The sequence below is a fragment of the Ursus americanus genome, chromosome 22 (assembly GCF_024610735.1).
Source record: "Ursus americanus isolate L20-20 chromosome 22, mUrsAme1.1.p, whole genome shotgun sequence".
Classification (NCBI taxonomy): Eukaryota; Metazoa; Chordata; class Mammalia; order Carnivora; family Ursidae; genus Ursus; species Ursus americanus.
Window position 1 is genome coordinate 35,015,594 of NC_142148.1, and position 576,716 is coordinate 35,592,309.

Below are 576,716 nucleotides of genomic sequence, written 5' to 3' on the forward strand. Positions count from 1 at the left end.
GGCTCCAGCAGCCACAGGCAGAGCCACAGTTCTCCTGTGCTCAGCAGGTGCGGATGTGTGGCCTCTGGAACCTCCTCGAAGGCCAGATACCTGGCACCCCACGGCTGCAGTGGTGAGGCCACCCAAACGTGGACTCCCTGGGCACAAGGTGATGAGTAGATGGCTCTAACCCCAGAAGCTTCTAACTACCACCCCCTGTGCAGCAAGGAAACCACCCCGGAGGTAGAAGCGTGCACAGAAGCCACGAGGGTGTGGCCTGGAATGATGGCAGGACATTAATATTAATCCAAGTAGCCGGGGGGGGGGGGGGGATCGAAAGCACCGAATCTCCCTCCCCCAACACTAATTCCAAGCTTTTTAAAAACCCTTTTAGTGCGGTGGGCATTTCCCGTGAGTGCTCACAAACAATTCACCTCCACACTACAGGCCATTAATCCAGTGGTGTTTATTCAAGCAGTATTCACACTTGCTGTTGAATAACAAGGGAATCAAGGCCCCCCCGAGATGGGGCTCTCACAGCTCTGGCTTCACAGCAGCCCATGGTTTTTTGAGAACTTCAGCTGAATTTTGTGGCTGAAAAGGCTTTCAGGTTCTCCTCCACGCCCCTGTCAAGCGCAGCCGGTTTATCACACCCCGATTACAGAGCAGACTCGGCGGGGTGGCAAAGGCGCAACGCAGAGCCAAGCAAAACTACATCAGCTCACGAGAGGCCACACCGTTCCATGTTTCATACAAAAAATTTAATAAATAGTACTTTTCAAAATTTATTGCCAGGAACAACACATCAAAGATGCATTTTTATGTTCATAACACTAATAGGACAATACAAAGTCTCTTCACGGTCTCAATGGTGAACCAACGAAGCTGTTTTATAAGCCTTTTTGATTTTCAACTTTGTAATAGCATTTTGATTTCCTCATTTAAGGCAGGCAGTGTACTCTACGGCAAATCTAAACAGTGATCTTACTGGACATTTTAAGGTTCAAGTATTCAACTAGCTTATAAGAATACTCCCTAAATGCAGTAGATAACAAAAAAAAATCAAATCTACAAGTGGTTCGGTATTACATACGAATGGTGAAAAGAAATCAGAATTTACAAAGTAAGATTGGTGTGCTTCCAACTTCACACAATTAATTTGATATTTTTAATGATATCCAACCACTCACATTTTGGCTACGTCAAGTCGAAGCTCAAACTTGTTCCCTTACACTGCTGTGTAGCTGATCACCTGCCTGTCTCTTTTCAAGTCTAAAGCAGAAAAAAAAAAAAAAAAAAAAAAAGGAACCTCCTGTTCTAATTTTCAAACTGCCTCAGTCAGTCCTTAAAACGTGTTTTAAAGTGATGCTATAGAAGGTATGTTAAACATCTGACGTCGTACAAAAAAAAACAATTCCACCAGTATTCCAGGCACTGAAGCCCATCCTATTGTTTTAAACTATTTCCAAACACCTTAATTTTGGCTTATAGGCAACACGTAATAAGAAAATAAGTTCAAAAAAATAAAGCCATACACTTACAATGCTATCGAAAACCTTCAACTCTAAACACGTACATATAAATAAAAAGGAATGATGTTTTAAGGCTCTTGATTATTAAGTTAATAAATCAAATATACACAGTGATTAATAAAAAAGAATTATTTACATAACTATACAAAATTCTACTTTTGACACATTTTTCCTCTTTAAATTCTTCATTTTACCAGCAACTGCTGACATCAAAGTCCCCCCTCCCCCAACAACAACAAAATACAATAAAAAAAATAAATAATAAACTCATTTGTGATAGTTGCTGTGGTTCTGAGCTGCAAAGGCACTTTCAAATACAGAACTACTTGTACGTCATCATAAAACCAATATACAAAAACAACTCAAGAGTCAATAAATATAAATAAAAACTATGATCCTAAGACTGCATCACCATCGGGACATCTGGCAGAAGCGGGAGCTCAGGCCCAGGGGCCGGGCCTTCTCCGGGGAGCCGGGTCCGCGAGCCGGCGGCTGTGGGGCGTGTGCGCCGGGGCACTTGGACTGGTGTTTGCATAGCTGTGAGATGCAGCATTTGATCCCCAGCCAACCACAGAAACTACCGTTGCCAGTGTGAGCCAGCTTGTCAAAACTTAAATTAACACAGGATTCTACGTCAACGACAGCCTCAGACTGGACTAGGACACAACATGGAACTACAAGCCCCCAGCACCCTCCGACTCTACCTAGCGGCGGCAGCGCCCGCTGTCTGCTATACGATGTACTCCATCCGGTTTAAGCTCTGGGCACTTTCCAGGTCTCTGTTGTCCTGTTTGTTTGTCCAGTTTGGGTGTTTGGCTGGCGTGCCGTTGGGGGGCTTCTCCTCTCGGTCTACCAGCGTGTACGCCGGCTGTTTGGCAAAGCGGGCTTTCTGCTGGTGCTTGTCCATGTCGTCCTCCTCCACCTCGGAGTTGTGTGTCCTGATTTTTGACATTTTGGAGTTTTTGTTCTCGTAATCCTTGATGGGGACCGTGTTGGCCCCGTGCTTCTCGATGGGGTTTTTGATCTGGTTCAGCTGCTCCCGCACATTGTTGGTGGTGTTGTCCTCGGAGGCCGAGCGAGCGTGGCTGCTGGGCTTCCGCCGCTTCCGCACGCACCAGTAGAAGGCCGTCACCAGGCAACAGATCCAAGCCACAGTTAAGACGGAGCTCAGCAGAGGAACCAGGAAATCTGGAAGGCGGGCACAAAACCAATTAACGCTCTCAAAAAAAAAAAAAAAAAAAAAAAAAAAAAAAAAAAGCCATCACACGAACAAAAGAATACCAACAGTGGTGCTGCTGCCCGTAATTCCTAAAAGGGGTGCCATGGGGACAGGTCCCTTTTCACAACCACATATTGTCACTTCACAGCTTGATAAGCAAGGACAGGACCAGGACCCTTGGGGACCCTGATACATTTGTCCCGAGAGACCAGGCATGGCAGCAGCTCGTGGAGGCTCCTGACTCCCATGTGGAGAGGAGCATCTGGTTCAGTCAAGGGAAGTCTGGCTCCTCGGGCAGCAGCTCATTAGAGGAGCTGGTTTTCAGCGTCACCAGCAACCGGATCTGAGCGCACATAGCTCAGATGTCCCATATTCTCGTGTACCCAGTTTGTCGCTTAGCCAGAACAATGGTGGTCAAAAGGTGAGTGTGGATGTCCCGCAGGGCCATCAAGCTGCCTATCAAACCAGTGTCGAGGCCGGGCTGTCCCACGACACCAGAATGCCACAGCAGGATCTGCGTGGCCACGAGCTCAAGGCGCAGCGATGCTCTGCCCTGGGCCTTCGCAGTGGATCTAGAAACAATGCATGTTCTGCAGGGGTGCCGGCTTCCCAGAGTACAGCTTGGCAGCAGGGAAAACAGGTACTGCTGCCCATCACCGTAGGACCTTGGTCATGGGAACTGGCCCGTTTTTTCACCAGTTAAATGGCAGGGGTTTGTGGGTGGGGGTGGGGCAGTCCTCGAGGGGAAACTGTCTCCTAATGCCCCACCTGCTGGATGGGAAGCAAAGATGGATCGGATAGTCCTCACCCAAGGGGACCGGCCCCACCTGCCGCTTACCCGTTCTGTTCTTCAGAGGCCGCCTCTGCACTCGCACTTCCGCCACGGCAGCGATAAGCGAGCTATTCCCGTCACGTTTACTAACGAGATCTATGATTTTGTCGGTGATCTCCTTGATAGGGTTTCCATCATCCCGTATGTCTTCGGCAGACTGGAAAAAGGAGAACGGTCAGATACAGGGCCAGGGCAACACTTCACAGTAGCCGTTCCTGAAAGTTACTGAACGCGTTTGCCAAGCTCGGTTCCAGCGTCCTGGCTCTGTTTGGACAATGGCTAACTGTGGAGTTTATGAACTACCCTGCAATCAAGTAATGAAGTGTGACTGGGGTCATACTTACAATGGCCACGTGTATTTCATTGTTTGCAGAAGGGGAAGGCTCACAAGCTATGTAGATTGAATATTCAGCAGAAACATTCTTTAAGATATTCAAATTCCTCAATTCACTGCAAATATGCTCCGTGGTAAGACCCTAGAATCACATTTAAAAACCACACATGTAAGATACTGGAAGAAGGAAGGAAAAAAAAAGCTGCTGCTTCCTTGGAAGTTAGGAATTCAGGCTAAGGAGAACAAGATCCTAGCCGGGGACGCTCCTGGCTTTGGCACAAGCAGACACACAGCACCATTCCAAACTGAAAAAGACGTTGTTCCATACCGGTGACATCATCTCTTTGTTGAAGGTGAACGTGATGTTGGCACAGTTCTCCTGGTAGTAGGGGTCAGAGGTACACTTGGTCTTCACCGGCTGGAGACTGGAAGACCGACACTCGCCCACCCCCGTGCAGGGGCGGACGAAGCACTGGTCATCCAGGATTGGGATGCAGCTCTGCCCGCTGGGGCACTCGCTGTGCCCTTTGTGGAGCAGGCAAGGTCGAGGGCCACACCAGACCTGGAGAGGGAGAGAGGTGGGGCGGGCAGCTCAGGAGAAACCCCTAGCAGCAACTCCAGAACGCAGGGGAGCTGCGGAGGCCGTCACGCTGTACCTTGGAGCAGGCGATCCTTCCGTTCAGGCACTGGCAGGTGTTGCAGTCATCGTCCCACTTGGCCCCATCTGGTATCACACTCCCCACAGTGATGCAAGGCCTCCCTGAAACTGAAAGGTAGGATGCATGAGTGGAAGGGGTTTCCCTTTCTGTAGACCGCTCTCTGTTCTTCACTCCCTCCCTGTTAGGGAAGGACTGAACATGTGCCATGGGACACCAGGTCATCTGCCTTCACCTGCTGCCTTTGCACGTGGCCACATGACCTGGCTGGGCCAGTGCAGCCTTAGGGGAGGTGATGTGAGCAGAGTCTCTCACAGTTGGGCTTGGCCTCCTGCAAGCCTGCCATTTGCCAGATATGGCTGCTGGTCCAAGGAGGATGAGGAAGCACACAGACCAGACCTGAGCCCAGCCTGCAGCACATTATCACTCTGTCTGCGCTGCATGCCCGTGAGCAAGACAAATAAATGCCTCCTATAAGCCACGTTTTGGGATGCTTTGTCCCACAGCAAAACTACCCAAGAATTGACTAAAAACAGCTACCCTATGTGTAGGGGACCCCTTAAGTTTCCCTGGTCTCTGTGGCCCCCTCTGCATATCCCCTCCATGTTCTCTCCCTTAGCACAGTGCCCACTCAGGAACAGTCAAAGGGTAACTGTAGTGACTGTAGTGCCTGCTCCCCCTACAAGACACATTGGCAGCTGCAGCCTGACCCATACATACCTTCCTGACACTTGGCACCACTGTGCCCTGGGGGACAGATGCACCGGTAGCCATTAATCTCATCCACACAGGTTGCCCCAAAGGCACACGGGGAGGACTGGCATTCATTGATGTCTAGGAGAAATGGAGATCAAATTTAGGCTCCAATAGGAAACGATGTTTTTTCTAAGTTTTTACTAACCTAACATACACCAAAAAAGCATACAAACCCTAAGTATAAGCTTGATGAGTTATATAACCAGCACCCAAATAAAGAAACCGATCATCAGTACCCAAAAACCCCCAGTCACTGCCCACGCCAAAGATCATGAGCCTGACTTCTGAGCAGCTGAGAATCAGTTGAGGCAGCAATTTTTGATTAAATAGGTTCCTTTTTATCAGATAGTACAACTTCGAGTAACGGCTGGCAAAGTTCTTGAAAAGGGTCAAATATTTTAACCTTTGCGGGCCATGTGGGCTTTGTCATGACTACTGAACTCTGTTGTAGCATGAAAGCAGCTTTAGACAGTACATAAAGGAGTAGCTGTGTACCAATAAAACTTTATTTACAAAAACAGGCAGTGGGCCAAGGCGACAGTTTGCTAACACAATTTAGAAACATGGAATAGACCAAATCTACCCCAATTTAGTGCTGAAGACCAGTCAGTCCTAGACTTAGGGACCTCAAGTACTAGTAAAATTTCAAATAATTTGGGGATGAGAACACAATGAAAAATATAACTATCCTTTTCCCTCCCCCTCAAACTAAAAGGCATGTAAAAAAGTAGGAAAAGGCTCAAAATAAAAACTTTAAGCACCCCGAAAAACTGTATTGCCTGTCTCCTGTTTTAATCATTTCACCAAGGCCTGACCAAACCTAGAAACCACAACCCTAGTCCCATCCACTGCCGTTAGCTCTGTCCTCTGTGGTTAATGTCCATTTGCTTGTCCATAATTCCAGGGCAGCGAAGGGGAAAAGCACTCTTTCCTTGGGGCCTCAGAATAGATTAATCATCCATTTCTATGGCTGCTATCTCTCCCCTAGAAGAGGACTGTGCCCCCCAGGAAGGTCCAGCAGGGACCTGGGACGTTCCAGCCAGGGCTCTCTTAATCCCAGCTGGAGGTGGAAGGTTATGTGCCTCTCAGGGCTCAAGGGAGCAGTGACCTTAACCGTTTTCAAGATGAAAAGTGTCAGAGTTAGGGGCAAGAATGCCCCTGGGGAAAACTAACTCGGGCTGGTCCTTACTTATTCTGCAGTCAGGGCCAGCAAAGCCGGGGGCACACTCGCACCGGTACCAGTTGTCCCCATCCACGCACGTGCCACTGTTGTAACTAAGAAGAAAGCAAAGACCGCCTCAGTTACCGACCTCCCAATCCACGATCCCACCAGCCAGTTCACCACGGGCAGCCGTGCTAGTTACATTCGGTGGCTCTCACCCCTGGCCACACTCCCCATTGCCTGGGGAGCTTTACAAATAATGGTGCCCGGGTCCCACCCCCAGAGAGTCTCATTTCACAGATCTCCATTGCAGTCCAAGCACTGGGACTTTTAAAAGCTCCCCAGGTGATTCTCATGCACAGCCAAGGTGGAGAATCACGGCTCGTGGTGGAGACACGGCCTGGCTAATTAAAGTGGACCAGCAGGACCAGCATCACCCAGGAGCTTGTTAGACAGGCAGGGGCTGCGGCCCCACCCAGACCTCCTACAGCAGAACCGGCACGCTAGACAAGAGCCCTGGGGGATGCCCGTGCACACCGCGGCCAACAAGGGCTGGGGCTGGCTTCGGAGGTGGTCATGCTTACCAGGGATGAGGACTGCAGTCATTGGTATCTGCAAAGTAAAAAGACAACTTAATACCGAGGCCTTCACCGGGTGAAGCAATTTTAACCCTAAGTAGAAACACCCCTAATTTCCCTAATAGCCATAAGATAAGAGTTGTAGTTTCCACCGGCAAATGGCACTGAAGACCTCTGTTCAATTGAAACCAGGCCTGCGCCCCACTGTGTTCCCTGTGCCGTGGGACACTACACAGGAAGAGGCCCCGCTCACGGCGGGCAGGGGGCTGTGAGAATGGAAGGAGACAGGCTGCTCGTCAGACCCACGCTGGGAACCGAGACACCATCTGTCTCCACTTATCTCCTCGGCGACTTTCTCATGCCCAGGTCAGGGCTGCAGTCCATCACGGGCGTTAGAACAGACCCAGGTGATGCCGAAGCAGACATCAAACAGCTCTGCTTCTAGTTTCCATCTCGAGTCCCTGAGGGTGTTAGGCTGTGCTCTTGCAGCCCTCACAGAATTCAAGGACGCGGGGCAGGGGGACACTCACTCTGAGTACAGATGGGCCCCTCCCAGCCTTCTTTGCAGACACACGTGAAGGAGTCCCCGTTGACCACACAGGTGCCCCCGTTATGGCAAGGGTTGGGCAGGCAGCTACTGTTCCGGGCTACAAGACAAGAACAGACAGGACCACCCTCCCTGAGGATCCAACCACAGTCCCGGGAGCAGAGAACTGAACCCACCGTGAAAACAGTCCTAGGTGTTGAGATGGCCACGCCCACTGCAAACCCCACGTGGGGCAGAAAGCTACCTATGTTGCAGGTCGTCCCTTCCCAGCCTCCAGGACACATGCACTTGAAAGCGTCCCCTTCGTCATAGCAGGTGCCTCCGTTGTTGCACGTGGCCTCGTCACACTGGCTGTCACCTGCAGGAGGGGATCTCCGTGTGAGCCCCTGGCCAGCCCCCCTCACAGAAGACAGGGTGGGAGGGTCCATGGGGGGGGGGGGGCCAGCCAGCTACCACTTACGCGAGTGGCAGGTCTTCCCTTTCCACCCGTTTTTACAGTCACAGTAAAAGTCGTTGACAAGGTCACGACACGAGCCCCCATTGTGGCAGGGATTCTGGCTGCAGTCGTTAATGTCTAGAATCAAAGAGGAGACACCCAGCTCAAGAAACTTCCAGAACTGTTCGCCACATGTAAGAGCCGAACCCTTCCTATGGCTACCTCCACCCACTGCTTTCCGCTCCAAGGTCCAAGACCAGCTGAGCAATCCCGGGACTTCAACACCTTCACTTTTCTCCAGGAGTAAAGGAGCCCTCCACTGGGTTACTTTTAACACCTCAAGGTGGCAAGACAGGGACAGACCTCTGTTGCTCCCATGGAAGTTAACGTCAGGACAGGCACAAATTACAATCAAAACAGAAAGTTACTTTCTCTGCAAGCGGGGATATTTATCCTAATTACAGTCTGACTCTACAGCTCCATGGCAGAAGCTCCTCCCCTCTGGCTGTCATCGGCATTCACAACTAACGGGACACAGGCAGTGCTGTCCCGTGACAAAAACGGTTGGGGTCTTATGGTCTCATTCCCATGAAAAAAACAAGTTTCCCATGAGGATTCCCCCCACTATCCCCAAGCCGTCTGGCCCAGAAAGACCACACACTCACTGGTTTCACAGTAGGCCCCCTCCCAGCCGTCACTACAGATGCACTTGTAGGAGTTGACCCCATCGATGCAAGTGCCGCCATTTTTACAGGGGTTGCTCTCACAGTCGTTAATATCTGTGAAACGAGGACAAAAAAGCTGGTGAATAAAGGACACCCAATGCCATAGCCAGGCACTGGTCCCAAGGTCACCTCCTGAGAAAAAGAGGGGCCAGGGGGCACCTCAACATTCTCAACTCCATCAGGACCCTTTCTCAAATTCAATAGGCAGCTTCTCAGGCAGAAGCCTCCAGAGGATGCCTTGTCTGTTTTATTTAATGCTTCATAGGCCAAGCTCCTTGGAGGGAGTGGGGAAGAAACTCCTACAGAAAAGCAGGACCACCCAAACTAGTAAGATTCCAGAACATAAATGTGCTGAAAGGTCAGAGGTGTCAGTGATCTCATAAATTAAACACAACTCAGTCTTAGGTCCCAGATGGAATGGTAAGCCTTCACTGGTCTCGCCTGAAACAGCTCAAGCTCAAATGCTCCCTGAGCTGGGCAGAGGCGGGGTGGGGGGGGCACCCTGACCCATTCCCGGAAGAGGGGTCTTACTTTCATGGCAGTACGTTCCGGTGAAGCCTTTGTTACAGTCACAGGTGAATTTGCCTCCCGACTGACTCTTGCACTTCCCATGGGGACCACAGACGTTCGAGGAAATATACCGCACCCCCTCAGGCGTGTCGTTGGAAGCCATGGCCACTGTGCAGCTGTCAATCACTAGAAGACAGACTCAGAATCAGATCACAGCCACGGACCCCTAAGACATGGCATTCCTAAGCCAAGGACCTACGCCAAGCTTGCTTTCCTGAGACCGGCACCCTTTGGCTAATGAGGGTAAGAAATCAGGAGGCGCCTCGGGGGCCAAGACTCTGGCAGTGGGCCACATCACACTGTGACAAGCAAAGCTGGGACTCCAGGCAGACAGAAGTTTTGTTTTCTTTATGGCATTTTCCCCCTAGGTGGCTAAGAAGCCTACGTGTCTGTGGGCCCCTCTCCTCCTCCCTGTGACATCTCCTCAGTCTGGCAGAAGCTTGCTAAAGGAAGCAGGACCAGCTTTACTTCCTATGTAATCATACTTAAGCAAGCGGGAAGGACAGAGACCCTATAAAGCCGTGTCACCTAATACAACAGCCACGAGACACGGGTGGCTATTTAGATTTAAATGAATTGAAATTAAGTCAAGTCACCCTTTCTCATTGCACCAGTCCCTAAATGCTCCTGTGGCTACCATACCCGACAGTGCAGATAGCAGACATTTCCACGGCTGCAGAAAGTTCTGGCAGCACTGCTTTGAGGAATGTCTCAGTGCTGCAAATCAGCCCGCCCCAGATCAGGAATGCTCTCCCCTGGGCTACGTGTGGACATGGTTCTCCCACCGGCGGGCCTGAATAGATGGCTTCCACATGTGCTGGCTTCCCTAGGCGGTCAGGCTAGGGGCTTTCGGTCGCACCTCCACGGCTTCTGAGAATATCGAGGGGCAGCGGCAAATGGGGCAAGAGGAGGGAGCCCTGGAGGCCAGCCAGGACGGCAGGCGGGGGAGGTACCTTCACAGGGGGTCGTGCGGCAGTGGTCTTTAAGGCGGGAGCAGTTCTTGCCCTCGTAGTCCTCAGGACACTTGCAGAAATAGTCGCTGGCGCGGTTGTAGCACTGAGCGCCGTTCTGGCAGGGATTGGGCTCGCAATAATCTATGTCCAGCTGCAAGGACCCGGAGCAGGGAAGGGGGAGAGGAAGCGAAGGTGTGATTGTAACAGCTCTGGGGGAGCAGGCGCTGGAATCTGACCCCTTCACCTCCTTCCATTAGAGCACCCTACATAATATACACAGTTATGTCCTAGAGACTGTCCAGGGATGCACGGGCGAAACGGGGCAGAGTGGGAGCGCTCGGAGTCGGGGGCACAAAGTCAAAGCGACAGGCTGCTGACACTATGAAGAAAACCACGCCTTGGTGTCCTTCCACCTGCATTCACCTAGCAGAAGTCCCTGGTCACTGGATTTGAACAGACTTCATGGCAACTCCACAGAGTCAGGAGGGGAAGAGGGTGGGGAGGAGGCAGGGGAAGGGAGGGCAGGAGGAGGAGGAGGGAGTTCTGCTATAGAAACTTGGCCTTTGGAGGTTCGAGCACCGCTCACCTGACAGAGGTTTCCAGAGAAACCAGTGGGACACAGACACTGGAATCTGTTGATTTCATTCTGACAGTGACCCCCGTTCAAACAGGGGTTGCTGGCGCATTCATCGATGTCCCTCTCACAGTGATCGCCTGCATAGCCAGGTGGACAGATACAGCGATAACCATTAACCAAATCCTGGAAGAGGAGAAGGAGGGGGAGAAACACATGCTTTTTTCCTCTGTACTCCACAAACACAGGGGACTGCCGCGGGTCCACAGATGCACCGAAATCGCTCAGCGCCCAGCCTCTCGAAATGTGTGAGAGGAATTTCTACATGCATGCCTTCGAGATGGCTCCCAGGGGGCTGGGGGTAACAGGAGCCCAAGTGAAACTTCCAGAGAATCACTTTTCACCTGCATTTTTTAATCTCAGAGGGACAGAGCTCTCCCAGGGTCACATGTATCTTATGGACTTGTGTCAATCAGTAAGGTTTTCGTTTAAGCAAAGATTTACATACCCGACAGGAGGCGTCATTCTGACACTGGCCGAGGCAGTCATTAATATCTGAAAAATAAACAAGTCATCATATTAAAGAGGCAATTTACGTTGAAATTGGGCTTCACTGAAAAGCGTTCTCGGCTCAGGACAGATAAAAGCCTCAAATCAGATTTCCTGTGTGCTTCCCCTGACACAAGGTGGGAACCTGGGTGGGACCCTCCCTCATTCCTCCAGACTGAGCCAGTGAAACTTCACATCATTGTTTTAGCCACCTTATCAGCATATGGCTGTTTTACCGGCTAATGAGCCTGATAAAGTACCATGTTTTCATTTCTGCACTGATCACTCCCTCTCCAAAAACACTGCCTCTCTGAGGTTTTCCTTTTACCACTCAAGTCTTCCAGCTGGAGCTCACATACAGGCTGAGAAAGCCTTCAGGGCTCAGGTTTCACAAAAATCAAAATGGAAACAAAGGCACTCACTTATGTCACAATTCTGACCCGTCCAGCCCGGGAGGCAATCACAGTAGTAGCTGGCGATCAGATTCTTACAGGATTTGGCATTTACACAAGGTTTGGCCTCACATTCATTTGCATCTGAAAGAAAATGTGGAGAGGCAGTGAGAAATGGAGATTTACCCCCACCCCCCCAAAAAAAACCACCTCTCGATGGTTTCTCTGAACCAGAAGACATTTTAATAACCTAGCTAAATCACACATACTAGGTTCCCACTATTTTGAACAGCTGATCCCTCTCCCTAGCCATTACCCAATAAGGAATGCTAATTGATAACTCTCCGGCTGCTAGTTGACAACGGGCCCCCAACAGGAGAGCAGAAAGCCACCAGGCATTGCTGTGCGAAACTCGGCGCAGCCTAGTTGCTGGGATTTAAATATGGCAGGAAGAATGCAGACAGCTCATTCCTCATGAGACCATCCCCGTTTGGAACCCAGCTGAACACTCCTCGGACAGACGACTGACATGGTTCAAGGAATCCCACGACTTTCCCACAGGGCCTAAAAGAGCTAGGCCATTTGCATTCGAGTTCTCTCTCCCAGGCCCGCTGGACTCTTGACAATAAATTACTTGTTCGTATGATGGTGTGCAAACTCACACCACTAGCCTCAGGCTCATCTTCTGGAACAGCTCGGATCGTCAAAGCCAACCTCGGTGCAGGAACCTCCTTACCTAACTGGCACGTTTTGCCAGTCCACTGGGGTGGGCACACGCACTTGAATCCATTAACCAAGTCCTGGCAGGTTCCCCCGTGGGAACAGTTATTTGGAGAACAGTCATCAATGTCTGTTGGACAAAAGGGAAAAGGGTTGGCAATTTAATCTCCGTCCGTTGGACAATTAATAATTTAATGCCAACCCTCACATGAGGGGCCTTCACTCCAGGGCCAGACACCTGCTATAAGTGACTGCTATGACGACAAGGCCTGATTTTAGCTTTAAATCCTCCACTGCCCCAGTTCATTTAATCCCCGACCTAAGCAGCAGGGAAAGCCAGCTGGATCCCCAGAGCATCGACCTACTGGTAACATGGGACATCTAGCTCTGCCTACTCTATTTTTAAAGAAAAGTTTTAGCATGGCTCGGGTAGCTAAGAAGAGGTAAGGAAAAATAAGTCATCTTTACTGGTAGAAAACTTCATTCTTCTCATTTACTCACAGAGTTTTCCCAAAATTACATAAATGGGGTCCCCACCTCCACTTCCACACGGGACTATAGTGGCCTCTTCATTCATCTGCTGCCCACTTATAAAGGACCAGGCTCTCGCTCTGAATTTGCTCATGGGTTCTTCACAACCATAAGAGATGGGAATTGCTATTGTCCCGTCTAAACAGGGCACGGGGAGGTAATGACCAGTCTCCCAAGATGCAGGCAGGGCCACAGTGCCAGCCCTGGTGACCCGACCCCAGAACCCACATTCTTCACCAGGCATGCTGCTCTCAGGGTGCTGACGACGCTGGTTCTCAGGCCTGGCTGCACCTCAGAAACCCAGATCCTTGTGAAAGAATGTGGACTCCCCAATCCCGCAAATGAACTGTGGGGACCCCCCCACCTGCAACTGTCCAGCACCCCGGTGGGTTCGGACGTGCAGCCAGGCCTCGCAGCCACGACAACTCTATAGCCTAGGTTCCTCTTTGGGGGCCACCTACACCCATGACCACATTCAGGAGTGACAGCCTCCCCTGTGGGCGGCCTCTCCATGGCTGCAAGGAGAAGAACTAAGACGTGATTGGGCAGAGGCAGAGCTCCAGGGAGCACACAAGAAGGACGGAGGTATCCCATGGAGAAGTTTCTTCTAGTAGCCGCCCCATGTGCTAACTTAGCGCACTGGGATGAGGGTGCCTGGAGACTTCCAGTGTAAGGGCTGGAAGCCCAAGCCACACCCTCCCACCAAGACAGACCCATCACGGAGACCTGACACTGAACCCAGCCCAGGTCCCAGCCCCCAGCCCAACACTCAATACAGTGATCCCCTGGAAAAGACACAGGCTGAAACCCAGACTTACTTGTGGAGCACGTGGGGCCCGTCCAGCCCGGGGCACACTCACACTCAAACCCCAGCGAGGTCTCCCTGCAGCTGCCTCTGTTGTGGCAGGGGTCAGACAGGCAGGCGTGCTCCGCTGCGAAAACCAGCAGGGCAGTCAGCAAGGGGCTCCCGCTTGTGGCTACCTATGTCCTCTCCCCGCAGCCAAGTCCCACGCCTGGGCCACCAGCTCAAGCTCGCTTCAAAAAAATGAAAGCAAGCATGTGCTATAACCCTGCTGTGTCTAGGGAAGACGGGAAGGCCTCTCCCGCCCTGAGGGTCTCCAGCACATTCCAAGGCATCTCAGAGCCAGGGTCACCGCGTGGCAAACGCCCCACCCCCACGCTAGGCAGCATCACCGGAGACCCTCGCGCTGCCTCCAGGAAGTCTCCAAGACCCACGGAACTGCTGGGGTAAGTCTTCACTCTGGAGGCTACTTTCATCTTTTCACAAATCCCTGAGCGTATGGGGCCTTTTTCTTAAGCTGAGCATACCCAAAAATTAAAGGAAGGGCTCTGGTTGGGCCTGAACCACTTACCGATTTCGCAGTTGGATCCTGAATAGCCCTCAGGGCAGGAACACTGATACTTGTCGGGACCCGTGTTGCTGCAGGTCCCCCCGTTGAGACAGGGCTGGCGGGTGCCGCAGTAGTTGAGATCTGCCAGGGACCCCGAGACGTCAGTGGCTCAGAGCAGACGGCACAGGCTGCCGAGCCGCCCTTTTTCTAGTGCTGCCCCCACCCGCCCCCACTGACCGGTCCTCTTTTAAAACTAAAACCAGGAAAAAATATCCCAAACCATGGCGTTAAAGGCAAATTCAGACAGATTCAGAATGAAAAGCCCCTACAAATAAAAATAAATAAAAGTAAAAACCCAATTACGCCCCCCCCCCCCCCGCTTAAGTTCTCCCACGCCTCCCGTGGTCCCCCTGTCCTGCCCCAGGGTCCAGTCCCCAAGGAGCGTACCTTTGTCGCAGAGCTGGCCACCCCAGTTGGTCTCACAGAGGCACTGCCAGGGCTCGTTACAGGTGCCATGGACGCACCCAGGGTGCGGGATGCACTTGTCACAGTACAGGCCTTGCCAGCCGTACTGGCACCTGGGGACAGACAGACAGTGCACGCTCCCTTTAGTCCTTAGAACATTCGGAGAGATCTGTGCCATTTAAATGCAAGGCTAAGAAGTCCAGGCCTTTCTGGTCTTGTTTCGTTTTTGGTGACAGGACAGTCAGACTTGCAAGGTTTGTGCGGGGGCTCCGTCTAAACAAACATTTTCGGTGGTTGGGCCGAGGTCCCCTCCCAGGCGACTTGCCACAAAAGCAGGGCTGTCTGGGGAGAGGCTGGCGGGGACTGCCCTCACAAAGCCACTCTCTTCTCAGGCTCACAGGGCTGGGCGAGGGTGGGGGCGTGGAATAAATCAGTTCAGGGCCCGGCCAGCTATGGAGGCCGAGGAAGGACTCTCGGGTGACAATAGCCATGTGAAAGTCTTCTCAAGGCGGCCCGTTCGGCAGCTTTCCACAGCAGCCCGGCTCTTTGTCTAAAGAGCAAGTCGCGACCCCAGTGCGCAAAAATGCAACAAGACACCCAGGGCGGCAGGAAGCCACCTCCTGATGAGGCTTTAGGAAATCAAACGAGGGGGGGAAGGGGGCCCCCTCCTCTGGCAAAGAGGAGGCGAAGATCTCAGAACACCCTTCTGCAGGAGAGTGAGGGAAGCCACAGCACTTGGAACCAATCCCATAGACAATTTATGACCCACTACCGGGGCTGCTTACGCTAATTCATTTTATAGTTATTTCTCACTTTGGGGGGGGGGAAAGGTCAACTCAGTTTATCTAGTATTGGGGAACAGAGTCGAGTTTCCTTTATAAGCGCCTCATTAATCGGACTCTTTCAAGGCCAAATGGTGCCTTTGATCCCCAAACAGAAACACAAACATAAACCTTCACCTAGGGTGGGAGAGAGGGCAGGGTCTCAGCCACCCTCCCCTCAAGTTTCAAGCCCTCGGAAACTTTAACCGCCCTCTCAAAACTCAGGCTTTGACAAACAGGAGAAAGCCTGGTGAAGGTGGGGTGAGCATGGAACAGGGATGAGCAGAGCATTTCTAGAACAGGACCTGGGAAAAGCCCCAGTAAGAACTACCAGCACCCTCCCCCACCCCAAGCCACTCAGCTCTAACTCTGGAAAACAAGCACCCTCAAGAAGGGAAGGCTTTCCGTTTCCAGAGAGCCAGAGGCAGGCTAGCAAATCCTTATCATGGGAAAATTATAGGGATCCAGCTAATAGCTAATCACCCACGGCCAAGAGTCAGCTTAACCCCTGAGAACACTGACTAACCACTTCCTAACTTCCACAAACAAGCCATCCACACCCCAATTCAAAGAACCACCAGAATGCGTGGTTTAATCAGACAGAGGGTTCGGCCTTACGTAAAACAGAACAGCAGTCTAAATGACCGTGACCATTCACAGCAGTTAAGAAAAAAATCCAGTAGAAATTTTTTTTAAGTAGTGGGACACTCAAGTTAGTGGGAGTTGGGGGAGGGGGGTTTCATTCAGTAAAAGATTATCTGAGGTTTAGAGATATTAAGAGGGAGCTGATTTGGAAGCAGCAGTATTCTTACTGTCTTCTCTTACTCCCTTCCAAATTGGGGGTGGTTACACCGCTTCAATTTGCCTAATAAAAGCAAGAAGAGGCAGCTGAGGACCCAACCTCACCTCTTAATTAATGAGAGCTGGATCCCCGAGCATAAAGAAGAAACCACAAGAGGCCATGGATGACTTCAAAAGAAAACAAATAAAAATACTGACCCTAAAAGAGGCATCCACAAAGTTATCCCAGTTTAATAATATGTGATTAAGGTTCTCATGAGAATTTGAAGCGACTTTCCTCATACGATGATTCATCATTAAGTTTGATATTATTGGCAGGCTTGCAATAAAGCAAAGCATGTGCACCCAGGAGAAGGAATCTAGGTCTACTTGGGAACAACAGACCCAGTGAAGTTTTCCCACGTGGGGATGAAAAAAAAAAAAAAAAAACAACAAACCAAAAACCCCACCACCTCTGTACTACATAATCCATCAGACAAGTTACAGGTAACTCGCCATTCAACTATTTCTGCAGCAGGACACAACCTGAACTTCCTCGGCTAGAAGGTTCTGTTTGGATTTTCTTTCAAGGTAGGCAGAACGAGATGGGCCGGGAGACTATGCAAATGACCTGTGGGAAAATGGCACCTTAAGTAAATAAGGGCAGCAGTGCGTGTCTGGGCAGGGAGTGGGAGGGGAGACTTCGAAAGAGAAAGGGCTAAATTCTGGAAACAAAGCCTGTTGTTCTGGCTGGGAGGGCCCTCCCCATTCTGATGACAGTAGCAGAAATCGCGGTCGGCCTCCACTGATACTCATCTGAGCGCGGAGCAGGCCCGGAGTCGCTCATGGCGCTGCTGATCCGACTTTCTCTAGAACGCCCTTAATTAAGAAGGGTGAAGGTAGGTGGATTCCTGCTCAAACTTTGACAGCAATGCTGTCAAATACAACGCTCAGCGGCCACGAGTGGGGCTTAGTATGCGAACCCCCCCCCCAGCCTTCCAGAAAATAAACTTCTCTCTGAAGTGGAGGAAGAGACAATTCCAGGTCAACCTGGGTTTACTTTAGTCCCAGCTGCTTTAGTTTTCACTTCGGTGTCAGGCCTCAGAGCTCAGTGGCCCCGCTGCACAGGAGCGGGACAGATGCGGTGACAGAGCCACAAAGTGAACACCCCAGAGAACTCTCTGCAAAGCGGCAGTCCTCCGCATACCCCGAGCAGCAAGATCGCTTGGGGGGGGGGGGGGGAGGCTCCTCAAAATGCAGATTCTTGGGCCAAACCCTGGCCTGGGATTCAGTGGGTGTGGGGTGGCACCCAGGAATCTGCATTCCAACAGTTCCTTGGTTCATTGGGGGAATTACGGACATGGGCACTGAGGTCTGGGGCAGCGATTCCCAAAGTATGGTCCCACCAGCAACAGTGGCGTCACTGGGGGGCTTGTGAGAAATGCAGAGACTCGCGCCCACCCAGACCTACGGGATCGGGCTCTGCATCCTAACAAGAGCTCCAGGTAATGTCAGTTTGAGCTGCACTCGTTTAGACGGTTTCGTAGGCCTCCCTTGGCTCAAGCCAGGGCGGCTTCTGGGGCAAAAGTGATAGGCCCCGAGGATCCTTTCAGTGTCACACTAAATCTGCTAATCCTTCAGGTCTGGGAGGAGGGAGAGTAAGAAGTGTGAGATCGTGTCAGAATGCCACAGACACCAACACCATTTCCTGAAACAAGCCCTTCCCGAATTGGCATAATGTACGTTTCAAGAAGGTTCCAAAAACTGTAATCATGAAGCAGTCGGGGTGGGTCTCTGGCTTCTGCATTGTCCGGGACCATAAAAGAACAGACTTCAAAGGCCAGCAGCAAAAGTCTACATTCATCAGGCTCAACTGACAAGATTCCAGCGCAGCCATTAACCTCTCAGCACCGGCCCGGCTCCCGCCTGCAAAGGGGCCAGGAGATTGTACTAATCCCATTCTAAAGAATGCTCCGCTGTCCCCTAGTGATGGGAAAAGTGGGGGAGGGCTGGGAGATGGAAAACCAGGTTGGGGGAGGAGACAGACTCAAAGAAACCCACATCCCTCCATCTCATCCATTAGCACTTTAAGGGGAAGATTATAAAAACGTGTTATCAATTTACAGAACAGTTAATACATGAAGTCACTGACTATGCCCATAAGAGTTTTTTCTTCCGAGAGAGAAGTGTGCACATTCCACCAGACAGCTGGTATAATTTAATAAGCTTCGGATGTGCCTATTTGGATTTTTTTTTCAACTTTCTTGTCCTCCAAAGAAAAAGAAGCATATTCGCAATAACTTCAGTCCCCCTCTTGCAGTAAAGGATTTAAAAAAAAAAAAGTTTAGTCATTTACCTGCAGTCACCTGGGAGTTTGCAAGACCCATGCTTGGGACTACAGCCCTGTCTGCAAATAGCTGTAAAAAAACAAAAACAAAAAACAAACAAACACAAAGATGAGTCAAGCACACTGTTTCTTGCACCACCACCACCACCATCATCATGAGAATGGCCTAGTACATTAAGCCTACAAAATCCACGACTTTAAGAGATCTCATGTCAAGTCCATTGTAAGGACAAGAAGATGGGAGGTGCCCAAATAGCAAATCCAGCTTTAAACTTCAAGGCCTTGCTAGCAGATCTTCAAAACATGATACTACTCAGGGACAAACGCTGGCAAGCTGATGGGGGAGGGGGGTCTTCATCCAGTCTCTCTCAACAATAGCTACTCTGCTCGCTGTCAATTCCCACCCTTTCCAAAAGAACAGGAGCTGAGATCCTTCCTCATCTCAACTACTCTGTCCCATGAGGGCACATTCAGATGAGCCCCAGCCTCCTTAACCCCCACATCCCCGCCCCACCCCCTAAAACGCCTGATGGCTCAAAAATCCCAGGGGACTAACAAAGCCAACAGGGCTGGCTTCATTTGGCAGGCTAATCCGGAGGCCAGATCGGGTGGTACTGTTGCAAAGTATCCTTGCAAAGCAATTCTGCTTCCTTTATTTTTTCTTTTTTTTTTTAAATTGAACAGATGGTTAAAAAAACACTAAACGCGGTTTTTAAGTAATTGTTACTGATTTTTTTTTTTTAGAACACCAACTACTTTAAGTACGTTTGCCAATTCTTTCATTTCGATCCCAGAAATGCCATCCTTTTAAAATTCTAGTGATTTAAGAAAAGCTCAGGAGACCTGCAAATTCCTCTTTGTCCTGCCCGTCAGTCACAATTCAAAAACTCCCTTTTTAATTTGAGTGCATCCTGGAAGAATTTACCAAATTAGGTGAAACAAGCAAAGTACAGTCATGTTCGTGAGGGCCTACTCTGGTCAACTAGAATTACCCATTTGCTATGAATTAGAAGCTTTGTAAAGGTACAAATCACAGATGATTCTGTGAACATCTGTGACTATGCAGTTAACTCCCTGAATCCCAGAAGGGCTGGGACATCGGACAGCACATATGCAAGCTTACACTGCTGTGATGGGTCCAAATCTACACGAGTCTGAAAGCTCAAGTTCACCACTCACCCCTACCCCTCAACGCCACGGCCCCCGAGATGCCCCGTGAAAGCTCGCCAGCAGGCCACCCTGAGCTCAGGGGCTGTCATTTCCTACAGGATCACAAGTTCAGGCATGGAGCTAACCCTGTCCCATTTAGCGTCTGTTTTGGGTCAGGTTCCTTAGAAGCAGAGCCTGAGACAGGGATCTGGGTACAGGAGAAGGGAGCTGAAGGCAGCAGATGGGGCAGGGGAAGGCTGAGCAGGGGTCTCAGCTGGAGTCCGGCTTCGCCTTGATCCCAGGGGGAGCCCTGGAGTGTGAACTCTAGCACGGAGTGGAAGCGGGGGCTGGCCTCTGTACCCCCATCCAGTCGTTCACAGACTGTGAGCTAGAGGGAAGGGGCATGGAATGGCTGTTTGGCCAAGGCCAATGCTCTAGAGAAGGAACGGCTGTGAGCTGTTAACAGCCAATGGTGGGGGGGGGGGGGGCGCACACCAACAGCATCTTTGTGCCTCAGGCCTAGAAAACAGCCCAAACACCGCCCCAACCTGAGACAGCCACTTGACTGGGTGGGGAAAGAACCCGACCCCAATGGCGACAGCCACTCAGAGCTGGTTATAACCCACCCAGCACAGGCCCACACACCTCTGTTACATTCCGGGCCCATCCAGCCCTCCATGCACGTTTTGTTGCCATTCTGGTCGCAGGCATAGTGTCCAAAGAAGTCATCTCGGGGTCGGCAGAACTTATTGCAGCCAAAGCCATAGTAATAGTCATCACAGGTGACGCGGATCTGATACTCAAAGTGGGCAACCCCTGTGTTCTGCTTCAGCGTCTGCCACTGCCTGCTGGGGTTTATCATGCCCGAGTGAGAAGCCTTTTCAATAATGCTGTCAGGCTCTAGAGCAAGGAAATACAAATAATAAAGCACTGATTGCATTAACATTCACAACAGAGTCTTCTCCCCTGACCATTGTGCCTGTTTTTAATAACAAAAACAAATGCACATAGTACAAAATGCAAACAGTACAAAAGGGCAGAAAAGTGAAAAGCCTGTCCCCCTTCCCGGAGGCAACCATCCTTTTACATTTATTTACCCTTTTTAATGGGTGCGTAGTATTTCCCTGTCTGGGAATACAAGGAAATATGTTCACCTAATTCCTGACGTGTACATTTAGGTTACTTGGACCTTTTACGATTCAGCAAAGCCACAACGAACATCCTTGTACCCATCTGCCCACGTGCGTGGTTCTAGCAGTAAGAGGCCTTCTAGAAACAGAAGCGCACCCAATGCACGTCCATCCACAGCCAGCCGCAAACTACCGCAAAGGAAGCCCCGTCAGCCTGTCCTTCCACCTGCACGGGAAACCGGGTTTCCTGCCAGCAACGCCAACATAGTATAGATAATCAAACTTTCTGATCTCTGCCTGATAGGTAAAGAAGTATCTCTTACTTTAATTAGCATTTAAGTGATGGTGAGCACCCTTCCACGTGGTTACCCAGCCATCTGTAGCTGTTCCTGTGAACTGTAACCTGTTTCTCTCCTTTGCCAAGTGTTCTATTGCATTGTTGGGCATTTGCAAAAGCACTTTACATATTATAGAAAGCACCTGATTCCAGGTAAAGGTTAGCGAGCCTGCTCTTCTGGTTTTAGCATCTTGGGTCATGCTTTAGAAGGGCTTGGTCTACCTTCCGAACTCTTCACTAGAAGCCAAGGGGTAGAGTTAGGTTTTTAAAAAATGATAAACTTTGCCACCTTGTCAGCTGGCCCTTGTGCCACGGACTTGATGCGTCTCACCTTTCACCTTCGCCCAGAAGGCAGAGGGGGAAAAGTAACGCACCCCAGTTTAGAGACAGGTAGCTTGGGGGTTTGTCTGAGCCAAGTCATGCTCCTTTAAAGGTGCCCATTGAAAAGGAACATGCCCAGAGCTCAGGCAGCCAGCTCTCAGGAGGAGTAAGAAGGGGTCCTGCCCTGAGGTCACTTATCATCTAGTCTGAGAGAAGAGCCAGGTACAGAAATAAACGCCAACGCCAGGTGCCAGGCGCCCAGGGGAGGGACGTGAAAAGGAAGCGAGGCACTAAGTCAGCACCGCGGCCTGATCTGGGGTTTGTTTTCTTAACCCTGCCAGCACCAACCCTTCGCCGCCTTGTCAAATGCAAGGCCACCTCGGAGAGACCGTATTAGGACCTACTCGCTATGTCTGTGGTTCTTACCCACGGTTCTTACCCACCCACACCCCTGTTTTTCTAGGCCCAAGGCCTGTGCTCACCTACAAGGTTATGCAAAGCCAACAGGTGACCAGGGAAGGAGGGAGGAGCTCCTGAGGGGCTCCGTCCACACGACTTCCAGCTTCGCCCCAGCGTTCACCCTCTGGCTTTAACTGTCGTGTGGGCAGGACAAGCTTTGAACAAGCCCACATACCTGCAGACTTACACCCCAGCACACACACAACCACTTGCAGATAACGCTTCACTAACATTAAGTTTTACAAATAAACACAGGCCGAAGAATGACAAAAATGTCCCTCCATTAACTGTGTGTTTGTTCTGCCGGTTCAATTAAAAAGTGTAGCGAGTTATTACCATGTGATTACGAGATCTTAATAAAGGAATTATTTAAACACACGTTTCAAAGGCCTCCAGCATCTCTGGGGCAGGTAACAACACACAACCCAGCCAAGAGTCCAGGGCAATCCTAAAGGCCCAGGCTGACGGGTCATTTTCAGTAGTTAGGTAGGCTTTCCACCTAGGTCTAGAAAATATGAAAACGGTCATTCCGGAATCCTCCATGGGGCTAACAGATCTGTAGAACCAACTTCGCAGCTGGGTGGCAGGTTTCTCCCAGCAGCCCAGAGGCAGGGAGTCGGGGGTGTGGAACATGCTCTCTGGCTTCTGGGTTAGAGGGATCACGTCTGCTGCCTGCTGCTTCTGAGCTGCCGCCACCTGAATCAACCTTCCGCTCAGCTTGGGGCACAGAGGTGTATCCGGGGGGTAGTTCACTTGGGAGCCCAGCTTTATGACTGGAAAAGGATGTTACAGACCCTCACTGTGTGACGATGGAGCACAAAGCCCCCACCAGAGCCCCGGAGGCCAAGGCGGAGGTGATGAGGCGAGTCGGAGCATAACCCCGGGGCCACACCAACCAGGACCTTCGTCAAGAGGGCTAGGTAGAAGGAAAACCTGGTCTGAGTAAGCTTGTTTGTGTTGGCGCATCTCCTGAGCAGTCCCATACACTGAAAACCATTTGCACTGGGGGAGACCGAAAAACGTGTACCCTTGTCTAGGACAGCTCTGAAACAGAAGAGAAATGATCTCAGAGGACGGACGCCAGGAGGGCCAGCCTCAGACAACACTCTAATGCACGAACAGCACCTGGGGTTCATCTGGGCCAGCCCCTCTCTGCAGAGCCCACGTGAGAAGGAATTCTGCGTCTTAAAACTCAGGGCTCGGCCTCCAATCTGAAGCCAGCATTTTGGCAACTTATTTGGCCCCCAAAGAGCAGCCAACTCCATCTGGGTTGCTCCACATCCTTGGCCTTTGCCCTCACGGAGTACAGTCCCATGGAAGGGACAGGGGGTAAAGGGAGTAATACGCAAAACATTCCAGGCAGCGCAAACAGCAGGTGCAAGGGCCCTGTGGCAGGACAGAATGGGAGGACGCATCTGAGGACAGAACGGTGACTGGTGGGATAGGACCAGAATCCGGATATGGTAGAGGACAATGTGGCACGTGGGATGGAGCTAGCTGGCAAACAAGATGACCGTGCAAGGCCTTTCGGGCCAAAGAGCTGTCCCAAGAGCAACAGGAAGCCACCAAGTGGCTCTCAGGGAAGCTGACCATCAAATCGAATCAAGATGTACCCCAGAAACTAATAGAGGACATTGTAGGTCAATCATATTTACATTAAAAAAGGAAAATGCCCTGGAGAGACCAGGATGGCAGAATGTTGGAGAAAGCAGCAGAGGTGGACCAGAGTAGACATGGAGGCACTAATTCGGCCGCCACCATAGGCACTCAGGTGTCAGCAGATGGTGACTTGGACCAGCATAGTGGCAGGGGAAATGGCGGGAGGTGGCAGGACTCCAGTGAAACACTGGACAGAAGATTTGTTTAGAACCTGGAGGTTGATTCGATATGGATGCTAAGAGAAAGGGAGGTACAACAGGGTGTCCTCCAGATTTCTGGCTCATGGTGCTAGGTGTTGAAATGCTGGTGCCAGTCATCCATGAAGGGCCCTAGGCAGGATCTAATTTGGAGAGAGAAGATGCCAAATATGGTTCTGAACGTGAATTCAAGATCCTTTGGAAGTACTGTAAAAAGAGAGGCTGAATAAGCCAGCAGATAAACCACTCCCTCCTCTTTGGGGTTCACAAAGTGAACTTCAGTGACTCGCCGTAGGCATTCCAGGACTTTGGGGCAATTCCTTTCTTCCAGAGTAGAGGTCTGAAAGCTCCTTCTCCCCAAGTCTTCCTTGTGCCCTTCCAGTGACTTGGTGAGCCTCTCCCCAGCGAGGAGATGCCCCAGAACCCCACAACAGGGCTACCCTGAAATGCAGACAGCTGTGGGCAGCTCTGGATGGGCACCAGCTTCCCAGGGGCAGAGCTACCTGACCTGTGGCGTGAGGGAAGGCCCAGGAAGGGCCCTGCAGATGCCAGGGGTCCTGCACGCCCTAACAGGTGTCCTGAACCAGCTCCTGCCACGAGCCAGGATCAATCTCAAGGACGTTCACTCTACCAGAGTGTTTTAACATCTCAGGGGGAAGGGAAGGAGAAGACCAGTCTCCACCAGAATATGTGAAGCATCTATTTCCCCCCCAACCCCCCATCTTCCCAATGTTTAGCTACCACTGTAACCAGGTCACAGTGACACAAGGCTCACACAATCTCCAATGTTTGTGGCAGGGAGGGAAGAGAGAACAAACAGGTGTCTGTGACCCTGACTGGCATCGGCCACGACCACGGCTGGTTACCCCCCTCCCCTCCCACACCACAGCAGGACAGGGATGCTGCTCAGAGAGGAAGTCCACAGATCTGGGCTTCTGATGTCAAAACAAGAGGAGTGACCCAAATGGCCTGGAGCCTCAGGCACACCAGGGCTCAGCAATAATTACGTGGCCCCAGGGCGGGGCAGGGGGCACCCAATAAGCCAGACACAGCCCAAAGCAGCCCACCTCACAAGTACCAAGCCCTCAGTGGGCCCACTCCAGGCACTCACCATTCTCAGATCCGCTTTAAAAAAAAAAAAAAAAAGGCATGGTGAGAAAATGAGGGGAAATGTTATCAGCAGCAAACACAAAGAAAGGGTCAGTGAGGTAGAGAAACCAAAGGGAGGAGACATTCAGGGAAGGGAGGGCAAAGACAAAGAGTTGGATCAACCCTTCCTCCGACGCAGACTAAAGGATTTCAGCATGAATCAAGTTTTCCCAGGACAACCTTCCAGATCCCGCTAGCAAAAAGGAAGCGCGAGGGAAACTGTCGTCAAGTCACATTTAAAGAGCAAAGACTCCCCCGTGTAAGCCAGGCTGCTGCCATGTCCAGACACACCCTCTGTGACTTCCCCACCAAAAGCCACCCCCCGCAGCTCTGAAAAGCAACCTGTCCTCAAACAGTCCTCTTTCCGAAGGGGCCCAGGTGGCCGCGGTGCCGGGAAGGCTCTGGGATTCCACGTCAATGAAAGGCCGGTCACGCACGGTGTGGGAAAGAAAGCCCGACCGAAGGGCTAGAAGCTCACCTGTCCACCAAGTGAAATTCAAGGTCGGTCTTTAGATGTAGAGCCCAGTGCCACCTTTTTGGCCTTTATCTTTCCGATGAGAGATTAAACACTCAAAGTTTAAATGGACTTTTAAAAAGTCACCACTTCGATCCTTTAGCAGTCTACAAGGTTTTAAAGTTGTAAAACCATGAAGATCTCTATCCCAAAGATAATCTAGGTCCCATACTCAGGGACTCAGTTAACTGGGACTCCGTCCCGGCCACTTAATATTCCAAGTGGACATTCTAGGGGAGGTTGTGGAAAGGACTCCGTGGAGCAGTCCGCCCTGGGGGTGGGGGTGGGGACGGGGTGGGCACAGACACAGGGAGTGGTCCAAGTCCTCGGAAGCCCTCAGGAGACAGATCCAGCTCTGACACTACCACGCTCCAAGCACTGCTCTTCCAGAAAGACACACCTGGAGCAAAGCGCATTGCTGTGATACTTACGGAGAGTGTCGTTACTGGAATCCCACGCCTCCACAAGCAAAGTGTAGGACCTCTGCAACACAGAACAGCGGCAGCTTAGTATTCAGAAACAGGGGTCATTTCCCAAATGTCGTACCTGCTCGGCCTCCCCGCATACCCTGCCAAACAGAACCGTAAAGCCAAAATGAAAACTCTGTTTGCCGTGGAACTGAGGTCACTCCCCTCCCCAGCACCCACCCCCAGGCTGACTCCTTCCATCTGGTGGGGGCCCACTGCGGTCAGTGACCATCATCTTACACAAGCAGCCCCAAGTCGTGATCAGGAAATACCACCTCCCTATACGTGAACACTCCACAGTTTTCCAAAACTTTCCAGACCCCTAAGTCTAGCGCATGAGAAAAAACACACAAAGAATTTCTTCTAAGCTAACCTAACTTAACCTAACCAGGTATTTGCACCGGAGCGGGGGGGGGGGGGTGTGTGCATCCAGTGAGGAGGGCTGGGTATTGCTAAGGTTACACTCTGGGCCCTGGTGGGGCAGTCCCTAGGGAGGCCCCCTTTTCCTTTTCAGAACCCCTTTGAAAGCCCTGTCTGTGCGAGACCATCTCAGCTCCCACAAGTATCAGGTGACTCTAGGAAGAAGGGGGGTAGGTGCAAAGAGACTAACACAAAGGCGGCAACCTAACTTGGGGTGCTTGGGGGCAGACTCTGGGGACGAAAGTACAAAAGGGAGAAATAGCCGCACACCCATGGGTTATAGCTATTGATGGACTTATCTGTCAATAAGATCTAACATTCCAGGAATAATCAGAGTCCACTAACTAAACAAATTCCCTGGACACTGGCAGGATGCCAGCTATTATACTGAAGGCACCTTTTATCTTCCAGGCTTATCTCAGAATTCCACCCCCCCCCCCAAATCCAAGCCATTAGCAAATTCCCGCTTTTACTCAAATCTTCATTTGTAATTTAGAATGAGGTCAGTCTCACAAAACACCAGGGTTTAAATAAACCAGCTATCGTGGCGCTGGAGAACTAGATTGGAGGGGGGTGGGGCGAAAAGGCACAGGAGCCCTTCCTCCTCTGTATCCCTCTTGTCACCGACATGTACCAATGCGTCGGAAATAGCACCTTGAGCACCTTGCTCAAATAATACCTTGCCACCAGAAACACCGTCAGCAAGAGAAGGCACCTACAAGGGGAGGCAAAAATGGAGCGAAAGGGCAAAAAAAAAAAAAAAAAAGGAGCTTCATTCATAACTCTAGGCAAGCTTACTGCTCACGCAGACACAGCATGTTGTCTCCGAATATAAAAATATCTTGTGATAGACCCTGCCTTGGAATTCAGCCGAAATATGTTTCATACTCAAAGCAGAGTAGGATTCCATTTCGTTCACTGATAACTGTGGGAAAATGCTCAGAAAAGCAAGCAAAACCAGGCAAGCCGGGGCACATACCCAGCCCTCTCCTGCTTGGTGGCCCCGGGTCCAAGTTCATTGTTGTCGTCGTTAATATTTTATTAGTAAAAGTTACACCTTATTTACAGCCTGTAAGTTTCCTGGGACTTACTACAAATTACAGGACTCTTCCCTGAGAGCAGCAAGAAATTACATTTCTCTACTGATTGGAGGGGAGAGCCAAGTCCAAATGAGGCCAGATGTGGGGCTGATTCTGTATAATTAAGCCCTTCGTTTGCTGGCCACGTTGAGACCCACGTTCTCTACTTCCACATATTGTTGTAATTAATCCTCTGATTAAATGCATTGATACCCGTAGTTCTGACAGACTTGCACAAGCGCTCAACATGTCATCGCCACAAACCCCACAGAAGGGGAAGGCGTGCCGGGACAGAGCTGGCATGACGGTATTAACTCTGCTTCATGCAGAAAGGAGGAGGCAGCCTCCGTCCTTGCACAAGAGCCTGGAAGACCAAGCTGTGGACCAGGCCCCTCCTCACCGGAGCTGGGAAGGCCTCAGGAGGTGCTGACCAACACTGCCTAACCTTGAGGGAAAAGAGTGACACAGAGAAGCACCGAGCTCGGGACGCCACGTGTCATGATCTTCCATGAACTGCCTTTTCAGAGGTGGGCATGGGGTGAGGGCCGGAGGCTCCAGCATTGGCAACAAAGCCTTGCCAACAAAAATAAATAAGAAACTCTGGACCCTCTCTCTCCCCAGTTTCTGAGAAGGGCTTATGGTTCTGGGCCTCACCTCCCAGGGCAGGAGGATTCCTTCCACCCAGCCTTCAGAAGAAAGGATGCCCTCCGAGGCCCCTATTAGGAGGCCCTCTTACCTCCCACTCCATCCCCACACTACAGATCAACAAGATAAGTTGGTAATGATTAGTAGCTGCTAGGAACTTTAATTTTTCCCAGGCCCACGCTTGACCTCTGTACATCCCAGAATATACATCCAGACTCGGGAGATCCAGACCACGCACTTGATGTCATCATATTAGGCCGGTACCAGGCCAAAAATCGGATGCAATCTGCTAGGATCATGTCACTCCCAATTCATCACCTCAAATCTGACCCCCAGCCAAGGCCAAGCCCCTGGGCACCCCCTCTAAGGGCTTGGAGAGTGGGTGCCAGGCCAGATGAAGGGCAAGTGTCCAACTTAACAAGTTCACACAAAAATACCATTCACGAGAAACAGAGCGCATACCTGGCTTTTTCTTGGTTTCACACTACAAAAGTAAGACTAGGAGAGTTCTCTTGCTTTACTTTTTTCGGAAATCTCCCCAGAGCGATAGGGCTGCGGGGGGGCGGGGGGGGGGCAAAGCAGGAGGGAGGGGGTAGCTAACAGAACTTCGGTGTGGGTTTGCGCCTCCCTCCCCTCACCTCCAGGCCCAGGGCAATGTGGCCACAGCCCCTGGTTCTCGTTCTAGTGCAGCAGGAAAGAGGAATGGCCAGCTCTCAGGACGACCTTTGGGGAGGACGGCCGAGGCCTTTCACCTAGAGGAGGGACCTGGCCCCCAACTCCCCAGGCCTCCCGGGTCCTCCCCCCGCCGCCCCCCCCCCCCAGCCTCCCGCTGCCCCGGGCCTGGGGCTGCGCACAGGCCTTGTTCTGCGCCCATCCGACTGCGCGGTGGTTACCTTGGCACCGGGCAGAGTGGTAAGCACTTAATTGCCACATTAAGAAGGGGGATGTAAGAAACAAAGGTAATTGTGTTGGCAGCTGGGAGCTTCCTTTTCCTGGCAACGGTGGCAGCCAAACCGAGCCCTGAGAAGAGGCTGCTTCCACTCCTGCCAAGCGGACGGACACAAACAAACCGCCATCCAAACGGCACGCGTGCGGAGTCCAAAACCCCAGGCCGCTGCGCCGGGCGGCCGAGGAGCCCACACTTTGGGAAGGCCCGACGTGCCCGGGGGGCCATTGTGCGAGGCGGCCGGCGCGGGGTTGGTCTGGGGCCCTGCGCTCTGCTGACTCAACTGTCGCTTCCTGTCGCGGGCCCTGTATTAGCAGTATTTCTGGAGAGGGGGCATTATTCTCGGTAATCCTCATTTCAGTCAATTCGGCCACACTATTGTCCTGCCTGCGTCTGGGTGGCCACGGTATAAAATATTCCGGTCACAGACACATTAAATAAAGGCTCCGGAGATCGCATGTGTGGGCGCACGCACGCTCGCACGAACGATTCACGTGTCCCACGGCTGCGGCAAGGGGAGGCTTGAAGAAAGGACAACTGCCCCACAGCGTCCAGGCTAAGACGACTTCAGCCGGAGACAGCAATTTAGTCTGCGGGGCTTGACATTTCAATAGAGTCCGATCTGGTTACAAAGGGTGATTTTCTCATGAAAGCCCACCTCAAAGACTCACCAAGTGGGCCCCACCGCTCATAGCCAGATTGGAGACTCTCCATGAGATGCCCCCACCCCCTTTCCCATCATTACCCTTACCTGTTTGAAAAGCATCCCACTGATAATTAAATGCACCAGTTACAAAAGGGTGGCGAGGTTAATAGATAGAATACCGAGAAGCCAGCCAAGCACAACCGTCCGGTTCACACAGAGCAAGCCTGAACAAGAAGCCTTTCTACTTATTTACCAAAAGTGCATAAAAACTGGGCCGAGCTGGTAGAGGACTCTGAATGTTTGACTATTTATGTCCCACTTTTAACCACGGGGAGCCACGTTGCAGAACTTCCCTGCACATGCACTGCACCAGTGACAAATGTCTCGGGCACGGTGAAAACAAGGGCCGCAGGGCAGGGCAGTCCCCACTGTGGTCAGAAACCAGCAAGGAGATCACCACACGGCCCCTCGGCACCACGAGCCAAGATAAAGGTGGAGTATCTCTGAACACGGAACCCTGTCCCACCTCTGCCACCGTTCTAGGAAACGCAAGAATCATCACTTCCCACGCATCCTAACCTACTTCTCAACTTTAGGAAGGTGTGTTAAGTGTATTTTGTTCTAATTTTTTAAGTGCATTTAAAAGCTGGAGCCAAGTGTCCCTTCTCTCAGAAGGAACACACTTAGAGCAGTTTACCAAGGGGGAATGCTCTGGAATATTTGCCTTTATGGATGACCATGCTAACTGTATGCCCGTCTGGAGATTCGTTACAATGCAAGGATGCATAATCTGGAAAGCCTGACATTGGAACCAAGTGCTGGCCCTTTACAAGGGGCTGGTGGCTGCTGTGAATCCAGCCACGGCCTCTGTGTGCATTCGTGTTTTCAGATCAGGAAGAGGAAGACTCCTTGTTGCCTTGGCTACCTTTCTTCATGAGTAACGTTTTTTCCTCCATGCTAAGCTTCCCACACGCCTTCTACCCGAAGGGTCCCTTACCGCTCTTCGCTATAGAGATTTTCGGCAGTATTCAGATCACTGGTTTTCAGGGGAGTGGCGTGCCTGTAAGAGGCCGCTGTCACTCCTCGCCCCCACTGCCTTGATGCCAAAAGCTTCACTGCTCTCTACCCATGTCTGAAGTCCCTGTAGAATTATGGGTGTGGAGTTGGTGGGTTGCAAACTCAAAGAAGTACTGGACATTTGAATAAGTTGCTAAGAAACAAGACAATAAGGAGGAAGAAAACAGAGCAGTTTACACCTGGAAAAGAAAAAAAAAATTAGAAACCAAATACCTTGAGAGGGGATTTCATTTGGGGAACGGCCATTCTGCAGACACTTAGCACAAAGTGAGCACAGGTCCACTTCCCCCCCCCCCCAGCCTGGTTTTGCAATGCAGACATGTCATTTCATCACTTTAATTTGACACAGGTGTCTGAGAGCAAACGAGTTTTTCTCCACGTGAGAAAAATCCCTTGCTCTGAGCACTTACACTCACGGGTACTGTTTGCGTGCATCATGGCCACGTGGGTTGTACATACCATCTGCAGAAAGGAGCCAAAGGAGATCCCCATCCCTCCACCCTCCACATGTCCACACCACACCTACAGAGGCACAGGGACCCAGAAACATAGCAGAGGGCATGAAGACAAGGACATGTCAATTACATTCTGTGATGAACCTGGTGGGAGCATCTGATTTACCCAAACCCCTGGCAGCTGTTCAATCAGGCCTTAAGTGTGACCGGAGGCCATAGTTGGCATCCCTCTGATATGCAAGAAACACACTTCACTGGATTTCCCTGAAAAATTCAGTTGTTCTCAGCAGCCTTTTATCACTGTCAATGGCATTTAAATAGGGGGCCAAGGAGACCGGATATATTAATGGCTTCCCCCCAAGTTTCTCTAGATTCATTTCACTGCAGGGCCTGCAATGCATCAATTCAGTGAACCGGGGTTCTGGAGTTCCTAAAAAGCTTTGGGGGCTGGGTAGTAAGCGCACTAATGGATTTTTAATAAGCAGGTACTACCAGGATTTAGCACTGATTGGGGAGGTGCAACTTAACCATTTCAGGGACTTATAAATGCTTATGCACAAATCACTTCCCTTTGAGCCCAATCACCTTCCATAATGTGTGTTCTTATCACTGAGTCCCCCTGATTGGAGGGTCATAAATCAGGCCAGTTGCTTCAAGTCAAGACCTTGTGAGCACAGCACTGGTATGGGGACTAGAAGCTCCCAATGAGAACCACGAGCCTGGAGCTGGGGCAGCAGACATCCAGCGGAACATAATCAGATACTATCCCACGGGCAGACCCACCTCTACAGAGCTCCCCACGTGGGCACTGGAATGTGAACTAGATTTCAAATGTGACTGCTCATGTCCTCTTCTTCCTCACAGTTGTTTGCGGTTGTAATTCCCCAAAAAAACATGAATTATACCACCTTCTAAACTGACCTTCTACCGTTCACCCTGGACTACAGCTCTTCCACAGTCAGCACATTTGGGAGGACCCATTAGAACGGTAATTGGTAATTGTGACTGCCTAAGGGTCAGGGGCACAAGTGGCTGCAAGTCCAAGGTGGTTTGATTAAAACAAACAAACAAAAAAGAACGAACGAAAAAACCCTATCGCCTTTCCATCTTGAATTCTGTACCAAGCTCAGTTATTACTTATTCAAGAAAGTCAGTTTTAAATAGACATGCTTACTAATATTTAATCGCCAAACTGAATGAAACTGCTCTATGTACTTCAATACCTAAGGGCTTTCCCTTCGGTTAACACTCACCCTGAAATCATTCTTGAAAGTTACAGACTGTGGTGTTTCTCTAACCACACTCGGGAAAATAAACTAAAATAATACACCTAGACGCCACTTTCTCTTGGGAAGTAAAGCTTATGTTTCACAGCAGGCCTTTTAGGGGGGCAGGGTGGAGACTCATTTATGAGTGATACATGCATTTGGCCCAACTTCAAAAGAACCACACTCAGTGTAGCCCCAGCGGTCTCCCTATTCTAGAAAAGCCGAGAGTCTATTTCATGGTTGGTGACCCGTGGGCCCTGAAACCACAGAAGAGCCCCAGCAAATCAATCGTCTCCCTGCCCCACACACTGCTTCTGCTCATTCCCCATCTAGGACTCTGCCAAGTGTCAAATGGGGACAGACACACCTTCCAGGTCACTTTTCCAGAGCTAGTCTGGGGAGCAAGTCTCCCTGTTCTCATCCAAGCCGTCCTCTGACCCTACTCTCCAAAGTGAGCCTCAGCCAGGCCTGCAGCTTTTCCACATCACTAATAAGATTCCTTTTATGGTCTTGTGAAAAGCAAGGGGCTCGGGACTGCTCCTCAGGAGGGTGGAACCACCTGCAGGCCCCTTCCCCCCCAAACTCCAAATACAAGTTCAAGGGCGGTCAGTATTCACAGTTAACTTGGGCACAGATTAAAAAGTGGCCAGCCTCTTTAAAGTTCTCCCTAGTAGGGGATTAACAAACGAGATAAACACTCTTTGTAAAATTGAAATCCCACAACAGAGGCAGCCCTCCATTCTCAGAGAACTCTACATACCACGGGTTTTTATAAGTCCCTTTTAATGGCATGTTTCCGATAACTGTCTTATCTCACCCATGGCAGAGGGCATTTTATAAACGCTAGCTCCAGTAAATGCGGGCCTTGAGAGCCATCCCAAGATACACACCCCCCCTCCAAAGCATTCTCCCACTCCCTCCCCTCCCAGCGAAGCGAATCACACCCCAGCCCGCGGATAGGAGGCAGCAGAGTGCACCCCATCAGAGCACGTGGCGGAGAATAGTCCCCCGGGCACCGAGCTTCCCCCTCCCCCCCCTCACCGCCCACCCTCGCAGCTCCGGCTGGGCCAAGCCCGAGTCCTGGCGACGAGCCACGCCTCCTGGACAGCAGGAGCGGAGCAGAGGGCACCAGCGTTTTCCCCTTTCCTCCCCTTTCCTCTTCTGCAATCAGTCATCTTCCTTCTACCCAGTTTGGGATGTTGCAAGGGCCTCGTTGCAGGGTCGGTCGGCCGGCCCGGGGCCTCAAGTGGCACCCGGGGCCGGGGTCCACGCACTTGCACTCTCAGCAGCCGCCTCGGGCGGGCCGCCCCTTCCAGGCCTTGACACGCCCCCGGAGGCTAGCGGGGGCCGGGCGCCCGCCGGACGAGGGCGCACCCCCGCCCTTCCCGGGGAAGTTTGCAAACACAGCTGGTTCCAGAGCCCGGGAACCGCTGGAAGTGAGGCCACAAGGGCTACACCGCGCGGGGGCGAGGGCAGGAAGGGGCCGGCAGGGGGCGGAGGTTCTCGGGCTCCCAGCTCCAGCCAAGGCCCAGAGACAACCCCCCCCCCACGCCCCAAGCGGTGGACGCCCCCGCGCCCTTATATCCAGCCTGGAGCGCGTCCCCGCACGCCCCAAAGTCTCCCGGGGAGCAGCGGGAAACAGGCTCCCCCCACCCTCCAGGAAGGACACACCCGCCCTCCAGGCCTCTCACGAGAAAGGGGAGGGTGCCGATTTGGACGGCGTTCGAAAGCCAAAACTGCGCGGCGTCGTTTTCCACGGCGCATCAGGTTTAATTGGTTAAGCAAAGATCGTCTGTAATGACTCCCAGCTCGGGTGGCGGGCTGGTCACTCTAGGGCCTTCAAGTTGCAAGTTTAAACCGGCCTTCCTGGGAGCTTTGCCCCGCAAACCCCTGTGGGCTCCCCACTTTTGTGCGCTTAGCAGAGAGCCTCGAAGACGGGGCCTGCTGAGATCTAACTATGCAGTCTCGGCTGCTTAACACCCCACCCCGCAAGACTTCTCCAGTTAGCGCGGAGTTTCAAGCCAAGGCCCTTTAAATCCCTCTCGCAAGAGAGAGCGGGACTCGGCAGCGCGTGTGCGGACCTCGGCGGGCCTCGCTCACCGCGTCGCTCACTCACCGGCCAGGCGAAACTGAAAGGCAGCACGATGCGGTTGCGTTCGTTGCCACGACTGGCCTTGAGATTGAAGGTGTTGCCCCCGATGACAGGAGTGGAGCCCGAGCCGAAGCTGCAGGGCCCCCCGGCCGTGACGCGGGACTGGTACTCCTTGAGGCACACTTTGAAGTACGTGTCACACTCGTCGTGGGAGCACTTGCGGTCCCCCGGGTTCCGGACGCCGCCGCAGCAGTTCCCGTTCTGCAGCTCCCCGTTCACGTTCTGCATAGACAGGATCTCCAACTCGAACTGGCCGGAGGCCCCGCACACCTGCCGGCGAGGGAGGGAGGGAGGTGAGCGCAGGGGAAAGTGGTTTTTCTTCGAGGGTGGAAGTAGCGACTCCCTCCCCGCCCGCCCCGACGAGCCCTCAGCGCCAAGTGAAAATAATTTTGCAAAACTGAGCGCAAAGACTCAACGTGATTCCCGAGCATAAAATGCACGAGCGCAGGCGAAATCCGAGGACTGTCCCCGGGGAGAAGAGCGGAGAGAACGCAGCCTCCTGCCCCGCCTGGAGGGTACATTTAGGAGGTCCGGAACTTCCCCAGCCCAGGTGCAGCCTCTCAAGAGCAGGGACCCAGCCGGGGAGCCGGGCGCCCGAGGGCTCCCAAGCTCGCTCCAGGCGCTCAACCGCAGGCGTCCAGGGAGCTGCGAGGGAAAGGAGAGGGCGGGCCGGGAGGGAGGCCCGGCGGGTTCCTACCTTGGCTCGCAGGGCGCAGAGCAGGGCGAGCAGGAGGCTCAGGGGGCGCCCGGGCCGGCCGCGCGTCCGTGGGGACCGCATCGCTGCGCCGCGCGCCGCGGGCACTCGGGACGCCGCCGCCGCCGCTGCTGCTGCTGCTCGCGCTGGTGCTCCGGCCGGTGCTGTCGCCGGTGCTGCCGTCGCCGCTGCCCCTGCGGCCGCCGCGTCCCGGCTCTAATATACTCCGCCGATTGGAGCATGCACAACTGGAAAACAACACCACTTTTCAAAAGCCCTTTCAAGAGCGGCGCGTTCCAGAAGGCAAAGGGCCCGGCCTCCTTTTATTATTCTGATCGCTTCTTTGAGGCGCTCCCCCTCCTCTTCCACCTCCCGGCTTTCTTTCCTTCTCTCGCGCTCCCCTTCTTTTATTATTATGATTATGCGCAGCCTTTTATTCCCTTTCAGATCAGCTGCTTAGAAAGAAGAGAGGGAGGGGAGAAAAAAAAAAACCCGAGCCCAGCTCGCGGGCCGGCCGCAGGTAACACAATGACGCGTGCCCGCCCGGCTCTCGGAGAGGGACTCTGAGAGCCCGTCTGGGAGCAGCGGCCCGGGCTGGCCACCTCTACCCAGCGCGCCGGATCGGCGCATGCGCGCTTATTAATATTCATGAGGGGGCGTGTCAGGCGAAGACACGCCCCTCCCTCTGGTTGATGGGGAGGGGGAGTACTGGGAGGAACTTGGAAGGGGCTGGGGGCTCAGGGACGCGCGGGACTGCGTAGACATCCCAGGGCCCAGCGCGGACCCCCGCCCTCGGGAGCTTTGGGCCAGGCGGGAAGGGGGCAGGGTGCGGCGAGGAACTTGCTAGGGTCCGTTGCTCAGGGACGCGCGGCGCCGCGTCGCTGCCCGGGAGCCCCCTCGGAAGCCTCGGGCCGGGCGCCTGTGCCCGCCCGTCGGGGCCCCAGGTGTAGGCGCCGCGGCGCTGCCGGAGCGGTCGGAGCCGGGCAGCTTCCGCCTTCCGAGCCGCCTGCGTCAGCTGCGGCTTTCGCCCCGGGAGGAGGGCCTGCCCGCCGGGAGCCCGGCCCGCTTCCCGCGAGCGTGCGAGCCGCCCAGAGCGCGCTGCTGGCAGCAGTAGCGGCAGAGGCGGCGGCGGCGGCGAGGCTGGCGTGCTTGCCGCCGTCTGCTCGCCCGGCGGAGGCGACCTGGGCAGGCGCTGCTGGGAACTTTGAAAAACTTTCCCGGAGCCAGGCTTGCCGCAGATTCGAGGGGAAGCCTCGGCCGCGCCCCACCCCCTCCCCTATCCGAGCTTGCTTAATCTCGGAGGGCTCCCAGCTTCTTTTCCAAACAGTGCCAGGGCAGAGGCTAGGGGAAACCGGGTGGGGGAGGGAGGCGGACACACTGGGGTCTGCTCAAGTTTGGGGAGGGCCTGAGCGAGATGCTGATGGGCTTGGGCTCCCACCATCCTGGTCCCGCTGCCCGGGCCGCAGTGCGGGGATTGCACCTGTAGGCGGCCTCCGAGCAGCTTTCTGGGTGGCAAGAGAGGAGCCTGGAAGGGACCGTCTCATCGCCATCGCCCTGCCGCAGAACTTGGCTTTCTGGGGTGGCAGTGGAAACCGATGCTATTTTCCACCTTGAGGCGAGCCTTGCAGTTAATAGCGACACTCCTGGTCGTAACCAAGGTCAAAGGAAACCTGCGGGCTGGCCAAAGCTTCTGCCAACCCCTCTCACAGCAGACCTGCTGCTGCGTTTGAGGGGAACCTCTTGATTTCCATTGAAGGGTAGACACAGTTTTGGCCGTTATATTGGGTATGTTCTTTGGAAAAGCGTGACTATTCAGGGGCAGGATCGTGGCTTGAGCCCTCTGGGACTGTGGGGCATGATGGGCTGCAATGGGTCAAGGGAAAATAGTTTCCAATATACTGAGTTACGAGTGCATAAAAGGTTGGGTAAATTGTGGTTATTTACTGCAGTTAATGGACAATATTTTCGGTGCCAGATCTCATCACGCTGGGGAATAAGGCAGCCAGCTGACCTCTTTATGTTCCTTCAAAGCCACCAAGGGTGGTTTAGCAATCTTGGCATTTTAACAGCCCAGAAAATACTCCTAAGAAAGGTACCTTATTAGGAGTAATGTGTCCCATCTTGATGATTATTGGTGAGATAATCCGTATTTTGGAAAGGACATAATCCAAGAGTGGAACAAGTTTGCAGCTGGCATAGGCCACAACCTGAGCATTTTGTCTTAATGTGCCCCAGTCCCTGCAGTTATCCTAAATGCAAGGCATCCAGTTGTCAACTGTAATTGCATCTAGGCTTTTCTCACCAAAGTTTCCAAACCAGTCTCCTCTATCTACCTCCTATCTGCCTCCTTCTCCCTTGTCCTCTGAATGTCCATTGGGTGCTAAGTAATGGTTTAAAAGCAAAATGCTTGTGCTGGGGGGAAAAACACAATTCGTGAAGGCTGATGAGGTCTTAAATTGCACACTCCTTGGAGTTCCCCATGTCTGAACGGTTTTAATTCTGTGCATGGTGGCTGGTCCCGCACACACTTCTCAGGGAGGAGGCTGAGGCCTTCAGTTGAAGAGTTTAGATCCCGCCACCTGGGTTAACCTGGAAGGGCCACCTGAGATTTCAGGTGCCTCCAGGTAGTAATCTGGATTGCAGGTCAACTGGGGTCAGCTTCAGGCCACAGTTGAGTTTAGCCCCCTTGACTTTTTTTTTTTTCTTAGTAAGAAAGAAAATGTAGATTCCTGGGGGTTGAAACTCTCTGATGAACCCTGACAGGTATGTGAAATCACTAATAAACACAAAATTCACATGCCGAAGAGCACCATGTCCCTCACCCTTCCTGAGCTTGGGAACCCACTTTTAGAGAAGGCAGTTGTGGGCTAGAGGGGATTCTTTTGAAAATTTTCAGTTGGGACTCTTCCAGCTAACTGGTACTCCCCCAAAAAGCCAGTCACGTTTACCGCAACAGACACCAAGTGGAAACTCTGCCCTCTACTTCCTTGCAGCCGGCTCTCAGCCTCAATCTCTGGAGAAGGGGGAACTACTGCGGAAAGAACTCAAGCACACAGATTCCCCCTTGGCCAAGTCACATCCTGCCTTCGGGTACGGCAAGTGAACATGCCAGAAAAAAAAAGTTCCTGTGGAAAGTGCCATGTTTAGCCATCACACCTACACCTGTGAGAAGGAGAGAGGTTTGTGGTCCCTTCCTGTCTGGCCCATCTCATGTGCTCCAATCATAAGCATCCTTCAGTATCTTTCTTTAATTTTAAAGATGTAATTATTTTAGAGAGAGTGGGGGGGGGGCGCAGAAGGAGGGAGAATCTCAAGCAGACTCCCCACTGAGCACAGAGCCTCACATGGGGATCGATCTCAGGACTCTGAGATCATGACCTGAGCCAAAATCAAGAGTCGGAGGCTCAACTGACTGAGCCACCCAGGCGCCCCACTTGCTTTAATTTTAAAAAGATGCCTTATTTTACTTCTTCCACAAAACTTGCCCTGGTTTACTGAGTCATCCCCAAACAGCAGTCCTGAATACCCCCCACACCACGAAAGGCTTAATAAGAGACATTCAAGCTGTAATAACTGTATATCAATACATTTGGTCAACTTAAATCCCTCAGCATTGTGATAAAAATCAAATCAATATTTATTGAGAACTACATTACACCTAGCAACATGGATGATCTCAGAAACATCCTACTGAATGGAAGAAGCCCGACACAGAAGACTACATGCTGTATGAAACCGTTTACATGAAATTCTAGGGCAGGCAAAACTGATTTGCAGTAAAAGAAAATGTTGATGGAAGGATGGAGATGAACTGGGATGGTCTTGAGGGTTCTTCCAGGGGAGGGATAATGTTCTGTATCATGATAAGGGTTTGGTTTACACGGGTGTATGCATTTGTCAAAATCCGTAAGTGCTCTTAAGATTGGTGCATCTTGTGTGTTCAAAAGAGGCAAAATCGTAATAGTCAACTTGAGTTAATGATACGGGTGCTGAAGCATATAGAGGGAAGTGAAATGATACTTGCAGCTTGGAAATGCATTTAAAAATGAGATTATGAATGGAGAGAGGCTGGCTGGCTGATTGGAGATATGCTGGACAAAATAGTGAAGGGTTAAGGATAGGATCTAGATGGGGGCATATGGTGTTCACATAAAATTCTTTCAAATGTCTCTGCCTGAAATTTTCCCCTATAAAGTGTTGAGGAAAACGGTTACCTGAATATGCCAGCTATTGTGTAGAGTGCCAAGGCTACAGAGGATGACACCAGAACAGTGGACTTTAAGATTACGGAGTGGCGGGCATTCCTGCAAGGGATGATGGCCGTGTAGATTGTGGTAGTGAACAAAAGGAAGGTCCTTATTTCCCCCCATTCCTCGTCTCCCTAATACCCTTCTTCTTTCCAATAAATAAGAGAGGAAGGTCCAAACACATGAAGGACCTGTAAAAAAAAAAATCTTTTAATGTCTTCGTTTTTCTTATTTGCACATTTGCAGAGAAGTTCAGACAAGTTCAGGAGCCCTCTTCCATGGAAGGGCAGGTGGTGATATCTTCCTGTTCCTTTCTAGAACCAAAGGATGCTTATGTGTCCTACAACCTCTTCTTTCCTTCTACCACCTTCTATCTCTTCAGAAAATGCAAAGCCCCTGTAAACTCTGCCCAACCGGCTCTCTGAGGAAGCACGGTCTCTGAACAGACAACCAGCTTCATGGATGAGTCTCCTTCCTCCGCATCACAAGAAGTTCCGAGAAAAACCTATGGGCAGCAAATAAGACATTAAAAATTTTAGGATAAAGTTATAGCTCCCACAGCAACCATCACCAGGCCACAAGTTTATCCATTTAAGCAGACACTGAGTAGATCCAGCCCTCTTTTTTCAAAGGTTCATTTTACATCCACAAGAGAGCTGAATTAATTTTCTTTGGAAACCAGAACTATGAATTTCTTGCATTATTAACAGTAATTTTGAATGAGCTTTCATTTAAAACATTGTTTTGGTTTGGCTTTGAGCTCAGGTATTTATAATTTTGCCTGTCCTGCCCCGATGCCGTCTCGCAGACATTATGTGGAAAAGCTATCAGGACAGAGTTCCGTGTCCACGGCCCCTTTAACAAGCCAGTGATTGAAAGTCACAAAAAACCCAAGATGCAAAATCCAGGAACCGTGGGACTGATTTCCTCATTTTACTCCTTGAATTAAAACCAAAAATTCTGTATGACCTTTCATAGTTTTATATAGTTTTATAGTTTCATAGTTTACTGGGGGGAAAAGTTCTACTTGTAAAATGTACCTTTTCTTATAGCTGAGAGCCTTTTTGAAAATAAAAAAAATCTTGGGTGTAAATTGCTGTTAAATTGGCCTTCTCAAAACAATTATAAATGATTCATTCACCCTCCTTTTTGTGGTGATGACGTAGTGAGTTTTCTGTTCTGTGAATGACACCTGAACAACATGACCCATAGATATTCTGGGATAGGATTAAAAAAAAAAAAAAACACCAAATTGGTCCATTTGTACAGTTGACTGATCTAAATGCAACTAACAATTTTCTGTAATTGCAAAGTGTGACTGAGCTCTTACAAACCTTTTCATCTCCTAAAAGGCTCTGGAAATTACACTCTCAGAAGCAGGTAGCACGTGGAAACTACCACAATACAATTCACTCTGTGAGCACCTTTTCATCTTGTGTGCATTCAGCTTTTGCAAACAGGCGCAAACCCAAATCTGCCTCCAGATCTAAAAAAAATTTTAAGAATTAACGTAGTTGTTGGAACTTGGGAAAAGGAGAGCTAAATATATTCAGTTATCTGAGAAAATTTCGAAACATACATAAATGTGAGAGTCAAAGAAAGGTGATTACACCTGCCAATGGCACGAAAGCCACGGGCTTTCCACTCACAGTATTTCATGTTTGGGTTAATGGTTCTCAATAAATTACAAGACAATGTCTGTGTTTGACACTTTTGTTCTCAAGCCGACGGTGTCTTAACTGATGCCTTTCTCTAAATTAGAAGTTATGAACGACATGAAAAGTGGATGTTTGCAATACTTTAATTTTTCATGTGGAATGTAAATAGTTGTTTTTATTATTGTATTTATGCCAAGAGTGCTCAAGGACGGCTAAAAAAACATTCACTTGAGCAGAGAAATATTGCCACAAGTACTACCTATAAACTTCTAGATCCCTAGATACCAGTCATAACATACACAGATTTTTATAAGCATCATTTAAAAATGATTTCAGAACATGTCAAAGATTCTTTTTTCTTTTGGAGATGAACTTAAGGCATAGAAAACTGGAAGCGACTATAAAAGAAAAAGTTTAGTTTCTAAAAGATGGCTGTGGCCTCCATGGAAACGGCAATATTTTTTCGAAGGTAACAACTAGAGAAGTCAATTACATTATCGTAGGATAGTTTGGCAGTAATTCATGTGAAGAGGAGTGGGGTGGTTTCATAGACCACACATGTAATATGCCTTAATGGTGCAACTTGCCTACTAAAAATACTAGGGCCACGTTCTGAGGCTGCATTACCAGAAGTGTCGATTAGCAATCAAGGAAAAATCATAGCTCTAGCATACTCTATACTAGCCTTTACACAACTGAAGTATTTTGACCAGGTCTGAGCACCATTGTTTTTAAAATTGTAGTTAATAGACATAACATAAAATTTGCCATCTTAACCATGTTTAAGGGTATGGTTCCATAGTGAGTACATTCACATTGTTGTGAAACCAATCTCCAGAACTTTTTCATCTTCCCAAACTGAAATTCTGTACCCATTAAACAACCCCCTATTCCTCCCCTCCTCCAACCCCTGGCAATCACCATTCTGCTTTCTATGAATTTGACTACTCTAGCTACCTCACATAAGTAGAATCATACAGCATTTGTCTTTTTTTTTTTTTTTTAAGATTTATTTGGGTGGGGGAGAGGGAGAGAGAGAATCTCAAGCAGACTCCCAGCTGAGCTCAGAGCCCGACGCAGGGCTCCATCCCATGACCCTGGGGTCATGACCTGAATCAAAATCAAGAGTCAGACACTTAATCGACTAAGCCACTCAGGCACCCAGGCATTTGTCTTTTTGTGACTGTCATTTCATTTAGCATAGTGTCCTCAACGTTCATCCATGTCATCACATGTGTCAGAATCTCCTTCCTTTGTAAGATTAAATAATATTCCATTGTATGTATACACCACCTTTCACTTACCCACTCACCCGTTGGTGGACACTTGGGTTGTTTCCATCTTTTGACTATTGTGACTAATGCTGCTATGAACACGGATGTACCAATATCTCTTCAGGACCTTGCTTTCAATTATTTTGGACATATGCTGGATACTATTTTTAAGAGTCATCCTGACAACTGGGCCATACTCAGAAGAAGGTCTGCATTTTCAGACCTTTTAGCCCAGCAATTGGAGGACTTGGGAGCGTCTAATTGGAGGAGAGGGAAAAGGAGGCATCGCAGTGGTCTGCAGTGCTGGAAAGGCTGACTTGAGTCAGAGCAGACTTGACATGCTGCAAACAGCAGACAAGGCTCAGTGGGTGGAGGTTACCAGAAAGTTGATTTTGACTCAGCAGAAAGACAAGCTTTGCTTTCATAAGAGCTATTCCTTAATGTCATAGGCTGCCTTAGGGATAGTGAGTCCCTGCCAGTGAAGGTAATCAAATAGAGCCTGCTGGGACCACTGGGCAGTGGCAGGAGCCAGGGAGATTCCCCATCCTGGATGGGAGCCTGAACCAGGTGATTTCCTAGGAACGTCATCTCTATGAGGCCATGGCAGGATTAACGGGTAGGATGGCAATTCGGGTCCATACCTGCAGAGAGAATCTAGGAGCCAGTTTTCAACCCATGTGATGTTGATGCCACTGATTGAGGATTAGCAGAGCCCGGTGTGCAGGGGTGAGAATGGCATGGACCCATCTGCTCTCTGAACTGACTTCTCAAGGATCAGTCACCCACATATTTACCAAACGGCTGCAGCAAAGAAGTCAAGGCTCAATGTCGCAGAGTTGATCATCACAACCCTGGCTCATTATCATCCTGTCCCTTGCTATTCTGAGTGAGGTCCGACGACCAGCAGCATTGGCATCTGGCGAGCTTGATAGAATTTTGGACTCTCAGCTTACCCCAGACCTTCTGAATCAGAATCTGCAATTCCCCAGACAATTCGTATGCACAATAAGGTCTAACCTACACCTAATATAGAAACAGTCTGTGGTTAGGCAGAAGCTATCAAATGTTCTTTCCAGGAATGGTTGCAATACCATATCACTGGGGAGAAGTGTTGGTCAAATCTACGTTTTGGTTGTCTCATCAGGGACTCAATGTCATAGTGGGAATTCCTTACCGTTTTATCCAATTATATGTTTATATACTGGCATAATTTTTTTTTAAATATTTTATTTATTTATTTATTTGAGAGAGACAGAGTGTGAGCACAAGCAGGGGGAGGGGGAGGGGCAGAGGGAGAAGCAGACTCCCCGCTGATTGGGGACCCCGACACAGGGCTCTATCCCAGGACCCCGGGATCAGGACCTGAGCCGAAGGCAGACGCTTAACTGACTGAGCCACCCAGCCGCCCATCTATGGGCATATTCTTAAAAAAAATTCAGGAGGCTTTCAGGTAAAACACATATGTAAATAAAAATATCAGGACCTAGAAAATAGAGCTAAAAGAAGAAGACCAAGATCAGGGAGGAAAAGTAATAAATGGAGACAAGCAGGTTGAGCATAACTCCTTGAACTGAGTTGAGAATTGGATGCTGAGCTCGCTGACAGCCAAGCGGACCAAGAAAACAGCCAGCTACAAGATTGACTTTACCCCCGCAGAGCCCGCAAGCTAGTCCATCAGGTGAAGCAAAGCTTTTCCTGGCATTTTGTGATGAAAAACACCCACATATGTGCAGGTATATTATAGCTATTTGGAGGACTGGGGTCTTACATATATGGAATGCTGAGAACTACAACTGTCTTCTGAGAACGATGTACAATATACGCTGGAAACTGAGGGCCTGACACCAAAGCACTGCTCAGGGAAAGCAGGGTGGGGTGGGGACAGGGGTAAGGCAGGAATACGTCTTTCTGAAAGTTTGGCTTAATCCAAACATGACCCCTAACTATCTAGTACCATGGCTTTTTTTTTTTTTTAAATAACTGCTTAGCAACTATTTATCGAGTCACTGAACAAATTCTTATGGGTAAGAAATGATTACGGATGAATTCCTAACAATTTAATTGTTCATCTTCAAAAAACGTTCACAAATCGCCCTGTCCACAGACCAGCTCGATATGGGCCCTTAGAGCACAGCTTTTCTGAGGTAACTAATCTTCCAGTTTATATGGATGTGATTATTCAGCTCAGTACACAGTGGGGTTCCCCCCCAATTGTATAAATTTCCCTCTTACGTAGATGTGTAGATTTTGATGAAATTCAGTAACCTTTTTCTGGGAAGTAAAACTATTAGGATATAAGCCCTCTTTTTTCCCCCATGAGGTAGGGTACTTATTAAAAAGACTTTCATGAGCACCGAAGGAGCGAAATAAGCCATTTAGCTTTCTCAAAAATGTAAATTTTACAAGAATGGTTAATATGGCTAATCTGATATGAAAAAGTACTACAATTTGTTTTTTTAAATGTCTTGATTTCTCCCAGACCCCTACTCCACACGTAATAGTAATAAGCTTACAAGCTGAGCTTCAGGGAGTTTAAATTTACTTCTCAAGCTTTCTTCATCTATCCTTTCCGGCTCTCCTAATTACTGATGCATCTCTGATTGATTAATTGCAAAAATCACCCCCATTCTTTACCCTCCCAGCCCCACACCCACAGGCCCCCCTTTGGGATGTGGTTTCTGTGGCTCCTCCCACCAAGAGGTGTGGCCTATCTCCCCACCTCTGGAATCTGTGCTGGGGCCCGGGCGCAGGCTGAGGGCCTAGGCCTCCAGAGATCTTGCCCATTTCCATACTCTCTTTAGCGTCGAGACTGCTAGTGCCATGGGACAAGCTAGGCTACGCTGCTGGAGAACTAGAGTGTATAGCGGAGAACTGAGTGATCCCCGCGGAGGTCTTCCCTACCCAGTCGGCATCCATCAGTTGACTCACCAAGAAGCCCAGAGGAGATAAGCCTCCTCAGCCCATTTCAGCAGAACCTCCCAGCCAGTCATAGCTCCTGAGAAATAACAACTAGTCTTTGAAGTGCGTAGGTTTGGGGCTGGTTTTGTTATGCAGCACTATTGTGGCGATAGATAACTGATATGGCCTCCATGGGTGAAATGTTAAAGAAAACAGAAACACAAAAATGGCTTGCAAGCCTGAAATGAGTGATAATTGCCGCTAGCTGAGCACAGTCTGGGGCGACCAATCTTAACAGCCTCCGCCTGAGAAAGGAAGCTGACAGGTGAGTTAAAGTGGTGTTATTATAGGAACAATCTTGGTCTACTCAAACTATCTTAAAAAATAAGTTATTTGCAGCCTCCCATAAGACAATCATGACAGAGACTCTTGCAGCCATAAGGTATTTAAATGTAATCACTGGATGCCTTCCTTCCCTTCTTCCCTACTGACTGGTACCCACAGCACGGAGAACATTTGCGGCTAATAGACTAAATCTTGTCCCAGAGAGGGGTGGGATGTTACATTCTCTAATAGTCAGTTTGGAGGGTTCCCAAACCTGTATATGCCCGTCGTCCTTGTTTCTGGAATACATCGTTCAATTCACTATTCCATGAACTGGTGGAATAGGAATGCTAAAAAAAAAAAACAAAAAACTATCACTTCTCTGCAAACTAAGTTGCCTATAATTTGGTGACAATAAATGTGAGTAGGCAAAAATACATTCTTGTTGAATGAATGTGAGAAAGACAACTTGCTTCCCGGGTGTCTTTTAACTTTCATTCCAATTTAAAGAAACCCAAACTGAACATTATAAATGAGGTGCTATGGATGAAGTACGATGCAAGGCTGGCCACTTAAAAAGCTTTGTCCTAGACCAGAAGCTGGGCAAATAAATAACCATTTGTGGGATCTGTGTGTGTCATGTTTTATGATTCTGTTTAAACGACATTTTTGATTAGCCAATTACTGGTCATAATTGCATCACTTGGTCTTATTCTATTAGTAGAGCTTGGAGCAGTGCCTGACACATAACAGGAGCACGAGAACTAGCTGCTGAATGAATTTGTTGAATGAATTCGTTGCAAATCGCTGACATATACATCACAACTAAACCAGACGTGTTTCCACACACCAATGTGTTTCAATACTGAGTGTGAAAATCAGTACCCCAGAAGCCGAAGGGAACGGCTTAGCTTTCCAGCAAACCTCTTTAAATATCGATTCTTTTATACCAGTTCATCGAAAAAGGCTGAAATTGCAGGGTTTTGGTGTTACCTGATGTGGTCGCACTAGCATGTATCATATTCACCTGGACAGCTTGTTAAATCACAGATTTCTAGGGTCTACCATGGAGTTTCTGTTTAGTAAATCTGGGGTAGGACCCTAGAATTTGTATTTCTTTTTTTTTTTTTAAGATTTTATTTATTCATTTGAGAGAGAGAGAGCATGAACAGGAGGGGCAGAAGGAGAGGGAGAGAGAGAATCTCAAGCAGCCTCTGCACTGAGCACGGAGCCCGACATGGGGCTCCATCGCAGGACCCCAAGATCATGACCTGATCTGAAACCAGCAGCCAGATGACACTTCACTGACTGTGCCATCCAGACACCCCTAGAATTTGTATTCTAACAAGCTTCCAGGTGATGCTGTTCAGGGACGAAGGTCATCTGCCCCTCCCCCGTCCCTCCACCTTCCCCAGCCCATTGAATTTCTTTGACAATTACTAAGTTGGCCAAGTAGGTCGAGAACGGGGGTGGGGCAACCGAGATATATAAACCTATGCCATGTGCTCAGCAGTGTTGCCTTCGTGTAGTACATAATTTAACCCCCCCAGCAACACTATAAAGAGTTGACATGAATATCTCCATTTTACAGATGAGAAAATTGAGGTTCAAAAAGATTATATACTTTTATAACTACTCACCTAAATGGGGGACACAGCTAGAAAGCGGTAGGGCTAAGAGTTGGTGTTGGCAGACACCAAAGGCCCCATTCTTTCCACAACAGCTAATGGGGATCTAAATTATGTCATTAGGATGGGCGCTTGAATCTAAAGCAGGGCTACTGGACTTTAACGTGTATGTGAATCCCTGAGCGTCTTGCTAAAAAGCAGATCCTTATTCCGTCTAGGGCAGGCCTGACAGTCTGCATTTCTCATAAGCTTCCAGGTGATGTCAAGGCTGCTGGTCCCTGAACACACTTGGAGAAGGGAGGCTCTGAACCCCATCGGCATCAGTGCGGAGTCTGGGATGTCCCTCAGCAGGAAGGGGAGGTCCTGAATGGTCCTTTAATCTACACACAATACAGTTTGCCTTTTATTTTGTCAATGCAGAATTTGAAGAGGGATCAAAAGGGGAATCTGTGTTAAAAGAATGAGCTCAAGGAGGAATGCCAAGGCCATACATTCTTCTCGAGAATGTATTTAGCTGAGGGGAAGGAACTGGGTTCAGAGTAAGAAAACCCGCTGCTTGTGCCCTACCATGACCTCTGGGAAGCAACCGGGGCATCGGGTCAGCTGCTCACCAACAGCAGAAGCATATGATGGGAATCCACTCTGCCCTCCTGGGTACCACCAACAGGAAAAGGGAGGGTGAGTTATAGCAAAAGCCACTACAAGGGCTGGGAGTTTAAAAACCTCTCTTCACACCTCTCATGACAGAACTGTGACTGGTTGGTTTTCTTGACTTACCTATCATAAAATTCACTCCTTTTGCTGTACACTTCTGTGAGTTTTGACAAATGAGACAGTCGCGTAATCATCACCACCAAGATACACATTTTCCATCACCCTGCACACCCCCTCAAGCCAACCCTCTGTACTCATCTCCTCTCTCTGTGTCCTAGAGCTTTGCCTTTTCTAGAATGCCACAGATATGGAGCCATACAGTGTTCAGCCTTCTGAGTCTGGCTTCTCTCACTTAACATAAAGCACTTGGGATTCATACATGCTGTCCCATGTATCAACAGTTCGATCCTTTTTATATTGCTGAGCCATCTTCCCTTGTGGGGCTGTACCACAGTGTATTTACCCGTTCCCAGTAAGAGATCTTTGGGTTGCTTCAGTTCTTGAGGATTAGGAATAGAGAGACTGCTGTAAACATTTGCATACAGGCTTCTGTGTGAATGTAAGTTTTCATTTCTCTTAGGTAAATACCTAGGAGTGAGTTTGCTGGGTCATTTGGTAAGGTTATGTTTATAAGAACCAAATTGTTTTCCAGAATGGCTGTACCATTTTGTGCTGCCCCTTGCAATAGGTGGGTCATCTTTCTGAGCCGCACACCACTCCGCCCCTGGGCTCCAGACACACACAGCACAGACAGCGCTCCCTTTAGGATCCTGGGGAGGTAGCCGCCGGGAGCACGAGCCACCTGGGAGAAGGCTGAGGTCAGATGTTTCGGGAAAGTGAGGGAAGCTGGGCTTACCTCCCCCATCTCCTCCGAGCTTCCAGACCCATCTGTTGAGGCGTGCATGCCTCCTCCTTGAGGGAGGCTTTGAGCCCACCTCTCTTTCCCGCAAGTGTGCAAGCCCCAAAACACCACCCTCCTGGGTCAGGCTTTGTTGCCAGATAATGTGACTTTGAAAAGAAGTCTTTCCCCTTCCCCTCAAAAGGAGGCTAAGAAAGGCTCTCAGATCAATCCTCAGCAGATACACCGAGTCACACAAAGCTCCAGCAAATCCTTTATCCTCTCCATGGAGCAGCTGCTGTAGCACCACCCCCCCTTCCCGGCTCTGCCCCCAGTGGAAACCTGAAAGCTATTCATATCATTTAATCCTTTTGAAAATCCTCCCCGCTCTCTCTCACTGAGGTGCGGTCAGCTGGAGGTAAACCTGGGCTTAATTCTTATACTGGAAAAGAGATGAAAGGTGTCACGCGATTTGACATCCTATTCAGGAAGCTGATTCTTCCCTAATCTAGAAACTTCTACTCATAACCCCTGTTTGAGAGAGGTTAAAATAAGGTCTTCAAGGAAAAGTAACATTCGGATTTTCTTTTAACCACGCATTCACTTCAGAAAAGATAGCAAAGGAACACAGGCCAAGTAGAGATGTTTGAGGGGGGAGTTGAGTAGACTTTCATCTATGGATTAAGTTAAGGATCTCTACCACATTTTTTATACTCTGTTTTAGACATGGCTAAGAAAGCTAAGACGATCTTACTCTACTGCCAAGCCCAGCCACAGATCTTTTTTTTTTCTTTAAGTAATCTTTGCCCCCAACATGAGACTCGAACTCATGATCAAGCAGCCTATGCTCTACGGACTGAGCCAGGCAGGCACCCCGCCGTCACATACCTTGGGTCTCTCCCCCGCCACCAAGAAGTGTGAGATCTTATAGCTAAGTTCCTTAATTTTAAGAAACTTGGTCATAAGATACTGCTATATTCAGAATGAGCACCAAACTTACTCTTTTTATCCCAGAACTCACTGATCCATGAGTAACATGCTCCCAGACCCTCTCAGGTCTTTCCAGGCTGAGAGAAGTCTCCTAAGAGTTGCATAGTTCATACAGGTACAGAGAAGGCAAAAGAATATAGGAAATTTCACCCATTCTTCAAACAATACATTCCTTCTGGCTTGTTTCAGGACCCCAACAAGATCATTTATTAAGCTTCCAAGAATGTAGGATGGCCCAGGAGGCGTACAGACGTAAGGCTGTCCTGGAGGCTTTTGTAATCAGAAGGTACCTAAAAAAAAAAAAAGCACAAAAACATTTGTCAGTAGCAGGAAGGCAGTGTTCACAATCTTCACCGCACACTGGAATCACCTGGGGAGCCTTAAAAGCGATTGCTGCTGGGCCCCACCCCCAGAGAGTCCGCTTTAATTGGTCTACTTGGCAGCCTTCAACAAGGGCCAAGGTTGAAAGTTGGCTCTGGCTTCACAAACCGTGTACTACGAAGGCAAACAAATCACTAACAAATCAATGACATTCTCTTCTCCAGAAGGCCCATCAGATGTGGGTCTCATGACCACAATGGGACAGGAAAGTCAGGTTAGGGGAAACTTTAGGCCACATAGCATGACTGGGATCAGCAATCATGGAGAAAGAGAAATGGAGAGAATGCCACGTTGTCGACAGGGGAATGGGATTGACTAAGGAAGGAGCCAGAAAGAGGGGGGATGTGTTTCTTGCGGATGGTGCTTCAGGGGGTAAAACTACTTTCATGTGTATTTTCTCTTATGCCTACAGAGGCAATGAAGCATAAAGAATACAAGATAGACTTGGGTTAGAGTCCCAGCTCTGCTGCTGATTATCCCTGTAATCTTGGGCAAATTCCTTAACCGTTCTCAGCCTCAGTTTTCCCATCTATAGGATGGAAATAATAGTACTTTCCAGGGCGACTGGGAAAATTAAGTAACGTTGTGTAAAATGCTTAGTTCAATGCCTGGCAGATGGTAAGCTCTCTACAGGTTTGTTTTTTTTTTTAAAGATTTTATTTATTTATTTATTCAACAGAGATAGAGACAGCCAGCGAGAGAGGGAACCCAAGCAGGGGGAGTGGGAGAGGAAGAAGCAGGCTCCTAGCGGAGGAGCCTGATGTGGGGCTCGATCCCATAACGCCGGGATCACGCCCTGAGCCGAAGGCAGACGCTTAACCGCTGTGCCACCCAGGCGCCCCTCTCTACAGGTTTTAACTGCCATTACCACTGTCATCACCATGGTCACTGTGGTCACCGTGATGTGGGCTGTGGGGTGGACACTAAGGTCAGCCTCGATGCAGGGATAGAGGGGAGGGAGAGATGAGTGAAGGTTTTTTCCAAACAAACAAAGTAAAAACTAAAAAATTCCAGAAACTAAGGCTAAAACAGCTCTTTGAAAAAGACATCATGATTGATACACTTGAGCGCTGAGAGGCTTCATTTATCTCTGAAGAAGTCCGTTTGTGTCTGACGTCTTCAGAAGGAACAGAGTTAGAATGTAACCAGGGAACCAGTGAAATAAGTCAAGCAGAGAAAGACAATTATCATATGATTTCTCTCATCTATGGAACATAAGAACTAGGAAGATCGGTAGGGGAAGAAAGGGATAAAGAAAGGGGGGGTAATCAGAAGGGGGAATGAAGCATGAGAGACTATGGACTCTGAGAAACAAACTGAGGGCCTCAGAGGGGAGGGGGGTGGGGGAATGGGATAGGCTGGTGATGGGTAGTAAGGAGGGCACGTATTGCATGGTGCACTGGGTGTTATACACAACTAATGAGTCATCGAACTTTACATCAGAAATCAGGGATGTACTGTATGGTGACTAACATAATATAATAAAAAAACATTAAAAAAAAAAGAATGTAACCAGGGAGCAAGACAGGTTATATCGCCAAATGAAAAGTTTGCTGAGTTGATTTGAGTTGAAATGGAGGCATCTAGGGTGGGAGTGACACTGACTTTACGAAGGCGCTTGACCCTACGTGACAACCCAGCAGAGTGGGTCGGGGGCCACGGCCTAATCAGTGGCGATAAGTCCTGAGTTTGAATGAGCGCCCCCAGGAAAGAGGAGCGAGATGAGTGTAGAGGAGATACTGGTGTGTGTGTTTGAGAGGTTGTTAGTAGGTCACAAGCAGCAGAATGGTATGAGTCGCTGAAGGGTGAAGTCAAGATGGAGCCCAAACAGAGGAGGCTGGTAAGAGTCCACTCTTATTTGAGAGGGTTTGTTTAGTTTTCTGGCCCTTGAACCTGCTCTTCCTTCGCATTGCCACAGGAAAAATGAGAAGGGTGGCAGGAAGTGTCCAGCGTTCCACCAAAGATCAAAGTTAACGTATCCCTGTTGGTTTTATGGCCTCATGCTGAGGCACGGGTGGTGATCACCAAGCTCCCTTTTTACTCCGGGATCCTGGGCACCTACTCTCCCCTACCTGTCCTTCTGCTGGGTCCTTCCTGCATTGACAAAGTCTTTCAGGGGTGGACCTCTTAGCCAGCAGCTGGGCCGTTCCCTAAGAGCTCATAAGTAGGAATACCTAAGAATCGCTTTGAAAACTTGTGAAGCAGATTTGCTCCCCTCCCCCAGCCACAATTTGGATTCCACAAATGTGGGGGGGCGGGGGCTGCTGGGAACCTGCTTTTAACGAGCTTCCAGCTGCAGCTGCTGGTCTGAGGTCCACACTTTGAGTAGTCTACCCTACCTGCCCTCAGGATTCTTAAGTGTATGCCCTCGCTTATCTGCTAGGGAAGGGATTAGACTTCAGTGAGTTCTCTAGGGGATGTTAGTTGGAAGTCTGGCCTCAAATGTTAGCCCTTTTAGAGGGGATTTTGGGAGTGCTATCCAAGCTCTTCCAAGGAAAGTCACCACTCCTTATCGTGTCCCACCCAAGCACGTGAGATACAACGGCGTGAGATGAGGGCGGACGTGCCCATACAATTTTGTAAATCTGGTCTGTATGTCCCATATTTTTGCGCCTGGGGGATTGTTGAAAAGGAAGACAGTCTCTTCTTAATTAACTTTTTGACAATTTTGTCCACTTTGCTGAACTTTGTAGTTTGAGCCTCAAAACCAAACCTCTCCACAAGGAAACCTTTTGTTTCTCTTTGATGGCCAGAATGAAATCCTCAATTCAGTTTGACCCCCCCCCCCCCTCTTTCTGGACCTAGCACTTATACAGTGAATACGTGTCGTCTTTTTTAGGAACAAAGTCTCATCTAAATGTTCTGCCAAAACAAAGCCCTCTGGTTTCTTCAAACGTGTGGACTTCTGAGGTTTGGTAACCAAAGGGGGTGTAAGGTTCTGCTGGCTCTCAGAGACTCAAAGGTCTCCCTACAGACGGGCACACGGAGAAATCAGATCAGCCCAGCGTTTGGTGTAAACAAGTCCATCTTAATTCCTATTTGGGGTTTGTAACTGCTTGAATAGCTGCGAAACTCAGCGTGGAGTCATTTTACCTAACTAGTTTGATTTCGTAGACTCACCACCTGTCCCGAAGCAGCCTCCGTTGAGTGAGGGCCGGTGTCCCTGCAAAAAGAGGTGGTTCTTAGGCAACAACTGGAGTTTATTTTGATCTCTATCTTTTGAAGCCAGAAACTGTTCATGTGTAACTTTAAAGAAAACTGTGATTTTTTTCTTTTTTTTTCCTAGAGCAAAGCCGCAATTTGAAGGCAGGATTCTATTAAAAACAGACAAATAATTCCCATTCCTTCCTGGTCCTGCCTATTGTTTTCCTAAGTTTGTTTGGATTCCCAGATTGAATCCTGCTGGTTAACCCTCCGAAGAGAGGGTCCTGGCCACTGCCGTCCCGTGAGGTGACGGTCTCATAAGCTCCTTGGGGAACACATCCTGTTTCTCCGGCAAAGAGGCATTTGGAGGATGTGGGAGAATGTCTTCTGTCTTCCCCATTCAGAGACCCTGTATTTCCTCTCTCTGTTTTGTCTGTAGACTGCTTCAGTCCTAAGAACTGTTCCTAAGAAGAAATGCTGGTCAGGAGCCAATAGCACGTACAGGTAATAAGTAGTAAACTATGGGATTGGTTTAAGAGACCCCTGACCCTGCCCTCAACAAGTACTCCCTTCCCCCAGTCCCCTACACATACTCATCAATGACAGTGATCTGATGCTCACAGGGTACCTTTAGATACATCAGCTGCTGGCTTTCCATGCGTGCCACGTCCTTCCATGCAATGGCCAGCATCTCTCATCACGTGACCATGGATCCCTTTTCCCAGGGAGCCTTGATGTACCCACTGTTCTTCGTGGAGCCACTGCGCATTCATCAGAGCTGGGGTGGTGTTGGCAACCTACTAGCCATCCCTCAGTCAAACACTGGTTTTCCAAAGGAAACTTTTCTGGAAATGGTGGCATAATGATATGGTCATCTTGGTGTGATTTTGACTCTTTTTTCCTCCATCCACATGCTGGTTTAGACAGAGCAATGCCACGCCGTCCTAGATGCCCTCACTCTGTGGAAGGTACGGGTCCTCGCCAGTACACGAGGATGGAGTTGGTGGTGTACACGAGTAAGCTCATACTTGCTGAGAAAATTCCTAATTGAGAAATAATGAGAGGAAACTCTTTTTTTTCTTTCTCAGTCTAAACATGAAAGATCCACTGCTGATTAAATATATCTGGTAAGGAATCGCTTCTCCTCGGCTTTAAACTAAAACCTCTAAAGCTTCTTTCCCAGAATATTCCAAATACAAACGGGGCAAGTTGTATTATTTCCAAGTTGCCTTTTTCCTTAGGGAAAACGAGTGCCGTCTGAGACTGGCAGACACGGAGCTCTGCGCATCCTGATAAAGAGAGGGACTTTAGGCTAGCAAAAAAATCCAAATAAACAGATTTTTCAAACAAACCAGCTTTCCTTTTGGTAGCTGAAAAGGAAACCCCACATCCAGGAGGAATGCAGATCAAAGCGGAGTCTACCAATGATGCAGAAACACATAAAATAACAAACAAGCCTGGTGGGAAGAGGGAACTTTTGGTAAAAGAATAGGCCTCTTCATATTACACTGAAATTGAATGCAAGATTGCAAGCAAAGATACATGAGTTGGGAATACAAAGCTATAGTTTCTTTCCCCTTTTTTGGAGCCGAGGGTATACCTTTAATAGGTCAGATTGGAAGCCACTAAAACAACGGACAAAAGATAGGCCTCTTGTTGGAAATCTTGCCTCGTTTACCTTTTGCAGTCACCTCTGCCTTTCTCTTTCTCGGGATAAAGCGGACAGAATAACCCGTCCGCTCTGGCTGTAAAGGTAGAACGCACATTACCATGGTCACCATGCCTTCCACGTCAAAAGCTGAGCCTTTTTCACTCTTGCAAACCTGACTGTGTTTAAAAGTGTTCTCAGGCGACTTAGATTTTAAATTGTTGACACGACGATGTTTTCAGTCCGAGGCCGTCCTTTTCCCTGGTGTTAAAGTTTATTCGGGTTAAACTCTCAGTTGGGTCATAGTTAGCGAGGTACAAAAGCAGTCTTAGGACACTTTATCCTTGGGCTCATTTAAGTCATATCTGTGTTCTGATAATGAGGTGCTAAGTGGCCACTGAAAACACGAAATACTATTGGACGCTGGTACTATTTAAAAACCAAGATTCCTGTCAGTGTGAAGTGTCTTATACGTTTTAAGAACCGTTGGAATGAGTACGCGGGAGTGTTAGAGTCCTCTTTAAAGACCTGGAGGTGTCAAGTGCGTTTCGTGGGGCTTCTAGTTCACATACTTCCTCCGTTTGGGAAGGGGGTTGACTGTCACTTTTAGGCGAGTTTTAGTAACTTGCCCCTCAAGGCGGTGTTGGTACCACCTGGGAGCACCACCTGCGGTACAGTCCTCGGAGTGCAATTCCGGGTCCCTGCCTACATTTATCTTCAGATATACTGGCTGCTTGACAAGTTGCTCTTCCCCATCATTACACGCCCACCTCTGGGTAATAATTCTGTTTCCTGTTTCATATTCTTCCTGGTACTATTATCATACCTAAAAAATTATTTTTACCAATTTTTGATGAATGGGAAATGGTGTTTTCTTTCAGTTTGCACTTTTCTGATTATTTGTGGCATCGATTACCTCTACAGATGCTTATTGACGTTTGGATCGCCTCCTCAGTGGGAATCCTTTGCCCTCCTCGCTCCTTCTGAGTTGCCTGTCTTTTCCTTGCAGATTTGTAGGAGTGAGATATGTATTTTGGATGGTAATTCTTTATCGTTACCAGCACTGAAAATATCCTTTTCCAGCAGTCTGTGGCCTGCCTTTTTCATTTTTTCAGTGGTGTCTTTTGATGGGCAGAAATGTTACATTTTCATGCAGTCGAGTGTATTGATCTCGTTTTTGTGTGATTTGTGGGGGGTTTTTGTGTGTTGTTAGGAAAATCCTCCTTCCCCTGAAACCATAAGCAGGTTCTCCTATATTGTCACCATTAGGCCTCTAGCCCACCTGGGATGGATTCTTGTGGGTAGTGGAGTGCAGGGAGCTCATTACACATGTAATGAGCTATCTCCCCAGCACCATTCATCCGTGGGCCATTGTTTCCTCAATAATCTGTGGAGCCTCTTCGGTTACATGTCACGTTCGGTATGAATGGGACCATTTCAAGGATCTCTACTTTGTTCTGTTGACTTCTGTTTACCTTTGTGCCAGTGCCACACTGCCTTCATCACCATCACTACACATAAAAATACTAGATGTTGGTAAACGAATTTCTCCATTCACCCTCTTTCTTTCTCAGAATTGACTTGGCTGTTCTTGGGCCTTTGCCCAATAATCTGATTGTTGAGATCCGTGAAGAATTGTGTAGACATTTTCACTGGAATTGCATTAAAATTTTATTTTGATTTGCAGACTGACGTTCTCACGATTTTGTCATCCCACCCCCGAACATGGTATATTGCTCTGTTTATTAAAGTTATTTATTAATGCCCCTTGATAAAGAATTTATCTATAAAATCCTTGCATATCTTTTGTTAGATTCTTAGGTACCTTATATATATATTTTTTGTTGCTGTCAGTTTCTATTGTTTGTACCAAGAACTCTGACATACACGTTTGTATTTATGCTGTCAGTTTAAAATGTCTTAGGTGCTCAGAGGGCTTGCCTCTGTATCTCGCCTTCTTACGGAAGAGCAAAGACAGATGAGGTGCCAATCATTGTCAGATTTAGTTGATGCAAACTAAGTAGCAGAGAAGGAGGGTGAGGCCATAGGTGAACTGGTTCAGCTGGAGAAGGGCCTCTTAAGAGAGGAGGAGCCAGAAGGTTGAGCTGCATTTTGATAAAGAATTGAAATGCATAAGTTCAAAGAAAGTCTGTGAACATAAACATATGTTTAGGTAACAGAGAGTTGAGGGTAGGGAGAGAGAAGACTGTGGCCAGACTCTGGATGGCCTTGAATGCCACGATAAAGAGTGAGTTTTAGCTTCTCTTCCATAGGAAGTCTTCCAAAGTTGTATGGTATGTGATAATCTGACCATTCCCTTTCTGCAAAGAGGCAAGCAGGGCAGGAGAAATAGGCTCACCTTGTGATAAATCTCATAAGCTCATTTTGGTTCAGAGCTGGGTGTGAATTGAGACAAAATGGTTCTTCTACATGACATCAAATGCATTAAAGCAAGTTTTAGAGTCAGCATAAATCTTAAACATTAAGAAAAGCTAGAGTTCAAAGAACAGCCAAAGAAGGGAGGCCCAAGGCCCACACAGAGTGTATACTCTTGTACTGGCATTTTCTTTTCTAAATAGTGTTTTATTACCAGGATTTTCCAGCGTATTCTTCTTGGGGTTCCCTGAGACATGGTAGAAGTATGGGCAGGAGCTGACTGAGCCATGGAAGCTATCTCTTGGTATCTGTGACCTTCATGAAAAAGTCCTCATTATTCTCCACTGCCCAAGTGGAGAATATTCTCTTGCCCCTCAACATTTCTTTTCAGTTTCACTGAGAGATCTGCATGTTCTTTTCTCCATTAAGCATCATGCATTCCGTTTCCCAAAAGAGCCAGAGTGTGGTAGAAAGAGAGACCCATCTCAGCATCATTGGCAGTGCTGCCTTGAAAGTGATGGGCGGGGGCTGACAGGGCCTGGTGTGGAGGTGTTGCTGTCAGCTGTCAGAGGGGACCTCAAGGATGTGCGATTTTGTCTTTTTAAAGCTCAGGGGACGCTCTCTGAAGTAGCCAAGGGACATGCTTGCCAGGCCCATCCCAGCTCCATGGAAATCCAAGGAGCTTTCATTTTCTGGGGTTGTTGATGTCCCAGGAAGACAGAAGCAAACAACTCTGCTGCGTGTTTCATCCTCAAAAGCAGCAAAAGGCCCTGAGCCCCCAGCAGCCTTCAGTTCCTTCCCCTCACCCAGAATCCCTGCTCATTTGGCTGTCCCCTTCCATTCTTTCTTTTCTAGCTTTCATCCTCTGCAGTGGGTAAAAGAATCCCTGGCCATTTTTCACCATGAGAAGAGGCCAAGGAAAGTGCATCCTGTCATCTGAGGAGCACCCCCACAGACACACACGGGTCAGTGACCCACCGTAAGCCACTCAAGGACCGTAGCTGTCAGACTTCTAGACAAGGGGCAGCTTGCCCCAAAGGGTATATTTATTCTGAGACCATGCAAGACTCTTTGGAAATAATAGCTCCAAATGACCTTGTCAGTTGTTAAGCCATTGTCTCTGAACTCTGCAGTGCTGGGACAGAGACCCTGTTCCTCCCCGGTCAGCTGCTGCCAATAGGGGGTGCTAGGTTGCGAAGGCAAGGCTGGAGGAAGGGGAAGGGGCTTCCTGGTTGGGTGGGTGTCCCCTGAGCATCCTTTGTTTTCTGTGGCAGCAGCAGTTAGTAGCCTTTGCAGTTTGTTCACCCCTCACAGAACCAGCCTCATGGCGCTCCCTAGGGTACTCAGGCACCAGACTCCAGGCCCTTCCTCAGAAACCCCTGGGGTGACTGAGTCTGGAGAACCGGGCCCGCTGAGCTGGAGGTCCCTCTCAGTGGCCGCTCCTCGGTTCAGCAGGACCTCTCCTCTCCCGGCATCTTTTCATAATTCCAATCCCTTCCCTTTGTTCCCCTAGCCTTCCAAGCATCAGCTGCTTCCTCCTTGCGGTCTCCTTGAGAACTTGGGGTTCCCTTTCTACTTTTTCAGTTACCCGGTTAGAACTTTATACTCAGCTAACAATCTATTCTATTCTCTCTGTTCAGTCACTAGTGTGATATCTGATGCCTAACCAGACCTGACTAGACTAGGGGGTTTTCAAACTCCAACCTGTATCAGAATGCCCTGGATGGAGGTGACTGGGTGGCTTGATTGGTTAGGCATCTGACTCTTGATCTCAGCTCGAGTCTTGATCTCAGGGTTGTGAATTAGGGCCCCATGTTGGGCTCCATGTTGGGTGTAGAGCCTACTTTAAAGAAAAAAATAAGAATGCATTGGATGACTTGTTCAAGCACAGATTTCTGGCCCATATCCAGGGTTTCCAATCCAGTAGTTATGGACGAGCTCAAGAATTCACGTTTCTAGCAAGTTCTCACATGATGCTGATGCTGCTGGCCCAGGGACCACACTTTGAGAACCAGTGTACCAGTTAAGGCTAGAAGTTCAGCCTGCCCTCAAAGAGATATTTGTCCCGAGACGGCTATAAAATGCCTCAGAAATAGTAAGTAGCCCCAAGGAAACCCTACTGGCTAATGAGTTAATGATGGTTTAACAGTAATGAAGGGTGAGGTCCAGGGAGCTCTATGTAGTAGGAAAGGAAGTGAATGTGGTCAGCTTTTCTGCAGTGTGATGGATTTCACTCCAGACTGGTGTGCTAGAGGGTTGGAGGAGGTCATCGAGAGGACATCACTGTCGTTGACCCTTGAGCTGGATCCAGGGAACTGGAGGCCCCTTGCACTGCCCTGGAATATACATTCTTTCCACAGTGGGGGCCATATTTGAGGACAAAGCATTGAGAGAGTGATATGTTGTTGAGGACATCAGAACCATATAGGTGACTGCACCCAGGTAAGGCCTCTTATGTAAGCTTTTAAGATTCTGCTGGGCAGGTGCAGAGATCTACTCATCATGCAACCATACAGGACAAACCCTGAAGTAAGTTCTCTTATGTTTTTCTTTTTTTAAAGTAACCTCTACACCCAACATGGGACTTGAACTCATGACCCTGAGATCAAGAGCTGCATGCTCTACCAGCTGAGCCAGTCGGGTGCCCCAAGTTCCTTGCTTTTTAATCCTGCCACCTACAGATCCAGAGGGTCTGCCTCTTTCTCCAGTCTCTTCTTGCCCTCCAAGTATGGAGTCCAGCTTTAGATTTCACCTGAGAAGCTCCCGAAGTTTTGAACCAACATAGAGGTGGCATTTGAAGAACCCACAGGTCTTGGATAAGGAGTTGTTCAAGGAGGAACTACATTAAGTGGATCCAGACAATAGTGTATTTGAATGAATCTTTACATTTAGGAATTTTTTTTTTTAGAGAGGAGGAGTGTTTGAGACTTGCCCCTTGTATATTTTGTCATGCCAACAAATGAAAATAAAAATTCAGAAGCTTCTACCCATCAAAGATGAGTAGCTTCCTCTTTGATTGTTCTTCATACATTTTGATGGAAGCGTACTTGTTGGAGTTTTTTTTTCCTTGCCCTGCATGTTCTGGGAGGCAAGTGAGTATCTCAAATCATCCTTACAGAATAGAAACATGTAATAAATGAAATACTGCTTTTCCACACATCCTCAGAATCATGCTTGACTTAGGTAATAGTGAGGCCAGGAGACCAGACAAGGAAAGCAGAACATTGGGGTTGTCAAAAATCAAGAGGACGTGAAGGCCAACTATGGCAGCACAACAAATTACCCACAACCCCATGGCTAAAACCAGCAACAGCAGCAATATTCATTTATTCACTCATTCATTGATTCATTGATTGATTGATTCATTCATTCTTTGTATCAGTATTTATCTTGCTTATGAATCTGTAAGTTGCCCAGGGTTTGGTGGGGACAGCTCAACTCTGCTCCATTCAGGATCATTTGGAGGAGCTTGAAGGCTGGGGCTGGAAATCCTCTGAAGGTTCCTCATTCAGATGTCTGGTGGTTGTTGCTGGCTGTCAGTTGAAACCTTAGCTGGGATTGTTTGGGGGAACACTAACACCTGACCTTTCCAGGGGGCATGCATTTCCTTACAGCCTGGTGGCTGGGTTCCCAAAGGTGAGTAAGGGGAGAGGGAGAGGGAGAGAGAGAAGGGAGCACCAGGCAGAAACTATATTTTTTAATGACCTAGCAGCCTTGGAAGTCTCCTGGCACCACTCTACCCTATACTATTGACTACTCAGAGCAGTCGAAAGCTCCAGCCCAGATTCAGGAGAAAGGAACACGGACCCTACTTTTCAGGGTGAGTGGCAAGGCTCAGAACAGTATAGGGCACCAGAGATATTGCAGTGGCCACTTTTGGAAAAAATAGTCTGCCACACCATTTAACTTAATCTATACCCTTGCCCAAGACCATCTTTGTAACAAGTCCCAAGGTCTCTGACACCTGACATGAGAACTGAGCTAATTGGATTCTATCTTGATTGAGATTTTAAGTAATCCAGAGAATGAGAAGTCCATACTTCTGAATCTACTTCTGGAGCCCATGTGATCTGTGGACTATGGGTCTGGAGCAGGTGTTTTTGGTCCATGCGCATAGAGAAGCAGAGATTCAAGGGTATACAGAGAAAGAAAAGAACAAAAAGGGAAAGAGGAGACAGCTTGTTCCTGCTGGTTCTCCAGCTTTCTTGCAATGCCCCACTAAATTTTGTAATCTTGATTTATATGAGGCACTCTTGAATCGTACAAAACAATCCCCTCTCCCCCTTCTACTGAAACTACTTTGTGTGGATTCCTGTAGTCTGGGTAGATTTTAGTATAGGGGAAGACACTTCTCCAATGCAGGGTTCCCCTAACAGCAAGCTGCTTTGCACTCAGATGGCCCTGGATCTGTGTGCCATGGTTCTTGCCCTTTGATTTTATGCTCCTTATCAAGGGTGGCCCCACCCAACCCACCCATTATTCCTCAACTGATATTGTAGGCTCAAACAATATCTCACGGAAATAGGCTAGGGTAAGTGAGCACTTATTCTAAACCAGCTAGATTTTCAAGTTTTACCTATACAAAAGGCAACATGGAGAGGTATTTAACAAACACGTTTTACAAAGAATAGTAAGGTAGAGTACTCTGCCATGTTTTTTGTTTGGGCTGCTCCCAATATTCTCTGCCCCCTTTCACTGATTCAGAGTACTCACGCCTCAGGCTCTGTGTGCTTTGATTCCCAACAGTGGGAACTACTGGCCTTCTTCAGAGGACAGCCCTTGGGCTACTGGCACTGCGTTGCCCACACAAGTACTTGGAAGTTGATATCCCCTTGGTGCAGCCTGTAGCCAACAACTGAAGGATGTAGGCAGGTGAGAGCCTAGCTCCCTTGCTTTCAGGTGGGACAAGGCCTTTGGTATGATTTGTGTTTCACAGTGACCTGCTGGATCAGGCTGAACTTTGCTTCCTATTGCCACCTTCCTTGGCTCCTTTTGCCCTGTGCTGGTCCCCTCATTCCTTTACTATTTTTCCTGGGAATTCTTCCCGAATAAAGGGAGAGCTCAATAATTTTGTGCACATGAGTATTTGTCTTAGGCTCTGATTCTGGAGAACCCAACCTAAGACATGGACTTATGTTTCCTGGGAAGGGAATATGTTGCTGTGGTAGGAGAAAGGTCTTTCCAGTGATTGAACTTAGATTCAAATTCCTGCTTATAGGATTGACTTATTATACAGACATGGACACAATTCACTTTTCTAATTTTGTCTCCCTATCCAAAAATAGGGATACTAATTTCTACCTTGCACTATAATCTTGTAACACCTACAGATTTTATCTCTATAGCTCCCGTAAATATAAACTAACAGGGCCTGAAAGATGTAGACTGACATCGTCCAATGAGACTTTCTGTGATGATGGAAACATTCTCTGTACTGTTCAATATCATAGTCTCCAGCCATATGTCGAGCAGTCGAGCACTTTAAATGTGGCTAGTATGACCAGGGAACTGAATGTTTATTTTTTACTAGTTTAAATTTAAATATATTTAGTCACATGTGGCTAATGGCTACTATATTCAACAGTACCAGATAAAGTAGGTCATAGAATTATAAGGTTGATTTCCTGATTTTAATAACTATACAGTTGGTTATAATAAGCCTTGATTTTAGAAATATACACTGAAATATTTAGGGATAAAGGGACATCATGTATATTATTTATTATATGATTTGGAGGAAATATATATATTTATGTATAAAGCATTTAGGGAATTTGAGTGAGAGGTATATGAATTTTAGGTAGAAAGGAAAGGGATTAAAAAAACCCTAAATTTCAAATTGTCATAATAATAAATCAGAAGATAACATTTAAAATTGGTTACATAAGAGGTAGCCATATACACATATTATTTAGAAATATGGATGTAAGTACTAGAAGAAAATAATTAAATTATCTGAAATATTGAAAATGTCTATAAATTTTGCCCACCCCATTCCTTGTGCCCTTTGAAATATAATTTTGAAGGTCTGCCTATCAAGAAGTAGTCTATTTTTCCATTTTTGCAACTGGAGATAGCCGTGTGACTTGCTTTGGTTAGCCAAATAGTAGCAAATAGGATACCAGCAGAGAATTGAGAAGTAACAGTGCTTTGGTACTTGCCTTTTGTGATCCTCTTGGGAACTCTGCAAATACCAACCTGGGAACAAGTCTTGGCTAGTCTGCTGGAGGATGAGAGACCATGTGGAGAGAGGCTGTGCCATGTCAGTCATCCTGACTCTTCTAGCTAAGGTCCCAGATATGAGCATGAGGTCATCTGGCTCATCTAGCCACAACCTAAATGGCCAGCTGACCTCCCATACATGAGTGAGCCCAGGTAAGTCCAGCAGAAGAACTGCCCCACTGAGCTTGGCCCAGATTGCTACCCCATAGTATCATGGGCTAAGCAAGTAGTTGCTGCTTAGCGCCACCCTATTTTAAGGTAGTTTCTTTCTCAGGAAAAGCTAACTGATGCAAAAAGTGCTTCCTTCTAGGAAGAAAGGTAAGTTTGTAATGGGCAATATAACATGGGTTTTAGGAGCATGGACTTTTGAGTTAGACCTTCCCTTCCATTTTCTAGATATGTGATATTGAAACATTTCACTCACCTTTTTGTGCCTCACTTTTTGCATCATAAAAATGGAGATTATATAATTCATATATTCTGAAATTAAAATTTGAGAAGGGCATGCAAAAGACTCAGAATAGTACTTAGCACAATAATGAATGTTCCGTAAATTGCTAGGGCTGCGTGTGTGTGGTAGATGAAGGGAAAATACCACTGGGTTTTGCAATAAGAGATGAAGGATAATGTCAAGTACAGTGCATTTGGAAATAAAAAAGGACAGTTTGATTCTTCTCTCCCATCTTCTGGCTGTGTGATTTTAGGCAAGTCATTTTTCTTTTCTAGACTTTGGTTACCTTAAAAAAAAAAATTCTGATGGACCATACTATCTCAGTGAATTTTTTCAACTTCCAAGGATGGTAATTATATTTATTTTAATTCTATTGTCATAAGTGTCCATTACTTTTCCAAGGAGAAGTTCATGGAAACCAGAGCCCAAACTTTCTAGGGTATAAGGTGAGGATTTAGGTGAGGGGGCAAGTTCAGACACAATCGTAGCTGCATAAATTAATATTGTTATACAAAGCTAGTCACTAGGGAGGTCCAGGAAGGAAGTACATCTTTTGAAGTTCATGGTGGGTAGATTTTTATAAGAAATGGTACCTTTCAGAGGGATTAGTCATGGTCAGATCAATGTAAGGTGAGAACTATGGGCATACAGGCATTAAATCAAGTCAGGGACTTCCTGTGAAGTTGAAAGGCAGATGTGTTAAGCTCATGTTAGCTGCTGTAACAAACAATATGCATGATTGCTCAAACATGATAGAAGTAGTTTCATTTCTTGCAGGTGAATCCCCCAACCTAAGATTCTTCTATCTAGTGGCTCTGCCGTTTTAAATACATGGCTTGATTGCATCAAGTGGAGGAGAAAAGAAGTGAATGATCACATGTGAGAGATTTTATGGAACTTAACATAGAGTGACCACTCATATTCCATTGGCCAGAACATAGTCACATGACCACACCTAACTGCAGGGGAGGATGGGAGAGAGAGTCTTGTGTGTTCAGAAAGAGGGAGAATCATGTTTTCTGAGCTAATATCTAGTTTCTGCCATGGCAGACACATACCTGAGTACAAGGATCTGGTGTATGGCAATGGGGAGTTTTGGGGACAGTGGAGAAGAGGAGAGTTGCCTCCATGTCTAAAAGGGCAGCCATTAATCAGGTTCAGCTGATGCTGCCGGGTGGTAATGCGGACCAGGGGTGGCCAAACCTTCTAATTTCTAAAGAGCAATTAGACATCTTAATTGATATATAAAACCTTTTAATTTAAAAATACTGGTGATGAATTTATGAAAACAACAACAAAAGTATAGAGCATAAATGAAATTCATTTGTAAGCCTAGTGTTTCCTGCATATGTTAGGCTGCTAATTTATAATATTTATGTTGTGCTAAATGGGAAAAGCCTAGAAAATCAGATAAGAGCCTGTGAGGCAGATAATCTGCAAGTGACAGTGAGGCCTGGGAGTGGTCTAGGCGTAAGGGTAAAGGGTAGAAATCAGCCTAGACTCTTGTTAGGCCTTCATCTCAGGGGCAAGGAGAAGCCACATTAAGGTGGGGAAAGGCCCTTTGAACAGAGATTTACAGAGCCTTTTCAAAGGCCCAACAGCCTTCCATTGCCATGCAGGGGCAGGTGACAAGGCCGAGAACAATGAGTAAGAGACGAGGAAAATGTGAAATGACTGTGGGTCAGGGGACATAAGTCTACCTCTCTTCAACATGTCATGCCTTCCTGCATGACCCCAGAGCAGTTAGGAGAGGAGCCAGGGCGTGGTCTCAGGAAAGAAGTGATTTCACTGTTAGTCACAGATATAGTGGGTATTTACCGCTTCAAGACAAAGGCCCCGTCTGTGTAGACATACGTTTCCTGTAACCCTGTAAGTGGCTGTCAGGTTCGGGGTTTACACAAAGCTGTGGCTGTGTTCTAGTCATACTTTACGTGATTTAGAAAGACTGCAAACATTGGAACTAGAAGCCTATTGTTTTCTTATTTTCTTGGGAAATTGGTGATGACCTCAAAGGTAAGCCATGGATGCATATTTACATTGTATATAAGTACAACACAGTCTGTCTAGTATTTTAACCTCCAGCCTAATCAGCCATACTTATGGAATGCAAGTCTGTGTTTGGTACTGTGAGGAATAGGTAAGGGGCTTTAGATCTAGGGAAGGGGGGAAGAAATACATGCTTTTTCTTAAAAAACAGGAACAGTCTCCAGTACAGGCAGGGCATGGTAAGTGAGAAATGAATGGTGGAATGGAAGGAGCCTAAGGCATAGATGGGAGGGGAGAGAAGGGCCTGGAAGACTGGCATGGTGAGGAAGAACTTTCTATAGGAGGTAGGACCTACTTCCTGTCCTGTGCTTAAAGATACGGCAAATACTATTACTCTTGATTGTCTTGTATATAGATTGATTGCAACTTTAATCCCTTTTAGAAAATAAAAAGAAATGAAGGTATTTTAGGTATTTGGGATGTTGTGTTGAACTTGAGGCCCTTTTATCATAGTAAAGCTTAGAGCATAGAAGTCTCTGCAGAGAAGGTTTGAGTAGAAATCATTCTATGGTTCTGCTTATGATTTATGTCAAAATGAAATATATGTCTTTCCTTCCTTCCCTCCCTCCCTCCCTCCCTCCCTCCCTCCCTCCCTCCCTCCCTCCCTCCCTATTTCTTGAGAGAGGCAGAGGGAGAGGAAGAGAGAGAATCAAGCAGGCTCCACACTCAGCACGGAACCCTATGCAGGCCTGATCCCACAAGATCATGACTTAAGTCAAAATCAAGAGTCAGACACTTAACTGACTGAGCCACCGAGGTGACCCTGAAATATATGTTCCTTACCCATGATTAGAAGTATTTCAATCTTTTTTATGGGTATTGCACTTTAAGACTATATTCTCCATTTGGCAGAATAATAAATTGAGAACAGAAAAACATGCCAGCTTTGGACAACATATGATTGTGTATTTGCAGTTATGATCCAAAGTCACAATTTGGACTGGGAGCTAGTTCTTTCTCTTTGCCAAGTTGGGCAAGGAATCTTGGCTGAACCATTCTCTTTAAGGACCTGGAGTGTTGGACTGTATGTCAAGACATTTGCATTTGGGCTTCTTTGGTGCCACTGTTTGAAAGAGCAAAGATATCCTGGCTTTGCTATTTCTTTCCATTTTAATGCAGAATGAGTGATCCCTGAGCCGTATGGGTCAATCAGAACTTCATTTAGAAATATGTAGAATCCTCATTCTAAGGTGGCATGTCTAAAGTAATTATTATTTAATAACAATAATATTTCTGCTCTTATTACTGCTGCTATGTTATTACATTTTTGGTGATGGTCATTGTACCAACATCTCTGTTTATTATAAAGTGAGATGCCATTCTCACTCACTGGCTGGTATTCTTTCCAGAGAGACCAAAACTGCCCCAGAGAAGTTAAAAGTGAAATAATTTATGTTACACCACTGAGAAAATGAAATACCCAGTGGTCAAGAAATAAATACGTCAAAGCTTCTAGGAGAATATTAACTGGAAATGTTGCTTCAGACTCAGTGAGTGTGGGGAGTACTTGCTGTTTTTCACTCTAGGATTGGCTTTAGATATTAGTATTCTGATGTATATTAACCCTTTTTAGATCTGACTGAAGTTATAAATCAATGTTTTGATTTATATTATCTTAACTTTGTTTAGACCTATTTGAAGTTATATGTAAATACAGGATTTTGATACTTCAATTATATATATGTATTTTTAAAGATTTTATTTATCCATCTGAGAGAGAGATTGGGAGAGAGAGAACAAAAGCAGGGGGAAGGGTCAGAGGGAGAGGGAGAAGCAGATTCCCCGCTAAGTAGGGAGCCCAACGTGGGGCTCAATCCCAAGACCTTGGGATCATGACCTGAGCCAAAGGCAGACGCTTAACCGACTGAGCCACCCAGGTGCCCTGATATTGTAATTATATTTTAATGAATAATACTGTTTTCCCAAGTCACAAATTTAGAGACTAATTTGAGATAATTTTAGCACCAATGTCTTCTACACTGACAGTTTGAACACTTCTATCAGTCTCTTTTGATAGAAACAAAATATTAAAATTAAAAAAAATTTTCTAGGACACATGAATAAGCTGGGCTAGTTAAGAGCATATCAGCCAAGAAGTCACGTACAGTAGATTGCAGGTGGCAAGTGAGGACGAAGTGCACGGTCAGAATGAGAAGTAGCCAACACCGCCCTTGGCTGGGAACTGGAGACCAGTGCAGTAATGTGATTATGGTAATGATTCAACAAGTCATTGTCTGCTGCCTGTGTTCACCGTAATTAACTTTTTGGAATTGCGTAGCCTCTGTCTCTGGGCTCATCAGCTGGCCTAGCTTTTGTGTCCCTAGTCTGTCATTTCTCCCTGGGCCCAGGAGCCTCTAAGTGCATTGCTAAATGAATTCATTGCTGGAACAAAGATATGGTGGTCGAATAGAGATGGCTATCTTTTGTTGTCAGACATTCAATCCCATATAGCAATCCAATTACTTAAGCTGTTTCTATCAGTCTTATTAGGGCTGGCCATTGAGGCCTTCTAGAATGCTGATCCCTGTGTCTCAGAAGAATGTGGTGGAACAGATTAGCGCTTTAATGAGAGACTTTCTGAAGGCCAGATCTTTTCCATTGTATATATATCGAGATCTAGGAATCATTTTTAGGCGAAGGCCCGGAGTCACTGTTACAAAGACTGATCAAAGGATGGCTGGAAATCTGTACAATTGCTTGAAGAAATTTTATGGGTTATAAAATATTGGCACGGGTTCTGTCTGTTATGGGCTATCTGATGAAAATCTCTGTAGGCTGGGAAAAGGAAATTGCTTATTGCCATTTATTCTGTGGGATGGATATCTTTGGAGTTTGCATTTGAACTCTTTCTTCACTGTGTTACAGGTCAAATTCTGTGCTTAGCACTAACATCCCAGGAATGTGGACTGCACAGAATCAACACAAGCCCTGCTCCGTAGTCTGCTACCCAGAAAAACATATTGTGGAGAGTGGCTCAGGCAAGGGTGAACAGACAGTTACGAAGAAAAGATAGCCAGGGCGGAGTGAGATTGCAGTGGTAAATGTGCAGAGGTTGAAACCTGAAGTTCAAATGAGAGTGGGAATCCAGTCAAGGAAGGAACTGGGGAAATGTGCTATGGCCATTGAGAAAAGATGGTAATTGGTTTTTAAAGTTGAAAGAAACAGTATCCAGATTCGATATGCCATGCCTCTTGCTCTGGGAATATTTCTGAAATATCAGCTGAAGGAGGTTTTATTCTGGAGGAAGGAAGTCCACTTGTATTGAGATTTTTAAATAAATAGAAAAACTTTTTCCTATAAATATCTTATTATTTCAAACAGGCACAAAAGGACCCATCACTCAGCTTCAGTAATTAATCATAGCTAATCTTTCAGCTCTACTCTAATTAACCCTTTCTGGACAAATTTCTGGCTTATAATTTCTTCCACTGCCATGCAACTCTACAAAGTAAGAACTCTTTAGAAAGGCGTAAGTTGCAACAGCTTTATTATGCCTTAAAAATATTAATGATAATTTCTTAACATCCATGAATCTTCGCTTAATGAAATTTCTCATAAGCAAAAAGACATAAAAAATATTTGGCCTATTTTTGGATGTATTTTTGGTATGGCTTATTTTGAATAATTTTAGATATGCATGCCCTTTTCCCAGGAAGTCGTTGTTCACCTCCTGTTGTATATTCCAGATTCTATAAAGATATTAAAAATTCGAGTAAGGATCTATTATATTTGTATGGAATGTTGTAGTTTTCAAAGTACTTTTTTGTGTGTAGATGTTTCAGTTTTTATGTTAGCCTCTGTGAGTTAGCTGCATATATTAGAGATAGGGAAACAAACATTGCTGGTACTTGAATTTAATTCTCTTGACCTCAGCATAGTGTTCCTCCTCCTTTATCCTTGATTTTCACTTTTTCTTTCTCAACATGATGATCCCTAGCAAAAAATCAAATTCCATGGGCTTCAGAAGTAGTCTGAGATTCAAACACTGCTCAATTATATATGACTTTAAGTAAGTTATTAACCACTTAGACGCTTAGTTTCCTTGCCTGTAAAATGGTGAGAATAATCATGTACCTCCTGGGCTCATGGCAGAAAAAAGTGAGCCTGGGTAAGACTTGGGAAAGGATGCCCAGCTGATGGCTTCACTGAGTGCCCAGCTCTGACAGTGTGACTTTCTATTTCCCCCCCTTCAAGAGGTGGAGTCTATCTCCTTACATCTTAAATCTGAGCTGGACTGTGACTTGCTTGGGCAAGTAGAATGCAACAGAAGGGATGTTGTGCCATTTCCTAGGCCAGGCCAGCGGAGGCCTTACGTGCTTCTGCCTGTTCTCTTGGCCCCCTGCCTTGACCATATAACAAGCCTGGGCTCGCATGCTGAGGGGTGAGAAATCACATGGGGAGCCCAGTTGTCTCTGTGGAGACCATCCTCGGTCGGTCCCTAGTCAGTCAAAACACGTGAGAAAGCTGAGCTAACATCAACAGAGTTGCTGACTACAGATGCATGTGTGAGTTCTGCCGAGACCAGAGGCATAACCCAGCTGACCAATACCCTTATGACCAGTAAGATGTGCTTATTGTTTTTGTCACCGAGTTTGGAGGTGATTTGTTACACAGCAATAGCCCACTGATACGTGATCATTAGAAAAGCAAAGTGAACATTCATTAAATTTGAGAGGAATGATGTATTAGGTATTGCCTCTGTTTTCTTACTCTCATTCAATCCAGCTACCTTGTAGACGTCACTTTGCTCACCCCAATAAAGGCTTTTTGCATGTTACTCTCTATTGTGGACAACTTCGTAGCTTTTCATTCCCCCAGGAAGAAAGCTCAAACTCTTCAGCATTATGTATATGGCTCAGCAAACTATGATTCCAACTACCTTTCTGTTATTTTCTACTAGAACTTTCCTACACGCATATTTTTCTGATAAACTTCTTTTTTTAAATGAACAGATCCAACTTTAAGATATTCCTTTCATGCTTTTACTTTGGCTTTAATTCCCTGCCTAAAGTTCTCTTTCTCCTGGCCATGTCTTACCCAAGGGAGCCCTCGACTTCCTAAAAGCTGTCCCAGATGCCTTTAGTCACAGTATTGGCACTAAGTATTTATGTCACTGGCTTAGTGAATCATTTTTGCAGCCTGACAATTTTTTTCTCATATTCTATTAATCTATGATTTTCTGATTGTGTCCCTCTGGGGATATACCTTACCTTCTTGATGACAGGAATCTTGTCTCATCTTCTTTTATATCTCAAATGATTTCCAACAGAAGGAGTTCAATAAATATCTGGTCACTGTTGAATTGAGGGTTAAAGTGGACCAAGGCATGTATCTGTATAGAGAAAGAGAATATCATTGTAGTATGGGATAAATGGGGAAGGCTTCCTGGAGAAAGAGAATTTATGTTGGGTTCAGAAGCCTGTGCAGAACTTCAAAAAGCAAGAAAAAGTAGAGAGAGGGCATGTGTATTATAAAAAGTCTTGGAGGCAGGAACCAGCATAGTGGCTTGTATGTTTCAGGATGGACTCAGTTATGTTATAATAATAACCATCTCCCAAATCTCAGTGACATAAAGCAATGGAGTAGATGTTTTGTTCATGCTGATATTCATCATACATCAGTAGGAGGTCTCTGTCACAACTCATCTTCACTTAGGAATCCAGGGCAATGGAGTTGCTACCATCTGGAGTTGCCACCCTCTTTGTGGCAAAGGGGAAAAGAGATGAGAATAACACCTTAGCTCTTAAATGCTTCCATCCAGAGGTGGTATATGCCACTCTGTCTGCTTAAAATTCATTGGCCAGAAGAGATCACACAGTCATGCCTAACTTCATGAGTGCTTAGAAGGTGCGGTTTAATAAATATTAGTAAATTGTTGTAAGGTTCCTCAGGGAGAGGGCTAGACTGGGAAGAACCAGCCTAATTGGTTAAAAATTATATAGCAAAGGATGGCAAGAAATTAGATTGGGTGGATAAAATGGGACAAAGTTTTGGAAAAGATTTTGATCTAGGAGAAACAATTTGACCTTGACATTAGAGAATAGAAAGCCATTGTAGGTTCTTGAGCATGGAAACGGCATGATGACAGCCAGAGTCTAGTAAAATTAATCTTAATGTTGCAAGTAGGATGAGGAAGAGAGACTGATGGGAGGCAATTATGCTATTCCAGAAAATTAGGGTTTAGAGTGCTAGGCAGTGGTGGCAACTGAGCTAAGGGGGAGGGGTGTGTGTGTGTGTGTGTGTGTGTGTGTGTGTGTGTGTGTATCTGATAGCAGACACTTCAGAGGAAGATGCAGCAGCATTTGGTGATGTATTGAAATAGCAGATTGAGATCTGAAGAATAAATGTCTTAAAAATGCATTAGCACTTATCCTAAAAGGTAGGAAGAAAATGAGGAGGAGAAAGCTCAAGCTAACCCGTAAACTAAGCTAGTTTCATACCTTCTGAATTTGTGTGGACTAAATACTGAAGTAAAATAGTAACTGAAATGAAACAAAACAAAACAGAAAGGATCTCATTCAAGTCACGGGTATGGTGTGTGTGTGTGTGTGTGTGTGTGTGTGTGTGTGTGTGTGTGTGTGTCTGGGTGTATGAAGAAAAGCAAATGGTCTTCCTTGGATTGCCCCAATACCCCGCTCATTTCTTTGTAAGATAAAACCACAAGAACTAACAGATTCAGAATTCTGCTTTTTCTGTTTTACCGAGAAGCGCAAAGCCACTGGTGCCTGCTTTCTTTTGTTAAAAAAAAAAAAAAAGAGTTGGAAAGGTCGTCCAAGATAGGAATAAATAGAGGCAGAGGCGAATCAATGTTTAACTTGGAAATATTTTTCAGTTAATCATCTCTGACCGCTCACACTAAGAGGGCACTCCGGCAGTGCTGGCAAACTTGAGCTGGAAGCCACTAAGCTTCTAGTAAAGCAGCAAAATGTCAGGATCTGTACAATCAGAAAGCCTGATCCACTGTAGGTTTCACCTAAACTGGGGAGGTAATCTTCCGCAAATATATGTCTAACGATAGTTTGACTTAGAGACTTTGCTTCCAAGTATGAGGATTATGAAACCACAGCATTTTCCTTGGTTTTGGATTATCATTTAAAACTTGAGACTGGGGGCGCCTGGGTGGCACAGCGGTTAAGCGTCTGCCTTCGGCTCAGGGCGTGATCCTGGCATTATGGGATCGAGCCCCACATCAGGCTCTTCTGCTATGAGCCTGCTTCTTCCTCTCCCGCTCCCCCTGCTTGTGTTCCTTCTCTCGCTGGCTGTCTCTATCTCTGTTGAATAAATAAATAAAATCTTTAAAAAAAAAAAACAAAACAAAACAAAAAAAAACTTGAGACTGACACCTGGTAGGAAATTTGTCGAAAGGTGTGGGAAATCGTCTTGGAATCTGTGTTACATCTTGCTTTTCCTGTTTTCCTTTCTGGTATATATAATATTATGAAATACTACATAATGTGGTTTCTTCGTTTGCGGCTGTTTGAAGACTTTCTTGGGTCATTTTATTATAAGAAGCCAATCTTTATGAAAGTTATGGAAACTTATGGGGCCAGTGGGGCTAATATGTGCTCTAATGAGCAAATAGACTTTTTTTAAAATCTCATCTCCATTTTAGTGTGTTTGCAGATGGTCAGTGATGAGGAAACTCTATGATTTTGACAGGCTTTGTTCATTCTTCTATATAGGGTGAAATAATTATCTTGTCAAACAAAAGAAGTAACTCATTTGGCCTTTGAATGTAAGGTACCCATTACATTCCTGTAAAGCCCGGTTTGTAAAGAGATTCTGAGTCAGAGCGTCACCCTTGACTTCAGACCATTGTGCTCGGGCTGAACATATGGTGTGCTGTGCTGCGACCACCGCCCCAGAGAGTTTCCTACACCGCGGACATGGCTTTACAAGCAGAGAGTAATGCAAATGGTGCCAAAACAATCAATATTCTGGGATCCCAAAGATGTATTTCTCTTATGAAACCTGGTCTTTCTGTCATTCTGATTCTAGATCCATGAGACATCTTGTAATAATTCAGCGGCACTAAGATTCAGCCAAGCAGTATTTGAATTGTTAAGGAAGTCTTAATTTTGGTTTTGCATGTGGGGAGCTTTAAAAAAATCTGATTTTGAATGCTTTTGAGGAATTCACATAGATTAGACAGATTTTACAGGAAATCTGAAAAATACCAGATTACATGTGTCTCCTTTCTTGATTAGAAGAACAAAATCTATACCTTTTATGTTCTTTTATGGTGAAGGGATGGCAAGACCCTGATGGAACATTAAAAAAACAAAACAAAATGAAAACAAAAAAATCCTTTATTTTGGCCTGGGTTTCTAATCTTGCAATGCTGTTAAATAATGTCACTTTATATTTTTATTATTAACTATGACATTGTTCGGGGCCTGGGTTTAACTCTTCTCTCACACTGTCTCCTTGGCCGTCATCTTGGTCCACCAGTGTTGGGAGAGCCCTGGGGCCATGATAAAATCCACTGATAAAATTTTGGCCATGGATTTATTATTTATTTGTTTTTATTTACTTGTTTTGGCCAAAATAACAGAAGTGTTTTCCTCCTGTGCAGGAATTAGGTCTCATTCACCCTCTTCCTGAACAGAGGACAGATGGTAAGGATTTAGCTTTATGCACCCATTAGCTGTTGTTTCATAGCAAGCTCCTTCACCCTCTGTGGCCTAAAATAGTAACACTTACTGCTCTTGGGTCAGCTAGACAGTTCTTCTCTTGGCCAGGCTCACTGTGCATCTCTGGCCAGCGGTGGGCAAGGTAGGGAGCTCTGTTTCTCTAGGTTGTCTGTAGACTGGTCCAAGGTCACCTTCAGTGGGACGGTCAAGATCTTTTCCATGCTGTCTCTCATCTTCCAGCAGACTCACTGGGGCTTATTCACGGGGTGACGATAAGGATCTAAGAGAGAGAAGCATGCAAAGCTTCTTGAGGCCCAGGCTTGGAGCTGGCACATTGACACTTCTACTGCAATGTTACAAGCAAGTCATGAGTCCAGGTCAGACTCAGTAGTTAGAGAGATAGACTTCCTTTTAGTGGAGGAGCTGCAGAGTCACACTATCAAGACTATGGATGTAGGGAGGCTATTGCTTGGAGCATCTGTGCAACCAATCTCCTGCATCTTGATTGGGAAATAATCTTCAATAAGGTTAGTGATCTCTACCCCAGGTGATAGAATCACGACCTGTGGCCAGTTGCTAGACCCATATTTATCAAAGTGTGGTCTGCAGGTACTTTCTGTATCATATTCACTGTGATACTTGAGGTGCTTTAAACCCACTGAATTAGCATCTCTGGGGCTGGGGCCCAGAAATCCTCATGTTAATTGGTCCCCCAACCCCACCTTAAACTCTTAAACTCAGGTTTGAGAATCTCTGCATTAGATTCTCCTACTTAATACAATCAGTGAAACATGTAGACTCAAGAGAGTATTTTTTCAGATACGGAAAACTTATTCAGAAATGAATTAGAAAAAATATAGTTGGGCTTTTCCAGTGAATTGCCTTAAACTCTGAACTTTTCCCAAATTATGATAAATATAATATGTCACAGTTAAATTAATCGATAAACTCATGCTGACAAGGTGAGATAGAATTAGTTTGATTGATTGCTTTTGCTCTTTTGATTTTGTATCTGGAACGGGCCCCTAAAAACTGATGCATCTCAAAATTGGGCCATTTTCCTTTCCTCAGCAACAGTGTTCAAGTCAACATTCCTATGGTTTCTTTCATAGAAAGAGTGAGGAATTAGGTCATCCCTTCAAGAAGCCTGTGATGTAGCGAAGATGAAAAACGCATAGGGATGCCTGGGTAGTTCAGTTGGTTAAGCGTCGGACTCTTGGTTTCAGTTTAGGTCATGATCTCAGGGTCATGGGATTGAGCCCCACACAGGGCTCTCTTCAGCACGGAGTCTGCTGGAAATTCTCTCTCCCTCTCCCTCCCCCCGCCTCCCTCTCCCCTCCACACATGTGTGCATGCTCTCTAAATAAATAAACAAGAAAATAAATAAAGTCTTAAAAAATGCATAAATCTTTACTTGGCAAGAAAAAAACAGATTATAGGTTTCATCCAATGCCTTCTAGCAGGCAAGAAGGGAAGGAAAAAAAGATATCCTTACATTTTAAAAATCCATATCTTTATATTCAATTCAGAAGCATTCAGTGGGAGTCATCCAGGTACCCCTCAGGTAGAAACAAACTCTGTGTGTGTGTGTGTGTGTGTGTGTGTGTGTGTGTGTGTGTGTGTAAGAGAGACAGAAATAGAGGGAGAGAGGGAGAGGAGGAGAGTAGTTCTATCAGTTCACTGGAAGCGTCTTTTGAGCCATTGACTGAAAATTTAAGACATTCTGGAAGATTCTTTTTGGGGTCAAAAAGATACTTCAGTGACAACTTGAAGGAAATAAATCTGAAAGAAGTAAAAAACATGAAAAAAAAGGCTAATACTCCACTTAAACTACTTTTCTTGGTTCCAGTCTTTACTGAAACTACTTAAGCCTGCACAGAGGATCAGATTAATCATCTGAAAGCTTAAAACCCTTAATAGCACCCATTACCTCACTGAGTTGTCAAATTCAAATGCATCAAGGGCAGAGAAAAGAACAGTAAGTGAATGAAGCTGGATGGTTATGAGTAATAAGGGGTGGTGGGGTCTGAGGGAAACTGGAGGATGCAAGTCCCATTGAGAAATCCTCAAACTCAGATTTTTTTTTAAAAAATGGACCTGGCCAATAGAGCACATCTGTGGCTCAATTCTGGCCTTAGGCCATCTGTGTGCCTCTGTGGGCTGGCTTAAGTCCAAACTTATTAATTTGGCATTTCAGATTCTCTATGGCTTAACACAGTGCTGTGAAAAGAGTAAGACTCCTCACATTCATTTTTAATGCAGCAAGATATAGAGGAAAGATCATTGGGCTTTGGAAGTCTTGGGATTAAATTCTGATTCCACTACTCATTTGTCCCTACAGCCTCAGATGACTCATTTCATAATCTTTAAGCCATGTTTGTTTTTCATATATACAACATCAATAATAATGCCTGCCCTGCCTTGCTCATTTATTTCCTAGGAAAAGAAAATGATATCATTCAGAGCTGTACAACCAATATGGCAGCCACTGGTGCCATGCGGCTATTGAGTACTTGGCATGAGGCTAGGGCAACAGAGAAACTGGATTTTTTTTTTTTAAAGATTTTATTTATTTATTCGACAGAGATAGAGACAGCCAGCGAGAGAGGGAACACAAGCAGGGGGAATGGGAGAGGAAGAAGCAGGCTCATAGTGGAGGAGCCTGATGTGGGGCTCGATCCCGGAACGCCGGGATCACGCCCTGAGCCGAAGGCAGACGCTTAACCGCTGTGCCACCCAGGCGCCCCCCTTTTTTTTTTTTTTAAAGATTTTATTGAGAAACTGGATTTTTTAGTTGTATTTAATTTTAATGAATTTAAATGTAAATGTAAATCCTGCTTGATTTAGTTCTTGGTAAACTCTTAAGAATGGTTGGAATAACTTGAATTTGTCAATCTACTTTTTTTAGCTGTAAACTTTTATGAAATCTAAATGCAGATTAAATATTTCTGATGAAAATTTAGCATCTGAATTGAGATGTCTGCAAATGTAAAATACACACTGGATTTTGAAGACTTGGTATGAAAAAAGAATGTAAAACATCTTGTTAATAACTTTTGTTATTGACTACGTGTTAAACAATATTTTGGGCATATTGGTTAAATTAAGTATGTTGTTAAATTAATGTCATTGATTTCTCTTCACACTTTAAACAAAGGCGGTTCCTGGCTATTTTAAAATTATGTATGTGGCTCACATTATTTTTCTACAGGGTGCTGCTGTTCTATCTGATTAAAGCTTTCAATAAACTATGATTTTTTTTTATAAGCAATAAATACTGCACAAGTAGGTTGGAATATTTGTGAGGATAGGGATTGTATCTGTCTTGTTCTCCATTATATATCTAGGACCTGGCCTTGTTCCTGGAACAAAGTAGGGGCTTGATAAAGATTCTGTAAACAAATAAACATTTAAATAAGTTTAAATACATAGTAAATGAATGTTTATTCAAATAGCGTCTTTGTGGCATTGCCTATAAAATGAGGGAGCTGTAAAATGATATCTACATTGCTTCCAGCTCTGACGTACAGTAAGACCTTACATAAGATCCCATACAGCACCGTGTAATATGCTTTCACTCTGTGAGGATGGACAGTCTTCTTCACCTGGCTGGCCTGCGGGGATTTTAATATAGTATCTTTACACGCTATAGATGAATACAAGAAGGACGAGTAAATCTCCGTTAGACGGCAAGCTGTAACTCATATTGCCAGATTCTGATTAGTAAGGAGGAAAGCAGGACTGGTCCTATCAGCATCTATATGTTGGCCTTGGTCACTTTATGGTCATTATTTTTTATTTTCAGTCAAATCCCTGTTTACTAGATAATTCTCACTTCAGTAGGCTTTCTTGCCTACAGATTGGGAAGTTTTTTTTATGCACGTGAATATTCCACACCTTGAAGTGAGAATTTGCCCCTTGGGAAGTAACATGCTTTCTTGGAGAATGAATTGTCACCTCACATTTGCCATCTGTGCTCAAGGAAATATGTTTATTTTTAGTGAACAAGGTAAACCCTAGAGGGGATAAGTCATAGATTCCCTAACCAGTAGGTTCCACTTTGTTTCATTTCATGTGATCGTATAGTATTCTCTTGATAATGAACATATCAGGTTTCTGAGGTCCCTGGAGCTCCTCTTACAAGGAAAAGTGTGTATGGGTATAATTTTATACATAATATATGCATATGTGTTTCTGTTTCCATGGGAAATGTTATGATTTATTTGCCCTCCATAAAATTTAACATTTTAACTCTCACTCCATGGAACTGAAGGTGAGGAACTTTACTGTGAAGTGAATTTCTTTGGAAATGAATGGCAACTTGTCATTTTCCTCTGCTTCTTACTGATGGAAGTTGTGAGGATTCCAGTGTTTTCCCCTGAGAGATTATCTTCCGTTGGCTGCCATCCTAAGTTTTGAGATGTTTATTCTAGAGGCAATTTAAACAAAAGGGAGGAAATGCCCTGGACTAGTGACTGCGTGTAATCATAATGAAAAATGCTTGATATTGAATCAAAGGAGTAGAAGATGGTGTCGTGATTTCAGACTCAGACTCTCTCTCTTCTGGGGATGGGAATCCTTTGGAGGAACTAGGATAAAAGATGAGCACGTTGTGGCAAACCTGGCCCATTTGTAGCATATTTATTTTCCTCTTTCATCATTTTTATGACATCATGACCCTGTGGGTGAAGAAGGCTGGTAAGTTGTGTGCTAATGCAGTCTAAGGGTGCTTTCCCCCCCCCCAACTTGTGACGGTGTTTAGTGAATTAAGTTTCTGTTTTGTACTTAAATAGAAAAGAAAACACATGACCACTAGAATAGAAATGGATTCAGGCAGGAATCATCAATGGGTACCAAATCGAGAGGTGGAAGTTCAGCAAAGAGCAGGATACTTACCTAATTGCAAGGTGTCTAAAAGTACAGAAGGGAAGTAGTTAACTGCTCAGTGAAGACATGGAACAGCATCTTAGTCAAGTGATAGAAATTAATATCACCACGAACAGGCAAATGAGTATCATGGGTCCTGAGATGAGACACTTTTGGAAGAACACATCATTCTGTAGTCTTGCAGCCCCAAATGCTACCCAGGAACCTAGTCATAAGGAAATATCAGAGAGACCCAAATTGAGGCCAGTCTATAAAATAAATGAGAGGCTGGGGGATTGCTTCTGGGCTCAAGGAGACTGTAGAGATATGACAACTGAATGCAGCATGTGCTCCTGAACTAGATCCTTTATCTGAACTGTAATTGTTATAAAGGTCATTGTGGGAGGCACATGATGAAAGGTATATATGGACTATAGATTAGATAAAAAAGTATTACATCAATGTCAAATTTATTGAATTTGAGAACTGTACTGTGATTACATAAGAGACTCTTTATTCTTAGGAAATAGACATTGAGGTATTGCAGAGTAAGGCATCAAATGTACAGCCTACTGTCACATGGTTCAGAAATACACAGAGTGTGGGAGGGTATTAAGCAACATGGAAAAATATTAAAATGTGTTGAATTGGTATAAAGGGCATTTCAGATTTGCAACTTTTCTCTAAACTTGAAATCATTTCAAAATAAAAAGTTTTGGAAAGTAGAAGCCAGCCTCCCTACCACACACACAGCCTCCCTACCACATGTAGATATACATGTACCCATTGATGAAAAGTTTTCGTAGGAGAAGAATTTAGAATACAAGCCATTGGAATAGTAGGAGAAAAATACGAGGATGAACCATGAAAGCACCTTCTCATAAATATTGTTGGAAGCAATCCTTTTACGATGACAGAGCCCAGGAATTCTGTGTCCATCAGGATAATCCCATTTAAGAAATTTCGGATGGCTGCAAAGCTCCCAGAATCCAGGGTGTAGGGTGATGAAGTCCTGGTTTGAGGGTTGATTTATTGGCTGGCTTAACCTGCTTGTTACCAGGAACTTGTGGAGCAGCGGTCTGGGTGGAACTTGTGTGCCCTGCACTGTTCCTCCGGAGGGACAGCGTGAGATAAAACCTGGCGAGGGGCACAGTCACTGTACTTGAAGTGTTGCGTTCTCAGGGGCAGGGGCTGGCCATACGTCTTCTCTTAGTGGACTGGTGTCACTGCAGCGGGGGAACCCCACAGTCTCCTGTGAAGCATGTGGAGGGAACGTTGGTTCTTCGTGCAGCCTCTCTCCTCTACTCACAAGATTTCAAGTGTGCAAGCTTGCTTTTCCTGCAGACTTGAGGCGAAAGCAATGCACCCATGTACCCTGCACACAGAGCCTTCTAGGAAGGGTAGGGCTTGCTAACCAGCCCATTAGAGTGAGAGAGAATGAAGCTGTTGTTTAACCGTCTAGAGAAAAATCTCAGCGGGATCTCCCTTAACAAACACCGACACACAGTTAACTCTTTATACAGACCTTTGCAGTGCTCTAGGGAGCACCCCGTGGGGTTACATAGGAAGGAAAATCCAGCCTTTTATTACTTAATCACATCACTCAATGTTAGAGGTTTTCACTATCTCATAAAATGCTTTCCAGGGGTAGGGAAAGGTGGTTTGGAAGAACTTTTATTGACTTGCCTTGTTTCCAATTTGTGAGCTTTCAAACAAAAATACTTGATCCTCTGCTTATTTGTTGTTTTTAAAGAACAGGACTTTGGGGCACGGTTGGTTCATTTTGTTATGTCCTCATGGTGACATGTTTTAAGAATTATTTTTCTTAAGTGTAAATGGCATAGAGAGCCATACATAATCAATGTGCATCTGAGTATAGCAATAACCGTTTCAGAGTGTCCTGGATCAAAGTCGTGGCATACGAGGGAGGCAGTGTTGGACCCAGCAGGCTTTCAGAGCTATTTGCTTTAAAAGGAGAAAGAGGTCCTAAGACTAAAGTTTCTGGTTTTCAAAGTGCTGTGCAGAATTTCAGCCTCATGATCTCTTATCAACTCTGAAAGGGGACACTTTTGTTGTCTTTGCTTGGTAACCGTTTACAAAGTTTCCATTTTTATTTCAGTGGATCACATTGTGATTTTTTTTTTCATGTGATATGAATGGTTTTATAGGGGGCTCTCCATTCAAGTTGGGGATTATGAAACTCTGTTCTTTTTCATTTAGTACCCAGAGAAGAAGTAAAAGAACAAAAGAAGAGGATTTAAGAAAAAACAGTTAAGAGAATAGACTAGTGACACACCTAGGCACAGCCTGGGGCTTTCTAACACGGGGTTCATCTTCCACGTGCATGACTTATTTGGCAGAGTAACATGGGCCCAAGTTTTCGGATTTAAATTGTCTTTAAAAATTCCATGGCTTAGGACGCAAAATGGGTGTAGGATTTTTTAAGGCATAATTGTGGTGGAGTCAAAAGCTGTTTGGAAGCCCAGCAATTAAGGCAGATTACTGAGCTCTCTTCCCAAGCAGAGGGATGCTGATGTCTCTTTGGGAAGTGGCTGCCTCAAGAGGAAGCAGGACGTTACATTTCAGGGCAGGGTAAACTGGGGCAACAATCTTGAGTTCTTGAGATGGGGCTACTCTTCAGCTGGTTTTCTTGCCTGGATTGTGACTTTCTTATGAGAGAAGGAAAAAAGATGTCTTGGGCTACTGGCCTTCTTTAGCTGATACGATGATTTGAGGTGTGTGTGTGTGTGTGTGTGTGTACACGTGTATACTTTGAATCAGGAAATTTCTTTTTTTTCATTGGGAGTCTGGGTTTCCATGCATGTCTCTAGTGTGGCAGGAACAAGTTTCAACTGAGAGAGTGACAAGTGACTGCAGGCTTTCTCTTTGTGGATCCTTTTCTTCTCAGTCACTGCTCTTAGCACTGACAGAAAAAGAGATAATTTTCCTTTTCTTTCTCCTTCACATTCTGGCAATTGGACAACTTTCCCTTGGGACCGAAAGCATTAAGCCTGACCCTGCATTTCCTCAATGTGGCAGATTGACTTTGGTTAAAGGATCCAGTGAAACTCCCCTGTGAACACAAGGTCCACCGACTCTCTTCCCGAAACGCTGACATTCTACATGCTATCCTGGACTCGGTGCTTTTCTCCCCCCAATTCTTTTAATTGCACTGAGCTCTGGCTCTGTTTTAAACTGTGTCCAGCCATTTACCATATTAAGGAAAAAGCAGGTATTTATCCCATCCCATGAGGTGCTGATTGGTTGTAAAATGCCCTTGTAAAATCCATTCTTGCTGTTAACCTCATTTGTATGAAGGAAAAGTATTTGGAATTTGCCAAAATTGCTGAACTCGATGCAGAGCAGACACTTCTATGGCCTTGTGTTTGTTGAATTATTAGAAAACCCTGAGCCTGTAAGGACCCCAGGAAGTCTTCTAGTATGTTCCTCTGGCTCTGGGTGACTCGGCCCCTTGAAATGGTCATGCACGTTACTGGGCTCTTCCTGTCTCAACATCTCCTGGGAGAGAGATTATAAGATTTCTCTTTGTAACCTAACATGATACGTATCAACTTATTCACCAAGAATTCATCCTAAGAGCTAAGCTGACATCTTTCTGGAACGAGTTGAAGTCAATTTTTGATTGTTTTCTCCTTGGGGATAGAGAACTGTGATGGAGGAACAGTCCATGTATCACTCAACCACCCTGAGGATCCAGTCTCAGTTCCTTTAGCCTCTGCTCTTTCCTAAATCTATAATCACTTTACTTTTTGTCCTCTCTAAGTAATACATTTTTTTCAATATCTGTGACTTATTTTGTTTTTACATGCAAAATTTTGTTCTGCTTCTGCTTGGGTTTCTGCTGTTACCTTTTTTATCCATATGCCAACTGTGCCAAGAACATACACGTTTTCCTGTGGCAGCACAGCCCTGATGACAGAGATGGCCAGGAGAAACACAGACTAAGAAAACAGAGAAAGGATCAGGCATATTAAGCTGTATGCAACACAGATCAGACTAAAAAGTAAGTAGTCAATAAACAAATTCTGCATAAATAAAATTTCACTCATAGGTCGTTTTCCTCGCCACCCACAGCAACTTTATTAATAGTAAATGATGTCCTTATGGGGAGGTTTTGGAATGTAAAAGCCATCCCTTTTTTTTTATGTCCTAAGAATAACGGAATCCATTATGTTGGAGATTTTTTACATTACTTAAACCACTGTCTTGGGGTAGAGAATTCACAATTTGGTTGATCTCCCAATGACTGGCATTACCCAGGAGCTATTGTGTTCCCCAAAGTAACACTGATAAGAAGAGACTACTCCCAGAATGCCATGGGCTTTTTCAGTTAAAACTAGGATGGGTGTAACTTCTTTACTTCCTGAAGCTGTATCAGTTACAAATATGTGGAAACAGAGCAGATTAAGCTATTATGGAGAAGTTTCTTCTGAATAATTCATATTATTTTTCCTGTGTAGAACTGTTCATTCTCCCCCTCCTCCCCGACATGAACTAAATATTGAAAGTTCATTACATTTCTAAATATCAGAATTCTAACCATGATATTAGGTTTGGGAGCAGGCTGAGTTTTTAGTGTCCCAATGAACAGGATGTAATAAAAACTCCATAAAGAGCTAAGTCTTTGCCACATACTTTGAACATTATGCAACACTTGAGGGAAAATAACTTGCAGGCTTAGCTTAATTATGCATGGCTCTGAAGTAAATCGAGATCATCTCTCCAAATCATGTTTTAGTAAACATCGTCCTACTCTCAACACCCCACATTTTAAATCAGTGAAATTTTTGGTTTCGTCATCTTAGTGATAAGTTTCTTTTCTTCTGGAAGCTTTGCCAGCAAACTGACTCTCTGCATGATTTGGTTTTGCATTGCCCTTGTTGAACACAGAGCCATCTTGCTCAGTAGGAAATGAGCACAGGACTCCCTATGGCCAAGGAGCTGATGTTGTTCAAGGCTTTCTAGTGCAGGGAACCCCTTGACTGTTTAACTGTGACCGACTGTTTGACTTGTCAGTCTCCCATGTCAAGTAATTCATCCAGTATCCTGGGTAGTTCTTCTGTCATTTTCCTGGAAGTGGTGTAAGGTTTCGTGCCTTCTCATCCATGCCAGGTAAAAACTTGAATCTAGGCATAGAACAGATGGAATTCTGTTTAAATGACCACCACTTCATACTCATGTTCTCCCTTCCAGTGGATATCACAATCCCTGGCTTTTCACGGCAAAGTATTTATAACCCCAACCCTCTCTTCTTTCCTTTCTACCTCTTCTGCCCTTTGAAGGACACTCTGAGATAGACCGATAATTTTTCAGAGTACCATGCTATACAGTCTGAGTGCCTCCGTAGGGAGGGTTGGGAAGGCAGATTTTTTTTTTTAAGATTTTATTTATTTGACAGAGATAGAGACAGCCAGTGAGAGAGGGAACACAAGCAGGGGGTGTGGGAGAGGAAGAAGCAGGCTCACAGCAGAGGAGCCTGACGTGGGGCTCGATCCCACAACGCCGGGATCACGCCCTGAGCCGAAGGCAGATGATTAACCGCTGTGCCACCCAGGCGGCCCAGGGAGGGCAGATTTTAATTACTCAAATATTCGTTGGGTATCTACTGGATGTTAACCACTGAGGTCAACTGAGGTTGAACTGTGCATCCCTCACCTCCAAAATGGCAGCAGTAGGGGACGAGCCGAAGCAATGGTGTTCTGATGTTGTTGGTGCACAAGAGTTGTTAGAGATGGCTTCACAATGGCATGAGAATGGAGAGAATGGAGATATGGATCCTGCATAGTGGTGTCCCTTTGATACCAAGGAAAGAGACTGAACAAAATTGTTTCCTTCAATTAAGAGTGACAGTCATCCAAGGGAGCTCTTTCAAGTGTCTCTTTGAGCAGTTGGTTGAACAGGCTTCTTGGTGTAGACTAAGTCAAACCATTCAAGAAGACAATGGGCTATTGCTGAGGTGGTGGGACAGATGGGATGTAGAACTACTTTTACTTATTTTGCCTCAAAATGCTGAAGTTCTGTAAGAAGAAATAATAGCTAACGCTCATGGTATTTATATGTGGCAGGATTTGTTTCCAGCCTTTTATATACCTCTAATTTAAACTTCAAACTCTTAGGTGAGCACTATTATTATTTTTCAGGCAGGTCAACTGGTATACAAAGAGCATGAGTACCTTGTCTAAATTCCTGCAGCTAGTAAAAGATAAAGCCAGGCAGTCAGGTTCCAGAAGCTGAGAGCTTTTAATCAGAAAATAGGGTTCCTTGGGATCAGGATTCCAGTGCCACAAACTGGAAGAAAGAAGCACAATATCTTAAAAGTTAGTTTCAGAGGATTTGGGTGATTTTGTTTGTTTGTACCTAGGAACCCAATCATATGGTATGGAGGCAGGGCACATGGTCATACTTAGTGAACAAACACATTTCCTAGAAATTAGCTCGGAGTTTGGAAACTTTTCTGCCTTTGAAGCTCCTGTAGGTGGTTTTCTCTTCCAGAAAAATTCGCACTCTGGATTTTGCAAAGCAGAGCCCTGGAGCTCCCCTGGGAGAGTGGGAAGAAGTTTCCTCTTAAGCTGATTGAGTGAAAGCCCCAGCAAAGTGGCATTTTATAGAAGAGGCTCCATCAAAGCCAGTAAAGCTGAGCATAATTCCTTAAATGTATCTTTATATAAACAGGGAGGACTCAACAAGATTTTAAAATAACACAGTTGAGTAAGTGAAACAATTGAAGATATGCATCTCATTCAAATTGAATTCACCAACTGCAACAATATTATCTCATGAGGGAGATTTTGTGTCAAATGTTCAAAGCTGGCTTTAAGTCCTTAAGAGGTATCAAAATAATCAAAGTGTTTTCTTTGCTCTTAGGCATCTTGTGAAAGAATCATAAATGGTCGAGACGTTTATGTTGATCAGAAACCACAGTTGCAAAGTGAAAGGAAAGGGTGTTTCTGAGCATAAAACCAGGAGGGAGGAGACTCTGTCCATTATTTTAGCTTCTGTCTATGAACTGCTGTGCTCTTTCTGCCCTGGATCCTTGACTCCAGGTTGCCGGAGGTTCTTTGGAGAGGAGTATGTCTTTAATGTGAGAAGAATCAGAATTGAGAAAGGGGTTCCCAAATCTGATTGATTATCATAATTACCTGGAATGCTTTTTTTTTTTTTCAGATTTACATTCTTTTTTTTTTTTTAATGATTTTTTATTATATTATGTTAGTCACCATACAGTACATCCCCGGTTTCCGATGTAAGGCTCGATGATTCATTAGTTGTGTATAACACCCAGTGCACCATGCAATACGTGCCCTCCTTACTACCCATCACCGGTCTATCCCATTCCCCCACCCCCCTCCCCTCTGAAGTCCTCAGTTTGTTTCTCATAGTCCATAGTCTCTCATGTTTCAGCTGGAATGCTTTTTTAAGGTACAGATTTCCAGGCTCCTCTCCCTGGACATTCTGACGCAACAGGTCCAGACTGGAATTCAGGAACATGAATTTTTACAAATCTCTCTCGATGGGCATCTATGTCCAAACAGGACTGGGAGCCACAATCTAGTGTATACATTTTACAAATGAGTAGACTGAGGCGTGGCTAGGATAATTAATGTATTCAATTCCTGCTTTTTTTTCAAGTCTCTGAGTACATATGCATTGGACAGCTAGGGATGAGTGTATGTGTGTGAGCTAAGCAGGCACATAGGGATGAGGACCTATCACCCGAAGATACTAAATATCAGGCTATTAATAATAATACTATTATTTTGAAATGGAGTCAGATGAGTAAAAATCTCTGTTGGAATCAAAATGTTAGTTTTGTGAAAATAGAATTATTTAGTACACAATCTCCTAGGAGAAGTAAAAAGCACCAAAATGAAGTAAGAGACACTTCCCAAAGAGTTATTCATTAAATATTAAACTTACTTTGTCCAAGTCTTCCAATTATGTAGAAGAACCATGCCTTTCATCCTGGAGAGGACAGATGAGTAGTGAAGAATTGTCCTATTCACTGCTTCTCCCTTCCCCAATCTATTGTCTTCCCAAAATTCTGTTTGGATTTTGAGCTCCTGAGGTCAGGGACTATATCTTATTCCTACTTATCTCCTGATAGTAATTATTTATAGAGCACTTATTTCATTTGCAAAACAATTCTGTGACATAGGTACTGTTACAACCTCATTTCACACATGAGAAAATAGATAGGCAAATACCATCTGGTTTGTTTAGTGAGTACAGTGGAAGTGCCTTCTCTGGCCTCGAATAGACAAGGAAGGGATTCAGGATGAGATGGGACTTTAGCTAAGGCTTGGAGGATGGGTACATATCAGGGGGAGGAATGATCTCTGGTGGAAGGAAGGGATGCCAACATGTTTGAGAAGGTGGGAAGGAACCAAGATGGCATGCTCGAGGGTCAAGTGCAGGATGATCTCCTCAGAGCAGGCTTGGGCAGAGAGGCAGTGGAAACTGTGGTTGGAAAGGCAATTTGGGGTGGACCCATGGATTGCCTTGAAATCTGGATAGAGAAGTTTAGCTTTGATTTTGTACACATGAGGACCTCTCCAAGATTTTTGAGCAGGGGAACAACATGCTGGAAAAGTGCTATTCTAGGACAATATGAGTGAGGGGAGATCTCAGGCACCAGAGCTTCAAGGCCCTGTTCAAATAAATAGGGACATTTGGAGGAAGCACCAGTTACAGAGGAGAGGAATCGCTGAGGTCATCTTTGCTTTGATTGGGTTGGGATGCCCAAGCCATGTGGGCATCCCTAGCAGGCAGTTGGAGCTCTGGGGCTGGAAATAAAGATGTGGAATGTGGATTTTTGAAGTTGGTAGTAAATGAATCTCTGAGTAGAAGAATGAGGAGCAGGAAGAACAGAGGGTCGGGACCAAAACTTGTGCACCTGACATGTTTGGGGATTAGGAAGACAAACCAGGGAAGCAAATAGTTAAGTGGAGTCTGGCATGTAATGAACTTTTTCATTTCATTAAAAAATACCACCATGTATATGAATAACTTTTAATGTGTTCATCTCTTATGTGTATATTTATCCAGTGAGATTTTTTTTTTCTCCTAACTGCCTGCAAGACATTCCCACCAAGCTATTTGCCCTCTGGAAATCTTGCCAGAACCTCAAACGTAATATTTCCCAAACTGAATTTGGCTTTTCATTTTCCAAACTTGTCTTGTGTTCTGTGTTCTTTATTTCTAGTGACGGCATCCTGTCTTCTAGGCTCAACACTCTTGACTTCCCTGTGTATTCCACTTGCTTCCAAGGACCAGAAGGTTAACCTCTTTGCGCTCCTTAAGCGCCCAGCCTCCTCTCTCACACCACTGTGCTTGACTTCCGGTACCCACGTCCTTTACCTGGGGATGTTTAACAACCTCTTAATTCATCCTCCCAAGTTACACTCTCTTCCCTCTATTCCATCATACACACTGCTACCACCAGATTCATCTTTTGGCATCTGATCTTCTGACTCACCAGACCCTCTTAAAAACCTTGCACAGCTTCAATTTGCTGAGAGCAGTGGTTTCATATGTGGTCCCCCAAATGAAATCTTATCCAGAAACTCCAGTATGTCAACTAGATAAAAGCAGGCTGTTCTGGTCACACAGGAGAGTATCCTGGATCATTGCCCGTTCTGTCTTCACAACACCCAGAAATCAGCAGAAGAGAATTTGAATAAGTGCCAACTTCCTGAGCCTCATCGTCATGGCCTTTTGAAATTTCCTCTCAACTTTTTTCCATCTTATTTCCCATTAGTGCCAACTATGTCCCCTACAGTTGAGTCCGAGGGAACTGTTATTTCCATATACTCCCATTGTGTCCTTCGCTCATCTGAATAAAATTCTCTTCTGTTTAGAGTGCCTTCCCTTCATCTGCATACGTCCAGCTCTTGTCTTTGAAGACCCACCTGAAAAGTGCCCTTAGTAGAGAGTTCCTCCCTGATCCATCCCCCTTACTTTTAAGTAATTTCTTTTCTCCTTAATCCATTATTGTCCATTATCTGGGTCTCTCTTACGCACACACCACTTTGTTTTTTATTAGAACAACTTAGTGTCTGTTTTATCTCTCCTTATAGACTGTAAAGTCCTGAAATTTGGATAATAGATTGATTTGCCCCCGTATTCTTCTTCAGGGGCTGGGACACACCTTGAGCTTGTGGTTCACAGTTATTTGTTGAATGAATACCTGCTCTGTCAGCATCTTGAAGGGAGGGAGGGAGGCTTCATCGTTATCGTGCATTTCCCGTCATGCACAGTGCAGTTCCGGGCTTACTGCAGACCTCATATTGAGTCTCTAAAACTTGCAGGCATTTTGTTTTACTTTGGAGCTATAATATGTATTCTTATCTTTTCAGATACTTTTTGCAAGCCATGATGGGAGACCCGGTGAAGAGCCACAGCAGGACAGTTTTTTCATCCAGCCAGGAGGTAAGGGGAACAGTATTAATGTTGCCATTTTGTTTATGGCACTCATAGGCTGAAAGAGGTAAGATGCCTTTCAGAGAATTAGAGGCAAAATCTTAAAATGCCTTTCTTTGTTATGCTTCCTCCATCCTAGGTCATCTTTCCAGTAAGTATTTCATGGCATGCTCCCTTTGAGGTCGTTTACTGCATGTCACTGTCTTTAGGGCAGACCTTCTGAAGAGGTCTGGAAAGAATCTAAACTAATGGCTTGGAACTTTTATAGTTATGCATCTCTAGCTAGGTGTATAAGTGGTTTGAGTTGAAAGAGCCTGGAGTTCTGTGGCAGTAAGCTTCTGGTAAGGGCAGTGGGAAGTCTGAAGGAATAAATTAAAGTACCAGATGCCCTTTATACTGCTCAACTTCTCAGCATGAGTCAGTCCCAACTTCCCAGCTTGGGTCACAAGTTTATCTTCTCTAAGGGCTGTGAAAGCAGCCACAGTGGCAGGGGATGATGGATGGAGTTGCTCTGAGGAAGGGTGTGCATGGAAGTTCTGTTGGGGTCTTGCAATTCCCCAGGAAGTTTCAAGAATTTCTTGAAGTCTAAATTCAATAAATGAAGAAAAAGGGAGGGAGGCTGAAACAATCCATTAGACTAAACTGTATACATTTCAGTACATATAGGAAAAATTTGATTGTGAGAGTGAAATAATAAGAGGAAAGGTTTTTGTGATTGCTACTCTTGAAAATTAAAAAGAGAGTATTATAATTAATTATTTAATTTAAAGGTTTAATTAAATGCAAGTTACAGCTCCTCAGTTATATATCTTTCTTTAAATGGCTTAAATCTCTTAAAGCACATAGACTTAGACATATGCCTGTTCTCATCTGTTCCTCATCTCTCTTAAAGTTGGAGTTGCCCCAAGTTTTCCATTGATAAGAAAATCAGGTGTTTTTCCATAATAGCTCATTATCCCTTGAAAATGGAAATAATGTACATACATCCTGAACTAATGATTGAATATTTTAGTGTCATTTCTTTGGTTATAATATTTACATAAATCATACATTAAATGTTGGCCCATTCATAGACACTAAGAATGCTTAAAAAGACCTGGGAAATAAAATAACTGAATCTTGGTTTGAGGTGGAATTCAAAGATCTCTTAACACATAGAAGTTATGCACTTCAGCTTCTTTGGCTTTTGACTCAGAGAAGGTGAAGGTGCAACAGACTTCGGTCATCCCGAATCCAGGTTCACTGGACACCAGCCACCTCCACCATGCTGCCTAAGTTTGTCCCCAATGAGACCCAAGCCATGTACCGGAGGCACACCAGTGGGGAAGTTGGAGCCACATCTGCCCTGGCCCCAAATATCGGTCCCCTGGGTCTGTCTCCAAACAAGGTTGGTGATGACATCACCAAGGCCACCAGTGATTGGAAGGGTCTGAGGATTAAAGTGAAACCGACCATTCAGAACAGACAGGCCCATATTGAAGTGGTACCTTCTGCCTCTGCCCTGATTATCAAAGCCCTCAAGGAACTGCCAACAGACAGAAAGTAGCAGAAAGACATTAAGCACAGCAGAAATACCACTTTTGATGACATTGATTGACAGATGTGGCACCAGTTTTTAGCTGGAGAACTCTCTGGAACCATTAAAGAGATCCTGGGGACTGCCTAATCTGTAGGCTGCAATGTTGGTGGCCACCACTCTCATGACATCATAAATGACATCAGTAATGGTACAGTGGAATGCCCAGCCAGTTAAGAACTACAAAGGAAAATATTTCAATAAAGAATCATTTGACAACCAAAAAAAAAAATAATAAGTAATGTATTTCACATAGAATGAAATTACAGTATTTATCTTAAACACTGAATATGCAATATAAAACAGGACTTAAGGGCACTGTTTTAGAATTTTATTGCTTGGTTTAAATTCTAGCTTCTCCGCTAAGATAGCTATGTAACCTTGGTAAGTCACTTAGCTTCTCTGTACCTGAATTTCCTCATTTGAAAAATGGGAGTAAGTATAGAACTTGCCCATATTAGTCACCTTTTACTACAATAATGGTGTGTAACAGATAGCTCTCTCCAAATCTCCGTGGCTTATAACCATAAATATTTTTTTCTCCTTCAGGGGTTTGTAAATCAACTGTGCAACTCTGTTCTAGGCTGACAGTTGGGTTCAGATCACCTCCACAGGTGTCAGGCTGAAAGAGCAGTGGTTCTCTAAGGGAGAATGTCGGGAGCACAAGAGAATGAGCCAAACCATTTAGCAATTTCAGTCAGACCCTCTGCTTGCATACATTCACATTTTAGTTGTCAAACAAGTCATATGGCCAAGTTCAACACTGAGGGGGTGGATAATAATACTTTTTCCCATGGAAAGAGGAAGGCAGAGTGAGGAGTTGTTGAACAATAATTCCTACCTCACTGTCTTAGGGCTGTTGTGAGTGATGACTGATATAAAATCGTATAGCTTTTAGCACATTTACTTGTTACATAGTAAAAGATCAATATGCGTTCCTTATTATTATTTCTTATAAAAATGGTGTCATAAATTTAGAGAGAGCAAAGAACAAAGGAACTTCTGGAAACTCATGCAGACCTTACTGAGATTCATGTTCCAACTTGTCCTGAGTCTCTCCTTTATTGCCCTACTTCTACTCCTGTTAGAACCTGAAAGACTGTTAGCAATATGAGAACAGAGAGAAGTTTCCATCTCTCTCTGCCTCATCTAGGCTGGTGTTCAGTTGACCACTGACTACTACTTCCATAATGGTCCAAAAGTGTCACAAAATCTGTTTTCTTGGAGCCTATGGTAGTGAGTTGTAAATCTTGGGAAGTGCATAACTTCTGTTAATTTCCTCCTTCCCTCCCTCTCCCCTTCCTTCCTTCCTTCCTTCCTTCCTTCCTTCCTTCCTCTTTCTATCTTTTCTGTTATTTAAAAAAAAAACAAACAAAATAGGACTTTCATTAGGTGAATAGATTGGATTTCAGTACCTATTATAACCACGGACTCTTACAGTGAATTTGTCTTTGGGTCTTGGAAGCAGATATCGAGGCAGAGTTTGAGATGCAAGATGTTTATTAAGGTTAACACCTGTGGGGGCACCTGGCTGGCTTAGTCAGTACAGCATGTAACTTTTGATATTGGGGTTGTGAGTTTGAGCCCCATGTTGCATGTGGAGTCCGCTTTAATACAAGGGGGAAAAATGGTTAATGCCTGTGAAAACCAGGACTAGGGAATAAAACTGGGATAAAGTAAGTTACACCATGGTGCAGGTCTGACGAAGTCTCAGCCAACCAGGCATGAACTCTAGAGCTACAATAGCCTTCCAGAGCTCTCCTGAGTTGGGTCAAGATGACCACTCCTTTAAATTTCTTCATAGATCAGTCATTTGATGTGGGCTGCCCCAAGAAAGTGTGTGGCTTAGGCTTGGGGACTGTGTGGCTGAAGCAGACCCTGAAGGGGCTGGTAGCTGGAGCCTGTGTGTAGAAGGCACATCTACAGGTGAATAGCTAGTCCTTCCTGAAGAGAGGTCTGTGTGGTGGATCTCCAAGTCAACCTAAAGAACCTAGCTCATTGTACTCATTTCATAAATGTTGATTATTATTATTATTGCTAGTTATCAGTAGTTACGTATATGTACAATTTTGCTATCTCAGCTCTTTTATTGCTTACCCTCACTGACCCCCCAATGGCGTATCCACCCCACCACACCCCCCAGCTTGGCATATGCTTTAAGAGAGAGTCATGATGGTAACAAGACCCTTTGGGCCATTGAGAATACTCTGGATCTTGTATTCACTCTTGAGTTTCCAACTCAGCTCATCTAAGTTCAAGCAGGGAATGGAGGAGATTACTGCAGAGTTCCAGTGTGGATTTGTGTCCAAAGTTTATTAGGAATGATACCTCTAAGATATGCCTCTACCATTCCAGGCAGAAGAGACTTAAACTTAGAGACCTGGACTCATAATCTTATAGAACAATGGATTGTTGGAATAGAAGAAAAATACAAATCAATGTGTTCACCTTCCTCCTGTTACAGTTGAGGAACTGATGCATAGAGAGCGATGACTTGTTCAAGTTCACCCAACTCTTTAGTAGCAAATACTCAGGCCAGTGGCTTTTCATGCAATCATATAGTGTTTAGATAGCACTGGGGCTTAAAAATTTGGGTCAGGGTTGGAGTTGGATAATTTGGTTCAAATCCTGACTTACACACTAATAAGCCATGTGATTATGGGCAAATAATTTAACCTCTATGAGTCTCAATTTCCTCATTTTTAAGAGGCCACTTCATAAGGTAGTTGTGAGCTTTAAATTAGAAGTGGATGAAAAGAGTTTAGCTGTTACAATGATGATTTCATTCACAGATCTGTATTCTGTTTTTAGGAAGACACAATAGGAAGCATGCCTGTTATTTATTACTACAATGATGCAGTGGGACAACACAAAACTTCAGTGGCATGCAAAATTAAACATTTATGGCTCACGCATCTAGGCTCAGCTGTTGGTAAGCCAAGCCACCTCTGCTGATCTTGGCTGGAGACTCACTCATATGCCTGTATGTCAGCTGGATGCTGGCTAATCTGGGATGACCTTTGCTGGGTCAGCTGCAAATACTCAGCTCTTCTCCTCCTGTCTTTCATCCTCCAGCAGGCTAGTTTGGGCTTGCTGGGTGATGGTAGAGCCTCAAGAAAGTAGGTGGAGATACTCAAGGCATTTTAAGGTTTAGGTTTGAAATTGGTACACCATTGTTTCACTTCTTTCTATCGGCTAAAACAAGTCATGAGGCCATTCCTAGAGTCAGAGGAGGACACTACAAAGTTTAGTGGTGTAACTAAAAGGGGCAGGGGAGGAGAAGACCACACTTCTTGATGAGAGGAGCACCACAGTCACATGGTAATGGGTGGCTATAGAAAGGAGTGGAGATCATTAAGGAAATCACTTTAGCTCTGGGAGACACTTTATAATAAGCCTCAAATTACCCCATTGGATACAGGGTCCATGATGACTCCATTCCATACTGAATTCTGCTTATGAAGGAAAACTCTTTATAGTGAGATTCCTTTATATGTGAGTAAAATAATCCTTCCCTCACCATTATCCAGGGCTGACATCCCACCTCAAAAGACCACTTCTTCGTCCTTTTGCTTCCTTCATTCTCAGCTCCATTGGAATACAGAGGCTTTGATCTGGAAATGACCATCACAATCTCCTTCATTTTATAGGTGAGGAACCTAGACTCCAGAGGGTTTTAGTAATTTGCCCGAGGCTATTCAATTACTTAGAAGAGATCCAAGACTGGCATCCACATGGTCTGATAATCAGATTCAGGTTCTCTACATTCTTCCATCCTGTCTAAGCTTTTCTGCCCAGATTCTCCTTAGATTTAAGAGTTTGAGGGAACATCAGAAGGAACTCATTGCCTGTCACTGCAACATTATCTTTTTGTTCCTTTAATTTGGACAGCTTTGGTTCTTTAAATCACTTATTATAAGGCACACGCTCCAGGAAGGGAGGATCATTCTATTTGATTGTAAACATCTTAATTATTAACTAATACTTCGCAGGGAATAATGAGGTGTGTGTGCGTATGTGTGTATATGCAGTAAAATAAGTTAAGGGGATTATGGGTAAAATAGAAGTTATAGTCAGAAAGAAGTTTCTATCTAAACTATAGTGCTTCCTTTTTTAAAAAAATAACTTTTATTTTGTTATATTAGTCACCATACAGTACATCCCCAGTTTTTGATGCAATGCTCCATGATTCATTATTTGCATATAACACCCAGTGCTCCATGCAATACGTGCCCTCCTTACTACCCATCACTGGCCTACCCCAATCCCACACCCCCCTCCCCTCTGAAGCCCTCAGTTTGTTTCCCAGAGTCCACAGTCTCTCATGGTTCATTCCCCCTTCTGTTTACCCCCCTTCATTCTTCCCTTCCTTCTCCTACCAATCTTCCTATTTCTTATGTTCCACAAATGAGTGAAACCATATGATAATTGTCTTTCTCTGCTTGACTTATTTCACTTAGCATAATCTCCTCCAGTCCCGTCCATGTTGCTGCAAATGTTGGGTAATCGTTCTTTCTGATGGCTGAGTAATATTCCATTGTATATATGGACCACAGCTTCTTAAACTGTAGTGCTTCTTAAACTTTAAAGTACACATGAATTTCCTGGGAATCTTGTTAAAATGAGGATTGTAATCCAGTAGGTCTGAGGCAGGGCCTGAGATGCTGCATTTCTAGCAAGCTCCTAGTGATTGATACTGCTGGTTCAGGGCTCCCTGCATAGTAAAGATCTAAAACATTGCTTTCTAAAATATTGCTCCCTAATAGAACTTGATGGGAATATTCTATACCTATACCCTCCAACACCCTAGCCACTAGCCATGTGTGGTTATTCAGCACTTTCAATGCACCTACTGCAGCTGAGGACATTAATTTTGAATTCTGTTTAATTTTAATTAGGTAAATGTGGCTAGTGGCAAACATACTGGTCTAGAGAACAGGATCCATGTCCTATTTAGCTCTGAATCACTAGGACATAACCCAGGATATGGTGGTTCTCAATATATATTTATTGTCATGTGAAAAGAACATGTTGGTGAAGCAGGGGCCTGGAGTGGCATGGAAGATATTTCAGATCTGTTCCACTTCTTTTTTCCTAGGAACTGTATTTTGTTAGTATGGCATAGCGGATAAGACCACAGAGTCTAGAGCTCACCTGCCTGCGCTTGAATAGGGCTCTGTCATTTATTAACTTTATCATCTCAATCTCCTCTGCCTCAATTTCCTCATCTGTAAAATGGGAATAAATAGGGTGTTTCTTATAGGATTGTGTATATTCATGGAATGATTTAATATTTGTGAAGTTCTTATGCTCCCGGAGCATACCAAGTTCTCTCATGTACACATAGACTTACCAAGGCGGAACCCCACCTGAATAAAGCCCTTATGTACCTTTGCATTCTTTCCACCTCTCAGAAAAGCTGAGGAACTACTTGAGCTTCAAGTTCTTTGGGAGAGGGGTTTTTTCACATTGCTGATGCTGCTTGGGACAACTCAACATTGTGGTGTTGTTAATCCAGAACCATTGAACCTAACCCCTCATCCCTAAACGGAGCCAATTCACCAAAGTGTCTGGTGTGAGGGGGAGAAGCAAAGTGCTAAAACAATGAGGTCAACCTTCCGACCAAACAGGGTAATGATAGCTGGCCCCACAGAAGATACGATTGCTAGGAAATTCTGCACCCATGTTTATACAAAACCAAGCAGGAAATGTTTGCCAATGGAATAAATAAAGGAGACTTCTGGTTATATAATGGTTCATTGTGCCCCAGTTTGAGGCTGTTTTGGAATTGTTGCTTGGTCTAGGTTTGAATTTTGGAGCTCTGTCTCCCAGTCTCCTCTTTTGTTTGCTTGCTCTTGATACGTGGGGCGTCATTCTTCTCCAGCTCCCTAACAGCCTGAATTAAAGCTGGACCAGAGCATGGCTTCATTGCTTTGGCTGAAGACATCCCTCATGATCTACTTTGCTTCTGAAGCTCTGACCTAGGAATAGATTTAGAATGAGGCAGGGGCGATGGGCTGGGGGTGATGGGGCTCAGGGTCAGTTGTCCCATGTGACTAGAGAAAGGACAAGCTCTAACATTACTACAAATATCTGTTTGTTGAGATCCTACTATGTGCCAAGCATTATGCTAGGCACAGTCTTAGGTTCCCACAACAAGCTCGCAAGGTAGGCAATTAATGATCCACCAGTGTGGAGTGGTTTTAAGTAACATGTTCTAGCTCAGAAGCAGGATGAGTTAACCCCTAGGTCTCTGCCTTTTCTCTCTGTTATACTGCCTTTCCTAGACTAGAAATTAAAGCAGATATTTCAAGTATGTTGCTTAAATGCTCCTGTGTAACCCAGGAAAACAAAGCGTATTCTCACCTGGGGGAAAAATATCAAGTTATAAAAAAATCAAAGAAAATCCTCATGATTCAACAAATTTTAATTTGTATGGACGAGCGAATTTATTATAGCATATTTTGAACTTCTCACTACCCTGAAAGGGAGTTAAATTCTCCTGACCCCACTATAAATTTTGCGAAAGCATTTACTGAGTGCCTGTTGGATGCACTGCCTACATGTAAGTCATAGGAGGTAACTGCAGCAAAGTGCAAAGTCCTAACATGGTTCTGACAGACTGGGGAGTTTGGTGAAACCCATTTTACTGTCTTGGGCCTCAGTTTGCTTAAGCATAATGTGTTGGTGTTGAAGAGTCCTCTGAAATTCTAGGATATGGTGAATTAAGCCCTCGTAGAGTCAAACCCTTCCTTCTAGCCTCTTACCTCCTGGGGGGGAGCACTCCTACAGTTCATTCAGAAATTCTAGAAAAGTCAAGAAAACATACCCATGAGTCTGTTCCCCAACTGCCCTGAGGATCCAGTAAGACTCATGGAGAACTAGAGGGAAAAGCAGAAATGGAAGCCGTGGTGGTATCTGACATTTCCTGTGCATTTGCTACAACTCCAGAATGCTCTAAGTATGTTACTTGGACTGCATTTACTCACATAGTCTATGAGTCCAATGATTTAGAGCCATGTGTGAGGCATATGAGTGAATACAGAAGTTGAAAGGATGGACAAGTGTTTGTGAATGGAAGGGGAAGGAGGGCTTAAGTCTGGGTAGCTGGCTTTCTTTGTGATTTGAGGCTGTTTATTTGGCTATTAATTCTCTTGTCAACCTCATCTTCATATATAAAATGGTGACAATAAAGCCTACTTGGTAGTGTTGATGGGAAGATTAAGTGAAATAATGTAAAGATGTGGAGATCTGGGACAGTGGCAGGCTTATTCCAAGACATTCATACTCCCTAACCCTCATTACAATATTTTCCCATTTGTTTTTAGAACTTTGCTGTAGGAGTTGAAATTTAAAATATTGTTTTCAGTCAAGCAACTGTGGCTCAGATGACAAGCTTGTGTGTGTCTGGGGAACCTAGTCTCAGGATGTTCACACCTGCAGAGGGACCCTGCTGGTATACTGCCATTTTGCAGTGTGAAGTGCTACATTTGATGTCCCATAATTCCTACTGTAGACTTCTAGGTGTTTTTGAAGAAACTGGCTCTATTATCAGGGGTCACAGCAAAGAAAGTTCAGGAAGCCCTGGGGTGGGCAGCCCAGAAACATCAGGAGCTTAGCTCCCATTGCCTTTTTAAGAAGACATGCTTCTTATTGTAAATATTATACTCCAGCCTCCCAGCATAATCCCACATAATGTCATCTCTGGGAAAAGCTGATAAGTGGTGAGAACTTAAGGCCTTCCATCTGTTGGGAATCAGAGCTGGTAGACACACAGGAGTTTTCTTCTACCTTATACCATTGGACCTTCCCTTCATTCATTTTCTTTTTGCTTTCTGGTCCTGAGCTGGCCAAAGATGAGGGTTGGTATGCTGCTTCCTTCAGCCCTGCCCTATGTGGCATTTGTCTTGCAACTTTCCCATGCTTGTTTCAACAGGAAAAAAAAGCAAAGAGATTGACATATAGCTGCCCTGAGGCTAGATTGTCACTGAAATAGATTTCTCCAAATAAAAATAAGGGCCATTTTTGCTCGCAAGGGCTCTTGCAATGAAACACAGTTAATAAAAACTGCATGGGAAACTCACATTGCAGCTATAAAAAAATTAAAAAACAGAATTCTTAGCTAAAGTCAGCAGTGATTGTTGGCTCAGGGTAGGAATTAGGGAGGAAAACATTCTGAAACTCATCGAAAGTGAAGAGGGAAGATTTATTACCCTTTATCCATTTGTTTAACCCTTCAGAAGTAAATCTAGAGTCACGCTTGCTTAGAAAGTGATTAAGTCCTGAGTTTTTAAGAGCAGGACAAACCATTTCTCCTTGGAGATGAGCTGTTAAATAGAAAACAGGGCTACTTAACTTAAAAACAAAAACAAACAAAAACAAAACTCCAAAACAAAGAGTTGATAAAAATCATTGATTAAAACATTCCCAGCTTTATTCTTCCTCTGCCATCAGCCTTGTGTGGATGTATCAGATGTCTCTGAGGTCAAAGATAGTATATTATTCAGGGCTGAAGGGCAGGGACACCTCTCATCACTTTCTAATCCTCAAACCCCGACGTCGTCCTCTGGAATATCTCCTGGAATGCTGGAGAAATGGTTTGTTTCTAGAGCACTCCACCGAGCAGGGGTCTTCCTTTGAGGATGGAGCATCAGGATCCTTCCAGCCCCAGTGTGAGGTACCACTAGATCATCAGGAGATAGTGATCGATTATCTGAGAAATTCACCATCTTTCTGCATTCAGAAAGCCACTACCCTAATGGAGAACCTGGGGCCTCTATTAATTCCCACTGCATCTAAGACAAGTGGGCTTTTAGTTCGTGGTTGCTATGGGGGAATTTATAAGAATATTTAGAAGTGACTCAGGGTCCTTTCTTTCTCTGCCCTTCAAACCTATAAACTCTGGTCCCAATTTTCACAGGTTTTTGCTAATTAATGCCACCACTGTGGAAATGGGGGCTGTTCTGCAAACAAGCTGCAACAAATGGGATTTTTATTGCTGGTGGAAAAGTCTGGGGAATAATTAGCAGATCCATGGAGATCCCCTGACTCCGGGCATCTGTATGGTAATGGCCAACCCTGGAGATCACTCAGGGAAATGGGGTCGGACTTTCCACCTTAGGGCACATTTATATTGTCAGTTACAGCCTTCAAACTGCAGTTGGACAAATGTGGGAAAATATTTTGTGAAATGCTAGACAAATGAACCTGATGTTGACCAATCTCGACTAGAAAAACTGGCTCTGCTTTGCTACGTGCTGTACAGCAGCCAAGACTTGCAAATGAAATATTTTGATATCTCGTTAAACTTAAGTCCCCAGAGAGGCGCACACACACATACACATGGTTGACTAGGATCCCCCTTAAGGTGGCTGGCTGGAGAAGATTACAGAAATGACAGACTCATGAGGCCAGAAGAGATCCTGGAGGTCATCTGGTCCAGAGGTTCATAACCGAGGAATCCTTGGAAAGAATACAGGGGATCTGAGAACTTAGATGGGAAAACGATTACATTTTTGTTTTCACTCATCTTTAATTGAAATGTACTATTTCTTTCCATTTCAAATGTGAGCAATGAACCACAGGGGCATCACCTGAACCCATGATTTTGATGCAGTAGAAATCAAAGATGTCTTCAGATCACATTACAATGTTGCAGATTATCTCAAGATATCATTTATGGTTAACACTTTTTTGAAATTGTTAACTTAATGTTATTAAAGAAAAAATATATATTACTATATCACACATTTAAAATTATTTCGAATACTGTATTTTATGTAATTTGGTTTCTTATGATTATATGTATTTTTTTTTACCACTTAAAAATATTATTTTAAGAAGAGGTCATAGGCATCATCAGATTATTAAAGAGGTCCACAATACAAGATTTAAGAATGCTTCCTTGCCCAATCTCTTCTACTTACAACTGAAAAAATGGATGCAATTTGGTGAGTGGCAAAGAGAAAGCCAGAACCCATGGTGCTATCTCTAGTCTGTTCCTACCATTCTAGCAGTCTTTACAGAAGTCTGCAGGAGAGGAGAGTACCCTTGCTAAAAACAGTACCCAACACTTCCTTAAAATCATGTTTTTAAGCATAGGAACCAAGGTTGATAAATAATTCTTGAGGCTAATCTTAACCAGGGAATGTGTTTTCAAATTCAAATATACTTTTCTTCTTTCAAGTTTAGAGTGTGGACATTGCCAAGTTAGGTACATGTCATTATTTGAAAAGATTAACACAGAGGAACAATGATGTAGGTTATATTTAAACAGTCCCACAGAATACATTATATGTTATTTTCTGCATTCCTAGCAGCAATTTTATGTCGTGAATATTTCAGGGGAATTAACATGAAAATTTTAATCTGTGAACACTCCATCGGTGAGCAATGGAAACAGGTGACAGGCCAATGTAGGTAGGAATGAGTACGGGTAATTTGGATTATCAACTTCATATGTTATCTAGAATGAGATGCATTAATGATACAGATATGTGTATGTGTCTCCACTTGGAGGAAAAATAAGAAGCACATTCATTTCAAGCAACCAATGGCTCTCACAAAAGTGTTATCTGATTCTACATCCCTGGTATGAACATGAAGTTGTAAGAAATTCAAATGAATTCTCACTCTCTCTCACAGTTTAGTTAGAGGCAGATTTTCTTCAAGCAATTGACCCTGACACTTTCTGGTTTTCTAAATCTCATAATTAATGGAATTATAAAACATTAGCAAGAAAATATACATGTAATATATATTATTGAATCCAGTAGTTCTCAGAACTTTAGATTTTCAATCATTATCTTTTTCCCCTTCTTTAGCAATTTATCAGATATGACATATATGTGAATATATTAATATTTTTTGGCTTTGTTTTTTATGTTTTAACTTTTCATTTTGGAATAATTTCAGACTTATAAAAGAGATACAAATATAACATAAATAATTTCCGTGTGCCTTCATTCAGACCCCCCAAATGTTAGTATCTCTTATAACCAACACAATGATCAGAATCAGTAAATTAACATTGATACTACCCCATTGTCTAAATGTAGACCTTATTTACATTTTACCAATTATCCCACTAATGTCCTTCTTCTGGTCCTGAATGCAAAGTAAGATTTTTTGTTGTATTTAGTTTTCATCCCCACTCATTCTCCTCTGAAACATTTCCTTAGTCTTTCTTTGCTTTTAGTGACCTTGAAATTTAAAGAGGTTTGGCTAATTATTTTGTACAGGTTTCCTCAGTTTGGGTTTGTCTGATGTTTTCTTGTGATTCTATTCAGATTATGCACTTTTAGTGGGAATACCAAAGAAGTGATATTATGTCCTTCTCAGTACACTGTATCAGAATGGTGTTGAGATCTCATTACTGATGTTGTCAACTTTGATCATGTGGTTCGATTGGTGTCTATCAGGTTTCTCCACCATAAAGTCACAAATTTTCTTACTGTAATTGATAACTATTCTGTGGGGAGTTACTTTGAGACTATGGAAAAGTCCTGTTTCTCATCCTACTTTCACCTATTAATTTTAATTGATGATTCCTGCCTGTAACAACTCTTAGGTCTATACGAGAAGGAAGCAAGTTCATTCTAGAGAAATCCAAATTGTCCTTAATTAAACACGAGGTCCAAAATGCCCATTTCTAGAGATATAGATTGTTTTTCATAATTGTTCACTTGTTGCCTCACTGAATTCCTTTCTCTTGCTATTTACCCAAAGTTATAAATGCCATGAGAATGTGACAGTTACGAATGTGCACACAATGTAAATGTACTTGAAAGACAGGTGTGTTAATTCCTAAAGGTTCTTATTGGATTTCAAGTATTTAAAAACAGGAAAAGTGCAAAGCGGATTCTTTTGTGCACAAATGTAATTTGATCACATCCCACGAGTACAGCAGAGCATTATCGTTTATGCCTTCAAGGCCACGGACACCTATTAAGTACACACAATATTGAAGGAAACCCTCCCTGTTACCTACGTGCAAAAAAACCATAAGTTTCAGGCTGCACCCTAGTACCCACCAAAGTGTGCTGGAGCCTCAAGGAGAGAGAAGGAGGATTGTGATTAGGGAATTTCTTGCATTAATATTTGGCCATCCACTTCAATTCTTTTCCTTCCTTCCTTCCTTCCTTCCTTCCTTCCTTCCTTCCTTCCTTCCTTCCTTCCTTCCTATAAAGATTTTACTTATTTGAGAGACAGAGGTGGCAAGCATGAGTGGGGGTGGAGGGGCAGAGGGAGATGGAGAAGCAGACTCCCCACTGAGCGGGGAGCCCGATCCCGAGATCATGACCTGAGCTGAAGGCAGATGCTTAACCATCTGAGCCACCCAGATGCCCTGCTTCAATTATTTTTATAGAGAAAATCTAGATATATACAAGTAAGCAGATGAATAAACCTGCCTCAGAATTTCACTCACTGCTTTGGGATGAGATATAAGACTGAGATATATCTGGGCCTTCACCAAAGAGAGAAGGATCTTGCCTACTTGTTCTTGGAATGCATGGGCCAGCTGGCAAAAAGACTCCACTACAGAACCATCCTTAAAAACGTGAATGACAATCAGCTTTCCACAAGACTGATTTTCCTCAGGGCCAACTCTTTGAAAAGTATGGATGTACAAAATAGAAATGGTAAAGACAGGATCATTTTTCTTTTTCAAGATGTCAAACAAACCAATTTCATAAACCTAATGAGATTATTTAGTTTCACCCTCACTTCATCAGAAGCCATTCCTGTTCGTAAGTCCTTCCATTCTTAGAAAACTCAAGTGGTGGAAATGTAACACCTCTCTCATCTCTCACCAGTTGTTACTGTCAAATTTCCTTCCTGATGTCTATCTGGGGAACTGCATCAATAAAAACTCCATCTTTTAAAATCCCACCACAATAGTGGGTACCAAAGCTCATTTCTTGACCTGCCCTTACCAACATGGTAATAAGAGCTTTGTATGAAGATTTGAGAGTATGGTTATTAAATGTGTTGTGGATGCAATGCTGAGAGAGAACACAATTTCTCAGAGACAGCCTTACTCTGACTTTAAGAGTGACTTAACATCCGAAAGGTCGTGACAACTGAGTTTGGGCCAAAACTAACAAGTGGAAATTAACAGGAGTATATATGTAAGATTGTTCACTTCAATCAGAAATGGATGTACTGTATGGTGACTAACATAATATAATAAAAAATCATTATAAAAAAAAAAGAAATGATCAGCCAGCATAAATACAGACCAAAGGGGAAGAAAATGGACAAAAACAAAATAAAACAAAACAAAACTTTGGTTGGGAGGTTTCACTCCAAATAAACCCATACTAGAAACGTGGAGTGGCTAGAAATGTAGCTTTTCCCACAAGGGAAAAGGAAGAGGAGTCCTTGAATGAGAACCTAGTGGCCTGGAAGTGAAGATCTTGACCAGATGTTGGGGGGCCTTGGGCTCAGTACATAGTGGGTAGATGAGAGGCTGTCAGCATCTGAATTCTTGAAGAAACCCACTGGGCAGATGTTTTCTTGGTCAATGGAATTGTGTGACTGTATAAAAAGTATGACTTTTTACTTCATACATTATAAAGTATGACGTTTTACTTCAAAACCTGCTGCCTTTTTTCCCCTTATGACAATCTTTCAGAAACAAATTTTAAGATAAAATAATAACAAGGACAAAAACAAGTAGAGAAAAAGAGAAAGAGAGGGAAACAAAATTTGAAGAGGGTTCTGAAAAAAAGTAACTGACAAGTTTGGCCCAAAGAACAAATAGCTTATGTACGTGGAAATTACACTCGTATAATGGAAAAAACACCTCGGAGGTTTTGGGTATGGGAAATTTAATTGAATGCTGTTAAAATAGAGAGATACATATAATAATTTTCATCAAATCAACACTTGCAAATATTCTTTAAAAAAAAAATTTTTTTTATTACGTTAGGATTCTTTTGAATCCTAATCTGTTGTCAGTGCCAAAGAAATGATGACTGTTTTTGAGAAAAACAGAATCTAAATATAAGATCAATTTATGGGCTTTGTTTTTGCATTTTGCCTGCCTTTTTTGCTCTTGACCCAGGTCCACAAAATATTTAACTACAAGAATGAAGAACAAGAAATGAGTGGAAGAGATGTGAGTTGAGAGGTTATCAGGAAGATTTTCTGCAGAACATGAAAGAGCACATTTCCTGGATCCTGAGCCCCATGCTCTCCTATTTTGCTTCCTTGTCAATACCCTGCTTTTCATTAAGGCCATCCAAAGAAACCCATGCAAACTTAGGAAGAAAAATCATGTCTGAAGATGTGCTCACAATACAATAGACAACAGAGGGGTAACTGTTAAGAACGGAGCCTTCCAGTGAGTAAGCAGATACAAGTATCTGCAAATGAGGTGTTTAAATAGAAAGAGGTTGCCTGGTTTTTAATGATGTTTGATTTTTGTTTTGAAGGCCCCGAAGAGTTAAGTATGTGTCAGGACATTATCTTTGCTATGCCCCAGTCCCCGCAACAGGCAAAGCTGTGAAGCCACTTAGAACCAGCACATAAACTGCTTCTAACTGATCAGAAACCTCCTGAGTTTTCCGCTTCAGCTCACTGTGTGCCTTTAAGCAACAGAGATTTAAAAGTCCTGAGATTATAGGACCATAAAAATACACATTTACATGTGGTCACATGCAAGGTTTAAGACTGGGAATGAACCACAATGGGAATGCTTTATACAAGGACCAAAATACAAGTTCAATTAATGACACAGCAGCTCTAAGAGGAACACGAAGAAAAACACCCATACTGGAGTCTCTTATGAGGCCTGGATGTGTGTTCTGGAGCTGCAAGGATGCATGGTTGTTAGCCCTTGCTCTTTTCCATAAGTTCCTTCTGGGGCCTTCTGCAGCCATATAAAATGCAGCTAGTAAAACAGGTTTCCGTGGGAGGGAGACTTGGGAGTGCCTGAATTTTCTTCTTTTTTTGCTGAACAATTAAGCAACAAAGGCAGTCTGGGAAAATAGAAGATGTTTCAGAGCTGGCCATGCATTCTGCACATGCCAGGGAAGGGGGTTTTGTAGCCTTTTGACTCCTAATCCTGCATTTACTTGTTGGCTACGTAGAATTCATTTATTTGGTCTTACAGAGTGTAGGCTTTCTTCTCTCTGTTAAGTTCCTCTTCTTTCTCTTTCCCAAAGAGAATGGCAAGCTTATCCCAGATGGTTGAAGGCAGCTTGGGGATCTCCTATTGTTTGATTAGAAGAAATGATCTTAGTTTAATGAACAAAGTATTCAGTTAATCCAAAATGAAGGGATATTTTAGTGTTTACTCTGGGCCAGGCCTCGTGCTAGGACAAGGACACCTGGAGAACACTATATTCAAAGATATAGACACATAAAAAGGCAACTATGGTCAGCATAATGTCCAAAAAATGGACATGGGGTTAAAACAAGAAAAGCCATTAAGAGGACCAGGATCTTATTCTCATGTGGGGTTTGACAAAGATTTCCTGAGGAAATTTAAACTGAGGCCTAGGGAATAAGAGGAAGTTTGTCAGGTATCAAGGGGCAGGAGAGTGCTTTCTAGGCAGAGGGGCAGTGTGGGTGAAGGCCTGCATGTGGCTGAGCACTCAGGGTGTACAAAGAACTAAAAGAAAGTTGGTACGATTAGCACATGGACTGGTGAGGAATGAGTCACACAAAGTAGTCAGAGGCCAGACTCCTCAGGTCATTTCTGGCGGTGTTAGTGGTATGGACTCTTAGCCCAAGAGCAAGAGACAAGGCCTCAGTGGTTTTTGCAGGGTGAGGTGGTGGAGGAACCTCTACTTCCCCTGATATCAACCATCAGCATGTGTTCCCATGATATCCCAGTGGGCTGCGTGGACCCATCATGCAGTAGCAACTATGAATTATCATGACGTTTCACATGTCTATTTTGTTTCTTGGAACTGTACCCATTTGGGGGTTAATACATTGTTAGGTAAAATAATTTAACTTATCTCCAAGTAAAGAATGAAAAGGGGCTCACTTGTTCTGTTAATGTTGGGATTGGGGGAATAATTTCATGTCTACCTTATCCTTACCTTCCGAGCTAGAGTTTGTCTCAGAGTCTGAAAGAGTTGTCTCAGAGGAAACCAACAAAAGTATTCGTGGATTTAGCCATGCTAATGGCAGGAAAAATCATCCAGCAATTCATGTTCCTTGACCTTTCAGAAGCCCATTATCCAGGCCCTCCATGTTCCAAGGGGTCTTTTTCCTTCTCAACACATTTCTGTGGAGGAGCAAATGTTTGATAAAATGCTCACTACATATTAATGCATCAAGCAAACACAAACACTTTCTGACTCAGGGCAAAATTAGAATTGTGGAATCTCAAGTATCAGCAGGCATGGGTGTGTTTGGGAGAGGGGAAGGCCCTCCTCAGGTCACATGGCCCAGATAGAAGGAATACTGGACGTTAGAGGAAGCAGATTGGGTTTCATGCTGGACCTTATGAATTATGTGCTGTGTGACTCTGAGCTTTGTGGGGATTAAGTCAAATCAAAATAAATAATGCGTGCAATGTGTTTAGCACACTGCCCAGCAGGTAATGGCAGGGAGTAAGTACTGGCTATTATTATGAGCTATGGAGTACAGGCCACTCAGTTGTAAAACTACAACTGCCTAGAGTTGCTGTGTAGGGGAGGGGATGTAAGTTGCACAAGCAATGTCACAGGAGGCAGAAGGGAAGCCCATGTTTAGCTTGTCCCCAAGGTCAGATGGCATGAAATGGACCAGAAGGACCAGGTGAGAGAGAGAGCTTATGATGGCTCCTGTTCTTGTCCTAAGTCCACATTTATTTAGAACAGCCTCTACCTGACTACTGCAGAAAGTTCTGGTGTGAAGCCAGTAAGCAATAGCCCTTCAGCTTGTTGCTTTCACAGGACTTCTTTCTTTCCTGGTGTTCCATAGGTTCCCAGAGCATTTTATAAATTGAAAAGGCTGTATGAGGTAACATATTACTATTACCATGCACCAACTGGTGAAGTGGTCCCTATAGATGGGACATATTGGGCACAACCCAGGCTCCTCCTTCCCTACTCCTTCCCATTTTGAAGCCCATATTTATATTTATCAACAGTCCCCGGATCTGGAGTTCAGTCTTCTCCTATTTCTTCCACTTGTTTTCTGCCACTATCCCAAATTTCATTAAGGCTATCCTGGGAGACTCAAGCAATGGTGGGAAGAAAATGCAGTTCTGAAGTCAAAATGTGGGATGATGGAGAAACAGGATCCTATTATAGAAAGTCAATTTAAATGTACCATGGGGGAGGGGGCAGAATCATTGAGCATGAAAGTGAGTTCCATGTGCATTTGATAACAAGGATGCTAGGATGCTGGGGGTGCCTGGATGTCTCAGGTGGTTAAGCATCCAACTCTGTTTCATCCTAGGTTGTGATCTCACTGACATGGGATCGAGCCCCCTATCAGGCTCTGCGCTCAACACGGAGTCTGCTTCAGATTTTCTCTCCTTCTCCCTCCTGTTCACTCTCTCCCTCAAATGAATAAAATCTTAAAAAAAAAAAAAGATAACAAGGATGCTGTCCAGTGGTTCATTACATGTCCATGGCCCTCATGTTTTTCCTGGAGACTTTGTGATGCTCCCTCAATTCTCCTTGTATTCATTTCTTGTCTTTCATTCTTGGATTTGAATACTTTGTGTATATGAGACAGAAGTAAAAATGTGAGGAGGTGTTGCCAGAATGATAAAAACAGAGAGGAGAAGATTCTGACTGTTGGCAAGGGTGTGGGACACTGATTGTGGGGGTATAAATGGATACAAACGCTTGGGGAAATCCTTGGTTGTACCTACTAAAACTGAACATAAGCCATTCTGGGGCTCAGGAGCTCTACTTTTCATGATGTATTCAATAGAAGGGGGTAAAAGACATGTGGCCAGATGCTCAAATACCTTCAAACTGGAATTCCCCAAATGCCCACCAGCAATAGAATGGATAAATCAATTGTGGAATCACAAAATGGGTTACTCTACAGCAATGAGGGTAAATGAGCCAATCTTAAATTACAGCCATCAGTATAGTGTTGGACAAAGAAGCCAGATATGAGAGATAAAACAGTGTATGATTTTAGGTATATAAAGTATAAAAACAGGCCCCACTCATCTGTGCTGTTAGAAGTCAGGCTAGTGGTTACTTTTGGAACACAAGGGACCATAAGAAAGCATGGCTGGGATCTTCTTGGGGGCAGGTCCTATTCTATTTCCTTAGTCTGGGAGCTGATTGCCAGGGTGTATTCACTTTGTGAAAATTCATTGAGCTGTATGCCTAAGTATATTTTCAGTATATCATATTTCAGTTCAAAGTTTAAAAGTTGGCAAGATTATTATTTCTACCACCTTCATAGCCCTAAATACCATTAGCAATTTTTTTGCATAGCAAAGCTGGCCAGCTGAGCTAACCAGCTCCACACAATCCCTCCAGTCCTTAAATGTATACTTCTTACTGCAAAGAATGCTTTCAGGATGGTATAGTCAATATCTTCATCTAAAAGCAGAAGCTACTGGTGGGAATGCAAGCTCGTACAGCCACTTTGGAAATCAGTGTGGAGGTCCCTTAAAAAGTTAAAAATTGAGCTACCCTATGATCCAGCAATTGCACTACTGGGTATTTACCCCAAAGATACAGACATAGTGAAGAGAAGGGCCATATGCACCCCAATGTTCATAGCAGCATTGTCCACAATAGCTAAACTGTGGAAGGGGCCGAGATGCCCTTCAACAGATGACTGGATTAAGAAGATGTGGTCCATACGTGCAATGGAATATTACTCAGCCATCAGAAAGAACGATTATACAACATTTGCAGCAACATGGACGGGACTGGAGGAAATTATGCTAAGTGAAATAAGTCAAGCAGAGAAAGACAATTATCATATGGTTTCACTCATTTATGGAAGATAAGAAATAGCAGGAAGATCGGTGGGAGAAGGAAGGGAAAAATGAAGGGGGGGTAAACAGAAGGGGGAATGACCCATGAGAGACTGTGGACTCTGGGAAACAAACTGAGGGCTTCAGAGTGTGGGATTGGGATAGGCCAGTGATGGGTATTAAGGAGGGCACATATCACATGGTGCACTGGGTGTTATATGCAAATAATGAATCATGGAACATTGCATCAAAAACTGGGGATGTACTGTATGGTGACTAACATAACATAATAAAAACTTATTTAAAAAATAAATAAATAAAAGCAGAAGCTACAAACATCACGCACATAGTCGCTGGATCTCGCATATAGCCACAGTTCCTGGCATAGGCAGAAACTCTGAAGGGTGGCAATCCTGAACCCCTGATTCAATTTGGAATCTGGGGAGATAGGGGCTGGAAACAAACAATTGCTGAATGCCTGTTATGTGCCAGGCATTGCTCAGAAATTCATAAGCTGTTATATAAGTCATTTTATTTAATCCCCTATCAACCCTGTGGGGTAAAAATGATTTCCCCTGTTGTCCTGATGAGGTGAGAGAGCAACATCAAGGAGCAGTAGGAAACACACTGATGTTGGAACCCAGGCCTGCTTACTTCCAAAGTTTATTTTATGAGAGTGCACTGCCTCCCAATTAGGTAGAAAACGACTCAAGTTGTACTTTAATTTCTCTAAACATAGCGGTTTCCTTCTGAGGTAGGAATCATCTGCTCAGCTGGTTTTAGAGTACCATTTTCCTTGTTGAGTTGACTTAGCGGTAAAATAATTTTGAATGAAGTGGGCAGAGGGATCCGGAGAATAGCAGGGAAGTCTCAGAGGACCTTGTGATTTTGGGCTCTCACTGTGGGAGCTGTTATGCTTTGCAGTAATTGCATATTGAATAAATAATTCCAATTTCCATGGAGTGGGAAGTCTGAACCCTCCAACTTTTAATACTTATTGACTTATTTTATATGGTTTATCAGTTTAACAACCAAAACACATTTTCCTCTTGGTCAAGAGTTTCCCAGGAGTGTAATAGAAAAAGTGGTAGATGCAAATTTGTTAATATCTACTTTCACCTCTGCTGAAAGGAAAATAATAAAAAGTCCAGGTACTGGCCAAAAATAACTTTTACTAAAATAGGCCCAGAAGCCCAGCTCTGGTCCTCACAACCAAGATATGATGTGGTCTGCCTTCTTTGTAAATTAGAACTTGGTTGGCCTAATGCCTCTGAGAGCTACCCCAAGAAAGCCATGGGAAGGACACATGGCAAAAGATCCAATATATGTGGTTCTAAGCATTATTCTAGACACCTGCAAATTAGATACCACTACTCATAATTTAGACAAAGAAATTGAGGTCACAGAGGTCAAGAAACTTGCTTAGTGCCACAGAAATAATAAGTGGCAGAATCAAAGTGTAGATCTATCTCATAGATTGGCAAATATTTTTCTGTAAAGGGCCAGATAACAAATTTTTCAGCTTTGTGGTCCATACAGTCTTCACTGAAACTGCTCACCTCTTCTGTTGTAGTGTGAAGGCAGTCACAGACAATATATAAGCAAGCATGTGTTTTCCAATAAAACTTTATTTATGGACATTGACATTTGGGTTTCATAAAATTTTCATGTGTCTCAAACTATTATACGTCTTTGCATTTTTTTCAATGATTTAATAATCTAAAGACCGTTTTTAGCCTGCAGGTGTACACAAGCAGGTGGTGAGCCAGATTTGGCTCAGAGGCCACAGTTAACTGACCCCTGTTTTATCTGATTCCAAAGCTCAGGCAAGCTGTTTTGAGTTAGCAGATTGTTTTATCTAAAGTTCCTTGGAATCAAGACCTCCCTGCCAAGCAAGACTTGGCTTTATGCTCAAAATGCTTTGACTATTGGAACCTTTGGCACATAGTGGAGGGATGGTGAGTGTGTGTGTGTGTGTGTGTGTGTGTAGAGCCAGAGAGAGTCAAAGAGAGGAGGCACAAAGAGCAGACAGCAAAAACCATTAACTAAATGTTTTCTCTTCTACCAACTGAGAGATATTGACCTTTCCCTTTCCAAAATCTAGGATGACTTGCTACCTGTTTTCTAAAATAGAAGGGAATTAGTGTAATATCAACATTAGAATTTACTGTATTGTGATGAGTCAGGAGAATTTTGCCAACTGTTAGGCCTCTGGTAGGTGGAATCCAATGGTCATCTAACTTGGAATATTATGAATGTTGACATGGGGTCTTGAGTGGTCACAGGAAGGTTTTCAGATGTTGTCTACTGAGGTTTGTAGATGGCATCTGCTGTGGTCCTCCATGTTATCTACTGCTTCATTAGGTTCTGGGGAATGTCAATTCATGTACCCAGGAGACACAGCTGTGTTTCTAGCTAAAGCAGGAAGAATCTTGGCATGATTCACCCAGGGCAGGAAGGTCCCACTGGAGAACTGTACATGAAGACGGGAGAGAAATGACTGACACCATGAAGTGTTAAACTGGAAGAAATTCTTAGGCAAACCAAAGTCATGAGAAAATGGATACCCAGATGTTAACCATTTAGTGCTGAAGCCACAGCTGGTATTTGTACAAATACTGATTTTTCTTCCCTTTATCTAGTAATTGAGGCCTGTTTAAGATTGTTGAGGCTTTAAGCTTAGTTTCCCCATACAGAATTCAAAATAACAATTCTAAGCCTGAAATAAATGAAGTCCAAAAGAGTTCTAGTTTCCCTCACTATGACTATTCCTGACACTACAGAATAATGCAAATCAAATTCAAAAAATGAACATTTTGCTAGTGCTGTAAGCAAGTGGATGATCTTCCCAGCCCTTTCCCGAATCCTCTAGATTAATTTTTGGTGACATTGCTAGGGAACTCCCATGAAATCTTGTGGGTCCATGGAAACTATACATAAGTCTCCAACATATTATGTAGATCACAGAAGTCCTATCATGTGAAAATGTTCTGTTCCAAAAGTTCCTTGGAACTTTGGACGCATTTTTCTTGTAGAACAGTGTTCCAAGGGATGGTTATCTTCCCAAGCCATCATAAAAGCTTATTGGATTCCCCTAGTGGCTTAGCTGGAATGAAAATGCTCAGAGGCTGCTAAGGCCCAAACCTTCGAGAGACAGCTCGATGGATTGGGAAACTGGTAGAGGCTCTGCCATATCCTGTCCTCCTCCTTTTGGGAGAATTTGGCAGCCCTTGAGTAGTAAAGGAGGAGTGCCTGTGGGAGTGGGGGTTTGGTGTGGAAGCTAAGGTCTCCTTTGGAAACAACGGAGGAAGGCTCCATGTTAAAGGGGAAAGGAGGAGACAGGAAACCTCCATTAAATTGTTTATAAGTTGAATTGTTTCTGAGGCCGGAACTGACAACTGTGTTTTTACAAAGTAAAAAAGGATGCACTGAGCTCCAGAGCCATCATGCAGGCATATACAATACTTAAGATCAGAGTGCAGTTCTCTTTCGACAGGTAGATTTCAAAAAAACTGAGCATTGGGACAGCATATAAATTCTTTCAATTTGAAGATTATTGAGGGTTATTGTTGATGCCATCTGAACAGGATTATGATATTCATAGACTGTGGAGTGGTTCAGATTACTGCCTAAGCAAGCAATTATTTTGTTTCTGCTTCTCCACTTAGACAAGGGAAAATGTTTTGCATTCTATCAGCTGGGCTTTTATTGTTTTTCATGTTAGGACAAATGTTCTTTGAGAGGTGGGGTCTTGTTTGAGGAAATGTCAAGCTGTCCAGTTTAGATTTATTGGTGATTGTAGCAGGTGCCAAATGTTTCAAGAAGCTGGTGTATGCATTTTTTTCCCTTCTCCCTTGGAAGATTTTTCTGGACTCAGGATATGTTCTCTGCAGGAAGAAAGCAAATGTTGTTACACTTAAAACAGTGTACAACAGAAAAACCTAAAGAAGGCTTGTAGTGGATGGATTTACATCATCTTAAAGGTATTTTATGCACCAAGTTCCAAAGTTAGGGAAGGCAACTAAACAAGGAACTGTCATTTAAGGCACAGGCTTGTGGTAAATGGTGTCTGGGTGGGCCAAAGAGGCATGATTTATGGGGGTATCAGAAGTCTTGCTGGCTCTAAAATATTTGCTCTCCAATGTTCAGAAATTCCCATCTTTGGCATAGTCCTCAGAGAAGCACTAATTTAGCTCAGCTTCCCCACTAAGTGCCCCACAAGCAGGTCAAATTCGATGTGAGCCTCTTGGCAGGGAATGCTTTGGAGGATTATGTTTTATCTTAAAAATTGCTAGGAATTTTGCATCTTCTCCATAGTATATCCATGTTTTACTTAATTTAAAAATGTCATGCATCCTCAAATCTTTGAGTAAAGCTGATGTTCCAGGAGGATGGGCCGTGTTTATCCTCCATCCCTGAATACTCCCCTGGAACACCGTCTTGTCTCCTTAGTAGGAGGTAGATCCTATTTTGTGAAACAAGGACTTCAGTCATTGTCCAGTTGGTGGTCCAGCCATTGTCCTTTGAAATATACAAATTCTCCCTTGGAACAGTGATGTGTGAGTTCGTTTTTACAAGGAGGAGGTCATTTGTCAGAGGAGTTTGTTGTCACTTTGGAAAACAGTACTCAGGCCTCTGAGGGGTTAGAAACTAGGAAATCTTTGGTGGGGAAGGGGGAGTCTTGAAAATATGCAATGTTATCCTGTGAAGGTAAGCTTGAGGGGAGATACGGGGAATCTGGGTTGGAGGAGGAGGAGTGTAGTGGGGCTGAGGAAGAAGCTGAAGAAAAAAAAAGAGGATGGAGTTGTAAGTGTCAGATTTTGCTAGAGCTTTTCTTTTTTCTTTTCTTTTCTTTTCTTTTCGTTTCATTTCGTTTCTTTTCTTTTCAAGATTTATTTATTTATTTATTTGAGAGAGAGAGAGAGTGTGTGTGTGGAAACACGGGGAGGGGCAAAGGGAGAGGGAAAGAGAGAATCCCAAGCAGACTCCCTGATGAGCAGGGAGCCGGATACAGGACTCGATCTCACAACACTGAGATCATGACCTGAGCTGAAACCAGATGGAGCTCAACCAATGGAGCCACCCAGGTGCCCCTGTCAAAGGTTTTCTTAATGGCTTTCCACATTTCCAAATCTATCCCCATCCTCAATCCTATTCCTCCACCCCAACTCTAATGCTTGTATTCCAATGGCAGCATCAGTGCCTGGAGACTCAAGGTAACAGATCCATAATGCTACTTCACGTGTGAGCAACCCCGCCCACTCCTTCTTCCTGCTGCACAACCTGCTTGCTGGTTCCTATGCACCTTTCTGGCTTCATCTCTCACACCATCGACTATCTGCCGCACTGCTCCAGCCAGAGCCTGAGGAGTCTTTATTTTTTCCTTTCTCCCCAACCTCCCATCCAACTAATCATGAAGTCTAACCAAGTAACCTTGGAAACAGTCTTTTATTTTCTGTAGAAATTACAGTTTCTCTAGGAAACACTCAAATGGCTGCATGGCAGAGTTTCATGAAAAGCCCCTCCCTACAGAGTAGGGATGAGGAAGCTAAGAAAGAACATGGAAAGATGTAGGGTTAACTATGGGATGCTGTGAACATCCTAGGAAATAAGGGGCAAGGTAGCAGTGGAATTCTCAAAAGTACTTTATATGTAAGCTTGGAACCATGGAAGAAGGGCCACCCAATGGGAGCTGAAATAACAATGCAGCCACTGCCAGAACTGTGGTGAGTCTGGGGGGAGCAGGGGAAATAAGTGTTCTGCCCACTTTCCCTCTTTCCATCCTCTCATCTTCTACCAGTGCTTCTTGTTGGTAAAGACCAACTCAAAATCAGAGGGCACAGGAGTTTAGTACTATGAACCATAGGGGTCAGGCTCCTGGGGCACAGAAAGGGCTAAGATGGGAACAAAAGGGACCTGGTGGGGTAAGCAACAAGTAGACAATGACCAGCCCGGATTCATCTTCTCCCTTCAATACTTGAAAACTCAGCCTTAGTTGAAGACCATTATCTCTTTCCTGGATGGCTGGAAAAACTCTTCCCAATTGTCCTAGTTGTCCCCAGTTTGTGATCTAATGTAATTTCAAAAACCAACATTTCTTAATAATTTTAATGCCAACAGATGGTATTCATGTGTAAGATGCATCTGGGGAGGGCACCCATAGCTAGCCCAGTACCTGATGGCTGTGGCTCTTTTCTTATATGCTCCCACCCAAGAGAACACATGGAACCGTGTATAGGACTGATATCACACAATGATTATGAAATTATCTGTATTTCATTAAAAAGTCACTGGCAAACTGGTTTTAAAAAATTATTGAAAACAGATTCCTTGGGGCCTGTTAGGCCTAACAGTTAGGTGGGCCTAACAGATATTGATAGTGGGTGCTCCATAGATATTTATTGAAAGGATGAGTGTTATTTGTGACACACACACACACACACACACACACACACACACACACACACACACTAGTGGATCTTTACACGTCAATGTTTCAAATACAACTAGACATCTGTAATTAGATCTTCTGTCCTAAAATGAATTTCTATGTATCTGATCTCATCACTCTACTACTTACACACTCTTCTTGGCCTCCCATTCCCAAGAAGTTCTTAATATGGTGGAAAGATCTCTTCACTGACCCACCCCACATCATCACCCTGATCTCACAGGTATCTTCAACCACCTCTCCCAAGAGCATTTGTTCCCCATCTGTATTGAGCTCCTTATCAGTCCTAGAAGATATACTTAAAGCAGATGATCTCTGTGCCAACACATATTCCCTTGACATATAATATTGTTATGCATGCTGACCCAAATTCCAAGTGCCAGCACCTGACACTCTCTACCCAAGGGCTTCTCTAACCACCAGAACCCACTTTGCCCATGCATGGGGAAGACTTGAAGTGCCAGGAAGTTCATGGCCCCTGGAAACATCTCTAACCAATGACTTTCAATAACGGGGAAAGGAACACTGCACAGCAAGAGAAGGAATCAAGATGGGTTTTTGCAAATTGAAATACAGGGTTAAAGGGTGTGTGAATTTAAAAAATTGGGAGCTACCACCAAATTGATCTCTCAAAATTGTATCTCAATTTATATTCCCAGCACTGACAATAATTGAAAAGTCCTCTCTTTCCACAATCTTTAGACACTTGATATTAACAGTATTGTAAATTTTGTCTCACCTGATAGCTAAAAAAGGTATCTCACTGCTCTAGTTTGATTTCCCTAATCCCTGGCCATAATTCAGTTGGGTTGCCCTTTTCTTATTATTTGTGTCAGCTATTTATATATTAAGGAGATTAGTGTGCTTCTTAAGGGTGGGGACCTCACTGTAATCCATCATGACACTTATTACAAAGTGAAAATTAATAATTATTTCTCATGTGAATGAATAAACGAATGAGAGAGTGAGTAAATGAATGAATGAGTTAATAATTGTGTTTTTCTTGTTTAGTACTAGTACCGGACAGAGAATGAAATGTCCCTTTTCCAGTATATTTTTCTTTTTCCTTTTTTTTTTTTTTAAGATTTTATTTATTTATTTGACAGAGACAGCCAGCGAGAGAGGGACCACAAGCAGGGGGAGTGGGAGAGGAAGAAGCAGGCTCCTAGCGGAGGAGCCTGATGTGGGGCTCGATCCCAGAACGCTGGGATCACGCCCTGAGCCCAAGGCAGACGCTTAACGACTGCGCCACCCAGGCGCCCCTCCAGTATATTATTCTGGAACTTTCTCTGTAAAGTTTCTCAGTAAGCTTTTCTATAAGTTGTGAGAAACCTGTGAATTGAGTTAATAGGGGGCATAGTATACTGAATTACTTTTCAGAAGTTTCCCTTATATTCTCTTGTATTCACTTATCCAAATGATAAGAGCAAATGGCCTACTGTGTGTGATTCAGACTCATACACACATCTACTCCTTTTGAAGTGGCAGCCCTGGAGCTCTGTTGAGGCCTGCCTCTGCCGCAGGAGTCAGCTAATATGTTGCCCAATTAAACATCCATCCAAGATTTCACAGGGACTTGAGAATCATTGTTTTTGGCTGGAATCCTGGGTTTGAGGTTTCTTCGTGTAGGACTCTGAAAAAAGATTTGGAAATGTTGTCTCTAATCCCAAAGTATGTATTCGGGAGGCTGTCTTCACCATTACCCACCTAATAACTCAGGCTCCAGGGCCCATTTCACCCAAGTGCATTCATTCCTTTGGTAGAGCCAAAAGGAACTAATCCAGGAACCAGAGTACCTGGGTTCTAATGCTGGATTCGACGGGCACATTATTCACTGCTTGCAGGCCCATTTTCCTTATCCTAAACTGAGATGTTTGGATTTGACAATCTCTCAGTCCCTGTCCAACTCTAAAATTCTGAGTGGGTTTCTGAATCTTGCTCTGCCACCAACAGTGTGTCCTCGGAGCTTTGCCCATTACTCATGAGAATGTCAACGTCTGGGTAAATAGATATTTTGGGGTCAGCTCTAAAAAACCCAGAAGTACATATCAAATGTTGATTTTGGCCCAGGGACAAGCCTGAGCAGGGCCGTGTCAAGCATTTCACCAAGATAGCTGCTGGAAGGAAGGGCCAAGGGAGGCAGTCTGGGTGAGATGCTTGGAATGGAGAGGACCAGCCCAAGTCCCCTTGTACAGATAACCCTGCAGGAGAAGCAGAGGAGAGAGACCAGGAGTGGACCTAGGTATCATAGAGAAATCATTAGCACCCAAGTTGGAAATGCCTAATGACACTGTCTCAAAGCCACATTCTCAGACAATAGGGAAAGCTGCAAATAGATCCACACCATTATCCAAGCATAGCAGAAGAAAACTAAGGGAGAGCCAAATTAAACAGGCTTAACCAAGTTTTGGGTGAAAACTGTAAATGTTGCTCATGCCTTCAGAATGGGAAGCTCTGTTCGGAATACTCACTACAGTGGGGCCTTTGGAGATAGCTACGGGCTCAGGCTCATAGTCCGGTTCTACCCTCCCACTAGGAGCTAGCTCTACAAAAGGCCAGAGGCAAAGACTCTCTCAAAGGAGTGGTCTCACACCTTGGAAGACTTGTAGCATTGCTCCATTGTTACTCAAGTGAAAAAATTTTAAAAAGCATGTTAGCCTCTTAAGGCCACATGACTGAGAGTTGTACCACATGACTGAAAATTATAAAAATGTGGAATCTTCTTACAATTTTTTTAAAAATTTGACATGATTTCAAATTCATGGAAAAGTTTGCAGAATTATAGAAAGAATTACTGTGTGCTCTTCACATTCACATTCAATATTTTACTAATGTTCCCTCTTTTCTTTCTTCCTTTCTGTTTCCTTCCTTCCTTCCTTCCTTCCTTCCTTCCTTCCTTCCTTCCTTCCTTCCTTCCTTCCTTCCTTCCTTCCTTCCTCCTCCCCTCCCTCCCTGCCTCCCTCCTTATCTCTCTCATAAGTGTGTGTATATATATATATATATATATATATATACACACATATATATACATATATATGTATATGTATGTATTTCCCCCAGAACTCTGAAAATAACTTTGTAAAGATATCTTTTTACCTTAAATATTTTGATGCATATTTCCTAAAAACAAGGACATGCACATATAATCATAGTACCATTATCGAAACCAGAAATTAACACTGACATAGTACTATTATCCAGTTTATAGACCTCGTTGACTTTTCCAATTGTCCCAATAATATTCTTTACGGCAAAAGAAAATTCTGGATCACATGGTGCATTCAGTTAACACGTCTTCAGTGTTTTTTAATAGGGAAGAGTTTCTCTATATTTCTTTGTCTTTCATGATATTGTTGATGAATACAGGCCAGTTATTTTGTGGAATGTCCCTCAATTTGGGTCTGTCTGATGTTGTGGAATTTCCTTTTAGCTTTATGCGCCGCCTACTGAAGCACAAATGCCCAGTTGGGATGTGACTGGCTTCAGGAAACAGTTTCTCCAGCCCAGCAGTCTTGAGCTTTGCAAATTCCCCTTTGCCCTGTCTTGGGGGGTTTCCTCCCCATCTTCCTCAAATATGGTTTCTCACTCTGCAAGGGTTGTGGGAAAATCAGATATTTTGCTCGTTGGAAGTTGGACTTACATTGTTGCCCACATAGTGTTGGATTGGCAGCTAGATCATTCAATTCTATCATGGTTAAATGATACGAGGCTTAAATAACCATTTAAAGCAGGCCAGAGAAAGTATCCATGATATATAGGTTAGCTTCTTTGGGAAAATAAACTTCGAGTTCTGAACAAGTCTATGTGCAAATTAATTTCTGAGGTTTAGTGAGCTCTTTGTAGGTGGTTTCTATTTGTTTTGTGATTAAGTTTGCTATTATATGATTCCATCTTTGTTTCTACTTGGATGGGTTTTACTATTTAGGTCCTCAAATATCTTTACTTTAAGGCAGTCTCCTTGTTAGTTGATCCTATGGAATGAAATCTGGAAATGAAAGTGTTGCAAACTTACAGTGTATGTAGATGTGATTTATCAGGCTTATTACGCCCACATTTTGTTTTCAGATAAGAAGGTTAGAAGAAGATGGGATGATGTGGAATGAGAGAGCTACTCAAAGTGTTTCATTTGTGTCTTCATAGACATTTGAGGGTATCCTCAAAGATTGGGGCATTTCTGGACAAATCTGCCAGTCAGCAGGGGAATTCTGATGAGAACTCCGGTACTAGAAATGCACTCAGAAGTGCACTAATTGTTACAAATTGTAGTTGAATCTGAGACTGTTAAAGATGTCATCTCTGAGGGGTGCCTGTGTGGCTCAGTCAGTTAACCAGTGGGCTCTTGATTTTGGCTCAGGTCATGATTTCAGGACTGTGATCTTAGGGTCATGAGATAGAGCTGCATTGGCCTCCACACTCAGGGCAGAGTCTGCTTGTCTCCCTCCCTCTCCCTCTGCCACTCTCCCTGCTCAAAGGCACAGGGGCCTATGTTTCTCTTTCTCTCTCTCTGTCTCTCAAATAAATAAGTAAAATCTTAAAAAAGAAAAGAAAAGAAAAGGATGTCATCCCTGAAATCAACCTCAGCAATTTCATCTATGTGGAGGGGTCATGTCTAGCTTTAACCAATAACAAGGAGTCAACATATATAAATATTTGAATGAATAACTTAATTCTTAGGACACAATAAAATAAGAATTAAATCAGTTCTTGTAACACAGTTCCATTTACCAGATCTTTGGAATAGGAGAGATTTGTAAAGTTACATTTCTGTACAGTGTAAAAAACAATCTCATGTTTTATAGAGCACTGTGATTATTGATATACCTCCTTCTTAATAAATCAGTCAGTTATTATTTTAGGTGTAAAGAAAACTATTCTAGAAGCCTGAAGAATGACATCCTAATCTTTATTAATTTATCAGGAACTGGGTGCTAACTGCATGATAAGGATCACATAGCCCTTAGGGACAAAAAAGAGAAGTGAAAAATAGTCCCTATAGCCAAGGAACTACAACTGTAGGAGAAGAAAAGATAAATTGAAAATAAAAAGTTCCTCTAAATTTTAGTGCAGCATGAAGCACGTAAAATAGAAGGAAACACAGAGAATCATGGAAGTAAAGGCGGACAATAGATAAATCAACTGCAATTAGTATGAGGAAGACTATGGTGAGAGCTCCCAGAAGATGTTATAGTTGAGCTAAGTTCATAGAATGGATAGATGTCAACCAGGTAAGGGCATCACAGGCAGAAGCAATAACACATTTAGCACATGACGGTAAGCTGCAGGCTGGGACTTTGGGGAACTGTAAGTTATTCAATGGAGGTGGAGGTTGGGGGAGAAGAAGATGAAGCTGGAAAAGTAGCTGGAAGGGGAAGATCTTGGAGAACCCTGTATGGATCATGTAAGGAGTTTGGAATGTTATCTCAAGTTTAAGCTGAGTCATCAAAGGGACTTAACAAAAAAGGCAGAGTTATTGAATGGCAGGTGTTGGAAGGGAGATTGGCAGAGTTTGGAGGCAGGCACAGCAGCTGGAGCACTGCTGTGATAGAATACTGAGCAATAATAATGACCTAAACTAAGATAATGGCCCTGGGAATGGAGAAATGGCACAGATTAGAAAAGCGTTTCAGTAACGGAGGCATTAAGATTTGGTGACTGATGGGATGTGAGATTTGGAAGAAGCACCAGTTAAAGATGACTTAGATTTCAGCCTTCAGTGACCAGGAAGGTGATGTTACTTCTCATTGAAATGGGGAATCTACTAGTTGGCTTGGAGGAGAAGAAAGGTCGATGTGTTCAGATTTTTGTGCATGTGGAGTTTGATGTTCTTGAGGAATGATAGTCCTCTGATGATATTCCATAGGAAGTTAGAGGTTGGATTCCAGAGTGTTGAAAGAACTAGAGTTGAAGATAAGACGTTTGAAAACCATTGGTACACAGGTAGTAAAAAAATTTATGGGAAGAGATGAGCCTAGGAAAATGTATAGAGTGTGACAAGAAGGTGACAGAGAGCAAGAATTTCAAGAGTGGGATTAGGAAGAGGGTTCTGCTGAAGAGAGACCAAGAGAAACAATGAGGGGGTAGGAGGAAACCCAGGGGGAGTGAGCACTCATGGAAGATGGTGAAGGAGTAAGTGCTAAGTGTGTATGTATGCAGAGAGATTCTCATGATAAGGACAAGAATGGTGTTATTATAAGGTTTGCCAATGACAGGTCACAGGTACCCTTAGGGGAGAGAACTTTCTGTGGATCGGGGGAGGAGAAGGAAGCTTAACAGAGATGAGGAGATTGGCAGAGGAAGAGAAGGCAGTGAGTATAGGTGAAACAAGCCAGAAGCTTGTTGGGAAGAAGACATAGTAGACAATACCTTGAAAAAAAGCATAGGTTATAGATGGCGGAGGGGTAAGAGGGAAGTATGAATATATATGCTGGAGTGGGAGAGACTAGTAGAAGTTTTAGGAGAGAAAACTTCATAGATTCTGCAACTAACAATGTTACATGACCCTGAGAAAATCCCTTTGCCTCCCCAAGTTGCAATCTCTAATTCCCCTTCAGGTTCTGAAAGAGTGGTGATCCTGGTGGCCGCCAAACTGAGAGTAGCATACCAACAAATGGTGCTGCATCTCTGCACCTGACAGGCAAAGAGTGGAAGAGGAAAAAAAAAAAAAAGGAGGAACATTCCCAAGGGCTAGAATTGAATACATGTACATAGAAAATCTGTGGGGAGTACATGCAATGTACGAAGCACATTTTGAGAAATATTACTTTATTCAGAGAAAATATCATAAGCTTTCTAGACTTTTCTGAAGATTTGTTCACAGAAGTTGAAGGTCTCCGGCAACATAGGAAATATGGCCCTTGGATCTTCATTCCATCCAATTGCATCCACATGAGGGAACTGTCTTCTTTTGTAGGCACGTCCCCAAACCCTTGGGGATTTTGCAGTTTTTGTCTCACTTATCTACATTTCCTTTTCTTCTTAAAAGCCAGTGGTTTCCGTAGGAAAATTCTGCTATCAGATATTGGAGAGGGAGCTTGGTAGAAACTGGAGTGGATGGTGGTTATGTCAGTAGTGTCCCTATTTCCAATTGTGCTAAGGAAGAGGAAAGGATAAAACGTGAGATTTGTTGCATATCATTACCTTTCCATTTTGAATCTACTTCAAGCTGCATGGAATAATGTCCAAAATCAATTTCAAGGCCTCTCAGGAAGAATGAGTAAATGTCAGCTACGCTTAGGTCCTATTACCTAATATCTATCTTGAAGCAACTAGCAACATGGCTAGGGTTTTTTTGTTTGTTTTGTTTTCATGATTCCTTCCAGCGATATTCTGGAAACATATTCTATATTAATAATATACATATACCCATACATAATATATACATATATACTTGTTTTCTACTCAAATGGTGTCATACTATATATAAAATTCTGTATTTCTTTCCTTTTCTGCCAGCAGGAACATTTCGGAAATTTGTTCCATATTAGCACAGGCAGATTGCCTCAGTCTTCTTAACATTTGTATGTTATTCCACTGTATGGATTATGTATAATTTATCTGGTTCCTTATTGGTGGATCAGATGGATTAGATAGCTTCCAATATTTTGCTATTACAGGCCATTCTTCTATGCCTCATTTTGCACATGTCTAAGTATATCTGTGGAACAAATATCTAGAAATAATATTGCTATCAAAGGGTATGTGAAATTTTAATGTGAAAATATTTGAGCAGGTTGGGAAATCATCAACATGAAAGGCCACTGATTTGGACCTAATGTATGACCAGGGAAAGTAGGAAATATGTCACTGGAATCAGATATGTGGCCACACATCTGTGTACTTTAGTCCAGGAAAACAAAGGGGTAAGTCAAGACAGAAGTACTTTACAACAGCACTCTTCTGGAACTAGTGACCCCAAGGTGATTGTATGGCTAGCATTCCTGAAGTTCTGTCCCTAGCCACTAATCTAGTCCATGGGTTGCCCCTGCACTTTGTATGTGAGATGTCCAATTCTTGGGAGAAGTTCAGCATCTTTCCATCGAAAGGGGAGGCTCCATCAACTCCTACCTAGAAGCCTGTAATCTCAGGCAAGTGGTTTCTGGATGCCAGGTCCTGGATTAAGCTATAAAGAGGGAACTTCAGGGTGAAGGAACAAGTTATGAGACTAGTTAAGTATCAAAGATGGAGCAGTAATAATAAAAACAATTCTCCATTCAGATAAGAGCTTGGTATCTCTGCAGCACATTCTCCCACCTTCTGCCCCTGAACATCAAAGAGATGGGCTAGACAATATAAGAATTGGGTATCATAAAATCAAGAAGCTTTTCTGTTCAAGGTGTCCCACCCCTTGCAATCAACTCCCCACTGGAGCCCCAAGCCATAATAACATTTCCGGGGCCAGAGTCCCCAAACACCAGGTGATGTTCCCACAAGGCATTAGATGTTTGTTTCAACAGGGAAAGATAAGTAAATCTAAGACACGACCTCCGGTGGCAGGAAACTCCCTTCAATATCCTGTACTTTAACACGTGAAGCATTTTCCCTTGAGTTAGCAGGGAAGGTGGAGGAGAAATGGCCCTGGAGGAGAATGTTTGCACTACCCAGAGGAGACAAGAATGTGAAGCAGAGAAAGAGCTATGACTTTCCATTTAACCTGTGTTTATTCCTTTATCAAGGAACCCTGGCAGTGGACCTCTCTTTGCAAGATCTAGTGTTTCTGGAGTTCAGGAAGTACAGTGTGCCGTGGTTAAGTCAGAGAGCCATGGATTCTAGATCCGGCTCTCCCACCCTCTAGGTGAGTGACCATGGACTTAACCCAATAAGTCTGAGTCTGCATTATAAAACAGAGGTAATAACAGTACATTTTTCTCAAAGACAATATGGGTAGAGACTTGACATACTGCCTGGCACATACGAACTCCCCAATAACTGTTAGCTATTATTATTAATATGAATCCCACAGAGTCAGTGTTGCAGCTGGTGACTGCATCACCAAAGCCAGAGTTATAGCACCTATTGTCACAATCCCTTGGGTAGCTTCATGTCTTTGGTTTATCCTCCTTGGTACAGGTGTGGCTTCCGTATGTGCAGACATGGCCCAGGTAATTGCATTGCATGGCAAGGAGACACAGTGCAATTGCACACACCTGGAAGTTAGGCTAGTGGTTTTTAAAGTGTGCATCTTGGACCAGCAGCAGCAGCCGCAGAACCTCAGAACTCGTTAGGATCCACTGCAGACCTAATCAATTAAAATCTCTGGGGAGCGGGGCTCCCCTACCTTACTCCTCAAGGCCCCAGATGCTACTGAGGCATGCTAAAGTGTGAAAACATTGATCTATACACCGAGATGCCAGTGAACTTCCCTACTTCACACAGGAAGCTGGAATGGAAGAAGAAATCCAAGATGGCATGCTCATAGCTCATGGCCGAATTTGGGTGAATGGTTTAACAACCTTGCCTGTTCTTGAATGCTCCTCTCCTCCTGGGCTGGGAACAGCCTGTCAAGCTGCAGATATTTCCTTTCCTCTTTGTGTCCCTACTTCTCTCCCACAAGACACAAGATAGTTCCTGCCCAGGCATCTCAGATTACCATTTCTTCCTCAAAGCCAATTAAAGGTCTCTAATCCCTCCTGTGTTTACCAAAAGGATGAATTTGATCGGAAAGGATGAATGGGAAGGGCAAAATCCTAGAAGGGCTTGGGAAAGGAAGTTTCTGCTCCAGTGGTGGGAACACACCCTTTCTCACTAAGCTTATTATGAACTGGTACATTTTTGAATTAGAATACTCTATCTAGCCTGCCTCTTTCATCTAAAGCCCTTGCTTGTGCTTTCTTTCAAAGGCAGTGTCTGACTTTACCCTTGGTATTAATACTTTTGAGATTCTTTTTCCCAAATACATCTCAGGGACCCCCAAAATAATAGTTTGAATCATACAAAATATCCATTCTTGCAGGTTAAAAGCAGGTAAATATCAGCAATTTCTTATGATTCATCTTACTATATTCACTTCAGGCTGTTTCTCTGGGAGCCATCCTTCTGCCTTACTCACAATGGAGGGCAGATTATTTTCTGAGGTTGCCTAGACAAAGCAGATCATCTCCTTTGTGAGACCACCTAGAGCTTGTACAAGTAACCTTCCAAGTCTCATTTTCCTGATCCCTAAAATGGGGATGCTATTACCTTCCTTATGGGTTGATGTAGGATTAAATGAGAAATCATGCATAGAGTACCTGGTATGGTGCCTGCATTCTACCTCCTTTTGTGAGGCTGGAGGTAACACTCTTGAAACTCGCATCTCCAGCTCTTCTGCTATCTCCTAACCCTGTCCTACATATCTATTGGTGGTGAACCTCTGAATTATCCTTGATGCTCGTTTAGAAATAAAGGGTCTGGAAGTTTTTAAAAAGCTCTTAGAATGCTTTGTTATGAGATAGTAAGACAGTGAAATATTTTTCTGCCTTAAGCAACTTATTATTATTCTTCAGAGAAGTGCCAGATTAATTTATTTATGTGTTTTGGTCTCTTAGTAGAAGAGAAAACAGCCCAGTAAATGAACTCAGAGAGTTCCAGCTTCATCATTAATCTGGTTGTGCAAGCTCTGAGCGTCTCTGTTTTCCTGTCTTTTACATGAGGACTGCATATATGCCTCAACCTACTACAGTGAGGTTGAGAGTGAAACAGAGAGCTAGTGCTTCATGAAAGTGCTTTGAGCTTTTGGAAGGCCGAGATGTTGTAGAAATAGAAGGTGTTTTTATTCTACGTAAGAGTTGTCATTAATCTTTGGCAATAGTCATGACACCAGGAAAACCTTCTTTTTATTACAGTTCAAAAGCAGAAGGAGAAATGAAAAAAGTTTTTTGTTTTGTTTTCCAGTAGAACTGTCATCACCCCAGCATTGTTTTGGAGGGTGTAAGGGGAGTATTCTCAATGGCCTTTAAGAGCAAGGTTAAGAGCTACCTGTACCACATGCTTCCTCCACTACACAGTGGCAAGAATCCTGACGGACTGTCTTTCTGGCTAATTACTAGATGTTAGAAAATGTAAGTGGGAACCCGATACCCTGTACGTTGGACTGTTGACAAGAGACCCTGTGAATTTTCAAAGAACAGTGTTGATTGGAAATTTGCATGTGTTCCCAGCCTGCCTTGTTTATGGAGCCACCCTATTCCTAGGAAGTAAACAAGGAGAAGAAATTCAACGTTCCCATTAACAAAATGGCTTTCCCTGTGCTTGTAAAATGTCCTGGGCTTATTCGTAAACTTAGAGTTGAATTGACAGGTGTATGGTACCATGCACAAGCAATGAATTGGGAAGCTTCACTTTCCTTAATGTGAAGTTGTTTGTATTTGTAGAGAGATGGGGAAAGTGACACTTGAATGGAGGAACTGGAGTCTGGGGGCTTGTATTTTTTCTTTGCTAAGTTAAAGCACTGTCAGCTTTTTCTTTATATCAAACTCCGCAGATGAAACCCATGTACATAAAGAGAATTGTATAGGACTGGCAAAAAAAAAAAAAATTCAATGGCTTAGGTTCTTTGCCAATTTTTGCCACCCACCATGAGAGGATCAGTAGGCTTCGCTGCGTACTGATGCATATTTTGAATACCTTTCTTCCTTGAACATATTCCAAATATTGCCAATGATGCCCCATGCATGGGACACATATCCAGTCACTTTGTGGACAACCTTCGTTCTTCCTCAAAGAGTAAAACACTATAAATATGGCCTAGTCTTCCTCCATTCTCTTTCTTCTTCTCTACTCATTCCTGTGATTGCACGTTTACATACAATGTCCCGCATTTTTGTTTTTAAATAGTGATATACAAGTGGAAGCAGATCTGCAAAAAACTCTCAACCAAATCTATGCTAATTCTAGCCATTTTCTTTCATCTTTTCTGGAGAAGCAAGCAATCAGTATTACTAACAGTGCCTTGGAAGTGATTAGTTGAGCAAATGAGAAGTGAGTTAATATCCTTACTAGCTAACCCAAAGCAAGTCAGGGCAGGAAAATTCCGTAGTTACCCATTTGATGCCAACAAGATGGTAATATTTTTTCTTACCTTTTTAATTTGGCAAATGCCAGTCTTCTTATGTGAGTCTAAATAGATTGTGGGTTCCGTAGAGGCAATTTGACATCAAATATCTATGTATATATTTTAAAACAGGATTTGGCGTTCTGGTTTGATAGGAGACATAGGAACTGAATGTCAAGGACATTCTGCTCTAGAACTGCCTCTGTCCTTGCAGCTCTTCAAAATACCACACCTCCCCCTTCTCCCTGAAATAGCTTCCAGACCAGAGCAGAAAGCCTGAGTTAGCACCACTATTTCAGATGTCACTGGGGGAGCTTGAGCTGGGAGATGCTTTTACTGTTAATGACTTCTAGCCGAAGACACCAGTGTAAGCCAGACTGGCGTGGCATTGCCAATATCCACCACTTTCCTAAGGGCACCTAAGACAGAAGAAGTGGTTATGTAGCCTTTGGAATCGTTGTAAGTTACAGGTGGTATAGCTCAGTCCAAACCAGCTTTTCTCCTCTCCATGCTAGTCTAAGCTGTTTTCTTTCAATTCAGTTTTCTTCTTTTTAAAAAAATCCTCCGAGACAATACTTTATTAAGTTGTCACTAAATGTTAGCTGAATATTATCAGTGATTCTACTGAGAAGTTGAATCCGAGCAACATATTCATGTCAACCTGAAATATTGAAATTGGAGAGAGGAGTCCACGAAGATGAGCTGAGAGGAAAGATGTTTCCAGTATGAGAAGGAAACATGTTACTTTTTGTTGTCTTTACTATTTGGTATCATTGGAAGCCACACTGAAAAAAATGTTTCAGCATAAACTGTTCCAAACTTTTCCATTTTCTACATGACAGTTGTGATCCCACTTTACACAAAAGTACTGAGATGCCCTGGGAAGAGGAGAACTGGGAGAGGACAATAAGAGATGACTGATGGGTAGGAAGGGAAGGCCTGCAGGAAATTTAAAGGAATTTCAGGGGAGGTCTGAGTGGGCAGAGAATTCTGACTTTGAGGTAAGCATATCAGCAAGGACTTACTAAGGAAGAAAATGGCTTTTATAGGTGGGAACATTAGGGGAAGATGAACGGAAACCTAGTCAGTAATTACCATTGTTAAATTACTGCTCTCCTTTGTCTTGGTCCAGGTTCCCCCAAAAGCAGATCCTGAGGCACGTAGTTGATTTGGAATCTGACCCCAGAAAGCATGGTGAGGGAGTGGGGAGAGTGTGACAGAGAAGGGGGTAAGCCAGTACAGGCTGTGTTAATGAGCTGGTTACTGCTACTGGCGACTGGGGCTCTGTCCTGCTGGGGACCCTCTTGGGAGCCACGTGGAACACAACTTATAGCACCAGGGAACCTTGGGTACTTATCGCTGGTTCAGGATTGCCCTGCAAGTGTTAACCCCCCTGGCACTTCTGGGCTGCCCTGTGCATGGGTTAAGCAGATGTTCACGGTTCTAGAGAAAATGCTCGGGGTGGTAGAGAAAGCCAATGTGCCAAGGTAGAGAGATGCCAGCGCTGGGGTAGGAAGCAGCCAGCCTGCAAGAGAACTGCCCACTGCCAAAGCAGGTGAACTCAGGGGAGTTGAGGGAACCACGTCTGCTATGCCCAGTGACTTAAGAGCTAATTTTCACACAAGGAGTAAATAAGCAAATGGCAGCGTTTGGTCTAAACTACCTTATTAATAGAACTATTTCCTTATATAGCTTCTCTTCCGTCCCCCCCCCCTTTTTTGGTATTCTTATCTTACATTCTTTTTTCTGCCTTTCATGTATCATCTAATGTTTTTAGATTTATGAGGCTGTTAAGGGCAGAGTCTTACATATCTGTGTAACCGGCCACAATATCTAGAGCTTGCTAAAAATAGCTGATTAATAATTACATCAAATGGCAGATTTTTTATACCAAGACAGAATCTTTAAATGTCACCTGATCCAACATTCTTATTTTACCTCTCTATGTTTGGCCTTCCAAGGAAGCTCTGTACATCTGCAGAGTCTTTTAAATTTTTGCATGGGTAACCCTTTTGAAATATGAAGGGCTTAAGATTCCTTCCTTCCCAGGGAGAAATGATAGTGCAGGCAGAATTCTTCAGTGCTTCCATGGGGCGTCTGGGTGGTGCAGTTGTTAGGCGACTGCCTTTGGCTCAGGGCGTGATCCCAGCGTTCTGGGATCGAGCCCCACATTGGGCTCCTCCGCTAGAAGGCTGCTTCTTCCTCTTCCACTCCCCCTGCTTATGTTCCCTCTCTTGCTGGCTGTCTCTGTCAAATACATAAGAAAAAATCTTAAAAAAAAAATTGTTCAGTGCTTCCTAAAGCTAGGAAGTGGGCTTGAAATTCAGGAAACAGCAAATTTCTGTCTTTGGCTGGCAGGTTCAACAACCACTCCTGGTACTCATAATTTTATCCCATACCAGACAGCTCACCTCAAAGCATTGACTCTGAAACTCTAATAAAAGCAATTTTAACCTTGACTTTTGGAAAAGATCATTTAAAGCACCAAAGAAGAGTTACCAAAGCCTCACTTATAGGAACAATTTTTCTCACTACATGTGAGATAGTTCACTTTCCTCAATTCTCAACCTATGTGATTTCCTCAGGTATAGGATTCGGCCTAGTTCAAATGGGATTGCCATATAGCCTTTTTATTCCGTATCAAGTCTTTGTGTATCATAAAGATGCGATGGAAAAAAGTGGGTCAGAAACTCAGAAAAAAATTTTTCAGATTTGCTTCGATTGTAACACCAGGTAGTAGGAAACTTGTTTTTGTTCTTTAATGTAATCCTAGCACTTAGAAATATTCTATGCTCCTTACCTGATCATTTGGAAGGTGTCTCTGCTGTCTGGGTAGGGTAGGGCCATTTGGACTTCTCCAGTTGTGTATCTTGGTAGGACACCACTGTTGATGTCCAACAAATATTTATCGAACAATTGACTGAATCATGAAAGTTTCAACTTTTATTTCCAGAGTTCCAAAAGAACTAAGATTTTACATGACATGATTTATAAAAGATACAAGGATTGTACAAATCCATCTTTAGCAAACAACTTGATCCTTCGAAATATCTGTGTCCACATTACATCTAATACAGAGGCTATTAAAAGATTTAGGTCTTTATTGCTTCTTAATATTCTGAATTGATTCCATAGTGGTTTTAAAATGCACTTTGACCTTCCTAGTTCATATTAACACAATACTTTTCCCTTCTGGATAGTTTATATACAGATATCATTTCATTAATTTTCTTAGGGTTCTGGTCTATTTACTACCGGGCTGATAATTTCCATTGCAAACTCTTCTCTGGCACATCTTTGGTTCATTGGATATACAGCTTAATAGAGAATTAACCCATATTTAATTCACTTTGTTAACTTTGAAAGAATTAGAATGAAGTAGAGTTTTAAAAAATTCTTTATTAAAATTCAATGTAGTTAACATATACTGTATTATTAGTTTCAGGGGTACAATTTAGTGATTCATCAGTTGCAGATAACACCCAGTGCTCATTCCATCAAGTGCCCTCTTTAATGCCCAACATCCAGTTACCCCGTCCCCCCCACCTCCCCTCCAGCAACCCACAGGTTATTTCCTAGAGTTCAGTGTCTCTTATGGTTTGCCTCCCTCTCTATTTTCATCTTATTTTATTTTTCCTTCATTTCCCCTATGTTCATCTGTTTTGTTTTTTAAATTCCACATATGAGTGAAATCATATGGTATTTATCTTTCTCTGACTGACTTATTTCACTTAATATCTCTATTTATCAATCATCTATCTCTATCTATCTATCTATCTATCTCACATCTTCTTTATCCATTCATCTGTCAATGGACATCTGGGCTCTTTCCATAGTTTGGTTATTGTGGACATTGCTGCTATAAACATTGGGGTGCAGGTGCCCCTTCAGATCACTACATTTGTATCTTTGGGGTAAATACCCAGTAGTGCAAATGTTGGGTCATAAGTAGCTCTATTTTCAATTTTGAGGAACCTCCATACTGTTTTCCAGAGTGGCTGCACCAGCTTTCATTCCCACCAAGAGTATAGGAGGATTCCCCTTTCCCCACATCCTCACCAACATCTGTTGTTTCCTGACTCGTTAATTTTAGCCATTCTGACTGGTGTGAGGTGGTATCTCATTGTGGTTTTGGTTTGTATTTCCCTGATGCTGAGTGATGTTGAGCACTTTTCATATGTCTGTTGGCCATTTGGATGTCTTCTTTGGAGAAATGTCTGTTCATGGCTTCTGCCCATTTCTTGACTGGATTTTTTGTTTTTTGGGTGTTGAGTTTGATAAGTTCTTTATAGATTTTGGATACTAGCTCTTTATCTGATAAGATATTTAATGCAGTAGAGTTTGTTAAACTTTTCAAACCCCATTAGAGATCATTTGCTCTTTTCTGAATAGCACAAGGGGACCCCAGCACCTCGTCATGCCTCATGGTCATCATTAATGCAGTAAGCATCATTGCATCGCAGAAGTGTGGCCGTGCCAGTTACTAACATGCCACACACATTGATTTCCATGTGTTGAATAGCCAGCATGCCCAGTCTTTGGTTCTAATCAGAAGAGCTGTTTCCTATTCATATCTAATTATCTTAATTGCCACTGCTTCCTATTATGCCACATAAGTAGATAAGAAATCCATCAATTAGAAATTGTCAACCACACTGCATAACACATAGATTATAGGCATTTTATCACATGGTTTACTAAAGTGTGGGAAACTTATTTGCTAATCTTTGTGTTATGTATCCAAAGACATCTCAGGGAATGAGTGTCAAATTCCAACAACGTTAGTTGTAGAGTGTTTGTGGTTTTTTGCTTTGCAACTATTCCATCACTAATGAGCAGTTTTTAGGCATGGGATATTGCTTTATTTGATTTTTATGTGATTGCTTTGGGTCTGAATCCGATGGATGCCCCCGTTTCTGGCCTTGATCTTTGGGAGAGAGAAATTACTTCTTTCAGTGAGTGACTTAAGAAGCAGTGGTTGCATTTGGCAGCTGCAGAATTCAGACACTTCTGCAGCCATTTCATGTCAACCCCAAAGTTGATAGATTCATTACAAGCTGGGCTCTTCGTTTAAGTCAAAATACTCTGATTTCCTTTCTGAAAAAAAATTTTTTAGTCCCTTTCCTTTCCTTTCCTTTCTTTTCTTTCTTTTTTTCTTTCTTGCTTTTTTTTTTCTTCTGCCTCCAATCAGCAGATCAAAACTTTGGACCCTTCTTAACCCTAATTCAAACATCACTTCAGAAGTTAACACATTTGAGCTCCAAAAGCAATGCTTTTAACTTCTGTCCTGTGGTCAGTAAGGGGCTAAATCGATCTATAAACAGTGTCAGATGGTGTCTCACACATGGCACTTAAGAAACCTTACTCCTGATAGTGCCTTGACCTTGGGGCCCTCCTGATCAGGCAGTCTCAGTGACACTGAACAGGGAGGCATCAAAGAAAGGGGCTGTGAGGTCCCATGAGTCTGATAGACACTGGGCCTCCAGGAGAGTGTGTTGAAGACAGGACAGACATGGAACTGACATGGTCACTGAGTATTTTTAGTTCAGCTAGTTGAATGACTGGAGTAGTCAGGTTTCAGGCTCATTTTTCTTCTTCCAGTTCCATCTCTCATCCTACCCGCTTTCCACTCTGTGTAGGAGTTTTGCTTTGGGCACTGATGTCATTCAGGGGTGCCTTTCAAGGAAGCCAAAACAAGGCAAGCTGAGAACTAAGGAGGCTCAAAGTAGGCTCTGAGGATACCAAGATGATCACTTGCTGAGTACAACAGCATTTTGATGTAGTAAAATTCCTGCCAACAGAGTCTGGCAAACACTGTTGCTTTCCCAGAAGTCCCTTGTAGGCAGTTCTGCTAAACAACTGAGAAATTCTGGTGTCTCTGTCTGAGGGTATTCTGTGACCACCAGGGTGTGCTTGGCCTGCTTGAAGGGCATGCTGGGAAATTCCAACCTAATGCCCCCAGGATGGGTGTTAGTGAATCAACACTTAGCTTCTTGCATCCCAGTGCACAGTTCCAAGGTATGTTCCATATAGTCTCTCTGGGGGGTCCCAGTGGGGTTGTGCCCACAGTTTTGCACAGCAACCCACTCATGGACACACTTTGTATTGGTTTTCTTTCCTTTCCTTGTCTCCCCACTGTACACTCTAACTACTACTTCCTGGGATACTTCTCAATAAACTATCTGCATCCAAGTCCTTTTCTTGGGACCTATTTTTGGGGAAACCCAAATTACATCACAATCAGATAAAAATTCAGTTGTCATATCAAAAAGAATCTAAGGGACCCCTTGAAAGCTCTATTTCCACCAAGTTCATACCCTTATGCCTTAGTTTGAATTCCTCAGAAGCAAATCCTAAGACAAGGATTTTGCTACAAATATTTTATTTGGGAGGTGATTCTAGGAAATGCTGGTAGGGGAGTAGGGAAGTGAGATAGGGAATGGATGAAAGAAATAAAGAGGGTGTTATCAAGCCAGTTACCACTGTGGGCAGCTGGAACCCAATTCTGCTGAGGCGCTCTGGAACATTGTAAAACATGCTTCAGCATTGTCTCACCCAAGGGGTGAGGAAGCTGAGGTATTGATACACCAAACCCTCATACATCACTGATGAAAGATTACTCTGCGGTTATTTCTTGCACTTCTGGGATGATCTGCTTTGGGCTGATTGTGATCTTGTGGCCAGAAAAGAACCCCAACTGAAGGAGAATCTCAGTTTGTAATAAGCAGCCTTTGGGTATAGAGATAAATGTTGGGGGAATTTGGGATGGGCACTAAAGCCCCTGCTATACATGCGGAGACTCTGAAAACATACAAATATGTCTCTGAAATAAGAGGAAATGCAAAGGAACACTTTTTCTCTCATTCAACAAGTGTTTATAAAGCCCTTCTTGTGTGCCAGTACTTACAGAGAAATGTGGAGAAGATTGAGTTTGTGTTGCTTTCGGTGGCCTTGCCAGTGTGTGAACACTTCTCTTCCATAAGTAGCTCCCTGGTGGCCAGTACAGAGGGGCAACTTTGAATCCTGGTGTGACTTCTCAAAGCTTGGCTTCCTGAGTTCATAGGTTATCATGAAGACCATGGACTAAGAATTAGGAAATTTCTGTTCTTGCCCTTCTCTGCCCTTGACCAGCCATGTGACCTTGGAACAGTTGTCTTGTCTGCCAGGACCTTGGTTTCCTCTAGTGCTAAATGAAGAAGCTGGCATATGATGTTTCGGGGGCCCTTCCTACCTGTGGCTAAGGATGCATGTGCAGTAGTCAGTGTGGTCACAGGGCCGTTTGTGCTGTGTGTGTCATTTACTGTGAGCAGCCTCTGGTCTAGAGGCATTTCAGGTCAAGGGATATCTAAGCTGTAAGAAAAGTTAAAGCTGGAAACTTATTTTTATAATTAATAGCAGTGAAGCTTAGGGAAACAACATGTATTGTGCAAACTCACCCAGCTAATTAGGGGGCAGAACTGGAGCCAGAACCTAGTTTCCTGTTACTTAATTGATGGATATTTCTATTAATCTATGAGTCACACTTTTTGTAGCAAGCTATAAGGAATAAGGATTCTGAGATGGCAGACTAATGGCTAAAGAAACCCACCTGATGCAAACACCGTGATCATGAAACTAAAAGCCATTCTCATTTAAGGGCTCACACCAAATCTCAGGGGCTACAGCTCTTTAGAAATGCTCTGCTGCTGAATTGGTCCTATGTGCTGCCCAGTAGTATTCCCAATCCCTTCTGTGGGGATTGCTACTAAGTGGAAAGGTAATCCAAATAGCTGGATAAAAAAAAAAAAATCCAACTTGTATATACTTTACCATGAGTGCTTGGATCAGTAGATAGCACTACTATTATCTAGCTGTGTTGATACATATTCAAGATGGCAGGTTGATAATAGGGCAAGGCAAGGCAAGGAAACAAAGTCGTGGAAAGAAGTGGGGAATCCGGCCTCTTTAGAATGTGAAAGTAATTAGTTGTGAATGTAGAATGTCAAGATGTCCCCCAACGGCTGCTTTCTATGTCAACACAAATGAGTGTCGTGATTTCTTTCAACAAATGGCTAGGTAAGCAGTGACACCTTTGGCATCACACAAGACTGAGTGCAGGCTGGTGATCACAGGGTGATTTACAGGCACTATGCAAACTGCTGCCTATTTACTGGCCTGATTTTCATGTGCTATACTGTGCTCCGTCTAAATAAAATTTTAAGTATTGGAAAATACAGCATTGTAAAAGTCCATTCTAGACTCTTCTATGGTTCATGGGCCGGCATCACCAATATCACTTGGGAGTTTGTTAGAAATGCAGAATCTTAGTACTGACCCCAGACCTACAGCATCAGAATCTTAACATTTAATCTTAACAGATCTTGCATTTTAACAAGATCTCCAGGGGAATATATAGCATGTTGAAGTCTAAGAAGCATTGTTGCAGACAAGAAGTACTACTCAAAACAAGTGGGTACTTCCTTGAGTGGAACCACTGAAAAAAACTCTCAGCCAAAAATAGACTGCTCAAGGAGACTTGCAAACAAGTGGAAAAACTGAAGGTAATTCAAAAAATCAATACGATGGTGTAATGCTTAGTCTTGTTGTGAGCTAATATTGAAACAATGTTAAATCAAACACATAGCTTTTAGGAAAACCTGCTTCAGTTTTTTTTTTTTCTTTCAGATGTGAATGTACCGGAAGATGTTATTTATAGTTATACCTTAGTTCACCCACAAAGGATAAAGGTATGTTGCTATTAAGCATAATAGTTATTATTGCAGAGAAAAACACCAGACACTGTACAAGGGCTGTGATGTGTCCCACTCAGTGTCTTCAGATGGCCATGAAATAGAACCATCAACGCCACCGAATTCCCTCCTCATCTTTGAACCCACAGAGGTGATTGTCATTCTTAGTTCCGAAACATCCCCAGCCTTTATTAGTAGGGACTCTGAAATATTTGTAAAGGATGGGGATTAAAGTTGGCTTTTCCTTCTTTCCTTTTGCAAAGACCACTGAAAGAGTAATTTACAAAACAAACCTTGACTAAATACATTTTGTTGGGAGAAGTGTTTAAATTTCTAAAGAGAACAAACTTTAAAGATTTGACAAGCATCCTTTCATTGGCAGGGCTTATTTAACAGATTCATTACAAATAATTTTTTATATCCATGCAAAAGCACGCAATGCTTTTTTAGACCTAAGCTTGGAAATGACACACTGTGACTTCTGTTATGTTTCATTTGCCAAAAGCAAGCCATGTGGCCTATCGTAGGTTCAAGGGATGGAAAATAGACTCCGACACTTGATGGAAGAAGCTACTAAATCACATTGCTGAGGGAATGAGAGGGAAATAATTGGGAGAAATTTTGCAATCCACTTACCACATCAGGGTAGGCTGATTGCTATAGTAAACAAATCACAAATTTTGGGATTTTAAAATAATCAGGGTTTATTTCTTGCCTTTATAGCAGTCCAATAGGATGGGCAAGGAGTGGGTGAGGGGCTATGTTCCACACAGTCCTTCAGGAACCCAGGCTCCTTCTGTCTATTTACAGTGTTAGTTAAGGCCATGGAACCTTCCATGGAGTTTCCTGTTTCCAGCCAGTAGATGAAGGAAGGGAGCAAATATGTAAAAGGAACATCTCTTAATCATCTCAACGTAGCAGGTGACTTATATAGCACTTCTTCCTCCTTTCTGGTGGCTAAGACTTAGTTACATGGCTGAATAGAATGATGAGGAAGCTTGGGAGATGTGGTCCAGCTGTGTTGGGAGGAAAAAGGAAAATGGTTTGTTGAACACTTAGCTAGACTCTGCTACGGTTACAGATTCTGTGACCGAGGAATTCATTCCAGGAGAAGGTGCACCAGGTCGCATTTCAAAATGCTGATGCAGGACTGTGGGGTAGACAAAGTTTAGAAAGACAAGACCATAATTAGGAAGGGGAAACAGGCCCAAATACCTATGTAAATACCTGGGCTATGACGCAACAAGTCTGGGAAAGGATTTGGAGAGATTTTAGGATGAGGTGGGCACTTTGGAGTCAGTGGAACTTTAATAGGAGGAGACGGGAGTGAAGGGCAAAGGAAAAGCTTTGAGCCACATGGGGAAACTGGGTTTGTTTGCTTGTTTAACTTTGTTGCCTCTAGTGGGGCCTTAATGTAGGACGGCAATGTTAGTGCTGATCAGAATAATGTACCCCTTAGGGCTACATTAAAAAACTATGCTCAGTGCCTCATTTGCACCTTCAAAATATGCACATACATGTGCGGGCCAGAAAGGCTGCACTCGGAACATGCATTCTTATGTGAACTGTAGGTAATTGCACAAGCAAACAGGAAGTTGCGTAGGTATGCAGGCAGGCGCCTGTTGGAGAGGTGTGTGTTGGCACGGGCAGGCGTGTGCCCTGTCCGTGTGAGTATGATTTTAAAGGCTTCTGCTGAGAGAAGGGAGGGAAAGCAGGCCTCTGGGCATCTGCTTCTCTAACTTATGGCTGCTGTTTGTCCTTCTCAAGGTTTCCTCTCTGGGCCGGGCCAAGTTCAGGGTGTGTTTGGGGCTGTAAGAAAACAGTGCTATTTCAAGGTCTTAATGGGAACACCGTGCAGGGGTGCTATGGTCTGAAAGTTTGTGTCCCTCTGAAATTCACGTGTTGTGATCCTAGCACCCAATGTGATGGACCTAGAAGGTGGGGCCTTGGGGAGGTGATGAGGTGTTAAGGGTGAAGCCCTCTTGTATGGGATGAGTGCTCTACAAAAGAGGCCCCAGAGAGCCCCCCAGCCCTTTCTGTCGTGTGAGGACACAACAAGGAGTCTGTGACCAGGAAGAGGGTGCTTACCTGACCATGCTGGCACCCTGAATTCCAGCTTCCAGAATTATGAAGAAATACATTTCTGGTGTTGATAAGCCACACAGTCTGTGGTGTTTTGTTATAAAGGCAAAGAGAGAGATTTGGAAGCAGCCCATTTGGAGGTATGTTAGTTCTATGCTGGGAGTTCTTTGTTGTCTCTTTTGCTGATTCCTGAGCTGGTAAATATACTCTTCCTTTGAAATCTTTTTGCTGGGATCTCTGTGTCCTGGTTCTCCTGAGTTTGCAGGTTACTATCACTACTCTTTATTCACCGTTCTCTACTTCCACGTGTCCCTCAGACATTTTCCTGTGTCTATCCTTAGCCCTCTTCTGACTTTCTGGAACAGTGCTGTCCAGTAGAACTTCCTGTGATGGTAGACATATTCTATATCTGCGCTGCCCAGTACCAAAGCTGCTCACCACATGTGGCCATTGAACACTTGACATCAGGCGAATGGGCCTGAGGAACTGAATTTCACATTTTATTTAATATAAACTTATATTGCCACATGTGGCTGGTGGCTGCCATATTGGAGAGCTTAGCTCTAGGACCATCTTTATGGGTAATAATTCCTCCCTTAGTGTCAATCACCATCCACTCCATCAATCCTGGTCTGAATCTCTTGCACTACCTGCTCTCCTGACCCATATTTACAAATATCTGCAACATCTTGAACTGGCTGCTCTGTGGTCCCCTCAAACACAACGTGGCTAATGTTTAACTCTTTATCTCTACCTGCAACACACATTTTCTCCTGGCCTTCCTTCTCTTACTTTATCCTTGGTCACCCTTGTTCACTGTTTAGAACACAGTCTGATCATAGCATACATTCATGTTATCATTCAGGTGGATCTTAAACTTACACAAATTTGGGAACCCTCTTTAAGAAAAAAAATACAAAAGGGTGAATGCAGAATTAGATTAAGAGCTTTGGAAGAGCCTAGGCAGGTGAGGGAGGGTCTCCCTGAAATTAAAGCTTTGTTCATTTTATTATGAATTGGCCTCAGTTTATCATGAGAATATCTTACAGTTTCAAGGTTTGGATCTTTGGCCACTTTCTTGCTGTATGAACTTGGCCATGGTACTTAACTACCCTGGGATTCAATTGGCTTATTGGGCATAATAATAATAATACCTATTCAACTGAGTTGTTACAAAATTAAATAAGATAATATATGAAAAGATCAGTACATCCAGAAGTATCCCCTGAAAATAATTTTATTTCTTTGTCCTCCTTACATTAAGGATGGTACCAGCAATAACAATGAAAACAGTAGTAGTTTAGTAGTAGTAGCTAATGTATCAGATGCTATGTTCAATGCTTTACATAAAATGTCTCACTTATTCTTACAAGGTAGGTATTCTTCTTGCTCCTATTTTACAGATGGGATAACTGAGGCCCACAGAAAGTTAGCAACATGCCCAAGTTCTCACATGCTAGTAAGTAGGGAAGTTAGGATTTGAACCCACGCAGTTGGACCCCTTGTGCTCCTGAGCTCATGCTCTGAGCAGGGCATTCAGGATTCTTAATAATCCCCTTTCTGTCAACATGCTGAATTCCCTCCACACAAATCTATGTTCTAGCCAACTGCTACACATACCATGACTTGCTCTGTACTTCATTTTCTTTCCCCAGGCGATTTCTTTTCCCTGAAGTAATCTTCCCTCCTCCTCAGTCTCTTGTGTTTCCATGGGCTATATTCATGTCCTAATATAACAATCTTTATGGATGTCACTGTAAAGGAGTTGTTGAGAGGGTTTTTTCCCCCCAAACAGCACAACATCCTTCCTATGAGTATCATGAATGATTAGCTCCTAAACAACTGGTCTGTTTTTATCTTACAGGGGATCTTTAAAAAATACAGATGCCTGGGCTGCCCACCACCAGGCCACATATATCAGAATGTTGGGGTTGTGTTGAGATTCCTTAACTTAAAGGATTATGTTTCTCTCTTTCAGCTGGTTACTAGAAGGTCAAGATCAAAGTCTTAGCACAGCTCTGCAAGGATACAGGAACTTGGGCTTCATTTTGTCTCTTACTCTGATTTTTCCTTCACCTTTCATTTTAAATTGTATATCACCTTGCTTTTGGGTATACGTTTTTGTAGGTCACCTAAATTAATTTTGCAATCTCTAGAGTTGCAAATATAAATGATGATGATGATGATGGTGATGATGATGATGATGATGACGACAACAGGTTTATCTGGAATAAACAGAAACTCTACTGACAGCTGTTTAAGTACGGGCAATCTCAAAACAGACATGGGTAGAAAACACAGGATGAAATCAAATTGGACGTCTTGAAGGAGAAATTCTCTTCAAACCCAGGGACAGCACTGAATCTAGAACAAGTCCATGACCATGGCCATCTAAATGCAGTTCACACATGGCCATTCATCTGATGGCTTCATCTTACTTGGATACTTCTTTGATTCTAGCTTTGTTGAGATTTTAAAAATCTAAGAAAGGTGTATTAAATGAAACCTTGGAAGACATATAAATTCCCTTGTATATTTTAAACTACGGACATATACAAATACCCAGTGTCTGACGCTACCCCCGAACTCTTGTTATTTTGGTGACTTCCTGCTCAGGTGTCCTGATCTAGTCAGGTAATGATCCCTGAGTGCCCTGAGCACATATGCCAGGTACACTGCTGGCTTTTCAATTTTCCCATCTGCTGGCCTTTGCCCTGACTCCTCTGAAAGCCAGCATAGGGGCCGTGGCTGTGAAATGGCTTTTTGTCCTCACATTTTAGGCTCCGTGAGGCCCCCAAATCGCAAAATGAAGAGGAGTGGCTGGAGGAAGAGGGCCTGGAGAGATTCCCTTGGTTTCCAGCCGGCCTCCTGCCAATGCCCGCAGATGGTGGGGGCTGAGGGCAGGCCCTCAGGTGGGGGCCCATATGCCTTTGCCGCCCACTCAGACCCTGGCAGCCTCGTGTGCCCAGAACCTCCTTAAAAACTGATTATCCAGCTTGTCTCCTTTGTGAGCCGGCTCATTACCATTTCATTGTGTTGTGGCAATTCTTACCGTTTGCAATGAATATTGACTTCATGCTTGCTTTTCTAACTGAATTACAGGGGGGCAGTCTGAGGGCCCGCATTGCTTGCCCAGCTCCAGCCGCCCTGGCAGCCACTTGAATGGTCTCAAAGAAAAGCTGTTTGCTTGAGCATTTAGGGATAACAGAGAGCTGTCACAGGCCGCTACAGTGATTTATTAAAAGACAGGAAAATGGGAGAAAAGACCCTTACTTATTTCTTGCACCAGCTGCCTGCTGGCTTTCTTCCATTCCCTGTCTATCCCTCTGCCTTCTCTCTCTTTTTTTCCCCCTCTTTTTCTCCCTCCCACTTCCTTCCTTTCTCTCCATTTTCTTTCACACTCTTTCTCTCTGCCTATCCCTCCCTCCTTGCCTCTCTCTCTGCTTTGTCTTTATTCTCATTTTTAAAAATGAGAGCGGTGAAAAGATTGCCACGGTTTAGGCACATGCTTTCAGGGACCCTGTGCCTGTTTCCTACACCTTAACTCAACACCCCAATAAAGGTAGCCGGGTGCATACATTTATCCTATGAAGTCTATGAGAGGAGACGGAACTTTTGCAGACGTGCACGCCCATCCGGAACTTTTGCAGACGTGCACGCCCATCCGCAGGCGCGTGCGCGCGCGCGCACAGGCGCACGTTTACTGCAAATGGCGCGTGGCCGGCCTGGGAAGAGGAAACTTCACTCTGAACATGAGGCAGGTTGTCCTTCCCTTCTCAGCACCCCCTCCTCTCCAGACACACTGCAGTGGTCCTGACCTCCTGAGCCCCTCTCCCGACGCAGTGTCTGTCTTCTGAAGAGGCCGCCCCGGCACTGTCCAGCCTGGGCTTCTCTCAGGACCGGGTTGCACAAAGGGTCTTACCTCCTTGATCTGCTTGTTTTAGGGCCTGGATTCAGTCCCTTGTGTCTCTGATGGCTCCTTCCTGCGTCAGGACACCTGAGAGATGCAAATGTGGCTGGTGTGAGGGCAAATGTAACAAATGATAAAACAAGAAATTGTCTTGGATGACGATTTCTGCTGAACAAACTAACGTACGGACCCCTGAGCAGGCTGTCTCACTGGGACGCTGGGATAGGAAGGAGATGGATTGTATGCTGGGTGATCCCGGGCATGCTGGCCACTTGCGTGCAGTCCTGGAATGGGGGGTAAGGGGACAGCTGTTCAAGATTAAGCTGCAAGGACTTTGTTTTCAGACCTTGTGTGAGGTGCAGGCACATGGGCCTTTTCTTCATGCCTTCTAGAAGCTTTCCAAACATGAGATTTCCTTGGAATCCATACACAGTCTTTCTTCTTTGCTTCTGGAACTTATTTCTGCAGCCCCCTCCCTTCTCCAGCTCCTTGTTTGCTCTCTGGACTCTGCTGTGTCCCCACCTTTCACTTTGCTTTTCCCAAATGCCTTTGGTCCTTCTTATCTCCCTTCATGAGGCTCTAATTAGCCTCCTCACAAGCCCATAAATCAGCTGCCCCTCCTCCTCTGGTTTGCTTCCTTAGCAGAGGCATGCAAGCTCACCTTTTCTTTCCCAGATGACAAATCAGCCATTAATCTTGGTTTCAAAAACGTTTATTGGCCGACTTCCTTCAGTAGCTTCTGAACTGTTTGCAAATAAAGAGGAGGGATTTTTGGTGACCTCAATAGAGATAGGCACTCACAGGTGGATTTATTCTCAGGTTTGATTTTTTTTTCTTTTCCTTTTCACAAAAAAGGTAAATACACAACTCTGCCTCTCAGTGCTTGTGATTTCTTATTTTTGAAAAGTTTTCAGATCTTCTGTTGAACTGAAATGTGTGTGTTTGTGTCAGTCAGGCTGGCTTGTTGCTATGTATGCATCGAGACAGGGTGACCTGTGGGAGTAACAAAGGGAGTGGCTTGACTGGCTGTTCAGTGACTCTGAACGGTTCAAACAGGTGCTCCATGATGTTTTTATGGTCAACAGACAATGGCTACAGAAGAGTCATCTAAAAGTTTAAGAATTGGAATGTTTTAGGCATCTTTGCCAGACTTTTGGTTTCCCCTTCCTGATTCCCAGGTGTTAATAATGCTCTGGCTTCCCTTCTTAGGCTCCAGGAGGTCAGATTGTCTTATAGTCTAAATTCAGTCTCTGGAAGGAGGGATGAATTCATTTGAGATGTGTCTTTAGAATGTAGGAAATAAAGCTGGAAAGCTTGCGGGAAGGTAGGAAGGGCGTCTCTTGAGGGAGAATCTGCAAAGACCTGGTTTTCAAATGTTATGGGTTAGAAGTGGGCTGTGGGAAAGATGTGGGGTGTTGGGTCCTTAAGGCTCCCATCTCTGCTATAACCCAAAGAAATTTGTGATCTGGGCATTTTGGGTATTGGGGCAGGCAGTCGGGGAGAATTTTTATGGTCCTTAGGCCCCATGTATTGTGTCTTAGCAGATTAGTAGGGCTTCGTGACTTCAGTGCAATGGATAATCTTAAAACTTGAAACCGTTGGGACACAGGGTTTTGGTCTATTTTGGTCTACACCAAAGTAGTGATGTCAGAGTTTATAATCTTGATGTTCACTGGTGACAGGCATATTTGCACCCGCCCTCCCCCCAGTTAATTTAGACTGAGGATTACCTACCCAACTGATTAAAATAAAATTTTTAGTCACCAGCGCTTAAAAAAAAGGCTACGTGCATGTTATAAAATGTGTTCAACACCTCTGCCCTTTCATTTCCAAATGTTTTGGCCTTGTCAGGTACGCAGTGTCTCCCCCATCACTGAAAAGTCCTTGACAATTGGAATATTATTATTATTATCATCATCATTATGTCAATATCTCCTTCCCCCAGATTGCCTATTCTTTTTTTATATATTTTATTTTATTTTTAAAAGATTTTATTTATTTGTCAGAGACAGTGAGTGAGAGAGGGAACACAAGCAGGGGGAGTGGCAGGCAGAGGGAGAAGCAGGCTTCCCACTGAGCAGAGAGCCCTATGTGGGAGTCATTCCCAGGACCCTGGGATCATGACCTGAGCTGAAGGCATACATTTAACTGACTGAGCCACCCAGGCATTCCTCTTTTTTCCATATAATTTAATTGGTATGTAAATTACTTACAGTGAAATGCACAGATCTTTAGTGTGAGTTCAATTAGTTTTGACAAATTCATATCCGCATGTAACCCACAAAACATTTCCATTACTCCAGAAAGTTCCTTTGGGCTCCTTATCAGATAGTCCTCCTCCCTTTGCCAAAACCAACTATTTTGATTTCTACTAATGTAGATTCATTTTGCTTGCTTTAGAACTTCATACTATTAGGATCATGCAGTATATATTCTTTTGTGTCTGACTTCCTTTATTCAACATACTGATTTTGAAATTGATCCATCTGTCGATGACTGCCATGGTTGGGCAGATGATCCATTCCACAGATTTCATACTCCAATGGAAAGGGTCATTGCCACCAGGGTCCATGAAATACTATTTTTACTTGGGATCATTAAACTATTAGTTCCTACTTTGAGTGAGTGCCTGAGGATGAAAGAAACTGCCTACCTGGGGTGCCTGGGTGGCTCAGTCAGGTGAGCATCCGACTCAGTTCAGCTCAGGTCATGATCTCGGTCATGGGGATCGAGACCTGAGTCAGGTTCCACACTCAGAGAGTCTACTTGAGATTCTCTTCTCCTCCCTCTGCCCCTCCCCCTGCACGTGTCTTCTCTCTCTCTCTCTCTCAAATAAATAAATCTTAAAAAGAAGAAGAAGAAGAAGAAGAAGAAGAAGAAGAAGAAGAAGAAGAAGAAGAAGAAGAAGAAACTGCCTATCTAGAATATGTGCTCTGAGGGTGGGGGTAGGATTCACTGCTTTCTTTCTAGTACTTGGAAGGTACTATTCATTGGAAGCATTTTTACATATAGCCTTAGGTCTCATTATAACAGTTCTATAACTACTGTACTTCAAGGGGTGTCCTTTGTTGGGGCTTCTGTGCGCTGGCTAGGATACCTAGCCTTTGTGTAGAAAGTAGCTCCTATATGAGTTGCAAATAAACACAGCCATTTGAAAATTGAAAAAGGAAGGGACGCCTTGACTCTGGTTTTCTTTGTCCTCTCTCAGGCCTCAGGTGTAAGTCCTGGCCTTGGAGAATTTTCTAGACATGCTGTACATATGTGCTCTCTCTCTCCCCTAATCCCAAGCAGTGTAGGTTCGGCTGGACTTGGTCCCACAGTCAGTTAATTCTTGCAGTAGGTGTTGTACCTGTGGAGCTGCTTGGGGCTGGGCCTTAGGCACAGCCTAGAAAGTCACCTTAGTACTTACTTAATTTTACTGTCTTTGCTAGTGGTGCACTCTTAATTATTAATGTCCTATGCTTCATAATTGAAGATAACAATACTGCCCTTGGGTTTTTTTTTTTTAATTTTATTTATTTATTCAACAGAGATAGAGACAACCAGCGAGAGAGGGAACACAAGCAGGGGGAGTGGGAGAGGAAGAAGCAGGCTCATAGCAGAGGAGCCTGATGTGGGGCTCGATCCCATAACGCCGGGATCACGCCCTGAGCTGAAGGCAGATGCTTAACTGCTGTGCCACCCAGGCGCCCCTACCCTTGGGTTTTTTAAGTTTATAGTTCCCTGAAGCAGCACTTATGGACTTGTGCAGTTACAGTCTCTCATTTGGTTCTTAGACATCACAGAATTCTAGAGCATGGAGTGCTCTTTTGGGTCATTTTTTAGTCAGAGAAATGAAAATACATGCCAGAGAGCTTCACCAGTTCATGAGTCACCCCACTAATTATTGTCAGTGGCCGGAAGGCTGATGTGGAAGACACCTGCCTTCTAGACCCATATATATGTATATAAAATCTGTGAAAATACGGAAGCCAGGATGACTGTGTATTACAATAAATGATTTATGAGGTCCCACTGATAATACGTGGCCACTGCATTCTTCATATATGGGTGATAGTTGAAGCAGAGTTGGGTCACTTGGTGAAAAGATAATTTAACATGTCTCCGGTTAGTTACACTGTTTGACATTAATAAAATTTCTGTGGTCAAGAGATTTAGGAATCATCTGTAGTTCAGTGCAAATGTATTGCTTCTTGCTTTTGGCCTTCTGTATTTGATAAATCCAAACTCTGATTCCTTAGCATTTAATCTCCAGGTAAAAGAGGAGAGAGGGAGTTAACCCTTATCCTTGCTCAGGGTCTCAGGAGACGCTCCTGTTGATGCCTGTGAGAGCCGAACATGTGTATGTGAGGGGAGGATGTGGCCTTCGGGGTTATGGATCTGCTGGCTATAGAAGAAGTCGACCTTGACTGTGAAATAGAGAGTTTAAAAACCAGCTTTACCCAAGGGTTCAAAGCTAATGATTCCAAAGTGTTGACTATAGTATCAGAGTAAACAATAGCAGGCTTTCATAGTGGTTACTTAGCTTTGCAACTTACAAAGGAATTGCATGGGCTTCCATCCACACCACATTGCTGGTTTGTATCACAAAACTCTCCGTTTTGAAGGAACTAAGTGATTTTGACCTTTTGTTTAGGTTGTGGGTCAACGCAGAAAGGAAGTTTTCTATAAACCACCATGATGTTTGTCTCAAATTGGAATGGGCATGTCTTTGATTAGGATTCCTTTCATAACCAGGAATGGCGTCAACAGACTGCCTAGAAGTGTCAAACAGGAGGGTCATGTGCCTTAAATTTGTCAGATGTTCACATTCCTTATTTTGTTAATCAAAAGCATGGTAAGTGATGTGAGATGTTTAATTATGGTTTAAATCATTCAAGTGAAGCATGTCCCATTCAAATGTGCTTATTCTATTGCGTTTTCATAAGCAGCTTAGGTGTACTGATCTTACACCCAAGGACTGCTATGGAATTTCTTTTTTTTTTTTTTTTTAAGATTTTATTTATTCGACAGAGAGAGAGACAGCCAGTGAGAGGGAACACAAGCAGGGGGAGTGGGAGAGGAAGAAGCAGGCTCAGAGTGGAGGAGCCTGATGTGGGGCTCGATCCCATAACGCTGGGATCACGCCCTGAGCCGAAGGCAGACGCTTAACCGCTGTGCCACCCAGGCGCCTCCTGCTATGGAATTTCTTAAATGGAGACATTTTTCTCAAGTTTCTTCAAACAAGATAAGTTTGAACTCCTAATTGCAGGCAGTACCATTTTCAAAGAGGCTGGTACTATGTTCACACAAAATTAGCTGCATGGATTCTGCCCAGAGCTAATAAATAAAAATTGATAAAAAATTAGCCTACAGAGTATGCTGGATATTGTTATTATTCATTTCTCAGAATTCTTCCTGAGATGTGAGGGGAAGAAACGTACATACATTTTATCAACCCAATTTTACCAATGTAGAACCTACATTTCAACAGACTCAAGTAATGTAGATTAAGTCATCTAATAGCAGAACTGGGCCTAGCTCCTGATGGCCACACTGTTCAGGGCACCACGCCAGCCTCAAGTGGACTGTCAAATCTTTTTACTCTGAGCAAAATGGCAGCTCCCCTTTGAGCCCCTCCATTGCCTTTAAGTCTTGTCACTACCCATTTGGGTTTATTTCCACCCCATTTCATCCTCTCACCACATGTAAACACATTAGATGCCAGGTGATTACCACCGTGGCATTTCTTTTGCAGTTCCCCATGTATTGCACTTTTCTTGACCCCTTCTCCCAACAGAGTTTACCTGTTCTGTGTCCTGTTTCCCCAGAGCCAACCCCCATGACTTGATAAGTGAAAAAGGAGATAACAGCAGGGGTTCATGACATCATGGCATCATGCATATCGGAGCCCCTCCTGAAGAGCAGATGCCTTTCTTTTATGCCTTGGGTCAAAGCAAACCTGTAGGCTTCATCTTAAACAGGCAAGACCATCTGGTATGGATAGTTGGTCCTGAATAAATAGCGAGTGAATGAACGAATGAGTGAATGAGTAATTAGAGTCAAAGTGTTCATTTTAAAGGGGGAAAATTAAGGCCCAGAGAACTAGAAGAGTCTGAGGTCCAAGCAGCAGAACAGAAAGTAAAGCCTGTTTTTCTAGAGGCCACTCTTGCTGTTATTTCCCACTGATTTCCTTCAGGGTCAGTTTGGGTACTATTTGTTCTAAGAAACCTTCCAGAGAAACGTCACCCCCTCTTGTTCAATCTCCTGCTTCCCCTTGACCCATTATTCTCTCTATACATCTTAGCACTTGATTCCACTGAATGCAGCTTTTTTTCTTTTTTTAAAGATTTTATTTATTTATTCGACAGAGATAGAGACAGCCAGCGAGAGAGAGAACACAAGCAGGGGGAGTGGGAGAGGAAGAAGCAGCCTCATAGCAGAGGAGCCTGACGTGGGGCTCGATCCCAGGTCGCCGGGATCACGCCCTGAGCCGAAGGCAGATGCTTAACCGCTGTGCCACCCAGGCACCCCTGAATGCAGCTTTTTAACATTGTATTTTGCATTATTCACATCTAAGGTCAATGCCGAGTATATAAAAAATACTAAGTGTTGATGAAAAGTGAAATACAAATGTCTTCCAATCTTTAATACATGAGTCTCACCTCTGAACAAAAAGGTAGACATCTGCCTTCTATTTTTGTTGTTTGTGTTTATGCAATTCACAAGTGTGCCACAGGCACATAGTAGGTGTTCAACACAGATTTACTGAATATAATTGAATTTCCTGGTAGCTGAACAACTAGACAGACTGGTGGATAGATATAAATTAGCAAAGCAGATTTAAACCATGTGTTGATCATTGAAAAGTCGTTTCATTTTTAGCCAAGATAAATGCTTTTTTAATGTGTAAAGAAATCTATAATTTTCTGTGCTTTGAATTAAAGCTCCTACTTCCCAGGTTTCCTGCCTGCTTCTGGCTGCTCTTAATGAGCTAATTTACCCCACCGAGGTGAGAGATTTCCTCTTGGGAAAGGGTTTAGATGTGCCTCTCTCACATCCAGGGCCCCAGAGCGTTTCCTTACAGGGCTTTAAACACTCTGAACGTATTTAAGAGAGAAGCCAAGAAACAAATCTGTTGTTTTAGCTTTATTTCTCGAGGCTCAGTGGCTCGGCTTTCCTCTCTTTGATCACACTCACTGGAGTGGCAGGCCTGGAGACTGCAGAGAAGGGCTGGGTCTCTTTAGGAAGCCCAGTTCAGGGGGACCCACCCAGCTCTACACAATGAAAATAAAGTTGTCAAGCCTTTGAGGTGGCTGTGCAGATTTATTCTTCCTGGGCAAAGTGGTAAGACATTTATATTTTTTAAAAATGCTTTGATGAACTTGATAAGGAAACCCTGGTTTGAATGTGGAAAAACATTCTAGAGCTTTTTCCACTGTTGAGCTGGGTTCTCAACATTCATTGCAAAGCTTGACCTGTGGAAATGAAGTTTCCCTTCAAGTTAATGACAAGACCATAAAGGGAACCATTTGGGGATCACAGAACACTGTTAGAATATAAGCCTCCCTGAGACAGGAGGTCACAGAAACCTGCAGATCTGGACATTTTCTGCACACGTTTCCCAGTCCTCAGCTGCCAACCAGTCTTCTGATTACTCTGTTATGTCATTAGGTATGGTTCCATTACTTCTGTTGCTTCTACCAGTCAAAGCCATGGATGATGCAATTTTTTATTATGCATATAACAGAAATAGTTTCTGTCCTTCCTAAGTTCAAGTGTTGTTTGTTGTGGAAGAAGTGTCACACACTGTTCTTAGTGTGTCTTGGTCACATTCAGGTCTTGAGGGATCTAGGAAAGAAATGGAATCAGTTGTGAAATATCTTTCTCTTATATTCCAGAAAGCTGTTTTATCTGAGAAACATCTGCCAACATCCTTGAGATGGTGCTTTTAACATCCTTGAATTATGCAGACCCTTATGAATGGCTCTTAACAGGCTCTGAGCTCCAGACCAAAAAAGGCATGGACACTTACCAGCTGGTAATGGCAGACGATCTACAATCATTGAGGGAGTTTCTTGGGAAAATCAGAAAAGTGTCCTTCAATTTTGTTACTGGGACAGCCCTAATTTGGGTTGCAACTGGCCATGTGGCTCAGTGGAGAGTCTTTGGGCTTGTGACAGATGGAACCAGGTTTGAATTCCTTTGTGGGTACTTATTTTCTGTGTCACCTCAGGTATATTCTTAATTCTTTTTGCTCAGTTAGCTCAAGTGTAAAATCAGGGTAATTGCATTTTGCTGGTTGGAGCCATTTAGATTGTAAGGATCAAAGCTAGGCTCAGGTTACACTAGAGATTGGAGACACAGGCACTTAAGGAAATGTGGCAAATGATCACCATGCAGGTTACAGCAGCCCCTTCATAGGAGGCCCTGTCATATTCATGACATAGTTTCTTATCATCTCTTCATCTTCCTGTATGCATCTCTTCTCTCCGCTTTCATGGCTTTTCCTTCTCTTCTACTCCTGTTGCTCTCTCTCTCTGTCCTTGTCTTGCATTCAAACCTCAGCAATAGAGAAGATCCCATGGAATCTGGTTACCACCCAAGAGGAAGCCACCTCTTGGTCATGCCAGGCTTCCTCAGAGCTGGCTCAGCCTAACATGGTTGCCTTTGGCTCAGGATCCAATCAATACCTGGAACCATCTTCAGTAGGCAGGCCAACAGAATTAGATGACATCAAACATGGCTACTTTGTTCAGTAAAGGACTGTGCTTGATAATCTCCATTTGCCGCACCAGATCCGTTCTCCATTCTTCTCTGCCTATGTGCCCTGGGGGGCCGATCTCTATAGACTCCATTATCTGTGCTCCATTGTTGTCTTATTTCCTGTTATGTTTAACTAATGGGAAACATTGAAAGGACAGCAGATGATGGAAGAGAGAGAAGTTGGGGTATTTATTCTACATCTCCCACCTGGCAGTGGTCTTGACAGTGCCCAGACTCTGTCCATCAGCCCCTCTGCCATGGCTACAACTCTCTCTAGCATTTTATTAAGTCCTCTCCTCCGGGCCTTCAGAATAATGGTTTCTCACTTACGCTGGATGCTGAGAGCTTTACCATTCCTAGTTGCTTCTCTTAATGTTGACCACAGTTTTGTAAGTAGTCCATTCAACCCCTATCGATAAACCCTTTGAGGGGGCCATCTTACTTGATGGAACCTTGACTAATACAGAAAATTAGGTATTGGTGGATGTAAACATATCACATGCCATCCAGGACAAATAACTCAACCTCAGGGTAGTGGTAAGAATTAAATGGGGTTATGTTCCCACGGGCTTAGTGCATCACAAGACTCAATAACTTGAAGCTCCTATTATTATTTTGCCATGTTTGTGTGGAAGAAGCTGATTAATACTATGTGGTTGGGAGATATAAGGTCCCTGTTCATGTCCCATCTAGTTTCTTATCTAGTTTTTTCAATAACCTGAAAGAGGTCATTTCCAGGATGATGGGAATGATGCAATAGGCTCCCAGTGGTACAATGTTGAATTTTCTGAGGCAAATTCAAAGAGATGGGAATGTGACAAGGCTTTGTGGTATATTATTTAAGGGCATAATATGGGGCACCTGTTGGTATTACATTATTAAAATGACAAAGTAGATTCTGAGCAGAGGTACGATGGGGGCAGGAGTAGTGACAAAGTGTAAAGGAACAAGAAATGGGGTGACTGTCGTTTGATTTCTGCTGCTGTCCCTTTGCAATAAAAAGTTCTGGGCAATCAAGAGTCGGTGACACAATGTCAGGAAAGTCATCACATTTATAGCTATTTAGAAAACAAACTGAGGGCTTCAGAGGGGAGGGGGGTGGGGGTCTGGGATAGGCCGGTGATGGGTATTAAGGAGGGCACAGATTGCATGGTGCACTGGGTGTTATACGCAAATAATGAATCATGGAACACTACATCAAAAACTAAGGATATACTGTATGGTGACTAACATAACATAATAAAAAATTATTATTAAAAAAAAAAGAAAAGAAAAAACCCAGAAATGTTCTATATGGAGGGATTCTCAGCGATAGCATAGTTCAAGTGTCTTCTTGTACAGACAAATACACTGAGGCCTAAAGCCACAATGCCTAGGTCAGGGATGACAAATGTGTAGTACGTGTATGACCACTAGTTCTCCCATATCTCGGATAGACATAAACAATTGACGATGGCATTGGTTCCCACGTAGCCCAGACAAGACCTCTGATTCCTTCTACTGAAGTACTCTGTCTCTGAAACCTCTAAAGTAAGATAGGCACTACCTACACATCCAGGTTCCATCCCCTGGAATAGAGGCGGTCTGTCACTCTCGGACCTAGGGTTTAGTGATTATAACTCCGGTTAGTGATAGGGAAGAACTGTGCTGATTTTGCCTTTTAAATCCTGAGTTTTCAAGTTTCGTAATTATATAGTTTAGCTGAAATATAGTTTTTTTAGGCTATGTGTACAGTAGTGCCCCCTTATCCACAAATTCAGTTTCCGTGGTTTCAGTTATCCACAGTCAACAGTCTGGAAGCAGATGGTCCTCCTTCTGATGTATTTTCAGAAGATCAATAGCAGCCTAACATTATATCACAATGCCTACGTCACTCACCTCACTTCATTTCATCACAAAGGCATCGTATCATATCATCCCAAGAAGGGTGAGTGACATATTTTGAGAGAGATACCACATTCACATAACTTTTATTATTATTATTATTTATTATTAGAGAGAGAGAGAGAGTGCAAGTGGGTGGGGAGGGGAGTGGCAGAATGAGAAGGAAAGAATCTTAAGAAGGTTCCATGCTCAGCATGGAGCCCAATGCGGGGCTCAATTTCATGAACCTGAATCATGACCTGAGCTGAAATTAAGAGTTGGGCATTCAACTGACTGAGCTACCAGGTGCCCCTATAGTATATTATTATAATTGTTCTATTTTATTGTTGTTAATCTCTTGCTGTACTGATTTATAAATTAAACTTTATCGTAGGTGTGTGCGTATAGGAAAAACATAGTATAGATAGGGTTTGGTACCATTCATGGTTTTAGGCATCCACTGGGGGTCTTGGACTGCATCCCCTACTGAGAAGGGGGGACTGTTGTAATTCCTAATAAGCTGCAGCAGCAGGTGTGAGAGAAAAGGGAGTTGGGTGCCTACCTGTTTATTTAGCATTTGTCTGAAAGTTACCCAGGCTTATGATTTATTTCTTTTTCTTCTTTTTACCACTTTCCTTTGGTCTATTTACCTACCAATTAAGACCACAATGATAAGGCTAATTACAGGAAACATAAACCAATCTCCTTTTCTCCTTGTTTGGCTGAAATGTTTGGTAGGCCCAATGTCTCTAGACTGTTGCTTCTAGTTTTAGTTATTTATTGTCGTTTATCCACCACTCTGGTGAAAGATAGCATTGCTTTTAACAGACAACTGTGCTCATTTACTCATGCTGTACATCATTCAGGCACTTGAAAGGACCATGAAGATTTTCAGGGACCTGTGAGGTTGCACCATGTGAACTTGTTGATACTCAAGTGTTTTGAAGCTATAAAAACAGCAATTTCATATGGTTCCATCTAAAACTTATCACTTACACTTTTGCTTTCTTATATAGAAATCCCTGAAAATAGAAGTCTGCAAATGGTAGAATTTAGTAGTTAAAAAGATTGTTCTTGTTTGAGAGTAATTATGTGACATTCAATAATGACCAAAGATATTTGCTGTCATTAGGTCAATGTCAGATCAAGAGAAGCCAACCCTATCAAGCTCAGCAAACTGGTTCATGCTGCTCGATGATGATAAGACCCAGGCGGAGCAGATGCAACTCAACAACTCCAGGGGGCACCTTTCACATTCCAGTTAATGTGTGTAATGGTCATGAAATCAGGGAAGCGTCTTCTCCTTCCTACAAGTTTCCACCCTATACAGTAAATGTTGGAAATATGGGCCCCAAAGACTTAAATATTTAACCTAAGTGGATGTTGGCCAGATTCCCTATGGAGCCTCTGATACTAATGAGAAAAATAAGACAGATATGAGGAAGTTTCAGGAGTCTCAGACTGTCTGCCTATGGGCTACATAAGCTTTGTCAAGGGGTTTTGTTTACAGTTTTATTTCATCTAGTTGTCTAAAACCTGCCAGTTGTGTACATTGCTGTTATGTGTTTGAACCCCCTGGAGATGGTTGTCATTTGGCTCTTAATTTAGAGGTCTCAGAGATAGCAATAAGAGAGTAATTAGGAACTTGGCTTCTGGCCTCTGGTCTTACAGGAATAGGGTTCTCAACCCAGCTTTACTACCGCTAGGGATATGTGTAAGCAATTTACTTGGTTCTCAGCCTCAGTTTTCCCACCTGTATAATGGTGATAGAACAGTATATTTCATAAGTTATTAGCTAATGCATGTAAAGTGTACCTAATACTGAAAAATGTCAGTAGTTGTTGTTATTGGTGTGACACTTCCCCAACACACTTGGTAAAGCGAGGTACACATTGTGCTCTACCCAGATTGCTCTTACCTGCTGGGTGCACCTATGCCAGCTTCTGCCAGCAGCTTGAACCTTGACTTTCAGAAGGTGGCCTCTGGGCACTTGGAGCTGCCTCACCATCTAAGAACTGTGAGGGCCTGGGAGTCTACATTTCCTGCCAGCTCCAGCTTAGCCATTTGTAGTCGAGCACCTACTGGGACTATGAAAGCCCAACTTCTTTGCCTTAATGCAGGACAGACTGAGGTGTAATTTAGGCTCTAGAGCTCCCCATGGGATCAGGCAGAGGCTGGAGATTTGTGGGAAATTTCAGCCCTTGCTCCGTTTCTTCCCCTTTCCGGCCCAATGACCCCCTACCTGTTTTCTCCTGAAGGCACTACTTGCTTGTGGAATTCACTGGCACGTGACACCTCGCCTCATGAAACCTGACCAGCTGCAGAGAGTGTTGTGTTTCATCCACACCAGACTTTTGAGGTAGGAATCCCATTTCACAGATATGGAAATGGAGGCTCAGGGGGCCACCTGACTCTCCAAAGTTCACTCGGTTGATTGGTCACACAGCACCTGGACTCCTGCCTCCAGTTATTTTGTCCTGAGCAGCTAGCACCTGTCCCCAAATCGTTCATCTCCATTTCCCCAGTGTTTGTTAAGAATAAGGGAAAGGCTAGAGTCAATGATCTTGTGAGGCATTTGGTACTGAGGAGGCAAACTTGAACTAGGTTTAAGAAAAAGGTCATAAATCTTATCACAAAGGCTGGATCCTGTTGCTTTTGAAACCACATGGCAGAGATTCTCTGATAGCAGCAAGAAGGGCCTGGGAGGGAACCTGAGGGCTATTGTATTTCTGTGTGCAGGGTATACTGCAGCCTGCTTGAGGCTGGCATCGGCTTGCTTTGTGCTTGAACTGCTTATTAAAGTCTAGACGCAACATAAAAGCATGTAAATTGGTTCCAGCCATCTCTAGTAAAAACTTCAGCTGGAGCTGGGAAGTGATTGGAGCATCTCTTAGTGTAATTAAAATTGACTCTTAAAGTTTCTTTAGCTTAATTGGTAACACTTTCTTTGGAAGTTGGTGAAAGCGTCTTGCTGGGAAGGTTAAATGCATTTCTGTGTATAAGATCAGAATTCAAATATAGTTTTATGGACACATTTACAGTTATGTTCTACCCGGGTGGTCTTTTTTTCTTGTATCTTTCCTATTTAAGATTTATGCTGTCATTCACCACAGTCTAAATGTGTTTTGATAAAAAGAAAAAAAATGAACCGTTGCTGACGCATTTCAAACAGAGAGTTGGTAATATTTTGAAGCTTTCAGTAAATTGAACGGCAGTTTGGCCTAACTCAAGCTCCCTCCTTCCCTAGAGCTCTTCACTTTGGAGTCTAGTGTTTGTTATCCAGAAATTCAAAGTGGCTACTATTCTTCAGCTGGGTCCAAAGGTAGGAAGCTGGGCTCTTTCTGAGATGGTCATATCCTTGGTGCGGCTGAACCCATTTAACCCCATTATTTGAGAACAAGTGCGTTCATACACATGAGCGTGTTTATATGCACTGAGACGTTTTTCCCTTGGTTTTGCTTCTTGAGTGTCCAGCCAGAATAATAGGTTGTTATAGTCAAAAAGCCTATGCTTTTAAATTTTGGGGGAGTGGCCACGAATAAAGCTTCCAATTCCCTGGATCCTCCTTAATCCAGATGTGGGGGAAGTCCTGCCTGATTTTACATTCATGATCATTGAGTCTCCATGATTCCCAGGGCCATGACTTGATTCTAGGCTTAGATCTATGTCTACCCATCTCTGCGTAGCAGAGGGACCGCCCATCTTTGAATCACCCCCAGTATTATCTCTTCACATGTGTATGGGGGCAGGGGTTTGCAAACAATGTTATGAGGACCATAATGGAAATAAAAACCACTCTGGTCCTTGGATCTTAATGCAACAATTGTTTATATTTCTGTGTTTTTTCCTCATACTTGTTCAAAGTAGATATATTTTTATATAGTTTCAGTCTTCACCATATAGATGCAATTTGAAATCAATAATCCTTTATTTTAAATAAATAATAGAAGTTGAGTTTTCCCATTAGGTATGTACGTATCATAGAACATGTAAAAATATAGAAAAATATTTTACTGTTACTCAAAGACGATGCTTGTTAACATTTTAGTGTTTATTTTTTCAAATTTTTATACACATGCTGCTATTCTTCCTATATAATTTTGTCGTATTGCATATATAGTTTTCTTTTCTGCTTTTTAATTTCATATTTATTTCATATGATGTTAAGCATATTATTATAAATCTTTGGTAAATATAATTTAAATGGCCACATAATATACTGCATTATTTGCTTTAGAATTCTCTTATTAGAAGATCATGAATAGTGCCATAGAATAGTGCTGTAATTTGCTTTAGAATTCTCTTGTTAGAAGATCATGTTCCCTATTTTTTGATATCATAATGTTGCAAGTAGGCGTGATCATTGTAAATTCAGATTTTTTTTCTGTATCTGGGATTATTTCCTTATTACAGATTCCTAAAAATGAAATTGTGTAATGAAAAATGAAAGGAATTTCAGGCTCTTGATAATATTGTCAAAGGGCTTTCCAGAATATTATATCAATTTACAATCTTGCTAACAACACATAGGGCTATAACTCTTGGTATGGTTATTTTGATAGAAAAATGACATCTTGTTTAATTTGCATAAATTTGACTAATGGGGATGTCCAAGTCCCCCTTTGTTACCCAATTCGATTTTTTTCTTAAGCAAATCACCTGTTTTCATCCTTTGCTTGCATAGCTATGGAGTCTTTGTGTTTTAAAAAAACACTGATTTTTGTTATATGTTATGTGTGTCATAGATGTTAAACATGCCTTGATCTTTGTATTTTCTGCAATTTTTGAAGAATAGTGTTTTGTTTGCTTTGTGCATTAGGCAATGATACCATTTTCACTTATTTTGTGGCAACTCTTTCTGGAAGGGCAGTGGTGGTTTCATGAGATGATGTTATCTCTGCTTTGCAGGGAGTGAGACATGTTCCCTAGCCTTGATACAAGTCATACCTTTCATATTTCATGTGTGAGCTCAGGTGGTCTCCACACCACTTCTTTGCATGTGGAAATCCTATTTATCCTTTAATGCCCAATCACACCTAATCTCTTCCCATTTTCTGGTCTTTTTCTTCCATTGCTGCTTCTTGTTTAGTAACTCTCAAGCTCTATGCAGAATTTGAGAGAGAACCCTTCTCAGGATGTAGAGGAGAATTATTTGGGGGGAGTTTTCAAGTGAGTTTTATTTTCTTATAGAACCACTTGTTAAAGCTCTTGAGGTTCATTTGAAAATGGGCAGAAAAATGTAGATGGGCTTCTAAGCTAAAAGAAGAGTAAAAGGAATAGTTTGTTGTGTTTTCTTAGCCTCCTGCAGATAGTTAAGGGTATATGTACATGCACGTGTGTGTGCGTGTGCATTGGCCTAGATGCTACTGAAAAGCAGAGCCTGAAGCAAGGATACGTGTGCAAGTAGGTTATTTTAGGAAATGATCTCAGGGAGTAAGAATAGGAAACTGAGGAAGGCAGAACAAGGAGGGAGGGAAAACCAACATCAGGGTGCATTAGTGAGCTGGTTCTTGCTCTGGGAAATTGGGGCTCAGTCTAGGCCTCCCAGGAGCCATGTAGGACTGTCTTCTGAGAATAAGGGAGTACTTATCCACAGGTTTCCATCCGTCATTGTCAGGGGTGTCCCATGGCTTGTTAATTCCTTCACAGTTGCAAGCTTGCACATGTATCAGAATGGCTGGTTGGGCTCTTGCTGGAATTTCTCATGGCTGTGGCAGAGAAAGCCCTAGGAGAGAAAGTGAGAGGTACATAGTATAGTTGGTGAGGTGTCAGGTTATGTCACATGCATCCAGTTGCTGTAGCAATGTTGCTGTGGAAGGGTGGAGAGATTGTAGCTAAGGCACAAAAGGGGTCAGATACAGTATGTGTGTATTATGACTTCATATATGCTTTTCCTTGTTTAGTTTGGTTGACTTGGCATGTAAGTAGATTCAGCATCCATTTACTCTAACCTTGATGGAATTTGGAATTCATACCCTCGCTTTCTTTCAGTGGAGTTATTTACCATTCACTTCTCCCACCTCCTGTGTCCTCCAGGCCTCGTCAATTGGGACATTGCATTTCCCCAACCAAAGTGATTAGTTCAGGGAGGGATATGTGATACAATCAGAGTTAAGCAGACCCATCAAAGCTTTTCTGGGACTGTTGGGAAAGACACCCTCTCTTTTTTGTTGGAAAGATATTAAGACTGTAGCTTCTGAAGTACTGCTCAGAGGTCAAGAAAAAAACAAAGTGGAAAGCAAGTCCAAGATCCAAGTAGAAACCAGGTCCTGATGGGATGACATCATTTGAATGCTTAGATTCAGCCATCCATGGATTTTTTTCAGTTACATAAACCAGTTAAATATCTGTTTTTGCTGAAGCCAGTTGACTTGAGATTTCTGTCGCTTACCACTAAAAGAGACCAATAGATACCCCATTTTAAGTAAATCTTTTAAACTTCATTCATTCATTCATTTATTCAAGTAATATTTATTGAGTGCATACTCTGTGCCTCGCACTATGAACAAGTTCAGCTTTCAGTTGTGTAGAGAAGAAAAACATATAAAGTTTAAGCCTGCTGTATTCTTTGGAATACAGAATATACGCCTTCAGGGAGGTATGAGTATGAGTGATAGACAAATTGTCAGAAGACATGGAGGAAATTTTATGAATCTCAAAATATCCATCCCAAGAAGTGGGAGAGAATCAGGTCTAAGGGAAAGTGTCTGTGTGTGTGGAGGGGAATGCACATGTGCGCACGCATGCGTGTATGTTTGTTGGGGGATACATGTTATTGAAGATTTATGATGAAGGTGTTTGTAGAGTATCTAGAAATGGTCACCAAATACAAATTTTATTACTTGGTATGTCAATTATCTATTGTCACAATAATGCAACATAACAAGTAGCCACAAAGCCTGAGATGCCTATGACAGTAAGCACTTTTGTTCACAAATCAGTGGTTTGGGTTGGATGGTTCTGTGGATCTGAGCTAGGCTCAGCAGGGCTTACTCCTGTGCCTGTTATCGTTTTCAATTTGGCTGGGTAGCTTTGCTGATCTTGGTTGGACTCCCTCACGTGTCCAAGACCTTGACTGGGATAAGTGGGGTCTGCTCCACACGTCTGTCCCTTGAGCATTCTAGCTAGGGTGTGCTCATATGTAAAAGAGAGGAGCAAGACACTAAGTGAAAGCATGCAAGTGTGTTTTAAGACTTTGTTCAAATCACCTCTGCTGGTATTTAATTGACCAAAATAAATCACATGGTTGAATCCAGGGAAAAGTGGTGGACATTGCTCTATTAGGTACCCAAGGGCAGAGATCCAGGGAGAGGTGAAGAATTGAGGCCATTTTGCAACCTGTCTACCATACTGGTTGGCTTATATATAGGTCATTAAAATAAATATTCATATAATTGGTTTGATTTTTTGGAATGTGGACCATTTAAGTTCCTGAGATCCCTGAAAAATAAAGCTCTCCTAAGAGGAGTCTTGGTTAAGTCAGTTCTCCTCCAAGCACATGGAACTTTTCCTTTTCTCCAGAGAAAGAACCCAGTATTTTGAGTCTTTTTTTTTTTTTTTTAATAAAAAAGAAAAATGCCTGTTAGACTTAGAATGTCCTGTCTTCATTTATGGAGCTTAAATTTCCTAAGCTGGAAGCTATGTATGTATTTTTTTGCCAAGGTCGACTCTGGGCCTATGGTTTCTACTGTCTTTTTGAAAGAAAGAAAAAAAACCCAGCAGAATTCCTATGGCACTATACTATATCCTTCTTCCATATTTTATGTAGATTTCTAAAAGGGCTGATTGCTTTTGGTATGAGTGGACCCGAAGAATTATTGCAGTTGGCTTTTAAAAACTCTATTATAGTTTTACTTTTGGTTTTCTGATGTTATGAATTTTTATAGTTTTTGGCCTGTATCACAATCCCCAGGAAGTTCTATTTAAAACAAGTCTCAAACTTTTTGCTCTCTGTCCTTTATAGGATTCCAACTCTGAAGGGTGACTGGGGCCAAGACACTGAGTAGGTCTCTTCACCTAGCTTTCATTTTTTTAACTGCAGGTGGGTAGTCTAGATGTAAAACCAGGCTCTACTACTTATTAGTTGGATTGTTTGAAGCAGGTTAATATATCATTTTTAGCCTTGACTTTCCCTTCTGTAAAACAAGTGTCACAGTATTGTCGTCATGGTGTTGCCACAGTGTTGTCATGGGGGTTAAATGCGGTGATGTATGTAAAGCCCTTTGCCCAATGGGCTTAAGAGGTAGTAAGTGTTCAGTATATGGGGGCTATTCTTACCTTGTAACCTTATCTCCTATTCATTGCCATCAGCATTGTCCTTGACACCAACCATAGGCTTCGGATGGTTCTAGGAATGACCCCGGCAGAGGACATGGCAGGAAGAAGCACATGGAGGCAAAACCTCATCCTGCTTTTCATGGGGGTTTCATGTGTCTGTTCCCATCATTATCCAGTTGCTCTTCTCCTATCTCAGACCTCTTATTTTCCTGCTTCTGGCCCCCCGTGTCCTTTCAAGGGGCCCTCACTCTCCAAAAAGATGTTATGAAGATCCAAATATGAAGACCAGTGGTTCTCAAATTTGGCTGCACAATGGAATTGCTTAGAAAACTTTAAAAAAATACTGATGCCTGGGCCCTACGCCTAAAGATTCTGATTAACTTTATCTGGAGTAGGGCTCAGGCATCAGTATTTAAAAAAAAGTTCTCCAGGGACGCCTGGGTAGTGCAGTCGTTAAGCGTCTGCCTTTGGCTCAGGGCGTGATCCCGGTGTTCCGGGATCGAGTCCCACATCAGGCTCCTCCGCTGGGAGCCTGCTTCTTCCTCTCCCACTCCCCTGCTGTGTTCCCTCTCTCGCTGGCTATCTCTCTGTCAAATAAATAAATAAATAAATAAAATCTTTAAAAAAAAAAAAGTTCTCCATGTGAGGATAATGTTCAGCTAGAGTGAAAATTACTGGGCCAAAGTATATCAGGGCTTCTAAACAAATTTCTAGTTCATTCTACTTTTATTATGATCCTACTTTTTCTTTTAAAAAGAGAGTGGGGAGGAGGGGCAGAGGGAGAGGGTGGGAGCCCTCCCTTAAGCAGGTTCCACGTGTAACACAGAGCCCGACACAGGGCTTGATCTCACAACGCTGAGATGATGACCTGAGCTGAAATCAAGAGTTGGACACTTAATGAGCCACCCAGGCAACCTTATGATCCTACTCGTATCATTTGCTTGTTCCAGCCTGCAGACCTTCCTTTTGGAAGAGATGTTTGTTTTCTCAATAGGAAACCAGCGTCTCTGGTGAATAAGCTAATGGCTTTATCATGATGTTCTGGGAGCTGCCAGTGCCTTAAGTATCATTAGACTTGTAGGCTGATTGGGGAATTTTCCTTCATGGACCCCCGGATAGCCTCCTGAAAGGTATCACCCACATGTGTGCAACAAGAACAATTTCACCTTACCCTTAGGCAGTGATTTATACTCTTCAACAAGCTTTCACATTTTATATGAGAAGTATTGCAGTACAGTGAATGGTCCCGAGTTAGGACCTGAAAAATCTGAGTTGCAGTTTTACTTACATCACTAATTTGTTATTGTGACATGGGCCATAGCTCTTAAATTCTCTAAATTCTCTGAGGGTGCTTCCTTACTTGCTCTCTTTAAAGAAGTCCAGTGTGATGTGTAGATACATTCCTTGGTCTTTGCCCCACTTGGCAGATGAGGAGACTGAGGCATAGAGTGGAAAAGTGAGTCATCAAGCTGTGTGTCAAAGGTTGGAATTCATCAAAGTCAGGCTTCCATGGCTCAGGTTCTTAACCCAGTGTAGGTGCTACTGTCCCACACTAGCAAATTATCCAGAGGACTGAAGGATGTATTGTTTCAGCTGAAAGAAATGGGATTTAGATGACCAGCTCTGTGCAGATACAGTAGGTCCTTTGACTTCCCCAGTTCCATTCTTCTGCCTTCTCCCTCACTCCTAGGCCAGTGGGGATGCCTTTGAGCAGTAGATTCCCTTTCACAGATGCAGTTGAGTAGTCATGAAAACCCAAAGTCTTCTCTATTCTGTTGGCATTTGCATGTTTGTTCTTAATGGATTTCTTTGAGCACAGAGTCTGAGAGGGGTGGTAGAGACTGCCTAGATATTTCCCAAATGTGCTTTCACTTCTTCCTGGCATATAACTAAACGACATCTTCCAGCCTCCCTTGCAATTAAGTTTGGCCATTGACCGAATTCTGGCCATCAGGATGTGGGTGGAAATGATGTGTGCTGCTTCTAGGCCCTTGAAATCTCCCAGGGGCATCCTCTGTGCGCTTTCCACATCTGTTCTTTCCACCATGGAAGCCATGTAATTGAAGACAGTGAAGCAACAGGATAGAACCTAGGTCCCTGGATCAGAGTTTGAAGAAGAGCTACCTGATCAAGAAAACTTGCACTGAAAACTATGTAAGCAAGAAAAAAACCCCTCTATTTTGTTAAACCTTTGTGATTGTAAAGTTTTCTTGTTTTGTCACCTTAAAACTAACTGGTGGGATAGAAAAAGGATTGGTGGTTTAGTGAGAGGGTTCCTCTCACACGCAGAGTTCTCTGTGGCATCACCTGAAACCACACACTTCCTCAGCTCCTTCCTCTGCCCTGTGTTATATTCCTCAGTCTTACAGGTTTCACCTGAGAGTCCTCCCTTAATAAATCACAAGAACAGGAATCCCTATCTCAGGCTCTGCTCCACAGGGTCCCAATCTAAGGCGTCCCCCCCCCCCACTAGAATATAAGCTTTGAAGGGTGGGAATGTACTTTGTTTCATCATTCTCTACTGAATTTCTAGTTATCCAATGAATGACTGTATTAATACTTTATATGTGTAAGTAACTAGACACTGTGGATAAGTGTAAGGAAATATAAGTCATGGATTTGGCTCTATGTTCTATCAAGTCTTATCTAAAAGTTTTCTTTTCTATGAACTTTAAAAGAATGTAGACAACATCATATAATCTGTTTCTCATTTTTGTCTTAATGTACAACAATAAAGTGATAATACCATTTTATTTAATGCCCTTATTTTTAAATACAAGTGAGATTTAATTGTGGAAGTGATTTTTAAGATAATTTTCCTTTTCCTTGATCAGTTCTTTATATGTTTATTTTTTTTCTGAAACATGGGCATCTGAGAGGTGTTTTGTTTTTTGTTTTTTGGTTTTTTTTTTAGTAAAACTTGGGAAAGAATTTCATATAAATTGTAAAAGTTAGCCTGGCCATGGAAGCAAAGAACATATCCACTTTAGAAACCTTTTAAAGCCAAACATAATTCCTTTAAAGAACACTATACCAGACAATGTGGCCTTTGCTTTGGAAGGCCTGCTTCTGGCACAAGGGGGCTTCTCATTTGAGCAGTGAGAGAGAAATGGTAAAGGGCATGCAAAAAGCGATTGCTTTAAGCGTATTGGTTTTTCCTTTCATATTTGCAGTGTGATCCTATTATTTTGAAGCAGTGAGGTCATTTAAGTGTGCCTGGCTGGAGATTTGCTGTTTTCCTCTATTCTTTCCTTTAAATCTTTTTGTCAACCATGTTCTCCTTGACTAGCAGAGCAGCTGTCTGGGTAGTTATAATCCCATTAAAAAGGCCTCTATTATGTCAATAATATATTTATAGAGAAATTAGTCGCCTGGGGTTGTTGGGTGATTCTTCTGTTTAGACATATTGTACCCTAGAAAAGTAGGACTATCCTCTTCTTGTTAGGTAAGGCCTGCTGCCTTGTCACGGTGCCATATTGGCTGAAACCGATTAGCAATTAACATGGAACATGCCTTCCTCTGTTGTAAAGCCCCCTTAATCTTTGCCACTGATCATATTCCTTTCAAGCTTTGCTGATAAAGCTGAGATTGTAGATGTGTCTGGGTGTATGGGGCTTATAGTATTAAGTGAAAATATGACAGGCATTAAATGACCATCCTGATGGGAAAGGTGGGGCAACTAACCACAAAGACTTTCTAAACCTGTTCAAGTGCATTTGAGCAGTGTCCTAAAATTAGGAGTACATCTTCCTGCACAGATTGCCTTCTTTTTTCTAAAGAGATTTTACATTCTTGCTGTCTGAGTTCAGGTCTAATTATATTCTCCTAAGAGGAAAGGCAAGAGGCTGAATTGCAGTAAAGGAATATATCAGATTATTAAACTATCCACGATTAGTGGGTTGAGGTTTCATTTTTGGAAGCTCATCATGTTTTGCAAACCATAAAAAAATAGGCCGCTTTTTAGCAGACTTCATAATAAAAGAGGGTGACATTGAAGTCAATCCATATACTATCACATGTCCTTTGTACTGATCTTTTATTTTTCAAAACATGAAGTATTGATTTGTGAGACACCAAAAGTATCCTCTTCAGGGATTACCTCAAGGGCTCTCTCACTGTAATTCCTCAATAGTTTAGGAGATTTGGAAATGCCCAGATACAGAAAGGGGAGTCATTGGCTAGCTGGTGCTTGCACTCAGAATATTGGCAGGAAGTTGCAAATAGAGGTGCAAAGAAAGGCAACCTTCTGAGTTTCAACTCTTGTTATCAACTTTCAATGCCAAGTAGACTTTCAGGAAAACCCTAATCAAATTTGCAAAGCAGACTGTAAGATTTAAATAAAGGGGTGTAAAGTAGACAAGTGAAGAAAAACCAGCATATTCATACAGCATAGCTGAGATTTCCTCAGCCGTTTGGAATTATTTAAACATCAAATTCAAAGTGTAATTCAGAGAAGCCAGGAGGGTTGGCCAGGGCTTCAGTTCTGCAAATCAGATATTCTAAAGATCCCTTTTGGTCCTGCCCTCAAGCTCCTCCCACTTCTCACCTAGATGTTTCTTACTGGTCTTTTCTATGTTCTGCTCCCCCCCCCCCCCTTATCTAGCACTTTGTCCTATTCGGAGAATATGTACCTTGGGTGTATAGGGATTTTCACTTGAGAAAACTGAAAATGGGGGGCCAAGGCTTAGAGCTCTTAAGACATTAAATTTCATAGGTTCAGGAAAACCGGTTGTTTTTGTGCTTTCATAAATTCTTTTTTTTTTTTTTAAAGATTTTATTTATTCAACAGGGATAGACACAGCCAGCGAGAGAGGGAACGCAAGCAGGGGGAGTGGGAGAGGAAGAAGCAGGCTCACAGCAGAGGAGCCTGATGTGGGGGCTTGATCCCATAACGCCGGGATCACGCCCTGAGCCAAAGGCAGATGCTTAATGACTGAGCCACCCAGGCACCCCTGTGCTTTCATAAATTCTGCATTTTAATAAAATAGCACACTCAAGTGATACTCATTAGAGAAACAATTTGTGGTGTTTCAATGGCCCCCACATGCTCGTACCTATTTTCAAGGCCCCCGGGACTGAAGATACCAATTTCCTTCAGAGCTGGTAAATGGCCACATGATGGCACGTCCTCTCTTGATCCTTACTGAATCCTCTCAGGTTTATTTCTCCTTGTGACTACAAGGAAATTCTCTAAGAGTAGAATATTCTAGAGCAGTGCTGTGGCACAGAGCTTTCTCTGATGATGGAGATGTTTCCTGCACTGTTCTGTCAGTAGATACTAGCCACTTGGGATTCTTGGCACTTCAAGTGTGGTTAGTGTGACTGAGGGACTAAATCTTTAATGCTATTACATTGTAATTCATTTAAATCTAAATAGTCTCATCCATGTGGCTAGTGGCCACTGTATTGGACAACTCCGGTAAAGTAGGGAATTTGTCTAGTAGCCAAGATGGGGAAAGATGGTATGAATTACACGTCTTGAGATACAGTATAATTTAGACCCAGACAGGGTGGTTCAAATCTGACCTCTGCTTTTTTGAACTGTGAAGTTGTGGTAGTTAATCTCTCTGTGTCTTAGTTCCCTCATCTGTAAATCAGGAGATGATAATGTTAGCAGTGTATACTTCTAAGTATCTGTATTATAATTAATTGACATAAAGAACACATAGGAGAGTACCTAGCATATAGACAGAATTAAAAATAGTCAATACCGATGGTCTAATTGCCCTGAGTTTCTGCTTTTGGAACCAATGAAATAAAATTGGGAAGGTTGAGTAGAGCATTCAACGTTTCATAGGTGCTCAATCCTGAGAGTTTTCATCCTGACTTTCTTTTCAGCATTATTAGTTAATTAAACCATACATTCATCTAACAAATAAGACTGTTTTGAGCCACTCTTGTCCTAGGGGCTGGAGATATAACAATGAACAGAACATTGTCCTTAAGGAGTTTATGGTCAGGTGAGGGAGACTGTTGAAAACTGAGTATAAATGTGGCCCCAGCTCTTTACCCCTCTCTGTATCATGTCCCTCTGTCATGTGACTTTGCAGCACCTCTTATCCAGCAGAGTCCATTTTCTGACTCTTAAATCCAGGCTAGTCTCGTGACTTGAGTTGACAGAAGGTGGAAAAAGTGACCTCATGCTAGTTCTCAGCCTGGACCCAAGGGATTTTGTGCAAGTCCTGTTCCTGCCCTCCTTTCTCTTTCTCTTAGAAGCTTCCACAGCTGCTTTGTGAGCAAGCTCAAGCTGGCCTGCTAGGAGATAGAGACCACATGTACATGGAGCAGAGCCAAGTCATCCCAGTTGAGACCATCCTAGACCAGATAGCATTTACACAGCTGACCACAGATACAAGAACAAGCACAGCTGGGCACAGCCCGTGGGCTGGTGTTTGAAACCACTGAGTTTTAGGAGAGATTTACGTGCAGCAGGCACTCACTGATAGATGGTCCAATCAATGTGTCAGGAATCACTGTAGTTTTAAAGACAAATACAGGGACTCAGAGGGGACTTGCTAATGGGACTTGCTAAGCTGAAGCCTGAAAGATAAAGAAGGAAGAGAAGATTCAGGCAGAGGGTACAGTATGAGAAACCTGGACCTTAGAGAGCAAAACTCCTTTTTTCCTGCATGGTGTCAGGGACATATAAAATAGAAATATTCTTCTGCTCAGGGAGCTTCTTAGGTAGCTGTGATGTCAAGAGTCACAAAGAAATCAACTATTACACAAAGTGAACTATAGTAACTGCTGAGTTCAGACTCTGGTGCAAGAAGTAGGGAGAGCCCAGAGAAAGATCAGTAATGACTGAAATAAACAGCCAGGAACACTGGGAAGATAAGCTAACTGTGATGGAACTTAAGGAATGGATAGGACAAGGCTGGAGTTCAGGAGAGAGGAAAATATTCCTGAAATCATTTGGGACATTTTGTGGAAGGGCCTGTTTGGTCGTTCGTACCCACTGAACACCTACTATGTGCTACACCCTGTGGGAGGAACCATGGGAGAAGAAGAAGCAGGAAACACTACCTTATCTTTATGGAATTGAGAGTTATGCTTGCCTTTGGAGTACCAAGCTCCTTTTCTACATCTTGATTTTTGTGTAACATAACCTCATCCTATCATTCATTTCCTTTTTTTAAAAATAATTTTTATTTTGTTATATTAGTCACCATATAGTACATCCCCAATTTTTGATGCAATGTTCCATGATTCATTATTTGCGCATAACACCCAGTGCACCATGTAATACGTGCCCTCCTTACTACCCATCACTGGCCTATCCCAATCCCCACCCGCCTCCCCTCTGAAGTCCTCAGTTTGTTTCCCAGAGTCCATAGTCTCTCATGGTTCATTCCCCCTTCTGTTAACCCCCCTTTCATTCTTCCCTTCCTTCTCCTACTGATCTTCCTGCTATTTCTTATCTTCCATAAATGAGTGAAACCATATGATAATTGTCTTTCTCTGCTTGACTTATTCCACTTAGCATAATCTCCTCCAGTTCCGTCCATGTTGGCAAATGTTGGGTAATCATTCTTTCTGATGGCTGAGTAATATTCCATTATATATATGGACCACATCTTCTAAATCCAGTCATCTGTTGAAGGGCATCTCAGCTCCTTCCACAATTTAGCTATTGTGGACAATGCTGCTATGAACATTGGGGTGCATAAGGCCCTTCTCTTCACTCCGTCTGTATCTTTGGGGTAAATACCCAGTAGTGCAATTGCTGGATCATAGGGTAGCTCAATTTTTAACTTTTTAAGGGACCTCCACACTGTTTTCCACAGTGGCTGTACCAACTTGCATTCCCGCCAACAGTGTAAGAGGGATCCCCTTTCTCCGCATCCTCTCCAACATTTGTTGTTTCCTGCCTTGTCAATTTTTGCCATTCTAACTGGTGTAAGGTGATATCTCAAGGTGGTTTTGATTTGCATTTCCCTGATGGCTAATGATTTTGAACATTTTTTCATGTGTCTGCTAGCCATTTGTATGTCTTCTCACACCATACACAAAGATAAACTCCAAATGGATGAAAGACCTCAATGTGAGATAGGAATCCATCAAAATCATAGAGGAGAACATAGGCTGCAACCTCTTTGACATCGGCCACAGCAACTTTTTTCATGACACATCTCCAAAGGCAAGAGAAACAAAAGAAAAAATGAACTTGTGGGACTTCATCAAGATAAAAAGCTTCTGCACAGCCAAGGAAACAGTCAAAAAAACTAAGAGGCAGCCCACGGAATGGGAGAAGATATTTGCAAATGACACTGCAGATAAAAGACTAGTATCAAAGATCTACAAAGAACTTCTCAAACTCAATACACGTGAAACAAATAAACAAATCAAAAAATGGGCAGAAGATATGAACAGACACTTTTCCAATGAAGACATACAAATGGCTAACAGACACGTGAAAAAATGCTCAAAATCTATCATTTATTTCCATCTGCATTGTTGGGGATGTTGCTTTGTGGTAATGAGCAGAGAGAGCCATGAAACTGGGTCAATGAGTACATTTTTAGATGTTCTCCATAGCAGCTAGGGGCTTGGTTGCCAGTTTTTCCAGGAGATATTGTCTCCTGACTGCTTTTCAAAGAGACTAGGGTCTTCTATTTCTTAGCCCCTTGTAGTGTGAATTTCATGCTGAGCTGAAGATCTGAGCCCCAGGACATTGGCGCCTGTTGAGAGCTTTATCTTCTTTCCTTCAGGTTTCTACTGAGCCTGCTTGGGATTTAGAACTTATATGGTGTTTTCTTAGCCAGAAGACCTTGTAAAACTTGATTATCAGAAACAAAAAAGAGCAAACCCTACCTTCTGAAGACAGTGCTTAAGAAAACCTTAATTTAGAATGAGGGACAACCCAGACAGCTCTGGCATGAGCTCAGAGCTGCCAAACCTATGTTGAAGCAGAAAGTTGCTTATTTGTGAGAGATATATTTGTTGAATCATAAAAGAAAGCTGCCATCAAAACTAAGCCCAGACATCCAGGGACATGCGTAGAAGTAATTAACACTGTCTCCTTTTCCAGTTTGCAAATGTGTTTGGGACAACAGTGTTGGGGGGTGGGATCATAGAGTCTTTTTAAAGACCTATATGAGTCCCATGGCTAGTGGTGTCACCATCTCTAACCCTGCCTGCTCTTATCTAAGCTTTCCTCATGAGCTCTCAAAGGCATTTGAAAATAAACAAGTGAGAGAGTTTCCCAAGACCATCCTAGCAATCCACTGTGACACTTGCTGTGACAGTGGGCCAAGGCTGGCCCCTCTCTGTGATTTCTCATGGTCTAGGACTCTGAGATTCTTTTCCTTGTTAGTTCAAGAGTGAAATTTTATACTTTACTGTCAAGTGCTTTGGTCAGAGATTTTGCCTTTGGCCACAATTTTAGAGAGGTATTTTTTAAATATCATCTGCCTCTTATAATATCATCTGCAGCTTCTGGATCCAAAGTCCCCTACTCATTTCTTCGAAATCAGTATGTGGGGTAGTTCATAGGCTAAAGGAGAAAGTTCCTGTGATTAACTGTGTGGGTTTTTTTTTTTTTTACAGTTTATAATAATCATTTAGAAAAAATTACAATTCATGTTAGATAAAGGGGACATTAATATATGAAGAATACTTATATATTAATAAGAATAAACCAAAAACCCAGTAGAAAATGGACAAAATATGTTTTTTGATCAGATAGTTCACTAAAAAGCAAATTAATGAAACATTTATTTTGCATATATAAAAAGCCACTTAATCTCATCCATAATAATAAATATGCATATTAAAACTATAAGATGTTTTCCACTTCCCAGATTAGCAAATATCTAAATGTTTAATAATGTACTTGGTTGAAAATATGTGAAGAAACTGGAACTTTCATATATTGTTAGTAGCCATGTAAGTTGGTATAAACAATTTGGAGGACAGTTTGGTAATAGCTACTAAAATCCCAAATGTCCTTTGACCCATAATTCTACTTCTAGAAATTTATCCTACAGAAATAACCACACATGAGTGAAATGATGAATGCACAGCGTTATTCATGGTGGCACTATTTAATTGCAAAATGGTGGAAACAATTCTAAATGCTTGTCAGTAAGGGAGTAGGTAAATATATTATGGTATACCACACAATATCATGCTGTGGTTAAAAAGAATGAGGCAGATATTTCTTTATGTACAGCTCTGGAATAATATCCAAGATATATTGTTATGGAAAAAAATGCAGGGTGCAGAAAAATTTATGTCGTGAGCTATCATCAGTGTAAAAAAAGAAAAAATGTATTCGTATGTGCACAAAAATCTTTGGATACACACACAGACACACACACACAAAATGGAAATAGCATTTTCCTTTAGGAGGGAGATACTGGGTGGTTGGAAGACCAAGTTGGGAAAGAGACTTATAAATTTTCTATATTTGTACCCTTTTTCTATATTTTGTACCCTTATAATTTTGTGCCACATATGTGAATGTATTGTCCAATAAAAATCTGAACCCTAATCAGGATTCTCAGATAAAGGTTTCTTTTAGATTTTTCCTATCTGGAAATTTGGAATTGTTCTTCCTCAGGCCCATCTGAGAGACTATTTGCTGTCTTCTCTTCTTTGTCTAATCTAGTGCCTGGCAGAGAATAGGGGCTCAAAAATATTTGTTAGAAATATAAATGAAGGCTTACGGTGCGTGAGATGATTTCACACAGAGGCTTGCCACTCCCAGGTTTCCACAGTAGGGCCGGCTTGTGCCTACCATGATTTCCAGTGGAGTAATTTTATATGAAAATTTATCGCTTTCTTTTTAAAAAATTCATTTAATTTTTAAAGAAGATTTTATTTATTTGGGAGAGAGGAAGAGGGAGTGCTTGCACACAGGAGTAGGGGGGAGGGGCAGAGGGAGAGGGAGAAGCAGACTCTCTGCTGAGCAGAGAGCCCAAGTGTGGGGCTCACTCCCATGACCCTGAGATCAGAACCTGAACTGAAGTCAGATGCTTAACTGACTGAGCCACCCAGGTGCCCCTGATCACTTTTCTCTTTAAAGAAGTTCTGAAGAAAAGAAATGGACTTACTTAAGAATGTGGTATTAAAATCTTATAAGACTGTATTAATGGAGCCACTGTCCTAGACACAATCATGGACTTTGATCACTGATGAATTCCTTCTGAGAGGATGGAGAGTGAGAAGAGGAATCTGCAGGTGTGGCCTTGACCAGTGATATACTAGTAATAGATTCGTAATTGGTGTCTTGGGGGAAAAAAACAAACCCTGATTTGTAGTGCTTGCCAATTTCCACGGTGTAAATACTCCTACCATAGCTGATTTTGAGCTACTAATGTGACATCTCTGAGTGTGAAGTTGGGAAGAGATGGTAACAATTGGCTCTTGTGATAAGTGCCAGGTCCAGCACATCCCTGGTTATGATTAGGCAAGAATTTCCCCTCTATAGTCTAAAGCAGAGACTTTAGAATGTCAACGGACTCTCTAAAGGGTTGGAGTCTTAGAAATATTTTGTAATTCTTCAAAGCCATTGTGGTTTTCAAGGTGTGGTCCATGCAAATTTTTGGGTCCCTGCCTCCAAACCTATTGAATCAGAGACTCTGGGGGATGGGGTGCAGCAATCTAGATTTTAAAAATTAAAATATTTTCAGACAAATGAGGCCAGAAAATTTGTCATCAGCAAATAAAATACTAAATAAAATACTTAGAGTTTTTCTTTAGGCACAATAAAAATGTTCCTAATGAAATATCAGAGATATAAGAAGCAATGAGAAGTGGCAAATGACTTCAACAGTGGTCATTTGGGATAGGACTTGTATCTTCTTTCTTGGGTATCAATCATGCCTTTGCCCTCATCGGTTGTGTAGGGCAGACAATGACTAAGCTCACCTTTCTCAAACTCTGCTTTGTGCTGCTGTGGACTGCCAGGAAGTCCTCCATCATACAGCCAAATGTGTGTCCAGGAAAAATTTTGAGTATCCAGAATGGTTCAAGACAGTTCTATGTCAAAAACTCCAAATAAGAGTGATTTTTATAAGGAACAAGTCAATACCTCTGAAATTTGAACCCCATTTTATTGGGCAAGTCATGAACAACAGAGTTGTCTGCCTCCAAGCATGTTAATCTCATTTCAGCTAACTGGATCATTGGGGAGGAGACTCAGCCTGAAGCTACTAATGAAGCCCAAGAGAAAATCATGCCAGATGCTAAGCACCTCATCACAGGGGTTGATTTTCTTCTCAAGCATGTCTGGCTAGATCTATGCCTAATGCAGCTGATTTTCTTCACTTTGAGCCTAGCATCCACTTCTAGCTGTTGTGATTTAAATTTCCCATATTGCTTCTGGGGCGCCTGGGTAGCACAGTTGGTTAAACCTCTGACTCTTGGTTTCGGCTCAGGTCATGATCTCAGGGTGGTGAAATTGGGCCCCACTTTGGGCTCCGTGCTTAGCATGGAGTCAGCTTGGGATTCTTTCTCTCTTCCTCCCCTACCTGCTTGTGTGTACTCTCTCAAAAACAAAACAAAACAAAACAAAACAAAACACACACTTTACCTCCTTTCACACACTGAATTTTTTTTTAAATGAATGAGAGAAAAAGAATAAATGAGAAGTAAGGAAGCAAAAGAAAAAAAAATAAAATTAAAAAAACAAAAAAATAAAAAGCCTTCCAGGTGATTCTGATACATGCCATTGCTTTAAGCCTGTTTTCTCTGGGAACGAACAGGTGTGTTGACAAATACAGGCCTATAGGGTTAAACAAATAATGATTATAAGGTACTTGGCATAGGGGACATTAACTATGATAATGAAGATGATATTTTCTGTGACTCCACCAGGCATTTAAGAAGCATTAAAAGAGTTTGAGGTATGCTTGTTTTCTTTTCTTATGTTAGAGGGGCAAGAGATATGCCAGAAGATACAGCCATAACTTTCTGTACAGTTGGACCATGTGTGATTATCATAATCCCTGTAGCATCATTTGGGAGAGGTGAATACCAACACTATTTCCCTGTAGCATGCTTACATAGGGCCAGGTGCCTCAGGGTAAAGCCAGAGAGGTGATTTCCCCTCAGTATCCAGCCCACTGATAGCCCGTAGCCTTTGTTTATGGATTAAACCAACTTGTGAGATGTGCACCAAAAACCAGGAGAGTGGGAGATGTGGGGAACACGTTGGAGATTTAGGCTCCAGCCTCAGGAAATCCTTGGAATTGGGAAGTAACACTTGTGGTTTTGGAAAATATTAGCTTCATTTATTGAGCACCTACTACCTACCAGACATCACAACATGACTTTTCACCATAGGTACTATCTCTCTTTTACAGATAAAGAAACTGAGATGGAGAGCTCCAGTAATGTGTTCAAGGTCACAGAATAGACAGTTGACTTCTTGGATATAAAAAAGACACAGAGCCATTCCCTTAACTATTATTGTTCCCTTTTCTTTTTTACATCTTCCTTTTTACATCTCAGGTCTGTTAGTGATAGGGATCTTGGGAATAGAAGGACCACTAGTTGCAGGTTTTTTTTCCCCCTTTAGGCATATTTCAGAAACTCGTACACCAGAATGGTTCATGGCAGTCTTCCCTAGGCACAAAGATGAACTTCCATGGGAGTCAGTGCAATGAAGTGGTAAGAGCTTCGGGTCCTGTACACCTATGGTTGAATTCTGTCTTTAGCACTTATTAACTCTCTAACCTTGAATATATGACTTTTTTCTCTCTAAGTGTCTTAGGTCAAATTCCTTAGAGGTAGAGCCTGAGATAGAGATTTTTGTGCAAATGATTTATTAAGAGAAGACTCTCAGAAGAAATCTGAAATAGAGTAAGGGAAGCAAGAGAGGGACAGGGAAGATGCTGAGCAAGAATGTAGAATCTAGCTTCAGAAATCTAGCTTCTGCTTGAGCCACAGAAAACACTGAAGTGTGAATTGTATAGGAGTTGGTCCCATGGGAGCCATTTTTTTTTTTTTTTTTTTTTGTATCCCTGTGTCATTTGGTTTTCAGTTTTCGTCTAGGGGATGCCATAGAAAGGTGCAATCTCCCTGTGAGGTGTTTCTCTCATAAGAAGGCAATTATCAGGAGAAAGGGGAAGTTCTGGGCACTAGCAGCCACTATTCACAGTAGCTAGGTCTAAATGGGATCTGGATCAGGTAAAACAGCTCCTACTATAATCACTCTCAGATTTTTATTTTTAACATGCAGATACTAATGCTCACTCAAAAGGAGTCTTGTCAGGAAGGATTCAGTGATATAATGCATTCCAAGTTTTAAGCACAGTGCTAGGCACAGAGGAAGCACTAAACCAATGTTAACTTTGTTTCCCTTCCTATCCTGTTGAAAAAGAGTCACTGCATATCTCTGGTTGAGGTGAAGGATATTTTCTCAAAGGAATTAGCCTATTCCCCGTTCGCCTCTACTCTTCAGATTATAAGAAAATATTAGGGGAGGGTTATTCACTTTTTCACTCAAAAATATATATTTAGCTTCTACTGTGTGCTAGTTGCTGTTCTAAGTGTTGGGGATATCATTGTAAATAAGACAGACGGAAGTTTTGCTCTAATGGGGCTAACTAACATTCTACTGCAGAAGAATAGACAATAAGCACAGAAATTAGCAAATATTAGCCAGTGATAGGTACTATAAAAATACCTGTTGGGGAGATGGAATCCAAAATGATTGCAGGGCTACGTTAGATTCAGTAGTCACAAAAGTCCTGTCTTAAATGACATTCACTTGAAGGTCAGGAATGAATTGGTTATTCAGAGTTATGGGAGAAGCCTCTCAGGAAGAGAGAACAGCTAATGCAAATGTCCTAAAGCAAGAAGAAAGTTGGCAAATTCAAAGTGCAGAAGAAAACCAGGGTGCCGGAGTGTAGAGAACAGGGGACAATGAGAGGAGATGAGCCCAAGAAGATAAGATGGAAAGGTAGATCTAGCCTAGGTCCTTCAGAGTCACGGTAAGGTGTTCTAAGAAATTTTGACTTCATTATAAGTCTCAAGGGAAGCCATTGGTGAGTTTATACAGGAAAGTGAAATGAACTTACATATATTTTAAGAGATCATTTCTGCTGCTTGTGAAGAACGGATTGTAGAAGAACAAGAGTGGAAGCAGAGAGACCAATTAGTAGGTCATTGCAAAGATAATGTCTTGGAGCAAGGTAGTGGAACAGAGGAAATAGATGTAAATGGATTCAGGAAAAGTTTTTGAGGCAAATTCAGTAGGCCATATTGACAGATTGGATGTTGGCCATGAGAGAAAAGGAGAAATCAAGGATATGTCCTATATTTATGACATGAGCTTTTGGGGCAGATACTTTAGCTATTTACTGAGATGGTAAAGACCAGGGGAGAGGCAGGGATCTTATATATCACAGAAAGAAGAAAGAAAATGAAAAAATAGGAATATTGCCACTATGTACAAAATAAAATGGAGAAAATGTAAAATTAGAAGAAAAGAGAGTAAACAAGAGTTTAATAGTATTGGCTGGAAAATGTGGTGCACCATATTATGATATGTGTTGAACTTTGAAGGGCCTATTCAAAAGAGTTTGGTCTGGTGATCAGCATTTTCAGAGAATGGCAAATGCAAATTTATTCTTCCAGTTCCTCTAAGAGGAAGCGTCTGGGGGTATTTCAGTTCTGGAATCTTAGAAGGTCTGAGGGTTTACTTACTTTAGAATTATTTTTTTTTTCAAATCTAGTCATCAAAGCCATAAGTACCAGGGATGAAGTTCTTTTCAAGTAGAGATATTTTCTGAGTGGTATACTTTAAAAATCTCAATAGACGGGTAGGAAAAAAAGCAAAGTCTCAGCTTTTTCCATTGGCCTAACTTCTTTTGGGGGGACAAGAGACAGGAGCTAGCATTCTCTTTCCATCATATTCAGTAGTAAAAAATCATGAAACAAATGTAGCATTTATTTTTCAAAGATTTAAAATTAAGAAAAATATTTTGGGGTTGGAAACTTGGGAGCAATGTGCTGTGCTGATCTGTCTGTCCAAGACCAAAAATTCCGAAGAGCTTAAAAGAAAACAAAACAGAAACCCTCCTGTAGCTTTGTTCTTGGTTAACTCTTCTTCCTTCAAGGCAGACCTTATTCTTCCCAATTCCTGTTTTAATCTTTTAAAAACCCCAAAGGTTAAGGAAGGAAGATCAATATAGAGGTGGTTGAGATGTTGAGATATTTTTCATGACCATGTTATTATGTTTCTGAAATAATGAAATCTCTAGGAGCCAAGTGAAGGACTGGGTATTCCTTCAGAGCCATTTGAAGTTATTTAGTGGCCATAAAGTTGGAGTTAGGACCCCCCCAGTCAGGAATTTCTCTTGTCTTCTACTCCTCCAGTGGCAAAAGGGTAAAAGCTTTGTGCACTGAAAGGGAGATAATTGTGAGTCCTATTTGGGAGTTTTGATTATGCTATAACTCCAGTCACCCAGGAAGTTTTCTGTGTGGCTTTAATTGGGAACCATAATAGAATCAGCCAATCCCTAATATCAGGAAATCACATCCAATTCCAATACAATTGGGATAATTAGACAGAAATGCATTATTTCTTGATATCTACTCTTATTCCTACATTGGACGTGTTATATACATATTATTGTGTTTATTCCTCACCTCAACACCTATTATAATCTCTACTTTAACTTTCATGTGACTGCAGTCCTGTCTAGCTGGATCTGAGATGAAGTTGAGTGATATCTCTTCCTCTGAGTTACTATATGTATTGTCTGATTTTCATGAGATTTTAGAAATTTCCTGCAGAAGGAAAATAACTTGAATTGGAATGGACTTGGCAGGGGTAAGGCTTACAAGAGAAGCCAAGTTTCAGGGAGGAAGTCTGGAGACCCCAATGAGTATTTATTCCAGTAGAAGAAAACAGCATGATGAGGCAGATTCTGCAATATGGCCTACATTGGTGTTGGTCCTGGGTTTAACACTGATACTGGCACATGACATTCTGACAGCATGTATGAGTCACTGGGGGGAAAAGGGGTGATATTTGCAAACTAGAGCTCTAGTTGATGCCATCTAATAAAACTTTCTATGATGATGAAAATGTTTTATGTGTGTGCTGTCCAGTATTCACTGGCCACATGGGGCTTTTGAGCACTTGAAATGAGGCTAATGTGACTGAGGAATGGGCTATTACTTAAATGGTTACATGTCTCTAGTGCCTACCACAGCTAAATTCTTCAGTATTTCCAGTGCTGTGGGATCCCCACAATTGAGCATAGCTCAAGTAAGGACAAGTTAGGGATGTGGAAGTCAGCTGCAGCAGAACATGGAGCGAGAGATGTCACAGTAAATATAGCCCAAATCAATTTAGAGCTTGATAGGAATCAGCTCATGTAATGGACTTTTTTTGTATAATCATGGGGAAGTTTACAGCGGCCACAGTATGTGCGACAAAAACCTCTTTTGGTCTCACATGGCAGTGAGCTTTTGGTTACACTTAGAAGAGATAATTAGGTCCATTCCTCTGCAAAGTGCTCAGCACCTGCTCTCATTTTTAGCACATTGTATGTGTTCAGTAGATATTGGTTTGGGATGAACGAATGGGTAAATGGGATATAAAAGTACTCACCTGGGATCATTGTATCAGTTAGCTATTGCCATACTAATGCTGCGTAACATATTTCCTCAGAACTCAGTGACATAAAACAGAATTCATTTATTTTTGCTCATAAGTCAGGAAAGTAGCTGGGATGGCCTGTGTCATGTGAATTCATTTAGGGGCACAAGAAAAGCTCTTTTCATGGAGATGACAAAAGCACAAGAGGCCAAGCAGAAACTTAGGAGTTCTTAAGATGGGTCCTCAGAATAGTCATGTCACTTCCATCCACATTTCATTGGCTACAGCATGTCTCCTCACTAAGCCCAAAGTTGAGGGCTGGGGAAGTACCCTATGCCCACGTGCAAAGGGGAAAAATGTGAAGTTACATGACAAAGAGCAATGGTTCAGGGAGGGGTGAACTTAGGCCCAAAATTTGATCAGCTATGGTCATATGGCAGACCAGGATCAGACCTGGGTTTTATATCCCATTTCATCCAGTTCCTTAGTCTGTGTTTCTTCTTATCCAAATGCTTCATGTACAATCAAAGACAGTCTTACCGTCCATGTGACTCTGAGTCTCCAGGGTGGATGTTATGTTTCCATCCTTTAAAAAATCTGATATTTTACTTTAAAAATTTTTGTTATTTATCTCATTGAATGATTGTCATTTTTGTGGTACTGGACTGCAATCAATCCACATGATTTGGCTCTGTTATAGAGTTGGAGGTGTAGTCTCATGGAGGTTCAAAGAATCTGTTAGTCTGCAAATATTTTTGCTTTAATCATGGACCGTCTCAGTTACTAAGGGCCTGGAATGCTGCTGCCAATGGCTGAAGCGCAAGAGAGTGGAACTTTTAGGCTCAGTAACCTAGATTTGGTTTTCAACTTTGACTGAGGTTCCTTGCTACTGTCAGAATCTACCATTTCCTCTTTTTAAAAAAAGATTGGTTCACTTTAAAAATACATACAACCACATTCTCTTTTTGGCATACAAAAATTTTGACAATGTACACAGTCACATAACCACCAACACAATCAACATATATCCACCACACAAATGGGTATTTACCCCAAAGATACAGACATAGTGAAGAGAAGAGCCATATGCACCCCAGTGTTCATAGCAGCATTGTCCGCAATAGCCAAACTGTGGAAGGAGCCAAGATGCCCCTCAACAGATGACTGGATAAAGAAGATGGGGTCCATATATGCAATGGAATATTACTCAGCTATCAGAAAGAATGATTTCTCAACATTTGCAGCAACATGGATGGGACTGGAGGAGATTATGCTGAGTGAAATAAGTCAAGCAGAGAAAGACAATTATCATATGGTTTCACTCATTTGTGGAACGTAAGGAATAGCAGGGAGATCAGTAGGAGAAGGAAGGGAAAAATGAAGGGGGGGGTAAACAGAAGGGGGAATGAACCGTGAGAGACTATGGACTCTGGGAAACAAACTGAGGGTTTTAGAGGGGAGGGGGGTAGGGGGATGGGGTATCAGTGATGGGTATTAAAGAGGGCACATATTGCATGGAGCACTGGGTGTTATGCGCAAATAATGAATCATGGAACTTTACATCAAAAACTAATGATGTACTGTATGGTGACTAACATATCATAATAAAAAAACAAAAACAAAAACATATATCCACCACAAAATTCCCTTGTGCTGCTCTTTGTAGTCAACTTTTCTCCGCATGTCCAGCCTTTTATAGAACACCATATAAACAGAATCATACAGTGCAGCCTTTTGAGTCTGGCTTCTTTTAGTTAGCATGATGTATTTGGGACTCACCCATGTTGTTGTGCATTGTCAGTAGTTCATTCCTTTTTGTTTCTGAGTAGTATTCCATTGTCTGGATGTGTGGCACATTCTGTGGTTGGGGAACATTTGGCAGTTTGTTTCCAGTTTTTGATAGTTATGAAAAAGCTGCTATAAATATTGGCATATAGGCTTTTGTGTGAATGTAAGTTTTTATTTCTCTTGGGAAAATACTTATGTGTGGAATTGCTGGATTGTATGGTAAGTTTCTGTTTTATTATTCCAACTCCCTATTGGAATATTGGAACCCAAACCAAACTTTTAAGAGAAAGCGGAATTATTTTCTAAAGTGCCGGCACCATTTTGCCTTCCTACCAACAGTGTATTAAAGTTCCTACTATGATTTTTATTTCTCTGTTTCGCTGTCAGCCACTTACTCTCTTACATGAATTTGTAAAATCAGACCCCATCCATCTTCTCAAATTGATTTTATTTATTTATTTTTTGCCTTCCCTGGTAGTTTAAAAGAGGTTGTTGCCTGTATGAGATCTATTTTAGAATTAAGTACATCACAGTTCTCTGCATGGTGCAATACATGAGAATATTGGAGTTCTAGTTCATGAAACTGGAATATTAATTTGCTATTAGTACACTGAGTATTCACAGGAAGTTTTCTTCTTGACCCTTGGTGACCTCAATACAAAAATCTAGACAATATGTATCATTTCTATAAAGCTGAATGAGTGATTTCTGGTTTTTTTAGTCTCAGCTGCTTGCAAGAGTTTGGGCATCAACCTACCATCATTTCTGATATTTATCAAGCCAAATTCCTAACTTTGGCCTTTATCATTTCAATGTATGCTGGCCCACTCTCAACTGTCAGCATCTACTTCTTTACATTTGAGAAGGTTCCCCTGCCATCAAAGGCCACTCTGCTTATGCACATGGCAAGTTGGAGTGCCATGAAATTACCACCACCAGAAGCAGACTTCAACCACTGACAGACAGAAGAAATAGGTTGAATTGGTGTATAAACACCCTATCTCCCTCACCTCTGGGTGAGATAATTCTGAGGTTCATGGCTCTATACTGGCTCCCAGAGCTCCCCAGTGCATTTAATCCCCAGTTTGCCTATAGTATAACTTGCTTAATAGTGCAAACTTTATTGGTAGCCTTCCCTTCCCTGTTTGATTTATCCACTCTCTTGCTGGCCCCTTTAATTCCCAGGTCAATTATTTGAAATCAGTCCTTGACTCTGTGTCTACTTTGGGGGTAACCCATATCAAGTCAAGTGTATTCCTGATTTTTCTCAACTCCCTTTTTTGGTTGCCTGCATTCCTGACATCCATGTGTTCTATTCTTCATTAACTGAGTCTACGCAAACATATCTACTTCTCCCAGTCCTGACATACTGTAAGTATCCCTGATCTCCTGCTGTCCATGAACATGATTTAGCATTTGCTATGGTGGAAACCTAATGGCAGTGGAAGCCATGTCTTTGTAAAGTTGGATAAGACATGGAGACTTCTCCAACTTCAGTTATGACATATGTAAAATGAGGTTAGTGGGTCCTATCATGAAGATGGTTTTGAACTTTAATCCTATGGGTGATTAGTGGGAAGTATAGTTTGTTATATTGTATAGTGAGTATAGTGAGAAGTATAGTCAGCATAAGTTTGTTCTCTTGTTTCTCATTGTCTGATCACTTTGAGAACAAGTGTTATCTCTTTCATGGCTGGCCACTTTCCAGGAGCACACATCAAAGAGTCAGTCTGTTTTTTATCTATGGTATTTGGTTTTTCATTGATGTGGGAATATGACATGGTATAGTTGTGCCATACTTCCTGTCTTGATAGATTATTTTAATAAAATAAGTAATTCTTTTTGGTGTTAAAGATTAGTAATTTTAAGCAAAAACTACAGTGTTTCATAAGTGTGTATTGAGGTTAGGTGAAAGAGGAAGACAGTGGTATGAAGACAAATGTCATTTCTTTTCTGAACCTCTAGGGTAACAAAAGAGAGAAGACTCAAAGCAAAATAGAATCTTAGAGTTGGAAATAACACGGAGGGTCACCAAGTAACAATGGTAGTAATAGCTAATGTTTATTGGATACTGGAGATATGAGAGGCAGTGTTCCAAGTGCTTTATAAATGCTACCTCCACAACAACCTTCTAAAGGGGTTCTATTTTTTTTTGTTTTTCTGTGTTTTTTTTATAATAATATTTTTTATTATATTATGTTAGTCACCATATAATACATCCTTGGTTTTTGATGTAAAGTTCCATGATTCATTAGTTGCGTATAACACCCAGTGTACCATGCAATATGTGCCCTCCTTACTACCCATCACCAACCTATCCCATTCCCCCACCTCCCACCCCTCTGAAGCCCTCAGTTTGTTTCTCAGAGTCCATAGTCTCTCATGCTTCATTCCCCCTTCTGATTACCCCCCCCTTTCTTTATCCCTTTCTTCTCCTACTGATCTTCCTAGTTCTTATGTTCCATAGATGAGTGAAATCATATGATAATTGTCTTTCTCTGCTTGACTTATTCTACTTAGCATTATCTCCTCCAGTCCCGTCCATGTTGCAGCAAATGTTGAGAAATCGTTCTTTCTGATTGCTGAGTAATATTCCATTGTATATATGGACCACATCTTCTTAATCCAGTCATCTGTTGAAGGGCATCTCGGCTCCTTCCACGATTTAGCTATTGTGGACAATGCTGCTATGAACATTGGGGTCCATATGGCCCTTCTCTTCACTCTGTCTGTATCTTTGGGGTAAATACCCAGTAGTGCAATTGCTGGATCATAGGGTAGCTCAATTTTTAACTTTTTAAGGGACCTCCACACTGTTTTCCAGAGTCGCTGTACCAACTTGCATTCCCACCAACAATGTAGGAGGGATCCCCTTAAAGGGGTTCTATTATTATCATTCCCACTTTATAGATAAGGAAACAAGGTCAGAGAAGTTAACTTGTCCAAGGTGACATTGCCAGTAAGTAGTAAAGCAGGAGTGAAACTCAGGAGGTTATATGCCAGAGTCCACACTTTTTTTTTTTAAAGATTTTATTTATTTATTTGACAGAGATAGAGACAGCCAGCGAGAGAGGGAACACAAACAGGGGGAGTGGGAGAGGAAGAAGCAGGCTCCCAGCAGAGGAGCCTGATGCGGGGCTCGATCCCACAACGCCGGGATCACGCCCTGAGCCGAAGGCAGATGCCCAACCGCTGTGCCACCCAGGCGCCCCAAGAGTCCACACTTTTAACCTCTGTACCATGTTGCCTTCCCAGACTAGGTAGCCCTGTCATGGAAAATCAATGATTTTCAGTGTATTTTGTTTCATGTTTAATAATCTTAAATAATCTTGAGTGTAAGTCAGGTTCTAAGCTGATTTCTTAAACCCTTTGCTTCTAGTTCTAACTTTCAGAAAAGATGGTTTCTATCATGACAGCCTTTTGAGGCTTACTCCATCACCCCTGGATTTTTTCTCCTCCAGAATAAACAGGCCCTAAAAATCCCTGCTATAAATCACTTGTGTACTATGTATATTCATGATCATAAGAAGGCTGCTGCACATCCCTGCTGGTCATTGCTGGAGCTAGTTCTTTACCCAGGCACCAATTTTTATTAACTTTCTATGATGCCTAGCCTTAGGCTTGTTTTCAAGGAAGAAAAGTTCAAAATGACTGAATGGAAGTAGAAGTTCAATGTTGTACAAGAATGAAGAGCTCCAGAAACAACGAATATGTGGGTAAATACACAATGTATTTATTTTCCTATTTTATATATTTTTAAAAAGATCATTACTATTTCAAGGAAAATGAGCATTGTACTCTGGAATTTACAACATATATGATAACAATCACATAAAGATGGAAGGGAAGTAAAAAGAAAAATTCTATTATAAGATTCATATATAAGATGTGATTAATTCAAGGTAGATTGTGAGAAGTTAAGAATGTATATTATAATTCTTAGAATAATAACTAGTAAAAATAACCAAAGAGATACAGTTAAAAAGATAGTAGAATAGACAGAATACTAAAAGATACTTGACCAATCCAAATAAAGAGGTAGAATTAAACCCAAACATTCCAATAATCACATTAAATGTTAATGGACTAAACACTCAGATTAAAAGGCAGAGACTGTCAGGGTGAAAAAATAAATTCCACCTATGTTTTATTTACAATATAAAAACACACAGAGGTTAAAAGTAATGATGGAAAAAGATATACCCTTAAAGGAACTGAGCCACATAAATTGGGGCCTCTGCTTCACTTAAAGCAGAAAGTATAGGGTACCAATACATGTCTACAGTCTGAAGAGAGAAGGAGGCAACATGAGAAAAATGACTCCTTGGAACAAGAAAATGCCAAATGCTGATAGATGCCAAAAACATTTCCTCAAAGATCCCGCAAGTTTAGCAATCAAATAATGCCTTTCCATTTCTGCTTTGTAGAAAACTGCTAATAGTAGCCATTTTTAGTGGGGCAGAAATAATGATTTTTCTGCCACCTCTTCGTGGATGGCTTTTCAGCCTCATCCAGCATCTGGGCTGTGAGTAATAGCAATCACATGACTTGGGTACCAATTTCCGTCACCAGTTGGGGTTTGGTGATGGATTTAGCTGACTGCCATATTTTTTCCTGGTTCAGAGTGTCCTCTTTTCCTGCTGGCTCCATATTGTTGCCAAAGCAAACAATAACAGAATATAAGAAAGAGGAATGAGCTGTTGGCGTTTTTATTGCTCCAGTTTTGCCAGTGGACTGAAGGGTGTAAAAAGGAAGGAGATGCTGTTGTGGCTTTGTTCATCATACTTTGCTGTGGGCCTGCTATTTGGTAAAAAGTAAGTTTTCTGAGTGGCAAGATCTTTTCTACGCAAGTAGCACATATGCGATGCATGCCTGGCTCTTCCCAAGATGAGAGAACTGCCAGGCTTCTGTGAATGAAAAGGAAGCCTGGAATATTCCTTCTCTCCCTCTGACCTCCTACTAAGATTCCTGCTTAACATCCTTTCAGAAGGCCCCTCAGCTGGGCAATTACAGGGATATAATTCCATTGACAAAATCCGTGGTTTCAGTCCTGCATGTAAAATGAATTTCAGATAAAGTGGAGATTGTCTACAACTGTGATACACAGTTTGGCTGGGCTGGGGAGAAACTTTCTGTGGTGAGTGTTTATTTTTCTGGGAGTGACTTTAATTAACCTGTCTTCTTTAAGCCTGCATACTGGAAAGGCTCTTGAAGGTGGCATTTTCCCCAGGCTGTTCAAAGGGAATGAAGGTGACAGTTGAGTTTATTCTCAGCATTGTTAATTTGGTTGATGTTGGGACCTTTCCAAAGAAACCACTAAAACTATCACAGAAAATTAAGGGTAACACATTTGAGAAGGATTCTGGAACATTTGGCTCTTGTAGTGGCCTGCATAATGTTTGTCAAAAAAAAGGATGAATTCATTATCTCCAAATAGTGGAAAATATTATAAACGGCAGTAAATGAAGTAAATGGGAGTTTCCACTGTAATGTACTATTCTTTAAGCCAGCCACCCAGAAAGAACACAATTTGGTTTGCTGGGTGGGGAGTCTTAACTAAAATGCAAGAGACTGTTCTTGGGCTCCAAGTGATGTTTTGGAATAAGGCATTCCTTCTGCCGCTGTGGATCTTTTGGTTTATTGCCCATCTGGGCTATGCATGTCTTGCAGCTTGTTGAATTGAACCTGAATGGAGCTCTCAACTCTTCAACTTAGATCTGACCTTAGGGTGTTGCTTTCCTGCCTGACTCAGCCTTTGGGAGAAAAGAAAATAAGAAACTAACCTCTCCTTTTGTGAGGAAATGCTCTCTCTTGCTTTTGGATGCTTCTCCTGCTCTGGCTGCCTTTGCCGGCCTACAGAACAAAAGCCATGGCTATGTTTCTTTCTTGTCAGTGGGATGCTTCACTAAGCGTGTCTGCTCAGGCCTGGGCTGTGACGCTCCTCGGCAGACCCATCCTCCTATCTTGGGGGCTGAACTTGTGAGCTTACAGCTTTCCCACACAGGACCAGAAGGCCACATCCATCACTGCCACCACCAACTCTCTTTCCTGCTATAAATGATCTATGAAGGAGATCCCCCACCTTCACTGGCCTCTTGATGCCACCTTCACCTAAATGAGTGAGTTACCAACTGGCACAGACTGGAGGCAAGGTCCATCTGATGGCTTCTCTTCTGTTCTTCTGGCTAATAAAGTGGGTCATCTATAGGATAGCATCTTCTCTACCTTTCCTTAACTAATATTAGTGATTTTTGAGAAATTGTGAAATATATACAGGTCATTATAGGCTCTTGGTACCTGGTACTTGCTATGGATTCTAGAAAACGGAATGTCTATATTTATATAAATTGTAAAATGAACTCATCCCTAGGGTTTTATTTTCTACTTTTTATTCTGAATACAAATTATCTTGTATTGAGCAAAAAGCAGCCCTTAAGTTTGGTCTGTGAATTCTTGCTAGTCCATGGAAATTGAGGGGTACTGATGCCAAATTCAACTGTACACGTATTGTTGAGAACTCACTATGTGTGAATTCCAAAAGAAATATGAGTCGTAGCTTCAGATCTTAATAAGCATAAAATCTATTTGAAAAGACAGAACAAACACATATGGAACAACTATGTATTTATTCTTGTTTGATGTGTGTATATATATTTCCTCTTGCTTGATGTGTGTGTGCACATGTACATACACAACATCCATACATGTACCCATGCACATACATGTACATGTGTTAACACACATACATATATGCACGTTTGTACATACACACAAACCATGCACGCAAATATACTTCTGTATAGATACACACATGCATACATACATCCATGCACTTATATACACCTATATACATACAGACATATAGAACCATTCACAAGTACTTACACACATATATACGCATATGCACATACATATTCTCACATGCATGTACGCACTTACATGTATACACATTAATACACATGTACGCATGTACCTGCATGTATACACTCACACCACACATGTACACGCTCATACACATATACACACACAAATACACACACGTTTTTATTTATTAATTAATTTAATGGCTAGAACCCCTAGATCCACATTAATAGTTGTGTATTCTTATTTCAAAAATTATTTTGATATAGATGGTTTTAGTGTTTCACCATTAAGAATGGTGTTGACATTTGTTTTGAAATGTGTGTATTTTTAAATCATATTAAGGGACTTTCTCTTTTTTCTTGATTTACTATAGGCTTTTTGTTCTGAGAAATTGAAAATTACCTCAAAGTAAAATGAATAATGACAATATGAATATACCTCTCAATCAGAACTGAAGATTGGAAATGTTTTGTTCCATTTGCTTTGTCCTAATTTAAATGAAAGAAATAAAGCATTACAGAGAGCTGGCATTTTCTTTGTCTTCTGCCTTTGGATTGTTCCTCATGCCTCAAACCCAGAATAAAATGTGAACTGAGCACATATTTTTTCACTCGACTTTAATGCACTTACATACATATGTATATCTCAATGAGCAATACTTAATATTCATTTTATCGTGTTTGGAAATTGGACATAGATGTCAAAGTGTGTCTTATCTCAAACTTACTTCTATCTACTCAGTGTTTTGTGTGAAGTTCTAATTATATGACTGAGCAGAGAGAGTTATGTTATTTTAGCAATTGTATTCTAGTGTATGAATATACCATATTAGTTATTCATTGATGTAATTCTGAAAGGTTTTTTTTCCCCCTATTTTAAAGAGCTTTGCAATGGACATAATTTGACATATTTGTTTGCAAACATACAGAAGAATATTTTTAGAGTATATACCCAGGAGTAGAATTTCTCAGTCACAGCATGTATGTTTTTAATTTTACTAGATACTGCCAAATTCTTCAAAGTGATTTGACTGATTTAAACTTCCACTAGGAGTATATGAAAGCTGTTTCCCTATGTCCTTGTCATTTTTTTAAATAATTTTAATGTTCGCTTATATGAGGCTAACATATTTTAATGTTAGCCTATATGAGGATGTGAGGTGGTGTATTATTCAATATACAGGTTCTAAGAAGTTTTCTAGAAATGGAAATAAATGTTGTTTTGCTTCAGTGCCTTTCCTGAATACGTTCAGGACTTTTTTTTAGCCATTTGCATTTTAAATTATGTTTACTGACTTTTCATAATTGAATTTTATGATTCCCATAGGTCATGATTTGTTATTTGTTTAATGCACTGCCAAATTGCATTTAATTATATTTAATTTGAGTTTTTTCATATCAATATTTATAATCAAATTTGTTCTATATTTTTTCATAGAGTATTTTTCTCAGATTTTGGTATCAGTTTTAGGTTCTCCTCATAAAAAATTAGGTAAGATCCTTTCTTTAGACTTTGGAACATGTTAATAGTATAGGAAAAAATCTTTGTTTTCAAAAATATCTTATGAAAAATTCACCCTTGGAACCAGCTGATCTTGGTGACTTTTGGGATTTTCGATAGGGTAGGTTGGGAGGGGCTTAGGGAAGATACAGAGGTAACACTTTATAAATGTCCATCGTTTCTTCGTTGGCTATTCATGTCAGATTTTTCTACCTCAAATTGTTTTGACTTTGCTAATTTTTGTTCCTAGAAAGTTAACTTATTTTCCCAGGTCTCAAATTAATTCACTTATAGTGAAAGTCACATATATTAGTTATCTTCCAGAATTCATCTCAACAATAAGAAGACAACTCAATTAAAAAATGAGCAAAGGATCTGAATAAATATTTCTCCAAAGAATATATATAAATATCTGATAAACTTTAGGAAATATGCTCAAAATAACTAGACATTAGGGAAATACAAATCAAAACCACAAAGAGATACAACTTTACATACACTAGAATGACTGTAATAAAAAAAGACAATAACATATGTTGGCTTAGATACAAAAAAGTGGGAACCCTCATACATTGCTAGTGAGAATGTAAAATAATGCAGCTGCTTTGGAAAACAGTCTGATAGTTCCTAAAAAAGTTACAAATTGAGTTACCATTTGACCCAGCAATTCCACACTTAGGTATGTACCCAATAGGATTGAAATCATATGTCTAAACAAAAACTTATATACAAATGTTTACAACAGTATTATTCATAATAGTAAAAAAATGGAATCAACCTAAATGTCCATCAACAAATGAATGGATAAAGAAAATATGGTATGTTCATACAATGAGTATTTTATGTGGATTTTACAATGGAATATTAGCCATAAAATACATAAAATATAATGGAATATTATTTAGCCATAAAAATGGACGTACTGATTCATGTTACAACATGGATGAACCTGAAAACTTTATGCTCAGAGAAAGAAGAAAGACACAAAAAGCCACAAATTTATGATTCCATTTATATCAAATATTCAGAAGAGGCAAATTCATAGAGACAGAAAGTAAATTATTGGCTGCCAGAGGCTGAGGGAGGAGGACTTGGGAGTGACTACTAATGGGTATGCAGTTTCTTCTTGGGGTGATGGAAATGTTCTGGAATTGGATAATGGTGATAGTTGCACATTTTTACTAGAAATAATTGACCTGTATGTGTACACTTTAAAGCGGTGAGTTTTGTGGTATTTAAATTATATGTCAATACAGTATATTAGTGATATTAAGAACATAGAAATCTTAGAGTTGGAAGAGATTTTAGAAGTCATAAATTTCGAATGCAATCTTTTTTTAAAATTTAAATTCAATTTAATTAACATATAGTGTATTATTAGTTTCAGAAGTAGAATTTAGTGATTCATCAGTTGCATATAACACCAACTGCTCATTCCATCAAGTGCCCTCCTTAATGCCCAACACCCAATTACCCCATATCCCCACCTACCTCCCTTCCAGCAACTCTGTTTGTTTCCTGTAGTTAAGAGTCTCTTATGGTTCATTCCCCTCTGTTTTTGTCTTATTTTTCCTTCCCTTCCCCTATGTTCATCTGTTTTATTTCTTAAATTCCACATATGAGTGAAATCATAAGATATTGTCTTTCTCTGACTTATTTTGCTTAGCATAATACCCTCTAGTTCCATCCATGCAAATGGCAAGATTGCATTCTTTTTAATGACTGAGTAATATTCCTCGGTGTGTGTGTGTGTGTGTGTGTGTGTGTGTGTGTGTGTGTATTACCATATCTTCTTTATCCATTCATCTGTCGATGGACATCTGGGCTCTTTCCATATTTTGGCTATTGTGAACATTGGGGTACATATGCCCCTTCAAATAACTATGTTTGTATCCTTTGGATAAATACCCAATAGTGCAATTGCTGGGTCATATGGCGGCTCTATTTTTAACTTTCTGAGGAACCTCCATACTCTTTTCTAGAGTGGCTGCTCCAGTTTGCATCTAATATGAATGGTCCCAGATCTTTGGTTGAGGTCTTTACTTCTCTAAAATGGAGCTTAGAACAATTCAGGGGAGATGATTCAGTTTTTGACCAGATTTTAATGGCTAGAAATCTTCCTTAAATGATCTCCCACTGATTGTTATTCTGGTGTAATGAGCAAAACAGACGAAATTTCTCTGCCACACACTCTTCCATCATATATTTGAAGATAGATATCATGTCCCTCCTATGTCTTCCCCCCCCCCAAATGTTAATTTGGGGATAGTGGCATTACCAGAGGCTTAATTTTGTGTCTTCCCTTTTATTGTGTTTGTTCAGTTTCTCTAAAACTACTGCAAACATCATGTTTGTTATATAATAGGAAGAAAAGGATATTGACAAATATGCCTTCCCAAATTGAGAGTGACTTGGTCAGGGAATGGGGCACTGGGTCTGTTTATTTACTTGTTGCAGGTCTAATTTTAGAAAAATTGTAAGAATTACAAATGTCAGCTCAGCCTTGCTCCCACTTCCCTCCTTCTTCCAAACTCTTGATTGAAGGCCCTTTTCCATGTTCTCTTACAAATCTGTGCTTAGCTGGATTCATTCCTCAGTTGAAGGCACAAGGAGGCAGAAACAGAAGACCCCGCCCCTACCCTCATTAACTCAGAATCTGTGTCCTCCAAAGATACTAATTTCCCTTAATAACTTCTAATTTTACAATAGTAGCAAAGAGTGAAAAGTCTTCTTTTCAAGTAGAAACTAGGATGAATAGAAACACAGGTAAAAGAGGGCTTAAAAAAACCCACATGTCCTGGGTGTCTAAGTGGCTTAGCTGGTTAAGCCTCCAACTTTTGATTTCTGCTCAGGTCATGGTCTCAGGGTTGTGGGATCAAGCACTGTGTAGGGCTCTGCCCTTAGTGAGGTGTCTGCTTGGGATTTTCTCTCTTTGTCTCCTTCTGCCCCTCCTCTCTCTCTCTCTCTCTCTCTAAAATAAATAAATAAATCTTTTAAAAAATCCACATGTCCAATGCAAGGAGTGAGTGAATGTGATTTGAATCAGGGAGAAGAATGCTTGCTTCTTCTCCTTGCCTCCGATGTGCTCCTTGACTAAACCTGTCAGATTCTATCCCTCTCTTCATTGACTTATGATTGGTAGAAGAGCGTGATGGTTAAAAATGCAGACTCTGCAACTGACAGCCTGTGTTCGGATCCCAGGTCCATGTCTCATTTTCCTCATCTGTGAGTGATTACAACTTTATAGGGTTGCTGTAAGGATTAGAGCTAATACACGCATAGGTATACACACACAAATATATGTAAATCACACATATATGTATACATACAGAAAGAGAATGAGAGAGAGAGACGAGAGAAGAGAGACTGTTTAAAGTAGCTCCTAGCATATAGTGCATACCATATAAATCCATATAAATTTTAGCTACTTCCATTGCTATTGTTGTTTCAGGTAGCATTTGGGTCTAAATCTTTTAAATTCAATGTATACTTTACACTTAAAACACATCAATTTGGATGCTGAATTTTCATTTATAGTTGAAAAATGTGCACAAGAAAAAGAAGATTCACATGCCTAAAGTGTTCTGGAATGAGACTGACTTTTTTACAGCTCATTCTTCACTGGCACCTGTTAACTGACCATTGCTTTGGTTCAACTGATGCTCAGAGAGGCTGTTCACTCCCTATTTAATCCACCCATGGCTCCTGTTGACCTAGATTTGCTGTCTCTATAATTCCTCTTCCAGCTTTCCACAGCAAAGAGGCCACATTGCAAAACTGAATAGGGCATGATTCAATGAGGCAGTTATAAAACCTCAAAACCTCCCTAATCCATAGGGTGGTTCCTGACTGCTTTGGTTATCCCCAGCCCCTCCTGCATAGGGGCTGCTGGAGCCTCATTTTCATGTCTCTACTCCATGGCCTTATAGGTGAGACTCTGGCTTCTCTGTATTCCTTAAGGCTGGCAGCTGCAGGGGAGCACAGTGCAATGTCTCTTCTCTTCTTAACTGTGTTATATGTGCTATATGTTCTCAACCATGCCTCTGGTGAGTCATCCATTCACTCATTTGTTCAATTATTTATTCACTCAGAAAGTCGTTACTGAGAACTTACCACATGCTACACTTTGCAGGTGATGTATGCAGTCATGAACTAGATAGACGTTGGCACTGCCCTCATGTAGTGAGTAGGGTATCTGGTATTGAAGATGGTATTGACTTCTCAGTGTCAAGATTAACTCCCAGATTTTTTGCAGTGTAATCTGATGAAAGAAGGCAGTTAGGCAGGTCTACAGGTGAAAGACATTGGGAGTAAAGTGGCAAATAAATTAATTTAAAATACTATTTTTATTTAACCAAATACATCCAAAATATCATCTCAGCATGTAGGAAATCTTACCATTTGTGACAATATGGATGGACTTTGAGGGCATTATGATAAGACAAATATTGCATGATTATCACTTATATGTGGAATCTTAAAAAATAAAAAAAGAACCTCATAAAAGCAAAGTAGAAACGTGATTGCCAGGGACTGGGGTGGGGTGAGGGAAATAGAAGTTGATAAGAGGGTACAAACTTTCAGCTGTAAGATGAATAAGGTCTGAGGGCCTAATGTAAAACGTGGTGACTCTAGTTGATAGAATCGTATTGTATAATTGAATTTGCTAAGAGAGGGTCACCTGGCTGGCTCAGTAGGTGGAACATGCGACTATTGATCTCAGGGTTGTGAATTTGAGTCTCATGTTGGGTATAGAGATTACTTAAAAAAAAAAAAAAAAAAGAAAGAAACTTGCTAAGAGAGTAGAACTTGAATATTCTCACCAAAAAAAGGTAATATGTAAATTGATGGGTATCTTAATTAACTAGATGGTGGGAATTGTCTCACAACGTATGCATGTATCAAATCACAAGATACACACTTTAAATATCTTAGAGTTGTATTTCAATTACATCTCAATGAAGCTGAGCAAATGTTGATGAAAATTTGACACTTTTTTCACACTAAATATTCTAAATCAAGTATATATTTTGCGCTCACAACACATCTCAATTTGGATGCTCGTTTTCATTTGCAGTTGAAAATTTTAGGGTTGAAAAACTAGATTCACATTCCTAAATTGTTCCAAACATAATTAAAAGTATACCAAACATTGAAGTGAGTATCATTTTTTAAAAATCTAAATAAATTAAAATCTAGTAGCTCAGTTGTATTAGCTACCTTTCAGGTACTCAATAGCCATATATAGTTAGTAGCTACTATATGGAACAATACAGTTCTGTAGCTTAAGAGAGGGATCTAGGCTGAAGATTCTTCAGAATACAGTTGGAATGTAACACCCAAAGAATAAGTGAGATCACCCAGGAAGAATACGTAGGAGGAGAAGAGATAGATGCTGGGTGATGTCCAAGGTGATGACCTTCTCCATGCTACTTCTGAGACTTCAGCCATGGCTTATAATGGTTCATTATCTTAGATTTGGGCATATGATGAAGATTCTAGGCCATGTTTGAAAATGGGGCTACTAAGATTGTCACTGAGATGTAGGTAGCATTTTGCATGAGTTCAAGAGTATGTACATATTTGCTGAGCCCTCCTGATCCCTTGCAGATCTGGATTAACTTAACTTGGCACAGACTCCATCTCATGGTCTGCAAAGGCCAGTGTTCTCCTGAGATTCCTTTAGCTACGCCATCTCCTTTAGCCTACTGGGTGTGGTCTCTGGAGCATTTCAAGTGATCTGGTCTGAAAACCCAGACCATACACTGCTTTCTACAAAAACTCCTTTCATACCAAGTATTGTTGAATTCAGGTGCCTTACTGAGGGTTGATGTCAATGACCAAGTAGACAGTTGTTAATGATTTCTCGGGCTTCCTTCTCCTCCCTAACCCCCCCCCCCTTTCTTTTGCATTACTCCCTTCTTCTCTACTCAGGGACAAACATATATCCTGGTTTTCTTAAAACAGTTTGGTAGCTTAAATTTGTTCTTAGTGTCTTCCTCTAAATTCTAAATCTTTTGTCCTGTTTTTTTTTTTTTTATCCAAAACATGTAATAGCATCCTTAAAAAGAATTTAGATGAATCAAATGAGCTCTCCTTCATTACAGTTGTTTTCTGAACTGGGTCTTTTTTTCTTCATCTCATCCTGTGTCATGGCTCATCTTTATATTCCCTACAGTGCCTGCTCACAGAAAGTGGTCAGTTTATATTTGTTTAATAACTGCCCTTGTTTCCTACTTCCCATAAAACCTCTCTTTCAGAGGAGAGTTGAACTAATTTCTCCTTTGCCCATTTCATCCAGGCCACAGACAAAACCACAGCTCATTTGGTGGCTGAAGCTTACTGAAAGCTTCCTTTCCTCTTGATGCAGCCAGTTTATTTAATCACATGGCAGTGTTGGCCTGAGGGTTGCAAGAGTTGTTGGAACAGTGATTGCTTGCCATTGGGGGATAAGAGCCTTGCCTTCCGGATTTAGCATGCGGTGGCCCAGGAAATTGAACTTTTAAGTCTATAGTCTTGCAATGAGTGTGGTCAAGATGGGAGTACTGGCTGGTTTTGAGAATCATCAAGAAACAGATATTTTGAGTATTTGGTATGCATACTAAAGACTGAGGAAGAGAATGAAAAATTTGTGTATCTTTAAAGGGTAAAAACCAGAGAAATACCAATGGCCTTTGATGCCAACATATAGGCAAAGCAAGGTGGCAGCTTGAGTTGCCAAATAATTATTTTCTTCATTCATTTATTCATCCATTCACTCATTCATTCATCAGGCAATTCCAGGCTAGTATTTATTGAGTGATTAATATGTATCAGGCACTAGTCCAAGCACTTTACTTGCATTGACTCATTTAATCCTCCAACTAACCCTGTTAATCTGGCCCTATAAGAAGATAAATTGCTCAGGCTTGCATAGTTAGTAAAATGAGGGAGTCAGAATTTGACAGGATGTCTGATTTCCAGAATCTTTTTGATTTTCCGCTAGATAGACAGGTGAGGAATACTGGGTTCCTGTTCTCAGGTACTTTACCTTCTAGTAGTTGAGGTAGCCAATAAACATGTAAGTAAAAATTAAATAGGAAATATTGTTTCAGATAATGAAAAAGGATAACATAATGAGATTGGGCAGGCATGGGCGCTCAGAAAAGATGACATTTGAGCCAACATGCAAATGATGAGAAGATCTGGAAAGAGAGTGTTTCAGGCAGAAGAAATAGCTAAAACAGGTTCTCACCGTGGTCTAGTAAAACTGATGCTTTGCTTAGATCCCCTTCCCTGGGCTAAGGGACCATCGCCTACTTGCTGGGAGTGTTGGCTGCTATCTGCTCACAACTGCAGTTGCCCTCAGTCAGAAGAGAATGCCTGAGATGATGTCCTCCCTCGAGAGTAGGGCACACAACCAATGGCTAATTGATAGAGTCGTATAAGATGCCGGCCTCTTGCCTCAGGTGGGCCTAGGGGTTCATCAGGATGAGCCTAAGGAGTCTCCAGTAGAGATCCAGTGGACATGTTTGATTGGCTTCCTCCCATTCCATGTTTTGCTTTCCTCACTCTCTTGCAGTTTTGTCCTGAGATCCTTCCCTCAATAAACCACATGCACCAGAATCCCCACAACAGGGTATGGTGCTGGGTAACACAACCTAAGATAATGGGGAAGAGTCTGGTGTCATGCAAGGACAGCAGGGGAGGCCAGTGTGGCAGAAGCATAGTGAGGAAGGGAAGAGTGTCAGGGCATGAATGCACAGAGGAGAGGGGGCAGCTGAAGGAAAACTGTGCAGTTGGTAAAAAAACGTAGATTTCATTCCAAGAGCAATGGGAAGCCTTTGGAAAGTAAGTTAGGTATTTAAATGCTCTCCTCAGTGGCAGTGTGGAGAATGAACTGCAGGGTTGGGATGAGGCAGAGGGCCTGGCTGCCAACACTTGTAATATTCCAGCCAAGAAATGATAGCGCCTTGCATTTAAAAATGTAGTGGTGAAGAATGTGAGTTAGGGTCTGGATTTCGGAGATATTCTAGAAGCAGCATTAAGACTTCCTGTTAAATTTGGTATGGCAGAATTAAGAAATCTAGGTTTAGCAGCCAGGGAAATGGCTACATGCGGTGGGAACAGTACTTGCTTTATCTTAAGCCCTGGAAATTTTGCAGTGGGTTATCTGTTCTTAATTCTAGGTTCCTCATTGGTGGATGAATCCGAAAGCTGATACATTTTTTAATTGAAACGCTACATAATGGTGGTTAGGGGAAAGTAATGCAGTCATTCAATTATGTTTTTCTCCGTGAAGGCTTCCTTTCAATTGTTCCTAACTAGGGGTGTTTGTGCCTTCTTGCTCCTCCTATTTCTTTAACAGTTATGGTGTGGTTTTGATCACATATTCCTTTTAAGATGGGAAAAGCAGTTCCATATCTCCCTGCTTTCTTCTGGGCAGACCACTTTGTGCATGGCTTAGTGCCACAGCAATGGCCTTGATTAAACAAAGGCCAAGGAGCCACACAGCACCAGGGAGAGCAGAACTCCATTCTCCACTTGTTCTCAATTCCAAGCGGATGTGAGTGGGAAAGAAAGTGTGGAGAGACTGTTTGTGTGAGAATGATTACCTTTCCCTTTGGAGAACCTCCTGGAATATGGAATAGATTAGGATACTCGGAAGCTGTGAATGCTGCAGATCTTACCCAGAGGGGTGGTGAGCATCCCAAGGGCCCAGGCCTCCCTGATTTCAGGGAGAGGCCTGGAATTAGCGGGAGGGCCCTAATAAGGAGTCGAGGCTCCTGGTGGAGGAAGGGAGCTTTTCTTCATACTCTTTTGTTCAAAAGCAAGCATGTGGGTTTTTGTTTTGTTTTTTTACAGGGAGGGGGCTTTTTCCCCCCTCTAGTGGGAGAGCAAGACACATGCATAACCAAAATTTATTAACTCTTCTTAACTTTCCTAACCTGGGGAGGAAAATCAGTGTCTTCCAGGAGAGTATCATTCACAATGCTCCTTGGGATTTGGAGATGCCACGATTAGGAAAGCAGATCCAAGTACTCACACTAAAAAGAAAAGTGAGTCTTGATTACAGAGAGGTACTTAACAGACCCACAAATAATTGGAGGGACAGAGTCCACATGGGTCTTTTAATTGATGGAAGTAAATCATTTACAGTATGAACAATAAGTGGAAAAGAGGTCACAGCTTTTCCTGATTCACTGTGTCCAAGCCACACACCCCCATCACTTCCTGCTTCATGTAATGCCATTGTACTTGACTTGTAGCCAAAATAAGTACTTAATTTTCTGTCTCTAGGTGTGCAAGCAGTATTTGTCTAATTTTTGGTGATGTCTCTGTTACCAGTGTCTTGCCCAGTATAAACGTTAGGAGGACCAAGAGTCAACATTCAGTGCCAAGCACAGAAGTAGGTACAACTTTGCTGCTTTGAGTCAGGATCTGGCCTTGTCCCCCGTCTCTTACTCTTCCTGTAGCCAGGTAAAATCATCTTTTGCTTCTGCCTGCAGCCCTGCTGAGTCTTCTTAGTTGGATACTAGTTCCTGCTCCCAGGAAGAATCATTTAAGAATCATCCTCAGAGTTACGGAAATTGTTCCTTCTGTCGCATCAATCCTGCTTTAGTTAACCAGAGCTTGAGGAGCCCGTGCGCCACAATTAGAAGGATGTCACGCATGTGGCCGGAGGTGTTTAGCAGGTGTGGAGATATGGCCTGGGATTTACCAGTCAGTCAGAAGTAGGGATATACCTTTGGGAAATTCGTAGTGAGGATGGAAGCCAATGAGAATCATCATGGGATAAATATAGACAGAGCAGTGAGCAGAGAACAGACCAAGGCTGGTATTTTTGAGAATAATCTCTATTAAGTGATGGACAAAGAAGAGTGAAAAAACACAAGGACATGTCAAATAAGCAGTAGGAAAAGTTGGAAGGAAACCAGCATCACAGAAACCAAGGAAGAGAAAGGTTCATCTTGAGAGGCAAGAGTGTTGCTAGGAGCACAAACAGGATGGGCAGTGACCTGAGGCCTTGGATTTTGTTGGATCTTTGAGGAGATAATTACAAAAGATAGAAGAAGGGAAAAGCTAAGATGCATGAGACTGAGGAAAGGGCCTCCCATTTACTTGTTGCCTTCTAACTTTTGTGCTGGATGCTATTCAGACAATATCTTGTTTTATGGAGGAATAAAAAGAGGAAGCAGAGGAGTAGGAGGGAGGCTGGGAGAAGGTGGTAAGTCTAGAGATTGGGGAGTGGATCCAGAGGGAGTGTTATTGGTGTTTGTGTGTTTATTTCTTTGTGGATGAGAAGATTTGAGCATGTGTTGAAGAATTAGACAAATAGCCATTGGAGAGGGAAAACAGACCATAGTCATGGGAAGGAGGCCCCAGCTGACAGGGGGCAGGTGAAGGGGTTAACCTGTTCATGTGGCAGGGAAAGTTCCTTCAAGATGGGCGGGAAGGAAGGAAGTTTGGGTGATGATCCAAAGAAAACTTAAGGAGTTTGGGAGGAAACTTGTGGGAGTTCTCATCAGATGTTCTCAATTTTCCCAGGGAAGTAGGTGGAGAGGTCATTTTTGAGAGTGAAAGGGCAGGGGAGGAAATAGACCTGGAGGAGAATGAAGGCAGTGAAGAAGACTGTGGTGGTGAATTCCATGACAAGGAGAACACCGTGGGTGATAAAAAGAGTTGTAGCCAGGCACCAAGCCCAGCTGCCAAGGTCCACCCTCTCTGCTTACTCTGTCCCAGCCCCCTTTGGCTCTGATGTTGGCAAGGGCCAGGAGGGCCTTTACTTACTAAGAGTTTTATTGAATTAGGGGAGATAGTAAAGGGGAAAAACCCTGAATTGCTTTTAAATAGCCAGGAAGACTTTACGGAGGAGGAGAAAGTTTACAAGGGTTTGATCTAAGAACATAGAGAAAGTTAGAGGAATAATAAGGGATCAGATGGCCCTCTCTGGAAGCGTACCCCTTAGTTTTTTGGTGTTTTGGGGAAAGGGGGAAAAGCAATTATTACTCAGTGGATTACTTAAGTTCCTCTTTTTCCTTCATTGTTTCACTGCCAAAAGTTGGTTTGTAACCCATTTAAGCCACATTACCACATCTTACCTCTGTTAAATGATGGATTGGGGGTTTTTCAGGTTATGTGTGTTTTTCGACCATCAGCATTATGACTGATGGAATATTTTCACAGCAGTAAGTATACTTTCATGCTATCTCCAAGCCCTGGTTGAAAGTTTTATTTAAATTCTTTCAAATACATTCTTTTTTTTAATAATAATTTTTTATTATGTTATGTTAGTCACCATACAGTACATCCTTAGTTTTTGATGTAGTGTTCCATGATTCATTATTTGCGTATAACACCCAGTGCTTTCAAATACATTCTTATCCATGATCTTGACCTTCAATTTGTAAGAGACTTCCTTTTTTTCTTTTTCTTTCTTTTTTTTTTTTTCCAGTTTTGGTGGAGAATTTCTCAGTCTGGAAATGCAACGGACATACCTTCCTCAAATTACACACTGAAAACAGTGGTCTCTATAGATATCTGAATGTGGTTCTGTGCCTCTTAGTTCATTAACTTGTATCTACTGCAGAGAAACTCAAGGTGGACTATTCAAAAATAACTAGTGATGCTTAGTTTGCTGATAACTAAGCTGAAATAATTGGGACTGGTTATATAATTTGCAGGTTCCAGGGCAAAATGAAAATGCAGGGTCTTCGCTAAAAAAGTTATTGAGAATTTCAAGATGGCAACAGCAGGGCAGTAATCCAAGTCGGGTCCTTTAAGCATGGGGTCCTGTGTGACTGCATGAGTGACTTGCCCATGATGTCTGTCCTGGAAACAATCCAAGAGTAGTAACACAAGTTACAGAGACCTCACCAACTTTCCCCATCCCTTGCCTCTCACTACTGAGCTTTAGTTTTGGATATCTGCTATAAACCCTGAGCTATGTTCTCCTTTAACTCTCTCTTTTTGTGGAAAAATTGAATGAGACCAACACGTGACTATTAGGATCTGCTGTTCTGTGACCATCCCAGGGACTGAGACAGGGAGCTGGGAATAGGATAGTGTGGTGGACAGAGCGGTGTGCAGGTCAATGTGGGAGGTACGTCCTGGTATGGGATCACATATTGGCTCCTAAGTAATTTTAATTTTTTTCGAGACGTGATTTTTTTTTTCCAGAATTGCCTATGAGGTATTATCCTCTTGCTTCTCTGACAGCAAAAATTTGGAAGCTAAAGCAGGCTATTCAGGTTAAGATAGTCTTGCCAGAGAAAAGGAGTCCACCTTCCATTGAGCATAAGGTTCCAACTGGGAGTAAGTATGTGTCCAATTTCTGATCTTATTCATAGTAGAAATCCTTTGCATTTCTCTGCTTTCCGATGGAGAGTATTCTAAGCCCTGATTATAAAGTTTTGACATCAGTGATTAACAGCCTGATAAATCGTATCTAACTTAAAAGGCTTGGAGTGAGGGGGAAGAAATCTCCATCCATGAGGGAGTTTTTGTAGCTGCCTTAGGAAATATAGCTGGGGTATCCCACCAGAGTGACAATGAGGTGGCAGAGATTTTCGATTCATGGTAGATCATGGTTTAGAAACTCCAAAGCCTGCTAAAAACTAGATGCAAACAACTATGCAAATTCAGAATCAGTAGGTCAGAAGTTAAAGACGGGAAAGAGAATTGGTGGAGAAAGGCAGCCCAACCCCTGAAGGGCATAACAGAGAGGTGCTAGAAGCTTCAGGCAAATAGCATCTGGGGGAGTGTGGTGGGAACTGGGAAGGCGGGGCATGGACTAGTGCAAAAGGATTAGTCTTGTAAAAGCTTTAATTACCAACATATCCTTGTTCAACATATCTTCCTATTGCCTCTAAGGTGTGTGGAGTCCAGTTGCCAAGCAGAGGTGGTAACTATTGACTGAAATGGGCATGGTGGGAAGCAGAGCAAGAAGAGGTTCTGTAGAAGATAGCATCGTAACTATGTAGTCATCTTATTCTGAATCTTGCATTTTCTATTTTTGGCCTGACTTAAAAAGACTCTCCAAGAGCAAAGACCATTTATTCTTTTCTTGTCCTTCTATTCTATAGCATATGACAGCATTATCATGCCCTCATTCTCTACCCCTTATTTTATTATGGAGGCATAATCTGGATACAGTAAAATACACAATTTTGAAGACTCAGCTTGGTGAACCTGTATAACCACAACCTAGATCAAGATAGAGAACATTTCTATTCCTCCAGAAAGTTCACCTAAACCCCATTCCTTTCTTCCCCTATTTATTTATTTATTTAAATTTTTTATTATGTTAGTCACCATACTAAACCCCATTCCTTTTTTTTTTTTTAAGATTTTATTTATTTGACAGAGAGAGAGATAGGCAGCGAGAGAGGGAACACAAGCAGGGGGAGTGGGAGAGGAAGAAGCAGGCTCCCAGCGGAGGAGCCTGATGTGGGGCTCGATCCCAGAATACCAGGATCACGCCCTGAGCCGAAGGCAGATGCTTAATGACGGAGCCACCCAGGTGCCCCCGACAGAACCACCCAGGTGCCCCTAAACGCCATTCCTTATCAATAACTACCCCTCTCAAAAAATCAGGGGGAGAGTCTGTTCTGACCTCTATTCCTATTCAATAGTTTTGACTTTCCCTGAATTTCATATAGATGGAATCAGAGAGTATGTCCTCTTTTATGTCTGGCTTATTCTGTTCATCATTATGTCTGAAAATTCATCTGTGTTGCTGTGGGTAATAGTAGTAGTTCATTCTTTTACATTGCTGAGCAGTATTCCCTTGTATGACTACTCCATGATTTATTTGTTCTCCTGCTGATGGGCATTTGGGATGTTCCCATTTTGAGGATATATGAATAAAACTACTACAGGCTTTCTTGTATGTCTGTGAGTGTCTGTGTGTGTGTCTGTGTGTATGTGTATGTGAATGTGTGTGCACATAGGTTCTCATGTCTTAATGCCCTCCTTTTGAAACACTTTTTTAAAAAAATTTAGGTCATGGACTTCTCCTTCTGATGTCCTCTGCTGTCCTCTTATTACTTCCTCAACTTCTAAATGTTGGGCTTTCCCACCCCACCCATTTGGATCTTGGCCTTCTTCTCCATCTAGACTCACATTCTGGGTAATCTCCTTCAGTCTCATGGCTTTAAGCACCATCTATATCCTTGTGATGCCCAAATTTGTATCTTCAACTCAGATCTCTCACTTAAACTCCAAACTGATTTATTAAAAAATTTTTTTCAGTATCCCTACTTGGATATTCAATGAGCATCTCAAACTTTATAGGACAGAAACTGGCCTGATCTAACCCTGGTCTTCCCCATCTTAGTTGTGGCAACTCCATCCTCTCAGGAGCTCAAGTTAAAATATGGGAGCAATCATTGACTCTTCTATTTTTCTCCGACCTTGCATCCAATTCACTAGAAAATCCCATGGAAGTTACCACTCAAATTATATCTCAAATCCAACCATTTCACCACATCCATTCCCATGCCATCTCCCAAGACTGATATTCTGCTTCAGCCTTTTTTTTTTTTTTTTAAGATTTTATTTATTTATGTGGCAGAGAGACAGCCAGCAAGAGAGGGAACACAGCAGAGGGAGTGGGAGAGGAAGAAGCAGGCTCCCAGTGGAGGAGCCCGATGTGGGGCTCGATCCCGGAACGCCGGGATCACGCCCTGAGCCAAAGGCAGATGCTTAACAACTGCGCTACCCAGGCGCCCCTCTGCTTCAGCCTTTGTCCCACTATAGTCTTCCCTTCACAAAGAAGCCAGGATGATCCTTTTTATTATTATTATATATATATTTATTTTTAAGATTTTATTTATTTATTTATTTATTTATTTGATCGTGAGAGAGAGCACAAGCAGGGGGAGCAGCAGGCAGAGCAAGAGGCAGAAGCAGGCCCCCTGCTGAGCAGAGAACCAAACGTGGGCTCAATCCCAGGACCCTGGGACCAAAACCTGAGCCAAAGGCAGACGCTTAACTGAGCCACCCAGGCATCCCAGGATGATCCTTTTTAAAGCATAAGCCAGACCATGTCACTTATCTGCTTGAAATCCTCCGAAGGCATCTCATCTTAGTCAATGTCAAATCTCTTACTATGGCTTATGAGGCCCTACCTGTTTCTGCCCCTCTCTTTTAAGCCTTCTCTTCCTACTATTTCCCCCTTGCCCACCCTGCACCAGGCACGTTGGTTTCCTTGCTATTTGTGAACAAGCCAAGCAAATTTCCTCCTTGAGAAATTTGCCCTTGCTCTTTGCTCTCCCTGGAATGGTATTCCCCCAGATACCTGCACAGCTTACTCTCTTCCTTCCTACCGAGTCTATCAAGTATCATTTTATTATGGAGGATTCCTCTGAGCACCTTCTTTAAAGCAGTAATTCCTCCTCATGCCATGCCATATTGGAAGGATATATATAATATGTTGACTTGTTTATTTGCTTATATCCTGTCTTTTACAAAGAGTTCCTTAGAAAGAGTTACCTTTTATCTGTAAAAACAAGTAGTTTAAAGAAGCATACTTTTCTCTTAAATTAGGTTATAATTTCAAGGAGATTACATTTATTTTTATCCTCCGCAGTGCTCAGTCTATTGACATTAATGCTGTTTGATTGCTTGGTGGATTTGATTGAGTCATAGAAAAAAACCAATACCTTAACTAAAACAGCCGTGGAAAGATGGTGAAGTTACTAAAGGGAATGTGGTTTTTACCAGATAAATGTCATATAATCTTGAGCAAGTTGGTTTGCTGACCCTTTCTGAGTCTCAGTTTCCACATCTGTAAAGTGAGTGTCATAATTTTTTTAATATTTGCCTCAAAGATAAATTCAGCACGAATCAAAAAGTTAAAGCAGACTATCTGGCCTCTGGAGTTATAGGCATCTTTTGGGAGAACATTAATTTAGATGTTACATAAAAGCATATATAAACTGTAAGATGTAGTACAAAGTATGATTTTAAAGTATTAAGGTATTGAGTAATTGTAATCCTGGACATCTCTTTCTGTGGATGTCTCTGTTTATACGTGGGTTTGTCTTCAGTCATTCTAATGGTGTGTTTCTGAGCACAATGTGGTTATTACATGAAGTCTCCACTTCTCTGGAACCTTCTGTTACATGCCTCTGGTCTTCGCAAAGTGATTGTTAACTTCCAGGTGGCCTCCCATTCTGACTCCGGCAATGGGCCAATTTCTTGATTCTATCTCACAATGTAACTTCCAAAGTAAATGTCTATTAAGCCTTTGTGTAAACATTCCAGGCCTGTAGCAAAATCAACTGAACATAAATCACCCAAGGAAAGGGGTGTAGGAGAATGTGTAAGTTTGAAAAATGAAATAATACAGTGTAGTTTCATTGTGGATCTCTGGCTATGACTTTCTCTGGTCTACATCACCATTCATCCTCAGAGGTGGTGGTTTTCAGTTACTCTAGTGAGCTCTGCCCAAATATAGAGAAAGTAAGTTCTTCATATAAAAAGATGCAAAATGCCTATTTACAAATGGGCTAAACTGGTGTTCTCAATAAAAACCAGATTCTACCATCCTCTAGTCACTAACTGTATTTTGTTCATGTTTAGAGGGTTTGGCTGGAAATCAAAGAGACTGGTCGTGATAAGTTTGGTTGTTTTGCCTTGGTATTCCTTCCTTCTTTAGAAAGGGATTGTGGATGAAAGCTCTTGATTTTACAAATTGATTATGGATATTTTTTTCCTTTGAAAAGAAGGGTAATAAGATGAAATGAAAGTCCTGCCTGGAGGAATGAAAGGGGAGTAAAGGGCAGGTATCTGACAAAAGGAACTTGGTTTGATTCCTGCCTTGAGGGGCTCAGGTGTACATTATGTCTTTCAAGTGTTAGCTTGTCCACTTGACAATAGTTGCTCCAAACTTTACTTTTCCTAAAAATGTGACCCAGGAAGCATATATGTGAATTTACTCCTATGCAGAAGGTACCATTTTCAAATAGGTTATCAGATTTTCAGAGTAGCGCATTTCAGTTTAGAGAATGCTTTCTTTTCCACATACCTAGCAGGGTTTAAAAGCAAATGTCATGGTGTTTTAAAATGCCTTTTGTTTTACTAATTAAAATATGTTGTCAACCTTACTCTTTCTTCTTGTTGGAAACCAATGTAGAAGAAAAGAGCTCACCCAAAGGGATTTTGATGGTCTGAAGGGTTGTCATAAAATTTGATAAGCTTTGGAATGAGTTACCAGGAAAGATCACACAGAATCCTTCTCCAGAAGGTGATTCAGGATATGGTCTCCTTGGCTAGGCTTTTTGGTTCTGCCTGAATGTACAAGACGGTCAAAGAACTTAACACTTGCATTATATCCCTTAGTCACTGATGTCATTGCTCTCTCATATTCCTTTACCCACACCGGGAAGTCACTTATAGGTGGCTTTAGTTTGGCTAATGCCTTCCTACATCTTTAAGCCTGAATGCATCTGGTCCTTCAAGGCTGCTCCTCCAATGCATGGGCATGGTTGGGAGTCTCTGCTGCATGATCACTGCCCCAGAATTGCCCACAACAATGAAGGATGGAGTTGGTGTCTAAATTCCCCAGCTGCCTCTTCCCTCAAGAATAATTGTACAGTATGTGTATGTGTTCTGTGAAATCACACAGAGGGTCCCCAGTGGGATTGCACCAGTTGCCCACAGTGGTAACCTGTTTGTGAACACACCCTTAATTGTTTCCTTTCTTTCCCTGCCTCTACTGATACTTCATCTCCCATGTAAACTACTTCTTCCCAAATATTGTCTCAAGGTCTGTTTCTGAGGAAATCCAAACGAAGACAATATCTGACCTCCTCACTTAAAGAATTGATTTGACTAGGCATGGAATCTGTCAGGGCTTTATTTCTTCAGTTCTAATAGTCTAGTGATGATGATGATAATTTATTTAGCACTCACTATGTACCAGGCATAGTTCCAAATGTTTTATATTTATATAAACATTAAAAAAAAACGTTATGAGGTATGTATCATGACTACCCACATTTTAAAGATAAGAAAGTAGAAGCATGGGTAGGGGCAGGTGATTTGCTCAGTGTCACAAAGCCAGTAGATTTTCCAGCGGGGATTCATACTCAGGCATCTGCAACTAGCATTCCTAACTACTAAGCCATCTTGCCTACTCCTTTGAGAAACAAATAAAATAATGGACATGAAGGTTGCTTTAAAAAAAATTCTATATAAGAAAGATGATTGTAACAAAACCTTTCTAACCTTATCTTTTTCCAACTCTTGCACATTGAGAAGATTTTTAGTGAAAGTAGAGAGGCTGGCTCCACATTCACTCCAGTCATTGAAAGTCACTTACAAATTAGTTGAACTTGGTCTAAAAGGATATTAGATTCCATTTCCTAATTACTGTTGTTTTTTACAATCATCATGAAGAAGTCTATTGTCAAGATTAGGGAGGTTTCATTGCAGTGGATTATAAGAGGTGCTGGGGCAACTGATACACTGAGGTGCCATTAAAAATTATATCACCACTGAAGGATAATCTTGCTGCAGGCAAGATTGCTTTGGGTGTGTGTTCCAGTTTAGGTGCCAAAAATGCTAAGACTTGGAGAAAGGAGAGGAGAAAGTAAAGAGCTACTTTCTCTGTATGCTTTGCTGCTTAGAAAGGAGACAGAAAAACAGCAGGAAATGTTCATTTCTTCTCTTGGGATCTTTCAAGGACCTCCCACCTAAACAGGATTGTTGAACTTTGCTTTAGTAAGGGGTGACTTGCTGGAAGTTGAAAAGCCTTGCAGGGGAACACAAGTCCAATTTTGCACAGCTCTTGAGGAGCCGCTGAGTTCAGTGTGTGGGAGACGGAATAGAGAAGGTCTGGGGACAGGTGTGGCTACAGCCTTATGACTGAAAGCTTCCCTGCTAGGGCAGCTCCAGCATAAGTAATTCAGAATCCTGAGCAAAAGCAGTAGCAAAAAGGCATTCTCCTTCTTCTTGACTGTCTTACAAGTAGGCTATTTTTAGAGGGGCATAGAGGTGGCTATGATGTAGCAGGCAAAATAGAAGGGGTCTGACCTACACAGGGCCTGGGAAAAATGGTATAGGTGTTGCAAAGGCACAGAGGTGGGGAAAATATTCAGAATCCTGAACCTTTCTGTGGCTCTCAAAATATAAGTTGTGGATACAGTCAATGATAGAGTTGACCTTGGTTCACTTGGTGCTTTAGCGAACTGTCTCTGGGCTTGGCACACTGCCACCCGTCCAAGGCAGACGGGGGAATAAACACCATTAGCACGTTGATAAGTGTTTGTTTTCCTTCGGCATTAGGACTAAGAAAAATAAAGTGGGGAGGGTATCAGGCCCTGGAGTAAGCCTTTAAAAGGTTTCCCCTTTTGATTCTTTTATGATTGTCTATTTATAACAGCAACAATCATAGCAGAGAGAAAAAGACTTCAGTCATCCCTGGGATGCATTTTGTCAAAATTACATTTAAGTACTTTTTATTTATGAGCAAGAAGCATTATCTTTTATTATGTCTTTAAACCAGTGAGGGGAAGTTGTGTATAAACCAAGGTGTTGCTGTGGCCTGTTGTCTTTTTTTGAATCCCTGGAAAGGATCACCAAGAAGGATGCTCCAGATAACGCCATCTGCCAGGCAGTTTGCACGAGAGGAAAGAGGCCTTTCTGAAGTCCATTAAAGATGATTCATTACTATTGGTCATACACATGTTGTGTTTTATTACTTAAATTAATAAATCACACATTGACAGATAGTTATATGTGCCATACTATTTAAGGCCCTGGGAGGACTAGAAAGGTACAAGATATGATTATTATTCCTAAGGAAAGTCTAAATTAATTAGGGAGGCAAGACTACCATGTGTGCAGTAGTTAGAAACTACACAAAAGCAAATGATTTAAGTAGTGAGTTATGAATTCCAGGCTACAAGTGCTGTGAATTCTCTTAGTTGTGACACAAGAGGTGTCACAGAAGGTGGCAAAGCTTAAGATAGGTCTGGAATGACTGGTACGATCTGAACAGGATGAAGAGTTGTGGAGAGGTCATTCTGGGTTAGAAGAGTGGCATGCACATACTTACAGAGATGGCAATGCACACGTATGTCTATGGCACCTAAAACAGAGCAGCCTGCTAGAAGGGAGGGTTTGGACAAACGAAGGGTGAGTAGTAAAATGAGAGAGAACAGTGTCAGGGTGGGCAGATAGGACTTGTATGTCCCAAATCATACATTCACCTCTTAACTCAACTACAAATCTACACTAAATCATTCTGTTTTGTCCATTTGCTTATTGTGATTTTTTTTAAAGGAGTAATTTGTATACACATCACTATACTGGGTGACACGATCTTAGTTTGGGTTTCTCCAGAGGAAGATCCTGATACAAGGCATCCAGGGTAAATAGTTTATTTGGGAGGTGATCCTAGAAGGCTCTAGTTAGGTGTGTAGAAGGTGAGAAAAGGAAGTGGAGGAAGGCAATAAGGTCAGCATTTACCAATGTGGGCAACTGGAGCTTAACCCCACTGTGGAACTTTGGAACTCAGTATAGAGTATTTGTCAGAATGGTCCTGATTGAGGGGTGAAGGAGTTGGGGTATTTATCCACCAATTTCCTTCAGTCATTGGTTGAGAGCTGCTTTGAGGGCACTGGCTCCCTCACACTTTTGTTCCAAGAAAAAGTCCACAAGCAGATGTTGCAAGTGTTCGCAATAGGCCATCTTGGTCCTACTATGGCAGTGTTTTTAGACTGGAAGTTAGAATCCCTGTGGCTGCTATAACAAAATATTATAAACTAGGGGGCCTACCAAAAAAGATAATTTATTTCTCACTGTTCTGGAGGTTGAAGGTCTGAGATCAGGGTGCTAGCATGTTTTGGTGAGAGCCCTTTTCCATGTTTCAGATTGCTGGCTTCTAATTGTATCTTCGGTAAAAAGCAGAGGGTAGGAGAGTTCTCTGCAGTCCCCTTTATAAAGGCACTAATCCCATTCATGATGGTTCCACCTTCATGATCTAGTATCTCCCAGAGGTCCCACCTCCAAATACCATCACACTGATGTTAGTGTTTTAACATATGAATTTTGGGAGATGAGAAACATTCAGTCCATTGTACTGTACTACAGATCTCTAATGAAGACGAGTCACCCTGGGATATTGAAAAAGTCCTTGGCTAGCCCTTGTTTACCTTTTCTTGTTTCTTTCCATACGGTTTGCTCTTGCAGAGCAAACTTTGGAAGGATAACTTATAGTTTAGTATGTGAATGGAGGCATGAGGGAGAGCTTTAGTTAAAATAAGACTCCAACTGGGCTAGTTTACTTCTAGTCCAATAAGTTTCCAACACAGCTATAAGGGAGATTAACAAATATGATAATGACTCAAATCTGAAGGAGCCAGAGCAGTGATTCTGGGTTGGGCCCTGGGTTTTCAGTGGAGAATATATGTCAGTGAACTAAGCTCACATTTCATTTTCATGGAGAAACCAAGATGGCCTTATTAAAATTCAGCAAACAAACAAAATATGCAACCCCCACTGCCACCACACATATCCCTTCCTCTGCCCTCTATGACACATAGCATTTCCACAGGCTAGATAGGAAATATAAATTCAGTCGGGGGCTTAACTTAGTAATTTATTTATTTTTCTCCATCTGCTGAAATATTCTATGCCAGTTGGGTTATGATCCAGTGGGAGATCAATTAAAGGGAAACCACAGTAGAGAAAGCATTTAAGAACAACATTCTTTCTTTCTTACTTAATTTTAATTTTTAAAGTTTGCTTTGGGTTTTGTTCAGTTAATAAATAGAAGAAAAGAAATAAGGAAGGAAAACCAAACAACATTTTGTTTTTCCATATGCTTTTGTGGAATCCTGGAATTAGAAGAAATCTTGAAAGGCCATTCTGATGGTTTTGACTTTCCATTAATATTTGTTGAGTTGAATTAAAGCTGTATTCAATATGAGGAATAGACAGAAGATATACAAAGAGATTTAAGCTCCCTCAATATTCTGGTATTTGTCTTTTCATTAATCCATCCATCCATCCATCCATCCATCCATCCATCCATCCATCCATCTTCTTCTTACCATTAGGAAGTTCTTTTACGTCAAGTGCTATCAGTGCCAATTGCTTTTCAGTAAATGAAGGGGAAAAATCCTTTTGTATCACAAGAATTAGTGTGAATTAGGTTATTCATATCTTAGCTTTCTGACGAGGTTTTATGTCTGGTTGTCTCAGACTAGCTTTTTTCCCCCAGATAATTTCTATTTCCTCTTTATAATCTAAGGTCATTTTTTTTTGGGAAAAAGATATATTGACATATACACACATTCGTATATGTCTACACACATTTTCTCACATATATACAAACTATCTCTAAAGATTACTCAAGACGCATTGGTTTTCAGAAGGAAGGGTAATGGGGTAGTTGGGACCCAGTGGCAGGAGTTCATGAATTTTTATGCTTATTTTTAATACTTCTAAAATTTTAACAATGGGTTGGGGTTATCTGTTCAAAAAAGAATGCTCTGAAAAATTGCCTTCCCTAACCCTCTCCAGTTATTCTCCATCTCATTACCCAGTAATATTTTCTTCATGCCACATATCTCCATCTGAAATTCTTGATCTTTTGTTTACTTCTCTAATATCCTTCCTAGACTGTAGACCCTTTGAGAGCAGTAACTGGGCCTGTAATGCTGACTGTCCCAGTGTCAGCACCTGGAGCTATGTAGAATGAAGCATCCGACTCCCTGTGGGTTGAATGGTAAGGCAGTATGGGGTAGATGGCTTATGGTATGGACAAAGGGCTTCTGTAGCAAAGATGCATTGCCCTCAGAGCACATGCAGGGTTCTCAGACAGTAGAAATCATAATTCCATAATCCTTGTGTCCTCCAATAAATACAGCCTTTAATTGTCACCATTATCACAATCAAAGACCAAAGATACAATGGGAGAAAAACCAGCAAGCAGCAAACAGAAATGAACTGAATACCTTGCCATTTCATGTGTAGTTTCTTGCATTACATATTCAGATGTGCAGCATAGTTTATAATAGAAAAAAAATCAGAAATAGTTCAAGTGTCTGTAGATAGGTGCATGGTTGGGAGAATGTTGGAATACCATAAAGATATTATGATGAAGAAGGGAGACGATTACAAATTGAGTTGAAAAGATGACCAAGAGATATAAAGTGAAGAAAGCAAGTTACAAAATAATCTGTGTAATATGATTCTGTTTTTTTTAAAAGTCATGCATAAGAAAAAGTAAAAAACAATGGGGAATATGTGCCATATTGTTGGCAGTGGTTGTTTCTGAGGGGCCTGTGAGAAAAGAGGATTTCATCTTTTATGTTGCATATTTATATGACGTTAGAATGTTATTAATGTTCATAAATTTCTTATTTATGAACTTAGGAAGAATAAGTGAATCTACATTTGTATATATCTCTGTATATAAATATTTGAGTTTCTGACATGAGAATCTTATAATAAGAAATATATATAACTTGCATACAGAGCTCATGAAAGGGTAAATGACGGGCAGCGAAGGTCTGGAATCTGAAAAGGAAGGGTGCCAGTCAGGACTCATGAAATCTGACCCTTGATAACTGGAAGAGTATATTCATTTGACATTGGTGCCCCAAAGAGAAACCATACAGAGCTCAAGATGGGGAAAGAAAAGGAAGATTTTCAGAATATGAGATCCCTAAAGTTAAATTTCAATCATGTGAATTTTAATAATATTAAAATAATAATCCAAGGACTAAAGTGACTCAGGAATGGGGCTGAGGAGCCATGTCCATATACCACCCCCTATAAACACCTGCAGTCTTTGTTATTATGTCCTGCTCTTGTTTTCTTAATTTTTCCTGAAGCAGCTGAGACAACAAGACAGGGTGGTCCAGGACTGGGAGTGGAGACACCTGGATTCTAGTTCTTCCTTTCCTCTGGACATGCCCTGGAACTTTGGGTTGTCTACAACCTTTCTCATTTCCTCAGTTTCCTATTCCCAGGAAGGTACTGCTCCTGCTTGACCAAGTTCTCATGGTCTCAGATGAGGGTGTATATATCATGGGATTTGGATTTTTCTTAGATGGTTTCTATAAAATGTGTGTATGTGTGTGTATCTATTTAATCTCAAATTCTCTTTTTTTCTGGCATTCTATCTAGAACTTTCTAGTGTATTTCTCTCCTTTGCGTCTTTACTCTAATGGTCATCATGCATTGTCAAGCCTGGAGGAGGATATAGAAATTATCTTGTTCAAGTCCATCAGTTTCCAGATGAAATCCAGAGAAGACTGAATGACTTGAATGACTTGATCTAGGTAGTTCTTCTCCAACTTTAAAGTACAAAGGAAATACCTGAGGATCTTGTTTAAATGCAAGTCCTATTTTCATAGGTGAGGGGTGAGCCTGAGATTCTGCATTTCTAACAAGCTCCTAGGAGATGCCAATGCTGTCGTTTCACCTTCTGCATTGCACAGTGTACTTGGGGGACCAAGGGTGCAGGATATAGAGCTTCTCAGAGACAGAGGCTGATCTTGGCCTGATTTTCCTCACTCATTGTCCAGTACTCTTTCCTACAGAGGGTATAAATATTAATTCAGTTGTTTTAAGACCTGAAGCTCTTACCTGTATGAAAAGTTTTGTGTTAGAATCACTTGGGAGAACTTTTAAATTTTAAGGTATCTAGGCCTTTCTCTAAGAATTCCCATTTGATTTATACAGGCCAAGATCTGGGAATTAGTAATTTAGTAAGGCCCCCTGATTATTTTGATTTATTTAGCTCATGACCAACTTTTTGAAACCATTGTCTAAGTCATTTAGGAATGTTAAATTATATTTGGTATGATCTGAGCTTTAAACTTTAAGTTGTTGTTTTGTTAATGCACATTGATTGCCTGTATATTTCTTATCACTCCCTTAATCACTGAGAAGATCAATGTACTGAAGAAAAATCATGTACATTTATGACTTCAGCCCTTAGTAGACAAACACATACAACATGAACCGGGGGATGAGCCATTAGTGGCGATATATTTTGGACTTCAAAGACACTTGGAAAACCTTCTCTAGAAATGCATTTATTACCATCTTCTTTCTCTCTGCGTTTGGATTAACAAATCCTAAATATCATCTTTGAGTGAAGAATACCTAGGCTTTATTGTAACAACATATATTCCAAAGATTTCCAAATGTTAACTCATATTACTTCCGGGTAGACTTTCTCCTTTTTCATCATTTTTATTATGTATTATTGCCTCTTGTGACAACCAAACAACTGTGGGATTTGCTCTTTCGCCATCACTATCCCATTGCAGCCTGGTTGGGAAAATCATTTAAAAGTAGCCATCCGTTAGAGGGGCCATGTTAGCCAGGGAAGTTGTACATCTATCTGGGGAGGGGTGCCCACATTTTGGGCTTTCTCTAAATCTTCTGTGGCTCTATTCTATTGTTTTCCCTTCAGTGCCCACAACATGGATCCATTGGGATAGATTTAAAGATAGATTTATCTTCCCATAAGCACAGTTCAGAGCATGCCTTTCTGAAGCTTCCCAGGAAGAGTAGTACTTTGTCCTAGCACCTGACCTCCAGCAACAAGAGACTCTAATATTTTATCAGCAATTAATCGCAATCACTGCTGCTTTATGACCTGACAGAAGCCTTCATCTCTATGGTTCAGTCATTGTATCCTGCACTTTTGTGGGGCTCAGTGATCACCTTCGTTCTCTACTGTTCACAGAGGTATTAGCCCAGATGAATTTTCCAGCCTGCAACTGGGTGAGGCGTTGGCTGAATCACGTGGGTTAAGTTTTGACATTTAATAAGACATGAGTTATCTTTGAACAATGTACCCTGCCTCTAGCCTACTGTGGGCAACTGAGAACATGCTTTGCCTGCATAATGACATCTCAGTAATGGAAAGAAAAGATGATTATTCAGAGCCATTGGCATCTAGGGGAAAATTTGGAAAGCATCAGGACTTGGCTTGTTGTCACTTTTATTCTACCTCATTGAGGTCTCATGATAGGCCAGATGATGGGTGGATGATGATATGGAAAGTAAAAGATGGGGCACCAGGGTGATAGGTGGTGGCCTTATTCTTTTTAGCTAATGATGGACTATCCTTTATATTTGTCATATGAAATTATTTGGTGGCATTCAAAGTACAAATAAAAATATTCAAAACTCAGATGAAACAAGTTTGGATAGTTAAGTCACCTCCAATAACTGTCTTAAGAAAATGGAACTGTCAACATGTTTAAGAAACTAATTTATTGCTATGGCAAGAAATAGAGACAATGATCCCAGATTCCCAGTATTCTCAGAGTCTGCTTGAGCATTTTGTATACTATTCTCTATATATCGTTCTTATTTATTTTATGCATGTTCATCTTGTTTCCCAAATAGACTCTATATTTCCCAAAGATAAAGAGCAGGTCTTTATGTTTTGATTATTTTCTCTGTTGTTTACACACAGCATGGAACATAGTTCCCAGCATATAATAGAAAGTGAGTAAATACTTGCTATTGTTAACAATAGCAGCATTTAGGAGCCTCAACTATGTGCTAGTTGTTAATCTGAATGCTTTACATATTAGCCCATTTAATTCTCACCACAACTTCTGAAATGGATATACTGTGTCTCTTTTGAGACTGTGGGAAGGATATTAAAACTTGTAAAATAACAACGGCCCAAATCAAAATTTGAACTTGTTTTTGGGTCCTCTTCTCTACACCACATTATAGATTGCTGTATTGTTGATAAGCCTTGTTATGGATCTGAAATACTACCTCTTAAATTAAAGTAGACCCTGACCATCCAGTACTAGCCTCACACACTTCTTGACTCAGAAGGTAGATGATGTTATATTGAAAAACATGTAAATTGAGGCCTGGTGTGAGCAAAGAGAGGGTGCATTCTGCTGTGATGCTCTTGAATTATTTTTGTGTTTTTGATCATTCCTCCTGGGTTTTGAATTTGGTGTGAGCCCATGTGTTTGTCTTTGGATTAGCCAGGATAAAAACCAAAGGCTGATTGAAACCCTGCTATACTTGCCTTTCTCAAAAACAGCCCACCTAGAAGTTGAAAGAAACAAGTCTTGGGAAGATGTATTGGGAGGCCCAGGGGATGAGGGTCTACTTACCCTGTGAGTTTAATGTAATGATGGAAATCAGTCACTGCTCACCTATATTTTATCTTAGTGTGAATTAGGTTAAAGGAACCACTGCATCAAGATCTTACTTCCATCAGTTGGAAAAATTCTTGTAATTTACTGATTTTATTAGAACTGCCTAAGGCCTAATATCGCTTTTCAGCATAGAACTTCTGGCAGCTTCCACTAATCAACTGGAATTGGCATTGCGACAAAACTGTCTGCAATCCCTGATTTAAAGTGCTTCCCCCCACCCCAGTGCATCTTTCTTTTCTAGCTGTAAAACAAAGCACTAGGGAAAGATGTGGTTCCATTTTTGTTGAGGGCTTTGGGGTGATCTTTAGTTGTTGAGCTGGTCTCTTACCAACCCCAGCTGGAAACCCAGAAACAAAAAGCTTTCTATCCAGTTGCTTCTTCTTTCAACCAGTAAGTGATATAGTGGGTAGGCAGAGGGGAGATAGACTTAGCTTTATCCTGCTATTCTTTAGAACGAGATCTCAAAGACTTGGTGGGATTAGATGGTCATTTGTTTTACTTGGGTAAATCAAAAATTCTTTATGCCACCTTAAAACCCAGTGGCAACTTTCCTGAATTTTCTGTAAGCCAACAAAGTGAACACAAATGTCTTCACAGGTAGACTAGATATGTGAGGGAGACGTATATTTTGGGGAAAACATACCAGTTAAATGATCTGGAATATTCTAGGATAGTTGTGGTAGATATAAGAAACTCTCCAATTTTTTTTATCACTTTATATGCCCATACCATTGACAGTGTGATCTTGTAGCTCATCCCATCTGGAATGGAACCTGTTTCTTCTTTCCTAAAATCTGGGCCAGCCCTGTGACTTACTTTAGCCAATAGAATGGAGTAGAAGGGATGGTGTGCCTGTTCTGAGCTTAGGCCTCAGAGGACTTGTACGCTTTTGCTTGTTCTCTTCTGCCACTGTCACATTAACAAGCTGGGATATCCTTCAGTAGGATGTGGAACAGAAATAAGTCATCCTAGCTAAAGGTATCCTAGACCAGTGGTCCTTAGCCATTCCAGCAGCTACTGTCAAGAACTGAGTGAACTCAGCTGAAATCAGTTAAGCTTGGCATGAATCCTTAAAGCCACCCAGCTACTCATCAACAATAATAAATTATTGTGTTTTAAGCCACTAAATTTGAGGTTGGTTTGTTATGCAGCAAATGCTAACTGATACACATTATGATTTTAAAGATTATTTTTTGGATAATTTACATAGCATGCATAGAGCAATGGGTTTGGCATCTAGTAGGTATTTAATAAATATTAGTTCTTGTCTTTCTTTCCTTTCCTTTCTCTAAAAAGATATACTTCCGCATTGGAGTTTGTAGGTTTTAGCCAAAGATAGACGGCTTGGAAGTCGCATCACATAGTTATACATGAGTTACCATATTTTGCAACAGTCTGTAGTGACAGAGAGTAGTTTCTTCGTAGACTAGGTAGATATTGGTATTTCTTTCTTACCTTCCTGAATAGCAACCCTTGATGTCATCTGTTTCCTGGGAGAAACGAGGAAAGAAAGAGACTTCAAACATTTAAAAACACATTCCTGAATTACTGGCAAGTAAATGATACTGTTTCTAGTTTATATATATTTTTTCCTGTTGATAAACTTTGTCAACATATGGAAAACACTGAGGAAAATAAAAAGTCCTGGGTCTGTGTGACCTTCAGCAAGTCACCAGCTTTTTCTGGGCCTCAGTTTTCTCATCTCTAGATCAGGAAAGTTTGCCTCTTCAACATGACTCCTAGCTCTAACCATCCATGACTCTTTTGGTGGCAGCATAGTGAAGTTAGGAACATAGATCCACAACCAGATTACACACTCTGAAATCTGGCCTGATGCTTTCTAGCTATGTATCCTTGGGCATATTGCTTATTCTCTCTGCGCCTCAGTTTCCTTATCTGAAAATGGGGCTGCCTCATGGTGTGGTTCTGAGGATTACATGATATAATCCATGTAAACTGCTGAGAACAGTGCCTGGCACACAGAAAGTGCTTAACAAATGTTATCTATTATTTCATTTGGCAGAGAGTCATGTCTTATGCAACTGCACTTTCATGGGATTTAAATGATGAAAGTTCAAATGGTGAACATCAACCCAGTAGATAAAACTGCCACATTTTGGAAATTCACACACACACACAAAAAGTCTTAACTGTCCTCAGGCTCTCCATCATTCAAAAGGTTTTTCCCTCACCTAGTTGGGTGTGGTATCTTATATAAATAAAATTTTACCACTTTAGCTCTGAGCTTTTTTTTTCTCTCTCTCTTTTGCTGCTACCCTTTGACAATGAGTGGAGACAGTTTAATGCAGAATTAAGAGGATGGGATTCCAGCTCTACCACTCATTCACTTCTTTAATTACTCTGTCCCTCCATTTTCTCATATGTAATATGTGGGTAATAAAAGTGCCCACCTCATAGGAGTACTGTATAAACATGATACATTTAGAAAAGTGCCTGGCACATGGTAGGCTTTTAGTAAATACTATGGATTGATATATATTATTATATTCTGCTCCACTGGGATTGTTTAAAGCAAGCATTAAGAGTCCAAACATTGTCCAGAGGAGTATCTTTTGAGATGAATAAGGATGGTAAATACAGGGATGCTGTTGCTGACCCACCCAGATCCACTTTGCCAGGCTGGTGTTCCCATATCCCGAGTGCTATGAGCATTGGCTGTTAATGGCTTACAGCTGTCTCTTTCTCTGGAGAATAGCCCTTGGCCAAATGGGAGTTGCCTAGCCTGGAATTGCCTGGGAAGTTAAGCAACTCTTTTGCCCCTGGGTGTGGCCCATAGCCAATGACTGACTGATACAGGGGCACTAAAGGACCCTTTGCCTCAGAAAGGGCAGGGGGCAACTCTGTGGAGCAATCCATGCTGCAGAGCTCCCTGTGGGATCAGACTAAGGATAGACTCCAGCTGAGACCACACCCTACTCTGCCTGTCCTGCTTCCCCTACTCTCTCCTTTCTCAATAAATTACTTCCATGTGAATCTCCATCTTGGGCTCTACTTCTAGACATCAACTTAAGATAGGAAGGAAGGCGGAACTGAACTATGAGCAATTACAGAGATTTTGATACATTACAACTAGACTTTCTGGTAGGGCAAACATCACAGGTGGGTGGAATTTTTATTCTCCAAGTCTTTGTTCAGGAGAAGAGCCTAGAGGGCCTGAATAGAAGTGGGAATATCAGAAGGACCTCAGGTAATGGCATCTATGAACCAGCAATAATGGGCTCTGAATTATTGAGTCTGCATAGATTTTGATGACCCATATGAATCTACACATAGATTTTAATAAACCATGTTACTATTATAATGATTAATACCAACTAGACCTAAAGTCTTCTGGGACCCAAGATAACCTTCATCCTCCTCATCCATGCTGACTTATTTTGACTATGTGGAAATCCACTTTTGTGTTATGATAGTTACCTTTTTTTCCATATTTACCAGAGAAGATTATCTGAAGGGCTTTGGGTACGAATTAAGATGGTAAGTATGAAGCTGCCCACTTATGAAGCGTTGGCCAGGCTGGAGAATAGAGCAGATGCTCCATAATAAGATAATGGTAATTTGAAAGAGATGAGATAAAAATCACCTGCAGATTTAGGCTTGGGATTACATATGCTGAAGAACCAGCCATCCACTTGAATTCAAAGTCCTGCTCCATCCCGATGTTTCAACAGAGGAGTGAAATACAGAATCTCCCCAGAATGATCTTCTTTTTTGTCCCAAAGAAGGGGACAAGGGATTACCTCTCATCTTTCAGTCATCAATCCAACCATCCATCCATCCATCCATCCATCCATCCATCCATCCATTCTTTCTATTTTCTTTTACTCCAATCTATATATGACATAAGCATGTCTCTGTAAACTCAATTCAATAAACTAATATTTACTAAAATGAGTTATTATGCCCTTTTCCCAAAGGCTCTTATGAAACTTGTTCATAGCTTCCCATAGTCATGCAAGTCTATCTACAGAATAGAACCTGGTGCAGAATAGAACCTGGTGCAAGTTCTAGAATACCAACTGAAGATGATGTTATGTAAATTATAGTACTAGTTTTATACTGAAAGTGGGAACAGATAATTTAAACGAGTATATAAGTAGCACCTGAACTTTGAAGAAAAACATGAGATTTCAAAGACAGAAGTTGCAATGATGGCAGACTATAATGTGTTTATTGCTCAGATCTCTGGTGTAGTAGTACAATTTTCTTTTATGCTAAAAGAACAGCTTTGGTGGAAGTATCTGAGAAACACTTCTAGGTATGACTTGTACCAGTTCAGAAGATACTATAAGAAAGGTTTCAAAATAACTGTGCAATGGGAAGAAGGAAAAATGGAAAAACTTCTAGTGCCATTTTCATCTCTAGACTGGAAATGCCAATAATTTTCCAAATATAGATGACTAGCTGGCTAAAAGTACCGTTTTCCACATTCTTTGAAAAAATGAAGAATTTACTTCAGTGAGACACAGTTTTGATTTGGTATATTTCATGGGGGATAGGCCTGGCTGATCCTACTGGTGGTAGATAAGATATATGCCTACTTAAAGATTGCTTCTCAAAAGTGACAAAGTGTGGGCGCAGTAAAGGAAGGGTGGCCCTAATGACTCTTTGGCCAGGAAATAAGAGAATTATGTCATTTCATGAGTGAATTGGTGTTGAGGGCTAAGCAGGCTTGACCTGGTCTGAGAGAAGACTTCCTTCTCTTGGGTTCTAAATCACTGTAATGTTGTACCACTCTGGAACTGGCAACATGTGACCTGAGTTAGACTCAGGAGTTATTCCAGTTGAGTGGAGGAGGCCATATTTCTTCAGATAAGAAAGCAGTGGTGCTTTTGTTCTGCAGATGTGGGAGCCCTTGAGGCTGAGCAATGCTCTGTGTAGATTGTGCTCCTTCGGAAAAGACAAGTGGAACAACCACACTCTGGGCCAACATTGTTATTTTTGTTCTGGGCAGGGTGAATTTTATTCTGACATCTTGGCTTTCCAGGAGAAAGCCCTATAGCAAACTTAGGGAGGTAAAATTTGGACTTGATTTTGGAGCACGTCAGCAAACTTTTCATAGGTGGCAAGATATAAAATATAGATGAGAGTCCAAGAAATATACAAAGAGAGACCATCTCATATAAAATCTTGAAAACTGTGTGAGGATATCATCTCCAAAGAAAGATCTTGAGAAGAGAACATGCCCTAAAGGATATAACAGGATTTGACTGGAAAATTTCTGTCTCCTCTCGGTTTATGGTTCTGCTCTTTGAGAGGCTATGTTTAGGTTTCTACATGCTACCTCTTTTAATCTTAGGGAATCTTGGGTGGGCAAAGTCTACTCTTACAGGGCCTGAGGCAAGATGGTGTGGGGTGCACCCTGGGTCTTTGGATCATGATTTCACATCATGCTCCCTTCCTGCCCTTTCCCACAAAGCATGTAATTGAGTGGGTGGCTCAGCCTGAGAAGCCCAATAAATATTTGCTGATGAACATAATGGAGAGGACACTGATGGCAGCAAGGTGTTTGTACCCCACCCTGTTGCCTGTCGGAGGTGGCCCCAATGTGATCCTGATCCTCTGCCTATGGAAGATTTCATGGCACTCTCTGTTCCTAGAGGCCCTGCTCATGCTCCATCTTGCATCATGCTGCCTATCTGAGTTCCCTGTGTGGTTTCTGCCTTCCAGAGGTCCTCATTTCCAAGAAAAGGAATCATCCTTTCTCCTAATAAGCGTGCAGACAGAGGAAAGAATTAACAAGACAAGTAGAAACCACCCAGCAAGAAGACTTGAATAGTGTGCAAGGGAGGGTAGGAAAAGGGAGGAAAGGAAAAATTTGTCCAAACAATATTGTGTCAGTTCTGGAACTTTCCACTAATCCATATGTGGATTTGTATCAGCACTCATGTCTTACAATCCAAGACAAGAGCCAGACAAAAATGCTTGGACTTCATAAATCCAGGAGAGAGGTATGTTTATCAAGGTCTCTCGTTGTTTGAAAACTCAACATCTGTCGAAGACTTGTAGGCCTTTGCCCCCCACACTTTGGGCAGGTGCTTATGGTCTTATGACACTGGTGAGTAGATTTTAAAGAAACATTCAGTGGGAAAACCCAAGTTCATCCCTCTTCACTGTGACTGCCTTTTCTTCCAATCAGGCCCCTCATCTCTCACTTGAGCTGTTGTAGAGCTTCCAGATGGGTCGCCTTGCCTCCTATCAGATATACACTTACCTCAGTCCTCCACAAGGCAAATTAGTCTGTCTAAAGCCTGAACCTTAAAAACTAATTAAATCTTGGCAAACTTCTCAGTAGGGGTCTTTAAATTCTAGATCTTTTGTTCTTTCCAGCCTAATTTTTTGGGTCACTATTCTTTCTCAGGTGACCTTGTATTGTATTTTTAAATATGCATATTTTTATGGAAATATAAATGCAAAAAAATGTGCTACTTGAAGAATTCTTGTAAAACTTGTGTGCCCATGAAATTGGCAACCAGATTATGAGATAGACAGTCAGCACCCGAAAAGCCCCTCAAGGTCCTTCCTAGTTACTATAACCATTGTCTTGACTTCTGATTCCATAGATGAGATTTTCCATTTATGGAATTTTACATAGATGGAATCTTAAGGTATGTGTTTTACAGTATCAGTAACATGTTTTTTTCATGCACATTGTGCATATGATTGCAGTTGTTTATGTTCATCACTATATAATATTCCATTGAAGTGATATTTATTTACCCATTTTCCTCTTGATGGACATTTTAGTTGCTTACAACTCTCAGCAATTATGAATTGTATGAATATGAAAAGTTTTCCTAAACAAGACCCAAAATGTGCTAAGCATAAAGGGAAAAGTTGATAAATTGGTTATGTTAAGATCCCCTGTCTTTCAAAAGACATCATTGAGAGAGAAAAGGAAACCCATGGATCAGAAAATGTTTACAATATATATGCTTGGTAGAAGGACTCATATCTTGAATATATAAAGAGCTACTATTTATTCATAAGAAAAAGCCAAATGACCCCATAGGGAAATAGGAAGAAGACTTTAATAGTCACTTCACAAAAGAACATACCCAAATGATCAGTGGCCCTAAACACATGAGGAGGTGTTCAGGCATTACTTTTTAGCTTCACTAATCTCTTCACCTCTCCCTGTTAGACCACACACTTCCTATTTCAATATATTTGCACAGGCTTTTCTGGCTGGGGGGGTGCCTTTACCTCCTTTTCCACCTCTTTTTCTTTTAAGGACCAGATAGACAACACCAGTTCCATCCCAACATCTCCCCTGATTCCACTAGGCAGAATTAATCATTACTTCTTTGGGATCCCAAAATTGGATTTCGTGGAGTGAGGTGTTTGACTCGTGTTCCCAGTGCATAGCATTGCACTTGGTGCATAATAGGTGATCGATACATGCCTTTTGTAATGAATGTCTAAATTTCCCCCTCAAACCTCTAGATAGGCTCTAAAACCAGTGAGGTATATGTGGTAACAAAGCCGTCCTGTGTTGAACATGGGAGTGTTTATTAGCCAATACAAACGTTACTTCATGGGGAAAAATGCTGGCCTATTTCCCAAATCATAGCTCATCTTTAATGAATAGTATCATCATAAGCCTCTGGACAAAGACCTGGTGCTCTATAGATTGAATTGCATGTTAAGATACATATTAATAAGTAGGTCTGAAAAACAGCATTGCCTTCTGCAAAGGTGACTGAAGTGAGTGATTGGAGTCCTGTCATATGTCAATAGCATTTATTACAGTATACATAAAGGAGATCAATAGTAGCATTAACCTGAATTTAAAGTCAAAAACTACATCATATACTGGGGAGAGGGAAGAGAGAGGTTTAGTTTTGTTTTGTTTTTTGGGTGTTTTCCCCCCTTTCCTTGTTGATTCAGGCAACATTTCTGACCATACCAACCTTCTTTTCTCATCTTCATTTCCTGGAACCTCTCTTTCTCACCTGCTCGTGCTTTTATAGGGTTTTAACATCCTTGATCCTTCTGTGTTTCATACCTCCGACTACCTTATTTCCAGCCTCACTGGAATTTTTCAAGCTCAAAGTTTTGTTAGCCAGATGATAAGAAGAAAACTTTGCTTTTCTTTTCTCTTTTTTCCCCCTCCTTTTTTTTTTTTTTCTTTCAGGGAAAGACCTGTCCTTTATGGAACTTTGTATCCCTGGCTAGATAAACTTAGTTCCTTATACATAATGGGTTCTCAAGAAATATTTATTGAATCAATGGCTTGGCAATTTCTTACTAAAGTGGGGATGGTTGCTATCCCCTAAACCTTCCAGAGACATTGGCAATTTTTAATGATAATGCTCATTAACTGAAATGAATTTCCAACTTAGGAATTTCAGGTAATAAAAATAGATGAAAGAGTTTAGGAAAGTGGCTGGAGAAAGAGATTGTGAGGCAGAGAAGGCAACTTTTTCTTAGAATTGACCCTGAGTTCCTAGGTTGATTCTTTAGACACAGTGTTATCCCTTTCTTTTACTTTGGGAATTCATTTTCTAAATCAACAATATCCACATTTTTAGAATATGAGAATCCCTCTTTAACATTAAAAAAATTTTACACACCCAAGAGTATTGAAATTGATAAGAAATAAAGTGACCAAGAATTACCCTTCATTATAAAATAAATTTTAGTATCGCTAAATCCATCTCCATCCATATATACATACATATTTGTATGAGGAGTGTCATTAATGTAGTCTACAAATGCAGTTTGGTATACAAATGAATACACGGGTCCTTGCCAATAGCTGCAAGGACTCTTGGACCACTGTTGTAAGAACCACACCTTCTCTTTCCCCACTGGCATTCAGAACACACAGTGGCAATTGTTTATAAACACAAATTTAATGTTAACTGGACACTGCCTACAATTATCTGTGGATGGTTGCTGATTTCATGAACTTTTATTTATGTCTTATTTTAGGCTGGGTTCCCTAGAAGTAGAGCATGAGACAAGGATTTAGGGAAAAGTTATTTGTTAAGGGAGAAAAGAAGTGAGAGAAGCAGGACAGGAAATGGAAGAAGCATAGCAAAAACAAGATTTCAGATAAAGTTTAGCTTCAGTCTGATCCTGCAAAGAGCTCTGGAGTGTGAATGATACCACACAACTTTGTTTTACCTGAGAGCTGGGCTTCTGTCCTCCATGCACTAATCAGTCATTGTCTATGGGATGCCTCAAGGGGATTGTAAACTTTCTATAGACGAGGTGCTCCAGTTGTCCAAGGATAGTCCTCCAGAGAATGGCACAGGCATTAGTCCTTAGCAGCATGGACCACACAGCAGCTGGGAATGAATAGAACTGGTGAAGAGATTTGGATAGTCACTAACAGCAATAGTTACATGGCTTATAAATTAATTAATTCATCCATTTAACAAATATTTATTGAGTATCTACTCTTGGCAAGTTCCTGTCCTAGCTGCTGAGGATAGAGTAGTAAACAAGCCAGATATGGTCCTTCCTTTCATGAAGTCTACAGTTTGTGGGAAGACAGAAATAAACTACTAGATAAATGTAACAGCACAATAACTTCTGGGAGTGATAAATTACTAAGAGAAGAAAATAAGCAGTTTAATAGATTATGGAATGACCGGGACAAGGGCTGGGGACTTGAACACAGATCAGAATGGTGAGTAAGAATAAGCTGTACAAGAATGTGAGACTCTAATGTCTAGGCAGAGGGAAGGGCTGTTGTCAAGGCCCCAAAATGGGCAGAGGGAAGCCAGCCTTGTAAGGAGCTTGGTAATTTTGGATTCCAGTTGTAAAAATGAGTTCCTTGGCCTGCTCTAAGATGGTAAAAATGACAATTTGTCAGACTTTGACTTAGATTTGCCTTGACATTGTTTATTAGAAGAAGGATTTGCTATGCAGATTCATGGAATAAATAAAGAAAAACTCAGGATTAAGGGACAGTTCACTGTTTTCAAACTCTAGGAGCATAGCAGGCATTGAATCCAGACATCTTATATGGTAATTATGAGAAAATTTTCTCTCCTTGTTAAAACATTCCCAAGATTTTAAAAGATATATAGTTGGACTCAACTTTCCTTTGTCCTTGGCAGTGTGACAAAGCAACATTTTTAGAAAAGAATGTTAAGTTGGACTTGACCTTGGCTATACACAGGGAAAGTTATCAAGGTCACTTTTTTTTTGGTTGGTTTGTACTGTAATTGCTATTAAAATGCATAAAGAAGTAAGTAGAGACCATCTCTTTTTTGCTCAATATTCTGCTTCATGCTGGGATCATGAGTCTTAAGTGCAGGCCTATTTCCCATTTGCCAAATAATGATGCATTTTACTTAATCTTCTCATAGCCCACTGGAGAAGGTACTATGGTTAGAAAATGCCACTAGATTGTGATCATGGAAAATGCTTCCTAGACTTAATTCCTGAGAAGAGATAATGCTTATAGGCCACTTACCTCCATCAAAGCTGACGAATGGAACCTAATAAAATTATATAAAAGAGGCCCAGGAAAACAATGTTTTCTTTCTGATTTATCAGGTTATCGTTGAAGACCAATGTCAAGAAACAGCTCTCTAAACTAGAACAAATTTAACATTCCAAAACAGGATGAACGGACATATCAGTAGCATTTTCATTCATTTATAAAATGTATTTTTCAGATGGTTTTGATTTAACATAGATTTGAAATCTTTTTGTCATGCTCTCTATACCAACCCCTGTTCCCACCTCCTTCATGTGTGAAACCCATGTTTAATTCGGGGGGAACTTAATCCATATGTTTCTGATGCATTTGCACAATATTCTTAGTAAGAGGTAGTTGATGTCCAATCTGGGAATTTTTATAAATCTTTTAAAATTTTTCTTCAGGCCAAAAAATCATATTTTCCAACTCAAATTGCCCTTCCAAATCAGAAATACTCTGGGCCTATTGGAAACCCTATTTTGAGGAGGCCTTAAACTCAGGCAAAACACAATTCCAGTTGACAGCTGTGCAACAAGATTCACTTGACCAGCCCATGAGAGACAGGAGAGGCAAAGGAGAAGAGACACGAAAAGAACCTGAATAGTATAGAGAGTCTTGGACCTGCCATGTTTTTCCATTTCTAGGAGCAACTAGTGAAGTCCTACAACTTATAAAGTCAGATTCAATTTATTATGCACATCTGGAGCCAGATAATTTCCAGTTGGCTCTGCAAGACATCTTTGAGCAAGGGCAGAGAATTCTAGAGCAGTTTGCAGATTTGTAAATATAAAAAGCCTTCATTTGTGAGCACACTTAGCAGTTGCTTAGCAATTCAGTGACTGGGTTTCATTTTCTGTAAAGCATGATGAAGTCTGAAGATGGTGAATTGTTGACTATGGAGTTAAACAAGTTCTGCCAGGAATATAAAGATTGTGAGCTTGTTAGGGACAAGTGAAAAACTGTTGGACAGTATGTACAAAAGTAGAAGACTCATTTCCTTTGTCCCATTTACTTCAGCTGTGCTATGACCCAATTTCTTACCACCCTTTAAAGGCACCTGATGTCTCTGGGGAAGAAAAAAAAAAAAGATCCATAAACCACTTTTTTTTTTTTTTTTAGCCAAGTACTTGGCAATGCATGCAGACTCATCAGCAAAGGGTCATTTTACTGCTAAGAGCTTGGATTCATCATAGCTCAAGCGTAAGTTTTCTACTGGGCCAGAAATGTGATTTTACACTATCATAATCCCAAATTTGGCTCCTGTGCCGAAGTGAGTTGCTATTCAATCCTCCTAAAAAGTATTCTACCCTACCAGTAAGGTCACTTGGAAAGCAGGAATGGTGATAAACCTCTCCACCTCAGTAAATGCCGCTACCATGTTTGTAATTTCTCAAAGAAAACAAACAAAAAACCCAGAAATAACCCTCAATTCTTCTCTTTTTGTGGCTTCCAAATGCCGTCTATCAAGTTCTATAGACTCTTGCTTTTCAGCTATGGTCTTTGGATCAGCAAGATTGTATCATCTGAAAGTTTGTTAGAAATTTAGAATCTCAGGCCCCACCCCAGACCTGCAGAATGAGAATCTGCTCTTCAGCAAGATCTCCAGTGATTCAGGTGCAGGGTCAAGCTTGAGAAACACTGCTAGGCCACACCTCCTCCAAGTACCTCTTCATTCACTGCCTGTCTCTTGCTTGGATTACTGCAATTCTTTCCCAGCTTCTGCCCTTTTCCTCCAGTCTATTCTCAATTCAGTCACTAGAGTGGTCTTAAAAAAAAAAAGAAAGAAAAAAAGAAAAAAAGGTTAATCAAAGCAATCCATTCTACTCTTTAAAATCCAGCACTTCCCACTGCACATGAAATAAAATATGAATTCCTTACAGTTTATTAATGTCCTATATGAAACAGCCTCTGCAGCCTTAACCCCTCTCTCAGCCATGCTTTCCTGGTCATACTTCCACCAGTCAAACTGACCTTTCTATCCCACACAGCCAACACCAGCTTTTCCCTCCACCTGGAGTGTTCTACAGAGCTCTCATCATTCAGGACTCAGCACAAATGTCAACTTGCAATGAACTCTTGGCTACTAAATTTATATCTATCTCCCAGTCACTTTATATTATATCACACTGTTTTATTTTGTATTGCTTTCTGAACCATCTGAAACTGTCTTGCTTATTTTTTTTATTATGTTATGTTAGTCACCATACAGTACATCATTGGTTTTTTTGATGTAGTGTCTTGCTTATTTGTTTACGGGTTTAGTGATTATTATACAGAATGGGCACTTTTCCAGTCTTATTCCAGCTAAATTCTCAGCACCTAGAATGGTACCTGGAACACAGGAAATGCTTAATACATATTTTTTGAATGAATTAATGAGTAAATTTATATCTATTCAATCTAGGCAAAAGTCAGTGTCTTATTACGTATGGTTTTTTCTCTTTCCCTTCCTCCTTTCCTTTGGCAGATATTTGTTAAGCATTTAACCTCTGCGAGGTACGGGGGTACTAAAGGGAATGGGGAACAGCTCCCCTATGGAGCATAGAAGGAAGTGGAGGAGACAGATGTTAACCAAAATCACAGTTATGCCATCCTGTGGAGAATATAAGGGTTCCCTAATTTAGTTCAGGGGCACTCTGTGAGCTGAGGGCTGAAGGATGAGCATGCCAACCAGGAGAGGAGAGTGAGGGGAGTAGATGAGGGAGAGTATTTTGTGCAGAAAGAGGTCCATATCCAAAGGCAGCAGGACCTATTGAAGGAATAGAAAGAGGAGCAGTAGAATGGGGATCCAGAGAATGAATGGGGTACTGGTCGGTGGTGGGGCTGGCAAGGTGGGCAGCAGTCAGAGCAGTAGGACCCTATGGGTAGTTTTGGTTTGCCTGGGAGAGTTCTGGTTTACACCTGCCACCTGGTGTAATTATTCGTACAATTTTTAGTCTTTTTCTTTCTTTTTTTTTTTTCAGGGGTAGAATTTAGTGATTTATCAGTTGCGTGTAACACCCAGTGCTCACTACATGAAGTGTCCTCCTTAATGCCCATCACCCAATTACCGAATCCCCCCACCCACCTTCCTCCAGCAACCCTCAGTTTGTTTCCTGTAGTTAAGAGTTTAGTCATTCTTAAAGGCCCTATAGGCTTTATCTTAGAAAACTCACAAAGCCTTGCGCTTAACAATGGGAGCTCTGGACCCATCACACAGAAGTGTTGGAGGAAGTAGTTTGTTGTTGTTTGTGTTGTGTATCCTTAGGCAAATTGCTAAACTTCTCTAAACCTTGGCTTCCTTTTCAGTGAAATGAGGATTTAGTAATTGTAGTATTCAACTCAGAGGCTTTTAATAAGGATTAAATGAGTTAATACATATCAATCTTGTAGCATGGTGTTTGGTACACATAGTAGTAGGTAGGTACCCACTAAGTGTTAGCTATATAATTCTTATTATGAATATTTGCAATGTGTGGATAATAAATGGGAACCTGTGAATGATATTAGAAGGGGATGACATGGTCAGAATTGTGTTTTTCAAAGATCATTTGACTTTCATGTAGAATAATATTTTGGGAGAGGGATTAAAAGGGGAAATAGATACAGAGTTCTGAAATGACTAACACAGAATAAGTGTTTAATAAATGAAGTAAGGATCAACATCATCATTGTCATACACTAAGAATGACATAGTTCTTAAATATTTCCTATCCATTTCCATTTGATAGTGTTGGGGGACAAAGTAGCTATTTGGAATTTGGGAGTCAACTGATTGAGTATTATCTTGGAATCAGTGGAAGAAGTAGCCAAGATTGGAGTTGGAAGGACCAGCCAGTTTACTCTTATAAGCCAAATTCTGTAGTTTCCCAAAAGTAATGCCATTAGAACCTTTGGATTGCACAAAGGATTTCCATATGGATGTCCTATTTGGTATTCAATGATTTCCAGAGGGGGGAAAAATCAGCAACAGCAAGAAGGATTTGGAAGGTTTTAGCAAACTCCTCCCAGTGGGCCTTGACTTAAACTTTCCAGGCCTGGAATATCTCCTCCACAGCTCCCTGACACTCCTGTTACCCCAAGAGTGAGAGGAAGCCACATGAGTGAAAAGGGGCCCCTTTCTCTTGGGGATAGTGTGGGACACACCTCACAGTCACTTGTCACTTTGAAATTCGCCTCTCCCAGGAGTGTGGAGAAGGATTACAGAAACCTGGCAGATAATTAACATTTCCCTGTGTGAACGGAAGGGATTTGTCACACAATGACTAGAACATCATGACTTTCTCACTAAACTGGGGGGGGGGGAGTAGGTATGGATTTACAGGAAGATTCCATTTAAGGAGGGCGAAGGAACAGGAGAAATGTAGTAAATTGTTAACCATTTGGTTAACTAGCACTCATCATATTACCACATCTGAATTTCCCAGTTTAAAGACTTAGAATATACAGAGGTGATTTTAGCATACTAAGTTCCTTGACCTTTCCCAAGCCCTCTGTAGCCTTTGGGAAGCCATTATAATTGACTAGAGTAGATGAGGGGAAATTTAGCTTTGCAAATTCTTTGGTGGGTTGGCTTTTGAATAAAAAGGATCTATCATATCAAATATCAGAGATGAAAATCTTATAGAACACTAGCAGATAGGACTGAGAAAAGAATGTAACCACCTTTGGATTTAAGGCAATCATTTAGTCTCCAATTCACCAATGAAAAGATTCCATTTATTTGCAATTGACAGAGCACTTAAAGCTAAAAGTACTTCTATATTTCGAGTGTCCAAGAATTAATAAAGAGATTTGAAGCCATGTTGATTGTCATGAAGGTAGTTTAAGGAGATGAATCTTAGGATTGGTTAGGAGAGATGGAGAGGAGATGAGGAAAGGAAAAACTAGGACAGATATTCCAGGCACAGGGGACAGGTGAAACAAAGCAGGAATAGATGCACAATCTTTCTGGTACAACAGAGAGAGAGGTACTAGTAATGAAGATGAAGATAATGTTGATATTTATTAAGTCGTTACTTGTGTGTCACCATCTCATTTTATTCTTCTTAACATTATCAGGGAATTTATGTTATTCTCATTTCATAGATGAAAAACTGAAGATTAGATAATTTAAATATCAGGCCAGATTGCAAGCAACTTGAATGCCAAGCTAAGCAGTTCATGACTGTGTCCTTTACGATAGACAATTTTGTTAACTTCAGTGGAATGCAATATATTCTGAGATTTTGGAGGAGTAATACTGAGTTTTAAGTTCTTGCCTTACAGGCCTTTTTTATGTGGCAGAAATAAAATTATAAAAAAGTATTTTGTTAGGAAGCTATAGTCTAATTCGTAGACAAGTTTTAGAAGAATGTGATGTGTGAGGTAGGAGGAGAAACCCCTATCTGAAAATATCTCTCTGATGGATTGGAATAAGTATATGAAGTTCTACAAGTGAAGATATGTTTCTTGGAACACAAGAGTATTTTGGAATTTTCTGGAATCTTGGTTCTTTTCATCCCACATGCTCTCTTTCTTTCTTTCTTTCTTTCTTTCTTTCTTTCTTTCTTTCTTTCTTTCTTTCTTCCTTCCTTCCTTCCTTCCTTCCTTCCTTCCTTCCTTCCTTCCTTCCTTCCTTTCTCTTCTTTCTCTTCTTTCTCTTCTTTCTTTCTTTCTCAAACACTAATTGAGCTCCCGCTTAGTACATGTTATTTTGCTTCAGGTTGAGGATACAAAAAGAAAAAGTGTATCCTTTTTGGAAGATAATTTAAGAGCATGGTAAGGAAACAGGACAACCAGTCTTTGCCACACAACCCATCAAAGGCAGAGCATGGAGAAAAAGCACCTTGGAGGAGGCTGAGACTATCAGAAAAGATTGGGTGGAAGTGTAAGTAATCTAACAGAAGTCTAAGGATAGGGAATAGGCATTCCAGGTAATGGCAAGGGTCTTTTCAAAGTCTGATGGCATGAAATGAAACCATTGTGAGGTTGGAGAATGGTGAGCTGCTTACTGTTTTTTGTTGTTGTTTTTAAAGATTTTACTTATTTATTTATTAGAGAGAGAGAGAAAGCATGCAAGAGGATAGGCAGAGGGGGAGAGAGAGAGAGAATCTCAAGCAGGCTCCATGCTGAACACAGAACCTGTCACAGGGCTTGATCTCATGATCCCGAGATCATGACCTGAGCCGAAATCAAGAGTTGGATGCTCAACTGATTGAGCTACCCAGGTGCCCATGTTCACTGTTTTAGGACATGAATTGGGATGGGCAGAGGATTGATAGGGGAAGGATTTGTGTGGGTCAGTAGAAGGCCATATTTTTCCTACAAAAGAGTTTAGATTTTATCCTGCAGTTGATGGGTAACTCTAGTGATCAGTATTCTTTCAGCTAAAACTAACTGCAGGGTAATTGAGAGGCAACCAGAAGTCCAGGATTGTACTGACCTCAGACACAGCTATATTCAGTTGTTTGTCAACTCTGGTTTTTGTGGGTCAGCCTCATTCTTAGGCAAATATGGCCCCAAAAGGTCTAGGCTTACATCTAGCAGCCCTTGCAAAAAGAGGGTAATGTTTTCATTATATTTCTATTAAAAGTCATGGGGAGAATGCTCAGTGGCTTTACTTGGATCATGTTCCTTTGTCTGAACAAGCCACTGGAGACAAAAGGATGTCAACTTTGATTGACTGGTCATATTGTCATCCCTGGACCTGAGGAGTGGGACCCACCTAAATCTCATGGCCATTTCCCCAAAGAGTTGTTGGACGAACCACAAATATTTCCAAGAGTAAAGACTTTGGAAAATTTTGATTAAAGATGTGACATGATTAGTTTGGTGCTGGAAACCTCTTGTTTTATCTTAAAAATACACATCATTTTGCCCTAACATAAAGAAAAAAAATTTCTACTTTTTGCCAACAGGAAAAAAACCCAGTCAAACCATGACCTTTTAAATATTAAGCAAAATTAATTGTTTTGGAAGACGTTCCATGTTTGTACAATGGCTCTACACACCTGCTAGAACAGATACTATAGGTGGCTCACCCAGATCATTTTCATGGGGCTGATGAGCAGGTATTGTTGGCTCCTTGTTCAACAAGCTGGACCAATGACATAGTGCCATTCACTCTCTAGAATTCCCTAAGGGATCAGGCTCAGGCTGGACTTCTGAAAGCATGCCTTTGCCTAACTCATCCCCTTATCTCATCCTGCTCCCATTGCTTCCTCACAGGTTTCTCCTGAGAACCCTCCCTCTATATATGTCTCACACAAGAACCACCGTCTGAGGCTCTGCTTCCTGGGTACCGACCTTCAACATCTACAGACACATTTCTGTGTAGCTCAAGGGCAAGGACGCTTTCTCACCTAAGATCTTTGAAGGGAGTCACTGAGTGCCCATTGCTTCCTAGGAGTGGTAGCTGAAGTAGAGGATGGGTAGAAAACACAGATAAACTTCTGTGCTCTGCCTGGACCAGGCCAGTCTGTTTTCTCTGAAGTCCTAAGGGCTTGCTTGAAATTCTGTTTCTTATTCTTTGCTGAACAAATATCTATTTCAAAATTTTCTTGGGAAAATCAAGGTCTTTGATTTGCAGCTTTCATAGTCCACATAACCCCACCCTCCTAGAGCCTTGGGATACAAAGGAGAACATAGTACTGTTCTTGGGGCGCTTGGGTGGCTCAGTTGGTTAAGTGTCTGCCTTAGGCTCAGGTCATGATCCCAGGGTCCTGGGACTGAGCCCCGCATCAAGCTCCTTGCTCAGCAGGAAGCCTGCTTCTCCCTCTCCTTCTGCCTGCTGCTTCTCCTCCTTGTTCTCTCCCTCTCCCTCTGTCAAATAAATAAGTTAAATCTTTAAAAAATAATCTCACAGTGTTCTTCAATGAAAAAAAAAATTCTGACAATCTTAATATGATACATGTGGTTACATTTTAGCTCAACCTGGGACCAGGCATGTAGATCCCAGCGATAGAGAGATTCAATTTCTTTTTGCTTCTAAATATGTTTTTATTACAGAGATTAATTGAGTGAAATTATTTGTCTGTTTCTGCAAGTGATTGGGAGTTTTGTAATCGTTGTCTTTGGATTCTATGTAAATAGCACGTTTTAAATCTGAGAGCAATTGCACAGGTTATTACAGAAAGTATTAAATGATAAATATAGCAAGACCTGCTGATTTCCTAAAAGCTGATGAGTTAGAAACATATGTTTACTTTCAATCACAAACTATTTGGAGTCTTCTGGTTTGGTCTCCGAATTCTCCTTCTACCTCTGGAAGAGGCACCACTTAGAGAAAGTTCACTGAGGACAGGATGTTGGTTTTACATCTGACCTTTGGGAACCTCAGCAAAGTCTCATGGTTCAGTGCCCAGTTTCTTCATCAAAATACTTAGTGAAGAGAATATTTATTCTGTTTTAATTTCTACTGCAGAGAAGGTGTCAGGAGCCAGAAGTTATTGGCTAAGCTTCCAATATTTCTATCACAGACATATTTGTTAAGTCCCCAAAACCTGAAAAGACCTGCATCTTACCCTGGTAGCAGGTCGATTGTGAGGAATGGTATGGATCATGGGAGAAATTCCTTGGGTCTTACATAACAATGAGATTGTTATATCAACAGGTCTGCTAATAAAGGCTTCACTTTATTTCTGGGCTCCGCCTAATTTTGTTCATCTGACATTTGTGGTCCCACCCTTAAGCAATTTTCCTAGTGCCCTACTCCCTATGGTACCACATTTTTTTCTCTTTGACAATAATTTTTTCTTATTGAAACTTTATTTTCCTCCACCCAACCCAAAGATGAATTTTCTGTATACCTAGAAGTTTATTGCCGTCTCAGACAGCTATATTCCCATATCACCTCTGTGTTTTTTCTCTTCGATGCTGTTTTTTTATTACTTACATTTTTTTCCCCTCTTCCTTCTTCAATATTTAACTTGCCAGGTACGATTTCAGGAAGCAGAAAAAAACCCACTGAACCAAATATGCATTAACTCCCTTTGACAGGTAACCTGAAGGCTACTAGATACTTTTTTGAAGACTACTAGATACTTTTACAGAACTAAGTTCTAAGTTTGATTCTGCACTGTTTTCCTAGATGTAGCATGGATGACTCAGTTGTGCTTCTTAAACAAATTAGAGGAAATGCAACAGTATTAAAGATTGTTAGGTAAATGATGTGACTTTATGACAATGGCCCCAAAATAATTTTGAAAGTTTATGAAAGACAAATTACAGAAAGAAAATCATGGCAATGAAAAATGCAGCTTAGCAAAATGGAGTTATCCTCCAAATGTTGTCGTGACAAGTCTAAAAATAAAAATAGAGTGTACGTAGTGGACAATAAAGTGATAGCATCTGAGAACAAAATCAGTTAACAAAACTTTCCCAGAAATGAAATACAAAAGAAGAGGAATTGGGCATAGTTTAAGAGATAAATGTGGCCATAGAATTGAAAGCATATATGCAGATAGATTTGCATTTTTAATAGATCTGATCATATTTAATAGAGTGTGTACAGATCAGAACTTGGAAATTTCTGTCAGTCACTCATATTCAGCTTTGTACACATTGCTTTCACTTTGGTATGTTGCCCCAGGAATTTCATCATAACTTCAAGAAACATCTTGAAAGATGTTCAGTTCTGTTTTTCCATGACAATGCCAGCCAAAGGCGCATTTTCAGTCTTCTGCTCCATAGTGATCTATGAAATCAGTTATTTTCAGATTTTAGAGGTACTTGATTTCTTAGGACTTCTTTTAACCTTGAGGTTCTGGTTGTCATTGAAATGGGCCTCCCCTCTGCAGATGTTGAAAAGCTGCTGAGTTCATCCTTAGACGATGAAGTCATTGTTGACCACTGTCATGGACATCTTTGTGAGCTCATGCTGAGCACTAATCCAGCTTAAATGAATTGCAGCATATCATCTAGGAATATGATTATGGAATTATATGACCACAGATACTCCCAAGGTAGTGAACACATTTATTGAGTGGTGTTAGAGGACCAAAGCCAAAGAAGCATTTTGGAAATGTAGACAGAAGTTGAGAAAGAGAGAAATTTGGCTCAGATAGCCAAGGAAGATGGAGGAGACCTTGAAAAGTGGAAAGAGCTGTAAAAATTCATTGCCACCAAGCTGAACCTGGGGATAACTCATTCAGCAAATGCTTACTTTTTGTTTTTTTTCTACTTCCATGTTTATCTTCACTGTCCTCCTCCTTCAAGGTAGAACTGGGTCTATTTGGCTTGAAAACATGTCCATATTACATCTTATACTATTTCCTTTGTAAAGAATATTTTTTTAAAATGTTTTTATAACAATTTCCAAGTAGAGAACAATGAATATTTCACTATAATTGCCTTCAGAGATTCATAATGGATTCTCTCTCTCCCTTAAAATTAAATCCTGTAATGGCATCTCCATATGCTTCATGTATGTCTTAGGAAGATCATTAAATTCAAAGGCTTGACAATAAGCGCAATGCGTAATTGGCATCCTAAGATGCTCACTACACAATGGAAATACTGCCACTGGAATTATTTTAGACCTTACCTTTTTTAGGAAGGAAAAACTAACATATAGGGCATCAAGTTCACAAGTATGCTAATTGTGACTTGGACTATTTTTTTTCTTCCTTCCCTAGTGGATTTGCTGACCAGTTTATGCCTATTGTAAGTCTTGATTAATATTTAAAGAACAAGTGATTACTCATTACTAAACTGAGTAATACAAGGTTGATGGGTAATTAAGCTTAAAGAAGATTTCTGCTCCTGCTGCTAAGGTGCTTGTTGCGTCTGAAGACCTGAAAGTGTAAAATGACTTCGTCATATAAATTAGATTTCTGCGTTCTTATGGGCAAAGTGTTCACATTAAGAACCTGCAGTAGCCTGACTTTGGTACCTGCCTTTTGTCTTTTTAAGATCTGAAAAGAAAGGGACTTTTTGGTGGAGAGATTATTTGGAGATGTCATTTGGAAATATGAATGAGCTAATTGGATAAGTTAGGTTCAGATGGTATCTAAAATTTCACTTTTACCTAGAAGTTAACATTTATGGACCAAGTGGGTTTGAGGTGCTTTAATTGTCCGAAGAACTAATTTGTTTGCTAAAAAAAATCTAAGAAAAAATATTTTTCCAAGTGTAGATAGATGATATAAAATTTTATAGTTTTCATTGATTATTTCAAATGCAAATTTAAAAAATTAACAGAAGTGATAATACCAGTGACAGCAGTAGTGGTAGGAGGGTGATCATAAATGTTATTGAATTCACCAGGACATTTTTGAAAGTGAAAGCAAGGTGCTATTAGTGATTAAGGGCAGAGCAGCCAGCTTAAACCAGAACATATAATAATACTAAGTAATGACACTAATTAAGAATGGTAGACATAGTAAATGTGTTCAATTCAATAACCCAAGTGGTCCAGTCCAATCAGGATAGTAGTTACACACACACACACACACACACACACACACAGGGTCCAGCATTCAAAAGGAATTTTAGAAATAATCAAATCTTTTACTTGCATTTCTTGAATACTATAAATGTAAGAACATACCATAAGAACATAATTTCAAATCTCCCTTTTCAACAAATTTCCTCACATACTACACCAGTGCCTTTCTATTATTTGAAACTCCTGAAATTATGTTGGCCTGCATCTTCCCTGCACCCCTCCCCCTTTGCTCTAGTCTGGCAAGGCTGGACCTTTCTGGAGGACTAGGGGAGAGGAAGCAACTGAGCTGGCAAGGCATAGTCCTTTTTAGCAAGCAAGGAGTGGGCAAAGCTGCTAATATTCACCTATTAACAGTCTTGGTCCTGTGCCAATAGCCTGTATTAATAGAGAAATCTCTATTAGAGAAATCTTATATTAATAGAGAATCTCTAATCCTGGTACTATAATAGAATCAGAAACCTCATCTAAATTTCACCCTTGCTATAGATGCTCTTGCTGTTCCCATTTTACAGAGGAAAGAACTGAGGTTTACCAAAAGTCGATAAGTTGCTCAAGTGGTGGAGCCAGGAATTCAACTTGGCAGTTTGACTCAAGATCTGACGCTCCTAGCAAGGAAGTGCAAAGCAGGCTTCAACCTGTTCTCATTGAGATTGCCTAAAGGTAGTAAAAACTCTCACAGGTTATACTAAAAAACTCGCTATAGCAAAACGTGTCCAGTTTAAGCACATGATAGTGTTAGCGAGGATTCTTTCCCACTTTGAAAAGGACTCTAGCACGAATGGAATATCTAGAACTCGCTGATAAATGAACCCAATGTGAAAATAAATGCGTATGAACACAAGTTATTTGGAACACTGATGCAAAAGTGAGCAGAACACACAGTGAGAATGGCCCATTTTTCATCCAGTTGGAAGGGGCTGTCATTGACTGAATTTCGCTGCTGTTGCCAGAAAGACATTAAACCATTTTTAATGCTCAGACCATTTTTTTATGACTGCCTGAAGAATATCAGATGAGCTATCCATTGTAAATCAATAATAACTTGCTTTTGATTAATGAGGAACTGAAACTGTTTCTAATAAATGTCTAAATGCTTAGCATATTTTGAAAACCAATCATTTTCTGAGAATTAGATTTCTTCTCTGTCCTTAAAAAAGAGCTGGATGTGGGGGAGAAAGAAAAGGTAGCCAAATATTTTGGAAACAGAGAAATGTGAAAACAGTAAATGAGAGAATATGCATTCCAGGGCTTTGTTTTGTAATCTCAGCTGTTCAGAGGCGTGCTCTGTGGTCCAATGTGCTCTAATTTACAGCAAATAAGATGCCACAGAACCTTCCATGCAGGTTCCTTGGCAAAGTCCATTGGCTACTTAATAGCTGGTCAGAGTCTTCAGTATCAACTAAATAACTAGAATATATTGGAAATAGGTGCATTCTTGTCCAAATCATGGTCTCTGTGACCTGGCAATGCTCTACAGTGATTGGGTAACTGGAGCGTGTCTTGGAATGTGGATGGATAGGTCTCACTTTATGTCTCGTCTTTTTTTTTTTTTTTTTGGTATTTAGAATATATCCTGGGAAAAGAAAAATGTAGGCTCAACTCATCTGTTAATTTGATACTTTTATAAGTCTATTTTTCCCGAGGACTTTCTTATGAAATTGGAAAGGGAGAAGAAATCCGCTGGGGAAGTGGGAAGCAGAGAAATACTTTTTTCCTTAAACATATCTGAGTGATTCAAATGTAATGCCAAAATCTGAAGAGTAATCTAGTGGTTGGTAAACAGCTAAACTTGCCATCCATCAGACAAAAGAAGGCAAATGATTACTTGTAGAATCCCTGCCCCCCAATCTCAGGCTTGTTTTGTGGAACAAATGGAAATAGTACAGAATATTGTGGTGGAACAGTAGTATATTCTGAACTGGGTGTCTGGTCTCTGTTAGAGCTTTCTCTCTAGCAAAGTACAGCAAATGTAAGGATCTCAATTTCTGGATTTTCTGATGCATGAGCCACATTTTTCATTATCTTTTATTCAACAATAAAAGTGGGTGTGTCTTTTATTGGTCACATTTCAGAATGGAGTCATTTACTAAGGAGCAGAAAGGGTTTAATCTCAGTGATTAAGTATAAAACCAGCTAAGAGTCTGTGGCAAGATTTGCCCATATCTGTGCTCTCACTTCATCTTTGGGACATCATTGGACTACATTTCCTTTATAGCTTGGTATGTTCATGTGCCTGAGCTCTGTCCAATGGAATCTGAGAACGGTGATAGGTGCTACTTCCAGGCCTGGCTCATAAAACCCTCTTATGAACCATCTCTTCTTTTTTTTCTCATGTGCTGGCTGAACGGCAGGAATCCCTAAGACTTAGAGGGGGTAGGACCACAATACAGAAGAAGCGTGAGTCCCTGAATGAGCACATGGAAAGACTACCCCACCAGAAAAATCTATGACCAGCCAGTGAGAAGCATGAGAATAAAATGTTATTGTGTCAAGTGATTGGTTTGTACTGCAGCTAGCCTTATGTATTTTGGTGATACTGACTTGTTTTCTGTCATGACTAGGGTGATGGCTTTGTATGATGATAATGGTCTTGCTATCTAGGTTAGGTTGTTTAGATTCTGGTCCTGGCATTTGCCTGATAGTAGATGCATGATTCTGGGCAGATAACTAACTTTCCTCTCTGGCCTCAGTTTTTCAGCAGCAAAATGAAGAGTTTGGACCAAAGCCTATATGATAAGTTAGAGATTTTTTTTTTGGTTGACAGAAACTCTGACAAACTTAAACAAAAGGAACTTATAAAGATACAGGAACTTATAAGTCTCACGGTATCAAAAATGATGTTAGAGAGCCAGGCTGGGAGAGGGCAAGAATCAGGGGAGATCTAGTGACCTAAGCAGCAAGAGGCAGTTCAAAATATTGTCATGGGCCCCCTCTGGGATTTATCATATGTCTTTTCCATCCTTGTGTATCAGTTAAGTTTTGCTGGGTAACAAACTACTTCAAAATTTTGTGGCTTAAAACAATGTTTGTGCAGTTTATGATTTTGTAGGTTGACAGTTTGAGCTGGTTTCAGCTGAACATTTATGCAGATGTAGAGCAGGCCCAGCTGATCTTAGCCTGGCTTAATGCATCTTCCATTATCTGCTATGTTGATTGACAGTTTGTCCTTTCAAGATGGCTCAACTGGGATGACTTGTTTCTCCTCCATGTGGTCTCTCATCCTCCAGTAGGCTAGCAAGAATTTGTTCACATGACAGGTGAACAGGGGTCCAAGAGTGGTGTAGAAGTATGCATGGTCTCTTGAGGCCCATGCTCAGAACTTTCACAGTGTCACTTCTGCCACATTCTGTTGGCCAAAGCAAGACACAAGGCCAGCCCTGATTTAAGGGATAGGGAAATAGATCCTGATTAGAGGAGCTGCAAAATTCATGGTGGAAATTCAGTGGAAAATGATTGTGACCATTTCTGCAATTCATCAAACCTTGCTTGGATCATGTCTACTCCTTGGGTAGGAGAGGACTGGCCAATTTCACACTCCTCCTAAGAGTAAACACAGTGTGGAAGAAGTTATTTCTCAAAATGAAATCAGAGCAAAGGGAAAATGACCTGAGCTTGACAGACCTGCTTTTGAACCCACCACCATGAGCTAAATATGTGATCTCAGCAAAACAGAGAATTTCTCAGAAACTACTTTCTCATCTGCAAAGTGGGTTAGTTATAAGATTGTTGTAAGAATTAGAGATTATAAAAGTAAGGCATGGGTACCATGTTTGTATATAGTAGGTACCCAGTAACTTCTCTAGTTTTCATCTCGAGTTGACAGTGGAATGAAATGTAGATTCACATATTTGGGTTCTTCAGAAAGTAATACAGGAGAACTTTTTATACTACAGCTCAATCTACTATTGCTTTTACCACAGCATTCTGAAGCATTAGTTACTAAAAAGATCTGTCTTCTCCATTCTCAGGAATTAAGGTTGCTCCAGGGCTGTTTTCAGCTGGTATGTATTGGGGTGGCTACATTGTATTCTTCAGCTCCATCTTTTTTTATTGAATGAGTGGTGGAGGTGTGTCTTAGTCTGTTCTGGCTGCTATAACAAAAATACCGTAGACTAGGTGGCTTGCACAGGGAACATTTCTCATCATTCTGGAGGATGGGAGATTCTTGATTGAAACAGCTGCAGGTTCCGTGTCTGGTGAGGGCCCACTTCCTGGTTCATAGATAGCTGTCTTCTCGCTGTACCATCACATGGTGGAAGGAGTGAGGAGTTTTCTGGGCACTAATACCACTCATACGTCCTCCATCCTCATGACCTAATCACCTATCAGAGGCCCCACCTTCAAATGCCATCATGTTGGGGATTGGGTTTCAACATATAGATTTGGGGGGACACAAATATTCAGCCTATACAAAGGTGCCATTCTGATTGGCTGGTGCCTGTGCTCCACCATTGTTGAATATTGTGAATAACCCCTTGGCTATATCTAAGGAGCATGCCACAGCCTTAACAGGATTCTCTTCTGGAAAATACTGTGGACTTACAGAGCCTGAAGTGTCGTTTTTCTCCAAAGATGTTTAACAAATGTGTATTGAATGAAAATTTGAGTGAGTAGACAGGTAAATGAATGATTTGGTGAAATCGCCTAGTGACCTGGTAACATCTTTAGAAATAAGAAATATCTTAATTAGATGCAGACTATGATTTAACTCTGAAAGCTGCTAGAAGAGATATTGTAGGGATAGAATTGTAGTTGTAAACTACAACAAAATTGCATGCTTGCTTTGTATCTTTTTCTGGAAACTATTTCTCTCTTCAGTCTAAACTATATCTTGAAATAAATAATACCAGGTCTTGATATCTGGGGTATAAAGTTTAATTTCATTAATTTGTTCTAAAACTAACTGTTTTAAGCTTCTGTGCAGGGAGTGTAGCTCCTGTTTTTTTTCAACTACAATTTGGTGAACAGGTGTTTGGTGGTTTTGCCCACCTTTGAATCCCAAACTGGAAGTGAAATATATCATGAATGTTGAAAGTGCATTTTGTCTCATTTTTCCAAACTAGCGCACTGCGGTAGATTTTAGCCTGTCTCTGTGTCCTCTCCTCTTCACTTGGAATTTAGGGGACAACCAGCTCTGGAAGAGGGCAGGGAATGGTCAGCAAAGTCCCTTCTCAGGCTGGAGCAATGATGTTTCATCAAGACAGAGTGGATTCTGTTTGATAAGCAGATCCTATTTGGAGCACCTGAAAGATACATTACTTACCTTCAAGGAGAAAGCTCCAAAGAATTTATAGCTTTCAAGAGGCACAAAATTAGGGTGACTATATGTACTGAATGCCCTAGTTTGTCTGGGACATTCCTGGTTTATACATGTTGTTCTGTCATCCCTCCAGGTTAACATTTGTTCCTGATGTTTTTTTTTTTTTTTAAGTGAAGAATTGTTGTCAGTATTTGTATTAAAATAATCTAGAGTCGACTTGGAAGACCTCCACCTTTCACTTCTCCTATGCACTCGCCTAGTGGTGTGTGAGATGTATGTGGGGTAAAGAGGGTTCTCATTTCAACAAGCGGTCAAATCAGAAGAGGAACAGACATGACCAATTTTTCTTTTCCTAACTCTTTCCAGATGCATCGAAATCAACGTCTCCCTTTCCAGGATAGCATGTTTTCTCTTAACTAGTTTAAATTGGATTGATAGATGTAGAGTGAACTCCTCCTACCCACCTGAGGCAGACAGTGCCATGTGATCCTTAGATCTCTGGGACACCCAGGAAGGCTACAATTTTCCGTATCCTTGAAATAAATGGCAACATATAACTGAATTCTAGCCAATAGAATACAGGCAGAAGCGATGTATGCCATGTCCAGGACTGGCCCCTAAAATATCTTGCACGATCCTCTAGTATTCTTCCCTTCCTTGTCAACTGGATGGATAGGAATAGGCTCTAAGAGGTGGCGGAGCCCATTGACAAGTGGACCCAGGCTTCTCAATGACTGCAGGCAGACCCTCCCTGTGGAGTTGCATTGAACTGTGAGATGAACAGTAATAATCATTTTGCATTAAGCCACTATAATGTGGGGGTTGTTTGTTCTAACTTCAGGATTGCTTACTTTCATTAATGTTCCATCCAACTTTCTCCTAGGAAAATTCACCTCAGGATTAGTTTCTATGGGTGACTGGCTCTCCTGCTCAACTCCTATGTGATGTGGTAACACCTTGGTTTGAAAGATTTCCTAGGACTAAAGAATGTGCTTATGATTAAGCCAATTGATCACAGAAATAATTTGTATCTTTAAGATACATGGATTAGTAGGTATACATTTGTCCTTTGGGCTACTTTCGTATTATGTCCTTATAATGAAACTATATTAGATAAGCAAGTAATATTAATATCTACTATATATTGATATGTAAAGCATATATTGATAGGTAAAACACTGTGCTAAGTACATATATAAAAACAATTCTTATGGCAGCCCTTTAAGGTACATAATTTATTAGCCCCATTTATAGATGGGGACACTGAGGCTTAAGGAACGTTGCTAACTTGCTGAAGGTCACGTATGTGGGAATGGTGGGAATGGCGGAGTGGGAATTTGCAGGCAGGTGTACTTGACTCCAAAACCTGAGCTCTGGATCATTATATCAGCCATAGCGGAGACCTCTTGACTCTTGCCGTGACTCATGATTCATAATGACGATAATGATTGACATTTCCGCACACTCACTACTTGTCAGACCCTGTGCTCTGTGCTTTACGTGTGATAGTTTATTAAATCTTCACAACCACCATAGGAGATAGACATTATTACGGTTTGCTGTGTGTATACCAAGTGTACCTAGTAACTATAGTAGCATGCAAATAGAAATCGATCTCTCTTCTTACAGAAGAGAAAACTGCAGCTTAGACTGCCACGAGCTACAGCACCTCAGGGGGACATTCTTTCTAAGAAAGTGCCTTGGCCACTTTAAGTTTTTCTGCTGCAGTTTGTATAGGTTGCAACCCTTCTCTTTAAAGCTAAATGTGGGAAGAGTGGGGGAAATGTAGGGTGGAACTCTGTGACCCTCTAAATTAGGCAGCCCCTAAATTAAAAAGGGATGAGGAAATTTACATTTTCTAAGTTGGATGTTTCTATTACTTTAAGAAAAAGGAATTTTGTACACCTGCCCCCCAATATTACCACCATACACACACACACACACACACACACACACACACACACCCCTTTGCATTGCTTTTATAAATCAACAGGGAACACAAATTCATGAAATTGGCTTCATGAGACTGGTTGCAGTGAGTCTTCACATTGACTCCGAGCCAGGAGGGAAAATACAGCAGACACAGAATCGAGAGATTGTAACTACATAGTCTGGCTCTGCCTTCTCTACCACCAAAAATGATGGAAAAAAAAAAAAAAAGAAAAAAGAAAAGAAAAAGAAGTAGAAAAACAAAACCCGAGACAGAAGGTAGGAGGAGACACTGGGGCAGCTCCAGCTTTCAGCAAGCCGGCTCTGTTCCACTTCCTTTTGATTGTCCAGGAAAGCTAAGAAAAGTAAAAACAGGGCTGCGAGTGCGTGAAAGCAGCCCCGTGGAAACGTTATGTTAAACAATCGGCCTGTGGGTCAATTGTGAAGGGCGTTAATGTGCGAGACCCCGATAAAGAGATTTGCACGAATGGCCACAAAGCATTTCATATTTAAATACAGGTCCAAGTTTGTTCTGCACAACAGTATAAATATAACTAAGGTGGGGTGGAGAATGAGATTTGGAAATCAGCCGATTTTAAGGAAGCCAACACAAACACTCCATCAAATGCAGTGTTTCACACAGGCTTTTGTGCTCATTACTAGTTGTTGGCATAAGCTCATAAAAACAGAAAAGGCCGTGAAACGTAGTGGTTGAGATATTGTATGCCCTGGTGGTAATAAAGTATACTGTTTATCTGAAAACAGCTTTCTTGTCATGTACATTGCCTTTCCTGGAAGGTGACAGTCTTGTTTTGTTTCCTGGTGGTGGGGAGAGCCTGGAGAAGTGTACAGCATTTCAGGAGGGCTTCCGTTCCTTCTCAGTGGTTATTTCTTCGTGGGATAGGTCAGAGGGCGAAAGTCCCTAACCTTGAAAGCTTTTTAAATTAGGTTTTTAATATAAAGGAATATATTTAGGCTTTTTAACAAATTCATACTGCATGAAAGGGTATTTTACAATAGACTAAGCAGGCCATATAAAATTAAGTAAAGCTGGATCTGGTGCCTAAAAATATTTGGCAGAAATCCCTGGAAAGCCACATTTGAACATTTTTAATATATATTATGAGACAGAAAAGAATAATTATCTTCTATTGAAGTTCCCAAGTGAGAGAAATATACTTGTAGAGCCCTTTCAAAGAAAACTGTCTGTATTGCAAAATTGTTGTGTTTGGGATAATGTCCTCCCTGCTTTGGCTTATGGCTTGTGGCTTGTTTCTCAGAGAAGAGGCAGGCACGACCCAGACATTACTCCACTATTTCATTTGACTGCTACCTTGAGCAAGGTGTTTTTGCCAAGGGCCTTGAAATACTTGGCTAAGAAGTTTCCAGAACAAAGACTTTTGAACTCCATGCATGGATACCACTGCGGAGGATTTGGGAACCAAAACCACCTGAGTGACTGAGGCTCTCTATTTCTAACCTGTGCTCTTGATGTGAAATAAATTGCCTTTCTCCTTCCTCTCCTTCTTTCTCCAGAGAGGGTCACCTTTCATTGGAGACACTCATGTGTCTCAGCATCACATTTCTGACGCCAGCCTCTGTTTTAGTGTAGGTTCCCTCAAACACAGACCCTCAGATAAGAATTTTGGTGTAAGTAGGTTATTTGGGAGTGGATCCCAGGAAGCACACTGAGGGAGTGGGAAAAGAGAGAATGAAAAAGGGGAGAGCGCCAACAAAGCATTGTGAAAGAACAGAACATCTCTATAGGGCTCAATCCTGCCGGGGACCCTCTGCATCACTGTGTAAAACACAACTAAAAATTGTCCCTTGGGGATGAGGAAGTGCAGGTGTGTATCTGTTCACTAACTCTGGTTCCCCCTGTGTCAAGGATTGCTCCTGAATTGTTACCTTCCATCTGAGACTTTCCATCCTACCTAAGTTGATGTACCTGCAGCTGGAGAATGACCTTGGGCAGAGAAAGGGGAAACTGTGTCCATCTATGTGAGAACTCTTTTTAGGTTCCCTTGGGGATAAGTCAAATGGATTTTGGTGGGAACCTGGGAGCATCAGCCACAGCCACCAAATCTACCAGATAAGGCAGGTTTCTTGCAAAGTAAAAGCTCTTAGTTTTGATAGGTACCCCAGTCTGTTTTTAATTTTTCCTTAATGTAAATCTTCCTAGTCTTTTGTAGTAAATGGGTAACTATAGCCTTTAATGTCTTTAATTGCTAAAAAAGTAATAATTATAGAACTTATTTATTGAATGCCCACCCTGTGTCAAATACATTCATTAACTTATTTAATTTAGCCTTTACCTCAAGGCATACATAAAAATTAACTCAGCCTGAGTTCTAGACCTGAACATAAAAGCTGAAAATATAAAACTAAAAATAGGAGTTAAAAATGTAAATCTTCTAGAAGAAGATATGGGGGAAATCTTCATGACCTTGGGATGGGCAATGATTTCTTAGCTATGACTCAAAAGCATTAATTTTAAAAGGAAAAAAAATGTATGTGATCAAATTTAAACCCTCTGCTCCTCAAATGGTATTGTTAAGAAAATGCATAGGCACGTTCTGACTAAGAGAAAGTACTTTCAATATATATCTGATGAAGGATTTTTACATAAAATATATAAATAGCTCTTATGATTCAATAAGAAGACAATCCAATACAAAAATAGGCAAAAGACTTGAATAGAGACTTCAAAATAGAACTTATAAAAATGGCCATTGTTATTGACTCAATGTTTGTTTCCCTCCAGAATTCATATGTTGAAGCCCTAGCTCCCAATATGATAGTATTTGGAAATAGGGGTTTGGGGAGGTAATAAGGATTAGTGAGATCATGAGGTAGGATCATGTTACGAGAATAGCACACTTATATGAAGAGACACCAGATCCCTCTTTCTCTCTCTTCCTCTCCGTTTCTTTCCCTTTCCCTCCTACCCCATTAATCCTACCCTTGCTGTGAGGACACAGCAAAGATGGCTGTCTGCAAGCCAAGAAGAATACTTCACTATGCTGGCACCCTGATTGCAGACTTCCAGCTTCCAGAGCTGTGAGAAAATAAATATCTGTAAGCCATCCAGTCTATGGTTTTGTTTATGGCAGCCCAAGCTGATTAATACAGCCACAAAGCCCATGAAAAAATGTTCAACATTATTGGTCATGAGGGAAATGCAAATTAAAAACGTAGTGAGGCATCACTATCCACCCACCACAGTGATGAATTTTAAAAATCAACAATACCAAGTGTTGACAAGGATATAGAGCAACTGGGTATCTCACACATTGTTGGTGTGAGTGTAAAATTTTACAACCACTTAGGAAAACAGTTTAACAGTTTCTTATAAAGTTAAACATCTACTCTATGAACCTGCAATTTGTCTCCTGGATATTTCCCCAAGAGAAATAAAAACTTATGTCCACAACAAAGGTTTGTACATGTTTATGGAAGCTTTATTAAGCCAGAAGAATGGATAAAGAAATTTTGGCTTACCTTTGTACAAAGGAATACAATAAAAAAGAATAAACTTCTGATACAGGCAACACCATGGATGAATACTGAGCAAAAGAAGCCAGACAAATAATGATACATACTGTAGATTCCATTTAATTGAGTTTCTAGACTAGACGCAATTAATTTACAGTGGTAGAAATCATATCAGTGTTTGCCTGGGGCCAGAAATGAACTGAATGCAAAGGGGCATGAAGGAACTTTGTGAGGTGATGGAAATGTTTTATAGCTCGATTATTGGGTGGGTTGTTACACACATGTACACATTTATCAAAATTCATTGAATCCAGACTTAAAATATATGTATTTTATTATATGCAAATTATACCTCAAGAAGGTTGATTAAACAGTAACAACGATGAAAGACTGAATCACAGGTGTTTGTTATATTGTTCCTTGTATTTTCCAGAAGAATGTTTCTTCTCTCAAAAGGTGTCTGAATGGAGAATTCTTAGTCTACAGCCATGCACATCTCATCACTTAGAGTCTACCTCCCTTCCTGTTGCTTTAAGAAATCACAAACTTAATTAAAGGAAGTTAATACCCACAACTCATTCTTCACAAAGGATTCTGGACAACTCTTTAAATCATTCATTGCCTTTGAATTGTATGTATCAGAGTTCTTTATCATTTGGGACTCATTCTTTTTTGGTTATACAGGGATTTTATGACTTGCAGAGTTCATTGATTTATATAGGTTGTCTCAGAAGGTTGCCTCAGAAGTTTTCCTGAAATACATATAAAAACATGGGATATTTGTGTGTGTGTGTGTGTGTGTGTCTGTATGTGTGTGTGTGTGTGCGCGCGCGCACGCATATGCGCTTTGGAATAGTTTCCCCCCCCCCCTTTTCTTTGAGAAAGGATATCTGAAATATTTAATTAGGTCCTGGCATGAATTCTCGCTAATGCCACACCCAAGGGGAAATGTGGCTGGGACTGACAATTTCTTCATCCAGCCAAAATTACAAGACTTAAGTTTTCTTTCATCAAACATGGAAGTTCCCTCCTTTTGCATTCGTTATTTTCAGACTCCCAAATAAACACTTTTTGTTTCTTGGTACAAGAGTTCTCAATACCCAGTGGGAAGGTCAAAAATTTCTAGATTAATTTGTTAATGAAAGCTAGAAAACCTCAGTCATGTCATTCATTTTGGGATAGCTATTGTAAGAATAAGAACCTTAGCTGTTGTATTTACTGCGATATCCCTAGCACCTAGAAACATGTTTAATAAACATGAATTTTACAATGAGGAAATAGACACTCAGGAAGATTGAAATTAATTGTTTAAAGTCACACAGTTAGTAATCCAGCAATTCCATTTCTGGGTATATATCCAAAAGAATTGAAAACAGGGTCTTGAAGAGATATTTGTACAGTCAAATTTATAGTAACATTATTCATAATAGCTAAAATGTCCATCAACCCAAATGTCCATCAACAGATGAATGGGTAAACAAAATGTAGTATATACACCCAATATACTATTCAGCCTTAAAAAGGAAGGAAATTCTCACACATGCTACAACATGGATGAAACTTGAAGACATCATGCTAAGTGAAATAAGCCAGTCACAAAAGATCAAATACTGCATTATTCTACTTAGATATCTGGAGTTGTCAAACTCAGACAAACGAAAACTGGAGTGGTGGTTGCCAGGGGCTGGAGGGAGGGAGGAATGAGGAGTTGTCATTTAATGGGTATAGAGTTTTAGTTTTGCACGATGGAAAGAGTTCTGAAGATGGATGGTGGTGATGATTACACAACAATGTGAATGTAATTACTACTATTGAACTGTACACTTAAAATGGTTAAGGTAAATTATGTACATTTTGCCACAATTTAAAAAAGAGTCACACAGCTAGCATACGACAGATTGAGAGAACCTAAGCCCAGGTCTCATATCTTCCAAGTTCAGAATGTTTTACTTTATAGCCATCTGCCATTTTGGATATTGTTAGACAGGTTACTTCATAGCTATCTCAATATAGAGGAAAAACACAAATTTAATCACTTAATACCTTGACTTCAGAGAGGGTGGGATAGCTCTGCTATTCACAAAAGGGAGCTACTTAATTTGCTTGATGTTGTTGCCTCAAATTTCACTATTTTAGTGATTCTCAGTCTTGGCAGGACATTGGAGTTACCAGGGGAGATTTTTAAAATAATGACGCCTGGGTTCCACACCCTAGGTATTCTGATGTAATCAGACTCCGAGTATGGCCCAGACATCAGGATTCTTAGAAGCTCCAGGTCTGAATGCAGCCAAGATTGAGAACGACTATTCCATTATGAGATAGAATATATGGATAGAACAGGGCATCCCTGTGTGGCAGAACTCCGAACGGTTCTCAGATCCCAAGTACTTAAGCCACACTCTAGGCTTAGGCATTTTGTACTCAGTGCTAGGGGAAAGTTTATGGAATCTTTTCCTGATCTTTTGAGAGAGAGGAGGCGTTACCATCACATGTGTTTAAAGCAGGGCCCCTGGAGTTTGGCTGCCAGGATTAGACTTGTTGCTGCAACACCCGCTAGCTGTGCAACTTCAGCCTAATTGTTTAACCTCTCTGAATTCCCAAATGGGCATGATGTGATTCCTCACTCACAGAATTGAGAAAGGGGTGAGATAATTTCTCTAAAATACAATATCCAGCAAAGCCTGAAAACTTAGTCAGTTTTACTACTGATTATGAAGAACTTGTGTACTTGATGTCTGGTATTCTTTTTAATTTTTTTCTCATTTTATGATGAGATAAGTTTAACATAACATAAAGATCTACTCTGCATGGCATATAACATCCTAGATTTCTGAAGGTCAAGGGAGGAAGGTAACGTGGAGAGGAAGGAGGAAAGGAGGGAAAGAGAGAAAGAGATAATTGTGAGGGGAAGCACATGTGTGAGTGTGTGCATGTGCCCACGCATGCGTGCGTGTGTATGTGTGTGTGTGAAAATGGAGAAAATAGAGCAAAAAAGAACTATCAGGGGCGCCTGGGTGGCACAACGGTTAAGCATCTGCCTTCAGCTCAGGGCGTGATCCTGGCGTTATGGGATCGAGCCCCACATCAGGCTCCTCCGCTAGGAGCCTGCTTCTTCCTCTCCCACTCCCCCTGCTTGTATTCCCTCTCTTCGCTGGCTGTCTCTATCTCTGTCGAATAAATAAATAAAAAATCTTAAAAAAAAAAAAGAACTATCAGACTACCAAAAGGCATTTATTAAAAGATTAGAATTGGGAAAATTTCTCAACTTCTTGAACTTGACACCAGATGGAAACAGAAGCTTCAAGGAGAGACCAGAGAGCAAAGATTTAAAGCATCCTCAGAAGGGAGAGGGCTGCCACCCAGGGATGACAAGAACTTTGGCAGAAGAGATGGAGAGAAGCAGAAAGAATGAGCCTTGGAATCAGCCAGGAGGAAAAACTTCAGAGGAAGACTGTGAAGGCCAACACTTCAACTATTTATTTTTTTATGCTGCTACATGAAAAGTTAAACTTGGAGGAAAAGCATGTTTGGGTTTACATTTGGAATAATTTCTGTAGAGGAAAAAGCCCATGTTTGAACTGTGCATAGGAGCTACAAAAAATGGGGGCTGCCTTGTGGTGAATCCCAATTCACTACCACATGTTCATTTGACTTGAGGGCAACCTGAACTCCTGAAGTACTAACCATTAGGTGTCAAGCTCTACTCTGGAGGGCTTGCAAGTCTGTTTACCATACTCCCCCCCCTCAGCCCCCCATGCCCAAAGTCATACGTCCTGCAGTGGGGAGGAAAGACTGCATTGACCCAGCTGCAGAGAGCTTGAAGAGGGAGGCACCTGTCCAGAGGAATGAGCTCAGACTCTCTCGTCATGGCGTAGCTGGAGGCCTGGCAGGCATCTGTGAGGGTCACCCTGGATGGATTTCATCTTGCAGAGGGGTGTGTTGTCCATGCACCTCAGGGTGGGTGCTGGGAATGTTCATAGCTCATTCGCAATTGTGTTCATTCCATTTGCTGACTAATTCTTCTGAGACTTAGTCAGAGGGTTTGGTTGTTCCTTTCTGTGCATAGAACTGGGCCTCCATTCTCCCTGGTTAGGGGAGTTAGCCCTTTTCTCCATCATCTGGAAAGTTTACAAATCTCTGCTGTCAGATTGGTGACCCTTTTGCCAAGCCTTCTGCTCCCTCAAAGTTCCTCTATGTCCTTGCTGGAATAGTCCGAGTGTGCAGTGCATGGAAACTTCTGGGCATTCTTTCATTCTCTTTTCTCTCTGCTCAGCATGCTACCCCACACAAGGTAAGATAAACAGTTTGGGCCCCTTCATTATCACTTTCCACCCACCCATCAACTTGGTGACTCCCAATGGGATTAGTTTAGAGAAAAGAAAATCTCCAGGGAGTTCCCACAAGCCAAGGACTGGGCCCCCTCCCTGGTGCCATTGGGTCGGCTAGCCTAAATTTTTTGATGTTGTATTTTTTTTTTTAATATGACAGTTCAGGCTTGAAAACCAGTACATTTGGAAATATAAACTAGATGAAAACAAGCTATAATGAAAGTGAAAAAAAAAAGTATCAGTTTACTGCCGATTGAAAATCAGGACCAGATGAGACTGTGGGGTTCTGGGCATTTAATTCACTGGAGGAGGTCACTGCTTGGTGAAAACCAGGCCCAGCCTGTGCTGGCTTCCCTCAGCAATATTGTGTTTATTTGTTTGTGCCCTTCCCTAGTTTGTGGAGGGAAATAATGAGCCAGCTTGTTTGAAGTTCTTTCTGCCTTTCTATATCATGGTGTGTTTCATTTCATTTCATTTGGAGACGGGGTAGGAAAAGGGCATCATTGGCCAACCTGAGAATTCAGTTGATTTCCTAAAATGTGCTGAAGGCTAGAAGAGGAAGAAGAAGTGTCAGTAGGCAGTGAAAGGAGGAAGGAGGAGGTGTGGTTGCTCTACCCAGGACTATGAAATATGGACCCCATATAGTCACTCCATAGGGTGGAGAAAAGCAAAATGGAGTAGGACCATAGAACAGTGATACTCCCAGTGTAGCCTATGAACCAGCTGCATCAGCATCACTCTGGAGCTTATTAGAAATACAAATTCTCCATTGTCACATCAGACCCTCTGGATTGGAATGTCTGTGATTCGTTTGCTCAGAAGTTGCACACTGGGAAGCCAAAGACCACTTTAAATCAACAGACCTGTTATTTTTAAATGATAGAGTGAGTGTTGGCCTGCAATGTGTTTTTAAAAATGAAATATGTGGCCAAAATTTACAAATTCAGATATAAAAAAATCTAAATTTCTGGCTTATCATGACAACGCCAAAGGTCTGGTATCACTGGACTCACACTCCTTGTGACACAATCTGTTGGAACAGAGTAGGGCCTGTCCCCTTGGGTTTGTGTGGACTTCCAAAATTCTACTTTCTTTTCAGCCTGAGGTCAAATATCTTTTGTGGTTAAGCATTGCTTTAAGGTCTTCAGTGAGTAGTTTAGGAACAGGTATGTGACCCAGCCCACTGGCCAACAAAACACAAGGGAAAATCTGCTGGAGGGCTTCTAGGAAAAGTTTTTCTTTTTTTTCTTTTCTCTGTCTCTCAGGGGATTTCCCTTTTTCCTTTTGATGTTGTCATGTGTGTATGTGACATCTGTACCCATCTTGGTTCCATCCTGCAAACGAAGCCAGACTGGCAAAGTGGAAGCATCAAGAGAATCTGAACTCCTGGGGGCCTTGTTGAACTGTTGAATCCACTCACCCTGAACCCTGCCCACACATCTGCTCTTCCTGTTTGAGATTATGATGCAGTTCCTTAGTGTTTAAGCCATTTTCCTACTTACAATCAAAAACATCGTAATTGATTTAGTGGAAAAGTAATATTTCAGCAGAAAAAGCTATGTGCTTCTTACATATGCCATCTTTATTGACTCTGTTATCCACCTGGCCTGGACCTTAACTTCCTCCATTGGATACCAGTATAATAAGTCCTGCTGCCTTTCCTGGGTTGGAGTGTGGTTTATGTGTGATCCTTGTATGTGCAAGGGCCTCATGCCCCAATGTAAAAGGACGTAGTAGAGCATACAGTGTGCTTACAACAGTAGGCTCCCATTCTAATGTTGTTACCTTGATGATCCTAGCAAGTACCTTAACCTTGCTGAGCCTCAGTGTTCTCTTCTGTGAAGTACTATCCTAAGTTAAAGGGGGGTCATAGTGCAAATTAAATGAGAAGACTGTAATATTCTGACTCCATCTTTTTGATGTCTGATTGCAGACAGCTTTTGAGCTTCACCGCTCCCTCTTTTCCTTGTACCACACATCTGGGAACGCTGATAAGAAAACCCAGTGCTGGGGCGCCTGGCAGCTCAGTCAGTTAAGCGTCTGTCTTCGGCTCAGGTCATGATCCCGGAGTCCCAGGATCGGGCCCTGCATTGGGCTTCCTGCTCAGCGGAGAGCCTGCTTCTCCCCCTGCCCCTCACCCTGCTCGTGCTTTCTTTCTCTCTTTCTCTCTCAAATAAATAAATCAAATCTTAAAAGAAAAAAAAAAAAGAAAAGAAAAGAAAAAAGAAAAGAAAAGAAGACCCAGTGCTTCTTCATTTGGAGCTAGTAGGAAAGTCAAACCATATAAGCCCCTGTCTGCATTTGGGACCTCTTGCCCTGTTGCAGCTCCAACACCAACCAGCTTAGGGGGCCTTGCCTTGCTTTCCCTCTAAAGACTCACAAGTAAGTATTAAATCTTTTCACACCCTCTTGCTCTGTGTGTGTGTGGCATCATCATTCTCCATCTCTGAACCAAATTTTGCACGGGGGTCCATCCTGTTCCTGTGGAGTAGCCACAACCGTGATGTATATAGAGCAGCTTTCATATCATAAATGCTCAGGAATGTTAACCCTGCACACCCACGCAATATAGCATCATCCTCATCCTCATCATCCTCTTTCAAGTATATTTTCAAAGCACATGAATGTAGAGAAAATAGTTGAGTGAATCCTTTGTGCTCATCACCCAGCTCTAACCACCACTGTCTAACACTCTTGTTTCCTCTATATCCACTTCTTTATTTTTTCCAAGAAAGTTTTTAAGCAAATCTTAGCAAATTTACTTGTAAGCACTTCCGTATATGTCTAATAGATAAGGACTTTCATTATGTTTCTTTTTTTTTTTTTTAACATCAGGACAAAACCACTATCATTGAACAAAACCAACATTAATTCTTTAATATCATCAAATGCATAGTATGTGTTGTTTTCCTCAGTTGACCAAAAGATGTGTTTTACCATGTTTTCCAATCAGAATCCAAGTGAAATCCACATAGCACTTAATACCACTGGATATTTTTTCTACTAATTTGTTTATTGTTTTGAGTTAATCATTTTCATCTACCCTTTAAAACCTGTTAAAAATGGAAGCTACTTGAATGCATGGATTCTGCCAGTTTTATACACCAGACTCCACTCAGACCTAGCTTAACACACATCCTAGATTTTCCAATATCTGCTGGAAGAACAAATGAATAAATGAAAAGACAAGTGTGGAAATTGCTCTGTCCACACATCAACTTGCATATATTGACAACTTCCTTTATGGGGTCCAGAGTCCACAGGACTCATGACTTGATTTTCCTTTCCTCTTGCTCCAGAAAAGGAAAAGAAAGACTGGAAACTGAGCTAAAAGTCATGCAGTTACCCTGAGGGAGTCTTCAGAAAAGTATACTAAACAGTAACATGTTCAGACAAGATTGAATGATAAATACACAGAGATGACCTTTTTAAAAGGGGAATTAGCTTTATTCAGAAGAATTTGCCCAGTAAAAGGAGATGTAATTTAGGAAGGAATTAAAAATGGATTTACTTATTTAATCCTTTATTTTATCAGCATCTGTCATAAGAATTCCAGATTCTCTTGAGATGGACTTCAATTTCATTGACATAGAATTATATAATAGGAATATTTTTCCCAATTGCCACGGATTGTACAGGAGTTACAATTCTATCTTTAAATGGATGTTTGCTCTGAAACAGAAGGTAGTTTTAACACCAATCTGTAGGGACATGAAGAAATGTGCATAAGATATTAAGTCATGTACTCTGGCATCATTCCAGAAATGATATACTTGCATTTAACTTTTGTAAATTCAAGAAGAAAAATCTCACAGAATCCCTCTCATGAAACTGGGTGACTCTTGCAATCTCCTTCTTCTAGGGTCATGCAGATTTGGCACAAATGGTCTAAAAGATGCAAATTTTGTCTAAAGGACAAATGGGACCCTTCAGATCTTGTAATTGCCTTGGGAGCTAGAATTTGACCTATAGTATTAAAGAGGATTGGAGAAGGAAGGGTGAAAAGACAAAAGATAATTTATTTATTTGGGACTCAAGACAAAACTTGGAAAAAAATCAGTTTCTCCCTTTCACTTATCAAATGGATATTGAAATACTAATGACTTATTTAATATAGCATTAAAATGTCTATGCACAAACACACATGCATTCAAGATGATAAGTAGCTCTGGGAATTTCTGTACTTTTCCCCGTTATTTTACCCAGATTATGCATGTGGCCCCTGAAAGAAAAATATAAAAGAGGGTCAGGAATACCGAAGTTGCCAAGATCACAGAGACTCCTATTTTAGATGATCTGAAATATTTTAATGATCACACACATAGATCTGAGAAATCCAGAGGCACACAGCTGTGGCTTTAGAACCCCAGCGATATTTACCATCTGTCTGTTAGCATCATGAATCTTGGCTGAGAGAGCTCCTTTGCAGATCTGAGAATTCTCTTGTTTCTTCCAGGCACCCTGGGCTGGGCTTTCCAGAGGATTAATGGAACCTACAAGAAATAACTTTTTTCCCCTCTGAAACTTGGGACAAAATGAGGGAAAGTTATTAACTTGAAGTCAGTTGTGGAGCCTTTCATATGCTTTTGTTTGTATCTCTGTGGTAGAGACATTAGTCCCTCACCTTCCATGAGGGGCGTCATTTCAAGTAGATGCTCCAGGAATTCCACGTCCAAATAGGGTCATTGCTGAATTTGGTGGGGGAAAAAAAGACTCTGTATTTTTGCTGGCTAATAAGGCATTTCTAGATGCTCATTAAGCTGTTAAAAAATGTGAAATGATGACTCACTGTGAACCCCTCCCAACCCCCCTCCCTGCTCCAATTTGCCTGCGGGTTGAAGGAATGTATACTGACTTGAGTTAAAGAAGAAACTTGTGGTTTCCATTATAGTCTGTAAACATCGATTGCTGAAAGCCTCAAGCGAGCTATCATCTCCTGCCACACACATGCTTTATATACAGTTCGTCTTAGAAAACAGATTGGGAAAGTACCATGTTTACAACTCCAGAGTAACCCAACTAATGGGGGGCTGGTCTGCCTGGGGGTCTCCAGACCGTCACTATTCACAGCTAAGTGGAGGTCTCCTCTGATGTCTTCTAAGCAAAGCATCAGGAGAGAAGCCAAGGCCAACTGTCCTTAAAGAAAGTTCTTCCTGGTGCCTGTAGTGGCCCTTTGCCACCCCATCATCCACAAAAGTGTTTTTTTGTTGTTGTTGTTGCTGTTGTTGTTTCTGTATTTGTCTTTATCTTTTCATAGACAGAAAAAAAAAATGTTCGTTTCAATTCCAAGGCCATTGCAATACTGTCATTTTGGATCCAAGATTAACTTAATTACTTGGGGGTGGGGGCAGGCTGTGAGCCATCCAGGGAACAATTCTGGTGGTGTGTAATGGGTTTAAAGAGCACCTCAGAGATTGCAGAGGGTATCTGGAGATTTGCTTGGCATCCTGACCAAAGCTGATAAGAGTTTAACAAGGGCCAGTTTTCTTCTGGAAGAAGGAATCATGGGTGTGGTATGGGTAGAAAAAGCACAGGATATAATATCAGAGGGTTTGAATTCACCTCTGGCTTTAGCATTTAGTGGCTTTGTGACCTCGGGCCCTGCTTCTTAAACTGTAACTTGAGTATGAATTACCTGGGGTTTTGTTAAAATGCAGATTCAGGTGTAGGTGGGGCCTGAGACTGCCTCTCTGACAAGATCCCATGGATGCCTCTGCTGCTCCTTTTGTCCCTGCTGTGAGTAGCAGAGAATTCAGCAAGTCTTAGAACCAGTGTCTTAGGTGGCTTCATAATAAAACAGGGTTTAGAATGATACCAACCTTCCAGGATTATAATCAGACTCAGCACTGGTAGCAGCACTGGAAGGCAAGGATTATATGTTGGCTTTGAGGTCCTGTGATGTTAGTGATGGAAGACATCTGAGGAAGGACCTAATTCTAACCCCCCATGTTACATACAGATGGAGAAATGGAGGCACACGTAAGGTAGTCACTCTTCTCGGGCTCAGTAAGTCGCTACACCAGCATTTTCTCTTCGCATCTAAATGAAGTCCAGTGGATAAAGGTGTCTGATTTGTTTTTTTTGTTTGTTTGTTTGTTTTTAAAGATTTTATTTATTTATTCGACAGAGAGAGAGACAGCCAGCGAGAGAGGGAACACAAGCAGGGGGAGTGGGAGAGGAAGAAGCAGGCTCATAGTGGAGGAGCCTGATGTGGGGCTCGATCCCATAACGCCGGGATCACGCCCTGAGCCAAAGGCAGACGCTCAACAGCTGTGCCACCCAGGCGCCCCAAGGTGTCTGATTTGTATTTAGGGTGGGTATGGCTTACATCTCTGACATCATCTGACTCTGACCTATGATTTGATAGAAAATGAGTCATTGTTGCAAATATTTCACTTTCCACTTCTCCCTCTTCCTCTTGTTATTATTTTTAATAAACTAAGGATGTCCCATTACAGGCCATGCTAATATCTTTTATTTCAAGCAGAACGGAGGAAGGAGTCTGATTTCATTCACTTTGAGCCAAAAGGGTTTGCTTTTCCCTGATGTCCAACCTCTCACCCCTCCTAATTCCTTGCTCTAACTCACCCTCTCCTCAGCTCTTAAGAATGCTAGGCAGGCCTAGCAGTCATCTTTAATCAAATAGCATGATCAGTAAACACCATAAAATTATACCTTTCTGCTCTTTCTGCACTGCAGTGGTGGGGAAGTCACTAATGATGTAATGAAAAGGCTAATTAAAAACTAATAAATCTCATAGTCTTTGAATTTGCCAAGTGGCTAACAAGAAAGGCTTGATTTCATAGCTTGCTAACTAATAACTCAATGGTCCTTATTAGGAAATAAATCTCATTGTTTGCTTCTCTTTACTAAGGCTGTTAACACAAGGTTGTTGAAAGACCCTCCACCTGGCTTGGCTTTGAAGAGGGCAATGCTTACTAGGTTTCCCGCTTTTAGAGTGTTATGTTTGCCATTGCTCATGTTGTCAGCTGTCTGACCAGTGTTCTGTTGATATGATGTTAACAGTGTTGGAGTTTTCAACCCAGGTGTGGTTGTAGTACTCAGCACAAAGAGACTGTTTATTCTCTAACCCAAGGCAATACTGCTCATGTTGGCCTAATTCCTCCAAATAGGAGGAGGACCAGAAGATAGCAGAAGTCTGGCTCCGAGAATCCAGATATGTCTGCTGAGCAGAGGGAAGGCTCAATTTCTAGGAAAGGCGGGTCAGTGACTTCATCTTAGTTTATAAAAGATAGTCCACAAGCAATAAGTGAAGGGAAGCAGGGAAGCAGTGTATTCCTCAAGAAGCACCAGGAAAGAGGTTGCAGAGGGAGACCTATGGGTTTCAGGCAAGTCATAGGATTGAATGAGGGAGATAGCTGGGGGTAGCAGGACCTCAAACCTGCATGTGAATGGTAGTACCTTCACTTCCTGATTCCTGCTTCAAGAGGGCAATTACTAACTTTCCCTGAACTGCAACCTCACCTGAACAACATTCAAATTTTAAAGTACCATCCCTTTCCTCTTGGGTCTGAGGACTTCTAGACTGTGAATGTGCTATATATGTGACTGCTGGTGAGTGATCAAAATTGGGTGAGTATGTAAGTCTGACTGTAGAGGCCCCATTGCCTTGTAATCGTGGTTAGCAACCAGTAAGATGGATGTGGTAGATTGCAAAAATGATTCCAATTCTTTACCCTTCCAATTTATATCCTCACCCCTTGAATCTGGCCTGGCCTTATGAATTGTTTTGACCAATTGTTTGCAGTGAAAGTAATAGAGGCATTTCTTTCCTTTTTTTTTTTTTTAAAGTAGGCTCCGCACCCAGCGTGGAGCCCAACATGGAGCTTGAATTCATGACCCCCAGATCAAGATCTGAATGGAAATCAAGAGTCAGATGCTCAACTGACTGAGCCACCCAGGTACCCCAAATAGTGATATTTCTAAGCCAAGGACTCAAGAAGTCTTGCACATTTCCATTTGTTCTCTGCATTTCTGTGACTATTAAGTGAACAACAAATCTTAGCTTACCTGCTGGAGGATAAAACATGGAGGAGAGGGGCACCTGGGTGGCTTAGCTGTTAAGTATCTGCCTTCAGCTCAGGTCACGATCCCAGCGTTCTGGGATCGAGACCCTCATCAGGCTCCCTGCTCAGCGGGAAGCCTGCTTCTCCCTCTCCCACTCCCCCTTCTTGTGTTCCCCCTCTTACTGCCTCTCTCTCTGTCAAATAAATAAATAAAATCTTAAAACAAAACGAAACAAAACAAAACATGGAGGAGAGCCATTCCAGAAAAGGCCATCGTAGACCAATGTGGTCTATGGGCATAGACCATAGTTTCCTATGATCTACCAGGTAATATAGGGCAGAACCATGAATGAGCCCAGCCAAAATCAGCCCTGTTCAGAGCACAGGGACCCATATATTTGTGAACTAAAGAAATGCTTAGGGTTTTTTTCCCCATTATTAATGAAAAATATCAAACATAAGAGAAGCTGACTTTTTAGTGAACAGCCATATACCCACCTCCTAGTGTTTTGCTGTATTTATCACCTATCTATCCATCCATCTATCCATTCCACTATTTATCCATCAATCCATGTCTTTTTTTCATAATGATTGATGTTTGTAGCCACTAAATTTTGAGATGGGTTGTTATATAGGCATTATTTGTGGTAGGAGGTAACTTAGACAGTTACCTACGTTGTATAAAAGGAAGGCTTAATTAGAAGAGTAAGCAGAGGATCTCAGAAAAGTGGCTGATTTGGAGTTCTTCTCATGTCAGTTTTTTCTTACTCAAGGGGACTGGAGAGATCCACTCTTCTTGGAAGATTTGTATTGACCAGAAATTGTGAAATGGCTCAGAGATCGTCAGCAGGCTGGGCACCATGATCAGACTTTATCACTTTCCTATATTCTGTGTCTCCCTGGCAGTTAGAAATGCTCAGAACTTTCTAACTGAAGAGTGGATATTTAGGAAGCAGCTTGCCATGGGGATGAGGACAAGGAATGTCCCTTATATATGCGTATATTTCCATGTTTTCCAAGTGCTTTTCACTCAGACGTATGTTCATTTTGACATTAACCCCAGGGGAAAGCATCTTGCAGATTTGGAAATCAAAGCCTGGAGAGGCTTTTTGATTTGCCCAGTGTCACTCAGTTTAAGGATGACCTAAGACTCAAACCCAGGCCTTTGCCTTGTAAGTTTCAATACTCTTTTTACCACAGCTCAACTGTCTTTTTGTTATTAAAAAATTAAAAGGATGGCAAGTAACATCAGGAATAAGAAAGATAGGAAAAGAGGAAAGAGGCATTGGGGAATACATGATTGATTTATTCTGAACTGGATCCTATCAGAAATATTTATCACACTTCCAAATATCTGGTGCTATGTTAGGCACAGAGCATGGCATCAAGTCGGGCAAGACCACCCCTCCCTGAGAAACTTGAAAGTTGGCATGATAGATGCAGAGAAAATGCTTCTGGTATTGGCATCACAGACCTATGTCCCACCTCTGAGTTAAGCGTACATGTGGGAGACAGTGCCACAAACTAAAGATTCAACTTCAGCTGTCAGCATCTCACTTCAACAGTGTATTTCGTGGCTTTCTCTGCTCTGCCCCAGAGCCTTCTGCCAAGCTCTGGGAGCTTGAGCTTTTTTGGCTTGTAAGTGCCACTCAGAAGAGCTGGAGAATCAATATCCCTGGGGCAACATTCAACCGGTGGGGTCAGGATCTGGTAGGTAAATGCTCTATCTTCCCTCCTTGCAGTTGGACCATTCCAGGAGATACTTACATCCTTGTCTCAGGTTCTGCTGCTTTCCCCAAGCTCAGACAAAAAGACAAAACATGCTCACAAAAAAATAATAAATAATGTAGTGATATAATACTAGAAGGCAGCATGACATGGAATATACTATATATAGAGAGAGACAGACAGGATAGAGAAAGAGAGAGACAGAAAGACAGGCAGACAGACAGAGGATAAATAATATAGGAAACAAAAGGAATTACTGAAAACTGGAATCACTGGAGTCAAGGCTTGAAGTAAGAATACGATTTCAATACATTGTTAAATGGAATCATGGGCATGGGAATCTGTGGGAGGGAATTTTTCTGGGATTCTTACAAACCTCTGTTTTTCTTTGCTTTAGTAAATGTCAGCCATTAACAGTGCTTGAATATCCAGTGGAAATTTTAATCACCAAGTGCCCACCATGAAATAGCAACTTGTTGACTGCTAATGCTATTTGAAACCCAAGTTGTCTCCATTTTTTTCTATCTTTGATTGTGGCATAATTTTATTAGGGTTGACCCTTTATATTTTAAGGATGATCATATAGCTCCATTCCCTGGTAGGATATTTATGAGCATTTTCAGTGCCAAAATTTCTTATCTAAAGTCCTATGGACAAGCAGGGTGGGAAAGCCAAGGTTGGTTTGCAATTGAACTTGTCAGTCAATGAGAAGTGCAAATGCCATGTGGTTGGCTTTTAAATCAAGACCAGATGGCAAGCAGTATTTGGTGGGTCTTGGTTATACTCCAGATGTCTAATGCTCAGAAGTCTGATGAAAAGTGGGGATATTTTTGCCACAGTGAAGTTCTGGCATTGGTAGCCAATTGCCTTGATTTCCATCACAGAGGGCCATTTCTGAAGCATGACTTGTAGAAGAGGCAGTGAGGTAGGCCTAGAGGGAGAAGGTGGTCGTCTAGGTCAACATCAGGCTAGAGAAAGGGCAAGCTGTGGAGTTTCAGATTGCAGCTCCCCGCATATTACATGATCTCATTTTAAGCAGACAGTTTTATTTTCTAGGAGTAATCTCTCTCTTGCTCTTCATCAGCTCACTGCCTGAAAGGCCAAAGAGTCTCAAAGGGAAAGCAAGAAGGAGGAAATTCGAAAGGGAAAGAAAATATCTGCACATCATGGACAGTATAAACAAAATGTAAACCTTTAATACTAGGCACCCATAGGCAAATGACAGGCGCTGAAGTGAAAGCCCCCCTCCAAAGTTACCACAGCTGCACAACTGTCTGTTGAAAACACTTTAAAATCTCCAAACATTAACTATTTTGTTCTTTTCAAAGTTTATAACTTTTTCCTTTTTTGCTCAACTGTGTTCTAATGACATTTTTTTTTTCTGCTAAAGAGGATCAGTTTATGAGGACAGGATGTTTGTATTAAATATTAAATCACCAAGGCTTCCTTCAGCCAAAGGTCCCAGCTTGGCTTCAGTTTTGATTGAGATAGACAAACCTACATTCCTACAGAACTACAGAGAGTACAAAGAGTTTGTCAAATCTTGATAGTGTAACCCGGCATGGGGCCAAGAACAGAATAATTGGTTAATGTCTGCTTAGTTCTTTGAAGATAGAAAATACTGTGTAAAATTCTAAGTAGTATTGAGAGCTGAGCCAACCCTGGAGGGCCTGATTCTGGGGGTCAGTAGACCATACTCTTCTCCAAATTGACTTTTGAGGAGCAAAGTCATTGACTCCTATGAAAGACCTTGATTCTTTGTGGAAGCCATGTGGGTTCTAGAAATTAGCCTTCAGTACCAGGATGCCTACTCTCAAGCCTCCTTTTTGGAGGTTTAGATAATGGGATTAGCTGTGTCATCTTTGGCCTTCAGAGGCTATGCAATGTCCTAGAAGGCGTCCTTCATTTCATGCAAAAATATTCTGGGTTTAGGAGGTAGACATTGGGAAAATAGGCAACTGTATCTTAACAGGATCTGCCACCTTCTGCAGGGTGTCAATACATAGTCACAACAATGAAGGGAATATGGGTATGTTTTTGGGTATGTTCATTCTTCCTCTTGGAGAGTCATAAAACAAGTCACTATGTTGTATCCATTATGGTTTTTCAAGAAAATCAAACCCACAGAAGGTGGTTTGATAGAATTTAATATAGGAACTGAACTAGAGAGTTGTTGGAAGAACTGAAGACCAGGGGAGGTGAGGCAGTCTAAAGATGAACAATGCAGGAAGACACTACCATGCCCAGGACTGGATGACAGAGCAGAGAGGCAGTATTAGCAGAGCTCAGGTGTTGCTTGTGGGGATAGAGGTCCTAAGAGGAAAGCCCACCTGGCAGGAGATGAAGTCATGGCAGAATTTCAACCTCTGTCCGAGGAACCACTCAAAGAAGAGAGAGGAGGAGGGGTGCCTGGGTGATTTAGTCAGTAAAGCATTGGACTCATGATTTTGGCTCAGGTTGTGATCTCATGGGTGGTGAGATCTAGCCCACCTTGGGCTCTGTGCTCAGCACAGAGTCTGCTTATGTTTCTCTCTCCTCCTCCCTCTGCTCCTCCCCACCACACATGTTCTCTCTCTCTAAAACAAATAAATAAATCTTTAAAAAAGAAAGAAGAGAGGAGAAATATTCTAGCTTCTTCCTGTCTTCTGCTCTAGCCTCCAAAGCCAGTGCTTTCCAATGCCCCATTCTAGTTAGAAACTAAATACTCAAGGGAATCTGGGGTATTTACCCTGTACAAGCCATCCCTGTATACTAAAGAGAGCAGGTTAAGAGTAAGGGATAGATCCAAGTGTCAAGAAGCAGGTGAACAGGCACACAGATGAAAGGCACAGAGAAGCCGTGCAGTCATGAGGTCTGTTTATCATTGTCTGACCCAGAGTAAGGCACAATTTCTCTTCTCTTTTTCTTTTTCTATTTCTTTTTTTCTACTTCTATTGATCCTTATGGTCATCTTGTATGGAGTTTCAAATTGTTAACCAATGTACCCTAACTTTTTACTGCAACAGCTTGTTGGTTTTACACTGAAGCTAATCAGAGCTACAGAAGCAAAAGTAATTGGAGGCAAAGACTTGTGGTTTCTCTAAGTGGTTTTATTTCTCCTTCCTTCTTCACTGACATTGTGAAAGCAGAGGCAAGCGTGGAGATTTGGGGAGTCTGGTTAGTGCTGAACAATGTGATGCTGGCAGAGGGAAAGTCCCCTCCAAGAAGAGGACAGGGCACACTGTAACCCAGGCATATTGGCATATGGATGGATAAGAGGCACCCACCTCAGTGAACTCTGAGGTAGACTTGTCAATGGAACTTTAATTTTTGCAAATGGGTATGATTGTTATGTGGGAAATTTGCAGCCAAGAATTTGGAGTATGGGTCTCAAGCATCAGACCTTCCACCTTGTGTAGGAGTTCTGTCACTCCAAGTGCCCTACCATCTTGTCTGTACTCTAGAGTCTTCTTCCTCAATTCCTGGTCCTTGCTAGTATTGTGACCGTTTCCTTAGAGCCACTTCAGCCTTCAGCCATGTCTATGCTACCAGAAGTGAACATACATTCATAATACATACATATATATACACACACGTATATATGAATGTATACACCTTTGTGAATCTTTTGTATAGTGTGTATGTTTGCATATGTGTATTTGTCTGGGTACATTTATTTCTAGTCCTGTGCTGCAAGTGATATTATTACAAAGTGCCGTGTGGGGACTTAAAGGAAGAATTCATCCCACCTGCCACACATCCCTCAGCATTAGGACCCATTAGGTCTGCTGCCTTAGGCCAAGCCTGGAAATTGGGCATTGAGATTGGCTTTGGGGCATAGTGCCAAGGTTGCTTCAAGAGCAAGAGAAGACACCTTTCCAAAAGCAGCACCAAGGATTAGCCCTGTCTTGGCTCTAGGCTTTCCAACCTCTGATCTCGAATCTGGGAGATGTGCTTGAGAGAGGTACATCAGGTAGAAGACCCTGGTATCCAATTCCCAGGCTGCTGCCCTCCAAGGTTGGTCAGTGTCATGGGAACTCTACTTTGAATCTGTCACCACATCCCCAAAGCAGTTCCTTTTCGCCTCTTAGCTCTTCCTTGACCCAAAATGTACACATTCAATAAGGCCAGTCTCCATAAGTGTAATGCTAAATGCTTCTCCAGCGTTGACAAGCAATATTGGTGATTTAGGCCTTGACAAAGAAATACTTGGTAATTTTCAGAAGAGGGTGTGGCTTTGTAAAGATCACTTTTTTTTTTAAGAGAGAGAATGAGTTGGGGGGGGGGCGGAGGGGCAGAGGGAAAGGCGGAGAGAGAACCTTAAGCAGACTCCACACCCAGTGCAGAGTCCGATGCAGGGCTCAGTCCCATGACCCTGAGCTGAAATCAACAGTCAGACGCTTAACCGACTGAGCCGGCCAGGCGCCCCTCTAAAGATCACTTTTACTATTTTCCTTCTTTTGGTCTGGACAAATGTCTACTACTTGATTCAAGGATTTGTCTGGCTGCCTGAGCAGTCTATTATCTTTGTAGTCTGTATCTTCAGCTTTTTTTTTTTTTTTAAATTAACCACAGTTTCCTCCTTTCCTGGCTTTGGCCACATCCCTTCTCTAGCTCTTTTCCGCTTCTCCTCAGTCAGCATGAGCAAGAACACTTTCTCACTAATCAATAAGACTGTCCAGTCTCTTTTGGAAATAGTATCAGTTTATTCCAAACTTCAGAGAAATCAGCAAGCAGGTTTGCATTCAGTGGTGGTTAGTTTACCACAAATAGCTCAGACAGGTAATCTCTAAAACTTCCCTTCTAGTCTCAAGATTTAGAATTCAACTCAATCTTACGAAATGAAATGTATTAGAAGGTGACAGGGGATAGGAAGGAAAACCAGGCATGTGATTTTATGTAATTGAAGAAATTACCTGTCTTCTACCGCTGTAGTGAGGACCAAATGAAACCTCTTCAGAGGTTACATAAATGAAATTTCTCCACAACAGTGTTTTGAACATTGTATCTTTTGTGTGCTACTTTACTCTTCTTGATTCTAGCTGAGATGGTCAGTGGAAGTACCAAAAACCACGAGAGAGACTGTGCTTACGCTATTGCTAGCCTGACTGGAAACAGGAAATACCAGGAATCTTATAATAAATGTGGAGACTTCCAGCCTAATTTCACAGTCTCAGAAGTTTGAATAGAGGTTAGACTAGGCTGCAAATCTTGGGTGTACATTTCAACAAGATTTCCGGTTCTCATGGTGACCTGCCCTGTGTCAGAGAAGTACAGCTAAATTCAGTCTTGGTTATCTAAATTCTGAGATGGACAAGTCCCAGTACCTTTTCACTTTTTGAATGGACTGTGAATAGAAAGGCCTCTTGGCTGTGTTGGGTACTGGGAAGGAGGCTGTATCACCTTGATAATCTCTAAAACCTGTTAGGAAACCATTTGCTGTGGCTTAGATAAAGCCCTATTAGGAAAAAGGGGACGGATCTGGACTGTTACTACTCACAGTAACAGTATTGGCATCACCTGGGAGCTTAGTAGAAATGCAGAATCTCAGGCCCCAAACCATACCTACTGAACCAGTAGGTATGTGTTTTCATAAGATAATTCAGGGTTTTGTGTGCAGGGTGAAGTGTGACACAGTGCCCTGGAAGACTCCTGAGAGTTTTTTGAAAGTTCAATGATTTCTACTTGGCATGAGAAGGATGAATAGTTTTTGTAGGCAGTTTTATAATACTACCTATATAGTGCAGGTAGTACTATAATTTCTGTATAATCTGAAGGCTCCCGTAAGGCTTTCCTCCAATTAATTCTCCAAAATTCTATTACATTGTAAGGGTTTGAGTATATGTATGTATATGTGTGTGTGTGTGTGTGTGTGTGTGTATCTCCCCTACTATAACAAATTATAATAAATTTAACGGCTTAAAACAGCACAAATTTATTATTCACAATTTCCATGGATTAGAAGTCTGGATGTAAATTAGCTGGACCCTCTGGTCAGGATCTTAACAGGCTGAAATGAAGGTGTCAGCTGGAACTGGTATCTCATCTGAAACCCAAGTTCCTCTTCCAAGCTCAATAATTGTCAATGAAGTCTTTCTTATGGCTGTAGGACCTAGGTCTATGTTTCTTGCTAGCTCTTGGCCATAGACCACTCTCAATGCCTAGATGCTGCTCTTAGGTCTCTGCCATATGGCCCTCTGCTTTTACAGCATGGCTGTTTGTTTCTAGGTCATCAGAAAAACATCTGTAGCTGTTTCTTATCTCTTCTGTGGGCTCACCTGATTAGGTCAGGCCCACCTGAGATAATCTCCCTTTTGATTAACTGAAAGTCAACTGATAGGTTTCTTTCCTTTTCTTTTTTTAAGATTATTTATTTATTTATTTATTTGAGAGAGAGAGCGCATAGGGAGAGTGGGAGGGAGAAGCAGACTCTCCACTGAGCAGAGAGCCCGATGTAGGGCTCGATCCCAGGACCCAGGGATCATGACATGAGCCGAAGGCAGCCTCTTAACCAACTGAGACATCCAGGTTCCACAAGGTTTCTTAATTATAATATGAAAAATCTCTTTTGCTGTATAATATAACATAGTCATGGAAGTGATATCTCATTACATTCCCAGGTTTTGCCTTCACTCAGGGGAAGGAATTATACAGAGCATGTATACTGAGGAATACTGGGAGCCGTGGTTAGAAATCTGCCTGTCATTATAAATACATACACACACACATTATCTGAAATTCATATATGTCTAAATTATAGGATTATAGATAAAAAACCCCTTGGAATAAAGCCATGTTTCCCAAACTACATTGCTTTCCTTAACACTTAACACTTTTTTAAACATCACTCTGAAAAACAACTGTGCTATTGTTTACATACATTTTTCTTTAAATCACTTCACTTTAAACTTAAACTTAAAAACTTTAAACTTTAAACTTAAAATTTGGGGCACTGGGTGATGCAGTCAGTTAAGAATCTGACTCTTGGTCCTGATCTCGAAGTTGTGAGACTGAGCCCCGTGTCGGCTTGCGTTTCTCTCTCCCTTTTCCCTCCCTTTGCCCCTCCCCACTGCTCTCTCTCTCTCTGTCACCCTCTAATATAAATAAATAAATAAATAAATCTTTAAGAGAATAAATAAATAAATCTTTAAGTGTCCACAATAGCCAAAATATGGAAAGAGCCCAGATTTCCATCAACACATGAATGGATAAAATGGAATGTTACTCAGCTGTCAAAAAGAATGAAATCTTGCCATTTGCAACCACATGGATGGAACTAGAGGGTATTATGCTAAGTGAAATAAGTCAGTTAGAGAAAGAAAAATATCATACAATTTCACTCATATGGAATTTAAGAAACAAAATTGATGAACATAGAAGAAGGGACGGAAAAGTAAAATAAGATGGAAACAGAGAGGGAGACAAACCATTAGAGACTATTAACTATAGAAAACAAACTGAGGGTTATAGAAGAAAAGGGGGTGGGGGGAGGGGGTAACTGGGTGATGGACATTAAGGAGGGCATGTGAGGTAATGAGCAATTGGTGTTATATGCAACTGAAGAAACTCTAAATTCTACCTCTGAAACTGATAATACACTATATGTTAACTAAATTGAATTTAAATTAAAAAAAACAAATAAACTTGTGTGAAAAAGACTTTAATGTCATTAACATAAATTGAAGGTCATTATTATTCATCCTGAAATACACGGTGACACAAAATTAAAATTCAAGGGAAATAAAACATCAAATTAAATCCACTAACAGTTGCCTGAACAAGAAGTTTATATCTGATGCTTGCTTCTCTTTGTTAAAAGGGGAGTGTAGCTAGTGTTTTAAGAAAGATTAAGATGTTCTGACTCCAAACCAAGTCTTTCTCTGTGATATAATCAATTGTTGAGATGAGTGTAAAAACAATCACTTTCTGATCGTGTGACTCAATGTTCTTGATGCTATGTGAATGGCACCTAATTAAGGTGAGTGCCACACTTTAGGATTCACTGGGTTTCCTGAAGGTCTTTATTGAAAATGTCTTTTGTCTGAAGTTGGATTGCATGTAAGCTTTGTGTATAACCTTACATTGTTAGGGCTTTGTTGCCCCCTGTACAAAATGTTCATGTTATTATATCAAATATTCTGACGGTGCCAGAAATTATTTCTGTGAAGTCTTCTAGCTCTAGGACCTATGATTTTATGCGATTAGTGATATTAGACATTTGCATGGAAGTATTTATTAGACTGGCTGGCTTGCCACTTAAAAAGGAATAGTTTTCCTTGAAGGATTAGGATGTAGAAAGATGTAAAGTGGAAATATAAGGACTGTGTCCTTCTGAAATAATGGACTGTGACTCAAGGAAGACGAGCCTGTGTCAGGGACATGTGGGAGCCATGGATAGTCATAGAGGCAGCATAGGATGATAGTGAACTTCTGGTGGTGGCAGTGGATCAGGCATAGACTAGGAAGACATGGCTATCAAAGGTTTAGGAGGTATCAGGGACAAACCATTTACCTCACCTTTGCTTAAAGCAGAACCTGACATTCCACAGCATACTGGGTATCTTCCATTTTCCACTTAGATCTGTTGCCATATTATCCACCTTACTCTGACCCCTGTGGACCTCCTCTGACTTCTAGTTGGGTTGGTCAGTGGAAGAAATGAGGAAGAAATGAGAGGACTGGGGGATAACGATGGGATATTTTTTCTCCTGGCTTCCTCCCTGTCCTCTAACCATGGATTTGTTGATCCCGCCATGAAAGGCAATGGCCCTTGTCAGGCAGCCCTCTCCTATAGAAATCCTTCAGCATTCCAGTAACTGCCTTTCTGGTTTAGGAGCCAAAAACAAGCTCCCTCTCTTGCCATTTCTTGTTGCTTTCTAATGTTTTCTAAACATTGCCCACTTACTGTAAACAGTCCCTTCCTTAAATTCTCCTCAGTTTGTGTATGCCATCTTTTCCCTTCCAGGATCCACTAATATGCACACCATCAGTAAATTTAACTAGCATGTGTTTTGGAATATTCTACACCTATAAGGAGATGGTTTCTTGCTAAGACTCACTTTTTCCACCTTGGACTGTGAAGTTAGATGTATATAGTGCTCTTCTTAAAGGCTGATGACATCCAGTAACCTCATCTGAGTCCTCCCTCCATACCACAGACCTGAGCTGTATATGAAAAGATACTTGGTAATTTATTGTATTTTCTAGTTTTAAGAAAAACTATCTCCTGAGGGTGTAAGCAATAGATTTGCTCTGCTAAAATATAGTTAAGTCTGATCTATTTTTAATCTCAAAATGACAGAAATGCTTTTGAACTTGGGAATACGGTGCAATGACTCTTTCCCCTTATTATTATAAATACTTGACTTGAAATGAGACACTTAGACCCATTGAACCTTCTCAATTTTGTCTATGAAAAGGATCAAAGTAGTGGGTATAAGCCTGAGACAGGACTCTGAGTATCTCATAAAGGAAAGAGAAAGGAGGCTGGATGCTAATTATCCTAGAATTCAATGGTTTCAATTTCAAACACGGTAGGGATTGAAAGGTTTTTTAAAATTGAACAATTATCATATTCCAACAAAAGATTAGGTAGGATGAACCTGAATTTGAAGACAAAAAGACACGGATATTTCTTTAAAAGGAGTAACGCTAAGCTAGTCATGTGTTCTTCTGGTACATCTTTACTATGAGTGAAGAGCTCACTCTGTTTTCGGTGGCTCAAATTTTCTTCAGCCAGGGTAAGCTTAAAGACTGTCAACAGGGACATTTCAACCAGACAATTCAATGACAGTTGTTCTCTGTGTAGGTAACTAGGTGAAATAGTGTGAACAGATGATCATAAGCTCCTTTGTATATATAAATATGAAACAGTCTAGGCTTGTATCAATAGCTTCTCTTTGAAAGATTTGTCTTCCTCATCAGAACAATGACTGTTTTTCATTTATTGAGTGTAAAATTTGAGTGAATATGGCTATGACTGATGCTATGGGAAATGTTTACAGGTGATTCCTAGACAACCCAATAAATAACACATTTTGTAACAGTTTTCCCCTTTCAATAATTTCTCAGGCCTTTAGATTATATTAAGGAGTCAGTTTCAATTTGTTGATACCATATTTCATTGATTAATAATAATATTATTCTTATTCATAATAGATAGATAATTATATTATTATATTATTCCTAAGAGTATAGGGGCACCTGGGTGGCTCAGTCAGTTAAGCATCTGCCTTTGGCTCAGGTCATGATCTCAGGGTCCTGGAATTGAACCCCACTTTGGGCTACCCACTCAGCGGGGAGTCTGCTTCTCTCTCTCCCTCTACCCCTCTCCCCTGCTTGTGTGCTTGCTCTCTCTCTCTCTCTCTCTCTTTTCCTCAAATAAGTAAATAAATAATCTTAAGAATAAAGAATAGACTGGAACTAACCTAAATTTCCTATGGGAGGAAGATGGTTAGATTATTGTGAATTCACATAATGGATGTTCATGCAGTGCTTAAACACAATGTAATGGTATGGGGACATGCACAAGACAAAATGTTAGCCATCAGAAAGAGGATACAAAAACAAATACGTTAAAAATAAAACGAGTGATTTTAAAGTGCTTTGTAAGTTATGTGGGTGAGATACTACTGCTAAAACAGAAACAATGATAACAAGTGTTATTTCCCATTATAATCTATAAAGCAAGTTCACCTATATTTTCTCATTTAATTTGTTCATTGGAACTTTTTAAGGTGCCTCGTATGGTACCAGGAATTGACACTCAACCTTAGAGATTTGCTGAACGTTTACAATAGCTGCTGTCAGATGTCTCTTCACAGTGATGTATGAGTTCATGTCCAGGTCTGTGGTTAAAGGGAAGGAGCACCTGCAGGGTCACTTGTCAGAATACCTTGTTTCTCATTCTAGCTCTGGCCCCGAGGTGCTCTGCCACCTGTCATCTTTGGTTGTAGACAAGTCATTCTGAGTCTGTGGTAAATCAGACCAGAAAAAGAGGTGAATATGTCATAAGTCTATAGAAAAGCGAATCTGACACCATTCAACTTAGGAATTGAGAAATTCCATCCCCTAGTTCAAAAGGCTGGATTGCTTTGTAACTCTTCCTTCTGCTTCAACTCTCACATCCATCTACTGGGTCACTACTGGTGGTCTCTTCCCCTGTCTCTCATGTCTGCATCCTCTTCCCCATTGCTACCAGTTTGGGGACAGATCTTCATCAACTCACAGGGAAACTGACAATTCACCTTGCCCCCTTTAGACTACCGGAGCTATTCATCATCTTTGGACTCTGTTCTCAGCAATTTATTTGCTTTTCCTGTTTGATTTTTTTCCTGGTAGTAGTTTATCAATTCCCAATGACTATGACTGGTATTTTCAAGACCACCATAGTGTTGGCTCATCACCCCTACACATTCCATTTCCATGAGGCCTCTCTGTTACTCTAATGGTTATCCTGTGCATTTCCCTCCTCTCTTTCTCTCATCGAGAATGTTTTCTCCTCTGTCTGCCACAACTCCCATCATATGCGTTCTCCAAGGTCTATAGAAACATCAAAATCTCCAGTGTCTCCCAGTGCCTATAACCTTGAGCAAATAAATTCAGCTCTCCCCTAGCTACCGTTCTATAATAGATAATATTATTTGTGCTGATTTAGTTTAACCAGAAACAAGTCATTTTTCTTCTCTGGATCAAGATCCTTTATTTGCCATGAATAGATAATAATACTTCCAGTTGCGTCTGTCATACAGTGTTGCTTTGAGGATCAAACCTGAACATGTGAAAGAATGTCCTTTACAAAATTAAAGCACTAGATGTTTTATTCCTCAGTGTTGGTTCATAGAAGCACAAAAGCTTGCAGACTAGTAGTAGAGGACTTTGCCAAGGTCCTGAGCAGATCCCCTTGGATCACTTTTTGTGGTTTTATGTGCCATCCCCAGCTTCTGTGTGCTTTGTTTTTGCACCTCGATCTTCAGAGTCTTGCCCTCTTTCATCTCTCAATGTAGCCCATAACCCATAACTGATGGAGAAGGGAGGTTGAAAACTCAGCTCCTTTCCCTGATCCGACCTCGAGTTCCCCACAGGATCAAGCTGAGGCCATATGTCACTGACATCACACTCTTTCTTGGTGTGTCCTCTTCCTTGCCTGCTTCTCTCATTCACTTAGCAGTTTCTCTTTGAACTTTAAGAACTATCTTAATAAATCATTTATAAATAGCCTCTCCTCAGATCTGCTCTGGAGGGCTCAACCTAAGACACCAGTCTTCAAAACTTGTTCCAAGATGTGATTTCCAGAGAACAACATTCGTTGACCCATTCATTCAGGCACATATTTATATTCACATACTTATGGAGTATCTATTTACATGGCAGGCACTGTCCTAGGCATCGAGACTCAGATGAATGGTAGAAGTCTCTCCCTTTGTGGATATATAGGCATACAATGAAAAAGCGATGGAACCAGGGTTTGAATAGAGTATCTTGCCTCCAAATCTAGCGTTCTTTTCTTTGCTTTCTGCTTTCTGTCCATGGAGGCAAGATGTTCTCGTACACTTCTCTGATGAGTTTTGAAGGTGTAGATCATTTGTTGATTATAAGGATTTTACAAAGTCATATTAAAGTAAAATAATATTGGTTTTTATATCTCATAAGAAAGATGCATTTAAAAAAAGTCATATACGTTTAGTTTGTTTTTCGGCCCTGCTTCAGTTTTCTGGGAGAAAAAAATTTTCATTAGTCAAAATCGAATGTAATCCCTGAGTTGATTTAGAAGTTAGGCAAAGGTTTTAGAAGAGCCAGAGTTGGCCTCCTAGCAGCCAGAAGTTCCATTCTATTGATGGCTGAGGCCTTAGACAATGGTAAAAACCTATCCATGGACTTTGTGATAAACCCTTGACATCAGAGGTGATATCTTGGGAAGGGTAAGGCAGCCTAGCAAAAGGTATAAGACATGTCTTTTAAAATTTGATCCACTAATCTCTAAGCCAGATATTATATTTGCTGGTATTTTGAAGTCCAAGGGCAGGGTGGAGCTGCAGGTGGAATGCTAAGGTGTTTCCCCAAGATGTCAGCTTTGTCATTGTGATTGCTTCTTATAGGGTTTATAAGACAGGCAGACGGTTTGGCCACCTGTGGGGCTACCAGTGGGGGATTGAGTGTCTTCTTGCCCAATTAATCCAGGTTTTTAGTTTCTTGATGCATCATCAGAAAAGTAGTTCAATGTTTGGAAAAGTGTAGGAAAAGCACAAGGGAAACATCAAGACCTCTACATTGATCTTAAAATGGTCATGGTTAGTGTAATTTATATTTACCCTGGCCAATTCAGCACTCCTCTGGGATGGATCATTTAATTAGAAAGAACAAAAAAAAAGCTATTGTTTGATGTATGTGTCTTAATTATTTCCTAGTGGCAGAATTGATTCCCCCCATTATGAATTTGCCTCCATTTGTAAGACTAATGAAGCACCATTAAAGGGAGTGGAAGGTCAGAGATCACCCTTTCTTTACATTTAATGTCCTCAAGTTGATAGATTATTTATGAGGGTTATTATGCCTTGGGTAGTGTTCCCAGTTTTTTCAGAAGAACTATATCGATATGTAATGATGAGATGGCACCTATTGTGACTTCACTTGAGCTCCAGATGTCACCTGGAAAGAAGTAGACTGGGAATAGGATTTATTGCCATGAATATTGGTAGCAGTCAGTATGACTTTCATAATCTTGGAAATAGTGATTTGGCTACTGTGGGCTATAAAACTTGTTCTTAACCAGAACTGTAGACAATTTCTTGTACCCTAAAAAGAGAAATAGTATTTATTTATCAAGAGAGCTCATAAACTGAATTATGAGTTTTTTTCATTTTACACAAAATGTCAACAAAAACCATGAATCCCCCAAGAAAATGAGAGCATAGAGCATACCTTAAAGAAGGATTATGAGTTTGTGTTCCTAAACTAGACTTCCTGTGTTCAAATGCCAACTCTGTTACCTATAATTTATGTGCTCTTGGACCAGTTACTTAACACCCCTGTGACTCAGTTTTCTCATCTGTAAAATGGGCACAAGACAATGTTGAGAGTTAAATGAATAATTTCATGCAAAAATGCTTAGAATAGTTTCTGGCACACATTAAGTACTCAATAAATTTTAGCAGTTATTATTATAAAGATTTTAAATTGACCATGGGGCTAGATTCCTCATTTCTGCCCTATTTCTGCCCCATCAATTATGGCTTAATTCTTGGGCTTGTCCAGTGGGTTGGCCTCTTGGTCGATTATCTGTTTGTTTGACTCTGGTTCGTTCCACCTTTCACTCAGCTCCATACTTTGCCGGCTTCTTGGACTGTGCCCAGCTAGGATTCCCATTACCTCTTTGGAGATGAGCTGATTTGCCACAAACCAGTTCATATCAGGACAGAAATGAAAGTCCCTGTGTGTGGTATATGTGCAAGGGGTTATGGTTAGGGCAGTGATTAGTCCATAGATTCTGGAGTCAGATAGATCAGGTTTGTAGTTCATAACTAGGACTTTCTAGCTGTATGATGTGGGACAAATTACTGCCTTGCTCTGAGCCTCAAATCCTCACCTATAAATTGGGTATAATTCATTAAGTGGTTATGGGAATTAAATGCGACGATGTGCTTGGCACAATTCCTGGTACATGGGATGTCTTTAATACTTGTTAGCTATTCTACTTATATATCTATATACACAAAATACGTAGGCACCAGCTAATACCAAAGTCTTTACACTATGGAGACGTTGTACTTTTTAGAGACTGACTGATAATTTAAAATTTAAAAATCTGCCATCTAGTTTCCAATCAACACTGTTTCAGTTCCCCTTGTCAGCTTTTAAATGAGGAATCTCACTGAATTATGCAAATGCCAAGTGATAAATTTTACTTCTGCCAGTGTGCTGGGGATTCAGACAGTTCCACTCTTCATTTGATCTTCTGTCTTTTGCAGAAAACCCATGGGCTCACTCTCATTTGTTTAGGTGGTTGGTGAAATGGTATTCATCATGACCAATAAAGGGTCTGACAAAGTCCTCAGACAGATGGCAAGGGCTGGGCCCTCATGAATTTGTTATTGCTGTAATTGAAATTACATTTGGGCCTTGTTCTCCATCGCTGGAGGAGAAACATGGGGCATCACTTTGAAAACATGGAGCTGGGAAAATACTCCAGAAGGTAAATTGTGGGTGGGGGGCAGGACAAGAACTCCACAGTCACGCGGCTGATGCATAGTCCACAGCTGACCCTGGGTCAGAACAGACAGGCTGATTCCTTACAGCTGCAAGAGATGGGGCGGAAGAGAAGCAGAGAAGCCTAGCAGACCCCCAGGTTTGATTCCTTTAAAAATCTGAGCACATCTGCGGGAACAGCATCTCCCTGTCTTCTGTATCATGGCACCTGAGGCAAGTTTGCCCTCCCCAGTGAGTTCCTGGTGGCCCAGCAATCACACATATCATATTTGTTGCTGAATGTTATTTATTTATTAATTATTGTTGTTATTATTTTATTATTATTTTTTAAGTGTTCTTGTGTTGTATTGTGGGAGCTGTGATGAAGTTATTTCTGGGCATTTATTTCAATGCTATTTACCTAAAGTATCTTAAGATGGATGGAGTGATTTGTGCTGATGCTGGTTCAACCCCGTAGGGTAAATTTCTTCTCAGATGACAGAACTTTAAAGAATAATAGCTAAAATTCATCCAGCGTTTACTATGTAGCAGGTTAAACATTTGAAAAGTATTATCAAACTTTATCCTCATAGCAGCCTTGAGAGGTAGCTGTTAACTATTGTTCTCATTTTACAGATGACATTTAGAGTTTACAAGGAGGGAGTTTCATGTAAGTCTCATAGCTGGAAAAGAGCAGAGTCATACCTATTCCTAGAATGACTTATACCTAGAGTGACTGTAGAGTTTATTCTCCAAAAGGGACATTTTTCCTCTTCTTCAACTTTCTTTTTTTTTTTTTTAACTGAGGTATCATTGACATATTAGCTTCAGGTGTACAGTGTAATGATTCAATATTTATATATATTGCAAAATGATCATCACAATAAGTCTAATTAACATCCATCACCATACATAGTTAATTTTTTTTCTTGTGATAAGAACTTTTAAGATGTACTTTCTTAGCAACTTTCAGCTCTACAATGGAGTATTATTAACCATAGTCACCATGTTGTACATTATATCCCCATGACTTTTTGGCATGGCAATTTGTACCTTTACTTCTTTCACATATTTTACTCACCCCCCAACCCTTCACCTCTGGCAACCACTAATCTGTGCTCTGTGTCAATAAGCTTGTTTTGTTTTGTTAAGATTCCACATTTATGTGAGATTGGATGGTATTTGTCCTTCTCTGTTCCACTTATTTCACTTAGCATAATCCTTCAAGATCCATCCATGTTGTCATAAATGGCAAGATTTCATTTTTTATGGTTGAATAATACATATGTGTGTGCATGCACGTGTATGTGTGTGTATCTCACATTTTCTTTACCCATTTATTTGTTGGTAGACGCTTAAGTTGTTTCCATGTCTTGGCTATTGTAAATAATGCTGCAATGAACACGGGACGCATATATCTTTTAAATTAGCATTTTCATTTTCTTTGGAAAAATGTCAAGCTGGGATATTTTTGAGAATGAAAAGAGGCAGTATTATTTATGACACCAGGGCAATGGGCATAATAGTACTCCAGCACATCCATGCAAACTGGGACACAAGCTCTTAACCACTCAACCACCAACTATGTTAACCACCAACTACACTCACATACACACCCCTGGGCAAGTGATTAAAGATGAGTCTTCCAGGTACTTTTTGCTAGGGTAGAAAAGAAATTACTTGGGGGCAGGAAAACTTTGGGTGAACATTCCTCAGTGTGTGCATAAAACTAGGCATATGGCTTGTAGGTCTGATTGGATGTTATCTTTCTTTTTTCTTTTTCTTTTTAAAAAAATATTCTTGCATTCACCACCATTAGACCTTAATTTCAACTCACAAAGATCCTTCCCACAATCAACACTGCACTTCAACTTGTAGGCAAGATGAGCCGCTTTACTTAATAGTGAATACCTATTAAAAACACCTTTGTCACCGATGGTTCTATCATAAGATAAATCAGATAAACTTCTCAAGTCCTCACAAGTAAGGATACTTTGAATTTAGTTCTCGGGAAAAAAAGACATGAGGGAATCACATGAATTCAAAACTGCTTAACAGAAAGTTTCAGGCTATGAAGACAAAGTCAGAAACATTCTGATCATCTTTTTTGTAGGGCATGTTCCAGAACACAGAAAGATAGGGTCAGTCCAAGTTGTGCCAAATACCGATAAGCAATGCTTTTAGTTAAATATTCATGGAAAGGATGTTTGCTTTTGCCAAGCGGCACAATGGTATGCTCTGTTTGGGGTAGGCAATGCCATTCACTTTCTTGGAATAAATAAAGATTACCCTTAAATGGATCATCTGGGACTGGTGTATTGATAATTCAGTTGGGCAATGCTGCTAACAAGAAAATTATTAAGACTTCCTTGAAGGGCCTGTTTGTTCAAGGGGTACCACCAGATGGGCCTTTGTAGGGGCCAACTTGTCACAGAGCTTGGATGTTCTTGTCTATGAGAGGGACCTGGATGGCTCCATGTTGGTGTATTGTCTAGTTTGTACAATATTTCAGTTAGTAAGTTATGACCAGGACTGGCCTTAAAATAGCCCGAATCTCTTGATGCCTTCATTTTTAAAGGCCAGAGACCATGTCCGATTGACTACGGAGGAATGAAACCTGTAATTATGTATTGCTTGGCCTATACAGTGCTGGTCTTAAATCTGAAATAGTTAACATGTAGTAATTAGAAGATTTTATATAAATATTTAGTTTTTGGTTTCTTGGAAATACTGGAAGTTCTAATGATGGTTGTCTAACTGTCGGAAGCAGATACTGTCCATGGATGAGAAGTGGCCTCTCTAGTGGAAATTTGAGACCACCCAATTTAGTAATTTTTTGGGTCATTTTTGTGGATTCTTTTATTTGTGTTTTCCATTTTCTTCCAATTTCTATGTAGCTCTTTTGACTGAACATATTTTAGGTATTCTGGATTCAAAGTATAGGAACAAAGCACAGATTTTTGAAATTTGGGTTTTTTTGTTTTCTTTTTATATCAGTGGTATTTCCTGTTACAAATATCTAGAAATGAATTGGCTTCTGTCATCTTATATGGTATTATTATTATTATTATTATTATTATTATTATTATTATTATGTTCAGTTAGCCAACATATGATAGTACATCATTAGTTTTTGATGTAGTGTTCAACGATTCATTAATTGCGTATAAGTTTATATATCTATAACCATATATCTCTCAATGGTTATACACATGTATGTATCATTATCCTCCCCCCACATAAAAAAAAGTTCATTTTTCTATTTAGTTTTGGAAGTAAATCAGTGATACTTATTTAAATTTTATTCACTGGTATATTTCTCTCTCTCTCCCTCACTATACACACACACACACACACACCCCACACCATACCATATCATTGAACATGATTTTTCACAGAAATTAAGAACACATAACCAGCTTTTTTCTCATCATATTACAAATTTGGCATTTTAGAGAGGTAAGTAGTGGGTCTTCAGATCCCTGGAGCTGTATTTAAATTGCTACTTATATGGTTGTTGGGGGAAATGGGGTGAAGGGAACTTGTGATAGTATCTCATATAGAAATGATGGGAGGTAGCTAGTCTTTTAAGAAGTTTAAAGGTAGAATATTTTGCATCTGAAAGTTCCAGGGAATATTGAGGCTTTACCCCCAACTCAAGCCTCTTTTAAGACATAGAAATGTGAAATTTTTGTTCTGTTGGACAGAAAGCAACCAGGTAGGTATTGGTTACATTGGTAAGATATATCAAGTCCATCTTACCAATAGACAAATTCTGGTCCCAGAAAGAGGAGAGTCAATTACTCACAAATTCATGCTGTATAATTTTATTTAATATTCATTGTGTACCTGGTATGCTCCAAGCACCATGCTAGCTGCTAGTTATCAATAGCTATTCCTACCTTTTAAATTTACCTTGAGTATGGTAAAGGCCTTGAACATCTGCTTCCTGCCTTCTCTTTTCTTTGCCTCCAGGTGGGCAGGCATGTATACTCTTGTTAATCATTTGCTTGGGCCTTGAACTCTTAAGAGAAGCATTCTAAGTATGGAAAGAATTCTGCTAAGAATTGCCTATTGATTATCTACTCTTTAGAACTTTTAAAAGGCCAGCTTTCTTTGCCCATGTAATCCTCCAAGAAATATAGATATTCTCATCTAAAGCATGAAAAGCAGTAGATGGCTCTGTGATTCATTTTTGTGCTGAAGTAAATCATAAACCGGAGGAGGTTCAGTTCTAGTAGAATGGTGGCATGGAAGGGTTAGGGCTCCTAGGGGTATGGAGTCAAATTCTGACTCAATCATTTCTTAGTTATGGAGCAAATTCCATTCTCATGCTGGGCTGCACTAGGGCCTGCACTAGGCCCCTGCACTAGGCCCCTGCACTAGGCCCCGTACTCTAGCAACCCATATCTTGGTTCTCCTAGATTGCATTTCTCTTCATGGAGCAAGAAGTCCATAGGTCTCAGGTACATACTTACCTGGAACAAACACTTTCCCTTTCATTTTATTTATTTATTTTTTTAATTAAATATTTTATTTACTTATCTGAGGGAGAGCATGCAAGGGAGAGAGCACAAGCATGGGGAGCAGCAGACGGAGAGGGAGAAGCAGGTTTGCCGCTGAGCAGACAGCCCGACGTGGGGCTTGATCCCAGGACCCTGAGATCATGACCTGAGCAGAGGGCAGATGCCTAACTGTCTGAACCACCCAGGTGCCCCCACACTTTCCCTTTTAGATCATGGCCCAAGTAACCAGGATTAGTATTCCCTGCCAAATTGCCCTGAGCAAGACCTTTCCAGGGCCTGCAGGGGCCTCTTTTCCAAGTATATCCTCCTGCGGGTGAATGGTACTGCTGGCACATGCAATTTTAGGCCTGAGGAGTGGCCAGGGGCAGCTATTTGTAGTGTTATAGAATGTGGATGAAGCTTGGGCAGGTGGCCTGAGTTTTTCTACATGTTGCATGCTTAGCCCATTGTGAGCAGGGACAGCCTTTATGCTGTACAGAGGTGACAGGTCTTATTTGTGTTCTTGCCCTGGCCCCACAGATATTTGGAACAGACCTGAATCTAACAGTGGGCGAGTTATATAACCTCTCCAAGCTTTAGTACCTCCACCTATATAAGGGGACTAACAATAGTAATACCATTGAAAAGATCATGCATATAAGAGGTACAGTTGGCTTTCATTAAAAATTGCCTTTTAGCACTGTAATTTGTTTTAAAGCATAGACTTAATACAGAAATACCATAATATACTACTAATCAGAGAGAACTTTTAAAGGAAGATTTTCCTGCAAAGATTAGATTATATGAGAGAAGATCAGTATGGCATAGGATTCCTACATGAAATCTTAGGATATAAAGTTTTCTCATCTGCAAAAAGGGCATAAAAAACAGTACCTGGTTCATAAGGTAGTTGTGCCATTTGCATGAGATCATAGATGTAAAGCATTTAGGAGTTTTGGCACATAGCATGTGTTCAGCGAACTTTAGCTAGGAGAAGTATGATCATTATAGTGAAAAATGAGTCAACATCCAGGTCCTGATTTCAGGGTGGTGAGATCGAGCTCTGTGTTGGGCTCCACCCTCAGTGGTGAGGCTGCTTCTCTTTCTCCCTCTCCCTCTGCCCATCCCCCTGCTTACTTTGCACTCTCTCTCTCTTTCAAATAAATAAATCTTTTAAAAAATGATCCATAATATCTAATTTGTTCATTTCTACACCGATGAAAAGAAAGAAAAAGATTAACATGAAATTGAGCCATGTTGTTATTGCACACATTTATTGAATTCCAAGAGATAGACATTCTTCTGCATAGAAGTTTAGCTGTGGCTATACAGTACGGGCATGATTACTTAGAATTTTCATTTTATTTTATTTTATTTAAAGTTTTTCCATTCCCAGTGTGTTTAAGAGGGCCATACCTCTATACAAAGGTAGAAAATTATGTGAGGGAGGAGAAGAAAAGAGTACTGAATGTGCTCTGAAAGCATACAGGGGAAAATGATAAAATATTTGATATATTATGCCCTTCCTTGATAGCATATCAAAGACTGGGTTAGCTTCATTAGTTTCACAAAATGGTCTTGTTATGGGGAAGTTTTTCAGGGCCAGGTAATCCTGTGACAGTTTTCTCTGGGTTTCAAGTTCAGGAGAGATTATTGTCTGTCTCTAAAGCATCATTTTTTACAGATTTTATTTTTTCCTGGGAGGGAGTAGGTAATTCAATCTGTACATTGCTTTAAAGAGGGAAAATGAGCTTTGAGTTTCTGTACTAGTGTGTCAGGCACCTCAAACAAAAGGAACTTTTAGCCTATGTGAGTGACAGGCTGAGGTGGAGAGAGGAGAGGAAATCTCATCAAGCATATAGTCAATAGAAAATGCTTCCAAAATGAAAACATGCAGTGGTAAGTTACTTTCAAAGTTAGAGGTAGGGTTAGAACAAGCATTCACTTCAGGGTTCCAGTTGCTGAAAATGTTCAAGATCAGTAATGAGGTGTCATCTCATGTTGGGTTCCCTAGAAGCAGAGCCTGAGACAGGGATTCAGTACACCTGACTCATTGAAGAAGTGCTCTCAGGAGAAAGGGAGTGAGGGAAGTAGGAGGGCCAGAGAACACACTGAGCAAGTGGGTGGTCTCATCTGTAGCTGGGCTGCAGCCTCATCCCATGGGGGAGCTCTGAAGCATGAACTGTATTACAGTTGGTCCTACCTCGAGGCAAGGATATTAGTCTTTCCCTTTCTCTTCCTCTTCTTCTTCCCCTTCCCCTTCCCCTTCCCCTTCTCCTTCTCCTTCTCCTCTCCTCTCCTTTCCTTTTTTTTTTTTTTTAAAGATTTTATTTATTTATTTGACAGAGATAGAAACAGCCAGTGAGAGAGGGAACACAAGCAGGGGGAGTGGGAGAGGAAGAAGCAGGCTCCCAGCAGAGGAGCCTGATGTGGGGCTCGATCCCGCAACTCCGGGATCACGCCCTGAGCCGAAGGCAGACGCTTTAACCGATGTGCCACCCAGGTGCCCCCTTTCCTTTCCTTTTTGAGCTCACTGTCAATCATAGGCTGTCTCTCCATAGTCCTCAGGAGCAGGGAGTATAAATTTCCAGGCAAGGTGGATCTGGTTTGACTAGGTGTAATTATCCAATTGTAAACATACCCACACCAGTTGGTAGAAGGGTATACTGGACTGTTAAAGGTAATTGGGGTAGGGAGTGCTCACTAGAAGCATTGTGATATACGATTGTGCACATGTAAATGTATGTGAATACATCGGGATTATGCTTACATAAACATGTTTCTAGGGATCACAAATATGTAATGCAGATATGATTACATCTTTTTTACATGTGGATATTTTGAGTCCAATTCTAGTGAAAAGATTTACTAAAGAACCAGGGTCTTTCAAGAGTGTCAAATTCCTACTCTGTACAAAACTATGTACCCTGGGTCAGCATTTGGCCCTCGTTCTGTAAACCTTATTATTTAATCCATAGGATTTTGCTTCATCTTCATACTAGGGAATGAGTTGAGAGCAATGACTGTCTTTGGAGTGGAGAAGGGCAGAAGGTTTGCATTGAATCTTTGGAGGCAGACTGTAGAAGTGGAAATTCCTTCACTGACTTGGTCAGAATTAGATGGGTAGAGGGGAAGAATCCTTTCTCTGGTATTCCTTATACTTGGTAAGGTGTGCTTAGGATGCAGGCAGCTTGGATTCATTCCACTTCTTCCCCTCATAGGAGTTTCAGGAGTTTCACTCCCAAGAGTTCTAGTAGCCTATATTTGAATTTGTGATGATGGATAAGGCCAAAGTAAATGGGATCCCACGTTTCCAGTCTGCCATAATTTCAAATTTTATAGGGAATGAGATATTCCCTTGATATCGACATGCTGTCTACATCCTTGCAGTTTTTTGTCAACTATTGCTGTATTTATATACCAGATGGAGGCAAATTAGCTGTAGTATTTCCAATGAACCTGACAAGCTTCATGGAATGGGTAAACTAAACTGGTAAAATATACATATTGCATCTTACAGTAGAAATAAGTATAGTCCACCCCTTCCATTTTAATGTACATCTAACGCAATGAAATAATTGTGGAGATTTTTAAAGAGGAAAAAGCCAAATTTATCTAACAGGTTGCATTTTACTTTACCTCCAGAAGTAAATTTAAGAAAAGAAAACAGGTATCTAAGTTTCTATTCCTTGGAACTATTTTGTATCCCCAGAGAAATTTTCTATTAGTCATCTGGGAAAAAAAAAAAAACCCACAACAATAAAAGAGAACATTTGAGCAATAGTGTAGAAAAATATTCAAAAAAATCTTTCAGGTATATTGAAAGTTCTCTATCACAAGCCTACCTGATAAACAGGTCAACAGGAGATATAGAAGCCACAGAACTTGGTAAAGCAATGTAACTTTTACACCGGAGTTACATTAACATTCTACCTTAAAACACACACAGCCTACCTTTATTCCTCCACTATGGATTTCAAATTTACTGAAGTTGTTTAAGATTTTTTATTATATATTTTTAATAAGCTTAAGCCTTTGGGTTGCCTGGGTGGCTCAGTTGGTTAAGCATCTGCCTTCAGCTCAGGTGATGATCCCAGGGTCCTGCGATTGAGCCCCCACATCAGGTTCTCTGCTCAGTGGGGAGTCTGCTTCTCCCACTCCCTCTGTGCTCTCTCCCTCTCTCTCAAGTAAATAAATAAAATCTTTAAAAAAATAAGCTTAAGCTTTTGATTTTGTTTTGTGTTTTATTATTAATTCTATTCCTACTTAAGGCATGGGTTTGTGGGATGTTTTTGACAGGTTCAATTTTTAAAAAATCAAAGACATAAGTAAGGTGTGATTTATCTATTGTTGCCTCCATCTGAGAATGCCCTCTCCACCATCATGCAATTAGAAGTTGTAACTTCTTTGCTAACAGTACTGAACAACCATGGCACTCAAATATCTAGAGGACAAGGATGTAGAGGAGACTGCTGGGCAGGGCTTATAGTCTTGTAGAACCACCTCTGACTCTAATAAGCTGTGTCATTTGCTCTGGCCAATGCGGCAATAGCAAGTATGATGCAAACAGAGACTTGAAAAGTGAGCACTGGGGCTGGCTTTTTCTTGCTGCTCTTTGGAATGTTGAGACCACTGAGTGAGGAACCCTGGGCTTGTCTGCTGGAGGAAGAGAGACACTTGGCTCAATGATCTCTGTTGCCCCAGCCAACAACCAATCAACCACCCAGACATGTGGTAGCCTCATGGCTATCCCAGATCAACTAGCTACCTACCAGCTGACTACAGGAACGAGCACATCAGAGCCCAGAAACATCAGCCAAGCTGGCCCAGACCACAACTACCAGTTGACCTAGAGAATAATGAAAAAAATAAATGGTTGTTTTTGGTTACCAGAGGGGATGGAGAAGGTGATGGATGGTAACTAGACTTTTAGTGATGATCACTCTGTAGTGCATACAAATGTCAGATTATAATGTTGTACACCTGAAACTTACATAATGTTATATATCAATTTCATCTTAGTTTTTTTTTTTTTTAAACGGTGGTTGTTTTAAACCTGTAAATTTTGGGCTATTTTAAAGAAAACTAATAGAGCCTTGAGAAGACACTAGCCCAAATTATTTCTAAGGTTATTTTGTGCCCACAAACTTTTATTTATCCCTAGGTTACTAGAAAGGTGGATGAATTTTTATCTTACAGTGCAATAAATGGGAGGCTCTAGAGCTTTTCATTGAGGTAGTTTATTCCTTAGTACTTAGCAAACCTCGCACCCGATTAGAGGTGAAAGCTACTAAAAAAGACTGGGGCACCTGCTATGTAAGGTTGTGTGCTCAGCTAGGCTCCTACCCCTCCATTTTCTCACCCTGAAGGGCATCTTAGTGAAGAAAGAGCCTCCGTTGCTGGCACCTTCTTTATCCCACCTGTGGAATAAAGGCTATGTAAGGAATTCATGTCAGACTTACTCTGCTCATCAATGCCTGTCACAGAACACACTGGGTTGGGCTCACCTATTAGTGATGTGACCTCAGGAACAGTAAGGTCGCTGCAAAGTGAGGGACTGATGGGTGGAGCCCAGAGCTCTAGCCTGAGAGTTGGGCATGGTATAAAGGAAACAAATTACCTAATGAAAGATTCCAGGTCGTTGATCCATCGGATGTGGGCCTTTACCTGCCTCACACGAGTGTTGACTTGTTAGCTTAACACATTCCACCTGGAGGAGTCAGCAGGGAAATCCCAACCCCGGCCTGGCTCTGCCTTTGAGAATTCCTGACACACACCAACTGGCAAACAATGGAGCAAAACTTGCAAACAGAGGTATTTTGATCTTAAGCCATTGGTTCCAGATTTTCTTTGTAGATTATAAAGTGCATAAAGAGGATAATCAGGATGCCGGAGTTCTTCCCTGAGCTCTGCCAACCATGGCTGTGTGACTGTAGCCAAGGCACTTTTTGAGGGCCTCTATTGTATCATTGGCAAAATGAAGAAGCTGAAACTCTTACCATATCTTGGGCCCTGTAAAGGCTGACAGTGTACAATTCAGTGGCCTTTGGTACTGTTGAAGAGTAGTTGTTCAGGTGGGTCCTTGAATAGCGTTGAGCAAGATATATGAAATCTGAAGCAGTTGCAAAAAAAGATATTTTGTAAGAAGTTTTTAATGCTAGGCATAGGGTGACAGCTAGTAGCAACCTTGTGGGCTGACATTCATGGGAATAGAACATATTGGATCACGAAGACCACTCTTTCCATCTTGAAGAGTTCTATCTTGGCTTCCTGACAGCACACTCTCCTTGTTTTCTACCTACCTCACTAGCCATGTCTTCTCCAACTTCTTCCTCCCCCATCTAACCCTTAAAAATAAGTGGCCCAGTCCTGGCTTTTTTGTTTTTCTGTCTACACCATTTTCCTAGATAAGTGGCTTCAACATTGGCTGCACACGAGACTCACATGAGAAAACTTTAAAAATCCCAGTATCTGGCCCATGCCCAAGATAAATTGCATCACCACCTCCAGGGATGGGACCCAGGCATCAGTATTTTTAAAAATTCACCCACTGATTTCAGCCAAGTTTGAGGACCAATATCCTGGATCAGTGGTTCTCAAAGTGTGGTCTTCGGATCTGCAGCATCAGCGTCTTCTGGAAACTTGTTAGAAACACAAATTCTCATCTCCCTCTTCAGACCTACTGAACCAGAAACTCTGGGGTGGGATCCAGCAATCTGTAGTTTAACAAGCCCTCCAGGTGATTATGATGTACATTCAAGTTTAAGAACCTCTTTCTATTACATAATATAATCTGGGGTTTCTCAATCTTGGCAGTCTTCACATTTTTGGCTAGATGCTTCTTTGTTGTAGGGGTATGTCCTATGCCTTGTCTCCCTGGTCTCTACTTCTGGACACCAGTGTCACCCCTCCTGACCCCCCCCCCCCCCGCAGTGACAATCTAAAATATCTTCAGATATTGCCAAATATCCCCTGCGGGAGAAATCACTCCCTGTTAAGACCCCTTCCCGATAAACATTTATGGCAATATTCTCATTTGGCAGCACTTAGGATCACCTGAGGCACTTCAAAAAACACTGATGCTTAGTTCCACCATAGAGATAATGATGAAATTGGTCTAGGGCATGGCTCGGGCATCAAGATTGTTTTTAAAGTTCACCAGGTGAAGCAATCCAAGGTGCATAACGAAGACTGAGAACAACCAACCTAAACAATCTCATCTGGTGTGGGCGTTCTCACTTAGGCATCCCTGAGGTTCCTGTCGGATTTAAGCTTGACCTCTGGGGCCAGAGGAGCACTGTGAACCCAGTGGCCGCTGGGGTTCCTCATGGGGGCCCCGTCACTGAAAGCCGCAGAGCCTCCTTGCCGTGCCAGGGCTGCCGGAGCTGCCTCTCTGGGCTATCAGGCAGCGGTCCGCCATGAGCCCTGCGCCACCGTGAAGCCCCCACGTGACGTGGGTCAGCCCTTGCACCGCGAGGCCCGGCTGTGCGTCAGGCAGGCATCTGCCTTGAGCCCCGCCCCCCCCGGCGTGACGTGGGTCAGCCCTTGCACCGCGAGTCCCGCCTGTGCGTCAGGCAGCCATCCGCCGTGAGCCCCGCCCCCTAACGTGACGTGGGTCAGCCCTTGCACCGCGAGGCCCGGCAGTGCATCAGTCAGCACCGCCACCAAGGGGCCCGGCGGCACTACGAGGCCCTGCCATGGGGTCCTGCGCTGCGGTGACACCCACCCTAGGAGTCAGCAGGGACGTCAGGAGGCCCTGAGCTGCTGGGAGGCCCCACCACGAGGTCAGTCAGCTCGCCACCACGTGGCCCTGAACGAGTTTTTTCCCCCATTTTATTGGTAAGAAACGCGGATCAGGGGGCGCCTGGGTGGCACAGCGGTTAAGCGTCTGCCTTCGGCTCAGGGCGTGATCCCGGCGTTATGGGATCGAGCCCCACATCAGGCTCCTCCGCTATGAGCCTGCTTCTTCCTCTCCCACTCCCCCTGCTTGTGTTCCCTCTCTCGCTGGCTGTCTCTATCTCTGTCGAATAAATAAGTAAAATCTTAAAAAAAAAAAAAAAGAAAGAAACGCGGATCAGAAAAATTCATGAAGTGTTTCAGCCTCGAGGCCCTGAGGGAGCAAGGCCTCCCAAACTCTGATTTGCACGAGAATCACCCGGGGTTGGTGTAGGTTTGGGGCGGGGCTTGAGGAGCGCCTGCATTTCCCTTGAACGCCTAGTGGTGCTACTGCTGCCGGTCCAGGGACCACACTTAGAGTTGCAAGCCTCCACACAGTGCTTTTCTCATGTTAACCTCTCAGTTCCATGTGGAACAGGAATGTTTACTGCAGGCTAACATGAGCAGAAGATTTTGAAAGGCACGAATCATTTCGTCTGGTTGTTTTTCAGTATTCAATAACATGAGGAACCAAGAGAATTTTTCTCTGGTTTTGTAATTGTTCAAAGCTAAATGCTTTTCTGGAGTCTCTTCTGATTTTGTTGAATGCTTCCTGTAAAGACTTTCCTTTCTTACTGCTGTGATTTGGAGTGTACTTCTAAAGATGAATGTCTTAAAAATGTCCTTTGATGTCACTTATAGGGAACTACTACGTATTTCTCAGTTGCAACTTATTTCAGAATGACAAAAATAATCATCAAATTCAGGAGATCAGCTAGATGTTTACATAGTAGTTGCAAAACATCCAAGACAATTAAATAACTTGAAAAAATACAGAGGTGGTAAAAAGATCTTTTAAAAGAAATTTCATTCTTTTTTGGGTAAAATAGACTTTATTTTTTAATTTTTAAAATAGTCTTTTCTTTTCTTTTTTCTTCTTTTTAGGGAGTTTAGGTTCATGTCCAAATTGAGAGGAAGGTACAGAGATTTTTCATAAAACCTCCGCACCTACTCATTCCCCACCTGAGTGGTACATTTGTTGCAGTTAATGAACCTACATTGACACATCATTATCACTGAAAGATCATTAGGATTCACTCTTAGTGTACATTTTATGAGTTTGGACAAATGTATAATGACATATATCCACCATTATAGCATACAGAGTAGTTCCATTGCCCTAAAAAATCCTCTGTGCACCTTGTATTCATACCTCTTTCCCTCCTAACCCTTGGGAACCACTGATCTTTTTACTTTCTTCATGTTTTGCCTTTTCATACAGTATAGTGTTTTTTCAGATTGTCTTTCTTCACTTTGTAATATGTATTTAAATTTCTTCCATATCTTTTTATGGCTTGATAGCTCATTTCTTTTTAGTGCTATTTCATTGTCTGGATGTACCATGGCTTATTTATCCATTCATTTACTGAAGTATGTCTTTTTCTTTTTTTCTCCTGGTTGGGGAAGGTAAGTGGTGGTGGTAAGAAAGTCTAGGAAGTTATCCAAGCACTAGATTAAAATGATTTCTGGGCAGTTTTTGCTTCTCTGGTGCCACTCATTCAAAATCATGGGTTAGAGGGATGAGAAAAGACAGTCCTCTTAAGAAAAAAAAGCAAGTGTGGGAAGATGTAATTTTGCTTTATTTCCCAATTTCCCTTTTCCACCAATTTTTATCATTTGCAAAACATTTAGGAGTGGTAATTTCCCCTACCCTCTTCAGCAGATTCTAGACAGGGCTTACAAAACTACAGGGGCCAGGGAAGTAACATAAATGAGTGAAAAAAACAGTAAAGAATGGTAGGGACTGTGTTAAAATGGAAAGCTCATACCCTATCAAAACAGTGTAGCCTTTAGGCTGCTCCCACTTTTCTAAAGAAGTAGGAAATCTCTTCAATTTTTAAATGTTGAGACTTATTCAGTTTTTGAAGGAGAACACTGTACAGGCCCCAAACATTCTTGTAGGCTAGATTTACCCCAGAGAAAGGACAGAAATAGTAGATTTCTGGGTTTAGGTATAGATCTGGTCTTAGGTAAGTCACACTGTACTCTGAGCTTCAATATCGTAACTCACAGTATGAAAATCTTGACATTATTTATTCAAATGATGATTAAATATTTTGCAATTTGAAGAATTATGATCAATAATTATGTTTGTCACATGTCCTAGTAATAAGGGATTTGCCAGAATTTTAAAGCTATGATCTCATCAAAAATATTTTATTGGTAATTCAATTTTGGGAAAAAAAAAGCATTTAAAAATTTCAGGCAAAATTTTGTGTCCTCAGATAATTTTTTAAAGATATGTATATTTCCTGACTTTCATATCACTGAAAATACTCTCAAAACATAAAAAATATATTTTTTTTAAAAAAAGAAGAAAGTAACCAAGAAGAAGGTATACACAGATTGAACCAAATTGATAAGCCATAGAACTGATAGATAGAACCTTGATTTTTGTGTAGCAATGTACAGGGTATTTGAGCTTTAAATGTATGTTGTTATTAAGTGTTTTCTCTTCACAGTCTTCAAACTATTCTAGAGATTAGTTAAGTTTGATTAGCTTCTCTTTGAAATACTGAACACTTCCTGGCTTCAGTATTTAAGTATTCATATTCACATTCAGTATTCACCTTTTAAGATCTCCCTTGACTTTTCAGGCTGTTTCTTTCAGGCGTTCTTTGTCCTCAACAAGAACCTCTCCAAGAAAATTCCTAAAGTCTGTTCCTCTGTGTATTCTTCCTTCTTGATAAAATTCATTCTTTTTCCATGGTTTTGACTAGAAACTGTATGAGGCCAGCTTTCACAATCTGTGCTTTGTACCCATTCTTACACCCATGTGTTGCCTTCCTTCCCATTCCACTCCCATTCCGTAGCCAAGGAAACTCCTCATGTTAACCTTGGTTGTTTTTCACATCAGGTCAGCCTCACTGAATGCTGCTGATTCTTTCTAGTTCTGGTTTTCAAGCCTACCCTCAGCAATCAGCCAATGTCAGTTAATGTGCCAAAAGTTTTTCCTTTGTTTACTCCTCCTTCCGTTATGGTCTTTGGGTCCCCAGGAGGTAATTTAATGATTTCCCAAGGATAAATACCTTCACTTATTTTAATAGTTAAAATACCTGTGAATGTTATAGCTGTTCAAGGAGGGGAGCCTCAAATGTGTATCTATGCTCTGGTCCTGCCTTTCCCACTATTAGAACAATAGTTAAGAATACTTTGAAGATTTAGTCAAACACTCCGAATTTTATATGTCAATGATAGAAGGTAAATAGCTCTGTTGGTCACACATTTCCATAGGTTATTATGCCATCTCGTGTATATTTATTCCGTTGGCCCCTTATCTCTGAAATATATTGTTCTCATCACCCCTTCACATAAGTGGGATGTGCCTGTAGTTTTTCTACCTTCACACACTTCCCCACTCTAATCTTTGACAGATTTATTACCTGTAAAATACTTGGTACCTCTCATACCTACTTAAAAACACTTTGGGGGCACCTGGGTGGTACAGCTGGTTAAGTGTCTGACTCTTGGTTTTGGCAGGTTGTGATCTCAGGGTGGTGAGATTGAGCCCTGGTCAGGCCTCATACTCACTGCGGAGTCTGCTTAAGACTCTCTCTCCCTCTCCCTTGCCCCTCCACCCTGCTCTCTCTCTCTCTCTTTAAAATAAATCTTTTTTTAAAAGAACTACTTTCATTGATTCCTTATTTTTCTGTGGATAAAGAAACCTAAAAACCAAGACTCATCATCACTTCACCTAAATCACTTTGGCAATGTTATCTTCTAGGAGATAAACTCAGTGTTATTTCTGACATGTCTAGACACCTCATGGATCCAGTAAACCTGCTCCCCTCTTTGTCCAGAAAGGACGTGGTCATTTTTACCATTTCTCTTCTCCTAAGGTGTTGTTCCTACCTAGGAACTCCTACCTCTCTTTTTGGTCATAATTCTTCATTCTTCAATGTCCAAGCATGGCCCTTCTTTCTCCATGAAGCTTTGACAATTTGCCACCACCCATATCCTCTCCCTCACCTGAAAATAGTATTATTTATCATTATAGTCTCAGTAAGTAATAAAAATTAACCTCTGCTACACTGAATACCTAATATTTCTATGCCTGTTTTTTTTTTAATCTCCCAACTAAAATATTAGGTACTTGAGGGAAGGCAATGTGCCTTGAACAATTGGTTTCTTATTGTTAAAATGTTTATTTTGAAATAATTTGAGACTTACAGAATATTTATAAAAACATTAGGAAAAGATTCCCGTAAGTCCTTCACCCAAATGTATGTATATATATGTGTGTATGCGTATATCTCCCTGTATGTATGTGTGATTGTGTGTGGATAATGTTTTCTGAAGTGTTTGAAAGTGAGTTGTAGACATAATGCTTTACTTCTTTTTTTTTTTTTTTTAAAGATTTTATTTATTTATTTGACAGAGACAGAGACAGCCAGCGAGAGAGGGAACACAAGCAGGGGGAGTGGGAGAGGAAGAAGCAGGCTCATAGCAGAGGAGCCTGATGTGGGGCTCGATCCCAGAACGCCGGGATCATGCCCTGAGCCGAAGGCAGACGCTTAACCGCTGTGCCACCCAGGCGCCCCCATAATGCTTTACTTCTAAGCACTTTCACTGGGTAGTTCCTAAAAACAAGGACTTTTTTTTTATACAGAACAATGATCAAAATCAACGTTGAGAGTGATAAAGATCTATTTATTATCTAATTGGCAAATTTATTCAATTTCACCAATTATCCCACTCATTTCCTTTACAATAAAAGAAAGAAATCTGGTCCAGGATTCAGTCTAGGGTCATTTGATGCCTTTAGTTGCCATACCTCTTATATCTCCTTTAATCTGAAACAGTCCTTCAGTGTTTCTTATTTTTCACACCTTGATGTTTTATTTTTATTTTTTTAAGTTTTTAATTTTAATTCCAGCATAGTATAGTTAACATACAGTTATATTACTTTTAAGCATACAATACAGTGATTCAAAAATTCTGTGCATTACTCAGTGTTTATCATACATACTCTTAATCCCCTTCACCTATTTCACCCATCGTCCCACCTTCTTCCCCTCTGGTAACCATCAGTTTGTTGTTAAGAGTCTGTTTCTTGATTTGTCCCTCTCTCTTTTTTTCCATTTGTTTATTTGCTTTGTTTCTTAAATTCCACATATGCATAAAAGTGCATATGTATGGTATTTGTCTTTCTCTGATTTATTTCACTTAGCTTTATACTCTCTATGTCTACCCATATCATTGCAAATGGCAAGATTTCATTCTTTTTTATGGCCGACTAACATTCCATTTTGTGTGTGTGTGTGTGTGTGTGTGTATGTGTGTGTAATCTTTATCCATTCATTTGTTGATGGATACATGAGCTGCTTCCATAATTTGGCTATTATAAATAATGCTGCAATAAACGTAATGGTGCATATATACTTTTGAATTAGTGTTTTTGTATTCTTTTTTCTTTGTTAGATTTATTTATTTGAGAGAGAGAGAGAGCACAAGTGCACGAGTGGGGGGAGGGGCAGAGGGAGAGAACCCGCGAGAAGACTCCCCACTGAGCACAGAGGCTGATGTGGGGCTTGATCCCATGACCCAGGAGATCACGACTAGAGCCAAAACCAAGAGTCTCATGCTCAACTGCCTCAGCCACTCAAGTGCCCATGTTTTTGTATTCTTTCAGCAGAAGTACCCAGTGGTGCAATTACTGGAATGTAGGGTAGTTCTATTTTTAACTTTTTGAGGAACCTGTGTACTGTTTTCCACAGTGGCTGCACCAGTTTGCAATCCCACTGCAGAACAGGAAGGTTCCTTTCTTTCCATATCCTTGCCAACACTTATTGTTTCTTACATTTTTTATTTTAGCCATTCTGATGGATGTGAGGTGATATCTCATTGTAGTTTTGCTTTGCATTTCTCTGATGTTGTGATGTTGAGCATCTTTTCATGTGTCTGTTGGCCATCTGTATAGTCTTTGCAGAAATGTCTGTTCATGTCTTTTGCCCATTTTTAATTGAATTATTTGTTTTTTGGGTGTTCAGTTTTATTAGTTTTTTATGTATTTTGAATACTAACCCTTTATGGGATGTGTGGTTAGCAAATATCTCCCACTCAGTAGGTTGTCTTTTAGTTTTATTTATTGTTTTCTTTGCTGCGCAGAAGCTTTTTATTTTGATGTAATCCCAATAGTTTGTTTTTATTTCCCTTGTCTTGGGAGGCATACCTAGAAAAATGTTGCTGTGGTCTGTGTCAGAGAAATTACTGCCTGTGCTTTCTTCTAGGATTTTTATGGTTTCAGTTCTCATATTTAGGTCTCTAATCCATTTTGAGTTTATTTTTGTGTATGGTGTAAGAAAGTGGTACTGTTTCATTCTCTTACATGTTGCTGTCCAGTTTTCCCATTTGTTGAAGAGACTGTCTTTTTCCCATTGCATAATCTTGCTTCTGTTGTTGAAGATTAATTGACCGTATAATCGTGAGTTTGTTTCTGGGCTTTCTATCCTGTTCTGTTGTTCTGTGTGTCTATTGTTGTGTCAGTACCATACTGTTTTGAATACTATAGCTTTGTAATATAACTTGAAGTCTCTAATTGTGATATCTCAAGCTTTGTTTTTCTTTGTTCAGATTCGTTTGGTTATTTGGGGCCTTTTGTGGTTCCATACAAATTTTAGGGTTGTTTATTCTAGTTCTGTGAAAAATACTGTTGGTATTTTGATAGAGGTTACATTAAATCTTTAGATTGCTTTGGGTAGTATGGACATTTTAACAATATTTGTTCTTCCAGTCCATGAGTATGGGATATCTTTCTAGTTGTTTCTCTCTTCAATTTCTCTCTTCAGTGTTTTGTAGGTTTTCATAGTATATGTCTTTCACCTCCTTGGTTAAGTGTATTCCTAGGTATTTTATTATTTTTAGTGCAGTTGCAAATGGGATTGCTTTCTTTCTTTTTTTTTAAGATTTATTTATTTTAGAGAGAATGGGGGCGGGGAAGGGCAGAGAGAGAGGGAGAGTCTTAAGCAGACTTCGCACTGAGTGTGGAGCCCAGTGTGAGGTTTGATCTCATGACACTGAGACCACCACCTGAGCTGAAATCAAGAGTGAGACACTTAACAAACTGAACCACCCAGGCACCCCGGGATTAGTTTCTTAGTTTTTCTTTCTGCTTCATTATTAGTGTATAGAAATGTAATGAATTTCTGTATATTGTGACCTTACTGAATTCATTCATTAGTTCTAGTGGCATTTTGGTGGAGTCTTTATGACTTTCTTTATATGATGTCATATCGTCTGCAAATAGTGAAAGTTCTACTTCTTTGCCAATTTGGATGCCTCTTATTCCTTTTTTTTTTTTTTTTTTGTCTGATTGCTGTGGCAAAGACTTCCAGTAATATGTTGAATAAAAGTGGTGAGAGTGGACATCCTCATCTTGTATCTGTTCTTAGGGGGAAAGCTCTCAGTTTTTCATCATTGAGTATGAAATTAGCTGTGGGTTTTTCATATATTGCCTTTATTAGGTTGAAGTATATTCCCTACAAATATTTTGTTGAGGGTTTTTATCATGATTGGATGTTGCACTTTGTCAGATGCTTTTTCTGCATCCACTGAAATGATTATATGGTTTTTAATCCTTTTATTGATGTGATATATCACATTAATTGATTTGTAAATATTGAACCACCCTTGCATTCTGGGAATAAATCCCACTTGATTGTGGTGAATGATTTTTTAATGTATTGTTGGATTCAGTTTGCTAATATTTTGTTGAGGATTTTTGCATCTGTGTTTATCAGAGATATTGGCCTGTAGTTCTCTTTTTTTGTAGTGTCTATCCCATTTTGGTATTAGGGTAATGTAAACTTTGTGGAATGTATTTGGAAGTTTTCTTATCTCTTCTATTCTTTGGAATAGTTTGAGAAGAATAAGTATTAACTGTTCTTCAGAATTTCAGTTTGGCATACACAGTTTTGAATAGCCACCCAAAGAGTTGTTTAATGAGAACTTTTTCACGGAGTGCAATGTGGGGCTTGAACTCAACCTTGAGATCAAGGGTCTGACTCTTAACCAACTGAGCCACTAAGACACCCCTATTATTAATTCTTCTTTAATTGTTTGGTAGAATTCACTTGTAAAGCCATCTGGTCCTGGACTTGTGTTTGTTGAGAGATTTTAACTTAATTTAATTGCTGGTAATTGGTCTGTCCAAATTTTCTATTTCTTCCTGATTTAATTTTGATAGTTTATATATTTCTGGGAATTTATGCATTTCTTCTAGGTTGTCCAATTTGTTGGCATGTAATCTTTCATAATATTCTCATATGATGCACACTTTGATATTTTTAGAGAGTATGGATCAGTCATTTTGTAGAACGTCCACCAACTTCAGTTTTCCTTGAGATTTTCTCATGATAAAATTTAAGTTATACATTTTTTGGCAATAATATCACAGAAGTGATGATAAATTTTTCTCAGTGCCTTATGTCAGGAGACGTTTGATTTCTATTTGTCCCATTCATGGTGGTGATAACACTGGTCACTTGCTTAAGGTGGTATCTGCTAGGCATCTCTACTGTAAAATTACTGTTTTTCCCTTTGTGGTTAAATATCTTATAGGGAGATACTTGAGACTATGGTAAATCACTTATTCTTTCTTTTGTTTTTGTTTTTTTGAAATAATTTTAGGCTTAAAGAAAAGTTACAAAAATTGTACAGAGTTCCAGTATACCCTTTATTCAGCTTCCCCTCCTGTTAGCAACTTGCAGGAATATAGTGCAATTGTCAGATCAGGAAATTAACATAAGTATAGCACTCTTAACTATACATCTTACTAGAATTTCACCAATTTTTTCTTCTAATGATCTTTTTCTGTACCAGGATCCAATGTAGGATCCCATATTGCTTTTATTTGTTGTGACTTCTTAGTCTCCTCCAATCTATGATTGTTTCTCAGTATTACCTTGTTTTTTGTGACTCTGACACTTTTAATAAGGGTGGTTATTTGTTTTATAGACTTTCAGAGTTTGCTGTATTCTTCTAATTAGACTGGGTTATGTGTTAGTGGCAAGAATGCCACAGAACTGTTGGTGTGTTTTTGTCAGTGTATGATATCAGGGGGAACATCATGCCGATAAGTTTTATTGATGGTGATGTTAACCTTGACCACTTGGTTAAGGTGATGTCTGCTGAGTTCCTCCACTGTAAAGTTACTGTTTCTCCCATTATAAATGGATCAATATTTGGGGAACATACTTGGAAACTATTGTATTGCAAATGTATTGTTTCTCCTCAAACTTACACTACTGATATTAACACCTGTTGGTGGATTTTTGCCTGCAACAGTTATTACTGTGGTCTTTGCCTAATGGTGATTTTGTCCAATAGACTGTTTCTCAATAAACCTTCACTCACTAGTTTTAGCATCCAGTGATGATTCTTGACCAGAACAGTTATTACTATGGTAACTGTCAAATAGTGATACACTAAATTCTCAATCTTGTTTCTTAATAAAGAGCATGAGTTTTTCAGGCACGTAAACTAGAACTGGTAAATTCCTATTGCCATCTTTGAATCTACTGATTCTATTTTATGTAGTCCTAGTGCTAGACTCTATTGATTATATTAGATTCTACATTTCTAGATGGTCACTGAAACCAAAGTTGCTTTGGGAAGACCTCAGAAGAATTATTAAGGTAATTCTATGGGACTATACCATATCTTTGGAATTTTGAAAGTAGTTTTCATTGTAATTGGGTGCTAGGCTAACAGTAGACCTTTCAGAGGGTTATTCAAGGTTATTCAGTGGCCCAGGCTTTTATATTGTGGGTTCCCTCTTCTAGGTCATATTAATTCTTGGCTGTATTCTCTGCATTTGGATGGCAGAAGAGAGAAGGAATTTGGAGAATCGCTTGGGAGGTTCTTGTGGCCAAGCTGGAAATGGCACATACCATCTCTGCTTGCATTCCATTGGCCAGGATTTGGGTACATGGTCATTCTAACTGCAAGGGAGGCTGGGAAATGTAGTTTATTTATATGTTCAAGAGGTAGAGGGAATGGTTTTGTTGAAACTTAGTAGTTTCTCTTGTAGTTTTGATTCTTGGACATTATCAGATGGCACTTTGAAGCCTCACGTTTGGCTCAGAGGTGGTTAATTAATGTGTTGTGTTGAATGCATCAATTACATAGGGACATCTGTGAGGTTAGGCCTCTGCCTAATTTATGAAAAGAAGGCTTCCTGGCTTTTTCATTCTAGTTGACTTTGCAGTAATCTTCCTATTTCCCCCGAGAGCTCTCCTACCCTTGAATACACTGTCTTGACAAATTTTTACTTCAATAAATTACTAAATCAAAGTGTTTTTCCACCTAAGTAGTATACCCACATTTTCAGAAAGAAGTCATAAATCACTCTTCAACCCCAAGTCAGCATTGAATAATCTGGAAGAGCTGAAGGAATCCGAAGCATTCCTAAGGTAGAGCTGTAGAACCAACATAAGGAGTAGAGAGAGAGCTTCTGGAAGAGAAGCCTCTCTCTTGCCTAATTTCTACCAGGAAAAAATGCCAAAGTCAAAACACAGAATCCTACCACCAGGGGACAAAATGAATTTTTATGACACTCCTGTTTAAAAGCTCATTTAACAACAGCATGACTAATGTATACTATAGTCAGAACCGAAATGCAGTCTTTTTGAATTTGTACGTCTTTCAAGTGAAATATCCCCACCACCATCCACATAGTAAGAAAATACTGGTCACTTATACCACATATTGAAAGACGCAAAACATGGCGGGGGGGTAAACAGAAGGGGGAATGAACCACAAGAGACTGTAGACTCTGGGAAACAAACTGAAGGCTTTGGTGGGGGGGATGGGATAGGCTGGTGATGGGTATTAAGGAGGGCACGTATCGCATGGTGCACTGGGTGTTATACACAAGTAATGAATCATGGAACTTTACATCAAAAACTAGGGATGTACTGTGACTAACATAATATAATAAAAAATATTATTATAGAAAAAAAAAGAAAGAGGCAAAACCCCTACGTTTGAGCAATGAATATCTCTACTACTTATTAAAGAACATCATTAGAGAAACCTTTTGCCGGGAGGGGTGAGGTAAACCAATTGAAAGGAGAGTGGGAAAATTCTTACAACTTTTGATACTTCATTTTAAAGGAGTGATGTTCTCACAAGGAACTGCATAAGATTATGCCCTGAGAGCAACTTAAGAAAATTAATAAATCTAGCTCAGTATAGAGTTTTATCAGAAAATAATCATTCCAAATCCCATGTGATTGGTAAAATTAGCTGTTTGTGAATCAGAAGGATGTTAAGATAATGTGGCAGCGAAAATGTTTTCAGCTGAACATAATTCCCAATGATTGATCTTGGCTGCAAAGTTTTCTGACAGCAGAAATTTATGGCAAAGTTGGCACTGCCACCATCACTTTGCAGCACTGCTGTCTCCACTGTCTGTACAAGCAGAAACACACTGGGATACTGTGGTTTTCTCTTCTGAGGCATCCCAACGTCAAAGTATTATTAAAAAGAAGAAAGTGGGGCCTCTCTTCTTGTCTAATCTACATCTAGTTCTGTAATCGATGTGAAACGTGAGTTTTACAGTTGGGGGTCAACTGCCACATGTCCTCTCAGCTTCCACTGAGTCATGCCATCAAACTGCCCTTTCTCATTATTATTATTTATTGTTCCTTGAACTCAGCAAGCAAAAGGGGCTCATACAATAACTCTGGCAGTGCCAAAACAAACAGACATGCTCCTGCTCTCTGAGTTGCTTAGGGTTTAGAGACAGGAATGATACTGTGCAAAAGAAAAATGCAGAACAAATGCAGAATGGAGACTGTATATTTCCCCTTGTCCCATTTCTTGTGCCATTGACTCTACTCTCATTGATTCAATGAAGAAAAGCTTACTTGAAATATGTATCTCAATTTCTGAATGATTGTTTGAAAAACAGTGAGAAGATTTAGATATTTCAATGACTGTTATGAAAAAGTATTTTTAAAATTCCACAGATTTAGAAATTTTAGTTCTTGCAGAAAAATAATTCAAATTAATTTGGGGGATGATTCTTAAAAAAAGAGTACTACTTAATATTACTGTTAATGTAAGTGTAGGTATAGGGAAGAAATGTGGAGGACTGCAATCACTTGAGTATCACAACAGAATACTCTTAAATACTTGTTATTCATAGTTTTAAAATATTAAATGTTATAGTATGTGAACTTTGTATTGGAAACTTCCCCTGGAATGAATTGTAAAGATAAAACATTTTTATGCATAGAGGAAGGAGTCAGATCTTGCTAGAGACTGGAATGAATGAGTATCACATGAATGAATGAACGGATGAATGAATCCTTCTTGGTGGTTTTCCATCAAATCACTTTTCCTACCTTTATTTTTAAAAAATTATCTGCTATAGACTCCTCTCTTATCTTTTTCTAAAATACTTTGTGTATAAATTTGCCCATCTGGTGGACCTTTGCTATTGTTTTTCTGTGCAGTATCTCTTCTCTCTTCTGGTAACAACATTCATGTTCCCTGAAGACCTTTTATCCTCCACAGTCAGGTCATGTGGTTTGGGCAAAGTTGACTCCATCCCCATATCCCAGGGTGTTCATATGACCCAGGCATATCAGGGATGAACTCGTGACCCACATCTATCCAATCATAGTGAATCTCAGCACTTTTGCTGTTAATGTAGGACGTATGGAAGGCGGTATAGAGGGAAGCTGATATATATAGGAGATCTTGTCTGTCTGCTGGCCTAAGAAGGTGAGAAACTGTTCTAGAGCTGTTAAGTGCCATCTTGGATTATGGTGGCAGAGTCTGTTTTGAAAGGGGTCCACCAAGAAAGACACGATTCCTGAGTGAGTTCTGTGGACATTGTTTGAGTCTAGACATAATTGTTCCTGAAACCAGTTATGGGTATTGAGTCAATACAATTTTTAATTAGTCTTACAGCAGTCGAGTTGGGTTTGTTGTCAGTTTGTTAGGCTTTATATGAATACATCTTCCCCCCAAACACTTCAGCATCTTTATTTCAGAGAATAACATAAGCTAGAATTATAGCATTGTTTCCTAGAAAGCTTTCTTTATTTCTGCAATCACTACTAGTTTTTTGGTATCTTCCTTGCTTATTCTTACGCAGAGTAAATGCTGCATAAATGTCTCCATGCATTACTGTTTACATTATGAGAATAGAAGAACTTGTCAGCTATTCTTTAGGTTCTAACACTGTCGTTGCTAGGGCTATGGGTTAAATTGTGTCTCAGTGAAGTCTTTCCCTCATGACCGTGCTTTGGCTGAATCCTGTCTCCAGGGAGAGGAAATGTTTCTGTCATTCTCCCTCTTCCTGAGGAAGCATGTCTCCAGCCTTGCAAAGTCATCATGCCTGAAAAAATCACCACCAGGCTGTGTTAACACAACAGATCCCTCCCATGTTGCTAATTATGTTGTGTGCCCCCACCCCTTTAAAGCCACTCAACTCTGCAGTGTCCCCATCACTGAGTGATTGCCTTTCCTGGAACAAACACACCCAGTATGTACTTTAAATGCAATATCAGGAAAACTTCAAAAAAAAAAAAAAAAAAAGAGAAAGGAGAGGTGCTGCTTTATGTTCTCTTATTTATAACAGAATAGCTTTTATTACTTCTTGACTTTATTTCTTGTTGGTTTGACTCACATTCAGGAGGTGATGGAGTATGGGGGCCCCATAGTTTCATACTGAATCTGGCTCCTCTGTTCATCAAGTGTATAATCTTGGGCAAATAACTTAAACTTCTTATTCTCTGTTTTCTTATAAAAAAATGTATTAACCATACATATCACATGATGTTGTCAGAATTGAGATAATACTCATAATGCATTTAGGATAGTCCCTTCTATGTAGAAAGCATTGAATTAAGGTCAGCTGCACCTTAGTGGCTGGATAGTTTCTCTCTATACTCCTACCCCTCAGCATTCTACCTTTTGGGTAACACTCTACGCCAGGCTAGACTGGTCACCTTCTTTGCTTATTATAATAGGCAACTCCTTCCGAAGTACAATTAGAGGCGCCTCCGAAAGGTTTTACTTTTACTTAAATGTTTATCCTTCTGCCTCTGCTGAAATTACCTTTACACCTCATCCTGTGTTTAATGTTGAAGGCCCCTATTAAAATGTAACAGCTTTGGCCCTTATATACTTTTAATTCATTTACTAATTTCCAGCAGAGATCAGATTCTGGAGGTTATGAGGAACAGGATGAGTCAGTGGAAGAAGACAGGCCAAAACTCAGTGCTGTTTTGTTTCTGATTCCAGGGCTTTGGGAGAGATAAGAATAAGGTGTTTAAAGGAGAGGACCTTCTGGCCAACCAGACAACCAGGGTCAGCTGGTGAGCAGCAAGTGTCAGATGTCAAAGGTAAGGGCTCTTACCATCTCTTTGTTGGATGTTGCAGTCGGGAGCTCACAGCTGATGCCCAAGCTGGATGACATAAAGGTACTCTAGGTAGCAGCTGGAAGTCAGTCAGGAGAATAAAAACTTATCTAATTTGAAAAGAGAGGAGATTAAAACAGGGAATTGAACACACAGTTGATGGAAGATCTGAGATGCCAAATAGAAGCTGGTGAAGAAATGCACCAGCAAAATCAGGATGCCATTATCATCCCTGAAGCTAGAAGTACAAGGTACTTCTAGATACAGATGGTATCTCTGAAACTGGGTGCTGAGGCCACCTAGCAAAAGCTAGAGCCCCAGTGGGCCTCTCTCGCAGAAACCAAAACCATGGAGAAGGCACAGTTGCTGCCTGAGACACTACCTACAAAAGAGAAAGATGGGGAAAATACCCTGCCCTCTTCCTTTATTCTGTCCTGTAACCTCCTGCAGGGTCTCCCATTGGGTGAAAATGGCTGAAGCTAGATAGTACAGGAGCCTGGAGAACAGAGGCTGCAGGCCTTTCCTCAATGATACACAGAGCAAATCAGGAGATGGGGCTAAGATTGACTTAAGAACAATGAAATTATGGACACTTTACTTACATTTTCTATGGTCAAATCAGGTGACACCGAGGAATTAGAATTGTCAAAAGGTCTTCTTTATGTTTGCCATGCTCATCTGGGATTTTGTTTTGGTTTTTAGGTCTGGACTTAGTTGTAGAATATTATTCACCTAGTTTTTCTCAAAGGTTAGAATCTTTGCATTAGAAACAGCTGTACTGCTTGTTCAACATGCTGATTCCTGGGCCTCACACCAGATCTTCTAAATGTATTTCCCTTTTGTGGTATCCACTGGTTTGCCTACTTCTCTCAATGTTATAATTAAGATTTGTGTTCATAAAGCTTTTTCGAATTCAAAATTAGGACAGCCACTCCTTGAACAAACTTTGCTTCATTTCTTTTTCCTCCTGAATAATGGGTGATGCTGTCCTTAAGAACTTCTAGTCTATTGGCCTGTTCAATATCCACCCGAAGGTTCTGCCCAGGACTTAGATCACTGATGAGAAATGTCTCTTGTCCAGAGATTGATGGTTTAACTCAAGAGAAGGGCAACAAATTCTCAAGCATGTTAACAAATCTCCCATCCCAGGAACAGGGTTGCATAATTGAAAAAGTTAGAAATAGAAACCAGAGGAATTCCTTGGTGCAAGAGGTCAGTGAGATAGATTCCCCAGCTGGATTGCAGAGCATGCTGCTCAGTGGCCTCGGGAAGCCATTCTGGGTATTTGAAGTCATTTGCCTTGTATTTCCTGCAGTGTTGCTGTAAATGATTTGGTTTTCACTGTTAGAACTTTTGATGCACATGTAATGAACACAGGCCTGAACACAGATGCGTGGGTTAAGTATTCCTTTGGTGCACGAGCTAAGACTTGCATCTTCTCTAACCCTGTTTTCCATCTTCAAATTGGGAATAGCTGCTGTGCTTCCCTTACAGAGTAGTTGGAAGAATTACCTATATTAATTTATAAGGATTTATTTATTGAGTTCCTCTTGTGTACTGAGTCTCATGTTAGAACTATAAAGACAACATTCTTGTTTTAAAGGGCATTATAGCTTCTTAAAGAGAATATGTGTGTGAAAATAGTCTGTATTTTGCAATGCCCTATTAAGTTAAAAGCTGTTATTTAAAGTGTTGTAGAAAAAATAATTTGCTACAGCTTGGTTGAGATAGCTATCAGTTTCCTACTTATGGGATCTGCAAAAGAGATTTGGAATGTCAGTGACTTAAACTTGAGGACCTCTAGAAGGGAGTCAATGATGCTTAGGGTGCTAAAGACAGGTCTAAGTCCTCACTAGTGGGAGAAGGAAGAAAATGTGAGTAAGAGAAGGATGATTAAAAGACAACAAATTCAGGGACGCCTGAGCTAAGTGTCTGACTCTCGATCTCAGCTCAGGTCTTGATCTCAGCGTTGCGAGTTCAAGCCCCACATTGGGCTCCATGGAGCCTACTTAAAAATAAAAATAAAATAAAATAAAAAATAAGACAATAAATTCAAAAAGACTGGAATGAAATGCAAAGAGGAGCAATGCATAGCTGCTAATGTCTGCTACAGTTACCCCTCAAGACAGCTCTCTGTTGTTCAAAGAGTGATTCCAACAGAGTATTCTTACTTTGGCTCATATGAGAAAGTTTGGCAAGAAAAAGAGAATTGGATGGAAGGTCATTGTGTGGGCTTTGAATGAAGTTTATGCCACTCTTTAGCTGTGTGACTGGCCAAAGCTATGATCCTGTTCCTCAGTTGTGAAATGGGAAAAATGACCGTTTCCCAGACTCACAGAGTTGCTGGAAGGTAACCTCAAAGCTGCCAAATATGTAAAGTGCTTATTGATACATTGGCAGCTTCTCATTCAGTCCAGGTTTGCTTTCTTTTCCTACTGTGTCATTCTGGCCTGGGTTGCTTTCTGGTCTAAGTTTTGGAGCTGGAGACCGATTGCTGTGCTATACTGAATGGAAAGTGTCCTGCCCAGGGAATCTTTGCAAGATAAGAAGGAGTTATCATACTATAAGGAGAATTTACCCACAACCCTTGAAGCGGTGTCAGACCTATTTTCATAAGTTAAGGTGGCAGCATGGTGGGTGGCCTGTCAAAATCTCTATCATCAAGGGCAGAAATCTCTTGATTTTCATGTAGAAGATGATTTGGGGAAAGGAAAGAAAGGTAATCAGGTTTTCTCTACTACTTTGTAGGATCTTCAGAAGTTTACTTATCAGTCTTAGATTGGATGGACTTAAAGTTACCAGAGGAGAATTGTAGTAGATTATACTGAATCAGATGCATCCTGGTATTAGAAAGCAATTTTTAAAAATATAAACTTTTTATAAGAAGTAACAAGCGTTAGCGAGGATGAGGAGAAAAAGGAACATCCGGGCACACTTGATGGGAATGTAAATTGGTGCAGCCACTGTGGAAAACCGTATGGATTTTCCTCAAAAAATTAAAAATAGAAATGATCCAGTCATTCCACAACTGGGTATTTACCCAAAGAAAATGAAAACACTAATTTGAAAAGATATATGTACCCTTCTGTTTATTATTATCATTTACAATAGCCAAGATATGGAAGCAACCTAAGTGTTCACCAATAGATGAATGGATAAAGATATATACACATGCATGTGTACAATGGAATATTATTCAGCTATGAAAAGGATGAGATCTTGCCGTTTGTGACAACATGGATGGACCTAGAGGGTATTATGCTAAGAGGAATAATTCAAAGAAAGACAAATACCATATAACTTCACTTATATGTGGAATCTAAAAATCAAAAGAAACAAGAAAAGCAGAAATATACCCATAATTACAGAGAACAAACTGCTGGCTGCCAGAGTGGGGCAATGGGAAAAATGGGTGAAGAGTTGTAGGAGGTACAAGTTTCCAGTTATAGAATGAATAAGTTATAGCATAGGTACATGAATGGTATAGCATGAATGAATGAGAAAACGGTACAGCATAGGGAATATAGTCAGTGGTATTGTATAGTATTTTATGGTGACAGATGGTAGTTACACTTATGGTGAGCATAGTGTAACATATGGAGTTGTAGAATCATTATGTTGTACACCTGGAAATAATGTACTAGGATGTGTCAACTGTACCTCAAATTAAAAAAAAATATGTAGGGGCACCTGGGTGGCTTAGTTAGTTAAGCATCTGACTTAAGCTCACGTCATGATCTCAGGGTCCTCCGATCAAGATCTGTGTGGGGCTCCATGATCAGCGGGGAGTCTACTTATGCCTCTGCATCTTACCCCACTTGTGCCCTCTCTCTCTTTTTCTCAAATAAATAACTAAAATCTTAAAAAATAAAAAAGATTAAAGTGTAACTCATATATAGAAAAGTCAATGTGGTGTAAGTACACAGGTTGATGAATTTTCAAAAACTAAATACACTCATGCAACCCATGCAACCAATACTCAGATTAAGAAACATTACCCCAGACCTTCTATAGGTTCCCCTCCAGTTACTACCATCCTTTCCCCCCAAAGACAACCGCTATCCTGACTTCCGGCACTGTAGACAAATTTTGCCTGTGTATGACATAAATGGAATCACATAGGATGTAGTCTTTTGTGTCTGATTTCACTCACTTAACATGTTTGTGAAGTAGAGTCATATGTGTGCTTTGAAATTTATTCATTCTGATTACTCTTTAGTATTCCATTGTATAAATGAACTATAATTTATTTATTGATCCAAATGTTATGAAGATTTTAGTTATTCTTTGTTTTGGTCATTATGAATAGTGCTGCAATGAACATCTTTGCACAAGTCTGTGGTGGTGAATATATGCACGCATCTTGCTGGAGCGTAACTATTGGGTTTTCAGGTATACATGCATTCATCTTTAGCAAATACTGCTGAACAGTTTTCCAGCATGGCTGTACCATTACACACCAACCAGCAGTGTATGAGAGGTCCAGTTCCTCCACACCCTTTCCAAAACTTAATTTTGATTGTGGCTTTATTTTAGCCATTTTCATTGTTATGCAAACAAACAAACAAACAAAAAAAAACAAACCCTAAATCTTAAAATCAGTACATAACTCCCCATATCTCAATAGTGATATTTCATTGTACACTAAGGAAACTATTCTTTTATGGGAGTTATCTCCACATAATGACTGGTTTAACCTATATATAGATGATTTGAATCAATTTAGATTAACTCTAAGGGCAGCTGCATCTGGGTGAATATTGTATATTTAAATACTGGAAACATTCTAGGTTTGTTTTTGCTACATACCATAAAATTTCTTTTCAGGGCAGGCTCAACCTGGAAATTCTTTTCCCATTAAGACTGGGCAGTATAAATCTGTTTAGCTGCCAGAATGGAGAACATGTGCATATATTTTGGAGCGAGAAAGAGCTTGAGACTCATAGAGGCCTTACAACAGAGTCTATAATATTGCAGTATCTGAGATGACATTCCCTGACTTAGTACTAGTGGTTGGAATTTTATAGCAAATATTGGAAGAACCAAAACCTTAAATTGTAGCATTGGTTGCATATACAAAGAACAGTAGCAAGAACCCTGGATATACAGTTAGTGGTTGTGTGTGTATGTGTATATAAAACATGAACTTCAAGAGTTGCAGCTATTTCTAGGTGATATTAAAAAGTGGATATAAAGAATTGATCATTCTCGTGAAACAGGTAGTGAGTGAAACAGAATGAACAAATAAAAAGAATGATCAAAGAAAATAGTGTTCAAACTACCCCAGGACAATGATATTTCTCTTAGGTATGGAGCACTAGCAATTCTAGGAATTTGCGATTGAGATATTGGGTAGTAAGTAATATCCAAGTTATGATTATTTTTATCACATTATGTTACACTTAATTTCAAGTTTCCTGAAACATCACTTCTCTGTGAGAACTAAGGAAATAACTAAATTTCACTGTCACTGTATCAGTTTTCTATTGCCACAGTAATGTTGTGTAACAATAACAAAACCCAGTCACATGCAGCAATATACATTTAGTTAGCTTATAGAGTTTGTGGGGTTCAGATGACTGCACTGGACTTGGCAGATTCTGCTGGATTATTTCTGTCTGTGGTCATATTTGGCTTAGCTTGTTACTCTGGTGGTCTTGGCTGGGCTTGTGTACATATATGGGGGTTGGCTTATCTAGCATTTATTTAGTTCACAAAACTATGGGTTAGCTGGGTGGTTCTTCTGCAGCAAATTTAGTGAGTTAAAGCAGTATACATTTATTATCTCACAATTTCTGTGGGTTACGAATCTCAGTATGACTTAGCTGGGTTTTCTACCTTGGGGTCTCACCAGACTGCAGTCATAGTGCTGGTTAGGCTGTGCTTTCATCAGGAGGTTTGATTGGGGAAGGGTATACTTTACATTCACTCATTCTATTGGCAGAATTCAGTTCTTTTCAGCTGTAGGAGTGAGGCCCTTAGTTCCTAAAGATCTCTCTTTTGTTTTTTCTGCCACATGGCCTCTCCACATTTCAAGTATTTATGTTTCCTTCTTTAAGGCCAACAGGAAGGCAAGAGTGACTCTACTGAGATGGAGTCTTGTATGACTAACATAATCATAGGACTGACATCCTGTCATCTTTGCCATATTCTGTTGGTTAGAAGCAAATCAGAGGTCCACCCACACTCAAGGGGATAGAATTACATAAAGCTATGAATTCCAGACAGTGGGAATCATTGGTTGTCACCTTAGGGTCTGTCTGCCTCAGCTGGCTTTGCCTACATGTCTTGGGGTCAGCTGACTGCCGGCAGATCTAGGGTGGCATGTTCACATGACAAAGGTAAAGATACAGGAGTGGGAATGATTTTTAGCCCTCTGCTTGCATCCCATTTGCCAAACAAGTCACATGGCCCAAAGATGGAGTGGGTGGGGGCACTACCTTTACCTGGTAAAGGATGTGGAGACAGAAAGTGTAAAGAATTGGGGCCACGGACACCATATTTACTTAATCTGCATAGTCCCAAGAATTCAGCCCTATGTAAATCTCATCCTTCTCTTCCTCCAGCCAGCATTTCAGGAAGAGTCAGGTGTTCCAGTTGGTGTTTCACAAACGCTTATAATCTGGGCTCTTTCTCCTGCTGTGGCATACCCTCTAGACTATCTCCTGCCTGCAAATTCTCATGTAGATGGGAATTTACATGACCCCCAGCTATCACCTTTATGAGAACACAAATACCTGAGCAAATGTGCTTTTTCCAAAACTCTTTAAGCTAACTAACTTTTCTGTTTTCTACCAGAAGAGGGGAGAGTATTACCCAATCTTATTCCTTGTCTCAGAGAATCATTCATGAAATTAGTTTCTGACCATTGCCCCTCTCTTTTCAGAAGTGAGGCCAAACTTATTTGACTTCCCCACTTACCCCACCACATGTTCAGATAGTTGTAGAACTTACTAACCACAATGTGTTCTTTTCTGATTTAAGGAATGCTCCAGGGGGTACCTGGGTGACTCAGTTGGTTGGGCATCTGCCTTTGGCTCAGGTCATGATCCCAAGGTCCTGGGATCGAGCCCCACGTCAGGCTCTCTGCTCAACGGGGAACCTGCTTCTCCCTCTCTCACTCCCCCTGCTTGTGCACTTACTCTCTCTTTCTCTGTCAAATAAAGAAAATCTTAAAAAAAAAAAATAAAGAATGCTTCAGGACTTGTTACAAGCTTATGCCTCTCAACACTGGCTGCACATTAGAGTTACCTGGGGAGCTTTTAAAAATACCAATGACCAAGACACACCCAAGAACAATCTCTGGGAGTTAGTTCCAGAGATCTGCATTTTAAAGCTCCACCAGATGATTTTGATTGTGCAGCTAAGATGAGAACTCCTATTTATAGATAAACATGTAGACCAGGGTGTCTCAAGTAATACATATACTTAAGATTTTGGAGCTCAGTGCAGGTAGAAGAGTATATTCCTATTTGACTGTGGTAAAAAGCATTATCTCCTTCAAGGGCTTTTTCATGAGAAGTTTTTTTCTGCCTCTATATGTTAGGATTCTCTATATATTAGGAATTTATATATATTAGGAATCCTCTGTATATTAGGAATCACATTTACTTTGAAGTATCTTCTCATCCAGCACACAGGTACCACAGATGAGAAAAACAAAAGTCCAGAGAGATTTATTTGCTCGCCCAAGTTCATATGACTAATTAAAGCACAGCTAGGACTGGGTCATGAATCTTCTTTTTCCTTTTCCAACTTATTTTCAAAACAGGGACTTAAAAGTTTTGGTAGTAACAAGTTGGGTTCTATAATCTTCCCAATATACATAAAACTATCCACAGTTTCTGTTGTTGACCAAACAGAAGCAGGTCCTTCAGAAGTTAATGGAAAATTCTAGAAAAACAAATTACGTGGAGCTTTCTAGGATGAAACTCCAAAGGCTATCTAATGCCCTTGGTCCCAAAGCTGTCTTTCAGATCATTCTAAAGATTAAACATCTAGTTTTAAAGGGTACACTGGAGTGTCTCAGTGTGCTATTTATTATTGAAAACTTTGGTTGTCTTTATTCTAATTTAGACATACATCTGTTTTGGGGACATAAAGAAATAGATGGCATTATTAGAAGTCTTTGTGTGTATTTAATGTTTTAAAGATAGTTTCTTGAAATAGGTTATGGATATACATTTGATATCTATACTTAAAGTTGTTAAGTTTTGAGAAAAGGAAAAATTCAAGTCTGTTCTAAGTACTTACTGCTCTTTGTGCTATGTGTAATACAGTAGAGTAAATACTAAAACTGTGAATCCTAGACTGTAATGTGCACCAGGATCACCTGGAGGGCTTATGAAAATAGACTCCTAGTCCAACACTCAGTTTTTTAATCAGTAGGTCTACAGTGGTGTAGTAACCATGTCTTCTATTTTCTATATTCTGATGCTTTGACATCTGGGCTTTTGCTGACCCTGGAGGGATTGTACCTTCTGGTGTCAGCCACTCCCTAGAAATAGTAAACAATTCACCCATGAGCTTGCTTTTCAAATGCAAACCACTCAATCCAAAGCCCAAGTGCTATCATTTTATCTACTTTCCCAAATCGTCCTAGAGTTAGGTACCAGACAATTAGAGACATTTCCTATGTTCTAGAGCCTGCTGAAATTATTCAAACTAGCAAATACCAAACTTGTTTATCTCACCTTTCCAGTTCCTCACAGCAGAAACCAAAATAAAAGTTCTTGCCCTCCCTGCCCACCCCCACTTTGTCTCCTGACTGACCCTGGTGTCTCCCATGTCATCCTGCCCCCTCCTCTTATGATCTGTGAATATAACAAAGTATCTTTCCAATGGCAATGATCTCCAGATCTGTTAGATTTACCATACCTAAATAATAATCAAACCTACATTAAAAACAAGTGGGGGATAAGAATTTGCATCTCTAACATGTTTTCAGGGGATACATTTTGAGAACCACTTTTCCCAAAACATTTGAAAGTTATCATGTTTATGTCTGTTAGTGGGGGATAGAGAGTAAGGGGTAGAAGCTGATGGAGGGGTCCTGTGGGGACATACAGAGAATGGAGAGTTTTGTAAAAGCTGTTTCATCCACTTAATCATTACACTTCTGTACTTATTAAATCATTTTATTTCTAGTTGAGTCCTCCTATAAGAGCTGTGTTATTATTTTTATACCCTAATAGTATGGTCTTCATTGAATTACTTGTAGAATACAGAAATGGTTTAAGAGCATTGGTTTTAAGTCCAGGAGTGTTTCTGACACTGAGTTATGTGACCTTGGGAAATTTACTTCATATCCCTGAGCCTTAGTTTCTTTTAATATGTCAGTAATAATAATACCTACCTCATAGAGTTAATGTAGGACTAAATGAGCTAAATGCCAAGAAAGTGCTTAGTTCATCTTATGGCATGTAGTTAGATTTCAAAATGCAAGTTGTTACTGAAGTTATTTTGGGGATAAAATACAGGATTGTGATCAATTTCATTGTCCTGCCCTTTAAATAATACAATTTTATGCCTGGAGTTTTGAATTAAGAACAATGGTGTATGATCAAAGGAATCTAAAAATAAAATTTCACTACATTTGTTGTTCCATAAAGTAGAAAACCAGAATCCCCGGATGAAACTCCCTGAGATTGTTCTATAAGTGATAAAGCTACAACTGATATGATCTTATCCCAAGATTTTATGTCAGAAGAAAGTCGTTTCCCAGGATATGCTTTAGTCTCACTCCTTCTTTTGGCAGGGCCAGTGGTACAATGATGCATGGTGTAATTTCTCCACATGTGGCCACATGGTCAGAGTAGTGGCTGTGCAAAAACGGCCACTTCCAACCCAGCATGTCTGCTGTGTGCCTCACTTTTGAGTCATGACACTTCCTGTCACAGACAAGCTTTCACTTGTAGGCACTTTGAGGTGCTCAAGCAGGAAGGAGGAAATGACTGTTTCTTTTTTTATGTCCATCACCAACATAAGTGACATATATACTTCGATTATAGTATCCTTTTTATTTATGCGGACCAAATCAGTAGGGACAAATATTTAAATTTCCCGATATCCAGCAGTGTGAAGATTAAATTTGTTCATTGTGCATTTATAGTGTATCTTTTGCACCTATGTAATACAACATAAGGTACATAATATATTCTCTCTGAGCTGAAGGTACTGACAACTTGGCTCAAGAAAAAAGATTTTATGTTTTAGTGGGAAAGAAAAGCTGAGAAAGAATATTTTAATAGAGTTGATTGAGTGTGTTGAACAGTGATTGGGTAACTGTGAATAGTGTTAGAGTTGTAGATAGTGTTAGGGACATGAAGCGTAACCAATATTTCCCAAAGTTTAAGGCAGTGTTTTTAAAATTGTGATCTGTAGGTCACAACCAGCATTTTTGAAAAATTAAACAAAAAGTATTAGAGTGCATCATGCTTAGTAAAGGTAAGTATTTATGTATAGGTGTGTGTGCATGTGTGTGAATGCACAGTTTGTGACGTACAGCCCATTTCTTCAGTGGATCATGGCTGAAAAAAATTTATGAAAAACACTGATGTAGGTATTTGAAATTATTTTTTTTTTAAGACATTGACATAGAGCCAAATAACTTTGGATCCCATGGGGAGATTTTTTTTTTCAATCTCTTTCATTTCTTCTGATTAGGTAGACAATCTCCATCTGCCACTAATGCATCTCCATCAGCTCTGTATCTCCTGTAAGTCTTCCTTTTAAAGGAAGAGAAGCAGGCCTCAGGCTCAGAGTCTAGGGTAGGAAGCATTTCTGTTTATGTTCTATTGGAGCTTCTTGTATACTTCTGTTTCCATGTTTCTACTTCCATATTTTTCCACAAGGATTTGTTATTTTTTCTTTGACTTGCTTAAAGCAAAAAAAAATGTTGTGAAGAAAATATTAAGTAGTTTATCTATGGCAAATAATGCTGAAGGAGGTGTGAGATTGGCTGGGGGGCTTGGGAACCATTTTGATGTCTTTGGCTACAGCACCGTCCCTGGGGTTCAGAGCCATCTGGTAGACTTGCCCTTGGCAGGCACGATTGGAGCCTTCTTCATAAAACTGATTAGGCTGGTTGCCATGGGCATTCCCAGACTTCTCAGGTGTTGCAGGTGACAGCTGCATTTCCCCCACAGAAATGAAGAAAACATAGGTAACTTTGTCCCAGGAAGTACCCTGTGCTGGCCTCCCACTGCTAATACCTATCACTGTGCTAGCATTTTCATCAGAGACAATGTCTTGGGTCTGAGAAGTACTAATTTTTTCTTAGATTTGCCATATCATCTAGAGTATGTATGTGTGTGTGTGTGTATATATATAAATATATATATGTATATATATGTATAATATATATTATATATGTGTATATATTTATATACACACACACATACATATATATGTACATTTTTCTTATACTTAAGCATTGCCTCGGCAGGAAAAAAAACACCAGCTGGATAGGAAAATCAAATTGGATGATGATACAGACCCCACTAAGGACAGATAATGAAGCTCACGTGCCTATTTTCAGTGGCCACCCTGAGAGCTGGCTGTACTTCCTGGCCAGGTCATGATGGAAAATTATTTTGGGCCTTTGTGTGCAGGGAAACCTGAGAAAACCAAGTGTGGTCTGAGACCTGAAGTCCAACTGGCCTTGCTGTCCTTTCTCTGAGTAAAGAGCCTAAAAATAAAACAGAGACAACAAGTGTTAACACAGGCATCAGTTCTCTTTTCTGGTACGGATAACACGCCTTTTAATGGAAGGGAAGTAGGCCAGAAGGTAAATTGAGAGTTGCCTTTGTCTTGTCCTAGATTTTTCTGTATCAACACCGGGGCTTATTTTCTCTTTCTTTCAATTAGCTTGGCACAGTCTGTTTTGTGATTCCTTCTCCCACCTCCAGGGGTGAGAGCCTGTAGGGCTGCTAAAGTGCCATCTGCATCTTCAGTGAACTGACCACTTCATCATGGGACTCAGTGCCTTCCCCTGTGGGCGCAAGTTATACCCTCTACTGGGGTAGGAATCCTATTGTCCCTTTCTGTGTTAAGACTCAGAAGATATGAACAGACACTTTTCCAATGAAGACATACAAATGGCTAACAGACACATGAAAAAATGTTCAAAATCATTAGCCATCAAGGAAATTCAAATCAAAACCACACTGAGATACCACCTTACGCCAGTTAGAATGGCAAAAATAGACAAGGCAAGAAACAACAACTGTTGGAGAGGATGTGGAGAAAGGGGATCCCTCCTACATTGTTGGTGGGAATGCAAGTTGGTACAGCCACTCTGGAAAACAGTGTGGAGGTCCCTTAAAAAGTTAAAAATTGAGCTACCCTATGATCCAGCCATTGCACTACTGGGTGTTTACCCCAAAGATACAGACGTAGTGAAGAGAAGGGCCATATGCACCCCAATGTTCATAACAGCAATGTCCACAATAGCTAAATCGTGGAAGGAGCCGAGATGCCCTGCAACAGATGACTGGATTAAGAAGTTGTGGTCCATATATACAATGGAATATTACTCAGCAATCAGAAAGAATGAGTTCTCAACATTTGCTACAACATGGACGGCACTGGAGGAGATAATGCTTAGTGAAATAAGTCAAGCAGAGAAAGACAACTATCATATGATTTCTCTCACCTATGGAACATAAGAACTAGAATGATCAGTAGGGGAAGAAAGGGATAAAGAAAGGGGGGTAATCAGAAGGGGGAATGAAACATGAGAGACTATGGACTATGAGAAACAAACTGAGGGCTACAGAGGGGAGGGGGGTGGGGGAATGGGATAGACCGGTGATGGGTAGTAAGGAGGGCACATATTGCATGGTGCACTGGGTGTTATACACAACTAATGAATCATCGAGCCTTGCATCGAAAACCGGGGATGTACTGTATGGTGACTAGCATAATATAATAAAAAATCATTATTAAAAAAAAAAAAAAAAGACTCAACTTGTGCCCCAAACCATTATGAATTTTCTTTCTTCTTTCTTTCTTGATCCTTTTATGAGTGATATCATTTGGGAGGCAATACTTTGATCCTGATGGAAGACAGCTTTGTGAAAGGAGGTTGCAGATTTTGAGGGAAAGCCCACATTTCTGCCCATATGGCTTTGGCTGTAGTTATCTGCTAGAGTACAGAGGAAATACAGACAGAATGAATTGCCCAGCGATTTATGCCTTTGGCAAGTTGTTCCAGGGGCTTCAGAGAAACAGGAGAGAGGACCAAAGGGCTCTGCATTTCATTTTAAAAATAGCCAGCCTTGGGCTCCTCCTCTTCCTGCTCCTGTCTCCACTTCTCACAGGGAGAGCTTTTGAAAGGGATTCCCCTCCCCCATTTTACCCCCTCCCCCATCCCTCCTTTTTCCCACTGTATCTCTGACGCCAGTTCATTTGAATGGCAAGATTTTTTTGAGCTAGGATAAGTGAGATACAGGAAATCACTATTGAAAGACTTCTTTATGCTTGTTGTCATCATCACCTTAGTATGAAGGACAACCAAAGGGTCCAGTGACGAAAGCAGAGGCCTGGGCCAGCAAGGACATTTAAGGAGCCAGAGGTAATAGAAACAGAACTGACCATCCACAGAAGTCAAAAGCCATAGCTGAGGTGGTGAACTTCACTTGCTTGGGCCACATTGGTGGGACTTCAGATCACACCCTGAAATCTCAGATTTCTTTAGGTGTTTTATTGTGCTGCTAATAACAATCAGGGTCAGGGGCAATCCAAAAGAGCAAACTACTACTCCGCCCACCCCCTGAAGTACTTGATGCTTTGTGCACCTGGATGGCCAGGATTACATGGTGACCAAATGGCAATCAATATCTTACTAATTTTGAGTTGATTGCACTCTGCTATAGCTGAGCTGAAACCCTGGATGATTTTGCTTATACTGAGGATTACGGACATTCAGTTTTTGGTTGCCAAAGTGGGTATAGAGGCTCCTTTCTTACCTACCCACGAGTCAAAATGTTTAGATGGCTTAAGGCTCTGTAGAACTGAATGAGGTAATTAATAGTTTCCTGTTATTCAAGCGCTTATGCTGCATATATTTAGATTACTGGTTCTCAAAATATGGTCTCTAAACCAGCAGCAAGAGTTATCAGGATCATCCAGGAACTTGTTAGAAATGCAATTTCTAAGGTTACAGTCCAGAACTTTGAAATTAGAAATTCTGGAGGTGAGAACTGTGGTTTACAAGTCCCTCTAGGTGATTCTGATGCAGCGTTGAGAACCTCTCATTTTAAATAACCGAGAGAGCCAGCACTATTTCCTTGTTTTAAACTTGATGGTAAGACTGCTAAGAATAAAGAAATACATCCTATCAGATGGCACAAGTAATTTTTCTAAAGCTCACAACTTTTATGGAATGTCTCTCATACAGGAATTAGATGGAATTAAATATAAATATGGCCATGGAATTGCATCCGCTCTCAAAGGATTACCTTGACATAAATGTACAGAAGTTGAATTTTTTCCTTTCTTACTGTTCATTATAAGGTTGGAGAAATTTTTTTTTTTTTTAAAGATTTTATTTATTTATTTGACAGAGAGAGACAGCCAGCGAGAGAGTGAACACAAGCAGGGGGAGTGGGAGAGGAAGAAACAGGCTCATAGCAGAGGAGCCTGATGTGGGGCTCAATCCCATAACGCCGGGATCACGCCCTGAGCCGAAGGCAGACACTTTAACCGCTGTGCCACCCAGGCGCCCCATGGAGAAATGTTTTTTGACTGGATAAACGAACTTGTCTCAGAAGGTCAGAAAGTGGCAATATAGAATTCAGAAAAATGCTTTAAAATTTTTTCTCAGGAAAAAAGTGATCATTTTCTGATTGCAGAACTCTTAATATTAAATAGATGCCATCAGTTCATGTTTTTATGTTTGGTAATAAATCACAGCTCAGTTAATAGAGCACCCTGGAATGAGAAAAATTTTCTTCTTTTCAGAGTTTCTCAGAGGAATAATATAATGTTTTCCCCTTGCCCAGCCACCTTTCCCTAATATTTCATGTCTGGTTCTTAGAAAGAAATAGGATGATTTGAATGAAAAAAGAAGGGCAGATTCTAAATTCCAAGGTAAAACTGAGTGAAACACATTTACTGAAACGTGAAACCTAGGATGCTTAGGCATTTTATGATGTAAATCTTATGGTAACATACTCAACATTTTTGTTTTTTTAATTATTGAGATCTACCAGTACCTGCCCCTGTGGAAGAGAGTAGTCCTGCTGCACGTTTGTTGATGTGTGGTTCATTAACCTTAAATTGCTATGCCCCTCCCTTTTTTTTACTAACCTCAAATTTCAAATCAAGCAGAAGTGAGAGAAATCTGGAAGACACCAAGTTGTAGAAAGCAGGACCACAGAATATAATGGACTTTAGCTTTGTACATCAAGAGCTGTCTCCATGTAGGGCATCTTTCTGAAATCAGTCATGTATTTGCAATAACAACACTTGCTAACCTTTCCAGGGAAGAACATAAGTGAATGCATGCTTTGGGTGGCCTTATAAATCCATCTTTGCCCTGTCGACCCTCCCACTTCAAACAGTTGAATTTCACTAGAAATACACGTTTTCATAGTTTTCAGACATTGTGAGGGAAACAAAAATTATTTTAGAACTTTCTTGATGCATAAGTGACACTTATATCCATTCTTTCCTGTGTTAAGGAAACAAATGCACAAAATATTTGACAATTTTTTCTTCTTAATAGAATTATGCTGTGGCTAAAACTGCTTTTGGAAACTATTTTCCACATTGCTTCATTTGATCATTGGATTTTCTAAACAGCAAAGGTTGCTACACTTGTGTTTCCTGTGTTGAGAATTCAGTAGAGACTAAATAAATATGCCATCTCCTGATTTTCCAAGTCATTTCTAGAACTTGACTTTTTTTTTTTTTTATCTCCCATGTTTCTGAAGGAGATTTGCTAATATAATCTGGAATTTGCACTTTCAGGCCTGAAAGAAACCTTAGTTCTCATATCATGTAGCTCTGTGATTTATAGATGAGGAAACTAAAGGATAGAAATGTTAATTGAAAGTCATACAGGGACTCATGAGAAAAAAATATCATAGGACCTGGGACCCACAAATCTCCGTTTTAGTCTGTTCCCATTATGGCCACTCCTATGAACAATCAAGCACCAAATAAAGCAATGTCATTTCTGATTTCTTTTTTATTTACTTAAGCTTCTTTGCCTGCTCCTACGAATACATATACCACAGAAGGACATTTTTAAGACCTGAGCACCTGAGAATATGACTTTCTCATTTTTTGGTTTTGTAGATTATTTGACAGTGGCTGGCCTTGAGAAAATCCTTAGCAGAAAAGACATTTTTTATGTTACTTGAGAGATAACTTTGCTTTTGGTCTAGTATTATTCTTTTCCTTTATTATCATAAAATTTTATGTTTATTTTCAAATGTACTTTTACAAGGAGAGAGAATATTCTGTTGATCTGCCATAACCCAACCCATGTCCAACAATTTAATCTTTTCCTTTCCTTCTTTTTTTTTTTCTGAATTATTTTAAAGCAAATTCCAGACGTCATTTCATTCCACCCCTACATTCCTCTCAGCACACATCTCTAAAGAGTTATGGGTATTTTGCTACATAAACCTAATGCTATTATCACACCTAAAAATTATAATTACAAGGTCATCAAATATCCAGTCACTATTAAAATTTCCATGATTGTCTCAAAAAATATTTTTCAGGTTGTCTTTTTCCATTATTCAAATGTATGGCTATAGGTTCAGGATTCTAGCAAACATTGAAAATTAAAATAAGAAAGAAAGCTGAAGTAAACTTACTTAGTAAGAAGGGTTTTCCCAAATTCTCACAGCTCTAATCTGGATACCATTCAGTGTGACAGGCTTCTCACTGGGTTCCCACAGCTGGTTAGTGTTTTGAATTCCAGCTCCATGAACTCATATCAGGCTACATGGGCTAATGCTCAGCGCCCAACCTCGTGCTGATCTCTCTGATGACAGAGTAATGGAGCAACCACGGGCACTGTCTGCCTCTTACTAAATGCACTGTCATCTGTGTTATTCTTCCATCTCTACGGGGAGCGAGTGACTCTAATGCCTCTTGGAAGCATTTAAGCCATTATGGAGGCAAAAGTAATGCCATTCAGGCATCTTTTGCTGAAAGACCAATAAAATAACCTGCTACATTGTGAAGAAGCTTCTGGATCTTCAGGGTCATGTAAGGCTTGTTTAGATGCACACCTCTTCATGTTCAAGTTTCTGCTTCTATGTTGAGTTTTGAGAAAGATAGATGAAGATAAAATAGGGAGAAAAAAATACAAAGACACAATTAGGTAGAGAGTAAGTTAGTTTAGGCACTGAATTTTGATGACTTTCTTATCACCTCATTAAAGATAAAATTTCTTATAGAAAGATGGTCTTCTGCTTATGGTAAAGGAAAAAGGAACTACATCTAAATCAGAGCTCATCTATTTTTTTTTTTTTTAAAGATTTTATTTATTTCTTTGACAGAGACAGCCAGCGGGAGAGGGAACACAAGCAGGGGGAGTGGGAGAGGAAGAAGCAGGCCCATAGCGGAGGAGCCTGATGTGGGGCTCGATCCCATAACGCCGGGATCACGCCCTGAGTCGAAGGCAGACGCTTAACCGCTGTGCCACCCAGGCGCCCCCAGAGCTCATCTATTGGAAAACATTATAGGCCCTTCTTTAGATGCCCCTTTAAAGTGTGCTATCTTGGGGGACCCTTTTGACCCTCCCTGGCATCTAAAAGGCACATAGTACTTATTGAATGATGCCTGGAATTTTAATAGTTTTTCATTTCTCTTGATGTAAATGCTTTGTCTACTTTTCATTTATATTGATTTTTAACTTAGAATGTATAAGAACAGAGTTTTTCACCAGCTTTATTAAGGTATAAATGACAAATGAGACTAGATTTTGAGAAGAGGTGGGAGGAGAGGGCATGGATGCTACACTTTTTAGAAGTGTAGAGGGTATATATTAGACATAGTGTATAGTGGGCATAAAGAACTCTTACAGAGTTTTATATTCTACTCTGGGAAGAATGGGCCATCAACATAGAAACAAAGCCATGTAGTTATCTCCAGTCTTGGAAAGTTGCTACATGGACAATGCTGGACAGTGTCTGTTGGCAGATACTTAAAAGGGTGTCTGTGGTAGGGGACTACTTTATGAAAAATGCGACATTTAAATGGGAAACTGAATGAGCTAATGAGCCAGACACGAGAAGTTTCCAGGCAAAGTCCTCAAAGAGGGAATAAACTGGACCTAGTAGAGGTATGTATAGCTGGCATTTATGACTGCAACCCGTGGGTTGGGCCAGATCATAAGGACCTTATAGATTATAGCAGAGAACTTGAGTCTAGGTCTTGGATGGCATCTGTATAGCAGGTATATGAGGATCCTTTTATGGCAGGGATTCTTAAACTTTAGTGTTATCAGAGTCACCAGAAAAATTTGTTGTAATTCAGATTGCCAGCCCTACCCCAAGGGTTTCCTATTGAGCAGGTCTGTGGTGGGGCCTGAGATTCTGCATTTTAACAAGTTTCCAGGGGATGCCTGGACTGTTGGTCCAGGGTCACACTTGGAGAAACATTGCTTTAAAGAATAGCTCCAGGCAGGCATGGTCTTTGTCCATTCTTTGCAGTTGCCCTAGAGAAGAGATTTCCAAGTAGAGTAGAGTAGATGGCAAGTGTTCTGATGTGGTTACCATCTATCTTTCCCAGAATGCTTTGCCTTTTCTCTTCTTTAGAAAGAATCTGAAGTTCCATTTAATATCTATCCCCCAGGGGCACCTGGGTAACTCAGACGGTTAAGCATCTGACCCTTGATTTTGTCTGGGGTCATGATCTCAGGGTCGTGGGATTGAACCTCATGTCTGGCTTGCCGCTCAGCGGGGAGTCTGCTTGGGATTCTCTCTCTCCCTCTGTCCTTCTCCCTGGTCACATCTGTGTGTGCTCTCTGTCTCAAAAAAAAAAAAAAAAAAAAAAAAAAAAAAAAAAAAATCTATCCCCCAGAGGGGAAAGGAAATTTCCAAATGACATCACATCACCTTATTGAGTCTCTCCCTCCGAGTTTCCAGATGCTCTGTCCTTGTGAGGGCAGTGGACTGTGGCAGCCACAGCACAGGTTGCAAGCAGGGGTGGCTTTCAACAGTTCTGAGTCCTCTGTGCCCCCATCATCCTCTCATTGTGGGGCTCCCTGAAAATGTACTCCATCTTCCCAGACATTTATACAAGAGTAAAATAGTTAACAGAGGCCAGTGGCATCCCTGATCTCTAACCAGGAAGTGTTCAGACCGTTAGGAAACATGGGTGAGCAAATGTTTACTGACCGTGTAATTAATCTGATGCCTTGCCCTGTCTGTCGGCCCTTAGCACCATATTTCCTGTTCAAGGCAGTGGAAAGCAAAAATATTAGTTGCTGTTTGACCAAAGGAACAAGTGTCTTCCAAACGAACACATGATCTATTAGCAGTCCTGCCGAGTCTTCCCATGGGAACAGGCATTTTACTTTGTTTTACAGCTAATTTCTTTCTTCAGCAGGTTCCCAGACACATCAAATGCCTCGCATGTGAGCCTGAAGTCAAGATTTATAGTCTGGGCCCATGTAATTCAATGTCAAACAACTCTGATAACATAAGGGCTGGAAGTCAACCATTTTCTCATGAATTCTCATAAAAAAGTCATTTTAGCCAAATCGAATTTGAATAGAGGGCGTGTCTGTGATTTGATGGATGCTCCCTACCCAGGAGCCCCTGAGAAGGAGCTGGCTACTTTCTTTTGCTACTGTAGCAGCAGAATCTGAAAAACAGACTGATTTCTGGTTGATATTGTTGGATTTTGGATTTTATTGCTTTTTTCTCTATCAACTTCAGAGGGAGAAAAAGAAAAGCAGCACTTTCTCTTCTTGCGGTGCATTGCACATGCCTTTTCTGTCCCTGATTTCTTTTTTCCCTGTCCTTTTATTTGCTTGACTTTTCTCTGTGACCTACACATCATGAGAGTCTGTTTCCCTAGAGTAAAACTTCCACTTGTGCCAAGTTGGAAAGGAGGGTGTTTTCTTTGGTCTTGTCTATTGGTTCATGGTTTTACAGACTCTTAGAGAAGGAGGATCTTGGGGATCACTTAAAATGGTCCCTGTTTTACAACTGAAGGGGAAGGGAAGTAAAGTGGCATTCCCAAGAGTGACATAGCTAGCTAGGAGCCACATCAGGGATCTAGTGATTCCATCCATCCCCCCACCCTGGCCCTGCCCCATTTAATGCCTCGAATTTATAAACTGGCTATGAGTTATTAAGGCAGAGTCAAGAGTCTTGCTTCCTATAGCCCAATGCTTTCCAGATTATGTGATTGACTGCTTGATGTAAGGAAGCTGATCCTATGCATCCCTCAACAAAGCTGGTGTCCTAAAGAATGCCTCAGAACTCTTGGGGAGAGACTTGAGCTGAGGATCCATGGAGAGAAACTGTTTTGGGCTTTCTGAAGAAGAGTGGAAAACAAGAGAGGTGTTGGGAATTACTTAAGGACTCCTTGGGGTCCTTCATCTGCAATGTAGTATAGTGAATTTATTCTCTTTTAAAATACCCAGATTAGGAAAAAAGCAAAGCAAAATTAATTAATAAACCACAACAAAATTCTAAGAGATGACTTTTAATTCCTACAGATCTGTAATTTTATTTTTTTACCTTTGGCACAAAGCAAACTAAAATGTAGCAAATATGCACATCATGTGGAAAATTGGGATACTGGAGAGCTTGCAGTTCACAGGAGAGCAAAGGACAGGCAGAATCCAGGCTTTCAGGAATCTTCATGGCCAATAGACAGAATGGATGACAGTGACACTAATGATGATAAAGACAAAGGGCACGAATGATCAAGACAGACCTTGAGGGTAGGAGTGGGGAGGCCAGTTGATCTCTTAAACTATCACATGGACCTAGCCTGAGATATAGTAGCTGTAAATGTTAGTGACAAAGTCAGAACAATCAGTCCCCAAACAGAGCAGTTGTGTGCATTTCTTCTATGTTGTCTGTCTTGGCATAAAGCAGTACTAGTCCAAGTGTGGTCTGATGACCAATAGCATCAGTATCACCTGGGGGCTTGTAAAGAATGCAAATTCTCCGGCTCACCTCAGAGTTATTGAATCAGAATCTTGGGGTGGGGCCCAGAAATCTGTTCAGACAAGCTTTCCAGATGATTCTTGCTTAAAGTTTGAAAAGCACTGGCAGGAAAAACTTGTTAATGGACATGTGAATGCAACTTGTAAAGTGAATGTGTTTGTGGAAACTATATAGGAGGATATGTTGCTTGAGTGTCAAAGTCTGTTTTGTTTTTGTTTTTCCTTAAATATTTGGAGCATAATTGAGATACTAAAAAGAAATTTACATTTCCTTATTTCTTTTACCTGGAATTGATTTTAGGAATCATGAATTAATTCTAGGTAATTTAATTAAATCCAGAATTCATACGAATGTTTCTTAGCACAAAAAGGGGACTGAAATTTGAGGGTTTATGTTACCTTAGGACTCAGAAAGCCAGTTTAGGGAAGAAATTTAAACCTCTTCCCCTTTGGAATTTACAGTCTCTACCTGTAGATTCAGTATGGCTGCCCACAGAGAAAAGGGCACCTGCTTTAGAATCAGATAAGGTTTAAAAATTTGCCTCTGCCACTTAAAAACTATGTTTCCCTTGACAAGCTACCAATCCTCTTTTAGCCTATGTTTCTTCATCTGTAAAAGTGGAAGAATAATTCTGCCGGGTAGTGTTTTTATGAAGATTAAAAAGGTCAAATGAGGTGATGTGAGCAAAATATCAAGAACCTAGCTTAGCCCATGGCAAATTCTTACATAATAGGGTATATGATTATGGTGATGATGGCTCTGATGATAATGATATTGATTGCTCTTATACAAACATGATTGTGGTCAGAGGGTAGCAGTCTTTTTCATGGTAACTTCTTTCAGAGGTTTTAATGTACATCTCATTGAAGTATAACATATTTGGCAGAGGCTACAGATGTTAAGTATACAACCCAGGACTTTCACAAAACAGTTACAAACCATTACTGGAATGAAGAAACAGAACATGGCCAGCCTCTGAAGTCCCCATACCCCTATCCAGTCACGATCTGTCCAAGGATAAACACTATTATGATTTTGCACCAAAGACTATTTTTCCTGCTTTTGAAACTTTATATAATATGTAAATGAATAATAGAGAGTATGTGCTTTTCTGTGTCTGGCTTCTGGTACTCAAAAAAATTTTAATGATACTGATCCATATTGCAGTATATTATTGTAGATTGTACATTCTTATTGCTAAATAGTAAATTATTGTTTAAATATGTCATAATTTGTTATCTATTTTATTCCTGGTAGATATTTGGTAGATACTACTTCTAGTTGTGGCTGTTATGATTAATGCTTTATGAATATTTGTGAACATGTCTTTAGTGAACAGATGTACATGTATCTGCTGGGTATGCACCCAGGAGTAGGATGGCGGGGCCATAGGATATGCGTATGTTCAGTTTTAATTGTACTGCCAGATGGTTGGCATGGTTGCAGGCTTATACTCTCACCCTCAGAGGATGAGGGTCTAGTTACTCTAATTTTTCACCAACACTTAATGTAATTTGTTCATTCTGGTAGTGTACATGGAATCTCACTGGGGTTTTAATTTTCATTTCCCTGATGAATTGTGAAATTGAGCACCTTTTGACCTGGCTACTTATATATATCCTCTTTTGAGAAATGCCCATTCCGGTCATTTTCCCTTTTAAAAAAATGTGTTCTCTCTTTGATTTGGAGGCATTCTTTATGTGTTTTGGATATCAATCCTTTGCCAGCTATTTTTATTTCAAGTTCCTTCTCCTACTCTGTTACTTGCCTGTTTTCATTCCTGGTAAAATTTTGCATGGCTTTTAATTTTCTGAAATTACAAGCTGGAAAAATACAGGACTGCTGGTTACATTTGAATTTCAAATAAACAACAAATAATTTTCTAGTGTACTATAAAAATTTTCAATATTTATAGTACATTATTGTAGTACTTATAAGAATAGGGATATTTTAAAAATAAAACTTCTTCATTGTTTATCTGAAATTAAAATTTTACTCACCTGTATTTTTCTTTTCTTTTCTTTCTTTTTTTTTTTTTTTTTTTTTTTTTGCTGCACCTGGCAACTCTACTCATAAAGCTTTTTTTCTTTGGGAGAGTAAGTGTTTTTTAGGAGAGGAAACACAGCACTGAGGGAGGAAGGTGGCACTTGCTTAACCAATTAGAACTACTTGGTCAGTTTGGGAATTCATCCAACATACATCAAAGGATTTTGAAAGATTCAGGGTTTTAGAGGGGAGGGGGGTGCGGGATGGGCTAGTCTGTTGATGGGTATTAGGGAGGGCATGTATTGCATGGAGCACTGGGTGTTATACGCAAACAATGAATCATGGAACACTACATCAAAAACTTAAGGATGTACTGTATGGTGACTAACATAATAAAAATTTAAAATTAAAAAAAAAAGAAAAAAGGATTTTGAAATCCTGCCCTTTTTAAAAAACTTAAACTCTCTGTATCTTTTAATTACAAATCCTTAATAGTTATTATTGGACATATAACATATTCTTATAAGTGGGGCTTTATTCAACTTTGAGTTTTCATCTGAACTGTGCATTAGGTGTTCAGTGGCCAGTATTAGGAAAGGTCCAAATGGAGGAGAGCCTGGGTGGTTTAGTTGGTTAAGCGTCCCACTCTTAGTTTTGGCTCAGGTCATCATCTCATGGGTCATGAGATTGAGTCCTGCATCTGGCCCCTCACTCAGCTGGGAGTTTGCTTGAAGATTCTCTCCCTATGCCCCTCGCCTGACTAGCATGTGTATATGTGCAGTCTTTCTCTCTCAAATAAATCTTTAAAAAAAAAAAAAAGAAAAAGGCCAAATGGAAAGTGATTTAATGCCTCAGCTCTTGCTTCTGTTTGCTTTCCTCAGACTTACTTTTTTCAAAGTCAAGTTATTTTTTTCCCTTTTCCGCTTACTACTTCATGTTTACTGAGGGACTGAGTAGCTTGGAGGTAAAGTACAGGAGAAATAGCTGTTAGTGTGGCTGGTACAAAAGAGAAGATGTATTAAGAGTAAAAGCAGGCATAAATTGGGTTGATGCTAGAGATCTAGGTAGTAGAGCTGATTCTGAGCACGGCAATGACTGCCTGGAGTAAGAAGGTCTAAGGAGGGGAACTTAGGAAAGAGAACTAGGAAAGAGGGTTCAATTCAATAAACGTTATTTGAGCAACTTGTTTCAGCCCTCTGCCAGGATTTGAAAAACTCAGAGGATAAAATGAAATTTATGTTTGAAATGGTTAAGGAAATGGAACTGTCAGAAATTGAAAAGAAGGCTGTAGGTCATACAGTGACAGGGAATATGGAAGTCGTGTGAGAGGAGAAAAAAGACAGAGAATCCCTTTGAAAGCAGTGTCACAATCAGAAAGGCCTCTGGGAAGGAAACTCAGAGACTGAGATCTGGTCTTAATCTCTACATAATTGTTGAGGTACTGGATAATTTAGTTATCACCCGTACCCACCATTTTCTACAGCTGTGAAATGAAGGCCTTGGTCCCTGCTACACAAAGTGGTTCCTGAGCCAGTAGCATCTGCAGCATCTGGGATATTGTTAAAAATGCAGTATCTTGGGCCTCTCCCCAGATCTATTGAATAAAAATCTCTAGGGTAGGGCCCAAAAATCTGTGTCAAGTGTTCTAGATGATTATATAGCTTTCCTGATATTTAAGAAGTACTGGCCTACCCCTAGTTCTCTTCAGATTTTAATGTGCATCAGAATCAGAGGACTTGCTAAAAGACAGATTCTAGTCTTGTAGGTCTGGGGTAGGTCAAACAGGTTCTTGGGTGAGGCTGATTCTACTGATCAGCAAACCACATTTTGAGTAGCAAGGGTCCAGAATGATCTCTTTGAAGCTTCCTTTGAATTAAAAAAGTGAGAGAATATTATTTATTAGAATATTAAGAATTATTAGAATTATTGGGGTGCCTGGGTGGCTCAGTTGGTTAAGCATCTGACTTTGGCTCAGGTAATGATCTCAGGGTCCTGAGATTGAGCCCTCCATCAGGCTCCATGCTCAGTGGGGAGTCTGCTTCTCCCTCTCCCTCTGCCCTTCTCCTTGCTTGTGTGCTCTCTCTCTCAAATAAATATATAAAATCTTTAAAAAATTATTAGAACTATTAAGAATATTAAAGAGAAAAGTAAGAGATACACCTTTTTAGGCATATATCAGTATATACATTTATATGGACAGTAGTGTTTATGAGGTAGTTATTCATGCAATTGTTGTATTATCCTAGAGAAAAGCAAAAGACAAATAAAACTTTATTTCTATACCCACTCTATCAGAGGTTGTTTATGATTTTAAGATAAGGTTATTCTGGAAAAATCTATATAGGGAAGAAGACCTCCTGATTACTATTGCTCCCATAGCAGTATGTGTATAGTAGTCTTTTCTCAAATCATGAACTTTCGTGAGTTTGTACTTGTACAAGACCCACCCACTTGTAAGTGTTTGTATATAGACACACAGATTCTCAGTAGCAGCAAATCAGGACAGATTTCTGAGCCAGTGTAGGCCACAAATGTCTTGGCCCCAGCATAGCTCCAGGCCTGAGGAATCCCAGCCTATACCACATTTTAACAAGGCAAACCCCAGACTCTTAGAGTTCAGGCTACGGGAAGTGGCAGGAAGCTCTTGGCCGGCAGCCCCCAGGCCTGAAGGTCGACTTGGAAATTTAAGTGCACTAATGTCTCTGTCCAGAAAATTGGCATCATAGGAGAAGGCTGATCTATCTTCCACTAATGTGGGAGAGGTCCAGGACAAGAGAAAAGGGTCAGTTGGATGTTGCATGGGAGAAACTTCTGTGTTCCAGGACCTTGTAATAGAAAGGGATATGAATAGGGAAAAAAAGATGGATCAGAACTTTTTGTGTCAATATTGTTAATGATGGTGGTGATATTTTAATCACTTTAAATATCAGTCTCTTTTTCAAAGCTTCGTGTATATTATTTAGTTCTCAACAGTAGCCTTGTGAGTTAGGCTCTATGATTAACTCCATCTTAAAAATGAGAAAACAGGTCACAGATTAAGTAATTTCCACGAAGTCATGCAGCAATGAAATGGTGAGAGCTTATAATAAGTCAGAAAGTACAACTCAAAAGCAGCCACGCTTAGTATTTCTTGATGTCTGCTAGATCAAATATGGGCTGGAGTGTATGTAACATAGTGTGGGGTAGCAGAAAAAGTCTGGGAATTTGAAGTAAGAATGTTCACGCCTAACAATAGCCACTGAGTAGATGGATGTGGTGGATTGATTACAAAAATGGCTTCAAGTTTTCCTTTTTCTTTAACCTGTCCCTTGCAATGAACCTTGGTAGCAACTCCCATCAAGAGGCAGAGTTTATTTCTCTGCTCCTGGTCTTGACTGGTTTTGGCCAATCAAATACAGCAAAAGTAAAGCCTGGGCCTCAAGAGGATTTGCATGCTTCTGCTCACTCTTTTGGAACATTGTTAGTCCATGAGACCTAGTCAAGACTAACTTGCTAGAGGATGGAAATATGTGGCTTAATCACCTTCATTGCCCCAGCCTACAACTATCACAGACTAATATCATTTTAGCTAGCCAGCCTCCAGCTGACTCACCATGAATGAATCCAGCCAACATCAGCTGAGTTTGGCCCAGATCAGCAAGGCTGCAGCCTACATGACTCATAATCTTATAAGTAATAATTTAGTTTGGTGTTTTAGGGCACTTAGTTTGGGGTAGTTTGTTATGCAGCAATAGATAACTGATATTTTGCATGATCCAGGGGAACCCCTTAAACCCAATAGAATTTTGACAACACAGGTGAGACCATCCTCCAAACATTTCATAATTACCTCACCCTCATTTGGTAGAGTGTGATATCCCATTCAGCTTTGTTAAAAACTTGGAGCCTACTTTCTTCTCCATGTTACAGTTATTTGTTCTCTGGATACAAGCACTAATTCTTAAGGTTCACCATAACTTGGGACCCACTATGTGAACACAATGGCAGCCTACCATGATAGATCTTATCTCCACTCTTTACCTTGGCCTCTCCTTCATAGTGGAGCTGTTCCTTCTCTTCTTAACTTCTGGGGGATGCTCAGCAATCCACCAATGTCTACATGTGGTTTGCCTCTTTGAAGCTTTAACTAGTGGTGTCTTGAATCTTGATTGCTTTGGTAACAGCCAGTGAGTTTGACTTCCCAAAATGAATACCAAGAGGGTGTGAAACATGCTCATTCATTAGATTCAAGAAAAGCAGAGAGGTCTTCATTATGAGCATAGAGGAAGATACTGCATTTTTTTTTTTAAGCTCACTATCATTTTGGTAGGAAGATAAATGATTGGTTGATGAGAGATAGTTTGCTTTTTACTGAGGATGAACTTTCTCCAGCTATTAATAATGTTAATTTAAATTCCAGGTAGAAGACAATTTAATCTGTTGACTATGATATAGGTTCCTTTAACTGCTGTGTAAAGGGATAAGGTTTTCTCTGTTTTCTAAAAAGGGAAGAAAAAGGATCTCAATTTTGTTGGTAACTGCCTCACTGAAGCTGAGTGTACCACATGTGTGTGGTTTAGCTGGCGACCGTGGTGTCTGTATGTATGTGGTCATAGATTTGTTATAACCTCTTGTCTGCCAAGTTAAGACCACCAGTTCCATTTTAATTCTAAGTTAACCTCAGGCTGGAGCCAATCCACACTGCTTGAACATAAACGCTGACACTCAATCCACTCATCCTCTTGGCCCCACAATTTGTTTTTCTTTTTCTTTCTTTTTTTTTCCCCCCTAAGGGAGTTTGAACATTTGTTAGCAATCCAAAACCAACACTTCGTATACAAGACATAGTGATTACATAATCCTTTATAGGTTCTTATACTTTGACTATATTGCAAACTTTTCAGTGGTTTCATAAAATGTCTCAAACTGAAGTACAGTTTCTAAATGAGATCCTTGGAGCTAAGACATCAAATTTTACTGTGGTGATAATTGCAATTCTTTTGAGAAATACAGAATCAACACATTAGTTGCAGGACTCTCTTTTTAAAGAATGGCTTCAGACAGGCTTCTGTTCATTGTATCTTTTGAAATGGGAAAGATGGAAACTCATGGTGTTACCTGGCATTACTTGGCCTGACAATGCAGATGTAGGTGACAAGATGACATTCTGTAAGGAAAATTGAATTACCTGTTTTCCCTCTTGATTTTGATTTCTAATTAAAGGAAAAGTCGAGATGAGTCTGTTAGGCTAATTTTCAAAACTGATAGTCAATCGGTATGATACACAGGGCTATGACAAGATTATTGTCTTTAATTTCTGACTTTAAATCTAATTTCTAGGCAATCCAAGGAATTGTGAGCTTGACAGAGTTGGGAAAGTTTTTCCCTAATAATGTTTTGTGGCAAGCTTACACAGTGTCCTATGTCCATTGGTCCAATTACAAAAGTTACTTGATTTAAATATATTTCTATATTTGGAGTTATACTTGTTCTTGGAGACAGTCTGCCCTCTTTCCAGAAACCTCACTCAGTGACTTGTTTGCAGAAGTAACCAGTTAGACACTTTGTGAAATTGCCAAGTGTTCCTCTCTTAGTAACTAACCAAGTTTTGCAAACATCACATTATCATGAGTTAAAAATAATTCCTGTTGGGCTGATTGGAGAAGAATGCCATGGTTAACTGCTAAAAACACTGGGAGTGTTATGGATGACACTAAGAAGAGAGCTGTTTCAGCCAATCACATCTGAATTCCTACTTGTGGAGAGCTAAATTCAGTCTTTACAGGACTCTTCTGGGATGAAAGGTGGGATATCAGGGGCAGAGTGGAAGAAATACTAGCTTTGAACTCATCAGATAATCTGTGTAGAAGCTCCAGCTCAATCAACACACTTCTGATGCACCAGTGATTAGGCATATTATTCAACCCCAACCAAGCCTCAGTTTTCCCATCTGTAAAATAGGGATAATGGCTATTTCAGCAGGACTATACTGAGGATTATATTGGACACTCTATGCCCAGTGTTGACCTGATCTTCTTGCTAGCTACCTGCTTTCTTGCCATCTTGCCTTCTGTCTTCTCAACCCTCACTACAGAAGATAGCCAAAGCTTCCTAACACAGCATGCTAAGCCTTCTACAGTTTTTCCTAGTCTACCTTTCAGCTGAGTCGCTCCCCAACCCCTCAACCTCACAAGATCTAATTCTGGCCATGCTATATACCTTTATGCCTCATGGCTCATGCCATTCCCTTTGCCAGAAATACCTCTCCATTTCCATTTATACGATAGTCCCCCACCTTTCCTTTAAAATTCAGCTCAAATACCTCTTTATCCTAGAAGCTTTTTCTCAGCTGACCCATCTTTTCCCTGGTCTCCTCTAGCCTTTCTTTATACTGCTAGCTTGGTGTCCCTGTTTTTTGCTCAGTACTCACATACTGAAGATAAACATGATGCCATTGTTGCTTCCCTTATTCCTCTTACAAATTCACCTCTGTATCTTCCCACTTCCTTGGCTGCATGATTTCCAGGTCCATTTAGGTTCTTTCAATGAGAATTTTAAAAAATGATTGGATTTGGTTAGTCAAGTTGGGTTGGCAAGACATGTATACATGAAAACCTCTGAATTTTGCTGATTAGAGAAAGCCTGGAATTCCAAGTCCACTTCTTCAGTAATAGATGAAGAGAATAAAACCAAGAGAGATTAATAGGCTTGACAAAGTCAATATAACTTGGTCATACAGAGAAAAAGAGACCAGACCAGATGGTCTGATTTCCAGCCCAGAAAGCAGTAGACCTAGTGAGGAATAGTTGATTCAGGAATCAACATCTGCTTTCCTTCTTTTGCTAACAGTTCTTTGATTTTACTTTGGAGAATCAAACTTCTTCAATATCCATCCTTTGGTCTAATTGAGAGGGATACTTCTGCAGCACTAAGAGTAGACATGTGTCCCAGGCCAGATGAATTAGCATGTTCTGTACCCTCAGCAACAGTGATTGGTTTGGGACAGGTATATGATTCAGCTTAGCTGAGATTCAATTCTAGAACTTTAACTTGAACTGTGAAGAGGAAAACTCTGTGGGAATGTTCCCCATGAAGATGGTATTAGCTTTGATCTGTTGGGGGTCACCTTGTAAAGGGCTTAGTTGAGAGTGAAGCTAACACAGAGACAAGAGCCCAAGAGAGAAGGAAGTAGAAGAAGAGGAGGTGGAAGAAAATGAGAACAATAGAAAATGAAAGAGGACATGAATCCAGAATAAATAGATCGATTTGAACCCCTAGATCCAGCTGTAGTTTAAACAGTGTATCTTGTATTTTTAGACACATGAGTTAGCCAGTTAAAGGATTTTCTTATTATTGAGAGTCCTGAATTATACATGATCTAATTCTTTTTCTTTTTGTTCACTTCAAGAGATATTCTTTTTCTTCTTTTTTTAGAAGAAATTCTTAGTACTTTAATTGTAGAATTTGCTGGCTCACTAAAATGTCACTACCTTTGTGAGCCTCAGCTTCTTTATATGTTAATTGAGTCCAAAAACACTTCATATTTGGAAAGATAAAATAAGACATACTTCTAAAGCATTAGCACAGACTGGACAATCACTTAATGGCATTTATTATGATGATTAATCTGATGTATCATGCTTTGAGATTGGGATGCCATAGTGATTCTTTGTGTGTGTGTGTTTAAGATTGTATTTATTTGTCAGAGAGAGAGAGTACAAGCAGAGGGAGCAGCAGGCAGAGGGAGAAGCAGGCTCCCCACTGAGCAAGGAGCCTGGATACGGGACTTGATTCCAGGACCCTAGGATCATGACCTGAGCCCAAGACAGATGCTTAACTGAGCCACCCAGGCATCCCATGTGTGGTTTGTTTTAATTTTCAAATGTAGAACTAACATTTTAAGTCAGTTTGAGGAATATTATCAATATGCCTCCATTAAAAGCATAATTTGTGAATATATTTAAGTTATGCAGTGCCTCCTACCTATCTAGTCCTTTTCCAAGCATTTTACAAATATGAACTCACTTAATCCTTATAACAAGTTGAGGAGGCAAGTTCTTTTTTTTTTTTTTTTTTTCCATTTTACAGATAAAGAAGCTGAGGCGGTTAGGAAGTTAAGCATCTTTGCGATTATCATATAGTTAATCAGTAGCAGGGCTGGGGCTTAAACCAGGCAGTCTCATGCTACAGGCCATACTTTTTGTCACTGTGCTTTGCTGCCTCTTGACAAAAGTCTGTGGTCCATGATCCTGTGACTAATAGCAGCAGCATCAACTGGGAACTTGTTGGAAATGCAAATTCTCAGGTCTTTTCCCAGAACTACTGAATCAGAAACTCTGGGGGTGAGGTCCAGCATGTTGTGTGTTAAGAAGCCCTTTAGGTGACTCTGATTGGGCTGAAGTTTAAGAACCCCTGTCCTATGTCTATAATTCTAAGCTATAATTCACAGATTGTGTGCTCTTGGTGCATTAGAGTCAGTATAAGTGATTATGCTGCAACAGTGATTTTCGAATGCCTACTGTGTGCTAACTACCATTATACTTGCAGGTGTTGCCATGCAGAGCACAGCCAGAAGTTTTTCCTGGGAAACAGTCAAATAAAGACATAAAAACAAGATCCCAGCTGTCAGCTCTGATAACTTCCAGGAAGGAAAGGAGAAGTGTGATACTAGAGCATATGACAAGCGGCTGGAGGTGGTAGTGGTATCATAAAAGTCTTTCCTAAGTAATGTGTGAAGACTGTGAAACCGATGGTTTGTGACTTTGGCTGCACATTGCAATCACCTGGGAGCCTTAAAAACACCAATTCTCAGGCTGCGTTACAGACCAATCAAATCAGAAAGTCAGGGGTGGGGTCCAGCATCAGTATTTTTAAAGCTTCCAGGTGATTGCAATGTGCAGCCCAGGTTTAGAGTCACTGCATTATAGGCTTTGTTGGAAATACTTAGGAAGAGTGGAGAGGGAGCCTGACATTAGTGTCAAAACATGGGGACATTGATAGAGCCAAAAAAAAAAAGAGAATATAACAGAAAAACCATAAGATTTGTCTATGCATAGTGCACTCATTTAATGTAATACATTTAATAACATTGACAAATAAAACAGATTAGCTCCTAATCACAAACTATTAATCCATATATTTAGATTAGAAGACCTGCTAGGAAGATAGAAGTAGAAAATAGAATATGAATATGAAGATAGAATATGAGTTTAGCTTAGAGGAGTCTGCCACTTATTTCACAAAAACTTTCAATAGAAATTTATATAGTGACTACTAAGTGCTCTCTACTAGAAGCTCTGAAGATAAAACAATTTGCAAAGCTTTTCCACCTCCATCAATCTCAAGGTCCGTTAATGTAATGCTTCTAGGAAAAACAGTTTTTATTTCAGTATAAATATATATTATAATGTAATATTTGGTATAAATATATACATTTATTCAGTATAAATGTATAATGTATAAATATATTTATGTATTTATAAACATTAGGATCTTATTTCCAAGGCTGTTTAATTAACTGGATATAATTTGTTGAAGAAAGTACATTGTCTGAGACTAAAATGTGAAAGATTGTATTGTTGGCCTCAATTAATAGCTCCTCTATATCTACACTCTGGAAATTGAGACCTTTGCACCTCCTCCCTTCAAGAGATATAATCTGTTTCCCTAGCTCTTGACTCTGGGCTGAACTTGTGATTTGCTTCGACCAATAGAAAGCAGAGGAATAGACAAAATGCTTCAAAGTCTTGGCCTTAAGAGGCATTGCATTGATTCTGTTCAGCTAATTCCCTGGAGAATGAGAGAGACCCATGGCCTAATCACCCTCATTGCTCAGAAAACAGCCAGCCAACACTCCCAGACGTGGAGCTACCTAGATAACCCACAGGGATCACAGACCATGATGGAGCCCAGCCAAGATAAGAAGCAGGATCCAGCTGAACCCAGCCTAAATTGCTGACCTGCAGATCATAAGCTAAATAAATCGTTATTCCTTTAAGTCATTACAGCAATAGGTAACTGATAAAATAAACTTCAGGGAACTTATAAATAATTTCCTGTAATATGTTTTGTGAAATGAGTCAGGAGACTTGCTTCTGAACAATAACCCTTGTGAGAACAATGCTAACTAAAAATAAAAGTTATGAATGCTAACCATACTTTCTGTATTATAACTCTTAGCCTCTGCTGTTTTACTATAATGCAATTATCAAATTAACTTGGTTTAAACCTAAAGACAGGGAGGTTTCTAAGTAGTGATTTGTCCATCTTGGTAGAAATGAGAACATTAGAGAAATATGTTGAGTTTGTAATTGTGTGACATGTTATTTACTGGAAGCAGTGATTCTGGAGTAAAAGGCTCCAACATGGATTTTTGTTCATTTAAAAAATAATCATAGAATTCTGGCTCCTTACTCTAAGGCCAAATAATTAAAGTATATAAAACAGGACACACAAGGAATCCTTCTCTCCTTCTCTCACTGTACAATGTGTGTATGTGTGTGTGTGAGAGAGAGAGAGTCACAGACATAGACTGCGTTCGCTTTATTATCAGTCTTGATAAACTCTGGAGGAGAAAGCTACTTGATCTTGTTGTGAAATGTCTTTAACACATCTTCCAGAGAATGGGATCTTCTTTCAGGCCTCCATGTTTGAGTGCCACTTGCCAATGGGCCTTTCTTCTTGAGTAAGGAAGCTGGGTTGCTTGTTGGACATGTGTCAGGAGAAGAAAAGAGCATGAGAAACATGCTCATAACTATAGTTAGCTGAGGGGGTCCTGCTATGTGGTTATATATTCTGGATGATACCATTTTACTTGTATTTGTCTATGTTTTCTATCTTTCAGGATATATATATATATATATATATATATATATATATATATATGTATATATATATATATACACACACACACACACACACAATATCAGAATCCCAAGCTGAGAAGTGGACATTTAAAAAATATATTAAACTGTTTTGATTTCTAAAAACCAGTTCTTTGTTACATTCCTGAAATATCCATCTTCAATAAATAAAGAGGTCTGTGCTTCTAAGTAGTACATTGGTTTGCTGGATGGGGGTGTGGTGGTTCTCCCTCTGTCTAGTTCTGTCAGTATTATTCATCATTTTCGCTTGAGTGGAGTCTGAGGGGACCACCTGCCATGGACTACTGGTCTACTGAAGTGGTTTAGAGGCTCACAGGTGAGACAGTGTCCTGCAGCGGAGTTGAGACTAACTGGAGGTTGGGAGACCTAGCTCTGATTCCTGCCCTGACACTCTTTACTCAGTGATCTTAGGTAAGTTATTCAGCCAGCTAGTTCCCATTTCAACTAGAAAACAAGAAAGTTGGAGTTGACATTCTCTTAAGTTCCTTTGTAGCTATTTCTTTTCTTCTTCTTCTCCTCCTCCTCCTCCTCCTCCTCCTCCTTCTTCTTCTTTTCTTTTTTCTTTTCTTTTCTTTTCTTTTCTTTTCTTTTCTTTTCTTTTCTTTTCTTTTCTTTTCTTTTCTTTTCTTTTTTTAGAGGGGGAGGGCAGACGGAGAGAGAGAATCTTAAGCAGGCTCCATGCCCAACGTGAGCCCAATGTGGGGCTCGATCTCACAACCCTGAGATCATAACCTGAGCTGAAATCAAGAGTCAGATGTTTAGCTGACCGAGCCACCCAGGTGCCCCTTTAGCTATTTCTTAGGATAGTAACTAGGCAGTATTGGAAGACAGTACTTACTGACATGAACTCTGTACATATGATTTGCATTTGATTTGCCTTGATCAAGAGCTAAAATATTAAAGAACTTTAAGATGTTCCCACCAAACTTCCCCATCCAACTCTAAGAACCACACTTTGAATTAAAAAAGTCCTTAATGTCTTAGTGCCCAAATCCAGGTAGTCTTTACAGTTGAATGTTGATTATGAAATAATTTAGAGGTTTTTCCATTTAACATGTTTATCTTTTGCTTTGCATAAAAGGATATGTTTCAATTTTTAAGTGGTTTTTAGTCATATGAACTTAGAAAAATGTATGCAATTCACTGATTCTGGAACTCCTTATCAGAGGAGTTATAAGCCTTTTAGCAACTCCATTAGCTGTCTCTTCAGAAACATATTCCAGTGCAAATGTTTCGTTATGGAGTTCTATTGTTATCCAGAGGATGCTGCACTTTTAAGAGAAGAAATATTTCCTTTTTGGGAAAAGATTTCTGATCAACTTTGGCTAAGGCTTAGGCAATGATTTATGGGTTTCAGTTGACCCATTTGTTATGGGTCTAGGCAAAATGAGTTTTCTATTGACAGGGTGTCTCCTCTCATTATGCTTTATCTTTGGAATGGGATCTAAGGACGGAAGAGACAGACATGATAAGAAATGTATTTTCTTTTTCTTGGGAAAGCTTGGGAGAAATGCGTTCTATACCACATACTCTGTCCCTCATTTCATGGATGTGTCTGATGCATCACATCCTGAATTTGTGTGATTCTGCAGATGTACCTTCATTGGTGTCAGACACTTAAAGACAATAATGCGGGGGACTAATCCTTTATGCTACATGACATTTTCCTCTATTATACTGATATGACAGTTGGGCCAGGCTGATTTATGTGGTGAATTCTTACAGTATTTTTTATTTGCACTGCTCGCTACATTCACATTCTAAAGTTTACAAATCTTGACAGTGATGACCTACCAGGTATTTTTGGTGTTTATTTGTGTGTGTGTGTGTGTGTGTGTGTGTGTGTGTGTGTTAGCTTTTTATTGAAGTGAGATTCACATTCAGAAAAGTGAAGATATCATAAGCAGATAGCTTGATGCATTTTACAGCCTGAACACACATGTAACCAACACCCAGTTCAAGAAACAGTCCTTTTCCAGCTCCCTAGAACTCTTCCTCCTGCTCCCTCCTTGGTCAAGTGTAACATGTTTTCTGATTTCTAATAACATGGTTTGGTTTTGCTTATTTTTGTCTTTATATAAAATGAATCATCATTACTCTTTAGGGTCTGGCTTCTTTTGCTCAATGTTATGTTTATGGGATTCATCTATATCATTCTCACTGCTCTGTAGTAATCCATTGTATGAATATACTTGACTTATCCTTTACACTGTTGTGTGGGTTTAGGCAGTTTCCACTTCAGGGCTATTAGGAATAATGCTGCTCTGAACATTCTATTGCCTATCTTCTAGTGAACATATATTACAGTTCTCTTGGGAATATTTCTAAGTGTGGAATTTGTGGGTCATATATATACATTTTTTCTAAGTATAATATTAGAGTTAGCTATGCAGAATTATGAAATTAATTATGAAACAAAAATAAATTTGTTTGAAACATGAAGTAACAGCTGAAACATGAAGTAAGAAAGAATAATATGGAGAAACGTAACATTTTATTCATGGGAATACATTCTGAGCTAACATTGTTTGTTCTTATATCTGAATGGCAGGACTTTGAAAGTGTGCTGACATGGCCATTTTCTGCTGGGCTGCTCCTGTCCCAATGTTCTTGCCACATAAACTCTTCTAGTCCAAACCTTGAAAGTGTTATGGGAAGTGGCATTAACTCTTTTGTATTCTTTTCCGGCACCAGGTTGCTCATCTCTCCCTGTTCCCATTTGAGGAAATGTACTGACAGTTGTCAAGATGAATCATGGCTCTTTCTCAGACACACATGGAGACCAAATTTGTGACTAATAGACAGATCCTCTGGACACAGGCTGAGCCACCAAGAGCTACCCTTGTCCAGGCAAGTTCAGGCCTGAGGTATAACTTCTGACAGCCAGCAGGAAAGCAAGCATTGGCAGAACAGTTGTGTTAATTTGCTTCTCTGACTTGAAGACACGTGACTTTTTCTCACCCCCCCTCCATTTCCTCCAGAAAGCTGTATTAGCTTATTTATTGCCCCAATGTTTGTCTGCCTGTTCATGCATGTTCTCAGAATCCAAGGGGTGTGGCCTGAATGGAAGCCTTGAGGGAGATCTGGTCTCAAGGTTGATTCCAGGGGTCATTGAGCTTTACCTTCCTCCTCCCCATCTTTTATTGTCTCTGACTCTCCCCCTCCTTTGCACAGATGTCATTGGATTAAAACGATGGAGGACTTGAAAGCAGTGAGGAGAAATGAGTTGGAAGGAAGAACAATGGGGATTTTTGGATGATAGGTATTGATTATCTGCGTAGATGTTTCAGGTCTGCTTAGATTTTTTTGGAAACTGTTTTCCCAATCATCTTAAGTTGGCTTTCTCACACATTACTTAACAATTGTGTTTGCATGTGTATTAGAAGGATGTCACCACCAGGTTTTGCAATCACCTGTATGCTGCTGGTTGTGCAGCATTTTCATACAATCAGCCCTCATAATTGCCAAAGAGTATTCAATATTGGTTGGCTACAAATTGGTATTTCCTTATGTATGAGTTGGGTGACATTTAGGATCCCTTGGAATTTTTTTTTAATGTTTTATTATATTATGTTAGTCACCATACAGTACATTGACCTCCTTACGTTGTAACATCCTTCTGCCTTAATGCCACTCAGAGGAAACCTTATACCCTCTTGCTTAAATTACAGAAGGGGGGGGGGAATTTCACTTAGTTTCAAGAGACTGGACAGTTTCATTCTCACATACTGAAAGCACCATGTTTGTTGAAAAGAAACTTTCAGAGTCACTTCAATTAATCCCAGACAGTTTGATTTAACTTGTTTTTAATTGTAACAGGTTATTTTTTCTGGCGCAGAGCCACCTAGAATTTTATCTGTGAGTTCCTTAGATAATCTCCATCTTCTTGTACAGTTTTCTCAGTGATATTCAGAATTCCACTGCAGTGGCACATTCCAGTTTTTTTTTGTTTTGTTTTGTTTTCCCTTTCTTGGTTGGTATGCTTTACATCATCTGAAGGTGTAGAGTTTGGTGGAGTTTGGTAAGTTTCCTTTTCACAGATCTGTAGCCTGTCTCCAAAGATCAAGGTTGTTTCCTGCAGAACTGGAGGGCTCCAACAATGGCAGCCCCCAACCCTATATTCAGTAATTCATCTGTGTCTCAAACTAGGGGGGGGGTGTTATTGCCTGATTATATTTTATTGCCTAATTATCCTTATAGAAAAAGGGCATATTGCCATGTCTGGGAAAAGAGTTATGGTAAAGGTAGGGATAGAGAAATTAGTGTTAGGGAAAGAGGTGTCATTAACCTCTACCACAGTGCTCTTCAAAGTGTTGTGGTCCCTGGACCTGCAGCATCAGCATCACTTAGGAACTTCTTAGATAGGCAAGCCTATTGAATCAGAAATTACTGGGCCCAGGATTCTGTGTTTTAACAAGACTGAAAGAGATTAAAGTCTGGGATCAACTTTTTCAATAAAAGATTGCCTTTTCCCATCTTAAAAATTAAGCACTGGGGATGCCTGGGTGGGCCTCTCCCTTCAGCTCAGGTCATGATCTCTGGGTCCTGTGATCAAGCCCCATGTTGGGCTCCCAGCTCAGTGGGGTTGGGCCTCTCCCTTCAGCTCAGGTCATGATCTCCGGGTCCTGTGATCAAGCCCCATGTTGGGCTCCCAGCTCAGTGGGGAGTCTGCTTCACCCTCTCTCTCTCCCTCTCCCCCTGCTTGTGCTCTGTCTCTCTCTCTCAAGGGCATAAATAAAATCTTTTTTTTTTTTTTTTTTTTTTTAATTAAGACATTGTGAACTTTGGGAGAAGTAGCTCTTTTTTTTTTTTTTTTTGCCATTTGCTTTTGGTTTTCGCTGGTGGTAATTTTCACTGGGAATAAGATGACAGATATAAAATAAACACACGTAAAATGTTAGCTGCAGTTTTAGTCTGGGCTCTCTTTTCTCCAGGGGAAGGGTGATAGTAGAGCTACTGTGAAGTATATTAAATATCTATCTCTTCACTTTGTATATATGAAAAAAATGTTCTTGTCTCTAATCTTAGACTTATAACCTGAAAGCCTTCTGGGACAGACTTTCCCTCTTGATTTTCTGAATAAAGTTTCTAACTGCCTTTTTTGATGTTTCCTTTTGCATGGTTGCTTCAAAATAGTGTTTTGGTTTTCTATTTTTTTCCTTCTGTTTCTTTCTGGAAATTTCTCCTAGGGCATCCTTAATTATGGCTTCTCTTAATTATCTTCTTCTCTATGTAAACTCTGAGTTACAACTGCAAAGAATAGAATTCAGAAGAAGGCTGTCTCACCACTATCATCATAGTTGTTCCACAGCTTGTCTACTACACAATAAATAAAGGATTGGAGGGCTCACCTCCTAAAATAGTAAATTGATTGTGACTTAGTGTGATTGAGAAGGAGAAAGCATGGAGCAACAAATAGCTGTGTGTTAATTTCCAAGTCAAATTTATGAAAAGCTTTGATGATGACCCTTTTAGTGATCAATTCCATTTATCTATTAGGGCTCTAGTAGTCTGCCTCTATCTGAAGTATGTGTAAGGGTTTTTGAAATGCAGAGTCAGCTTATCAAGTAGTTTACATTGTTGGTTGGTAACTTACAGAACTTCCTTTTTCCTTAAAGCAAAGAGTAGAAATTTAAAACTCCCCCCAAATGAGCATTAGATGAAAAGAACAGTTGATCCCATTGAAGAACTAGACATTAGGAAAGTACGCAAAATATAATCAAATTAATTGAAACTTTAGGAATCAAATGAGCTATTTTAAAGGGATAATGGTCTAAGAGAGACCTCTAATTAGTTATAAAACAGTTTTTCAGGTATTTCAGGATGAAGGTGAAGGTGGTTAATTATATCTGAAATAGTCACACAGCACGGAAAAAACAAATGTAAACATCCAAACTTATGCCTCAGACTAACATTTCTTTGAAAGAGGAAACCATGGGAGACCTTGCAAATCCTTCAGGAAAAGAAGGCAGTACAATTATATATTGGTGAGCAAGCACTGGCTCAGTATTAAAACTGTTATTCTCTTTGGAACTTTAAAGCTTTACAGGAAATGTCTTCAAAGGCATTCCACACTAGGGAAAGTGGCATAATGACAGCATTGCTGGCTGAGGCTGGTGGTGAGGACTGAAGCTGGAGCCTCAGGTCCCTGCCCACACTCAGTCACTCTGCTCTACCCTCTCCTTCACATGTAGCTGTCTTTATAGGGGCCAGTCCTGGAGCCATCATGGACCCAGAATGCTATGGAACCCTGAGATACCTCTGTTTTACTTGTTTGTTTATTCTCTCCCTACCAGTCAGATTGAGCTTTTTATTAGGATGAAAGATAGGATTCTTGAATCAAATCCAGCTAATAGAATCTGAGAGCTCTGCTTTCAAACTCATTTGACTAATATTAGTGTTAGTATTTTCAGAAAGGTACTTAATCACTTTTATTGAAGTATAATTTACATAAAATAAAATGCCAGATATTAAGTGTAGAGTTTGATGAGTTAGGCTAATGTATACAACTGTCCTATCAATTAGGAAATAAAGTATTATTATCAGTCCAGAAGGTTCCTGTTGTCTCTTTGGAGTCACTCCTAACCCCTGCCCTAGGCAGCCACTGATCTGATTTCTATCACCATAGAGTAACTTTGCCTATCCTAGAATTTCACCCAAATGAAATCATAGAGTATATTCACTTTTGCATTTCACTTCTCTCACTCGAGATATTATAAATATACAAACTTATACTCCAGTTTAACATTTTCTCTGAAAGTGGAAATCATGGGATGCTTTGAGAATCCTTCAGGAAAAGAAGTTAATTCACTGGTTTTGTTATGCATATCAGTATTTAGTTCCTTTGCATCACTGTGTAGTATTCCATTATGTAAATATATCTAATGGATATTTGTGGTTCCCAGTTTGGGGATATTGTAAATTAAGATTCTGTGAACTTTTATTTACAGATCTTTTTGTGGACATATGCTTTGATTTCTCTTGAGTAAATACATAGAATTGCTTTGTTATGTTCAATTTTGTAAGTAACTCCCAAATTGTTTTCCAGAGTGGTTGTTGACAGATAATCTGTGAGGGTTTCAGTTGTTCTACATGCTTGTCAATTCTTGATATCATCAGTATTTGTAATTGTAGCCATTCTAGGTTTAAGTGGCATCTCATCGTGGAATGGTCAAATTTTTTCCTGTTATTAAAAATTGAAGTATAGTTGACACACAGTGTTACATTAGTTCAGGTGTATGACATAGTGATTCAACAGTTCTGTACATTATACAGGCTCACCACCATAAATGTAGTTACCATCTGTCACCATACACATTTGTTACAATATTATTGACCATATTCCCTGTGCTGTACTTTTCATCCCTTATTTATTTTATAACTGGAAGTTTGTACCTTTTAATGCCCTTCACCTATTTTGCCCATCCCCTCATCTACCTCCCCTCTGGCAACCATCAGTTTGTTCTCTGTATTTATGAGTCTGTTTCTGGTTTTTGTTTGTTCATTTGTTTTGTTTTTCAGATTCCACATATGGTATTTGTCCTTCTCTGATTTATTTCATTTAGTGTAATACCCTCTAGGTCCATCCATGTTTTTTGTCACTAATGGCAAGATTTCGTTCTTTTTTATGGCCAAGTAATATTCCGTGTGGGGATGAGAGAAAGTGGGAAAGAGAGGGAGAGAGAGAGAAAGAGAGATACTACATCCTCTTTACCCATTCATCTACCAGTAGACACTTAAGTTGCTTCCATATTTGGCTATTGTAAATAAAGCTGCAGAGTAAACATTAGGGGTGCATGTATCTTTTTGAATTAGTGTTTTCATTTTGTTTGGGTAATACCCAGCAGTGGAATTACTGGGTCATAAGGTATTTCTATTTTTTTATTTTTTTGAGGAGCCTCCATGCTGTTTTCCATAGTGGTTGTACCAATTTACATTCCCACCAAACATGCACAAGGGTTCCCTTTTTTCTATGTCCTCATTTCTTTTTTTTTTTAAATCTCTGGTCCTCTCTTGAGTTTCTTTGCTGGTAATTCTAACAAGGGGCCAGTCAGTTTAGAATATAATGTAGAGATGTAAAAACTTGCCCAGAATGAAATAGAGATTTTTCACAGCTCATTAACTGTTGGCCTGCGATCAAACTGTGGACTTTAGGGCATTATTTCTGTTTTCCCCCTTTCTGGAAAATTTAATTTACCTGAATATTTCATCCTTCAACATTAAAATTTCTTTAAAGAAGACAAAAATTGAAGGCATTGTATTAGTTTCCTATGATTATTGTAATAAATTACCACAAACTTTGTGGCTTAAACAACAGAAATTTATTTTCTTACAGTTTTGAAGACCAGAACAACAAAATCAGTTTTTCTGGACCAAAATCAACGTGTCTGTAGGGTTGTGCTTTCTCCAGAGGCTTTAGGGGAGAATCTGTTCCCTGCCTCTCAGCTTCTGGTGGCTGCTGGCATTTCTTGGATTGTGGCCATATCACTCTAATCTCTGCTTCTGTCTTCACATTGCTACCTCCTTGTGTGTGTCTGCCTCTTTCTTACAAGAACACATGTGATTGCATTAAGGGCCCACCTGGATAATCTAGGGTACTATTTCCATTTTAAAATCCTCAACTTAATCACATCTGCAAAGATCCTTTTTCCAAATAAGGTAATATTTATAGGTTCCAAGGATTAGGACCTGGTATATTGTTGGAGGGTAGATTTTTCAGCTTACCATATGCGTTCAGCCTTAAAGCTAGTTGTGTCTAAAGCTGAGGTTCCTTACCTCTTTTGAGGAAGAGCAATAAAGGATGTCTTGGAGAATAAAGAAGTTACATAAACATACAGATACCATGAACAATTCCTGCAGGTTCCTATGACTTTCTGGACCCCATCTATGAATATCAGGAACAGAATGCCATGGTAAGTAGAAATGGAGCCCAAAGTCAAGCACACTAGACTGTATTTTTGTTCATAATTATTTCTTCCCTCCAGCCCCCCCCCCTTTTTTAAAGATTTTATTTATTTATTTGACAGAGAGAGACAGTGAAGGAGGGAACACAAGCAAGGGGAGTGGGAGAGGGAGAAGCAGTCTTCCTGCCAGCAGGGAGCCCGATGTGGGGCTCAATCCCAGGACCCTAGGATCATGACCTGAGCCGAAGGCAGGTGCTTAACGGCTGAGCCACCCAGGCGCCCCTCTCCAGCCCTTTTCATGGATTCTTCATAGGGTAGAGTCTTTTTCCTCTACCGTGTTTGGGTTTGGCCACGTGACTTGGCCAATGAGATGTGAGAAGAAGTGGTAATGTATAGTTCCAAATTGAGGCTTTAAGAGGCTTGACAAGCTTCCATTAGCTCTCTTGGAGCTCTGGTCTCTGCCATGAAGAGATCTTGCCTCAGGTGGTCATTTTTCCTTCTGCCTGGGTCCTGAAGGAAGACATGTGGAGCAAACCTGAACCTGCTCCAAAGCTGGGAGTCCAGCCTGGCCCAGAGAAGCCCAGATAACTCCTTCTGAACCACAGCTTACTTGAATATCTGTGAGCATGAATTAACTATTGGATATAAGACACTGAGATGTTTGTTAGGTAGCATTGTCATAGCAAAAGCTGATTGATACACCAGGTTCAAATTTCTGTTTACTTTTCTACTCTGGCAAGCTGTCTTGGACAATATAGAAGAAAATCTTGGACTACTGATTATTTTCCTTTCTCTTAAATACTAGGACACCAGTTAAGCAGCCAGCTCCCCATTTCCTCTTTCTTTCTGCTCTTAGAAAATGAGTCAAAAGAGCTTCCTAAACTAAAGGCATTCTAATACCAAAAAAAAAAAAAAAAAAAAATGCCAAGTGATGATACTTCACCATCACTTTAACATCTCAACATCAAATGGCTCCTAACTCCAAAAAGGAAAATGAGCAAGATAAGCAGTTCTTTTTTCTCACTTAAAAGTAGACACCGATTTCATAATATATAGGGTCGAAGAAAGGGGGAAGGAAATCTGCCATCTCTTTTTTAGAATCTGGGGGCAACATTCATCTTCCCTCCTAATTTTTGATAGTTGCTAATTTCAAGGATCAACAGAAGGAGATGGAGTAGGAGATGGGGCATGTTGAGGGCTCAAACCTGGGACTTGAACGTCTGTAAAACAGGCAGTTGCCATGCTTGCCTCATGATTTCCACAATATTCATTGTAATTTGGTTTCACCCTTAGGCAAAATTTCATTGTGCATAATGCAAGTATTTGTAAAACCTGTGCAGGTTTGAGGTTAATTTTGGTAAAATAAAAGAACAGTGTCCCCTCCCCCAAATTTCACCTCATTGCCTTAATTAATACCAGTGTGCCATACGCACTCTACTTATCAGGATTGTTGGTAGCAAATTATAGCCAAGCTTTTCATCTAGAGAAAAGCTTATTAACCCTAAAATTCCATTGTATGAGAATTTTTCTTTAAATAAGATTTGCTGTTGGTGGTGGTGCTCAATATTAGAAAAGCAAAGATAATGGAAATTCATAATTGTCTTAAATGAATTTCTTCCCCTGAGTTCAGTATTAGGGCTTTTTTTTCCCCTCCCTAAAATTAGCAAATGATGCTTGGGGAAAAACATAAAGAACTGTTGATATAAAAGCAGCTCTAAAAATTGATAGTGCTTGATAGCATGATAGATAGAAGAATTATTGAGTTGGGAGAATGGTGTGTCTTAGAGATGGCAGTTTGTATATTTCTCTTTATGAGGGGGTTGGCAAAATAGGATGTCTATCATGTCAAGCTACCCTCACCTGTAATAGTGAAGGTCTGAGCTTTGTTCAGCTGGATATATTTAAAGTCATTAAAGTGTAACAGATACAAAAATGGTTCTGTCCCATCCATTTATAGTTTCCAACATAAATTGTTACTTTGCATAGTACACTTCAAGTCAGGTCTGTTTTGTGTCAAAGCTAGATGAAAATGGAAAAATAAAGCCAGAGAAGATGGTAAAGTTCATTGATGTAGTAAAAAGTGAAAAGGAAAGCAAACCGGCATTCTTTTCCAAAAGGCTACCAGCTTTGCCTTTGATGTTGAGACTGTTCACTTACCATGGAAAGTGAAAGATGTTCCATAATCATTAAATTGTCATTTTCCCCCATCCTGAACATTGTAGTGTGTTTCCTGTCTTAGTGAAACAAGATAAATTAGGTTCAGGGGCCTCCACGGAAAGGCCACTTTTTATCCCATGTAATGCTGACCTTTTTTTTCCTTTCTAATGAATACAGTTTTAAAGTCCTCTTTACCTACAGTTGCATTCCTGTCTCAGAATGGTATTCAGGTTTTTATGCTTTTGTGTAGTTTTATTCCCTTCTGAGGCATCATCTTCTCTGTAGTATTTAACTAGTTGGATGCTAGTTTATGATGCATGTAAGGTGATGGGAGCTCTTTAGCATGTTTGTGTTTATCTGAGATGTAATTGCACTGGCATTCTAATAGAAAATAACACAAAAAACTTAAGGGTTATTTTAACATAATTTCTATTAGAATAGATATATGATATCTAGTCAGTAGAAAGAGAAATGGATTTGGTAATAATTATTGGTTGGGTCTCAGATTCTTCTTACTTGTTTAACACATATGCCAAAGACAAACCTTGCTTAAAACTTATGTGTGCATGCAGTTAAACACAGGCAGATAAAGCTTAGTGAGGTGGCTTGATCTGGATAACAGAGCTCTGTACTGTGAGGTTCACATTCTAACACTGATTCTATCAGCTTTGGTTAACCTCTCAAAGTTGATATTATTTGGTTACAACACAGTCAGGTTCAGGTTTGTTGATAGTTCCCCCCCCCCAATCAATGTAAATGTAATCATATACATGTTCCCTGGTTGTATTTCTTCTTTCTCTTTAAAGAATAATATCTTCTGCACCCTATCTTCGGGTTAAGTTCTACTCAAGAGCCAGAACCAATCTTGTTCTTAGGACTTCAGTACACTGGAAGATGCAACCATATTACTTATTACTTATTACAAGTCCCAAAGTTGGGACAAATGTTTCCATATTAAAAATTATGTAGTTGTTTTAATATGCATTAGAAACACTTTCATTTTTGAAAGTTGTGAACTTATTTTAACTGGCTCAGAAAAAAACATAAGTCCCATTTCAGAGCTTTGATTTCATGGATATTATTGCTTGGACAAGACTAAAGGAGAGGAGAGAGTAAATTTAAAAGTTGACAAATATTAAGAATGGCTGTTTTTCTTCTGAAGTTCTTGCTTCTGAAGATAGCTTCACAGTGTTTCCAGCTTCCCCAAGAGCCCCTCTTCATTTTGTCCCTGCAGCCTAGGGGTGGGAATTGCTTCCAGTAGTTGATAATTTCTGAGTTACTTCAGGATTTTTTTGTTGTTGTTGTTATTGGCTCTCAGCTTCTCCATCATCTCTGGACCAATACTTTATATTAACTTATTTCTCCTATAAATAGGTAAAGTGGTTTCTGTTTTACTGATTAGATCCTGCCTGACTCAAGTAGATGTATTGATCACATCTTTATTTAAAGGGTTAGAAACTGATGTTTAATAAGCTTAGCAACTCGCCTAGGGTCTACAATAAACAAGGGACAGAACTAGAATTAAAATCTGGATCTGTTTGATTCAACAGTATATTCTCTTGATTCCTGCTCTTCTGTACAGTTTCATTGACCTCACAGTCTTGCTTGAAATCAGTCACATGCCTGAATGGCCATTATGACCTGAAAATGTACCTCTTACTGAAGTATTTTTTTCACTATCAAGTAGAGTTGTCTTCTAGGAACCTGCTGCACCCAGAGAGTTTTTCAGTTTCCTGCTCTCCACTCATTATGTCCCTACCCATAACAACTAAACATTTCATCCTGCTGGTGTTTAGGCAATTATTTGATTCTTTAGAACATTCCTACAATCTGGGGTGACTCTAGAATCATCTTAATTGTATCTGTCAGAATACCTGCAGAAGAGAGATGGCAGGATCAAATCAGGATAATTCAAGGAGCAGGTGGCAGATTGTATTTAGCAAAGATGGGCACACTGGTGTGTGTGTGTGTGTGTGTGTGTGTGTGTGTGTGTGTATCCTTAAAACTGGGTAGATCTTTTAAATTACCTTGATCAACAGAATGCAGAAGTGATGCGATATGAATTCAGAGGTGAGGCCATAAAAGGCAATAGGACACTCTCATTCTTTCTGTCTCTTTGTCTCTATCTCTCTGTCTCTCCCCGCCCCCCCCAATGGGAAAATCCAGGTGCCACGTTCAAGAAGCACCACAGAGAGACCCATATGGGGAGAAATTGAGGTACTCAACTAATAGCACCAATTTGTCCTCCATGTGAGTAAACCACCATGAAACTGTATCATCTAGTCCCAAATGCAACCACATGAGAGACCCTATGTGCGACCTCCCTTGCCAAGCTCTTCTCAAATTCTTGACCAGCAGGAACTGTGAAAGCTAAGACGTGATTATTACTTTAAGTTCTTACCTTGGAGGGTGATTTGTTAAGCTGTTATAGGTCATCAAACAGAGGATTTTATAAAGGGACTATTCAAACAGCTATGGACAGGCTGAGGGCAATGACAAGAGGTGGTACAGTATCCTGGAGCTTCTAATAACCAGGCTGTTACTGCTCCTTGGCCTTGAAAGTATAAAGGTGTAGAGAGAGGTCTACCTGGGGAAAGCAATGATCTTTGGTCAAGGGATGCAGCCAGCCCAGTGCAGTCCTCAGGGAACTGGGGGGAATGAAACCTCAGCCTCATTGTCCTCTTTCACATCTCTGGCTGAGTGGCTCCACATTAGCCACTGGCCAAAGGCAAGCATTCGAGGATGAGTTGGCCTTTAGTAAACAAAGATACTGGGTGATATGTTGATATGTTTGATTAGCTAGAAATACATGCAAAGAAGAAGCAGGCTTTTAACTAGGTAGATCTTGTAATGATTCATATTTTTTATCTATTTTGAGTCTTAGACAACCTAGTGCTGTCATTGTCCAATAATCCTACCTGTACTGGCCAGCAAGGGCACCACTAGCTTTAACGTTGTACGTCTTTCTTTTCTGTGAACTGTCAACAAAGAGGTAACTACTTAGTTGTGGAGCTCTAATCCCTTAAGAGATGCCAGAGAGGATTTTATTAGTCAAAATATTTTATCCAGTGAATTAAAAAGTGACTTTGCAGTCTCTGTCACTTTTGGTCTTACACTGATGCCTTTTCTTTGATCTTTCTTCCTTCTATCCTATCTACAGTTCTTGTTCTGCTAATGATATCCTGAGACAGAATGTTTGGGTCATCTCCATGATCTCATCATCCCCTTACTGTTTAAATGCCTAATGTACCTTGTGTTCCAGCAAGCCAAACTTCATGGGTCAGTGTACTTTCCATCCCCTAATGTGCCTAAATCCATCCAGACTACCTTTGTATCTTCCTTTCATTCACTATCTGGCGTAATAAATCAGAGCCATCAGCAAATTTTACTCACTTGGTTCACTGTTCTTTTAAAAACATGACTAGAACCTAGATTCTCATCCAAGACTGGGAATATGATTTTCATTCTTAGAAACTTGATACAAAATCTCATTGGGGAAGATGATGCTAAATAATGTGTAAGGTTGGTCATGTTTGGTGTCCTAGAAACTTCCTTCGTTTTTAAATGACAATCATGATCTTTTATTCTTCAGATAAGTAATGGGCATTTATTATGTCAACAGTGCTATGTTAGATGATGCAAGGAAGAAATGAGCAATCATAATTAATATCCCCAAGAAAGTATATTTAATCAATGACCAAATTTCTCCTTTATCTTACTCTCCTCATAATGAATCTCATTTAGAAAAGACCTTATAGATCATTAATAGTATTGGCCAAAGAGAAGCCTGTTTATATAATTGCAGTAGATGTCACAGATGTTGGTAGACACTCATGTGCATTTATGACACAAGGAGTCTATGGTTCAAAGGCATAGAGGCTTAATTGAGGTGTTACAATTGATGGCAGAGAAGAAATGATTTTCATATCTCTCCAGAACTTCCAGTTCAGTATTATTTCACATTAGACTGAGTATCTTTGCTCTAAATGTTGTGTGGTTTTTCACATCCATAAAGCCAAAATGTCTTTTGATGAACCTCAGTATGTTTAAAGGAGAAATCATTTTCTTACAGAAGACACAGTGTCCTGCACACACTAGGTATTCAGTAGTTATTTGCTGAATGAATCAATGACAGGAACCTTCAGATAAACCCAGTTAAGTTCTGTTTCCTTTTTCTTCAAGTCGGCGTTGTGCAATGTTATCCTCAATTCAACCCTAAATCTATTTTCCCAGAAGCAGTGAGTGGTTTTCTACAAATATGCTATTTCTGGGATCTTGTTTGGCTCCAGTATTTTTTTTTAAGAGCTTTGACTTTCCAGATTTGACTAGCAGCTGCTTTTTTGAATGATATACAGGACAACACATGCTTTTTCTGCCTGTTTCTTTCCTCCTGAACCCCAGAGGGATTGACATCAAGGATTGTGATTAATGGTGCTTGAGTATTTCCCTTGCCCTCCTCCACACTTTTGCACTATGAGCATCCTTCTTTAGAAACATCTATCTCCATCTATGTCCTGCTTTCTCACATGTTTTTCCTTGCGGTGAGAATCTACTTAGCAGTCTCTTTTCCCATTCCTTTACCCTATTTCCTATTATTTTATCGTATAATTCTCTTCCACCCATTTTAACACATTATCATTATTTTTCCCTCTTCATGAGGGGAAGTTAAATTTATGGATAGTCTACTGTAGACCAAGCAATACTCTAGGCTTGTCTTTATGAGGTTGTGATATTATTTCTGTTTTTCAGGTGGGAAGGCACAAGTACAGTGTTGTCAAGTAATATGCAAAGATTTACACATTGTAGCTGGATCAGCCAAATCTTGGTTTGCTTCCACATGTATGTCTAATAATATAGAAGGTGTGCAGAGTTTTATTTGTCATTTTGGTAGTGACAGTACCATCACCATTTTCATTCATTTTGTTGGGAAGCTGGTAAGTGGGAAGTTAGAATTGCAAAGGCTGATTTGGGAAGGAGAAGTAGGAAAGAGGAACAAAAGTGCAATTTCTAATTTTTCCTCCAACCTTAGCAGGGCCCCCAAGACCACTCTGGACTGTTAGATTTTCTCTTAATTTCCTGTGATTAATTTCCAAAATTTTGCCACTCCCTTCAAATCCTCTACCCAACCTAACCCTTCTCACTCCCAGGAGGTGACCTCACCTCATATTCCACTGTCAAAAAAAGAAATGTTGGGCATCCGCCTGACTCTCAGCAAAAGAACATACCTACTATATTCTTTCCTGGAGAAATAAAGCCCTCCATTGATATGGCCACACTGCCCATCATTCTCTTTACCTTCCCAGCTAAGCTACTTGCCAAAGAGCCTCAATTACTTCTTCCTCACTTTGTGGATACTTCTCACCCCTCTTCCTCACACTAAGGTCTGACTTGGCTTTGCCTCTCTCCAGCTCTCCCGAACCTGCCATAATAAAGGTTACCACTTCGTATGGTGTCCTTCATCCCTCTGTGCACGTGATGTTATCGATCATTCCTTCTTTGTAACTGTTCAATTTCATCATCTCTCTGGCATGAAAGAAGAACCACCACCTGGCTCTTCTCTCAGACTTTTTTTTTATGGGCTTATCCTCTGCTGCCCCCTCCTTATCATTTGGTACTCCTCAAAATTCTGGTCTTAGCCCTCTTTTTTTCTAACGGAACTCATTCTCATGGTTCATAGCTGACTCCTCTTTTCTGTATGCTAATAATTGCTTGACATTTCATCTTGAATGTTCAACAGATCTTTCAACTTCTCTCCCTCTCCCTCAATCCTTTTAGACCTGCTTTTCCTTCCATAATCCCTCTCACAGTTAATTGGTATCACTGTTTGTCTGGTTATATGAACTAGAAACCAGGGAGCTACTCATAAATCTTTTTCTTTCCTGTCAAATACATCCCATCCCATCACATAAAATCAGTCAGTCCTCTTGTCATGATTATTTTATTTTCAAAGACTGTTTGAACCTTCCTTTCTACTCTATTTCTTCAATCATTACCATACCATTTCTCACCAGTGACATAACAGAAGCATCAAACTGATTTCTCTGACTCCATTTTCCCTTTCTGCTACATTCTTTCTTGCCAGAGTGAACTATGTAAAAAGGGGGAAGTGGCCATGTCTCCCTTCTGCCGATCATTCTTCGGTGGCATCACTTCATAGACATATACATTTATAGAAGCATAACACATTGTTGAAAGAGCTCTCCTAGCCTGACCCCTGACCACCTTTCCAGTTGCATCTACGTAGCATCTGAAGCTTTTTCACCCCTAACTTCCCTATACTTTAAGCCTTTGTTTAATCTTTCTTTTTTTTTCTACTTGGAATACCTTTTTCCCTTTCTCCATCCCTGTACTTTCTTAAGTCATCCCTATCTTTCAATCACCAACTTGGAATTTTCTCCAGGAAGTCTTCCCCAAATCCCTAATCAAGGCTACAAAGATCTATCACAGTCCCCTGAGTAGATGCTTAATAAATGTTGAACTCTCTTCAAGCTACTGACCACACCCACATGTCTTGATTACATCTTCTAATTTAAAGGAAATACGGAAACTTTAAGACAAGAATTCCTTCATCTTCTTGACATCAAATGGTCAATTATTCTTTTCTCTTTTTTTGACATTAAAGTATTTATTTATTTATTTATTTATTTATTTATTTATTTATTTATTTATTTATTTAAAGTTCAGTTAGCCAAGGTATCATTAGTTTTGGTATAATGTTCAAGGATTCATTAGTTGAGCATATCACCCAGTGCTCATCGTATCATGTGCCCTGTTTAATGCCCATCATCCAGTTACCCCATCCCTCCACCACCTCCCTTTCCACCACCCTCAGTTTGTTTCCCTGAGTCAAGAGTCTCATACTGTTTGACTCGCTTTCTGAGTTCTTCCCATTCTGTTCCCCCACATTGTCCTCTGCACTATTCCTTATGTTCCACATATAAGTGAAACCATATGATAATTGTGTTTCTCTGATTGACTTATTTCACTTAGCATAATACCCTCCAGTTTGGAGGTTTCTCAGGACGTTAACAATAGAGCTACCCTGTGATCCAGCAATTGCACTACTGGGTATTTACCCCAAAGATACAGATGTAGTGAAAGGAGCGCATGCACCACAATGTTCATAGCAGCAATGTCCACAATAGCCAAACTGTGGAAGGAGACAAGAGGTCCTTCAATGGATGAATGGATAAAGAAGATGTGGTCCATATATACAATGGAATATTACTCAGCCATCAGAAAGGATGAATATCTACCAATTATTCTTTTTTCTACCTACACTATGTTTTTCTTTTCTCCTGTTCTGTTTGATTCTTCTCTTCTTTTGTCTAGAGTTTCCTCCCAAAGCAGAAATAAATAAGAGCAACAATGCTATCAGCTGCAGTAATAACGACATACATATCAAACAATTAGGATGAAAGGGAGAGATGGGAGATACTCTGAATGAGCCAAGTTCTTATTATTTGCATCACGGAGTTAACTGATGGCATAAAGAAACAGTGGCATAAGCATATTTTTAAGACATTTATGTGAAGAATCTTTAGGATTAAAATTAAAAATGATGATGTTGCCTATGGGGAGTGGAGGTGAAAAAGGGAGAATGGATGATTTCTCTAGTGGTATGTTTGTTTCCATTAGAAGCATTACTTTGCTATCAAGGATGTGTGATATAAGATAGGTACCTTAACAAAAAAGTATTGCTTATCTCTCAAGGATATTTTTATTCAGTAAGGTAATAAAATATCAAGGAGCTTTATAAATTTTAGAGTGCAGTTCAGCTATCTTATTATTTTTTTAAGAAAAGAGTGTGTTACTCCCATGAAAATTAATAATGTGAACTGTTTTCCCAGCCACTATATCTATTTTGAAATCAAGTTCTCTAATGATTATTAGTATCTGCATTTCCAGGACAAATTGGTTTTACTTAATCCACACAGCACAGCATTAATAAAGATGAATCTACTAAAAGTAGTGTCATTACTTACACTCACCATTGGTACAGAAAAGAGAGTTTATTTAAGAGTTATTTGATAGATTTTTGCAAGGTTTCTACTCTTTATAAGGAATTGTCGAAGTTATGCAAGTGCCGAAAGGATAGAGAGAACTTCTATTGTGAAGGGGCTCACAACACATTAACAATTGACTGCACTTTCAAGATATTAACAGCATTTTTCACAGAACTAGAACAAACAGCTCTAAAATTTGAAAGACTCTGAATAGCGAAAGCAATCATGAAAAAGAAAAGCAAAGCTGGAGGCATCACAATTCCCGATTTCAAGTTATATTACAAAGCTGTAGTAATCAAAACAGTAGGTACTGTCACAAAAATAGACACATAGAACAATGGAACAGAACAGAAAATCCAGAAATAAACCCACAATTATATGGTCAATTAATCTTTGACAAAGCAGGAAAGAATATCCAATGGGAAAAAGACAGTGTCTTTAAGAAATGGTGTTGGAAAAACTGGACAGCCATACACAAAAATAAATTCAAAATGGGTTAAAAACCTAAATGTGAGACCTGAAACCATAAAAATCCTAGAAAAGAGCACAGGTAGTAATTTCCCTGACAACAGTGATGGCAACTTTTTTCTAGATAGTCCCCTAAGGACGAGAAACAAAAACAAAAAGAAGCTATTAGGACTATATCAAAATAAAAAGCTTCTGCACAGTGAAAGAAACAATCAACAAAACTAAAAGGTAACCTATAGAATGGAAGAAGAAATTTCAAATGACGTATTTGATACAGGGTTAGTATCCCAAATATATAAAGAACTGATACAACTCAACACCCAAAAAACAAACAATCCAATTAAAAAATGGGCAGAAGATAGGAACAGACATTTCTGCAAAGAAAATATCCAGATGGCCAACAGAAAAGATGCTCAGCATCACTCATCATCAGAGAAAAGCAAATCAAAACTACAATGAGATATCACCTCATACCTGTCAGAATGGCTAAAATCAAAATCATAAGAAAAAAATTTTAGCTATGATATGGAGAAAAAGGAACCCTTGTGCACTTTTGGTTGGAATGCAAATTGGTGCAGCCCCTGTGTAAAACAGTATGGACCTTCCTCAAAAAGTGATCCACAATCACACTAGCAGGTATTTTTACCCAGAGAATATAAAAACATGAATTCCAAAGGATATATGTACCAGTATGTTTATGGCAGCATTATTTACAATAGCAAAATGTAGAAGCAGTCCAAGTACCCATCAACAGATGAATGGGTAAAGAAGATATCACATATAGACGTGATGTATATACATATATGTATATATATGTACACACACAGTGGAATACTATTCAGCCATTAAAAAGAATGAAACCTTGCTATTTGCAATGACATGGATGGAGCTAGTGAGTAAAATGTTAAGCAAAATAAGTCAATCAGAGAAAGACAAATACCATATGATTTCACTCATGTGGAATTTAAGCAGCAAGTGAAAAAAAAGTGGCAGGGAAAGGACAAACCAAGAAACAGATTCTTGACTACAGAGAACAAACTGATGGTTTACCAGAGGGGAGATGGGTAGGGGGATGGGTGAAATAGGTGAAGGGGAATAAAGAGTACACTTATCATGATGAGCACTGGATAATGAATGTATAGAATTGTTGAATCACTATATTGTACAACTGAAACTAATATAACAATGTATGTTAACTATACTGGAATTAAAATAAAAAACTTAATAAAAAAACCAATTGACCACATTTGTGAAATAAATAAATTTGTGAAATAAATCCAGAGATGGAATTGCTTAATTTTAGTACCTGAATGTTTCTTTATAAAATATTGCATGCATGTTGAGTAAGGAGATACTGATGTAAGCAATACTGAGTGTTGTGGGATTTTTTTTATTTTAATTTTTAATTGAATTTTACAAACATGACAGAAATGTTTTGTGATAGTTTTAATGAGCCATTTCCTTATTTGGTAATGGTTTCATTCTTATAAAAGTACGTGTCTTTTTTTCGCATATCTCTTAATGTTTGATGACCCAGTCTTGTTTTCTAGGATTCTAACTTTCCTATCTGCTACATATAGCACTTAAGTAATACCCTCTCTCTCTGTTTCTGTAAGTATGACAAATTCTGTACCAGTAATACTATTTAATCTTTTAATAAAATAAACACATTATAGGAAAGTACTTTGGCTTTTTGCTTCTTAATTACTCTAATTTGGGCCCCAGCTGGGGCTCATCTCTGACAATCTTCATTCCATCAGATAAAGGGGAATTGTTTAAAACTGTTCTGGGTTAGTTGTAAACAATGGACCAGCTTCTAAAAGGTTTATCTCAAAGTTGATATCTGATAAAAGCAAAATATTAAGGCTGAATCAAAATGAAAAATGTTTTGAGACTTTTCCCTGTTCAGATGGTCTTAGTTCATTATTGATTAACCTGAAGACATCTTTTATTTAATAGCTTCATTTAGCTATGAAAACTTTTAAAATCTTTTTAAATATCTTTTATTTTAAAGATTTATTGAATGACTAAAATAAGGAATTTTTGAAACAGTATAGGAAATAGGGTTAAAGAGTTCATTTTAGGTAAATGGTAAAATGCAGGAGGCTGAAGGCGGTGATGAAGATCCAGATGAAGAAAAAAAAATAGTGGGGACAAGAGAAAATATGGGGCATAGGTAAAGATGTACCAGTGGGTTGTGTGTCCAAGATCCTTCTTATCTCTATTCTCATATTATTACACATAAGTATTCTGCTCAAAAATGCTATTCAGAGATCAGAGAGAGGTTACTAGAGATAATTTAGGAGATATATAGATAGTATGTGTATATATATGTAAAATTAATATATGTGTAATATAAACATAAAGCAGCATTTTCTAATTACTGATAATCTAGAAAATTCAGAAAGGTGGACCAAAGAAAATTACATAGAGTCCTCATACTTCCCATTGCAAGCAGAAGTCCTCTTAACATTTTCTATCTGTAGTTATGTTAACTTTTTCATTTTTTTAAAGCTTTAAATTTTATTTCTTATTTTTAAACCTTAAAAATTATAACACACTTTAAAACTACTTATTAAAATAATTTTTACTACCTCATATATAGAAAAGTGCATAAATCATAAATATACAGCTTGATGAATTTTCATAAACTGAATGCACAGTCATTACATCAGCTATTTTTCAACTGTTTATATTTTTAAAAGAATCAGATGCCACTTGCTACATGACTTTTTTCTTAGCCCTGTAGTAGAAATAATTGTTTCCTAATTGTGACAGAATTAGCTAGATCCATTAATGGGGCCTGAGGATGAAAAGAGGAGTCTTGGTCACAGAACCAGCATGGTAATCAGCCCTGATGCAGCCATCCTGGCAAGATACACATAGCTGTGAAGGAGAGTGTTGAGGAACATAAAATCATCATAACTATTTAAGGTCCCCTCTGGAAGATGAGAACCCAGAGAGCTAATGGCAGTGGGAGGCCAGCATTGGTAGCGACAATAGAGCAGTGGCGATGACAGCCCCAGGGCAAGGGACAGCCTAGGTGGGGATTTGAGCAGAGAAGAAGCAGCAGTCTGACATTCAAGCATATGAATGTGCAAAGAGGCCTGGCTCCTAGGGGCTGGGAGAAGTGGGTAACCAGAGCAGAATAAACTGGCAGGAACCTCAGCTGGGGCCAGAATGTAAATGTAACAAACCTTGGAATGAACAAAGGTCCTATATTAGGAGAGAACGTCCGTAAGACAATGGATGGGGACATTTAAGAAAATCAAAAGAGGAACTGAATCACAACAATAACAAGAATATCAAATACTACCAGGAGAATAGAAGGAGACATGAGGTATTGTAAATAAATCAAATTTTCCTTATATCTGAGCATCAGGGTATGGTGTGTATACAACTAATACATAAAAAAATAGAAATGCAGAATAGAGAAGAGAAATAGACAATAGGATAGAAATAGAAAGGTAGAATGGAAAGTTGACACAAAAAGATATAAAAAAATGAAAAAAAAGAGTAGGAATAGAAAGAATAAAAATAGAAATAAGTAGAAAAAATAATATAGAATAATAGATGTCATCTAAGTACATAAAATTATCTTGAGTTATATGGTGAATATTTAGATGGAATAGAATAGCAGATAATTAAAAATGCTATTTTTGGTCACTTATATTCTTCTTGTCATTCATTTTAAATAACATTTAATTTTATTTCTGATTTCCTTTTAGAAAAGTTAGAAGAAGAATTTTAAAATCAGTTTTAAAGTAGTTTCCTTGAAAAACGTATGTTTATTGTGAACATATAATTTAAGGCAATGTAGCCAAATAATGTGTCCTGTATAAATTTTAACTTTTGGGATTCACTGATTTTTCTTTAAAATATACAAATGCAATGGAATATTACTCAGCCATCAGAAAGGATGAATACTTAACCGTTTACATCGATGTGGATGGAACCGGAGGATATTATGCCAAGTGAAATAAGTCAATCAGAGAAAGACAATTATCATATGGTTTCACTCATGTGGAATATAGGAAATAGTGCAGAGGATCATAGGGGAAGGGAAAGAAAACTGAATGGTAAGTCTTCAGAGAGGGAGAAAAACCATGAGACTCTTAAATATAGGAAACAGACTGAGGGTTGCTGGAGGGGAGGTGGGTGGGGGGATGGGGTAATTGGGTGATGGGCATTAAGGAGGGCACATGATGCGATGAGCACTGGGTGTTATACGCAACTGACGAGTTACTGAACACTGCATCTGAAACTAATGATATACTATATGTTGGCTAATTGCATCTAAATAAAAAAATATACAAGTGCCATTTTCTGGAACTCATTTTTGAATTATAGCTTTACTTAATATAGAGTTCCAGTTGAAAGTAATTTTCCCTGAATAATATAAAGATAATGCTCTATTATTTTTTAAACATCTGTTGGAGCTGTTGAGAGGCTGCAATTAGTGTCTTTGCCATTCTTTTCTAGGTAACTTATAGTTTCTCTGGCAACTGTACATTTTGTTTTTTTTTTTTTTCCTTCATTCTCAGCAAGGTAAGTTCATATATGGATTTATTTTATCAATCCACTACCACACTCAGCATACTGTTTTGTTTTTTTAGCATACTATTTTAATTTGAGGTCTCATGTAATCCTTCAGTCTGGAAAGTTCTCACCTGTTTGAGTATTGATGTTCTATTTTTTCTTCTCTATTCTCCTTCAGAAACTCCTATTAGATATTGGTAATCCACTGTATCTGTCCACTGTGTGTCTCTACTATTGGTATTGAAATACAATTCTTGTATCATAAAACACACCCTATTGAAGTCTACAGTAGTTTTTAGTATATTCTCAAAGTTGTGCAACTATCACTCTTGTCTAATTCCAAAACATTTTCATCACCCTCAAAAGAAATCATGTACTCATTAGCAGTTACTTCCCATTCCTCACTCCTTCAACCCCTAGAAAAATGTCTAGTCAAGTCTCTTGCTCATTTTTAAATTGGGTTCTGTTTTATTGTTGGGTTATAAAACTTCTTTATTCTTTACTCTGGATGCTAGACCCTTATCAGTGATATGATTTGCAAATATTTTCCGCTATTCCATAGGTTCTCTTTTCACTTTCTTGATGATGTCTTTTGAGGCACAAAATTTTTTAATTTTGATGAAGTCCAACTTATCTGGTTTATTTATTTTATTTTATTTGTTTCATATTCTAGTTTATTTTTTGATTGCGTATGCTTTTTGTGTCATATCTAAGAAAGTATTGCATAATACAAGGGTATAAAGATTTACATCAATGTTGTCTTCCATGAGTTTTGTAATTTTATATCTTAACGTTTAGATCTTTGATCTATTTTGGGTACAATTTTACATATGGTGTGAGTTAGGGGTCCAGTTTTCTCATTCACGTGGATATTCAGTTGTCCCAGCATCATTTGTTGACAGGACTATTCTTTTCTTCCACTGAGTTGTCTTGGTACTCTTATTGAATTCAGTTGACTGTAAATACATGGATGGCAATGACTGCTTTTCTCAGCCAGTGTTCATGCTCCAAGAGCCCCTGCGCTAGTCACGCAGTGGCCCTGGCTCTGGTCTCTGGATGTGCTTGGGCCACATTTCCTGTAGGAGATAAACTCAGGCCACCAGCATCTCTGTCTAGCCCACAGCTCAAAAGCTGGCACTGTCAGCCTTTACTTTGTTCTCTCTGTTTTCACTTACTTTCTCTTTTTATATTAATGCATAATTTGTTAGCTAGTATTTGTTTTTATTGATTAAAAAAGGGCATCTGAGTGGCTCAGTTGGTTAGGCGTCCAACTCTTGGTTTTGGCTCAGGTCATAATCTCAGGGTCCTGGGATCAAGCCCAGTGTTGGGCTCTGTGCTCAGTGGGGAGTCTGCTTGAGGATTCTCTCTTCCTTTGCCCCTTCTCCTACTTTCTCTCTCTCTCTCAAATAAATAAATAAATAGATAAATAAATAATGTTTTAAAAAATATCTCTCTACTTACTATCTAATTTCTGTGTGTATGGTGGGAGGGGCTCTTGTCTTTTGTGTGCCTCTTTTTGCATCTTGACATATATATATATATTATATATTCCATAGGTTCTGTGTCAGGTACCTATTGTTAGAATAATGCTGTGAAACAACTACAAGTCCTCAGTTGCATGTAGTTATAACACTCACTGCTCACAGTCCGGGAATGGTTGGCTAGAAAGTTCTGCTGATTTTGGCTAGGTTTATTTGATGATCTGGAAGTTGGCTGGCTGTTGGCTAATTTAGGCTAGCCTCAGCTAGGATCACTGGGACTTTCAACCTCCAGTCAGCTAGCTCAGGCATTTTCTCATGGGGATGTTAGAAACAGAGAGAGAAGGCAGAAGCACTATTTGAATTCTCTGCTATTTCTATTAAGATAACTGTGGCTAAAATAAGTTGCATGTCTGTGTCTGTGCTGCTTATGTTGGGACGGCATGGAAAGGGCAAGAGCATGTACAGATATATGAAGAACTGGGAACACATTTTGCAATAAATCCATCACAGGACTTTAAAAAGTGTGTGTTCTATGACTCCAATATATAAAAAAGGAAAAGGAAGAAAAATGAAGAGGATAGTAGAAGTCATTGATAAGAAATAGAGAAAATTTTGCTGGCATGATATTAAGCTGCTTAATGGACACGCTGAAGTTCACTGCATTCCTCTGTGTACTTTTATATATGTTTGGCAATTCTCCATAATAAAACTAAAGCATAGTCTATTTTTATTGGCTATGAAAGTCTTTATCTAGGTCCATTATATCAAAGCTATTGTTTTGCTCAAATCTTACATATTCCTAGTTATGTATTTCTATTGCTCCTTCATCTTTTTAATATAGTTGTACTAAACTCTCCCACTATAATTATGGTCTTTTCATGGGCATTCCCAAGAAAATATTTTTGGAGTATGTTTGAGAAACTTAAAGGTAATAATAGACAGCACCACCATATCTTTGCCCCAACTCTTTCACAGATAGAAGGATATGAACAGATCTGTACTGAAATTTGTGAGTGTATTTGGAAACTAGATATTATTCATCATTTCTGTTTGGAGATCACTGAGAAGCTTGTATACATTCTGTAAGCTAGCTGAGCATTGGGGTCAGTGGCAGGACTAGGAATGAGATACTCATGTCCATTTCTGACTTTTGGCTTATGGAGAGGCTCCTGTTAGTTCCTGTGACCTCTGGTATGTTGATGTTGGGGTTAGCCACTGGGGCTGTCTTGGTGATAAATTGGCTAAATAATTAGATACATTCCCAGAAGGGAATATGTAGTTAATGGCTCACATGGGCTCCAGGGAAGGTGGCTGTCCCTCTGAGGGTCCTTTGTGCCCAGGAGCAGAAAGGGACCTAAGTCATATACTGGGTAAACATTTGTATCTTTGTTTTCATTTATTCCCTATGTAAGTTTTTAAAAGAGAAAATATTTTTCCATTATATGTATGTGTGTGCGTATGCTGTTACAATTTTCTTTTGATACAGTTCTGTGTCAAAGATGTCATGTGATAACATACCAAGTTATCAGAATATTGTAAAAATATATATTACTGTTATTCATGAAGTAGAAGTAATAAAAGAGTAGAGATAGGTAACAATTATCTGTTGCTGTGCTCTGAAACTGTCTTGCCATTCCCTTTCATTATTACCACCTTTTGATACCACTGAACAGGTTGACCTCTGGCTCTTGAAGAGCCCTTTGTTTTCCCTCCTAATATCATGTTGGAATTTGAAAGAACAGTGGGCCTTTTGGTTCACTGCATTCCACTGGGACCCTTCCAACTCCAGCTCATTAGAAACACCCCCGAGTCTGAGGACTAACTATGATGTCATATGTCATAGCAGTGAAGTAATTGTGGCAGGCCAAGGCAAAGAACAATTTTATTTTTGCTGCTTTGAGAAATTTCTCATGTTGTTTCAAATGTAGCTCTCACATTTTAAGTAAAAATTATTACATGTAGATTCTCAGGGTCAAAAAGAACAACTGAAAACTTGTTAGATAGGGTCAGCCTGGAATTAGTTGAGGAGATGTTTGTGTAGATGACCACCTTCCCTTGGTTTGGCTCAATATTTCTGTCCCTTTCAGGTGTTTCTAATAATAAACGTTTTATTCCAGAAGGAAGTGTGTGAGAAGACTGTAAGGAGTTCTGTGGGAGGCTCTATTGTCTTCTTCTGAGTTTAAGGAGATTAAGTCTTTATATCTTTTATACTTGCTAACACTGTCTCCTTTTAGAGGATAGTCTTGAATGGAAAATTGCTAATCTGGAATAGATATACTTCTGTGAGTTTGTATCAAATAAATTTTTTCCATTAAAATATTTTCCGTATTCCATTTTTTTTTTTTTTGAGGAAAGCAACTTAAGCAATTTCGTTACTCTGAAATTTCCTTTATGCCCCCAGTATACTTTTCAGTGAATAGATTGAAAGTTAATGAGTGCCATTATCTACACCCTACTGATTTTAGATGCAATGCTTTATATATCTTAACTCATTCTTCCAAACAATGATCTTGGCCAGCCCTTTCAAACTGTAATGAAGACACTTTTTATAGCCCTGCTCAGAATACTGGAGATTTACTCTTCTCTGATCACAATCTAAATGCTCAGTCAGATGATATAAAGAAAGGTACAGAAAGTTTCAAATCCAGACAGGAGAATATTAACAAAAAAAGCCTTTTCTTTTATCTCCTTTTTAATGCTTTCCTGAGATTAGGATTTATAAGATGATTCATGAAATGATGTTTGTTGTTCTCTTTTCCAAGAAAGCATCTATAGTTTTCATCACATTTTCAACAGGGTATTTGTCCCACAAATGTTCAGAACTCTCCCCAAACTATAGTTTTATTTACTATTATAAGTGCATTAATAACTATACATAAAAAATAAATGGAAAGACATAAATGTTTACCTAGTACATGAATATATAATGGGAGTGGCACTTCCATTCTCAGCCATCTATTTTCTAAATTTCAAAGTAAACTTTGACTTTGTCCTTTTTTTTTTATACCCATACTCAATGAACTGTTAATTCCCTCAGAGAAGCAGTATTTTAGTCAGATTTTGCTGCAATAATACCATATAACAGACAACCTCAGATTCTTAGCAGGTCACACTAACAAACAAATATTTCCTGCTCATAGATCTGAGTTGAATTGGAGATATAAACAAAAATGAAATAAAATACAAAACTGATCTTTCATTTAAAAGTTGATGATGCTGAAGAAGAAATTCAAAATCATACAAACAAATCAGACAAAATAAAATCAGACCAAGACCACTTGGTGTGCCATCCTAGCTATATTTATCTTTTTGGAATTACCCTGTCAGTGCTTCTCAAAAACTGTTTCCTCCATCCTCTTCTTTGTCAAATTCTAGGTTTAAATCCTGGTGCAAAAATCACATCTAAAATAAAACTCAACATCTTTGCTATTGTCTACCTCTTTAACTATTTGCTATTGTCTACCTCATTGTCTACTAAAGCAGTTGTTCCCCTTAACCTTATCAATAAATTTATATCAACCAAATTTCAGAATGATTTCCACTTCCTTCATGTTTTTTATTTAATTCAACAATATATAGAATTATCGTCATTATTTTCCACAGATGGTTCCCTTCCCTGATCCATTTTAAAAAATATCAAAACTCAGTTTCCCTTCTGGCCAGTTCAGTTTAGGTCATTTTTACCTCTTTTCTAATTTACCTCTCACATTAGCTCTTTCCTAGACTAGTGCAATTGTTTTCTAAGTGGTCCCCTTGTTTCAAACCTCTCTTAATGTTTAGTCTGTTATGCCCCTGTTGTAAGAGTTCCCACAGGAATCAAATTCCTTGGTTTTTATTTCAAGCTTCTTAAAACTCTGACTTCACCTGAAATTCAGAACCATGTAATAACTTGTTGGACACCAAACTAAAAATTGTCTCTGTCATACACTGCATCACAATCTGAGAGTAAAGACACATAAAAAAGTCTGAGAGAAAGTAGAATGCTTATCAAGTTCTAGTGACATGCTGTGTAGGAATTGGATGAAAATCTTTTTATTTTAATTTTATGTATTCATTTTAATAGTTACAGATTTTTTAAAAAATATATTCTCAAAAATGTGACTAGTCTATCAAAATTATGGTTGCTTAGATGGTAGCATTGCCCAGAAGGAAGCTGAAGTAAGAAGCAATGTTAGGTGTAAATCAATTTAAAGAAAAATACTAAACTAATAAAGATAAACAGACAAAAATTGAGAAAATGATGTAGAAAATGATTGAAGATTAGCAGTTGGTCTCGTAGTGGATGTGTGGGGAAAAAGAATGGAAAATGGGAGAGAAATCTTAGAAGACAGGTTGGGACATATCTCGTGTGGGAGTGGGGTACTTTTCTATCAGACTGATTTTCCTCTTTTTCCTTCTCAGTGAAGGTACATCACAAGCTCACTACAAACAAGGGTAAATGTATCAATAAGGTTTTGCTGATTGATAAACAGACCAAAAAATGCTTAGTAATCTTAAAAAATCAATCAGCTGTTACTTAGCTTCTGATTCTGAGGGTTAGTAGTTTGGGCTGGGCTCTGCTAGGTGGTTGTTCTGGTGTTGGTGGGGCTTGCTTATTTATCTGTGATCATCGGCTGGGTTGGCTGGGGACTGGAAGTTCTAAGATGGCATCAGATGGGCAAGTTTGTCTCTACTCTCCATGGTCCCTTATCTTCCAGCAGGGAAGTGTGGGTTTATTCACTTGTAGAGTAAGGGATTTCCAAAGCCAGAGTGGAAGCAAATAAGGACTCCTTATACCCAGGCTTAGATTTTACACACAGATGCTTTTGCCACATGCATTTATTTTTTATTTTTTGCCAAAGCAAGTTGCAGACTGCACTATTCAAAGGATGGCAAAACCGCCTCCCCCCCCTTTTTCTCCCCCCAGCTTTATTGAGGTATAATTAAGAAATGTATTTAAAGTGTTTAGCATGATGATTCGATGTACATTTACATTGTGAAATGATTACCACAATCAGGTTAATTAACATAGTCATCTCTATGCATATTTACTTTTTGTGTACTATTTTCTTAGTAAATATGAACTACATAATACCATGTTACTAGTTACAGTCACCATGCTATACATTAGATCCTCAGAAATTATATATGTTATAACTGAAGGCTTGTGTCCTTTGACCAGGATCTTCCTAATCCACCATCCTACCTCCAAGTCTTTGATAACCACCACTGTACTTTGTTTCTATGAGTTCAACTTTTTTTTTAAGATTCTACATATAAAGGAGATCATATAATAATTTGGTTTTCTCTATTTAGCTTATTTTACTTAGCATAATGTTCTCTAGATTCATCCATGCTTTTGCAAATGGCAGGAATAATATTCCATTGTGTATATATACATTTTCTTTATCCATTCATCCATTTACAGACACTAGGTTGTTTTCATATTTTTCCTATTGTAAATAATGCTACAGTGAACATGGGACTTTAGATGCTTCTTTGAGATACTGATTTTGTTTCTTTCCAGATACATACCCAGAAGTGGGATTGCTGGATCATACAGTAGTTCTGTTTTTGATTTTTTGAGGAACCTCCATACTGTTTTCCATAATGGCTGTACCAGTTTGCATTCCCACCAACATGTTGTGCACAAGGGTTCCCCTTTCTCCACATTCTGTTCAATACTTGTTATTTCTTGTCTTCCTGCTAAAAGCTATCCTAATAGGTATGGGTATAATTGTGGTTTTTATTTGCAGTTACCTAATGATTAGTGATATTGAGTACTGTTTCATGCACCTGTTGACCACTTGTATCTCTTTCTTGTAAAAGTGTTTATTTGGGTCTTTTGTCTATTTTTAATTGGATTTTAAAAATTAATCGCTTTTATTATCAGATATATGGTTTGCAAATATTTTCTCCTATTCCGTGGCTTCCCTTTCTATTTTGATTGTTTTCTTTGCTGTACAGAATTTATTAGTTTGATATAGTTCCAGTTGTTTATTTTTGCTGTTCTTCCCTCTTGATGGAAGAGCTACAAAGTCATATTTTAAAGGGTGTGGATATAAGGACGAGTGAAGGATGATGTCCAAATACAACACATGATTAGTTTTATATTTTAGGATTCTTTCATTAAAACCTGTTAAATGCTAAACAAACTATAGAATTAATTGGGATCAGTTGGGATTCAAGGCATGGTAACCATTGAGAAAACTAATATAATAAGTCAAGGAAAAGGTGTTACTAGGGTAGGGTAGTAGGGGTATAAAGGATGTTTAAGATATTGTAAAAGGGGAGTCCCCAGATTTGCCATGGTGGCATGATAATGCAGTGTATGGTGTGGTGAAAGGTAAGGATAGATGTTGTGCTCCTGAGCAACTAATTGGATGATTAGTTGCGGTCATATAATTAGTTGCTGTCATATAAGAGGAGAAATTAGGCTTGTTGGGATTAGTGGTAGATGGAAGAATTGAGATGCTGCTGTGTTATCTCTGTGTCTGTGTCCAGAAGGAAATTTGAAATTTATATCTGGACTTAAGTAGTGAAGTCAAGAATGGAGATGTAAATTTGAGAATCATTCATATTTTAGTAAGAACTTGAATGCATGGGAGTGGATATAATGCTGTCCCCTATGGCTACAGGCGTCAGTATCTTGGCACACCCGTAGCTGATATGTGACATGACAGTGGGCCTCAGCCTGCAAGTTGGGAAATGTGGGTTAAGTAAATTGCCCAGAGTAGCAAAACTAATAAGTAGAAAAATTGTGATGAAAATTCAGTTCCACTTGACTCCAAAGTTCAGATTCTTTCTACTACTTCAAGCAGTGATTTTTGCCTGGGTTTTAGGATTAATAGATTATGGGTCTGGCTTATCATTTGAAAGATACTCTGAGACAGTTGGCTAAGATATATGATGTCTTTTTAATTCCTAAATTTGGTTCAGTATTATGGGGTAAGCAAACAATGATGATTCTTCCATTTCTTCTAACTTATATAGATATTATAAAGTAATATTAACTAAGACCATACCATGTTAAGGAAATGAGCAATTCATTTTCACTGTCTGTATGTAGACTTATAGATGTGTATCAACAGCCAACGTATATTTTTTGATGTTTTCTTTCTTATTTTTTATTATAAAGATTTTTTATTATGTTAGTCACTATACAGTAAATCCCAAGTTTTTGATGTAAAGTTCCATGATTCATTACTTATGTGTAACACCCAGTGCACCATGCAATACATGCCCTCCTTAATACCCATCACCGGCCTCAGATGACTGGATTAAGAAGATGTGGTCCATATATACAATGGAATATTACTCAGTTATCAAAAAGAACGATTTCACAACATTTGCAGCAACATGGTTGGGATTGGAGGAGATAATGCTAAGCGAGATAAGTCAAGCAGAGAAAGACAATTATCATATGGTTTCACTTATTTATGGAACATAAGAAGTAGGAAGATCGGTAGGAGAAGAAAGGGAAGAAGGAAGGGGGGTAAACAGAAGGGGGAATGAACCTTTATGTTTTATTTCTGAACTATGGTTTCCATTTCAAAATGTCCATTAGCTTAATTGTAATAAATCTTCATTTAAAGAAACGAAGAAATTAGCTATTATTAAAACCAGCTGTTTTTGACAGCTTCAGTTCTCTGGGTGACATACTGTCTCCTCTTCAGGGCTACTTCATATTGATAAGCCTATCTCGGTCACAGGCTAAGTCTGTACTAGCAGACTTCTATCTCTGCTCTTAACACTTACTGCAATCTGTTTTGTCCTTACAGGTATGTAGAGAATGTATACTTACTCTGTTTGTACTTCTTCTTCTTCTTAAAGAATAGTCCACAATTCAGTAGAACATAGGAGAACATTAGACACTCCTAGAATAGAATTTTGGGTATACTTTTTATCTGTGTGATTTGAAACAAGTGGCATAACTCTCTGACTTTTCTTCTATAAAACTGGAATAAGAATACACATCTCATAGAGTTTCTGTGAGAATTAGATAGTGGTAATGGTTATAAAATACTTAGCTCCTATCTTATACATTACTGTGGTAGCAGTGGCTATGTGATATTGGAGTTGGTGATTATAGAGGTGGTGATAGTGGTGGTGAAGGTGATGAGTACAAGTGGAGGTGGTTTTGATGCTGGTGGATGCCACATAGAATTAGTAATGATAGTGATGATGGTAGAGGTGGTAACAGTGGTGGAAGTAGAAGTGGAGGTGGTGATGGAGAAGCTGGTGGAGGAAGTATTAGTGGAAATGATGGTATTAATAGTGGAAGCAGAGGCATTGCTGGAGTTGGTGGAGTTTGTAGTGGATATAATATGAGGTGGTGATGGTAGTGGTGGAGGTAGTAGAGTTGGTGTGGGTGAAAGTAGGGGAGGTGGAGGATAGTGGTAGAGTTTGCAAAAGTGGAGGTGGACACATTGGTGATGGAGGTGGTAAAGGAGGAAGAGATGGCACAGGTGGTTGAGCTAGTTGTGATGGTGGTGGTAGTATCAGTAGAAATGGAGATGGTGGTGGTAGTGGTATTGGTAGAGATGGAGAGGAGGTGGATGTCATGACAGTGGTGGTGGTAGGGTGGAAGTGGTGATGGTGAGTGGTGATGATAGTGGCAGAGGTTATGGCGGAGATGGAATGGTGGTGATAGTAGTGGAGTTGTTAGAGCTGCTGCTGGTAATAGTAGAGGTAGAAGTTAAGGTGGTGGTGGGGGGTAGAGGTGGTGACAGTGAAGATGGAAGGGGTGGTAGAAGTGGAGGTGATAGTGGGATAGTGACAGTGATGGTGAAGGTGGTGGTGGGAGTAGAGAAAGTAGATGTGGCAAAGCACCATGGCCATATCTATAGTGAACAGGGTAGCTGGAATACATGGCTAAACTCTTACCCTAAGAAATGGAAAATGAAAGATGGACATCCATGGTGTAACCTTAGGGCAACCTTGGTATAACCAAGATTTAGTGGATATTGGGTGAACAAATGGTACCCCTTCCCCATTTAATCTTAAAAATTGATATTATCTGAGAATCAAATCTAAAGTCTGTTCACTTCTGTGATCTGTTACCACCCTCTGTGTTTAATTTTCCTTCCTTTAATTCCATTGTTGTTTGGACAATTTTGTATGTATTTGTGAACTCAGGCTCATAGGTTATGATAAACTGAAATCCTTCTTGTAGCCACTTGTCTGCTTACCTGGTTCTTAATGCACAAATTCCTGTGGTAAGATGATTGATTAACTGCCAACGTGGTCCTTCTTTGGACATTTCATCATCATGATGGCATGCCAGCTTACCCTGTAAAGGTATGGACCATGCGATGCATTCTGTCATTGTCCTTCCTTGTATATAAACCCATGGGAAACCCAGCCTTACAACTCTGCGTTCTTGCCTCTCAGTCCTCGTATTTAGTTGTGCCCTTTTGCTCTTGAAGCTGTTGCTGCTTCAGCTGCCTGAATCACTGATTTCTAGGTTAGTGATAAATTCTGCCCAGTTAAGCTACATGTATCATTTCTTCCATCACTTTCCAGACAGCATTTATTGGACTGCACCAGCCAGTTATGGGCTACATCATTGGCATCAGAAGAGCTCACTCCTTTCTGGCACTCTCCTTCCTTTGCCAGTTCAGAAGGCCATAGCCCCACAGCCCAGCACCACAGTCTTTCATTAATCCTAGGGACCTTCCAGGCTTCCCATCATTTCATACAAGCAGTGTTTGTGCTTGCCTCACATGTTGGCAGATTTGAGAATTTCCACCATTGTTGATCTGTCTTTCATAGTCACAAAACAGACTGAGACCTGTGGTGTCTCTCTGGTGTGTGGGTGACTCTGGAAAACATTTCGGGTACCCAACTGTGGGAAGTGTGCCCTGCCAGGCCCTAGGACCTTTTGGGAAGTGCCTGCTTTGTCCCAATTAAAAATTGTTTTATTGTTCACAAACGGGACTACTTGCTGAAGCTCTTCTTTCATCGGCTCAACTTTGTTAAGCATTATTGCACTCACTAATCCTCTCTCTGACAACTCCCGGCCAACAGAATTACAAGTTCAAACTATGGAAACAAAATGCATTTTATTTATTATACTAAGATGTTTTCAATAAAGCAGACAGCATCACTTTGCCAAGTGGGTGTTGTGATTTTCCTGAGGTTTGGCTGGTTAGGAGCCTGCCAATGAAAACACACGCTGTCCTCCAGTCCTCTTGTGGGCATCTTTTACCTCCATTATCATGTTTGGCCTCCAAAGGAGACAGACTGAAATGCTTTGGACCAAGGCGAACAGCTCCGTGCATTATCTAAGATAATTTGTCTCTCTGACACTTTGACTACTTCTGTCCTTCCCTTGAGAATAATCATAGCAACTAGTATTTATTGAGCATTTCCTATGTGCCAGGTACCAGGCTAAAAGCTTTACCCAGATTATCACATTTAGCCTTCCAACCACAGCATGAGGTAGGTACTGGTCTTACTATTCCTGTTTTATAGATGAGGAACTAAGGCACAGGGAGGTTAGGTGATGTTCCCAAGGTCACACAGCTGGTAATTGATGGGTTTGGGACGTGAATCTACTTAACCACTATGTCAGACCATCTCCTGAGGTTGGTGAGCAAACACAAGAAAGCAGGGAAGCAAAACAATAGTTAACTAGAAGCAAAGGTTGATTATATGAGTGGAAGGATATCTTTTTGGCTTTTCAGCCAAAGAAACACGTTTTTTTGAGAAATGAAAAAAGGATATTCCTTCTGTTTCCAACTTTGAGATTTGTAAAAGACCCATTTTTGACATAGTGCCTGACATTGCCACAGAATTAGACCTGTAGGCAGCTCACATGACTCTTGTTTTTCCTTGGATGCAGTGCCTCTTTGGTTGCCTGATTCTGCTATGCTCTTTTTTTCCCCCTAAAGATTTACAGTCTGTTTCCATAAGGCTTTTCTTGCTTTCATGCCCTGTACGTTTAGACTTGTCCAGTTTGGGAGGGAGTAGATATCAGAGAAATTAGTTACCTCGAATAATTTTAAAGATGCCTCTTGGTGAGATACAAGGGAAAGGATTATTGCTAAAATCCTTAGCTTGGGGTGGCTGCATGTGAATTGATTTACTCACAAGCACAAATAGATGGTTTTATGTTTAGGCAGCTGAAGGCAGGGGCCTGCATGTTGTGATCTCAAACCAGGCAAAGGGAAGGGAAAGTTGGTGTGGAATAGACAGGCATTCCTGCATCTTGCTTCTTGTTGGATGGATTTGAAACAGAATCTCCACTGCTATCCAGGGAATGTATCTGAAATAGATTAGCATTTCTGGCATGGCCTATGACAAACTGGGCAACTGTATTCAGTTCGGAGACCCTTTAGATCTTGGAACAGGATACCTGGGAAGCATCTCACAGAACACTTATGCCTTTTTAGAGACATTATCAGGGCTGCCTGCGATGCTGAAATCACTATTGGTATTCATGGCAAAAAGAGTGCAGCATTGTCATTGGTCCAGATCGCCTTACAGAAGAGTATTATTCCTCCTTCCATAAGCATCCCCTAGACACACAGGAGAACTTCACCATTTGAGCCACAGAGAGGACCTTTGAAGTTGGGTGACCTTATTAATAAGTTTGCCTGAACCAGGAAAAGGTGGAGCTTTTCTCAAGATAAGAGAGAACATCAAAAGTTTGCAAAGATCAAGACACAAAGGAGCCAACTGAGAACTAGATTTTACAGTCATTCAAAAATATAGTGTATGTCTGGCTAGTTGGTAGCTAGGGAGAGTGCGCAGTTTGAAACAGCCTCTATCCTGTTTTTTGTTTTTTTGTATTTTTTCCAAAACAGGGAAAGAAAGAAAGAGAGAGAGAGAAAAGAAAGAAATCGCGAGCAGTAACAGATTTGAAACACTCACTGGATATGTGTTTATGGGATGAGATTCTGGTAGGAAGCCATTGTGGGAGGTAATAATTTGATATAAATGTGGCTGCATTTCTATAGCCTCAACCCTCATGATAATGGCTATCTTTGCCTTTTCCCCCTTGAGAGGCAAGGAGAGGAAAGGGGTGGCCCCCATGCTGTTTCCAAGGTCTTAGGACTTTCATGGTCATCTCTCTCATTAGGGAAATGTAGGTCTCTGATTGACAAGGACATTAGAGTGATTTAGCTCCATCTTCTCCACTGCACAGGGACACTGGCGTTTTGAATGAGAATTATAGAGGAACACAAGTTGAAGGCCTGACTAATCTGATGTTCCCAAATCTGTCACCTGGGTAAAGAAGTGAGTTTTGTCTATAGTGTTTTTGCCTGTTGCTCAAATCACACCTCCTAAATAGGTAAACAAACAAACAAACAAACAAAAACCCCTTTTCTTATTGCCAGCTTGAGGTCAATGCTATAAGAAAAGAAGAAAGAATCTGCTTTGTGATTCTCCATGGCATCTCATACCCACCACTGCCTTTCCCAGAGCTTTGCCTATAGTAGGTGCTAATAGATATTGCTTAGTTTGATGTTAAAGGGCACGTGAAACTTGGTCCCATAGATTTCTGGTCATACTTTTGGGGAATTTTGTTATGTTTTTACTTCTACATTCAAAGGGTCCTGTAGAATGTGAGATAATGTACTGGAAAAGTGCATACTACTTTAGAGAAAAAAATATCCCTGGAAAAGTTCTTTTTAGCTTTTGGAATTGGAAGAAAAGAATAGTGGGTAAATCCAGGCTTTATGAAACTTAGATGTAGGACTCAGGTGTACAAAAACAAAACAAAACAAACAAAAAAAAACCCTGAGTTTCCCTCTATATGTGACTTTTCTAAAAGAAACTCAGGTGAGAAAATGGAGTGTGTCTCTGTATTAGGGAAAAAGCTTTAGGGCACGTGTGTCTTCAATTCTAACTGTGCATGAGACTTAATGTTTTGATTTTAAGTGGTAGTAAGATAAAATTGTGGCCTCTACCCAGACCCTTGCTACTAAAATTTCAGAGAGTGAAATTTAAATGTTTGGTGAAAATCAACTTGTTATCACTTACTGTTCTGACAGGCAGTAATAAAGGGGGGAGGTAATTAGATTTGACAGTCGAAAGGGAAGGGGAACCTAATGAAGGCCTTCAGGATTATTTTTTTCTTTCCCTACAGAGATTAGTGTCATTGGAACTCATTTTTTATGGGAGACTGAGCAAACGACTAAATTGCATGGAGGGTACAGCCTTAAAAGTGAGATTGGAGTCACCTTATGGAGGCTAACAAGATATGGGTTGAGAGGGTTTGGCAAAAAGAAAGTGCCTTTGAGTTTGCTTTATTTGTGTATTACCAGAGAGGTTCATTCTCATGGGTAACCCATGAGTTTAGATGTTTATTTCCAATGGTTTGCAAATAGTTTTCCAGTTTAAATAGAAACTCAAATTGTCGAATTAGAGTCGAACACATTCTAGATCCTTTGAAATTCTGAAAAGGAATTTTGAGTAGACCGGTCACAAATATTCCAAGAATTTCAGTAAGAAGCTAAAATGAGCCCCAAATAACCAGCCATAAGGACTAAAATGTTATCCTTCAGCAAACCCATCGTTAGCAAATTTTACTTAAGTCCCTGATTTCTCTGGTTTATTAGCTCTCTTTAGCAGTGTTGTTTTCATATAGTTTACTCAGTTTGTTGTAAGTAGAAATAAACATTCATTTCTTAGAATTATGATGATTATTCAACCTGTATTCCCTTGGTAGTTCCAAATTTAACTATCGTGTTATGGTTTTCCCACTCACCATAAAAATGTCCCAGATACTCTAATATTTTTTCATTCACGCTGTCTCACACATGTGGAAGGGTCTGAATCTCACATCTGGAAGCAGCAGGGCAGTAATTTCCCAGATCACAAGTCTCATTGGAGTTGTGGGGGACTCAAAGATATGGGTACTATTCTTAGACCACTTGACCAAGACGGAGGTGAGTGTGTAGAGAAGAATCAAGCAAATGGTGGGCTGAGCTCAAAATTTCTAAGCCTATGGCTCAAGGGCTTTTTAATCTATCATGTGTTCCCTACTACATAAAGCTGGAGGCTGTGTACACACAGAACTGTTCATATTCAAGACTGTTTCTTAGATGCCACAGGTACAAATCTGTAAAGAAGTGAGTAGACCAATCACCACATAATTTAGTAAGTATTTACAGAGCATCTACCATATGCCAGCTACTGTTCAAGGCACTCAGAGATAGAAAAGTAAGGCAGACAAAGCCCCCTTGTCATGGACTCTATGTTTTGGTTGGGCGAAATACACAGTAACTCAATAAGCAAGTACATGTAATATGTAGTGATGAGTATAAAGAAAATAAGTCAGAATAAAGGATTGAGAGTGAGGGAAGAGTTATTTTAGGATGGTTAGGAAATGCTTTTTCTGCTGAGATGACATTTGAGCTGAGACCTAATGTAGTGAAGAAGGAAGCCATGTGGATCTTTGGGAGAAGAGGGAAAAGGAAGAACCAAAGCCATAATGGGGGGATGTTGACATATTCCCAGAACAGCAGAGATGCTACTATGGCTGGACTGGACTAGGCAAGGAAGATGGGTAAGTTAAGATCAGTGACGTTGTGGGTCCAGCTCACATACAGCTTTGTGTAGGATTCTATAGTAAGTGATATGGGAAGCCATTGGATGATTAGAACTAGTATTTACCAAAGAGCTGGCTCTAGGGGGAGAGATTCTGAGTGAGCTTACTTCTAGACTGGGTAAGTTTGAAGTGCCTGTTACACCCAACTGAAGTATTGAAGAGGCAGTTTATTATGTAAGTCTGGAGTTCTGGGAAGAAGTGTGGGCTGGAAATGAACCCAACATGAACACAGCAACTAAAGCAAGAGATCGGATGCAATCAAGTAGATGATGAAGTAATTTGAAGAAGAAATTTGCTAGTTCCTTGATTAGAGTGCTGGGTTAATAAACTGTGTATGGATTGATACAACTTTATGTCATGGGATAAATAGTTTAAAATGTTAGGAGGGTCCTCACCTTTGTTCCTTGTGTGACATCCAGCTCTCTTCATCCCCTTACTATATCCTTTTTAAGGACGGAAGAGTAGTAAATGTGTTTTTTTTCATAACCCCAGTTATTGGTTGGAATACTTTTTACTATGGGGGCAGGGTTACTGTGTTTTAAAAGGCATATGTCCATAGTTCAGTCTTCTATTCCACTGCCTCTCTTTCAGATGGTTGATTTCAAAAGATAGTCCTACTCCTTAGAGCTGACTAATTAGAATTTCACTTCCTCTATGGTCTTCTCCCATTTGGCAGCCTGGCCTTTGCAAAGAGATTGACCTAACCTTCAGAAAGGTGGTCTAGGCCAGTCTGGTGATTTTTTATTTTTATTTTATTTTATAGCTTTCCACCCTGGCTAGTGGAGGTTTTCACCTCCCTTGTCCTACAGTTCATTGGCTAACTGGCTTGGTGCTTCCTATGCAAAATCAGTATTTCTAGATAAAAGGAAACAGAATAGGAACACTCATCTAGGTCCTTGTAAATGAGTCTAGGTCCTTGAATCCATTTTTCACCAGAGAACCCTGCACTGGGCAGTGTTGGCTGCATTCTCATGGTATGTTTTTTCCCCATTTCTCAGTTGTTCATTGTGTGTGCCTCCCTGTGACGATCTAAGAGAGGAGGAAGGACGAAGGAGAGGGTTCAGATACCTGAATCTGAACAGAATCCTTTCTTTTTTAAAGACACTGCTAGCAAAAGTGTGGTTTCCTGGATATGATGAAACACCTTAAAGTAATATGCATTTTGTGGGTGCCTTTGCCTCCTCCTCCCTGACTAGGCTAGTTCCTTCAGGGCAGGGATTGTGTTTTGTTCCCAGTGACTAACATGATCCCTAGCATATGGGAAGCACTCAATAAGGTTTGTTGAATGAGGAAAGGAAATAGTGCCCCTGCCATTATCTATTTTCTCTGAAAGAGGGCAGTATCATGTTCTCACAATGAGCCATTCCTTCCTCCTTTTTCCCATAGCAGGAGAATTCACGTCTCCACCAATGACTTTATTTCCAACTCTCTGGAGGTAACAGGGGTTCTGAAGGTCATTTGTTGCCTTGGCTTGGAAATTGGAACAGTCCTATCATGCAGCTTTCCCATCTTTTAATGAAATTCTGGAACAGGCTATATTCCAATGTGGAATTAGGACTCTCTACTTCACTGCATAAACCACCTGCAGCCTCTACTATGGTCAGCTCACTGCCCCAGGACCACCTATGGATTCTGACCCTCATGTATCCTTGATCACTTATTTCTTTTGGCTAGGAGAATTGGAAGTCCATCTTCTCTCTGCTCATTCAGATTTTACTCCTCCTCTGTGGCCTGACTTCAGTGAACTCCCTAGCATTACTTTCTCAGAACACGTATGGGGTTTGGAATCTATCACTCATTTGACACTAACTTTGCTCCTTTGCATGGTTATTATATGCTAATATAGAGGTTCTTAAGCTTTAACATTTACCGGAATCACCTGAAGAATGTGTTACAACAGATAGCTGGGCACTGCCTCCAGTTTCTGATTCAGTAGGGACGGGGTGGAGCCTGAAAGTTTGCATTTTTAACAAGTTTTCAGGTGATATTGATGCTGATTCTGGGACAACACTTTGAAAATGACTGGGCCAGTAATTCTTAATCCTGGCAGCACATTGGAATCACCTGGGACAACTTCTAATCTGTATAATGCCTTGGTCCCAGTTTAATCAGAATCGCTGGCCAATTTAATCAGAATCACTGGGCATGGGACCCAAACATTGGTAGGTGTAGAAGAGAACATCCTTTTCCTCTTCTGGAATTACTATAGGTCTAAAATTAGGAACTTCTACGAACTTGGCAATGCTGGGGACAAATATATCTCTGAGATGGTATATTTTTCAAATGTCAGTGGGCCATGTTCCTTTACAACAATGATTCTCACAGTGTGGTCCCTTGACCAGCATCTTCATCATCATGTGGGTCCTAAGCCAGATGGATCTATTCAGTCAGAAACTTGGATCACGGAGTCCAGTGATCTGCATTTAACAAGATCTCTAGGTGATTCTGATGCACACTCAATTTTGAGAACTACAGTCCTATTAGGTAGGTAGGTGGTTGAATATTTGATAGTTATACCAATCATTCTCAACCATAGATGTGCAGTGGAATCACCTTTAAAATATATATAGGCCCCAGCTTCAGATGTCCTAATTTAATTGTAACTGGCGGGCATCCATAGTTTTCGAAGCACCCCAACTTATTCTGTAGTACAGTCGGGGTTGTGCGGTGACTGAAACAAATATTACTTTATAACCGATTAACCTAACCATTTACAGTGTCTGGGCTTTGTTTCCACATGGATGAATAGATCTTCTGGCTGACTAGATTGTTACAAATGGATATGATGGTTAAAGTTACTAGTATAGACTGAATGTTTGTGTTCCTTCAAAAGTCATATGCTGAAATCTTATCCCCCAACATGATGGTATTAAGAGGTGGGGCCTTTTATAGGTGATTAACGCTCTAAAAAGAGACCTTAGGGAGTTCCTTTGCCACTTCTGCTATGTGAGGTTACAGAGAGATGGTAGTGTCTCTGAACCTCCGAAGTGGGCTCCTACCAAACACCAAATCTGGTGCTTTTATTTGGACTTCCCAGCTTCCAGAACTGTGAAAAATGAATTTATGTTGCTTATAAGCCTCCCAGTCTATGGTATTCTGTTATAGCAGCCTAAATGGATTAAGACAGATACCATCACCAAAGACAGCGCTTTACTAACTGCATGTAGGAAGAAGAGAGAGTAAGTATCCACTACCTGAAATTAGCATTAAATCCTTTGGCATCCTAGCATATCAAAGTCAGATCCTTTAAAAAAATACATATTGAACAAAGATTATTCATAAAAATTATTTTTGTCAGGAAGGAAAAGTTTTGTGATTCAAAGGGGAAGAGGCACGAGGGTCACTTAGGTAATAGAAAACTTGTAGCACAGAATAGGAGAGAAGGGACTATTAGGTTAACATTAGGGACATTAGGCTAACTACAGAGTTATGTAAAAGGACTGGTAACTTGTTCAAAGGGATCATAATGTTTGTTGGGGATGGATATTAAATGGAAGAGTTTCATTAATATGTCCATTTTGTTAGTCTTCTAGCTATAGGGCATCTCTCCTTATATATTATGGCAACTGTTGTCTTTATCAATGCATATGTGACATATTTGCTTTTTTCTTTCTGTGATAGAGTTGGTAGCTCTCTTTTGATTCTCCAAGGGATTATTACAGGTCAGTCCCCACCCTCAGTGGGGATCCGTGATCCTAATCCTAGGATTCTAGGATCCTAGGAATCCATGATCCTAAAAGATTAACAAAAAAATTTAAATTGCCTGTGCAGAATGATAAATATGTAGAATGCAGACAAGCACTTTAAGAATTTAGAAAAACGAGTACTTTTTTGGGCCACTGATAGAAAAAGAGCTACCATGTGCCAAGCATTTTATGTGCATCAATTCATTTATTCCTCAATAATGCTGTAAAGGGTACCTGCTAGAGATGCAGGCTGGCCACACCTGAGGATCCAGAGGGGTCCCGCAGGACCAGCCAAGAGGGCCGCTGGCTTTGTGCAGGACAGAATTCAAATGCAAGCCAAGAAGAAGTGAGAACACTTTATTGGAGATATAGATAGAGTGTAGATACAGACAGAGCATCCGGGAGATGCAGAAAGTAAAGAAGAGTGAGTCTTGTCTTTGCTTGGGGTCTGGGGTCTTTATTAAGGTTGGTGGTCTGGTGTACATGTCCTCTCAGGCATCCAGGAACTGGTTAAAACAGACAGGTGTTTTGCTGTCCTCCATATGCCCTAGAGCCAGGGGTCTTGGCATCAGGTGTCTGGAGTCAGTGGTCTTGGAAAACGTACATGATGACCTCCCCTGATCACCCCTTAGATGTTATCTATTGTGCTGGAAGACGCCAAAGAAATCATTAACTCCTTGACCTTTACAAGGTGGACATACGTTATCTGTACTATAAGGAGTATAGGGTGAGGGTGAAGGTTGTAGCAAGAATAGAGGCAGCAAAAAAGCAGTCTTTCATAGGGTCCCTTCATTTTCCCTGTCTCAGTGGTATCTTCATTTTACAGACGAAGACATTAAGTAGCTGAAGATTATGGAGCTAGGGAATCAGGGTACTTTGATTGGAAGCAAAAAAAACCCCCCAACTCCAATTGTATTAATGCAAGCAATTAGCTCATATAATTGAAAATGGTGAGGTAAGGAAAGCTTCAGGTATGGTTTAATTAGGCCCTCTGCTCCTTTGCTTCAAGATGGTAGCTGCAGCAGCTCCAGGCCTCTGAACTGTATACCATACTACCCTTAAGAAGAGGAAACAATTAAAAGCTTTACTAGGATATAACAAACTTAGATCACTTGTCCACTTCTGAATCAATCACTATGTCTATAAGAAAACCATGTGCTAATTGGCTTAGGCTGGTTAATCCCTACTCCTAAAAGACTTGATAGCAGTAGGCTTATATTGACTGCTTTAAATGATCAAGGATCATCCCTTGAGCAATGGTCAGGGCCATTCCCATCAAAGCCCTTTTTAGTTCTCACACAAATGGTAGAGGGAAGAAACAGGAAGCCAGTAATACCTGCCTTGACTAGTAAGTGGTGGGGCAGATTTGAACTATTTTTTTCTCCAAGTCCAACCCTATGTTCTTTCCGTCAAGACTACCCTATCTTCATCCAGGAAGTAAGACTTGAACTGGGCCTTCAGGGTTGGGTATAGAGAGGTGATCTTAAAATGTTCACTAACTTGCAACAGCTTTTGAGGTCTGGGAATAAAAAGCATAATTGTGTGTGAACTTTGAGAATTAACAGTAAGGGTTGTGCCTTCCTCCATTGGTAGAGTTATTAGAGGACTAGCAGTCATTTGTTCTACTATCCTGACCATGCAGGGAATTTTCATCAGCAGTGAATTTTGTAAAGGAGGGGTTAAAATGACTTCTTAGATGGTGACGGTCCATCTCTAATAGTGCATGGTAGCAGGAGGAAGACAAAGCTACAATTCATCTGCTAGGTCTTGGTGATGTCATAAACACTTATGACAGCAGTAGAACTTAAAGATTGAATTACCTTCTTTGTACCCACTGAAGGAGCAGGCTTTTCTGTGTATAACACATTGTGTAAGCTAAACAGCATTTGATGGTTTTCACATGGCACATGGGAAGAAGGGAACTTGATCTGTGAACCCAAAAGATCATGAATCTGATATGTGGAAAGACAATTTGACCCTGCAAATTGCTTTGGTCCCTGATATGTAATTCTAAAATTAAATAAATTAATATGTGCTGACATTTCCCTAACCTAATCTCAAGGCATCCCAGTTTGATTAATCGAATGAGGAGTCCTAAATTGAGCACTTCATCATGTAACTAATGATGCTATAGTGTAAGATCACAAAATCAGGTAATGATTCAAATCCATTAAAAGCTATTGGTTGAAATGCACATAGTGGGCAAGGGGTTTGGATATATTTCTTTTCTCTTAGCAAAGAAATATGTTGTAGGAATATTACCGGTTGTATATTCTAGGAGTAGAAAACATGGACAGTTTATGCAGGATTTTAATTTATGAGGTAAAAATATCAGCTTTGCAAATCAGAAGTGCTGTGGGTGAAAGAGAATTGCTAGTGCCTATTAGCCAAAGAGAAAATGGGGTTAACAGAGCAGATTGTTGGAAAATATTCTTAAAATATCATCACAGAAGATACAGAACTAGTTCTAGAATTAAGTTTTAAAAATGTTCCTATTGAGCATGCTTCCTCCCACAAACCACACCCCCCTTTGGTTTTCCTTCCTCCCCAAATAAAGATAAAGACAATTTCCATAGGCTAACCACCCCTCTCCCCCCAAAAATCTATAAACAATTAAACCAGTTAGGTCATACTTCAGTTTTTTAAAATTACTTTTTTTTAGTAAATTAACAAATATTTATTGACTGCTTATTTTTTTGATTTAAATTCCATTAGCCAACACATAGTATATCATTAGTTTCAGATGTAGTGTTCAACAATTCATCAGTTGTGTGTAACACCCAGTGCTCATCACATCACCTGCCCTTCTTAAAGCCCCCAAATTACTTTTTATTTTTGGTATCCTTTTTTGGTGTTCTCATTTTCAGTTAGTATGGGAATAAATCTTTAAGTGTAAGATTTTTTTCTCCCTATATGTTTTTCTCAGGACAATTCTGGATGACTAAGAAATTATGAGTTATGTTTTACCTTAATGAACATACAGTTGCTGAGAAGATACCTCAATCATCAAAAAAGATCAAAATCTGTTTGAGTTATACTTTTATATATTTTTAATGAAAAAATTTAAAAAGAGACTCATACAAGCTCTTTGGCATATCTGTGGTTGCTTACAGTAGAGCTGAATGTGAATTAAATTCAAGTTGGGGACAATCCAAAGATTTAGCAAGAGCACACTCAAGTCACTGTTGAAAAAATATGCTCTTAGGTGTTGACTACTGTCAGATGTGCTCAAAATTGAAAAAAATTAAATGGTTCATTAACTTAAATCACATAAATGTAAGAAAATCATATAATAAATAAAGATCCTGTCAGTTAAGACCGATTTGTTGTGTTTCTTAACACTGGTAAATTACTCAAGGGCTGGATACTGTCAAAAATAATAAAGACCTTCCTTTTATCAATTTTCCTTTTTATGATCTTGCCTGATTAATTCTTTAACTGACTCAGATGTGTATAGAAATATTGTTCCCCTAATTAATTTCAGATATTAAAAGAAAAATTGATCAATTCTTGTACCAATTTAGAATAAAGAAGTGATATTCTACTATGTTTATTACAGAGATGGTTCAACAGAATAGATATTCCCAAATATTAAAACAATGAAAGGTTTTTTAATTTATAGTTTTTTGCTATATTTGGTTTCACCTTTTCTGAGAAACTGGCAGCAGCTTCTTTTGTGACATCTCCCCTCATGTTTACTTCTCCAAAAATTTTTTCCCAGAGGTAGACTTGTGGCTTGGGGTGAAATGAACTGGCTAGCCAAGGCTTGGCTGAACAGTGATGCCAACCCAAATAGATAAAACCCGTGAATTTCCCCCCAACCCAGAAGGCCTTATCTAGTGTGAATGGAATGCAGAGGTTATTAATGGTGTACTTTTGAAGTCTATTGCCTTGAGGGCACTGATTCAAATCCCGCCTCTACAAGGTAAGTCTTGGAAAAATGTTGCAGACTGAGGGCTGTGCAGTCAATTATGTGAAATGAGTTGGTGGTTTGAGTCAAGAGCTTAGTTGACTAGGGTCCAACTCACAAAAACCACCAATACAATTTAAACCCTTGTTGGCAGTATCTTCAAGAGAATGACTTAATGCCAAGTGACTGAGTGGTCATCTTCTACTCTAATATTTCTTGTGGGGTTCATGTAAGAAAAGTTGCTTCTTGGCTGACTCTGAGGTCCCTGCTCAGAAGAAATGAAAACTGTTCACTTCCAGGACGTCATTAGTGAGAAGAGCTTAATTAAACCTAAAATGTTTCATAAAGCAACTCCTTGGTCTGTAAAGATTTATACCAGAAGACTTTAGACAGACCTGTTTTACACAACTATATACTACTTTGGTTTTTATAGATTATCAGATATTGGGGGTGGGTGGAGCAAACAAAGCTACAGGTGCCTAGATAAGCAGAAATCTAGTATTGAAGCAACAATGAGAAAGAATTAACCTGTCCTTAAGAAGGTCATTTTGAATTTCAGAATTGGATGGATGCTTGAAATGAAAAGAAAGAAACCAGAATTTAATATTTACAATAAGCCTATAAGGGAGTTATTATTTTATTTTATAGAGGAAGAGTATAATTACATTTGACTAGCATCGCATAAGATACAGAACTAGTTCTAGAATTTTTTTAAAATGCTCTTATTAAGCATGCTTCTTCCCTCAAACCACCCTCTTTTCCTTTATCCCTTCCTCCCCAGTTAAAACTAAAGGCAATTTTCATAGGTTACCTCCCCAAAACCCCCACTATAAATGATTAAACCATTTAGGTCATAGTTCATTTGGCCAAGACTTTGTTGGGTGCCAGCCCAAAGTCATTCTGCCAACAATATGAGGCTGTACCTGGCCTGACACTTGCCATCAGGAGTTTTCAGTCATATCCTGAGATCAGATCACATTTAATCCTTGGAAATACAAGAAGAAATTCAAACTTAAACTGCTATTATGGGCCAAAGCAAACTCCGCTTTCTACAATCTGAAAAATTCTCTTTCCCGCTGGGGCCTGTCTCTGTGAAGGTGGGTGGGTCCATCTGAGACCTTAGGCTTATTGGATGTGGGCAGGACATCAGTGACACAGAAATAGCAGCACCTGCTCTAGGCTGGAATGGGGATGACTTGTGCAACATGGATACAGAGTCAAGTCAGGCATGGAGTGGTAACCGCTTGGCCTAAAATCTTTACATCTTTAAAAAGCTAGTCTTTCTCCCAGATGATAGCATCACACACACACGCACACGCACATACATACACACGCACACGCACATACATACACACACCTTTTGGTTTGTCTACCTGTCATCTTACCCTTATCCATTCTAAATTTTCAGTATCTTTCTGTAGTCACTTTTGTAGGAGCAATGTGTATGCTTCCTTCTTCATTGTAAATAGTCCCATTTTCCTCAGGAAATGTAACATATCTATTAAAACTTTCAGTGGATCCTAATGGGTTAATGTACACCTCTTTCACATATTGTCTTCTTCCACTTGGGGTTATTGCCTTAATCTAGAAGCATAATTCAAATGATAATGTCAGCAAAATAAGGAATCATTTAAAGAGTAATGAGAAGGGTGTGTATCCATCAGAATCCCAATGGGAAACAAGGCATACTTGAATGACTTGATTAATGAGATAGGTTTATAAAAAGGGACTATTTACAAAGGTGTAGGTGGGGTGCAGAATAACCGCAAGGCATAGGGTAGTAACCTGGGGTTAGTAATCTGTTACTTACTCTTGAAGGGATGAGGAGAAATCTATGTTGTTACCATTACTTGGAGTGGGCCAAGTACAGGAAGCTGCCCTGACGGGATCAGTTGCTTTCAGCTGCTCAAGGTGACCTTGCAGAGAGGGAGAGAGGAGACTCAGAATCTCCCCTCACCTTCTTTCTTCCACCCATTTCCTCCTCGGGCTCCTCATGGGTGAACTCAACTGGAAACTACTGGATTAGAGATTATATATAGTACAGAGTGGAGAAGAGCAGAATGTGGATCTGGAGGAGCAAACAGAAGATAGCTAGCACTTGAACATTTGCCAGGAGGTAGGAATTTTGACAGAACCCTTTAAGTGATGTGGTGTACATTTCCTGCCTATTTCTTCTACCTGGAATCTGACCCCAATGTCACAGACTTTGGAAAATGAAGTTACGATTATAAAACTTTATGACATCTTTGAAGGACATGTAGTTCTTAATGCACAAAAAGCTATTGGACAGTTTGTGACTTACCTGAGTCTGCTTTTTCTCTCTTTTTCTCTTTTTGTTTCTCCCTGTTCTCTGCTGCTCTTTCGAAGAATTGGCCAAATAAAGTAGAAAGTGATCTCAAATTATTTTTGCTAATGTAGCCAGTCATTAAAAACCTTTGAAAAACTCTGGTGGAAAAAGACAGACACACAAAAGGGAGGGGGAGTTTGTATATAGTTGAAAATTAACTGATTAATTTCATTTGCCTATATAACCACCACTTACTGAACACCTCCCATTTGCAAGAAACTGCATTAGGTGTTATATTACATGTAAAGAATTGGAGGCCAGTGTCCCTGACTTCAAAGAACTTACATTTTGATTATGTGAAGGTCTGTGAGGACAGGCAAGTGGAAATGTAATTCAAAGAAGTGAAACAACTGTTGTGCAGTTTTAACTGTGAAGAGTGAATGAAAATGCTAGAGGGTAGGCAGAAGGGGATCTGGAGGTACCATTCCTCTACACTGGGTCCAAGTCCAGGGAGGTTTCTAGAAGGAAGGGATGTCTGCAGTGAATTTCTAAGGATAAATAGAACTAATTAGGTGAAGGAACATGAGAATGTTAAAAGAAGCCAAACCATTAGATGTAACCGGGAAGAGGTGTGAGAATAGATTGAAAATTTAAAGATGGGTAGGGTTGTAATGATGGTTGTAAAGAATTGGATGGGAGTGTGGGACTGTTGATAGATCAGACTAGGGAGGCAGGTAAGAACCAATTTTTGAGATTTCTATATCTTGCCAAAGAGCTTGGTTTTTATGATGATACCAACAGGAAACCTCTAAAGCATCCACAGAGGAAGTGATATACACAGATTTCCATATTAATAGTTTACTCTGGCAGCTGTGGAGAGATTGACTGGCATTTCGTAGAGGTGAGGAAGGCCTGAATTGAGAAGCTATAGCAAGAGAGATAGGGATGAAGGGAGAGAGTCAAGAGATTTTGTATAGTTATACGCAGTTGGGAATCACTGTTGACTGAATGTCAGAAAATTTGTGTGATTCTGCCCTATTCTCATGCAGTGCAACAAACCGGTTGCTTGTGTTGCCATTCCCTGATGAGTGGGAGACAGAAAGTGGGACAAGTGTGCCAAAGAGATAGGGGATCAGTATCAGACATTAAAGTCTGAGATGTCATTAGGACATCCAGGAGGAGGTGTAAGGTTGTTAGGCAGCTGTGGGTCTGCAGATGACATTGGAGATAAAGATTGTGTGGTGGGCTTCATTTTTCATTGCTATGCTTGAATGGCTGAAAGATAACGGTATCATAAACCTGACGTACATAATGTACCTTTTGGTGGTGGCAGGATCCAGACCAAGCAGAATGTCCTGTATTGTAATTCTCTTTCATGAGAAATAGTTGCATTTATAAGAAGTGTGGATAAGGGACCAAATGATGTGGTGGAGAAAAATGTAAATCGAATCTTCTTGGCAATTGGGACCAGGAATGGAAATGAAAGTCTAGATTATCATACTTTTTTAAAATTTTAGAAATTAAGGGAGTGTTCTAATGAACAAATATACAAATATAATGAATAATTGAGTTTCTTTTGCATAGGTAAGAAAATAGTATTAGCCATCATAGACCAAGTATTGAGCATGAGTCAGCACAAATGAGTAGTTGTTACCACAGAAAGCATAATAAGGCAGACAGTAAATTTTGGAATATGTATGCAAGTCATGGTTAAAAGCCACATTTAAGTACTAGGTAAAGTTCAGAGAACTTGGCAAGCATCCAAATGTGAAATGAGCTGCTTTGGAAAATATAGGATGCCATAATATATCAAAGGTAATATTTGAGGTTGGCTTTTGTGTATCATATGATATCAGTTAATATGTGCTGCTGATTCTAGTTACCTACTTAGTAGCCTGCCTATGAAATAAACTAGTTTTAGAAGCTTTGCCATTGAAACAGACCAAATTTTATGAGCTAAAGCTATGCCTCTTCCCATATATTTCCACCACGAATTTTAATTTTAGGAATCTTGGATTTATGAACTTTACTTATTTTGATACTTGTTTTGAGTTAAGGAGTGATCAACTTGGCATTATAGGCTTACATTAATAATTAAGGATATATTGGATATAAATCAGCTAACACAAATTCTTTCTAAAGAAAACCAGTCACTTTTATTTTGCAAATATCCTTCATATTAACTCAATAGATCAGGCAGGCTTTAAGATCCCATCATAATCTATTGCATAAAATGGCTATTATTTTGAGAGGTTGTAAATGCATATTATTGGGGTGCTGGGTGGTTTAGTCGGTTAAGTATCTGACTTTTGGTTTTGGCTAGGGTCATGATCTCGGGGTCGTGAGATCAAGTCCTGCATTGTGTGTTCAGCTTGGAGTCTGCTTGTAGTTCTCTCCCTCTCCTCCCCGCCCCCCCCCCCACTTGTGTGCAGATACACTCGATTGCTCATAAATAATAAATAAACAAACAAATAAATAAAATCTTTAAACTGCATGTTATTAACCTAAGAAGCTCTACTGGGCACCACTGAAATACTTTATACTGTTTCATCAAAATCTTCACATAGTAAAAATGTGATTTGCTTTCAGTTAAATGACAAAAGTGTGTAGGCATGCCACCTTTATCAATTCTTTACCAATACCACTATGGGGATTAGGGTGGGGGAAACTCTTCAATGCTCTTGATACTAACTGAACAAAGCATGATGGGAGTTTCCCAAGTTTTATCATATCTTTTTATGGGTGACCCTATGACTAGGGTTGTCCATATGTGCAAACTAGTTTCAAGAATTATTAGAGCAAGAAAAGATTGAGTTCATCCTCTAATGTTACATTGTTTTATGAGATTTAAGCCAGTTGTTTGGGTAGCACATAACATAAACATAATAAGCATAATACCTGAAAAAATGTATGTTGCACATCGACATGTCTTCATTCTGTTGAAGCTATGTCCTAATTATCAAATGTTGCCAGACCAAGATATTAAAATACACGTGTTACGCAAAAATTTCCATTATGATGATATTTCCATATTCCATTGATTTTTTAACAGTTATTCTTTGAAAATGAATTATGTGTTAGCATTATTTACCACAGCTCTAAGCTTGGCTAGCATATGTAAGTGCTCTGGTGATAATGAGTTTAGAGCTAAGAGAATAGAGAGAGTTATGAACATTTTTTTTTTAAATGACACCTCAGTATAGGAGAAGAAAAATGGCATAAAGGATCATCTAGCTGCATGATAAAATATAATTTTTTTCCTTCCAAACCTTACCTAATTTCTGGCTGTGAAAAACTTAGATATATTAGTCTTTAGAACCTCCATTCAGAAGATCTCTAACACTTATCCTGTAAGGGTGTTGGTTATTTCATAATATTCTCTGTTTTAAAGTGCCATCATTAGTGTCGTATGATAATTACTGACCTTGAGTGTCTTTGATTTCTGAACATGACTGATAGTTGATTTATATATTTCTGCACAAGCTTCCAAGTGTACAGTTTGTGTACCTGCTTGTGATTTTGCGGGGACTTGCTCTTTTCTTTCCCTGCCCTTTCGTCTTCCAAAATTTACTTTGCTCTTTCTCTCAATCTCTCTTTCCCTCTCTCTCTATCCTTCTCCCCTCCTCCCTCCCTCCTTCACTTCCTCTCTCTCTCCCTCTCCTTTTCTCCCTCTCTTCTTCTCTACATCTTACTTAGTTATTATTGTCATTTCTTTTGGCTAGAGTTGTTCCAGATCTTTACCCATGCTTAAGAACAAAACAGAAGATGTCCTGCTGAAAATGAACAGAGGAAAAATATATACCACTTGATTTGGTACATATTAAATAATGCCAGTTACTTACTCCTGTTGTTTCCCGAATGTAAAGCTTATAGCTAATAATTGTAGATGGAGGAATGATGGGATGGGGCCAATGCATATACAGGTGGCTTCCCTTGGTCCCTTGGTTGGCTCTCCCAGGATTTGGGCATCTCAGGAAATGCCTGGCTGGTTCATCTGGAGTAACTGATTCAGGTCCAGTCAGGCATCTGTTAGGTGGTACAAGTGGAAATGAAGAGCTACCTAATTGGGTAACTCCCTTAAGGCAAACTCATGAAGATAAACACTCAAGAACAATAAGAAGCAACATTCCTATACCATGGTATAATTGGCAAAACACTTTTATTTTAGTGATCTTTATCATAGTCTTTTGAGATTATTCTTACCTTTTCCATTTTGTAGATGGGTGAGAATGAGTCTCTGAGATATTAGGCAACCTTATCAAGGTCACTCACCTGCATAAGCTTTAGCCACTTATCCATCATGCAGGAGTATTGTCCATGGATTTTTAAGGAAATAAAAACTTATTCTTAGGTGAAAAAAAAATGCTTTTATCAGAATTAAGATCAAAGAATAGCCAGCAACATTTAATTCAAAAATAAAACAAAGCAAACTCAGCATCTGTCTGGAATATCACTAGACTGAGGAAAAAGGAAAGCAACCACCCAAAAGCTGTCTTATTCACAGGCAGTCTAATCCAAGAAGGCATCACTGCTCCCCCACAAGTCTCCCAGAGGAAAAGGGCTATTGTTTGTTAAATTTTTGAGGAGAGAGGAGAGCACTTAAAGTGATTTTTCATTCCACATACATTCTATGTGTATAATCCTTTGGTGTAATGTTAGGCAAATGCTGGCACCTGCCATAAGTACTTTTAATATCTTTAGCTAGCTTAATTAATTTCCTTTCTATGTACGTTCACATGACATCAAAAATATCCAAGTGGAAAATGAAAAATACCCAGATATTCCTAAATATGCAGATATTTGGAATGGTATACACCTGTGTTGAGCAGGTTTGCATGCTGATGATGTTTGAAGCCTGTGTTACCAGCTGTGGTCCAATTTCAAGTTATGGAATCAGTATGTTGTTACTTCTCAGAAATGCTCAAATATTAACTTTATCATAGAGTATCAGTTTCTGTATCTCTATTCTATGTAGTAAATAATTTAACTTGAATGAATACATATACATACATATTTTTCCCAAAAGACTTAATAAAGGTGTTTTAATTTAAACTGAAAAAAAATCCTCAGTTTTAAATACTTTTGTGTTTCCTGAATTGGTCTTTGTAAGCACAATATTACTCATTATTGATATAGACAAAACATTCTAATGAATGATGGAAATTTTTCTCTCCATTTAAATATCTTATTAATACTTACAAAACATCGTTGTTCTGTTTCACATAGAACCTACAAGTTTATTTTGTTTGAAAAATGGGGAAATAAACTCCTGTTTCGGCCTTCTCTTTGTTGTTCTAGCTGTGTGTCATTGACACTGGCGTGACTTGTCATGGGAAGGTGTAATGAGGCAAGACTGGGATTGTAACAATTATTAACCTGCAAGTATGCTATGGCAAAGTAAATGTAAGCTAGAGTGACACTTCTAAGTATCTCAGGAAATAGTACTGTCATTTGAATTACTCATTTTATTAATTTATTTGATAAATATAGGAGAAATTAATAACTTTTAAATATAAGGAGGGACCAAATGTCATTAATTGGGCATTTCACATGGGCTGATATGTTGGATCCCCCCCCCACACCCCATCTCTTCAGTGGTAATTTATTTAGCTGGGAAAGCTTGGGTTTGGTACAGCATCTGGTTTTCAGTGATATCCTGCTGGTCTTATCCAATTTTCCAGCTGGGAGCATGAGGCACAGGGAGGTCGAATGACTTGCCTAAAGGTCACCTGGTAGCTCAACTGGGATTATAACTCAGAATCTTTCTGATTTTCCCATCCTTTGCTCACTGGACCACAAAACTCCCTTGATCCCATCTTCTCAAGCTTGCCTGAGCAGGAAGTAATGTTTATGTCTAGAAAAAAATCCCAAATTAAATACTGGCTACTGTCATCTTTTCAAAAATCTGTTAAATTTCCATTGGTGTGACTCTAAGGGAATATCTTGTTTTAATTCTAACACCCAAGATCATTTCAAAACAAGGTAATGTTGTGTATTTCCAGGTGGTCACCTTTGGAAGATTCATACCTATTGCTCAGATGCTGCTTTTGAGAATGTCAATGATGTGATGCTTGTGGCAGAAGAATACAATTATTTGGATATATAATGGGCCTTACTCGTTATACTCAGGCACGTGGTACTTGACTATGAAGTTCAAAGAAACCACCTGGTTTATCTCTTGTCTTAGAACTTGGTTTACCATTCCCTCAGTTTGGAAATACTCCCCATGGTTTCTTATAATTGGCACCTTTTCATCATTCAGATCTTAGTAGAAATGTTGCCTTCTTGGAGAGAAGCCTGTTTTAACTTCCTAATATGATGTCTTTATCTGATGTCCCCATATTTTTCTTCATTACATGTATTGCCATTTAAAATTTTTGTAGATTTTGTTTCCTTTTTATTCTCTATGTCCGTACCTAGAGCATAGGATTCTAATCTGTGTTGTTTACCAGTGTATATTAGACAATGTTTGCTATGTAGGAGAAGCTCAATATACATTTGTTGAAAGAATTAATTGTCATTCCTGATGAAAGAAGGGCTCTCTTTTCATTTTTTTTTTTATTATCATTCAAGGAGTTTCAAAAGGGATGCCCATGGGGTAGTGAGGGCGAATGGAGATGACCCTTAGTCAGCCAGCCAGATCAGGTGAATTAACCCCGAAGGTCAACAGGATGACTGATGACAGCTGTCCCTGTCAGATCACCCTCTCATCCATAGCTTCAACCTTGGAATTGCCCCCAGGCTTGGCTTGTGATTGGCAGAGGAAAAGCAGTCTTGTTATATTTATAGTCACACTTCATTTTTGATCTAAATTTGCACTGTCCACTTTCACCACCCACCCTATTTACACGATTAATACTTAATGATGTTTGGTCCCTTCCAAAGGCCAAATCCATATTTGAAGATTGACCAATATGCGAAATATTGAAAAGAATCTGTGACACCTGAAAAGGAATTTCCCAAGGTTTGTGTTTATGGGTTTTTTTCTAAATTAACAGACATATTATGCTGGGATATCTCAGTGGATGACTTAAAATCAATAAGGGTTGAAAAAATGTTTAAAGTAGTTAATGTTTTTAATAATTCAGTCAGATTATTTTCCAGACTTGTTGGATGGACTCTTTTCATGATTTTTGAGAGGAAATGAAACTAACTGTATGGTAAACAAATTCCTTTTGCTGGCGACTCTATGCATAAGCCGCTCTGAATTTATAACCTACTGGTCCGGTCATCACTTTATAGATAAGAAGACAGGACTAGAGGGTGACGTTCTCAAGAGGGGCTTCTTAGTTATTCTGACATCCCAGCCTACCTGCAGATGATATGGAAGAAGGTCTCAAGCACATGCTTACCCTGTCCTGCTTCTCTTTGGAAGTGACTTCTGTAGGATCTGGCCAGTTTGCCAACCATATTTTGCCAAAATTCTAGAAAGCCACTGTATGATTTTCTGTGTGGCTATGTTGGAGAACTGGATGATGGTGATCTTAGGCAGTTAGCAGTTTCTGTGTCACTTGACTGGGGGGCTCTGGAGATATCTTACGGTTAATGTGTATGTGAGGGGGTGCTTTGATGGGTAAAACAAGACACATATGTTACCATCCTTTAGGATCTTTTGTTACACTTACAAAACTACTGCTGCATTCTTTCATTAATTCATTAATTATGAACCTTCTGGCCATGTGGCTAAGAGATGTCTAGTTTAAAGATATGGGTAAGCAGTTGTAACTATCACATTAGCTTTTGAACTCCTGTGACAATTTGTAACTATCTGGGTGAGTGAATTTGAGCCTTAAATTCATGTTATTAGTAAAAAGGAAGCATTAATAAACTACTAGAACTGAATAAACATTGAAATGGACTTTTTCTTCATCTGCATATTTCAGGGCAGGCACCTTAAAAATTCTTGGATTATTTCACATGGTTCCCGAGACAGACTGTACCCCTTTGTTCTGAAAAATGTGGGCAAGAATTCATTGGCTTCTTGAATGGTCCAGTAATTATCTTGGCATCCAAGATCATTTTGTTTTTATCATTGAGGAAGAATTAGATTGTACTCACACTTTTTCTCTGGAAAACTCAAAAGTTTGCCATTGATAGGATTGGTATTAAGAAAACAGGATATGCCATTAAGGCATTTCTTTGTTTTGAGCCAACAGAAATGTGATATTTTCTTCTTTTTCACAACAGATATTAAAGCACCTCCCAATGTTCAAGGGCCCGGAGAGAGTCATAAAATTTGGGTCATTAAACTGATGATGGGAAGCCTATCAGGGGATTGTTTCAAAACAGATGCATGCCTATACTCAGCAAATAAGCCCCAGACACAATTCAAACCGAACACACTGATGAGTGTAGTAGATCCACAAAGGAGGAAAGTCGATTTCTTGAGACTCTTTTTCTAGTATCATCACTTGGATTTTACACTTTGTAATTTCTTTCTCAGAAATGAGCCTTTGTGATCCTTCAGTCTTTTCATAAAAATTACCTTTGGAGAAGGAATTAATAGCTTCTTATATAATTGATGGCTGTCTTTTTCTCCCATTCAGATAAATGATTCTGTGGACCCAGCTTCCTATTATTGATCATGCTGACATTAGGAGGACTCTCAAGATGAGAGTTTGTGAACAGAGCCACTGAATGACAGTCAAGTTGAACTATCAAGTACCTGTAACTCAACTCCAGATTGACGATATTTTGAAATACATTGTGTGACATCATGGAAATAAATTCTTCTTCATTGCTTTTAAGAATAAGAAGTCTGATTCCCTGGAACATATTTTACACTATCTTTAATGAAGTAAGCTTTTTCCCCCCAGGAAAGAATGTTTTACAGCTACAGTAAATTTATAAGGAATAATTAGGGGGTATGACTAAAAGAAAAAATAAGAAAAAGTGAAATTCCTACTGGTCTGATTCCTCGTCAAGTTCTTCATTCATTTAACAATATTTATGGTTCGTCTACTGTGTGCGATAGTGCAACATAAGTAAGATGTTTTATTACTTAGATACCATGTGGCAGATACAGAGATTATTTGGGGATGCCATTCTTTTTTGAAAGCAGAACAAGCAACAGTTATGGTATAGTTATATCTAAAATTTTAATTTATAATGGGCCCACTTCCAGTCCCAAACTTGGCATCTCATGAAATAGAGTGGCCCCTAACAACAATGAGCAATTCCAGGGAGGAAGAAGATGCAGATTTTTAAGTGCCAAAATGACTGTGGAAATCGATACTCCTTGCTCCAAATTCCTATGTAGAAAGAGTACAAGGGAAAATGAATTAGGCACACAACTTCATCTATTTCTACAGGCAAAAAAAAAAAAAATTCTGGACAGAGGTCTTGCACTTTTTTGATGTCTTGAAATGTCGAGAGAGACATCTGAAGGGGACAGAAAAAAGGGGGTGAGTAGGAGAGAAATTCAAACATTAATGGGGAATAGAATTTCTTTTGCACTGGTCACAATACATATGTTTGTTAAAAAGCAAGAGGCGGGGAAGACATGCATGCCTGATGTTGAAGAAAAGCCTGTTTGTACCTCACACACTGGAGAAATTGTTCAGGAACAGTTCATCCATGTGAAAATATGACCCATGTCATTTTGCCAGGGTTGTTAAGACACTGAGCTGCTGAGTAAGGCCTGATTGGGTAAATTCAAGATCCTGGGGGAGTACATACTTCCTAGTGCCCAGTTTTTCTAAGATGCAAAAAAAAAAAAAAATGTCAGTGGAAATAAGGTTATGGGGTGCCACTTGCGTGGGCGAGACAGGGTCTCCATAGGGTGGGAACCAGCCGGATCCCAGACATGGCCCATTCTTTTAGATTCTTCCCCATTTTCTTAGTGGGCAAAATGAGAAATAGAGAATAAATGCCCAGCACTAGTAGCCAAAAGAGAACAGTGGTATTTAGAGATGGGGAAGAGGGAAAGGTTACAAATCACTTTTGAAATGAATTTCCCATTCTCTTTTGACTATTATTATATTCATGTTTTACAAACTCCTAAAATGACTGGAGATAAAATTCAGATCACTTGTGGTGAAAAGAAGTGGTTTCATAGAGGAGCTAGAGGATATGAAAGCTACATTTGAATGAATAAATATTCAAAAGCAGGGAGGAAATATGGAATAATGCACAAAATGTCAGCCTTTAATATATTGGAAAAATTGTGTGAAGTTTGAAGGCATCTTCCATGAACCAAAATAACTAAGTGGAAAACAAAAACAAAAAACCCTCATCATTCAGTGGTTTTGGTTTTAACTAGGTTAGGACAAATAACCACTGGTTCAATTTCAATGTTAATTTTTTAAAAATTGAATTGAGTTGACAATTTTGATTATGCTGGCTTATTTCCAGTGTCTCAGGCTCTCTCTGTTTAACAAAGTGAGCAGTCATGTAATTCATTCAACAAACAGGAAAATCTTATTAATGTATTGTGGACCAGGCCTTTAATCTCTCTCAGTTTCCTTCTCTGTAAATTGATGGATTGAGATTAGCCAGTTTTTAAGTTTTGTTCTTTGAATTGTATGATTATTTTCTAGCTTTTGTGTTTCATTAAAGGGATTTTACAATTTGGATACAAATCTTGAAACTATTTGTATTTCTAGAAAAACACAATATAACAGTACCATTATAGTCTTTCTGCAGTACCATCTGAATATGTAAGAAGAAAAATTCCTGGGTGTCTCCTTGTTAACTGCTAACTATATTTTAGGAATTTTTTTGCCATTTAAATTTAGCAGGCAGTTAACTTTTTTTATCAGTAAAGGAGTTGGGCATTGGAGCTTGCATTGAACCTAAGTGGACCTTTCAGTTTTAGTGTGACAGGTTTCAAAATCTTCCCTAAATTAAGGGCAGAGGATTTATTTTTAAAATACCCCTTTGCAAGAGGTATCTCTTTCTGCCTGTTTACTTTAAGGGTCTGTGAGCATGTTTCAAGCTACCTTAGTTTAAACAGCTTGAGAACTGCTAGTTATAAAAGTGTGTGTGGTGTGTGTGTGTGTGTGTGTGTGTGTGTGTGTGTTTCAAAGAACGAAGATGTAGTTTTCAAATCGGATTGGCAGGTACTTACAGAAATCTGGGCTTCTGAGTGAAGGAGTGGAAACATGAGACCCTTGTAAAGATTTAACTGCCATTAAGAAGTTTCTTTTGAGACACTCATATCAGCCTACTGATATAATGTCATAAAATAACTGCCATCTCCACCTTTTATAGGAGTAACCCTTGGATTAGTCAGAGCTGCTGGATTGCAATGAGGAAACATGTGTTAAAAAAATGAATTAAAGGAAAAGATGACCTTCAGGTTACTCTGGTCTGTTGTGGGGTCAGGGGAAGGAAGGTTCAAAACCTAGTAGGAGAGGGGTCAGTCTGATGCTGGATGCGAAAGTTCACAAGTCTGCATTATAAATAATATATGTAGGAAATGAGTGTTTACTCCTCTCTAATGTTAGCAAACTGGAAGGATAAGATGGCTTCCTTTTGACGCGAAAAAGATCTAAATGTGAAATGCTATTTTAAACAATGAACAGCTGTTTCATCTTGAACTAAAAAGAACAAAGAAAACACCCTCAGGTCCACATAGGATATATTGTGGTTTCCGTGTGTGTGTGCGCGTGCGTGCGCTCGTGTGTGCCCTTTTTTTACTTAGGATAATTGAAATGTCATTTTATCTTGGGATGTTTTCTTTATTCACCAGGGACATGGAAAGTTAAAATATGGGAGAATTTCCTTTTCATCATTTTGAACATAAACAACTTTTCATTGCTTTAATATGAAGTGTTTTCTTTGTTAATCCAACAGAGATTAATGCCTGGAATGCTAAATTGTATGCTTAAGGGAAAAATCATGATGGTCCATGGGTAATATATTTTAGGCAAGACTAAAGCAATAGAGTGGCATTATATCATAGTCTAAGAGCTTTTCCTTGCTCTGGAGAATAGCTGGAAACATAAAGGGTAGCCTCAGTCGCCAATGTAAGAGATTTCAATTATCCAATTAATGCCTTGGGAATCCTAGAGTTGCATTTACAGGAAAAAGTTTAAGGATGTTTGGGTGATTCAGAAAATGATTTCTGATCTTCAGAAGAAGCTTCTTGGTAATTTAACTCAAAACACCTCTTAGATATGAAAAGATCTATGTCTTTAAAATTTTGCATTAATAAAATCATTTGTCTGGGTTTGGATTTTGATTAGAAATTGCTGAGATTGAGTGCATAGCGCAAAATTTTGAATATTCAGTGAGTAGCAGGTTTATTTACTTCTTAATTCTCTAGAGGTATTTATGTCTATCTTCCCAATTCTAATTTTTGAGAAGATGAGGCATTACAATATATTTTGTTCTCCCAGATAAGAAACACATACATGTACATAGTTCATTTTGCCTGGAAAATTATTCCATTAAGTAGGGAAATACAAACTCAGAGGTTTAATTATTTACTTATCTGAGTGTAAAAGGCTGCCATGTAAGATGATGGCTTTACTTGAAGGAATAATCTCATTTAGCTCTTTTTAGTTATATAGTTGCAGAAAGTATGTCTGCTGTTTTATGCTAGTTTCGAGGTCTCCTTTTAACTCATGAGACATAATTTTAGTTAACTTTTCCTGGGGCTTAATTCCCTCTAATTCTGTTTTTGAAATAAAAGAAATCTTTAAATTAATAATAGGAAATTCTAGGCCAGAAACTGCTATTTCTCTTCCTTCAGATATAGATCTTGAGAATACTAGCATCTTGTAAAACTTTAAAAAACAAGAAGAAAAAAAGTCTCTGTGAGATCTTTTTTAAATCCAGACTTGGTTATATAGCACATTAATAAATTGCCCTGTCAACCTCTAGGACATGGGTTCAACTCCAACTGGTTTAATGGCCACAAATGTTTCCTTAGAAGAATTCCGGATTTCTGGATGGAGGAAGGAATGTCAAGGATTCTCAGGGCAGGCTTGAGAACTACCCCCCCCCCCCCTCAGAAGGTGGTCTTGGGAGGTAATCACACCCTGCTGATAGGATTTGGCAGTTAAAATAGATGGAGGTCAGCCTGTCATTTTGTCTATTTAAATAAGTCACTTGTGATTAAGGATAAGCAGCAAGTTTTCTTTTCTTTCTAACTTTTGGGTCCTTGCAAGTTTGATGTTTCTCTGATGTTTCTCTTCTTCCTGAGTATTTTTCTCTCATTTTCTCGTGCCTTTTAAATGGAAAAAAATTCATGTTTTTCTGTCTTCCCCCTTAAAGATATGGCTGAGGAGACAATTTATCATTTGATTCCATTCAACCATTCCAAAGCTCTTATTCATACCAGATATTTTGTGACATCAAGAGAGAATCTAAACTTAAGACCGGAGTGTCTGCTCTTTCCTTCTTTGTTAAGAAAAGTCACTAGAATTTGTGTTACATAACTGAGTTCACGGTAATTTCTCTATCTGCTGAGGTACTTTGGTAGGTAAAGTTATTTTTTCTGTGTTTTTAAAAAAATGATGTCTGTAATTTTTTTTTTAAGATTTTATTTATTCATTTGACAGAGACAGCCAGCGAGAGAGGGAACACAGGCAGGGGGAGTGGGAGAGGAAGAAGCAGGCTCCCAGTGGAGGAGCCTGATGTGGGGCTTGATCCCAGAACCCTGGATCAGGCCCTGAGCCGAAGGCAGACGCTTAACGACTGAACCACCCAGGCGCCCCTATGATGTCTGTAATTTTATACAAATGTCATGAGGGCTGCATTTGGTTTCTTGGCGATAAAATAGCAGGTCATACACTTATTTTGTAAAAGTATGTTGGCTGTTACACAAAAAAGAATCAGTGATACGTAAATATTTGTATCTGCTAAGTTGATTGGTGAAATTCTTTGCAAATGTTATTCTGAAATAATGTTTCCCTTTCTCAGGGGCTTTCATCCAAAGCTCTTCTATCTCCACATGTCTAGTTAACACTCTTCCTCCTGCCCCTGCCATTATGGATGCAGGCCAGGCAAAGGGGCCACACTCCGTTGAGTGAAAGTGGAGACACAAACCCACCTTAGTCTTGGGCTTTTCCTCATACCCTCTACCCGTCTTTTTCTTTGATCATTTCTGAAGCATCTGCATTTATTCAGGTTAAATCTGATGGTGTTCACTTCAGCCGCATCACATATTTCTTTCTGCCCTGGGGCAAAAACCTCAGGTTACTCAAAATGTGCATTGCCTGGAAGTGCTAGAGGGTTATGAGCCATAGGGCAACCCTTAGCCAGTGGCAGACAAGAACTAGTGCATCCCTAAGGCAGGTAATTCGGAAGTTCATTTTACAGGGCTCTTCAACATTTTCCAGGGGAGTTGAGCCCCAGGTGATCAGAGTGATGACCAATGCACTTTGTACTGAAATTTCCCAGTTTTCAGCTTGGTATCATTTCCCCAAATAAGCTATTTGCATACAGGGTCTTGTGCCAGGCTCTGCTTTCTAGAGGAACGTGGTCTAAAATAACACAATAGAATGCAAAACAAAGCAAAAATCCAAGATACAGATCTCCCCTCTAATATGACTTGCCATCTCATATCATAGTTATTTAGGTATAGTTCTATTTCTCCTAAGAAACATGTTTGGTTTTCAAAATTGGGGCAAATATGGTCAGCCCATCTTTTATGGCAAGCTCTCTGCAAGAGCCTGAGGATACAACTTTGGAAGAGAAGATGCCGCTCCCAGGAAAGAACCTGAAGTCTAGTGTTTACCCTAGATATTGGATATTTCACTATAGAGGCATAGTTCACTATAGAGGTAGAGCAAATTGTTTTTTTTTTTTAAATTGTTTTTTTTTTTTAATCCAAATGATGTTTCTTAAATTTGTACAGATTCCTCTGGTTAAAGATGTTTATACCTGTGTTTGTCACAAAAAACTATAAATAACCTTTTACAGAAAAAAATCTGGGTGCTCTGGGAATCAAACAGGAAGCCAAGAGATACAGCACATAGAGAAAGTGTCCTCTAGGAGATCTTTTGAGTGAAATTGAGTAAGAGCTGAAAGGCCTGGTTTGACAGAAAAGAGAAAGGCATTCCATGGACAGAGAATGGGGGGAGAGAGAGAGAGAGAGAGAGAGCGAGTGCACGCTGGGGGGTTCCAGAGCAGGAATAGGTAAGTGTGGACACAGCAGCTTTTACCTGTAGAAATTAACATCCTATGAAGGGGTCCATAGGTGTTCCACCACACAAAATTTGGGTATTAAATAAATTGGAGAAATTTGCAGTTACTTCTAGAATTCGGAGGTTCAGAGCACACATTGGATTAATGATCCCTGAAAAATACTGTTGTCTATAAAAAATAAAATAACCTCCCCCACCCCCACCCCCAAAAAAAACAAGTTTGTGGAACTGAGCTTTTTCCAAACTCTGTTTGTGAAATCTTTTCCCCTAGGACACCGGTCAATCACCTTGAGACACGTTGATGTTCCATAGACTGGGTCTTCGGAAATTCTTGGGAAATGATGCTGATAGGATTGGGGGTGGGGTGTGGGCATGGCAGCGTATCTTGCATTACCAGATAGCTGCATTTGGGTTTGATATGTCAAACAGTAGATGCTACTGTGTCCCTTTTGGAGACAGGAAAGATGTTTTCTTGTAAGATCATTTAGCACACCAAAATCACACTTCCAGCCTTGTACTGGTGTTACCGTCATGTTGTCAGATTTATCATTTCCATCATTGGAAAAGCAGTAGTATAACAGAGGATATCATAGTCAGATACCTGTGTTCAAATCCTTACTTCCCTTCTTCCTATGTGACCTTGGGCCATGTCTTTATGCTTCTGTTTCATCACCTATAGTAAATACAGACATGATGGTAATGGTTCCTAACTCATAGGGTTGTTAGAAGGATTAAATGAGATAAAATCATTAAAGCACCTAATAGAGTAATATAGAGCATGTGACCAATAAAATATAACACATTTATTTTTACAGAAATAGTGTGTAATAGGAAAGGCACTGACTTGAAGACAGACGGTCCTACGTTTGAATCCTGTCGTTGTCCTATTCTGGACAAATCCTACACATTAGCGTTATTACTGTAAAAAACGAAATAATAATATTTGTCTACACGGTTATTGTGAGTAGTAGAGATTTTGATAAAATATTAAGGAAATATAAGCTTCTCAGGTAATGTTTGCTGATATAACTACTTGTGTGATTCTACAGTATTTCTCTATTTCTAAACAGAAGCAGTATGTTGCTCCAAAAGTTTCCCCAATCTTTTTCTGAATTTGCTTCAATTCCTCCAGTGATTCCTGCTAGGCTGGAGGAAGCACTTGTGCTGATGATTGGATTATGGAATATTACTAAACTTTTTCTCAATGAGTGGATGTATAAATTAATATTCCTCTAACAGTATTTCACACAGTGGGACACTGACAAAAAATATAAGTGACAGTGAAGCTGATTAGCACAAGAAGTGATGCTCTGTTCAGTCAAAATGAAATGGGTCTTTTTTATCTTTGTTGCATAGACAGAGGACCTAAAATCTAAAAGTCATGTTTATATATTTTGTTCTTACAAATTAGATTTAGATCTAAACCCACTATTTTTCATATTTCTTATTTTTTTAATTGGAAGATAATATAGGAATACAATACTAAACTTCCCCTCTTGGTATCTATATAATCTCCTAGGGATTTTGTCAAAAAGATTTAAATTTTCATTTTTGGTAAGATATTATAACTATTTTACTCATACACTTCTTACTGGAAATCTTACATTTATAAAATGAGGCCTGTTTTCCACATGTCAGTGTCCAACAACAAAGACAGACTTCTCAACCTTCTTCTACTTTCCTTAATTTTTTGGATTATTGCCTTATCAGATTTTAATTCAGATCAGTCCTGGAAAGACGGTTTTGCCAGATGACATGTAACTTGTGATCTTGTTGTGTGTGTTATATGCTGTTTCATATGAAGACTTATATGGGGAATGTTTTTAAAAGAAACATTTAAGATTTATATTGTAGTCCACGCCATCTGAAGTATGCCACATAGGGCACCTAAGACCATGTGACCACTCAATACCTTTCTCAAAGAGGTATCCTCCATGGGATGAATATTTTATAAAAAACAGACATAGACACATGATTATTTTGTTCCACTGGGGCACATTTCTCTAAAAGGCCAAGGATAAATTCGCCAGTTGCAGAAGCAAACATTTTTGTTTCAAAACTTGGCCATGTTAATGTCCTTATGTCTAAATATCCTGTGTCAATGTGCTAAAATTTTGAATTCTTATAGCCCTAAAGGATCTAAAAGTAATTCCTCTTATTTGTGAGTTCTTTTAGAACTTATGAAATGTTTTCATACACTTCACTCTTGTTGAGGAGTCTTGTGAATTACCTTCACACTTCAAGGGATATGGCATTTAGCTAAAAACCTCAAATGCAATGACAAAAACAGTCAACAGAAGAATTTTATAAACCACAGTGGTGCCTAATTTCCCACTTTCACAGTTGTTCCCAGTGCATACCCCACTCCTCCGTCCCTCAGCAAACGGAACAAATGGCACTCTAGACAGTTGGAATCAGCTTTGATAACAGAGAGATTTAAGGCTGCAGAGTAACATAGGATGGATTTAGGGCAGAGCCCATTCCTCGCTGTTTTCCTATTTGGGTTTAGACTAATTTTTAAAAACTTCTTGATTAGGATACAGCATGGTTCGCAGAACAAAATTTTGGTGACTTTTTTTTGGTACTGTGACTTTGAATTTATTCTATGTAATAGGCATGTGAAAGAAGAAATTCTGGATTTCAACCTTAGCTATTTGCATAAATCGTGTTTTAATCTCTGTTCTTTAAACACATACACACACATACACACACACACACACACACACACACACACACTCACACAAGCAGCAAGAAAGGGAAAGAAAACAACCTGACAATTTCATTTGATGAAGAACAGATTAAAGCTCACCAATTTGGGATGTTATTATACTTTGGAATTTTCAAAGGCAAGAGCCACAGTCTCTAAAGACTGAAATTGGAGCAACTTATTGATCTCAAATATAACTCTTGCTGCACATGTGTATTCTAAAATAAGAAAAATATCTTTAGGATAAGAAATGAGAATCCTAAGTAGGTTGTTCTACATGTGCAAAACTTGATTTTCAACCCAAATTTCACAAAGTATTATATTAGGCAGTTTTACTATTCTCCAACTTAACGGCAGCCACACGTACAAAATCCCTTTGAAAATGTGTATCTTGTTTGATATTTATCTAAAATATTAGATAACTTAGTGCTCTTTGACAAATATATTGAATTATATTGTCATGACTGACTTGTTGGGAGAAAAATAAAAGTGGGAGAAATTGGTATTGGGGAGGGAAACTAGTATTCAGTGAAAGAATTGGCCTCTAATCTGGCAGAAAAACAACATCGTTAAAATTTGAGAAGGCACTTTAGGTCTTATAATAATCAGCAACCAAAAGAAAGAAGAGGTCTAAAAATAGAGATGGATAATTAACAATCTAAAAATAGACTTGGCTAGCCATATGGAAGTCATTACAGTCTAGAGGTTAAAGGGGCTGAGGAGAATAAAACACAAATCAAATATTATTGCATATTAAACACTACCTATAAACATAGTCTGTAAATGCTTAACAGAGTTCAGCTCCATCTAAAATAATTTGGTACAAGAAAAATATAAAAGCACAAATAATCATTTCCTAATTGATCAAAGAGTTTTTCTTGGAAAGGTGCTTTTGGCTCCAATCCAAAATGCTTCTTTTGGTTTAAGATATGATGCTTTGATATGACAGGGATTCTGTCTTTCACAAGGGGAAAAATATAGTGATTTTTAGATCATTTTTATATTTAAAATAAACAGTAATACTTCCAATATAAACAGCATTGTCCTAATAACAAATTATTATGCAAAAAAAGAGACTGTCAACAGAGATGTAACTAGTTTATGGATCTAGTATTGCTAAAGGGCTCTAATTTTTTTTGAATTTATTGATTAAAGCTGTCAGTGTGTAATTTCCTCTGTTTCATTGTTATTTTGGGAAAATGCAGGAACTGTTATCACAGGGGAATTACTGTCAGGGCTGTAGAGTTTCTAGGCCTTTTATATCTTTTTTTTTTTTTAACCTTTTCTACGTCTTGGTAACACCATTGCCTGATAATTTTGAATTCCTGGTTTAAAAAAAAAAGTGAATAGGGTTGACTAATATTGAAAGCAGCATTCTCAAGTGGAAAGAAGACAGGTGTGCTGTGTGAGGCTGAGATCCAGATTGGAAATCAGACTCTGCCTTCTATCATGTATACAATCTTGGCCAAGAGATATATCTTTTTGAGCCTCATGTGTCTTTTTTGCATAAAGAAATAATGGTTTCTTGGTATTTACGTTGAGTATTTTAAGTATCTTATGAAGAAAAATATGTAAAATTTTTAAGAACCCGGGCCTTGGTACATAACAATGGCTTAGTAGAGGACAGTAGTTAATAATGTTGTCCATCAGTTTAATCTAGTCAGAGTTGACAAACCCTTAGGGTGTTGACAAGACCGAGATGGCAAAATTCACCAAAACAGCCTGAAGCTTCATAGATAAGGAAAATTATTATTTTTTATTATGTTCGTCACCATACGGTACATCTTTCTAATTTATAGCTTTGCCACTTAAATTTCAGGAATTTTTCTTGATTCTGGTTTTAATGTTTTGCTTTCTTAAATGAGGCCATTCAATCAAGATCATTTTTTTTCATTCTTCTAATATCACAGTACCCTCTATGCCCACATAATAATTCTCATCTATGTATTTTTATTTTCTATCTTCATCTGCATATGATTGCTTCTGGTTTATAAATAAAGACTAAAGAATTTTAAAATTAGATTTAGGAATCAAGGCTTCATAAAAGATTTTGCTCATTTATTAAGTATTTTTTCCTGGCTAGCTTACCTATTCTGTTACTGTTGTCCATAGGATCTTTTCATTAGATTTCTTAAATCGTTGCTATTTGTGAATGTGAAAGTATTGATTTCCATAAAATGACCCTACCTTACTCAATTACCTTTTCGGTTGAATCTTTAAATTTCAGATGTTATTTAGTCAAATCATCTGAAAATTTTGATGTTTTTTGTTTTCAATTTTATGCTGTTAATTTTTCTCTTTTCTAATTATATTGGCACTACCTCCAGTAGAATGTTAAACAGTAGAGGTGATAATGGACATCGGTGTATTTTTCCTGATTTCTGGGAGTGTCTCTAGTGATTCCCTGTTCTAAAGTTTGATGCAGTCTTCTGGATTGTGATAATATATTTTATTAGGTTAGGAAAATGTCTGTCTATTGCTGTTTTGTTGAGTGTGTTTATCTGAAGAGATTTTGGATTTTGGTAAATTTTCAGTGTGTTTTCTTTTTCATTTTTAGAGCTATTAATATGTATGAGGAATTATGTTAATTATAAATTTATTAAAGTGAATGAATTTTAAAAATCTGAACTTGGTATATAGCCCTATATATTCACTCACAGTATTTGACTTTTGAAAGCTTGTCTGTGTTGAAAGATCTGTACCAAATCATTTTGGATGCCATTTTTATTAAGTGGTAGCAAAGTCCTTTTTTTTTTTTAAACTGAAAGTTTGAATATTTTGTGAACAGAAACAGCGTACCATATAAAATATATGTAGCTTAATAAAATTGATTATTTCTCTTTTGTATTTTCTTATTGTGTTATTTTTATAATCAGTAATATATTTACGAGATTCAAAAATTTAAAAATTGAAGATAAATAGTAACAGTCTCACTCCCTCTTTTGCACCCATCTTTTCAGCTCTCACCCTCCACCTTTCCATGGGTAACTGCTGCTTTTAATTTTTGTGTATCTTTCTGGAGTATACATGCATGTACAGATAAATACGCATGAGGACCTTTAGTCTCCCTTCTCCCGTTTACGCAATAGAAAGAATAGTGTACATATTTTCTGAACTTTGATATTTTATTAACAATATATCCTAAAAATCGTTCCATCTCAATAGATAGAAAATCTTCTCGTTCTTTTTTATAGTGGCATATTATTCCATTGTATGGTATAATTTTTACTATTCCCCTATTAGTGGAGATTCAGGATGCTTCTACTATTTCTCAATTACAATGTTGAAATGAAGAGTTGCCAAAAACCAAAATCTGCATTGATAAAGCTGACAAACAAGCCTTTTTTTTTCTACTTTGCAAAAGAAATTGTAAATTAATGCAGTCCCTATAGAGAGACATTTGGCAGTAGTTATCAAAATTACAAATGTCTGTTCCCCTTAACCCAGCAAATACACTTCTGGGAAGAGATTCTCCTTTCTACTTACGTTTCAGTAGTGCTTAATTTAAAAATTGGAAAGAAATTCCTGATTTAGAAAGTCTTTTATTCTATTTACAAGGTACTATGTCCTGAAGACTTTAAAGAATAGGATAGGTATTTATTAGGAGATCTGTGTAGTAATCTACCAGATTTGAAGACCCTTTCAGGCATCATATTTTGAGTTTTTTTTTTTTAAAGATTTTTAATTTATTCGACAGAGATAGAGACAGCCAGCGAGAGAGGGAACACAAGCAGGGGGAGTGGGAGAGGAAGAAGCAGGCTCACAGCAGAAGAGCCTGATGTGGGGCTCAATCCCAGATCGCCGGGATCACGCCCTGAGCCGAAGGCAGACGCTTAACCGCTGTGCCACCCAGGCGCCCCATATTTTGAGTTTTTTGTTCATGCACTATCATCAGGAACAGATTTCTTAGGCCAAATCATTTAGACCTACAAACTTTGCAGTCTGAAGTGCTTTCTCTCGATTCACACTCAGTTTATTCCCATTATACTTCTCCCTTCCACCACCTCACTCTTGGCTTCACTTTGATTTTTTTCCCTCAGCAGAAAAGGTCATTCCTTTGGCAGAAAATTATCTGGCCTTCTTTTATTTATTTCCTCTACTCCCTTTCCAAATGATCCTTTGTGCTTTGAAAGCTGAATAGATATTCTCATTTTGGAGTTCCCTTCACCCCTATCCATTTTGTAGTTTTTAGTAGAGTTTATATTAATTTATAATTAATTTTGTCATATTACAACAATAAAAAAGAATAGGTTTTGTTATGAAAAACTGCTTTTATCCCTCCAATTAACTCCTCTCCTAATTTTATTCTCCAGAGGCAATCTCTTTTAATATTTCTGTTCAAGTGTTCCTGCTTATGTTCATAATTTTAAATCATGTGTTCATACCACTAATTCCTAAATTATTAACTTCAGTTTCTTTATTTTCTTATATGAAAGATGAGGGTATAGCTCCTATATATCTCTCCAGCTCTCTCTACCCAATTCTTTTTTATTTTGATATTTAATCCTTATTTAATTCTATTGAATAACTTCCTATATCTTTGTATATCTTAAGCCTTTTTCTTTTTCCATCATTATGAACATTTCTTTCATTCTCTCCATGTAGGATATACTACTTTTTGTATTTGCCCTTTCTGCCACCGTTTACCATCACTTGTACTTCTTATCTCCTGAGAAACAGCTGTTATGTTAACATTTATATTCTATTCTGTAACTACAGTCAAGTCTTCTCTGCTTTTTATGTAAGTTGAGTCTCACAGGTGAAATCTAATAACACATGATTATAATGTAATTCTTGTTCATTGTAGAGCCAAGTAATGAGTTATAATTACAGTTCTTCTCTACTAGTACAAGGTCTTAAACTTATTTGGAATTGCTATTTGAAGAATGTTTCTAGTGCCAAGAGGTAATACATTCCTACTTTTTATGCTAAGTTGGGTGTTACAAACTGCTACCTCATGAAAAAAATTGTTTGATTTCATATTTGGATCAGTACTTTCTTGTTTTTTATCCTCTAGTTATTGCTTGTCTTTGTTTTCTCATTGAGAGAATTACACTCCCTATCACCCAACCTCTTTGGAGACTGAAATTAAAATCTATCTTCATGGAGCATACTCACTATGATATTACTGAAGGCATCTATCTTGGTACAAAGTATCTCCATGGTTAGTAACATAAATGTATGTATTGATTATGATTAACACTAGATACTTCACCTTGGACAATCACTAGGTTTTCAGAATGTTATTTTATATTTTCTTAGGTAATTACTATATACCAGTGCTCTTGAGTAACTTTGTTTTTTCACCTCTTATACTATCTATTCTTTCTTCCACTCTAATACTTGAACAGTTCAAAGTTTCCTAAGGATCATAATTTAAATTAGTTGATAATGCAGCTTCTAAACGAGATCTACGTCTTGAATTATTCTGTAGTCTTCTTGATTGTATGTATGGGGAAGTGGCCCACTAGGATTATATTAACAGAAATCTTTGGTTTAAGCATTTCAAATATATTTTCTGGGTCAGTCACAGATACCTCCACCCCCCCCCTATCTAATCTTGTCCATGTCAGATAGAGTTCTCCTTATTTTCAGAGCCTTTTTCAAATTTAATTACCTCCATGGAGTTTCTCTGATACCTCAACACTAATTATGTCTCCTTTTCCCATGCCTTCCTCTAGCTCTTAAGATCAGTTCTTAACTTTTTTTTAAAAGATTTTATTTATTTATTTGACAGAGAGAGAGAGAGAGTGAGAGAGGGAACACAAGCAAGGGGAGTGTGAGAGGGAGAAGCAGACTTCCTGCTGAGCAGGGAGCCCGATGCGGGGCTCAATCCCAGAACCCTGGGATCATGACCCGAGCCGAAGGACGCCCAATGGCTGAGCCACACAGGCGCCCCAAGATCAGTTCTTAACTTTTAACAGAAGTCTTTGCATCGCACTCAGCTCTGTGTGTTATGCCCCACACTAGATGGATCTTCCTTGAGAGAAGGGTTGTCCATATTTTATAATCCCTCAATGAATCCACCACCGCAAGAAGTCCAGAAATACATTGACTGCAAGACTGAATTTATAAAATGAAATTAGTCATTCTCACTCTTGCTTACTTCACAGGGGCATGGACCTACCTTCTTTGGAGGAAGGATTGCACAAATATATGGAGCTATTCTAAGGTGCAGTTTGGTGTTATTTTTTTCATGAGGAGATGAGTGACTAAGCACATAGCGTTCAGGATGCATTTGAAAAAAGAAATAGATGGAGCTGTAGCCCAATTGAACTTCCCCATTTTTACTGGAACAAGATGTGGGATGTTTCATTTTTGCCTGGGGGAAATTAAGACAAATGAAAAGGCTGACTAAAAAAAAAAAGTCAAAATATATTTTATAGCCATGTATAAATTCAAACATGAAAGCATTCAGTCATTCATATTACAGATTGAAAAGTCCTCCTGGCCTGGCATTAGAGAAGAAATTGTATGTCTTAATTATCTTATGGGCCTTATTAAAATTGCAAGCTTGTTCCTCTCTGGTATGTGTACTGAGAACCACTTTTCACAACTCAATAAATAATAATGGCATAATCATCGAGAGATGGGCACTTAGAAGTTTCAGGAGAAAATATCCCATGGGAGGAGGTATTTATATATGGGAATAGGAATTTTCCCTCCCCTACTAATGTGGCTTGGCTCTATGAGCAGATAGCATTTCACATCTTTTAGGGGGTTTGGGAAGTTAAAATGTTGGCACTGTGGTTATATACTTGCAATAATGAAAATGGGAACAGGAATATCTGTAATGATTTTATGAGCTGCCATGTTGTACTGGAATTGAAGGGAACACTAAGGTGGTTAAATAAGCAGCTTGACGGTATAGGGAAGATAGGAATGGGTAAACAGTTCCATCATAGTCTAAGTCTCAAGTTAGCACAGATTGAATATTAGCATATCAGATGAGGATCATCCAGACCAGTGGCTTTATTTTGTAGATACAGTAGTGAAGGATTGAGAAAATAAAGTTCCCAGTACTACTTTATTACTGAGTATGCAATTTACACTTGTGAAAAGTAGACTTTATATACCAGATATGCCCTGATCTTGAACAACAGAAGGATTTATAAATAGATAATTCAGGAAATGTTTTTCTATTCCCAGTATCTTGGTAAAACAAGTAACTAGTTCTGCCCTTTCTTTTAATCTCAGGGGTGGTAAGTGTAAAATGGCAACATTAAACAGGTTTTAGAATCTCTTAGAAGCTGGTACAAAATCAGGAGCCTTTAATCTAGCAACCAAAGGCCCTAAAAGGGTCTATGGATAGGATTCAGGGGATCTTTGGATTGGGAGGGGGAAACATTATATCTTACTCTCAGTAAGTTCTATTAAAAATTGAGCATACCTTTTAGTAATGAATGTGAAGAACAAACTGCAATAACAGCATACGGATTATTTACATATTGCATGAGGGTTGTTAAAATATTTGAAAATCTCATATATGTTCCTCACTACTTTGAAAATGAAGCAGCTAGCAGACTCATTTAATAGTCACACAATTCATTAACAAAAAACTTACTACATCACAAATACTTTTTTTAAAAAATTGCATTCATAGAACTGATTTCCTTTGTGTTCCTATTTTATCTCATGCTTTTAAGGACATTATTTTTAGAAGAGACCATAGACTTTACCAGATTGCCACAGACTAGGGCGCAAAAAGGGTTGTAAGTGCCTATATTAAATAATACTTCCAAATATTTAGATTTTGTTTAGAAGTTAATTTTATTTCCTTCCATCTATGTAGCTTTGAAACTAGTTTTAAGAATGTTTTCTTCTTAAAAGAAAAAAAAGAATGTTTTCTTCTTAATTCAGGCTTCTATGCTTACTAACATTGGTTTTGCACGGGAGTCCCCATTAGAAAGAGATGAAGCTTGAGTTTCTTGCAGGAATTTTTATTGCCGCTTCTAAAATGATTAGAATATTGTATTCTCCATTGGAAAGATCATTATTTTTAAAGAATAAATGTAATATCTTATCAAAATGGACTCTGATATGGGATTTCAAAGCTTCCAATTTAATACTTGAGTTATTCCCATGCTTCATCAATTATTGAAACAAGATCTGATTAAGCAAAGTGATCAAGCAACACTACTTTGGAGGAAATCATACAAAGACATACACATTTTTTCACTTTATTCCTAAATAAATTAAGTATTATTAAATTAAGTAGTTTTAGTGAATCTGGCATAAGTTACCTATGTACAGCAAAGCTCCTTAAAACTTTATGTTTTTGGATATAGAATGTTTCTTTTCTTAATTTAAAACAATGAATGAGACTGAGGAATTGTTTGCTAAAAGGAATTAGGATTCAATATCAGCAAATAATATCTAGGATGTTATGAATTAAATATGTAAAAAGACTTAATAATCTCTCAAATACCAATTCTGCATTAGGTAGAATTTATAACAACTTGCATAGCTTTATCTATACCTTTCTAGAGATCAAATGTTGGGGCCTGGGAAATAGGGGCCAGATGGCACCAGCCAAACTGAAATGTGCAAATCAAGCAACACTTAATACACTACTCACTTTTTATTCTCATTGTGAATGCAGGTTGGGGGGTCTTATAAAATTTTTCCTGAGGCAATCCTCTGGAAAGGCAAGGTGTAGCTGTCAGGTCTTCGGTTCTTTTCATTTCAGTTTACAAATAAACTCCAAGTGCTTTTTCTCATCTTTAGTCACTGCTGATCTTTTAAATATGTGGTAGCTGTGACACAGTAGTGGCAAAATGATCACACATCATTACTTAGTGCACATGTGATTATTTATGCCTTCTCAGCCACGGTGCAAGTTACAAGCAATTATTTTTCATCTCCTTGATGTAATTACCCTGTAATCTACAGGGACATGTAATTGCATGGACGGCTTCTGCACTGAATTATGCAGCTCTCAGGGACTACATGAGACCCTGGGAGCCTTTTACCAGCTAGCAGCTGGGCGGTCTCTTTGTGTAAACCTGGTGGCCTAAATATAAGGGCTATGCTGGAGGGAGATTTGCAACCCAGATGTGATGCGGGGCCACCAAGTAAACTGCCTAAGGGCTGGAGAGCCTGTGTGTTTGATATCCAACCTCATCAAATGCCCTCTTGATTTTCTATCCTCAGATTATGAAATGTCTGTGGGAGAAAAGGAAGCTCCTATGAAAGCAAATATTTTCTTGGTCGAAAATTTCTTTAGGATTTGGGATCTTTTATTCACCGTTGTTAGACCCCATACACTGAATAAATGTTTGATGCCTTAAAATTTGCCCAACTTTGTAGTAATACATGTGCCCAAAGAATATGACGAGTTGCTTTAGCATGATAAAATACAAAGTAAGTATTGCATGTATTATCCAACAGCCAGAGGAAATAAAACCTCTTTTTCCTTCACTTCCCTTCCCTTTCCCCTTTCCTTTTCCCTTCCTTTCTCTCCCCTTTCTCTCCTGTACTTTCCCTCCCCTCCCCTCCCTTCTCCTCTCCTTTCTTCTCTACTTTATTCTTTCTTTCACAAGGCACAAATGTAAAAGCACATTAATAACCTGATGATAAGGTTGGTAATTTACTACTATTTCTAGTATGCTCATATGGGAAGGAACAATTTTTAATCATTTAGCTATTTATTTATCAGGGTGACTTTCAGACAGTTTCTGAGAGGCCAGAATGTTTGTTTGTCCAAATGGAAGTCAGGGAAATTCCCAAAGGGGCCATTCTAGAGCTTGGATGATCTGATCCTCTGGCAAGAAGGCAAGAATTATATGGGTGAGAGTCATTTATTCCTTGTCTCATTGGCTGATTCCCTCCTAAAAGAGTTGAGGTTTCCATTGGCTTCACCACTTGGCTTGATGATATATCCATGTTCATCTGTAATGCGTGCAAATAAATGCATGTTGCATGTTTCTTGTGGGTACCCATGTTTCACTTCATGGCAGAATTCTTGTAAAGTCAAATGAAGTTGTTTAGAATAAGAGGGTCTTCAACTAGGTAAGCGATCTGCGGGAGAAGTCTAGGGAATCAGCTAAGGCAATGATATCAGATTGAATCCTGTGAGCAAAAAGGAGAACTCCTTGATTGATTAGCCTTCATGGAAACTTTCAAGTCAAGTGTAGTTATATAGTTCATTACTAGATCTTCCAAATGGATGTGAATTCTGGAGCTATTTTTTAGGTTTTGAAGAATTTTAAAATACCATTGCCCAAGATAAAGCTGTTTTGAAAATTTGTCCTTTGAATGGATCTCTAGTGCCCCTAGCTTTATTAAGATAAATTGACATAGAATATTGTGGAAGTTGAGGGGTACAATGTGATGATTTGAAACATGTATATATTGCTAAATGATTACCATAATAAGGTTAGTTAACACATAATTACCATTTGTTTTTGTTGTGGTGTTGATAACATTTAGTATCTACTATCTTAGCAACTTTAAAGTACACAATATAGTACTGTTAACTATAGTCACCTATTGTATGTTAGATCCCCGGAACTTGTGCATCTTCAGACTGGAAGTTTGTGCCCTCTGACCAACATCTACATTTCCCCCAATCCCAACCTATGGCAACTACCAGTTTACTCTATTATTTTGGCTTTTTGAAGTTCCACAAATAAGTGAGATCTTGCACTGTTTGTCTTTCCCTATTGGACTTACTTCACTTAGCATAATGCCTTTAAAGTTCCCCCGTGTTGTTGCAAATACCAGGATTTCCTTCTTTTTTACTGAGGCATAATTATCTCTCATCCACTACATTCTCTCTATCTATTGAATGGGTCTTTATTCAGCAAATGGGGTGGGCATTTTTTCAGTATTATTCATATTTTTCTAATTAATATTAATATTTTCTAACTGTTAATTTGCTTTATTCTATAGTTTTATGGTTTATTTCTTTGGTAATGAACATATAAAGATATGTAGATATATATAGATGGGGTGGATGGATAGACATAAATAGAGTGAAATTCCTTTATTGGCTTTCATTTTTGAAAACTGTGTGCCTCAAGAAATTCTCTGAAATAACTGAAGATTCAATGTATATCCTAGTATTGAGATACATTGATGGTTGCTATTAGACATTGCAAATCGTTCTAAACCTGCTATTGGCATTCATTACCTTATAAACCTTTAATTTTTTTTTGGTAATAGTTTCCTTAACCCTAGAGTCACGTGCTAAGAAGTCATGTATTTTGATGATTGCAAACTAGACTACCCTTCGTAATAGTGGAACCACTTGTGGAATACAGGCTATAGTTACATTTTTCACCGGTTGAAATGTCGTACTGTCTCCCTCTGACCCAGATGCTAAGTTTTCCTTAGGTTGTCATGGATTTTTGACTTTGTGAAATACTTTGAGATTTCAGATGTTTTGTTTAATGTCACCCCCAAATTCACGGACCTCCAGTGAAAGAAGGGGGAGATTCAGATGAATCTGCTTGTGGTTTTGTGTGGTATATAAAGGTCAGTGTTCAAAGGGTAGCCGCCTACCATGGGGAATGCAAGAACTCTCTAATTAGAAGAGGCAAAGCTCTTTCTGACTATGTAAATACCATTAAGGAGTGAGCTAAGTGGAAGTTATTATTTTTCCCCTAAAATCATACTTTTTAGTAACTATATCACTATTGTAATTTGTGAAATTTATTGGAGTTTTCAACAGAAAAAAGATGTTTTCCTGTTAACTGATGCCAAAAACCATGACTTCACAGCTCTTATACTATAACAAGGAATTGATTTGCTTGCCCACCACAAGCTCATTCCTAATTTTATGAAACCCTTTCAACTATAGGAACTGGAGTTCAATATGCATTATATTCTCATTCTAGATTTGTGAGATTCCCCCCCCTTTGCTCCTAGAATTGAACTTCACATTACTTTCTAAGAAGCCTTAATTCATGCCTATAATTTGGTTAAATTAGCCCAAACCAAAGTGATATTAAAGAAGAACTGAAGGCATCCCAAGCAGTCAACAAAATACAGGACAAATCTTGATTAAGCTGCCTAGTGGGAGAGAGTATGGCCTTATGAGAGGAGAACTTATGGTCTAGGGCTCTGTTGTGCATTATGAGAGCTACTAGCCTCCTATGACTATTGAGTACTTGAGATTTTGTGAATCCAAACTGAGATGTGCTTTAAGTGTCAAATACATATTTATTTTGAAGACTTAGTATAAATAATGTAACTATCTCAATAATTTTTAAAATAGTATTTGAATGATAATATTTTGGACATTGACTAAATAAAGAATAATATTAGAATTTCACCTGTTATTACTTTTTTGTAATGTGGCTACTGGAAATTCTTAAATCACATGTCATTCATACTATATTTCTATTGGACAGTGCTCATCTAAAGGTTAAATAAATGAGCTTTATTGGAAGTCCTTGAATCTCTTGCCAGCACAGTTTGGCTCTGGATGAGAAATGTAATCATAAAAGTCCTCAGTTTCTTCATCTGTGAAATGGGATAATAACACTTCCCACTTACTGACGTCATAGGGCAGTAGCTATAAGGATTAATGACCCAGAGCTTGTAAAATGCTGAGTTCTTTGGATCTTCTAGAGTGAAACTAACTTTTTAAAGAAATTTCCCTGGGGACTGGATTATATGAATAAACAATAGAATGCATGGGAAAACACCCACACACTCACATAGCTTTGGCCCATTTTTCCATTTGGTGGATTTATAGTGGCTACAAACAGCAGGAGAAGAAAAAAAGAATCATGTGCTAAAAAATGCCATAATGCACTGCTGTCAGGCTTGGCTAAGCTTTGTGTGGCCTAAGTATCTATAACTCTAAAAATGTCCATACTAGGCTAGTAGTTGTTGAAGCTTTGGGGACATGGGGCATGTGGCTTATTATATATTGCATTTATTTTTGTGTATTTGAAATGTTCATAGTAAAAATGTTTTAAATAACTAATGACCATTCTGCCCTATCCTATCCCCTTTTTAATTTTTTAATTTCCTTTGTGCTTTATATGAAATAGTTGGGTGAATAGTCTCCTTCACAATAAATTTTACACATGCATCTATTCTGCCAAATAATATTTTTCCCTTGAGCTCAAGGTTAGATCAAGCCTTTCTTATTCTTACGATTTCAGGGCAAAGGGATCCCAAAAACAAGCATGAGTTAATGATCCAGGATAAGTAAATGAAAAATTCATCCTAATTCCTGCTCCCTAGCCATTTAATGTTTTTATAGTTAATGATTTAATTCTCTTAATGTTTTTCTCTCAATGGAATTGAAAGCTTTTATCCTCCACTCCCAATCTCAAAACTGATGATGTGGATATGAGGCATGCTTGTTTTTAAGCACCAAGGAGCTTTATGTTGCCAAGATGGATCCAGGTTCTTCCTGAAACACAGGAAGCATGAGTATTTTCATCCTCTGAAGAAGCAGCCTCCTGACCTGCTGGAGCCAGTGCAGTCATGCTGAGTGGTCTACGTTTTCCTGTTCCTTTGCTTTGTACAACGGGGAAGTCTTGTTTGATGTCTAAATATGAGGATGCTGTAACACTGGCATGCCAAAGTTTGAATTTATATCCGCAACTGTCACATCCTTTATTGAGTGCTACACACTTACCATTGTAATAGGCTTTTTTTGGGAATAAATCGATGTCAGCAATTATATTTGTGGATCCATTTCAGGTATATAGCTGAAATATACTTCAAAGGATGACAGCATCAGTTAAGGGCTGGAGGAGGATATTGCGTGAGAGAGAGAGAGTGTGTGTGTATTTGATATGGTATTAGAATGATAACTTGAAATCTTATAGTTAGGTGACAATAATCATAAACCCTAGCCTAGAGTTCTAAGAAAACTCAAGAGTCAAACTCAAGAGTCAGTGCTGTTATCTATATTGTCTTTCAGTAAGCAAGTAACTTTTACTCCCTTTTTACAAATGAAAACTCTAAAGCCAAGAGAAGTTAAATAACTTGATTGAGCCATGCCAGTTATTGAGGGTAGGAGTAGGGGAAGAAAACTGAATTTGCCTTATTGAGAAAGTCTTAGTCATGTAGGGAGATTAAGGAGAGTAGTAATTTTAAATGGAGAATGTTAGCTATTGTTTGAACCTATCCTTTGTCTAACTTTTTGAATGAATGAGAGTGTCTTAGAGAAATTAAAATGGAATAATTGTTTCACCAAATAGGAAAAACTCTGGGATATAAGCAATCACTCACAGGCACCTTGGAGCTGTGGCAACCGGAGGACCAAGATATGAGCAGGAGCACTTGAAGAACCAACCATGGGTATCAGCCTGGTAGCTCTGCCTGGTGGAGTAACATGAAGGAGAGCTGAGTCTAGTGATAATAGTTGTACCTAGAAGAGAAGATCTGGGTCGGTGTCAGTGTCAGGGGAAACTACAGTGCCCATGAAACACAGTGACATCAGGGACTCCAGAATGACACATCAAATGAGCAGCAGAGCCAGGGTGAACAGACATGTATGAGCACGTGGTGTAACATTCTACCTGATTGGATGGCCACTTTGCAGGGGGGCCAGTGGAGAGACCTTGGAATATGTGTGATAACCAACAATTACATCTGTTTGTGGTGAGCAAAACAACCATGATATATGCAAGGCTGGAAAGTAGCAAAGAGAACAGAGATACAGCTGTCTGATTGTGGGGAGGGAGGGATTCGGGGTTCCACGGATAGTTCTACAGAAAAAAGTGTCTCTGTTCCTTTTCTACTGAGAGAAGAATCTGAAAGAGGGTTTGGGTGCAGGTTGGGTTTTTGGGAGTAGGACCCAGGAAGCATTAATGAGGGTAGGTGAGAGAGGGAAGGGGGAAAGCCACTGTCGGGTCATTACAACAAGGGTTCCCTATGGGCAGTGGGGCTTGGTTCCACTAGGACTTCCTGAGAAACACAATGCCTTCCAAAATTGTCCACTTGAAAGATAGGAAGCTAGAGCACTTATACTACTGGTTCCTGTCTCCATTGGTGGAGAGCTTTCTCCAGGGACTGTGCATGTTCATGGGAGCCAGCACAGTGAAGTCTCTGGGGCAGAGAACTAAAAGATGACTGCTGGCATGCTTGAGGTGGGACCATGTAGGGTGAGGTAGAACTGAACTCACTTGGAAGTCTCCCTTGCAAGTTCACTTGCCATTGGTGGTGATCCAAGGTGTAGAATGAGACACTAGAGGTATTTCCTATAGAAGGTGGCAGATAGCGCTACTTTCTAGGTTGATAAAATAATGAAAAGCCAAAAAGACACAGAGAAGAGAGTTTACAAATGGTTAATAGCATAAAATATCAAGGCTGATTTTTAGAAACTTAAGGAAGTCTGTGATGTTGGAGCACAGACTGAGAAATGGTGAGAAAAGTTGGATATGGTAAGCAAAAGACAAATCATCAAGAGCCAAGAAACATTCTAGGCCATTTAAGTTCTATCTTTCTAGAGCAGAGAGTTTAGGTGAATAGTGTGCAAAGTAGAGTTTCTGAATTATATATTTTTGATCATAAAAAGGAAAGAAATTGAACTTGAAAACTATTTAATATGTAGCTGGATTACAGCACCTAAATTCGGTCTGGTTAACATAAAATCAGGTGCCACACATGATCTGGGAGGAAGCTTGTGGAAAGGATGGGAGCTGCACAGAGCATTGTGGTAGTCAGTGACATCTTCTGTTTATTCTCATAGTCTGTTGCAATATATTGTTAGTTAAGTGCACCTGGTTGGGTGTAATCATGGATTTAATTATTGGATTTTCATTGAGCTTCTCCTAATAAAATGGAAAAGTGCATTAAAAAGGATTCGTGAAAGGAACAATCACCTTCAAGATAATACCAGTTAAGCAATGATAAAACATCAGTACCAGTAGCATTGACTTCTATCCTACTCTCAGAATGATTGCTTCATCCATCCTTTCATGAAATTATAAATAATGAAATAAGTACAGCAAGAAGTAGATGCCCCCCCAAAGGCCACAAAAATAGAAATAATCAAGAAGGCTATTTGAAGTATGAACTTAAAGCTACTATTACTAAAAATATAGCTCATGCCATACCCTAAGTGGACAGGGTTTCTTTAGCTATTCAAAGTATGAAATCATTTTAAGTAGCAAGCTAATTGGAAATAGCATATTATTTTTTATTTTCATATTTCTATTCCTTGACTTTGTTTTACCATACATATAATGTATTAGTACTATGGGGTGTGTGTGTGTGTGTGTGTGTGTGTGTGTGTGTATATATATATATATATATATATATATATATATATACACACACTTTATAAGCAAATGCATATACATATGTATGTACATGTATACACACATATGTGTCTCTATATATATATACATATAGACACATAAATATGCATGTGTTGTTGATACTTGATAAAATATTTTAATCTCTTTCATTATCAGCCTCTGAGACAAGGACTGGGGCAGATAGTTTGTGTGGGAGGTGATTTCAGGAAGAACATTAGACAGTGAGGAAGAGAGAAATGCCAATAAATGGTGTGGGCAAGGTGGACAGCTAGTGCTCAGTCCTGTTGGGGACCATCTAAATAACCATGTGAATGCACCCCAAAATTGCTCACTGAGAACTAGAACTGTTGGGATACTTCTCACTGACTCATGTCCCTCATTTGTAGAAGTTTACACATGGAAGTATTTAATCACTGGATTTTCCAAGCTGCCCCTAAATGTGGCTATGTAAGATCCCTCTATCCAAGGATAGAGGGACTTGGGGAAAGCCCTCATGGAGTGAGCAGAGGTCACAGTGCTTGCGATAGGAAGTTATGTCAACATGCTGGGTACTAGCTCCCAAATTGCAGGGAAAACACAGTTTTCCACCATAACACCAAATGGTATGAGGCATGGCATCAATAGCATCAGTTATAATCTCCATCAAAAATATTTGAAGATCTATGTTCCGGGTGGCATACTGTGGAAGAGACATATGATAGATTGAAGTATTCAGAGTTGGTGTTTAGAAAGGTCTCTTGGACAGCAGTGTGATGACAGGTGTTTTGGAGAACTAGGAGACAGAAGACAGGTAGAGCTGTTAGGAAGATGTTGCAATAATCCAAGTGAACAGTGCAATGGATCAGAGGGGCGAACCCTAGAGGTATGTATGGGTTGGAGTAGAAAAGGTCTTGGTGGCTGATTTGATGTTGGAGGGTAGAAGAAGAAACCATAGGATGATCCTCTGATTTTGACTTGAGTTGCTTAGTTGATACTGGCAAGGAAGAATAGAAGGGACAGGTGGTGGGACTGTATAATGGACTCAGTTTGAATAATTTCACTGTGATATGTCAGAGGGATATCTAGGAATAGACTGCTATATAGAGAGGTTTGGAATTCCAGAGAGAGCTCCTACATTTTACTTATTTATTTAAATGTGTGTGTGTGTGTGTGTGTGTGTGTGTGTGTGTGTGTGTGTATTTAAATATTAGTTAATATACAGTGCAATATTGGTTTCTGGAGTAGAATTCAGTGATTCATCACTTAAATACAATACCCAGTGCTCATCACAAAATGTGCCCTCCTTAATACCCTTCACCTACATTTTAAAAATGAGGGATTTGGGTCTCTATGACTTTTAAGTTCCTTTTCAAGTCTAATAATCTATAATCCTTACTCCACGTAACCATTGACTTTCATAATAGATTCAGTCATCCAGGAGTTAGGCCTAGAGAAAGCACCGATTGAGATGATTACTAGTGTTTCTGAAATGAAAATATTTCAACATATTCACAGGGTGTTTGAACCTGCTAAATTGAAAAATAACAGTTTCAGCTATAGCACATCAAAGAGAAATACATTTTCTTCCAAATACTGGAGACTGATACAAATGAAAATTATTTTACCCTTATTTTTAAGTTTCATTAATGGATCTATAAATAGATGATTTAATTCTTTGTTACGCTTGATACTGCTATATGCAGTATAAACCCTTCTAAAACTTTAGTATGTACAAAAATCAAGTGGCGATCTTACTGAAATCCGGGTTCTGATTCAGTGGGTTTGGGGTGGGTCCTGACAAGCTCCCAGGTGATGCTAATGCTCCTGGTTCATAGGTTTACAGGATATAAAAAAGACAAAATGAGACATCCATGCAGTCAGATTTTGTTTGGATAAAAGCCCAATTGCCTGGTTTTGGGCAGTGCATTTTCTTGAATCCCATTTTTTTTTTTTTGCTGTGAAATGAAGCAATCATCACCAGCTGCCATTGACCTTACCGAATAAATCATTGCACCATGTGCACCTGGAAGATCAGAGAGAAATTCACAGGAAATGATGCGAAAGTAGATATATGAATATATGGGATAGGGTGATAAAAGAAGAGTTGGGAATTATAAGAGAGAAGTAGAAGAAACAGATGAGTGATGCATTGAAGAAAATGAACAAAACATGGAACTTTTTATTTATTTATATTGGAAAATACTTGTGAGGGTCTTTTATCCTGTGAGTTGAAGGGGAAAAGAGAAAACATGGAAGAACTGGGGAGCAAGAGAATGACAACTGCCCAAGAAAGCCAATTCCTCATGCACTGTCTGTTGATTTCCTGAAGGCAGTTTTAGCAAACATTAATGTGTATAAGATTCAACTGCCCTGTTTGTTAAAATACAGATTCCTCAACCTTATCTTAGAGATTTTATATACGGTTTAATGGGATGGGTCAAGTTTGTGCATTTTAAATAAGCACCTTAAATATGGGTTATTTGGAACCACAGTTTGAGAAGCACTGCTAAGACCAGGAGAAAGGGAAGACATTGTAGAATATTTGAAAGCCAAGAAGATGTAGTAGAATCAGTGAAAAAAAAAACAAACACTTTAGGAACTATAAGTTTAAAAGTGCTCCCAGAAAAAGGACCTAGGTACCATTATTGGATTTATCCCAAAAGGCATTCTTGCAGAAGCTTGGGCAGTGTCTCTCAAATTAAATGTCCACGCAGATCACCTAGTTTGCTAAAATTGAGATTCTGACTCAGAAAGTCTATGGTGGGTCCTGTGAGTCTGCATTTTTCACAAGTTCCCAGGTGATATTGATGCTAGTGTCTTTTGGACCATAGTGTGAGTAGCAAGGATTTAGGATTTAGTGGATGGAATCAGAGAAGGCTATTAGGTCTAGCCATTTAAGGTTTACTCGGAGTAAATAAAGTAATGCTAACTGGAATTTGCATTTGTCACAAACAGACAATGATAAGGAATATTTGTTTATCAGTTTACCATGGCATTGTTGCTAAGAATGACAAGAGACAGGATAAAGAGTGACTCAATGATCAAAGTTAGTGCAGATGGTTATTATAGCAGGGTAATGTGTGTAGCCAAGGCTGGGCAAGGGGAGGTGTGGCAGGGTAATTCCTGGCAATTGAGCAGTATTGTAAAGTCAGTAGACCGACACATCCTCCATGCCTTCTTTTCTGGCAATCCCTATTTCTGGTTTAGTTGCCACAGATCAGTAAAATGTGGTTATATTGGATAAGGGGTAATGTAAATCTCCACTGTCTCCCAGCTGATAAGGAGAGGAAGAGGGCCTCAGAGATTTGTGGAGTCAGAGAGCTAGCGGTTAATTAGGCACTACATTCCTGATAGAACCAATGGAACCCTCATTCAGTTTCTTGCTTAGGAAAGGAGAAGCCCATGGAAAGAGTTACTTTTTTCTAGGAAAGTGTCTTAAGAGAAAGCAGGGAAAGAAATGAAACCAAGACAAATCAGTTTTCTTTCTTGATTGCTTGGTCCTTTGTGAGATGCTAACCAAATAAGTACCCAGAGGTGATGTGGTGGGGGAGGGCAAAAGGGTGAGAGCCATTGAGAAAGACAATCAATAAACAGAACTAAAGAAAAAAAAACAGAAGAAAACAGGGAAATGAATTCAACACTAAATAAAGAATTAAAGTACCTTGATTGTGGTGATGGCATCACTGGTATATGCATATGTAATCAAATTTATACATTAAGTGCAGTTTGTATCTCAAGTATACCTCAATAAAGCTGTAAACAAACAAAAGAATGAAAGAACCAAAGAGAAAACGGGGGTATGGTGTCCAGGTGATTCATGGATCCACAAAAATGGCAAATAATAAGGAAATGCCCTTCAGTTAGCTACATGCTGGAATACAATTGAGAAAAGGTGAGAAGTCAGTATTGATCAGGAAGTTCATTGAGGTGATACAGGCTTCCAGTTATGGAATGAATAAGTCATGGGAAGAAAAGGCACAAGATAGGGAATATAGTCAATGATATTGTAATGTACAGAGAAGTTAAATCAATATAATGTGTGTCAAATACTAAAAAAAATTAAGTTCATTAAGATTGTCAAAGTAGAAATAAAGAATTTAGAACAGGAACAGAAGAATTCACCATTTATATCCAAATAAACACAGCAAAATATTTTATACAAAGTATGAGAAATCTGTGTGGGGCTTGCTACTTAAAATATTTGAATTAAAAGTTGAAGATGCCACCTTATTAAGGAAAGTAAGCATCGCCATTATGTCCTTTGTCAGGGTGTAAGAATCCTTTGCTGGTTATGTGATGGGTTTCTTTCAGATCCTTGTTTTGTGCTTAGGAATTTGCTTATGCAAAAATATAAATAGCTGAAGTTCCTCAAGCAAATTGCTCCCTTCCAAACATGCATATTAGTGTGAAAATATTTTCTCACTCATTTATGCTGAAATCTTCCTGTAATCTTGTAAATAATGGGTGCCCCAAAACAAATGCTATGTATTAGATCCTCACTGATAACACTGGACAAGAGCTTTACAGTCAACATTTCAATATAATACATATAGGAGGTTATTTTTTTTAAACATACAGTAAACATAAAAATATGTTTTTAAATAGTGATAATTTCTAATGATATTTTTAAGCAAAATTTGAATGTACTTTTTGTCCATATTTCAAAAGGTAATTATTCTTTTCTATGTCTACTGTATATAACTTAAAATTCTTTTTCATTGTTTTGAAAGTGTAATTTCTTTTCACTTTGACAGTTATCATTACTTTCTCCTACTAGTAAGTGTCATGTATTTTAATCTGATACTTCCAGGAAGTTTTTTTTTTTTTTTAATTAGAACAATGATGGGGAAAGTTTGAGATATTTATTTGTGTGTGTGCGTGCACATTTTTTTTCCCCCTGTGGAACCATGAAATATGTTTGAATGAGGTTGGGATGTTTGAAAAAACTGTTTGAACCTTTTGTAAAATTTACTTGAATTACTCTTGTGGTAAATCACCTCAGATTAGTACACTTTTTTTCAAAATGTGTACTATATTTGAGTTTTAAATATCTTTTAATTTTATCCTCCCGATTTCTCATTTTGGTCTGTTAGAAGCCAGTGTTGATGTGAAATTAATAGTGTGCACACTCTAACAAATTAAGAGGAAAAGGTTATTTGTTTTATCGTTCTCATCTTTTTTTTTCCTGCTTAACATAAATTCTTTATTTAAAAACCCCTGAACAACCTGTTTTTCACTGGGAGAGACAAGCATGCATGGAACCTCCCCATTGCTGCGTCTTGACTCCTTCCAGGACCCTCAGAAGCTTGCTCAGTCAGCGCTGGTCTCTCTACTCCCAGAGATGCCCCTTCTGCTCCAGTACCCAGAAGTGGGCTGTCCATCCCTAGAGCCCTTCGAATTCAGTTGTTGTTGCCATTCCTGCTACTGTCTTCTATCACCAAGCCCAAGCTACCACCTGAGTCTCTCTTTTGCAGATGTTGGAAGTCCTTGCCTTGGGACGGGATAGTCTGCCTACCCTACCTCCCTCTGGGCAGGCCAGGGCTGCCATCGACACTTTGTTTGGGCCCTGTGCCAGGGTGCCTGGCAGAGGGGTAGATGGAGGCTGAAATTCTCATCTTAAATGAATTTATTAAATACATTTTTGTGGGCATTGCTGTGCCAGGTACATTGCAAAAAGTGAATCATTCATGTCCTGATCAGATCCTATAATCAGTTGATAGAAATGTGTTCTGTAGCACAGAAACAATGAGTCTGTAAACAATTCTGCCTTTAATATTGGATCTAAGCAGTGTTTACCACTACTTCTTTAGCCTTTTGGTCCACAGATTCATTCATTAAACATTGGCAATTTCCTTGAATCAGCACTGTTCCAGACCCTTGCATATAAAACAGTCCTGTCATGAATCCATATTTTAATGGTTTGGTATAAATAAATAGACTTAAATACCTTACGTGCTATAATAAGTTATCTGTAAAATACTGGGGAAAGTCCAAGAGATAGAATTATATCTGGCAGAATCCTTTCTCAAAGAGTGGGTCATTTGAGCAGAGACTTGATAAAGGTAAATAGGGAATTTGTCAGGCAGAAAGGGGAAAAACTACCTATACAAAGGCATAGTAGTGTAATGCCATATCAACTGTCAAGGTTTGGAGGGAAGCCAGTGTGGGTGCTGCTGAAGGATTGGGGAGGGAAGGTAATAAAAGCTAAGGCTACATGATGAATAGGACTTACATTATAGAAGACATTATATACCAGATATATAAATGAGAGTTCTGCATTACAAACAACAGAATTCAAAATAAATGTCATAGAAACCCAGGAAGAGAGATTTTTAAAAAGCTGGGAGTGGGAAAACATGACAAATAATGCCTAGATATTAAGTAAGATGAGGATTGAAATCCAGTGGTCTTACTAGTTACTAAAACTCTATACCATAGTAAGAGAATTTCTGTAAGACAGTGACTTTCAAAGTGTGGTCCACAAATCAGTAGCATCAGATCATCTAGAAATTTGTTAGAAATGTAGAATCTCAAGCCTGAATTACTGAATTCTGAATGACTGAATCAGAAACTCAGGGATGGGGCCCTCAATCTGCATGTTAGAATCCCAGTCCAGGGGATTTAGTGTAAGATAAAATTTGAGAATCACTGTTGGGGTGTGACTAGGAAAGAAGGATTTTTGTGGCTTGGGGGTTGATAGAAGTAGGGGCAGAAAAAGGAGATTGCCCTTTTGAGAAGTTTGACAGAAAAAAAGAAAAGAAAAAAAGTAGTTTGGGGGAGGAGGTAGGTTTACAGAAGCATAACAACCCATCATATATTTCACTTATTGATAGCTTTTAATTTCCCAAATAGTGTTTTTTTTTATTCACCAGAGTGTTACCTTTTAATTTTTAAAAAAAAATTTAAAAAAGATTTTGTTTATTCATTTGAGAGAGAGACAGACAGACAGAGAGAGCACAAGCAGGGGGAGAGGCAGAGGGAGAGGGAGAAGCAGACTTCCCAGCTGGGAGCTAGACATAGGGCTCGATCCCAGGACTTGGAGAACATGACCTGAACTGAAGACGCTTAACTATCTGAGCCACCCAGGTGCCTCAGAGTGTTACCTTTTTAAACAGTCAAATCTTTTTAATTTGGGGGATTATTTTCCATTGCAAACCTGTTCACATATATTCCCATATTTTCTGTTACTTTGACATTTTTTTCTTTCTTCTTTTTCACATTTTAAAAATGTGTATCTGGAGTTTATTTCAGGGAATACAGGGAAGAGTGACTCTCAAGTGATTTATTCTTTCCCCAAATGTCAGTTTCCACAAGTTTGTTTATTGACTATTCCATCCGTTCTTCATTGTTATGAGCCACTTCTTTTTATCAGATTTTAGGTTTTTATATATACTACATGTTGGTTAATGCATCAGACAATTGCATTATGTCTTCTGAGCAGAGGCACACAGTATTACCTCCTGTTAAATTTATGATCAGTTAAATACTCAGGTTGTTTCCGAATCACTCCTTTTAAGTGAGGTCTCCCTTATCCAGTTTTTATATCATAATGAACATCAGTGTAGATATAGATTATAAATACAAATATATAAAATAGATATATAAATATAATATTTTAATCATGAATATATTCAAACTTAATTTCTGGCCAAGGATAGAGATCAGCTCTATGTTAGTGATTCTCAAAAAGGCAGGCCCCATCCTGCATTGGGGAACCCGGGCCTCTCTATTCTGTATTAGTTCTGCAGGTGATTTTGTTATATACCAAAGTTTGAGAACCACCCCTCTTTGCTTCCAAGCTTTCATTTATTTTTTATTCTTATAGAAACCTGAATGGAGCTGGAGAAATGAGGCCAGAATTTAAATTACTTCAGGCCCAGACACACTCACATAGAGACACCCATATTTGTAAAGAAACATGGTTCTTGGACTGACTGATCCAGAGAGGCATCAGTGGTTATATCCCCATGGCAGTGGCTGCCCTGAGTCATTCTAATGGTTATTCCAATTGAAATAATTAACAGTCATGATCAGATCAGCATTTTGGAGCAACTGGCTTGCAGTTGTTTCTCATAGGTACAATTTGGATATGGTTCTGTATTTTAAAGATCTGTGAAATTAAAATTGCCTTAAAGGCAGGATTTGAGTTATATTCTTATTAATATTCCAGTAAGTAGTGTAGTGCTTATCTTTTAATGGATGTTCACTAAACCTGTGTTTACCATGGATGGGTGCCAGTATTTTCTATAAAACTTAGGCATACTATATTTGTTTTAAAATTATGTATTTTATTTTTTTACTAAAGATCAAAATCTTCTTTAGTTTCCTTCAAAAATTAACTGGAGGGAGGAAGTTGACTTCTATGGGGAGACATTAGATTTTCAAATTGGCTAACACTTTTGAATGTTTCTCAGGTGTATATCTTTTAGCAAAAGAAACACACTGGACCAAATATATGTTTTTTCCTTGAGTACTTTTAAACCAAATATATTTTAAAGGAAAATTAATCCATCTGTTTCTGATTTCTTTAGACCACACTAATAAAACGGCCATTTGAAAGAATTAATGGCCATGAAATTCTTTGAGAATTTGTTTAAGAGAAAGCTAAAGAGACCTTTGAACCAAAGACTGATAATAAATAAATCGTAAATATTCAGATCGGTAGTTTGGATCTTGGAAACCAAGATATTGTTAGCATTTAAATATGGGGAAGGGACATGGGGAAGGAATTGGGAAAGCCCCTTTTACATAGCTTCTGGAGAACACCTAAAAATTGTTTCTTCTTTGCACAAGGTATCGACAGTAGATATTTTAACACAGAACTCTGCCCAGTCACAACATTGTTTCTTTCTTATTTTTAGTTTTTAAAGAAAGCATTTCTTCCTTTTCTCCATGTTTTTAAAAAGTTTATTTTAAGTAACTCCACCTTTCTGTGGACGAATTCCACAATAGGATCTTGTGGGAGGTCACCCCCCGCCACACATGCACCTCCTAAACCTATCCCAAAACCTGACCCACCACCAGGAGATAGACATAACAGGGTTGAGTCAGGTATTGGTAATTACCTGAAAAAGGGAATCCAAAGGCTGTATGTTCACATCATTATTGAGGAAGAAGATTAAAAAACAAAAACAAAAACCAGAGAAATGTCTTATGTTTCTGAAGTACTAGATTTCCGAGTGCTTGCCCATAAATTTTCTCATTAGAACGGCTATAATAATTACTAGTGATGTATGGTTAACTGGTAGAGTGGTTCAGTGGGAGTTGAAACAATGTTCTAGTACCTGGCTTATGATCACATACAGTCACATTTGGCAAATAGTATAACCAACAGTAAAGTCAAAGATAATCACACTACTATATCAAATTGAAAATCCAGCATACCTTTATCGATAGAGCACTGTTTTATGTCTCTTCTGTCTTTGTAGGCATTAGAAATATATGCCTCTGTTACAACAGTGATGTTGTGTTGAAAAGCATTAAATTAATGCATCATTAAATTAATGTACGTGATCAAATAGGGTAATACAACCCACTCAAGATAAATCATTTTATCTTTTCTGAATCACAAAATTAAAATTTTACCCATATTAACAAATACTTCATAGATTACTGATAACTTTTTAAACTGGCAATCCTCTATGAGTTGTAATCAATTTATATATACTATCTCAGACATTTACATTTCCCATATTATATTCATGAAATTCCTGATATATTCTGTAATGGGTTTTTGGCAAATGAGAGTATATTTTTACTTGTTAGATTGAAGTCCTTAGTTGGAGCCCCAAGAGAACTGTCAACTTCCCACGCTTATTGAGTATCTGTGACATGTGAATAGTTCAACATGCAGTATGGTCATTTCCCTATTCTAAAGGTCACCTTGTAAATAAAACTATTTAGTTGAAAAAAGCCATTGAAAATACACATAATTCTCTTATAATGCTAGGAAAACACTAAACAGCAAAAGGATATGGCCCACATAATAGAGTAAATGTCATGAGGTCAGTATTTAAAATACTCACTATTCCTGATGTATTACACTTCCAGGAAGTGTTTGGTGGACTGATACATTTCACTTTATGGTTTTTTTTTAAGTAAAAATGAAACTCATTCTTATTAAATAAAAAGTTCCCAATGATGTGAAATGAGTCCACGAGGGAGAAAGTTATGGGTAGAGTTATAGGCTTCACTTTATAGAAGTTGTGACGTTTGTATGAAGTCAGGGCCAATTACTCAACAATCTAGTTCCCCCTGCAGAAACATATTCATCCTTTGGCCGCTAGTCAAAATCAAACTTCAAATATTTAAACAACCCTGGTGCTATAATTCTTTGCTGCCATTAGTAAGCGCAGATGTATAGAGTTATCTCTTAGTAATGATAGGCCTTTTGGTAACAAGAATAAACTAAGTACATTACAAGTTGATGTTTTTGATGAAACATCCATTCACCCTGGAATGAATAAGTCACAGGAATAAAAGGTACAACACAGGGCATATAGTCAGTGGTATTGTAATAGCATTGTATGGTGACAGGTGGTAGCTACATGTATGGTGAGCATAGCATGACATAAACTCATTGAATCACTGTGTTGTACACCTGAAACTAATGTATCATTGTGTGTGTTAGCTATACTTTAATTAAAAAAAATCAAAACCTCTGGTCTGGTATGTTTTTAAGCTGCACATCTCTGACAAACATTTATTTTTGAAAGCATTTCTACACTTTCTTTTATAGGACAGCAGGCTTCATGATCATAGAGGACTTGCTCTCTCCCTTCCTAGGTTTCAAATTCAATTCAAGTATAAATTAAGGATGTAAACTTCAGATTAACTTAAGTGTTGGATATTTATAAATATTTATAACACTGTGATAGTAGAATAATGAGGCTTAGTTTTCCATGTCAGTTCTTTTAATTCGTATCATCATTTCAATTTGTCAATTGAGAGGACTTTACACAAATTTCAAGAAAGCTGCCCTTGCTTAAAACAGTCTTGACTTCCTTTTATGAAGTTATGTTTTGTCTCAGACACAATCACTTTATCAGCCTAAACTATGGTGCAAATCATCTTCTAGAAGGGAGATATGACCTTTGGAAAATAGGTGATTGGGTGAAAAGTCTAGTGTTTAATGTACTTGATCAAATAGGGTAATGCTGTTTTTCTTTTATAAAGAAGTAAATGCCTGTATGTTCTTCAGTGGCTCACAAACTAAGATACTTGACAATTTAATTCAGATTGATTAGGAACACAATCAACATTTGAGCCAAAATATTTGGCTTTTACTCTGAGTAAACTGGAAGTAAATGAATAAATTGGTTCAAGTAATATTGACTGAGCACCTATTATATGACAGGCACACTTCTAGATGTTGAGTAATAGTTCTGAGAAAAACTGCACTCTCAGTATTTATATCCTAAAAGGAGAGAAAGAGGGAAAAAAAGATGAATATAGTAAATAAATAAGATTAGGAGTAGCTTAGGAGAAAAATTAAGTAGGAATGGAGAATAGGTCATGTTGGAGGAGGATTGCAATTTTTAAATAATGTGGTCAAGGAATTTTTCACTTTTGTTCACCTTGAAAAGATGTTACTTGAGTGGGGGCGTGAAGGAAGTGAGGGAGGGAGCCATGCAGATATCTGGGGGATAAGCATTCCATGCAGAAGCAACTGGTACATGGTAGGAATTGGCAGAGTTCCTACTGGCTGGGCAGAGTGAATGAAGGTGGGAATAGGAGGTAAGGAGTGAGGAGATCATGGAGGATCTTGTGGGTCAATAAAAAAACTTTTACTTTGAGTGAGTCAGAAAACCATTGGAAGATTTTGGTTTTTTTAGAGAGAGGGCAAGTGAGACTGAGTGGGGAGGAGGGGCAGAGGGTGAGGGAGAGAATCTTAGGCAGGCTCCACACCCAGTACAGAGCCCAATGTGGGGCTTGATCTCATGACCCTGAGATTACGAAGTGAGCTGAAATCAAGTCAGACGCTTAACTGACTGAGCCATCCAGGGACCCACCACTGGAAGATTTTTAATAGTCAAGCATGTTGATACCATGTATTTTTTTAAAAATTTTATTTATTTGAGAGAGAGAGAGGGTGCAGGGGAAGGAGCAGTGGGAGACTCCATGCTGACTGATGAGCCTGCTATGGGGCTTGATCTCAGGACCCTGAGATCATGACTTGAGCTGAAATCAGGAGTCAATGTTAACTCATTGACAGGGCTTAACTGAGCCACCCAGGTGCCTCTCATATATATTTTGAAAGGATCATTCTGGTTGTTATGTTGAGAATAGATTAGAGGCAGATAAGGGCAAAAGAAGCGCGACCAGTTAGGAGGCTATTATAGTAATTCTGGTAGTGATGGCAGATTAGACTAGTGAGAATTATTGGTCAGGGGCCCAACAGGAAACAGGTGGCAACGTTTAGTTTTGATAATTCAGAGAGAATTTTGTTTCACAAAGGGGTTAATTATAAAGTGTGTATAGCATATAGGGGAACCAAAAGAGCTGGTGTAGTAACCCAGGGTGAGTAACTCTTACTGTGCATAGGCCAAAAAGGATAAGGGGAGAAAAGAGTGCCAGAACCTGACAGGAGAAAGTCGTGTAGAGAAAGGCCTCCTGAAAGGAGTAGGGACGTGGCCATCTAAGGCTGACCTCATACAGTATGCTAGAGCAATAGACATCATGACCTCACTTTCTTCCATCCATCCAATCTCCTGTCAATGTTTCTTCTTTGGCTAAACCCAGTCAGGGGCCAGAGGGTAAGGGAACCATTGATATCCTTACAAGGTCAGCCTCCTGGGCCAGAAAGGAGATGAAAAATAGATCTGGAGAAGATCTGGAGAGACAAATAGAAATTATTCACCACAGTCTACTCTTGTCCTCAGCTTTTTCTCTTTTCTTTCTTCTGTGTAAAAAGTTTGTAGTCTTCAACTTAGGGAATGCAGAAAATCCTAAAAGATACAACATCACTGTGGATGTTGTCTATGCAGTAACCCTCCTACCTACCATCTATAATAAGCACCACTTGTATTATTCATATCAGGTAGTAGGAAAAGAGAAGAGAGAAAAAAAATTAAATGACATAGAGCATAGCTACTACAGGCTTTGCTTCTGTATTTGATCATGAGCCTAAACTGCTAATCATACTTGTCTTCCACAGATCATTGTATACTTTCCCTCTCCCTTGGCTAGTACCATATAGACAGTGTTTTTTTTTTTTTTTTGTTTTTGTTTTTGTTTTTGTTTTTACCTGGTAGGATGACACAAAACTTCATTCAGGCAAGATCTGAGCCCTTGATGGTCTTGTCTTTTTTGGGTTGCTGTAGTTTTCTCCTGGTTGAAGACTTCTGGTCAAAGAAGTATTAATAGGTGCCCCAGCAAATGCATGGGTCCCTAAAACAATGTTCTTGCTCTCATTATGTAGCAACAACTCATTTTCCCCTAGGTGATCAGGATCGATTACCTTGGCTAGTACAGGGACTTCCTTCTCTGACTGCTGGCTCTATGTACCAGGGACAAAAATGAGCAAGGAGAATTCTCATTTTTAAACCCTGAATCTGTGATCTTATTTTCCAGGGAAAGCATTCCTCTTTTGGACATCAGGACTTCCAAACACAGTGCACCTTAGGTTGCGGGAATAGGAAGAAAAAAATTTGTCAAGTGGTTTATTGGTAGAATAGTGAAAGGGGTCATTCAACGATTTGGTTCCTAAATGTATACATTAAGGCTAAGTTAAAAAAAAGTAATCTGTACTGGCCGTATGTTTAAAGCATATATTCCATCTATAGTAGAGCACTCAATATTCCAGGATATTGAATTCCAACTGTTATTGTCTTTTTAGCTGGACATCCCAGCCTTCTATCAAGCCAACCCCTTCTGGATAATGGGTCATGTGGTGATTTCATGAGTGTGAAGTTTATGTAAAATTAATCTCCTGGTTGGAAGCAACACTGTACAGGATGCTGTGGTAATGGAGAAGATGTTCTGTAAGTACACAAATGCCTGTGCTTACAGAAGCACTATGGGCAGGGGAGGTAAATCAGTATCATGATTATATGTCTATCTTTTTGAGACTGTATCTCTCCCCTCCATGACAGAAGATATCCATTGAGGTCAAGTGCCACCAAGTGGCTGGCTGGATCTTCAGGGACTGGTGCAATATTGGATATCAGCATTTGCCTCTTTTGTTTGGCCACACTCCATAATGGTAGTAGCCAGATTAGCTTTTGTGAGAGAAAAACCATGCTGTTGATTCATAACCCCTATCTCCATTTTGTGTAGAGACCCACTAGCAATCTAAAAACAGCTTTTCAAATAGAAAACAGTTATCAACAAAGGAGAGCATATCCTCACTCCAAAACCCTAGATACCTATAGAAGTTTCTGTATTTGGGGATTTTCTAGAGGATCCATTCAACAACTCTGTCTACCACAGACAATTCCACTATTACTGGTTGTTCTGGGTCATAGGCCCAAGTGGTAAGGAAGCTCATATCAAAGCCTATACTAGCTGTAGAACATTTTTTGTGCCCTTAGCCCTATTTGAAATTGACAGTATTATGGATTAGCAAGTAAATGATTCAGGGCAGCAAACCTAGATGTATTATAAATTACCCTCAAAATCCGAACAAGTCTCCCAAGTACTGTGACTCTCTATAATAAGTGGTGCAAGGTGCAGAAATTTGTCTTTCACTTTAGGAGGGATATCCTGCCAAGACTGCTACTGCTGAGCCCGTATAAACTCCAGTGTTGTAGGGTTTGGACTTCTGCAATTTCTCTCTCACCATCTGGAATACCTATGCTATACCAAGGTATCAAAGGAACATTATACTTCATGTTAATCAGATCCAATTAATATAATGTCATCAATAAACTAGATCAGCATGATGTTTTATAGGATTTTAAATTAATCACATTCCCTAGAGACTATATTATGATAGAGAATAGGAGGGGACAATGGTTTTCCTTCTTGATTGGAAAGGGAAAGAAGATATTTACTAGATCAATAGCGGCATGTCAGGTGCTACACATTGTGCTGATTTGTTGCAGCAGAGATTAACCATTCTGTAACTGTATGTATGATTGTCATAATCACATGACTAAATTTTGATAATCTGTTGTCATTCTATAGGAGCCATTTGTTACTGTTTTCTTTCCTTCCTTCCTTCCTTCCTTCCTTCCTTCCTTCCTTCCTTCCTTCCTTCCTTCCTTCCTTCCTTCTTTTATTAAGCCAAAAAGGTGAATTAAAAGACACGTAATAGACAAACTGAGGGCTTCAGAGGGGATGGGGGTGGGGGAATGGGATAGGCTGGTGATGGGTAGTAAGGAGGGCACGTATTGCATGGTGCACTAGGTGTTATACTCAACTAATGAATCATGGAACTTTCCATCAAGAACCAGGGATGTACTGTATGGTGACTAACATCATATAATAAAAAAATATTATTATAAAAAAAAGACATGTAATAGGAATGATCACTCCTGTATTCCTCAAGGATACATCTGTAATTTGCTCAGGAATATGATAAATATCTTGTTAAACTCTTTTACCTTTATTGGTAAGGAAACTCAGTGGAATTTGGAATTTTGAGATTCTTAGCCTCATCCATATTCAACCAAATATCCCCATGCCCTACCGCATGGTTCCATTCTTCCCCAATACTACTTTAACCTTACCATAGAGACCGGTTGTGTCGAACACTTAAAAGGCACTGAACTTACTCAGCTCTGATAACCCTCAACAATATTTGCTCTGTGACTACAGGGGATAAAAGATTCTTTCAAATCTGCCATAAAGGTCTTTTGATTTCCTGTGTTTCCTTAATTTTATACATGTAGTTTATAATTTTTATCCTTCCCGTGTTTATTCTCTTGAGCTATAATATGAAGAAAGGTGCCTTCATAGTCATTATAATCACTAATGTTTACACAAAGTGCTGCAGCCACTTGATGTCTTACACTTGCACTGCGTATCATGCTAAGTGGAGAAATCCTGCTACCATTCCTCTGAATTCTTCATGTCCCATTTCCTCCTTTGATATATGTACAGTCCAATCACAACCACTTTGAAAGTCTGTTTTTTGAGTTATTGTTGGTAGCAACTACTATCATTGACATTCTCAATCAGGAAGCAAGTACCGTATTCAAATTAGGATAATTTAAAGAAGGTTTATTTACGAAGTGACTATTTACAGAGATAGTAAGTGGGGCATAGGGAAACTAAAAGGGATAGTGTGATGATCTGTTGTTAATATCAGAGGATTTACTTTCACCCCTGGCCAGAAGGGATTGGATGACAGTTACTGGAACCCAGAAGGAGAAAGTGGCATCCGGTAGGCTGCCTTGAGAGGAACAGGAACCTTCAAGTAGAGATTCACCAACCTGAGAGGATTGCATGGTGGGAACCAGGGATATAACTCCCCTGAACTCATTATCTCCATTCACTCAAACTCTTGTCAGTACTGCTCATGGTTGAACCTAACTGATAGGGACCACTGGAGCTAATTTAGAGAACAATTTGGGGAAGGGTGGAGAGATGCAAATGGAAGATAATCTGGATATGGGGCAGTGATAGAAGTGATGAAAACTATTAGAATTCTTTTAATTTGAAGGTAGAGCAGGTAGAATTTGCTGACAGATAAAATATCGGTCTGAATAAAATCAGAAAGCAAGGATGACTATAGTTTGTTTTGTTTTGTTTTTTTTTTCTAATATGAACAACTGGAAGGGTGGAACTGACATTTACTGAGATGGAGAATGTGAAAGGGGAAGGTTTGAGTGAGGTAAAATATAGATATTTAATTTTTGGACATGTTCCATTCTGATGTCTGTTAGACATTCAATGAAGAAGTTTAGTAGGATGTTGATGTATGAAACTAGTGTTTTGGAGAGAGGTCCATGCTTAGAAATATATAAAGCTATGAGTCTTGATGAGATTACCAAGAAAGTGAATAAAACAGAGAAATGTCCTGAGGATTTAGCCCAAGAAGGGCAATGATTAGAGTTTAGGAAGACTAAGAGAAACCAGAAAAGCTGACTGGAGGGACAATGGGGTGGGGGAAAATCAAGTGAGTTTGATGTCCTGGAAGCCAGACGTACAAGTTGTTCAAAAAGGAGACAAATGCTGCTGACCGAGCTAGATGAGAATTAACTACTGCATTTAGCAAACCTTATGCCATTGATAACCTTCACATTTAGTAGACTAGCTGGGAAAAATCTTGAGTAGAGTGGATTCAGGAGAGAATGGAACAAGGTAAACTGGACAGTAGGCATATGGATACCTCTTTTTAGAAGGTTTGCTCTAAAGGGATGAAAAGGTCTTTTAGATTAAGAGTCAGTTTTGTTTTGTAATGATGAGAAATATTAAGGGCCTGATTATATGGTGATAGGAATGATCCATAAAAGAGGAATCGTTGATGATACAGCAGAAAGAGGGGAAAATCATTTGAGCAATGCCCTCTAGCAGGTGAGAATGGCAGAGTTGGCCTTAAATGGGCACATGACAGTTTACTATGGTACTGAGAAGTAAGAGAGTAGGTATGGTAGTAAGATCTTGTGGGGTCTAATCTAATTGCTTCCATAATCTCCAGGAAGTAGAAGCAAAGTTATCAGCTACCAGAGAAGATGAAGAAGTGTCAGATATTTAAGGAGAGAGAAGGGATCAAGCAGTTCTTAAAAGAATGGGAGAGTGAATGGACTAGGAAAGTACAGTGTGTTTTCTGGACAGCACCGAGGCACCACGTAAGGTTACTCACCATTAAAGTAAGAACAGTTATCATAGGCATGTGTTTTTCTCTAGCCACATTCAGTTGTGTAGGTGTAGGCATGGGAGTAGACCAATAATTGGGTTTAAGGAAGATTATAGTTTAGCCAGCAAGTTTGAAGGAGCCTAAAGATCAGATGTCACAGTTAATCTTGAGTGACAGGAAGCAAATTCATTTTGTTTATAATACTGTTACCAAAGGTAATTATTAAACCATAACCTTCAATATGGAATATAGGCATTTTTCCAAGGTTAACTTTCATATAATATTAGGCATTTCAAGCCATATAATTAATTCAGTGAACATTTTCATATGCTAAAACCATTAAGAAACCAGAATACCATATCTGGGCACATTCTGTCATTTAATGGTAACAAAGGAAAATTAATTTTCTCAAATGTTCCTTTGATCCTGTTGCTTTAGTTAATTTTCTCAAATGTTGCTTTGATTAGCTATAGGGTGATCTTTAGTCCTCATCCCCCACCAAGTTAGAGAAGAATTATGCTTAAGAAAAGTGAGATAATTCTATCTGTTCTGTTTTTGAGCATTAGGTTTTTGTGTTAGCTTCTATTTTAAAAAATGAGATGTCGGTTCTACTTTATACAAGTGGAATGGATGAATGGATGTCTACCTCTCATGGTGGTTTCAGGGGCACCCGATTCTTCCCTTTCTCTAAAATCCCTTCCTTAAAATCATATAGGTGCCTAAATTTGCTGCCATTATTCTGCACTTAGAATTGAAGCATAACATCCTGGAGGAAATTTAAGATGTCCTCTGTTTCTTATAAGGGATAATACAAAACCCATTGGTCACTGTCACCATTCTTGCTTGATTTATTTTATTGCATTAACATGAGAGAAAGTGGAGCCTTGAGTCTATGGCGCACATTCAGGAAAGTTTTGATCAAATGTAGGTAGTTGAGAATGAGCTTGTCTCTGCAATAGACAATGTCTCGGTCAATTTCCATAACCCTGAGAGCATATTACCTGAGTTGTATCTCTCAAACAGGAAAGGGGTATATATCCAAAGGGCATTAGAGGATAAATTGTGAAGACTGACCCCAGTGGCTTTATAAATACAGAAGCTGGCTCTGGACTCCAGCATCTGATCTGAAATTGTTAGTTTTCTGAAAGATAAATTTGTTTTCCTCATCAGAATAGATAACAATATAAGATGACATTTATTTATTGCTTACTGTGTTTTGGGCAGCATGTTAAAACTGGTATACATGTATTGGTTTCCTTAAGCCTGACTAACTATTTGAGGTGGTGGTTTTACAGTTGAGGAAACTGAAGCTTAGGTTTAAATAACTTACCTAAAGTCCTAAAAGTAGTGGATGGTTTAGACGAGAATTTGGAAAAGATCTATCTGACTCCCTATAATAAAAAATCCATGAAAACAGGCATCCTCCTGTATCCTTTAAAGTGGCTTTATGCAATTTGCCACTGATAAATGTTTGTTCAGTGCAGCAAAGGGGACTTCTCTACACTGGGCAAAGTAGAATGAATGCAAAGTAAAGTGGAACATTAAGGTGCTTTGCACTGATAATGAACCCCACATTAAATAAGACTAATATAAAATCCTCTCATGTTTTCTTTTAGTTTGATAGTTGAAGCCAAAATACTTTCCGGCACAAAATAGTACATGCTTTCATATCTTTCACAATGCATATTTTTTGGTCATGTGATTCCTAATAAACCTGCAGGTATATTTTTGTTGTTGAAATCATTTGAAAAGTTTTGCCTAAACTACATATTCTCTAAGGCATTCATGTGAAAGCCAAGGCTATCCAAAGCAATATGAGATATCTGGCTACATTTTGATAACTCTATTTTCCACTGTAACTAATTCCAATTTACTTGCCAACAACTTCAGACATTAGCTGAACACTTGCTAGAGGGGTAAAGAAGATTTGGGGGTGGTGATGTATTTTAAATGATATTTAGTAAGATTAGATTTTGTAATTAGGAAATAAGAAGCATTACTCTGGGGATATGCCTATGCTGCAGAAGAACAGACCCACTATGAATTTTGTAAATGACTCTCCTTTCTAAGTCTATTCAATTCAAAGTTTTCTGGGTAAAATCTATGGAAGGAAATTCATGCAGGAAAGAGGGTGGAGATGGAAAAAAAGTTCATACTTAAGTCACAGTCTATGGATAAGAAGGAATTTGAATATTAATGTACAACATTGAGAATTAAATCCTCTTTCCAGCAACCTTAAGAGCTGGCAGCTGGCTAGGGACTGATAAGGAATGCTGGGTGGGGGGTAGGTCCTGGGAGGAACCAGTTCCCAGGGAAGGCTCTCATCTCTGGCTGGCATTAGAAAGAATTACAAAGCATGATTCAGAATCTAATTTTGTCAGCTGGTGATTGGCTCCCACAAGGCTCTGGCCTCACAATGTGTTCTATTAAGTAATGGGAATTGGGTTGTGCTCTTTTTCTCTGCTTCACGCCTCCCACCCCATTTTCCTTCACAGTGCTTCCCATGTCTCCATTGTAAACTTAGGTGTACTTGCTTACATGCACATTCCAAAAGACATTTTAAAATGTTTTCACAATGCACAGATGTTAAAATGCATAGAGGGATGCCAACACCATGTTGATTTTTAAAATTTATTTATTTACTTATATTTATTTTTAAAGAAAGATTTTATTTATTCATTTGACAGAGAGAGACAGAGAGAGCACAAGCAGGGGGAGAGGCAGAGGGAGGGGAAGAAGACGACTCCCTGCTGAGCTAGGAGCCCAATGTGGGGCTAGGTCCCAGGACTTGGAGATCATGACCTGAGCCAAAGGCAGACACCTAACCATATGAGTCACCCAGGTGCCCCAAGTTTTAAAATTTAGTTTAAATGTTTTAACTCTTGGGCTTCATTGAGAATAACAACATTATCTTTTTAGAAAGACGGACAAAATACAAATATGAAAAGAAACAGTTTAAATTTAACCTATTTCCTAATCCTTATTTGGTGGCTTTGTGCAAGAAAGGCTTTTCATCAAGGTAAAGAGTAAACTTCTGTGAAGGAATACCAAATAAACATACCATGTGAGAAATCATTTGGTTTATGATAACTTCACAGGACGGGAACTGAATGAAAATTGACTATCTAACTTACTTTTTTATAGCCAAATGCCAGATACCTGTCGAAACATCTGTTTATCCTTTACAACATGATCTGTATCATCAATGGTGAAACTCATATTAAGGGTAGTAATTTGTACATCTACAAAAAGGTGGTATTATGTGTTCAGAGGAAATGCAGTATGGGTTTTATTATCCTCTTGCGTAACCTGACAGGAGTTAGTTTCTTGAAGAGTTACGTAACAGAACCATTTTCCCTCCATTTTAAGATTTGAGAACTTTGTTATTCTTTCTGGTTTCCAGAACATATGAAAACATAATTAATGAGTGAGGGTGATGTGTTCACTGGACAGAAAATTTTAAGCTCAATAAACATTTCTAAGAATATTTTTTCTTAAATTACGGATCCATTCTTTCTCATTGAAACAATTTCCATAACAAAATTTAAAGATCCCCTCGTAAAGAATTGAACAGTCTTAGTTCTATGCTGTTCTTTCTTATTTGAAGTTATGCCTATTTTAGATAGAAAAAGCCAATCTCTTGTTAAAGAAAAGATTCTACATAGGATACCAAAAGAGCTGGACTTTATTTTTGTTCTGGCATAAACTAGCCATAGCAATTTGAGTAAGTCACTTTCTGGACCAATTTTCTCATTTGTAAGAATAAGGGAATTGGCTTGCTCAGAAGGCAAACACTCTTGGCTGGCAGGCAGCTTCCAGATGTGTTTCCTATGGCAAGCAGAGTTTTCTAAAATCTATTTGAATTCCTTTAGACAGGCATGTATTATCACAGTTTACCACAGTCCTCACCATTCCTTACTACCCTGTTTATATGTATGCATGTATGAACCTGTGTATTAGCTAGCTTTTGTCATGTAACAAACAATTCCAAAACATAATGGCTTAAAAACACAAGTATTTACTCATTCAGCATTTGAGGGTAATTTGATGGGTTTAGTCCTACTTACTCATCATCTGTGCTCAACTGCCATTTAGCAAGGTAGCTCTGTTTCTGGGGTTGGTGGGCAGTCACCTGGGGCAGTACGTATTTCTGAGTCAAGTCATCATCCAGCAGGCTAACTTGAGCTTTTTCCCACGGTGGACTCTGGGTTTTAAGGGCACAAGAGCAGAAGCTGCAAAGCCTCTTGTGCTCTAGTATTGGAATTCATACATCATTTTTCTTGTATTTTATTATCCAAAGCAAGTAACAGACACCAACTCAGATTCAAACAGTAAGGAAACAGGCTCCACGTCTTGACAAGAGACGTATTTTGGCCATGTATTTGGCAAAGTATTTTGGCCATGTTTGCTATCAATTACAACCTGCCTGCAAGCATTGAATCTTGCAAACTGTAGACTGTGTGGCTCTGAATTTATTTTCAGACTAAAAACAAAGCAAATAACAACCAAAACAAACATTCCTACTTTGATACCAGCAGTATACTGATAGCGCTCAACAAGTTGTTCAAAGTAAAAATCACTTTAGAGCAGTACTGGCAAGTACATACCCCATTAAACCACAAGTCCCTAGATGGTTGGGGATTTCTGCCCTTGGTGACCAGACATTTGTGCCACAAACTACTGGCAACTCCTGAACTTGGGTTATGCCCTCGTCATAACATGGAGCCACAGTTTAGTGATGGTCAACTTTGGGGATGGGAATTCTGACTGAGACAATTAAAGCCTCCAACTGTGTCCCAGTATATCCCTGAAGACAAAACACAATCTGAATCACTTTAGAGGTTTGGAACTCAGTTTCCAGATGCCCTGCTTTGACTTTTTCCCAGAATGTTCTTATTTTGAAATGATGATTTGGGAAAACATTCTTCAGATTGGAGAGTTATCTTTCATGCACACTGTGGTATGAAGGAAAGACTGTCCAATTCTAAAGCACAAATATAGTAAACCCCATTTTATAAAAGCAAAGACTTAACATGCTGTGGGCTAAGTCATAACCTCTGTGTATGTGTATAAAGTTTTAAAGATAGATAATACAACATGTCATTAATTGAACATGTACTAAGCTCAAAATATTTTCCTACATACTGTAATGACTGAAAATATATGCAAGAAAATGTCCCTTCCCCAAAGTGACAGAAGTTAGTCTATGATAGGACCTGCTTAAACTTGTGAGTCCTTGTGAAAGAATTTCTCTTGACATGACTCAGGGAACCTATAAAAGTTTTTCTCCTGTCACAGATATTTTAACTGAATCTAATAAACAGAAATGTCTTATTTCATCACTTAATCTTGACTGTAAGATGGAAGACCCACAGATAGATCTTCGCTTACTGTTTCTTTTTGTGAGGTGACAAGACAAGGCACATGGGAAAAGATACCTCAGCCATACTATTTAATTAAGAATGCTGAATTCCACTTTGAAGTGGCCTTTACCCATTCCTCTTATGGGAAGGAGCTTTGAATCCACATCTCCCTCAGTTGTTGGGTTAACAGGAAGGGAGAAAGACAGTTAAGTCCCTCCCAATGATTGGGCACATGAAGAGATTGGGGAAATGGCTAATGCACTGTGAGAGGTAACTTCAGGAAAAAATAAGCAACTTAATAGAAAAAAAGCAGACAAAGGACACTGAAAACAGTACACGGAAAAGTGAATCCAAGTGGCCCACAAGTGTTTGAAAAGATGCTCACACTTACTAGTAGTCAGTACAATGCAAATTAAAGCACAATAAGATATTATTTTATATCTTTTATGCTGCCAACAATTAGAAATAACATTATCACTGAGTACAGGTAGTCATATCACTAGAGGTGAGGCCCAGGAAACTGTGTTATAACAAACTTTCCAGGTCATTATGATGAACATTACCTTTCAGAACCACTGCTCTTATATAGACCTATAAATTGTTGCAGGCTTTTTGGAAAGCAGATTGGCAAAACCTAATGAAACTGAAAATGCATATACCCAGCACTCCTAATTCTAAAGATCCTTCCCACAGAAGGAAGCACTAGGAAATAAAGCTATCTGGGCAAGGATATTTATTGCAGCTTTATTATAAGGCAAAAACCTGAAAAAGATGAAGACATACAGAATATTGAAAAATACATCCAATATTAGGAAAAAAAGACATAAATATGAATTAGTTGTACATCAGGAGAGCTTTCAACAAATTTTTCCATGAAGGAAAGCAAGTTGTATAAAAATCTGTCAATATGATCCAGTTTTGTTATAATAAAAATTATAACTTTGTGACAAGCAGGAGAGAGAGAAGGGAAAAGGCAAAGAATAAAAAAAAAATACTACTAAGAATGCCTAACATCAAAACGAAAACATAAAATAACAATGGTAAAAACATTTAGGGTGAATTGGTGACTTGCCCAAAGTCATGTAGTTTTTAAGTGACAAAGCCTGAATGGAAAGACAAGTGCTGATTCCAGACTCATTTCTCTTTCCACGATTACAAATCATGTCTCATTCAAATGTTAAGTCCTGGAAGAAGCTGTTCAATTCTGATCCAATTTTGTACTCATCCATAGAGGATCATACATAATAGCCACTCATTAAACATTTGTTGCAAAAATGGAGAAAAGAATATGCAATGCAAGCGTATTTCCAAATGTCAGGCCGGCAATACTGTGTTCATTTTATCTAATTGTTAGAAAATCTTTCAGAAGTTCTATTATGTTGTCTCCTATCACATTCAGGCAACTTGCTTGATATTAAAAATGTTCAAAAGCTAACTCCAACTTCCCAGCCCGATGCTTAGTCCCTCTCCTTTTTCACATGCTTCCTGTAGTCCACCATTTCTGGTCTCACCAAAGCCTCTTTCTCAGAAACCCTTCAGTGCCTTTACTTGAGACTTCTTCCTCTTTTCCCCTTTGCTCTACCTTATCCATTTGTCAAAGCCTAGTTTCTTTTCTATCTCTCCCATAAATTTTTCTCTGAATAATTCTTAGTTATTTTTTCATACATTTATATTGTCTCTTACCTACATTATTAAACACCTATGGTCAGAGACTATACTATAAGCTGCTTTGCCCTCCCATAGGACCTTTCTCAATCCTTTGCATATATAGTAGAAATTTAATAAATGTCTGTCCATGATTCAAGTTTTTGTTCTACGTAAACAGGAATATTTGCCTCTTGTCAATGTCAGCCTTCACGTTGCTTGTTTTGATAGTGTCTGCAGCCCAGATGTCCTGAATGGAATTAATTATAGTCCCTCCATGATCCCCTATCTCTGTGCTTTCTGCCCTAGTTACTGACACCACCATTAATTCAACTAACCAAACCAAAAACATATATTCGATCCCTTATTTTTACCTCTTGCATTTAATTGCTTGCTAAGTTTAATTGATCTTTTCACTGCCACATGCTGCCCCTTCATGTATTTCTTTCCTTCCATCCGTCCCACTGCCAATGCCCTGGTTTGGGGGTCCCTGTGCTCTCGGTGGCTATTGCAGCTGCTTCCTGACACTTTCAGGTCCTCACTCTCCAGTCCCTTCTTCACAGGATCACCAGAGTTGGCAAATGTCATTTTCTTTTTCAGAAAATCATTAAAAATAAAGAAGTGTCATTGCATGACATTTAAAATTCTCTCCCATTGGTTTTACTTGTAACTTTTTTGCCTCACCGTTTCCCACCCCATACATACACACAGTGTCATGAGCTCACATACTTTCTCACCTTTCCTCAGGCTTCTCTCCCAATTTGAAATTCCTTGCTCTCTTCTCTACTGATCTAAACTCTAGCCCTTGTCACATAGGAAATATTATCACAGATGTTGTTGGTATTGTTAAGGGATGAATCTAAATGACTATTTTCTTTGTGAAGTTTGTCTTGATTTTGCCAATGATTATCAATGGGTCTTTACACTTTATTTTTGTCAATAAGTTATCTTACAAAACTCGAATTTTTTACGTTATAATTGCCTATCCTTTTCTTCACACTTGATTGTGAGGTCTTTGAGAAGAGAGACTGTGATAGACTCGTCTGCATAGTCTCAGAACATCTAGCCCAAACATGGTAGGTACATAGCGATTGCTCCTTAACTGTTTGATGAATGAATGAAAGAATGAAAGGTTTCTCTCATGTAACTGTGCTGAGGAATTATTTAGACTAAATGCTTCACACTGTCCCATTTATTTCCTTCAGCTAGCGATAACGAGCATGTGTTTTCAATACGTAATTTAATTTTTCATTTTGTATTTTAATTAGGGCAATATATGTACACAGATGAAAATAGTTTTTAAATAGTTAATATAGAAAAATACTAGTTCCCCACTCCTTTAGCATGACATTTTCAACTCTTTTAACTATTTCTTGTGCTTTTTACGTATATATTTTTAACTATATGTATACTAAAATTATTAGTTTATTGATTGTAGACATTATCTATTGATTTCCAATTATACTTGGTAGATGAATAGTTAGCTCTGTCCAGTAGAGAAGACCACAAATCTGGGGCCAAGAAACAGAATTTTGTTCACATGGAGCCAGTTGATTCTCAAAGAGATTGAGTTTGTAGCTTGCCCTGCGTTAGCTTCTGACTCTCTGCCACTCAACTGATTTTTTAGCTTAAATGATATGATCATTGGTGTAAGTCTTGGGACTCTGTAGAGACCACTGTAATGCTACTAAACTTTAAGTTGTTGCTTGTGTTTAAATATTGGTGTAAAATTAATTTCTTGTATTTGCATTTATTAAACACAATCTTTCATTAAAGCCTTGGTAAACACTCTGTATATATAGTCATTATCCATGAACCTTCATGAATTCACTCATATGACTTTTGGAAGATGCTAGTGCCATTTCCATTCTGGAAATCCATGGGAATATAAATAATGTAGAAATAACATCTGTAGAGGACAGTTCTTCCTTTGAAACTTTTCAAGAAAACATTGCAGCAATATCATTATTAGGTAAAATTAAATGTAAATTTCAGAGCAATTCAATACATCTGCAAGAGACAATTTGTGACTGTTACTTTTTGTTTCTCTTTCATCATCCAGATACAACTTCATACCTCAAGGGGAAATGGTGTCGAACATAAGCTGTGTTTGTCCTAGACATGTTCATTTAGTCAGAAGAGGTCAACCAAAGGCTATGATATGTCCAAAAGGTTTTCTCCTTATTATACATTGGCCAAGAATGTACAACAAAGATAGAGATAAGGTAAAGAAAGCAAAAGTAAGATGTGGTCCAATCCTAGATGGTCTGTGCTTAGGAAGAATGAAAGAAGTTTTAATCGTTAAAACTACAGACCAGGTGATGTTTCATATCACTGTGTGGTCAGATTATTAACAATGGTGTTGTCATGAGCAACATCATTATTATGTCTGAGCCATGTGTGTGCAGGCCTCTTAGTGATTCACAGTGATATCATCAGTGTGGGCCTGGGGGGTACTGGCAAAGACAAAGACTGAATCCAGTAGAGGTAGGGCCAAAGAAAGCTAGCTTTTGAGTCAACATTAATCTCTACAGGATCTAAACTGGGGAAAGCCCGGAGTGTTTCCATGACCAAATTCAAGCAAATAGAATTTTAGTGAAAGTAAAATCTTTATTAAATAAATGGGCTCCCATGTGAATTTTAAATGGAAAAAAAAAAAACAAATACAATAAAATAAAATAGTGTCCCATCTCCTAACATATTTTCAGAAGTCAATCTTTGGGTGAAGTGATTACTGGGTTTCTTCACTAGGTATGCTTTTGGAGTGTGACGTTTTTCATCTGGCATGTCTTTGTCTATTACTTTCTTTGTGGGCTGTTGAACTGAATAGAGGCAGACATTACTCAGAATGAGGATGGAGACTGTCTGTTTTCTAGTAACAGAGCTTTATTTTAAATGTCTACTTTGCCCCAGATTTTTTTTTTTTGTAATGATGCAATAAAAAAAATTTTAGGATGTTTATCAGCATCAGATCTAGAGAGATTCAGATTTCTCAAGGCTTTAAGGTGCCTTACAAAAGGATAGGTTTTAAACAATGGACTTACTTTTCTGATGTTTTCTAAAACTGCCATGAAGTTTGTTCCTTTCAGAATTGGGACATTTAAACAACTTCAAATCATTATTTTTATTCAAAAAATCACATTTTGGGGCACCTGGGTGGCTCAGTTGGTAAAGCATCTGCCTTCAGCTCAGGTCATGATCCCAGGGTCCTGGGATATAGTCCAGCATCATGCTCCCTGCTCAGTGGGGAGTCTGCTTCTCCCTCTCCCTCTCCTCCTCCCCACTGCTCGTGCTCTCTCTCTCAAATAAAAAAAAAAAATCTTTTAAAAAAAGTCACATTTAATGGAAGAGTATGTGTGTGTAAGTTGATCACATACAGAAAAGAGCTCATGACTAGCTATTTTATCATTAAGCTAATATTTTTTGTTTTTCTTTTTATAATACATATTTGTTATTTATGTAAGATGACAGTCCTACATTTAGCTAGAATAAAATAATTCAGTTAATTTTGAATATTACTCCCCATGTGTTTAAATGGAAAATAATGAAAATGCTCTAGTGGAAAATAAGAAACAGTTCATCTTACTTGCTCCTGGAGTCTTATATGAATCATAGAAAAAATACTAATTTGACTCATATATAAGGATTTCCTCTGTATTAAATGAGAAATGACTTAACTCTGTATCTTTCTAGTCTTATTACCATATCAAGTATTATAGTTAATTTTTTCCTAATTTTTTTTCCTAAATGAACTTTTGAAAATTTATTCTGATATCCAGCATAATGTAATATTGTGCTGCAATGTAAAATCGAGAGACCAGCATTGGGGCTCCATCTTGGTCATGGATTTGCTGTGTGATTTTAGGTCTAATCAAGTAATATCCTTAGGTTTCAGTATCTGCACCTAAAGAAATCTACAGGGGATTGAATATAATGGTGTCTGAGGCTCCCTTTGGCTTATGCATTAGGTAAAAGCCTTTGGTCATATTTGGTATGCATTTTACCTTGGTCATCAGAAGTTTGCCCTGGACCTACCTCATGTAAGAAAAGATGCTATTATTATATCCTCCTTACCCAGAGTCAAATTGTTTTCACGTTCACTTGTAACTGGGAATGAAGAGCTCTCCCCATAGGGGCATATGTTTTCTATTTGGAAAACAGATCTGCAGAGGCCATTCTAATCAGGCTTGTGCACCTTCCTTTCAACTTGACTGCCCAGTAAACAAAACAATACCTCCAAACTATTCCAAACACCAGCATGAGCTGCCATCCTTGATAAGTTTTTGTGTGAATCTCTTTTTCCTTCTTGCTTTTATTGGAAGTGACATAGTATTTCTGCATCAAATTAAATCTGGCCCACGCGGAGCTCTCTTACACAGAAAATGAGAGAACATGGGTTGTTGGCAAATGTAAGGTAAATATAGAACCTCTGATGGAGTTTGGGTGCTATGATGCTTATTCGTTGCCACAGACCAGCAATGGCTACATTGTTCATAAGGACTGAGGCTGTGATAAAGTTGTGCAATTCCTCCAAAAGTTGTGGTATTACAATTTATACTAATCACCATATTGACAGTTTATTACATGTCAACATATCTAATTGTGCTAACTTTTTTAAAAAAAAAGATTTTATTTATTTGAGAGAGAGAGAGAGTGCATGTGAGTACAAGCAGGGGGTAGGGGCAGGAGAAGGAGAAGCAGACTTCTCACTGAGCAGGGAGCCTGACTCGGGGCTCAGTCCCAGGACCCTGAGATCATGACCTGAGCTGAAGGCAGATGCTTAACCAACTGGGCCACCCAGACACCCCTAATTGTGCAAACTGTTATGGGCTATTTTACTTCTTTCCATTCCTTTTTTGGTTACTATAGAAAGGACTGACTTATTAGTCTGGGTGGAGCAAGAAATATGACAGTCAGTCTTGATTCTGAAATGTAATCTGGGGTCTAGGAAAATGAGGTTTGAAAGTATCCTGAGCTCTGTGGAGTATATTCATAGTTTAAGTGAAACTCTGCTAACCTGAATATCATGAATTGGCAGAACCTGAACTTGAAGACAAGTTAGTTCTTTATGGGGCAACAGACTTACTACCTGTTGTGAATATATGACTGGTTGTATTTTGTTCAAAACTTAGTGATCAATGTTATGACATTACAAGTTGAAGCATAACTTGATTTTGGATTTACAGTTTTGAGTTCATATGGGCTACCTTGCTTTTTTTTCTTTTTAAGATTTTATTTATTTATTTGACAGAGAGACAGCCAGTGAGAGAGGGAACACAGCAGGGGGAGTGTGAGAGGAAGAAGCAGGCTCCTAGCGGAGGAGCCTGATGTGGGGCTCAGTCCCAGAACGCCAGGATCATGCCCTGAGCCAAAGGCAGATGCTTAACAACTGAGCCACCCAGGCGCCCCTGGGCTACCTTGCTTCTTAGCTTACATTTCCTGCTCATTGATATGTGACATCATTCATTCAACAGGGAATTAATGAGGGCCTACTTTCTGGCAGGTACTTTGCCAGATAATGGGACAATAAATATAGCGCGGAGTTGACTGGAATTCTGGGGAGTTATAGAGTTTAGATGTTACTTATCTATTGGTTTCTAAATAAAAATTAACCCTTGAAGTTCTTTGTGGGGGACATTGTAATGACTTCACTGTTATATTCCAAGAGAGAACTCTTGAGTTCTTGGCATACACAGGTCCATCTCACATTTTGAGAATTGAGTGAGGGCCCCTAGAATGTTCTAGGAACCCAGTATTGACATTTGCTAATGAAGCTAGCGTTTAATGCTTTTTATGAGTCTTAACAGCCTTGGTTTCAAAGTCTTTTCACATATGAGTAAAGAAAAGCTAATTCTGAGGAAAAATAAAACCAACAAAATTTCCTACTCATGGTCATGCAGTTTTTTTCTGAAACATAAAGGAGAAAATCTAGGTGGAATCAGAGTGACTCTGTTCATACAAGGTTCTTGGGTCCTGTTTGTAGGTTATCAGAAGACTAGGAATACCCTACTTTATGAAAAGCTAAGCCAAATTAATTTATTTTATGATTATTATTTCCTTTTTCTATGTTCTTTGTATTCACTATGTTTTTCTTTTTCTAACTTCTTGATATGCACACTTAGATTATTGTCTTTCAGCCATTCGTTTTTAATAAATGCACTTAGGACTATAAGTTTTCCCTAAAGCATGACTGTAGTTACATCTTATCAGTTTTGATATGTACTATATTTATTATATAGTCAATCCTCAAACAACATGGGTTTGAACTGCACAAGTCTACTTATATGTGGATTTTTTTCCCCATAAATAAGTACAGTACTATAAGTGTATTTCTCTTCTTTATGATTTTCTTAGTAACCTTTTCTCAAGCTTGCTTTAAGAATACAGTATATAATTCATATAACATATAAAATACGTTAATCAACTATCTTGTTGGTAAGGCTTCAGGTCAACACTAGGTCATTGTTTTGAGGGAGTCAAAGTTATATGTGGATTTTTGATTGCACAGGAGTTGGCACCATAAACCCTGTGTTGTTTGATGGTCAACTCTTAATTCAGTTAAAAGTATTTTCTGATTTTCATTGTTTCTTCTTTGACCCATGTGTTACTAAGAGATGTATTCCTTAACTTCAAAATAGAGACTTTCTAGTTAACTTTTTGATATGATCTCTAGCTTAATTCCACTGTAATTAGAGTATATTCTCCATATTATTTCAATACTTTGAAATTTGGTGAGATTTTCTGTGTAGTCCAAATCTGTCATTTTGGAAATTTTCTGTAAACATTTGAGAAAGATGTGAATTCTGCATTTGGGGGTACAGTGTTCTAATCAGATGAAGTCAAGTTGCTAACCATGTTGTGTTAAGTCTGCTCTCTACTTCCTAATTTTTGTGTCTGCATATTAACCAAGTTTTTATTACAAACTAGTTTATATCAAATGCTTTTGCTACATCTATTGAAATGTTATATTACTTTCTCCTTTATTAATGTGGTAAATTGTATACATTGATTTTTTTTTTTAAGATTTTATCTATTTGAGACAGAACACCTGAGTGGGGCAGAGTGGGGGAAGGGGCAGAGGGAGAAAGAGAAGCAAACTCCCTGTTGAGCAAGGAGCCTGATGTGGGGCTCGATCCTAGGACCTCTGAGATCATGACCTGAGCTGAAGGCAGATGCTTATTAACCAATTGAGCCACCCAGAAGCCCCTGTATTAATTTTTTAAATGTTAAATTAACTCTGTATTTTAGTTCTGATGAATTATCTTTTTTTTAATGTGTCTGTGAACTTGTTTACTAGTATTTTGTGCCTTTTGATTGTGTTGCTTAATGTCTTTTGCCACTTTGGAAAACCCCTAGCTATTATCTTTCAAACATTGTTCTGTCACATTTTCTTTCTCCTTTCCTTCTGGGATTCCAAATACTTGCATATTAGAACCTTTCAATATCTCCCACATTATTTTTACATTCTTTTCTGTACTTTTTGTTGACTTTTAAAGTTGTAGTATGTGTATTTCTTCCTGATCTATGTCCCATTTCACTAATTCTCTTTACCTTTATACAGAGTTATTAAAATTATTCAGCATATTCTTAATATTCATTATTGTATCTTTTTTTAGTTTCATGGTTTTCATTTTACTTTAAAGAGAAATTTCTGTTCTATTCCAAAATTTTTCTTCTTAAAAAAAATATCTGATCATATCACTAATAGTTAATTTCATGTCTGGTATCTTCATAGTCCTGATATCCTATGTGTTTGTTTCTATTATCTGTATTTCCTCTGAGCTTTTGGTTATTTTGGACATCTTATTTTTTGTATGCCTCTTTTTTTTAATACGAAATATTGTATTTGATAACTTTTAGCAGTATTTTGGAGGCCTGGCTCATTTTTATCTTTCTCCAAGAAAGAATCTCTCTTTGTTTCTTGTAGGCATCTAACTTATAGTCACTAACAATCCCAAATCACTTTAATCCAATTGGGATTTGACATGATTCAAATCAGTCTCTATGAGATTTGGGCTACTTCTAGTTCAACTTTTTTTCCTAGGTGTGGTCTTTGAGGTACCAACCAAAAGACCAGGGTGTTTACCAACATCGCCTTGGCATTCAGTGTGCTACAGTTTTTGTCCTTCTAGCAACATAAATTTAGTAAAATCTCTGATCAGCCTTTCAGCTTCTTATTGTCTATTTTCAAAATGAGAAAAATCCTTGAGGAAACCAAATGCCTGGGTCATGTTTCTGGACTTTTGTTCTCCTCCTCCTCCTCCTTCTCCCTTTTTTTTGAGGGGGGGATTGTGTACCCTACATATCTTCACTGCCTCAATAGTTCTCCAGTGCCTATAAAAGAGATTTGAAACTGTTTTCTCCAACTCTTCTTGTTGTTTTTAAGGAACTGGAGATGGGCCAAAATTAGTTAATCCAGTTTTGTCTAGAGCTAAATCCAAAACTAAAATCTCAGTTCAGTGTACCCTATTCTCTGTACTCACAGTGTTCTCTATTTTAGGAAGTATATTCAATTCTGCAAGCCTGAAATATAGGAGTCTTTCTTGATTTGTCACCTTCTCATACATCTCACATCCAGCTCATGAGTATATCCTGCCAATTCTTCTTCCAGAATGTTTTTTTGAAATTCTTTGACTTCATTGCTATCACTAAGTCTGAGCTACCTTTCTCTATTTCTTTGAAGTAATCTTTGTGCTAGTGTCTTTACTGCTATTTATTCTTAACAAAGAAACAAGAGTTATCTTCCAATAAATGACATTGTCCTCTTTAATGTAAATAACCTTAGAGCAGCTTATATTTAGAATAAGATCCACTCTTTAGCATAGCTTCCAAGGCCATCCATGATCTTCTTTCTGACTCTTGTCCAACTTCATCTCACACTCATTTCCTCCTTTTAAGCTATGTGTCAGCTACAGTAGCCTTTTAAACACAATTCCTTTACATATAATTTCTTTCTTTACAATTTCTCAAACACACAAAGTTGTTCCTTTCCCCACTCACAGGACATTATAGGATCTTTGCATATGTTATTTCCCTGCCACTCTGAGGGCTAAGTCCTCTTATCTTTCAGGTATTCACTTATATATTAAATCAGTGGGGTTGCCCACATTTTGTGATATAAATATCATGCCATAAAAATGTAGAAGAAAAGTAAATACAAGTGAGGAAATAAGTAGTTAAGAAATGATGGATGGAAATATAAATTGAAACATAAACTGAACATAGTGTATGGCTAATGTCCGTCTTTGGGAGGTGGTGGGTATTGAGCAATCATGGAAAACATGCTTGCAGACGTAGAGTATATCCATGTTATGAGGAAGCTTGGGAGGCAGACAGAAGAGCTTAAATTTGACATATAGAAAAAGCAAAAGAGGAGAAGGAGAAGGGAGATAACGATGAAAGCATGGGTTAAAGATTAGACTGCAGGTAGTATGTGGGGTGACCTAGAGGTTAGGAGGAATAAGGAAGGGTCAGCTTTGTGGTTGCCCTTGTAATCCAGGTGTGAGGTGATGAGGGGTTGGATGAGGGTGACAGCAGTCAGGATGGAGAGAGTATGAATTTCAAAGGACAGTTTGGCAGGACTTGATGACCGATGGGATATAAGGAATTAAGAGGAATAAGGAGTCAAAGTTGCGCCCAAGATTTTGTGCCTAGAAGATGGGAGACTGGGAAATAAGGAGAGATAGTAAATTCATTATGTTTACATGTTGATTTGCAAGTAACAACAAATTATATGAGAGAAGAATTGCCCCCAAAGAAGTGGAAAATGAGGATATTTGTCTAAAAAGAACAGGATAAAGCTAGAGGGGTGGTGATAGACCTCAGTGTCCTGCTAAGAGATTTCTCTCGGTGCGTCGCTTTCCCTCAAAGAGTCAACAGCAGACAGACTGAAACCACAGTGTCTGGCCTTAGAGAGTGGGTTCTGAGGCTGAGGAATCTCACGGTGCTCATCTACCTCTTGACTTCCTTTTTCTGTAAGAAGATAACAAAAACTTTGCTGACCATAACAGAGATAAGGAGAGGTCATATTTTGGAATCCTCTTGCTACGGTTTTCTAACATACCGGGCTTATAAAACCCTAAGTGTGTTTTTGCCCCAAGTACGTTTCTTATTTTTTAAACCCATATGTATTTTGGAGTCAATTTAATCCATATGTTTCTGATTAATTTATGCTTAGCTCATCAAAATGTTGTTTTAAGAAGAAAAGCTTATAAAAAAAACAGAGTCATGCTTCACCAGCCACTGATGAAATCAACTCCAGAAGACTGTAGCTTAGTCAGAAAATCAGACAGGCTAAGGGTCCAGTGGGTTCCAAAATTTGGAAACTCATTGTTATGACCCCAGTAAAACTGAGTATGTTCAATACTTGGGGGGAAAAATCGTAGTATTTTTTTAAACATGTGTTTGTTTTTGATTTCTGGTTGTATTGATTTGTTCTTTAGGTTAACTATAATTTTTTTATTTAGTTGTTCAGCCCGCTTCCAGGTTGCTATTTATATAGCCAACTCAGGAGGATGCTAGAAGATGGTAGAAAATAATAAGGCTATTTTCATGGTGTGTATATGCAGTTGTGTTTTTGCCACTTAAAAGATGTCTCTGCAGTATAGGCCATGAGAATTTTATCAGAAAATCTATATATTTTATCTACTTGGATCATAAAGGTGGAATTATGTGTTTGTTTCTGATGCTGTATTCAAGAATTAGAAACAAAATAGTTTTAAAACTAACTCATTATTTGAGATTGTCTGTGCCTTGGAAAAATCCTAAAAGATAATAAATATTGACTATATTCCAGAGTTAGAATTTAGATAATTTTTTTAAATACCAGAACATTTGCTTGGAAATCATAAATAAATTTCAACAAAATACAATCTTAATTTAAAAATAACTCTACCTCTCTGCCTTTCCCTCTCTGTTCTTTTTGCAGATATAGTTTCATACGTTTGCTCTCTCAATGTTTGTTTTTTTGCCTTCTCTTTCTTCTCATTTTACTCCTTACAGATTCTGGGTGATCTCAGCCACTTCAAGGTTTGATGGTCATCCATGAACTAAAGACATTCAAATTTATATTCAGACTTCAGTCTATTTCTTCATGTTCTAGACTGATGTATCTGAATACTTCCATTTAAATGTCCAATGGAATAAAAAGATGGACACGCCCTAACACAACTCAACTTCATTTTTCAATTTCCTTTTTCTCTTCCTCCTCTTTGTCCTGTAATCTCTAGTCTGGTTTATGGTATCACCATTCACTTTGTGAGCCACACTGAGTACATTCCCTTCTATTCACTGCCAACATCTAATCAGGCACAAACCTTCCAGCTCTACCTCTTGAATGACTTTCACTTTTTTCTTTTCTCTATCTGCACTGCAACAGCCAGGAGGCAAGAGTCTCCCCCTTTGAAAAATTTTTTCTAGTCTTGCTCCTTTCCAGTAAAATCTTTTCACCATTGCCACTGCCACCATTCCAAAATAAAAATATGGGCATTTTTCTCAGGTGCTTAATCCTTTAGCATTACTTATTTTCTGTGTGACAAAACCAAACCATTGTGCATTACTTCTGAGATACAACATGATCTTCCCCCATTTACTCCTCAAAGCTCACTTCCTTCCACTTTCAACCTCTCACATCAAATTCAGCCATACTGGATTTTTAAGTTCAAGGTCTTTCAGACTCCCTGCTTTCTTCCTTAGCCCCATGTTCTTACCCATAGTGTCACTTTTGATTGGAATATTCATTGTCTACACTCTTTGCCTGGACCTGTTTATCCTTTAGGTCTGGGTTCAAACAAAACTTCTTCCAAAAAGCCCTCTCATACTTCACTTATCCCCATACATTATAGAAGCCTTTGTTCTTTTTTAAATAATAATATTCAGAATATTTGATTTCATTTTAATGGCTTGTTTAATCATAAATCTCTCAAGAATATAAACTCTCTGAAGGCAAGTTTCTTGTCATCCTTACTTACCACTGAATCCCCAACTTCAGGCACACTCAACACCAGGCATATAATAGGTTTTCAGTTAATATTTGTGAAACAAATGAGTAAAAAGCTTTTTCATACCTCTATACTTTCACACACATTATTTCCCTTGTCTTGAATGTCTTTCTTTGTCCTGTTTGATCAGTGAATTCCCACCTTTGCTTTGACAATTCATTAACATCCCGCAGAACTAGTTTCTACAATACACGCTCTGGGAAATGCTGATGTAGTCCAACTCTCTCCTTTGACACAACAGGAAACTGAAGCCCAGAGAAATAAAGTGATTTTGAAGGTCAGACAGCTGCCTATACTGGGGAACCAGAATGCAAGTGTATTCCTAATGTGCATAATTTTCTTGCCAATGATAACTTGGTTTCATTTGTAAAATAAAAGGCTTCTCATTTTTTAATGACATTAGATCACTTTTTAATTTACTATTTGCTAACGAGGACATATTTTATCATCAATTTCTGGTTCATTCAATAACAAAAGAAAACCCAGATAGTAAAAGATGAGTACTCATATGCCATTGATAATGGGAGAACGAGAACATTAACAAAAGGATGAAGTGGGCTGCACCATCTGAGTAAATTTTTCCACAGTAATAAAATGATCAGTGCTGCACATCATCAGAGTTTGGAGTCTCTCCTTGGGAATTTGGTGTTTATTTTAACCAACACTTTTTAAAAAATATGTTGCTCCTCCCTAAAGATGTAAAATTTCACCATTTATTAAGTCTTCTTGGCTGAGTTGAAGATTGTAGCATCCACATTCTCACATGCAAAATATTTCCTAATCACAGCAAACGTTTCACATCTGCTCTGAGTAACTGGCCAAAAACCAAGAAATAGAGGCATTCTTAGAGGATCTTTGTTGATCCCCAGCCAGTCTCCTTGACATTGGAGAACTACAGTGAAAGGGACGCCTCCCCCACCCTCTTTCTTCTCCCCAAGTATTTTTTCTTTTGGTTACTTGATGACACCCTTTGCATGGAAAACACACCCCTCTATGCTAATATTCAGGAACTGGGCCAGAGTTCCAGTTGTGTTTTTAGTTCTGTCTACTCTTTCCACACCCATTGGAAAGCCAAGAACAGATCTGTGTGACTTCCAACTGCTTCTTGGCTACCCTAGTCTCACTTTTACCACATGGAAATTCTTCACCCATTATAATCAAACTTAACTCCAGCACTTAATAAACACTCAGGTGGTGATTTACAAAGTTCCAACTAATAGCATATTCATTTTCCTGTTCTGCTCTTATTTATTGGTAGTATTTCCTATTGTACTCGCAATTTCATACTCTCAGTCTATTGTGTTTTTGGCTAACCTATCAGACCAAAGGAGAAGACACTCTTGTCTGTCTCTGGAGTAAAGAAGAATGGAGTTGTCCCAAAGATTATTCACATTGGAAATGATTTTGTGTGCTTTCATTATGATCCAAATTCCTCTATTCACTGGAAGCAAAGATTTCAGCTAGTGATGACTGTCATAGCTTGTGGGCCATTTTCATTACTATCACCTGGTTTCTAGGCATAATTTTAAGTAAGTGGCAGAGTGAGAACATTGCTAATAAAGTCTTAGATGGATATGAAGCATTGGCATAGAAGGGAAGATTTTAAAACAACATATTTGGTGGCAAGTGACAGAAATCCTAACATAGATGGGCCGGAAACCTAACTTAGAACGAAGTCAAGAAGAAAATATACTGGCTCAAAACTGAAAAGATCAGAGGTAGACTGGCTTCAGGCATGACTGTATCTAAGAACTGACAATGCCATCAGAATTACGTCTCCCACTATCACCTCTGTTTTCTTTTCTGTTGGTTCCAATCTCAAACGACTTTCCTCCATGATGGCAGTTAAGCTTTCAATACCTCCATGTGTACATTTTCTCCCTTCAGTAACCTCAGTAGAAAAGAGAATGCAAAAGTGGTAAGATTAACTCTGATTGCTCTCACCTCAGTTACATGCTTTCCCTGAACCAATAATAGTGGCTCTGCGTAGATGCTGATTGGCCAGACCTAGGTCATATGTCTTTTCCGAGTCACATGGAATAAGAATAAAATTGAGATGGTTTCTTACAGGATTATCAGGATCTCGTTACCATAAGAAAGGGGAACATATACTTGGCAGAATAAGATAAAACTCATCTCCACTAAGGTTTCATAACTGGTTCCACTGAGACATGTGCAATTTTTTTTTTAATGAACAAACTTTGTAGGAAAAAGAAAGGAACAGAAATACCTCAAGGGAAAAAGTTGAATTTCTTTTATATGACTGTTGTGGTTGAAGCTTAATGATGATACCTTTGGTAGGCGATGGCAGACCCAGAGACCTTTGGTAGGAGATGCTTACCAGAAACTAATCATTGCTTGGAAATGAGATGACTATGCTCACAGGTGGGTTTTGGGGGAAGTGGACTCATCTCTGTGGACAGAGATATAGTCTGGCATCACCTGTGAGAATTAAGCAGAATAATGACCTATCTATTTCAAAAGAAACCACCTTTATTTCCTCTATTTAACTTTAGTTGTGCAAAAGTCATGCTGGGGGATTTCCAAGGGGATATGGTGAAAACCAGGTCACTATTAATGTGTTTCCTGAAACATGTGGAAGTATTGCCTGCCTCTGCCTAGGACATCAGGAAATTGCATCCTCATTAGGGAATTGGGGCAGGTTCTGATAAGTGAGATGTATTAGGAGAGAAAAGGAGAGGCTAATCACAGTTTCATCTCTTCTCCACCCTCTAGTCTTTGTGTAAATGGGCACTGTGAATAAAATGGACTGAAAGTAAAACAGTGATGGGCCCTAGTGGGGCACTATCCAACCTGAGTTTGGGAATGTGTTTAGAGGTCATGCTGGTTGGGTCTATCTACAGTAGCTCCCCAACTCTGTGCGCAAGTGATGAACTAATGCTACATCTATGAGTCTTGGGGATTTTAGCTGTAATTGAAATGTGGACTTTTCTCTATTCTCTTGTTCTCTTCCTGACTCGCTGCTCTTGGAGCTTTGGACTTCTTTTTTTTTATTTAATTTTTTGCCATCTTTGTACTCAAGGGCAAACTCACTCCCAGGCAGCTGGAAGACATTTGTTTCCTTGAAACATGTTGGACATGACTAAATTTGTTAGTCTGTAATGGAAGAATGGTCCCCAATTGCTCTTGAGGCTGCAAAGGGACTAAAGGAAGCATAAGCCCACATGTGTTGAAATGGAATTTGTCATGATCATGGGAAACTTTCATTGTAGGAAGGAGCCCTGAATATAGGCAGTACTTTACAACCAGAGGCTGCCTGAAGATGATGCTCCTTCATTCACTCCGTCCTTAAATAGAATGAGGAACCTTAGGCCTCTGCCAACATGCCTTCCCCTTTCTTCTGCTCTTTCCTTTGGCTGGGCCCAGGCTTGTCCCTAACTGCTTTCTTTGTTTCATTTCTTCTCTCTCATCTGCCCTTGGGCCTCTGTATCTGGAACAAGCTCTCCCCTGCAGTCTACCAATCCAACAGGCTCCTTTGCTTACCTGTCCTCAGTACTTTATCACTGAGGACATTCAACTCCATTTCTCCACTCTAAGGTCAAAGTCTGTAAGGAGAGGGAGGTCTAGAGAAAGCTTCATATTAGGGAAAAATGAAAACAACTACTAGTTAAACTTTGGAGCCACTCATCTCCACACTATTTTACTGTTATTTTACTGAGTAGTTTCTTTTAAATGAATGACAAAATTGTTATTCTGTACTTAACAAATAATGACAATACATATAGCAACAATAATAATTTCTATAAGTTTCCAGTTCATTTCACATCTTTATCTCCTTTAATCCTCAAATGATTATTTTCATTTTATTTATTTTCTTAAAGATTTATTTATTTGAGAGAGAGCGCACGCACGTGGACGTGTCAGCGTGCACATGCCAGTGTGGGGAGGGACAGAGGGAGAGAATCTTCAAGCAGACTCCCTGGTAAGCTGAGCACAAAGCCCAAGGTAGGGCTCCGTCTGGATCCATGAGATCATGGCCTGAGCCAAAAACTGAGTCAGATACTTAACAAACCGAGCCATCCAGGTGCCCCTATTTCATTTTATAGGTAGGAAAACAGATTCAGAATAGTTATGTTTTGCTAAACACATACAGCTATTAAATGTTCATTTCACATAAAACAAACTCTTCCTATTATTAGAAATAAGCAGGAGAATGGCCAATGAAAGGGTGATTTCTTTAAAGAAAGTTGATGAATTTGCTTGAGTTAGAATCTAGAAAGTCTGCATTAAAAGCTTATTTTTATCTTTTAGAGATGCACCAGAGTTTGAGTCCCCAAATTCCTGGCCTGCCATTTCATATTCTGTATTCTTTATCTGTATTCTGAGGATAATGACAACTCTCATATGCCCCTAGAACAGAACCTGCCTCCTACACTATCTATCCTGCTTTCAGTGGCTCCTGGTTTTACTTAAGATCCTCTCATCCATGTGCCAACCACCTAACTTGTCCTTGCTTATTTTAAATGAACAAACTGATTCCTAATTGAGCCAGCAGATAGCTAAAACCACTTACATATATGCTTTCTACATGGCTATCAGTACTGCCTTCCAGTGTTTGCTCCTTTTGTTATTCAATTCTAGGACTGGCAACTAAGGAATTTATTCTTATTTTCATTCTATATTGGTCCTCATGTCAGGGAATGGTATTCAATAACACTATGGGGGCTTTTAAAACTTCCATTTGGAAATGTGTTTTCTTATGTAGTAGACAAGTAATTTCTGCCTGACTTTATATATATTTTTTACATTTGTCCCCCTAGCTTGCTCTATTTAGCGATATAGGAAGAAATGTGTCATGACATGTAGAAAACACTTTATATGTGTTATTTAAAATTCACAGGCTGGAGGAAAAATCACTGAAACTTTGCAAAATTCAGTGTGTTTTCCCTCAGGTAAAAAGCACAGTTAATGTACTTCTTGAGTTTTTAAATTTAAAGGTATATGGAGCTTCATGATTTGCCCAATACTTGGAGAAAAGCAAATGATTATCAGGTAAGACTGAGGGCTTGATTCAGGAGGCAAACACGTGGAAAGGAGTCTCATGCTTTTGGGAGTGCTTATGTATCTACATGAAATCCATGGAGCAGTCCCACCAGAACTGAAATAATTAAATCTTTTGCTTTTGTTATTTCACAGCTTTTTCAGGGCTTTGCCAAGAATAAAAACTGAGACAGTTACTGGTACATCAAAATGGTGATTAGAAGAGACCTGGAGGTAGATGTGTTTTAAGGAGGAGACACATTATAGAATGTGGTTTGGTGGATGTAAAAGGAAGGGCGTCTATACCTCAAAGTGAAGTGACAATTATCAGGAATAGCTCTTTCTTTGCTGGACAAGATTTATTTATGCAATGGAGCAAATCAAAACATAAGCTAAATATCAGGTAGTAAATAACAGGCAGTAAAAAAAAAATCATGGCACAGAGATTATTCCTAATGAAATATTTAATAGAAACACCATGGTTTGATTCATTTAAAAGTTATCTGGACAAAGAAGTATGAGGAAAGACATAGTGAACACTATTTTTACGGTGATGAGTAAAGAGCTGTGTGGTTCTATAATCAAGTGTTTGGAAAACAAGGCAAAAAAAAAAAAAAAGATTCACTAATTTGGACACCTGGAGAATGGGCTAACTTTTGGGAGGCCAGTATTATGGAAACAGAACCTTGTGTGGAAGTGGAACAATGCCAAGAATGATTTGAGTATCACAGGAGTTGTCCCTACTCCCCTAAATAAGATTGTCCTTCCAGCAGTCCTACTTCTGGATACATATTCAGCATAATTCACAATGGTGAAGGTATGGAAACAACCAGAGTGTTTGGATAAATATATATACATAGATAGATATAGATACAGATATGGATATAATGAAATACTATTCAACCTTAAAAAAGAAGGAAATTTTGTTATTTGTGACAACATGGATAAACCTGAAAGGCATTATGCTAAGTGAAATAAGTCAGACAGAGAAAGGCAAATTCTGTATTATGTCAGTTAAATGTGGGCTGTAACTCATTCCCACTAAGGTCTCATAACTGGCTCTTCTGAGACATATGCCCAAATAAGAAAATGAACAAACTGTATAGGGAACAGAGGAAACAGTAGAGTGGTAGTTACCAGGGTCTGGGGGGCAGGGAAAATAGGGAGAGGTTGGTAAAAGGAAATGGACTTTGAATTATAAGATGAATATGTTCTGAGGATCTAATGTATAATACGGTGACTACAGTTGATAACACTATATTGCATAATTGAAATTTGGTAAAAGCAGAACTTAAATGTACTTACCAGAAAAAAAAAAGCTAAGTATGTAAAGGTATAGATGTGGGGCGCCTGGGTGGCACAGAGGTTAAGCGTCTGCCTTCGGCTCAGGGCGTGATCCCGGCGTTCTGGGATCGAGCCCCACATCAGGCTCCTCCGCTATGAGCCTGCTTCTTCCTCTCCCACTCCCCCTGCTTGTGTTCTCTCTCTCGCTGGCTGTCTCTATCTCTGTCGAATAAATAAATAAAATCTTAAAAAAAAATTAAAGGTATAGATGTGTTAATGAACTAGATGGGGGAAAACCTTTCACAATGTATACCTATATTAAATCATCACATTGTACACTTTAAAATTTGTCAATTACACCTCAATAAAGTTGGAAAAAATAAGATTCTCATCATCTACGTTTAAGCTAGTTGGACCTGAGAGGGAATGAAGCAGGTATTCCTCTATGTGTCAGAAAAATATGTTGATGCAAAGAAAGAGAAAGAGAAAGGAGCAACTGGTTATTATTATTTTATCTTTGAATGCTTGCTAGTTTCATCATCAAAACTATGATTTTGATTTTGATTTAATTTTTTCCTTTCCATTCAGTACTGCAACTCTATTAATAGTAACAGGTACGGGGAACAAGAGTATAAGAAAAATAACCCTATAGTCTTCCCTACTAATTATGCTAATTTGTTTATATAAATAAATGAATGAATGTTCAGTTTCCAAGGGAAATGTATGCTACATTAATTCCAGCATTATGTGACAATGCTCAACTTTTCTGGAGGAAAAATAGAAAGTTTCATTATAGAAACCCTACATCTGGGTTCTGGCTCTCATATCGCCAGTTAACTTTCCTCCCTTAGCATCAGTGTATCAGCCTATAGCTGGCAACCTTATCTTTGTCCTTCTGTTGCCGTGAAACCCACAGTGGGTTTAGCAGTCCTCACCCAGGTGGTAGCAGCACCAGTAAGGATCCAGGGTGGGAAATTTACCTACATTCCCTCCCCTCAACTGATACAGGTGAGATCTGAACTAAGGGCTAAAAAAACAAGTTAGGCCATTTTGGTAATTATGATTTAGTCCCAAGGTACAGGTAGACACATCTTGGAAAGGAAGTGTCAGCATGTTTCTTTGTATTGCTGGAGATACTAAGGTGCTCCCAAATACATAGTTTTAAAGAGATATAAAAAACCTTTTTGGCAGCTTTTCTTCTTCCTGAAATGTGGTTCTTACTAATGCTTCTAAATTTGCTAGGAGGGAACATAACCTCATATTGCCCTTTGCATACTGATTTCTTTGTCTCTTCAATTTGACCTGCATGTTTTCCTGTAATCCTAAAAGCACCCTCTTGCCACTTCCATCTCCTCTAGTTGGCAAGTGCTGTGATTCAGTGAGGAGATAATTCATCCCCTGGCATTGTACTTAATTTGTAGGCAGTGTCTTGAAAATGCCCAGGTCTATAGACTCTAAGGAGTGATAAGGTGTGGTAAAGAATATGGACCACGAGGTCAGACTGGCTACTTCAAATCCTGGTTCTGCCACTTCCCTGCTATGCCATCATGGATATCAATAGGTCTTTTTTTTTTTTTTTTTTTTTAAGAGAAAGACAGCACGAGCAGTGGAAAGGGTAGAGGAAGAGGGAGAGAGAGAATCTTAAGCAGGCTCCACACTGGGTAGGGCTTGATCTCAGGATCCTGAGATCATGACCTAAGCCAAAATCAAGTCAGATCCTTAACTGACTGAGCCACCCAGGCGCCCCAATAATGGAAATGTCTTTTAATCTGTCTATGCTTTAATTTTCTATCTGTAAAATAAAGAAAATACCAGTGCATTCCTGGCAATGTTGCTGTGCAGCTTACAGGTGCAGCACTACTATGTCTGTGAACTCCTCTAGCTGTGGAAGCCCAGGGGTGTGCACAGAGTATGTCTAGGATGCTCCTAGAACAAAGCCAGGGAAACACTCCGTAGCCATTTTTCTGGCGCATATCTTTTAATGCTTCTTATAGCCAGTTCCATGCTGGCCTCCTGGATAAAGCCAAGTAGTTCTGCCTACTGTTCGTGGATATAGGTTAGTCATTTGAGCTAGAAAGAGCACTCATAAGCAGCTAGTAAAGGTTCCACTGTTGTCGTACTTATTATCCTAATTGATGAACAGAAGGTTTCAGCAATTTAAAATGTCCTGATCCTTTTCCAACACTTACGTAAAATTAGGTTCAGAATGATAAAGCAAAGAAGCAACAGATGCTGCAACTGTACATAATTATTTTTATGTAAAAAGCATGGAATATATATGTTGTATAAAAAAGAATTCATCTATTTCTAGAATATATCAGGGGCACATCTTCTAATTACAGTCTAACTGAATTAGTAATTATGACCAGTAGAAATGTCTGAGCAAGCATCTGCCAAAAATGACCACCTATCATCTTTGCAACAATGCCTGTACTAACTTTAAATGTCTTTAAAAAATTTATTCACTATTATTTCTTTCCATTAGCTGATTAACAAGAGCATTGTAGCCCATGAATCATATCCCTTATTTTGGAATTGGAAGAGAGAAAGTCATGTTACTTAAAATGTAATTTATATAAAGGAATGTAAGATAATTGCTGCTCAAGAAATAACATACATAGCATTTGCCAATATTCTAGGTTTAGAAGGTCATTGAGCTTCTCTGCAAATGTTTATAACCTCATATAATCTATTGCCATCTATCAGGTACTTTTTCTGGATGATATGTACTAAAATCTTAAAATATCATTGGAAGTAAACATGGAAATCATTTAGTCCTACCCCTATTTGATGATTAAATTTCAAACCAATACTTTTTTAGTTGACTGATTGACATGCTTTCTTCTCTTCTTTAAAAATAAGGTGTTTTTGTTGTTGGTGGTGGTTTGTTTTTCAGGCTCCTTTAAATCATCTTTTCCCCATATTTACTAAAATCAGTGATGAAGCCAAAGGTCACTATTTTGGGCATGCCTGTGGATATCAGATTCCTAGGAAGACCAAATTATAGCATTGGGGTCCCAAATTCCTTGGGAGCAACCACATTCATTTCCAGTTTCTTCAGCCCCTGGGCTCAAGCAGAATCTTCTATGAAGGCATTTATTTCTCTTTTCCTTGTAGTTACCTTGAGTAATCCTTGTTTAGCAGGCTTATTCCCTGTTTCCTTTTCTTCCAGCTTTCCTTACCCAGCCTTGTGGTTTGGGAATACTCTATATTATGTAGTGATTCTTTTCATATTCTTTGGAAGACTGGTATATGTCTATAAAAATTTGTGGAATTGAGCAGAGTAGATTTCAAGGAAAAATAACACATCTTCAAGGTGAAAAGGTGTTTTCTTATTCAGATGGTGGTGGGCACTTGAAAAGTCACTGTGCTTCTGTTATAAAACAGACCTTGGGCTGATGAATCCTTCAGACCTGACTTTGAAGCTGAGTTTCTCCATTTTCTAGATGCTTGACCTTAGACAAATTATTTTGCCCTTTCGACTCTCAATTTTCCCTTGTGAAATGGGGACCAGGATGCCTAGTTAAGTGGTTTTTGTGAGCTTCCATTGGGGGATATAAAATCCTCAGTTCTATTTCCGTGTCAGGCACACAGTGGGCATTTTGCATGTTTAGTGCCTTTGGAGTGGGCTCATTTTAGAAGTCTTAAGAAATCTCAAAATGAATTCCATATTTGCCTTGCTTGGACATAAAATGAAAAACAGAAAATCCTCCTTCTCACCCTGTGGGTGGGGTATCACTCCTCTTTCCTCTGATTCTTTTTAATAAGAAAAGGGCGTCTTGAATGTGGTGGGAAAGGCAAGCCCACATGGCAGAAAGTCACAGAACACAGATACACTTTATTACATGGCGTGTTTCTGTATCACAGATGTGCACACAGATGTGGTCATCAACAGAGATAACTAGTTTACAAGCCCTCCCTGGAAACTCCTCACAGTTCTTAGTAGAAAAGTGATTCTCAGCCAAGAGCTGCACTGAAGCTCAGCCCATGGTTAAAGCGATTCCAACTGTTCCACACTGACAAGAATTAGAAAGGAGGAATGACCAGCACTGCATCTCCAGCCAAGGAGCAAGACTAGGGGTCACCTAAGAAGCTAAAAGCCTATTAAAACAAGTATCTATTGCAGCCTCTTTTTCATCTGTGTTTGTCTGTCTGTCTTTACCTCCTTTCCTCTTTCTCCCTTTCTTTTATCCTTCCTTTCTCCCTCTTACCTTCTTCCTTCTTTCATTTCTTTTCCTTCTCCCTTCTTTCTCCTTCTCCTTTTACCCTAATGGAAAAAAAATATCACTGTATGTCAAGGAAACAGTGTGCAACATCTGCTCATTGTTGGACATGTTAACATGGAGAGGGCACATTTTATACAAATTCTGAACTTCATAACTACTTTATTAATTTTATTGGTGATATATGATGAAGTTGTTTCTATAAATGTCTAAGGTGGCAGTTTAGCATTATAAATATTCACTATGTTTAGGAACCAGAAAAAAAAAAACCTGGGTTCAAGTCTGGTCTCAATTATATGACCTTTCAAAATAGGGTGATCCTGCAGATTAAATGAAATAAATATATGAAAGCAATGTATCTGTAATACACATAGAATGGTGGCTTGACTTAGGTCCTCTTCGCTAGAAGCAAAGCCTGACAGAAAAGAATTCAGGTGCATGTGACTTACTGGGGTACGGCTCTCAAGAGAAAGGGGGCGAAGGAGACGGATGAGGTAGGAGAAGGCACTAAACCAGGATGTAGTCTCTACTGAGCACTGGCTTTAGCCTGATCTAGTAGAGAGTTCTGGAGTGTGAATTACACCATGTAGTCGTTCTACCTTGATGTTACTGGCTGGCCTTTTGCATTCTTCATGTAAGCCAGCCATTGGCTGTGGCCTGCTCTGGGGTGGGACTAGGATGTAGCCTCCTGAGTAAACCGCCAATATTCTGCTAAGAGGAATTATCTGGAAAAGGGGGCAATTGTGAGCCATTAGCAGCCAATACTGGCAGCAGCTGAGGGCAGGTGAATCAGTCTAGGAAAGGCCATTTGGGACACAAATAGTATTCACTAAAAGGCTCAGTAAATGGTTGTTAAAATTAGTATGAGTCTTGGTTGTCATATGTCCAGCTTAGGGCCTCTGCTATGGAGGGTCAGTGTACTCCTATTGCGGTAGTTTATGGCCTTCTCCAAATATAAGAAAGTAGATTGGGTATCTTTTAAAGTCTATATGATTCTCTATAGCGAGGCTTCTCTGTCCACCCGGATTGAATTCTTGGTCCGTTACCTGTGTGATGATTCACTGATAGGTATAAAAGCCATTTTATAATGCAACCTACTGAAGGTTTCCATAGCTGGGAACAGGTAGGAGTCAATTCAGTATAAAATGACTCAGAGGGCTGATGGGATCACATACAAACTTGGGCTTTTTTAAAATCCAAAAACATTGTCTGCAGATTAAGGTAGTGTAGAATAAAATGCTAAGAGCAATTGAGAGAGAATAGCTATTACAGAACAGTTCACTAGAATTAAACCCATTTTAGTTTCTCCAAACACTGGGTCTATACAAAGACTTATGATTTAAATATTTTAGTTAAAATTTCTTCGGGCACCTAGCTGACATTTTTAATTATTCCATGCATGGGAAGGATATTGTCTGGGTTTAGTTTTTATTATGTAAGCCTTGGCCATGTCAAAATGTAAAAGAAGAATCAGAAAAACAATGACAACAGCAGTAAAAGCCTTAATTCAAACTATACCCTCGGCTATTTCATCTAGTTCTACTGGTTTTTACAGACGCAGGAGTTAATTCTTCTCATCAGGGCCTTTCCTTGGGCTGCTTTTGACAGCACTTTTATCTGTACAATGAATGTTACCTTTGCTCACATAAGCTCTTGGTTGTTTTTTTTAACTGGAAACACACTTAAGTTTGAGAAATGTTTGTTTGGACATCCTTATTTTCTTTCATCAAATGCTAGTTTCTTCTGTTCCTCAAAATGGTGAATCAATCTTTTCCCACTTTCTGATAGAATTATAAGACTGTATTTATTTTCCTCCGAACAAAAACAGGTACCTATAATGTAGCTTTTCTATTTATCACTCTTCACCTCAAATTCTATTAAATAAGGAAAATATAAATTAACCTTCTTAAATAAACAAAAATCATAGCACACGTTCATATCTTACAAAATGTACATCTCTGAAATATAGGTGATTAATTGGCCTTATAGGAAATTAAAATGACCCTATTGTAATTAACACCTAAGGTTATAATATGTGTAATAGCCCAGTAACTTCAGATATGCCTCCTTCCTACATAAGACATTCCATTTTCCTTTGCCTTTGGAAGTAGAACGACATTTGACCCTAAAATTATTAAAATGTCCAAAAGAATGGCCTGAATTTGGCTTGCTACATAGTGCAATTTATGGAATAAATAAATTACATTGTCCTGTGATTCAGAATTCTATCTTGGCAAGATGGCCATTGTTTTCTGGACACTGGGCAAAAGCAATGCTATCTTTTTGTTTGTTTGCTTGGTTCGAGAACAACTAGAGGCCCTCTTTAACTATCTCTGGCTTGTTCTCCTTACATAAGTGAGATTAGTTAATGACAAAGTAATGTTAAAAAAAATCAAAATGATGACAAAGCCAAGAGCATGAAATGACTAAGGCTTTGTTGCTTGTGGCTTGAGGGGGTGGGAAGCACCACCCTCTGAGGTGTCTGAGTGGGTCACCCAGCAGACGTGCCAAGGACTGGGAGGGAAAAAAATAAGTTGGACAATTCTTCTCTAGGGACAAGGCCCAGAGTTCCATTATTTGTAGTGATAAAAATATGGGTGGGAATTGGGGTATGTATTTAAGAGGAAAAGAAAGGAATGGATTGGAATGGAACAGAGGTAGAGAAGAGGGTGTTTTAAATGATGTGATGAGTCTTTGGCTTCCACTGTAATTAATACTTCTCTTTATAAAGATCCAAAATCCATTTTTCTGTTGGATAGTCCTATAAGATGCCCACATATGATGGGAAACTGAAATGTTAGAATAATACCTACATTTTTCTTTTTTGACACAAAATATATTCATATAAACAAATTAAGTCACAAGTCATCTCACTGGTTGATTTTGTCCTAAAAACTTGAACGTCTTTTTTTTTTTTTCCGAGTGTTATGATGAAAACTGGGGGGAAGCTGGGGGAAGACATAAATTTCTAAAGCCACAGGTCAATCTAGTTGTGGTTCTTTCCTCCAGCATTACAAACTATGTAAGGCTAAAAATACAGCCATTTTACAGATAAGAAAACTGACCCCAGTATAGTGAAGGTCATACTGCTGGCACTCAGTAGAGCAGAGTTTTGACTCTGGGTAATGCTAATCAAGAAACTACACTGATGGGCATTGTTGTAAGTATTATAATAAGCCCCTAGCCTTCATCAGGCCTTGGTCTCCCCCCCCACCCCCAATCTTTTCTTCACACTGTCTGTAGCCAACATGACTTATCAGTAATGTGAATCTAGTTGTTTATCTCCCCTGCTTAAAATACTTGGATATTGTCATGGATCGAATTGTGTGCTTCAGGGGAAGCACCTCCCCCATATTCATATGTTGAAGTCCTAACCCTCAGGACCTCAGAATGTGATCTTATTTGGAAATAAGATCATTGCAGATGTAATTAGTTAAGATGAGGTCATTAGGGTGGGCCCTAATTCAATATGACTGGTGTCCTTATAAAAAGGGGAAATTTGGATACAGAGATGCATATAGTGAGAATGCCATGTAAATTTGAAAATGGTCATCTACAAGCCAAAGAAGTAGGCCTGGAACAGATCCTTTCCTCACAGCCCTTAGAAGGACCTGACCCTACTGACACCCTGGTTTGAGATTTCTAGCTTCCAGAACTGTGAGGCAATACATTTCTGTTGTTTAAGCCAGCCAGTTTATGTACTTTGTTACAGAAGCCCTAGAAAACTAATATAAATACCTTTCCATTATTCTTACGATGGTGTTTAGCATCCTATAAATGTAAACAGAGAAGTAGAATATAAAAGCAAAGAACAAATGTAACCCAAGCTAAATTTAGTTAGATTTTTGGAATTGTCAATAGTCGTTAAAAATTCATTTGACTAATGACCATAATCTTACTTGCCAGGCATTGTTGTAGGTGCTAGGTATTTAGCTGTGAATTAAATTGACACAGTACCTGTTCTCAGGGAGCTTCCACTGAGATAGGCAACTAATTACACAGATATTTCATTAGAATTATAATAACAGTTAAGAGCTTCAGTGGAATTTCCTAAAGAATGGAATACTAGCAGAACCAACCCTTTTCTTGGAGGAATCGGGAAAAGCAGGAACAGCTTCTTTGAGATAGTTGTGTTTAAGCTTCTCTTTGAAGAATGAATAGAAGTTAGTTAATGGAAGGACATACTGGGCGAAGTGGCTTTAAAGATAAGGGGAGAGCATACATTAAAAAATAAAGGTAAGGGGACAGCAGTTATTATTCCAGTGTCAGAGGCATCACAGCATTTTCCAGAACAAAAAAAGAGATAAGCATACATGGAAAAGGAAAGGCTAGGTGAAAAGTAGTGCTGAATGGGACAGGAGAGGGAGACAAGAGCCAGATACCACGTGCTGTGACACAATCAGAGTGACATTGTTAAAAGCTCCCTTACAGATCTGAGGAAACCACTTGGATGCTATAGTAAGAGGTAAGAATAGACCAGGAAATGGACATGAGTGGATGGATTTAAGGAATAAATCACTGATGGGATCCAGTGTATAAGGTCCAATAATTAAATGAAGATTGCAGAGGCAGGAGGTAGGGAGGCATGTATCAAGGTCGACTGCTAGTTTTCCAACTTGCCCAAATGAGTGGAAGGTGGTATTACTCACTGAGATAGGAAATACTAGATAAGGGCCATTTTTTTCTTCTAGGGGAAAAGAGGGACAGAAGATGAAGTCTGGTGCCTGATCACTGCATTTGAAGCAATAGTGAGATGTCAGATATTATGTAGGCCATCAGCCTCATTGGTCAGGAGGTCTGAGCCACCAGAGATAGAAATTTGTAAGTAGTTGGGATATAAATGGTAAGTCAAGCCCTAGGAACAGATTGCTTACCCAGCAAGAGAGAGGGAGATGAGAGGGGAAAGGAAAGCACAATTGAGGGACCTAACATTTTAAGTTTGGAAGAAGATAGGTCAGCAAGGATGAAAAGGAGTGGCAGGAAAGAAAGGAGACAACGCAGAACAGTGTGTTGTCATGGAGCTTCAAGAAGGAAGCAGCAGCTGATAGTCTTTAAACTATTGACTAATAAGTGAAGCAGTATAATTTCTGAAATAAGTTTAAGCATTTTAGCCACATTGGCGTTTAGCAAGAGCTCTTGCAGGGGCTTGAGTGGAGAAATGGAAAGGTGTAGCAGGCATTAATGTCCTGCCCATATCCCTTTGGTAATCACTTCTGTATTCCAAAGACTGCTTCGCTTGAGGTCTTTTGTTCTTTCGTCCATTCATTTATTCATTTAAGAATTTGGCTAAAGTGCACTCTTAGCCTAAGCACAGAGCAAGCCAAAATGACAGAGTTAATGCCCACAGAAACAGACCTCAATGACAGACAGAGATTTGATAACTAAATACCCTAGTCCTTTGCCTTTCAGTTGAGATAAGTCTATGCTGTTTCTCAGAGCTCGCCAGGAAGGCTGAGCTCTAGCTGCCTACAGTGGTGACTGGTTGGATAACATCCTTTTCATGAAATTTCTGCCCGTCCTCACACTCTTCTACTCCCCCATCACTGTTTCTGGGATCACACCCTTGAATCCCTGTCTCAGAGGCTGCTTCTGGGGTACCCACACCATGTAGGAGGTGAGGAGGTAGAGCAGTAAATGCAGACTTAATGAGAATAGCTTAAGAGGGGGGTAGCAGGAGGAGAAAGAGTCACGGGTGGTTTATTATAATTGTGAAAGACCCCTGAGCTTGTTTGAATATTGGTGGAAAGAATGTAGGAGAGAGAGGAGAGATTATAGGAATCCATGACAAATACTTTTTTTTCCTCTGATGCTGTTGGCTAAAATATGAAAGAAGAAAAGGAAAGAAAATATAAGGTTTGCATTATAAAACTTAGCAGACCTCTTTGTACTATTTGTAGGTGTGACTGAGGCATAGAAATTTCCTCTTCAAAAGAATAAAACAAGCTCTGATGGACTTTTGTGGGGTTAGGAATTCCCAGCATCTCTAGAATCCACTTAACTACTCCATGACATATTTTTCCCTCCAGATGTGAACACTAAAGAGTCAGTTGTCAGTTGAACACACTTGCATTATTTTCTCAGCAATTATTTTAAGGAATGCATTTGAATAAAATGCACTTTTGGCATCATTTTAAAAAATGGATGATGATTTATGCTTTTCTTACAGGGACAAGATGGCTCTGGGCATGAGTCATGACTGTACGCTGGGAAGATTCCGATGGGAACCTTGCTTTTGCTGGTTGATCCATACCTTACATGGACTTGAAGCTGTGCGTGGCTTTTATTAACATGTGCATTTTGCTTGTTAAGGCTCGAGCTTCAGCTTTTTCTTCCCAATTCAAGCCCTGTTTGCATTTCACACGCACCTGATTCAGAGTCTGTGCTTGGGACACAGAGTGGCTTGGGAATAGTAATTTGGAAAATCTCTGACAATTTGTCAGCTAAAATGGGATGATATGTTCCCAGCTGCAGCTGGGAAATGGGCTATTTCTCTGCAAGAGAGTAGATTCAGATGGCAGACAGAGTTCTAATTCTTTCAGCATCTCTTATCTGCATGGGACAGTTTGATGCAAATCAAATCTGTCCATAGGCCAAGAAAGATACAAACCATAGCATAAATCTGGACTTTTCTCAATTATATAAGGATTTGCTTTCCATAGCCTTCAGATGTAGTTTTCATAGTGAAAACTCCCTGCACGAGAACAGATGTTCTTTGGAAATAATACCAGAGTTTTTCAGAAGCCAAGGTGAATGAGCTATAAAACCGATTCTTGAAGTTTTCCAGGTTAAAACCATTTCTGTCATTGTCTTTGGCCCTGGTTCTCAAAATGTGTTCTCTAGCCTTGCTTCTCAGACTTTGATGTACATACAGATCTCCTGAGTATTTTATTAAACTTCAGATTCTGTTTCAGTAGTTCTGGGATGGGGGCTTGAGATTCTGCATTTCTGACCAGCTCCTGGGGGAAGCTGTGGATCCATGTTGATTCCTGAATTCAACTTTAAGTATATTTGAGATACAGAAAGTTGGTCTTGTAAGATGCTGTCCAACACAGTCTCTGGTCCAATAAGTTCAGGAAAAGGACAGTTGCATTTTTAGCTTCCTCTTCAAAACTCTGCAAATTAATAAATTAAAGACTGAGAAAAATCTGCTCTGAGGAAGTCAGATACAAAACTAATAGACTATAGAACCATATTTTAGTATGCTATCTCTTAACAACCTGGGAAATTGCACATTTGTGAAAGGAAGGGATGGTCTGAGGTGTGGTCTCCATTCAAATATTTGTTCAGGCGCTTGAGCATGTTGAAAGGGAGTTTTAGACCCTCTTTGTTTGACCTTTTTTGTGGTGACCGTAATAATTCTTCTTAGGTGAGTGTTACTACTTCTCCAGATGAATGAGGCTATAAGTCAGGCTCTCAGTATTTCCAGTCGAACAGTAAACTTTCCACCTAGAGTTTTGGTATTCATAATCTTTGGGGCTCCCTTCAGTCAGCTCTAAAAATTGTTAGGGATTTAGCTGCACCATGCTCTTGCAAAGAGTCCAGCTGAGGAAAGTGATACACAGGAAAGCTAGACTAGGGGAATTTAAAATCCCTCCAACCATGTTACATTGTTTGCAACTGTTACTGGATTTATCTATCAATTGTCTTATAAGCTTCTATGGAGCTTCCTGGGCCATTGCTCCGAAAATGATCATCCTTTTTCGGCGTGAATATATTCTAAAAAATCTTCATCTTAATAAGCACTCCCAGGGTTTTGTGATGCAGTTGCTCTGAGGACCACATTTTGAGATAAAGTTGTTTCCTTAAGAGTTAGAGCACAGGCAACCTGGCCAGAAACAAGCTTCCCTGTTTTGGCTCCTGGAACATGCACTTTTATGAGTCATGTTTTAACGGTCTGCCCTGGATTTTTACGGAGGATATATATGTTAGCATTTTCTCTAAACTGTTACTTAAGATACTGTCATTATTTCAGAACATCTGAAAATTCTGCAAAAGGACCCCACTGGCAGAGGAGTATAGCCTTGCTCCTGCAGTTTGGGGTGTAGGCTATATGGAACAGAACAGTTCTAGACATGTCTTTATTGTAAAAGCAAATGAAAATTTTGCTCCTATTTCACAAGACATGTATCTATACTAATATAAACATAGGTGAATTTTACCCCAAATTGCTAAGTTGTTGCTCTAAGTCATCTGTGGCTTTAGGTATAGCTCGGTACATCACCACATTCCTCGGGGCGTTTCGTCTGTTGGTGGGCTACTTGGGCTGCTTCTGTAATTTGGCTCTTGTAAATAATACTGCAGTAAAGCTTGAGAATTATAGCATTATATCTTAATTAGGGTCCTAGAAATAGAGAATAAACAAATAAATAAAGTCAAAGGTACAAATTTCCAGGTATAAGATCAGTAAGTCCTATGGATGTACAGCATGTTGACTATAGTTAGCAGTACTGTATTATATCTTTGTAAGTTGCTAAGAGAGGTCTTTAAAGTTCTCATCACAAGAAAAAAATTGTAACTGTGAGGTGATGGATGTTAACTAAATTTGGTGTGGCAATCATTTTTCAAAATACACTTATCAGATCATTATGTTATATACCTAAAACTAATACAATGTTATATGTCAATTATAGCTCAATAAAAAAAGAATAAATAAACCCTCTTTATAATTTGTTTCCAGAAATAAAAGCTGTTTTACACTGATATTTTATATTGAGATGTTTTATAATGAGAATTACATCATTTTTTAAAATTTCAGCTTGATTGGCAGGAAGTTCAGAAAAAATTAAAATCTTAATTACATCGTTTTTAAAATTTTTATTGATTTATTTTTAAATTCCAGTATAATAAACATGCAGTATTATATTAGTTTTGGGTGTACAATATAGTGATTCAGCAATTCTATCATTACTTGGTGCTCATCAAAGTAAGTGAACTTTTCATCCCCTTCATCTATTCCACTCATCCCCCCACTCACCTACCCTCTGGTAACCATCAGTTTGTTCTCTATAGTTAAGAGTCTGTTTTTTGATTTGTCTCTTTTTTTCTTTATTCATTTGTTTTCTTTCTTAAATTCCACATATGAGTGAAATCATATGGTATTTGTCTTTCTCTGACTTATTTTGCTTAGCATTACACTCACTAGCTCCATCCGTGTTGTTGCAAATTGCAAGATTTCATTCTTTCTGATGGCTGAGTAATATTCAACACACACACACACACACACACACACACACACACACACATCTACTTCATTCATCTATTGATGGGATACTTGGGCTGTTTCTGTAATTTGGCTCTTGTAAATAATGCTGCAATAAACATAGGGGTGCATGTATCTTTTTAAATTAGGGTTTTCATATTCTTTGGGTAAATACCCACTAGTGGCATTACTAGATCATATGGTAATTTTATTTTTAATTTTTTGAGAGACCTCCATACTGCAAGAGTTTGCAATCTGGTCAGCAGTGTAGAAGGCTTCCTTTTTCTCCACATCCTTGCCAACACTTGTTATTTCTTGTGTTTTTGATTTTAGCCATTCTGACTGGTGTGAGGTGATATCTCATTGCAGTTTTGATTTGCATTTCCCTGATGATTAGTGATGTAGTGATGGTTAGCATCTTTTCATGTATTTGTTGGCTATTTGTTATGTCTTCTTTGGAGAAATGTCTGTTCATGTCTTCTGCCCATTTTTTAATTGGATTTTTGGGGGGGTTGGTGTTGAGTTCTATAAGTTTTTTTATATATTTTGGATACTAACCCCTAATCACGTATGTTATTTGCAAATATCTTCTCCACTCAGTAGGCTGTCTTTTTGTTTTGTTGATTGTTTCCTTTGCTGTGCAGAGGATTTTTATTTTGTTGTAGACCCAATAGTTTATTTTTGCTTTCGCCTCCCTTGTCCCAGAAAATATATACAAAAATATATTGCTACAGCCAATGTCAGAGAAATTACTGCATGTGTTCTCTTCTAGGATTTTTATGGTTTCAGGTCTCACATTTAGGTCTTTAATCCATTTTGAGTTTATTTGTGTGTATGGTATAAGAAGGTGGTCCAGTTTCGTTCTTTTGCATGTAACTGTCCAGTTTTCTCAACACTATTTGTTGAAGAGACGATCTTTTTTCCATTGCATATTCTTGCCTCTTTTGTCGTAGATTAATTGACCATATAATTGTGGGTTTAATTTTGGGCTCTCTAATCTGTTCTGTCATCCATGTGTCTATTTTTGTGCCAGTAACATGTTGTTTTAATTGCTACAGTTTTGTAGTATGTCTTGAAATCTGGGATTATGATACCTCTAGTTTTGTTGTTCTTTTATAAGATTACTTTGGCAATTCAGGGTCTTTTGTTGTTCCATACAAGTTTTAGGAGTATTTGTTCTAGTTCTGTGAAAAAAATGTTGTTGGTATTTTGATAAGGATTGCATTAAGTCTGTAGATTGCTTTGGGGAGTAAAGACATTTTAACAATATTTGTTCTCCAAATCCATGAACATGGACTATCCATTTATTTGTTTCATCTTCAACTTATTTTATTGATGTTTTATAGTTTTAAGAGTACAGGTCTTTCACCTCTTTGGTTATATTTATTCCTAGGTATTTTACTTTTTGGTACAATTGTTAATGGGATTGTTTTCTTAATTTTTTTTCTGCTGCTTCATTATTAGCATATAGAAATGCAACTGATTTTGGTATATTGATTTTGTATACTGTGACTTTACTGAGTTTATTATTTCTAGAATTTTTTTGGTGGAGTCCTTTGGATTTTCTATATATAGTATCATGTCATCTGCAATAGTGAAAGTTTTACTTCTTACTGCTTTGGATGCTTTTTATTTCTTTATACTGTCTAGTTGCTGCGGCTAGGACTTCTAGTACTACATGGAGTAAAATTGGTGAGAGTGAAGTCCTTGTCTTGTTCTTGACCTTAGGGGGAAAGCTCTCAGTTTCTCCCCATCAGGTGTGATGTTTGCTGTGGGTTTTCATGTAAGGCCTTTGTTATGTTGAGGTGTGTTCTTTCTAGACCTACTCGGCAGAAGGTTTTCATTGTGAATGTATGTTGTACTTTGTCAAATGCTTTTTTTTGCTTCTGTTGAAATGATCATATGGTTTTTATCCTTTCTCTTGTTGATGTGATATATCATGTTGATTGATTTGCAAATATTGAACCACCCTTGGATCTTGGTAATAAATCCCACTTGATCATATGAATGATCTTTTAGAATGTATTATCGGATTCGGCTGGCTAGTATTTTATTGAGGATTTTTGCATCTATGTTCATCAGAGGTATGGCCTGTAGTTCTCTTATTTAAGTGGTGTCTTTATCTGGTTCTGGTATCAGGGTAATGCTGGCCTCATAGAATGAATTTGGAAACTTGCCTTCCTCTTCTACTTTTTGTAATAATTTGAGAAGAATAGGTATTAACTCTTCTTTAAATGTTTGGTAAATTCACCTGCAAAGGCATCTGGTCCTGGACTTTTGTTTGTTGGGAGTTTTTTGATTACTGATTTACTTTAATTGATGGTAATTGGTCTGTTCAAATTTTCTATTTCCTCCTGATTCAATTTTGGGAGTTTAATGTTTCTGTGAATTTATTTCTAGGTTGTCCAAGTTTGCTGACATATACATTTTCATAATATTCTGTTACATTTGTTTTATTTCTGTGGTGTTTGTTGTTATTTCTCCTCTTTCATTTCTGATTTTGTTTGTTTCAGTGCTCTACCTTTATTTACAGTGATTTTTATTAGTCTAGTTGTTTAGTATATTTGCTAAAAATTCCACGTTTTCCATGGACACTTAATTTCAGCTTTTCATGTTAATTCTCTTACTATATATGTTATTTTAAAAATAAGGCACCTAGTATTTTTAAGCTCAGAGAGAGAATACTTATTGAGGTTTTTATTGACTTAAATTCTCTCAACCATCAATACTTTCTTACTATTTTTTTAAATCAGAAATACTCTTTAATTTTATTGTGATAGATCTAGGATTTCCTTGAGGGTTTAGCAACAAAAATTCCAAATGGTTCTGTCATCAGGGCAACTACAGGGTGACGTGATTGACCAAGATCAGGTGTTCAAGAGAGAACAAAGGTTTCTCTGAGTGGTATCTTCAGGAAGACTTCTCAGGTGTTTCTGCCCTATTTTTTATGGAGTTATAGAAGCCATATTGCAGTACTCCACTATATGAAGCATTTCTGCATACCTTCTCTCATTTAACCCTCCCCATAACACTACAAGCCTTGTGTATCATCTTTATCTAAAAAAGACTGGGGATTGATGCCCAGAAGACACTGACGGGCCTATCCAATGTCCATCAGGCAAGAAGCACTGACATTGGAACCTGGTCTTCAGATACCAAATCCACAAGTGTTCCTCATAGATCTCAGTTGCCAACTTTCACTCACTTGAAGCCATACCAAAGGTGTGAATAGCTACATTTGTCAAAGTCTCTTGGTTCTACCATCTGTTCAGATGGAAAAGTACTTGGCTGGATAGAACTAATAGGTATGTATAAGAAAACAAAGTAAAAACATGTTAGTTTTAACAAATCAACATTCTAGAGTTTGACAAAGTGCTGACTGAATGCTTCTCTTTGGTTGGTTCTAAGGTATTTGGGTTGGTTTTAAAATGAGATATAGGGATGATTTTAGCACAAAGGAATTTTTTTAAAATTCCAATTCATTGGCTAAATAAAGCATCTTATTTTAATAGGAATGAAGTCCACATGAGTATTGCACACAGATAAGTTTTTCATCAACAAACCACATTCTCTCCATGCCTAAGTGACGTCCTGGACTGAGAATTAAATGACATCCACAGAATATCATGGCAACCAGTTAACACTGGAAAACAAAACTGAACAAAACAAATAACAACAACAACAACAGTTAAACTGTTGTTTGTTCAATGTTGTATCAAACATCCACTCTGATTTTTAATCCCTTAATTTCCCCCTTCCTCTGGTGAAGTAGACACCCAGTTATGGGTGCTACACTGACCCTTTCAGATTACTATTATTAAGGTTCATGTTGAAACTATTTAAGTTAAATTTCTCCCCTTTTCTTTCTTGAGCGCACACACACACTCAAGATTAAACAAATACTGATATATTGATGTTTTCAGTGGGACATGATGAGCATTTAATAAATAATTCTTTAAAAAAGATGGATGAGATTAGCCTGTATCTCAGTGTTTCTCACCACAGGCATCCAATAGGATCCACATTGACTATTGGCCACCGTATGGCCAATGGAAGGTTTTGATATAAATGACAAAATCCCAAGACAGAGCCATTATGGAGATGTTGTTAGTGGACTGTAAGCTGCTATAGACCAGGGACATGTCTTGTACTTGCTCTTTATCCTCCATTCTGTCTAGCACAGTGCAGAGCACTTAGAAGATGCCTACCAAAGACTTCCTGATTGGCAGAGTGAATAAAACAATGTTTGCTTCTCTCATTGCCTGTTTGTGGGTTGGAAAAGGGAGAAAAGCTGTGTGGAGGATAATTATAGACTGAATAGAAGCCAGGAAAAGAGAATGAATATTCTTTCTTTTTTAAAAATTTCAACTTGGTTGGTAGGAAGTTCAGAGAAAAATTAAATGCTTAATTACATATCCTTAAGATACTTATGTCCATAAGTTATACATATTCAATATTTAACTTAGAAACAAGCATTCTATAATATAAGGAGTTTTATTAAATTTAATATTCCAGTCCAGTGACAATAAAGCATATAACACAGAGTTCATTGTCCTTTAGAGGGAACTTCCTGTCTTTCCCTTGCGGAAGTAAAACCTTTGACCTAATGAAAATGGTGAAACAAATCCCTGCTCACATCCATGTGCCAATAAGAAGGCCTACAATCTCAACACAGGAAGTTCAGTATTTACTTTGCATTATAAGGATATTGGAGCCATAAAGATTTTTTAAAATTTTTTGATTATTAAAGATTCAAACAATGTTTACATACAAGATACCAGTCTGTATGACACTATATACTGGCAGAGAGCCAGCCTGTACACATACAGCCCTTATTGTGTATAGCAGACAGCAGCCATTGGGCTTTGGCTTTTATAAATTAAATTAACAAACATTTAATGAGAACCAGCTTTAACAGATAGCTTGGCCAGATTTAGGAGGAAGTTTTATGTTGGTGGTGGTGTTTTTTAATTCCTTCCCCCTGACAGCTATTGATAGAACCACCAGACAGTTGTGAACTCTTCATGTCATATACTGATTCACATTGACAAAAATCTTTTACATTTATTTAACTTTACTTTTTTTTTTCTTTTTACAATTTTGGATTCTCTCATCTACCCATTTGCTTCCTTTCCTCACAAACGGTGGGCTCCAATATTGGGGTCCAGGCATTGTGTCTGGAATTCCTAGAGAGAAGTACATGGATGTGAATCTACTCAGTGATATCTCCTTGTCAGTGGAGCACTGAAAGGCATTGAGAAGAAATTACTGAGGCCACTGAATCCGTATCTCCTAATTACATCTGCTTTGGGGCAGACTTTTCAACAGTGGTTATGGAATCCAGAGAGTTCCTTCTCCATGTTTTCACTTTTGTAGCCCATAAAAGGCACAGCAAAGGCTCTATAACCTTAATGAACGTATTGTTCATTGATGAGTTTCGATTCCTATGCATTCAAACCCTATCATGGAATCAACTGCCATATATACATATGAAATCTTACTATGTTCTCTTATTTATGTAATTTTGCAGAAAAGCTTGTTTTGGAAGATATTTATATGCAAAATATGACAACTTTCATTATAAAGGTACCTTTATTCTGAATACTTAACAGTAATTCTCCTCTGAAAAAACTTCAGTAATGTTAGTAATGAATTAACATCTATGTATGTATACTACTCATTGTTAGTTATGATTAGTATGTATCTTTAATGGGCTAATAGATTTAAGATTTCTAGATAAAATAGGGGATGCTTAGTTAAATTTGAATTTTAGATAAATAATAATTTTTTTTAGTATAAGTGTATTTCAAAAAATGCATAAGACATACTTATCCTAAAACATTAGTCATTATTTATGAAATTGATTTAACAGCCTCTTGTAGTTTTATTTGCTAAATCTGGTAACTTTTTTTTTTTAAAGATTTTATTTATTCATTCGACACAGAGAGGCAGCCAGCGAGAGAGGGAACACAGCAGGGGGAGTCGGAGAGGAAGAAGCAGGCTCCCAGCGGAGGAGCCTGACATTGGGCTTGATCCCATAATGCCGGGATCACGCCCTGGGCCGAAGGCAGACACTTAACGACTGCGCCACCCAGGTGCCCCTAAATCTGGTAACTCTTAATAGAGCGTATCTCCAGCCTTCATAGCTTATGTTTCTTTTTTAAAAATATTTTATTTATTCATCAGAGAGAGAGCACATAAGGAGGAACAGAAGGAGAGGGAGAGGATCTCAAGCAGACTCTGTGCTGAATGTGGAGCCTGATGTGAAGCTCGATCCCATGACCCTAAGATCATGACTTGAACTAAAATCAAGAGTTGGATGCTTAATCGAGTTGTAGCCACTCAGGTGCCCCTATGTTTCTCTTTTTCTAATAGTTGCTTTATCTGCAATCTAATAGAATAAGATTTTAACTCCTAAAACATCGGACAGGGGAATGAAGTTTTTCATGTTCGGTTCACATATATTTTATAAATATAATATTCTTATGTACTATTTTAGAGAGTATGGATTACATTTGATAATACTGAAATTGATTATGCTTTACTTTATGAGTCATTTCCTTGCTCTTTAATCAAATAATGGCAGTGAGTGTCATAAAAAGAGGAGTAAACCATAAGTAGAGAGACCTGGGTTCTAGTTTCATCTCTGGATCTCTGTATTTTTATCAGTGACCGTGAGTACATCTATGACTGATGTAGATTCACTGCATTAATGACTCCCATTCTTTTCTCTTGCTTGTAACCATACCTTTTGATGTACAACGTAATGGAGTCTATTTCTGTGCCTCTTGAGTCTGACTGCGGCCATGTGACTAATTTTGGCCAATGAAATGTTAGCAGACGGGATACATGCAGAGGCTTGAAAAATAACTGTACTGGCATGCATCTGCTTCCACTGGTACACATCTGCCATCACCATGAGAACATGCCTAGGCTAGCCTGTTGGAAGGATGGGAGAGTAAGATGGAGAAGGTGGTTTAGCTTCTATGCATTCCTGTCTCTCACCCAGGAGAGGAAATAGATTGAAATATTTTACTTTTCTTAAAGAATCATTATTAATCATTCATATATAGATATCAGCAAGTTTTTGAGAAAACATATTCATACATGAATATAGACATCTTAAGCAAAATGTGATTCAGCCCTAGAATTCTGAGCACACCAAGGAACTAAAAGATAAACTTCATTTTTCATACTATATCACCCCTTCCTTGTTTAAGAAAAATAAAGAAATAGAGGACTACAGGATAAAAAAGCAAGTAAAAATGAATGGTGGGTACTGAAGGCTGGTTGGCCCATGTGGCAAGAGTTTCATGGGCAACTTTAGTTGAACATGTGAAGGCAAAGTTTAGGTGTTCATTAGTGTACGCATGGCCTTGGCTGAGGCTGGAAATGGATATCACGTGGAACTTATTTCATCCAGCTGCATGCATCAGTTTCTCTGACAGTCTGACTTTTTCTTTATGGCTGTTGAACAAGGTAGGAAGACGTGAGTGCTGTTCAGCTGACTCACAGTTAAAAGATTTGGTTTGTGCTCCGTTTTTGCTGGGTTAATTAATAAGGGAGTGTCATCCAGATCAGATAGGGATGGACGTTTGCTAGCTCCTCTTCACCAACAGGCTCCTAAGTTTCAAGGGGCTGTGAGAGAAGGAAGGGAAAGGAAGAATTTTAGGGTATCCCATTTCAATCCTGAGCCCTTGCTATGTCTCCATATATTCCTGTGTCAGTTAGTAAACTGAACCCTTACAGAGCATTCATGCGTTTAATCTGAGCTTAAATAAAACAGAAAGGATCATGGACCAAAATTCTCAGACTTTGACACGTATACGACAGTATATACTCAGAAACCTATACAAATACGATAACTACTACTAATTTCACATTGCTAAGCAACCCTAGTCTATATGCCAGTGGAACTCAGGATAATGAAAACAGATGAAAGCAGTATATATTTTCTTCAAAGTTTCTAACCTCAGAAGGAATTCCTAGATATAATAGGTATGTGGGAAAAAAACTCTGTTGACAGGACAACAATTCATTCACTTCCTAACATGACTAGTCATGTACTGTACTTCAGTATAAACAATAAGGTTATTGTTTGGATGGGAAAACAAGCAATTTGCTGGAAGGCGAAAAGGTGAAAACGTTCTATAAGCTGATTTTGTTTTGGCAGGCGCATGTCATTTTCTAGGTAGTCTTAGAAGATGTATTTAATAGATACACATTTTAAGATTTGGTTACTTGTGAAAGTTAGAATTCCTTCTAGTTTTCTTATTGCTTTGGATTGGGATATTTTTGTTTGCTTGTTTTATGTATTTAGAGCCAGTGGCTCAATGTGCTCATTAAGTTAGGACAGGGCTTCAGATAACATTGTTTTCTTTCTCTCTGGCATTCAAGCATTGGGGATTTATGGCTGGAAATCCCTCAAAAGTGACAACATGTCGATTAATGTGACCCAGACTTGTGATGAACGAAACTGCTGGTAAGTTGAATTTATGCTTTGCCAGAGCAGTCTCGTGGTTTGGGTTCTCTCCTTTCCTTATTTTGCATCAGTTTCTCGGTGAATGGTGAGTCAATTAGAATGGTGTGGGGAGGAGAAGAGAAAGAACCTGACGCTGAGAGAAAGAATAGAAATTTGGAAGGCCCTATACAAGGTAGAATACTGCATTTCAGGGTTCTACAGAATTAGAGATTTCTTTAGTGGTTAATGGTGTCTGGATATTTATTGTTGGGTTTGGGGTTACTTATTGATCTCCAAATAGATACTGCTCATACAGTGTTTAGAATTTATTATAAACATTTTCTTTTCTTAATTAAAACATATCTTAACTTGGCTGGATGTTTTTCTCTACATTTCTGAACCTAGGGACCTATTTTTGTTTGACTTTTGATTTAAAAAATAAATAAATATGGCCCAATTTGTATTTTTTCTCTAAGCACAAAATGGCAGGTATCCAGCTATCCTCAGTTCTTCTGAGCTCCCAAAAGGGAAGTCTTTTGGACACACACACACACACACACACACACACACACACTGAATAAGCTTTCCCCAGCCTGATCCTGTCACTTTCTATCCTTCCAACCCTGTGAAGTAGCTAAGTTTCTTTTTTTTTTTAAAGATTTTTATTTTTTTAAAGAGAGAGCAAGAACACAGAGGGGAGGGGCAAAGGAAGAGGGAGAGAGAGAATGTTAAGCAGACTCCATGCTGAGTGCAGAGCCCCATGTGGGGCTCAATCTCAAGACCCTGAGATCATGACCTGAGCTGAAATCAAGAGTCAGACACTCAACCAACTGAGCCACCCAGGCACCCTTTAAGTAGCTAAGCTTCTGAGAAAGATTTAGGCAAGTTCTCAAGTAGTAGGTGTTGGGAATCCAGCCCCTTATATTCTTTTTTTTTTTTTTTTTAAAGATTTATTTATTTGACAGAGAGAGAGACAGCGAGAGAGGGAACACAAGCAGGGGGAGTGGGAGAGGAAGAAGCAGGCTCACAGCGGAGGAGCCTGATGTGGGGCTCGATCCCAGAACGCCGGGATCACGCCCTGAGCTGAAGGCAGACGCTTAACCGCTGTGCCACCCAGGCACCCCCAGCCCCTTATATTCTGTCTACAGAAACTTTTATGGGCGCCATGGTCAGACTGGATGCTTCTTCCTGCATTTGTTTAGAGGTTCCTCCCAAGTATTTGGATCTCTCTGGTTTCTCTTTGAATGTCTGCGGCCAAGAGCAACCATATGAGCAAAAATAGTCTAGGGGCAAAATAACCTCAGACAGACTGCAGTGAACAGGGAACTGCAGCCTGAAATATCTGCATTGTCATCAGTCAGTGCAAAAAGGAGGTCAGTGGATGTTTCTGGATTTGCGGCATAGGCAGGATATGGAATCTTGGAAGGTTTTTATTGTATTGATATCCATGTGATTTTGGGGGGGGTTGCTAATAGTTTTTGCTGCTGACTTTGAGTGCCAGAGTAAACAGTAGTGGCCAGGGAAAAAAGCCCTCTGGAGCTTATTTAAAGAATACTAAAAAGAGATTTTTCTTGCCAACCTGGGCTTCGTCTCTCAATCCACAACTAAGCGAGATGGAAGCAGAGACAGATAGGCTGTAGTCTGGTGGATAGTTCATAAAAGGGGAATCGCCATTTTCAGTTTAATTTTTATGTATTGGTTTGATTATTAATCTGATGATTACTGGGTCATTCTCTGTTTATTATATGCTCATCATGAATTATGTCATTATATTCCATCCAACAATATTTGGGTATATACTATTATGACCCCAGTTTATAGATGGGGAAACTGATGCACAGACGGTAGGTGATTTACTTATGGATTTGTGACTGACAAGTGGACATGAACATGGAAGGCTAGTTTTGAGCACCATGCCTTGTAATTACACAGTATTTTTATTATAACATTTGTTTCTTTATATCACTTCATGTTTTCCTTTTTTTCATGTAGGCTACCTTTGAAAATGCCTGGGATCTATATTAGAGGATAGTAAGAGATCAATCATCTGGCTGATCAGAGTCAAGTTTGTGGGATATTGGAGGATTTCAGTGCCCCTGCTAATACTGTCACTAACACAGATAATCAGGAATTGGCTCTGTTCTAATTTGTAAAGCTAATTTATTTCTAGGTAATCTTTCCCTTTAATGCTTTTCAAATCATAAAAACAATTTCAGGAATTTAGAGATACATTAGGTTCCAAAGAACCAAAAATCTTGTCTAACACTTTTTTTTTTGGTATAGTAAATAAAAATTGGGCACCTGTTTGAACTTAGAAATGCCCTGTCGGTTAGGCCACAGGATAAAGGTACGTGGGGAGGGAAGGAGTAGAGCTCTGCATAGTGATGATGATGATGGGGTATAAAATCACTAACCAGATCCAAATCTTGGCTTTGACACTAATTTTTGTCTTTAAATAACCTTTACATGCCTCAGTTTCCTCATCTGTGAAATGGGAATAATAATAGAGCCTAGTTCATGAAGTCGTTATGAGGTTCATAACAGGCATTTTAAACTTTGGAAAGCATGTTTTGTATTAGAAAGCACTCAGTAAATGTTAGATGTTTTTACTCATTCTTAAAGGTTCCCTGTGTAAAGCTAACCTGGTGCAAACAGTGTGCACTTCCTAAACACAATATCCTAGAGGTTTATAGTCCTTAGTAATATAAGATTGTCTTAAGTTTTAGGCATTTAACTTCACATGTAGTTGATATTGTCTTCCTGTAGTTCGGCAGGTTGGAAACATAAGTGTCACCTTCAGCATCTCTCTCTTCCTCACTCTGTACATAAAATCTGTCACTCAAACTTGTAAATTGTTCCTCCATTATGACTCTGAAATTGCCTGCTTTCTGTTCCCAAGTTAGAACTACTTAGCATCCTGTGCATGTACATTCTTCCAAACCCCCGCCTCCTACCCGCACCTGGATGCAACCCTCGCTCACAGCGTCCCTGGCAGCTGTTTCATAGAAGGTTCCTTTCCTTCCTCAGTTGCTTTCTGGAATCCCTCCAGATACCCTAACTCCTGACAAAACCTGGTCCTGCCTGCTCAGTTTTGCAGCCCTTTCATTTCTGAACAAGTTCTTATATTTCGTGTATACTTGGGGGCCTTGAATCTTTAAATAATCCTCCACTTCCAGAGTTTAGCCCTGACTAGTATATCAACTTTGGGTTTTGTTTTCTCCTCACATAAAGCTTTGGGCCAGTCCCAACTCTTTGAGAGCCAGCCTTGCCAAACTGGGCATACGCAACATTGGCAATTAGAGATTTCACTAAAACAAGAGATTGTAGGCTAGTAAGTCTGAGATGGAGCCTGAAATACTGTATTTCTAACAAACTCCCAGGTAATACAGATGCTGCTATGAATGCCAAGACTATAGATCTGATGAAGTCCTTAACTCTTCCCTTGCTTTTCATCTGGACTTCAATTGCCCTACTGCCAAAGCTGTTCCCTCAAGCAACCCTGTTTATTTATCTTTAATGGCTCCCCACAGCTTATAGAAAAAAATCCAGGCATGTTTGCAGAGCATTCAGGGCACTCTACTTAAAATCCTATTAAATATTCTCAGGCACGTGGGTGGCTCAATGGTTGAGCACCCAACTCTTGATTTTGGCTCAGATCATGATCCTCAGGGTTGTGGGATTGAGCCCCACATCGGGCTTCACACTCAACATGCAGTTGGTTGAAATTCTCTCTCTCTGTCTTCCCCTGCCCCCCCACTTGCTCCCTCTCTCAATAAATAAATAAACAAACAATCTTTTAAAAAATCCTATTACATATTTGAAGACTAAATAACTCCCTGTATTTCCTCCACTCCTGGTAAGCTTTAATCACCCCTTTGAACACTGGTTCCTAGTTTGGACCTTTGGTAAGTCCTTTTAGTCCTTTACATTCATAGAAAGTAAGTGTTTGTATAACCCTCTGCTCTGAAGAGCGCTTGAAGAGTTCATCTTTGCAATCCTAGTCTAGATAGAGCCTGATCACATGGTTTGTGTTAGACTGAGTAACTAGGGCATGGCCACACTGGTGGAGCCAGAGAGTGATTGTGATGGATGGTTTTGTTGTAAACCACTTTAAAATGTCTTGGGCGGGGGAGAGGGACCATTTTGGTGGAAGAGGGCGATTATAAACATTATAATAGAGCTAGGCATACCAGATTCAGAACTGAGAATAAAAAGAACTAAGCCTCAGCACTGAGAATTTTAAACACCAACTGAAGATTACTATCAGCTTTCCTCTTTTGCAGACTTGAAAAAAGTGTTGTTTCTAGGACACCATGGATCTGAGAGAAATATATAATTAATGGCTGGGTATTAGTGTTTGAGGATTGATAGGATTTTACCAATTCTCTCTTCATGGCTCTATGATAATGTTTACACATAATTTTGAATTCTTTCATTTTCTGTCTTTGATACAGTCCTTAGAACTCAGCACTTGAAGGGTGAATGGGGATTCATTTTTTCCCATTCCCATTTTCCCCATTAATTTCCCTTTTTTTCCCATTATGATCTGATTAAATTGACTATTATGTTTATAAATTATGAAATTATAAATTAAATTATGCTTATTATGCTTATAAAAATTAAAAGCTAAGGGGTGCCTGGGTGGTGCAGTCGTTAAGCGTCTGCCTTCGGCTCAGGGCGTGATCCCAGCGTTCTGGGATCAAGCCCCACATCAGGCTTCTCCACTAGGAGCCTGCTTCTTCCTCTCCCACTCCCCCTGCTTGTGTTCCCTCTCTTGCTGGCTGTCTCTCTCTGTCAAATAAATAAATAAAAATCTTTAAAAAAAATTAAAAGTTAAAATTTTATAAACGCATCATGTATTTGCATACCAATGTCAGTGGCACCAAGGTCACCCAGTGCTCATCATGACAAGTGCACTCCTTAATCCCCATTACCTATTTCAACCATCCCCTACATACCTCCCTTCTGATAACCATCAATTTGTTCTCTATAGTTAAGAATCTGTTTCTTGGTTTGTCTCTCTCCATTTTTTTCCTTTTGCTCATTTGTTTTTTGTTTCTTAAATTCCACATATGAGTAAAATCATATGGTATTTGTCTTTCTCTGACTGACTTACTTTCTTTAGCATTATACTCTCTAGCTCCATCCATTTGGGCTTAGAAATATAGATTTTCCAGAATGCCGGAAAAAGGGAAATATTGGTGAGCATTTTGTCACCCTCTATTTGACTATCTGTTCCCAATGTTTAATTCCTGAGAGGGGTCCTCTCTTCCAGCTGTTAATAATACAAAGGGCAAGATTTCATTCTTTTTTATGGCTGTATAATATTCGTGTGTGTGTGTGTGTGCGTGTGTATACACCACATCTTCTTTACCTGTTCATCAATCGATGGACACTTGGGCTGCTTCCATATTTTGGCTGTTATAGTTATTGTTTATTGCTATGTTTTTGGAGTTGCATGTATCCCGTTGAGTTCATGTTTTTGTATTCTTTGGGTAGGAACCCAGTAGTGCAATTACTGGATCTTGGGTAGGGTAGTTCTGTTTTTAACTTTTTGAGGAACCACCATACTGTTTTCCAGAGTGGCTGCACCAGTTTATATACTCACCATATGTGCCAGAGGGCTCATTTTCTCCACATCCTTGCCAAAACTTGTTGTTTCTTATGTTGTTGACTTTGGCAGTTCTACAGGTATGAGGTGATATTTCATTGTAGTTTTGATTTGCATTTCCCTGATGATAAGTGATGATGAGCATCTTTTCATATGTCTGTTGGCCATCTGTATGTCTTCTCTGAAGATATGTCTGTTCATGTCTTCTACCCTAAATTGGATTATTTGGGGGTTTTTTGGTGTTGAGTTGTAGAAGTTCTTTATATATTTTGGATACTAACCCTTTATTGGATATGCCATTTGCAAAGACCTTCTGCCATTCCTTAGGTGACCTTTTAGTTTTGTTGATTATTTCCTTCACTGTATGGAAGCTTTTTTAAAATTTATTTTATTTTATTTTTTAAAACAGGGGTTTTTATTTTGATATAGTCTCAACATTTTTTTTTTTGTCTCTCTTCCTCAGGGGACCTGTCTAGAAAAAAGTTGCTACAACTAATGTCAAAGAAGTTACTGCCTGTATTCTAATATTTTTATGGTTTCAGGTCTCACGTGTAGGTCTCTAATCCATTTTGAGTTTATTTGTGTGTATAGTGTTAGAAAGTGGTCCAGTTTCATTCTTTTGCATGTAGCTGTCTAGTTTTTCCAGCAGCAGTTGTTGAAGAGACTGTCTTTTTCCCATTGGATATTATCTCCTGCTTTGTCAAAGATTAATTGACCATATAATTGTGGGTTTGTTTCTGGGTTTTATATTCTGTTCCCTTGATCTATGTGTCTGTTTTTGCGCCAGCACCATACTGTTTTGATTACTACAGCTTTATAATATAACTTGAAGTCTGGAATTGTAATGCCTCCAGCTTTGCTTTTCTTTTTCAAGTTTGCTTTGGCTATTCAGGTTCTTTTGTTGTTCCATATAAATTTTAGGACTGTGTTCTAGTTCTGTGAAAACTGCCGTTGATATTTCGATAGGGATTGTGTTAAATCTGTAGGTTTCTGTGAATAGTATGGACGTTTTAACAATATTTGTTCTTCCAACCCATGAGCATGGAATATCATTCTATGTGTCATCTTCAGTTTCTTTCATCAGTGTTATAATTTTCAGAGTCAGGTCTTTCACCTTCTTGGTTAGGTTTATTGCTAAGTATCCTGTTATTTTCGGTGCGATTGTAAATCGGTTTATTTTCTTAATTTCTCTCTCTGCTGCTTCATTATTGTTGTATAGAAATGCAACAGGTTTCTGTACATTGATTTTGTATCTTGCAGCTTCACTGAATTATCAGTTCTAGTAGTTTTTTGGTGGACTTTTTTGGATTTTCTATATATAGTATCATGTCATCTGCAAGCAGTGAAAGTTTTAATTCTTCTTTACTAATTTGGATGCCATTTATATCCTTTTGTTGTGTAACTGCTGTGGTTAGGACTTCCAGTACTACGTTAAATAAAAGTGACAAGAGTGGATATCCTTGTCTTGTTCCTGACTTTAGGGGAAAGGCTCTCAGTTTTTCCTCATTGAGGATGATGTTCACTGTGGGCTTCTCAAATAAGGCCTTTGTTGTGTTCAGGTATGTTCCCTCTAAACCTACTTTGTTGAGGCTTTTTATCATGAATGGATTTTTTACTTTGTCAGATGCTTTTTCTGCATCTGTTGAAATGGTCATATAGTTTTTATCCTTTCTCTTGTTGATGAGATTTATCACACTGATTGATTTGCAAATACTGAACCACCCTAGCAATTCAGGAATAAATCCCACTTGATCACGGAGTGAATGATTTTTTTTTAATGTATCATTAGATTCAGTTTCCTAGTATTCTGTTGAGAATTTTTGCATTTATGTTCATCTCAGATATTGGCCTGTAGTTTTTTGTTCTTCTTTTTTTTTTAAGATTTTATTTATTTATTTGACAGAGAGACAGCCAGCAAGAGAGGGAACACAGGCAGGGGGAGTGGGAGAGGAAGAAGCAGGCTCCCAGCGGAGGAGCCTGATGTGGGGCTCAATCCTAAGACTCCAGGATTACGCCCTGAGCTGAAGGCAGAAGCTTAATGACTGAGCCACCCAGGCGTCCCTGTTCTTATTTTTGTTGTTGCTGTTGTTTGTTTGTTTTGTGGTGTCTTTATCTGGCTTTGGTATCAGGGTAATACTTACCTCATAAAATTAATTTGGCAGTTTTCCTTCCTCTTCATTTTTGGGAACAGTTTGAGAAGAACAGGTATTTTTTTTTTAATTTTTTTTATTTTAATGATTTTTTTTTTTTATTATATTATGTTAGTCACCATACGGTGCATCCCGGTTTCGAATGTAAAGTTCGATGATTCATCAGTTGCGCATAACACCCAGTGCACCATGTAATACATGCCCTCCTTGCTACCCATCATCACCAGTCTATCCCATTCCCCCACTCCCCCCATGAGGCCCTCAGTTTGTTTCTCATAGCCCATAGTCTCTCATGCTTCATTCCGCCTTCTGATTACCCCCCTTCTTTATCCCTTTCTTCCCCTACCAATCTTCCTAGTTCTTATGTTCCATAGATGAGAGAAATCATATGATAGTTGTCTTTCTCTGCTTGACTTATTTCACTTAGCATTATCTCCTCCAGTGCTATCCATGTTGCAGCAAATGTTGAGAACTCGTTCTTTCTGATAGCTGAGTAATATTCCATTGTATATATGGACCACAACTTCTTAACCCAGTCATCTGTTGAAGGGCATCTCGGTTCCTTCCACAATTTAGCTATTGTGGACAATGCTGCTATGAACATTGGGGTGCATATGGCCCTTCTTTTCACAACGTCTGTATCTTTGGGGTAAATACCCAGTAGTGCAATGGCTGGGTCATAGGGCAGCTCAATTTTTAACTTTTTAAAGGACCTCCACACTGTTTTCCAGAGTGGCTGTACTAACTTGCATTCCCACCAACAATGTAGGAGGGATCCCCTTTCTCCACATCCTCTCCAGCAATTGTTGTTTCTTGCCGTGTCAATTTTTGCCATTCTAACTGGCATAAGGTGGTATCTCAGTGTGGTTTTGATTTGAATTTCCCTGATGGCTAATGATTTTGAACATTTTTTTCATGTGTCTGTTAGCCATTTGTATGTCATCATTGGAAAAGTGTCTGTTCATATCTTCTGCTCATTTTATGATTTGTTTATTTGTTTCTCGCGTATTGAGTTTGAGAAGTTCTTTGTAGATCTTGGATACCAGTCTTTTATCTGTAGCATCATTTGCAAATATATTCTCCCATTCCGTGGGCTGCCTCTTAGTTTTTTTGACTATTTCCTTGGCTGTGCAGAAGCTTTTTATCTTGATGAAGTCCCACAAGTTCATTTTATCTTTTGTTTCTCTTGTCTTTGGAGATGTGTCATGGAAAAGGTTGCTTTGGCCGATGTCGTAGAGGTTGCTGCCTATGTTCTCCTCTAGGATTCTGATGGATTCCTGTCTCACATCGAGGTCTTTCATCCATTTGGAGTTTATCTTTGTGTATGGTGTGAGAGAGTGGTCAAGTTTCATTCTTTTGCATGTAGCTGTCCAATTTTCCCAGCACCATTTATTGAAGAGACTGTCTTTTTTCCACCGGATGTTTTTTCCTGCTTTATCAAAGATTAGTTGCCCAAAGAGCCGAGGGTCCATTTCTGGGTTCTCTATTCTGTTCCATTGGTCTATGTGTCTGTTTTTGTGCCAGTACCATGCTGTCTTTGTGATCACAGCTTTGTAGTACAGCTCGAAATCCGGCATTGTGATGCCCTCAGCTTTGTTTTTCCTTTTCAACAGTTTCTTGGAGATTCGGGGCCTTTTCTGTTTCCATACAAATTTAAGGACTATTTGTTCCAGTTCTTTGAAAAATGTCCTCGGTATTTTGATCAGGATAGCATTGAAAGTGTAGATTGCTCTGGGTAGCATGGACATTTTAACTATGTTAATTCTTCCAATCCATGAGCATGGAATATTTTTCCATCTTTTTGTGTCTTCCTCAATGTCTTTCAAGAGTGATTTATAGTTTCTAGAATATAGATCCTTTATGTCTCTGGTTAAGTTAATTCCAAGGTAACGTTATGGTTTTTGGTGCTATTGTAAATGGGATGGATTCCCTAATTTCTCTTTCTTCAGTCTCATTATTCGTGTATAGAGAAGAACAGGTATTAACTCCTTTTAAAATGTTTTTAGAATTTGCCTATGAAGTCATCTGGTCCTGGACTTTTGTTTGTTGTGAGTTTTTTGATTATTGATTCAATTTCTCTGCTTACCAAATCAATCTGTTCAAATCTCTATTTCTTCCTGTTTCAGTTTTGGTAGGTCCTATGTTTCTAGGAATTTATCCATTTCTGCTAGGTTGTCTGATTTGTTGGCATGTAATTTTTCATAATATTCTCTTAAAATTGTGATAGTTCTTTTTTTTTATGTTAGTCACCATAAAGTACATCATTTTTTGATATGGTGTTCTGTGATTCATTATTTGTATATAACACCCAGTGCTCATTATAATACGTGCCCGCCTTAATAACCATCACTGGGATAACCGATCCCCCCACTTCCATGTCCCTCCCCTCTGAATTGTTTCCCAGAGTCCATAGTGTCTCATGGTTCTTCTCCCCCTCTGATATACCCCCTTCAGTGTTCCCTTCCTTCCTCTAATGTCCTCTGTGATATTCTTTATGTTATGTTCTATATATGAGTGAAACTATATGATAATTGTCTTTCTCTGCTTGACTTATTTTACTTAGCATAATCCCCTCCAGTTCCATCCATGTTGATACAAATGGTGGAGATTCATCCTGATGGCTGAATAATATTCCATTGTACATATGAGCCACATCTTCTTTATCTGTTCGGCTATTGTGGATATTGCCGCTATGAACATTGGGGTGCATGTGCCTCTTCTTTTCACTACATCTGTATCTTTGGGGTAGATACCCAGTAGTACAATTGCTGGGTCATAGCATAGCTCTATTTTTAACTTTTTGAGGAACCTCCATAGTGTTTTCCAAAGTGGCTATACCAACTTGCATTCCCACCAACAGTGTAAGAGGATTCCCCTTTCTCCACATCCTCTCCAACATTTGTTGTTTCCTGCCTTGTTAATTTTTGCCATTCTAACTGGTGTAAGGTGGCTTCTCAATGTGGTTTTGATTTAAATTTTCCTGATGGCTTATAATGTTGAACACTTCTTCGTGTGTCCGTTAGCCATTCATATGTCTTCTTTAGAGAAGTGTCTGTTCATGTCTTCTTCCCATTTTTTGACTTGAATATTTGTTTTTTGGGTGTTGAGTTTGAGAAGTTCTTTATAGATCTTGGATACCAGCCCTTTATCTGTAATATCCAGCATTACCTTGATCCTCAAACCAGGCAGAAACCCCATCAAAAAGGAGAATTACAGACCAATATCCCTGATAAATATGGATGCCAAAATTCTCAACATGATCCTACTCAATAGGATCCAACAGTACATTAAAAGGATTATCCATCACAACCAGGTGGGATTTATTCCTGGGATGCAAGGGTGGTTCAACATTCACAAATCAATTAATGTGATAGAACACGTTAATGAAAGAAAAGACAAGAACCACATGATCCTCTCAACTGATGCAGAAAAAGCATTTGACAAAATACAGCATCGTTTCCTGATTAAAACTCTTCAGAGTGTAGGGATAGAGGGAAATTCCTTGATATCATAAAAACCATCTATAAAAAGCCCACAGTGAATATCATTCTCAATGGGGAAAAGCTGAGAGCTTTTCTCTTAAGATCAGGAACATGACAAGGATGCCCACTCTTGCCACTATTGTTCAACATAGTACTAGAAGTCCTAGCATCAGCAATCACACACACAAAAAAGAAATAAAAGGTATTCAAATTGGCAAAGAAGTCAAACTCTCTCTCTTCGCAGATAACATGATACTTTATGTGGAAAACCCAAAAGACTCCACCCCCAAATTACTAGAACTCCTACAACAATTCAGTAATGTGGCAGGATAAAATATTAATGCACAGAAATCAGTTGCTTTTCTATACACTAACAATGTAACTCTAGAAAGAAAACTTAAGGATTCGATTCCATTTATAATAGCACGAAAACCGTAAGATACCTAGGAATAAACCTAACAAAAGAGGTAAAAGATCTATACTCTAGAAACTGCAATTGTTATATTTCTGTGGTATTGGTTGTTACTTCTCCTCTTTCATTTGTGCTTTTGTTTATTTGTGTCCTTCCTCTTTTTTTCTTGATAAGTCTGGCTAGAGGTTTATAAATTTTATTGATTTTTTTTCAAAGAACCAGATCCTGGTTTCATTGATCTGTTCTATTGTTTATCATTTCCTTCCTTTTGCTGGTTTGGGGTTTTGTTTGTTCTTATTCTAGCTCCTTTATGTGTAAGATTTGGTTGTTCATTTGAGGTTTTTCTTGCTTTTGGAGGCAGTACTGTATTGTTCTAAATTTGCCTCTTAGAACAGCTTTTGTTGCACCCCAGAGGTTTTGAACCATTTTATTTTCATTTTCATTTGTTTCTATGTACTTTTAAAAATTTCTCTTCTGATCTCCTGGTTGGCCCATTCATTGTTCTTATTTGCATGTTATTTAACCTCCATTTATTTGTGGTCTTTCCAGATTTTTTTCTTGTGTTTAACTTCTCATTTCATAGCACTGGGTCAGAAAAGATGCATGGTATGACCTTGATCTTCTTGAATTCATTGAGGCTTTTTTTGCAGGCTATGATCAGTTCTGGAGAATGTTCCATGTGTAATTGAAAATGCTGTGTATTCTGCTGTTTTAGGATGGAATGTTCTGAATATATCTGTTAAATCCATCTGGTCCAGTGTGTCATTCAAAGCCATTGTTTCCTTGATGATTTTCTGTTTATATGATCTGTCCATTGATGTAGTATGGTATTAAAGTTCCCTACTATTGTATTATTTTATGTATTTGGGTGCTCCCATGTTGGGTGCATAAATATTTACAATTGTTAAATCTTTTTGTTGGATTGTCCCCTTTATTATTGTAGAGTGTCCTTGTTTCTTGTTACAAGCTTTGTTTTAAAGTCTGTTTTGTCCAATATAAGTATTGCTATCTTTTGACATCCATTTGCGTTGTAAATGTTTCTCCATCCCCTCACTTTCAATCTGCATGTCTTTAGGTCAAAAATGATTCTCTTGTAGGCAGCATATAGATGAGTCTTGTTTTTTTATCCATTCTGTCACTCTAGGTCTTTGATTGGAGTGTGTAGTCCATTTACATTCAAAATAAGTATTGATAGATATGTATTTAATGCCATTTTATTACTAGTTTTTTTATCCATTCTGTTGCTCTATGTCTTTGATTGGAGTGTGCAGTCCATTTATATTCAAAATTAGTATCGATAGAGAATGTATTTAATGCCATTTTTTTACTTGTTTTTTGGTTGTTTCTGAAGACTTTCTTTGATCCTTTCTTGTCTTTCTGTCTTTCATGGTTTGCTGGGGATTTTAATGATATATTTGGATTTATTTCTGTTTATTCTTTGCATATTTATTAGTGGTTTTCAATTTGTGATTACCATTAAGTTTGTATACATCTTTTGCATATAACAGTCTATATGAAGTTGATAGTCATTTAAGTTTGACCCATTCTTTCTTCCTTTCTTCCCTATGTTTCATATTTAACATCCTTTTATTCTGTGTGTTCTTTGAATGATTTTTTTTTTACAGAAATACTCATTTTTACTGCTGTTGTGTTTTCTATCTTTATATTGTCACTTTTGGTCTCTTGTTTTCACTCAGAGTCCTCTTTAATATTTCTTGCAGGGCTGGTTTATTGCTCATGAACTCTTTTAGTTTTTGTTTAGACATTTATCCTTCTATTCTGAATGGTAGCCTTGCTGGTTAGAGTATTCTTGGCTGCAGATTTTTCTCACTCAGCACTTTGGAAATACCATGCCATTCCTTTCTGGCTTGGAAGGTTTCTGCTGAAAAAACTGCTGATACCCTATGGGGTTCCTTTGTTTGTAACTGTCTTCTTCCTTCTTGCTGCTTCTAATATTTTTTCTTAATCACTATATTTTGCCATTTTAATTACAATATGTCTTGGTGTGGATCTGCTTTTTTTATTTTGTTGGGGGTTGTCTGTGCCTGGTAGATCTGGGTATTTGTTTTCTTCCCCAGATTAGGAAAGTTTTCAGCTATTTATTTCTTCAAATAAATTCTGTCCCCTTTTCTCTCTCTTCTTCTGGGACTCCTATAATACAAATGTTATTGCCTTTAATGGAATTACAGACTTCCCTTTCTCTCTCTTTTGTTCAGCTTAATTACAGAAGACTCTTCTACATCATTAATTTTTTCCTCTGCTTCTTCCAACCTGCTGTTCATTCCAGCAAGTGTATTTCTCATTTCATTTATTGGGCACTTTCTTTCTGTTATTCCTTATCTCTGATTTAATGGTCTCACTGATGTTCTCTACTCCTTTCTCAGGTCAAGTATCCTTTTGATCACTGATTTAAATTCTCTGTCAGGCATGTTTCTTATATCTGTTTTACTTAAATCTCTGACTGTGGCCTTGTCCTGTTCTTACATTTGAGACAAATTCCTCTGTTTTCTCATTTTGTCTAAATCTCTGTGACCGTTTCTGTGTGTTAGGAAAGTCAGCTGTGTCTTCTGCTCTTGAGGGTAATGGCTTTATGAAGAGATCCTGGAGTGCCTTGCAGTATAGGGTCCCCAGTTCTCCAGGGTCTTCTACTTCCAGGATTATCTCCAGTATGTGTTATGTGTGTTCTGTTGTTGTATCCTGGCTGCTTTATCCCTCAGGCCAGTCGTCTGCAGAGGCTCTCTGCCTGCTGTGGGCAATGTTTGGTCCCTGGCCTGAATGTGGCACATTTTAATGTGCTGTAGTCTCCTTGTGAAATAAGATCTGTCACCACTGCCGCCACCAGAACTGAGGCCTTGCAAAACTCCCAGGTCAGGAGACGTGGTATTGGCAAGGGTTTGGGCTGGTCTTCTGGGGGTAGATGCCTGCTGCATTGGAGTCGATGCAAGCTTGACTGGGAAGGGTGGTTCTTCTGGAGTATGGGGGGGTGGAGGAGGGACAGATTTTGATGTAATCAAGTTAGGTAGCAAGTGTTGCTGTTGTACTGGTTCCTGCAGGTGGCCTTGTGCTTATGCTGAGAGGCAGGAGAGGGAAATGGCACCTGCCCATTCCTTTGTTCCTAGAGGGGGGTCTCTGTGAAGTGTGCCTCTGTGGGACATGCTCCCAGATGAGTGACTAACACCCCACCGTGTGCCCAGGTGCTCTTCAGATTGCTGTTTCCATGCTGTATGTCCATGGGCTGTTTGCCTTGCCTTCTCTCCAAGAGCAGTCCCAATGTCCTCCTAGCTCTCTTGGAACCAAGTACTCTGACCTTTAAAACTCCAGGCATTAAGCCCTGCTAGTTGCAAGAACTCATGAGATTCAGGCCACGTCACTTTCCCCCATGCTATGGGGATTCATTTTTTCTGTGTGCTTCCCTGTGTGTCAGTCTCTTGCCCGTCTATACAACCATGGCTCTCTCCCCACTACAGTGGCCATGATCCATTTCTCTCCCAAACTGTATCTCTGCACTTTCTACCCTCTTTGATGTGGCCTCTTCTTTACCTTTAGTTGTGGAGTTTGTTCTGCCGGTCTTCAGGTTGATTTCTGGGGTACTTAGGATGATTTGATAGTTTTGTAGGACAAGGTGAGCCTAGGGTCCTCCTATTCCACCACCTTCTTCCCTGTCAGTGGCCAACTTTTAAAGATGGGTTTGGTTAATATAGAATTCCTGAATCACAGAGTCATTGGTTCAGATGCATTCTCTGTGGTGCATTCAATAATGCCAATAGCCAATACTTACTTAAAGAAATAAAAATTCAAATGAATTTTCCACTCCCAGTATTCTTTGGATACATTCACAGAAAGCTGAAAAGAGTCCTACAATTAAGGATTTTGAATGGGTGTTGTTAGGGCAGAGTTAGACATAGCAGTGACCCCCAAGATTATTTTAATATCTGGTTTGGCTCCTAAATTGTGTGTGATTTTAGACTGTCCACTGTATCCCCCTGGACCTCAGTTTCCTCAATTACAGCAGGATGCAGCTGCAAAAAAATTCATTCAGAAGTATGTGTTGAGGACCTACCACACAGTAAGCCGTGGGATATACTTGCAAAAGGGGTAGACATGACCCCTGTCCAAAAAGAACTCATAAGACACACATGAGTCCAGGGTACATGAGAGATAACATGAGATGGGAATGTGTAAGCTAAGCAGAGGAGTTTTCTAAATTCATGAGCCCTGTGTTCATATCATATTGAACTTTCTGACAATTTATGAACTGAATAGAATCTCTCTAAGCCTATGCTATAGGGCTTGTGCCTATGCATAACTGGCACCTTTTTTTTTTTCTTTCCTTTTCCTGCTTATCATTTGAGACTTAAATCAGGAGTGACTTTACATGACCAGGTCTCTCTAGGGCAGGAGCTCTCCTTTGCATATCCATAGCCCTTGTCTTTGAATTTTATCCTAGCACCATATTACAGTATCTGCCATCCCACTAGATGTAAAATGCTTAGAGTCATTAAAAAATTTGTTTTATTTAAAACTACTGTATAATGGACACAAAATGTATGAATTCATTAGTTAATGAACTAAGTAATGAGGTCAGTGATTAATTATTGATGCCTGATGATGTCAGTGTTTTATATCTCTTAGGTCCTTGTTAACAGAATTCACACTATTCTATAGCAATGTGGTCAGTAACACTCATTTACTTATATAAGTAGAAATGTCTCTGTAACAAAAATGCAAATATGATGAGTTTCAGTTTGACAGTCCATTTTCCTTTGATCCACACGGCCTTCTCTGACCCCCCTAGACTCCTCTGACTTTGGATTCAGAGTTCAGGCTGAATCTCTGACTGTTAAGTTGATCATTCTCACAGCCTTCTTTGATTTTTCTTTCAATTTGTGTATGACCCTTACCAGTGCTATTGTAAGAGCATAGTTTAGATTAAGAAATTTTCAGTACCGGGGCGCCTGGGTGGCACAGCGGTTAAGCGTCTGCCTTCGGCTCAGGGCGTGATCCCAGCATTCTGGGTTCGAGCCCCACATCAGGCTCCTCCGCTATGAGCCTGCTTCTTCCTCTCCCACTCCCCCTGCTTGTGTTCCCTCTCTCGCTGGCTGTCTCTATCTCTGTCAAATAAATAAATAAATAAAATCTTTAAAAAAAAAAAAAAGAAATTTTCAGTACCTATCCATAAAAAACTAATTGGTCTGTTGGTTGGATGTAGCCAATCAAGGAGGCAATATATCAATCTGTGGTATGTAATCAGTGAACTTTTGGGAAAAAGTAGACACTCAAGTTTGGTTCAGCTGAATCAGCCATTTGCCAGTTACTCCTTTGTTAAATATTCACATATTTAAATGATCAGAGAGAAGATGGTGAGAGCTGTGCCACAGGGGAGCAATGGAGCAGACTTTTCCAACTGTGATTGCACCAGAATCACCCATGGGCTTTTAAACTATTGAGATGCCCAGACCCTGTCCCTAGAGAATCCAACTTGGGAGGTCTGGTGTAGAGCCACAGGATCACAGTGCTGAAAACCCTCTACAGATAGTCCTGGAAAGAAGTCAGGGTTGTGAATCTCTGTAGTAAACTTCAGAGAATTAGGAGATATTTTCCTCCATAATTTTGTGATCCCCTCAAGAAATGTGCAAATGTTATTGCTTTTGAAAAGTGACCCTGAGTGCCTCAGTTGTCTTAGTTGCTGAGAATATTTGTTGATTTTTAGCTTGTTCGGGTGAGCTAAATAAAGGGTTTTAGCAAGCACAGAAACCATAAGCTAATTAAAATCAACCATTAAGTTGAAGCAGAAATGCCAGTAGTCTGCTGACTTGTTGACTGTTGACAGATTGGAGTGGAGGGTGTTGAGTCAGTTCACATCCTCTGTGTTGCACCAATAGGAGGTAAATGAGTCAATCTTTAAAAATTGTGAAAACTGACATTTTAAATGTATTCACAAACTTTCTCAGAAGGTTTGGAAAACAAGGCGGCTGTGTGGTCTAGAGAAAAAGGACCTTGGTCCTCCTCTGAGGGCTGCTGCTAACCACACATGTGACCTTGGGCCTATTATTTAACCTCTTGAGGTCAGTTTTCTTATCTGTAATATGCGTGGGCTATGTTATTTCCAAGCCCCCTCCCAATTTAAAATCCTATAACTTTTGTTAAGATTTTATTATTTATTTGATAGAGAGAGCACAAGCAGTGGGAGCAGCAGGCAGAGAAGCAGGCTCCCCACTGAGCAGAGAGCCCAAGGTGGGGCTTGATCCCAGGACCCTGGGATCATGACCTGAGCTAAAGGCAGAAACTTAACTGACTGAGCCACCCAGGTGCCCCCAAATCCTATGGGTTTTAATAGAGTTATTGTAATATCTTCATAACTCCAAAATACCTAACACATTAATGTTCTCCTTGTTCCATCCCCCAACCCAAATACACTGTTGTTCTATTTTTCCCTGAATCTTATGAATCAGTCATTTGTGTTGGTTCACCAGTGCTTCCCAGTGTAAACTAAAACAGGAGACCTGTTAGCAACTCAGATTTAGTTTAACCACTTGGCATTTGATTATTGATATTTATGGAAGAAAGAGAAGTCTGAATGACCTCAAATAATGAAACATTCAGTTCAACTGAACACACATACTTTTAATCGTTTTTGAAGAGTGACACGCATAGAGGTCTAAAAGTTGTACCTATGCAGTTTGATGATTTTGTGAACACACCTATGTAACCAGCACCCAAATTAATAAATTTAAGATTACTGGTGCCCAAGTGCCACCCCGTAATGCTCCTTTCCAGTTCCTATCTCCCATTCCCTCAAGGCTAAACCACCATCCTGATGTGTAAAACTACAGGTTAGTTTTTGCCTTTTTAATGTTTATTTGTATCTGTCTCCTTCCAATCAACTGTCTCCTTTCAATCAACATTATGTTTTAAAGTTCATTCAGACAGTAAGATACATGTGAACATTGCTCATTCACTGTAGGATAATCTGTTGTATACAAATACCACAGTTTAATGTTGATTCTCATTTCAGTAGTTTCCAGTTTAGGGCTCTTAAATAACGCTGCTATGAACACTCTGACCTGTGTCTTTTGATAACATATACCCACATTTCTGTTGGGTGTATCCCTGGAGCTGAACTGTTGGATTATTTTGTACAACACACTTCTCTTTGAGTGGTTTATATGTAACTGGCCTATTGTTTGGTACTGGGGTCTCAAATACATTCCCACCCTCAAGGGGCCAAACCATTGCTTCTTGGATTAGAAATGCATAAGTAACCATGCATGTATATTTGAGCTACAGATAAACTTCCTGCTTAAGCCTACTTAGGCTGATGTTAAAGCACATTTCTGTTCATTGAACAAAAATCACATATTGGCAGAGGGAGAGAGACCCCATTATACAACATAGTAGCAACAGGCACTACAATGTCACAATGAGTTTGAAGAATGCCCTTTTAAAAGAAAAAACAAAAACAGGAAAGAAAGAAAAACATCATGTTCTGCTAATACTCTGTGTGTATTCATTTAAAGTCATCTGGGGAGTATTAGGCACAGTGGGACTGTGCTTTGTTTTGCTTTGTTTTTAGTTTAACAGAGGATTCAGGCAATGCATTTAGGACCTGGGACAAGGGCCTCCCACACATCAATCCCTTAAATTGATCCCAAGATTTGTTATATAAAAGTTTTATGGCTCTTTTCTTCCAAGCCATCCTGCAAGATCCATTTTTAGGCCTCTCAGAAAGTCACCTGCTCATTATTTCCACTGCGTGTGGGTGGGGTAGTTTGGCCCAAAGAACAGTTCCGATGTCTTTGTGCTACTATTATTGGAGATTTGTTTCTGCCAGAGGTCACGTCCACCTTATCAGTTAGTAGCCTGCTGGACCTTGAATGGATACGGCCATTTTAGGCAGTGCATTCTGCTTAGGTTAGTAGCAGATTATAAGAAAGTCTGAGAGTGACTAAGTAGGTGGCTTCAAGAAGGTGGAAAGTCATTCATCTTCTGTTGAGAGCCAATAGGGGTCTGAGAAGGACCAAGTAAGCCATAAGGCCTTTCCCAGTGGGCTTATGAAGAAGGCTCTTTCCTGTCATACACTTGGAATCTTAGATCAGGTTCCCACGCAGAGCCTAAGAAGGTATTTGGTTGATGTGATTTACTGAAGGTGTGCTTTCATGAGCAAGGGATGAGAGAAGCAGCCATCTTTCCCTGATCCTATCATCCTGCCTGATCCCGTGGGGGCTCTGGAATATGAGCTGTACCATCTAGAGGCTTGGGGGGTCCAACATTTTGTACCCCCTTGTCATTCTTATCAGTCAGTCATCTATTGCAGGAAGCCATTGTGAGGGGCAGCGAGCTGTCTCCCAGGCCAAGGAGGCTCCCATTCAGCCAAGGGTACTTCTTCAGAGAAGGGGGCAGTGGAGAGCAATTCATAACCAACAGGAACTGGGGAATAGATACCCCAGCTAGTAATACAGACCCAGGTGAGGACACCAGTAGTATCTACTACACACAAATTATGATTCCTGGGGATTTTCTACAGGGGGGTGGGAGTAGAGGGATTATTTTTTTCTAAACTCTAAACCTTTGGCCATGCAGGAAATAACAGAGGACACTTTATGATGGCATCTTCTGCTTACCAATAGGTATCTGGCCAACTTTCATGAGACTTATTCCTGAAACAACCTGCTCCCCCTCAATCCCTCAAACACTCTGTGCTCTTTCCCTGACTCCTAACATCTCTTACCTCTCACATCCAGCTGAAAAGCCACTGTATCCCCCAGAGTCTTGCAAAATATCCCATTTTCTCTCCAGAGTACAAAGTTTATCTGTCATGTTCAACCTCATTTCCCCTCTTCTCCTCACATAGTCTAACATTTAATTACTGGTGGTGTTTGCTTTCAAGATATATTGTCTTCATAAATAGACTATAAGACTATCTTAGGTTGAGAGTCCCCAAAAGCAGAACCTGAGATGAGGATTTGAGTGTTAAGGATGCGATTCCAGGGAGCGCTGACAGAGGAATGAAGAAGTGAGACAGGGAATGGGATGCAGGCAGTTTGAGGCACATTACCAAGGTTAACTATTGTCAGCAACTGAAGCATAATTCCACTGAGAACCTCTGGGAGAATCTGCAGAGCACACCTCAGAATCATTCCACCCAAAGGGTGAGGAAATGGTACATTTATCCTCCAATTCTTGTCCATAATTGAGGGGTGCCTCATGTGGGGCAGCTAACTCCCTGGTACTTCTGGCATGTATAGGCCAAGCATGCTCTTTCTACCAGAGAATGCTTTCAGGCCAAGAGAGGTAGGTGACTACAGTAAGAGGTTTTTGGAAAAGAGAACTGTGAGTGCTGAGGAGATGGGGTGGGCCATCAACCCACCTCAGCTTCTGAAGACAAGAATCATATATGCATCCGAATCCACCATTCCACTTTACAGGGAACATGCAGTCACATCTTTACTGATTTCACTCATCTGTTGTTTGCTGATGACTAAGAAGGAAGTGGTATAAATGGGTTGTTAAACACATATTTAGACTAGAGGTCTTATAAAATTTGAGAAGCCTAAGGCAATAATTCTGGTTTTCCTAAAACTAAATTTTATCAAGATTAAATGCCACTGTATTTGTGCTTTACCAATTAATAAAAGTTGTTCTGGATACCAGATGGTATTAAGTTTTATGAATTTGATGAGTCTGTGTTATGCACTGGATACTCAGACACACTGTTTTACCGGAGAGCAGGATATTAGAATTATGTGCAGTTTAGAACACACACCACAAAGCCAGATTCCCAAGTTCAACCTCTAGCTGCCACGTCAACTTGTGGTTCTCATTTTCTTTCTTTATGATACTTAATGGAACTTTCTGTTGTATCACTAATATTTACCACTTTCCTGTAAAGTAGGCTGGCTCCAAGAGAAAGTATATGTGGGGCTTCTTTCCTGTATGTATCACTATCAAGTGTACCTATTTTATAATGGGAAATCTTCAAGTTCAAGTTCAAGATGTGACCTTGACTCCTTGAATATCCTATTTCTCATTCTTTCATACATTCAGCAAATATGTTTCAAGTGCTTTCTGTATGCCAGGCAGTTCTAGAGGTTCAAGGCACATCATTGAATAAGCAACTGTCTGCCCTCAGTGGGCTTCTACCCTAGACAGGGAAATGATGTCATCCAATAAACCAAGTAAATGAGAAACTAATACAGTACATTAGAGGGGCCTTTACTATGGAAAAAATTAGGGCAGGACAAGGGGGATAACGAATGTAAAAGGAAGGAGGTTGGGATGAATGATAAATAGATTGATCATTCTAAGGCAACTTCAAGAGGGTAATATCTTAAGGTGAAGAAAAGAAGTTTTTTCCATATTTTTTCCCATCAATTGGATGCTACATTTTTCTCTCTTGTGATATCCCATCCATTTTCTTTTATGAGACTCCTAGTTCTTGAAATTAACCACCAAACTTCCCTGCTCCTGAGTACTCTTAAGTCTATTGTTACCCATTTCCTTTCACGTGTAATAATTCTGACTCTCATGACTTTCTTTTGGCTTCTTCTAACATAAATATCACTTTGCCTTTCATAAAAGCAAAGTCGAGCCCCAACACTATATTTTCCCAATTTCTAGAGTCAGTTTTATTACTGCTTTTGAAGTGTTTAATGTATTGTTTTGAATATTAACCTGTTTTCTTTCTTTTACATTGCTTGGATTTTCTCCTTTGAGGAGAACTTCTCTTCACTCATTTTCTCACAACGAAAAACACCCACAGTGGTAAAACACAGTCTGTACATTTCAAGTTAATGTATTTTTTTTTCATTCTATGTGCACACAGGACAGAATGACCAAATGCCTCCTAGGACTTGCTTCCTATCTAAATTCCTGCTCCTTCAAAGAACCTTTCTAAAACATGTCCACAGCTTATTCTCATGATTTTTTAAAACAGTCTCTAATGAGTGTAAATAATGCAAAGATTGCATTTCTCTAGAATACTCCTAATGGAATGCCTTTTCCCACCTAATCATGCCCTTTCATTCAGCCTGTGATAAGATGCTGTGGACACTGAGTTTCTTCTTTTGGGATCTCTCCCCAGATGTTGTTCTATTCAGTCTTGTATTTATCCTGTTCTGTCTTTGACAGATATGCTGTACATTTACAGATAATAAGGAATTCACTATTCTAAATCAAAGCTGAGGATATTTCTCTCAATCCATGTTGAGTTATTTTGTTTTCAACAATAAACTGAAATCTACTTTTGCTTCCTGATTTCCAGATGTATCTTGGAACAGGAACAAGTTTTATTGCATTTGCAATTCATTGGAGCTTTACTTGTACAACTTAAATTAAATATAAATTATTTCCTCTAAGACCCAAAAGAAATTTGTGTTATAGGTCTTTTTTTGTAAAGAATGCATATAAACCAGATTTAGACAAATCAAATTCTATATAAAATGTACAAGAATGGTTCAACATATAGGAAATTTATCCTGTCTACAAATAATTCTTTTACAAATTAATATTCAATTTCTGTTTGGATGAGTTTTAAAAATTGATTTCCAGTTAGGTTTAGGTTGCCTGGGACTGACATGATACCACCAGTAAACATTTTTCCATTTCTGACATATTATGAGCAGTACATTTAATTTACACAATGAGTTAACCAAAATATATAGCTCTGACATATTTCCTTCATCCTTTATCCTTTAATGTCCAGCGGATACTATGGTCTGGTCTGGTGGGTGTCAGTACCTTGCCAGTATGAAGGAGTGGTGTTTGGCCACTAAGGTGACCCAAGCCCCCTAAGGATCATCCATTAATGCAAACTCTAACAAGACATATTCACTTGGCAGGATGCTGACTGACTCCAACTTGGACTCTGTGAAATAGTGGATACACCAGCTTAATTTGCTTGGGCTGACACTCCCCTTGGGACTTTTAGCACAGTTGGAAGGATCAACAAAAGAAACACTACATTTTTTTGTTGTTGTTGTCATTTGGCCTTGAAATCAGGAAACACTGGGAGTTTTTTCTTTTCCTCTTTTACATAAAGAGCCACCCCCAAATATTCCATGAAGTTTTTTCCATTACCTATCCTACACCAAACAACAAAATCTGAAGGGAACAAGAAAGGCCTAAATCTCATTTTAAATCGCCCCATGTTGATATTTTTTGGTTATATCAAAATTGGTAATCTGTGTTTTTGTCTCTAGGTTCTGGAAGCCTAGACTCCTCAAGTGGCCATTAATTGATGTTGTGCAGTTACATTCTTATCTCCTAAGGGATGTGGACTAGAGAAGGACTTGGGGCAACAAGGATGATTTGCTTAAGTCAGAGAAGCTCCCAGAATCTTGAGTGTGGAATTGCTCCGTATCCGAGCTTCAAAAGTTTATAATGCTAGCATTATAAGAGATTCCTTTTCTTTGGCTAGGAGTCCAAACAAAGGCAGAGAAGTGTGAGCCTCTCAGATTATAGCAATGATTACTATTCCATCAGAACCATCTCAGTATGTACAGCTGCATCTGCTCCTTGTTGCCTGAGCACCTATATAGTAGCAGCTTTTAGTCACTTGAAGAAGGTAATATGTTAGTATTTCCCTATGGGTTTCTCTCAGTGGCTAGCTGGTTATTAAAAAAAAAAAAAAAAAAAAAAAAAAAGGAAAATTCTCCCAGGGCTTGTCTTTCTTCATCTGTGAAATGGGAATAACTTGATCTGCACTCTAAAAAAAAAAAATGATTAAGGTGTCTTTACCCTTGACATAGCTCTGCTAACAAAGAAATATTTGCTACTACCATGGAGTAGCTGAGAAATCTTAAGTCCTTGGTTCAAATCCCAGATCCACCGCAGCAAACTCGAGACTGACTGCCTATATGTAGGTAATTCCTGCACTTCTGAGCAGTGCAAGGATCAGCTGGCATGATTTATGGCCTATGCAGCCCTCAAATAACCAGAATGTGGAACTGTATTCTGCCACTTGGTAATTCTGCGCAAACTTTTCCAAAGATTGAACACCTGATAATTTGATCTTTGTGTATAAAAAAATGCCAAAAAGCTGTAAGGCAGTTCTCACAAATCACTTTAAAGGAGATATTTTTATCCAAAGATATGAAAGACAATAATTTTGAGATATTTCATTGACTAAAATCAGATTCTCACTTTAAAAGCAAAGAACTGAAAACTGTTAGAATTACTTAGAATTATTTAAATCCTTAGAGACCACCCTAGTACTCTCCTCTGTGAAATGCTGACCAAGATGGTTGCTCATTCTTCGACTGTCTCTCTTTCTGAACCTTCAATGATGCCTGTCTTTCTTGTTTTACTTTACTATCTTTCTTTTCCCTTTCTTGCTCTGCATTTCCCTCATCATTCTCCACTTCTGCAGCCATAGGGACACACATTTGAAAAAGTATAACTCACCCACTTACATCAATGGAGAGATCATTCAAACAGAAAGTCAATAAGGAAGCAATGGCTTTGAATGACACACTGGACCAGATGGACTAAACATATATATTCGGAACATTTTATCCTAAAACAGCAAAATATACATTCTTTTCAATTGCACATGGAACGTTCTCCAGAATAGACCACAGAATAGGCCACAAAACAGGTCTCAACCAATCCGAAAAGATCGAAGTCATACCATGCATCTTTTCTGACCACAATGCTATGAAACTAGAAATCAACCACAAGAAAACAACTTGAAAGAGCACAAATACAAGGAAGTTAAATAACATGCTACTTAACAATGAATGGGGGTCAACTAAGAAATCAAAGAAGAAATCAAAACTTACATGGAACTGAATGAAAATGAAAACACAGTGTGGTCCAAAATCCTTGAGATGCAGCAAAAGCTGTTCTAAGAGGGAAATTTAGAGCAATACAGGCCCATTTCAAGAAGCAAGAAAAATCTCAAATGAACAAGCTAACTTCACACGTAAAGAAGCTTAGAAAAAGAACAAACAAAACCCCAAACCTGCAGAAGGAAGGAAATAATAAAGATTAGACCAGAAATAAATTGATATAGAAACTAAAAAAACAAAAAAACAAAACAAAACAAAAAACCCAAAAAACCATGAAACCAGGAACTGTTTCTTTTAAAAGGTCAACAAAATTGATAAACCTTCAGCCACAAACCCCCTCCCCCGACCAAAATAGAAAGAGAGAGAGAGAGAGAGAGGACTCTCACAAATGAAAGAGGAGCAATAACAACCAACACCACAAAAATACAATTGTAATAGAATATTATGAAAAATTCTATGCCAACAAACTGGGCAACCTAGGAGAAATGAATAAATTCTTAGAAACATAGAACTTATGGAAACTGAGACAGAAAGAAATGGAAATTTGAACAGACTGATTACTGGCAAAGAAATTGAATCAGTAATCAAAAAACTCCCAACAAAAGTCTAAGACCAGATGACTTCACAGGTGAATTCGACCAAACATTTGAAGAAGAGTTAATGGCTATTCTTCTCAAATTATTCCAAAAAATGAAGAGGAAGGAAAACTTCTAAATTCATTCTAGGAGGCCAGTATTACCCTGATACCAAAGCCAGATAAAGACACCACAGAAAAAAAGAACTACAGGCCAGTATCTCTGATGAACATTTATGCAAAAATTCTCAACAAAATACTAGCAAACCAAATCCAATGATACATTAAAAAAATCATCCACCATGATCAAGTGGGATTTATTCCCAGGATCCAAGGGTGGTTCCATATTTGCAAATCATCAACATGATACATCACATCGACAAGAGAAAGGATAAAAACCAAATGATCATTTCAACAGATGCAGAAAAAGCAGTTGACAAAGTATTACATCCATGATGAAAACCCTCTGCAAAGTAAGTCTAGAGAGAATATACCTCAACATAACAGAGGCCTTATAGGAAAAACAGTGAACATCATTGTCACAGAGGAAAAACTGAAAGCCTTTCCCCTAAGGACAAGAACAAGACAAGGATGCCCACTCTCACCACTTTTATTTAATGTAGTACTGGAAGTCCTAGCCACAGCAATCACACAACCAAAGGAAATAAATGGCATCCAAAGCAGTAAGAAGAAGTAAAACTTTGACATGATACTATATATAGAAAACCCTAAAGACTCCACCAAAAAACTAGAACTGATAAAGGAATTCAGTCTAGTTGCAGGATACAAATTTACTGTACAGAAATCTGTTGCATTTCTATATACCAATAATAAAGCAGCAGAAAGAGAAATTAATTTAAACCCATTTACAATTTCACCAAAAATAACAAGATACCTGGCAACAAACTTAACCAAAGAGGTGAAAGATCTGTAGTCTGAAAACTTTAAAACACTTACTGAAAGAAGTTTAAGATGACACAAAGAAATGAAAAGACATTCCATGCTCATGGACTGGAAGAACAAATATTGTTAAAATGTCTATACTATCCAAAGCAATCTACACATTTAATGCAATCCCTATCAAAATACCAACAGCAGTTTTCATGGAACTAGAACAAACAATCCTAAAATTTGTATGGAACTACAAAGACCCTGAATAGTCAAAGTGATCTTGAAAAAAAAAAAAACAGAACTGGAGGTCTCACAATTCCAGACTTCAGGTTATATTACAAAGCTGTAGTAAAACAGTATAGTGTTGGCAGAAAAACAGACACATATATCAATGGCATAGAATAGAAAACCGGGAGGGTCACCTGGGTGGCTCAGTCGTTAGTTAAGTGTCTGCCTTCAGCTCAGGGCGTGATCCTAGAGTCCTGGGATCAAGTCCCTTATCGGGCTCCTCTGCTGGGAGCCTGCCTCTTCCTCTCCCACTCCCTGGCTTGTGTTCCCTCTCTCGCTGGCTGTCTCTCTGTCAAATAAATAAATAAATAAATAAATAAATCTTAAAATAAAAAAAAGAAAGAAACTGACTGACTTTAAAAAAAAAAAAAGAAAACCAGGAATAAACTCACAATTGGTCAAATAATCTTCGACAAGGCAGAAAAGAATCCAGTGGGAAAAAGACAGTCTCTTCAACAAATAGTGTTGGGAAAACTGGGCAGCTACATGCAAAAGAATGAAACTGGACCACTTTCTTACACCATACACACAAATAAACTCCAAATGCATTAAAGGACCTAAATGTGAGACTTGAAGCCATAAAAATCCTAGAAGAGGACACAGGCAGTAATTTCTCTGACATTGGCCATAGTAACATATTTATGTATATGTTTCCTGAGGCAAGGGAAATAAAAGCAAAAATAAACCAGTGAGACTACATCAAAATAAAAAGCTTCTGCATAGCAAAGGAAACAAAACTAAAAGACAACATACTGAATGGAAGAAGATATTTGCAAATGACATATCAATAAAGGGCTAGTTACCAAAATATATAAAAAGCTGATAAAAATCAACACCCCAAGCACAAATAATCCAACTATAAATGGGCAGAAGACATGAATAGATATTTCTCCAAAGAAGAGCTACAGATGGCCAACAGACACATGAAAAGATATGCGACATCACTCATCATCAGGGAAATGCAAATTAAAATTACAATGAGGGGGTGCCTGGGTGGCACAGCGGTTGAGCGTCTGCCTTCGGCTCAGGGCGTGATCCCGGCGTTCTGGGATCGAGCCCCACATCAGGCTCCTCCGCTATGAGCCTGCTTCTTCCTCTCCCACTCCCCTGCCTGTGTTCCCTCTCTCGCTGGCCGTCTCTCTCTCTGTCGAATAAATAAATAAAATCTTTAAAAAAAAAATTACAATGAGATGTAGCCTTGTGACTGTCAGAATGACTAAAATTAAAACCACAAGTAGTAACAAGTGTTGGTGAGGATATGGAGAAAAAACGAACTCTTACGCACTTTCGGTGGGAATACAAACTGGTGCAGCCACTCTGGGAAATGATATGGAGGGTCCTCAAAAAGTTAAAAATCCAATTACCTTATGATCCAGTAATCTCACTACGGGGTATTTACCCCCAAGATACAAAAACACTAATTTAAAGGGATACCTGCACCCCTATGTTTATTGTAGCATTTACAATAGTCAAAATATGGAAGCAGTCCAAGTATCCATTGATAGATGAATGGATAAAGAAGATGTGATATATTATTCAGCCACAAAAAGGCATGAAATCTTGCCATTTGCAACAACATGGATTATAGAGAGTATAATGCTAAGTGAAATAGAGAAAGACAAATACCATATATAATTTCCTTCATATGTGGAATTTGAGAATCAAAACAAAGGAGCAAATTAAAAAAAGAGAGAGAAACCCAGAAGTAGATTCTTAACTACAGAGAACAAACTGATGGTTACCAGAGGGAAGGTAGGTAGGGGGTTGAGGGAAATAGGTGATGGGGATTAAAGAGCACACTTATCATGATGAGCACAGAGTACAGAACTGTTGAATCACTACCTTGTCCTCCTGAAACTAACATAACACTGTATGTTAACTATACTGAAATTTAGAATAAAAATTTAAAAAAGTATAACTTAAATGGGGGGGTATACATATAAATGTATCATTGTCTTTCAGTCAGCATCTCTCTCAACTCATTCTAGCCCCACTTAGTTTATCATCTCATTTCTTTAATTTGGACACTTTTAATATGGCTTTATCATTTGAGAGGTATAAAGATTTCAGTAGCCAGTGGTGATTTGGGGGATTTCACAGCTAAAATTTTTGTCTTTTCAGTCTTAACAATAAAGCAAAACAGAAAGTACCCAAATCAGCAGGATAAGTCCAAGTTGCAAAATTATACCCATATTCAAATTACAATACTGGTATTTAGATTTTTTTTCTCTTAGAAAAGATGTTTTGACAATAGTTTGTAATGGCAGCAGAATCTCTTAAGTGTAACAGAGACCACACCGTAAAGACACTGAGAGACTGACACCCAATTTAGGCTATCTTTCGATATTAATTGTCCCAGTGCTACACTGGTAGCTTTAAGCGAAGTTACTTTGGAAAGTATTCCCAGGCATGACTGTAGTCAGGAAATCATTCTACAATTTGTAAATAGTGCTGGAGGGCAAAATGTGGAAGTGGGAATAAACTGAATTTAAAGACACAAACAATCGTACCTTGTTTGCGTGTGTGTGAGAGAGAGAGACAGAGAAGCTTGCTCTGATTCACAGAGCATACAAGAGGAAGTCTTCTGAATTTCAGAACAGACCAGAGGCGGAATGAAATCTAAATCTGGCAAGCTACTTTCTACAGTGTCTCTATCTGATGAGTTTGCAAATCTCCAGTGGAAAAAAAAATCCATGATTCCATTCATATAGCTTTAGGGCATCATGTCTATAAGCACTATAACTGTTTGACCTTCATGAGCAAGAAGGTGGTTTTAATTCTTTGCAAAGCTGCAGTTTGTGCAGCTGTGGACACTCCTTCAACATTTTGGGAGAAGGTACTGAGCATATTTAAAATAACACAAGATTCTTAATCACTTTCTCTGTCAAACAGTTGGTGGTTTCCTGAAGTGCTACATGAAACCACGTGAAATTTCTCCCGTTGGGCTAAAAAAAGTGGTGTTCCTTCAACATGATACTCTTTACATATTCAATTGTTATGTACTTTATGGAGGCAGAGAAAAACTTTTTAAATTCATAAAAATTTTTTTCCTTTTTCTTTAAATTGAAAAATTACTAATTTTAATGTAATTTTTATATAAACACTGAATAAGAGGCATATAATCCATATTCATTTAGAAAACAAATTACTAATTACAGGTGAACAGCATTTTGTCATGTGTCATTTGGTTTTAGAATTTCTGCTCACTTTCTTTTTTTGTTACTTTTCATTTTTTTTAAGATTTATTTCCTTATTTGAGAGAAAGAGAGAGCTCGTGCGACCAGGGAGTAGGGGAAGAGGGAGAGAGAGAATCTTAAGCAAACTCTGCACGGAGCCCGACATAGGGCTCGATCCCACAACCCTGAGATCATGACCCGAGCTGAAACCAAGAGTCAAATGCTTAGCTGACTCCACCTCCCACGTGCCCCAAGAATTTCTGCTCACTTTATTTTTTTTTTATTTAAAAGATTTTATTTATTTATTCATTCGGCAGAGATAGAGACAGCCAGAGAGAGAGGGAACACAAGCAGGGAGAGTGGGAGAGGAAGAAGCAGGCTCCTAGCAGAGGAGCCTGATGTGGGGCTCGATCCCAGAACGCCGGGATCACGCCCTGAGCCAAAGGCAGACGCTTAACCGCTGTGCCACCCAGGCGCCCCTGACTTTAAATCTATTCTAGGTGACACTGGGATACGTTGGACTGTACCATGAAATCTACACTTAGATGAGGGAAAAACATTTAACAGAGCTAGGACATTCAAGCAAGAGGTGCTTTAAAAATTTCCACTGAGCATATTCCCTACTTCGGGGGATAAGGAAAATTTTACATTTCACCCGTTACGGAAGGACTCTCAAACGGAAATCAAAGTGAACTGGCACCACACATTCAATTCATCACTGTGATAATACCATTCATGGATTGATAATCAGGGCAGCCAGTAGCTCACGGCGCTTTTAACCTGGCTTAGTGTTTTTACAGAAGAGACACAGTAAATGTAGTAAGGCTTGGCTCTTACCTGTCGAGTCCTTTCTTCCATTGTCCTTTACACTAAGAGTAGCTGGCTTCAAAGATTGAAATTTTCCAAATCTCTGAAAGCTTATGCTTTCAGTACTCTTCCTGCATCCTTGGCCCTTACCATTTCAAGACACATGCTTGAGTCTCAAAAGCCAGAGCCTGCACCTTGGCCTGAGGACTTGCTCTGAAGCCAGATCTGCCTGTGCTGCAGGAGGCAGGCTGGAAGTACTTGGGAATGAATGTCCCCCCGGAGCAGCCTTCGACCAATGACTGATGGGAGTTGGTGTTCAACAGTCAAGCTCCTGCTGCCCTTGAGGAAGCTAATCCTGAAGCAATGTTCTACACGGTCTCCCAGCGTTCCCCAGTTAGAAGTGAGCCCCAGTTGTCCACAACCACTGCTTTGATAAAGCATCCTTATTGGCTGCCTCCCATTGTCAGTCTCATTGCTCCTGGCTCCTCTACCAGGGCTTCCAAAACTCCTCCCAAACAATTTACTTTAAATCTTTGTCTCAGGGCCACCTTCTGGGGGAACTCTGGAGAATTTTTAATAGAAACACCTTCAGCCTGACTATCCCTCAAACCCCCAAATAACTAAATAAACCATCCCCTATTCCTAGTTATTGAAGGTCTAAATCTCTACTTTGGGGCATATTTTCATATTGACTTTAGTCCGGGGCATACTATAACTTTGGAAAATCCACAAGAAAAAAACATATTACACATATAATATCTTCAAGGAGATATATCTCCTTAATCATACATATCTCCTTAATCATGCTTAATGAGCACTTGCTTCAGACTGAAGCTCTGGTCAGCCAGCAGCTGGCAGAGGCCTGGCTCATATAATCCTCAAGGGCTGTGTGGCTCAGCAGCTCTGGAAAATGAACTTCAATCTTAAAATTAAAATGTTGCAGGGATAATTTCTGACATTCAGCTTTTCAGATAATTGGCCTGTGTAGAATAAAAAGAACATTCATCTATCTTCCCTTTTCCTCTAAGCAATTTAAGGACTTAAGCAAATTAAGTTTAATGTAGTTTACAGAGGCCCAAGGCAGTGTTCACCTATATCAAAATCACTTGTGAAGCTTGCTTAAAATACGTTTTTTCTGAATTCCATCTTGAGTCTACAGAATCAGAACTTCTGGAATTGAGGAATTCACATTTTACAATCCCTTCCCCCCTAAAATAATGTCTATAAACTCTTACATTACATCGGCTTGGTGCTTGATAAGTTGTTTTTTTTTCCCACTTTTCCTTTCTTCTAATCTCATGGTTAAGTTGAATCAGATTGCCCCATTCTTTTGACAATCTAAAGGAAACATATTTGCATGTACACCCTGTAGAAGAGTATTTACTTAAGCCTAGGCTTAACACAAAATAATAAACTTAATAATATGTGCGAATTCCTATAATAAAAATGAAACAATAAACGCATAGAAATATGAGGAAGAAATTACACCCATTAAATGCATCTAGCCTGATGAGTGATAGGATGGCTGCCTATTCAAGCTGGAAATTTTACACATGATCGAAGCTTTATTTAGTCTAATGGAATGTGCTTCCTGAATTTGACTGTGACTAAGCCAGAGCACAATAGCAAGTATTATGTGATTGGCCTGAGCTCATTCCCATCTCTAAGTCATTGTGATTCAGTCTTGACTGCCTGTTTCTCTCAGGTAGCTAATAACCTTGCTGTCCTTCTCTGGTTTAAAAATTCATTCAGGATATTACAGAAACAGACTTGGCAGTCTGTATGCATCATGGATTCATCTTTGTAGCCTCTCTCTTAAAACTTCTGAAATCACTGAAGATTTAGCCTCATTCTACAGTGCAGGAAACACATACTCAGTGATTTATGGAAGCAAAATTCATAGCAAATGTTATTAGTGGCCAAGATTAATGAGCCCGTCTCACTGCTAGATAATCACATGGGTGGACTAGTGCCATACTTACTACACCAGCCAAGTAGAGATAACCCAAAAATGTTTTTTTGGAAGAATTTAATATTTGAAATTTCCAAGAATGGTATTATTCTTAGAAGTTTCAGAACACTCACACATACCCTTTATTTGTCTTTAAGAGAGGAAAGGGTGTATCAAAATCTAATTGGAATTTGTGGCTTCTGAACATTCTTAATCCAAACTTTTTTATATGTTAGTCACCATACAGTACTTCATTAGTTTTTAATATAGTGCTCCATGATTCATTGTTCGTGTATAACACCCAGTGCTCATTGCAGTATGTGCCCTCTTTAACCCATCAGCGTGCTAACCCATCCCCCCACACCCTCCTCTCTGAAACCCTCAGTTTGTTTCCTGCAGTCCAGAGGCTCTCATGGTTCGTCTCCCCCTCTGATTTCCCTCACTTCAGTTTTCCCAACTTTTCCTGTCCTCATACATTGCTTAGCCACTGAGTATAAACCCATAAATGATAGCAACAGACGTCAAATGTTCATATAGTCTGGGAAAAATTTTGTTGTTCCAGTAGCCACCTGGGTTGTCCATGTAATAAGCATCCATATTGATACTCAAATTATTTTGAGAGTTTGAATTGGTCACGTAGGGGACTTTGATTTCAGGGGAAATGCACTTCATTCCCAAGCAATCCAGCAAGGGTGGTACATTTCTAATGTAGATGTTAAGGTTATGATTGGCCAGGGGTAGAGTGAAGTGGCCCTCTACCATAGCCCATCAGACTTCCCAGGAAAGTGGCAAATCTCACTGTTTTTGTATCATTTTCAAACTCAGGTCTTGCCTTTCTAAGACCTCTCTCTACATACCATGCCTCTGAGTCTATCCCCACACAGTAAGGAGATATTTGACTTTTACAACTGAAGAAAATCCTATGTTTCTCTTGTCATTTTTTTCAGATTCAGTGTGGACTCATTCTGGACCACTAGCCTGACTGAATTCTTGGAAGTGTGCAATTATCAGATAGTAATTTAGAATTCATACTGACCTATGAAAGACATACAGTTTATAATAACTCAAACCACATCTCAAGTTTCCCCTCCTCTAGAGTCTAGAGTGAAGATAAGACATCATCAGGCAGTATCTCGGATAGAAACACTAGATGCTCATTCTGGATCTCCAGCCATATAAGCCCAAGCACTTCAATCTTGCTGACAGCATTTCTCATATTCTTTACATTATGGAACTTGCATGGTTAGTTCAGGCTGACTTCCATCTATTTCTTACTTGTGGTCTTGGACCTCTTCCACTTTGCTATCACATTGCTAAGTTCAGGGTAAAGGAAGGCAGACTCCTCCCCCTAGCATGATAGTGTTATTATATTGGTTAGGACCCTGACAGATGATCTGATGACTTAATTTGGTATAAATTCTTTTAGTATAGGCCACTCATATTTGACTCATGTTTCCATTTCTTATGGTCACTTTCTATGTGAATGCGGGTTAGCTTCTCTTGGCGATAGTTCTAGAGATGATATAAATAAAAATATACAGTTGAACACATCAAACAATTCCTTGCTTCTTAAAATCTTTGGATTAAGCTCAGTCCTCCTGAATCTGAATGTACATTCTAGGGCAGTAAAAATGGGGAAAGATACCAATTGACTGAAAAAAATCCACTCCCCAAGCAACCAACTTGCTAAAAGCCAACTTGGCTGCCATTTGCATATGAAGAAATATGTAGGATTCTTGGGGCGCCTCCGTGGCTCCATTGGTTAAGTGTCTGCCTTTGGCTCAGGTCATGATCCCAGGATCCTGAGATCAAGTTCTGCATCGGGCCCCTTGCTCCGCAGGAAGCCTGCTTCTCCCTTTGCCTGCCGCTTCCCCTATTTGTACTCTGGCTCACTCACTCTCTCTAGTAAATAAATAAATAAAATCCTTAAAAAAAAATACCTAGGATTCTTAAGGTGGAAACTGTTTTTGTTTTATCTAGCATCATATGTAAATTGTTATTTTTTAAAAAACAAATGACACCAATAATAATAATAACAATTATAAAAGAGTTTGTTAAACTTGACTGGAGGGAAGAAACTATTTTGATTAATTCTTCTCTGTGAAAAAATCTGTTAATTTTTCATAATAAAATTGTTTAGGTGTCTACCACTATGGAATTCCATGGAAACTGAAATGCCAAGCCATAGTGTTGCACTGTCTTCATGAAGAATCCAGGGCACCTTCCTTGTCTTCCCCTTACCAGCCATGGTCAGAGGACAGGACTCACTCCCTGAATATCAGTTTCTCTATTTAAAAATGAGAATGAAAGTACTTATTTCATTTCTTTCTAAGTGGGATAAATTTGGACTCAAATATTGACCAATGAGACAGGTGCCAGTTGGAGAGCTGAAATATGTTATTTAATTTTTATGGTGGCAAAACAAGTAATACAAGGGGGAAAGGGGTTTTTCAGGGTTTACAGATGACTGGTGTATAAATAGAAAATTCAATCTGCTGGCTATTAATACAGACAACTCTGGGTAGTCCAAATCTAATAAACTCTGGGCAAATATTTAATCAATATATTGTGGTTTGACTAAGGGAGACTATAAATCCTTTAGCCTGAGGCTCAATGCAATCATGCTTTACTGCAGCTCTGAGAGCCTGTCCTGGGAGAATGATGATCAGTGTTGCCCAGACCTCTCCATCTAACACTAAATCCACCTATTTGACCAGCCCTACTAAAGCCATATCAGTCACAGGAAACTGTATTCTGAGACTGTGCTATTTAATTTGCTACTAAAAAAACAGCATTTTCTATCATGCTAAGTATCTCATCTTATTGGTTCCACAAAGCAGTGTTTTTATTGGTTTATTTCAGGTGGAGGAAATTTGTCCACATAAGTCTAGAAGGCATGCTAATTATTTTTTTTCCTTTTAATTTTAGGGAAAAAATTCAGGCGAATACAGTCTATTGTCTTATTATACCCAATTACTAAGCCCCCTCTTGTAAGAGAATTATAAATCTCTTATGTGCTGCCATGTGAATTGCAGTGACTTCCCTTGGAGGAGTGACTTCCTTGGCTCAATGATAGCACTCTGCCTATGTGACTTGCTTTCATCAGTGGAATGTGAGCAAAGTAACACATGCCATGTCTAAAGCTGTGAGTCATGTATGATTCAACCATCTCCATTTTTCTTCTGCAATGGGAAAGATATGTACCAAAGAAAGGCTGCTTCTTCTCCTTATGTTCTGGGATGAATGTATATGGACCAGAGTCATAGTTAATGTGCAGCTAACACAGCGTAAATATAAAATAAACAGGAAATAAACCTTTCTAAACCTTTGTTGCTGGGTTTCAGAAGCTATTAGTTAGTGCAGCATAATGTAGTAAATACTGTCTTACACAATTAGCAAGATGCTGAACATAGTGAAAAAAATTTCATCTCAGGCACTTATAATAGCCCAAATCCTTCTCAAGCCAGATTTCTTTCTTTTTATCACAAACATACAAGACATTTCTACTTCATTGAACTTACTCCTTTAAAAAGTAGCATTTATGACACATAAGCTAAGACTTTATTTTTATGTCTACCTTGTCTGTGTCATATATTATGCCAGGTCCTTACAAATATATTCCAAGTCTTCAAATAATAGTATAATGAGAAATTACTCTTGGGCCCTGAGGAGGCCACTGGGGGTTGGAGGTTGACATTACACAGGCCACAAAGACACAGTATTGAAACCCGTGTCATGGCCCCCATCCATGCACATTTTTTAAATCACTTCTTAATCATCCTTCAAATTAAATGATGTTTTTGAAAAAGCAGAAAGAGTAGGTTTGAGAGATGTATGACTCAACAGAGAAGACATAGTTCCAGAACTAAAGCCCCCACATCCTTCCCTAGAACTCCACTTGAGGGATAAATGGATCTCTAATGGTTTTTCTCAGTGACAGCCTCCTGGTGGCATGCTGCCTCTTTTCCATTTACCTTAGACACTGAATCTTTTCCATCATCAGTGTTAACTACACAGATTTCAAGGACATGATTTAGATAAGTACAGACAAAAAACTTAGCAGGATGGGATTTCCTTTTAACATTTGCGTTTCTGTTACTTAACAAAAGTACTCATTTTTTTGGTAGATAAATTAAAAAATGCGTTAAAGCTTTAAAAATGAAAACATTCTCTGAATGTATAGATCAATTAAAAATTGGCATACACTTAACAGTTACACTACAGGATTGGTCTGTGTGTTTAAATTGATAGATTCATTTAGTAGGCCATTTATTCAGTAGCTTCTATGTATCAGACTGGGCCTTTGGATACAGTAAATCCCACAGTCAAGATCTACCCTCACATCACTTACATTCCATATGGAAGACAGACAATGATTGGGTTTAAAAAGGGGCAATCAAAATTGTTAAATATTAGGATACAGCCTATGAGGGAAGTCATGAAGGCTAAGAAGATGGAGATGCCTACTTTGGATAAAGTGGCCAGATGGAGAAGTAATAATTAAGTTGAAACTTAAAGGATGAGAATGAGTCAGCCAAGCAAAGAACTGGTGAAAAACCAGAGGGAAGAATGAAGAAAAAATGTGGAGCCAGGAAAGGAACAGCAAGAACAGAAAGAAGGCCAGTGTGCTGAAGTGTAATGAACAAGGATGAGAGTGATCAGAGGTGGTGAAAAGATGGAGGAGAAAATGGAGTTTGTTTCAGGGAGAACCTTGAAGAATATAATTAGGAGCTTGGGTTATTTTTCAGGGCAAAGGAAAGCCATCAGAGAGATTTTATGACTAAGGATTTAGCAAGTTCACCTCAGACGTTGTACAGCAAAATGAACTGAGAGAGGGTAGTTACGGAAATTTCTGGTTTACCTACATATATTGTCAATATTCATCACACAGTTTCTGTAGACCTCAGAAGCAATGAAAGTAACTCAGTCTGCAATGACTTAGCTAATAGGAAGGACAGAAAAGGGGAGATTTCCATTAAGAAATTATTAAAGGAATCCAGTTAGTAGGTGAGAGTAACTTGGACCAGCTGGAGAAGGTTAAGCAGATCCGAGGCATGCTGTGGGAGCACAATGCACAGAATTTGGTGACGAGCTGCACGTGGAGTTCAGTACAAGAGCACTCCGGAATGGTCAGCAGTTTTCTAACTTGTAGCTATGAGAATATTTTTTTTTCAGATGGAAAAAACCTGGGCACAGGGACAAGAGAATCACAACTTCCATTCTGGACACTGAAGGTATTCCAGAGACAGACATGTAGAGATATCAATTATGGGATCCAAAAGGTAAGTACTGGCATGAAGCATAAATGTGAAGAACTAATCATTCAGATCAGGGGTTAGCACACTACTGCATGTGGGCCAGATCTAGCCACTGTCTGTTTTGTATGGCCCCATAAGCTATGGGTGCTTTTTCATATTTATTTACTTTTAAATATATATTTTTAATTTAAATTCAATTAATTAACATATAATGTGTTACTAGTTTCAGAGGTAGAGTTCAGTGATCCATCAGCCTTATATAACACCCAGTGCTCATTACATCACGTGCCCTCCTTAGTGTCCATCACCCAGTTACCCCAACCCCCCATCTCCTCCCCTCCAGCCACCCTCAGTTTGTTTCCTATAATTAAGAGTTTCGTATGGTTTGTCTCCCTCTCTGATTTCATCTTGTTTTATTTTTCCCCCTCTTCCCCTATGATCCTCTGTTTTGTTTCTTAAAATCCACATATGAGTGAGATCATTTGATAATTGTCTTTCTCTGATTGACTTCTTTTGCTTAGCTGTTTTTTCATATTTAAATTGTTGGAAAAAAATCAACACAAGACGACTATTTTATGACACATGAAAATTATAGGAAACTCAATTTGTAGTGTCCATAAATAAAGCTTTATTGGAACATAGCCACATTCATTCATTTATGTATTATCTATGGCTGCTTTCATGCTATGACCGCAGAGCTGAGTAATTGTGACAGAGACCATATGGCCTGCAAAACCAAAAACATACACTATCTGCCTCTTTACAGAAAATGTTTGCCTACCACTAATTTAGATACTAAAACTATGGGACTGGATGGTGGAAATCCTAGAAAGTTTTGCTTTGCCTTTGCATCCAGCTACCCAGATGTCCTGGAAGAATGTGGGAACCTGGAAAGAGGACCATCTATTCACTTGCCTGCTGTGAGTGCCACTTGCGGACTCTCTAAGGATGAAATAACGTCAGAAGGGAATGATGAATTAGAAGAGCCAGACAGAGTTCCTGCATTGCAAGCTCCAAATTAACTGTACAGTGAACAGATTTGCAAAGTTAAAAAAAACACATGGGAAAAGGGCCTTCTGTTTATTTTTTCTCCTTATTAATTCACCACAACCACCATCAAGTGTCCCAGTTTTTGTCTGGGAAGAGAGGCTGGCAGGGCCAGTGATCAAAAAGCAGCTGGAAAACCCCAAGAAATTATGGAACCCTCATAAAAGAATCAAAGGACAATGTTTTTCAAACCACTTGAAAAACTGAAGGGTCCATTCTGGTCATGTTATTGTGTTTTTCGTGATGTGTTAACAACTGTAATGAAGGACATCAGCAGTTGTGGACTGGAGTGGAATGTTGGCAATGAAATTCCAGGCTCCTAAATGACAGGATTCACAGGATCTTTTAGGGAAGCCCATGATTAGCATGAAAATAATGTCCATGATGTATCTTAAGAATGAAGGCAGACAAGTAATTGTTCAGTAAAATTTCAAACAAATGAATGTTTATAATAAAGTATAAGACATACTGCTTATTAAATACACTTACCTTCTACTTGATCTACACAAATTGTCAGTATTTATTATGTAATTTCTGTAGATCTCAGAAACAATGATAATATGTCTTTCTGGAAAGGTTTAACTAATAGAAGGAAGAGGATGTTTCACTTGTTTACCTCAGGATTGCAACTTGAGAGTGAATGCGAAGGAAACCACTGAATCTTAAAAAACAAAACCTCTTTAGTTCAATATATCCACCAAGCATTTGAGTACAGGTGGTATTTTATTTGTGTCTTTGAAATATTGACTGTGACGCAAGGAAGGCTAGAAGATGCCACATCCATTCATATTTTTTTTCTAGAATTTTACTGCTTCCAATTGTGGTGAACCAGCCTCATTCTACCAGTCATGCCTGCTTACAATGACATATCAGCTTTTCCATTTCCTGGTCACTTAAGTTATCCGTCTATTTACTAACCTCTGATATTGCCAAAAACTACAGTGAGGAAAAACATTACCCAAGCCATTATATGTTGCACTATTATTTTTAAAAAATGGCATTTATGTATAAATAGTTCCAGGTCTAGAACTAAGTGCATATATTAAGCTTTCTGGAAACTCCCTTTTAGAAAATCTTATCGTAAAATAGACTCATAAAATTATTTTGTCATAATACACAACATAAGGTAGAATCTGCCTATTTACGCATATATGCATACATCCACACGCATGTGTGCACGCACACACATGCCAGCCATTCTATACATTTAAGGCAATGACTACTCAGTAAATGCTGGACAAAAGGAATAGAAACACATGCATACATATATGGTAGCTTTGATCTAGACCAATGTAACATTCCAGTGGTCATGACCATGTCTTACCCTATTTAGAGGAAGCCAGTGGTGTTAGCAGAGCATCCTGCATATACCAAGTACCCAATAAACAGTGGCTTAATGTGGAATAAAATCAGTAATGCCATTTTCTTTTTCAATCCTGAAGGGCATGGCATAACTTTCAGTAAATACTAGGTGGTTTTCATATGAAAATAATGGCTTTTTATAGTTTACAAAGGGCTCTTCTATCCAATTTTTCAACTTAATCCTTATTATAGCCCCACAAACTAGACATTCTTACTCACATTTTAAGATAAGAAAATTAAGCACAGAGAAGTTATATGACTTGCTCAAGGTCACCATAACATAAGTCGCCATGTTGGGAAGCAAACCTAATCTTGATCTCTTTGCACCACATAATTTCTGTGTAGCCTTCATAAGCCAAAAGTCTGTCATTTATCAGTGGGGATGCTGATGGACAATTTGTATCATCACCATTTTATTTTTTTAAAGATTTTATTTATTTGAGAGAGACAGAGCACAGACTGAGAGGGAGAAGCAGACTCCCCGTTGAGCAGAGAGCCTGATGTGGGGCTCAATCCCAGGACGCTGAGATAATGACCTGAGTCAAAGGCGGATGCTTAACGGACTGAGCAACCCAGGTGACCCTGTATTGTCACCATTTTAGGTTAGCATTTATGGTATCTACACCTACAAAACCACCTTCTTTTTTCTTTATAAATTTAAGACCTGGCTTTGCCTTGTGAAAAATCACTGAAATGAGAAACATCTTCTGCACTGTGTCTTGTGATGTCAGGCTTAGATTCTTGACTTTGCTGCTTGCTTATTCAGTTTCATGCTATCAAACTCAAAGAACTTCCCAAGACCCAAAATGTCTCAAGTTACATCTTCACCCTTCCCATCTTGTGTAGAGTTCGTCTGAAATCCCAACTTATTCCACTGAAAGTTTTAATAAATTATTGTTTGCATTGATAATCTTATGCTGCCAGTCACTTATTCTTCCTTCTTTATTTTTCCCATGAGCTCCTTCAAAAAAATCTACTTTGATTAGTTAAGAGAGGATTATTTTCCATTTCGGTTTTGGTGTTTCTTTGAATTTTGTTTTGTCTTTTTTTGATGTCAAGTTTCAGTGTCAGTCCTGTAAAAGTTTAGACTAAAAAGGCACACATGTACAAAAATATAACCCCATATCTCCAAAGCTACAATTAACAAAACGACTTTTGGAAAGGAAGAAGGTAGAAAAGGTAAGAAAAGGTAAACTTGGTAAAATGCATGTTTTGAGGGGGTTTGAAGACCTAGATTTGAGGCCCCTTCTATGGCACTTCCTGTCACTTTCTTTTGACCCAAACCACATCACCCACCATGGCTCCATCTCAGTTTCTTTATCCTAGGCTATCACCATGATGAGGACTCTTTGAGTAGCTTTTAGGGTCTTGAGAGGACAGAAAGAAGCACAATTTAAATTCTGGAGCACTTTATAATTGCCAAGTAGCATTATGCATGCAAACATAAAAATAGGTCATTAAATGCCATCAAAGAGAAAAGCAAAATCCAGGGTTCATCTCTGTTCCACTGTTGCTAGGGAAAGAGGCTCTTTGTCCCTTTAAGAGCTCTTAGACGCATTTCCAATTACATCTTAAAAGCCTTCCTGGTTGTGCAGTTTAGGTGCATCCGGTAGCACAGCCATGTTCCGATCTTCCAAGCAGATGTCATAATTTACTGTCACCCTCATGCAGGAATGTAGTGCAAGGGGCCCCCATGCTGGCTCTGTGATCCATTGCCTGACAAGTCCTGGGTGTCAACCTTAGGCAGGCCCAGCGGAGGTGGAACGCCATTTACCTGATAGTGCCTGTGATAAAGTGGGCAATTAGATGCACTTGGAAAATCCTGGCTGGAAACTGGCAGGCATTTAAGAAACATTACAGCGAAGTCAGGCTTCATAAAAGTTAATGGGGAAAAATTAAGTCTTTCAAGAACTACCTTGGTCTCTAAGGAAGTCAGGAACACAGGATTCTATAGCTTTATCTCTTTTTGAGTCTCCCCCACCTTCCCACTCTATTTCCCCCAGACAGGGTAATATATTCCCACTGGAGGTGGGAGTAAAGGGGAGAGAAATGAGAGTTAAGGTTTCAAGTTTTTGATCTCAGAGCCATGGTATTTCTTTACTCTTCAATCCCTTCTTTCCCCCTCCCTACCACAATTACAGTGCTAGGATTTAATCTAGCACATTAGCTTACATTCTGTCTCTCACTGGAGTTTCTTGCGTTTGGTGCCAGCTTGAGAGTGTGATTTGTTTGACATGTATTCAACGGCCCCCTCTTCATTTCCTCCTAACTGGATAGCTTTAGCTTGTCAATGATTAATGAGTCTGGAAGGTGAGCGACAGTTATCTTAAAGGGCTTTCAAAAGTTTCTTTCAAGAGACTAGCCAAAATCTCCCGCTGCATTAACTACAGTTAGATTTCCTGTTGATAAGAGCCCATGGAAAATAACTGCTCACCCCCCAAGCTACCATGAGCAAAACTCTGTTTATCAGCCAACACTGTGCACGTTCTATTGCCCTGTGCATTTGCCATTTCCCTTCAGGCTGATAAACATTTTACCTATGAGAAGTAGGAAGTACATCATGAGGTTGGTCCAACACTGGGCCTCATTTGGAGTGGAGACTTTCTGAAATTGAAAAGTAAGGAATGATCTGGAAAATGTGCTTACAGACAGTGGAACAGGAAAACAATTCCCTCCCCAAGGCTAGTTCCTCCTCTTCTGTTGGGTGGAAAAGGTGGGAGGAAGGGACAGGGTGTTCTCTGTATGATTGGAATTCCCCTCTAGAGTCACAGGGGATGAGCAAGCCTTTGGTTGTCATTTTTTATAGTTTATTTTGCACCTAGAATAATAAGCTTGCAGAGAGGAGACAGAGGTGTCCACACAAAGGTTTTTCCTTTCTAAATAGTGATGAGCTCTACACTAAGCTGAGGACTACTAAGGAATGCTGGTGGCTGGATGGTGGGGCCTGTCTGGGTTCTGGCCTGATTGTAAGGTGACCAGAAGGACATCTAGGATGTGCCCTGATGCCAGCCACTTCACTGGGGTGGGGAAATAATGATTGGATCTGCTCACCAAAGTTTTGAGAGGACATCTGGGATTCTGGGTCAGTACAGTCACAGTCTCTTTAATGAATAATATATAGGCTTGTTTTAGGTTGTTGGAGGTTCAGGAGTGGGAAGCTAAAGAGGAAAGCAAATGCTTCTAGACCCCAAAAGAGTTCTAGAGACTGAGATGATAGAGTGCCCTTCACCCATATGTACATTGGTCCCTCAAGTCATTCTGTGGTACTGCCAGAATAGATCCAAGTTACATTTTCCTTATGAAACCATTTCACACTGGGCTTGAAGCCCACTCAGCATCTTGGGAGAGTACCCTTGAATGAGGGGTCTACAAGACCATGTTAAAGGAAGTGTAGTGTGTGTGTGTGTGTGTGTGTGTGTGTGTGAGCGCGCACGGGGGTAGGTGTGTGTGTATAAAATGCTCCCCAGGGGACTTGGATTTTTGAAAACTCTGTGTCTACATGCATATTTAGTTGAATATACACAGGTAGAAACAGGGTTTTCAAACATCTAGGTCCCCTGGGGAGCATTCCCACCCTCAAGGACTGGCACTGTAGAGAACTGGAGACTTTCATGCTCTGAGCCACAAGACCTCCAAGGTTGCTGTGGTAAACTGTAATCGAGGCCCAATTCTTTACCTCTCCCTCTTTACTATTTGAAGCTCCTCCTGTCAAGAGGTGGGGTCAATATTCCTACCCCTTGATTCTGCCCTGTTACTTTCCTGGGCCAGTTGTGGAGCTTATGCTGTGCCAGTTCTGTCTAAACCCTAAGAGCCTCTGTTTCCTTTTGCTCTCTCAGCACTCTTCTATCACGGCCATGACAACATGTCTTGAATAACGTGCTGAAGGTTGAGACAGGAGGGACAGAGCCTTGTTACCACAGTTGTCCTGAGACCATATTAAATCAGCCAACAGCTAACTGACTTCTGGAAGTGTGAATGGACCCACCTGAGTCCAGCCTCAATAAATCTGTTTTGAGACAGAGGTTGGGGATGGTTTGTTATACAGCATGACTGCAGCAATAAATAGATGATGTAGTTGCCCTCTGTTGAATGTTTTATTTCCATGTCTCTGTTTTTGGTCACCTATTCATATTTTTGCTAGTGAGCCAGTCTGATGTCTTCTTTTACCCTATAGGATTTTTTATTTCTCCCTTTTGCTTTACCTTTATTTTCTCTTTCCCCACACCTACCCCTTCTTATCAGAACTGTTTGTTTTTCTACAGTATTTTTTAAAAAAGATTTATTTATTTTGGGAGAGAGCGAGCGAGCATGTACATGAGCAGTTGGGGGAGGGGGGAGAGAGAGAGAGAAAATCTCAAGCAGACTCCCTGTTGAGCGAGGAGCCCCACATGGGGCTCAGTTCCATGACTCCAAGATCATGACCTAAGCTGAAATGAAGATTCAGACACTCAGTCAAATGAGCCACCCATATGCCCCCTACAGTATTTTAAATCAACAGCAGACAACCCTAGCGTTAGTAGGAAAATTTTCTCAGTTCTTCACAAGTATCTTCCCTATTTTGGATTCTTTCTATCATTTAATAAAAATAAAAGAAAAAACAATCTATGACATATCAGGTGATACTTAGTGCTTTGGAGAAAAATTAAGCAGCATAAGCATATTTTTGAGTGTTTAGGGGAAGAGGACTGGGTGGGGAAAAACATCAGTGTTTCAGCAGATTCATTAAACATTCTCTTTTCTGAGAAGAAGACACTTGAACAAATTCTGGGTGAATTTAGTTTTTCTGGACCATATTAAAGAGGGATAAGGGTCACAAAGACATCACTTCCCCAGTTACCCACTTCAAGGACCGATAGGGAGACTTACGAAAAGTCATCGTGGCTTACCCAATAAAGTGCTATTCATTCATAGTCACTGTGGGAAGAAGACAGCATTTCAGGGCCTGAAGCCCTTCACATGCTTAATCCTTCTGATATCAGACCTATAACAAGCACCTCTTGGGCTTGGAGTCAAGGGCTAGATTTTCACATCTGCACTGCCATAAGGAAATCATGTGACTTTGGCAAAGTCGTTTATTTTCTATGGGCTAGATTTTTCCTCATTTGTCAAGTAAGGGGTTGAATTAGATGCACTCTAAGGAAACCAGCAGGTCTAACATTCCATAGTCCTATGAGAATTGTACAGCTGGTGCTGTACTACCCTTTGCAGGAAAAAGAAAAGAAGTAATAATGATAATAATATTGCCCTTCACATAGTTACTTATAATCTTCTTGAATTTCTCAACAAGATTAAAGAGAAAGAATAATGCAAGGTGGTAGAAAACAATGCATGCTATAGGATCCTGAACAAGACCTTTTCTCTCCCCCACCGAGTCCTCCTACCCATTGCCCAAATCCGAAAGTAGCTAGTCTGATTTTTTCATGAACTATCCTAAATCTACAGGGCTTTGATCTTTTGGGCATGTGCCAAGTCCCACTCTGAAAGAATGGTGTAGGACTTGGACATCAAAGTTGCTACGCTGTCCCCAGTTTGGGCTCTGGAGTGTCCCTGGATGATAGGGACACCACTAGTGGTAATTTGGAACAGGAGAGCACCCACAGTGATCTTCCATTCATTCTCTGCTCAACCAGGGTCTCACTGGAACATGCCCGTGGTCAAGAAAAATCATGGCAAGGCTTGCTTTGTGTATGTACCCCAAAATGGTACTGTGGTGTTTGTAGAGAGGGGCAGGTCGCCATCTCTCAACTATCCTGGAGTGGCAGAGCTCTCAACATGGATGGTGACCATGCACATGACAAGAACAGCACAAGCTTAGTAAAGGTTCACCTGATGTGTGAGCAGAGAGAGGGCTGGCTGGCAAGGAGGAATAAGGCCAGGAAGGGGAAGAATGCCTAAGCCAGAAAGAGGCCAGCTTCTAGAGGAAGTGCTGGTAGCCAAAACCCGCCGGCTTGGGTCTGGCTCAGTATACTCCCTCAATTCTTGACGTCAGTGCTGTGAAGGTTAGAGCATGCTGAAGGGCTGGAACTGCACCGAAAAACCAGGGAGGGAGAGGAAGTGGGACTGCAGCAGCAAGGGAGGGGCGTTTGGTCTTCCTGCATGGCTATTTTCACATGGTGACGACAAGGGAATGAGGAAACATAATTTTGCAAAGAAAAATTGTTAAAAGAAACAAAACATAACCATCAACATATATACACAGACACAGACCACACACACACACACACACACAGAGTACTGACTGCAAGGAATAAATGATTCTGGGTTCATCCTGTTGCCAAAGAGGGCTGGTTCCTGCCAGCCCTTGACTACTCACTGTCTTTTCATTGTTTCTTTTTTGGTTATCCTGAAATTATTTGTAAGCTGTTTATCACTTTTTATAATTTCATATCATTCAGTGGTTACAAATGGGAGTCCTGGAGTTGGACATTCTGAGACCAAACCCAGGTTCCACCACTTCTCAAGTTTGGTCTGGGTACTTTATCTCCATATTCCTTAATTTTATCATCTATCAAATGGAAATAATAACTTAGAGCTCATAAAATTGTTACGAGGGTTATATAAAATAATGCATGTAAAGACAGATGTTGAGAAGGTCTACTACTGGAGTTCTTCAAGTTGCAAATGAATGGGAATATGAGGGAGCCATAATATTTGAATAGATAATAACTAGGAATTTTCCCCAAACTGGTGACAGTTGAAATTTAGAGATTAGAGAAGCCTAACAAATCTACAGCAAGGTAAATAAAAAGGCATTTACATTTCATCATGCCAAAAGGGGAAAAAAAACCCTTGAAAACAGACAATAGAAAAGGAGATTACCTTTAAAGAAAGGACTGGGTGTTATACACAACTGATGAATCATTGAACACTACATCAAAAACTAATGACGTACTATATGCTGGCTAACTGAACATAATGAAAAAAAATTTCGGCATGGAAAAACAAAAAAAGAAAGGACTGACAGCTGAGTTCACAATAACAGTAAAAGCCAATGGCAATGGAATGATGTCTTTATTTTTAAATTTTTTTTATAAAAATTTTTTATTACGTCACCATACAGTACATCCCAAGTTTTTGATGTAAAGTTCGATGATTCATTACTTGCATATAACACCCAGTGCACCATGCAATACGTGCCCTCCTTACTACCCATCACCGGCCTATCCCAGTCCCCAAAAGCCCTCAGTTTGTTTCCCAGAGTCCATAGTCTCTCATGGTTCATTCCCCCTTCTTTTTAGAAGGAGGGGGGGGGGTAAAAAGAATGGAATGATGTCTTTAATGTGCTAAAGAAGGTAACTGTTAATCTGAAAAGCCATACCAGGTAAAAATATCTTCCATATGAAGAAGAAATTAAGATAATTCAGACAAGCAAAAACTCAGACCATCTGCCACCAGCGAACCCACAGTAAAGGAACTACTAATGAATATTCTTGAGGCAGAAGGCAGTTGAACCCAGAGACATCTAAAGTCCATGAGGCAATGAAGAGCGGAGAACATAGTAAATATGTGGATAAACCTAACAAAGTACACAAAATAACAATAATTAGACATAGTAACAAGGTATTAAGTATTAAATAGAATTAAAATACAAAATAACATTAACAGATTAACTTGGAATGAGATAATAGGGAGATAAAATATTTTAAGGGCCATGCATTTTTTTAGGACATAACAGAAGTATTGACTAATTTTATACTTTCATGACTATTCATATTTTAATTTCTAGGGTATCATTTCCAATTGATATAAGGAAAAGTCAGAATAAAAAATAAGCCAAAAGATCACAAGCAGGGAAAGAAATGAAACCGAACAAGTAGGAAAGAAAGAAAATTAAGATGGGGATATTTTAAACACAAGTATGTTAGCAAGTATTTAAATGTAAACAGATTGATTACATAATCGAAAGTAAAGAACATTAACTTGGGTTAAAGGAAATCCCAATGAAACCTGGTGCACAGCATAATTCCCGAGGAGAGGCATTCACACCATAGTTCATACCTGAAGTTGTACAGTGCACACCCTGTGTGGTCCTGGATCCAACAACAGAAGAGATGAAAGTAAAAGGATGAAAAACTATATGTTATGTGCGTAGGAAGCAAAAGATAGCTGGTGTAGCTATTTTAATATTAAACAACAGACTGAAGGCAAAAGGCATAGTTAGGTAATATTTCATAACAAGTTCAATTTATAGGAACATGTAATCATTTTGCATATCCATGTACCTGATGATAAAGATTCAAAATATATAAATCAGAAACTGCTGAAACTACAAGACACAGACAATAAGAGACTGAAAGAAGATCCAGATAAAACTCTGGTCATATAGTAGACCTGAACGCACAGCTCGCAGAAACCAGAAGAACAAGTCGCCCCAAAATAACTTACTCAGGATTTTATCTCTCTCTCAGTAACTGACAGAACTACAGGTAAAAAAACGAAAATCAATAAAGAATAGAGGCTGAAAATTAATGAACGAGGCATTCATTACATAGAGTAAATGAACTTTCACAAAGTAGAAGAAACCAATAAAAATGATAACAGGAAGGAGGAGATCAACACTGCTAAAATTTGGTTACTTTAAAAGACAAACCGTAAAAACATCTGGCAAATTAAGGGAAAAATTAGGAGAGAATAAAAGGAAAGAAGGTGCCAGTAACCAATATCATGAAAGAGTAAAGAGGCACTGCACACATAATATAGATGCATTGTTAAGAAATTATGAACACTTTTTTAAAAAGAAATTATGAACATTCTTCTCAATGAAATGGAAATGTTTATTTTAATTTTTTTTAGAGAGAGAGAGAGAGAGCACAAACACGTGAGACCAGTTTGGGGTGGGAAGGGGTAGGAGGCCAGAGGGAAAGAGAGAGAATCTTAAGCAATCTCCGTGCCCAACAGAGAGCCTGACTCGGAACTCAGTCTCACAATCCTGAGATCGTGACCTAAGCCGAAATCAAGAGTCAGATGCTTAACCAACTGCGCCACCCAGGTGGCTCTGAAATGGAAATTTTAAATAAAATTCAAAAATATCTTAAGAAAAAATGTAATGTAGAAATGAAATCTCTCAAAAACAAATACAAAACCTTACTCATTTCACAACCTGTTTATACTGTTAATGGGAACCAAGAGTAGTTTAAATTTTAGAAGCAATTGTGAAATGTCTTAAAAATGTTCATATGCTTTTACCGAGTAGCCTCAATTCTTGAAAATTTCCCTAAGAAGTTGCGCCTAAATGCACGACCTTGTGGCACAAACATATTCCAGAGTTATTTGTGCAAAAAAAGAAAACTGAACCAAATCTAATGTGAAACTACTGTTGAACATCTAAGGAGATAGAGTAATGTGAGCCAAAAATACGTGTTTTTTCCGCATATTTTTCCATTTGTTTTATTTGAGCATACACTATAAATGTCCAACAAGAGAGGCATTCGTTCAATGAATTACGGTACCATAGTATGAAATACAGTGAAGTTTTTAGAAATGATTGTGCTGAGGTAAATGTATTGAAATGAAAAGTGTTTTACAATACCTTGTTATAAATATATTTTAAAATAAAGGAGAGGGAGAGCTTATAAAACACTATATACAGTATGCCGCCATTTGGAAAAATATATGTTCTGTGAATATACGGAGACACATTTCTATAAATAGAGAATGAAATCTAAGCAGATAAACAAAAAAATTGAATATTTCTGGATCATAGGTAATTTTTACTTTTCTCATTGGCTAGAGCAAATCACAAGGCCTGGATTCAAAGGGAGGGCAACAGATCCAATCTTCTGACAGGAGGAAAAGGTGTGGATCAAACAAGTAGTAGAGAATTGAAGCCTCTTTTCTAATCCTCAGGAATAAACTTCAGCCTGCTGTAGCATTACTCCTGGAAGCTATTTAAAGGAGTCCGTTTTGTTTTGTTTTGTTTTGTTTGTTTATACAGAGAGAGAGCTAGAGAGAAAGAGAGAGAGAGAGCACACAAGCCGGCGGGGGGGGGGGGAGCAGCAGGCGGAGGCAGAGGGAGAAGCAGGCTCCCCGCTGAGCAGGGAGCCTGGTGCGGGACTCAATCCTAGGACCCTGGGATCATGACCTGAGCCGAAGGCAGCCACTTAACCAACTGAGCCACCAGGTGCGCTATTTAAGGGAGTTTAAACACTGATAAAACAAATGGTTCCCACCATGAATCTATTTTACCATTGAGAGGCTTCATGCCTTCAACCCTGAGATCTGGCTCCTAATGAGATTCAAAGAAGACCAACATGTTGATAGCTAAATTTTTAAATTATTAAAATGGTATGAGTCTCTTAATAAGAAAATTTTTAATAAAGTTAGTTGTAGTCACAGATCCTTCATTGCTCAGAGTTAGTGCCTATCAACTTTTTAGTTCACTACAATGATCACATTTAAAGTGTTTCTTCAAATTATTATAATTAATATAACTTTCTGCAACACTTTATAAGCTCCTGATCTATATTCCTTTATCAACTGATTTTTAAAAGGAAATTCTATCTGAAATGAATTGTTGATAATGTGACCTTAAATCCAGCTCCATGAAAAGTCCCTGGTATGTGGCTTAAAGTCGTTGCTCAATGATGTTAAATAATGTTAAACAAAGCTCTGACATTCACTAAAATTTTCTGTCTAAAGACAGGATGTATAAGAAAGAAGAAGACATTTGAGTCCCTGAATCTGCAGTGTCAGAATTAGATGTACAATTTTGAAATTAAAGGTATGGTATTTGTTGATATATAGAACTGAAATATTTTGCAGAAGAGAGAAATATTCTTTTATCAGTTTCATATTCATCAATTGCAGTGTTTTTTATGTCCTTGCATCAGCTTGTTGGGGTCAACTTCAAGGACCTAAGTTTTATATGCATTGTGCCTTATACACAATTATTGTCCAAAGAAAGGAACTGGGGTTGTATCTAGAATTGTTTGGAGTAGTTAGAAAAAAAAAATCAGTATTAGTTATATTAGAATAGGCTCTATTCTAGAACAAAAAATCAAGAATCTGGGGAGTGGGGCTCAGGCTGTGATATTTTTTAAAAGCTCTTTCAACAAAAGCTCTCAGTGTGCAATCCCAGGTTGAGAACTACTGATTTAGGCAATTGTGAAAACCTGAAGGTTCTAGACAGTTGACCGACCTCAGCACTGATGAACTGGGTTCTTGGGTGCCCTTAGGTAGCAGGCAATGATCTTGGAAAGCTTTACCATTGTGCATAAGTTCTCTTGAGTGAATGAGAGGGGAAATACACAACCAATAGGGGAAAAGGGACAACACCAAGGTAAGTTGACAGGGCTCAATGTCCCAGTAAATCAGGTCAGGGTTCACAGAGAAATCCAGGTTTATAGGGAAGCAGGATTATAAAAGCAAAACCAAGAATTATCTGTTGTACAGCTTAAAACAGAGTTTCCTATTTCAGCAGGCAGAATTATTGCCACTCTGGGGACTCATGAGCACAAATCCATCTGTGATCAGTGCAACTCAGCTCCAAGTCCACTGGATCTGGGACTCATGCTACTGGTAAATCTTATTTATCAGTTCTACAGTAACAATTGTTTTTCAACCCGTAATGTTTTTTGAAATTGCAGTTCATTTAATAAACAATGAATACACTTAATGTAGCATTCTTTTTCATTATGACTAAATTGATGGTCTGTCTTCAAATTTATGACATCCTAAATTCAGGGACATGTGGTGTTGCCTGGGTTCTCCAGACTAGCTCAGCAGCTGGACCATAGGTGAGACCTGGCATGAGAGTTAGCTGTGATCACTTAGGGTCATTGGAAGGAAAAGAAGACCAGAACTGAAATGATAGATTAACACAATCAAGATGTTGAAGAAGACTGCTTCTGGTTCTCAAAAGCTTATGCTCTACTATGGCAAACAAGCTAAGAACAGTGAAATACCACGAGAAAGGTGTCCAGCAAATACAAGTGGTTGGTTCCTGAGCCCACTTTTCCAACTGCTCACACCCTCTGTTGGTGGTTGGCAGTCAATATGTCTCTGCCCCATCAGGAGTTTTGCTTAATAGCTTTCAAAGTCTGTAAGTTGGAAGGTGGAAAGTGATGGAGTTTCACTGCCAAGTTCTATGGAACACACAATATGTGTCCCCCTATAGGGACGTATAGAGGATCGAGATTGAAAAGGACTAGGAAAGGACTAAAGGATTGGAGTTGGGTCTTAAAGAATTTCAATAGGTAAAGACAGGGCTTTTCAAGGGCTAATAAATGTGAACCTCTAGAGGGGAAAAAGAGCTGGGTGCAATCCTGGCATGGCGTTTTGTCTAGAACACTTCCTGATTCAGCCGAAGAAGTCCTTATTTAGTTAAGCCAGGGTTAATTGGCAAAAGCAAGAATCTACTTGCAAATGGATAAAAATGTGACCACATGCTTCTCTGCTCTTCCTCCTGACACAGAATTGGAGCCTAGGCCTCTCTGAGAATTTTCGATCAGAGCCGGAGATTCATGCCAACGAATATTAACCATAGAGGCCCATTTCTCATGGTGCAAATCATGCGCCAGAAAAGAACTCCCACTGGCTTGCAGTGCAGTTCTGGCACAAACGTCCCTGAGGGCACAGAGCCGGGTGAGCAGAAGGAGAGCTGTGCACATCCCTCCCAGGGCTTGACAGGATAGAGAGGAGGTTCTGGTGCTATTCCCCTCAGGGGAAGAATCCCACACACTGAGTCTAATTTCCAGGCATGTCGAGTAATAGGGCAAAATTAAATTGGACTCTCCTATCTTAAATCTAATTAATCTTCCTCTGCCATGCACTCACTCCACTAAAATATGGCATTAAAATTCCAGCACTTTAGTTTGCACTTTGCAGCAGCTCTCTGTAAGCAGCAGTAACCTGATCTTCTAGCTCATGAAATCCTAATATGGGCTGACTTAGAAAAAGAGAAAGACTGGTCCTCAACAAATGTGTATTTAGAGTTTTAGATGCCACGAAGTAGTATCCCAGGAATATAGTAATTATTCATCATTATCATCATCAAGGTTGTTGCACTGAGACTAAGAAATCATCCATTGTGTTAATTGTTGTTGGAATTACATTGTCCATGTACACACTTAAATATTCCTTAGGAATGATTTGTAGAAACAGCATTGCTTAAAGCAATCTATAACTGTGAGCAGTTCATACTGAATTCTGAATTTGTTCTGGCTTCTGTTTTTTACGTAAGTGTTTTTGACCTGCTGTTGTCTTGGAGGGAAAAGTTTGCTTCAAAATCAAGGTCGATCTTATAGGAACCAAGCCTGACTCCAGTGTATCTTATAGCACCAGAAGTGCACAAGGTTGAGTTAGCTGAACAAGGGTATGTTTTAATACTTCTTTAAAACTAAGTCCCTATTAGGATCTTTTCCTCCCCCTGGAGTGAGGAAAATCCGGATCAAACTCCTCTTGTATTTACTGGTTTTGTCCATGCTAGAACTACAAAAGGAGAAACTGTATTCTGGCAACAGTTGTCCCAAGAGGGAGACATTGCAAAATAAGCTAGCATGTTGAAACATTTAGAAATATACCACAAATATTTATGTATTATGGATTGTTTATATGTGCATGTACATATAGGTGTTTATATTATAATGATAGCATAAGAGCCAAGATTCCTGCATATTATAAAACTTAGATTTATCACCAACTCTAATTTTGTGACATTGACTAGAGAGGATTGACTAGAAATAATCACCTCTTCAGCTTTAAATTGCATCATTTTATAGTTTATATATATCCTATCTGATTGACTTAATAAGGTGGAGTACACGAGCAGGTCATGTGCAAGCTTTTCTTTTCCTCCTGAAGGCCACATGTGTGAGTATATGCAGAGGTGAGCTTCTAAAAGGATTCTGTGCATAAATAATTGCAACGAGATGACCACTGATGTCTAAGTATGTATTGAAAGGACAGGAAATTATTTTATGCTTCTTTATATTTTCATAGTATTCATTTCATTGCTTTTATCATTAAGTATCTACAAAATGATTGAGGGAAGAAAGGAATGCGTGAATGAAAAAACATGTTCCTATCAAACAGGGATCAGATAGTAAATATTCTAGGCTCTGTATTTCATGCAATCTCTGTTGCAACTACTCAACTGTCAGTTTAGAGCAAAAACAGCTTTAGACAACGAATAAACAAATGACTGTGGCTGTGTTCCAATAAAGATTTATTTACAAAAACAGTCTGTGAGCCGTAGTTTGTCAGTTCCTGAACTGAAGCATCAAGGGCAATCCTCTATTCTCAAAATAACTGTTTAACTTACAGGTATTTGGATGATTTGCAAGACTTCCTTAGAGGGTCAGCTCGGAGGAAACTATTCATCCAAACTGTTTTGCTGGTAAGTCATCGATACATAGATGGTCTATAGGACCAGCCAGGCTTTAGTACTTTTTCTCCTCTCTGTTAGTAAATTTCTATTGGCTTTGCTGCATTTTATGCCTTGTTCCCATTTCCAGGCTAATGGGAGGGAAAGGGGATAGATGGCATAAGAGGACATTGAATGCGACTGCAGGCATCCCAAATAGTCTACCCATTAGTCACTTCGGATTTCCAGCGGGTGAATGCAGCATTCATTAATGCCCAGAGACAGCCCGGGCAAGGTCCAGACAGTCTGCTGGCAGAAAGAAAGCTAAAGGCAAAGGAAGGCCTGTGTCGATTGTCGTCTGTAGTCATGAGCCTGAGAAACAGTAGCTATGAATCAGCCTGTCTGAGGCTCATCTGTCTTTATTTGCAACAGTAAGGAAGATAATATTTTAAAAAGCTTTTAGGAATAAAATGAGTCTTAACCACTAGAGAGAAGAATCATAGTCTACAGCTATATTGCTTCGGGGCCTAATGATGATTCACTGTAAAATTAGACCAATTAAGCACCCTCCCCCAATTCTGTAGTCTTGAGAGAGTTAGATAAGATCATTGGTTCCCTTTGACTCACGGAATCCTAAAATAAAAGGGATCTCAGAAATTTTCTGGTCATGGGGTTATGGGATGTTCGAAGTATAAGACTTCTCACTGGAGATCTGGTCAACCCTTTTATTTACAGATGAGGAAACTGAGTCCTGGTGAGGTAAGTGATATCCAGTGATTCACAGATAGTGGGTGGTGAAGGTAGAATTTGAACCAGCACTCTTGATAGATTGATTGGTTCATTCATTAAGACAAGTATTATTCATTCAACTAGTATAGTTTACAGATTGTTTCCCAAGTGATTTTATCAGAGAACCCGTTTCGGTTTTTCATAAGGATCAGAGAAGACCAGCATTCCCCAGAATCTACTTCAGGAAATGCTGTAATTATTACTCCACACCATCAAACCCTTTCAACTCCACCCACACATCCACTTTACAGGTGAGGGAAATGAGATCCAAAGAGTCTAGGTTGATGGCTCCTGTGTTTGCATATTAGAATGACAGAGGGATCTTTTTAAAGTCCCAAAGCCTATGCCACATCCAGACAATAAATCACATTCTCTAGGGGAAAAGGCACAGGACGCCATATTTTTTGAAATTTCTCAGGCAATTTCACTGTGGAAACAAGTTTTGGGAACCACTGCGCCAGGTGATCTCTTCTTATGTCACACCTCACGCAGGAAGACTCATCATCCACTGTGGACAAAAATGATTTGGGGACATCAGGAAATTGAATAACACTTCTCTAAAGGAGGCCCCATCACACACACACACACACACACACACACACACACACACACACACTACAGAGTGGTTCTGAAGAACAAATAAACCAATATGGGTGAAAGTGCTCTAGGAAACCAAAGGAGTTTTATAATACATAGTACTGTTTTTACATTAGGAGAGATTCAATTTCAATTAGCTATGAATGTTTTTCTATTTACTTGGAAGAATTACTCAGAGACTTAAGAATCAGTAAATTTTCTAAAGCACTTACGTGTTGAAAGCGGTTACTGAAATTAGTTACTGATTCTCCTGATATTTCCAATATTGCAGCTCTACGGGCATTTCAGCAGGAGTCGAGCCGCTGTATGGTCCTAACTTAGCAGCCCGCCTGTACGGCCCTTCAGGAAGCTTTACTAGACGCTGTTCAAAGCTGGCAGCAACTGTTTGGGTTCATTCATGCTTTATACAAAAGTATTTTATTCACGCTTACTTGAAAATTAAAACCTAAACACCATTTTTAGAAGAAATTGTGTTTATGCTGTATTTTACAATTTAGAGCTATATTGTAGACGTATTCAATCAAAGAAGATACAAAAGCTGCCTCCTTTAACTTGATGATTTCACATAAAAATCTTACCACCATATTCCAGTGAAATAGCATATATAATTTTTTCCTGCGTTTCCTTTACTGAATCTGCCCCTAGAGCTCATCCGGGCAGTGGGTGACTGCGGCGCACTAAGCTAAGTTGGCAGATGATGGTGTGTCGTTAAAATGTCTCCATTTCAATAAAATTCCGGATGCTTTTTTAAGGTGGTTGTTTCTGATTGCAGTTCCAGTGTCTTTCAGACTTGGCTCACTTTCTTCAAGTCAAGATGACTTGATAATACAAATAAATAAATATAAATAAAGAACTCAAGATGAGTTCTTTATTCCTTGCTCCCCTGGCTCCTTTCAGCTTCCACTGTTTGCTTCTACGTTTTTGGCTCTAGGTCACCTACCTGAAGCTCACCCTCTTGTCTCCTTGGATCCTTGAGCTTCCAGGGGTGGGCAGAGCAGTACGAGCCCCACCCCCGCCGAGCTGTTCATCTAAAACCAATTACTGTCCTGACACAGTGAAAATGCACTCTGGCTCCTAGTGACTTGAAGTTGCATTGCACTGTGAACACACTCTTCTTACTGGAACTGTTTGATTTGGGTTACTTTAAGAGCTTACAGGAGGAGCTAAATAACTCCCACTTTCAGCCACCCCCCGTGTATTCTGTCCTATAGAAGTGTGGAATTTAAGGCAAAATAAGATCTCCTGCTTCTTATTCTTATAATCACAAATCTTGCTTTCTGTAGGAAATTGTTTTGTGGGATTTAGGATAGAAGAGCCAAGAAATGCTTGCTCTGATAACTGAAGGACTGAGTCAGTAAAAGAAGAGCTAGAGCCTTGGTTAAAAAAAAATCTCAAAGCACTGACGATCTCTTCTATTGTAGTGACAGACCTATCAAAATAAACAGGTCCTGATGTTCCGCTGCGGTGGTAGAAATACCACTTGAAAATCCTGGGAAAGTGACCGCAGGAAGAGCTGTCCCCAAGAAAAGTCACTCAAATTAGGAGAGAACAGGAGGAGAGGGAAGACGTGCTGCCCAGCAGGAGAAAGGAAAAGGATGGAGGACATCTCCATTCCTACCTGACAAGGCCTCGTGTTGGCTTTTGTGAGACGTGAGTCAGCATTTACATTTATAAAACTTTCACACGAGTCAAAAAAGACAAGTGGTTTTTAAACTTCGGTTCTTCCGTGCAGGCAGCCTGACACCCCAGCGCACACATGTGGCCACTGGGTGTTCTCATCCAATGGCCAGTAGATGCTGATCTTAGAACCGTGTGTTCTAAGTAGGTGCTTCCACTGCTGCGGCATCATTCCTAGGCCCGTGCTGACACATACTGAACAGGTGTCACATGTTCCTGAGGGTGAGAATGGAAAAGGACAGGAAGGAGGGCGAGAGACCGAGATGCCTCGCACTAAGACGACAGAGAACTTTCAAGTGATGTTTCCACCACTGCAATGGAGTACCACAGGAGGGTCCTAGCTCTAACTGAACCCAGCGGGGGAAAAAGGAAATGAAAAAACAAGTGATGGTTCTATGACCCAGAAGTATTAGAAAACACAACATGTGTCTTCTGCAGTAAGAAATGACTACTGTCTACTTACTTTCATCTACTTACTGTTACTAGGACAATAAACTATGTGTCTTCAATGTTTGGGGATTTTTTCTTTTTTTTTCATGAATGCTGTAGCTCTTCCCTTACTATCCCAGGCCTTTGGTTTTTAGAAAAAGAATTTCTTGGCTTTTCTTTCCTAAATCCCACAAATAGAAACTGAGGGACTACTAAGTGCCAAACAATGAAATATGTGAAGATAAACTCATGAGGCTTATCTTTACATGTAACCAAACACCTCTGCTCTTTCTAAGAATACCTGTACTCATTGTTGTAGAAAATAATGTCAAGGTTTTTAAGCTAGTTGCTTCCCTGTAAACAACTGAGCCATTTTCTTGAGTTTGGAAAACATGACTAAGTACGTGAGGACACTGGAATATCTCTTTATGACATTATTACCAAAATACTGTCTGAAATTCTGATTCCACAGTCCCTATGAGGCTGATGGCACTTGTTTTCTGTTATTTCTCTGTGTGTGTTTTCCTAGTTTTTTCATCTCGGAGTTTTATTTTCTTTTATCATCTGGGGGCAGTAATATCTGTTACTAGAGAGAAGTCTATACAAAGCAGGGATGGGGACTTCACTTCTTATTGCAGAAGACATTCCATGTTATGTTTTCTAGTATTTCTGGGTCATAAAACCATGACTCATTTCCCTTTTTTCCCTGTTGAGCTGAGGTAGGACAGGGACCCTCCTATGGTATGCATAATAATAACGGATGCCCACATCACTGCCCGGGGCTCATACCCAGATTTACTTCCGCACAGAATCCTTCTTTTTCTCCTCTGCTGCAAGCAAACTTATGGAAACCCCTAGTCTAATAAAATATGGCACTTGACAAATGACAATAGTAGGAATTTTGTCTAGCTCCTTTTATGGTGGCCCTGATTTTTTAGATAATCGGCCACTCTGAACTTTCCAAAGAGATACAGCAAAACCATTGGGTTGAGTGTTTAAGGAGGACAGAAGGGTCTAACCCAAATGTCTCACTATCTGCTTTCATCACGGATCCCCACGAATATGGTATTTTTGTGATACACATCCATACCTTAAGTGGAAAATAGCCATTAAAAATAAGCTCGCTTCTTGCTGGGGTGTATGAATTTAAGTGATATGAATATGTCCATTCACTTATGTAACAGTTAGTGACTGAGGACCTGCGTGCCAGGCAGCACACAAGGAGTGGTTATGCCGAGCAATTAGCAGAACACCCTTAGTCTAGGAGTCTGGGAAACAATTACGATACTTCTAGAATCAGAGAGAGCACCTTCCCCAGATCTGAAATTTAATTAATGTGGAACCATAAGCAATGGACTTAACTTCAATAGATCTCAAATTTTCTTTTCTTTTTTTTTTTTTTTAAGATTTTATTTATTTATTTGACAGCGAGAGACAACCAGTGAGAGAGGGAACACAAACAGGGGGAGAGGAAGAAGCAGGCTCCTAGTGGAGGAGCCTGATGTGGGGCTCAATCCCAGAACACCAGGATCACGCCCTGAGCTGAAGGCAGACGCTTAATGACTATGCCACCCAGGCACCCCAGATCTCAATTTTTCTGACTGAGAAAGCAAGAAAGAATCAGGCCCACCTCACAGGGATACAGTAAAGCTAAATGACATACTATATGTAAAGGGTCTGGGAGAAGCCAGGGGATCATCAATAGTTCCTTTTCTTTTTTTTTTTTTAAGATTTTATTTATTTATTTGATAGAGATAGAGACAGCCAGCGAGAGAGGGAACACAAGCAGGGGGAGTGGGAGAGGAAGAAGCAGGCTCCCAGCGGAGGAGCCTGATGTGGGGCTCGATCCCAGGACTCTGGGATCACGCCCTGAGCCGAAGGCAGACGCTTAATGACTGCGCCACCCAGGTGCCCCAATTGTTCCTTTTCTCTTAGCCTGGTTTGTCTTTTTATGCCCTAATTGATAGGGCCCACTTCCATATCCATCCGTCTGAACTTATTTTGGTCAAGAACAGCCATGTGGAAAGATTCAAGTTTCCTAGAAGCAAGATCCATTGGCCTTCACTTGCCAACACACATTTAATTGCCTTAAAAGGAGCTCTGTGCAGCATGAAAAGGAGAAAGGGATGCTGCTTCAGAGCAGGGTGAATTTACTGCTCTCTGTTCCCTGTAATTTAAAGGGTTAATTTGCTTTCATGTTGCTCCCACTGAGAAACACTGTTATTATGGGATGCAGGTTCCCACAAAAAATAAAGAGAGAAGCTTTTTCAAAGCATAAACTGGCAAGGCCATAGTTAATTTCCATGAGAGTCAAGAGAGCAAAACTTTGGGCAAGTCTTTGAAAATTCACTTGGGACACTTTATATCCAGGAGACGGTGCTTAAAAGACAGGAATCCCATACCTTGAATTCACTTTCCCATGAAAGGCTGCAGAAGTTACTGCAGGAAACAGAAGCAATTTACCTTTACCCTAACCAACCCTCCCTGCCTTCTCCAGCGTCTCTCTCCCACTCCGGCCCACTACCTGAAAAATTCCAGCAGGGGAGCTCACTTGCTTTAACTCTTTGCTACTCAAAGTGTATACATGGAACTGCTGGTTTGGGCTTCACCTGGGAGGTTGCTAAAAATGCAGAGTCTTGGGTCCCCTCCAGACCTACTGAACCAGAGCCTGTCTTTCCACAAGATCTTCAGGGATTCTCGTTTATCCTGGAGATTGGGGAGCAGGCCTTTCGCTGGCACCCATGTGGAAGGGCCACACAAAGCTGCATTTCTTCATCTTGGAAATGCTGATCAAAGCCCTGTTTAGTGTGCGTTTTTATGTCTATTTTCCCGTTGTAAAAAAATATTTAGCACAAAGAAACACCATAACACCAAACCCTCCATGTGGAAAATTTAGACTCTACAAGTTCTGGAACTATGCATCGTTTGTCACTGGTCTCATGTTATGTTCAGGCCCACTGGAAACCTGCATGCACAGCAGTGGCATTTTGGCCTTATAAGGTCGTTGTCTAATAAGGGTTGTATCATTCTTACTTGTGAGTAACATAGGCCGGTTTTGAAAACCATACTTCACTTTTGTTTTCTTAAAGTAGCAGTTTTATATAAACTTCTGGATAAAGGAGATACTGTTTGGCTGACCTAAACTGTATCAAGAAAAACAAAGGCCAAAAATTAAAAAAAAAAATCCATATAACATTTAAACACAGTCAAGTGTTAAGGATACTTTGAAAAACTCCAGTTTGTTCGTTTCTTTGCTTAATTTGTTTGTTTTTTGTTGTTGCTTTTTAAACTAAGACATGGATGTGGATTAAAATAATATTGTTGAGCGTGCAGTTGACGTCGAATATAATTATATCATGAAGTCATGGATTTCTGACTCATTTGTAAACATCATTTATTAGCAGATAGATGTTGAGCATCAGCCGTATGCAAATGATGTTAAAGATCTCTTGAGGAATATGAAATAAAGACATTTGCCTTTGTGAGCTTCCTTTGAGTAGAGGGGATTAGCACGTTTATGGCTTATCATTACTCACTACCCAAGGGAGAAAGCCATATAAGTGACACTGGAAAAAGGGAGGGATCAGAAGTAGGAAGATGAATCTGGTCAGGGTCATGAGGAAGGCCTCGTCACTGAAGGTACTGCCCAAGAGAGATATTAACCAGAGACACAGCCTACTGTCCACACCACCCTTACCTTCCTGAGCCTATCCGTCACAAACCCTACTGCTCCATCACCCAGGAAAGGCTGAAGAGGAGGGCCTTCTGGTTGGATTAGGGGCAAAAACCTTCTACCCACGAGAAACAGGAGAAGTGAGTTAGCGGACATGGGCTGCGACCCCCTGACAGGCACGTCCCTTCACACTGTGCCATAATGTGGCCCCGGTATGCTTTGAAGGCCTCACATGGCGGTGGTCTTGACATGTCTTTCAGTGGACACTGATTTTTATCACCAATCCATAACAAACTGTTTTGCCGACAGAAGGAAAAGGAGGGAGGGGGCATGGGAGAGGAGTGGGGTAGCTGATAACAGTCTGCATTTAGAAAGGGTTTAGAAAGATCGATATAAGCAGACTACAGGGACCGCATCTGGCTGCCAGCTAGCTGCTCCAGGATCTTTACGTGTACACAGTGGGGGACTGAAATCATTCCTGTGCTTTGGAGGAGCTCCTAGGTATTAAAGAGAGCTCACACAGACACAAAGCAAACTTGTAATGCTCCATGTTTGTATCAATTTATACATGCGCAAACAACTGCCAAAACGCACAGAACTGTACACGTTAGATCTGTTCATTTGCCTCACACAGATTGTATCTCAATAGAAATAAATAAATTAATTAAATGACTTAACTGGAAGGGGATGATGAGGGCAAGGAATGGGGGTTATATGAAACACGACTTATCTGTCACTGACAATTATTAGAACTGAATGATGGTGAGTACATGAGGACACTCTTCACCATTCTTTCTTTGAAACAAAAAAGCAAGGAAGTAGTTATTTTAAAGTCAAAAGACTGGTTTACCTTCACAGGGGAGGGAAGGGGAGTGTTCAGATTGGGCAGAGGGGGAGCTGGCAGTGTCTGCTTCTTGACACCTGGAGAGTGGTTACATGGTTGTTTGCTTTGTGATAAATCACTGAACTATATGTATCATTGTTTTCTGTATGTATGTTACATTTCACAATAAAAGTTTCTCAAACTTTTGTACCACAAAAATACCCCATAAAATACAGGTATAAAAACACATGCTTATAAATTCACTAAAGGATTATACATCACAAACATTTCTAGGTGTTTTGTACATAAATCAGAGTACCCAAGAAAGAGATGAATGGAAATCTGCCACCCTGCCCCCAGCCTTCCGCCCTGCTGCTTGTCTCCAAGAGAACATTAGATGGTCAGCAGTCAGCCAGAGAGTGGGCAGAGCTTAAAATACTCTGCACCTGGGGATGTTTCCTAGCCTGGGCTCTCTAATCACACCGTTTCATCTCCTTCCTTGTACATAGGAACCAACAAGCATTTTCTCACTTGAGTTTAAACAAATCCAGCATGTCCCAAGCCCTCTGCTTTGCTGTGGCGTTTGCCTGAGACCTGGCTCCCAGTGAAACCTGGACTGGTTACCTCCTCACTTGCTTCAGGACCTGACTTCACATTTTCTCAGTATTAAAACCTAAAATGGGGCACCTGGGTGGCTCAGCTGGTTAAGTGTCTGACTTCGGCTCAGGTCATGATCTCAGGATCCTGGGATCGAGTCCTGCATCACTGGCGTCAGGCTCTCTGCTCAGCAGGGAGTCTGCCTCACGCACTCCCTTCTGCCTCTGCCCCTCCCCCGGCTCATGCAAGCTCCTGCTCTTTCTCTCTCTCTCTCAAATAAATAAAATCTTCAACACACACACACACACACACCTAAAATTGCCACCATAAAACTGACATTTCCTAACCCCTTTCTCTGCTTTGATAAATGTCAGCTGCACAAGGGCAGAGACTTGGTCAGTGTTGTTCGCTGTACCCTAGAGTAGAACCCGGCACACAATAGGTTCTAATTATTTGCTGAATTAACTGAACAAAAGGAGAGGCTGGAGTAGATATCAATATTAAAAAGTTAGTGTTTGGCACAATAAACTCATGATCAAAAATGATCTTGTGGCTAAAGAATCTATTTTACACAACTCAATACTTTTTACTGTTTACTTTGTAACTGCTGTTGGTAGGTTACATTTTGCTTGTTACGGGTTGTGGAGCCCAACCTGGGATCCTTTTTTGTACCATGGATTTAATCAGAACTCCTGTGTTCTGAATTCCAAACACCACCATGTGAACCGGCTCTTGCAACATGACCTCTTTATGTGTTAGAACCGTACATCAAGCCACCCCCAGGTCAAGCTGTGTATTTCACGGGCACTGCCCAGATTTCTATTACTGCAATCCCTACATCAGTTAAAGGACACATTTTAAAGCTGATATCCTGCTGTTGTTATGAAGAGAATTGATTCTAATTGCCAGTTTCCTGCATTTTTCTTAAACATTTAGTCTTTGCAAGGAAAAAAAAAAACTCATGATGAAAATTCCACACGTTACTAGGATTACTTCATAAACAGAACATTCTTGGCTTTGGAATTCCCCCCAGACTCTGAATGGAGCTTACCCATACAGAAAACCTGAATTCATTCTGAAATGGGAGGAAAGCGGGGGCAAAATGTTATCTTTGAGCTATGACATTTGGCTTCCAGTGGACACACAAAATGGACACGCATCAAATGTCAAACAGGCTGATAACGGACAGGAAGCACCACTGTCAACAGTGAGGCTGACCTTCACTGGCAGCAAGACCCTGGGTGAAATGCGGCTGCCCTAACCTCAAGTCACCCAGGGCACGGGCAAAACTAGATCTGCAGGTAAGGATGCGGCATCACAGTGCTGGAGAATCACAGGACGTTTCACAGATAACCAGACTGAAGTCTGGCGGGCAGGGAAGGCCCATTGTATCCATTGTTGGGAGATGAGCAAGGCAGAAAAACAGCCCCGGGTTCCCAGTCTTCCCTGGCTCCATTATCAGGAAAACAGGACAATATAATACAGAAATAAAATACAGAAACTTCCTCTTTGCCATCATTTTGAATCTGTCCTGGCACAGATTTGCACTGACATCAGCTCCCAGTGGGTCCAATATGAAATTTATCTTCATGGCAATGTGACCCTTGGCTGCCAGGAGACTGAAAAATACAGCCAACAATGGGCAAATAAAGATAAAGAAGTTTATGCAGGGCAAATGCTGCATTTCCTACATATAGCTTTATAATTCCCCTGTCCCAGGACTGAATAGAAAGCAAATGGATGTGGTCAGCCATCGGGAACCTCTACTGTGTTATCCACACACTGCTCCCGTGATCAAGCAGATCATGTTCTTTTTATTTTTTTTAAAAGATTTTATTTATTTATTCGACAGGGATAGGGACAGCCAGCGAGAGAGGGAACACAAGCAGGGGGAGTGGGAGAGGAAGAAGCAGGCTCATAGCGGAGGAGCCTGATGTGGGGCTCGATCCCGTAACGCTGGGATCACGCTCTGAGCCGAAGGCAGACGCTTAACCGCTGTGCCACCCAGGCGCCCCCAAGTAGATCATGTTCGTGCACAGATTGGGACAGGAGGACCGACTGATGCTGCTATGAATAGATGACGTGTGATACGTAGATGGTGGATAGGCAGGGACTGTCACAAAATGCTTTATTCCACTCACTAGCTTTGTGTGCTGAAGACCTTATTCTGTTTTCACACTCACGCCGCCTTTGCTTTAGGGTTCAGGAAATGACCGTGTGCGTGCACATACTTGTGTGTGTGAATGACTTAAGATTTTTCAAGTGTCAGGCTTATTGTCTTGCTTAGCCATTCTTTTTAAACATAAGTCAGATTTTAATTAAATCACATATGTTTTTAACTCAACATGTATGTATATTTTACTTTGACTCTCTTTAGGTTATGCTTTAATAACTTTGGTCTTATTTTGCCCTGGTGCATGTTTTGGCTTTTCCTATTAATGTCTTACATTTATACAGCTGTTTTCAAAGCGGCTGTGAAATATATTTAAAATTTCTTCCCCAGGGGAAGAAACTTAGTATAAGCAATACAGAAAAAGAAGGGGGGGGGGAGAGACATTCTTCCATGGAGTTCTGTTAGTGTAGTTCAGATATACCAGGAAATCAGCTAAGCTAAGCAAACACAGATATTTTATGTGGCAAGAACAAAGTAACAGCCCTTTTACGTCAATAAATCACTGTCATAATTGTCCTAAAGCAATCTGATTTGAGGAATAGACTTTGGGGAAATCCTCCTTCCCAAAATATCCACCTTATCTGCCTTTTCCTGATAGCTGAAATTCCACTGTTTGAGAAGGCTGCTATGAAGCCAAGGGGTACAAATATCTCTGTGAAGGAGGAGCCACTGAAATATTTACACTTCAGGGTGAGGTGTTTAATCAAATGTGATAACTAACTGGGATATGTTTCTCTTGTGAAGCACTGATTTCCAAGAGGGAGGGGGTGTCAAGATAGTGGTGGGAAGATCTGACAGTGAAGGTGTAAGAAGGTGTTAAAGACAAAAGTCAACATCCTTCTAATATGTCGAGGGGTATAAGCTTTAGTCCTTGGGTCTGTGCAGTTAAACGTCTGCGAGTCTCAAGGTGGGAGTTGGGCATGAAAGACTCATGGGATGTAGCAGCTTCTTCCAACTGCCTGAGCTTCCTCTTCACTCCACAATTTCTGAAGTCAAACCCTATTTAGTGATTAAAAAAGATGTTCCTGATGGAATTGTTCTGTGCATACGCATGGTGAGGAAGAGTAAGAAGGAGGCAGAAGAAAGTCTGAGAATTGATATTCAAGCTTATCTATTTGCCACGAAAGCAATTTGAGCCCCAGTGGAACACTGCTCCCTGGCAGAGTGTTCCCTAGCTGTGCACCTCTGAGAGGAAAGAAGGGGTACCACAGGAGTCATCTGTAGTCATTTCCACGGGCAGCTTCCCTCCTCTTTCCAGTCTACCTGTCCCCTTCTCCCACCCCATACCTGTGACCATCTGGCCAAGGAGAAGACAGAGTTGCCCCTGGGCATGGGGGAACCCTGGATCTTGTCTCAGAGGACAACGCTGCAATTGTGTGGAGGGCGGATCAGGTGGTAAGGATTCTGAGCTATAGGCTTAGTGTAAGTGGACTGGCCTCCTTGAGTCTCTAGGGGTCCATTGTTAAAGGAAGATAACCATGTACTTCAGAATTTCAGCCAACCACATGTTACCTTCACAATTTTATTATGTCTATGAATGACATATATAATTACTTACACATTTTCAACTTCCTGTCTTTCGCTTCTTTGCCTCTGAAATAAAAACCAAGGTCACTTAACACCCATTTATTCCTCCAAAGTACTTACCACAGTTTTTAATTATGTTTATTTGTGTGTCTGGCATACTAGACATGATTAAGAAATAATTGCTGAGTTTTTCTTGTTCAGTGTTGTCAAAGAATAATTATTTTGTTTTTTCAAAAATTTAAAACATGGCTCACCTACAAACATAGAATGAACACGTGTCAATGATTTCAACTCCACTTTGAGGGGTCCTGGACCATGGAACACTAGTTTCCGAGAGAAACAGAGAATCAGAGGTTACTACACTCATTTGACAAAGACTGACTAAGATGTCTAGGTTAGACACAAAACTGGTTGATATCTCACAGGGCAATCAAATAGTCACCTTAAGGTTCGGTGGTATAGTGGTTACCACATCTGCTTTACACACAAAAGACCCTGGGTCTGATTTCCAGGGGGACCACAAGACTGCCTGTATTTCCATGCAAATGGTTACCTGAAGGGTTATCTCTTCTATCAGACAGAAGATCCTTATACCTCCACTAGATGAAAATTAACATCTATCATTGCCATTAGATGATAAATCTAATGAAAGCAAAGATCATGTCTTTAGTTTTACTCAAGTTAATTAATTTTACAAAGAAACTTGATGTCATATTCATAAATGGAGAAACAGTATGACTTTCCATCAAGCCAAAGTAACACAGGAATTTGGTACTACAGGATAGTAATGCTTGAAAGATGCAAGCAAAATATAAAAGTTTCTTTAATGTTGGTAAAGCACACAGTTTACTAGGGACAGCTTTGCAGAGGAGGAAGCACAGAAAGCCCCCTTTGTGGAAAGGCACACTTTCCTGGCCTTCAGATGCACGTCACGGAAAATGTCTGCTTTCTGGAATGCTGGCTAAAGCCAAGGTTGTTTTCCTAAGTGGCCCTAGGTTAAAACCTGTAAGCCTAGCTTTTAGGTTTGCTAGAGGTCTCTTCTGGCAGTGAGCACAAAACCATTACAGTGAATACTGCTGTCTGCCAAAGGCTCCCCTCTGGAGCCTGCTCCTTCTCTGTTAGAAAGGGAGAAGTCAGAGAGGCGTTGAAGAGATCCTGGCACCACACTGCAACTTTCCTCATGACAGTTAGCAGGGTGACTGGCCATGGACGAAAAGCGAGCAATGACCTCAATAAGTGACTCTAATTGTTTTAGTGGCATGTTTGTTGCACATATTGGCAAACACAGGGCTAGAGATGCTGGCTAATAACCTCTCATGATCTAACGCTGTTTTTCTTATTATAAGAATAACATTCTAGAAAGGAAAGAGACCTTCATCTGAGCTTCTAATCTAAGACTTTAGAGAAAAGGTTCAGACACAGGGACAGAGATTAGAACTTATGATACCGAACTACAATCCAGGCGCTACTACCGATCTAACCGTGGCTTCTCTTAGAAAATATAAGGGTATTTTTGTTTCCTTCATTTAGTTTTATTTCTGGGTTGATCCATCTCGTCAGAACAAGACTGTATAAGGTAACAGGACTAGCTGGCTTCCAAGACTGCTGGGAGCCCCGGCAGGCAGCACTGAAACAGCCTTAGGAAGAGGAAACCAGAGCTGCTACGATTCTGCTTCCCATCTCTGCCCCTTACCAATCCTGGGTAGATTACTTAGCCTCTTTGAACTTCAGTTTAATCATCTGTAAAATGGGACAGCATTCAGGCTTCTGTCACTGCGGTACGGTGAAGATTACATGAGTGGGCACAGAGCACTTAGAAGAGCGCCTGGCACGTCATCAGCCGTGTATAACTGCGAGCCGCTGTCGGCACTGGCCTGCCAGCCTCTCAAAAGGCGCCACTGCTCCTTTCATTCTCCCCTATAGCTCTTCTTGTTGGTTTTAGAAACCAGCATTTATACAATAGACAGGATCATATTCTTCTCTATGTGTTGGTAGAGGAGCCTGGCAGAGAGAAAATCTCCAGCCTGCTTGCAGAATAAAATCCAAATGGACTGTTTTTTTTTTTAAAGGAAAATATGACTATTTAAGCAAAGAACTCCAACCAGCATTTGTTCCTGGAGGACAAAATGATGGCAAATGAGCAAGAACTTGGGAGCACAACGAACACGGAGAAAGTGGCTGAAGACAGGGCAAGGCAGTGAGAGATACAAAGGTGGAGAAAATTTTAACTGAATCAAAAAATAAAGGGAATTTAAAAGTTGTCCTTAAAAAACAAAACCAAAAAACTCTGGGGAGTCACTAACACATGACTGTTAGATAGCCTCAGTAGGAAACACCAGGATTCCCCAATCAGGCAAACGTTCTGAATGGTTTCAATCCAGGTAACAGCATTAGGTAATTTGGATATTCGTGATGGAACACTCTGATTTTCACCGGCTGATTTTTTTTTTTTTAAAGATTTTATTTGACAGAGAGACAGCCAGCGAGAGAGGGAACACAGCAGGGGGAGTGGGAGAGGAAGAAGCAGGCTCCCAGCGGAGGAGCCCGATGTGGGGCTCGATCCCGGAACGCCGGGATCACGCCCTGAGCCGAAGGCAGACGCTTAACGACTGAGCCACCCAGGTGCCCCTTTACCGGCTGATTTTTAAAGAGTGAATTCAAACAGGTCTTCTGATATAAACAGAGGGGCTTTCTCCATTTCAAAAATTTGTTTTGAAAAACATCTGTGGTATGATTGCTATGTGTCAAACCCTATGCTAGGAACTTTTTTCAAGGAGTCTGTAATCGAATGAGTAAAAAACAGAACACATGAATAAGTAACAGGAATGTGAAACACCGACAGAGTTGAACACAGGGTTCTGGCGTCCATTTGTTATCAGACTATGACCCTGAGGAAGGGAAGTGGCCAGATAATAGGAAGAAAATTCTGACACTCTGTTTGCTGGTCCGATGCCACTTTGTTCAGCACTGGTTGACACCCAAGGAGCAGAAGATGATGGCTGCGGCAAACCAAAATGGCACTGGTAATGCTTCTCCAGGGAAAGCATGAAGAAGGGATCCCTGAAATCATCGGGCAGGCAAATCAGTAGAGTATCATGGAGAATATGATGGGAAAGAGGGAGTTTCTAGTGCTTTTCCAGATCGACTGGATGAAAATAATGAGAAAGCGGCTTTGAGCACATTACAAGAGTGTAATAAATCACGTATGTTACTGAGGGTGTAACAGGCTGTATTTTGAGGTAGTGAGCTCCAGACCACTGAAGGCGTTCAAGTAATTTTTGGATAACTACATATAATGGTTGCTAACCAAGTGATCCTTACATAGGGAACACCTGAGTAGTTACTTTCTACTCTAACATTCTGCGAATAGCTGTAAACTAAAACATTTAAAATAATTTTTTATTCAAAAGATTTTAAGAGTGCATCTTGTCTACAAAATGAAGCACTCAAATGCCGTTTTGTCCATAATCAGCCCAACAGATTTAGACCCCAATTCTAGTGCAGTTCCTTACCAGGTAGCTGACATCTCATGGAAGTGTGTCCTTCCCCTTCAAATGAAAATTATAGTCTCCTTGTGACTCTCCCTCATAGCATTCCTCTTCCCTTCCTGGCATTATCACAATGCGTAATCATACCTCTGCCACTTACCGAAAGCACAAAAAAGGCATGAAACACTGGACACCCACCAGGCAGTGCCAGTGACGCTGAGCAGCGCGTCGAAGGCACATGCATAGTCGCTGAAATGAATTACAGAATGCAAGTGTCTGCTCTTTGGTTCTGGTTTTTCCTACAAAGTGGAGATAAAACGTTTCTGCCTTCAGAGTTTTTCAAAGATGAAGTGTGTGTGTGAGTGTGCACGTGTGACTGTACTTACGATCATTATACACAGGATACGATAATATGTCTACACGCATTTGCATATGTTTATAGACACAATATCTGAATTTCAGCTTCTTTATGTTGTGGCACATGGAAAATGCATCACAACATGAAAGTTATAATCAGTTTATTATTATTATGGCTTCCCCACCAACCACAAACATCAATATTGAGGGCGTATGTAACCTCTGTTAGAGACCTGTGGGCACCAGGAAGTGGAGATGTAAACTCTAACTCCTGCACTCGAGGCTCTGTAAATCCAACTGGGAATCCAACACCTGCAGGAAAAGGTAATAGTGCCAGATGCAAAGATTCACTTATTCCCTCAACAGTGTAGCAGGCAAGCGGGACGCAAAGGCAGATTCTACCTGGAACCTGCCCTCACCTAGCAGACTCTGGTACAGGAGATGGATAAGGACAAACACTTAAAAGGTGGTGAGATGAGAACAAGAAGAGAGAAGATTAAAGAGTGAAGACTAAGCCCAGACTTTCTGAATCAGTCTGGGAAAAGCAAGGCAAGTGATACTTGAATAGAAACTCAGATCAAGGACTTAGAGAGACAGGGCTATAATTCAGAACATACAAATAGGTATGAATGTACCAATTTCTACAATACTGGCACTTCTGTACTAGTTGATAACAGTCATTGCCCCGTGCCTCAGCCCAGCATTTAGCACTCTGCTCACCCAGTCCCTCCTGTGGAGTCATGTCCCTGCAAACTAGCTAGGAAGGGGTTCATTACTGGAGCTCCAGGGGTCCTTCAGGACTGTGCTTGTGCACCAAGCCTAACTGGTCTTCACCCTTCCCAGGAAGATTTGAAAAGGGCGGGGGGGCGCAGAGGAGGGAAAGTTTGAGGAAAAGAAGAATAGTATAGAAGGTAAGAGGCAACGTGGTTTGAAATCACTGAAGTCCAAGGTGAGAAGGCAAACCAATGGGTGAGTGGGGCCTGGGTGCATCAGATGATGAAGAGCAAACTATTACACAAACGGGGCCCTGGCATCACTCTATGGGCACTGAAATCTACCACGTTCTAGCTTTGCAGCCAAGGGCGAATCATTTGGCCACAATAAGCCTCAACTTCCTCATCTGTATAATGGGAGTAATGAGAGCCACCTCACCTCACTGTGTAGTTGTGAATACTGCCATGATCCATGACAAGCAATAAGTACAGAATCTGGCAAAGAGGAAGCTATCACCACTATCACTACTAAGTAGCACTATTCTTAATGCTTTGCCTGTGTCATTCAACTCCCAACATCCGTATGCATTACTGAAAAAGACGGTAACCTCCAGGTAACACAGCACATGAGGATGGATAGGTTTCTGACCCTGAGTTTGTGCTGAAGTTAAATTAGGCCCATTATCACTCTGTGAATCATGGGTGGACAGCTGGACTGACAGAGCTTCACTGCTATGGCAACACTGGCCTTCTTGATGTCCCTGCCTGATAATTTCACGGGCAATGTTGTGCATAATAAAAATTGCATGCCCCTAACCCAACCAAAGCACTCCGAGAGTATAGAGGCACGGCCAGCAAGTCATCAACAGAACTTGGGAGATACTGTATAAACAGTGGGGAAAAAAAAAGAAAAGAAAAAAAGACTTTAAAAAGTAGCTATGAAAACGCCATGAGAGCCACACAGCGCATTTCTAAAACATGCTTTATGACAGTCTGGACTTCGTTTTGCTTCCTTCAATGGGAAGATGTTAAAAGGTTAATTTCAAAATTAAAGTAGATGCAAAAGTAGATGCAAATGTTCCAGGTTAGTGAACACAAGGAAGACTTCCTTGGCAGAGAGAAGAGAGGGACTTTGGGAGGCCCCATTTCCTAGAAATCTTCTGCTCTGCCTTTTAAATTCCCCTCCTCGGCGAGCTGTATCACGTAACTTCACATGGCATCTCATCAGACCTCGGACTGTGAAGGAAGTTCTCCTTTAAACACCAGCGATTAATTTATTTGATTCCCTCAACTGCTGTCTGTTTGAGCCAGTCAGATTAAATACTGACGGAGACTCTGATTTCCAGTCACATTCGAGCATCGAAGTGCTCTCAGAAAGTGGTGGTAATACCCAAAGAGAATGAACTTCCCAGATGCCCTTGCGTTTGGAGCTAGCGGGCTCCAAGGCTCCCATCTTTATTGGGATCAAGTTAATTTAAAATACAATAAAATCCCAGCCCTCCATCAATAATAGCCTCTTTACTCTTAGGAAACAGATCTGATTTAACCTTTAAGGAAATCACTTTGGCTTTCTTCCCTACTGATTTTTTATTGTTGTCTCTTCTACATTATTGGTTAGAAGTGGTTAAGGTAATGACCTACTACTTTTTTTTTTTTTAAATGTTGGAAGAAAGATGCTCTTGGCTGCCCCATGCCAGTGATGGGAGAAGCTGGTGGTAGCTCAGCAGTGGGCAGTGCATGAAGAGACTTGAAAGCCCCAGGCATGATCGTGACCTCCGTGGAGGTCTGAATTCAAGTATTTATTTCAACTCTCACAGGTCCTATGCTTGTTTATAGTCCCTCCTCTCTCCTGCCTTGCCCTGGAAATCTAGTATATTTCTAGAGCTGAGCTTTCTACCGACTCTGAGCTTTCTACCTGGGGCAGAATTCCTACATCACTCCCCTAACAAGAGCATTTCCTTTCTCATCCACCGTCCTTACTATCGTGACATACATGCAGACATCTGCACACTGCCCCCAATATGGCTACCATTCAGCATTAGAAAGGATCTGGGCGACTCTCTCTAGGAAGAGGCAGTGGCTCAGGGTGTGACAGGGATGTGCATTTTAAAATAAACCATACTCAAAAGTATGTGACACTGAAGGCACACAGGGGAGGCCACTTGGAAGAGATTCTGTACAGGAAAGGGCTGAGTGGTAAGTACTGATCAGAAAGGAAATGTGCAGTGGGCACTTACCGCGTCAGATCAAATAAAAGGTATCCTATTTGGTTAGTGCAGGTTTAAAAAAAAAAAAAAAAGTGAAGTTGGTAAATTCAGAGGAAACTCTGCCGGTCAGACTCTGTGGAGAGAAAGAGTGGCCACGAGGGAAGGGATGAGAAGCCGAATAGTGGGGCATTTGTGTAGCTCCAATTATCAAAGGAGCCGAGAACACAGTCTGAATCTGAGCAGACAGAGTGGAGTGCCTGTCAAGAGTGAACCACACACTTTCCCTGATGATAATGGCCTCAAAATGAGAACAGCACACCCAAGGAAGGAAGCAGCCATCGGAGGTGGGGTTGAGGCCCAAGGCCCAACAACTCTCCACAGAGAATTCTCCTTACCCGTCACTTCCTTTCTCCTTCCTGATGTTTCTCATGTCCTTCAGCTTGCTGAAAGCTCCCACAGCCACATCCTTTGAAACTCGACACAGGCTGTTTGGCTTCCAACTAACAGGACCTGAGCAGCTCCGTGCTTCTGCCACTGGACAGCCGTATGACCCCAGTCACTTCACCTGTCTGGACCTCATCTATAAATGAGGCTGCTGGACTCACGTAATGAAGCAACAGGATTCCTTCAACACAGGATATATGCGATGTTTGACAAATTCCACTGTTTAGAAAATAAAAATACTTGGAAAATATCTGGAAACCCTAGATCTGGAGCAAGCAGATCTCTGTGACAAGCCCGGAAGCGGTCCCAGAAGTTCCACTGCTTTGACTGAAATTTGTCTTCGGCCGTAATGATTTCTGGGTCACTGGAACGCACGTTCCTGTAAGAATCAGGCTGAACTGTACCACCCGATAACGCTGCTGCTCTGAGAACCTCTGAAGAAGTAAGCACAGGGGCCTGCGAAGCAGCAGCACTAGCCAGCAAGAGAGCAATGGACGCCAATGCTGAAGGAGCCATCTTGATTTTCTAAACTTGTAAGGCTTCAGTTCACACTAACAAGCAATAATCCTAACCGGTAACCTTTTCATATAGCGCTCACAGCGTGTCAGACAATCTTCTAAGCACTAGATATATAGGAAGCTCATTTAATTTTCCCAGCAAACCTATAAAACAGGTATTAATACATTCCCACTTTACAGATGAGGAAACGGAGACACAGACTAGTTAAGTAGTTTGCCCACGATTATGCAATTATTAAGAAATAGGCCTAGGATTTCCAAGCAAGAATACGTGACTTGATGTGATTGGCGTGAGACAACATTGGGATCATTCACTTCTAAATCTCTTGGTCAACATATTATGAGGCCAGCAAAGTTTCTCCTAGATGTCAGTTCCCTTCAGATCAGGCTACTGAGCCTTCAGACTAAATTCCCAAAGGACACTAGAGAGAATCTGGATTTCTAATTAATCTAAGAGTTGGCAGTATGTGGGAAATTAATGAAAAGAGTTCTGGTAAATTCCATTTAATTTTTTCTGCTCTTATAAGTACCTTGGCATGGGAAGTGCTCCCAGAGAAAACCATTCTGCAAATCGGTAATACACGGCATTTATTAATGCTTTTAACCTTCACAAGCACCATCCTTCAAAGGATTCCCTTTGGACAGAGATGAAAACTGAGGCCAGAGGGTTGCAGTTAAGTGACTTATTCAAGCTCCAAAGTAAATGATGTCAGAGAAGGATCCAAACTCCTATTTCCTGATTTCAGACCAAGGATTTTCAAATGAGACCATATGGCTCCTATATTTCAATCTCTTTCTGTCCTTTTCTCTCTCTCCCTCCAAATTTCAAATAAATTTTACCTTAGCATCTGTAGAAGCTGGGATCCCCATGGGAGTTCAAGTAAAGAGTACTTGAAGTGACTGCCTGGCTAAACAAGCAAAGGACTGAACAATTGTGTCCTACAGATTCCCCTCCTGATGCCTCCTCTGTCCATTTCACTGTCACTGTCTTGACTCACAACTCCATTAATTCACTCCGAGATTGTGGCCCCTGGTTTCCCTGCCTCTATTCTTCCCCTTTCCAAAATCTATGTCCCTGCTACTTGTAATTTTATCTCTTCAAGGCTTCGTTTACCAGTTCACGTCTTTGTTTAAAATCTTCATGGATTTCTATTATTCTGAGGGGTTCCTGCATAAATGCTTGGTGTGTGTAAAGGCACTTGGGGTTCATAAGTAAGGGAAATTTCTGCCTGTACTTCCCTGCATGCCAGGCAGTCTTTGTAGATACTTTAACGACTATTAGCCTCATCAACCTTCTGAAACAGTATACATTTTAGACAAGTCAGTACAGTGTTACTATGAAAGATATAAGCTTTGGAATGTGAGAACAAGGGCCTGACTCCCAGCTCTGCTCCCACTAGCTCAGGACAGCTAGAAGGCTGGCTGGAGGATGCATGATCTAGAATGACCTCCCTCATATGCCTGGGAGTTAACAGGTGACTGGCCAATGGCTGGCTGACACTCAGCGGGGGTTCACCTTGGATCTCTGCCATGTGGACAGGGCAGCATGGACTTATTCATATGACACCCTAAGATCTCAAGGTAGTAGGAACAAAAGCTTTCATGTCCAAGTGGATTTCAATCTTTGCCTGCATCATGTTTTCTATGTCTTTGGACCAAAGCAAGTCACACAGTGGAGCCAAGATTTAAGGGATGAAATAAACTCCACCTCTTCATAGACAAAGAGAACTCTTGAGCAATCTACCATACATTTTAAGTTCCAATCATCTCACATGATAAGGTAGATGCTAATGTTCCCTGATGAATCATAAATTTACAGTGAGGATTATATGATATGAAATAGACCCGAGAGATCTACTTCACTGTTCAAGTTCAAATATGAGTCCCAGAGCAGTTATTAAAATGACAGGGAATATTCTCTGTTTTAGGGAACCAAAGTTTGTACAGTTTTAATTCATGTGGTCACTTTCTTTCTTTTACTGGATTTATCATAGAACACTGATGATGTGTGAGTCTAAGAGATACTACTTGATTTCCAACAGGGAACAGGTTTAAACAGCTCAGGAGAAAAAACAAAAGGCCCTTATCCATGCACTACACACATGACCGTGGACCACAGGAAGAAACTCTCTCTGGACTGTGAGGATGAAAAGTACTTCAGAACGCCCTTTGGAATTACTGATCTTGTTACAGGTTAATTATCTGGATAGGGCTGAACTGGTTGAACTCACAATGCCCACATTTTCATTTAAGTCATTTCATCAGAGTTGTGGGTGTCTGCAACTGGCCGTGTTCTAAATGGTGTAGAGATATCCACCAATTAGCTTTGTCTCAGGATGAAATGATGTCTGCACTCATTGTTCTCTCTGGATCCAGACTCTTCCAACGGGGTTTTGCAATTCTCTTATCAAGAGTGGCAAAGTCTATTTCCCCACTCCTGGAAACTGAGCTGGCCTTGTGACTTGCTTTGGCCAATAGAAAACAATGGAAACAACGTTGTGTGAGTTCTGAGTCCCCATCCCAAGAAGCCTTGCACACTGTTGCTCTTGGAATGCCGTACCTTCCACGTGAACAGGCCTGATTTCATTTGCTGGCACATAAAGTCATGTAGAACAGAAGCAAGGCTTATCAGCCAGCAGTTAGCTAGCCCCTGGCAAATGGCCTGCTAACCACAAGACATGTGAATGAGGCCATCCCAGACCAGTTAAGCCAGCAACTCAGCACAGACACATGAGGGAGCACAGCCAAGGTCAGCCTAGACTACTGAGATTAGAAGAGTGGCCCAGGCAACTAAGCTTTGGGGTGCTTTGTTACACAGCGGCATCTGACACGGAACTAATGGCTGCAACCTTCTGCATCCTCTTTGGCAGGCTTCTCAAGTAGCCTGGACACCTCCTGAGATACAGAGAGCCCAACAGTCTGTTTGTTGCACCCCAGACACTTTGATACATGGGGAATTAAACTCTTTGCTAGAAAATTCTCCCATCTTTCTGCACAAGCATGGGAGAGGAGTTTCTACTCACTGTCTTCCTTTCCCACGGAGGTACACAATGTCTGTGTACTTATCACATAGATGCTTCCCATCTGTGAACATACCATGCAATGCCTCTCTGTGGCCAATGCGGCATAAAGAAAATGGCATAATTTTCATAAACGAACCTAAGCTTTACCTGAGCTCTGATATTAGTCGAGTGATCTGAGAAAAATTGCTCAACCTCACTGAGGCTCAGTTTTTTCAACTGCAAAATGAGAATTTATTTTTTTGACAAACTAAACTGCAACTTGTGGTTACTGTGTTAAAACACAATATTTGTCTTGTGGTTTAAAGTCAGTCTCAAGTTTTTGACACCAGAGGACATTACACGGAACAGAAAAATGACCCAGAGGAACCCTGCTTGAATTCCTGACTACAGAGTCATTAGAGACAATAAGATGACTACTGTTTTGAGCCACTCAGCTTTGGGTCAGTTAAGAACAGTGTGCACTTGGTAGGCATTCAGGACACGGTGCCCAGGACTGAGAATTTCCTGAGGTACAAGACTTCAGTGTTCAAACCAGGAAAGTCGGCCTTAATATATATGGAGATTACCCTTGCTATTTTGTACTGAAACAAAAATGAACAATGTTGTGGTGATTTCATTTCACAGCAGAACTTCCCTAAGGCTGCCCTGGGATTTCATACCTTCACAGGAGGCAAAACGTTTCTGGATGGAAACCCTGCAAGATGCTGTTTTATAGAAGACAACATGTTGAAAATCAGTTCTAATTGATCTTTCTTATCTACGAGGTAATTTCTTTTATTTAAAAAAGGCTTTTTTAAAACCCTTATACAGGAGTAAGAAAAAAACAGCAATGTGAGCCCCAGTGGCATTTCAAACTTCATTTCCAGCAAAAGCATTTTTACTGAACTTCTGAAATAATTTTAATTATCAAAGCATTGATAGATATAGCCCACATCTTGCTACAATTAGTTTTTTTTCAATTGTTATTTGGGAAAGATTTTAAAAATGTATACAACTACTATCTTAATTTTTAACCTAAATGTAAATTGTATATTTATTCACATTGTGAAATAATTAATTGGATTGTTCTTCCCTACTGGCAAAATGATGACCTGTGTTGAAAATTTAGAAAATCTGGAAAAGAAGGACAATGTGGAAATATTTTTGATAAAATAAAGGCATTTTTCCCTCTAATTACTCTTTGGTTATCACACACCTTAAAAAAAAAAAAAAGAAAGAAAGAAAATGAAAAAGGAATCTGCTTTGCCAATGATGTCAAGAGTTTTTAACAATCCAAGATGAAGAAAAATGAACAACAAAAAAGCTAGGAGAATGATACTTGGGTAAAATATAGGAAGAACAGAAGCCACATACCAGCCCGCACCCCACACAAAGTCTAGGTTTCTACAGAAGCAAATGAGTCCTCCTGAATTATGTGTCAGTGTCTTTTGACTGGAAGATGGAAGGTCAAGGCTGTGAGTGGTCGAGCCACAGTGGGCCTCCCTGTACACTTGGTTCCACACTGCTCAACGGCAGGGGGCTAAGGGGAGACACTTCTTCATAGCAGAATTAGTGGGTACAAGTAACAAATATTTTTTATTCCTACAAATTGTTTCTCAGATAGTTTGTAGCAATATATATTTCCATTAGTCTTATTCTATGAATTGCATTTGGTATTATCATTCTTTAAATTTGCTGATTAGGGCAAAAAAACAGCACTGCTCTTTTCACTTACAGTTTTCTAAATTAGTAATGATTAAATTATCCACATGTATTATATGTTTATGTAAATTTTTTTTTTTTTTAGATTTTATTTATTTATTTGACAGAGAGAGACAGCCAGTGAGAGAGGGAACACAAGCAGGGGGAGTGGGAGAGGAAGAAGCAGGCTCCCAGCGGAGGAGCCTGATGTGGGACCTGATCCCAGAACGCTGGGATCACGCCCTGAGCCGAAGGCAGACGCCCAACGACTGCGCCACCCAGGCACCCCTATGTAAATTTTTTTTGATTAGCCTATTTATAACTTGTATTTATTTTTGTTTTGGGTGTCTTAGTTACTTTTTTAGGTTTATACATATGCTCTTTGTCCAAAATTACTTCCAGGTGGCTTTTTTGTCCCCTCAATGGTTTTATATATTTATATTTATAAACCCTAATTGCTCATTCTTTTGGGTGACTGAAGAATTTGGCAGAGTAATGAACTGGTATGATTTCCAGAATGTTAAGGGATTCTGCAGTCTAGGCCTCAGCTCGAATTTGTGACAGGTGTCTCTCTTGATGTCAAAACCAACCAATCAACCAACCAACCAACCAACCAACCAACCAACTAACCAACCCTCTTTTGGAATTACCATTTTCCTATTCAATCCTATTTTTTCAAATCGCATATTTCTGACCTTTGTAATTACAAGGACAGCATATTTTTTCTCCATTACTCAGTGAAAGTATCTCACACTGTTTCAGCAAGCCCCGCCCCCAGGTCCTTCCCATTGGTGATGCCAGGCACCCTCCGTGGTTCCGAGCACAGGACCCCTTTCTCCTGTTATGCCTGCATAGTCTAAATGCCATGAAGGAGGGTGCGGGACTCTGGTACTGAGGAGCTCCGACTGCAGATATCCATCTGCACGTAAGGGGTTTGTGAGACTCAGCTGGTGTCTGGCTTTATCAGGGCTGCACATAAGTATCACCCAAGCGTTCCCAAGAAGCAGTTGGCCCAGCGTGCCCGATCCGAGGGGAGTCTGGCGAAACTGAACCCCTGGCGGTCACTAGAGAACTGCCTGCTTTCCCACCTGCATCCCCACCTTCAGCTGGTAGGGTTTGAGGGTGGGTGTGTATTTCAGTTTGTCAAAAAGAGATCAGTTCCTGTGCTGAAAGGCAAGCCTGGGGCAGTGTTTGACAGAGCCGGGGGACACCAGGAGGGACAATTACCGTGTAAGTGGTTCTCACGCTGGGTCTGGCATTGGGTGCCAGCTTGCACATTAACTCCTTTGACAGTATTTTCCCCAGTTTACTCAACATTCTCAAGGGATGGCTTTGTCGATTGTTTCTCTGGCTGCTGTTTTGACAGTCGATAGCCCCTTGATGCCAGCTTCGGCTGTCTAATAAGAAAGAGGCCAACGTGAAATTTTAAACCCAACAACTGCTGGTCCTGGTATGGGGTGGCTCCAGCTCTGTTCTCTCTCTTTTCCCCTCTCTTGAATGGTAATGGGCTTTTATCAAATGCCTGTCTTTCCTCATTCTCACAGGCTTTGGGGTAGGAGAATCATGCGTTAGCAGGGATGGGTCAGAATCCGGGGGAGTAGAAACTTCCAGCGGAAACTGACAGGAGCTGCTAAGCCCGAATGTAAGCAGATATAATTTATGATATTAAGGTGATTCCAGGCAAATGCCTATGTTTGGGATATTTTCTGTGTTGATTTCCAACTCAAGTCCATGATAGGCTGGATAAGAGTCAGGCTCTGACCTAAAGTAAAGTATATGGCTTAGAGGGCAGGGGGTGGGTGGATTTATGAACAGAAGCTGTGTCCTACAGCCACATCAATAAGACACATAGACGTCATAGCTCCATGGGATTTGTAAACAGTTGCAAAAGAAAGGTATAGAAATAGGAATTGCTTTCTTCTCTAAATCCCGTGGTTAGCATTCCAGTGAAAGGACATTCCTGGCATCCCTCTAGTGCCCACCTACCAAGGTGTAAATACAGGTCAGATGCTCTTTTTGAGAACAAATCTACAGTCTGAAACTAGCTACCTTGATATTGTCAAGAACTTTCTATACTGCTCATGTTACAAGTTCTGTCCCACTTGTAACCTATTAAATCAATTTCCCTTTTAGGTTCCACACTAAGCACCATTTTGAGTTTTACCAATTGAAACAACTTGAAGTAAAGATTGTTTTTTTACTGACTCTATTTTTAGCCCCAATTAAAGTACAAAAAATGGAATAAATTTTTACTTAAAAAAGTTTTTGCTCTTTCAAAAATCAAATGTGGTGATTTCCCATGCCTTTACTTAGTAACATAATTTCTTGAAAGATTTCCATCTTGGAGGCACCTGGGTGGCTCAGTTGGTTAAAGGTCACATCAGGCTCCCTGCTCAGCGGGGAGCCTGTTTTCCCTCTCCCTTTGCCCTCCCCCCTACCCACTCATGCTTGCTCACTTACTTTCCTCTCTCAGTCTCTCTCTCTCTCTCTCAAATAAATAAATAAAAACTTAAAAAAACAAATAAGATTTCCAACTTGGTTTTATAGAACTGTTTAAGGTAAATACAAATTAATGTGGACATTTTCTGTATATGATTATCAAGTATCATTTCTATTTCAATTAATTTATCCATAATTCTTCATTACTTCAGAGATCCCAATGTCTTAATTTATGTTTCTCATAAACACAAAAGCAACAGAAAAGTCGGAGTGAGATGGTGACTCCTTCCAGAAATTAAAATGGCCCTCTTAATTGCCCTGACCACACCCTCTTTTTGGGGGGAGGTGGGGCAAGAACAATAACTCACAAACTGGAGACTGAGTTATAGTCATCTGATATTAAAGGAGAAGACATTTTAAAAATGCATTTGCTGATCATTGCCACTTGCTTTGCAGAACCTAATACATCCCTCCCTGATAACATCAAAGGAATTAAGGCCCTCTTTATGTAGCAAATGCTTTTCACAGTTCAATAACCATTCCTGTTGCTGCTATAACGTTTCACCCACATTTCCCCGTGCTCAGAGGGGGCCTCAGAATTGGAACGGTTTCATTTCTAGTGAGAGCACCTTCATCCCTTCTTGCTGCATTTGACCACCCCTCTCCAAATATTTGTAGGTCATAATCATTCTACTCCTCAGCAAAGTGGAAAAATAATTTCTCTGCTTTGGAGTCTAGTTTCTGAGACAGACGGAATAAAAAATGTCCTGCCCTGGAGTTATCACTCATTTCCCCCTGACTGTCTAAAGAACTGAACCAAGAGGTAGTGAGTGAGTGGCTTGACACATGAACCAGAAACAAACAGAAAAAGACAGGAATCAAGAGCCCTAATGTGCCTGCAATAGAAACCATTGTGCGAGGCACTTCCTGGGAATTATTTAGGGATTATGGTGTCAAAATTGCTTAATCTGTAGGAAATACCCCAGGCCTTCAATTCACATCAGCAAAAGTGTATTAAGTGCTTACTCTGTGCTCAGGACTGAGTTGAGCACTTAGGGGAACAAAAAGAAAATATAAGTATATAGCTGTATAAGGGAAAGTGTAAGTGGATTCTATCGAAGGAGGTAAGAGGTGGGGCGTATGCCCCTGTGCATAGTATTTTCTTCATACCTTAATAGGACTGGCGGTGGGTGGGGCTTCTCAACTCCTCCCTAGATCGCTCTGAAACAAAACAAAACAAAAAAAGTTTCACTCCAGATTAGTTGTAATTTTTAGTTAAAAGAACAAACACCCTGATGGTTTTGAAACCCAAGAAGGAGGATTCATTAAAATCAACATCTGTCAGAGAGCAAAAACGGGAGGAGGCAGCACTTAAAAAGGCTCTCAGATCCTTAAAAGGCCTGCTCTGAAGACATCAGGGCAAGAAGGATGAATGGGAAAGAAGACGAACTGCGATGTGTTACGTGGGATTTATCTTAGCAACACCAGAGAGAACGCGTCTGAGGGAGACCCACGGGTCTCTAACATTTAGGAGTGTTTTCACCTCTTGTTTTTGTTTTACTTTCTTACACTACGAAATGAAAAGACTCCAATCTCCTTTTTTCATTAAATCACCTAGATAGTTCTCAGGTTTCTCAACCACTCGGAACCCTCTTTTAAGGAAAGATTCAGCCATGCTTGTTGTTTTAAAAAGGTTTCTAATCACAGGAGAACCACATTCGACTCTGCTCATTTCCTGTGCCAATTAACAGACAGGAGTGGTTGTCTCCCCACTGTTACCACAAGGAATTCCGGGGACTGACCCTTTCAGACTTCAGTCTCAGCGCCTGGGAAAGTGGCATCAGCTTGGGAAAGAGGCAGGGAGTTGGAAATCCTGAGAGTTACAGCCCAAGAGCCTGAGAACCAGGAAGGCAGGGCAGCTCACAGGCAGAGAGGGTGGAAGCCCAGGAGTGAAGGAAGCTTTATTTTTATTTCTAAATTTTATTCAGTCATGAAAGTCTCGGTCCTGGGAATAAAACAACAGCGAAAAGACCTTGTTTTATTGGGCACTCAAGGAGATTCCTAGGCCTGGTGAGCACCATATAAATCTGCCAAAAGGGTCCAAGTGTTCCTGTCCCCTGAGTTTAGATGAAGGGGAAGGAAGCTGCTGAGGTTGGCCCAGGAGGCCACGATCCCATGCTTACAGCGGCTCTGGTTTCCTCAGAACCCAGGAGGTTGGATGGCGTGAGAAAAGGAGCCTAAGAGAGAAGATGAGGTCTATCTAAAAGAACCGGGACTGCGATTGATCAGCTGGGAAGACTGAAACCAAATCAGGAGAAGCTCTTTCCCTGGCCTGGAATGATGACCCAATCCTCCCTTCTTCACTAAATCTTCGAAGCCCCTCCTCCTGCAGGAACCTGATACATTGACTGTTTTTGTGTGTTATCTACTGATACACAGACCTTGTATCACAAATTACTATAAAAGGTAGTAGTTTGAAGCAACCACCATTCATCATTTCCCCAAGTCTGTGGTGGCCTGGGAAGTTCTGTTGGTTTGGGCTAGGCTTGGCTGATGCCAGCAGGGCTCCTGCAAATGGTGAAGGTCAGCAGGAAGTGGGCCGGGTGCCAGCTGGTGTGGGGCGGCCTAGCAGAGAAGACTCAGCTCCGGGCCACACGCTCTCTCATCCTCCCCAGCCCAGGCTTGTGCTCATGGTGGGGGACAGTTCCAGGAGCGAGCACGAGTGGACAGGACCTCTTGAAGCAATCCACTCCCCATATCAGGCTCTGCAGCTGAGCTCTGTGCAATTCCCAGGAACCACATGGGCTTGAACTGTGACAAAAGAGAGAGCCCAGAGACCTTTCCTCGACTTTCCACAGATATCTGAATTCCCACAGGAGGGTATCAGAAACCCAATCATGACTGTGAATGAATTTCAACAGCTCAACAGGACAGGGATACAGGGATTGAAACTGTTTTAAAGAAAATTATAAAGAAACGTATTGTGGAGTTTTACACACCACAATTTCTATGTAAGTTCATGGTTTCATATGTCCAAGAACACAAACGGCCTATTTCTTAAGTACAAGTAATCACAGATAAATAATAACTAGATGCATAAGGTCCCAGGTTTGTGGGTGTCACTTTTCCACCTCTAATCAAACAAAAAGAATTATCAATAAGATGATTAGTAAGATATTAAGTTCTGCAAATGGTACAGGAATTAAAAACAAACAAACAAACAAACAAAAAACACACCACCACAAGCTCTTGTCCTCCAGGTATTCGTGTTTAATTTGGAGGTACTGTACTCTTACCATCATTGCTTAAGATAAGGTCAAAGCAAGGGACACCTGTGCTCAGTCCAGTACAGGGGTTCTGGCCTCAACAAATCTGCAAAGGCTCCATGTAATAAACTGATGGCAACAATGGCCCCCCTCTTCCAGACCATACACGATGCCATTCTGTAGCCTGCTCCCCGCAAGAGGCAGGGTCTACTTTAATACCTGTTGCATCTGGGCCGGCCTTGTGATCCATTTTAACAAATAGAATGCAGCGGAAGTGTCACCGTGCCAGTTTTGAACCCTGTCATCATCGAAGGCCTGTATTACTGGCTGCCCCCCTCCACCCGGGACACCCAAGCTCAAAGACAGGAAGAGTCATGGTCTTCCTGTAAATTCTGCCACCAGCCTGCCAAAACTCCTGAGGCATGCACTACATGGCAGAGCTACCTGCTTACAGTGAGGGAAGGAAGAAATATAGGAAGAAAAACACCACAATTCTATGCCAAAGGATCTTGCCATGCCTTCATCACTGTCAAAGACGTTTTGGGTATCCTTCAAGGTGTGTACTACCATCTAGATCTTGTTCGCATCTCTCGAGCTTCCTTCCTCCCATAGCCCTGCTCAGAAAGAAGCAGATGCATTCCAATCAGCACTGGCAGCTACCAAAGGGAAGGTCACAGGCGGTAATAATATAGGCAGACTCGGTAACCAGATGCTTGAAATAAGCCCCAGAGCGATTAGATGAAGTGGCGGATACGACAATGTACTCCTAAACCCAGCTCTTTGCGTAACTGCAAGTACAAGCCAGCTGTTCATCAGCCTCAGGAAATAAACGCAGGAATAATTAATTAAGGGAAGATGTTTCAGGCTGAACAAGACAGGAATGGTGTTTTGATGCATGAATAGTTGGCCTCCATTGTAAAAATCTTTCTTCCTCTCTGTGTGCCATAACCATTTTGAGCAGCTTCCATCCAAATGGAATTTCTATACCCACTCAAAAAACTGTGAGGTGTGGCTCTGACTCAGTTGTCTGAGAGACGTTGAGGCTGACCTGGCGAGGGACATGAGCTGCAAGGAGAGCTCACACACCATGGTACTGTGGCTTTCATGCTTCCAGAAACAGGTCTACCAAGTCTCCCATATGCCGTGGGCTTACCACTGGGCAAACACTGGTAAACAAAAGACATCTGGCCATTGCCTTCAAGAGCTTAGAGCCTAGGGAGGACACAGGTGGTTGACCCATTTGAACCTTACTTGCCAAAATAGCTTGAAAATTCATTATCCAGAGTAGATGTGAAACTGGGCTCCTGCTTTTAGACTCTGAAATATTGAGAAAGCCCCATCTGTTCTCTTCTTCAGGATAGTTTATCTCCCCGTCAAAGACCCACACTCTTACACTTTCTCTCACTATTGATTAATGGCTTCTATGCCCATCATCATCCCATCAAGTTACTAGGATGTGAGGAGGAAGCAATGGAGAAGCCTCTGCCTCACTTTCAGTATCATGGACCAGACCGTCGAGGCCACTGGATGTATCCACCATGATGACATCATTCCTTTTGCTATCCTCAACACTGGGGATAAAGAAACTGGGTGACAAGAACGAGATCATGATTTAAAGGAGCAATCATAAGAATCAATGCCTACACAGGCCAAACAGGAAATGAGACTAAGTAATGTGAGCAAATGGGATGTAACAAGGGATGGCTCAGGGGCAACAGAGGGCACGTGCCCCAAGTAAGGAAATCATCTGTCAAGGCCCAGCCAATTGTCGCCATGAGGGAATGTGGTGCTATGATTACCAGAGCTTTTTAGAGAGCGTGCAGAAATCCAGGTTTGATGTGAATTTCCTCAATCTTGCAATTATGAGTAGTTGGGGTTTTTTTCTTTTAAATAATGTATGGGCCACATACAATATCACATTGGGTAGAACGTGGCTTTGAAGAAGCCAATTGGGCGTCCAGAACAAG

The 576,716-nt window shown here is 40.3% G+C and overlaps 1 protein-coding gene, 3 long non-coding RNA genes and 2 pseudogenes across 5 annotated transcripts; 3 read left to right on the forward strand and 3 right to left on the reverse strand.

Moving 5' to 3' along the window:
- Positions 1 to 425: 425 nt before the first annotated feature.
- Positions 426 to 36,130, reverse strand: JAG1 (jagged canonical Notch ligand 1). Of its 2 annotated transcripts, XM_045809049.2 has the most exons (26): positions 35,578 to 36,130; positions 34,845 to 35,150; positions 26,157 to 26,208; positions 20,605 to 20,859; positions 18,820 to 18,880; positions 14,845 to 14,975; positions 14,419 to 14,538; positions 13,864 to 13,977; positions 12,531 to 12,644; positions 11,825 to 11,938; positions 11,362 to 11,408; positions 10,866 to 11,039; positions 10,280 to 10,430; positions 9,288 to 9,452; positions 8,697 to 8,810; positions 8,056 to 8,169; positions 7,840 to 7,953; positions 7,579 to 7,695; positions 7,055 to 7,082; positions 6,498 to 6,583; positions 5,273 to 5,386; positions 4,553 to 4,662; positions 4,225 to 4,458; positions 3,907 to 4,038; positions 3,569 to 3,719; positions 426 to 2,699 (listed from the first exon to the last, which is right to left on the reverse strand). In XM_045809049.2, exons 1-26 carry the CDS (start codon positions 35,656 to 35,658, stop codon positions 2,242 to 2,244), a joined length of 3,657 nt encoding a protein of 1,218 aa, XP_045665005.2. In that variant the 5' UTR covers positions 35,659 to 36,130; the 3' UTR covers positions 426 to 2,241. The 2 variants fall into 2 exon arrangements, with proteins under 2 accessions (XP_045665005.2, XP_045665013.2); XM_045809057.2 differs by lacking the exons at positions 34,845 to 35,150; positions 35,578 to 36,130 and adding an exon at positions 30,926 to 33,617.
- Positions 35,146 to 40,614, forward strand: LOC148108063 (uncharacterized). The gene is made up of 2 exons (XR_015720951.1): positions 35,146 to 35,430; positions 38,568 to 40,614. It is a non-coding gene; the product is annotated as an uncharacterized LOC148108063 (long non-coding RNA).
- On the reverse strand, positions 36,055 to 37,325 carry LOC148108064 (uncharacterized; annotated as a pseudogene).
- Positions 40,615 to 91,484: 50,870 nt separating the features above from the next.
- Positions 91,485 to 92,045, forward strand: LOC123800590 (large ribosomal subunit protein uL11 pseudogene; annotated as a pseudogene).
- A 63,538-nt stretch (positions 92,046 to 155,583) lies between these two features.
- Positions 155,584 to 398,961, forward strand: LOC148108065 (uncharacterized). The gene is made up of 3 exons (XR_015720952.1): positions 155,584 to 156,933; positions 306,210 to 306,310; positions 398,848 to 398,961. It is a non-coding gene; the product is annotated as an uncharacterized LOC148108065 (long non-coding RNA).
- Positions 302,983 to 323,322, reverse strand: LOC123799834 (uncharacterized). The gene is made up of 3 exons (XR_006781720.2): positions 323,158 to 323,322; positions 306,325 to 306,435; positions 302,983 to 305,301 (listed from the first exon to the last, which is right to left on the reverse strand). It is a non-coding gene; the product is annotated as an uncharacterized LOC123799834 (long non-coding RNA).
- Positions 398,962 to 576,716: the final 177,755 nt, after the last annotated feature.

Bases quoted from the DNA above. Each gene is read 5' to 3' on its own strand.
- JAG1 (XM_045809049.2), bottom strand. From the start codon at position 35,658: ATGCGGTCCCCACGGACGCGCGGCCGGCCCGGGCGCCCCCTGAGCCTC. The intron at 11,409-11,824 runs GTGAGTGCCTTT...TTTATTTTTCAG, and splicing joins GGGTCAGAATTGTGACATAA to ATATTAATGACTGCCTCGGC. The intron at 7,954-8,055 runs GTAAGTGGTAGC...CCCCTCCTGCAG, and splicing joins AGGGAAGACCTGCCACTCGC to GTGACAGCCAGTGTGACGAG.